General features: G+C 44.3%; 2 protein-coding genes across 6 annotated transcripts; both read left to right on the top strand.

The window, feature by feature from the left end:
• Positions 1-11,774: 11,774 nt before the first annotated feature.
• Positions 11,775-299,133, top strand: st6galnac3 (ST6 (alpha-N-acetyl-neuraminyl-2,3-beta-galactosyl-1,3)-N-acetylgalactosaminide alpha-2,6-sialyltransferase 3). Of its 2 annotated transcripts, XM_072574750.1 has the most exons (5): positions 11,776-11,995; positions 56,867-57,076; positions 175,366-175,775; positions 284,849-284,956; positions 288,902-299,133. In XM_072574750.1, exons 1-5 carry the CDS (start codon positions 11,978-11,980, stop codon positions 289,101-289,103), a joined length of 948 nt encoding a protein of 315 aa, XP_072430851.1. In that variant the 5' UTR covers positions 11,776-11,977; the 3' UTR covers positions 289,104-299,133. The 2 variants fall into 2 exon arrangements, with proteins under 2 accessions (XP_072430852.1, XP_072430851.1); XM_072574751.1 differs by lacking the exon at positions 56,867-57,076 and having other exon boundaries at positions 11,775-11,995.
• A 159,895-nt stretch (positions 299,134-459,028) lies between these two features.
• Positions 459,029-533,654, top strand: st6galnac5a (ST6 (alpha-N-acetyl-neuraminyl-2,3-beta-galactosyl-1,3)-N-acetylgalactosaminide alpha-2,6-sialyltransferase 5a). 4 transcript variants are annotated; one of them, XM_072574759.1, is made up of 5 exons: positions 459,029-459,252; positions 459,550-459,747; positions 503,966-504,375; positions 517,319-517,426; positions 532,797-533,654. In XM_072574759.1, the coding sequence occupies exons 1-5, from the start codon at positions 459,238-459,240 to the stop codon at positions 533,029-533,031; spliced, it is 966 nt and encodes a 321-aa protein (XP_072430860.1). In that variant the 5' UTR covers positions 459,029-459,237; the 3' UTR covers positions 533,032-533,654. The 4 variants fall into 4 exon arrangements, with proteins under 4 accessions (XP_072430860.1, XP_072430861.1, XP_072430859.1 ...); XM_072574760.1 differs by lacking the exon at positions 459,029-459,252 and adding an exon at positions 524,395-524,466 and having other exon boundaries at positions 459,273-459,747; positions 532,797-532,932; XM_072574758.1 differs by lacking the exon at positions 459,029-459,252 and having other exon boundaries at positions 459,273-459,747.
• Positions 533,655-560,813: the final 27,159 nt, after the last annotated feature.

The following is a 560,813-nucleotide window of genomic DNA, read 5'->3' on the forward strand; positions in this document are numbered from 1 at the left end:
CAGTTTCCTCATCTTGGATAAAGATGGTCCATCCTTCACTTTACTCAATAGAACATAGGTACAGGAGTAGGCCATTCAGTCCCTCGAGCCTGTTCCGACATTCAATGCGATCATGGCTGATCAGTGGCCTAACTCATCTACTTCCCTTTGGCCCATATTCCTTAAGATCTTTGCTGAACAAAAATTTATCTATCTCAAATTGAAAACTAGCAACAGATCCTGCATCAATTGCCATGTGAGGAAGAACATTCCGAACAGCTACCACCCTTTGTGTGTATTAAATTGGAGAGGGTTCAGAAAAGATTTACCAGGATGTTTCCAGGACTGGAGGGTTTGAGTTATAAGGAGAGACTGGATAGGCTGGGACCTTTTTCCATTGTAGGAGTTTGAGGGGTGACCTGATAGAGTTTTAGGGTGGCACAGTGGTTAGCACTGATGCCTCACAGCACCAGAGACCTGGGTTCAGTTCCCACCTTAGGCAACTGTCTGTGTGGAGTTTGCACGTTCTCCCCGGGTCTGTGTGGATTTCCTCCGGGTGCTCCGGTTTCCTCCCACAGTCCAAAAATGTGCAGGTTAGGTGAACTGGCCATGCTAAATTGCCTGTAGCATTGGGTGTAGGGGAATGGGTTTGGGTGGGTTGCGCTTCGGCGGGTCAGTGTGGACTTGTTGGGCCGAAGGGCCTGTTTCCACACTGTAAGTAATCTAATCTAAAATCATGAGGGGCATATATAACAGGAATAGCAATGGTTTTTTTTTCCGAGTGTAGGGGAGTTCAAAACTAGGGGAACATAATTTTAAGGTGAGAGGAGAAAGATTTGAAGGGAACATGAGGGGCAACTATTTTACACAGAGGGTGGTTTGTGTGTAGAATGAACTGCAAGAGGAAGTGCTGGATGCAAGTACAGTTACAACGTTTAAAAGACAATTGGATAAGTTCATGAACACGAACAGTTTGGAGAGATATGGGCCAAGTTCAGGCAGGTAAGACTAGTTTAGTTTGGGATTGTGGTCGGCATGGACTAGTTAGACCAAAGGGTCTGTTTCCATGCTGTTTGACACTATGACTCTAAGTGCTTCCTAATATCTCTTCTGAACAGTCTGGCCCTGGTTTTTAGATGATGCCAGCACCTTGCTTCAAGATATGGATGTTTCCCTGTCATAAAATGTCCTCAGTCTTAGCTCATTTCTTCCAGTTACTTGAAATGCACAACTTGCTCAGCAGAGTTTAGCCTGAGCTTGCAATCCACTGGAAAATGAAATTGCAAATTGAAGTGACTTCACCCGATGTTTAAAGAGGCTCTGGAATCCAGATGAACAAGGAAAAAATGCTGTACACCCTCCCCCACATGAAAATACATATGCAAGGTGGGGGAGAATTACATTGCTAGGACATGTTCTTAACTATATTGCCTCACTCTTAAAACTTGACAGCAGATAGTTTGTCAGGGACAATGTCCAAACTGGATGTAGGTTTGCTTGCTGAGCTGGAAGGTTCATTTTCAGATGTTTCATCACCATTCAAACATCTAAAAATGAACCTTCCAACTGAGTGAGCAAAACTATATCCAGCACCTCAACCTGAGCGACAAATCTTCTCAAACCTCGCTAATGTCCAAACTGCACGAGTTCATGATGTTACGGATATAATTGATAAATCTATGATGATATATAAGCTTTGAGGAGATCATTTTGAGGAAATGGTTTTAGGCACCATTAATTCCAAAATCTACTGAGAGAGCTGTGTTACGTTGAACCATCCTCTTGGATCCAACCTTCAAGAATTCACAAGATTCAAGTTCCAGGGACTACAGTAGTGCTTTGAGATACAGTTACCTTTGAATCCAAGTGCTCAGGTCTCTAGAAATTGGGAAAATGAACAAGTTATACCTTTCTAGAAGTTTAAAATATGGAGTTCTGTCAGGCATTTTCAGAGGTGCTGCATAACTTGAACTATTCAGCATAATTTTCGTGAAATTAGGCTTTTTACAAACTGAAGCATAAAGCTCCTGCTATGACTGTTTCCAACAACTGATCTACACAGAATTGCAACACAATTTCTGAAAATTCTCTTCATACCACAGGACATGGTTGTTTTATTGTATTCTTTGTTGGTCTCCTTATTTCCCCTGTATGTAATTCTAAATTATCAGAAGCTCCAGCTTTTGTAATTGCCCTTATTATCTCTGCACTCACTCACCTCAAATATGTTGAACATGGAGTAGGCCATTCAACCCCTTGAGCCTGTTCCATCATTCAATGAGATCTTTGGCCTAACTCCATATACCTGCCTTTGACCTATCTCTCTTAATACTTTTGCTTAATGAAAAATATATCTATATCAGCTTAAAGTTAGCAACCGATCCTGCACCAACTGCCATTTGTGGGAGAGAGCGCCAAATATCTATCACCCTTTGTGTATTGAAGTGCTTCCTAACATCTCTCCTGAATGGCCCTAATTCTCAGACTATACCCTAGTTCTAGAATTGCCAACCAGCGGAATTGGTTAATCAACCTATCCTGTCTTTTCCTGTTAATATTTTGAATTCTTTGATTGGATCAACTCTTAACTTTCTAAATTCTAGAGAAACAGATCTAATTTGTATAATCTCTCCTCATAACATTACCCCTGGCATCCACGTACCATTCCTATAAACCTGCATTGTACCCCCTCCCAGGTCAATACATCCTTCCTGGGGTGTGGTGTCCAAATCTGGTCTCAGTACTCCCAGTGGGGTCTATCCATCTGTTGCTCCCTAATATTCCACAATCTGCCAATGCATCAGCCTCAAGCTGCAAATTCCAACACTTTTCCTAATGGAACCCTCTCCTTTTGCATTCGTGGTAGACCCTTCATTGGTATTGAATTTCTGGAATGATACAGCAGAAAAGACAGGCATTTAATGATCCAATTAGTTCCGCCCTGTAGCACCGTTACTTTGTATCTTTAAGATATGTTATTCAGTTCTTCCTTGCCTTATTGAGACACTACATTCCAGTTTACAACAAGTTCTGCTGTGAAGGAGCTCCCCAGATTATGAAGCAGTCCAGATCTGCATTCAATGAGACCCAGAGACCATTCAAGCTTTGAATAATAACTAGCAAGTAATGTTTTTCCCAAGGACAATCCAACAATGGACTAAACTACCAAAGGAAAAAGTCACCTCTCCATCATTGGCAATCTTCAACAATCCCCTTTACATTGTTTCTATTTTAAGGTAGTCCTGATAATGAAAATGTTAGCAGCACGTTTACCACTGCCTATATAAATGATGGTAGAATGCACATACTAGTCTGTCACATTGACTAAAGCAGAAATAATGATATTTTCAACAAGGAAGAATTGTAACATTTCCCCTTAATACTCAATGGCATTTCCATCCTTGAATTCCCCTGTGTCTTGTGGGTTTCCATTGAACAGAAACAGATCTGAACTGGTCATGCAAACACTGGAGCTATAAGAGTGAGTCAGAAACTGGGAATCCTGCAGCAAATAACTCACCACCTGATTCCCCAAAACCTGTTCTCCATCAACAAAATAGAGATTACATGTGTGATGGAATATTCCCCCATTGCCCAGATGTGTACTGCTCCAACACCAGTCAAATAGAAAACTATTTGCTTGATTGGCTCCCCATCCACTGTATTGGTCATTCACTCCCTTCATCAGTAATGAATGATCTTAGTGGCACCAGCCAGATGATGCACTGTAGGACGTTGCCATGATTCCTTGAACAACATCCTCCTAACCAGTGACCTACACTACCTAGAAAAATGTTGGGAGCAAACACATGGAAACAGCATTCCCTGCAAGTTACCTGCTATGTTATCCTGACTTGGCATCATATCACTATTCCTTCAGTGCCAATGCAACAAAACCCTGGACCATTCTTCCTAATATCATTTTAATAGTGCCCACACTAGCTAGATTTCTTTATTCATTCACAGGATGAGGGTGTCACTGGCTAGGCAGCATTTATTGCCCATCCCTAATTGCCCAGAGGGCAGTTGAAAGTCAACCACATTGCTGTGGGTCTGGAGTCACATGTGGGCCAGACCAGGCAAAAAAGGCCAGTATTCCTGATGAAGGGCTTTTGCCCGAAACGTCGATTTTACTGCTCCTCAGATGCTGCCTGAACTGCTGTGCTTTTTCAGCACCACTAATCCAGAACAAAAGATGGCAGTTTCCTTCCCTAAAGGACATTAGTGAACCAGATGGGTTTTTCTGACAATTGCCAATGGGTTTATAGTAGTCATTAGATTCTTAATTCCAGACTTTTGTTGAATTCAAATTCCACCTCCCCAGAACATTTCCTGGATCTCTGGATTAACAGTCCATCGACAACACCACTGGGCCATCAACTCCCCTTATGCAGTGGTTAGATTAGATTAAATTACTTACAGTTTGGAAATAGGCCCTTCGGCCCAACGAGTCCACACCGCCCCGCCGAAGCGCAACCCACCCATACCCCTATGTTTACCCCTTACCTAACACTATGGGCAATTTAGCATGGCCAATTCACCTGACCTGCACTTCTTTGGACTGTGGGAGGAAATCGGAGCACCCGGAGGAAACCCACGCAGACACGGGGAGAACGTGGTTGAAGAAGATGTCTCACCACCAGCTTTCAAGGACAGTTAGGGATGGACAATAACTGGTGGTCCCACTTGAATGGTTCACATTCTATGAATTTATAAAAAGAGCGTACTCATGTTGGACGTGATTTTCTCTTACCAAGATCACTTCGTTTTCAATTCTTACCTGATCATTCGGCTTCTCGCTATTTGATTCTTCAGTGTGTAGCTAGTAACCTCTGCTTTGGCTTTTAGCAAATTAACTGAAATACATAAGTAATTAAAGTAAAATAAAGTTTTGCAAATGCTGGAGATTGGAAACAAAAACAGAAATTGCTGGTGAAATTCAGCAGGTCCGGCAGCACCTGTGGATGGAGGAACCGAGTTAATAATTCAAGTCCTTTCACTCTTCTTCAGACCTGGAAGAGAAAATATTTCCTGTTAAAAAGTCAAATGAGGTGAAGAGTGAAGTGGAACTGCAGCCTGGGATAGCTTGGAGATAGCATGAGATGGTATTGTTGGAGAGTGATGTCAATAGTGTCCATGGAGTGACTCCTGGCACTGAGTATGGATCACAGCATGAGGTGTCATCAGCTGTCTAAGGAGCGTGTTCATCACAGAGCTACCTGCAATCCTAAAGATGAAGGATGGAATTGCAGTTGGAATTTACAGGGAATGGATGGGATGGAGCTTAAATATTCATACAGCACAGAAACAGACTCTTTGGTCCAACCTATCCATGCCGACCATAATCTCAAACTAATCTTGTGCTTGTCAAATATCCTTCCAACTATTTTCATGTTTATGTAAGTCACTGAGGAAGGAGATATGGCTGAGAAAGTGAGTTTTGGCAAACACTCTATCGAAAGGGGGAGATCAAAAGCAGCGAAGGTGCATGAACTGTAAGGTTAAAACAGAAATCCTTGAAGATAGGCATGCTTGGAAGAGACATGACAGTGAATCAAAAATTTGAATAAATGTTGCAGAAGCTGTGGATCTGAAATAAGAACAGAAGGTACAGTAGATCTAGCAGTATTTGAAGAGAGAAAGAGAGTTAATGTCTCAAGTCCTTTAACTCTTCTTCAGAACACTGTTATTAAACACTGTGGTTATATGAAAGCTTCAAAACTGAATAGTTTGATCAAAGTATGAGGTATTATTAAAACAAGTAAATGATATTAACAAATACCGATCAATTGTGATGTAATTGAATGATGGAATGGAATTGAAGGGCTGAATGGCTTCCTCCTGTTCCTGCATTCAGGGCAGGCAATGATGTAATGGTAATGTCACTGGACACCAAGCTGGGGCCTGGGTTTGAATGTCATTGTGGCAGATAGTGAAATTTAAATTCAATAATATCTGGAATTAAATCTAGTCTAATCTGACCATTATCACGATTATTGTAAAAGCCACATGATTCTCTAATTTCTTTCAAGGAAGGAAATCTGTTGTGTTTATCTGGTCTGGCCTACATGGGACTCAAGGCACACAGCAAAATAGTTGATACTTAACTACCCCCTGGGGTGGGAAATAAATGCTGGCTTAGCCAGCGATGCCCTCATCCTGTGAATGAATAAAAAAAAAGCTAGCCGTTACCCTTACATAAATTGTGGCATTTTTAGCTATTTTAATAGCTAAATATACATGTGATGAGCATGAAGTTATTGTTCATTCCTGTTAAGTATGTCTTCATGCTGTGCATAAATAATCTCTAGTTCACTTGTGAAATTTATTTCCATACCTACAAAGTGAAATACTTATTAGCTGGCACACAACAAATTCCTACAAGCTGAATTGACATATACTTGGTTGAGTTGGTAGTTGTGTTGGAAATATATTTTTTCTGTATTGTCCAAAATGTTCTTCCAGACCTTTTAGACATCAGCTGCCAAAGAGAGTGGGTTGCTTGAGATCTATGGTTTTTCAGTGGGGTGTGCAACTTACTTTGCAAATGAATTGATTTAGATGCATTTGGTTTTCTGCAGGTTAAAGTGAGTTAAAGTAACTGGATGAAAACATCTAGAAAAAGAGCAGTTCTTTTGTTCTCAGGGTACATGAGTGATTTGAACTTGGCTTCAGGGAGCTGAATCCTAAAATTTACCAGTGGTGCTAAAATAGCATATGAACAGATAAATGCATAAATTAGGAGAGGAAATTGGCTATTCTATCCCCCTAGTCTGCTCGGCCGTTCATGGCTGATCTAACTGGCCTCAATTCCTCATTCCTGCTCATTCACCACGATAACCTTTGTCTTCGTTGTTAACTGATAATCTATCTACCTCTCCTCAAAAAATTTCAATGACATTGTTATCGAGGGAAGAGAATTCCAAAGATCTACAGCCTTCTGGGAGAACTAAATTCCTCCTCATCTCCATTTGAAATGCAGGATTCTTTATTTTTAAACTATGGTGTTTAGTTTTAGTAGTCTGGATTCAAAAGAAAGGAGTGGTATCTTACTTTCAACACTCCTCCACAAACTTTCCCCACACTGGCTCCTTCCCACCACTTCCCAACTCCGTGCTGATTATGTCCAGGGCAGGAACATCCATGGACACCATTCCCATTCCGATGCCTTCTTGGTGGGCAATTAATGGAAACAAGCACATTGCCTGAATGAAGGAGCTGGTGTTGGGGAAATGTGTGGAGGAGTGTTGAAAGTAAGACTGACTCCCACAGCTACCTAGACTACACCTCCTCCCACCCTGCCCCCTGTAAAAACGCCGTCCCATATTCCCAATTCCTTTGTCTCCACCGCATCTGCTCCCAGGAGGACCAGTTCCAATACCAAACAACCCAGATGGCCTCCTTCTTCAAGGACCGCAATTTCCCCCCAGATGTGGTCAACTATGCACTCCACCACATCTCTTCCACTTCCCACTCCTCCGCCCTTGAGCCCTGTCCCTCCAACCGCCACCAGGACAGAACCCCACTGGTCCTCACCTACCACCCCACCAACCTCCATGTACAGCGTATCATCCGCCGTCATTTCCGCCACCTCCAAACGGACCCCACCACCAGGGATATATTTCCCTTCCCTCTCCTATCAGTGTTCCAAAAAGAACACTCCCTCCGTGACTCCCTCGTCAGGTCCACACCCCCCACCAACCCAACCTCCACTCCCGGCACCTTCCCCTGCAACCGCAAGAAATGCAAAACTTGCGCCCACACCTCCCCCCGTAACTTCCCTCCAAGGCCCCAAGGGATCCTTCCATATCCGCCACAAATTCATCTGCACCTCCACACACATCATTTACTGCATCCGCTGCACCCGATGTGGTCTCCTCTATATTGGGGAGACAGGCCGCCTACTTGTGGAACGTTTCAGAGAACACCTTTGGGACACCCGGACCAACCAACCCAACCACCCCATAGCTCAACACTTCAACTCCCCCTCCCACTCCGCCAAGGACATGCAGGTCCTTGGACTCCTCCATCACCAGACCATAGCAACACAACGGTTGGAGGAAGAGCGCCTCATCTTCCGCCTAGGAACCCTCCAACCACAAGGGATGAACTCAGATTTCTCCAGTTTCCTCATTTCCCCACCTTGTCTCAGTCAAATCCCTCGAACTCAGCACCGCCTTCCTAACCTGCAAACTTCTTCCTGACCTCTCCGCCTCCACCCCACTCCAGCCTATCACCCTCACCTTGACCTCCTTCCACCTATCGCATTCCCAATGCCCCTCCCCCAAGTCCCTCCTCCCTACCTTTTATCTTAGCCTGCTGGACACACTTTCCTCATTCCTGAAGAAGGGCTTATGCCCGAAACATCGATTCTCCTGTTCCTTGGATGCTGCCTGACCTGCTGCGCTTTTCCAGCAACACATTTTCAGCTGGGTTTTATCTCCAAGGCTGGGACAACTGAGATCAGTGTTGTTTCCTGGGTATGTGTAGGTTGGAGATAGGTTGAAGCATTTGGATTTTCACATGGGCATGGCAACAGGTTGGCCTTAAGGAAGATGACAGACTAGCTATCAAAGTTGGAGAGCTAATTCTTTGCCCTTCCACAAACCGGTGAGGAAGAAATGCAAATGATGTCGATTGTCTAATAATGTTGAGTGATGGCAACTAGCAGCAAAACAACCAAATTATTAAACAAGTGTAACAGAGAATAATGAACAACAAGATCAGAATGAGGTTGTTGAACTTTCCAACAACACATTGTGATGTAAAATGTTCATATTATAAACTCTGTTTTACGCGCTTATTTAATTGTTGAATTGATGACAAGTGCCTATATAAAACCATATATATCTGTTTGGGGTAAGTTTTTATCTTTGGAAAAAGGGAGATGTGTTGTGTCACATGGTCACTGTATCATAGCATGTGATCTGAAGGTATCAAATTCTTATTCTCCACCTTAATTGAGAGGATTAGTTGAAACATTATTTGTTGTCCCATTCGATTTTATATCCTCACTGCTGCTATTTCCTTTAACCCAGTGGATGTCACCAACTTTTGATGAAAGTATTTTGAGTAAGTTGGGTCTGTAGTCTTGGGTAAAACGGGAGGTGATCAGGGGACTTCACGGGGACAGACTGTTTCCCCCTTGTGAGAGAGTCTAGGATCAGAGGGCATAATCTCAAAATGAAGAGTGACAAATTTAAGACAAAGATGAGGAGGAATTTCTTCTGTCTGATGGTAGGGAACACTTAACCACAGAGGGCTATCTAGACAGGATAATTAAAGGTATTTAAGGCTGAGAGAGACAGATTCTTAATCAAAGGAATCAAGGGTTATAGGGAAAAAGCCGAAAAGTGGAATTGAGGATTATCAGATCAGCTATCACCTCATAGAATGGCCTGGTTCTGCTCCATGTTTTATGGCCTTACGGCTAAAAAGGATCAATGTAACTGGCTCTGCAGGGCTGGAAGTGATGCTCACTCAACTCCATCAAATACTCCTGGAGAAATTGCCTGGGGTCTGCATTCAAGAAGGAATGCAATCCTCAAAACACGGGAAATCGCAAAGGCTTGGAATGCTCAGAAGTGAGCTGTGGATGATGGTAGATTCCTCCTACATTTAGTAGAGGCACAAGCAAGGAGTAAATGTGAACAGTTAAAAATGACTGATTTCTTCTACACATGTTATTGGCTGTTTTTGAATTAAATAGTCCAACCATATGCATACACACACACAACTCGTTTCCCATCTGTAATGTTTGATCCTGTTGTAGAAATTCCTGCCGAATAAGCTGAAAGATAACGTACATAGGAGAGGATGGTTTCAGGTTAGCAAAATGTTAACTCTGTTTTTCTCTCAGCAGCTGCTGTCAGACCTGCTGTGTTTCCCCAGAACTCTGTTTTTGTTTCAGTTTGCCAGCATCCACCAGTTCATTGTGTGTATTTTAGTAAGTTTAAATTCCCTCCTTTATTTATGTTCCTCTGTTGCTACCTACTGTGATGTGGAGGTGCCGGTGTTGGACTGGGGTGGACAAAGTTAATAATCACACAACACCAGGTTGTAGCCCACCAGGTTTATTTGGAGGCTAGCTACTTGACGAAGGAGCAGCGCTCCAAAAGCTTGAACTTCCAAATAAACCTGTTATACTATAACGTGGTGTTGTGTGATTTTTAACGCTATCTATCTGTACTGCGTCCGTGTTTATCTACTGCCCTCTTCTGGTGTCTCTCTGTCACCGAATACGCCTTCACCTTTATCTCCCTCTGATTTGAAGAGAGGACAAGCACCTGAGGAAGAGAGGTTGGCAACGTCAGGAAGAGAGGTTCGTAACATCAGGAAATGAGGTTGGTAACTTCAGGAAGAGAAGTTAGTTGAGCAGCTATTAGGTGGAAGCAGTGTCGAGACAGAAGGGGCAGGAGATATGTGTTCACGTAACATGGAGTGAAACTAACAAAAACCGTGAGCTCAGGACTAGAGCAAAGGGCAGTCATCAAACCATAAGATGTGGGGTCAGAAATAGACCGTTCAGCCCATCTAGTCCATCCCACTATTCAATGAGATTATGGCTGATCTGATAAACCTCAACTCCACTTTCCAGCCTTTCCTCATAACCTTTGATTCCCTTACTGATTAGAAGTCAGTCTATCTCAGCCTTGAATATACTGAATAACCCGCGTTGATAGTGCTCTGCAGTCAAGAATCCCACAGATTCACTACCCTTTTAAGAAAAAAACATTCCTCCTCACCCCTGTCTTCAATAGATGATCCCTTACTTTCAGGGGAGTTTCACACTCACAACCCCACAATCTAGACAGACAGACAGATACACACACACACAGACACAAAGACCCACATGCACACATATACGTATATTTTGTGCAGTGAATTTGTACTTGCAGAGTTACATTGTACTTTGCTCAAAAATGGCATAAATTCATGTAATCCTCTGTTATCTCACTTTTTAGATGGGAATCAATCTAAACATCATGTCATAGACAGAGAACACAGGGGGCTAACACCTTCAACATATTATCTAGCTAACACCCATTGTTACAGTTAACCTGAGAATGCAAGTTTTAAAAAAAGGTTTTGTGATTTACACATGAAAGAAGTGAAACTATCATGGTATTCGAACAGATGAAAGACTCAACAGACTATCAAGGTTTTTTTAACTGTATAATTTCAGTTACACCACACTGTAAGGTGCTACACATGGGCACAGAGGGATTCAAACTCAAGCAAGCTAAAACCTAAAATGCCAGGCTGGACCAGAGAAGGGGTGAAGTTCAGATTGGCACAATTAACAGGTGATGGGGAGGGCAGTGTTGGCATGGTCAGATTTGGAGAAATTTGCTACATAGAAGCATGGAAAATAGGAGTGGGAGTAGGCCATTCAGCCCTTCCAGCCTGCTCCAACATTCAATATAATCACAGCTGGTGATTCAACGAAAACTGAAAATGCTGCAAAAGCTCAGCATCTGTGGAGAGAAATCAGAGTTAACGTTTCGGGTCCAGTGACCCTTCCTCAGAATCCAACTCAGTCCCCATGTTCCTTCATATCCCTAAAACTTCCTTCTTGAAAACATTCAAAATTTCGGCCTCGAACACTTTCTGTTCCTGGCTGGACCCGGGGTTTGTGCTGAGACTCCCAGGTTTGGAAAAGACTGACATCAGAGTGAAGAGAATTCCTTATTTAAAACAGAGACGGATAACGGGCAGGAATCAGGGGCGGGTTAGGGGGTCGGTACCCCAGGGTCCTGGAGCGACATGTGGATCATGTGATCCGAGACAGTATTTAACCTGACTTCAAGCCAGCAGGAGGAGGGGAGGGAAGTGACAGCGCTTTTGAGTAAGGAGGGAACAAAATGCTAACAGATTTCAGCTCGATCATCTCGCCAGTTGTTCAAGCAGCAGCAGTAAACTCAATTCACAGCTTTAGGATCTCTGGGTTGGAATTGTGGCTGGAGGGGAGAGATATCCTTCTCTCCGATGTTGTGCAATGTCGCGTTTCGACAAGGTAAAATCATTGTGGTCCGTGAGTCGTGTCCGCTTGAGCAGCCAGGGAGACTGGAGCCTCTTCGCTCAACTCTCGCCGTAACTTGGCGACTGGTTGCTCATCGATTCTGCGCGGCTCCTTCCCTCCCATCCGAGCCGGCTTCTCCCTCCGCCTGTCAGATACAGCAGCTGTGAGAGAGCACTAAGGGCCATTGCCTTGCAATGCAGGGAGGCCCCAGTTGTTGGGCTGTTTTTTTTTTGCTGGGGCTGAATCCTTTCAAAGAAACTGTTTTGTGTCTGTCTCACAAGGGGAAGGGTTAGGCAGGAATCCAGCATTGTGCTTTCACCTCCAGACTGTCTGCATCTGGCTGCAGTTAACTTTAGTGCAGACTTTAAAAACCGGGAAAACTTAATTGACACAGACCTGCCTGGTTTTGAACACTTCATGTCCCAGTGTGATCATTATCAAGTAGGAACTGTTTTTCTGCTGGTGCTACGGGTTCTTATTTTGTTTCAGGCTTCCCTCGAGCTAATCTGAAAGTTTTGTGCTATTTCAATCGCTACATTAATTTGTTTCCCTTTATCGTAGACCACAAGAGAAAGGAACAGAAATAGGCTATTCAGCCTGTTGAGTCTGCCCCATCATTCAATCATGGCTGATATATTTCTCCTCCCCATTCCCCTGCTTTCTCCCTGTAATCCTTGATCCCTTTAATGACCAAGAGCCAACTTTTCTCTCTTTTTAAATACACTCAAATGATTTGACCTCCACATCCCTCTGTGGCAAAGTCCAACAGAATTTGCCACCCTCTGGCTGAAGAAATTCATCCTCATCTCAGTTCTGAGGGGTTGTCCCTTCCCTCTGAAGCTGTCCCCTCTTGGTCCTAGTCTCTCCTACTAGTGAAAACATCTTCCCCATGCCCAATTTGGGTCTCTCAGTACTCATAAGTTTCAATCATCTGTCCAAATTCCAATGAGTCCAGACTCAGAGTCCTTAACCACTCCGCCATTGTCGCCATGTTAATGCTTCCAGTCAAGCATTTGGTTTGGGCCCGTTGTATCAATGTAGGTGGTCTAGAACAGATTGTTGGTCATCACCACTCTTTGGAACTTGATGCTCTCAACCCTCTCCACCTTTGACCTCCACCCTCCATCTTGCTTCATAGAGCATTAGAACATAGAACAGTACAGCAAAGTACCAAGCATTTATCTTGACCAAGATCAACCTAACTTGCGCACCCTTCAACTTACTGCTGCCCATGTGCTTGTCCATGTTGCTTAACTGTCCTTAATGTCTCTGACTCTACTACCACTGCTGGCAGTGCATTCCACACACCCACCATTCTGTGTAGAGAACCTACTTCTGACATCTCCACTCTATCTTTTTCCAATCACCTTAAAATTATGACCCCTTGTGACAGCCATTTCTGCCCTGGGGAAAGTTCCAGGATGAGTGTGGGGTCAGGGAGATGGTATCTGCTGTGGACCTGTTGTGCTGGTAGGCGATTTGCAAGGGATCAAGGTATTCCTGGAGGCTGGAGTTGATATGAGCCTTGACTAACCTCTCAAAGCACTTCATAATGACAAAGATCAGAGCCAATGGGTGGCAATCATTGAGGCACGCTGCATGAGTTTCCTTTGGTATCGGGATAATGATGATAGACTTCAGATCGGAGTAAGGAGAGATTAAAGATGTCAGTGAATACTCCCACCAACCGTTCTGCACAGAATCTGCGTGCATGGCAAAGGACTCCATCTGGGCCCATCACTTCCCTTGCTGTTGCTGAGTTTCATGATGACACTCTGATAGTTCACACTAACATGGCTTTTCTTTGCACTTGTCAAATTGCTGGAGGCTTTTGATGAGGGAAGGATGATTTTGAATGAGTTTGTGGGGGAATGTGGAATATGGGGAAGAGTATTGTCTGCCTCCCTCATCATACATTTTGAAAGGAGAGACATTTCCAGGATTGGTCCCCAGGGGAACATTGGTTTTATCTGGGAAAGTGGTGGTGAGATCAAATATTAGTCCTGAGTTTATTTGCTGGTGGGGCCATATGGAGGAGGTGTTGGTCTAGTGGTGTTATCGTGGGTCTATTAATCCAGAGATCTAGGTAATGTTCCAGGGATCTAGGTTCAAATCCCCCCAAGGCCAATGGTGAAGTTTGCATATAATAATAATTTTTTTTAAAATCTGGAATTAAAGAGTCTAATGATGGCCATGAATCCCTAGTTAATTGTCAAGAAAAACCTAAGTGGGTCACTAGGGAAGGAAGCTGCCATTCTTACCTGATCTGACCGGCATATGATTCCAGACCCACAGTATAAGTGCTGACTCTTAACTGCCGTCTAGGTAATTAGGGAAGGACAATAAAATATCACTATCCAGTGACTTCCTCATCCCATGAATGGATAACAAAAAAATAGCTGTAAGGAGCTGAATTCCTTGTATCCTTGTCGGACTGACTGAGCTGGTGTATCACACAGGTCTCGATTCTGTTTGGGATACGATCAGTTTTTGATTTCGAGAGGAGGTATCTCTGACCTGAGGATACAGAAAAGCGATTAGAAACCGTTAAAATAGGCCATTCAAGCCCTTCCAGCCTGCTTCAGCATTCAATATGACCAGGGTTAATCATCCCTATTTCCCCCTTTCTCTCCATACTCTTTGATCCCTTTAATCCTAAGAACTATATCTAACTCCTTCTTTAATGTTTTGGCCTCACCTCCTTTCTGTGCCAGAGAATTCCACAGGCTCCCCACTTTCTAGATGAAGAAATTTCTCTTCTCTTTATCTCAGTCCTAAATCACTACCCACCTCTCCCCACCCACCTCTCCAACCTGGTGTGACCTAAATCTGTCACTTTTTTTTTGCTTCAAGTTCCCCATCATAATGATGACCTTTTCGTCAGAACTGATCACTAGGTCTCTCTCTCTCTCTCTCTCTCTCTATATAGAGAGAGAACTGGAGATGGTTTAATCTGGGGGGGTGCACCATACCTTGGAGGAGAGGTTGAAAAGGAATAACTTTATGGTAACCTCAGCCAATGCAGTAAGTAAGCAAAGACAGATGAAAGGGAGTGGGGGAATAGCAGTAGGGAAAAAAGAAGTGTGTTGATTGGAGTGATTCAGTACCAAAAGGGATTCAGCTACAGCGGAAATTAGGGAGTGGTAAAGCTGCAAAAAAACAAAGCGTTCCAGAAAAGAAGTGAATCCAGAATACCCAGGAGGAAAGCCAAAAACAAGAGATAAGGTGGAAACAAAAACAGAAGTTGCTGGAAAAGCACAACAAGTCTGGTAGCATCTGTGAAAAAAGGTTATGAAGTCCTGAAGAAGGCTTATGCCCGAAACGTTGACTCTCTTGCCCCTCAGATGCTGCCTGACCTGCTGTGCCTTTTCCAGCACCACGCTTGACCAACTCTGTGAAGAGAAATCAGAGTTAATGTTTCGGAACTGTTTCTGAGGAAGGGTCAGCAGGACCTGAAACGTTAACTCTGATAGCTCTTCACAGAGGCTGCCAGACCATCTGGGCCTTTCCAGCAACTTCTGTTTTTTGTTTCTGATTTACAGCATCCGCAGTTCTTTCGGTTTTTGGATAATCTGGAAAGTTATTGAACCTGTGGAGAGACTGTTTGTTTTTGCCTGAATTCTTTGCTGACCAGAGCTGAAACTGAAAACAGTAAATCCATGTGTGCAGCATCTGTGCCAGTGCTGAGCCTGAAATATTTCAGCTCCCCTGTACAACAGGGCCGTTTGTCTGTCCTGGGAGGAGATTGCAATCTATGGCCACGTTCTGGCCATCTTGTATTTAACTGCAGTATTAACTGATAATCTGATGACATGGAGATGCCGGTATTGGACTGGGGTGGACAAAGTTAAAAATCACACAACACCAGGTTGTAGTCCAGCTGGTTTATTTGGAAGCACTAGCTTTTGGAGCGCTGCTGAGTCATCAGGTGGTTGTGGAGGTTTCAGAGCGGCGCCAAAAGCTGTTGCTTCCAAATCTGTTGGACTATAACCTGATATTGTGATTTTTTTTGTTTAACCTGATGGTCTGAGAACAGGATTGCATATCTACTGTCAAGTAGTGAACTGGCAATTTTCTGTAAAGTGGGTTGTGTGATTGGGATTGCTGCCAATGGTGTTTATAAAGTCCTTAAGCTAATGGAAATGACGTAACTTATTGTGAGTGCAATCTGACAAGCTTCACTTTCCTAACAGACGGCAGGCCAGGCCTCAGCTTAACATTTCATTCCAATGGTAACACCACTCAACGGTGCAACTCTCCCTCGGTATTGCACTGAAAGCGTCCGGCTAGAATTTACACTCCAGTCTGAGCAGCAGGACTTAAACCACAAAACTCCTGGTTCAGAGGAAACTGCGCTCCCCACTGAGCCACATTTGGCAAACATATGCTTCCTGATTGTAAAAACTGATTCAGAATTTCCAAACCTGTGTCTTACATTCTTGAGCTCATGATACCAGGATACAATACATGTGGGTATGGGTCAGGCGCTCAGATGGTAAAAGTAAAACCAAAGGGATGAACTATGAATATGCATTAGCACATAATTAAAATGAATTAGTTTAAGAGTGATTTTTCATTTCCAATACCGAAAGGAAAATATTTAGTGCTATTGAGAATGAACAGATTAGTGAGATTAAGAACAAAGAAAATTACAGCACAGGAACAGACCCTTCAGCCCTCCAAGCCTGTGTTCTACCACCTGATGAAGGACCGTCGCTCCGAAAGCTAGTGTGCTTCCAATTAAACCTGTTGGACTATAACCTGGTGTTGTGATTTTTAACTTTGTACACCCCAGTCCAACACCTGCATCTCCAAATCCTGACGCAGATCCTCTCTCTAACCCTGTTGCCTATTTTCTAAGTATCCCTCTGCTCCTGCCCATTCATTCATTACATGTAACATAGAACATTACAGCGCAGTACGGGCCCTTCGACCCTCCATGTTGCGCTGCCCTGTCATACTAATCTGAAGTCTATTCCACCTACACCATGTACATCCATATTTCTGTCCAATGTCGACTTAAATGCACTTAAACTTGGCGAATCTACTACAGTTGCAGGCAAAGCATCCCATACCCTTACTACTCTGAGTAAAGAAACTACCTCTGACATCTGTCTTATACCTATCTCCCCTCACTTTAAAGTTGTGTCTGCTCGTGTTTGCCGTCCCCATACTTGGAAAAAGGCTCTCCCTGTCCAACCTATCTAACCCTCCGATTATTTTGTATGTCTCTATTAAGTCATCTCTCAATGACTCTTTCAAAGAGCTGCTTCAGGCTTGATAGGCTGAATGGCCACCTTGTATGGTCTATTGTTTTTTGATTCTATGACCTTTCATTCACTTGTTTGATGCACAGATGGGCTCGCTTTCGACAATTAGAACCGTATAGAGGTAATGGTTCAAAACTCTGGGGAAGCTGTTTAGAACTGGTATCACGGAGGTCCCTTGGGCTCACTGTCTGTCTTTTTACATGTATCAGGATCAGGAAGGCATTATTTATTTATTTGCCTCCAAACTGGAAAATTATATGTTTGAGTCCAACTCCAGGACTTGATGGTTAAATTTAATGTGATTTAAAATGCTTGAAAGGTGTTTAATGTCATCTCAATTCATTGTAATAACTTAGAAGGGCCAGGAAAGGAAAATGGGATGAATTTCAATCTTAGGAGTTTGTAAAACTTCAGAAGAACCGAAGAGAAAATCTCAGCAGATCAGGCAGCATCTGTTAGGAGAAAAAAGAGCTGATGTTTCGAGTCTAACTCACCTTTTGTCAAAGCTAAAAAAGGGGGAGAAATAGGAAGGTATTTATACTAGGCTGAGAGAAGGTGTGTCATCCAAGGCCCCAAACACTCATTTCAGATTAAGCAGCGTTTCACTTGTACCTCTTTCAATTTAGTCTATTGCATTTGTTGCTCCCAGTGTGGTCTCCTCTATAATCGGAGAGACAAAACACCGACTGGGTGATCGCTTTGCTGAACACCTTCAGTCTGTACGCAATCAGGTCCCGGACCTTCCCGTGGCTTGCCACTTCAACACACAATCCTGCTCCTATACCCACATGTCTGTCCTTGGCCTGCTGCACTGTTCCAGTGAAGCTCAACACAAACTGGAGGAACAGCATCTCATCTTCCAACTAGGCACGTTACAGCCTGCCGGTCTCAACATTGAATTCAACAACTTCAGATGATTATCCCATCTCGACCCCTCTGTTTTCATTCTGCTCTGTAATTTACTTGTATTTCATTTATTTTTATTGTTTCACTTTTCTGTACCTCTTATTTCTTGATTGTCTCTCTTTCTCTCTCTCCCCACCACCTTTTTTCCTCTCCTCTTTCCTTCTTTGCTACCCATCTCCCCTGTTTTCCACTTTGCCTCTGCTTCACCCATCTTTCCCCCCCCCCCGCCCCCCCAATCCCCCACATATTTTGTCACATAGCACTGACTTCAGCCTTGGTCATTCACAGCTCCTAATCTCCCTATAAGTCATGATTTGGAGATGCTGGTGTTGGACTGGGGTGTCCAAAGTTAAAAATCACACAACACCAGGTTATAGTCCAATAGGTTTAATTGGAAGCACACTAGCTTTCGGAGCGACGTTCCTTCATCAGATGAAGGAGCGTCGCTCCGAAAGCTGGTGTTCTTCCAATTAAACCTATTGGACTATAACCTGGTGTTGTGATTTTTAACTTTAATCTCCCTATAATCTCTCTGTGCACTGTCATTATCGCCTCTTTATTGCTACCTTTGCTTCTGGAGCCATGACTCCCCTTCTCTCAGCCTAGTATAAATACCTCCCTATTTCTCCCCCTTTTTTTAGCTTTGACAAAGGGTCAGTTAGACTCGAAATGTCAGCTCTTTTCTCTCCTTACAGATGCTGCCAGACCTGCTGAGATTTTCCAGCATTTTCTCTTTTGGTTTCAGATTCCAGCATCCGCAGTAATTTGCTTTTATTCAGAAGAACATACCTTTTCAAATAACTTACAGTAGATCTTTTTTAACTGACCATCCAGAGTCAAAATCAAGGACCAAGCAATGGTTAATCGGTGTTAATACCGAGCTCTGCTGGGCCATTTATTAATATTTCATAATTGGCCTGGTTAGCACTGTGCACACCTTGACTTTAAGCTTGATTAGAGTCAGAAGATTGATTACCACCTCCATCATTTGCTCTTTGAATCTTGGCCTGCAGATAGGCAAGCTTTCTGTCTGCTGTTGAATGATAAGACCAAATGTTGCTAACTCCCTGAGATACAGCTGTCTTGGTTAAAACTACATACAAAACATAAGCACACAAAACCTTACTTGGTTTTTTTTTTAGCAAGCAGTTCCCTGAAGCAGAGATTAAGAGGGCTGAGATGTTAATGGATGTGCTTAGAAACACATACAGTTGGTGTCCACTGTAAATAAAAATGCTGGGATTAATTACGCACAGGATCCGAATTCATTTCCCTTCAGCTTGAGTTTGAATCAGAGTGTTGGCTCCATATTTTCAGAACCTAATTTTGGGAGAGGACAGGTGCAGTTGAAGGGAAAGAGTATCGTGTAGAAGCCTATGGGGACATTTTGTTTAAAATGTGGAAATGTTTTGACAAAAGAGGTGGAGGGAAAATCTACTTTGTGGAGCTGATGTTTCAGCTAAGAGCAAAGAAACAGATTAAGAGGAGATTCACTTGCAGTGTTTAAAGTCGTGATATTTAGATGAAATAAATAGAGGAACTATCCCACATAGTGAAAACCTTGATAGCAAGTACAAGTTAAGTTCGAGAGAGATTGGAAGATTTCTAGTTACTAATATCAAGAGATTCAGGATAATGCGGGAATAGGGTGTTGAGATAGATCTTCAGCTATGATCGAGAATGGCTGAGTAGACATGAGGGGCATAATGGCCTATTCCTGCTCCCATGTTCTTATGGATTTGCAATAGCACCAAGATGACATGATGAGAAAGTTATTTGACACAGAGGGTTTGGAATGCGCTGCCTGATTTGGTAGTGGAAGCAAATTCAGCCAAAGCTCCAGAGGTAACCGGATTAAAAAGCTGAGGAAAATTGTGGGGATATGGGGTGAGAGCAGGGAAGTGGTGCTATCCCGATGGCAAAGTTGATGGGCCAAGTGACCACCACCTGAGCTCTACTGCCTAGTATTCCCCTACATTCCTGATCAGGTGTTACATGCTGGAGAGATGGGTGAAGTAGCCAGCTGAATAAATGGCAACTTGTGAACATAACTGGCAATGACACCAGAGTCTGAGAAGGAGTGAATGAGAGAGGCAGGGGAGAAATAATGTACCAACATCTGAAGGTTGACACAAAGTACCTGAGGCTGTAGAGACTTTATACACTCAGGAAGCAAGAACTACGCAATTATCATTAAAATGGTTGTATTGCCAACAGCCTTAACACAAGCTCGGTAAAGCACAGCGATTAAGTCTTCTGGAATGTATTCTCTTCAGTAATTGACAGTTAGCCACACTCTTAAAACATGAATTATAAATCATTTTAAATCTGCTTGGGTAAAATACAAATGCTTCAAATTTCAAAGAGCGAATAGGAAGTATTTTGTGCATTTGCCTGGAAATTTAATACAAAGGAGTTGACCAGTGAATGTGAAGTCAAGCATTTTCCCTGTTCTATATGTTAGCCATGAATACAAGAGAAGTGTTTAAAAGGCATTTTCACCAGATGAGAACGACCTTGTAAAGGGATGGCTACTTCAGCCTTAGTTGCAGGCAATGGCCTTTGCCTCTCTCTTAAAAATGATTCATCTGATCAAAGACTCTACCCTTCCCAGTCAGTTACTTCCCTTGTGATGGATTGAAATATTTCTGGTCATTTGTAGAACAGTTTAAATTAAGTTGGATTAGGTTGCCATAGAAATTGTGGATACGTTGGTTTCTTTCAAAACACTGTACGTTCTGGAACATTCTGAGCTAATTAAAGTCATAGTCATACAGTATGGAAACAGACCCTTCAGTCCACCTTATCCATGTCAACCAGATATTCTAAGCTAATCTAGCCCCATTTGCCAGCACTTGGCCCATATTCCTCTTAAACCCTTACTATTTGTATACCCATCCAAATCCCTCTTAAATGTTGTAATTGTACCAGCCTCCATCACTTCCTCTGGCAGCTCATTCCATGCACACACAACCCTCTGCATGAAAAGTTGCCCTTTAGGTCTCTTTTAAATCTTTCCCATCTCACCTTAAACCTATACCCTCTAGTTGTGGACTCCCCTACCCTGGGAAAGAGACCTTGGCTATTTATCCTATCCATGCCCCTCATGATTTTATAAACTTCTATAGATTTGTCCCTCAACCTACATTGCTTCAGGGAAAGCAGCCCAGTATATTCAGCCTCTCCCTGGAACTCAAATCCTCCAACCCTGGCAACACCCTTGTAAATCTTTTCTGAATCCTTTCAAGTTACACAACATCTTTCTTATAGCAGGGGGACCAGAATTGAACGCAGTACAGTTAGACAATCCTTTATCTAAAATTCCGAAATCCGAAAAGCTCCAAAGTCCAAAGGTTTTTTTGTGAAGTGTTTTTCTCATTAACAAGGTTGTTCAGGGTGTAAACAGTTCACCTAAGTCGGCACCACTCAATGCGTGTCACTCAGATATGACGTGGTGGAGTTGGGGGGTGGGGGGGGCACTGTGGCCCAGCACTGGCAGGCCTCCATTCTCTGTCAAGGCCTATTTTACTGAGTGAGCCTGCTCCTCCGGTAAGATTTTTTAAAAATCACCATCAAGCTGTCACTTATTCTGAAATTCGAAAAATTCCGAATTCTGAAAAACCAACTGGTCCTGAGCATTTCAGATAAAGGATTATGCACCTGTATTCCAAAAGGGGCCGAGTAAATGTCCTGTCCAGCTGCAGCATGACCTCCCAACTCCTATGCTCAGTGTTTTGACCAATAATAGCAAGTGTACCAAATGCCTTATTCACTATCCTGTCTACCTGCGATTCTAGTTTCAAGGAACTATGAACATAAGGGGGCACAAATGTAACCCCAGGGAATTACAGACTGGCTTGACTAACATCAGTGATGATCTATGATGATCAATAACTCACTCTCTTCCACGATTGGTCAATTAACACACCTATAAACGACTTTGTGCCCAACATGCAAACAATTGTTTATGGTATGTTAAAGCGCTGAGTTGGCAGACCGATTCGCCCAGAAGTAGGACAACTTCTTGGCAATCAAAAGAATCCAACAACCTTAGAGTTTGCATAAGGTTTGCATACATTAATCATCATCAGACATGGAGCATGATCGCATAGTTAGGACCAATCAATAATTATAATTACTTCATGGGTAGTAATTTGAACCAATGATATTGATTGCATTGTAATGGCTTATGTCACCTTTTCAGTTTGCAAAATGTGGTTTCGTATTTCCTCGACATAGACTCGCAGTTTGCAGGTGTGGTTAGTATCTCCTTATCTCACAGCTTGCAAATGTGGTTAGTTATTTATATAGCTTTTAAGGACTAACTGTAGGATTCACATACAGGGAACCATTTTGTCCTATCTCTCAACCGTTATTTCTGTGTTTTTTTTTTATTGGAATCACATCAGTCTGCAGTTTCTTGTTTCTGACTGGTTCAGAGCAATTTAATTTAGTCGTGCAGAAGCTCTTTTGTACATTTTTGCAGAAGCCATTTTGTGCAGCTCCTTTATCCATTTTGTCCTACCTCCCAGAGGCCCATTTCCTCATCAGTAATTGGAGGATTTTGGAGTCTGTTGCAAAGGATGTGATAACTGGGCGCTTTAAAAATATAAACAGGATTACATGAAGGCAACATGGGTTTATGAAAGGGGAAAGCCACTGAAATTTCTTTTGAGGTCCTAAATGTTCGAAGTGGTGAGGGAGAACTAGTGAATGTGGTGTTTTTCATTTTCAGGAAGCTTTAGAAGAAGTTCCACATAAAAGGTTGATGTGCAAAGCCAAAGCACAGGTAATTGCTGGTAATATACTGACAAGGACTGGGAATTGTTTAGCAGACAGGAAAAAGATAGAAAAAAAGAAATTTGGTAATTTTCAGAGTGCTGACAAGGGGAACACCGGCTATCAATGATTTCAATCAAGGGATCAAATGCAACATTCCCAAGTCTTGGCAAAGCCATTAGGAATGCCAAGAAGCAATAACAGACTAAACTAGACTCCAAGACTAACTACACAAACACACACCGTACAGTGCTTACACCATATAATGGCCTACAAAGTGAAGCTGAGTAGAATCACTGACAATGATGTCCCCCACCCCACCCGACCCCAATGAGCTCAATGCATTCTCTGCTCATTTTGATCAGAAGGTCAGTGAAATGGTGTACAGGGCCCAACAGCCTCAGATGTACCTGTACCCGTAGTCACCACTGCAGACGTTAGATCGGCCCTCTTGAGAGTGAACCCACAGTAAAATTTGGTTGTGAGCATAAGCGGTGTAGTTAGTAAGTTTGCAGATGACACCAAAATTGGAGGTGTAGTGGGCGGTGGTGAAGGTTACCTCAGATTACAATGGGATCTTGATCAGATGGGCCAATGGGCTGAGAAGTGACAGATGGAATTTAATTTAGATAAATGCGAGGTGCTGCATTTTGGGAAAGCAAATCTTAGCAGGACTTATAGACTTGATGGTAAGGTCCTAGGGAGTGTTGCTGAACAAAGGCACCTTTGAGTGCAGGTTCATATCTCCTTGAAAGTGGAGTTACAGGTAGGTAGGATAATGAAGACGTTTGGTATGCTTTCCTTCCTTGGTCAGAGTGTTAAGTACAGGAGTTGGGAGGTCATGTTGCGGCTGTACAGGACATTGGTTAGGCTACTGTTGGAATATTGTGTGCAATTCTGGTCTTCCTATCGGAAAAATGTCATGAAACTTGAAAGGGTTCAGCAAAGATTTACAAGGATGTTGTCAGGGTTGGAGGATTTGAGCTATAGAGAAAACACCAGTGCTGTTTTCCATGGAGCGTTGGAGGCTGAGGGGTGACCCCGTAGAGGTTTATAAAATCATGAGGGGCATAGGTAGGATAAATTGGCAAAGTCTTTTCCCTGGGATGGTAGAGTCCAGAACTAGAGGGCATAGGTTTAGGGTGAGAGGGGAAAGATACAAAAGGGACCGAAGGGGCAACGTTTTCACGCAGAGGGTGGTACATGTATGGAATGAGCTGCCCGAGGAAGTGGTGGAGGCTGGTACAATTGCAACATTTAAAAGGCATCTGGATGGGTATATGAATAGGAAGGGTTTGGAGGGATATGGGCCGGGTGCTGACAGGTGGGACTAGATTGGGTTGGGATATCTGGAGGGCATGGCAAGTTGGATCAAAGGGTCTGTTTCCGTGCTGTACATCTGTGACTCTAATTGATTAGGTTCCAGGGATTTATCCACCTTTGTGTTTTAAGACCTCTAGTATCTGCTCTTCCATAGTATGGACACTTTCAGCAATCACTATTTATTTCCTTCGCCACAGTAAATACTGACACAAAATTCTTGTTCTGTAACTCACCTGTCTCCTGTCATTCCATATGTAGTTGGCTTTGTTGATCTGTAAGGGGCCAAATTCCTTCCCTAGTTACTCTTTTTTTTTTCCCCCTTAATGTATTTGTAGAATCTCTTTGGATTCTCCTTAACCCTATTTGCCAATGGTCTCTGTTTTCCCCCCTTTGCCGTCTGGATTTCCCTCTTAAGTATTGACCATACAGGTAGATGAGTAAACCGGTTGATGTGGCGAATATAGATTTCAGCAAGGCATTCAATAAGTTTCCCCACAGTAGGCTACTGTACAAAATGCAGGGGAATGAGATTGTGGGAGCAGTTTGGATCAGTAATTTTCTTGCTGTAAGAAGACAGAGGGTGGTGGTTGATGGAACATGTTCATCCTGGAGTCCAGTTAACAGTGGTGTACTGCAAGGGTTGGTGTTGGGTCCACTGCTGTTTGTCATTTTTATAAACGACCTGGATGAGGGCGTAGAAGGGTGGGTTAGTAAATTTGCAGACGACACTAAGGTCAGTGGAGTTGTGGATAGTGATTAAGGATTTTGTAGGTTATAGAGAGATATAGATAAGCTGCATAACTGGGCTGAGAGGTGGCAAGGGGAGTTTAATGCAGACAAGTGTGAGGTGATTCACTTTGGTCGGAATAACCGGAATGCAAAGTACTGGGCTAATGGTAAGATTCTTGGTAGTGTAGATGAGCAGAGAGATCTCGGTGTCCAGGTACACAGATCCTTGAAAGTTGCCATCCAGGTTGACAGGGTCGTTAAGAAGGCATACAGTGTTTTAGCTTTTATTAATAGAGGGATCGAGTTCCTGAACCATGAGGTTATGCTACAACTGTACAAAACTCTGGTGCGGCCGCACTTGGAGTATTGTGTACAATTCTAGTCACCACATTATAAGGAGGATGTGGAAGCTTTAGAAAGGGTGCAGAGGAGATTTGCCAGGATGTTTCCTGGTATGGAGGGAAGGTCTTATGAGGAAAGGGACTTGAGGCTGTTTTTGTTGGAGAGAAGAAGGTTGTGAGGTTCCTTAATAGAGACATATAAGATAATCAGAAGGTTAGATAGGGTGGACAGGGAGAGCCTTTTTCTAAGTATGGTGACTGTGAGCATGAGGGGGCATAGCTTTAAATTGAGGGGTGATAGATATCGGACAGATGTCAGAGGTAGTTTCTTTACTCAGAGTAGTAAGGGTATGGAATGTTTGCCTGCAACGGTAGTAGATTTGCCAACTTTAAGTACATTTAAGTCGTCATTGGACAAGGAATAGTGTAGGTTAGATGGGCTTCAGATTGGTATGACAGGTTGGCGCAGGACTGAAGGGCCTGTACTGCACTGTAATGTTCTATGTATACACTTACTGCTCCTGTACTCTTTTTGGGATTCACTTGACCTCAGCTGTCTCTACGTATGATATATGCCATCTTAATCTTGACCAGACCCTCAATTTCTCTAGTCGTCCAACATTCCCTACACCTACCAGCTTTGCCCTTCACCCTAACCTGAACACCCTGCCTCTGAGCTCTCCTTATCTCCTTTTTGAAGGCCTCCCACTTTCCAGCCATCCCTTTACCTGTGAATAGCCTCTCAGGAATCAGCTTTTGAAAGTTCTTGCCTAATACCGTCAAAATTGTTGCTGAAAATAAATGTTCTCCTGTTTCTTGTGATGGATGAGGCCAGCTAGCTCAGTGATTAGAAAACTCAGAAAATAAGGCTGATGAAAAGAAAGAAATGACCATTGCTGTTCTGAAAATAACTCAATGTCAAAGTGGAACATCAACAAATTTGCACCGGGTCACTAGACTGTCAAAGGGAACAATGGCGGATTGAATCATCGTCCTCTAGACTTCATTGTACCGACAAGAAAGAAATCCTGCTTGGCCACAATTCCTCCACTATGAAAAAAGGCAGAAGCTTCCAACAAAGTGACATTCACAGAGTGGTTTAAACATGTTCACTCTCTGTCAGAAAGTCATAGAAAAGTCTTTAAGTCCTTCAATCCTGTTCCACCAATGAAGTTACAATAAATGGTGACCTCATTCCTTTGTTGTCCCAAATGCAATGCTTCCCAAAATATAGGCCACACCTGAAGTCATGAGCTGAACCTTTGAGGTCACAAGGTCTGGGACAATAATGGCTGCCATGGTCCTCTCACTGAGTACTAACAGCTGCAAAGCTCCTTTAGATCCTCACCTTTATTGAAATATTGAATGTGGCTGAACTGGTCAAGCCTATTCCCAACCAACACCTGGAGTTAAAAGCCTTACAATCAAAACTCTTCAACCCATTCCATCCCATTCTCGTTGGTCTCCTCTGACACTGCTCTCCAGGACTTCGGGTCAGTCATGACCCAAAATGGGGCTAAAGTTCGGGAAACACTGTCTTTTACCTCATAAAAAAACTATCAATCTCAGATTTAAAATTAACAATTTATCTGGCATCAATTGCCATATTTTGGAAGACAGCTTCAAACTTCTGTTAATCATTTATGGGAGAGTCTCCCCTCTTTAAAGAACTGGCTGGACATTTTTAGACAATTGTTTCTCGTCCTAAATCCCCTGACCTGTGAAAATCATTTCCCTGAATCCATTCCCCAGAATATCTTGAAAACTTTGATCAAATCACCTCAGGGTTATCTAAATTCAGGAAACAGAATCCTATTTCCCTGAGATTTAATGCTTGGAGTCCTGGTATCATACTGGTTTGCTTACTTTCAAAGACTATGTATCCTTCCCAAGGTATGGTCTCAGTGAGCTGCTCCCAGTGCTTCAGAAGTGCTCTAACCAGGGCTTTGTATAATTGAAGTATGACATCTACACCCTTGTATTCTAGTCCTCTTGATACATAGGCCTGTGTTCTGTTTGCATTTTTGATTATTGTCAGCACTTATTTGTGACATTTTAAGGATTTGTGTACCTGAAAGTCCAAGTCCCTTTTGAACTTTATTTTTCCAAGAATTTCAATATTTAGAAAGCAGTGTTTTGTGTTTTTACACCGAATGTGGCTCAATTAATATTTTCCAACACGGAAATGCACGTGCCACAGTTTTATCTCTTCACATAATTTCTTTGGAAACTTTCTGAAAAGTTACAATATTGTCTGTCCTGTGTTGTCAGAATGCTTTTGATTAGGTGGCCTTCTGTGCTGTTGTCTAAGTCTTTAGACTCCTAGAGATGTACAGCATGGCAACAGACCCTTTGGTCCAACTCATCCATGCCAACCAGATATCCCAACCCAATCTAGTTCCACCACCAGTCCAAATCCTTCCTATTCATATACCCATCTAAATGCCTCTTAAAAGTTTCAATTGTACCAGCCTCCACCACTTCCTCTAGCAGCTCATTCTATTCATACCACCCTCTGTGTGAAAATATTGCCCCTTAGGTCTCTTTTATATCTTTCCCCTCTCACCCCAAACCTATGGCCTCTAGTTCTGTACTCCCACACCCCAGGGAAAAGACTTTGTCTATTTATCCTATCTATGCCCCTCAATTTTGTAAACCTCTATAAGGTCACCCCTCAGCCTCCGGTGCTCCAGGGAAGACTACCCCAGCCTTTTCAACCTCTCCCTATAGCTCAAATCCTCCAACCCTGGCAACATCCTTGTAAATCTTTTCTGAACCCTTTCAAGTTTCACAACATTTTTCCGATAGGAAGGAGACCAGAGTTGCACACAATATTCCAACAGTGGCCTAACCAATGTCCTGTACAGCCGCAACATCCTGTACTCCTGTACTCAATACTCTGACCAATAAAGGAAAGCATACCAAACACCTTCTTCATTATCCTATCTACCTGCAACTCCACTTTCAAGGAGCTATGAACCTGCACTCCAAGGTCTCTTTGTTCAGCAACACTCCCTAGGACCTTACCATTAAGTGTATAAGTCCTGCTAAGATTTGCTTTCCCAAAATGCAACATCTCGCATTTATCTGAATTATACTCCATCTGTCACTTCTCAGCCCACTGGCCCATCTGATCAAGATCCTGTTGTAATCTGAGGTAACCCTCTTCACTGTCCACTGCACCTCCAATTTTGGTGTCATCTGCAAACTTACTAACTGAACCTCTTATGCTTGCATCCAAATCATTTATATAAATGACAAAAAGTAGAGGGCCCAGCACCAATCCTTGTGGCACTCCACTGGTCACAGGCCTCCAGTCTGAAAAGCAACCCTCCACCTCCACCCTCTGTCTTCTACCTTTGAGCCAGTTCTGTATCCAAATGGCTAGTTCTCCCTGTATTCAGTGAGATCTAACCTTGCTAATCATTCTCCCATGTGGGAACCTTATTGAACGCCTTACTGAAGTCCATATAGATCTTATCTACTGCTCTGCCCTCATCAATCTTCTTTGTTACTTCAAAAAACTCTATCAATTTTGTGAGACATGATTTCCCACTCACAAAGCCATGTTGACTACCCCTAATCAGTCCTTGCCTTTCTAAATACACATGCATTCTGTCCCTCAGGATTCCCTCCAACAACTTGCCCACCACCAAAGTCAGGCTCACTGGTCTATAGTTCCCTGACTTGTCCTTACCACCCTTCATAAACAATGGCACCACATTTGCCAACTTCCAGTCTTCCGCCACCTCACCTGTGACTATTGATGATACAGATATCTCAGCAGAAGGACCAGCAATCACTTCTCTAGATTCCAACAGAGTTCTAGGGTACACCTGCTCAGGTCGTGGGGATTTATCCACCTTTACCTGTTTCAAGACATCCTGTACTTCCTCCTCTGTAATCTGGACATTTTTCAAGATGTCACCATCTATTTCCCTACAGCCTATATCCTCCATATCTTTTTCCACAGTAAATACTGACGCAAAATACTCACTTGTATCTTCCCCACTTTCAGCGACTCCACACAAAGGCCTCCTTGCTGATCTTTGAGGGACCCTATTCTCTCCCTAGTTATCCTTTTGTACTTAATGTATTTGTAAAAAACTCTTTGGATTCTCCTTTAATTCTATTTGCCAACTGATTGGTTGTCAAGTAGATTTCAATTGATAGAATGGAGAATGTACCAATTAATAATGATTGAGAATCAGCTGTCAGTCTTTGTTTAAACTTTAATTATCCCTTACTAATTAATGTTCAATCTCTCTGATCAGCAGAAAATTTCAAGATGTTCAGTCACTTTATCTTTCTTTGTTTGACCCATCAATTCTCCAATAGCAGATGTTAAGCTAATGGATCCATCACTGACAGTCGTGCAATAAATGTAGAGAACCTGAATATTAGTGAAAAATGACATATTTTCTCAAATTTATATCTTTCATTTGTTTACATTTTAAACCAAGCAGGTTAAAGCTGACTGGTCAAGGCATTTTCATGAGAATGGCTGTTAGTTATTTTGTTGAGTTGAAACACACAAAGTGTGTACAAGTTCTTTCCCCTGTTTAATGATTAAAGTAGCTTCCTGTATACGGCAATCAACCTGCTTGGTTTATCTGCTTTCTGATCAGAGATGTTCCTACACATTCACGAGCGAGTGGAACTTAAATCCAGGCCTCCTGCTTTAGAGGTAGGGACACTAGCACTGCATAAGAACCCTCTTAACCTGCTTATTTTTAAAAATATAATTGTCGAATTCTTTAATTATTTTAGACTTCAGTTATTGCTTCACCTATGTCATGAATTATGATTGCTTGTATTGTCATCACCATTTGACAATAGTCACCATGATAACTGTTTAATCAACAATTACAGATATAGGATGACATTGTGGCTCAATGGATAATACTGCTGCCCTACAGCGCCATCGACCTGAGTTCAATTCCAGCCTCGAGCGACTGTCTGTGTGGAGTTTGCGCATTCTCCCTGTGTCTGTGTGGGTTTCCACCAGGTGCTCTAGTTTCCTCCCACAGTCCAAAGATGTGCAAGTTAAGTGGATTGGCCATGCTAAATTGCCCTGCCGTGTCCAGTGATGTGCAGGCTGGGTGGGTTAGCGAAATGCAGGGTTATAGGGATAGGGTAGGGAGGTAGGTATGGGTGGGATGCCCTTTGGAGGGTCAGTGTGGATTCTTGGGCTGAATGGCCTGCTTTCACACTTGTGATTCTACTCAATGTTAGGACATACCTCGGAAGCAGGTGGGATTTGAACCAGGGTCCCCTAGCTCAGAGATAAGAGCATCACGACTAGACCATGACAGTCCAACCTCCACTTGTCTTAATTTACCTAAATCTTAATGGTGCTTGGTTTATCAAGCACAATGGAGCAATTTTCCTACTAGCAAAATAACCATGACTCTTTCTTTGTTTCCACTAACTACCACCAGTAATCACCTGTGCAGCCAAGTAAATATTTACAAGCAAAGCCCATTATGGGCAATTATGGGTTTGAGGTATAAAAATAGCCAGGAAGGACTGGGACTTTCTCACTGGAATGTTGGAGGTTGAGGGGTCTCCTCATTTGAGATTTGTGAAATCATGACGGTTACAGATAAGGTGAATGACAAGGATCTTTTCTCTAGGATGGGGGAGTTCAAAACTAGGATGGGGGCATATTTTTAAGGTGAGAGGAGAAAGATTTAAAAAGGACATGAGGGGCAATGTTTTTACACCGGGAGTGATTTGTGTGTGGAATGAGCTGCCAGAGGAAGTGGTGGACGCAGGTACAGTAACAACGTTTAAAAGACATTTAGATAAGCTCATGAAAAAGAAAAGTTTGGAGGGATATGGGCCAGAGGAGGCAAGTGGGACTAGTTTAGTTTGGGATTATGGCCAGCATGGACTGGTTGGACCGAAGGGTCTGTTTCCATGCTGTATGAATCCACGACTCTATAAACCACCAAAGGCAAGGCAGGGAGGTTGGGGAGGGGGGATGCTGGTAGAAAAGGGAAGGGGCTAAATGAAAATGGAGTTGGAGTAGGGAGTAAAGCACTATATCCCCTGCGGGGCCCATCTCGCTCCTCTGTTCTCTCCTCTCCTCTGTTCTCTCCTCTCCTCTGTTCTCTCCTCTCCTCTGTTCTCTCCTCTCCTCTGTTCTCTCTTCTCCTCTGTTCTCTCTTCTCCTCTGTTCTCTCAAGGCACCGAGCGTACTGATGGACACAGCGTGCTCCCCCTCCACTGACATCTGGACATGAACATGACCACGGAAGAGGGGTGGAGTGCTTGTTTAAAATTTTATTTAAAATTAATGTCTGCTTGCCTTTTTCACAATTGAAACAGAGATTGGCAGCTAATGATCAGCCATCACCTCATTGATGCATTCTCCCATAGCAACACCTCTACCAACCAGGATCTACTTGCCAACCATTCAGCACTCTTCCCTCATACAGCAGAAATATTGTTCTCCCTTTATATTGGTGTTTCTTGCTAATTGTCCTCTGAGTGCAAGATAAAAATCTTTGACATGCATCTTTTTGTTCAGCAATACTCACAATCTTTAGTTCCCCCTTTGCTACCTTTCTTGAATAGCAAAGTGACATACGTGTTTCTCCACTTTAAAAGAATGCTGTTGTATAGAGGCAATTAATACGCTATTCCTACCTAACTCCTTGAAACATTGAGAGAGAGATCACTCCGGTCACCTTAATAGTACTACCTCTCTCCTCATTACTTTGATTTTATTTGCTTTTGGTGAGGACGTTCCCTCATTCAATATTTCTCTCCTTCGAATATCAAGCATGCTGACCCTCTCAATAATGATTAACGAAACAATCATTCATTTTATTCTTTTATGGCCAATGACCCTCACTAGAAAGGCCAGCATTTATTTCCAATGCTATTTGCCCTTGAGAAGGTTAATGTTTCAATGTTTAAAATGTGCCAGTGTTCTGTGGATATGGGTTCAAATCTCATCATGGCAGTTGGCAAAATATGAATCCTATATTTTTCAAAAATAGTGAAATTAAAAGCTAGTTTAGTGAGAACCAGATAACTATTGTACATTATCTTTAAAAATGCATCAAGTTCACTTATCAGTTAGGGAAGGAAATCTGCCATCCTTACCCAGGCTGGCCTATTTGGCCAAATCCTAGCCACCTGATGACTGGAGGAAGAATGCCTCATCTTCTGCCTTGGGACCCTCCAACCACATAGCATCAACGTTGATTTCACCAGTTTCCTCAACTCCCCTCCCCCACTTCATCCCTGATCCAAACTTCCAACTCAGCACCATCCTCTTGAAAGGTCCTACCTGTCCATCTTGCTTCCCGCTCCTATCTGCTCTGACCTATCACCATCATTCCGCCACCTGCATCTACCTGTTGCCTTCCCAGCCAACTTCCCTACAATCCTCCAGTTTATCTGTCAGCTCTCTTCCCCCACTCCCCCCATCCACTCCCCTTCCCCCAACATTCCTGATGAAGGAATTATCTGAAACATCAACTCTCCTGCACCTCGGATGCTGCCTGGCCGGCTATGCTTTTCCAGCACCACACGTTTTGACTCTGATTTCCAGCATCTGCAGCCCTCACTTTTGCCTGCATGTGACTCCAGACAGGTACAAGAAAGGGTAGAGTTGAACTGCCTTCTTAAAGCACTACAGCTGATTTAGAGTAAATATTGTTGTTCGGGGATAGCCCTGTTTTAAAAAAAAAAATAGGCCACTCAGCCCCTAGCACTTGCTCCATCATTCAATAGGAGCATGGCTGATCCAACACTGCTCTCACCCACTTCCCTACCTTTCCCCCTTGATGAGAAGCCTTGAGCCCTTAATAAGCCTGGAACAGTACTGGAGGTGCAATGATCTAATTCGAAGTCTGGATGCAAAGTCATTATTCAGCATCAAAAACTGAAATTACTAGAACCGTTCAGCAAGTCTAGCAGCACCAATGGAGAGAAGTCACCACACCTGAAACATTAGCTCTGTTGCTGTTAGACCTGCTGAGCTTTTCCAGCAGTTTTAGTTTTTGTTTCTGATTTACGGTATCTGCAATTCTTTCAGTTTTTATTCATTGTTCAGCATACCTGTGGGTTCTTTATTTTCAATGACAATATCAACATTACAATTTTCAAGAGCTCCACATTGATTCTGACCACTCTTTTAGAGTGATATAATTGTAAGTTTTTAAAAAATTTTAATATCCCTTGCAAGTTTTTCTCAGCTTTTTTTTTAAATAGCTCTTTACTCTTTGCTTTGTTATTCTTTGCATCTGTCCTCATTGCCAAAATGTTTTTTTTTCTGTGTGCGTTTTTGTATACATTTTGTTTCAGTTTTTAAGTTGTCAATTACATTTTCAGTCAGCCATGGCTGTAATTTTTGGCAAATACTGTTGCTCCCATTAAGGATATGGACTGGCTTTGTAGTCATTGTTGCTTTTTTTGTTGATCGCCTCTCCCTGACCTTCTCTTATTTTTCCCATTAACTGATTTGTTTAGTTTATTGTGGTTGGTATTGCATTCCAGCGAAGTCAGCCTTTCTTAAATCAATAACCTTAGTGGTGCATTCACGTTTTTCCCTTTCAAGCGTTACATTGAATTTGATGGTGATATTAATACTATTGGGAAACTGTTCATGTACCATTAGGCTGTTCACTAAATCTGGCTCATTATTAAATCTAATGTGCCATGACCTTAGTTGGTTCTGGGACAAATCACTGAAGAAAATTCTCCCAGACACGCTCAAGCATTTTGCTTCATTTCTAACATCTGCTAATCAATTCAACACTATCTTTATGAAAATTTGAAAACTCCCATTAAAAACACTTTAACTCATCTGTGCATTTATACAATCTGCCACTTGACAGCGGCTACTGATAAGGGTGTCCATATTCTCCAGCCGTAAAATCTTTTACAAAAACAGGCGTTGCCGGAAAGGCTCAGCAATTTGTGGAGAGAAACCAGAGTTAACGTTTTGGGTTCACTGACCCTTCCTCAGAACTGATGGTAGCTGGGAAAAAGTTATTTTTTTATTATTATGCAGAAGAGGAAGGGATAAGGACTAAGTGATAGGTGAGGATAGAGCCCAAAGAGAGAAGAGCAGTTGGACAAACAAAGGGGTAGATATTGTTCAGACTGGGGAATGAATAGCTATGAATGGACAATTAGTGGCTAATGATGGGTGGTGTGTAATAACTGACCATGTGATAACAAGGCCCAGTATGTGAGGATTGGGATAAGGACCTGGGTGAAGATGCCTCAAGCCCTAACATTGTTGAACTCGATAATGAGTGCAAGCAGAAAGTGAAGTGTTGTTCTTTCAGCTTGCACTGAATTTAACGACAACACTGCAGGAAGCCTGAGATGTTGGGTGATGTGTTGAAGTGAACTAAAATGTTTGTTATTTTAATCAGCTTGTTCAGACACGTTACAACACAACTGGAGCAACTGGGACTTGAACCTGGGTCTCCTTTTAATAACACCTTTTATAGTTTGTACTTAATTCTAACCAGAATTATCAGTTTGCCTCTTATTAAATCCTCTCTTACCATTGCTGTTCAACAGTTTCATCCTGAATCACTGCTCCCTTTCTACCGTTTCCCCTGGCTTTCCTTTAGAACTTAGAAACCTGACCCATTTGGTTTCCAGCCCCCACCACATCATAGCCATTTTTCATTAACCTTGTCATACCTTCCAGGCTGAGTTTGTACCTGGAACTGATTAAAGTTGTTCCTTATGCTCTGTCAAGAGTGAGTTGCTGGAAAAGCACAACAGGTCAGGCAGCATTTGAGGAGCAGGAGAATTGACGTTACGGGCATAAGCCGTTGATTCTCCTGCTCCTCGGATGCTGCCGGACCTGCAGTGCTTTTCCAGCAACTCACTCTTGACTCTGATCTCCAACATCTGCAGTCCTCATTTTTCTCCTTATGCTCTGTGTTTATATATAAAGAATGCTTACTTGGGCCACAGACCCAAAACTAGCCTTCTGCTCTTGTAGCTTAGATTATTCTCTTGGTTTAATTACATCTCTTTGTTTCCCTGTGGGGACAAAAGCACAACTTCTATCTGTCACTCTCCTCCTTTTTGTTTGTTTGAAGTTATTATCCATATGGTCTTTTCCACCTGAGCCCCTCCTGACTCGGCTTATTTATTTAAAGTCTTTGTGACACTATACTTATTCATGCCACTTGAGCCCTACTCCCAGGCTGGTTTTGTAGAGCCTTTCCCAACATTACAGTTCCCCTTCCTCTGCCGGTATCTGAGAAACCAAGACAAAGGTGTCAACATCCCTGTATGTGTATTCACTCACTTCGGGGCAGTCTCACTATCCACATTCTCACACTTACACTAATATCGACAAGATTGTCTTGTGAATGTTACTTCAGTTACTATAAACTTTGCTTTGTTGTAAGCTTTTTATTTGGTTCCTGTACCCACTTGCAGTAAGCACTTGACACTGGAAAATGTTTTGTTTTCTTGTTCTTTCATGAGATGTGGGTATCAATGTCTGGGCCAGAATTTGTTACCCCCTTTCCAAATTGAGTGGTTTGAGGGGCCATTACAGTTAAGATTAATCATATTGCTGTGGCTCTGAAGTCCTGTGTAGGTAAGGATGGCAGATTTCCTTCTGTAAAGGACACTGGTGAATCAAATGGGTTTTTACAACCAGTTTCACAGAGGTGGGATCAGGGAGAAGGTGCAAAAATGGTGACAGAGACTCAATTCTGGGATTGCTAATCGCATTCTGATTTTCAGGAATAGCATTTTAAGGGCTCTGATTGGTTTGGGGTGCCAGTGCGCACCTTATACACCCGCCATGGCGACTCCATTGTGCTCCATTCCACTGCGATTTTCACTCCGTCGTGCCTGTCTTTTTAATAGGTTGTTTGGTCACAGCCCCTCAGAGGTGTCATGAGCTGCAGAATCTATCAAAACCTCCAATCACAATCTCTTACCCATGTGTTCCCACCCCCCAATCCAAACTTCCCTACTCATCTGCCTTGACCCCCTTATACCCTCCATGCCAAGCTCTGGCACTTCATGCCCATTCTGTATTGAGCCCATCATAGAATTTTACAGAATGGAAGCTGTTCAGCCTGTCATGTCTGAGCAAGCTGCCCAGCTCGTAGCACTCTCCTGCCCTATCTCCATCGCCCTCTAACTTCTTCACCTTCAAATATCTATCCAGCTCTCTTTTGAAACCTCCTGAGGATTCTGTCTCCACCCCTCTCCCAGGCAGTGAATTCCAAATGGTAACCACTTTCTGAGTAAAGAGGTTTCTCTGCACCTCACTCCTAACTCTTCTGCTGACAATCATCTTGAAATTGTGACCCTGAGTTACTGACATACAAACTCATGGAAACAGAGTATCCTTCTTTACCCTGTCAAAATTGTTCATAATTTTGAACACCTCAATGTCACTTCTTAATCTTCCCTGCTCCAAGGAGAGTAAGTCAATCTCTCTCATCTTTCCCCTGTATCTAAAATCCCTCACTCTTGGTTTCATTCTAGTAAATCTCCTTTCATACTCTCTTCAGGCCTTTAAACACCTTTCCCTAAGTAAGGTGCCCAGAACTGAACACACTACTCCAAGTATGGTCTGATTCTAAATCTGATTTCAAATGTGGTCTGATTAATGATTTATAGATGTGTAGCATAATCTATGCCTCTATTTATAAACCCAAGGATCCTATTAGCCATCTTAACAACTGTTTCAATGTGCCTGGCCACCTTCCGAGAATGCTGTTTGTGAATCCCGAGGTCCCTTTGCTCCTGTACTCCCCTCAGGGTTGTATTATATCTCCATGTTCCTTTTACCAAACTGTATGGCCTCACATTCCACTTTATTGAAGTTCATCTGCCAGGTGTCTGTCCATTTAACCAACACGTCAATGTCCCTCTGAAGTTGCTCAATGTTATCCTCACAATTCGTTATTCTCCCAAGCTTAGTATCATCTGTAAATTTAGACGTTTTGTCCTCAACACCCATTTCTAAATCATTTATATAAATCAGTAAAAGCAAGGGTCCCATCACCAACCCCTGGGGAATGCCCCTTTCCACTCGTCTCCAGTCTGAGAAATGCCTATCCATAAAATAGCCTCTGTTTCCTATATTTTAGCTAGTTTCTAATCCCTGCTGTCAAGGACCATTGATCCCAAACTTATCTAATTTGCTAACCAACCTGTCAAATGTCCAACACTCTCTGATAGTCAAAATATATGCATCTGGATTAGTGGTGCTGGAAGAGCACAGCAGTTCAGGCAGCATCCACGGAGCTTCGAAATCAACGCTTCGGGCAAAAGCAATATACGCATCAACTACCCTGATTGACTGCCTGCATCACCTCATCGAAGAATTCAATTGGCCAAAAAACAAAACCCTATAGTAACAACAGGATGTGTTCAAAAGGGTTTAACAATGATTTAATTTATTTAGAACTTTTGACTCGCTTTAAGAAGAGCTACAGGCCAATCAAATTCTCAGTCATCCAGATATTTAACGTATCACCAGCACAAAACCACAAGCACTTGACTATTCTTGTGTAAATAACCATTGTGCAATTGACAAAATTGTTCAGAGAGCAAGCATTGTTAATCAAGCAATGATTTCCCTGAGGATCAGCTGTTTTAACCCTCTGTTCTACATCTGGGCTATCATTCAGGAATGCTTTCAGTGAGTGGAGGGGACATGAGTGGATGAAATATGGGGAGTGGATGAAATATGGGGAGTGCAAGAGCCTTACTACTTTCATCATAACTGGGTCAAAGTCTCGTATCGCTGAGGCAAATCTTCTAAACCGCTTGCCTTGGTACACACTGCCCCTGAGGCTGCCTCTAGCCTCTCTACGGGTACAGCTGGCCTGATCACTGTCCGCCTCTCCCCCCCTCCCCCCCACCCCTTTGAAAATCCCATCTTCTCAAGCACCTTCTCTCCAGGCAGGTACGCCAAACCAGGCAATCTCCCAATCCTCACCATCCAACTCAATTGTGAAAATCCAGTCCAGAGTTTCTATTCCTGAGACGAGCTTTGAATTCCATCATTCTAAATGCATTAGTTTTAGAACATGGAACAATACAGCGCAGAACAGGCCCTTAGGCCCTCAATGTTGCACCGACCTGTGAACTATTCTCAGCTCATCCACTTGGGTTGTTTAAATCTCCCTAATGTGGCTGAGTTGACTACATTGGCAGGTAAGGCATTCCACGCCTTTTATATAGATATTTTTATTAGAAATTTAACATTTTTACAAGTTTACAAAAATAAACAAAACTCTCAAGTACAAACATTGATGTACAATTAAATCTTAAATATATAATAACCAAAATTTAACAAAAGAAAAATACCGAGAAAAATAAACAAAACTCAACTAACTAATCTAACCTACAACTAACCAGAGTGTATATTTAAGTCTCTTACATTATTCAAATAAGAGAAAGAGAACAAAAAAACAACAGCGGATAACACAGAAATTGGGTAGTGAGATATATGCTCGGAATGTGTTAACGTCAAATGTAACAAAACCCGTATTCGTGCGGGATTCCTCTCCCAAGGGGTCCCGGACCAGCCAGGTTCGTAATCTCAATTAAATAAAAGCCCTTGTTAGGATAGCCGAAATATCTGTATTCATATAATTCAAGAAGGGCTGCCATATTTTATAAAATAATTTGGTCTTTTGGTGTACCATATTTGTAAGGAAGTCAAGGGGAATACATTCCATAATTAATCCGTGCCAATTTGAAAGTCCAGGGGGGCCCTCAGCCATCCAGTTTACCAAAATGTTTTTCCTTGCACAGAAAGAGAGAATAAAAAATAGTCTCTTCCCGTACATGTCCAGGGAGGATAAGTTCGAAAAGCCCAAAAGGAGAGATACGGGGTCCACTTTAATTTCTGTTCCTAAAATTTCTGTCAGGGCATTTGCTACTTTAGTCCAGTATCTACAGATCTTATGACAGGTCCATAGGCAATGTACAAGAGTGCCCACCTCTATTTTACATTTGGGACACATTGGAGATGCTCCTGCCTTAAATTTTGCCAATGGATCCGGTGCTATATGGGCCCTATGAAGTATCTTCAGCTGGATAGCCTGAGTTCTGTGACATATGATGATTCTTCCGGCATTTTCCCAAATGTCATTCCATGTTTCTATAGAGATTTCTAGTCCCAATTCCTGATCCCATGTTTTAAGCAGATTGTCCATATCTCCCGATACTTCATGTAGTAAATGATAAATAGTACTGATGGAGGATACCCCCATTGGTCGTAGTACTCTACATTCTCTATCTGATTTATAAAGACTATCTAATAACGTAGTCTTCTTCTGTATATAGTCTCAAATTTGGAAGTATCGATAGAGGTCTCCATTAGGTAATCCGAATTTCTGACGCAGCTGTTCAAAAGACATCAAGACCCCATCTTTAATAGGTCCCCTAGACATGAGATACCCCTGGATCTCCAGAGTTTAAAAGTGGCGTCTGTAAACCCCGGTTGGAATCCCCATGCTCCCACTATCTGTGCATAGGGAGATGTTTTATGTGAGTTGCCCTCATTTTGCCACATTATATTCCAAGCTTTAATTGTATTTAGTATTATAGGGTTTTTACAGTAATCCGTAATAATTTTCCTCTTGTCTGAACATAAAAGGTCAATAAGTGGGCATTTTACTTGAAGCCTCAATGTCCAGCCAGATTGGGTCTTGTTTGATCCACAATCAATCAGCTATGTAACTTAGTAAGGAACTTAACTGATATTTCCTAAAATCTGGGAAGTCAAATCCTCCCCTTGCCTGTGGAAGCTGTAGCTTCTTCAGCTTAATGAAGGGCCGTCTACGATTCCAGATAAAGGAACCCAACCAGCCATATAATTTACGTAGTGCCAGCCTCGGCAGCATCACCGGAAGCATTCTCATAGGGTATAGGAGACTGGGCAGGACATTCATTTTAATTAGTGCTATTCTACCCAACCAGGAAATTGGAAGTTCTCCCCATCACTGGAGGTCCTGCCTTATCCTTTCCAGTAGATGCACAAAGTTAGTCTTGTATAACTGACCAAATACTGGGGTAATAAAAATGTCTAAATATAAGAAACTCTCCAGGGACCAACGAAAGGGAAAATGGGATCCATCCACTAAGTGGGGTATCATAGGAAAGCCACCCATTGGCATAGCCTCCGATTTTGAGAAATTAATTTTATAGCCTGAGAATGCGCTAAATGTATTAATAACTTGGATTAAGTGAGGTACGGATATCAGAGGATTACTGAGGAATAGAAGAACATCATCTGCATAAAGGGTTTACCTGTACCAATCCTCGGGGCCGTTATATTAGGATCAGCCCGTATAGCTTCTGCTAGTGGTTCAATTATTAGCGTAAATAACAATGGCGAGAGAGGACATCCCTGACAGCTCCCCCTACCCACACTGAAGCTATCTGAACCTAATCCATTGGTAACCACAACTGCTTTGGGATCACTATACAATGTTGAGACCCATTTGGTAAACACCTTTCCGATGCCAAACCTTTCCAATGTGTAAAACAAATATGACCATTCAACCCTATCGAATGCCTTTTCCGCATCTAATGAAACTACTACTCCTGGTATCTTTCCCTGATGGCAGGCTTGAATCATATTAGAAGGGTTTTGAATATTATTGGATGATCTACGGCCCTTAATAAACCACATCTGATCCTCCTTTATGATATACGGCAGTACCCTTTCTAGTCTCAATGCTAACATTTTAGAAAGGATTTTAAAATCTACATTTAGCAAGGATATTGGTCTGTATGATGTACAATCTTCTGGATCCTTTCTTTTTTTTAAGGATAAAAGAGATATTTGCCTCTTTCAGCCAAGGCGGGAGACAGCCCTGACTATATGCATAGTTACTGGATTAGTGGTGCTGGAAGAGCACAGCAGTTCAGGCAGCATCCAAAGCAGCTCCTGCCCACCTTCCGAGGACCCCTTCGCCCACCTCCAACACACTGCATCCACCTGGACACCCCGCGCTGGCCTATTACCTGCCCTCAACCTCTTCATTTCCAACTGCCGCCGGGACATTAACCGCCTCAACCTGTCGTCCCCCCTCCCCCACTCCAACCTCTCACCCTCAACGCGCAGCCCTCCAATCCCTCTGCTCCAATCCCAACCTCACCATCAAGCCAGCAGATAAAGGGGGCACAGTGGTAGTCTGGCGCACTGACCTCTACACCGCTGAAGCCAAATGCCAACTCGAGGACACCTCTTCCTACTGCTCCCTCGACCATGACCCTACCCCATCACCAAACCATCATCTCCCAGACCATACAGAACCTCATCACCTCAGGAGATTTCCCACCCACAGCTTCCAACCTCATAGTCCGGGAACACCGCACTGCCCGGTTCTACCTCCTTCCCAAGATCCACAAGCCTGACCACCCTGGCCGACCCATTGTCTCAGCATGCTCCTGCCCCACTGAAATCATCTCTACCTATCTTGACACTGTCCTATCCCGCCTAGTCCAGGAACTCCCCACATACATTCGAGACACCACCCACTCCCTCCACCTCCTCCAAGAGTTCCGTTTCCCCGGCCCCCAACGCCTTATATTCACCATGGATATCCAATCCCTCTACACCTCCATTCGCCATGACCAGGGCCTCCAAGCCCTCCGTTTTTTTCCTCTCCAGACATCCCCAAAAGTACCCTTCCACTGACACTCTCATTCGTTTGGCCGAACTGGTCCTCACCCTTAACAATTTCTCCTTTGAATCCTCCCACTTCCTCCAGACCAAAGGCGTAGCCATGGGCACACGTATGGGCCCCAGCTATGCCTGTCTCTTTGTTGGCTATGTAGAACAGTTGATCTTCCGTAATTACACCGGCACCACTCCCCACCTCTTCCTCCGCTACATTGATGACTGCATTGGCGCCACCTTGTGCTCCCGCGAGGAGGTTGAGCAATTCATCAACTTCACCAACACATTCCACCCTGACCTTAAATTTACCTGGACTATCTCTGACACCTTGCTCCCCTTCCTGGACCTCTCCATCTCCATTAGTGACGACCGACTCGACACTGACATTTTTTACAAACCCACCGACTCCCATAGCTACCTGGATTACACCTCTTCCCACCCTATCTCTTGCAAAAATGCCATCCCGTATTCCCAGTTTCTCTGCCTCCGCCGTATCTGCTCCCAGGAGGACCAGTTCCACCATAGGACACACCAGATGGCCTCCTTCTTTAGAGACCGCAATTTCCCTTCCCACCCCTTTCTGCCTTCCGCAAAGACCGTTCCCTCCGTGATTACCTGGTCAGGTCCACACCCCCCTACGACCCACCCTCCCATTCTGGCACTTTCCCCTGCCACCGCAGGAACTGTAAAACCTGTGCTCACACCTCCTCCCTCACCTCTATCCAAGGCCCTAAAGGAGCCTTCCACATCCATCAAAGTTTCACCTGCACATCCACCAATATCATTTATTGTATCCGTTTCTTCCGATGTGGTCTCTACATTGGGGAGACTGGGCGCCTCCTAGCAGAGCGCTTTAGGGAACATCTCCGAGACACCCGCACCAATCAACCAAACCGCCCCATGGCCCAACATTTCAACTCCCCCTCCCACTCTGCCGAGGACATGGAGGTCCTGGGCCTCCTTCACCGCTGCTCCTTCACCACCAGACGCCTGGAGGAAGAACACCTCATCTTCCGCCTCGGAACACTTCAACCCCAGGGCATCAATGTGGACTTCAACAGCTTCCTTATTTCCCCTTCCCCCCACCTCATCTTAGTTTCAAACTTCCAGCTCAGTTACTGTCTCCTTGACTTGTCCGACCTGCCTATCTCCTTTTGCACCTATCCACTCCACCCTCTCCTCCTTGACCTATCACCTTCATCTCCTCCCCCACTCACCGATTGTACTGTATGCTACTCTCTCCCCACCCCCACCCTCCTCTAGCTTATCTCTCCATGCTTCAGGCTCACTGCCTTTATTCCTGATGAAGGGCTTTTGCCCGAAACGTCGATTTCGCTGCTCGTTGGATGCTGCCTGAACTGCTGTGCTCTTCCAGCACCACTAATCCAGTATTTGGTTTTCAGCATCTGCAGTCATTGTTTTTACCTTATATGCATAGTTATATATGTCCATAAGTGGACCAGCCAATATTTCTGTAAATTCTTTATAGAATTCAGCTTGAAAACCATCTGGGCCAGGTGCCTTACCGCTCTGAAGTTGCCTGATTGCGTCAAGTATTTCTTGGACTGTTAGGGGAGGATTTAAGACTGATACCTGTTCCGGAGTTAGGCCCGGAAAGATCAAATTTTTAATAAGTGATTGCATCCTCCTAGTCCTGTCTTCACAATCCTGCGATTTATATAAATCAGAATAAAATTTTCTAAAGATTGCATTAACCTTTTTTTGATCATGAGTCAAAATACCCGTACTTTCCTTGATAGACGTGATAGTTTGAGGGGCCTTTTTTGTTTCTTTGCAAGAAATGCTAAGTATGTACCCAGTTTGTCGCCAAATTCATATTACCTTTGTTTTGCAAATATTTCCCGCTTAGCCATTTGGGTAAGCGTAGTGTTTAGAGCTGTCCTAAGGGCCGTAATCCTTTGCAATTTAATAATAGAAGGTCTATCAGCATATGCTGTTTCAGCCGCTTTGAAGCGAGCTTCGAGCAGACGCTGTTGTTCTCCCTTTAATTTTTTCTGGATCGCTGAGTAGGAGATGATCAAACCTTGCGCGTAAGCTTTGATGGTCTCCCATGTCATTGATGGGTTGCTAGCCGTACCTAAATTAATTTCTAAAAAACTTTTAAATTCTTGAGAAAAGTACTTTACAAATTTACTGTCCTTCATTAGGAAGGGGTCCATGCGCCAATGCCGAGGGGATGTCCCATTGTTCCTCGCCTTAATTTCCATATATTCAGCAGTGTGGTCGGAAATTACTATACTACCTGTTTTACAGGATGCTATAGAATTTTAAAAAATAGAGGGGGCAAAAACATATCAATTCTGGTATGACATTTATGTGGATTGGAGTAAAAAGATGAAGACATCTCCATACGTCGACTAATCCTAATTCTTTGTTCAGATCCACCAATTGTCTAGATCTGGGAGATACTCCTGCAGTACTCTTGGGAATCCTATCTATTTCCGGATCCATAATACAATTACAGGGGGAGACTTTAATTGTATGATGAGCACCTAGAGCCATCAATTTTGAGAAGGCTTCCTTTATAAATTTAAAGGGGTGTGCCGGGGGGCAGTACAAATTTAAACTCCCATATTCTTCTCCATTTATAAGGGCTTTAATCAGAATATATCATCCAGATTCATCTTTTATCTGATTTAGGATTTTGAAAGGGAAATTCTTCCGAATAAGAATAACAACTCCCCTACTTTTTGAGCTAAAAGAAGAAAAAAGGCCTGATCAAATCCACCCTGTCATAATTTCAAGTGTTCTTTATCCAACAGATGTGTCTCCTGTAGGAGAACTATATCAACTCTTTCTTTCTTGAGATTTGATAATATTTTCTTCCTTTTGACTGGTGAATTATTCCCCTTGACATTCCAGGTGCACCCCTTAACCGACTGATCAACCATAATCGTCCGGGCAAATCCGAGACCCCTCGGGAAGGGAAACCCTATCTAGAACATCCCGAACATAGAGCATATAAAATTCACAAAAATAAAGGCTCTCTAATACACTCACAACAGTATAATAAAAAACTATTTCTAAATAATAAAGAAAATGTAAAACGCATTTAAATTGAGATTTTCCCCCTTGTTCCCAGGGGGTGTCACTTCCTTTCCAAATGTCCATCGTATCCTCTCCCAACCAATGCCCCACCCTTGACCCAGACGCTCCTCAATAGGATGAGGAGAATTCAGATATAATACAAAGCTAGAGTTAACAGTGAGCACCCTACCCCCCCCCACCCCCCCACCCACACCAACACCTGGATATACTTGGTAATGTTAATACCATGTATAAACATATATAACTATAAAATTACAACCTCAGCAAATAATAATTAAATATAATAATACAAAATAGCAAGGGAAAAACAACCCCAATCCTAGAGACAGAGGTAAAATAGAATAAGGTAACGACCTTCCTCCCACACCCCCCCACCAACATTAACTAAAGCCCCCAGCATATATATATAATATATACATACACATATATAATATACATACATACATACATAGTTAAATAGAGAACAAATAAATAAATCCCTCTCCCCACCCCCCCCAAGATAATATTAAACAGTAAGGTAAGAAAAAAGAAAAAGAGAGGGGGGGGATATAAAACGGAGTGGGGGGAAGGCAAACCAACATCCATTCTCTCTTACAATTTATCTAAGAGAGTCCAAGAATTCCTTAGCCTTTTCTGGCGATCCGAAGTTATACACGGATCCTTCATGGTTAAAGCGTAGCGTCGCTGGGTAGCGTAAGGAGTACTGAATATTTAAGTCCCTTAAACACTTCTTCGCCTCATCAAATGCCTTCCTCTTTCAGACCAGAGCTGGGGAAAAGTCCTGGAATAACATGATCTTGGATCCTTTATAGATCATGGCTTAGGAATCTTTTCCAAGATTTCTAGAGGCTTCTAGGAATATCTGCCTCTCCTTATAGCTCTGCAGCCGGAACAGGACCGGGCGGGGACTCTGGTTCAAGCCGGGCCCGCGTATTGTGACCCGGTAGGCCCATTCCACCCTTACCTGGCCTGATCCAGCCTCCAGATTTAAAAGCTGTGGCAGCCACTGCTTGATAAATGCTGTAAGCTGGCCTTCCTCTTCGAGGTCGTCAATATGATTCTCTACGGTCCGGACTCGCTGTTCGAGAGTCCGGACCCGATCCACGGCCGATTGTGCTGTAGTTTCGGAGGTCGCGGCCTTTAGTTCCGCCCCTCCGACTCGGCGCTCGATTTCTTTAATGTCTCAGTCGTGCTTTTGCAGCGCGGCCGAGAGTGAGTCCCATCGACTTCGGGATTCTTCAATAAAGCGTCAATCTTCGCATCAAATTTAGAGATCATTTCCACGAGGCTTGCTACTGTATATCAGTCCCCCAGGGCTGCAGCTGGAGAGGGTGGGGGAGGGGTTCCTGCTTGCTGAGAGCTGCAGGCTCCCTTCCCTTTATTCATTTTTGCTGAAGATCAAATTGTTTAAATTCAACACTGAGCAACTAATTAAATTAAACAGTTATTTTAAATGATTTGGTGAGTGTGGTGGGGGTGGGTGGCCCACTTTGCCCAAGTCTTGGGAGGAGCACTGTAGACTCCGACTTGCTGGGTCGCCACCATCTTGGATCTCCCCGCCCTTACCACTCTTAAACAATTTTCTTAAAGAATTGTGTTTAAAGTTCACCAGATGCCACAGTGGGATTTGAACCCACATTGCCAGAGCCTAGCCTGGTCTTCTGGATTATTAGTCTTGTGATATTACTGAGACACCACCACATCCCCTTCAAACACCTGTATTCCAGGAATTGCTGGAAAAGCTCAACAGGTCTGCCAGCATCTGTGTTCTGAGGAAGGGTCACTGGATCTGAAATGTTAACTCTGCTTTCTCTCCTCAGATGCTGCCAGACCTGCTGTGCTTTTCCAGAAATTTCTGTTTGTGTTTCTGACTTCCAGCATTCACAGTTCTTTCAGTATTTACCTCTATTTTTTAGACTGCTATGAAATTTAATATAAATAAGTGTAAAACTTGTCCACGATTAGCCATGAAAAATAAAATGTCCACCAACTACTCAACAATCCCATTTCTTCTCCTGCGCTGACTTCAAGCTTAGTGCTTTAATTTCTGCTCTCCCATGGTGCTCACATTCCATTAGTTCCAGTCTCCACCCTCTGAGACTTGGTGTTTATAATTTTCCCAACCCCTTTGTCACTCCACTGCTGAGATCTCTTGGACCTGGATCCCCTGAATTCTGGGCTGCGCCATTCTTTCTTAGAAACAAGAGATTGATGGTGCTCTTGTTAACTCTCTGCGGCCAGTTCTAGCTCTCAGTTTCTCACACTGTTTGCGTCAGGGTTATTCTCAACCCATCGTCCATGCAAATCCATACCTTATGTTAGAAAAGGAATTTTGTGAATAGGAGAACGTGTTTTAGGAACACATGGGTGAGCCTCTGACATTTGCTGTGTGACATAACTTTGTCATTGTGTGTTAGAGAACATGCGGGTTGGAACATGTGAGCAGGGGGCTTTACTAACATATCGCTATGTGCGCACAATTAATAAACAGTGTTTAAAGATACTCTGGCCTGATCTTCTATGAATGACAGATGGTCTAATGCAAAAACATAATGCTGAGTGCTGCATTTTTCCAGAGTAAAGGACTTGGACAAAGAGTTACTTTAAATGTGTGGTGTAATGGGAGAGGGAGTGGGGGAAAGTTAGGGTGGAACTTAGCAGGTGAGGGGGAATTGTCAACCCCTTTTGGTCCATCGAGCATAAGAAAATGGTAGAGAAATTGAGGGTTTGGTTAAGAAAAAGAGGGAAGCATATGTCAGATATAGACTGGATAGGTTGAGTGAATCCTTAGAATCTAAAGGCAGTAGGAGGATACTTAAGAGGGAAGTCAGGAGGGCAAAAAGGGGACATGAACAGGGAGCTTTGGCAAATAGGGTTAAGGAGAATCCAAAGGGCTTTTATAAATTAAGGACAAAAGGGTAAGTGTGGAGACATTAGGGCAGCTCAAAGATCTGCAAGATGGCCTTTGTGTGGATGGGGCGATGCTAAAGGAGTATTTTGCATCAGTATTTACTGAGGAAAAGGACATGGAAGATATGGAATATAGGGAAATAGATGGTGACATCTTGAAAAATGTCCACATTACAGAGGAGGAAGTGCTGGATGTCTTGAAACATATCAAAGTGGATAAATGCCCAGGTGCTGATCAGATGTACCCTAGAATTCTGTGGGAAGCTAGGGAAGTGATTGCTGGGCCTCTTGCTGAGATATTTGCATCATCAATAGTCAGATGAGATGCAGGAAGACTGGAGGTTGGCTAACGTGGTGCCACTATTTTAGAATGGTGTTAAGGACAAGCCATGGAACTACAGACCTGTGAGCATTACGTCAATGTTGGAGGGCAAGTTGTTGGAGGGACTCCTGAGGAACAGGATGTACATGTATTTAGAAAGGCGAGGACTGATTTGGGATGGCTTTGTGCATAGGAAATCATGTCTCTCAAACTTGATTGAGTTTTTTTGAAGAAGTAACAAAGACGATTGATGAGGGCAAAGCGGTAGATGTGATCTATATGGACTTCAGTAAGGTGTTCAACAAGATTCCCCATGGGAGACTAGTTAGCAAGGTTAGATCTCATGGAATACAGGGAGAACTAGCCATTTGGATACAGAACTGGCTCAAAGGAAGAAGAAAGAATGGTGGTGGAAGGTTGTTTTTCAGGCTGGAGGCCTGTGACCAGTGGAGTGCCACAAGGATCGGTGCTGGATCCACTACTTGTCTTCATTTATATTTATGATTTGGATGTGAGCAGAAAAGATATAGTTTGCAGATGACACCAAAATTGGAGGTGTAGTGGACAGTGAAGAAGGTTACGTCAGATTACAATGGGATCTTAACCATATGGGCCAATGGGTTGAGGAGTGACAGATGGAGTTTAATTTAGATAAATGCGAGGTGCTGCATTTTGGGAAAGCAAATCTTAGCAGGAGTTACACACTCCTAGGGAGTGTTGCTGAACAAAGAAACCTTGGAGTGCAGGTTCACAGCTCCTTGAAAGTGGAGTCGCAGGAGGACAGGATAGTGAAGAAGGTTTTTGGTATGCTTTCCTTTATTGGTCAGAGTATTGAGTACAGGAATTAGGAGGTCATGTTGCGGATGTACAGGATATTGGTTAGGCCACTGTTGGAATATTGTATGCAATTCTGGTCTCCTTCCCATCAGAAAGACCTTGTGAAACTTGAAAGGGTTCAGAAAAGATTTACAAGGATGTTGCCAGGGTTGGAGGATTTGAGTTATAGGGAAAGATTGAATAAGCTAGAGCTGTTTTTCTTGGAGTGTCAGAGACTGAAGAGTGACCTTAGAGGTTTATAAAATAAAGAGGGGCATGGAGAAGATAAATAGACAAGGTCTTTCCCCTGGGGTGGGGGAGCCCAGATCTAGTGGGCATAAGTTTAGGGTGAGCGGGGAAAGGTGAAAAAAGAAACCTAAGGGGCAACTTTTTCATGCAGAGGGTGGTGTGTGTTTGGAATGAGCTGCCAGAGGAAGTGGTGGAGGCTGGTACAATTGCAACATTTAAAAGGCATCTGGATGGGTATATGAATAGGAAGGGTTTGGAGGGATATGGGCCAGGTGCTGGCAGGTAGGACTAGATTGGATTGGGATATATGGTCAGCATGGATGAGTTGGGATGAAGGGTCTGTATCCATGTTGCATGTTTCTAAGACACTAAATGTCTCCCCTTTCTTGTCCCCAACCTGAAACGTATCTCAACCCCCACCACCACTGCTTGTCCCGTTCCTAAAGTGGCATGGTGACTCAGTGGTTAGCACTGCTGCCTCACAGCGCCAGGGATCCGGGTTCGATTCCAGCCTCGGGCAACTGTATGTGTGGAGTTTTGCACATTCTCCCCTTGTCTGTGTGGGTTTCCTCTGGGTGCTCCAGTTTCCTCCCACAGCCTAAATATGTACAGGTTAGGTGAATTGGCCATGTTATATTGCTCTTTGTGTTTGGGGATGTGTAGGTTAAGTGCATTAGTCAGGGGTATATATAGGGCAAGGGGAATGGGTCTGGGTGGGTTACTCTTCGGAGGGTCGGTGTAGACTTGTTGGGCTGAAGGGCCTGTTTCCACACAGGAGGGATTCTATGACTTCTTCAGCACTATATCGATCCAACTTCGATCCCTTTTCAATAGCCTGCCTCACCTGCACTCCCCATCCCAGTCCAATGCCACTTCATTCCGTGGTCTGTCTCACAATCCTTTCCCACCTCTTGTCTTTTACCTCCTCTGTGTTTGACACCAGGTCCTTTGTCACTTTGAATGGCTGTCTCACCCATCTGACAGTGTTCATTTTCCCTTTCACTTTTCTTCCGCTGTAGTGTTGCAGTGGGAAATATTGTTATTGATGGCAGTGTCCAGGGTGGGTTGAAGGAACGAATAAGGGAACAGGATGATGCATCTCTCAGGATTTGTGCAATACACTCTTCTGATTTTTACAAATTTCTACTCAGCTTGCACTAGTCCTAATCATGAGAGATGGATTGTAGCTAAACAACATATCCCATGATTAATGAAACAGAATATAGAACAATAAGTAAAGTGAAAGATTCCTCTTATGTTGTTCCACTTTCATTACTGCATTCATTTGTAGAACCTTAAACCACAGAGGGACTGTGATTGAATGTGCCTACGCTCGCTCTTTGAAAAGATATCCCTTTCTTTATTCAATCATAGGATGTGTGCATCACTAGCTCAGCCAGTAATTGATGTCCTTGAACTGAGGGTCTTGCTCAATTATTGCAGAAGGCAGTTAAGAGTCATCCACATTGCTGTGGGCCTGGAGTCACATGTAGGCCAGGCTAGGTAACTACAGCATATTTCCTTCCTTAAAAAGGCAGGAACTAGATAGGTTTTTCCAACAATCACAGCCACCATCACTGAGACCAGTTTTCAGAATCCAGATTGAGTTTAAATTCCACTTACACTGTAGGTGGGTTTTGATCCAATCATCCATCAGAGTACTTGCCTGGGACACTGGTTACTCATTGAGTGAAATTACCAATGCTCCAAAAGCCTGGAATACCTGGGGTGATGATGCAAAAGTATTATTGCCAGACTGTTGACCCTGACATCCATGACTGATGGTGGAATGTGTATTCAGTAAAATTCAACTAATTAAGAAATGTAATGGTGACTATGAAACCATTGTTGGGGTAAATCGCCTCTGATTCACAATGTCCTTTCAGAAAGGAAGCTGCTGTCCTTATGTGATCTGGGCTGCATGTGACTCCAGAGCCAATGCAATGTGGTTGACTCTGAACTGCCCTCCAGGCAATTAGAGATGGGCATTAAATGCTGGCCTAGCCAGTGATTCCTGAAGAAGGGCTCATGCCCGAAACATCGATTCTCCTGCTCCTTGGATGCTGCCTGACCTGCTGCGCTTTTCCAGCAACACATTTTCAGCTCTGATCTCCAGCATCTGCAGTCCTCACTTTCTCCTAGCCAGTGATACACACACACTCTGTGACTGAATTTTTAAAAATCCCTCCCTAAGTGCATTCTGAGCCTCTTATGGCATGTGGACTGCAGTAGTTCAAGAACAGAGCACTGGATGAAGAGGCTGTGCTTCATTGAAAGTGAAATAATTGATTTGTGTCCTCTCTGTAAGATACCCTGCAGACATCTTCTAAGGCTGGTACAGTACTGCCTCTCTTAATAAAGCTCACGGCGTCACTGATCTCACTTTTGCCCTTGGCTGTCACATGGAACATCAGAAACATCAGTCAATCTTTTCAGAGCTTTAGACTCCGTATGAGCAATGATTGGGGCAAAAGAACAAGAGCACAAAAGTGCTGTCATCTCGAGTGACAGCAGCTTCATTCTGGCCCGACCTTGCTTGTTGAGAATGTGCTTTTGTAATTTAGTCAAGGGCTGCAGTCCTGTCTGTTGCACAGAATTTAGGCACAGGAACAGAATATTCAGTCCAACTGTGTTTACAGAAATATAGTCAAAAATGTGCAGGCGAGCTGGATTGGCCCTGGTAAATTGCCCCATAGGTGGATTAGCCATAGTAAATGTGGGGTTACTAGGATAGAGTGGCGAGAGGTCGGGTTGGGAAGCTCTTTGGAGGGTCATGCGGACTCAATGGGCTGAATGGTCTCTTGACACTGCAGGGATACTATAAGTAGGCCATTCATTCCTTTCAATCCTGCTCCTCGGATGCTGCCTGACCTGCTGTGCTTTTGCAGCACCACTCTGATCTAAACTAAAATCATTCAATATGACAATCGCTGTTCATCCAACTGTGTCCTACACCCATTTTCCAACCCTCAGGTCCCTTTAACCCCAAGAAATATATCTATCACTCTCTTGTAAATGTTCAATGTTATGTTGCATAGAAGCTACCACCTCCCACAGTACTTGCTTCCTGTCACCCGACTAATATATTCTTCTGTTTCTCCTGACCTCAGGCTGTATCATTTCACATTATAGCTGCAGGCATCAGCTTAGGCTAGAGGTGGCTTTCTTACACTGTGTTTGAAAATTGTTGGTTTAAGAGTCCAGAAAGATGAAGACATAACCCAGGCGTACAGCTGAGCACTCCCTTAACTACTGCATAGCTGGAACCATTCCCTTTCCTACATTACAGCACTGACTTTAAAGAACTTTGGCACAGCTCTTGAACTATACATAACTGCAATTCTTTTTTTCAGATGGGCAATGCACTGGGAAATATCAGAGCACTGTAACTCTATCACTTCATTTTTAAAAATCGCCTTACAATTGGCATGAAACATTGTGTACTACTGAGCAGGTTCCATGTGTGTGGGGAATGAGCAAAATGTCCAAGAGTTTCCATTTTCCTTTGCTGCTGCTCTGTGGAAGTCACTGAACTTTAACATTAAAGTGCATTGTGATATGCGGCAGTGGTGAAACGTACACCGGTTGGTGTGGTTCCTGTTTCCCAGAGTTTGTAGGTGTAGACTTGTTGGGCTGAAGGGCCTGTTTCCACACTGTAGGGAATCTAAGAAACTAAGAATATGGAGGCTTAGAATGAGAAGGTTTCAGTTTGGAGTTGGGATATTCAGGGGAATGTGAAGTAACACTACTTCATGGATAGTTGAGACCTGAATCTCTCCCTCCCAGTGATGCTGCTAGGTCTGGGAACTGATTGGGAACAGACCTGAGTTTGCTTGTCTCCTGAACTAGCTTCCAGAGGGACATTATCACTTGGCCGGGATATTCTCTCCACCCTTCAGGCACTTTGCCTGTATTCCTGATGAAGGGCTTTTGCCCCAACCGTCGATTTTACTGCTCCTCGGATGCTGCCTGAAATGCTGTGCTTTTCCAGCACCACTAATCCATATTCTCAGGACCCCTTTTTATTGGCCTGGCCCCAACTTGGCCAACAATTCCTGGTGGGGGCTTACCTCTTGAAACTGGAAGGCCCATTGGAGGCCTTTTCTGTTTGAAAGGAGTAGCAGGCTGTATTAGTCAAAAGGAAGCAGCGACGGCACAAAGTCAGAGAGGAGACACCCACTCTCCAACACTAAAGAGATCCATGTGGCTGGAGCACCTCTGTGGAGGGAAGCTCTTTTCATGTTAACCAGTGACTGCTCTCAACCCCAGGGTAAACAAGGGATGGTCTTCAAGTCAGTCAGGAACATAGGACAACACCACCCCTCTGCCCCCACCCCCCCCCCCCCCCCCCCACCTCGCCCCCACCCCTGACTGCTGATAGGCACCCACCCCTAAAATGACCATGTTGCTGGGGGAAACCAGAGGCTAACTGGAAAATTACTTCTTTTATTTAGGAATAAAAGAATGACTAGGGAAGGAATAGGTCCAATCAAGGATAGCAATGGGAAGTTGCGTGTGGAGGCTGAAGAGATTGGGGAGGCGCTGAATGAATACTTTTCGTCAGTATTCACTCAGGAACAGGACATTGTTGTCGATATGAATACTGAGGCACGAATAAGTAGAATGGATGGCTTTGAGATATGTAGAGAAGAGGTGTTGGAAATTCTGGCAAGGGTGAAAATAGATAAGTCCCCTGGGCCTGATGGCATTTATCCTAGGATTCTCTGGGAAGCAAGGGAGGAGATTGCAGAGCCATTGGCCTTGATTTTTGTGTCCTCTTTGTCGACAGGAGTAGTGCCAGAGGACTGGAGGCTAGCAAACGTGGTTCCCTTGTTCAAGAAGGGGAGTAGGGATAATCCTAGTAACTATAGGCCAGTGAGTCTCACTTCTGTTGTGGGCAAAGTCTTAGAGAGAATTGTAAGGGATAGGATTTATGAACATTTGGATAGGAATAATGTGATCAAGGATAGTCAGCATGGTTTTGTGAAGGGCAGGTCGTGCCTCACAAACCTTATTGAATTCTTTGAGAAGGTGACTAAGGAGGTAGATGAGGGGAAAGCGGTAGATGTGGTATATATGGATTTTAGTAAGGTGTTTGATAAGGTCCCCCATGGTAGGCTACTGCAGAAAATACAGAGATATGGCATTGAGGGTGAGTTGGAGGTTTGGATTAGGAATTGGCTCTCTGGAAGAAGACAGAGGGTAGTAGTTGATGGCAAAGGTTCATCTTGGAGTGCCGTCACTAGCGGTGTTCCGCAAGGATCTGTTTTGGGACCATTGCTGTTTGTCATTTTTATAAATGACCTGGAGGAAGGGTTAGAAGGTTGGGTGAGCAAGTTTGCGGATGATACGAAAGTCGGAGGAGTTGTAGACAGTGAGGAAGGATATGGCAGGTTACAGCGGGATATAGAGAAGCTGCAGAGCTGGGCAGAAAGGTGGCAAATGGAGTTCAATGTAGCTAAGTTTGAAGTGATTCACTTTGGTAAGAGTAATAAAAAGATGGATTACTGGGCTAATGGTAGACTACTTGGTAGTGTGGAAGAGCAGAGGGATCTTGGTGTCCATGTACACAGATCTCTGAAAGTTGCCACCCAGGTAAATAGTGCAGTGAAGAAGGCATATGGCGTACTGGCTTTTATTGGTAGAGGAATTGAGTTCCGGAGTCCTGAGGTCATGCTGCAGTTGTATAAGACTCTGGTGCGGCCGCATCTGGAATATTGTGTGCAGTTTTGGTCGCCATACTATAGGAAGGATGTGGAGGCACTGGAACGGGTGCAGAGGAAGTTTACCAGGATGTTGCCTGGTATGGTAGGAAGATCCTATGAGGAAAGGCTGAGGCACTTGGGGTTGTTTTCATTGGAGAAAAGAAGGTTTAGGGGTGATTTGATAGAGGTGTACAAGATGATTAGGGGGTTAGATAGGGTTGACAGTGAGAACCTTTTTCCACGTATGGAGTCAGCTATTACAAGGGGGCATAGCTTTAAATTAAGGGGGCGTAGATATAGGACGGATGTTAGGGGTAGGTTCTTCACTCAGCGAGTCGTAAGTTCATGGAATGCCCTGCCAGTAGCAGTAGTGGACGCTCCCTCTTTATGGGTATTTAAGCGGGCATTGGATAGGTATATGGAGGATAGTGGGTTAGTGTAGGTTAGGTGGGCTTTGATCGGCGCAACATCGAGGGCCGAAGGGCCTGTACTGCGCTGTATTCTTCTATGTTCTATGTTCTATGTTCTATGTTCTCTAGTCCAATTTAATGAGGCTCTCAACAAGTCTAATCAGCTACCTGTCACATGTCCAGCAGTGGGACAAATCTTTGGCCTTAAGTACGTCCAGGGCCCAGCAGGGGTCAAAATCCCTGCCTCAGGTAGATCTTTGTTCAGTGACACTTACAGAACCAGGAGTTGTACAGACACCCCTATGAAGAAGGACTGAGAATAGGCCATTCAGCCCTTTGAGCTTGCTCTGCCATTCAATAAGATCACAGCTGATCTGATTTTAATCTCAGTTCTATGTTCCTGCATACCCCCTAATAACCTTTTCAGCCTCTTGGTCATCAAGGATTACTGCCTTCAAAATATTTCAAGATTCTGCTTCCACTGCCTTTCGAGGAAGGGAATTCCAAAGACCCACAACCCACTGAAAGAAGACAAATGTTTCCTCATCGCTCTGATGACCCCTTATTTTAAATCTATGACCCCTAGTTCTGGATTCTCCCGCAAGAGGGCAAAGTTAAAAATCACACACCAGGTTATAGTTCAACAGGTTTATTTGGAAGCACTAGCTTTTGGAGTGCTGCTCCTTCTTCCACAACGTACTCCACAACCGTCTGATGAACCTGGTGGGGGGGGTGTGATTTTTAACTTTGTCCACCCCAGTCCAACACCATCTCCTCCACATCATAGCCCACAAGAGGAAACAGCCTTTTAACATTCACCCAGTCAAATCCCCTCAGGACCTTCTATATTTCAATTAAGTCACCTCTGCCTCTGCCTCTTCTAAACCCCAAAGGATACAGGCCTAGCCTGTCTAGCCTTTCCTTAGAACACAAACCACTCATTCAAGTATTAGTCTAGTGAGCCTTCTCTGAACTGCAGCCAATGCATCAGAGTCATTTTATAGTCTGAGATCTGTGACACAGAAAAAAGCCCTTCAATTCATCATGTGCATGCTGGCCCAACATAACCACCTAAATATTCTAAGACCCACTTTTCAGCACTTGGTCCTTACCCTTCGATGCCTTGGTAAGTATGATGACCAGAACTGTGCTCAATACTCCAAATCATGCCCTGTATAACGGAAGAGTAGGGTGAATGTAGTTAAAATAGCAACCAGCCAGGAGCTAAATGAATAGCCGAATAGGCCCAAGTGACTGAATGACTTCCTCCAGCAACTTATAGCCTCAGTTTCTCTTAAGATATTTCATCTTTTTCCAGCAGTGTGTCCAGACTAACCAGTATTTTCCTGTTTCTCTCTCCCACCCACCCCTGACAGTGGAAGTTGATTTTTTTTGTGGTGGGTTTGATTCTCGTGGTCCCGCTGTTTGTGATGGTTGTCCAGTACATACACAGCAACCCTTCACTTCTCCTCCCACCGTACCTAGGCCAAGGTGGAATTTTCAACAGAACAAGAGTTTTCAGTCATCCGAGAGAGAGTCCACAGCTCCATGATCTGTCTGGATACATCAGTATAACAACATTACAGGTAAACATTTGACATACTGTATCAGTATCAGGACGAGGAAATGAAAACTGACCCTTCACTCTCTTTTACAAAACTCAAAACAAATTCTTGCATATACTGAAATAACGATTATACATTATATGCTATACCATATAAAAATATAATTATTAAGCTATTTAACCCACCTTAGGCAAGGAATGGCACTGTACTCTCAATGCACTTCTCAAGTGTTCTATGCAATTGAAGCAGGATCTATGTTTCTTTACTCCAATCCACTTCCGATAATGGCTAACAAACCACTTGTATCTTGGATTGCTTGATGCACTCACACACTATGTTGCAGTGACTTATGAACAAGTGCACAATGGCCCGCTTTGGACAAAAACTGCTCTTCCCCTTCATTCCTCCTCTCACGTTGGATAATCGCGCCCTTACCTACATTACGTTCCATCTGCCAGGCACTTACCCACTCTCGCGGCCAGACTAAATCCCCTTGAAGCCTATCTTCACAACTCACAATTCCAACTTCCCAAGGGTAACTCCAGGAGGCAGTGCTGCATTGTAGGTGGTGTGCTTTTTTGGGTGAACTCCAAAGCTAGAGGTCCCACCTGCCCTTTCAGCTGGGCACAATAGGTTATGTGATGTTGCTTCAAAGAATAGCAGGAGGCTACTTGCGAATTTGTGGGCACTGTGACGTGGTGACTTTGAATACTTTCCACAGTGTTGTTTACGTAAAAGTACACATGACAAATAAATTTCTATTCTGTTCTATTCTAATTCTATTCCAATGGTCTGACCAACATCAAAGGCACAAATGGGTACTTAGTTTTACTTCTCATTCCTTTTCTTTCATTCATTTATTTCTTCATTCATTGTTTATTCAGTTCAGTACCCCATTCATTCTTTAGTGGTTCCAGTGCCCCCACAGATCAAGCTGTAGGTAAATTCCAAAGGTGGATTTAATTGGTTGCTCTTGTCACCGCCCACCACCCTCCTTTCTCCCTCCTCAAAAGTCAGCAGAGAACCTACCCATGCTTCCCAAGGCTGCCTTGCGGCAGTTTAACACTGGTAAGAGTGCTCATCGCTTTGTGCTGAGGCTTCTGCCCCTGTTTCGGGAGAGATCCCACCTGACAGAGCCGGTCGTTGACATCACTGTGGTCCCAGCCGCACCAAGTGTGCGGCAGTCTGTGCAGTCCCTCCACCAGGAGGAGCTCAAGTCAATCCAGGGTCTGTGGCTGAGGTGAGAGACCTGAAGAGGGGGCATGGAGCTGGGTTCAAGTGATCGGGGGTGGGGAGGGTACATTGGTAGGGCTGACACTGTTTGGGAGGTGGGGGGGTGGGCAGGACAAGCCTTTCTTGGCCCCAGCAGGCATGAAAAGAATGTTCTCACCAATCCTCCCTCAACTTTGCCCTGAGTAGCCCTAGCTGTTGGTCCTCCTCCATGTTGAGGGCTGTTTCCTGTCCCATGTAATACACACAGGGTATCCTTTGTTGCTTGTACCAGTTCAGGGATGTCAGTGATGGGAGGACACGTATTAGATTTTTCATACACCTCCACCTTCAAACGTCCCAGGAAGAGAAGCAGGAGTGTAGCCCCAAGTATTGGTCTCACTGAAGGAATAACTTCCTGATATCAATCATATAAGTTTCTCATCAATCTGTTCAGAGGTATTATGGAACACCTCTGGAACTGCTGGGACTTGAACGCAGGTGTCTCAGGGACACAACCACTGGACCAGAAAAATCCTCTTTATAGCAATTTTATTTTTTGTTCTTCTCTGTGTAATAATGTGCAACGGACTGACCAACAGACAGAATCACTCTGCACTAAGGGTTTGACATCAGCATGAAGTGTACCTCTTTCATATTTGGAACCTGTGTCCATCTTGCACCCACGCAATTTAATTTGAAGTGATTTCCTTGGTTTATCTTGCTAACCGTTTGACCATCTTCAGGCCACTGTAAGATCGCACTTTAGATGTCCCCATCCATGAAAATAAAGATCTGCATTGCTATAGCACCTTTAACAACCTCTGGATGTATCAAAGCTCATTAAAATGAAGCATTTTTTCATCCTTTCATCACTTGTAAGCTAGGAGATACTGCAGCCAAGTTGTGCACAGTAAGCTCCCACAAATAACAATAACATAAAAGCCGGATTATATGCATTCAGGTATTGATTAGGGGACAAAGATTGACCAGAACACCAGGAGGACTGTCTTGACTTGTGTTGAAATAATGTGAAGGAATGTTTTTCTTTTCTTGAGAGAGCAGACGGCGCCTGTGTTTACTATTCCAGTAAAAACTTGGCATCTCCAACAGTGTCGCTTCCGCTTGGAGTATCATCTGAGATTATTATACCCAGGTTACCGGAGTAGGACTCGTAGAATCCCTACGGCGTGAAAGCAGGCTATTCAGCCCATCGAGGCCACAATGACCCTCTGAGGACCATCCAACACAAACCCATTCAGCTACCCTACCCCTGTAACCCTGCATTTCCCATAGCCATCCACCTAGCCTGCACATCACTATGTGCAATTTCCCATGGCTAATCTACCTAACCATTGCATCATAGGAGGAATCCCAGAGGAAATCCATGCAGACACTGGGGAATGCGCAAACTCCACAAAGACTGTCATCCAAGTATGGAATCGAACCTGGGTCGTTGGTGCTGTGAGGCAGCAGTGCTAGCCTCTGAGCCACCATCCTGCCTGTGGGTATGTGCTCACAACAATTTGGCTCCTGGCTGAAAGCTGAGAATTGGCTGAGAAATGAAGCAATATCTTATTTATTTGTTGAAAGGTGAATGTTCCCAAGCCACTGCAGCAGCCAACTTTTTCCCAACACAACCCTGGTCATTATTGAATGGACAGGTTTATAATGAACAGCATATTCTGGAACAGCAGAACTTCTCATCCCATTCTTTGAGCTCCTTACTCTAATTTTTCTTCTGTTGACTTTGTATAAATCCTGCAGAGCTCTTCTGTGCAAATGAATTACAAAAGGCCTCTCAATAGTTCTCCATTCAGATTGACTATGTTATTTTAAAGCAACTGATGAGATCAATTCCACTTGCTGAACATCTCGTGTGGGATCAAACATTTTGATAATGCAGTAATGCAGCCATTATCAGGTTACTCTTAGCTGGCCCAGTCCAATAATTAGACAGTGTTTCCAAATTATAGCCTTTCCAAGCATATGTCCTTTCTGAAAGTGCTCACTGCACTGATGAAACAATGAGGCTTTCAGTCAAAGTGAATCATAAATAACAGGAGCTGGCATAGTCAATCAAACTAATTGGACTTTGTGCGTTAGGATTTGAAACTAATCAATAACGCAAGACGCTAAATCTGATCTAATCAATGTTAGAGCTACAGAGAAAGAAACAAAGAAAAGACTTGCATTTCTGTGGCACCCTTCCCACCCTCAGGATACCCCGTTGCAGCCAATGAAATATTGGCCAAATGTAATCATGGTCGAGATGTAGGAAATGTGGCAGCCAATTTGCACGCAGTAAGACCTCTCAAAATGGCAACGGTTAGATAATCTTTAGTGCTGTTGGGGCAGGTCAGCAGTTTAATGGAATGCAGTTTTGCTCTGTCTTAGAGTGCATACAGGATTACCACCTTATCTGAAAAATAACATCTCCAAATTCCTGCAGTACTGCATTCTCATTTCAAGCTTGGAGAACCAGTTACGAAAGATGTTTGCATGGGTGAACCTCACTTGCCAGCAGTTGTGGTTCTATGCCCAGTTATGTGAACTTGGCTGTATTACAAGTCAATGCCAACAGGTATATATTTAGTAGCAGGCCATAGCTTGAACAGATCCACTACAAGGCTGGTTCCTTGAGGATCCTGGGTTGTATTGGCTATGGCTAGGGACTGCTAAGATACTTTCTAACCCAACGATTCAGAGATGTTATCACACAACTCTGGTAGAACTTGAACCCAGGCCCTCTGTATCAGATGAACAGACACAACTACTGCACCACAAGAGCTGTTTGGGGATTGCTTGATATTTTCCAATCAAACCAAGCACAGATGTTACTTAAACACCTTGACAACAGGTGGGACTCGAACCCTGGTCTCCTGCATCAGAAGCAGGGACATCACCACTGCATCACAAGAGTTGTTTGTGGATTGCTATTAAGTGATCCTGAATTTGATTCCCACTGCAGCACGTTCTGGGATAATTGAATTAACTAATTTAATTAAATAGTGGTCTTACACCAAGGGAGTTTTTTTATATTTATATTCGTGGGTCGGGAGCATTGTCGGCTGTGCATCTGAAGTCGCATGTAGGCCAGACCAGGTAAGGATGGCAATTTCCTTCTCTGAAGGACTTTAGTGAACTAGATGGGCTTATCCAACAATCTACAATTGATTTATGATCATCATTAGCCTCTTAATCCTAGATTTTTCAATTTGCTTATTGGATTCAAATTCCACCATCCACCATGGCTGTATTCAAACTGTGGTTTCCAGAATTAACAATTCAGTGATAATACCACTAGTCCATTACCAACAACTGGTTCACTCATGGCCTACAGGAAAGGAAACCTGCTATCACTGGCAAACACATGTCCCTGCTACTTTTACCTACTTGAAATGTAGTCAGTTCTACAGAATGCAAATCATTCTCAAAAACATCTGAACTAATGTAACAAATCTTTCCATTGTAAGAATTGCTCAGGATAACATGTCCACAGACTGAGTTCTAATGCATAAGATGTTCTCCAATATGTTGAAAATATTTCATAGCTATTGGCTCCTTTCTATATTTATATTGGCTATGATTAGGACTGCTAAGATACTTTCTCACCCAACTATTCAGAGATGTTATTACACATCTCTGGTAGCATTTGAATCTAGGCCCTGTGTATCAGATGTACAGACACTACCACCGCACCACAAGAGCTGTTTGGAAAATTTCAAGCAGTCTCCAATCAAACTGTGCTGAGATGTTACGACACACTTTGACAACTGGTGGGACCTGAACCCTGGTCTCCTATATCAACAGTGAATAAACCAAAATTGTTCATCATTTTGATGAAACTCTCTGTTGCTTAGAGGATTATATCTTGTTATGATCCCAGATGATGGTAATATTTGATAACTCAGGTTTCAGAATGAAACCTGGCCTTATAGATCGTAAGTTTATTTTTCAAAACTTAGTACAGTGTGGAGGTCACTAACTGAATATATTTACAATTGTGTCTTAATATACTTTTAAGAAAAGAACATCGCTTTTTGTTGTAATAAAGTTATGTAACAAAATATTACATGAACATCAAGAGTGAAACTTCAATTTTATTTTCCCCAGCAATATCCCTTACAGGTACTCAACCCCAACTTCATTATTTAGTTACATATTCAATTGATGAGGTTGCAAGCATTTCCCTTTGGCGACTTCCTATACATTCACTAGATGGATTCTTCCTGTCGCTGTCAGGGACACACACATTTCTAATGAATTGGAGATGCCAGTGTTGCACTGGAGTGTACAAAGTTAAAAATCACACAACACCAGGTTATAGTCCAACAGGTTCAATTGGAAGCACACTAGCTTTCGGAGCGACGCTCCTTCATCAGGTGATAGTGGAGGGCTCGATCGAAACACAGAATTTATAGCAAAAGTTTGCAGTGTGATGCAACTGAAATTATACATTGAAAGATTGATTGTCTGTTAAGCCTTTCATCTGTTAGAATACAGTGATAGTTTCACTTCTTTCATGTGTAAATCACAAAACCTTTTTTTTTAAAGTTGCATTCTCGGGTTAGCTGTTAACAATGCACCCGAGAATGCACCTTTTTAAAAAAAAAGGTTTTGTGATTTACACATGAAAGAAGTGAAACTATCACTGTATTCTAACAGATGAAAGGCTTAACAGACAATCAATTTTTCAATGTATAATTTCAGTTGCATCACACTGCAAACTTTTGCTATAAATTCTGTGTTTCGATCGAGCCCTCCACTATCACCTTATGAAGGAGCGTCGCTCCGAAAGCTAGTGTGCTTCCAATTGAACCTGTTGGACTATAACCTGGTGTTGTGTGATTTTTAAATTCCTAATGAAGGGCTTTTGCCCGAAAGGCCGATTTATTTTTGTTTTCCTGCACCTCGGATGCTACCTGACCTGCTGTGCTTTTCCAGCACCACTCCAATCTTGATTCTGATCTCCAGCATCTGCAGTCCTCACTTTTGCCCACACACACACCATCTAACTCATTGTGACTTTTCTCACGGAACTTGAAGAAAGGCTTGGGGCTTCTTTCAGTCCTGCCTCCTTGGACTGCTAGAACTGTTGAAGACATCTTTTCAGCACTGATGGGCTGAAGACCGCTTCCTTCTGCTGGCCTGGGTCTTCTAAATAGACCATGTTTCTAGCCTCTGGCCCACCTTTCTGTAAGTCACAAGGAAACTCCGATTTTAGAAAACACTTCAGCAATTATTTTGCCAGATAGTGTATGTGGTCATTTAGCTTAATTCACATGTTTCTTTTTGATGAGCAAAACCAAAACTCCATTCACTTTTGCTTTAGAATGCAAGCTCCTAAATAAAAACAATTGATTATAAACTTTCATTGCAATATCATTATAAGAATGGAACTTAGAGTCATAGAGATGTTCAGCATGGAAACAGAACCTTTAGTCCAACTCGTCCATGCCGACCAGATATCCTAAATTTAATCTAATCCCATTTGCCAGCATATCCTTCTAAACCCCTTCTATTCATATATCCATCCAGATGCCTTTTAAATGTTGTAATTGTACCAACCTCCTCCACTTCCTCTGGCAGCTCATTTCATACACGTACCACCCTCTGAGAAATATTTGCACCTTAGCTCTCTTTTATATCTTTCCCCTCTCACCCTAAACCTATGCCCTTTAGTTCTAGACTCCCCTGCCCTGGGGAAAAGGCCTTGGCTATTCACCCTATCCATACCCCTCATGATTTTATAAACCTCTATAAGGTTCAAAGTTTTGGAGAGGATTTGTAGCTCGGGTGCTCGTTGTTGTGGTTCTGTTCGCCGAGCTGGGAATTTGTGTTGCAGACGTTTCGTCCCCTGTCCAGGTGACATCCTCAGTGCTTGGGACCCTCCTGTAAAGCACTTCTGTATATTGGGTCGGTATATTGGGTCCAAGTCGATGTGCTTATTGATTGAATCTGTGGATGAGTGCCATGCCTCTAGGAATTCCCTGGCTGTTCTCTGTTTGGCTTGTCCTTTAATAGTAGTGTTGTCCCAGTTGAACTCATGTTGCTTGTCATCTGAGTGTGTGGCTATTAAGGATAGCTGGTCATGTCGTTTCGTGGCTAGTTGGTGTTCATGGATGCGGATCGTTAGCTGTCTTCCTGTTTGTCCTATGTAGTATTTTGTGCAGTCCTTGCATGGGAATTTGTACACTACATTGGTTTTGCTCATGCTGGGTATCGGGTCCTTTGTTCTGGTGAGTTGTTGTCTGAGAGTGGCTGTTGGTTTGTGTGCTGTCATGAGTCCTAGTGGTCGCAGTAGTTTGGCTGTCAGTTCAGAAATGTTTTTGATGTATGGTAGTGTGGCTAGTCCTTTGGGTTGTGGCATGTCCTCGTTCCGTTGTCTTTCCCTTAGGCATCTGTTGATGAAATTGCGGGGGTATCCGTTTTTGGCGAATACATTGTATAGGTGTTCTTCTTCCTCTTTTTGCAGTTCTGGTGTACTGCAGTGTGTTGTGGCCCTTTTGAACAGTGTCTTGATGCAACTTCTTTTGTGTGTGTTGGGGTGGTTGCTTTCGTAGTTCAGGACTTGGTCTGTGTGTGTGGCTTTCCTGTAAACCTTTGTGGTGAATTCTCCGTTCGGTGTTCTCTGTACCATCACGTCTAGGAATGGGAGTTGGTTGTCCTTTTCTTCCTCTCTAGTGAATCGGATTCCTGTGAGTGTGGCGTTGATGATCCGGTGTGTGTTCTCTATTTCTGTGTTTTTAATGATTACCAAAGGTTTCATCTACATATCTGACCCAGAGTTTGGGTTGAATTTGCAGTAAGACTGTTTGTTCTAATCTTTGCATTACAGCTTCTGCTATGAGTCCAGAGATGGGTGAGCCCATGGGTGTGCCGTTGATTTGTTCATATATTTGGTTGTTGAATGTGAAGTGTGTTGTGAGGCACAGGTCCAGTAGTTTGAGTATGCCGTCTTTGTTGATAGGTTCCCCGTCTTGTTGTCGGTTCTGTATGTCCAGCAGGTTGGCTATTGTTTCTCTGGCTAGGGTTTTGTCGATTTAGAGGTGAACAGTGCCGTTACATCGAATGAGACCATAGTTTCTTCCTTGTCTATGTGTATATTTCTGATGATGTCCAAGAATTCCTGTGTTGACTGTATAGAGTGTCTGGATCCGCTGATCAGGTGTTTCAGCTTTTGCTGTAGTTCTTTAGCCAGTTTATGTGATGGTGTCCCTGTAGTGATACTATGGATCTGAGTGGGATGTTTGGTTTGTGCACTTTAGGTAGTCCATAGAATCTGGGGGTGTTGTTGCTTTCAGGTTTCATTCTTTGTAGGTCGAACCTGGTTATCTGTCTGTTTTTTTTATATAGGTTCCTCAGTGTGTTGTTTATCCTATTGGTGAGCTGTGGGGTGGGGTCAAACTCCCTCTCTTGGTAGGTGTTGGTATCTGCAAGTAGTTGTTGCGCTTTTTGGATGTATCTGCTTTGTCCAGGATGACCGTCATTCTGCCTTTGTCTTCTGATAGTATGATTATGTCCTTATCGTTTCTTAGTGCTTTTAGTGCTTTCGTCTCCTTGGTGTTGAGGTTATATGTTTGTCTTTTCCTTGTTATCAGGGGTATGATACTTTGTCTCACTGTTTGTTGTGTCTCTTCTGTCAGTCCATTGTTTCTGAGTGTGCATTCTAGTGCTGCTAGGAAGTCTGCTGTCTTGGCGTCCCTGTGTTGTAGTTGAGTCCCTTGGCCAGTATTATTCTTTCCGTGTCTGTGGGAGAGGTTTCTAACCCAGGAGTGTGTTGTGGTGTCCTCTCTGTTGTGTGTTAGTTTGGCCATTTTTTCTCACAGACACGCAAAGATATGCCAGAGAATTCCTAGAGGCTTGGCACTAGAACGACAATGCCATAAACAAACACATAGATCTAGATACCATCTATCAACCCCTCAGAAAACGAACAGGAAATGACATCACAAACCCCAGGAACTTCATCCAGGACAAATCTATAAATAGAAAGCGGGAGATAACAGCTTCATTTCACTTGGAGGTCGCCACTGATGATGTTACCTAGCCAGGTAATGAAACGTCTGGATATCAAATCTACAGCTCAGCGAGTAACCCTACACCCTAAACCTCAACCTGAGCTACAAACCTTGCAAAAACAAATAATTTAAATAAAAATATCTGCTTCCTTCATATCCTTTCTGGAAAGGAAATCAGCCTTCCTGACCTGGTCTGGTCTACGTATGGCTCCAGACTGACAGCAATGTGGTTGACTCTTAATTGCACTCTGAAATGGTCTTGCAAACCAATCAGTTCAGTGGGCATTTGGGGATTGCCGATTGCCAAGACACCCACATCCCATGTAATAATTTATAAAGTAATTTGTGGGGCAGGTTCCAAAATGGACAGGAAGCAGGTGCTCTGGCTAAGAAGGCTCCTGAGGCCTAATGAAGCTAAGAGCAGTCAAGAGCAGATCATTTAACGTATTTATAAAAGTGAGACTGTGTTTCAGTTGCCATTCAGGTAAATGAAAACAAATAGGTGAAGGCTCCTTTATCTGAACCTGAACCCTGTGATTTAGGAGTTATATCTGTCGTCTTGTGTCTCTATCATAACAATTTAAAGATAACATGTTCAGTTAATGATTTTGGATTGATATACAGCTGAGGCCTGATTCTGTAAAATAAACTGACTCAGGTCTGACTGAGACAATTATCAAATATATTGGCAGGTATTAAGCAAGAAAGATGTGTCTCCAGAAGCTGAGTTATAAAGTCTCTGAGAGGGTCATTATACCCTTTGTACTGGCTCCTGTGCGATAGTAAATACTGGCTTGTTTCTCCCAAGAAAAGGCTCAGCACAAATTGATTATCTGACATGTTTAATATAATGGATGTAAGCCAGTCTCTGCTGATGGGACCTGAACTTAAATGATACATTCTTGGCCTGTGTACAGATGGATGTGTCTGTCTATTAATGTTCATTGATTGAGCCGAAAATGATGAGCTTCTATTCTCCCCTCAACCCAATAGAGCTAGTGAAATATTAATTGCCGCCTGTGCATATTAATATTTATAGTCACAGGCAACATTCTCTGAGTCGTAACTGAGGAGAAATGGTCTATCCTTTTGCATAACCTTGTTGCAGAAAACCGTGATTTTATTTCTAAATAAAGTATCCCCTGACTGCCAGAAGAAGCAAATTATTTCAACAAAAATCTGAGGTGGTGTTGAACCTGTACAAGAAAGAAAAGCTCGTATTTATGTAACATCCAGTTCAACCTCAGGATATTCCAAAGCACTGAATAGCCAATGAAGTGCTACTGATGTGTGGACACCATTGTAATTTGGAAATAAAGGAACCATTTATGCATAACAAGCTCAAGATGTGATAAATTATCATTGTCAGTAAAACAACACAAGGTCTCAAGTAAATGTTATTCTCTCTTGGAACAGAAGTATGCATTCCGCCCAGCTCCTTTCTCCCAAACCCATTACAATGATCATCATCACTATTGTTAAGTTCCCATTAATTCTAAGCATTATAAATGAACTGCTGAGCAAGCTTGGTTGTTCTGGAAGAATGTATGAGAGAAGTGGGCCTAAACTTTTGGTAGGTCCAGGTCTCAAGGAAATAAATGGAGCCGATGACATGCTGATCCGACATAATCTGTCGGTGGAATGGACGTGAGGGGGTGAATGGCGTGCCTCTAGGCGGCACGGTGGCTCAGTGGTTAGCACTGCTGCCTCACAGCAACAGGGACCTGGGTTCGATTCCAGCCTCAGATGACTGTCTGTGTGGAGTTTTCATGTTCTCCCCGTGTTTGCGTGGGTTTCCTCTGGGTGCTCCGATTTCCTCCCACAATCCAAAAATGTGTAGGTTAGGTGCATTGGCCATGCTAAATTACCCATTGTGTCCAGGGATGTTTAGGTTGGTGCATTAGTCAGGGGTAAATGTACAGTAGTAGCAGAATGGGTTTGGGTGGGATACTCTTCAGAGGGTTGGTGTGGACTTGCTGGGCTGAAGGGCCTGTTTCCACACCGTAGGGATTCTATGATTCTTTCCTATGTTCCATGCAGTTGTGACCAGATTGTTTCAGCCTTGGAATACATATAGGATTTATGTTGGACAGAGGGTCAGTGTTGGTTGTGTGAGTGTGACACAGCAAACTGAGCTATCCCAGTTTGAAGCCAAGTCATCAAAGACAGACCAGCAGCTGGGGCAGCTCAACTCGAACCAGTTAGGATACAGCTGATCTGGCCTCTATAACACTTAACCTGTCATTGCACTGAGACTTGTACCAATTCAACATACATCTGCTCCAGCATCTTAGCATCTATAAGCTTTAGAGGGAGAGAATTCAGATTTCAATTTCTGGACTCTTGTGTTATCATTTTTTAGCAATTGACTCATTCAAAGGCTTAACAATATTGTATCTGACAATGCCATGAAGTGTAGTGAGGTGAAACAATTTTAACCTTCAGTCAGGCATGCAAAGATGACTGCATTGGTTTAATGTGAAGATGTGAGATTACAACTTGCTTGGAACTGCCCAAGTGCAACCGTCTGCATCCGCCCCCAAGCATTGGCCAGTTGCCACTGGCAGTGAAATCAGCATCAGTCCTGGAGGAGGGCATCTTGTAGCTTATGTCATGTATTGAAATTTTTCTCATTCCGAAATGATTTCCCCAGCTTGAGGGAAACCTGTTCCCGTCAGCTGATGATGCAAGGGCGAGGAGACGTAGATTAAAATTTGTAGATGAGAAATATGGGAGCGAATAATGTGTTATAAACTGTGTGAATTATATATTTATTAAAATCATATATTGTGAGTTTAAATGTTGTTTTTGAAATGGTAACAAAGGAGTCACAGGTAGATAGGATAGTGAAGAAGGCTTTTGGTATGCTTTCCTTTATTGGTCAGAGTAGTGAGTACAGGAGTTGGGAGGTCACGTTGCAGCTTTACAGGACATTGGTTAGGCCGCTGTTGGAATATTTTGTGCAATTCTGGTCTCCTCCTTATTGGAACGATGTTGTGAAATTTGAAAGGGTTCAGAAAAGATTTAAAGAATGTTGCCAGGGTTGGAGGATTTGAACTATAGGGAGAGGTTGAATAGGCTCGGGCTGTTTTCCATGGAGTGTCGGAGGCTGAGGGGTAACCTTAGAGGTTTATAAAATCATGAGTGTCTTTCCCCTGGGGTGGGGGAAGTCCAGAAGTAGAGGGCATAGGTTTCAGGTGAGAGGGGCAAGATACTAAGGAGATCTAAGGGGCAACTTTTTCTCGCAGAGGGTGGTACATGTATGGAATGAACTGCCAGAGGAAGTGGTGCAGGCTAGTGCAGTTGCAACTTTTAAAAGGCACCTGGATGGGTATATGAATAGGAAGGGTTTGGAGCAATATGGGCCGGGTGCTGGTAGGTGGGACTAGATTGGGTTGGGATGTCTGGTTGGCATGGACAAGTTGGACCAAGGGGTCTGTTTCTATGCTGTACATCTCTATGACTCTCTGAAGTGGGTTTTCTGTGTTTCTGAAGTTGATAAGAACTTGTAGTTATTACTGTAGCCATGGTGATTCATTTTAAAACAGTCTTTGAGGCCTGGCTTTAGCGTGATTGAGGTTCTGTGCACCACTGAGGGATTTCTGTTTATGATAGATTGTGAGGTGCATCGTCAGTGTGAACCTGAGTAAGACAAAGGCTGAGCGAGTGAACTGGAGATTTCATTCAACTGGTATATCTTTTCGAAGTTCAGTTGTAGAGTTAAAGTCACATTCGGACAGTAGCCTTTAAGTAAGACTATATAGCCCAATTAAAAGGGCCAGCTGCCTGATAGGGGCAGTTAGCATTCAAGCATTTTTGTCAAAATGAAGTACTGATTACTGTAGCTAAGAAGTTACACTGAGCAAATTCAGATAAGAAAAGGATTACTTTTTGGCACCCCGCGGTCAGTATAATAGTGATTTTTCTTTTACAACACCTACAATTGCAGTAAAGTATAAAGAGCAAGGAATCTAGAGTAATTAATTTATAAGTATATAAGTCAGTTTGCTGAGCTTGAAGATTTGTTTTCAGATGTTTCATCACCATACAAGTTAATATCATCAGTGAGAGTCTCTGGTGAAGTGCTGGTCGTACATTCCGCCTCTCCATTTATAGGTCTTGGTTTCTTAAGGTGGGTGATGTCACTTCCGGTTCTTTTTCTCAAGGGAAGGTAGATAGGATCTAAATTGATGTGTTTATTGTCGGAATTCTGTTTAGAATGCCAAGCCTCTAAGAATTCTCGTGTGTGTCTGTAGAGGTGAGGTCATTGACTATATTTTAGACTGAGATAGATAGGCTCTTGGTTATCAAGGGTTACAGGGAGAAAGCGGGAGAACGGGCTGAGAAACTTATCAACCATGATTGAATGGTGGAGCAGACTTGATGGGCTGAATGGCCTCATTTCTGTTTCAATGTCTTATGGTCTTCTGGAGCTATGAGCAGAAGTCCTGAGGGCTGTGCAGCCTGCCAGGTGCCAGGGTTAAATACATCTCCTCAGAGCTGAAGAACAACTTGGAGAGAGAGGAGGGACCTTTTTGTCATCTGCCATGTTCACAACAATAACCTGGATACGACTCAAAAGGAGATCCTGTTGAAAGACATTGAACAGTTAAGAGCTAAATTGAAAAGTAGAACCTCCAAGGTAATAATTTCTGGGTTCTTACATGAGCTGCAGACAACCTGGCATTGAGTAAATAAAGTCGAATTAAAGGCATGGTTCAAAGATTAGTTTCAGTTCATGGGTCACTCGTACCAGTATAGAGGCTTGGAGGAAGCTATTTTAGTGGGATGGGCTTCACTTGAACTATCCTGGGACCAATGTCCTGGAAAGTTGACTAACTTGGGCTGTAGATAGGGCTTTGAACGAATGAGAGGGGGTGACAGGGTTCAGTAAGGGGTACATTCAGATATACGGAGCAAAAGGACACACAGCTTTTTGGGTAATAATCTCCAGAGTGGGACAGAATATATAGAAAAACAGCAATAAATAGGGTCAAACAGTGGAAAAATATGTAAAAGGGCAAAATTAATAGCTGTTTCCTGTTAGTATAGCATTTGAAACAAAATAAGTTAATTAGTGTCACATAAAGGGGTTAATGTGCATGATCTTCTAGCCCATTATGGAGCAATGGTTAAAACACGGAGATCTAAATATTCAGGGGTATGTGAATTTACAAAAGGACAGGCAAGAAGGTTCGGGTGGTGGGGTTGCTTTCAAGAATGTAGTGCTGGAAAAGCACAGCAGGTCAGGCAGCATCCAAGGAGCAGGAGAGTTGACATTTCGGGCAAAAGCCCTTCATCGTTTTTGCCCGAATCACAACTCTCCTGCTCCTCGAATGCTGTCTGACCTGCTGTGCTTTTGCAGCACCATACTCTCGACGCTAATCTCCAGCATCTGCAGTCCTCACTTTCACCAAGTGGGGTAGCTTTGTTAGTATGGGATGGAGTAAGTGTGATAGAATGATCAGAAGATGCAGAATCCTTTAGGGTGGAGATTTTTAAAAAAAAAACAATCGGATACTCTGTAGAATTCCTAATAATGGCTACATGGATGGACAAATGATAATTCAGGAGACAGTGAAGGCATGTAAAAAAATCGCAGTGCATTAATTATGGGTGGATCTAACTTTCATGCCAATTGGGAAATTTGGCAGAAGTAACCATAAGGAGGAATTAATAGTGTTACTCAGGGCAGTCTCCTAGAATAATGTGCTGCAGAACTCAGCAAGGGTCAGGACACTTTCGGTTGGTAATGTGTAATGAGGCAGCCTTAATAAACGATCTGGTAAACAGTGACCAAAGTTGCTAGAGTGAGAAGCTTAGGTCAGAAATAAAAGCAAATGTGGGTAATTAGAAAGGAAAGACAGTGCCACCTGGAGTGTAATGGAAACACCATACCCTGCAAGTTCCCCTCCAAGCCACTCATCATCCTGACGTAGAAATGTGTTACCTTCACTGTCACTGGGTCAAAATCCTAGAACTCCCTCCCTAATGACATTGTGGGTCTATCTACAGTACATGGATGGCAATGGTTCAAGAAGGCAGCTGGCCACCACTTACTCAAGTACTGGATTAGTGGTGCTGGAAGAGCACAGCAGTTCAGGCAGCATCCAACGAGCAGCGAAAACCACTTACTCAAGGTCAACTACAGATGGGCAAAAAACACTGGCTCATCAAGTAATGCCCTCATCCCTCAACTCTATCAGAGTAACTAGTCAGAAGTCACACAACATCAGGTTATAGTCCAACAAGTTTATTTAAAATCACAAGCTTTTGGAGTGAAGTCTTCAGCTTCACCTGATGGAGGAGCAGCACTCCAAAAGCATGTAATTTTAAATAAAGCTGTTGGCATATAACCTGGTGTCATGTGACTTCTGACTTTGTTCTCCCCAGTCCATCACATCATGACTAGTAACCAGTGGCAGAGATATTGTAAAGAATCCTTAAATTCTGCAAAAGTGCCAGAGGACTGGAAAACTGCCAATATCACCTTTAATCAAAAGAGAAGGAGACAAAACATAATTCTAGGCCATTATCTTAGCATCTGTTATTGGGAAAATGTTCAAGTCTATTTTAAAATATGTAATAGCAGAGCATTTAGAAATGCATATAATATAACCAAGCAGGATCAACATGGCTTCATGAAATGGAAATCATGCTTGATGACTTTATTGGAATTCTTTGAGGATGTAGCAAGGAGTGAAAATAAAGGGGAACCAGTGAAATTTAAATTCGCAAAAGGTGCCATATACAAGGCTACTTAATAAGATAAGATGGTGTTGGGGATAGTACATTAACATGGATAGAAGATTGAGTACCAGGATACAGAAGGTTGGGGCATTTTCTAGATGGCAATCTATAATAAGTTGAGTACCACAGGGATCAGTGCTGCTCCCCAGTTGTTTACAATATATATTAATGACTTGGACACTGAATGTACAAGAGCCAAAGTTGCTGATGTCAGAAGAAATTGGTGGGAAGATAAGTGGTAAGAACAAGTTTACAGAGTGACACAGGCAGGTTAAGTGAGTAGGCAAAATCTTGGCAGATAGAACAAATCATAGCAAAATGTGAGGTTATGCACTTTGGCAAGAAGAATAGAGGAACTGGATGTCATTTAGATTAAAAAATACTTCAGAACGTTCAGGGATTTGGGAGTCCATCTGCAGAAATCACAAAAAGATAGCATGCAAATTCGGCACATACTAGACAAACAGAATGATGGCCTTTACTTCAAAGGGAGTGGAGTGTAAAAGGAGAGAAGTCTTGCTAAAACTCTCCAAGGCACTAGTCAGACCAAAGCTGGAAGACTATGAACAGTTTTGGGCCCTTAATTTAAGGAAAGACATATTGGCATTGAAGGCAGTCCAGAGAAGGTTCATGAAGCTGATTTTGTGCATGGATAGACTGCAAAATGAGGAAAGGTTGAATAGGTTTATCCTGTACTTATTGGAATCACAAAAAATGAGGGGGCAACCTTACTGAAACATACAAGATTCTTAGATGACTTAACAGGGTAGGTGCAGAAAGGTTGTTTCCCTTTGTGACTGAGCCTAGTCATTCTAGACCATCATCCCAAGTAGAAGGGGTTGTTCATTCATGGTAGAAATGAGGAGGAATTTCTTCTCTCAGAGGATTGTGAATCTGTGGAATTCTTTACCACAAAGGCATACAAGCAACATGGGTAGCTCAGTGGTAAGCACTGCTGCCTGCCTCACAATGCCAGTGGCCCAGGTTCAATTCCAGCATTGGGCAACTGTCTGTGTGGAGTTTACACACTCTCCTTGTGTGTGCGTGCGTTTCCTCCGAGTGCTCCGGTTTCCTCCCACAGTCCAAAGATGTGCAGGTTAGATTAATTGGCCATGCTAAGATTGTCTATAGTGCTCAGGGATGTGTCGGTTAGTTGCATTAGTCAGGGGTACATGTAGAGTAATAAGCAAGGGAAATGCATCTGGGTAGGCTACTCTTCAGAGGGTTGGTGTGGACTTGTTGGGCCGAATGGCCTGTTTCTGTACTGTAGGGGTTGTATGATTCCCGTAGAGGCTGGATCATTAAGTATATTCAAGGCTGCGATAGTCAGATTTTCAGTCAGTAAAGGAATAAAGAGTTTCAGGGAAGGCATGAAAGTAGGCTTGAGTATTATCAGATCAGCAATGACCTCATTGAATGGCAGTGTAGACTCAATGGGTTGACTGGTCTATTTCTGTTTCTACATCTTATGATCTCACAGTTTTGCCATCCAGCAAAGGGAAATAATGAGGTGGCAAGGCCTGTTTGTGAGCTCAGGGACTTGTGCTTTTTCAGTCTTGAAAGAAACACTCATATCTTAGAGAGAAAGAGAGAGACTTTTGGTTTGACTTTTACTTTGAGTGGGGCAGTCTTGTAAAGTCCTTGGATGGGGATGGCTGTGTAGATTGTGCTCCTAAGAATGGAAGCATATAATGAACTGTGTTACTTTAAAGTGAAGAGTTAGTATTAGTCCCAGACCAGAAGTGTTTGGTTAAAACCTTGCAAAGGTTACTTAAAGCTGAGCACACTTAAGCTCAAGTGTATAATTGTACCAGAAAGAAGCTATTTGCAATTCAAGTCTATAAATTCAAGTCACAAGTGATTTAATCCTACTGAGATGTTCAATGCAGCAACTCTGGTGGGGTACTGTATAAGTGGTATTTTGAGTACTATCCAAAAGCTGTTGTTTTTCATTTAATTTATAAAGCATTTTGCCATTAAGTTGTTTATACTTTTACTGTGAGTTTAACAATCTTAGAACACAATTTCAAAGTAGATGATTTGGTTTATTTTCTTTATCTGCTAGTAAACGTAATGTTTGAAGACTTTGGTTCAATGGTAAACCTGTGTGCTTATGTTTCATCAAGAGACCATTTAGAAAAACTGAAACAAATCAAAATATGATCTATCACACCACATTATAATCTTGGATCTGACTTGTCAAGTGGGATTATTACAATATGGAAAATAACTTCATTACACAGAAAGCGGTAAAGAGATAAACATGCTGCCTATGAGAGTCGTGGAAGCCAAAATGATCACTGATTAGAAAAGGAGATTTGATAAGGAGTTTGAGAACTCCCTGAGCTGTGATGATCAAGCAGGCAAATGAGACTAATTAGTTTGCTCTGCAGAGAGCTAGCATAGACTCAATGGGGTGAGTGGACTCCTTTTGCATCGCTATAACGCTGACTAGGAAGAAACCAAAAGAACTATGGAAGCTGGAAATCAGAAACAAACCAGAGATTGCTGGAAAAGCTCAGCAGGTCTGGCAGCATCTGTGCAGAGAAATTGGACTTAACATTTGGGGTCCAATGAACTGGAGGTGGGATGGGCATTTTGGACCTTGGTGGGAAACCTACAGCATATTTCTCCCTAATTACTCAGATGTAAGGATTGACAAACACACAGAGCAATAACTGAGAACAATAATTAATTGTGAACAGAAAGAGAATTGAAGGGGGTAAAAAAGTTTGGACTATGAGAGACAGAATATAAAGTTAGGAAGGTAAAGCCAGCAGGGTTTCCAATTTAAGGTAAGTATTTTTACTTTCCTTCGGTTGACCCGAATTTATCAGGCCACTTGTTTGGATTATCCAGTTATAAAGGGTTAAGATTTACAACTGCAATCTATTCCAGCCAATACAATGGGGGAGGGTGTGTGTAACTCTGTTAAGCTGCACTAAAAGAGCTATTCATTCTGTACTGGACTGAAGCCAACAATTCCTTCTAGTTTCAGCTTTCTATGAAACAATTATCTTTTTTTTGTGATAGCCATGTCTACTACAGCTTAAGGACCCAGTTCGCTGAATGCAATTTCTGTAATACAAGCTGTATTGACTATTCATTTAGGACCAAACTTGGGCTTCAGCAAGCAGGTGAACTATTTTTCAAGTATTACACTTCTTCTCTTTGTTTTTGTTTCCTTCATATTAAACCATTAATTCTTTGTATCTGCAAAAATTAGCCCAAAAGACTTTGTATTTAAATATCATCTGTTGGCCAGCTGGATCTAATTGAGTATGAGTTCCCCAATTGGGGTTGTTAACCTGGGCCAATCAGGGATTCCTGGCTGACAGACATAAACAAGAATTGGGGACCCTGTTATGGTGCAGTGGTAATGTCCCTACCTCTGGACCAAGAGACCTGGGTTCAAGTCCCACCTATTCCAGAGGTGTGTAACGATATCTCTGAACAAGTCAGTTTAATTTTAAAAAAAGAGAAAATTCTTAAAAAGAAAAGAAAAATTAGATAAAATGGAGTCTCGGGGATTCTTCTAACTCTGGGACTGGCTCTGAACTGACTGGTCAGTGTCCATGTACTGTGCACATTTAAATAAAGGGTGATTTGGTAATGGGTTACTGGCCTCTGTAGAATTATTTCATCAACATGCCACCTGCAGTCTCTTACAATAGAAGGATTCACATTGGACTCTAAGATAAGAGGCACAGACTCTCGGCCAACTGTCCAGTACCATAGCAAGACAATTCTATATTTTCGTAGGAGTATGTTCCAATTTTACAGACCTTACAGCACTGTTGTAAGTTCTGGGAGTTTAACTTCGTTCTGGCTTTCTCCCTCAAGCAGAACAACTACCAATTGGCTTTGTGTAGGATTGTTTAACCCCACAATTATCAGTGCACACATTGCAAAGGATTTCACCATATGTGAACCACTTTGAACCATTCCATTTGAATTTTTGCTTTCTTTTGACTTAGAATGTGGGATTTTTCTTTTCTCACTGCATTGTAGGTTAAGCAGAGATTTACTAGAAGTGCTCAAAGTTTCCACAGAGCTTGATTTGATAGTCGGGGATAAATGTTTTGCACTGGCAATAAGATTGGCAAGTAGAATAAACATACCAAAGGTGTTGCAATGTAAGCCAAATTATCCAATTTTTTCACCCCAGAAGCCACAGGTTTTCACATGCTTAATGTATAATTTGACTTATTATTAAGCTGGAGCGGGCTCAGAAGGGATTTACCAAGATGTTGGCAGGAATGGAAGGTTTGAGTTATAGGGAGAGGCTGGATAGCCTGGGAGTTTTTTTCATTTGGAGACTAGGAGGTTGTGAGGTAACCTTGTAGAGGTTTATAAATTTGTGAGGGATGTAGACAAGGTGAATGGCAGGTGTCTTTTCCCTAGGGTGGGGGATGTCAAGACTAAGGGGCATATTTTTAAGGTGAGAGGAGAAAGATTTTAAAAACATATGCGGGGCAACTTATTGTAGACAGAGAGTGACTCATGTGCGGAATGAACTTGTCGCACAGTTACAATATTTAAAAGACCTTTAGATGAGTACATGAATAAGGAATGTTTGGAGGGATATGGGCCAACCTCAGGCAGGTGGGGCTGCTTTAGTTTGAGATTATAGTCAGCATGGACTGGTTGGACCAAAGGACCTGTTTCTGTGCTGTATGACTCTCCTTTACAGCCAGGAAATTCCATATACACATTGGTGTTCAGTCTCAATTTTTTACCCTGCAAATAGATGTTTCACTTGTCAATGCTTTATAACTGGGTTATGACAGAACACATAGTTAATACTGTGGAAGTTTAAGACATGTCCACTCCTTGCATTGGATGTCAATGACATTTGAAATGGTAACCACCTATATCCAAGCGTCATACAAGTCACCCATTGTTTTTCATAGAATCCACAGAATCTCTACAGTGTGGAAACAGGCTCTTCGGCCCAACAAGTCCACACCGGCCCTCCGAAGAGCAACCCACCCAATCCCATTCCCTTACCATATTATCCTATATTTACCCCTGACTGATGCACCTAACCTACATATCCCTGAAGACTATGGGCAATTTTGCATGGCCAATTTACCTAACCTGCACATCTTTGGAATGTGGGATGTAACTGGAGCAGCCGGAGGAAACCCACGCAGACACGGGGAGAATGTGCAAACTCCACAAAGACATTCGCCCGAGGCTGGAGTCAAACCTGGGTCCCTGGCACTGAGAAGCAGCAGTACTAACCACTGAGCTACTGTGCCACCCCTATGCCATCTTTTTTGGAAGGATGCTTCAAGGATAGTTGCTGAACGGACCAGAGGAAGATGAGAACAATTTTTTTTTTAAATGCACCAAGTGTTGATCTGAATGGCATTGCTTGAAAGGACGATGAAAGCAAATTCCGTAGTAACTTACAAAAGGAAGTTGAATAAAGTTTTGTAAAGGAAAATTTCCTGAGGCTCCGGGGAAAGGATAATGGAGGAGTCAGACTAATTCCAAAGAGTTGGCACAGTCATGTTGTGACAAATGGCCTCCGTTTTGTGCTGATGTGATTTGATAACAATTGTTGATGGGGGAATTGGAGATAAGGAACACTAATACAAGGCTTACACTTTGCTCATTTTCATTGCTGGCGAAAGAAGAGAGATTGGATCAGTTCGAACTATATTCACTGGAGTTTAAAAGAATGATAGATCTCACATAGACACGTGTAAAAGTCTAACAGGGCTGTACAGGGTAAATGTAGGAAGGATGTTGTCATTGACCATAGAGTCCAGAGCTAGGGGTAACAGTGTAAGGATACGGGGTAGGCTATTTATAACTGAAGTGTGGAGAAATTTCTTCACTCGGAGTGCGGTGAGCCTGAGGATCTCTCTGCCACAGAAAGTAGTTGAGTCCAAAATATTGAAAGTTTTGAAGAAGTTAGATATTGTTCTTAGGGCTGAAGGGATGAAAGGGTATGGGGAGAAAGCAGGAAGAGGGTCCTGTGTTGGCCGGCCAGCCATGATCATGTTGAATGACAGAGCAGGCTCCATAAGACATGGAGTGGAAGTAAGGCTATTTAGCCCATCGAGTCCACTCCACCATTCAATCATGGCTGATCAGCATTTCAACGTCATTTACCTGCACTCTCCCCGTAGCCCTTAATTCCTTGCAAGATTAAGAATTTATCAATCTCTGCCTTGAAGATCCTGGCCTCCACTGCACTCCGTGGCAATAAATTCCACAGGCCCACCACTCTCTGGCTGAAGAAATGTTTCCTCATTTCCATTTTAAATTGACCACCTCTAATTCTAAAGTTATGGCCATGGGTCCTCGGCTCCATGTCTGATGGAAACAAATTCCCAGCGTCCACCCTTTCTAAACCATGCATTATCTTGTAAGCTTCTCTTAGATCTCCCCTCAAACTTCTAAATACAATCCCAGGATTCTCAGCAGCTCCTATTTTCACCATTAGCATCAAGTTAGATGGTTCATGCAGCAAATGCAGGAGAAGTCTCTCTGTACTGTCGAAAGATGCACTAACCTCAGCAGAGCAGCAACTGTGTTGATCTGACTCCCGACTCCTCCCTTGACCTGATGAGCTCGCTCTGGGAAATTGACCAATTAGTTTTAATTGATGCTGGATTGTCAGAGCCTTCCTTGGGCAGCCTGACATCCGTTAAGATCTGTCTGAACTCATTCCACCTGGGACACCCACTGGCTGTCAGGAAAATGACAGAACTGGCCCATTAGCCAAGCAAGTTACAGGCAACACACTGACTTACCTCTTGTTCTGTCCCCCTGTCCAAAACGTTGGGAAATCAGCTGCCAAATAACATAGGAGGGGGGTGATGGTGGTGCAATTGAAAATGAGTTTGAAATCAATGAAATTCAAATCTCAAGAGCAAGGGAAGCATTTTTCCAGAAAAGATGATCCTGTGAACTGAGTATTATTGGGAAGAATGACAAGCAATTTACTTTTTGTGCAGTGCGGTCATCGTGCTGAACAGGAAATGGTTTAACAGATCTAACAACTCAAAAGCAGGCATTTGTTTAATACTGTGGGCTATCGGCACCAGCAGAATTGTATTTAATCACAATCTATAAGCTCATGCCCCAGTACATTCCCCCCCCCCACCCCTCCCTGACCACCATTTTTCCTTTGCCATCAAGCAGAGGAATCAACCCTGATTTGAATAAGGGTGCAGGAGAGCAAGCCAGGAGCAACGACTGACATCCTTAAAAATCAAACATCAACCAGGATACTACAATGGCGCCTGACAATATTCCAGCAATAGTATTGAAGGCTTGTGCTCCAGAACTTGCCCACACAGCTACAATATCAGCACAAAAACAAGACAAATCCAACCTCGCCAATTACAGCCCTCACAGTCTATTCTTCGTCATGGGCAAACTGATGAAAAAGAGTCATTGACAATATTGCCAAGCAGCACTTGCAAAGGAATAACTTGCTCACTAGTTCTCAGTTTGCCTTCCTCTCATAATAAAGAACAGTATTGCATTAACCTTCTTAATTATTTGCTGTACCTACATGCTAACTTTTTTGTGACAAATGCCCTCGAGCACCTCGATTGCCCTGCTCCTTGGGATTCTGCAGTTCTTATTCATTTAGGTAGTACTTCTTACAAAATTTCTTCCTGCCAAAGCAAACCATGTTATATTTTTCCCATATTATACTTCATCTGCCATGTTATTTTACCCACTCACTTATCTTCTCTATGTCAATCTGCAACTTGTTCACCACGTACTCTCCTACTTAGCTTTATGTAATCATAAATCTAATTACCATACCTTCACTCCCCTCATCTAAGTTACTAATATAAATTGTAAGATTCTGGTGCCCAAGAACAGACCAGTATAGGACTCCGCGCATCCCATCCTGCTAAACAGAAAAAGACTTATTTATGTATGCTCTCTGTTCTCTAGCAGCCAGCCAGTCTTCATCCAGTATATCTTATGTTACGCCCTACACCATTTGCACAATACCTTAGGAAGGGTACCTTAGGAAATACCAAATCAAAGTACAGATAGGCTATGGATAAAGGGATTTCATTGACAATGTTACTCCTTCAAAGAACTGATTTGATTTGATTCGATATTGTCACATGTTCCTTGGTAAAGTGAAAAGTGTTGTGTGCAGTACAGGCAGATCATAACATACAAACATCACAGGGTGATTGAACAGAATGAACAAAACAAGTTCTGGCTGCAAAGAAGGTGCACAAAAAGAAAGAAAAACATTAGATTTTAAATTTGAGAGGTCCATTCAGCCTGAAGAAAGGCTTATGCCCGAAACGTTGATTCTCCTGCTCCTCGGATGCTGCCTGGCCTGCTGTGTTTTTCCAGCACCACAATTTTTAACACTGGTACTCCAGCATCTGCAGTCCTCACTTTCTCTCAGGTCGATTCAGCAGTCTAATAACAGCCCGGAAGAAGCTGTTCTTGAACCTGTTGCTACATGTGTTTAAGCTTTTATATCTTCTGCCTGGCAGAAGGGATTATAACTGGGGTGGAAGGCATCTGTGATGATTACTTCCTTTCTGAGGCAGCATGAAGTGTAGATGGAGTCAGTGGTTGGGAGGTTGGCTTGCGTGATGGACTGGGCTGTGTCCATAACTCTGTTGTTTCTTATGGTCCTGGGCAGAGTAGTTGCCATACCATGCCCTAATGCACACAGATAGAATGCTTTCTATGATGTATTTATAAACGTTGGGGAGGGTCCTTATGGACATACTGAATTTTTTTATATATAGAATCCTTACAGTGTGGAAACAGGCACTTCGGCCCAACAAGTCCACTCAGACCCTCTCAAAAGCAACCCAACCAGACCCATTCCCCTATACAGGGGAACCTCGATTATCCAAACGAGATGGGCGGGCACTATTTTGTTCGGATAATCGATTATTTGGTGAATCGATTAAATGCTTTTTCCTCTGAGGCTCTGAGTTTTTTAAGTCTTCTCCCCGTGCAGGAGATCGTGGCAGAGGCCCCGTGTTCCCCCCGCTGTCTAACATCCCCCCGCCCCCAATCCCTGCAATACTTGCCCCCCCCGCCCCAACACCTCCCTACGCTCCCAACACCATCACTCCCGCTCCCAACCCCATACAACACAGTGCCCCCACCCCCAACATCGTCTGACACCTCCCCCGCACCCCAATACCACTTCCCCCGCCCCCATACATCGCCCTCCCTGCTCCCAACCACTGCCTCCCCCAACCCTGTGCAGCACATGCCCCCAAGTACACACCCGCCCCCTCTCCAGTGAAGCTGGACTGGACACCCAACAATAAGACTGCTGCTCCAGTTGCCTTTGTGGGGAAACTCTCCAAATAGCGCACACACATGACCACAGCTGCAGCCACCGACACACACACAACGTTTTACTGCAACGTTTTGACAAGTTCCTTCTTTGTCCTGTACAGGACAATGTTGGAGCGATTATGTGGGGAAGGGGAGTTTAGGATACACCACTGTGTAGAACTCCAGGGAAAGTGTGGGGACAGAGAGAGGACAGGCAGTCAGTCATTTGGAAACTGTGTCTGTTTAATCACTGTACACAAAAGACGTGATCACTGTCAGAAACATGTCTTTGATGTAATGTTTCCATCGGGACGTTGAGATCTCCTTCGGATAACCCAATAATTGGTATTCGGATAATCGAGGTTCCTCTGTATTTACCCCTGACTAAATCACCTAACCTAGGCATCCCCAAACACAATGGGCAATTTTGCATGGCCAATTCACCTAATCTGCACATCTATTGGATTGTGGGAGGAAACCCATTAAGACACAGGGAGAATGTGCAAACTCCGCACAGACAGGTGCCCGAGGTGGGAATCAAACTGGGGTCCCTGGCTCTGTGAGGCAGCAGTGCTAACCACTGAGCCACCATGTCGCCATTGCCTTAGCCTCCTGAGGAAGAAGAATAGTTGTTGTGCCTTCTTGACCATCACATCAATGTGGGTGGTCCAGTATGGGTTGTTGATGATCATCACTCCTAGGAACTTGATGCTTTGACCCTCTCCATCTCAGCTGCATTGATGTAGATACAATAAATTGGTGAAACATTGTTCTGCTTCACAGAACCATGTTCACTGTTCTTGATGACCTTGAATCTTTCTATAGCACAGCTATGCCCTCCTTAATATTCGATCTTAACACTTTCTCCATGAAAGAGGTCAAGCTAATCAGACGTGTTTTTTTGAATCCTGTCTCCCTGCCCTCTTGAGGTCAATTGATTACGTTTGCTCCTCGCCAGTCCAATGGAACTTTCCATAATCGAGCAAATTTGGGAAAACAAAATCCCCACAAAATCACAGGTTGTCCCGACTGAGAAATAAATCACCATTCATTCGCTGTTGCCAGATTGAAATCCTGGAACTCCCTCACTAACAGCACTGTGAGTGTGCTTACACCTCACAGACTGCAGAGCAGATCAAGAAAGGCAGCCCATCCCCAACTTCTCCAGAGCAGCTGGGGATGGGCAATCAATACTGGCCTAGCCGGCAACAACCACAAACTATGAACAAAATTTTAAACATAAAATATGACCAGTCTTTTTTCTGACTTATTCAGCAATAAATCAAAGATCCTGCAAATTTCATTAAAGTTACACATCAGTGCAATTATCATTCTATTTAAACTTCAGTCGTCCAGCAATTGCTGTGTTCAGATTTCACTTCTACTTGTAGTTTAATATAATGCAGCACGTTTAATTCATCATCTCAGTTGGCTTCATTGTCAGTTATCCATTAATTTTTATTCAGTCCAGGGGATGTGGGCCAACATTTATTGCCTGTCCCTAGTTGCTTTTGAGAAGCTGGTGGTGAGCTGCCTTCTCGAACCCCTACAGTCCACGTGCTGTGGGTTGGCCCACATTGCTCTTAAGGAGGGAATTCCGGGATTTTGACCCAGCAACCCTGAAGGAACAGTGATATATATCCATGTCAGGATGGTGAAAAGCTTGGAGGGGAGCTTGCATGTATCTGCTGCCCTTGTTCTTCCAGATAGAAGTGGTTGTGGGTTTGGAAGGTGCTGTCTAAAAAGCCTTGGTAAATTTCTATGACACATCTCATGGATGGTGCATGGGGTGAGGTACTCACTACAGGATTCCTAGCCTCTGACTTGCTCTTGTAGCCATAGGATTCAGATGGCTAGTCCAGGTCAGTTTCTGGTCTGGTTTAATACCTTTTGTATCCTAACTAGTGATAAACATATTACCCCTTCAGTACTCAATAGCAAACAGACCTGTAAACAGCTCAGCAGAACTATAATTATCTATTTTTCACACAACAATAGGCCTGCAATCAACCTCTCTCATATTTTTGACACATACTGTGAAACTGAAGCTTATACAAAAGCAAATCAGCTCAGTGTTTTATAGAAAAACAGAGTTGTTCACTTGTATCAGAGTTGTACTATTTGAGATGTTGTATTTCAAATTAAACATTAAAGTCAGAGTGTCAGCCTGCTGTAATGGGCATGAAAGATCCTGTGGTATTGTTTGATAAAGTGCCCCATCTCCTAGCTGATATCACTTACGTAAAATAATTCAATTCGTCATGAATCACATTGATAATCATGGGACCTTATAGCACACAAATGGGATGCCATGTTTCCTATATTACAACAATGACTGCATTTCAGCCGCATTTTGCATTTAGATTGCATTATAAGGCCATAAAATATCGCATGATTCTTCATAGGAGCTTAATCAGGCAAATTTAAATTGTAGTGAGTCAAAGGATGAGACATCAGTACATGTGACCAAAGAGGTAGATTTACAGGAGTATGTTAAGGGAGGGGAGAGATTGATAAAACGATGACTCAGAAGGTTAGGAATTGGATAGCAAAAGAGAGGGTCACCAATGTTTTGGATAAGGGAAGTGACGGATGTGCAAAAGGTAGATCGGAGGAAAAGCCAGTTCCAAGGTGGTTGTTGTGCTCATTTCACTGACTGTGAAGCCCTACTGAGGAAGTGGCTATACAAATATACAATCTTTCATAACTGCACCACAACCAAATGAGACTGGTGTGTACAGCTATGGCAGTATAAGTGTGTGGAAAGTCCGAGCTCGGATCTCAATGTCAGCGCTGTCCCACTGTGTGACAAAGGCACAAGTCAGAAAGCATCACTGCATCAGGCAGCAAATGAAATTCTGCTGTCAACCAATGGCAGAAGCCACTATTTATGCCACTACAATCAGCAACACAGCAGAGAAGTATTCTCTCCCTGGATTGATATGAACAGCAGTCGCCAGGGTCAGCCTAATACACTGAGGCCAATTTTATCACCATATTGAGCACAATTGAAATGGTCAGGCAAAAACATGACCTTGACTCATCCTGGAGAGGTGCATTTTCTATGCTCAGTGCAGTGGGCATTTTATTCCAGGTATTTACTTAAGAATGCTTTGATTTTGAGAATTTAAAATGAAAGATGAGATAACACTAGACAAGGACACTCTTTCCTTTTTAATTCAAATCTGGTTTCCCAAGGCATTCTGATTGGTCCGTGTTGGTTAAGTTTAAAAATATACTATTAATTGCTTTCGAAGGTTTAATGCTCCCAGCCTGTGAAATTCAGTTGCTTTAAATATAAAATCTGCATTAAATGCTTTTTTAATTCCTTCAGATTGTAGTGTTCTAGTGGCATTGTGAAGTAGCTTCTGTCTTTTGAGATGAGTCTCCTATTGCCTGATAGCAAACAACCAATTTCAATTATGAGAAAAGGGAGAAATTATATTGTTTCAATTTTTATCAGTCTTTGTCTGATTGTGTGTGTTCCCTGTCAACAGCACTGCAAATCACTACTCTGCAAAGACAAAAAAAAAATGCTTTTAGGTTGAGAGCTGATCTAATCTCCATGAAATAATGGAAAACAAGAGAAAGCGAGAGACTCAGGCAATATTCTAGCTCAAGGACTATAGCACTTCCAAACAAATAAACATGAATCAGTTAAGAATGCTAAATGAGCATCAGCTTAGCACTGTTTGAGTGAATGCCGTGTCGTGCAGTCAGTGTAAGCAGTTTGTTGTAATAATTGAAAGTGCTGGAGAAACTCAGCAGGTCTGGCGGTATCTGTGGAGAGAAAAATGGGGTTAATGTTTCAAATGTGATATAGTGTTTCTTTGAATTCTTTCAGTTCTGAAAAAGAGTTATTTCAGACTTGAAGCGTTAATTCTGCTTCTGGGATTGGTGTAGATAGGTTGGTGTAGATGGGCCGAAGTACATGTTCTGTGCTGTTTGACTCTGAGTTTTTGAGTTTCTCCAGCACTATCTGCTTTTTGCTTTTTGAGATCCCCAGCATCAGCAATGTTTTGCTTTTATTTGAACAGTGTGTTGAATGTGCACTGTTTTACGCACAAACCAGTTTGGCCCTGCCCAACATATTTACATTGTCACTACACATTGTGAGTGATGGGGCCTTGCATTTGCAATACATTGGATAGAATGTTAAAAATCACACAACACCAGGTTATAGTCCAACAGGTTTAATTGGAAGCACACTAGCTTTCGGAGCGCTGCTCCTTTATCAGGTGGTTGTCCACAACACAGCACTACTGTAGTTGTCAAAGACTTAAGGTTGATAAGGCCCTTGATCAATCCCGCATCCAATATGGAGGTCGGGAGAGTCAGGCAGTGGCAGAGAGACTCATGAGGAGAGTGGTGTGGAGTACAGAATAGAATCGAACAGCCTGTTTCTGTACTGAAAATACAAAGACTAAGGGGTTCAAAACCTACTCCAGTGCTTTAAGTAGCATTCTAGACAGACCCCTGTTCAAGGGAGCACAGAAGTGTGCGGTGTTGTCTTTCCAAGGAAACACTGAGCCAAAGTCTGTCTTCCCTCTCAGTTTGACACAACTGATTACATGGCATTAGTTGAGCAACACAAAGGGAGTTGAAGGCAGTACAGAAAAAAAAGCAAAGTATTGCAGGTGCTGGAGATATAAAATAAAAACAGAAAGTGCTGGAGAAGCGCAGCAGCATCTGTGGAAGAAGAAACACAGTAAAAGTTTCACATTAAATACCCCAAAATCACAGAATGGGCAGCACAGTGGCACAATGGTTAGCACTGCTGCCTCACAACACCAGGGACTCAGGTTCAATTCCTGCCTCGGGTGACTGTCTGTGTGGAGTTTACACGTTCTCCCCGTGTCTGCGTGGGTTTCCTCCCACAGTCCAAAGCTGTGCAGGTCAGGTGAATTGGCCAAGTTAAATTGCCTGTACTATTAGGTGAAGGGGAAAATGTAGGGGAATGGATCTGGGTGATTGCTCTTCGGAGGGTTGGTGTGGACTTGTTGGGCCGAAGGGCCTGTTTCCACACTGTAAGTAACCTAATCCAATTGTTATGATGTAGAAGGAGGCCATTCATTAAATGAGCATCATGACCTCATGCCAACCTCCTGCTTTTTATTTTTTATCCAACATCCTCTTGGAAACTTCCATTGAACCTGCCTCCTCCACCTCATTTCCAGGCAATGCATTCCGTGCCATAACTATTCGCCGAGTGCAAAACACTCTCCTCACTACATCCTTTCACTCAAGATCAAATGGCTCCTCTTTAGAACCTGATTTGAGTTACCTGCTTCCCTGGTCAATATTCTGACTTCTACTAGTATCACTAAAAAGCAATGGTATGGTCATTATCTCATCAATATTTGTGAAACATTCCTATGTGTAAATTGGTTGCTACATTTCCTACAATACAGCAATGGCTGCAGATTAGAGGTAAGTCACTGGCTGTAATGTCATGGGGTGACCTGAGATTTTTGATGGAAATCCAAGTCTTTCATCCTTTCAGTGCTACATTTCTGAATTCTGAGAGAAACTTTAGAGCAGGTGTTAATATATTGTACAGGAGCTAGGGAAGTTTAAAGCAGTCTACAAGAGTGGGAAACATGGCAAATGGTTGAGATCCACAGTGTCACTTTTGTTTTTTTTTGAATTCATTCACAGGAGGTGGGCATCACTGGCCAGGCCAGGATTTAGTGTCCATCTCTAATTGCTCAGAGGGAAGTTAAGCATGAACCACATTGTTGTGGGCCTGGAGTCACATGTAGGCCAGACCAGGTAAGCATTTCAGTTTCATTCCCAGAAGGTTTTCTCCTGACAAGTGGCAATGGTTTCATGGTCATCATTGGACTTTTAATTCTAGATTTTTGTTGAATTCACGCTCCACCATCTGCCCTGGTGGGATTTGAATCCAGGTCCCCAGAACATTACCTGGGTCTCTGGATTAATGGTCCAGTGATCAAACCCCCAGACCATTGCCTCCCCACTTTCTGATGGTGGGTTCAAATCTAGAGATTGACCTAAGGTATGTTTTTGGTCAAATGGGCTGCCCAACATCCCATGGTGGGTGCCCTCTTGTGGTGCATTATAATCCATGCGTACTCATTAAATTAAAACATTTTGTAATTGCGTCCTGACTTCAAGCTTTATTCAGTGGTGCATGAGAGTCTCATCATACTTACATCCCGATAGAATCATTGGAGTTTGGCTGGATTCAGCCGAAGTACGCTTACCTGTGTCAAAGAAAGTAAGGTTTAGAAGACCCTTGATCAATCCCTCATCCAATATGGCGGTGGGCAGTAACTGGCGGTGGAAGGGAGACTCGTGAGGAGAATTGTGCAGGGTATGAAATCCAAAATAGATCAGCTAGGCCAAATGGTCTGTTTCTGAGCTGAAAATACTGATCATTCTATTGGAACGCATTGTAAATCAAGGCCCCACTTTTCAGTGTGTATAGTGACAATGTAAGCATGCTGGAAAAGGGCAAATTTAATGCAATGTGAGACAGTGAGCATTGTATGTCTGTGTCTTTCTTTGTTGAACTCTGCTTGACTCCATGACTCTATGACACTGAGGAAGGGAGCAGGAAAGTGGCAGCTTCAGAAGAGTTCCCGCCCATTTTGTGGTGGGGTGGGATGAGGTGACGGGGTTGGACTAGAAACATGGGGTAGATGGGGAAGAGGAATCCACAGGCTGACAAACAGGAGCATCAAAGGCATAGGGGAGTGAAACAAAAAAAAGAAATTGTTGGAGAAACTCAACAGCTCTGGCAGCGTCTGTGGGGAGAAGGCAGAGTTAACGTCTCTAGTCCAGAGACTCTTCATCAGAGCTGTTAGTATCTAGGAACAAATGGTATTTCTGCTGAAGTTGAAGTGGGTGAGAGGGATGAGCAAGTAAGTGGAGACAGAGCCCAGAGAGAAAGAGAAATGAAAGGAGTAGATAAACAAGGAGATGAGATAAGGAAATCAAGGGTTACAGGGAGAAGGCAGGAGAATGGAGTTGAGAAACATATCAGCCATGATGGAATGATAGAGTAGACTCAATGGGCCAAATGGCCTAATTCTGCTCTTAAGTCTTATGGTCTTATAGTGGATAGTAGGCTTGGACGGAAGAAAAGTTGAATAAGAGATAATAAGTGCTAATAGGAGGAGAAAATGGGTTAGCTGTGCTGAATATAACCCATATCAGATGATAATGGCCCTGAGGGTGGTGGAAATGGATGACTGTGCTAAAACCAATTCCTGTCATAACAGGAAACCGTGTAGGGTCGGTAAAGAGCATGGCAGGATGGAATCGGGCTTCACAGTTATAGAACTCAATGTTGAGTCCTAGAAGCTGCAAGATCCCCCAGCTGAATATATGATGTTGTTCTTTCAGCTCACGCTGAGGCTTGCTGGAGCACTGCAACGGGCCTGAACTAGAAATGTTGGCATGGGAACACTGTCAAAGCGGCAGGAAACAGATATTCTGCAGAGCAGTCACCCAGTCTGCATTCCATCTCCCCCATATAGAGAAGACCACACTGTGAGCAGCGAATACAGTCAGCTAGATTGAGTGAAGTGCAAGTAAATCGCTGCTTCACCAGGATGGTATGTCTGGGGCCATGGGTACTGAGGACGGAGGAGGTAAATAGGCATATGTTACACTTTCTGTGATTGCATGGAAATGTGAGGGGATATTGGGTATGGAGGAGGAGTGGATCAGAGTATCCTGGAGGGAGTGGCCCGTGTGGAATGCTGATGAGGGAGAGGAGGCCAACATGTGTCTGATTGTGGCATCCTGCTAGAGGTGATGGAAATGGGGATATGGAAGCTGGTGAGATGGTAAGTTAAGACCAGAGGGACCTGTCACCATGGTGGGAGGAAAGGAAAGGGGTGAGGGCACGGTGCAGGAGATGGGTCAGATGTGACGAAGGGGCCTGGCAACCATGAGGGTGGGAAATCCAGGGAAGGGGCTGGCACACTGGCTGTGGTGAGGCTGGTGTAGGTGGTAAGTAGAAAATAACAATATTACGCATCTAATGGGGGGTGTCATGCTGTCTATTTAGGATGAGTGGATCAGTCTTAAGGTGTTCACTGACAGAGTCATGGAATCATAGAATCCCTCCAGTGCAGAAACAGGCCAATTGGCTCAACCTTTCCTGATTCCTGATGAAGAGCTTATGCTCGAAACATTGACTCTCCTGCCCCTCGGATGCTGCCTGATCAGCTGTGCTTTTCTAGCACCACACTCTCGACTCTGATCTCCAGCATCTGCAGTCCTCACTTTCTCCCATTTGGCCCAACAAGTCCACACCGACCGTCCGAAGAGCTATCCGCCCAGACCCATTCCCCTACCCTATTACTTTTACACTTCCCCTGACTCATACACCTAACCTACATATCCCTGAACACTCTGGGCAATTTAGCATGGTCAGTTTATTCAACCTGCACATCTTTGGACTATGGGTGGAAAGCAGAGCACCTGGAGGAAACCCACACAAATCCATACAAGACTTTTAGTCCACCTCCTATAGTTCAGTTATCTCCACTGGAAGTGACCTTGGACACTGTCATTTTTAATGCACTGAAGGGAGCAGAATGTGCAAGTTTGACCTTGTCTCACAAAGTTGTGTATAACACAATTGAGTCAGAAACTCTTGTAACATTTAGGCTGTAGTTAGATATTCACTAGATAATGAATTAAAAGTTGCTGCACTGCATTAAACTCCAGGGCTATGGGTCAAGAGCTAGAAAATGGGGTTAGTGTACGAGCAACGTGAAACGTACATTCCTTGACAGAATGGGCTGAAAGGCCTTCCTCTGTGCATGTTAGGGTTATGCTGTCAGTGTTCATGAGCCTTTGGCTATTCAATAAAGAGTGAACAAAAAACACAACACTGTTTCTTCCACAATAGGGGAAGGCTGTCTAACTCGTCTGTGACTATCAAATACCATGAGCTGTGTGGATATTTAACTCTCTAAATAAACTCATCTCAATGAATAACAGTGACGCACAGATGAATAATGTGAAAATGGTACATTATGAAATACTTAAAGTGAAAATTAAATTATTTAAAAAACACTGTGCTACCATTGTGCTGTCAATGTGTCTTATGTTAAAGATGTGGCGATGCTGATGTTGGACTGGGGTGGACAAAGTCAGAAGTCACATGACACCAGGTTATAGTCCAACAGGTTTATTCAAAATCACAAGCTTTCGGAGCGCTGCCTCTTCAAGTGACTTTGCCTGACTTCTGTGTAACGTCTGTGTGATGTTAATGGCAGTGGAGTTGACAGGGAAGTTGTGTCTGTGATGTGGAGCCTCCCTATTTGAACAGGAAGTTCTTCCAAAGGCTGCAGCATTGTCAACTGAAGGTGGGTATTGCCAAAGAGACGTTGCCTCTGCCACGTGTTTCCCATACATGTTTCTAGCACAGTTTTGAGTCGCACAGGAACTGGCAAAAGATAGGCGTGACTCTCACTTGTAGTTCTACCATCTGATATGCCGTTGTTAAAGACCCCTCCCCCCCCCCCAACCAGCCCACCCCGAAGCAAAGTACTCTGACTATCAGGAGGAGCACAACCCGTGTTGGTGCTTTACACACAGGCTGCATTGGGCTCGATACTGTAGGCCTCACCATCTGGATTGGGTTTAGTCCAAAACAATTTAGCAATTTGCTTAATTAGAAACAAAGCCTTCAGCTAAATGATGTTATCACTTCTTCACAAACAGAGGAAACCTGGGAGGAGAACAAGGATCTTAAGCTGATGGTTTTGAAAGTGGCTTGAAGTTGCATTTATACAGTTAGCAAGTGGCTCAAGACTTCTCTTTCCTTTTGTCTGCCTGTATTCCTCTATCAGCCCTGATCTTCCGGCTAATCCTGAGACCACTGGAACCATGACAGGGAAGTGACTGAATGGTGGTTAAATCAGTCTCAGTCCCAACAGAAAGCAGAAGCTCCATTCATGGTTAATCTCATTTTGATTGTATTCTGTTCCCATTGTTACTGGTTAAAATGAGTAACAATGAAGTCTGGAGTGTGATACCTGCTATTGTTCCATCAGCAAGAACTGCAAGACTTCACAAACACCAGGAGAGTCAGAGGCCAGACCAGAACTACTCAGCTTCCGAAAGGGTCATGGGATCCTTCTGATCCTGGGATGGCAGGATAGGTGTGTGAAGAGAGGTTGTGTTGGTCAGCACTATATTCACTGGAGCTGAAAAGATTGAGGAGGAGAAGGGGGTTGGATTTCATAGAAGCCCATTAAATTCTAACAGGATGAGAGATGGTAGACACGGTTCCAATGAGCAGGGTCTCCAGAACAAGTGGTCACAGTCGAAGGACATTGGGGAGGCCATCTTGGATTGAGAGGAGGAGAAATGTCTTCCCCCAGAAAGTGGTGAGCCTGTGGAATTCTCGACCACAGAAAGTGGTTGAGGCCAAACCATTGAATGATTTCAAGTCAGAATTTGATATAGTTCTTAGGGCTAATGGGATTCACAAGGTATGAGGAGAAAGTGAGAACTGGGGACTGAGTTGGATGATCAGCCATGATTGTATTGAATAGCAGAACAGGCTCAAAAGGCTGAATGGCCTATACCTGCTCCTACTTTCAATATTTCTTGCCAACTCATTCCAACAGGATCCACTCTAACATGTGTCTTATCCAAACCAAATGTAGTCCAGTGCTCCGTCTGCACGGCACTGTCCCATCGTGGCCCAGAGTACTCACTCCAATCCTGCAGTGTCCCTTGAACCCTCAAACACCTGATCTACAGGAAGCTAACCTCATTGGAGAATAAAAATGTTGCACTTTCAAACGAAACTCTGTAACTATTTGACGGTATTAAATGCATGACAGGGTCAGCCATGGCTCAGCAGCTGCATTTCAGCTCAACATGAGCAGCTCAACATAAGGGGAACTGTCTGAGCCTTTCTCATCTCTCGACATAACTGAGTTAGTGATGTCCTTCAGATGCTTCGACTGTCCTTCATGTTAAGTTTAAATAGGCCTTGCAACCTGCTCAGCTGTCTCCATTTCTCACCATTCTAATAGACGCTCCACAGCGCAGCTTATTGTCAATAATAGACTGAGTTACTCTTTTGTATTTACATGGTGAAAGCAAAGTTTAGAAAGAGACCTATATTCAATAGGTGAAGCGCTTTCAGGTGTTTCGACATGATAAGGCTCCATATAACATCTGCGAGGGACTTTTTCTGAAATTAAATTATTATCAGATAATCCTCTTGGCTGACATTCACTGCTTTCAAGTTGCAGGAATGCTCAGTGAATTGGCAAAATCTTGAAGACAGACATTCAGAGTCAGGTCAGGGCAGGCAGTTGGATAGTTTTAATGTCACTAGCCTAATAACCCACAGCCCCAGGCTGATGACCTGGGGACATGGGTTTGAACCTCACTATTGGAATTTCATTAAGTATCTGGAATTAGCCTAATGGTGACCCTGCAGCCATTGACGACCAATGCTAAAACTTTTCTGTCTCACCAATGCCGTTTAGGGAAGGAAATCGGACCTCCTTGTAACCTGGACCCACGGTGATATGATCGACCCATTACTGCCTTTTGAAATGGCCTAAAGAGTCATTGTGTTCAATGACAGCAGGTGTTGACCTTGTCAGATATGCCCACTTCCCATGCAATACTCAGGTGGCTCAGTGGTTAGCACTGCTGGCTCACAGCGCTAGGGACCCCAGTTCAATTCCACCCTCGGGTGACTGTATGTGTGGAGTTTATACAGTCTGCCTGTGTCTGTTCCCTCCCATAGTTAAAAGGTGGGGGTACAATTACCCCAATGATTAAAAGACATTTGGATAGATACATTAATAGGAAAGGTTTGAAGGGATTTGGAGTAGGCAGGTGGGACTCGTTCAGTTTGGGATTATGTTCAGCATGAACTGGTTGGACCGAAGGGTCTGTTCCATGCTGTATGACTCTGTGTGCAGGTTAGGTAGATTGGCCATGCTAAATTGCCCATGAGAAATGCAGGGTTATAGGATAAGATAGAGGGGTGGGTCAGGATGGATGATCTCAGGAGGATCAGTATGGACTCAAGTTGAATGGCCTGCTGCCCTATTGTAGGGATTCTATGAATTTTAAAAAGTTGTGTTTCAGATGGTCTGATTAACTACACTTTAATCAGGAACACTGCTGGGTTGTTAGAATTTGCTTTGGATGTTTTATTGTCTGGTTTTGGATTGTGGTAGAACTCAAGAACAAGAAAGGTGCAATCACTATGATGGGTTTGGACAATAGGCCTCCCAATAGCCAGCAGGGGACAGAGACATGTCGGCAGATCATGAAAAGGGTTGTTGTAGTGAGTGATTTTAACTTCTGCAACATTGACTGAGAGTCTCTTAGTGCCAGGGGCTTAACTGGGGCAGGATTTGTTCAGTGCATCCAGGAGGGTTTCTTGAAACAATGTGTCGAAAGTCCAATTAGGGAAGGGGCCATACTAGATCTTGTGTTTGAGAATGAGCCTTTTCAGTAGGGGAGCATTTTGGGAAGAGTGATCATAATTCCATACGTTTTAAGATAGTTATGGATAAGGATAAAATTGGTCCTCATGTGAAAGTGCTTAATCAGGGGAAGATTAATAACAACACTATTAGACGGGAATTAGAGACATTAGGTTGAGGTGGCTGTTTTAGGGTAACTCTACATCTGGCACGTGGGAGTGTTTTAAACACCAGTCAGTCAGAATTTCAGACCAGCATGTTCCTGTGAGAAAGATACAGATGGTAATATTTGGGGAACCGAGACGGCAAGCGATATTGAAGATTTACTCAAAAAGTAAAAGGAAACATATATAAGGTTAATGAGACTGAAATCAGACAAGGTCCATGAGGAATACAAAGAAAGGGAAGAACTTAAACTAGGAAGTTGGAGGGCTGAAATGAAGAGGCCACGAAATGTCATTGGTAAATAGATTGAGGAGAATCCCAGAGAAAGAGGGTAGCTAGGAAAAGGGTAGGTCCACTCAAGGACAAAGGAAAGGGAATTTATGCATGGTGCCAAAGGAAGTGGGTAAGGTTCTTAATGAGTATTTCACATTGGTATTCACTAAGGAGAAGGGCATGGATGACGATAAGGTTAGGGAAGAGTATGTTGATGTTTGATTGATGAATTGATTTATTGTCATGTGTACTGAAGTACAGTGAAAAGCTTTTGTTTACGAGCAGTACAGGCAGATCAAAGTAAGCAAGGGCATACAGATTAAAAAGACTTAGACAGAGGCATATAGGTTACATTGCACAGGGCATGTGCCGGATGAGATTAACGTGAGTAAGATCAGCATTATTTGAAGTTAAGAGAGTCCATTCGTCAGCCTAATAACGGGCAGGAAGAAGCTGTTCTTGAGCCTACTGGTGTATGTGTTCAGGCTCCTGTATATTCTGCCTTACAGAAAAGGTTGTCGGAGAGCATTACCGGTTGGGCGGGGTCTTTGATGATGTTGGCAGCCTTTCCGCGACAGCGAGCAGTATAAATGGAGTCCATGGATGGAAGGTTGGCTTCCATGATGGTCTTGGCTGTGCACACCACCATCTGTAGTTTCATATCGTCCTGAGCAGAGCAGTTGCTATACCAGGCCAATAGGCACCCAGAGAGTATGCTTCCAATGGTGCATCTGTAGAAGTTGGTGAGGGTCCTGAGCTGCCTGAGGAAGAAGAGGCGTTGATGTGCCTTCTTGACCATTGCATCCATTTGGGAAGCTCAGGACAGGTTGTTGCTTATCATCACTCTCGGGCATATTGATGTTAAGAAAGAGGAGGTGTTGGGTGTATTGTAACACATTAAGGTAGAAACAGAAAGATGAGAGGTGACTCCAGAGAGGTGTACAAGATGATGAGAGGCACAGATAGAGTGAATAGGCAGAGACATTTTCTTAGGGCAGAAAAGTCTATCACAAGGGGGCATAATTTTAAGATGATTGCAGGAAGGTTTAGGGGAGATGTCAGAGGTAGGTTCTTTACACAGAGGGTGGTGGGTGCGTGGAATGCACTGTCAGCAGTGGTAGTAGAGTCAGATACATTATGGACATTTAAGCAACTCTTGGATAGGCACATGGATGATAGTAAATTGTAGGATATGTAGGTTAGTTTGTTCTTAGAGCAGGATGAAAGATCGGCACAACATTGAGGGCCGTAAGGTCTGTACTGTACTGTTCAATGTTCTATACATCCCTGGGGCTTGGTTGGATCTATCCCAGGATGATGAGAGAGAGAAGAGATGAGATTGCTGGGGCCTTGACAAAAATATCTGTGTTTTCTTTTGCCACAGATGAGGACCCAGGAACTGGAGAAAAGCTAATGTTCCTTTGTTAAAAAAGGACAGCAGGGATAATTAAGGAAATTGTAGGCCAGTGAGCCTCACCTCAGTAATATGGAAATTCTTGGAAAGGATGGTTAAGCACAGGATTTACTCGCATTTGGAAAATACTGGTCATATTAGGGATAATCAGCATGGCTTTGTGCAGGGGAGGTCTTGTCTCAAATTTGGTTGAGGTTTTTTGAGGAAGTGATGAAGGTGATTGATGAGGGTACAGCTGTGTATGTTATCTATGTACACTTTACTAAAGCATTTGACAGGTTCCGTCATGGTAGGCTGGTCCAATAGATTAAGTCAAATGGAATCTGATGTGAGTAGATGCAGAGCTGGTAAAGCACAGAAGGTCAGACAGCAGGAAAGTCAAAGATCTGGGCCAAAAGTCTTCCCCAGCATCTGCACTCCTTACTGTCTCCCTGTATTCAACATGCCATATCACTTGCCCTTCACTCCTCCCTCGAACATCTTGCACCAAGAACAGCTACGTAAGAATCCTTCTCATTGACTACAGATCAGCCTTTAACACGATTATCACCTTGAAATTGATTATTAAACTTACTGATCTGGGACTAAGCCTTACTCTCTGCAACTAGATCCTCAGTTTCCTGACCCACAGCCCGCAATCAGTGAAGATTGAGGACAATATTTCATTGTCACTAACACTCAACACTGGAGCCCCCAGGGATGTGTACTCAGCCCTCTACTGTCCTCACTGTATACCCATGACTGCATCGCCAAATACCAGACTAATGCCATTTACAATTTCGCTGATGACACCACCATAGTCAGTCGAATCACAGATAGCGACGAAACAGACTGAAGACAGGAGGTGGAAGACCTGGAAAAATGGTGCACTGAGAACAACCTAGCTCTCAACGCCAGCAAAACCTAGGAACTCATTATTGACATTCGGTGGGATGTTACTCATGCCCCCCTGCACATTAACACCACAGAGGTGGAACAAGTGGAGAGTGTCCAGCTCCTGGGAGTGGTCTTTCACAACAAGCTTTCTTGGATTCTTCATTTGGACGCACTGGTTACAAAGGCTCAACAATGTCTCTTCTTCCTCAGGCAGCTGAGGAAATTTGGCGTGACGGTGAATACCCTTGCCAACATTTATAGGTGTGCCCTCGAGAGCATTCTGCATGGATGAATCACTATCTGGTATGACAACTGTACCATTCAAGATCAGAGACAGATACAGAGAGTGGTGAACTCGGACCAGACAGTCACACAGGCCAACCTCCAATCTATAGAATCCATCTACCAGGCCCGCTGTCAAGGAAAGGCTGCCAGCATTCTCAAAGATCCATCCCACCCTGGCAATGTTTTTCTACAACTTTTACCATCAGGGAGAAGGTACAGAAGCCTGAACACACGCACCAGCAGGTTTTCAAACAGTTTCTACTTTACTGTTGTTAGAATACTGAATGGACTCACAAACTCTTAACATTTGCCTGTACCTGTGTTTTTGTTTTTGCCTCTATTTGCCTATTCTTTACTATCTATGCTACTTAACTCTGTCTGTATTGCTCGCAAGACAAAGCTTTTCACTGTGCCTCGGTACACGTGACAATACATTCAATTCGATTCAATGAGTTGGTAAATTGGATTCCAGACTAGCTTGGTCATAGAAGACCAAAGGCTGTTCTTCTGACTGGGAGTCCGTGACCAGTGGTGTTCTGCAAGGATCAGTGCTGGAACATCTGTTGTTAGTTATGTATATAAATGAGTTGGGTGAAAGTGATCTGATTAGTAAGTTTGCAGATGACACGAACATGAGTGGAGTTGTGAATAATGAGGAAATTTATCAAAGGATACAGAAGGATATAGATCAGCTGGAAAGTTGAACAGAGAAATGGAAGATGGAGTTCAATCCGGACAAGAGCGAGGTGAAGCATTTTGGGAGATCAAATGCAAGAGGCAAGTATACAGTAAATGGTAGGACCCTTATGAGCATTGATATACAGAGGGATGTTGGGTGCAAGTCCATAGCTCCCTGAAAGTGGCAACACAAGTGGATAAAGTGATAAAGAATGCATGTGGCACGCTTGCCTTTATCGGTTGGGGCATGGAGTACAAAGGTACAAAGGTTGGCTAGTTATGTTGCAGCTGGTTGAAACTTTAGTTAGGCCCGATTTTGAATATTGTGTGCAGTTCTGGTTGCAACCATATGGTAAGGATGTGGTGGTTTTAGAGAGGGCACAAAAGAGATTTACCAGGATGTTGCCTGGATTGGAGTGTGTTAGCTTTACAGAGAGGTTGGACAAACTTTGGTATTTTTTCCTAGACCATTGGCTGTTTATAAAATTATGAGAGGTGTGGATAAGATGGATTAGAACATAGAACATAGAACAATACAGCACAGAACAGGTCCTTCGGCCCACGATGTTGTGCCGAACATTTGTCCTAGCTTAAGCACCCATCCATGTACCTATCCAATTGCCGCTTAAAAATCGCCATTGATTCTGACTCTGCCACTCCCACAGGCAGCGCATTCCATGCCCCCACCACTCTCTGGGTAAAGAATTACCCCTGACATCCCCTCTATACTTTCCACCCTTCACCTTAAATTTATGTCCCCTTGTAACACTCTGTTGTACCCGGGGAAAAAGTTTCTGACTGTCTACTCTATCTATTCCCCTGATCATCTTATAAACCTCTATCAAGTCACCCCTCATCCTTCGCCGTTCCAATGAGAAAAGGCCTAGCACTCTCAACCTATCCTCGTATGACCTATTCTCCATTCCAGGCAACATCCTGGTAAATCTTCTCTGCACCCTCTCCAAAGCTTCCACACCTTTCCTAAAGTGTGGCGATCAGAACTGCACACAGTACTCTAAATGTGGCCTTACCAAGGTCCTGTACAGCTGCAACATCACCTCACGATTCTTGAATTCAATCCCTCTGCTAATGAACGCTAATACACCACAGGCCTTCTTACAAGCTCTATCCACCTGAGTGGCAACTTTCAAAGATCTATGAACATAGACCCTAAGATCGTCTGCTCCTCCACCTTACTAAGAACCCTACGGTTAACCCTGTATTCCGAATTCTTATTTGTCTTTCCAAAATGGACAACCTCACACTTGACAGGGTTGAACTCCATCTGCCACTCCTCAGCCCAGCTCTGCATCATATCTAAGTCCCTCTGCAGCCGACAACAGCCCTCCTCGCTGTCCACAACTCCACCAATCTTTGTATCATCTGCAAATTTACTGACCCACCCTTCGACTCCCTCTTCCAAGTCATTAATAAAAATTACAAACAGCAGAGGACCCAGAACTGATCCCTGCGGAACTGCACTTGTAACTGGGCTCCAGGCTGAATATTTACCATCTACCACCACTCTCTGACTTTGACCGGTTAGCCAGTTTTCTATCCAACTGGCCACATTTCCCTCTATCCCATGCCTCCTGACTTTCCGCATAAGCCTACCATGGGGAACCTTATCAAATGCCTTACTAAAATCCACGTACACCACATCCACTGCTCTACCCTCATCCACATGCTTGGTCACTCCTCAAAGAATTCAATAAGACTTATAAGGCAAGACCTATCCCTCACAAATCCGTGCTGGCTGTCCCTAATCAAGCAGTGTCTTTCCAGATACTCGTAAATCCTATCCCTCAGTACCCTTTCCATTACTTTTCCCACTACTGAAGTAAGACTAACTGGCCTGTAATTCCTGGGGTTATCCCTATTCCCTTTTTTGAACAGGGGCACAACATTCGCCACTCTCCAGTCCCCTGGTACCACCCCCATTGATAGTGAAGATGAAAAGATCATTGCCAATGGTTCTGCAATTTCCTCTCTTGCTTCCCACATAATCCTAGGGTATATCCCGTCAGGCCCGGGGGACTTGTCTATCCTCAAGTTGTTCAAAATGCCCAACACATCTTCCTTCCTAACAAGTATCTCTTCTAGCTTACCAGTCCATTTCACACTCTCCTCTTCAACAATATGGTCCCTCTCATTTGTAAATACTGAAGAAAAGTACTCATTCAAGACCTCTCCTATCTCTTGAGACTCAATACACAGTCTCCCACTACTGTCCTTGATCGGACCTACCCTCGTTTTCGTCATTCTCATGTTTCTCACATACGCATAAAATGCCTTGAGGTTATCCTTGATCCTATCCGCCAAAGATTTTTCATGCCTTCTCTTAGCTCTCCTAATCCCTTTCTTCAGCTCCCTCCTAGCTATCCTGTATCCCTCCAACGCTCTGTCTGAACCTTGTTTCCTCAACCTTATGTAAGCCTCCTTCTTCCTCTTTACAAGACATTCAACCTCCCTCGTCAACCAAGGTTCCCTCACACAACCATCTCTTTCCTGCCTGACAGGTACATACATATCAAGGACGCGTCATATCTGTTCCTTGAAAAAGTTCCACATTTCCACGACATCCTTCCCTGACAGCCTACGCTCCCAACTTATGCTCCTCAGATCCTGTCTTACAGCATCGTATTTACCCTTCCCCCAACTGTAAAACCTACCCTGTTACACGCACCTATCTCTCTCCATAACCAAGGTGAAAGTCACAGAATTGTGGTCACCATCACCAAAATGTTCACCCACTAACAAGCCTATCACTTGTCCCGGTTCGTTACCAAGTACCAAATCCAATATGGCCTCCCCTCTGGTCAGACAATCTACATACTGAGTTAGAAAAGCTTCCTGGACACACTGCACAAACACCGCCCCGTCCAATCTACTTGATCTAAAGAGCTTCCAATCAATATTTGGGAAGTTGAAATCGCCCATGACTACTACCCTGTGGCTTCTGCACCTTTCCAAAATCTGTTTCTCCACATCTCTGCTGCTATTGGGGGCCTATAGTAAACACCCAACAAGGTGACTGCTCCTTTCCTATTTCTGACTTCAGCCCATGCTACCTCCAAAAGCAGATCCCCCTCGAACTGCCTTTCTGCAGCCGTTATACCATTTCTAATTTGCAACGCCACCCCTCCTCCTTTTTTACCATCCCCCCCTAATCTTACTGAAACATCTGAAACCAGGAACCTCCAACAACCATTCCTGTCCCTCTTCTATCCATGTTTCCGTGATGGCCACAACATCGTAGTCCCCAGGTACCGATCCACGCCTTAAGTTCACCCACCTTATTTCTGATATTCCTTGCGTTGAAGTATACACACTTGAGCCCATCTCTGTATCTGCAAGTATTCCCTGTCAGTGATACCTTCTCCACAGCCTCCCTACAGTCTTGGACATCCTGACAAACAGCTAACCTACTTGCTGGACTACAAGTCCGGATCCCATTCCCCTGCCAAATTAGTTTAAACCCCCCCGAAGAGTGCTAGCAAACCTACCTCCCAGGATATTGGTGCCCTTCTGGTTCAGATGCAACCCGTCCTGCTTGTCCAGGTCCCACCTTCCCCAGAATGCAATCCAATTGTCCAAATACCTGAAGCCCTCCCTCCTACACCATCCTTGCAGCCACGTGTTCAACTGCACTCTCTCCCTATTCCTTGCCTCACTGTCACGTGGCACTGGCAACAACCCAGATTGTGGGAGTCTTTTTCCAAGGGTGGAAATGTTACAGAGTCACAGAGATGTGTAGCATGGAAACAGATCCTTCGGTCCAACTTGTCCATGCTGACCAGATATCCCCACCTAATTTAGTCCCATTTACCAGCACCTGGCCCATATCACTCCTCACCCTTCCTATTCATATACCCATCCAGATGCCTTTTAAATGTTGCAATTGTACCAGCCTCCACCACTTGCTCTGGGGAGCTCATTCCATACACGTACCACCCTCTGTGTGGAAAAGTTGCCCCTTAGGTCTCTTTTATATCTTTCCCCTCTTACCCTACACCTACGCCATCTAGTTCTGGACTCTCCCAGCCCAGGGAAAAGACTTTGTCTATTTATCCCATCCATTCCCCTCATGATTTTATAAACCTCAATAAGGTCACCCCTTAGCCTGTGATGCTCCAGGGAAAACAGTCCCAGTCTATTCAGCCTTTCCCTACATTTCAAATTCCCCAACCCTGGCAACATCCTTGTAAATTTTTTCTGAACCCTTTCAAGTTTCACAACATCCTTCTGACAGGAGGGAGACCAGAATTGCATGCAATATCCCAAAAGTGGCCTAACCAGTGTCCTGTACCACTGCAACATGACCTCTCAACTCCTGTACTCAATGTTCTGACCAATAAAGGAAAGCATACCAAATGCCTTCTTCACTATCCTGTCTACTTGGAATTCTATTTTCAAGGAGCTATGACCCTACACTCCAAGGTCTCTTTGTTCAGCAACACCCCCGAAGGACCTTACCATTAAGTGTATAAGTCCTGCTAAGATTTGCTTTCTCAAAATGCAGCACCTCGCATTTATCTAAATTAAACTCCATCTGCCACTTCTCAGTCCATTGGCCCATCTGGTCAAGATCCCGTTGTAATCTGAGGTAACCCTCTTCGCTGTCCATTACACCTCCAATTTTGGTGTCATCTGCAAACTTACTAACTGTGCCTCCTATGTTCCCATCCAAATCATTTGTATAAATGACAAAAAGTAGTGGACCCAGCACCGATCCTTGTGGCAGCCCACTGGTCACAGGCCCCCAGTTTGAAAAACAACCCTCCACCACCACCCTCTGTCTTCTACCTTCGAGCTAGTTCTGTATCCAAATGGCTAGTTCTCCCTGTATTCCATGAGATCTAACCTTGCTCACTAGTCTCCCATGGCGAACCTTGTCAAACACTTTACTGAAGTCCATATAGATCACGTCTACCGCTCTGCCCTCATCAATCCACTTTGTTTCTTTTTCAATAAACTCAATCAAGTTTGTGAGACATGATTTCCCATGCACAAAGCCAGGTTGACAATCGCTAATCAGTCTTTGCATTTCCAAATATATGTAAATCCTGTCCCTCAGGATTCTAGGTGACGTAGACTTAAGAAGGGAGGGGGTAAGTTTAAAGGAGATGTGTGAGGAAGATTGTTTTGCACAGAGGGTGGGGGTGCCTCGTATGTGCTGCCAGAGATGGTCGAATGAGATACAATAGCAATGTTTAAGGGGCATTTATATAGACACATGAATAGGCAGGGAGCAGAGGGCAGAAAGCCAGAATGCAGGTAATAAGGAGAGCAATAGCATTTTGTCATTTATTGCTACATGAATGGAATATAAAGGGGGGAGTGTTGTTGCATCTGTACAAGGCACTGATGAGACTACATCTGGAGAAATGGGTACAGTTATGGTTCCTTTACTTGAAGAAGGATGTTATGCTATTGGAGGCAGTTCAGAGAAGGTTCACTAGATTAATTCCAGAGATGAATGGCTTGTCTCATGAAGAGAGAGGACTGCAGATGTTGGAAACCAGAGTTTAGATCAGAGTGGTGCTGGAAAAGCACAGAAGGTCAGGCAGCATCCGAGGAGCAGGAAAATCGATGTTTCGGGCAAATGCCCTTCAGGAATAGGGGCCTCTATTCCTGATGAAGAGCTTTTGCCCAAAACGCCAATTTTCCTGCTCCTCAGATGCTGCCTGACCTGCTGTGCTTTTCCAGCATCACTCTGATCTAAACTCTGGTTTCCAACATCTGCAGTCCTCACCTTTGCCTTGAGGGGCTGAATGGCCTCCTCTAGCTCCTTATGTTCAGTTCCGCTTCAACTCAATGGATCTTGATATTGAGTGTACCCAATGAATACCCGTTGGAATTGGGGATAGTGTAGAAAAATAGGGAAATCGCTGCATAGGGCATTAGTGAAACTGCCCCTGTAGTTTAGAACAGTTTAAGAATAAGGACTGTTCCACTTAAGATGCGGATGAGGAAGAATTTGTCAGAGTCGTTAGTGTTTGGAATTCTTTTCCCCAGTGTACAGTGGAAGTTGGGTCATTAAATATGTTCAATGTTGACTTTGGCAGACTTTTGATCGAGACAGGAGTGCTGAAGGGGCCAGACAGGAAAGTGGAGTTAAGGCCACACTAAGATCACCAGCGGTGTTTTTGAATGGCAGAGCAGACGTGATCAAATAGTCTCGGGCTGCTCCTGTTTCTCATGACCTTACGCTGTTTCTTAGCTGTTTTTCATTAATAATAATATGAAGACCTCAGCTATTCTCATCTGAATAGCTTTCTTGCCAATATTCAAGCAGTTTATTTTTGTCTTAAGATTCGTTGGATATATATTTGAATCTTTCTGGGCCATTTGTTTTACTTTTTAATTGGGAATAAAAAAAATTGTTAGCACAATTATACCACCAACTATTTTTACAGTCATAGACGTGATAATTTCAAGACATGGGAGAAGGCCAACGCAGCTAATGAGGAACAATTGAATTATAGTCACAGCTGCAAATTAGAAGTAGTAAGGGCTGATCTTTGTAAAACGGAACCTATAGGAAGGATATTGAGGTTTTGGAAAGGATGCAGAGAAGTTTACCAAGACATTACCTGGATTGGAGTGTATTAGCCAAAAGGAGAATTTGGACAAACTTAGACTGTTTTTGCGAGAGCGTTGGAGACTGAGGAGTGACCTGACAGAAGGATACAAAATGATGAGAGGCATGGGTAGTGTCAATAGTTAGAGTCGCTTTCCCAGGGTCAAAATGTCAAATACTAGGGAGTATAGATCTAAGGTGAGAGGGGGAAGTTTAGAGGAGATGTGCAAGGCACGCTTTTTACACAGAGGGTGGTTGGTGCCTGGAATGCACTGGCAGGGGAGCTGGCAAAGCAGAAACAATAACAACACTTAAGAGGCATTTAGACAGACAGATGAATAGGTGGGGAATAGATGTTAATGTACCATGTGCAGCAGATGGGGTTAGTTTAGAGTAGCATCAGGGTTAGCACTGACATGGTGGGCCGAAGGGCCTGTTCCTGTGCAGTACTTTTCTATGTTCCAGATGTTTTTAAAGTTAGATCCATAATTAAAGTCTTTTCTCTGGGGTCGGGAAGTCCAGAACTAGAGGGCATAGGTTTAGAGAGGGGAAAGATATTGTTTATTTATTGTTGTCACATGTACTGTGACACAGTGAAAAGTGTTGTTTTGTGTGCTGTACAGGCAGATCATACCATGCAAAGTGCATCAGCATTGCCGAACAGAGTGCAGAAAACAGTGTTACAGCCACAAAGAAGGTGCAGAGAGAAAGACATCAACATTAATGTTTGAGAGATCCGTTCATAAGTCTGATAACAGCGGGGAAGAAGCTGTTCTTGAATCTGTTTGTACAGATGATCCTCGATTATCCGAAGGACAGTATTTCATTTGGTTAATTGAATGCCGTATAATTGAATGCCGGATAATTGAATGCCGGATAACATAGTTAGCCAAGCGTCGGGACCTTGCGATCTTGTTTGGATGATCTGAAATTCGGTTAATCGAATTTTGGATAATTGAGGTTCCTCTGTACATGTATTTAAACTTTTGTATCTTCTGCCCAATGGAAGAGTGTAGAAAAGAGTATAACAGGGTGAGCGGGGTCTTTGATTATGTTGATTGCTTTCCCGAGGCAGCGGGAAGAATAGATGCAGTCAATGGATGGAAGGCTGATTTACGTGATAGCCTGGGCTGTGTTCATCACTCTCTGCAGTCCCTTATAATCTTAAGAAGAGTAGTTGTCATATCACACTGTGAGGCATCCAAACAGGATGCTTTCTATGGTGCATCTCTAACAATCGGTAAGAATCTTTGTGGGCATGCTGAATTTCCTTAGTATCCTGAGGAATTAGGGACACTGTTGCACTTTCTTGACCATCGCGTGGTTGGACCAGGACAGATTGTTGGTGATCATCACTCCCAGGAACTTGATGCCTTCGACCATCTCCACTGCAGCACCTTTAATGCAGAAGGGGGCATGCCCTCCAGTCCATTTCCTGAAGTCAATGACCAGCTCCTTCATTTTGCTGATGTTGGTGGAGAAATTGTTGTCTTTACACAATGCACTCAATCTCTTTCTTGTATTGTTTCTCATCTCTGTTTGAGATCTGACCTACAATGGTGGTGTCATCAAGAAACTTGGAAATGGAGTTGAGGCAGAATTTGGCCACACAGTTGTGAGTGTATAAGGAGTGGAGTAGGGGGCTGAATACACAGTCTTGTGGGGCCCTGCGGTGGATTACAATAGTAGAAGGTTTGACACCTAGTCTTACTGAGATAAAGTTTGAGGGAGCTTGCTGGCTACCATACCATTACCACAGTGAAAGCACTTCACATAGTACTCCATTGGCTGTAAAGTGCTTTGGGGCAACCTGAGATGATGAATGTTGGGGAACAAATTTAATTTGACCATAAGAAATAGGAACAGGATTGGGCCATTTGGCTCCATCTTTCAATTGGATCATGCTGAGCACTCCCCGCATCCACTTTCCTACCCTTTCCCTAATAAGCTCTTTCTTGTACAATCTCTCCATAGCTACATCACTGCCTCACCAAATTTAAATCATGATTACATGATCCCGACCCCTTCTCCCCACGTGCAGAAGCATCTCACTTGCAGTCGGCCACCAGCATTGATGGGAATGTGAAAGGCCCATTGTTCACTTGGATTGCGTCACGAGCATCCTCCATCTCTCAATGACATCGGCAGTTGAGCCTATAGGGAACCTTAATCACTGGTATCGAGAGCGAAGTATCATTAATTACAGTGATGGATGCTATCATTTAAATTTTATGGTCGGTATGAGTTCAATGCTAAAAGAAATCAGTAATATGGTTTAGAGCGCTAATGATTCATTTGGAACAATTCCAGTCATTTGCGGCAGAATTCAGAGTTACAAAATCAAAATGTAAATTTTTGAAATGTCACTGCCTGATGCATGCAAGTAATTAATGATAGTCTCTTTCACTCTTGCAATGACTGTGACTGGCAGGTTGATGTAAGTGTTCACACAGGCACTAAGTACTTGCAAATTACCCCGAGTACTGTTCCCAGCCAATGAGATCCAGAGGAAGGATATCCGACACACATTGTTAGTGATGAAGGACAGTTCGTGACAACTTAATTACAGGCATATGACAATTCGAAGCATTAGATGGTTTATGGATATCATCATACGCGGACACATATATCAGAGAAGCTGGATGCAGTTAAAATGGCTCATTACTGTAAAACAGAGCGAGACAGCCCATTATATTAATTGAGTTGAGTTTACCAATTTAACCTTCAGGGCCACAAGAGACAGCTCGTGCTTTGGGTAAAAGATGAAACTTGAATTTATGTAGCACCCTTTCATCCCCTCAGGTTTTCCCAAAGTCCTTTGAAGCCTCTTGTTGAAGAGTTGTCTCTGTTGCAATGTTAGAAACAAAGCCAGCTTCTAGGCACACTGCAAACTCCCACAAGAACCAATGTGATAATAACCAGAGAATCTATTTTATTAATGTTGGTGGAGGAGTAACAATTGCCTGGGGCTCCAAGGATAACTGCCTTGTTCCTCTTTGGAATTGTGCAATAGAATTTTTGGGCTTCACTATTTTAATTTTCAGGCTTGGATTCTGTTTCTCCCTCAACAGACCAAAGTTTTAATTTCTACACCATCTGAAATTTCACTAAATATCTCAATCTATCACTTTGCGTATAATCAAATGAAAGAATCTGACACAACACAGATGTTCAGTAGAGGACATCAGGACAGATGACTTAAGGAGGAGGGAGAGTTGGGGAATTTTAAGGGAAAATTCCTGGAGATTTTGATCACGATACCAGAGTCACAACCACCAAATACAAGTAGGAGATGGGCAATGAACTACAACTGGAAGAATACAAAGTTCCTGGAGGGCTATCAGTGTGAAGATTACCAAGACAGAGAAGGGAAGAGACCATGGAAGGAATTTACTTTTGAGGTATTGGAAGCTCCAGTTTCAGTCAATGAGCATAGCGATGAGAAGTGAACTGAACTTGATGTGAATTAGGGTTTGAACAGCAGAGTTTTGAATGATCTGGAATTCAACAGAAACAGAAATTCCTAGCCTCAAACTAAAGAGGCATCAATTCAAGACTGAGAGTAAGGATTGCTTCTCTCAGAGAGTTACGAACCTTTGAAACTCCTTGCCACAGGGAGCTGTGGGGCAGAGTCCTTGTGTATATTTAAGGGTGAGACAGATTCTTGGTCAGTCGGGGAATCAAAGAGTTGCAGAGAAAGGGCAGGAAAGTGCCCCTGAAGAATGTTGGATCAGAATGTTGCTATTAAAGGGTGAAGCAGGCCTGAGAGACCAAATTGTCTACTCCTGTTACTATTTTTATAGTATTATGGTAATTTTTCTAGTCACCAAACCAACAGTGTAGTTTATTAATGTGGTTCCAAAAAGCAAACTGAACAGTACCATTCATATGTGCAATGATTTAACACATCTCACGAAGGGTAGTGGTAAGGGAGGTTTCTCCTCTCTCCTCAGTAAATGAAAATACGGCAAAGTCATCCAATAGCGAAATATTCATTAAACATAGAATGGTTTTAGGTAAATTCCATTTGATGAAAACTGAAGGCTCCCAGCAGCTTTCATGACTCCATTGGGAAGATTTTGCATCAATCACTAGCAATTCATTCAGAATCAGCATCAAAGATTTTCCAAAGAAAACTATGAATAGACTTCAAGAGCCTTGAAGGGTCACCTGATACAGGGAGAGCATTTTAATCCAAGAGGAGTCACAGAAGAGTATGATCTGATTGTTCAGAGACATCTAACTGTTTTGAATCATTTACAGGGAAAAGTCGTGATAGTTCTTGAGAAGTGTGAATTTTGCAAGGCGTGGATTTGTTGTCTCCAAAGTCATCATATTTGATTATTACCGACTACTTTCAGGATGGAATCACGTAAAAAATGTTGTATTATCATTAACGGGAAAAGCTGTCACTCAATTTTGTAACTCATTCCAGATAAAGTTGTTTCTGACAATGGCTCACACTTTGCAAATGAGCACTTCAAGTACTTTGTAGAAAGGTCGTAGGTTCGGACATGTTAAGGTTCACCAAGATATCCCCAGTCAAATGGTGGGGCTCACTGAGGAATTAGAGCCACCATTTCATTTTTGCAAAAGAGCCAAGATTTTCAAACAGCTCCATGAGCGACAGATCTACCTCATTACTATGCAGAATAGCACCTTCCAATTTACAGATGGGAAGGTTCAAAACTCAACTTTCTACTCTGCCTGTGGAATTACTTCCAAGGTTGCAACTCAAAGATTATCGAAGAGTTCATGATAAAGAAAGGTCTTATAGAAAGAAAGCAGCAAATAATTATAGGAAAATGCATCATATAAGAATTTACGAAAGTTTTGGGAAAGCCACCAGTTATGGCTTTGGGATCAAAAACTAGAAAGGGGAGAGCAATCTGAGCAACAAACCCGACATCTTATATAACATGTACAGCCCAAAGGCACCATAAGATGATATAGAAGGAATCGTATTCTGATCAGAGACGTCTAACTGTTATATATTGGGAAGATCCAGCTGTTGAACCTCAAATCTGCAAGAAACAGGAAACCTTGGCCTTTCAGAAAGGCCATCCAAGTCAAAGGGTAGCATACAGTAAGACGAGTGTATATGAGAATAGTATAATAATAATTTGGATAAAGACTTGGGGGGAGATATTATATATGGGTCTGAAAGGGTTAATATTGGAAGTATGTGATTAACATGACCCACTGTGATGGTGTTACACAGAGTCAGTCTAATTTTAGGATGTTATTAGTGTCTTCTACTGTGAAAATTGTTGCTAAGGATTACTTCAGCTCCTCTACCACTTCCTGGTTACCCATTATTACCCTCCCATTTATCTCTCCACCCCAAAGGCTCCCTGCCTCATTCCTGATGAAGAGCTTTGTCCGACATGTTGATTTTCCTGTTCCTCGGATGCTGCCTGACCTGCTGTGCTTTTCCAGCACCACTGTAATCACTACCCATTATCACCTCCTAAGCTACATTCCCTAAAGGCCTATGTTCACTTTGGCTTCTCTCTTTTTTATATATTTCAAGAAGCTCCCACTATCCACCTTGATATTGCTTACAAGTTTACCCTCAAAGTTTATTTTCTCCCTCTTTTTTTTTTGGGTTGAAACCAACAAAAGACAATGTGTGATATTATTGGCATCATTATTAGAACAGTCCAACGAAAGTTCTCACAATCAACAGATCATTTCAAACTGCACTTCCCCTTCAGATGTTGGAGCCGATTGAATACTGGCCATACTTTTGGAGTATTGCATGTAATTCCAGTCTCCCTCCTATAAGAGCGATGTTGTGAAACTTGAAAGGATTGCAAAAAGATTTATGAGGATGTTGGCAGGATTGGAGGGCTTGACACATAGGGAGAGGTTGAATAGGCTGAGGCTATTTCCCTGAAGTGTTGGAGGCTGAGGGATGATCTTATAGAGGATTATAAAATCATGAGGGGCATGGATAGGATAAATAAGCAAGAGCTTTTCCCTGGGGTGGGGGAGTCCAAAACTAGAGGGCACAGGTTTAAAGGTGAGAGGGGAAGGATTGAAAAGGGACCTGAGGGTAACCTTTCACACAGAAGGTGGCATGTGTATGGAGTGAGCTGCCAGAGGAAATGGTGGAGGTTGGTACAAGTACAACATTTAAAAGGCATCTGGATGGATATATACATAGGAAGGATTTAGAAGGGTATGAGCCAAATGCTGGCAGATGGAGTTAGATTAATTTAGGGTGTCTGGTTGGCATGAACAACTTGGACTAAAGAGTCTGTTTCCGTGCTGTAAATCTCTACAACTGTATTTATGCAAACCCAGAGTGTAATAGTAAATGTTGCATGTGAATCAGCAATTGGAATTCACCCATTGAACAATCCCAAGTTTGATAAGAATTACCCTAACAGCCAATTCAGTCTCACAACCTGGTTCACTTTTCCTTCTGGAGGTTGCATACATTTGTAAGCAGTGTCCTGTCCTCTGGAGAAAAGAGGAACATGCCCAGCATTGCACCTAGCTCTGCCCAAGACCACAAGAAATTACAGAAAGTTGTGAACGCAGCCTAGTCCATCACGAAAACCAGCCTTCCATCCATTGGCTCCATCTATACTGCCTCAGGAAAGCAGCCAACATAATCAAAGAGCCCTCCCACCCCATTTACACTTTTTTGCACCCTGTTCTATCAGGCAGAAGATACAAAAATTTGAAAACATATACCAACAGATTCAAAAACAGCTATATCCTCACTGTTATGAGACTTATGAATGGACCCCTCATATATTAAAGTTAATTTTCTCGGCACTTTCTCTGACCCTGTAACACTATATTCTGCATTCTGTTCTATTACCCTGATGTACTTAAGTAAGATAGGATTTCTCTGGTTAGAAGACAAAACAATACTTTTCACTGTATCTCAGTTCAATGATAAATCAAATCAAATCAAAAATGGACAACAACAGTTTCCTGTTGCTTTCTCATGGCAATGCCTCAACCAATCTGAATTGCTTTGCCATCGCATCCACCCCCTTTTCTCATGCAGCATAAATTATAACTCACATTGAAATTTGGCTTTCTTGCTTCTGTGCTGATGCGTGTCGAACGAAAAACTTTAAAAGATTATGTCTCTTTATTTTCTGCATAACTCAAATCAAAATGCAGTCAGATTAGTAGGCTTCTTGTAACATTGCTAAGGTAGGGCCCAGAAATGGACTGGTTTATCCCATTTGGATTATAACATTTGAGGCATTGGAATCAATATGGAATGAATATGGCACTGGGAATCAAGGTTTAAAGAATGCACGGTTTTCCATTCTGGAGACTGGGAGTGTGTCATAGTCTGGTACTAAGATGGTTATGAGTGTTCTCAGGACTGAGATGATAGAAAAAAAAACAGTCTTGTGTTTTATAGAGCACATTTTAATGATTCATGGGACACCACAGAACACTGAAGGTTATGGGTGTCTTGGAGGTGTAGACACTGTGTAGCAAGTTGGCAGGCAATTTGCAAACAGCAATGATATAATCGTGGAATCCAGCTAGTTCGGAAGTAGGCTATTCAGCCCATCAAGTCCACACCAACCCTCTGAAGAGCATCCCGCCCTATCCCTGTATTTCCCCATGACCAATCCACCTAACCTGCAAATCTTTGGACTGTGGGAGGAAACCCATACAGACAATGAGAAAACTCTACACACACAGTCATCCAAGGTTCAAATTGAATGCAGGTCTGTAGCACTGTGAGGCAACAGTGCTAACCACTGAACCACCATGCTGTCCTGTGACTAGGCAGTTTATTTTGAGGGATGTTAACTGAGGGATAAGTATTGACTGAGGCTCTGGGAAGAACTTTTCTCCTTGAATTTGTGTCGAAGGTCAGATTTCTCCATTATGATGCAAACAATTTCACAGATTTTCGAATATCTTTTTAAAAATCTGTTTCTGATATTTCCATGTTATACCTTACTCCCCTTGTATCTCTGACAATCTTTGTTTTACTCTCAGTTAAATGATTTAAAGTACAAATTAATCAGTGATTTTTTTTAACTTCCTGGTTTTGCTTTCTGTGCAAAACCTTCAATCTGATGAAGGCATCAGAGATCCGCTAAAGTGGAAGTAATGTCAAAGTAGGAGAAAATCCATTTGCTGGATCTTAACAGGAAATGTTCTTCAAATTCTTCTAGGTAATGTTTCGAGTCTGATGACTCATCGTCAGTTCTGTTTTCTTCCTGCAGATGCTGTCAGACTTGCTGAGTTTCTCCAGAAAGTTCTGTTTATGTTCCTGGTGCACAAGGCTCTGGGTTGGAGATTCAACCGACCGCCTTCTGCATCACTCCACTATCGACTGCAAAGTTTGGTCCAAAACTTTCTATTGTCAATTGCTTATCATATAAGGATGACACAGGAATTCCAGAAATAAAAAGGTTACCTTTACATGATCTTTTATGATTCATTGTTACATACAACGAATTACTGTTGAAGGTCAACTTATTTGTTATTCAAGGAAACACAACAGGACACCATTAATGACAAAGAGATGAATAACCAGTTCATCAATACCATGGTTGAACAAACAGTGTTGACCTAACTGTGATGAACATAATGGGATCTTTAACACAAGGCCTGAACACTGAGGCTATGAGTGATGTTAACAACTCATCTGAGGAACACTTTATCTAACACTGCAGTAAATTATGATGAGATTATGAATTCCAGTCCTGTGCAGTGCCTCAGAGACAACACTGTTACTGGTTCAGCCACACAGACAGGGGAATAGGCTTGTGCCCATTGAGCTCCTCAATGCTATATATAAGAGGTTCTTTTTCATTCATGGAATAAGGACGTCACTGGCTAGGCCAGAATTCATTGCCATTCGGAAAAACCCATCTAGTTCACAAATGCTCTTAAGGGAAGGAAACTGCCATCTTTACCTTGTCTGGCTTATATGTGACTCCAATGTGGTTGACTGTTAACTGCCCCTAGACCATTAGGGATGGGCAGTAAATGCTGGCCTGGCCAGCGATGCCCCCATCCTGTGAATGAATTTTTTAAAAAGACCCATGGCAACATAATTGATTCCCAGCTAACCCCTGGGGCAATTAATGCTGGGCCAGATGGTGATGCCTCATGATGTGAACAAATAATACAAAACATGGATGTTACTGGCTAGGCCTGTACTTGTCCCCAGTTGCTAATTGCTCATGAGCAGGGGCTCATCTGCTGACTACTGCAGCAATGGGATGCGCAATCACCCACTGGGTCATCGTCTTTTCTACTTTACAAAATGTCTTTTTGCATCTCCTGAGATGATGAAAGATGCTGCATAAATGCAAGCTCTTTGTTTCTTTCTTTGTGATGCCCGGAAGTAAGTATTAATTTTACCCCTTTTCTTAAGAAGTACTTTTATTGTTCTGTATATTGAAAGCTGAGCAGACATGTTTTTGATCAGTATGGGAATCAAGGTGTTGTGGAAAAGACAGGAAAGTGGAGTTGTGGATTATCAGACTGGTCATTGAGTGGAGGAGCAGAGTCGATGGGCTGAATGGCCTACTTCTGCTCCTACATCTTACAGTCATCAGCTGATGGGGTCTCGACTTGACATTTCCCTCAGTACAGCAGTGGCCTGTCAGTCAAGTTCAGGCGCACAAGAATAAAGCAAAGGAGTGTGAACCCTGGAGATTGGAAACAAAAACAGAAATTGTTGGAGAAACTCAGAAGGTGTGACAGCAACAGTGGGAAGAAAGCAGAGGTAATGTTTTGAGTCTGATGACTCATCGTCAGTTCTGTTTTCTTCCTGCAGATGCTGTCAGACTTGCTGAGTTTCTCCAGAAAGTTCTGTTTATGTTCCTGGTGCACAAGGCTCTGGGTTGGAGATTCAACCGACCGCCTTCTGCATCAGTGACCAACACAGCCTCAGGCTGACAAGGAGAGGAAGGGAAAGGAAAAGGCACACTACTCCATCGAGCTTCTCCTATATAACTCATCTGCCTTGCCTACTCCAATCTACTCACTTTCTGACCACACAGAATCCACACAATCTCCTGGGAGAGGTGAGAAATCTGGTTGAATGTAGCTCAGTGGTCATGAGTGCTGCACACTCTGATTCCGAGAGGTTATTTCATCAGAGATTTGATTCTATCCTATGTTATCTCAAACCTTGAGAGGTGACCTTATCGAGGTTTACAAAAATATGAGGGGCATAGATAAGGTGAATACCAAAGGTCTTTTCCTTTATGTGGGGGAGTCCAAACTTAGGGGGTATAATTTTAAGATGAGAGGAGAAAGATTTAAAAAGGACCTCAGAGGCAATTTTTTCACACAAAGGATGATTCCTGTGTGGAATAAACTGTCAGAGGAAGTATTAGCTGCAGGTACAGTTATGTTTAAAAAATGTTTAGACAGGAACATGAAGAGGAAATGGGGCAAACACAGGCAAGTGGGACTAGTTTAATTTAGAAAACTTGGTCAGCATGGATGATTTGGGCCGAAGGGTCTGTTTCCATGCTGTATGACTCTGTTGGAGAATCAGACTTCAAGATTAATTATCCTTGTAGTAGTTTATTATCCCTTCACCTTCCTGAGCCACCCATTATAAACAAATAAATGCTTTTACCAGAAACAAAAGCAGAAGTTGCTGGAAAAGCTCAGCAGGTCAGGCAGCATCTGTGAACACTGTCTGTGGATGCTGCCAGACCAGCTGAGCTTTTTCAGCAAGCTCTCTTTTTGTTTCCGATTTACTGCATCCACAGTTCTTATTAACTAGTTTAATCAATCTGTTCGGACACATTACAACAGATCTCTGGGGAAAGTGGGACTTGGGCCTAGACATCCCAGACTTTAGGGAGGGAAACTAACACTGTGCCCCAAACTCTTATTGCTCGCTAGAGTTTTTAAAAAGGCTACTTGAACATGGTGTGACATATCTCTGTGGCAGGTGGAACTTGAAACTACAGGTACACAGCCAGTGACACTACCACTAAGCCACAAGAGCCTAGTAACACATTCTGACGTAACACACCTCTGGGCTTTTGGCCCAGATTTACAGATACCCACCACCACTGTGCCACTAGCTCCAATTGTCACCTGTTTACATTTGAACAATGTTGTTTAATTAATCAAATAACTCCAGGGGGGCAACCTCAGCACTGAAACCTTACTCCACCAAACGAGGCAGCGCCTCTGGAGAGAAATGTCAGACGGCTGTGTGCAAGATGCTCATGCCAGAAGCACTTCCTGCCCTAGAAACCCTGCAGTCAGGCAGGATTACCCACCCATCCATCATCAGCTCCGGTTCTGTGAGCAGAAGCATTGGGTTACACAGAAGGGCAAATATGAGAGCATACTTGTTAAATGCAACCTCCTTCTTCAGCCCATTACTTGGCAAACTGTGGCTCTGCTTTGAAGACTGAAGTAACAAAATCACTGTAAACATGGTTAAAAATCAGACAACACCAGGTTATAGTCCAACAGGTTTAATTGGAAGCACACTAGCTGATTGTCACCTGATGAAGGAGCATCGCTCCGAAAGCTAGTGTGCTTCCAATTAAACCTGTTGGACTATAAACTGGCGTTGTGTGATTTTTAACTTTGTACACCCCAGTCCAACACCGGCACTTCCGAATCATGACTGTAAACATGAGTCTCCTCCTTGCAGTTGATTCCCACAAACATATTGCCTGGATATGCTACAAAATCTTATCAGAGGGGAGTACCCAATCTGGGAACTTTATCGTTTCAGTGTATTGACTGGTAGCTGTGGACTATAATTTAGCTGCAGTACTTTAGGTTTGGAGGTGGGTTATTAAACTGTCTGCTTTTGATGCGTCACCAGAGCCTAGATTGAAACAACCACAGTCATTAAACTAAATAAAAAGATGATGTTGGTTTCTCTGCTGCTTATGCAGCTGTTTGAAGAACTGAGCATGAATCGGCCCAAGTAACCTGTCGTGGAGCGCAATGCCACACATTTTTAAAAAGAAGCAACTGTTGATATTTCTTCAGTCAACGACACCAGTTGTCCATATTGGCGATTATTTCATTCCCATGTTTTATGTAATACAGTTGGAATGCTGGCCATCAGTTTGAGAAGAATTAAAAATCAGGGTCTTCCTCCAATCACTGAGTCTACTTACTGACTGTACAGTTGGGTCACTTTGGTCATGCCATGAGCTGTTGTCATTTTTGTGTTATCTTTTCTATCCAGTTTATAAGCTAGGACTCTCTCAGCACTTTTGCCATGGTTTTAGAGACAGGATCACCTGAGAAACTGTTCTGCCATTCAACAGCTGACTTGTGACCTAACTCCATACACCTGCCTTTGGTGCGTGTTCCTTAATACCTTTGTTTAATTAAAATGTGTGTATCTCAGAATTATAATTAGCAACGGATCTAACATTAACTGCTAGGAATCTTACCAATGTTTATAGATACACCATAGAAAGCATTCTATCTGGATGTGTCACAGCTTGGATGGCAACTGCTCTGCCCAGGACCACAAGCAATTACAGAGGGTTGTGACTGCAACCCGGTCTAGCCTTCCTTCCGTCTACACTTCTCGCTGCCTCAGGAAAGCAGCCAACATCATCAAAGATCACTCCCATCCTGGTTAAACACCTATACTCAATGCACTGACCAGTATGGGCAAGCATACCAAATGCCTTCTTCACTGCCCTGTCTACCTGAGACTCCACTTTCAAGGAACTATGAAACTGCACGCCAAGGTCTCTTTGTTGGGAACAGACGTTGGCTGTGGTCAATGCATTGCTCACTCAGTTTCAACTCTGTCCAATTATTGCCTAATCAAAAACAAAAGCGTTGGAAAAACTCAGCAGGTCTGGCAGCCTGTGTGGATAGAGAAGCAGCTAATATTCGGTTGAAGAGTCACATTTGAGTTGCAAGGTAGATGTTGTTTCTGTCTGTACACTTGCTGCCAGCCATGCTGAGTATTTCCAACACTCTCTGTTTTTCATTTTTCATATTTCCAGCAGATGTTTCATTTGATGTTTCTGATTAATTGCTCTTTTAAGTTTCTTAGTTGGCTAAAACTTTTCTATAATGTAGTTGTTGCTGCTGGCATTCTGTAAAGTACATGAAGGTGGACAAGGTGTTACATACAATGAGTAGTAGAGGTTTGGAATTCTCTTGATTTGATTTAATTTATTATTGTTACATGCACTGAGATACAGTGAAATGTACAGTTTTGCCTGCTACCCAGACAATCATAGCTTACATAAGTACATCAGGGTAATAGAACAGAATGCAGAATATAGTATTACAATAACAGAGACAGTGCTGAAAGATCAACTTTAATAAATGAGAGGTTCATTCATAAGTCTGATAACTGCAGGGATGAAGCTGTTGTTGAATCTGTTAGTACGCGTTTTCAAACTTTTGTATCTTCTGCCTGATGGACGAGGGTGGAAGAGAATATATCGGGGGCAGGAGGGATATTTGATTATCGTGGCTGCTTTCCCAAGCCCTCTTCACCCAAGCTTGGTTTGTCCATTTGTCAGTCACGGCTCATATGCACAGAATGAGCACTGGGATTGCAAGGTGTCCGCCTCAGGAAGAGGAGGGTAGGTGAGGTGGAGTGCTAAGAAAGAGAAAGGAATGTTTATCAGATGATGCGCAGTATATCATTTCCAAACTGTCCAGGGAAGAAAAGAAAACAAAGACTTGCATTTGTCAGCTTTTGAAGGGACTACAGGATGTTACAAAGCATTTTACAGCTCATGTTGTAGTTCTGAAGTGTAATCATTGTTGCTATGTAGGAACATGACAGTCAATTTGCATACAACAAGCACTCTCAAAGAGCAACGTGAAATGACGAGATAATCTATGATATTGATAGAGAGATAAGTATTGGCCAAGACGCCAGGGATAATGTCCCTGCTCCTCCTCAAAATAGTGCCGTTAGATCTTGTATACCCATGGAGCAGACAGAGGATACTCAATTTCGAATCTCAGTCAAAAGAAGGCTGTGAGCCATGTGCTGGAAAATGAAATTTGAATAGTTAGGTGATTGTTTTTGACCTCCACAGACACAATGGGCCAAAGGGCCTTTTTCTGTGCTTGAGATTTTGATGTCTCTCAGATAGCATCTCTCTTCAATACTTCATTAGAGCCTAAGCTTTGATTTCATTTTTCTCTGAAGCCCCAGAAAAGGTCATGAAATGAGCATCTTGCAACATAAAAAGCAAGATTTGTTTTGTTCATTCACAGGATGTAGGTGTTGCTGGCTAGACCAGTATTTGTTGGCCAGAGGTCAGTTAAGAGTCAATCATATTGCTGTGGGTGTGGAGTCACATGTAATAGAGACCATATAAGACCAGCAGTATCCTTCCTTCAAGGATATTGAACCAACAATAGCTTCATGGTTGTTGTCAAAAATCACATGACACCAGGTTATAGTCCAACATGTTTATTTTAAAACACTATTTTTCAGAGCACTGCTCCTTCATTGCATATAATGAGAGGCGGTGTCAGAAACCTCCTGGTGTAAGTAAAAGATCAAAGGGTCACACAACTGATTCGAATGCATTGAACAAACCTAAAATGGCTGACTCCCTCCCGTTATTCAGTTAGAAAGGAGATGCAGGTTTCAATCGATTAAAATGCAAATCCCAGATTTTTTTCAGGTCACTTCCCTGAGAAAACTAAAAAGTTTTATCAGTCTAAAAGAGGTGACATCTCAGGTCAGACAATGCATTTTAGGTGTGAGGTGTTATTTAGAAACTGTCTGTGTGCTAACCTGGAGGCAGACTGGTTTTATTTCCAAAGCAGGAATTTATAAAATGCCACATTGACTGACTGTGACTGCAAATCGTGGGTTTTTTGAACAAAATAGAATGCATCTGCAAATGCACCCCATAGATTTATATGTATGTGTGCATGATCGTCATGAGACTCTCAACATTTTCATTGAATTCATGTTCCACCATGGCAGGAATTGAACACAGGTCCCCCGAACATTACATGAGTCTCTTGATGAACAGTTCATAAATAACACCACTAGGCATTGCCTTCATGCATTTACTACTAGCTGAGGCATGACTGACACATGAGCAACGTGCAACAATTAAATGCAACAACAAAGTAATTTATAGCAAGCATTTATGTAGCATTGTTCACATATGAAAATGTACCAAGGTGAGGTTGGCATTGGAAGAGTGTTGATGCTGAGCCACATTCGGAAACGTGGGGACAGTAGATGTGGTAAAAAAAGGAGCATCTTGAGCAAGGAAACAAGGCTGAGAGCTTGAAGAGAGAAATTCCAGAGCTTCGGATTTCAGTGGTTGAGGGAAGAGCCAGGAAACGGGATGTGCAGGTGAGTGGAATCCGAGGAACATAAAATTCTCAGAGGATTGTGGGGATAAATGAAGTTAGAGAGGTAGAAAAAAGACGAGTTCCTTGGAAGGTTTTAAATCCGAAGATTAAATGAACACAGTAGTTTTCACATTTTGACACACGTTAGCTAGCTTCCTGTTTCCTTTGCAGTGTACTTCACCTTCAAGTTGCCAATTCCGAGATGAGGTAGGCCACATTTCATGAAACGAAAGAGCTCCCTGGAGTGTGCTTTGTGCTATCGGGTTTGTGTATGAGCAAGCGCTGCAGCGGAAATTCAGCAGAGCTGGATTTCAGTCTTGCAACAGACTCAGTTCAATCCTACAGTCCTTTGTTACAGAGAGTGTGCACGGCACACAGAGATCAGAGAAGGAAAGTAAGATTTTTTTTTGTGTGAGGAGTTGGATATTGTCAGTATGCCGCAGTTTGGAGCTTCCTTTCCCCTGAATGACAGGGTCGTAGATTCAAGTTTCATGCTAGGGTATTAAGAACAAAGGCAAGACTGGGGTGACACTCTAATGCAGTAACTGAGGAAGATGCTACAGAGCAGTCCTTAAAACTAGAAAGAGGAATAATCGAGACTTTTGTTACAACACAGGGTAAACCCTCCTGCTTGATTTAAACCAGCAACATAGAAAAGATTTATCCCGTGCAGTAATCTGTGAAATTCGAGAGGCCAAGAACTCGTTATAGTAAAAATTAACAACCTTATTTCTTAAAGTATAACAGAGAATAATTAGCTAACAATTATTTACAACTCCTTTCTCTAATCTATCTTTTACTTTCCCCTTCAAAATACTAATCCGATAAAACCTCTGGTTAAGATTTACCAAAAAATGCAAATTTCAAAAGCAGCTAGCAGTCAAATCTTCCCTTTGTATCTTCCTCTGTAGATGTGCTCCCCAGGTTAGTGTCGATGTTTTTCTCTGTGCAAACCCCTTCTCTAGACAGGTACCTCTCAGAGACATCTGACTGGCAGCCTACATTTGTTGGTCTTTGGTAGTTCTCCTCCAACTGTTCAATTTTTCCCAGTCTTATGTCCCAAAGCATGGGATTGTTTCATCGGTTTAAGATTGTCAATATACTCAATTCAAACTTGATTGGAGGTTGGTATTTTGGGGTATAATTTAAACTAATTGGGCAAATTCAAATTTGTTTTGTCATCTCCAGGCAACCTAACTAATCTAGCTGTTTGACCAAATGTTACATTGTTACCTTATTCAGAGCACTTGGTGCTCCATCAGGTAGTTCTGCTAGTTTTTAATTTTCTTTAAAGTGCAGTACCCCTTACACCTTCATAACACTTTAAAAATGGAAACTTCAAGTGTTTGCACCATCTGTGGAGTTATGAAGAGGTGTGCTAAACAAATCTCTGGCAGAATTACTACTTGAAGCAAAAGCGATGTGCATCAATGAGAAAATGTATTGATTTAAGGTGTCTCAGAATCTGATATGTCTAACATTTCCAAAGAGAGAAGAACTTGCAGTCTTTTATCAGTTTAGGTCCCTGGCCAAGCCAGTAAGACCAACCAATGATCTACTGAGGGATTACATCACCACCCTCCCCCTCCCCTCTCCCCCCCCCCCCCCCCCCACCACCACCACCCCAAGCAGTTTTTGAACATGAACAAATTTCAATGGTTCAAGGATCTGGGATTTTGAGGTACCAGAAGGATTTACCAAGACTCAACTGAGGGAATGAATACACAAGATGAAAACAAAAACTTGTAATTTGTCCAACCTGGTGCACATTTGCAATTCCAGTCATGAACTGGTGTAGCTGATGCTGATGTTGCATGTTGCGGAGGAGGGAGGAAACATTTCTGAGGTGCTTTGAAGGCACATTAGAGGAGTGCAGTCCCCAACTATAAACCTTCCCAGTTTATACCAGATACTTGCTTAGATTGATCAAACACACCCTCAGATGTGGGCAAACACTTGACGTTTCTAAACAGAAAGAAAATGCTGAAAATTCTTAACGGATTTCTTAGAGTCATAGAGTTGTACTGCATGGAAACAGACCCTTCAGTCCAACTGGTCCATACTGCCCAGATAGCCTAACTTAATCCCATTTGGCAGCATTTGGCCCATATCCCTCCAAACCCTTCCTATTCATATACCCATCCAGATGCCTTTTGCATGTTGTAATTGTACCAGCCTCCACCACTTCCTCTGGCAGCTCATTCCATACACACACCACCCTCTGCGTGAAAAAGTCACCCTTAGGTCCCTTTTAACTGTTGCCCTTTCACTTTAAACCTATGCTCTCTAATTTTGGACTCTCATAACCCGGGGAGAAGCCCTAGGAAATTTGCCCTATCCATGCCCCTTACGATTGTATAAACCTTTATAACGTCACACCTCAGCCTCCAATGCTCCAGAGAAAACAGCCCCAGCCTATTCAACCTCTTCCTCTAGCTCAAACCCTCCAACCCTGGAAACATCTTTGTAAATCTTTCCTGCGCCCTTTCAAGTATCACAATATCGTTCCTGTTGGAGGGAGGTCTAGAACTGAATGCAGTATTCCAAATATGGTAGCATCTGTGGAGAGAGAAACAGAGCGAACATTTCAAGTCAATGACATTCTTGAAATTTCAATGGTCTGTCATCCACAAATTCATTCATGAGTGCTCTGAGCAAAGGAACACAGGAACAGCAGTAGGCCATTCAGCCTAGCAATTCTGCCCCACAATTCACTTAGATCATCAACCTCAATGCCATCTGCCACATCATCATAGAATCCCTGCAGTGTAGAAACAGGCCATTTAGCCCAACAAATCCACGCCGACCCTCTGAAGACTAACCCACCCAGATCCATTCCCCTATCCTATTACTCTACATTTACCCCTGAATCACCTACCCTGCATATCCCTGAACACTATGGTCAATTTAGCATGGCTAATTCACCTGACCTGCACGTTTTTGGACTGTGGGAGGAAACTGGAGCACCTGGAGAAAATCCACGCAGACACTGGGAGCATGTGCAAACTCCACACAGACTGTTGCCCAAGGCTGGAATCGAATCCAGGTCCTGGTGCTGTGAGGCAGCAGCGCTAACCACTGAGCCATCGTGCTGCCATTATCTTGATATCCCTTGATGTCATTAGTTTCCAGAAATCTGTTGGTTTCTGTTATGTACATACTCGATGATTGAGCCTCCAAAGCCCTATAGGCTAGAGAATCCCAAAGATGCACCACCTACTAAGTCAAGAAATATCCCCTCATTTCTTTCTTAAGTAGCATACATTTATCGTGTGATGATGAACCCTACTTGTGAAGTCACCAGTCAGGGGAAACATCTTGCTTATATCCACCCTGTCCCACACTGGAAGAACTTTATAAGTTTCAGTGAGAACTCCTCTCACTCTTCAAAGCTCCTGAGTATATGGACACAGTCCCTCCTCATCAAACAAACCTGTCCTTCCCAGGGATTCATCTGGTGAATTGCAGTTGTATTCTCTCGATGGCGATAACTTGTTTGTAGGAGAATAAAACTGAACACAGCACTCCCAGTGAGATCTCACCAAGGCTGCAGTGAGGTATCTTTAATGCTGTACTCAAATCCCCTCATGATGAAGGCTAACATACCACATTACCTTCCTAATTGCTTGCTGCTAGCTTTTGGTGACTTCCCAAACTTTCACTATTTAGGAAATATCCTGCCTTTGTGTCTTCATTCGACCAAAGTGAACAACTTCACAATATTCATGTTAATTTCCAACTGCCCTGCTCTCGCCCAATTCAGATGAGCAATGATATGAGCAAGAGTTTGGGAGTGTTTCTACATCTCAGGATGTTGCTGGGTATGAAATGTATGAGATGTAAAGAAAGGCTGGATAGGCTGGAACTGGGACATAGGAGGTTGAGAGTTGACCTCACTGAAGTTTATGAGAGATATAAATAAGGTGAATGGAAGTTATTGGGTTTCAAGACCATTTTTAAGGTGAGAGGAGAGAAATTTTGAAAAGACCTAAGGGGCAAAGTTTTTACGCAGAGGGTGGCTCGTGTGTGGAATGAACTTCCTGAGGAAGGGGTGGATGTGGGTCAATTACAACATTTAAAAGACATTTGGATAAGTCCATCAATAGGAAAGATTCAGAGAGATATGGGCCTGGAGCAGGCTTAGTTTAGATTCTGATTATGTTCAGCATGGATTGGTTCAACTGATGCATCCGTTTCTGTGCTGTACAGCTCTATTTGTGTTTTAAATGTGTGACGCCTAACTTTTACACTGTCACCTGCTAACCCTCAGCTTTTTGGCTGCAGATGCTTCATTCTGAGCTGTTTCCATCAGTGTTTCCGTCAGATTCACCTCATGCCTCCACACTCAGGTCCAGAGCAAAGGGGTAGATCACACATGTACCTCAGCTGGAGTAGGAATCAAACTCATGCTGCTGCCATTAATCGCTGGCCACATAAGCTACTTATGTCCCAGTGCTTGTGTAAACTTCTGCAATGTCACGCCTCTGGAATTATACGCCTTATCACAGTTGTCAGTTAAGTGGCACTTAAATGATACTAACTGCACCGACTAATTTGAGCTGTTTCAAGCAGTAGTTCATGCAATCTCTTTCTTTTTTTATCACACTCACAAACTTCAGGCTTGATTTTACAATTGTGTTTGAGCCTGAGATCAGTTTCTGATCTCATATTCGTATCATGACTAAGACCATCGACCTTTAGTTCCATAACATCGTCCATATTCACCCCACCTCAGCTCACATGCTATTCAAATGTCCTCCGTGTCTTCAAAGCCTCTGGTCTTGACAATTCCAATGGACTGCTGACTGGTCTCTCAAATTCTACCGTCAGTAAACTGGAAGTCATCCACAACACTGCTGCCTATTTCTTAACTCGCAACCCAGTCCTGATTCCCTATCAGCCTGCAAAAGGTTGCGGAAAGCTGCAGCACAGATGGACTGAGAGTATTTTGTGCATAAATCACAAGGTCAGCCAGTAATAGGGAAGGCAGAGAGACTAGGAGCCTTTATTTCAATGCAAATGGAATAGAAACGTAGGGAAGCCTTACTAAAATTATACAAGATGCTAGTCCAACAACAGCTGGAATCCTCTGAACGGTTTTGGACCCCTTATTGAAGGAAAGAAATACTAGCATTGGAGGGTGTTCAAAGAAGGTTCACTAGATGGATCTGAGGTAAGGAGAGACTGCCTTCTGAGGAAAGTTGGAGTACGTTGGGCCTAAGCTGCTTGGAGTTAAGAAGAAGAGCAGCATTTACACACTTCATGGTAAGGTCCTGGGGAGTGTTGCTAAACAAAGAGACCTTGGAGTGCAGGTTTATAGCTTCTTGAAAGCGGAGTCCTAGGATGACAGGAAAATGAAGAAGGAGTTTGGCAGACTTGCCTTTATTGGTCGGAGCATTGAGTATAGGAGATGGGAGGTCATGTTGCAGCTGTACAGGGCATTGTTTAGGCCATTTTTGCAATGCTGATTGCAATTCTGGTCTCCTTCCTGTAGGAAGGATGTTGTGAAACTTGAAAGGTTTCAGCAAAGATTTACAAGGATGTTGCCAGGGTTGGAGGTGTTGAGCTATAAGGAGAGGTTAAACAGGCTGGGGCTGTTTTCCCTGGGGCATCAGAGACTGAGGGGTGATCTTATAGAGGTTTATAAAATCATGAGGGGCATGGATAGAATAAATAGATAAGTCTTTTCCCCAGGATAAGGGAGTCCAAAGCTAGAGGACATAGGTTTCAGGTGAGAGGGGAAAGATTTAAAAGAGACCTAAGGGGCAACATTTTCAAGCAGAGGAGTTGTACGTGTATGGAATGAGCTGTCAAAGGAAGTGGGGGAGGCTGGTCCATTTACAACATTTAAAAATGGTTTTAGAGGGATATGGGCCAAGTGCTAGGAAATGGAACTGGATTTGTCCAGGATATCTGATCAGCATGGACGAGTTAGACCGAAGGATCTGTTTTCATGCCGTATGACTCTATGACGCTAGGAATGAGACGCGACTTCATTGAAATATTTTATATTCTTAGAGGATTTGACAGCATGGATGCAGACTGGCTGTTTCCCATTGTGAGACCAGAGGAGATAATCTCAGAGTGAAGAGTGTGGTGCAGGAAAAGCATAGCAGGTCAGGCAGCATCCGAGGAGCAGGAGAATTGAAGCTGCGGGCATAAGTCCTTCATTAGGAATGAGGCATGTGGGCCAGGGGGTGCTGAGAAATAAATAGGAGGGGTGTACGGGGCTAGAGGGAAGATCTCTGGGACACACGCACCAAGCAACCCCATTACCCCATGGCTGAACACTTCACCAAGGACATGCAGGTCCTGGGCCTCCTCCAATGCTAAACCCTAACCACCCAACAACTGGAGGAGCAACACCTCATTTTCCTTGGGATCCTGCAATCACAAGGGATTAATGTGGATTTCACCAGTTTTCTCATTTCCCCTTCCCCCACCTTATCCCAGTCCCAAGCCTCCAACTTGGCACTGCCCTCTTGACCTGTCCATCGTCTTTTTCATCAATAAGCTCCACCCTCCACTCAGACCCATCACCTTCCCACCCAATTTCATCCACATATCACTTTCTCAGCTACCCTCCCCGCTAACCCCAATCCTCATTCCCGACGAAGGGTTTATGCCCGAAGCATCAATTCTCCTGCTCCTCGGATGCTGCCTGACCTGCTGTGCTTTTCCAGCACCACACTCTCGACTCTGATCTCCCATCTGCAGTCCTCACTTGCTCTAAGATAACCTCTGAGTAAGGGATCGTCTCTTTGAACTAGAGAGGGGGAGGAATTTCTTCTGTCAGAGGGTAGTGAATCTGTGGTCACTTCAAAAAGGAAATTAATCCATACTTCAAAAGGAAAGCTTTGCAAAGTTGTGAGGAAAATGTAGTGACACTGGGCTGATTGGATTATTTTTATTTTAAAGGAATTGGCATTTTCCCTTGGGCTGAATGGCCTCTTGCTATGCTGAAGGATTCTGAGAATCTCACATGGCAGTCTGTTTCAATTGATTTTCAATCTCTGAATCCATTTGATATTTTTAGGTTATTCTCGAGATTTCAGTTAACATCAATCAGCAAGATTCCAAATTTCAGTTCTGAGATGTGATAGTTTCTTTAAAAAATACATATTGTTTGTTTAGAAAATTCTAACTGAAACCCCATGGAAATTGAAATATCTTCAGATTGAAACAAGGAAGAGCTCAGGTTAAACTGAAGCATTTGAAGAATTGTCCAAGGATTACTGCGCACATGTTATTGATAATATTTGCAGTAAGCACTAAATTTGTAAGATGACAAAACTTACAGCGGCAACTTAGAGGAAACTTAGAGAAAGATCCTTAAAGTCTCTATGTACATAATGGAAGCTTGTTGATTAGGAAAAGTAACAAATTGAATGAGGTTTGAACCACTCACACTATATCTCCAAGCACTTCGAAAATTTGTCAATGAGGTGCAAGAATATCGAGATTTCAAAAAACAGTCATTTGATTGTGTTGAACTTGTGTATTACTAAAAGGTAGATGTGCTCTCAGAACATTCTATTGTGTACTCCTCAGGACAGAATGCAAGAATACCAAATCTGACAGGGAACAACAATTTTCACTGTATGAGAAGGCAATGCTGATTGGTTGATGAGTGAACTTTTAACACGGGAAGATTTATCAAGCATCCATAAATTGTTGTTCCCTTTGAAATTTGGCATTCTTGCAATTCTGTCCTGATCAGTACCATTTCAAAAGTTTCAATAATGACGAAACAGGATAATTAACTTTAAATTGGTATTTTTTTAATCAGCATAGAATCACTAACCAGAAACTGATAGCCAAGTTCTGTACCCATGAACAAGACCTCAGCTGTGATCTTGGGTTCATGTCATACCACATGTGACCCCACCACACTGTTCTGTAAAATCTTCCTTACTGTCCATTTTGTCATCATCACCTCGATAAATTGTTATGATCTCTCTACCTTAATTAATTTGTACAGCTTTGGATTACTTATTAATTTGGTTAGACCCTTGGCATACTATTCTTATACCTATCATATTATTCCAGTTATTTGATTTGTCTCCAGCACCACTTTATTTTTAACTTTTTGTAACCTCACTGAATCGGGTTATAGGTCAACCCTTCACTTGTTGTTCAACTGTTGACACTTTACTCACACTGTATGACGTTCTTGATCACCCGCAGGGACCTATTATTCAGCCTGTCGACACTCCGCACATGCCACTTGTATGATCTTTTAATCTCTCTGCCTATAAACTCTGTGCTTGTGTGCTTCTCTCACACTTCACCTGATGTAGGGGCAGTGCTTAAAAAGCTTATGATTTCAAATAAACCTGTTGGACTATAACCTGGTGCCTCTGACTTTGTCTACCCCAGTCCCCAACATCGGCACCTCCACATCATGGCTATCTTAGACCTTGTGGTAATCATCCATTCGCTCCCTGCCCAAACGTTGCTATCCAATGATGTGACCAGCTCCTTCTACATTCTCCACATAGGCCTCTGCCTCACAGATGTACAACAGTCGCTGCACAATTTTCAAAACTGGGAGCTCAACCTTGTGCATTACTCTTGGTATTACTCTTGCAGATGGGTACCCATTGTGAAAATAGCAATTACCCTGGGTGACAATCTCATAGAATCATAGAACCCTGAGAGTGTGGAAACAGGCCCTTCAGCCCAACAAGTCCACAATGACCTTCTGAAGAATAACCCATGCAGACCTATTCCCCTACTCTCTTATTCTACATTTACCCTGACTAATGCACCTAACCCACACTTTGGACAATTTAACATGGTCAATTCACCTGACCCGCACACCTTTGGACTGTGGGAGGAAACTGAAGCACCTGGAGGAAACCCACACAGACACAGGGAGAACGTGCAAGCTCCACACAGTCACCTGAGGCTGGAATCAAACCCATGTACATGGCGCTGTGAGGCAGCAGTGCTAACCACTGAACCACCGTGCTGCCTTGCTTCCCAAGCCTGGCAGCATGGTATCCTGTTTCGGACCTGAGGGAAGAGCACCATCCTGCCACTAGGACCTCCAGGTTCCAGTCGGGAGAGCAGGCTGCCAGTGTACCCCTGTCCGTCATCTGCAGCACAGTTCTCGAGACAGAGGAATTGTGTCGGGCAGATCCAGACCGACAGGGTCTGACCTGGTGTACAACTGCATTTTAAAGGTGGGGCCAATGCCAGAAATCCTACAGATCCTGGAAATAAAAAATGTGTTGCTGGAAAAGCGCAGCAGGTCAGAGACAGCATCAAAGGAGCAGGAGAATCGACGTTTCGGGCATAAGCCCTTTTTCAGGGCTTATGCCCGAAACGTCGATTCTCCTGCTCCTTGGATGCTGCCTGACCTGCTGCGCTTTTCCAGCAACACATTTTTCAGCTCTGATCTCCAGCATCTGCAGCCCTCACTTTCTCCTAGATCCTGGAAATGGCAATTACATCCACCTGTGGCGAAAGGGAAGGTTCTAAAGGCATGCACCATCGAGGTGTGGCGCATAGGTGATGAAGTGTGTTTCAGAGACAGAACCAGAAAGGGCAAGAGAAACTCAGCAGTTCTGGCAGCATCTGTGGAGAGAAAGCAGAATTAATGTTTCAGGTCCAGTTCAGAAATTGGAGGGCTTCAGCTCTGAAAAAGGGTCACTGGACTTGCATCTGTTTCTCTCTCTCTGCAGACGTTCCCAGATCTGCTGAGTTTCTCCAGCACTTTTGGTTTTGTTTCAGCTCTCTAGCATCCTCAGTGTTTTGTTTTATTTTTGAGGTCCGGAGACAGTGTAAGAAATCTCACGGGGGTTCACAGAGAGAAACGTGGCATAAAACCTACCAAAAGTGACACGTGGTTGATTTCCACTGAATTTCAGCCATTTGTTTATAAGGTTCTTCACTAGTGAGAGTATTCAAATTTATCAGTCAGATTGAAAGCTATGGATAGAATTTGCTTTCAAAATGGATTTAGCATCCATAAAATATCAATCAGTTTGATCAAATCTTGATTCGGTAACACTTAATATCGTTAGCTCATAAAAATCAATCAATCTCCATTTAGAAACATTCAATTGAGGCCCAACCATCAGCAGCTTTTTTGAGGAGAGTTGCATTACCCTTGGGATGAAGATGTGGTTCATGGTACCATCCCCGAATAGTCGAGGTCTAACTTTGACAAAATGCCCCATTATTCTGGGCACTGGCACTTGAGTTACTAAAGTCAAGAAAGAAAGTATCAAATTCTTTAAACATCTTAAACAACACAAATCATTCACTCACAGGATGTGGGAATCACTATCAGGCTTCCATTTATTGCCCAGAGGGCATTTGAGAGTCATTCATATTGCTGTCTGGAGCCACATGTTGGCAAGACCAGGTAAGGATGGCAGTTTTCTCCCAAGGGGCCATTAATGAACCCAATGGGTTTTTCCCAGATTTTTATTGAATCCCAATTCCACTATCTGCCATGACAGGATTTGAACCTGGGTCCCCAGAACATTATCTGGGCCAACAGTCCAGCAATAATAGCACCAGGTCATCACCTGCCCATGATCAGCCTCAATATTCTAATCCAGAAAGAATACAAACCATTTAAATGGATGGCTAGTGGAACAGATCCAAGGCAGGAATTCTGCAAGTAACTCATTTACAGTGTCCCTAAAGTGCTTTCACCATCTGTAAGAAACTAGCCAGGAGTCCAGTGAAATACCCACCATTTGTCTGAATGGGTGCAGCTTCAACGATACTCAATAAACTTGACATCATCCGTGAAAAAGTAGTCCACTTGGTTGGGATTCCACCTTCAACAGTTTCATCTCCCCCACCTACTGGCATTAAGTTCTAGCAGCGTGCACCATCTACTGCAACAAGTTATCAAGATTCATTTCAAAAGCAACTACTTAACCCTGGAAGGACAGCTACCATCTAGAAGGACAAGGGCAGCAGTTCCATGTAAACACCATCAAATTTACACACTATCCTGACTGTATCCCTGTTACCTCACTGTCACTGGATCAAAATCCTGGAATTCCTTCCCTCACTTCATTATGGGTCTACCTCCAGCATGTGGACTGCAGTGGTTCAAGAAGGCAGCTCACCACCTTGTGACCTTCTCAAGGGCAACTAGGAATGGACAATAAATGACGGCCCAGCCCAGCCTCCATTTATGTATAAACAAAAGTCTTTTCAGACTGTTGCATAATTTACTTCTTACGTTATTCTGATTAATGGACTCCAGGGTCCATTTATCCATCTTTTTTTGAGATTAGATTAGATTACTTACAGTGTGGAAACAGGCCCTTCGGCCCAACAAGTCCACACCGCACCCGCCGAAGCGCAACCCACCCATACCCCTACATCTACCCCTTACCTAACACTATGGGCAATTTAGCATGGCCAATTCACCTGACCTGCACATCTTTGGAGTGTGGGAGGAAACCGGAGCACCCGGAGGAAACCCACGCAGACACGGGGAGAACGTGCAAACTCCACACAGAGAGTCGCCTGAGGCGGGAATTGAACCCGGATCTCTGGCGCTGTGAGGCGGCAGTGCCCATCTTGAGGTGCAGTATCTAGCACTGACCACAGTGCTTCAGACATGGCCTAGTTTGCTGAGGCAGATGTTTGGTTAATTGTCTCCTGACTACTTGGACTGAGGAAACAATAAACTGCAACCAAAGAATAATCCAAAACAGGATGTTCTTCAGAGTCAAGATTAGAGTTGTGCTGGAAAAGCACAGCAGGTCAGGCAGCATCCGAGGAGCAGGAAAATCAACGTTTCAGGCAAATGGTCTTCATCAGGCTTTTGCCCGAAACGTCGATTTTCCTGCTCCTTGGATGCTGCCTGACCTGCTGTGCGTTTCCAGCAACACTCTAATCTTGACTCTGATCTCCAGCATCTGCAGTCCTCACTTTTGTCAGGATGTTCTTCAGCCCTGTGTTAAGATTTTCTCAAAAATCTGTTTAAAAAATGTTTAAAGCAGCAAGCAAATTAATCCTGTATTTTGGTCAGTGCTACAGAGGGCAATTTGATTTGTGACCTACAAAGCTGCTTCAAGTTCAATTGAGCTTTGTCTACAAGGCAATTATCTTGTATCTTTTTTTTGATTCCACGTCTAGATTTCATGTCCAATTAGCCAAATTGTAGGGAGTCGCAATTACACATCATTAGTAGTGGTTTCTTGTTGCTCAGGGTGGTTACTTCATTTCTGTTGTCACATTTAGCCGAGAGTAGTTAAGCTGAATACTCTTAAAGTCCTTTATATCACCAGTAACATTGGAAGATGCTGTGACTCTTCTTGTGTGGCAAACCTGGCAGTAGTTTTTCATGAGAAATGTTTCAGGAACAGCAGAAATAAAAAAGGCTTAGATTTATAGGTAGGGAGATAAGTAGTAAAGAGGAGAGAAGGAGGTCCAAAGAGATATTGAGGGCAAGTTTCCAGCTGTTGTAAGGGACAGTGTGATTCTCTGATGTAACATAGAAGGTCCAGCTGGCTACATAATCAATGCAGACCATGAATAATATCCTAGCTTCTCTGCACTTTGGGATTGTTGCTACAGCCAAACAAAAATGCATGGCGCCAAATAAACTCAGCAGGAGGCAATAGAATAGATGCAAATTCCCTTAAAACTAGGACTTTTCCCATGTCCGGACCCCTCAACATGACCCAATGCCCCCATCTACCACCATAGCCAAAGTAACTGGGACAAAAACTCCTCATAACTGGGGATGATCCTTCATTCTCAACTTTCTCCTGTCCCCACCAGCCCCAGAATGTTCTGGGTGACTATCTCCGCTCCCTCAGAGGGAAGGCCGTTGACCTTTGGTCAGATCTAGTCAGTTTGTGGGTGGATGCTCTGGGGTTCAGGTGTTCGGGTCAGCTGCATTCTTCGTATCTCTTGTACTGTGCTAGCATTGCTCTGCCAGGGCTGGAGGGCAATCATCTACTGAAAATCTAATCTTGGGCGACACTTTGACCCTGACAATCTCTATTTAAGAAGCCGCTTGATTGAAAATGGTCCCTGTCCGGAACACCATTGAGTGGAATGCCTTTCTCATCAATCAGTATCTTTCTTACAGCACACCAAATCCCCTGTCAGTAATTACATCCTCATGGCTTGAGATCATTGCTGTTTAACTATGCAAGCTCGCTGAAGGGTTTAATCCAGTCAGTTGCACTTAGGGCAGTGTATAAACTATCAGCATTATCTCAGCTGACAACTTCTAATTTAACAGGATGTGGGGTGTCACCTCACACTGGTATAAAACCCATGCTGAGCTGCCAGTGCAATACTGAGGGAGTGCTGCACCAGCAGATGTGCTGTCTTTCAAATTATTCTTTTTTATTCACTCATGAGATGTGGGTGTCACTAGCTGGTCAGCATTTTTGCCATCCCTAATTGCCCCTTGAGAAGATGGGAGTGAGCTGCCTTCTTGAACCACTGCAGCCCACATACTGTAGGTTGACCTGCAAAGCCATTAGGGAGGGAATTTCAGGATTTTGATCCAGGGACAATAAAGGAACGCAGGTATATTCACAAGTCAGGATGGTGAGCGGCTTGGAAGTGATGGTGTTCGCATGTTTCTGCTGCTCTTGTCCTTCTAGATGGAAGTGGTTGTGCATTTGGAAGGTGTTCTCTAAGGAGTCTTGATTAATTTCTGCAGTGCATCTTGTAGGTAGTACACACTGCTGCGACTGAGTGTCAGTAATGGAGTTGATGCTTGTTAATGTGGTGCCAATCAAGCTTTGACCTGGATGGTGCCAAGCTTCTTGAGTGTCGTGGGAGCTACACCTGTTGGGGCAAGTGAGGACTATTCCATCACACTTCTGACTTAGGCCTTGTAGATGGTGCACAGGTTTTGGGGAGTCAGGAGGTGAGTTTCTTGCCACAGTATTCTTAGCCTCCGACCTGCTCTTGCAGCCACTGTGTTTATATGGTGAGCCTACTTGAGTTTCTAATCAATGGTAACCCCCAGGATGTTGCTATTGGGAGAATTCAGTGATGGCATCACTATTGAATGTCAACGGATGGTGCTTAGATTGTCTCCTATTGACGATGGTCATTGCCTGATATTTGTGTGGTGCAAATGTTACTTGCCACTTATTGGGGGAAAATGAGGACTGCAGATGCTAGAGATCAGAGTCAAGAATGGGTTGCTGGAAAAGCACAGCAGGTCAGGTAACACCTGAGGTGCAGGAGAATCGACATTTTGGGCATAAGCCCTTCATCAGGAATGAGGCTTGTGGGCTGGGGGGGGGGGGCCTGGGAGGGGGTAGGGCTGGGGGGAAGTTAGCTGAGAATGCAATAGATTGATGAAGGTGGGGGAGAAGGTGATAGGTCGTAGATAAGGATGGACAGGATAGGTGGGAAAGGCTATGGACAGGTCAAGAGGGCAGTGCCAAGTTTGAGGCTTGGGACTGAGATAATGTGAAGGGAGGGGAAATGAGTAAACTGGTGAAATCCACATTGATCCCGTGTGGTTGCAGGGTCCCAAGGTAGAAAATGAGGCATTGGGTGGTTAGGGTTTGACGATGGAGGAGGCCCAGGACTTGCATGTCCTTGTTGGAGTGGGGGGGGGTGGAGTTGAAGTGTTCAGCCACAGGGCGGCAGGGTTGGTTGGTGTGAGTGCCACTTGTCAGCCCAGGCCCAGATATTGTCTGGATTTTGTTGCATATCTTTTTTATAACTTTGGGCTGAAATTGTAAAAGGCAGAAAGAAAATTCCTATTTCTCAACGTTGCTGTTTATATCCTCTGGAAATCTGAATTAAATGATATTTTCCTAAAGCAGGTTAGTACTGACAGTACTACAACTATTCGTTACTTTGTCTCACATTTACTTACATCATTAAACATCACAAGTATATACAAACTAAATAAAGCCCATCACTTTCAGCTCTGTAAATGCTGCAATTAAACACCAATTAATGCCCACTGCCTGCATGCAATTAAACACAATTAAGAAAGCATTAATCTGAGATGTTAAACCAATATCTATGTTTTCAGGTGGAGTAAACTTTTCATTGACGAAGATATTTCTCACCGATACAAAAAACAAAGAACAAAGAAAATTTACAGCCCAGGAACTGGCCCTTTGTCCCTCCAAGCCTGAACTGATCCAAATGTACTGTCTAAACCTGTCGGTCAATTCCTAAGCATCTGTATCCCTTTGCTCCCCACCTACTCATGCATTTATCCAGACACATCTTAAATGAATCTACCGTGCCTGCCTCTTCCACCTCTGCTGGCAACGTGTTCCAAACGCCTACCACCCTCTGTGTGAAGTACTTGCCGCGTGTATCCCCCTTAAACTTTCCACCTCTCACCTTGAAAGCATGACCTCTGGTTATTGAATCCTTCACCCTGGGAAAAAGCTTGTCTCCATCCACCCTGTTTATACCCTTCATGATTTTGTAAACCTCAGTCAGGTCCCCTCTCAATCTCCTTTTTTCTAATGAAAATAAACCTAACCTACTCAATCTCTTTTCATAGCTAGCACCTTCCATACCAGGCAACATCCTCGTAAACCTTCTCTGCACCCTCTCCAAAGCGTCCACATCCTTTTGGTAATGTGGCGCCCAGAACTGTACACAATATTCTAAATTCGATCGAACCAATGTCTTGTACAATGTTAACATGACTTGCCAGCTCTTATACTCAATATCCCGTCTAATGAAGGCAAGCGCACTATATGCCTTCTTGACCACTCTATCCACCTGTGCAGCAACCTTCAGGGTACAATGGACCTGCACTCCCAGATCTCTCTGCCCATCAACTTTTCCCAAAGCTCTTCCATTCATTGTATAATTCACTCTAGAATTAGTCTTGCTTAAATGCATCACCTCACATTTGTCTGGATTGAAAACCATCTGCCACTTTTCCGCCCAACTCTCCAGTCTATCTATATTCTCCTGTACTCTCTGACAGTCCCTTATGCTTTCTGCTACTCCACCAATCTTCGTGTCATCTGCAAACTTGCTGATCATACCAACAGTGCCCTCTTCCAGATCATTTAGGTATATCACAAACAACAGTGACCCCAGCACTGATCCCTGTGGAACACCACTGGTCACCTTTCTCCATTTCGAGAAACTCCCTTCAACTACTACTCTCTGTCTCCTGTTGCTCAACCAGTTCTTTATCCACCTTGCTAGGACACCCTGCACACCGTATGACTTCACTTTCTCCATTAGTCTACCATGGGGAACCTTATCAAACGCCTTACTAAAGTCCATGTATATGACATCAACAGCCCTTCCTTCATCTATCAACTTGGTCACTTCCTCAAAGAACTCTATTAAGTTGGTAAGGCACGATCTCCCCTGCACAAAACCATGTTGCCTATCACTGATAAGCCCATTCTTTTCTAAATATAAATAGATCCTATCCCTCAGTACCTTCTCCAGCAACTTTTCCACCACCGATGTCAGGGTCACTGGCCTGTAGTTACCTGGAATATCCCTACTATTCTTCTTGTACAGGGGGACAACATGAGCAACCCTCCAGTCCTCCGGCACTTCACCTGTATTTAAGGATGACACAAAGATATCTGTCAGGACCCCAGCTATTTCCTCTCGCACCTCCCTCAGCAACCTGGGATCGATCTTATCCTGTCCTGGGGATTTGTCCACCTTAATAACCTCTAGCCTACGCAACACATCTTCCCTTCTTATGTCAACGTGATCCAGACTAATCAAACATCTATCTCTAATTTCAACATTCGTCATGTCCCTCTCCTCAGTGAACACTGATGCAAAGTAATCATTCAGAATCTCACCCATTCTCTCAGGTTCAACACACAGCTTTTCTTCGTTAGCCTTTAGTGGACAATCCTTTCTCTAGTTACCCACTTGCTTCTTATATAAGAATAAAAGGCTTTTGGATTCTCCTTAATTCTGCTCGCTAAAGCTATTTCATGACCCCTTTTAGCCTGCTTGATTCCTCGTTTAAGACTTGTCCTACTCTTCTGATATTCTTCTAGGGCCCATTCTGTTCTTAGCTGTTTGGACCTTATGTATGCTTCCCTTTTCCTCTTGGCTAGTTGTACAATTTCTCCTGTCATCCACGGTTCACGAATCTTGCCCTTCCTATCCTTTGCCTTCAACGGGACATGCCTATCCTGCACAATCTTTAACCTATCTTTGAAAGCCTCCCATATTTCAAATGTGGACTTCCTTTCAAATAGCTGTGTCCAATCCACATTTCCCAGCTCCTGCCTAATTTTGATATAATTGGCCTTGGCCCAGTTTTGTACTCTTCCCTTACTGTCTCCTTCAGCAACTCTAACCTACGGTGTGACCAGTTCACTGAATATGCTATCCACAACTTTCTCAGCATCGCGGATGCTCCACAGATACATTGATTAATATTTAGGTGACATTGGGTACATAAGCTGTGTGACCTAATGATTGTCAGATTGAATCAATCAGCAACTGTTTGCAAAGCTCAAAACATCAAGGTTAGTTGTGATTCCACAATTGGGCTTCACTTGTTGAACAATTCTGAGCGTGCTAAGAATTACAACTATCAACCAACTCAAGAATATCAGTCAGAATTGCAAGGGAGCTCAATTATGCTAGCTAGAAGCTACACATCTAGAAATGTGACTTAGATAAAGATGATGATAAACGTATTCATGTATTTCTTACAGGCAAAAAGGAACATGTCCAAGCATTGTGCCTTTTGTTTAGTATAGCAAAAACATGAGGAGTATTAGCTCCCTGTTGCATTCTCCATGACTGCACCCAAACCAGTCAAAGTGCATCTATGAAGCAATCAGCACATTTTACTGATACAGTGCAAGTTGCTGTTCCCTTTGAATTTTGGCTTTCTTGCGACTGTCGTGATGAGTGCAAGATGGAAAGTTGCCCGACTCTTTCTCAGCAATACACAAGTTCTATATAAACATGCAACTGTTAATATTTATTTCTAAACCAACATCACTAAAATGAATCATCAAGTCAGATTCTCATTAATGTCTGTGGGGGTTTGCTGTCTGATAATTGACTGCTGCCTATTGAACATTGCAACAGAGAGTACACATCAAAAAATTTCATTGGCATTGAAGCGTTTTGAGATGTCTTAAGAATTATTAATGGCACTGTATAAAGAAATGTATTCTTTCTTCCTAGTTGTTAACAGAATGCAACAACCTTACTATGAACTTTCTCCAGACTGCTTCAAGACCATGTTAATGTTTACATGACCCTGGTTAATGTACTTCCCAATCTCTCCTCTTTAATACTGCTCTATAGTGAAGGTCATTACCTTTTACAAGGACCTTTCCTCAAGCAGAATTAGGAGCTGACAGAATGAGCAACTACAACATCTGAACTAGTCTGAAACTGTGTCCTATTAATGACAACTGTCAACTTGGCTCAGTTACCAGGAAGATTGCCTCTAGGTTACTAATATCAACCATTCTCTGAGAAAGTGCCGCAATTTCAAGAGATTCTGTTGTTTCTGTAGGTCAGGAATTCATCTAATATCTGGTTACTCTTGCATCAAAACCAAAATAGTTTTGGAACAAGGTCAGTCCATGTCTGGGAAGTGAGAGAGTTCATGGCAAGTGCTGGGATGAGTGACAATGGAAAGGAAACAGTAATAGGCAGTAGGAATGTTTCTCCTAGAAGATTTTAACCTACTGCGTTTCTCCTAGTAGGAATGTATCAAAGAGTAATGGCTCGTGAGAAGTTATGTGGGTTAATAGGGAGTGGAGTGTAATGTGGGGTAAGAGGCAGTGGGGTAAGGGGTAGTGGGGTTTAATGTGGGGTTAGGAGCAGTGGGGTATAATGTGGGGTAAGAGGCAGTGGGGTGTAATGAGGGGTAAGGGGCAGTGGGGTAAGGGGTAGTGGGGTTTAATGTGGGGTTAGGAGCAGTGGGGTATAATGTGGGGTAAGAGGCAGTGGGGTGTAATGTGGGGTAAGGGGCCGTGGGGTGTAATGTGGGGTAAGAGGCCGTGAGGTGTAATTTTGGGTAAGGAGCAGTGGGGTGTAATGTGGGGTCAGGGGCAGTGGAGTGTAATGTGGGGTAAGGGGCCGTGGGGTGTAATGTTGGGTAAGGAGCAGTGGGGTGTAATGTGGGGTCAGGGGCAGTGGAGTGTAATGTGGGGGTAGGGGTCAGTGGGATGTAATGTGGGGTAAGGAGCAGTGGGGTGTAATGTGGGGTAAGAGGCAGTGGGGTGTAATGTGGGGTAAGGGGCCGTGGGGTGTAATGTTGGGAAAGGAGCAGTGGGGTGTAATGTGGGGTAAGCAGCAGTGGGGTGTAATGTGGGGGTAAGGGGCATTGGGGTGTAATGTGGGGTAAGGGGCAGTGGGGTGTAATGTTGGGTAAGGGGCATTGGGGTGTAATGTGGGGTAAGGGGCATTGGGGTGTAATGCAGGGTAAGGGGCAGTGGGGTGTAATGTGGGGGTAAGGGACAGTGGGGTGTAATGTGGGGTAAGGAGCAGTGGGGTGTAATGTGGGGTAAGGGGCCATGGGGTGTAATGTGGGGTAAGGAGCAGTGGGGTGTAATGTGGAGTAAGGAGCAGTGGGATGTAATGTGGGGTAAGGGGCAGTGGGGTGTAATGTGGGGTAAGGGGCCATGGGGTGTAATGTGGGGTAAGGAGCAGTGGGGTGTAATGTGGAGTAAGGAGCAGTGGGATGTAATGTGGGGTAAGGGACAGTGGGGTGTAATGTGGGGTAAGGAGCAGTGGGGTGTAATGTGGAGTAAGGAGCAGTGGGATGTAATGTGGGGTAAGGGGCAGTGGGATGTAATGTGGGGTAAGGGGCAGTGGGGTGTAATTGGGGTAAGGGGCAGTGGGGTGTAATGTGGGGTAAGGGGCAGTGGGGTGTAATTGGGGTAAGGGGCAGTGGGGTGTAATGTGGGGTAAGGGGCAGTGGGGTGTAATTGGAGTAAGGGGCAGTGTGGTGTAATTGGGGTAAGGGGCAGTGGGGTGTAATTGGGGTAAGGGGCAGTGGGGTGTAATTGGGGTAAGGGGCAGTGGGGTGTAATTGGGGTAAGGGGCAGTGGGGTGTAATTGGGGTAAGGGGCAGTGGGGTGTAATTGGGGTAAGGGGCAGTGGGGTGTAATTGGGGTAAGGGGCAGTGGGGTGTAATTGGGGTAAGGGGCCATGGGGTGTAATGTGGGGTAAGGGGCCATGGGGTGTAATTGGAGTAAGGGGCAGTGTGGTGTAATTGGGGTAAGGGGCAGTGGGGTGTAATTGGAGTAAGGGGCAGTGGGGTGTAATTGGGGTAAGGGGCAGTGGGGTGTAATTGGGGTAAGGGGCAGTGGGGTGTAATTGGGGTAAGGGGCAGTGGGGTGTAATTGGGGTAAGGGGCAGTGGGGTGTAATTGGGGTAAGGGGCAGTGGGGTGTAATTGGGGTAAGGGGCAGTGGGGTGTAATTGGGGTAAGGGGCAGTGGGGTGTAATTGGGGTAAGGGGCAGTGGGGTGTAATTGGGGTAAGGGGCAGTGGGGTGTAATTGGGGTAAGGGGCAGTGGGGTGTAATTGGGGTAAGGGGCAGTGTGGTGTAATTGGGGTAAGGGGCAGTGGGGTGTAATTGGGGTAAGGGGCAGTGGGGTGTAATTGGGGTAAGGGGCAGTGATGTGAACTAATGTGGAGTCTGGCAGGACAATCCTTCTCCACTTGTTTCTAACCTCAGCAGTTGAATATACAGTCTGCAGAAAACAGTACCTCAGGATTCACATTGTTTCCCCCTCCATTTACTTACACAAATGTGTCATTGTCAGTTGTAGACATGTGCAAAGAAACAAAACTGAAGTTTTTGGAAAAGCTCAGTAGGTCTGGCAGCATCTTTGGATAGATGTCAGATTTAATGTTTCGGAACAAGTGACTCTTCCTCAGAACTGATGGTAGTTAGGAAAATGTTGGTTTATATGGAGAAGATAGGGTGGTGATAGGGGGTTAGGAATAAACAGTAGATGGGGAAAGAGCCCAAAGAGAGGGAAGAGCAGTTGGGCAGACAAAGGAGTGGATAACAATCTGGCTGGGAGGGTGAATAGCTGTGAAGGGAGTCTGTTAATGGCTGTCAACAGGTAGTGTGCGATGGCAGACAATGTGATAGTAAGGCCCTGTTTGTGTGGCAGGGGTCTGGCAAATTGGGCAATTCAAGCCTGAAATTTATTGAACTCGACATTGAGTCTGGAGATTGCAGGGTCGCCAAGCGGAAAATGAGGTGTTGTTGTTCTAGCTTACGCTGAGCTTGTTTCAGTCCTAACTCATTGTGGGGGCTGGTACGGTTCCTGAAAGGAGTGAAAGATTCTGTCTCACCCTCTTGGAATCTTTGTAGTCTGAATGGTGGCTGCAAATGGACCAATTCACTGGCCTTGAGCTATATACAATGAGTCCAGTGCTCACTATTCGGCCACTACAACCATTTGGGCAACAAAAATTGTTAGATTGAGGCTACACTCAGTTCAGCCATGATCTAGTTGTGTGGCAAAGTGGGCTTAAAGGGCCAAATGGCTTACTGCTGGCTCCTATTTTCTTTATTTCTATGTTTAGGGACCTCCATCCCACCCACATCACTGACTCCTGATGATTGTCTAGCAGCTTAGTGCATCCCAGTAGTTGAGACAAGCGATTGGTTACCAGGTGAGGAAGACATTGAGTTTCTCAGCCAAACTGTTTTTACTGATACATCCCTTAGCTGATTGATCCTCATCTGTTGGACGGCTACCAGGAATGACACTCGTGGTTTTATCCTGCACTGGTCCCTTAGGGCTGTACCATCTTCACCATTTGAGTACTGCCTCTCAGTCTCTGCCATACCTAGAAGTGAATGTTGACTGACTCTTGGGAATTCTGTTATTTACACATTATTAGATACAACATATCGAACTCAGTAAGACAGCTCTTTTGTAAAGGCTACTCCATGCTTTCTTCTCAGAGTCTCAGTAACATGTGACTGCCAATTTATTCACTATCACGTCATTAACCTCCGTGTTCTCATCTTCCCACATCTTCAGACAATCAGTCAATAAGGTTGGCACACAACTCCGAAGAGAGGCTGGGAAGAGAAACCAAAAACTAGGGCCCGAATGATGCACAGATCAAGGGTGAAACTACACCTATAAAGTTCTACCAGCACAGAGAAAATCAAAAGAATTATTGGGACTGGTACCAAGCTTCCAGTGGTTTGAATTTTGCATTCACAACCACAGCTAACTTTACCCAGCCAAACTGTGTAATAATTGTGAAGGATTAGGGAAGGAGATAGTTTGTCTCTCTCGGGTCCTATCTGAAGGCAATGCCCTTTACAAACTGGATGTGTTTGTACGTGTGTCAGACTCCGGATCTATCATCAGCACTGATTGACAGTGAAAAGCAGCCTCATTCCCCCATCCTCACTCAGTGAATTGCTGATGGCTCCATGCCTGAGCACTGTCTGCTCATCTGTGAAGGCACAGGAGGATTTCTTCCTGCTCACACTTCAAGCTGTGCGCAGATTACTGATGTGGACACGTAGAAACCACTGAAGCCCGCAACGCAAGACCAATGAGATTTCTCACTGGGGCCACTGGAGGTCAGAAAGGAATCAGATTAATCAGCACCAGAATTGTCACATTAGGTTTTCCCAGTGTAACGGCAAGTGTTAGAAAATTGAGAAGCCATTGGTTAAGGTGTAGAAAAGGAAAAGGCTGTCATTTACATAGCACCATCCTCAACTTCAGTGCAACATAAAGTTCTTTACAGCCAATGCAGCCCTCTCTGATGCGTACTGCCTGTTATGGTATAGGAAGCATGATAGACAGTGTTGCACACAGCAAGCAGCACTAAGATGATGACCAGCCAACCCTGATGAAGACACCAGATTGGCTTGGACACTAGAGAAAATCATGCTGTTCTTTCAAAAACAAACAGTGCTGAAGGAACTTTCATACTTGGAGTTTGCACGTTCTCCACATGTGGGTTTTCTATGGGTGCTCTGGTTTCCTCCCATAGTCCAAAGATGTGCAGATTAGGCCATGCTAAATTGTCCTGTAGTGTCCAGGGATGTATAGGCTAGGTGGGTTAGCCATGGGAAATGCAGGGTTACAGGGTCAGAGCGAAGGGATGACCCTGGGTGGAATGCACTTCAGAGGATCGGTGTGGATTCGATGGGCTGAAAGGTCTCTATGTGCACTGTGGAGAATCTATGGTTCTGTGATAGCCAAATAAAAGTGCAGTTGTGTCCATAGTTTACTGTCTCATCCGATTGATTCAAATTGTTGGTAGGTGACAGAAGAATGTTGGCTACTTTTGCATTGTGTTCGTCCAGTAATATTATTGTTAGGGATGGCATTTGATGTCCACTTGTGTGTGAGAGCATTGAAATTCTTGTGGCACTGCTTCCAAGGCTCTAGAGATTTGACTCCTAGCGTTGATCACCATTTCTAATTGCTTCACTATTGTTTATGTCAGAAAGGCATCCCCCCGTTTTCTCTTTTTTTGGAGGTGGCCATTAACTGATAGCTGTGGGGCATGATTGTGCTTACCATGTATCAATCCATTGTGAGTGTTGACCAGCTCTTGTTGCATACAGCCATGCACTGACTCGCAATCTGAGCAGCTTTGGATAAACATTTTACAAGCAACAACAAACATCCTCACTTCTGACATCAAGTTGGAGGGATTTATTGAATCAGCTGAAGGTGGTTTGGCCTAAGGGACTACCCTGAGGAAATCCTACAAGGATGTCCTAGGGCTGAGATGATTGTCCTCCAAGACCACAGCCTTTCTTTGTGTGAGGTTATGATTCCAGCTAGCGGAGATTTTACCCCCCTCAATTGTGGGGGTCATTTCTGTCACACTCAGCCAAATGCTGCCTTGATATTCAGGGCAGAGACCAAAAACATGCAGATGCTGGAATCCAAAGTAGACAGGTAGGAGGCTGGACCAACTCAGCAAGCCAGGCAGCATCAGAAGGTGGAGACGTCAGCGTTTCAGGTGTTTACCCAAAACTTCCACTTCTCCACCTCCTGGTGCTGCCTGGCTTGCTGTGTCCTTCCAGCCTCCTGCCTGTCTATTTTGATTCTATTTCCTTCTTGAATTAAACTATTTGCATTTGTTTTGGCCAAGGTTGTCAGGAGGTTTGAATCAAATCAAGTCCAAACTGTGCATTAGTGAACAGGTTGTTACTGAGTACTATGCTGTTTGCCACTTGAAAGTACTGTTGACAATACTTTCCATCACATTGCTGATGGCTGAGACTCTATTAGGAGATAATTGGCTCGAGTGGATTTGTCATACTTTATGATATTTAAATTCATTCACATTATGGGAGCATCGCTGGCTAGACCAGCATTTATTGACCAGGTAAGGATGACAGTTTCCTTCCCTAAAGGGCATTAATGAATCAGATGGGCTTTCCCAACAATCATGGAATTCCTACAGAGTGGGAAGAGGCCATTCGGCTCAATGAGGTGTAGCACGTTGGCTCCGTGGTTTGCACTGCTGCCTCACAATGCCAGGGGCCCAGATTTGATTCCAGCCTCAGACGACTGTCTACGTGAAGTTTGCACATTCTCCCCGTGTCTGCGTGGGTTTCCTCCCATTCTGAGATGTGCAGGTGAGGTGAATTGGCCATGCTAAATTGCCCATTGCCCATTGTGTTCAGGGAAGTGTAGGTTAGGTGCATTAGTCAGGGGTAAATCTAGAGTAAGAGGGGAATGGGTCTGGGTGGAATACCCTTTAGAGGGTTGGTCTGGACTTGCTGGGCCTGTTTCCACACTATAGGCATTTTATTATTGAGTTTTTACCAACCCTCCAAAAAGCATCCCACACCATCCCTGTAGACTGCACAACCCAGGACACTGTTTACATGGCTGCTCCACCATCTTTGGATCATCAGCTTTCCATCAGCACATCTTTGGACTGAGGGAGGAAACCAGAGCACCCAGAGGAAACCCACATGGCCACGGGGAGAAAGTAAGAAGTCCACACAGACAGTCGCCCAGGCTGGAACTGAACTCAGTCCCCTGGGTCTGTGAGGCAGCAGTGGCTCAGCACTGTCAGAGATACATTCATTGTAATCATTAGACTCTTAATTCCAGATTTGTATCAAATTCAAATGCCACGATCTGCTGTGGGAAGATTTAACCCAGGTGCACAGACCATTACCTGAGAGTCTGGGTTAACAATCCAGTGACAATACCACTAAGTCATCACATCCTTTGGTGGGCAGGACGTACCTGGACAAGTGCCTGTCAGTATTGTAGCTGTATTGGGATAGCTCAATGGCTAGTTCTGGGCCACTAGTCTTCAGGCCTGCAGCTGGGATGTTAGTTGGCCTGAGTAAGTACTGCAGATGCTGGAGATTAGTCAGGATTAGAGTAGTGCTAGAAAAACACAGCAGGTCAGGCAGCATCCGAGGAGCAGGAAAATCAATGTTTCAGGCAAAAGCCCTTCATCAGGAATGAGGCTGGGAGCCTTGGGGATGGAGAGATAAATTGGGGCGGCTGGGGCTGGGGTGAAGGTAACTGAGAGTGCAATAGATGGATGGAAGTTGGGGATAAGGTGATTGGTCAGAGGGAAGGGTGCAGCGGATTGGTGGGATGGAAGATGGACAGATGGGACAGGTCATGAGGATGGTGCTGAGCTGGAAGGTTGAAGCTGGGGTAAGGTGGGGCGGAGGGGAAATGAGGAAACTGGTGAATGATTGATGCCATGGGTTGAAGGATTCCAAGGCGGAAGTTGAGGCGTTCCTCCTCCAGGCGTCGGGTGGTGAGGGAGTGGAGATGGAGGAGGCCCAGGACCTGCATGTCCTGGCAGAGTGGAAGGGGGAGTTGGTTGGTGTGGGTGTCCTCTGAAACACTCTGTGAGTAGGCGGCCAGTCTGCCCAATGTAGAGGAGACCACATCAGGAGCAATGGATATGGTAAATGACATGTGTGGATATGCAGGTGAAACTTTGATGGATGTGGAAGGCTCCTTTGGGGCCTTGGACAGAGGTGAGGGGGGGAGGTGTGGGCGCAGGTTTTGCAATTCCTGCGGTGGCAGGGGACGGTGCCGGGAGGGAAGGGTGGGCTGTTAGGGGGCGTGGACCTGACCAGGTAGTCGCAGAGGGAGTAGTCTTTAGGGAAAGCAGAAAGGGGTGAGAAGGAATTTGGCCTTTACAGTAACAGTGACTTTAGCTGTTTCTTAATATCACATGAAATGCATTGACTCATTGAATACTGACATCTGTAAAGCAGGGGACATCTGAAAAAGCCTGGGATGGATTATCCTTTGGTTACTTCTGGCTGAAGATATTTGCGATCACCCTCCCCTACTTACACCTTAACAAAAGGAACCAAATCATAATAGCTTCTAAAAGGGCAAAACTTTTTAGAGAAACATTTAAAAGACAATGTGGCAAAGGAAGAGGAATGGGTTTCAGTGGATAAGTCTTTCGGAAAGCCAGGATATAACAGACGCAGTCAAGCAATTGTGGGAAGAGGCAGTTGTTTAGGAACTGAACATGCAGCTCTTTTAGGGAATTGGGATGAAAGGTCACATTCTACACAGTGAAAGTCTACAATTTGTACTTTCAAAGTAGAGGTGACTTTTTATATTTGTGTGATTTAATGTATTCCTCAGATACAGATAACGGTGCCAGTGGCACACTTGAATCTGCAGAGAGCAGCTGTGATCTATCCACACTTTATTTCGAGGTGACTTTCCGAGCTCGCTTTCCACTTTTTATTTTGCTGATTTACTGAGAGAGCGTTGGTGTGTTTGAAAGCAATCAGATGGCTCAGAGAATGCAGTACTCCCACAGTACCACATTAGAGTGTCAGTTTAGTGTATGGAGAGGAGAATGTAATGGACCATTTCTGGATTATTACCCATTAACTTACAACCAATCTATAACTCTCCATTTTCAATTCCCCTGGCTTTTCTCAGCAGAAATATAAGTGTCCCAGTGAAACAATCACTGACGTTATTGGAAAAGCAGGCAAACAAACTTGCCATGATGGAATGGTTTATAAAGCTATCATTACAAGCGAGATATGATATCCTTATTAAATTTCAATCTGCTCCAGACTGTCACCTGAATTTTCCCAATTTATCTGATTGAGGCTTAGACAATGGTGAAAGGATTGTTAAAATAGAGTCGATACTGAGGAATTATTTACTCTGGTCAGAGAATCAAGAACGAGCAGGAATAATCACCATTTAGAAGGGAAATTAAGAATGCAATTTTTCACAGCTCACTAGCTCACAGCTCAGATCCCGGTTGAACAACGCCTCACTTGTAAAATAATCATTTTTGCATCCCTCCAGTGCCTCACTCATTCCTATCTCTGTCTTAAACTCTACAATCCTCTTGCGATCAATGCACATCCTCATTTCCTTCATCTTAAGACCATAAGACCATAAGACATAGGAGTGGAAGTAAGGCCATTCGGCCCATCGAGTCCACTCCGCCATTCAATCGTGGCTGATGGGCATTTCAACTCCACTTACCCGCATTCTCCCCATAGCCCTTAATTCCTTGTGACATCAAGAATTTATCAATCTCGGCCTTGAAGACATTTAGCGACCCGGCCTCCACTGCACTCTGCGGCAATGAATTCCACAGGCCCACCACTCTCTGGCTGAAGAAATGTCTCCGCATTTCTGTTCTGAATTTACCCCCTCTAATTCTAAGGCTGTGACCACGGGTCCTAGTCTCCTCGCCTAACGGAAACAATTTCCTAGCTTCCACCCTTTCCAAGCCTTGTATTATCTTGTAAGTTTCTATTAGATCTCCCCTTAATCTTCTAAACTCCAATGAATACAATCCCAGGATCCTCAGCCGTTCCTCATATGTTAGACCTACCATTTCAGGGATCATCTGTGTTGTCTCCGCTGGACACGCTCCAGTGCCAGTATGTCCCTCCTGAGGTGTGGGGACCAAAACTGGACACAGTATTCCAAATGGGGCCTAACCAGAGCTTTATAAAGTCTCAAGAGTTTATAGAGTCATAAAACACAGAAACAGCTCCTTCGGTCCAACAATTCCACGCCGACCAAACTAAACCAGTCCCACCTGCCTGCACTTGGTCCATATATCTCCAAACGTCTCCTATTCATGAACTTATGCAAACACCTTATAAAAGTTGTAACTGTATCCAGATCTACCAGTTCCACTGGCAGCTCATTCCTCAAACTACCCACTCCTGGTATAAAAATCTTACCTCTCATGACCTTTTTAAATCTTTCTCCGCTCACCTTAGAAATATGTCCCTCACCTTGAACTCCCCCACCCTAGAGAAAAGACACTCACTATTCACCTACTGGTTTTATAAACCTCAATAAGGTCAGCCCTTAAACTCCTAAACCCCAATGAAAGAAATCCCAGCCAAGTTTTAAATCTCAATCCCTCCATTCTTGTTCTATGCCCTGTACTTTCTTCAGTTCATTATCGGTAGCCATGCCGAATACACCCTAGAACTCTTTGCCCCTCTATCCCTGTCACTTCTCCTTTTAAGATGCTCCTTAAAAACAACCAATTTGACAAAGTTTTTACCTTCAGTGTCCTAGCATCTCCTAGTGTAGCTCAGGGGCAAGTAACAGTCCTGAAAACGTTGAACTCTTTATTGTGTGAAAAGTGTTACTTCAGAGTAAATGGTTGTTTCCTCTGGGCTGTTCTAACAATCTCATGGGCACAGGTCCAAGAGGTGTAAGGCATTCTCTCAGGGTTTTGGCCAGTAACCCTTCAAGCAACTCCATCATGAAACAGCAAACTTTACTTGCTTCAGATAGTTGTAGAAGTCTACTTTTCATTTTTCTAACATGCTGAAGGAATTTGAGCTGATAGACAGGGACAAACTGAGGGTGAGATTGTAACTCACTCAAATTCCACCCGCTTACATAGTGTTGAAGATTTTTATATAATAATTAGAGAATTATTTAATAATTAGGGGAATGGGTCTGAGTGGGTTGCGCTTCGGTGGGTCGGTGTGGACTTGTTGGGCCGAAGGGCCTGTTTCCACACTGTGAGGAATCTAATCTAGTAATCTAGTAATTAGATAACTTCAAATTCAGTCGCAATGGTTTTTGTATTTTCTTTTAAATATTCAGTAAAGGACTAATAACACTGACATTGGTCAAAATACCTGTGAAGTATTTAGATTATGTTATGAAACTTTCAATGCCCTTACCCAGCCTGACCTGAACAGATCTCCAATCGCAATGAACTCAGAAGCAAGAGTAGGCCATTTGGCCCTTCATGCCTGCTCTGTCATTCAGTACAAACATGGCTGACCATCCATCCCCACCCCCATTCACCTATTGTATTCTTTGCCACCTTTTCCGCAGACCCCCACCCCATTTATCTCTCCACCCTGGAGGCTTCCTGCCTGTATTCCTGATGAAGGGCTTTTGCCCGAAACATCAATTTTCCTGCTTCTCGGATGCTGCCTGACCTGCTGTGCTTTTCCAGCACCACTCTCATCCAACTCAGTATCCTGTTCCAGCCTTTTCCCCATTAGAATTGGAACTTCCTGAAAGGATAGTGGAAGTGACAATAAACATAGCATTCAAAGGAGAAGGGGATACTTTGGGAAAATTTTGCAGGGCTACAGTAAAAGACCAGGAGTGTGTGCCTCATTGGATAGCTTTTCCAAAGGGTTAGCACAGGGACAAAGGGTCAGTCTCAGAGCTGTAAACATTTTGTGACTCCACGAATCTATTACGCTCCAAGTACATTTATTCTTTTTGCTTTAACTTCTGAATGACTGAGTTCTATCTTTTCAATTCAGCCATCTTGTTCGTAAATCCCCCATGGGAGAAAAGTAGTCCCTCACCCTTTGATACTGTGTGAGGGAATGGATTTGGAATGGGTTAAAAACCCACACTTTGATCCCTGTTGCCCTAAAAATTATATCTGACTCCCTGAAAACAGTTTGGCCTTGGACGATGTCGAGTATAATTGGACAAAAATTAAAACAAAATCAAGGGAAAGGAGGCATCGCTAATGTACAAACCTCCAAACAGTGGGAAAGTCAACAATAAGTGTGAGCATGTAAAAAAAAAGCAATAATTATACGCAACTTTAATCTTTGTGTTGTTTGGGTTAATCAACTTGAAAAGAGTAGCTGTGACAAGACATTCATAGTGGTGCTTTAAAGCACAGTTTCCTAGAGCAATATATCATGGACTGAACCAGAGACCAGACTATCGTTGTTCAGGTAATGGATAATGAGGCAGGTTCTGTAGCTCCCTGAGCAAGCCATTCAATTACTCTGGGAGGTATGGTTAGTAAATTTGTGGGTGACCCCAGGATTGGTGGTGTAGTGACAGTGAAGAAGGTTATCTGGGAATACAGCGAGGTCTAGATCAACTGGGCCAGTGGACTGAGGAATGGCGGATGGAGTTTAATTTTGATAAATGAATGGGAGGGGTATCTAAAACTAGAGGGCATAGGTTTAAGGTGAGGGGGCGGGGGGGAGATACAAAAAGGGTCCAGAGAGGTAGTTTGTTCATTTAGAGGGTGGGCACTGTCTGGAACAGGCTGCCACAGATTGTGCTGGAGGTGGGAACAATTTAGTCGTTTAAGGAACAATTGGACAGGCAGGTGGCTGGGATAGGTATGGAAGGATATTGACCAAACACAGGCAAATGGCTCTAATTTGTGAAAATTGGGCGGTATGGGTATGTTCGGCTGAAGGGCCTGTTTCCATGCCGTAGACCTCGATGACTCTATTGGGGCATTAGCGTCCGTTGCCTGTTTTGTGAGAGAACATGTTCAAAATGGCTGCAACCTTTGCCAATTTCTCATAAACGCACAGAAATTAATGATATCTGAAGCACTGTGAGGGTTTTTTTAACCATTCTTCCACCAGACTCAGGCATCGCTGGCTGAGTCAGCACTTATTGTCCATCCCTAATTGCCCTTGAGAAGGTGGTAGTGAGCTGCCTTCTTAAAATACTGCAATCCACAGGATGCTTATTAGGAAGGGAGAATAAGATATGGTGTGCATTTTTCATTGCATTTATTTACATGATGGGAATGTTCAAAATCGAGCCAGATTATTAATGAGATAACATGCCTCCCCCTCTCTCCCCTTGAAGAAAATTGTCCGGGTTTGGATAAAATTGGTTTCTAAATTTGGCCTGTCATCTATCACCGGCACCAACAGGAATTAAACTTTCCTGCAGCCACTAAAAGATGCATTGCTCACAGCATTTACTTCCATCAGGATTCCCATTTAACATCAAGATATTGGAGCTCACACAAGAGGGATTGTGGAAGAGCTGAGGGTAAAAGAAATGATATATGACATGTCAGACTGTGCCTGGGTCTGGTTTCCCAAGTAGTCAAGGGAAAATAATTTCATACGTTTGCTCAGCCTACGGTTGATAAAAAAAACCGCCATAAAATACAATTTCAAGATATAATTTACAAGGAGTTAGAGTACACCCCAGGAAGTTTGCTATTTCTTGCTGTCAGATTTCTGGCCAACCAGAGGTAGACGGGCTGAAATCCAAATTCTGGCTAAGGGCCTGACGTTATGCATCACCCATACCCTACTCATGTGTCATCCAGCAATTCTTGTGGGTGCATATTTGGTCATTGTCTTCCATCTTTCTAAAACGATGAAGGAATTTGATAAGACAGACAGGATGGGCTTTTAACCCATTTAAAAATCCATCCACTTACACAGTATTCAAGGGTGAGGGTTGAAGTGCTGGAAAACGGGATCAATGTCGATTTCACCAGTTTCCTCATTTCCCCTCTGCCCACCTTATCCTAAATCCAATCTTCCAACCGCCCACTTGACCTGTCCTACCTGTCCATCTTCCTTCCCACCTATCCACTCCAGCCTTCTCTCTGACCTATCACCTTCACCCCCCCCCCCCCCACCTTCACCTACCTATCATATTCTCAGCTACCTGCCCCCACCCAGCCCCACCCTCCTCCCATTTATCTCTCAGCTCCCTTGGGCCGCTCCCTCATTCCTGATAACGAGCTTATGCACGAAACGTCGATTCTCCTGCTCCTCGGACGCTGCCTGACCGACTGTGTTTTTCCAGCACCACACTCTTCCACTCTGATGTCCAGCATCTGCAGTGCTCACTTCCTCCCAGTTGAAGGGTGAGGGGCTAATTTTCTCCTACGGGGGATTTTAGAACAAATGAGCTGAAATGTAAAGGTAGAACTAGTCCAGTCAGAAGTGAAATCGAAAAGAATGCCTGTACGTGAAGGGTAATGGATTTACAGAGTCACAAAATGTTTACAGCACTGAAAGTGACCCTTCGTCTTTGTGCTAGCCCTTTGGAAAAGCTACCCAATAGACAATAGACAATAGACAATAGACAATAGATGCAGGAGTAGGCCATTCTGCCCTTCGAGCCTGCACCGCCATTCAATATGATCATGGCTGATCATTCCTAATTAGTATCCTGTTCCAGCCTTATCTCCATACCCCTTGACTCCACTATCTTTAAGAGCTCTATCCAATTCTTTCTTAAAAGAATCCAGAGACTGGGCCTCCACTGCCCTCTGGGGCAGAGCATTCCACACAGCCACCACTCTCTGTGTGAAGTAGTTTCTCCTCATCTCTGTCCTAAATGGTCTACCCCGTATTTTTAAGTTGTGTCCTCTGGTTCGGCACTCCCCCATCAACGGAAATATGTTCCCTCCTGCCAGAGTGTCCAATCCTTTCATAAGCCTATACGTTTCAATCAGATCCCCTCTCAGTCTTCTAAACTCAAGGGTATACAAGCCCAGTCGCTTCAGTCTTTCCGTGTAAGGCAATCCTGCCATTCCAGGAATTGACCTCGTGAACCTACGCTGCACTCCCTCAATAGCCAGAATGTCTTTCCTCAAATTTGGAGACCAGAACTGTACACAGTACTCCAGGTGTGGTCTCACCAGGGCCCTGTACAGCTGCAGAAGCACCTCTTTGCTTCTATACTCAATCCCTCTTGTTACGAAGGCCAGCATGCTATTAGCCTTCTTCACGACCTGCTGTACCTGCATGCTTGCCTTCATTGACTGGTGTACAAGAACACCCAGATCTCTCTGAACAGCCCCTTTACCTAATTTGATACCATTGAGGTAGTAATCTGCCTTCCTGTTCTTGCCACCAAAGTGGATAACCAGACATTTATCCACATTAAACTGCATCTGCCATGCATCTGCCCACTCACCTAACTTGTCCAGGTCACCCTGTAATCCCCTAACATCCTCATCACATTTCACCCTACCACCTAGCTTTGTGTCATCAGCAAATTTGCTAATGTTATTGCTGATACCATCTTCTATATCATTTACATATATTGTAAAAAGCTGCGGTCCCAGCACGGATCCCTGCGGTACCCCACTGGTCACTGCCTGCCATTTCGAAATGGAGCCGTTAATCACTACCCTTTGTTTCCTATTAGCCAACCAATTCTCTATCCAATCTAGTACTTTGCCCCCAATCCCGTGCGCCCTAATTTTACTCACTAACCTCTTGTGTGGGACTTTATCAAAAGCTTTCTGAAAGTCCAGGTACACTACATCCACTGGATCTCCCTCGTCCATCTTCCGAGTTACATCCTCAAAAAATTCAAGAAGATTAGTCAAGCATGATTTCCCCTTCATAAATCCATGCTGACTCTGTCCTATCCTGTTACTATTATCCAGATGTGCCGTAATTTCATCCTTTATAATAGACTCCAGCATCTTTCCCACCACTGAGGTCAGACTAACTGGTCTATAATTTCCTGCTTTCTCCCGCCCACCCTTCTTAAAAAGTGGCACAACATTAGCCGCCCTCCAATCCTCAGGAACCAACCCCGATTCTATTGAACTCTGGAAAATAATCACCAGCGCATCCACGATTTCCCGAGCCACCTCCTTCAGTACCCTGGGATGCAGGCCATCAGGTCCCGGAGACTTATCAACCTTCAGACCTAACAGTCTCTCCAACACCAAATCCTGGCAAATAGAAATTCCCTTAAGTTCAGGTCCTTCAGCCACTGTTACCTCAGGGAGATTGCTTGTGTCTTCCCCAGTGAACACAGATCTGAAGTACCCATTTAATTCCTCTGCCATTTCTTCGTTCCCAGTAATATATTCCCCTGCTTCTGTCTTCAAGGGCCCAATTTTTGTCCTAACCATTTTTTTGCCTTGGACATACCTAAAAAAGCTTTTACTATCCTCCTTTATATTCTTGGCCAGTTTACCTTCGTACCTCATTTTTTCTCTGCGTATTTCCTTCTTACTAATCCTCTGTTGTTCTTTAAAAGCTTCCCAGTCCTCCGTTTTCCCGCTTATCTTCGCTAAGTTATACTTTTTCTCTTTTAACCTTATATGTTTCTTTACTTCCCTTGTCAGCCACGGCCGCCCATGTCTCCTCCTGGGATCTTTCTTCCTTTTAGGAATGAACTGATCCTGCATCTTCTGCATTATACACAGAAATATCTGCCATTGTTCCTCCACGGTCTTCCCTGTTAAGGTATTAAACCATTGAACTTTGGCCAGTTGCTCCCTCATAGCTCCATATTTCCCTTTATTCAACTGAAATATTGTCACTTCAGATTGTACCCACTCCCTCTCAAATTGCAGATTGAAGCTTATTGTATTATGGTCACTACTTCCCAATGGCTCCTTCACTTCGAGGTCACTGACCAATTCTGGTTCGTTACACAATACCAGATCCAGAATCGCCTTATCCCTGGTCGGCTCCAGCACCAGCTGCACTAAAAATCCATCTCTGAGGCACTCCACAAAGTCTCTTTCTTGAGGCCCGATACCATCCTGATTCTCCCAGTCTACCTGCATGTTAAAATCCCCCATAACAACTGTAGTAACATCTTTGCGACAAGCCAATTTCAGCTCCTGATTCAACTTACCTCCAACATCCAGACTACTGTTTGGGGGCCTGTAGATGACTCCCATGAGGGTCTTTTTACCCTTAGTGTTTCGAAGCTCTATCCACACTGACTCTACATCCCCTGACTCTAGGTCCGCCCGCGCAAGGGACTGAATATCCTCCCTTACCAACAAGGCCACCCCACCCCCTCTGCCCGTCAGTCTATCCTTACGATAACACATGTAGCCTTGAATATTCATTTCCCAGGCCCTGTCCCCATGAAGCCACGTCTCAGTTATCCCCACAATATCGTATCTGCCAATTTCCAAAAGAGCCTCAAGCTCATCCACCTTGTGTCAATGAGACACACACTCCTGCCCTTTCCACGTGGCTCTGCAAAAATGTTCCCAAAATATCCCCATCTCTTTTGAATGTTATGTTTGTTCTCACTAGCACTATCCTTTCAGGCAGTTCCAATTCCAAAGGGTAGCAATTTTCTGAATGGAAACCCTTTAACCTCATGTCACCTTTGCTAGTGATTGTAAATCTGGGAGCTTTGAATTGCTGACACTTTGGTCTGTATTTACTCTACCAACGTTCATAATGATTTTGAACACCTCTACTAAATTCCCCCTTAACCTTCTCTGCTCCTTGAGAAAGGTCTTCTGTTTCTGCACCGTGACTAAATTTCCTTCTCCTTCATAAATGTCATCTGCGCTCTCTCTCCAAAGCCTCAACATCCTCCTCAACATCCAGCTACTGAGGCCCAGGTAGTGTTTTGTTAACCATAGAATCCATAGACTATGGAAGCAGGCCATTCTGCCCATAAAGTCCACACTGACCCCCTGAAGAGCATCTCACCCAGACCCAACCCTGCTATCCTCTCCCAGTCACCCCGCATTCCCCATGGCTAACTCATTTAGCCATCCCAGGACACTACAGGCAATTGAGCATGGCCAATCCACCTGACCTGCACATCTTTGGACTGTGGGATGAGACCAGAGCACCCGGAGGAAACCCACGCAGACACGGGGAGAATGTGCAAACTCCACACAGTCACCTGAGGGTGGAATTGGACCCGGATCTCTGACACTGTGAGGCAGCACTGCTAACCACTGAGCCACCATACCATCCCAAGCATTCAGTCAAACCTGGTATCCTTCTCAACTTTTCCTCCCACTACCAATGATTTGTGTAAATGCAGCCTCAGGTTTCTCTCAACCTACTCCTGCTCTATACTGGGATCATTAAGCTGATGCTTGTCTCCTGTCTCTTTGCACTAACATTAATTGCTTCATTCTGCAATGCAATAAATTGCATCTGTTATGTGCATCTGTAATGTGGCTGTCCCTTTTAACATTCTGAAAATGCCCTCCTGAAGTATCTCACCACCTTCCTTACTGTTTACCCATTTTCTGAGTTCGGTTTCATTTCCAAACTATGAAATGTTGCCCTGTAGACTCAAGGTCAGGTCATTAATAAGTATCAACAAGAGTAGTGGTCCTTATACCCAACACCTGGGGAGCACCACGGCATATTTTCCTGCAGTCTGATAAATAACCTTTCACTACTATCCACTACCATCTGCTTTTCATTCGTTTCCTGTGCACTAATGTCATCAAATGCCATTATACTCGCTATTATTTTGAGAAAGAAAATGACTGTGCCATTTAATAGTTTCAATTCAGCAAACATTTGTTCAACAGAGAGTGAGATTTGCAACTGCAGATTACCATTTTGAGATTGAAACTGAAGTGAATCAGTTTCACTCCAAATGAGTGAATGTTGACAAGACTGGTTTAAATTAGTGACTGTATTCAGTTGAAGGCGAAAAAGAAATCCAAGAATTGAAATCAAAGGGTGGAGAACAACACGTTTCTGCTCAGAAACTGTAGCTGAACTATAATGAGCAGAGACCGCGGGAACAGATTTGCTGTCTAACACTGTCCCACTCAGGCCAAATCCAACTGCACCATGACAACGTTTAGCCGACAGAGGATGGCTCCCTGTTGATCAGAAAAAAAAATAGGTCACTGTAGTCCTGGGGCTTCCTGCTGATCAGAGAGAGACAACTGATGGGGGTTTAACTTGAGGTTCACCATGCCTCAGGTGAGGGGAGAGACTCAGAAGGAGAGTCCTTCATGGGAGCGTCAGCTGATGTGGGAACTGAAGCCACTCAACTGGCATTAATCTGCAGCCAACTGAGCTGACCTACGCCCTGCTGGCAATCAGTGGTAGTCATCACTCCCTTCTGATTCCAGCCTGAGGTGTTTTCACTTCTATATGTTTTTGAATCATGGGCATCGCCCCCAAGGTCAGTATTTCGTACCCATTCCCAATTGCCCTTGAGAAGGTGGAGCCAAGGGACGTCATGTTGCAGCTGTACAGGACATTGGTTTGGCCACTTTTGGAATACTATGTGCATATCTGGTCTCCTTCCTGTCAGGAGGATATTGTGAAACTTGAAAGGGTTCAGAAAAGATTTACAAGGATGTTGCCAGGGTTGGAGGATTTGAGTTGTAGGGAGAGGTTGAGTAGGCTGAGGGGTGACCTTATACAGGTTTATTAAATCATGCGGGGCATGGATAGGATAAATAAACAAGGTCTTTTCCCTGGGGTGGGTGAGTCCAGAACTAGGGGTATAGGCTTAGGGTGAGAGGGGAAAGATATAAAAGGGACCTAAGGGGAAACTTTTTCACACAGAGGGTGGTATGTGTATGGAATGAGCTGCCAGAGGAAGTGGTGGAGGCTAGTACAATTACAACATTTAAAAGACATCTGGATGGGTATATGAATAGGAAGAGGGATATGGGCCAAGTGCTGGCAGGTGGGACTAGGTTGGGTTGGAATATCCAGTCAGCGTGGACGAGTTGGACCGAAGAGTGTGTTTCAGTGCTGTACATCTCTATGACTCTTTGCCTCAGGTGGTGGTGAGCTGCATTCTTGAACCTCTGCTGTCCATCTGATGTGGGTACCCCTCACAGCACTCTTGGTGGGAGGAGTTTGATAATTGTAACTGAGAGACTCTGAAGGAATGGTGATTTCATTCCAAGTCAGGGTGATGTGCAGCTTGAAAGGAACTTGCAAGTATTGGACCTCCCATGTGTCTGCCATTCTTTCTCTGAGATCCTGATCTTTGATGGTACTGCCGGAGGAGCCTTGGTAAATTACTGCATCTTGTAGGTGCAACCTGCACACTGTTGCCACCAAGCAGTGGTGGTGAAGGGATTGAGTGTTGATGATGGTGGATGTAGTGCCCATCAAGCAGGCTGCTTTGTCCTGGATGGTGTTGAGTTTCTTGTGTATTGTTGTAGCTGCACCAATCCAGGGGAAAGTAGGGAATACACATCACACTCTTGACTTGTGCCTTGTAGATGGTAGATAGGCTTTGGAGATTTGGAAAAAGATCTCAAGACCATAAGAAAAAGGAAGAGGAGGCAGCTGTTCAGCCCCTTGAGCCTGTTGCACATTCAATATGATCATGGCTGCTCTGTCACTCCTCACATCCATGAACCTACCCTTTCCCCATAATTCTTGATTCCCTGACTGATCGAGGATCTATCTCAGCCTTACATACACACAAGGACTCGACTCCCAGAGCTCTCCGTGGCAAGGAGTTCCAAAAGCTCACAACCTTCTGAGAGAAGAAAGTCCTCCTCGTCTCAGTCTTTCAATTGGCGCCCGTTTATTCAGAGACCATGCTCTCCGGCCTTAAATTCTCACATGAGTGAAAACATCCTCTCAGCATTTACCCTGTCAAGCTCCTTAACAGCCCTGAAACAAAAACTGAAAGTGCTGGAGAAACTCAACAGGTCTGGCAGCACCTGTGGAGAGAAAGCAAAGTTAATATTTCGAGTCCAGTGACTCTTCAGGTCCGGTGAAGACTCACCAGACACGGAATGTTAACTCTGCTTTTCACTTTTCCAATGGCTGTTAGGCTGTTTGACCCATAGTTACCCATTTTTTAGTTCCCTCCGTTTTGAATAGGTGTGTCACATGAGCAGTTTTCTAACCCTCTATGCTGTTAGCTACTCACAGCTAAATTCCAGTCTTTGATCTGTCTCTGTAGCTACTGTATTTACATGGTTGGTCTATTTTGTTCTGATCATTGACAATCCCCCCCCCCCTCCCCCCCTCCCCCAGGACATTCAATGATGGCAACACCTTTCAAGGTGAAAAGGTAATGATTAGATTCATTCTGCTTTGAGATGATCAATGCCTGGCATTTGTAAGGAATGAATGTTACCAAATGGGTTTTTGCAGCAATCGACAGTGGTCACATGGTCGACATCAGCCTGGACATGAATTGCAGTTATGTTTGGTCCAAATTTAGAATTCAGTGTGTAAACAGGCCGTTCGGCCCACCAGTCCACACCAACCTTCCGAAGAGTAACCCACCCAGACCCGTTTCCCTCTGGCTAATGCACCTAGCACTATGGGCAATTTAACATGGCTAATTTACCTGACCTGCACATCTTTGGATTGTGGGAGGAAACCAGAGAATGTGCAAACTCCACACAGACAGTTGCCCGAGGCTGGAATTGAACCTGAGACCCTGGTGCTGTGAGGCAGCAGTGCTAACCACTGAGCCACCGTGCTGCCCTTTTGCTTTTCCAAAATGCAGCACCTGGCATTTATCTATATTAAACTCTATCTGCCACTCCTCAGCCCATTGGTGAAGAACCATGAAGTGAATAGTGGTGTCCTGAGATTGTGAAAGGTGCTACAGAAATGTTACACTTTTTAAAAAAAACTGAGGAGATCATTCAGCCCATCATACCTGCAATAGCTCCTTGACAGGACTGCCCAACCCTTTTCCACTCCCAGTACATCCTTTGCTTTCTGTTATTACTCATAGATCCATTGAGCTATGCAGTCCATTCAACAAGTTATCAAATCACAGCTCTTGTAATGTTGACGAGATACAATTTATTTGATGTCATGCTTGAAGCGTTACTTTACAGCTTTCCTCAAAATGTTACAAAACGGTGTGTTATTAATAAAAGCCACGTACCATCTGCTGTTCTGTTAAGGGAGCTTGTGTGATGGAGCTTGCATTATTTCAGGCGGGGCTGGTATCTCATGTAGATGGATATTAGTCTTGACTGGCAGGAACTGCTCTCACTAGTTTTGTCTGTGTCTCCAGACATTGCCTCTGTTCTTTTGAGATTTCAGAGTTAGAAGGAGAGACAAGAAAAAAAGGCTGTGGCTGTTTTTACTGGAATTGAAGCTTCAGGTGGTGGGCAGGCCCGGAGAATTCTACAGACTAGGAGGAGAGATTCTGCCCATTCTCCCTGTGCTAGCTCTCTGGAATCTCATCTCATCCCATTCCCGAAACTCATTCCTCCTTTTACTTCCACCCATTTCATTCCTGACTGGGCTTTCGGAAATAAATTTGAAAAAAGAGTAAATATTACTGTACTAGACTATTTCCTAATTGTTCTGTGAATTGTCAAGGGAGGAGGCACAGACTGAGAATTACTGTCAGAAGAGTAAAGAGTGAGTTCACTACAGTCACCTATTCACGTCACAGCTGTAATGTTATTGCCAAGGATAATGGATTTCTGAAGAATTTTAATGTTTGTGGGATAGTGTGGTGGTGGTGAATGGTTGGTGTACGGGGCGTACTGACACAGATGCAATGAATTAATGTCTCCTTTCTGCGGACTTCTCAGTCTCAGAGAGCTGTGGTCACTCAGTGATTAAGACTGGGACTGATAAATATTGACACGTGGAATTTGGGTGATGGGCCTGCTGCAGGTCTTATTGAATGGAGGAGTGAGCTTGAATGATAGAGCAACCTATACCTTTTTCTAATCACCTGTACTGCAATTAAGTACCTCCAAAGTGGAGGTCATTTTGGCTCAGTTGGCTGGAGAGGTGGTTTGTGATGTGGTGTGACGTCAACAGCATGGGTTCAATTCTCCAGCACCAGCTGAGGTTACCATGGAGGACTCTCCTTCTCAACATTTCCCTTCGCCTGAGGCATGGTGGCCCTCAGGTTAAACTACCACCAGTTGTTCCTCTTTCCCGAATGAGAGCGCTCCCCAGGGTCTGGTAAGATTACAGCGACTCACACTCCACGGGTCTTTGTGATGATAGTCATAATTCATGAGGTATTCGTTATATCTGATTTGGAGGAGCCAGTGTTGGACTGGGGTGGACAAAGTTAAAAATCACATAACAGGCTTATTTGGAAGCACTAGCTTTTGAAGCACCACTCCTTTATCAGATGGATCACAACTTTTAACTTTGTTACATCTACAATACTTTTTTCGGAGATAGCGCTACGTAAATCTAAGCCCTTCTTTTAATCTTGTACTCACACAGTGCAGAGTGGGGTGGGGAAGGAGGGTCAGTTAGCTCAGTTGGTTGGATAGTCGATTTGCAATACAGAGTAATATGACTGTCGCTTCTTTCCAATGTGAGAGAATCCGCATGGCTCAAGATTGTGGCAACTTTACATTTACAGGGAGCCTAGGATTAGGGTTCCTGTGGTGTGATGGTAATATCCCTGCCTCTGAGCCAGGAATCCCAGGTTCAAGTCCTGTCTGCTCCAGAACTGTTTAATAACATCTCTGAACAGGTTGATGAGGAAACTATCTCGGATCAGAAGCTGAGTACATTGCACCTGTACCCTCTGGAGTTTAGAAGAATGAGAGGCAATCTCATTGAAACACACAGGAGCACAGTCTCAGAAGGAAAGGTTGAACATTAGAATAGAGATCAGGTAAAATTTCTTCACTCCAATGTATGCCAGAGGGTTACAGTTTCTCCAATAGCCCATGACCGAGTTAAAAAACAATCAATATATTTAAGGTAGGGATAGACAGGTCTTTGATCTCTCAGAGAATTGAGAGGTAAAGTGAGCATAACAAATAATAGAGCACAGTTAATGGGATCTGTGGTGTACCTCCATTCATATTTCTTATGGACTGTCTGTATGATTCCAGATAAGACCACTGGATTTACATTACCATATGGCTGAGGAATAGTAATGCTTTGAAAAGTTGACCAAGTGTGAGATACCAGGTACTTACTCAGAGACTAAGAGCTGCAAGTGTCCTATATATACATGTATATATTAAAGCTTATAATCAAACAGCAGAAAGTGATGACTGCAGATGCTGGAGTATAGAGTCGAAGAGTGTGGCGCTGGAAAAGCACAGCCAGTCAGGCAGCATCCAAGGAGCAGGTATAAGCCCTTCATCAGGAATCCAAGGAGCAGGAAAATTGATGTTTCAGGCATCAGCCCTTCATCAGGAGGAACAGGAGAATCGACGATTCAGGCATAAGCCCTTCATCAAGAGGGCCAGGAGAATCAATGTTTCGGGCACAAGCCTTTCATCAAAGAGCTTCCTGATGGAGGGCTTATGCTTGAAACATCAACTCTCCTGCTCCTCGGATGCTGCCTGAATGGCTGTATTTTTCCAGTGCCACACTCTCTGACTATATTCAAACATCCAATTAGAACTAACAAGAGATAAATACCAATAACAGAAAACTGCGGTTAAACACCCCACATCATACATCAAATTGCAAATGTAGTCTAAACACCTCCCACAGAATTCTCAACAATCCCCACTGATGTTGGTGAGGTTCTTTCATGTCTGTCAGAAGCTATCAACACTTGAGTCCAGTTTACTGTCAGTCAAGGCAGGGATATGTGTCTTGGCCCTCTGCACTGGCCACGCTGGTGTTGGACTATCAGGTCATCTGGAGGTCATTGCTTAATCAGGCAAAGCAGCATTGCATGTAAAGGCCTGCAGTTCAGTGTGTTCAGCCCAGTCCCTTACTAATTATCCCCAGAGCTGACTAACTGCCTTTCATCCTATTCTGTGCAGCTTTTGGCTTTGAATCATGAGCTCTGATGCTTTCGTTGCAGGGGTTTGACTGTTGTGAAGATAGATGAACACAGAGTTGAAAGAACAGAAATACTGCATCAATCTAGGTTAATGAGATTAATTCAGCTCCCTCCCACGTACTCTGTTCTGTGGTCAAACGATTTCTTTGTTACATCCAAAATAATGAAAAATGGTAGAAGCAAGAATACCCCATCCAGCCCTGGGGCCCAGTCAGTTCGATTGTGGCTGATCTGTAGCTGAATTCAAATTTGCTCACTTTGGTTCTGTAACCTACGATACCGTCCCCCAACAAAAAGCCATGTATCTTGTTACAACTGAGTTTGAAGAAATGCATTTTCATTCTCAAAACCCAATATTCCAGTCGTCAGAATATATAATATTTCATATTCCACTCATCACAACGTAAGTTTCAACATTTTACTCAGTTACTAATATGGCCAATTATGTATTTTGATCTATATTAGATTTAAATTCATCATCCAATCTTCTTCAATAAACAATATCAGGAAAAGAGGACTTAATTTGCAAAGATGCAAAGTATTTGGAAATATTAAAATATCAACATTGACCTTCCAAAACAACACCCAGACAAGATCATTCCATTTAATCTACCATCTGGCTCAGGAACATTAATGTTTTGAAAAGTTGACCAAGTGTGAGATACCAGGTACTTACTGAAAGACCAAGGGCCACAAGTGTCCTATACACAGGTCGTACAGCTATAACGCAGGTTTTGTTAATGCAAATTTTCTATAACGCAATTGAGGAATTGGAGACACAGTTTCTAAAGTGCGAACTTTTAAAACATATGTTGGTTGTCACACGATTATATCACCAACACTTTAAGCACTGTTTGTAAAGCGCGATTTTTCTATTATACGGATTGCACAAGAACACAACCATCACATTATACCCGTATATAAAATCTAAATTCCAGCATCCAATTCAAACTAAAAAAAAGATAAATAACAGAAAACCATGGTGAGACACTCCACAGAGCACATCAAATTGCAAATGTAGTCAAAACAGATCCCATAGATTTCTTAACAATCCCCACAGATGTTGACTTGGTTTGATTTTATTTATTATTGTCACATGTACCAAGGTACAGTGAAAAGTTTTGTTTTGCATCCAGTACAGGCAGTGTATTAGGGTAATAGAACAGAACGAGGAATACAATGTTACAGCTGCAAAGAAGATGCACAGAGAGCAAGACCAACATTAAATTTAAAATTTGAGAGCTCCATTCAGAAATCTAATAACAGAGGGGAATAAAGTTGCTCTCGATTCTGTCTGTACACATATACAAACCTTTATACCTTCTGCCCAACTGAAGAGGGTGGGAAAGAATGTGACCAAGGTGGGAGGGGTCTTTGATTTGTTGGTTGCTTTCCCGAGACAGTGGGAAGTATTGATGGAGTCAATAGATGGAAAGCTGGTTTGCGTGATGGACTCGGTTGTGTTCATAACTCTCTGTAGTTTCTTGCAGTCTTGAGCAGAGCAGTTGTCATATGTGATGCATCCAGATAGGATGCTTTCTATGATGCATCTGTAAAGATTGATAAGAGTCCTTGTGGATATACTGAATTTCCTTAGCCTCCTGAGGAAGTAGAGACAAAAACAGAAATTGCTGGAAAAGCGCTGTGGGTCTGGCCGTGATTGTGAAGAGTGTTAATATTTTGGGTCTGGTGACCCTTCCTCAGAACTAAACAGAGACATTGTTGGGGCTTTCCTGATTGTCATGTTGACATGGGTGGACCAGGATAGGCTGTAGTGACCATCACTCCCTGGAACTTGACACTCTCAACCATCTCCACTGCATCACCATTGATGCAGACAGGGGTGTGCCCTCCACTTCACTTCCTGAAGCCAATGATCAGCTCCTTCATTGTGCTGACGTTGATGGAGAGATTGTTGTCTGCTCAGCACTCAATCTCTGTCCTGTATTCTGTCTCATCGTTGTTTGAGATCTGCCCTATAATGGTTGTGTCATCAGCAAACTTGTAAATGAAGCTGGGATGGAATTGAGCCACACAGTCTTGAGTACAGGGAGTATAGTGGGGGTGGAGTAGGCAGCCTTGCGAGGTACTGGTGTTGAGGGTTATGGTGGAGAAGGTGTTGTTGAGGTTCTTTCATGTTTGTCAGAAGCTATCAACACTCGCTTACCACACAGAATCCAGGTTCCTGTAACTCATACAGGGATGTGATCCCTACATCCCTGCCCCCACATGCGCACAAGCATTCACAAACATGCCAGTAATGAAGTAAAAAGTAAAGGTTTAGTGTGTGGAGACAATTACCTCTTTATGCACTGTAGGGAGTCTATGAATCTAAGAAGCCATTAACTGAACTGGTTACTTTTAAATACTCACTTAGTACAGGACCTGAATACACTGAGGGGAGAGACATTTGGCAAAACCTTTTGCCTTACATTTATCAGGATGAAGTCAAGAATGCCAATTTCAAAGAGTCACAACCATTTATCCCACTGAAAGAAAGAGTACTTCTTGGTTACTAAGCTGACTCCAACTAGCCAAGCTATTGCTATAGAGAAAGTGGTGGCTTCCTCACATCTGTGTAATCGATAAATGTCCCAAGATTTGAATTTTTTTTTCATAGTTAACAGACAAACTTGACTAAGTGCATTAGCAACCAATTTAACAAAAAATGAGCTCATATTATGGTCATTCGTCATGTTCTTCAGCTTGGACCTAGATGTTTCTCATGTCTAATGATGCATGAGGTCAGGGTGGGAATGGGTGTGATTACAAGGTGTTGTGGGCTAGATGACTCAGTGACTGGATGGCTGTGTTGATCAGACTGGCTGCAATAATGTAGGGTTCAATTTCCCCCATGAGACCATAAGATACAGGAGCAGAATTAGTACATGCAGCCCATTGAGTTTGCTTCAACATTCTATCATGGCTGATTTACTTCTCAGCCCCATCTCTACTGTCTTCTTGTGTAACCCTTGATTCCTTTACTAATCAAGAATCTGTCTTTTTCTTTCTTAAATACGCTCAATGACCTGGCTCTCATGGCTTTCTGTGGCAGCGAGTCCCACTCTCTGGCTGAAGAAACTCTTCCTCATCTCAGTTCTAAAGGGTCATCCCTTCACTCTGAGACTGTGCCCTCGGGTTCTAGTATCTCTTACTAATGGAAACATCTTTTCCATGTCCACTCAATCCAGGCTACTCAGTTCTCTGATGCTTTTGGGGTAGAATTGGGAAATAACTCCTTGCCCTACACAAGGTGAAGGACACTATGCACCAGGTCCGAAAACTCAAGAAGAATATAGCAAGAGAGGAGAATGCTAGGCCATTAAACCCCTCAAGCCTGCACAGTCACTCTAGGTCATGGCTAATCATCTGCCTCAACACCAAATTCCTGACGCTATCTCCACATCTCAAGAGACCATAACCATGACACTGCCGTACCTTAATTTAAATACATGGCCGCCACACCTCCCCTTTTACTTCCCTCCAGGACCCCAAAGAATCATTCCATGTCTAGCAGAGATTCACCTGCATTTCCTCTAACTTGATTTACTTCATCCGTTGCTCCCGATGTGATCTCCTCTACATCTGAGAGACCGAGCGCAAACTTGAGGAACGGCCTAGGGAACATCTATGGTCCGTTCACTCCAAACAATCCCACCTTCTGGTTGCCAGTCATTTTAACTATCCCTCCCAGTCCCCAACGACATACCCATCCTGGGCCTCCTCCACTGTCAAAATAATGCCACATGCAAACTGGATGAAGAACACCTCATCTTCCACCTCGGTAACTTACATCCAAATGGCCTTAGCATAGAATTCACCAGTTTCCAAATCTCCAGCTCCTCCTTCTCCAACAGGTTCAGCCTTTGCTCTCTGTCCTGCCCCTTGACCTGACCTAACCTGTCCATCTTCCTTCTCATCTAATCGCTCCATCCTTCTGACTGACCAATCACAATCACCACGTCCCTGCATTCCACCTATCACCATTCCACTGACCTATCCCCCAAGCCCCACTTCCCACCCTCTATTTATTGCTCAGCCCCCTTCCCCCTCCCCAGTCCCGATGAAGGGTTCTACTTGAAATGTTTATTCCCCTGGTCCTCTGATGGTGCTTGACCTGCTGTGCTTTCTCCACCTCCACATATTACCGACTCTGACTCTACATATTACTGACTTTGCAGTCCTCACTATTTCCAATGCTAATTTATTTATCTGTCACAAGGCCAGTGCTTATTTCATTTGTGCTTACATAGTAATTGTTATAGTTTAACAACAGGCATTTAAAGTTGACACACCATCGCTTCCTAACAACAGTAATGTTTAAATCCCATAATCAGAAGAAGTAAATTGAAATGGAAAATGTATGTTGTAATTTGCAGCAAGAACTTTTCAGTATTAATCAATGGATAATATTCACAAAGGAAAAATCTAATACATTATCCCAAAGAAAATTCCTTACTTCCATTGAAATTCATCAGGAAATTCTGGGGAGACCAGCATTATTCTTCATAGAACAGAAAAGGCTAAGGGCAGATTTAATGAGGTGTTCAAAATTATGGGAATTTTTGATAAATAGGAAGGAACTGTTTCCACTGGTAGGGGGGGGGTCAGTTACCAGAGGACACAGGTAAGATAATTGGCAAAAATAAAAAGCAAAAGACAAAATGTGGTGATAATCTGTCTGAATCAGAGGTAGAGGAGGACTCAATGATAAATTTGAGAAGGGATTTGGATATGTGTGTGATGGGATATATATATATCTATATTTATATTTGAAAAAAGAAAAATTGCAGGCGTCGGAGGAAACACAGTGAAGTGAAACTCATTGAAATGCCTCTTCAAAAAGGAGAGCCAACATAAAGACTCAATTATGAATCTCCCCTTTAAGGCCCCTGCATTAAAGAGGAGAAACCTAACTGCACAATATAAGAATATAAAGAACTAGGAGCAGGCGGAGGCCATGTGGTCCCTCGAGCCTGCTCCGCCATTCGATAAGATCATGGTTGATCTTTTTGTGGACTCAGCTCCACTTACCTGCCCACTCGCCATAACCTTTAATTATTTTACTGTCCAAAAATTTGTCAATCTTTGCCTTAACAACATTCAATGAGGAAATCTCAACTGCTTCCCTGGGCTGGGAATTCCACAGATTCATAACTCTTCGGGTGAAGAGGTTCCTCCTCAACTCAGTGCTACATCTGCTCTGCCTTATTTTGAGGTTATACCCCTTAGTTCTACTTTCATGGCCCAGTGGAAGCAACCTCCCTGCTTCTATCTTATCCATTCCCTTCATAGTTTATATGTTTCTATAAGATCCCCCCTCTTTTTCTAAATTCCAGTGGGTATAGTCCCACTCTAGTCAACTCTCTCAACTCTGCAATCAACCTAGTGAAACCCCTCTGCACCCCCTCTAGTGCCAGTACATCCTTTCTCAAGTAAGGAGACCAAAACTGCACACACTACTCCAGGTGTGGCCTCACCAGGAGCCTATACAGCTGCAACGTAACTTCCCTGTTTTTAAATTCAATCCCTTTAGCAATGAAGGACAAAATTCCATTTGCCTTCTTAATTACCTGTTGCACCTGCAAACCAACTTTCCGTGATTCATGCATAAGAACACTCAGGTCCCTCTGCATAGCAGTATGCTGCAATTTTCACCATTTAAATAACAGTCCATTTTGCTGCTATTCCAACTAAGATGCATGACCTCGCATTTACCTCACAAATATCTTCCTGAAACTAACCTTCCTGTGCTGACTGATTCTCTCACTTTGGGTTATAGGGTCCCCAATGGGGTCATTGACTGATTTATTGTCACGTGTACTGAAGTACAGTGAAAAGCTTTGTTTACAAGCAGTACAGGCTCGTAAGTAAGCAAGGATGTACAGAACAAAAGATTTATACTGAGGCATACAGGTTAAATTGCACAGTGTGAATAAGAGAGAACAACATTAGCAAGATCACCATTATTTGAGGCTAGAAAGTCCATTCAATATTCTAACAACAACTGAGAAGAAACTGTTCTTGAACCTGCTAGTGCCTGATGGAACAGGTTGTAGGAGATCATTACCGGGGTGCAAAGGGTCTTTGATTATGTTGGCAGCCTTTCCGTGGCAGCGAGTTGCATAAATGGAGTCCATGGAAGGTTGGCTCCTGTGATGACTTGGGCTGTGTACTCCACTCTCTGTAGTTTCCTACAACCCTGGCAGAGAGAGGGAGGTGGAATGGAAGTGAGTGATCATCTGGCATTCCCACACCCTCCCCAAGATGGCAAATCAAATGTCAGATGACCAATCAGCAGCCGCCTGTTGGGAGAGGTGGCTAGTTATCATTTGTCTTGGCAGAGAGGACTCAGCACCCAATCCAAATGGGGGGAGGCATCATAGTAATTCCAGAAGACTATTACTCCATAAGCACAGGCCATCGTTCTGGGCAGATAGGTTTGAATCTCATCATGACACACGGTGAAATTTGAATTCAAGAGAGAAAAAAGTCTGGAGTGTAAAGAAACTAGTTTATTGGCAATTGTGACACCATTGGAACTTGTTTTGGAAATCTGATACACTAATGTCCTTTAAGAAAGGTCATCTGTTGTCCTTATCGAGACTGGCCTACACGTGATTCCAGACCCACAGCAGTGTAGCTGACAGTAAACTGCACTCTGGGCAATTAGGAATGTGGAATCAATAGCCAAAGATGATTACATCCCATGAACAAATGAAGAGAAAGTCATGTGTCAAGGACAGAATGAGGGATCAGGCTACTAACCTGGGTTCTGTTTAACACAAGACATAGAAGTTAGAAAGGTATAGCACAGACCAGGCCCTTTGGCCCACAACGTTGTACCAAGGATTAATCCTAATGTAAAATAAAATAACTTAACCTACACACCCCTCAACTCACTGCTATCCATGTGCGTGTCCAGCAGTCACTTAAATGTCCCCAATGACTCTGCTTCCACCACCTCAACTGGCAATGCATTCCATGCGTTCACCACTTTCTGTATAAAGAACCTACCTCTGACGTTTCCTCTATACCTTTCTCCTAATATCTTAAAACTATGACCCCTCGTGCCAGTCAGTCCTGCCCTGGGGAAACACCTCAGCTTCCTCAATCCATCTATACCTGTTCTCCCATCCTGTAAAATACTGTAAGAAATCTACAACTAACAAGGGCTATCACTTTTAGCGGCAGCCTCCACAGTACCACACACAGTCATGGTCTTATTAACAATCCTTTCAAACTGCCCTTGTGGTGAATTCACTTAGCTGGCAGGAATCACTTCAAATTATTTTCCCGAGTGACTGAAGGGTCGCCCATTTACAACCAAGGTGGAGAGGAATTTATTCTCCCAGAGGGTAGCGAATCTGTGAAATTCGTTACTGCAGAGTTTGGGTCATTCAGTATCTTCAAAGCTGAGTTAGGTTTTTAATAAGCCAGGGAATCGAGGATTTTGGGGAAAAGGCAGGAAAGTCAAGATGAGGATGATCAGATCAGCCATGATCTCATTGAATAGCACAGCAGACCCAGTGGCTGATTGGCTTCTACTCCTATATCTTATGGACAACAGATGAATCAATTAGGACAAAGAAGAAGAACGAAGAACAACAAAGCGCAGGAACAGGCCCCTATTCCCTCCAAGCCTGACATATTGTGCCATGGAACTTTGAAGACAATTGTGCTTATGACAAGATCAAGAGTTACTTCATCGCTCTTTTCCTAAATGGGGTTCTGATTTTAGATCCCCCTTGTCTTTCACATTATCAAAGACAGTCACAATGACTTAGGATTGCTGGTCCAACATCATCACGCCCATAATTCACATTTAGGAACAGAAGTGGGGAGCAGGTATCATCACACCTTAGGTGTTCAGCTGCAAGATCCAGTCCATTGTGTTTTAGACCAGACTAAATGCTCTCAAATATATTAGAAAGCTAGTCTGGATCCTCATTCTTTCTTATTTTAAAGGCAAGTGCAAGGCATTGCATTCCAGAAGCAATTCGATTTGTTAGACTACCAATCATGAAGGAAGTTACACTTTATTCACACTCTATAGTTAAAATACAGCAAAAGAAAAAAATAGAGTAACTTAAGTATATTGGAAAACTTAACAGAATAATAGATTATTTAACGATTAAACAGTGACTGTGCCAATACAGTAACATCCTATAAGTACAACCTTGGTGAAGGCAAATTCAGTAAAACAGATTGTCTCACAGGCAATTCTTTAGTTCAGGAGGAAAAAGCATTAAGAGAAAACTCAGAGACAGAGTAGCAGAGATAGATGTTCTGCAGCTTCCAAGCCAAGCTTTAAGATCCCAGCAATGTCTGCTCCTGGAAAACTAAAACTAAAAATCCTGATTCTGTGGGAGCTTGTCCCCACCCATTCAGGCTGCTTCTACAGTTCTGAAATTTTTAAAATACCCCAAGGCCTCATAAGCTGTTTATTTTATTGGATTCAAATAAACAGCTCTGTACCTCTCTCTTAAAATCTCTCTTAAGAAAATCCAGATCAAAAATGCACTCTTCAAGCCATAGTAGTCATACAGAGTGCTCTGTGTATCGGTGTTGAATGGATCAGTGTGGAGCTTCCAACAGTTGGAGGTTAATGTCCAGGACCTGGCTCCAAATGACCTGGGGAGAGAGGAAAAGGATGTGTGATGAATCAGCAAAGCTTTCAATAATCAGTTTTATTGGAGATGAAGAAACCTCAGGCTGTCTGACCGATGATCAGGTGCCAGCCTCTTGAGCAACAGAGAGCTAGCTTACCTTTCTGTGCAAAGGCAGTACATTGTAAAGATGGATGGTGGGAGTGTGAGAAACATAGAAACCAGAACATAGAACATAGAGAATTACAATGCAGTACAGGCTCTTCGGCCCTCGATGTTGCGCCGACCTGTAGAACCAATCTGAAGCCTATCCTACACTATTCCCTTTTCATCCATATGTTTATCCAATGACCATTTAAATGCCCTTAAAGTTGGTAAGACTACAACTGTTTCAGGCAGGGCATTTCATGTCCCTAATACTCTCTGAGTAAAGAAACTACCTCTGACATCTGTCCTATATCTATCACCCCTCAATTTAAAGCTATGTCCCCTCATGCTAGCCATCACCATCTGAGGGAAACGGCTCTCACTGTCCACCTTATCTAACCCTCTGATTAGCTTATATGTCTCAATTAAATCTTCTCTCTAATGAAAACAGCCTCAAGTCCCTCAGCCTTTCCTCATAAGACCTTCGTTCCATATCAGGCAACATCCTAGTAAGTCACCTCTGAACACTTTCCAAAGTTTGCACATCCTTCCTATAATGTAGTGACCAGAATTGCACGCAATACTCCCAAGCGTGGCTGCACCAGAGTTTTGTACAGCTGCAACATGATCTCATGGCTCCAAAACTCAATCCCTCTACCAATAAGAGCAAACACACCATATGCCTTCTTAACAACCCTATCAACATGGGTGGCAACTTTCAGGGATCTATGTACCTGGACACCGAGATCTCTGTGCTCATCTATACTACCAAGAATCTTACCTTTAGCCAGTACTCTTTATTCCTGTTGCTCCTTCCAAAGTGAATCACCTCCCATTTTTCCACATTAAACTCCATTTGCCACCTCTCAGCCCAGCTCTGCAGCTTAACCATCTCCCTCTGTAACCTGCAACATCCTTCAACACTATCCAGAACTCCACCGACCTTAGTGTCATCTGCAAATTAACTAACCCATCCCTCTACACCCTCATCCAGATCATTTATAAAAATGACAAACAGCTGTGGACCGAAAACAGATCGTTGCGGTACACCACTAGTAACTGATCTCCAGAATGAACATTTCCCATCAACCACCACCCTCTGCCTTCTTTTAGCTAGCCAATTTCTGATCAAAACCGCTAAATCACTCTCAATCCCATGCCTCAGTATTTTGGGCAATAGCCTACCATGGGGAACCTTATCAAAAGCCTTACTGAAATCCAACCTTCACATAAACCGAATCATCCGCCGACATTTCCGCCACCTCCAAAAAGACCGCACATATTTCCCTCTGCACCCCTTTCTGCCTCCTGTAAAGACCGTTCCCTCCGTGACTACCTGGTCAGGTTTACGTCCCCCTACGACCCACCCTCCCATCCTGGCACCTTCCCCTGCCACCGCAGGAACTGCAAAACCTGTGCCCACACCTCCTCCCTCCCCTCCATCCAAGGCCCTAAAGGAGCCTTCCACATCCATCAGAGTTTTACCTGCACACCCACTAATATCATTATTGTATCCGTTGCTCCCGATGCAGTCTCCTCTACATTGACCCGCACCAGTCAACCACACCGCCCTGTGGTCCAACATTTCAACTCCCCCTCCCACTCTGTCGAGGACATGGAGGTCCTGGGCCTCCTTCACCGCCGCTCCCTCACCACCAGATGCCTGGAGGAAGAACGCCTCATCTTCCGCCTCGGAACACTTCAACCCCAGGGCATCAATATGGACTTCAACAGTTTCATTTCCCCTTCCCCCACCTCACCCCAGTCCCAAACCTCCAGCTCAGCACTGTCCCCATGACTTGTCCTAACTTCCCATCTTCTTTTCCACCTATCCACTCCACCCTCCCCCCGCCCCCAACCTATCACCTTCATCCCCTCCCCCACTCACCTATTGTACTCTATGCTACTTTCTCCCCACCCCCACCCTCCTCTAGCTTATCTTTCCACGCTTCAGGCTCTCTGCCTTTATTCCTGATGAAGGGCTTTTGCCCGAAACATCGATTTTACTGCTCCTTGGATGCTGCCTGAACTGCTGTGCTCTTCCAGCACCACTAATCCAGAACCTGAAATCCATATACACCATATCAACAACTTTACCCTCATCCACCTGTTTGGTCACCATCTCAAAGAACTCAACAAGGTTTGTGAGGAACAACCTACCCTCACAAAATTGCATTGACTATTCCTAATCAACTTATTCCTCTCTAGATGATGATAAATCCTATCTCTTATAACCTTTTCCAACACTTCACCCACAACCGAAGTAAGGCTCACTGGTCAATAATTACCAGGGTTGTTGCTCCTCCCCTTCTTGAGCAAGGGAACAACATTTGCTATCCTCCAGTCTTCTGGCACTATTCCTGTCGACAGTGACGACATAAAGATCAAAGCCAAAAGCTCAGCAGTCCCCTCCCTGGCTTCTCAGAGAATCCTCGGATAAATCCCATCCAGCCCAGGGGACTTATCTATTTTCACACTTGCCAGAATTGCTAACAGCTCCTCTTTGTGAACCTCTATCCTGTCTTGTCTAGTAGCCTGTATCTCAGTATTCTCCTTGACAGCACTGTTTTTTTTCAGTGTGGATACCAACAAAAAATATTTATTTAGCACTTCTCCTATCTCCTCGGACTCCAACCAGGAGCAGGACCAGGCCATGTGGTCCTTCAAGCCTGTTCCACCATTAGTATGATCATGACTGATCATCAAACTCAGGGCCCTGTTGCCAATTGCTCCCATTGCCTTCGATCTCTTTTGCCCAAAGTACCAAATCTAACTCCTTCTTGAATCCTTCAATGTTGGGGTTTCAAACATGTTGTGCGCCAGAGAATTCCACATGTTCGCTACTCTCTGGGTAAAGAAATCTCTCCTCAGGTTTGGAAGCAAGAGGCTACGTTATTTTATTATTTATTTACAGCATAGTCAGCATCCCTGGTTAGGCCAGCAGTTATTACTCATCTTTAACCTTGAATCAATCGTATTGCTGTGGATCTGGAGTAACATGTAGGCCAGATCAGGTAAAGACAGCAGATTTCCTTCCCTGAAGTTCATGAAGAACGAGGTGGGTTTTCTGACAATAGTTTCATGGTTATCATCATTTAATTGCTGAGTTCACATCTGCCATTGTGAAATTTGAATAAGGTCCTCAGGACATGACCTGAGCTTTATGATATAATAATCTGGCAATAACACCATTCTCCCTGTGTTAACTTTGTTTAAGTTCATTCACAGGATATAGGTGTGGGTGGCTAGACCAGCATTTATTGCCCATCCCTAATGGCCCAGAGGAAAGTTACGAGTCAACCACATTCATGATTCCAGTTTTGCTTTTGATTCTGCAATTTAAGTTACAGTGATGGGTTTCGAACCTGGGTCCCTAGATTAGCAGGTGAGTGGTTATATCACTAGGCCATTGCCTCCAACTGGTTTGTTTGTGCCCTACAGGAAAGGGGACATACTTTCCCTGGCCACCATGTGATAATACCATTATGCTATCACCTTTCCTTAAGGGATATGTCCCACTTGGAGTCAGGCAACACGTGTGGTTTGTTTTTTTAGGGTTTTTATTTGCGAGCGATGAATGGAAATCTCTGACCTGTTGGCAATCTCCATGTCCCGCAGCCTCTCCGCCTGCACTGCGACCTGTGCAGCATCGTATCAAGCTCCGGCCAGATGCTGGGCCAGCGAGCAGGGTCGCTGATCGACCGGTCGGCCTGCGTGTGGCGCATGAACAACGCACCCACGGCCGGGTTCGAGACGGATGTAGGCACCCGGACCACCATCAGGGTGGTGTCTCACACCAGCGTGCCCCTCCTCACCCAGAGGCAGCAGCATTACTTCGAAGAGGCCAACGGGACCATCTACGTGATCTGGGGGCCCTATCGGAACATGCGACAGGACGGGAAGGGGGGCACCTACAACGCGCTGCGGCAGATAGCAAGGAGCTACCCCCATGCCAAGATCTACCTGACCACCGAGGAGCGGATGAACTACTGTGACAAGGTCTTCCAGCAGGAAACAGGAAAGGACAGGTTGGTTTCTCTTCTTCTGCTTTTCTCTGTGTGCCAGGTAGCTAGGGCGCTGCAGAGCTCTCCCATAAAACACTCAGCGCAGTTGATACATTCCCAGCAGAGAAACAGACTCAGCAGCTTCAGCCCAACATGAGCAATGGGAAGGAAGATCTCCATTCTCAACATGAGCATCCAGGGATGTTGAAAGGCTGCTTTCCCCACTGTTGGTGTTTAAAGGGAATTTGAAGTCTTAGAGAGGGATATTTACAGGGATCATGTCCTTCAGTTTTTGTGAAGGAGCAGGGTTTATCCTCCTTACAGACACCTGGAGGATGCATGTGCCTCATAATGAAAGCAGGGTTTGCTTAATCCCAGAATTCCCTGCCAAGTTCCAGCAGTGAGAGATTCATCTCCAAGGTATAGTTGTGAGATGGTCAGAGGGGGATTACAAACTGACTTTCTTCTATTCCTTTGAACACTTCTTTAAAAAAAAACAGAATTAGGAAATCTTGTAGCCAGTGGTCAAGGGTGTTCTCATTAGGTCACGAAGACACTGTTTACCCTGCAATAGGGGCAAATTGCCAAGTTGCATGTGTCAGGTGACCAATCACAGACATGTGTAGGTGGGCAGTCAGGGGTGGTCACATGACCAGAAAGATATCCAACCAGTGTTGGCAAATAACAACATATCGGTAACATCAATGGGCTAGGATTCACAAACCCCATGTTAATGCTGCGGGACAAAAACAGATGTTTCTGGAAAAGCTCAGCAGGTCTGGCAGCATCTGTGGAGACAATCAGAGTTAATGTTTTGGGTCGAGTGACCTTTCCTCAGAATTGATGCTGTGAGGGTTTGGGGTCAAGTACGTCCCCTACAGCTGACAACCTGAAATTAAATTCAGTTAAAGGCTAGTCAAATGGTGACCATTGTTTGAAAACCCATTTGATTTACTAAATCCCTTCAGGAAGGAAATCTGCCATCCTCACTTGGTCTGGCCTACATATCGCTCCAGACACACAACGATGTGGTTGACTCTTAACTGTGCTCTGAAATGGCAAACCACTGTAATCAGGGGGCAGTTGGAGATGGAAAATAAATGCTGGCCCCATCCATGAGTAAATAAAAAGCTAAATTCACACCATCAGAGACTTATGGTGTTGGGGCCACTTTGACTTCCATTTATTCTTATTCACTCGAGGAGTTTCTATATTCCTTCATGTCATACAGATACCACCGGCAAGGCCATCTCAGACTGCCATTGAACAGAGTGGCTTCTCTATCATAGAGTCATAGAGATGTACAGCATGGACACAGACCCTTTGGTCCAACTCGTCCATGCCAACAAGGTATCCCAATCTAGTCCCACCTGCCAGCACCCGGCCGATATCCCTCCAAACACTTCCTATTCATATACCCAACCAGATGCCTTTTAAATGTTGTAATTGTACTAGCCTCAACCACTTCCCCTGGCAGCCCATTCCACACATGTACCACCCTCTGCGTAAAAAGGTTATCCCTGATGTCCCTTTTATATCTTTCCCCTCTCACTCTAAACCTATGCCCTCCAGTTCTGGACTCTCCCACCCCAGGGAAAAGACCTTGTCCATTTGCCCTACCCATGGCCCTCATGACTTTATAAACCTCGATAAGCTCACCCCTCAGCCTCTGACACTTCAGCCCCAACCTATTCAATCTCTCCCTACAGCTCAAATCCTCCAACACTGAAACCACTTTGCTGTAGACCTGAAGTCACATGTAAGCCGGAACAGGCGAGGGAAGCAGATATCTTCCCCTAAAAGGCATTCATAAACCAGAGAGCTTTCCACAGCAGTGTTTGATAATTTCATGGAAGCCAATAACAAGATTAACTTTTAATTCTAGACTCTATTAATTGAATTTTTAAATTCCACCAAGTGGGATTCGAATTGGTGTTTGTAGATAAGGGAACTGAGCTTTCTAAACAACAACCTGCTGGCAGTGACATAATGGTATTGTGACTGGACTGGTCATAGAGTCATATAGAGATGTACAGCATCTTCGGTCCAACCTGTCCATGCCGACCAGATACCCCAACCCAATCTAATCCCACCTACCAGCACCTGGCCCATATCACTCTAAACCCTTCTTATTCATATACCCATCCAAATGACTCTTAAATGTTGCAATTGTACTAGCCTCCACCACTTCCTCTGGCAGCTCATTCCATACATGTACCATCCTCTGCGTGAAAAAGTTGCCCCTTAGGTCTCTTTTATATCTTTCCCCTCGCACCCTAAACCTATGCCCTCTAGTTCTGGACTCCCTAAGCCATGGGAAAAGACTTTGTCTATTTATCCTATCTATGCCCCTCATGATTTTGTAAACCTCTATAAGGTCACCCCTCAGCCTCCGACGCTCCAGGGAATACAGCCCCAGCCTGTTCAGCCTCTCCCTGTAGCTCAAATCCTCCAACCCTGGCAACATCCTTGTAAGTCTTTTCTGAACCTTTTCAAGCTTCACAACATCTTTCCAATAGGAAGGAGACCAGAATTGCACGCAATATTCCAACAGTGGCCTAACCAATGTCCTTACAGCCGCAACATGACCTCCCAACTCCTGTACTCAATTCTCTGACCAAGAAAGGAAAGCATACCAAACGCCTTCTTCACTATCCTATCTACCTGCGACTCCACTTTCAAGGAGCTATGAACCTGCACTCCAAGGTCTCTTTGTTCAGCAACACTCCCTAGAACCTTATAAGTGTATAAGTCCTGCTAAGATTTGCTTTCCCAAAATGCAGCACCTCGCATTTATCTGAATTAAATTCCATCTGCCACTTCTCAGCCCATTGGCCTATCTGGTCCAGATCCTGTTGTAATCTGAGGTAACCCTCTTCGCTGTCCACTACACCTCCAATTTTGGTGTCATTTGCAAACTTACTAACTCTACCTCTTATGCTCACATCCAAATCATTTATATAAATGACAAAAAGTAGAGGACCCAGCACCGATCCTTGTGGCACTCCACTGGTCACAGGCCTCCAGTCTGAAAAACAACCCTCCACAACTACCCTCTGTCTTCTACCTTTGAGCCAGTTCTATATCCAAATGGCTAGTTCTCCCTGTATTCCGTGAGATCTAACCTTGCTCATCAGTCTCCCATGGGGAACCTTGTCGAACGCCTTACGAAAGTCCATATAGATCACATCTACCGCTCTGCCCTCATCAATCCTCTTTGTTACTTCTTCAAAAAACTCAATCAAGTTTGTGAGACATGATTTCCCACGCACAAAGCCATGTTGACTATCCCTAATCAGTCCTTGCCTTTCCAAATACATGTACATCCTGTCCCTCAGGATTCTCTCCAACAACTTTCCCACCACTGAGGTCAGGTTCACCGGTCTATAGTTCCCTGGCTTGTCTTTACTGCCCTTCTTAAACAGTGGCACCATGTTTGCCAACCTCCAGTCATCCGGCACCTCACCTGTGACTATAAATGATACAAATATCTCAGTAAGAGGCCCAGCAATCACTTCTCTAGCTTCCCACAGAGTTCTCTGGTACACCTGATCAGGTCCTGGGGATTTATCCACCGTTAACCGTTTCAAGACATCCAGCACTTCCTCCTCTGTAAAATGGACATTTTGCAAGATGTCACCATCTAGTTCCCTACAGTCTATATCTTCCATATCCTTTTCCACAGTAAATACTGATGCAAAATATTCATTTAGTATCTCCCCCATTTTCTGCGATACCACACAAAGGCTGCCTTGCTGATCTTTGAGGGGCCCTATTCTCTCCCTAGTTACCCTTTTGTCCTTAATATATTTGTAAAAATCCTTTGGATTCTCCTTAATTCTATTTGCCAAAGCTACCTCATGTCCCTTTTTTGCCCTCCTGATTTCCCTCTTAAGTATATTCCTACTTCCTTTATACTCTTCTCAGGATTCACTTGATCTATCCTGTCTATACCTGACATATGCTTCCTTCTTTTTCTTAACCAAGCCCTCAATTTCTTTAGTCATCCTGCATTCCCTATACCTACCAGCTTTCCCTTTCACCCTGACAGGAATATACTTTCTCTGGAATCTTGTTATCTAATTTCTGAAGGCTTCCCATTTTCCAGCCGTCCCTTTACCTGCAAACATCTGCCTCCAATCAGCTTTCGAAAGTTTTTGCCTAATATCATCAAAATTGGCCTTTCTCCAATTTAGAACTTCAACTTTTAGATCTAGTCTATCCATTTCCATCACTATTTTAAAACGAATAGAATTATAGTCGCTGGCCCCAAAGTGCTCCCCACTGACACCTCAGTCACCTGCCCTGCCTAATTTCCCAAGAGTAGGTCAAGTTTTGCACCTTCTCTCGTCGGTACATCCACATACTGAATCAGAAAATTGTCTTGTACACACTTAAGAAATTCCTCTCCATCTAAATCTTTTAACACTATGGCAGTCCCAGCCGATGTTTGGAAATTTAAAACCCCCTATTATTCTTACAGATAGCTGAGATCTCCTTACAAGTTTGTTTCTCAATTTCCCTCTTACTATTAGGAGGTCTATAATACTATCCCAATAAGGTGATCATCCCTTTCTTATTTCGCAGTTCCACCCAAATAACTTCCCTGAATGTATTTCCGGGAATATCCTCCCTCAGCACAGCTGTTATGCTATCCCTTATCAAAAACATCACTCCCCCTCCTCTCTTACCCCCCTTTCTATCCTTCTTGTAGCATTTGTATCCTGGAACATTAAGCTGCCAGTCCTGTCCATCCCTGAGCCATGTCTCCGTAATTGTTATGATATTCCAGTCCCATGTTCCTAACCATGCCCTGAGTTCATCTGCCTTCCCTGTTAGGCCCCTTGCATTGAAATAAATGCAGTTTAATTCATTAATCCTACCCTGTCCCTGCCTGCCCAACTTCTGTTCTCAGCTGTATCCATCTCAGATCGATCTCTTTCCTCACTATCTCCCTGGGTCCCACCCCCCCACCTTACTAGTTTAAATCCTCCCAAGCAGTTCTAGCAAATTTCCCTGCCAGTATATTAGTCTCCTTCCAATTTAGGTGCAATCCATCCTTCTTGTACAGGTCACTTCTACCCCAAAAGAGATTCCAATGATCCAAAAATGTGAATCCTTCTCCCATACACCAGCTCCTCAGCCATGCATTCATCTGCTCTATCCTCCTATTCCTGCCCTCACTAGCTCATAGCACTGGGAGCAATAGCCAGATATTACTACCCTTGAGGACCTCCTTTTTTAAATTTCTGCCTAACTTTCTGTAATCTCCCTTCAGAATCTCAACCTTGTAAAGTGGGAAATGCTGGGGGTACCTGGGCTTGAATCCCTCTGAGGCAGATGGCAAACTCAATAAGTATCAAATTATGGCCATAGAATAATTGTGTTAAAAACCCAACTGGTTTTTAAATGTCTTTTTAGGAAGATCCTTATCAAGTCTGGCCTATCTGTGAATAGAGACCCATAGCTTTCTGAAATGGTCTAGCAGGTTATTCAGTTGTATCAACTGCTACAAAGTCTCAAATGGAATGAAACCTGACAGACATTGAAGTGGACAATTAAACAACTTACCAGAAGAGGAGGCTCCATAAATATCCCCATCCTCAATAAAGGCTGAAACTTTGCCGCCATCTTCAGCCAGAAATGGTGGACGATCCACTACGGCCCCCAACAGCACTCAAGAAGCTCATATCCTTCTCAAAGGCAATTTTTAAAAATCCATTCATGGATGAGGGTGTTGTTGACTCAGCCAGCATGTATTATCCATCACAGAAGGCAGTTTAGAGTTAGCAATTAGAGATAGTTAATTGCCATTGATACCCACATCCCAGGAATGAACAAAAGAAAATAATTATCACTCTGTCACTGACTCACCGTTGCATCAACTTCCGACTCTCCCTTTCCGTTCTTGATAACTTTCTTTCACCCATGTCTCTGCTGTCACTCCATCTTCCATGAGACAACTTTTCATCTCTAATTGGTCCCATACTGTCCTCATCTTTATGTTTTGTTGCAAGGGGAGTTGAATGCAAGTGTTACACGGGGCATTGGTGAGACTGTATCTGGAATACTATGTGCATTTGTTAGGCTCATTTCCTGAGGTTTCACACACGGGATGCAATTCACACACACCAACTTCTGCAAACAGAAGAGAGACCCTGAACAAAGAAAACCCATCCCCTTTATACAGGTCAATTGGCAATGCTTACAGATATTCTGACCACTACCATCCCCCCAAGACCATATGTTACCCCAGGTACAATGGTAGGATGAGATCATCCTTGGAGATAATGCAAATGCTAATGCCCTAATCTTGGGGAATCGTTATGCAGATGATTTCCTGAATCTATGATTCCTCAAGACAATGTAGGTAAGACATGGCCTAACTTTGGGGTGGCCCTGCAAATGGGTTCTGGCACCGCTTCTTCCTCAGACAATGTAGGTATGATAGACCTCAGCATCAGGGATGATCACCCAAGTGAACCTGATTGGCTGGGGATGGCTATGACAGTGTGGAAGATATTGAATGAAAGCTTAATTTGGTAATAGTGGGGGGAATGATAGCAAATTACAGTCTAAATGGAGTGGGAGTCTTCCAAGTTCCTGCCTGACTGTCAGCCCCACCCAGTTCCAGAATATTCCGTCAGTGCAGTTCAACCCTTTAAAATTACATTAATGTCCAGATTGATATTCTCATGTAGTCAAAGTTTGTGAGAAGATTTGTAGCTCGGGTGCTCGCCAAGCTGGGAATTTGTATTGCAGACGTTTCGTCCCCTGTCTAGGTGACATCCTCAGTGCTTGGGAGCCTCCTGTGAAGCACTTCTGTGATGTTTCCTCCAGCATTTATAGTGGTTTGTCTCTGCTGCTTCCGGTTGTCAGTTCCAGCTGTCCGCTGCAGTGGCCAGTATATTGGGTCCAGGTCAATGTGCTTATTGATAGAATCTGTGGATGAGTGCTTTGCCTCTAGGGATTCCCTGGCTGTTCTCTGTTTGGCTTGACCTATAGTAGTAGTGTCGTCCCAGTCGAACTCATGTTGCTTGTCATCTGCGTGTGTGGCTACTAAGGATAGCTGGTCGTGTCGTTTCATGGCTAGTTGGTGTTCATGGATACGGATCGTTAGCTGTCTTCCTGTTTGTCCTATGTAGTCCTAAGTGCAGTCCTTGCATGGGATTACACATTACTGGTCAACGTACCTAGGGAATGATGTTAACACATTGAAAGCAGTTCAAAGAAGGTTTGCCAGACTAATACCTGGAATGAGCAAATTACCTTATGAGGAAATTCTGGGCTTCTATCCTCTGGAGGTTAGAAGAATCAGGTGCAATATAATTGAAACATATCAGATCCTGAGGGAAAATGATTGAGTGAATGTGGAAAGGATGTTTCCTGTTGTGGAAGAATCTAGTACCATGGGTCTTAGTTTAAAAATAAGGCAGCATCCATTTAAGACAGAGACAAAGGCTCATATTTTCTCTGGGGGTTGTGAGTCTTTGGAATTCTATTCATGAAAAGGCAGGGGATGTAAAACCTTTAAATATTTCTAAGGCAGAGGTAGATAGATTCTTGATGACCAAGGGGATGAAAGGTTATTGGGGATATGCAGGAATGTAGAGTTGAGGTTAAATCAGATCAACCACAATCTTATTAAGTTGGGGAACAAACAGGAAGGGCAGAGTGGCCTCCTCCTGTTCCTTGTTCATATGACCTTATAAAGTCAGTGAACATTAAGGCCCATCTGAAGGAATGCTGGGTAAGGTCATGGAGAAGTAACAGAGGTGGTTTGCCTCCATAGTATCAGGATCAAGGACTTCAGCTGTGTCAGCAATCTGAAAAAGTTGGGATAAGTTCTCCTTACAGCAGAGAATGTGAAGGGTGAAATGTGACATTTATGAAGGGAGTTACTTGAGTAAATCAATAGAAACTCTTTCAACTGTGCATGAGCCAGAGGACACAATTTTAAGTGAATTGTCCAAAGAATTGGAAAGGAGATTGAGTTACTTTCACATAGATAGTTGTTATGATCTTAAATGCATGACCCAAAAGGGCTGTTGAAGCAGACTCAGTGATAATTTTCTAAAGACAATTGGGTGCACACTTTCAAAGAAGAAATCTGCTGAAAGAGTGGAAGTATTTGGATTGCTCTTTCAAAGAGCCAGCACAGGTTCAGTGGGTCAAGTGGCCTCCTTCTGTGTTGTATAATTCCACATTAGATGAATTAACCATGCTAAATTGCCCGTAGTGTTAGGTGTAGGGGAATGGGTCTGGGTGGGTTGCACTTCGGCGGGCCAGCGTGGACTTGTTGGGCCGAAGGGCCTGTTTCCACACTGTAAGTAATCTAATCATCTAATCTAATCATCAGTTCCTTCCTAACTCTTATTATGCTTGGGAGCACAATCTCATTATGGGGTTTAGTGTCACTCTAATAGATTTTTCCTTCAACATTCTATATTGAAATGTCCCTTTAAGAAAACATGACTGCAGAGTGAAACATCACTCAGTTTACGTTTTTGGGCTAAGTCACCTTCATGCAATCCTTTCTACGACTTTCAATCGTTTTTAGTCCAATTACTGGGAGTCATCCTATTCAATTATGGAATAAAAATAACCCCAACATAGGAAGGGACATGTTATAAATGTAGCTGGGTGGTTTTGTAATTGCAGTCAAAATTAATATCAGTATCAAAACTATTAATATTCATGAAAAGATTTTCATTTGTAGAGTGACTCATTATGTCCTGACACATTTTGTAGCTAATTATTTTGACTGTATTGGCTGATGATATTGTGCAGAAAAACAAGGCAGCCATTTTGCAACTGGTTTGTTCCTGCAGTGAATGGTGGAATCCATTTTGGATGATGCAGTGAGGAAATGGCCTTTCTTGAACAGAAAAGAAAATTGCAGGTGCTCTTGTTAAAATATAGCTTTTTTACAGGTGACTAGTAAAAGGCTTGGGCTTTTCCAATCCTATAAAGTTATTTTTTTAAGCAGTGAATATCCATATATCCAAAAATAAGAAAAGCAATAAAAACTGTCTGCAATGCGATAACGATTTCTGTTGGTAGTCTGCTATCCTATTTCAGGAATTATTGTTGATGACTCTTATCCTGCATCAATGTCAATTACTGCCATTATGTCGCATGAGCTCATTCATTGTGTAATGACACATATAGTGGTCTAACAATCAATTGCTCATCACAGATCGTTTAGCTCTGTGGGTTAGCTTCTTTAAAATAATGAAACGCATAATGAGTTTTGAAGCAAACATCACAATAACCCATTCGAACAAAGGCAAAATACTGTGGATGCTGAATATCTGACACAAATGCAGAGGATGCTGGAGAAACTCAGCAGGTCTCATTGTATCTGTTAAGAAAGGAACAGAGTTAATGTTTCAACTCTTGTATGATGCCTGTTCAGAGTCGGCTTCACAATGGTTTCCATTGATTCCATTTATCCTATCCGGCAGGCAGAGTCACAGCATTGTCTGCACACAGCACCCGGAATCCTTAATCTCTGGATTCGTTTAAGAAAGAGTTGGATAGAGCTCTTAAGGATAGTGGAATCAAGGGTTATGGAGATAAGGCAGGAGCAGGATACTGATTGAGGATGATCAGCCATGATCATAATGAATGGTGGTGCAGGCTCGAAGGGCAGAATGGCCTATTCCTGCACCTGTTGTCTATTGTCATAAACTATCTTAAAGGCAAGGTACACATCTGTTAAGACATTTGGGACAGGCAAAAATTGCTAGCCTTTCCAGGAAAGAGATATTAAGGGCAGTGACGAAAAACTTGGGAAAAATTTCAAGAGTTGTTCATAGAAAAAAAGGAGCTGGGCAGAGGTGGAGAGGTTTACCAGACCAGGTAAAGGCCTTGGACATTCCTGATGGAGTGATTACATGACACCCAGATGGGAGTGTGAATGAGACAGTGGACCCTACTCTAGCCAAACAGTTACCCTGGCTTCAATGGTCAGAGTGGGGTGCAAATGAATCTCTTTCTCTAATATTATTTCTCCTCATTACATAAGGGCAAACTCTACCCTGAAAGCTGACAAACTCGATCAGTCTAGCTGTTAACACAAGCCTTCTGTTCACGAGTCAGGAGGGACTTTCATGATTAATTGATTCACTGTTCTAATCAACGAAAGTTGAATAATCTATTAATTGTGATGGCACTGCGCCAAATTGAGTTGGACAGGTTCCAACCATGCGCACGCATTCGGATTGATGAACAGTTGTGGCATTTCTAATGATGACCAGGCTTTTCGCACTGAAATGTAAACCTTAAATTTTAAACTTTCCCACAAGGGGAGGTTGAATCAGAGCGGGATAATTTAGTTGCGACAATGGGATGGGATTTTCTATTTTGGATGGGGGCCCCTGTGTCAGGAGCAACAACACAGCATTGACTTTAGATTGGCCAATCAATAACCAGTTAAGGACAATGAATTGGCTCCCCTGCTCTGTTCTGCCCATACAAGCAGCCACAGATGTAATAATAATCTTTTAACTTCCAAGTGAATACTCATACATGGCAGGAGTTTGGTTAACTCAGTTGATTGGATGGCTGACTTCTGATATGGATTAACACTAACAGCGTGGGTTCAATTCCTGACACCAGAAACGGTTCCCATGAAGGACTCTTTGTCTCAACCTCTCCCCTCACCTGAGGTATGGTGGCCCTCAGGCTAAATCACCACCAGTCGTCTCTCTCCAGTGAGAGAGCTGAAGGGCTAAGGCAACTTTACCTTGTACCTGTCGAAGCAATAATTATGATATCTTCCACAAGAACTAGACATAGGAACAGGAGCAGACCATTCAGCCCTTTGAGTCTGCTCTGCCATTCAGTAAGATCTGGCTGATCTGTGGCCTAACTCCAAATGCCTGCCTTGGGCCCATACTTTTGCTTAATAAAAGCTTGTCTTTCTCAGATGTAAATTTCACAATTGAATTAGCAACCTCAACCATTTGAGGAAGAGAGCTTCAAACATCCACTACTCTTTGTGTGTAGAAGTGCTTTCTAACATCTCTCTTGAATAATCTGGCCCTAATTCTTAGATTATGCCCCTGGTTCTAGAATCTCCACCCAGAGGAAATAGTTTATTGTTATCTACCCTCTCTTTCCTTGTTACTATCCTGAAAACCTCAATTAGATCACCCTTAACCTTTCTAACTTCTAGAGAATAAAGGCCTAATTTGTCTAATCTCTCCTCACAATTGAGGTCTACGGGCCACCTGTGTATACAGATATCGAACTCCCTCAAGGGCCAAAACAGCCTTCCTTAGGAGTGGTGCCCTCATCTACCCACAGTTCCAAGTGGGATCTGATGAGGGTTTTGTATAACAGCAGCATAATGTCTGCATCCCCATACTCCAGCCCTTTAGATATGAAGACCAGCATTAAAGTGATAGTGCAAGGTTCCATAGACATTTCTTACAGCTCCAGGAATCTATAAATATTACAGTCAGAAATGCTGCCATACCTGAGCTAGCTCTGAAAAATTCAGTTATAAACTGGCCTAATCCTCCTACTGTGTATCATGCTGCAAGTGACCCCAGTAAGACACAGACCAAAATCTTTATACCATTGGGTCACGTACAGTGATGATATTATCAGTGTGTCTCTGAAAAATATACTTCATACCAACTGTAAGACATATCATGACATTCCTCTTGTTCCAAAGCAAGAAAGAAATCCCAAACAGATATACATGGCTGTGCCCAGGTACGTGCCATTGATTTAATAATTATACAAACAGGTACAAACAGAGTTATCAATTTTAGCCATTCAAAGCTTAATATATATTTTGGACATTTGAGAACTTGTCCTGCTCTGGTGATCATTTCTCCATCTAGATAGATGTGTGTTATTCTTGGTGGCTCTTGTCTGATAACCTGGTTGCCTTGCTGTTGGATGTTATCTCTCACACATTCATCATTGTCAGAGGTTCCTTCCTCTCTGCCTGTGTGATTGGCGTCTTGTACATCCACCTGAGCTGGTTTCTGTTCCCTCCAAATGTTTGATAATGTCCTCCCCTGAACTGATTGCCTCTTTTAGAGCCCTTTGCTGGTGACTGGAATTCTGACTCACGCTCTCTGCCCAGTGCACAGTTGTAATTCTGTACCTGCTCATTGATCATGTATCTCTTTCATTCTCTCTTTCATTGGAGAAGGAAGCCCATGTTTTGGAATGATTAGACAATTGGTTGCCAGGCAATGTCATCTCCATGCCTTACTCTCCCTGGTCTTCTCCTGAATGTATGCTCTTGACGTCCTTGGATCAATGAATAGCGTTGCATTATCCTTGCGGCAATAAGGTGATGTTGAATCCATCTAGGTACAACCATTTAAAATCACCGATTGATTTAATTGCATTTCGCATGGTCCAATCTATCAGGATGGATGTGGCTTTAATTTAATAAATGGTGATTCCAGCAAGATCATTGCATACAGACAATCCTGCCTTTGCTGGATGATTGGGATCTACCAGGCAAAGGGAAATCAGGATTAAACTGTGTATTGGTATTGCATTGTGACTGCACCTATGCATAGATTTGGTGATCTGTTGTATACTGGGAAAGAGTCTCCTGTAGACTGCCACATAAAGTACCACTTGTTGAGACACGTACCTTTTAGAAAACATAGTGCTAAAATGTTGGCATCAGTTCATGTGTTGATTTCAGTTTTCGGGGTGAGGCGACCTGCCTTTTAGGTGTTAACGGTGATAAAAGCAGCTGATTGCCTCATACTGTTGAGATGGTGCATGAGATTGATGGCAGGAAACCTTTGCTTATCTTCCAAGATTGGGAAAGATTGAAAGGTGAAAGTGAAGATTGCTGTAGTCATGCTATCGATTAGAATCCCTACAGTATAGAAGCAAGCTATTCGTCCCATTGAGCCCATGCGCTGTGAGGCAGCAGTGCTAACCTCTGAGCCACTGTGCTACCCCAGATGGTCAATTATGTCTAGTTCTGGAAATGGCTTGGCTTTTGAAACCAGGTTTCATGCAGAGACAAGCTGAATGTCCTTTGATATCACATCCTTAGTCAATGGGAAGAAACACCAGACAATTATGTAAGCTCTTGCTGTTTTGGTGGACTTGCTGAATGTAGCAATGGTGTTGTCCTCACCTAAAGCATAAATAAGGAAGGCTATCAAATTGAAAAAGAAGGCATACAAAGTGGCCAGGATTAGCAGGAAACTAGAAGATTGGGAAAGATTGAAAGGTGAAAGTGAAGACTGCAGATGCTGGAGATCAGAGCTGAAAATGTGTTGCTGAAAAAGAAGTGGCAGTAGTAAACATTAGTCCCTCAGAGGCTGAGATGGGGGATTTAATAGTGGAATATGGTGAAATGGCCGAAGTACTGAACAGGTATTTTCTGTCGGTCTTCTACTTTAGTGATAGAAAGAGATAGGTGTATACCACTGGGCAAGAGTTACAGCTGGGGGAAAGGCAACTACAATGCGATTAGGTAAGATTTAGGAAGCATAGGATGGGGAAGGAAACTGCAGTGGATGGGCACATTAGAAATGTGGAGCTTATTCAAAGAAAAGCTATTGTGCGCCCTAGATAAGTGTGTACTTGTCAGGCAGGGAGGAAGCTGTAGAGCGCGGGAGCTATGGTTTATGAAGGAAGTGGAATCTCTGGTCAAGAGGAAGAAGAAGGCTTATGTTAGGATGAGATGTGAAGGCTCAGTTAGGGCGCTTGAGGCTTAGAAAAGCCAGGAGGAGACATGAGAAGTTGTCGGTGGATAGGATCAGGGTAAACCCTAAGGCATTCTATAGGTATTTAAGGAATAAAAGAATGACAAGAGTAAGATTAGGGCCAATCAAGGATAGTAGTGGGAGGTTGTGTGTGGAGTCAGAGGAGATAGGGGAAGCACTAAATGAATAGTTTTTGACAGTATTCATTCTAGAAAACGACAATGTTGTCGAGGAGAATACTGAGACACAGGCTACTAGATTCGGTGGGATTGAGGTTCACAAGGAAGATGTATTAGAAATCCTGCAGATTGTGAAAATAGATAGGTCCCCTGGGCCAGATGGGATTTATCCTAGGATCCTCTGGGAAGCCAGGGAGGAGATTGCCGAGCCTTTGGCATTGATCTTTAAATCGTCATTGTCTACAGGAATAGTGCCAGAAGACTGGAGGACAGCAAATGTAGTTCCCCTGTACAAGAAGGGGAGTAGAGACAACCCTGGTAATTATAGACCAGTGAGCCTTACTTCAGTTGTTGGTAAAGTGATGGAAAAGGTTATAAGAGACAGGATTTATAATCATCTAGAAAAGAATAATTTGATTAGGGATAGTCAGCATGGTTTTGTGAAGAGTAGCTCGTGCCTCACAAACCTTATTGAGTTCTTTGAGAAGGTGACCAAACAGGTAGATGAGAGTAAACCGGTTGATGTGGTGTATATGGATTTCAGCAAGGCGTTCGATAAGGTTCCCCACAGTAGGCTTTTGTACAAAATGCAGAGGAATGGGATTGTGGGAGATATAGCAGTTTGGATCAGTAATTGGCTTGCTGAAAGAAGACAGAGGGTGATGGTTATTGGGAAATGTTCATCCTGGAGTCCAGTTACGAGTGGTGTACCGCAAGGGTCGGTGTTGGGTCCACTGCTGTTCATCATTTTTATAAACGACCTGGATGAGGGCGTAGAAGGGTGGGTTAGTAAATTTGCAGACGACACTAATGTTGGTGGAGTTGTGGATAGTGACAAAGGATGTTGTAGGTTACAGAGAGACATAGATAAGCTGCAGAGCTGGGTTGAGAGGTGGCAAATGGAGTTTAATGCGGACAAGTGTGAGGTGATTCACTTTGGTCCGAGTAACCGGAATGCAAAGTACTGGGCTAATGGTAAGATTCTTGATAGTGTAGATGAGCAGAGAGATCTCGGTGTCCAAGTACACAGATCCTTGAAAGTTGCCACCCAGGTTGACAGGGTCGTTAAGAAGGCGTACAGTGTTTTAGCTTTTATTAATAGAGTGATCGAGTTCCGGAACCATGAGGTTATGCTGCAGCTGTACAAAACTCTGGTGCGGCCGCACTTGGAGTATTGTGTACAGTTCTGGTCACCGCATTATAAGAAGGATATGGAAGCTTTGGAAAGGGTGCAGAGGAGATTGACTAGGATGTTGACTGGTATGGAGGGAAGGTCTTACGAGGAAAGGCTGAGGGACTTGAGGCTGTTCTCATTAGAGAGAAGAAGTTGAGAGGTGACTTAATAGAGACATATAAGATAATAAGAGGGTTAGATAGGGTGGACAGGGAGAGCCTTTTTCCAAGTATGGTGACGGTGAGAACTAGAGGTCATAGCTTTAAATTGAGGGGTGATAGGTATAGGACAGATATATCTGTCAGAGGTAGTTTCTTTACTCAGAGAGGAGTAAGGGTATGGAATGCTTTGCCTGCAACGGTAGTAGATTCGCCAACTTTAAGTACATTTAAGTCGTCATTGGACAAGCATATGGACATACATGGAATAGTGTACGTTAGATGGGCTTCAGATTGGTATGACAGGTCGGCGCAGCATCGAGGGCCAAAGGGCCTGTACTGCGCTGTAATGCTCTATGTTCTTCACAGTGGAGGACATGAATAACATGCCAGTAATTGATAAGGAGACGAAGGCAGATGAGGACCAAGAAACAAACATTACCACGAAAGAGGTAGTGTTGAGTAAACTAATGGAGCTTAGGATAGACAAGTCTCCTGGCCCTGATGGAATGCATCCCAGGGTTCTGAAAGAGATGCAGGAGGAAAGCAAATGCACTTGTGATCATTTTCCAAAATTCTCTGGATTCTGGGGCAGTCCCAGCAAATTGGAAAATAGCAAATGTGACACCACTGTTTAAAAAGGAGATGGTCAAAAGATGGGAAATTATAGACCAGTTAGCTTAACTTCTGTCATGGGGAAAGTGCTTGAGTCTATTATCAAGGAAGAAATAGCAAGGCATCTACTTGGAAACTGTTCCATTGGACAGACACAGCATGAGTTCATGACGGGCAGGTCATGTTTAACTAATCCACTGGAATTCTATGAAGACATTATGAACACGGTGGACAATGGGGACCCAGTAGTTGTGGTGTATCTAGATTTCCAGAAGGCATTCAACAAGATTCCGCACAAAAGGCTGCTGCATAAGATAAAGATGCAAGGCGTTATGTGTAATGTACTAGCATGGATGGAAGATTGGTTAACTAACAGGAAGCAAAGCGTGGGGATAAATGAGTGTTTACCTGGTTGGCAATCAGTGACTAGTGGTGTACCTAAGGGATCAATGTTGGGACCACAATTATTCAGTTTACATAGACGATTTGGAGTTGGGGACCACGTGTAGTGTGTCAAAGTTTGTGGATGACACTAAGATGAGTGATAAAGCAAAATGTGCAGAGGACCGTGAAACTTTGCAAAGGGACACAGATAGTTTAAATGAGTGTACAAAGGTCTGGCAGATGGAGTACAATGTTAACAAATGTGAAGTCATCCATTTTGGTTGGAATAACAGTAAAAAGGACTATTACTTAAATGGTAAAAAATGCAGCATGTTCCAGTGAAAGAGACCTGGGTGTCCTTGTGCATGAATCACAGAAGGTTGGTCTACAGGTACAACAGGTAATTAAGAAGGGAAATGGAATTTTGACCTTGCTAAAGGGATTGAGTTTATAAGCAGGGGTTATGTTGCAGCTTTACAGAGTGCTGGTGAGGTCACACCTGGAGTACTGTGTGCAGTTTTGGTCCCCTTACTTGAGAAAGGATGTACTGGCACTGGAGGTGGTGCAGAGGAGGTTCACTCAGTTGATTCCAGAGTTGAGGGGGTTGGCTACTGAGGAGAGACTGAATAGGCTGGGATTATATTCATTGTAATTTATAAGAATTGGGGGGGGGGGGCAGCTTATAGAAACATATAAATTTAAGAAGGGAATAGATAAGATAGAAGTAGAGAGGATGTTTCCACTGGCATGTTAAACTAGGACAAGAGGGCATAGCCTCAAAATTAGGGGGAGCAGATTTAGGACTGAATTGAGAAGGAGCTGCTTCACCCAGAGGGTTGTGAATCTGTGGAATTCCCTGCCCAATGAAGTAGTTGAGGCTTCCTCAGTAAATGCTTTTAAAGCTAAGATAGATAATATTTTGAATTAAGGGTGAGAGGGCAGGTAACTGGAGCTGAGGCCACAAAAATATTAGCTATCGAAGCAGCGGGTTTGAAGGGCCAGATGGGCTCCTCCTGGTTCTAGCATTCTTATGTACTCAATGTTGGCCTGTCACTATGGCACCATGCCAGTGCCCATCTATTAGCAAGGCATCAATGGTATGGCCCTTTTCCTTGCCCAAAACGTCTTTCTGCACCTTCTCTGTGGCTGTAATACTGTATTCTACACTCTGTTCTGCTATCCTGATACACTTCGTATGGTACAACATCCCTGTATAGCACACAAAACAACACTTTTCATTGTATCTCGGAACATGTGACAACAGTAAATCATACTCAAACTTTCCTGAAGACTTTGACTAATATCAAGGCAATTGCCATCTCAGTAACCCCCTCTAGGAGTTCTTCTTCAGGTAACTCTCTCTTGTACCATCTTGTCAAAAAAATCATCATTTGGCTGTTGCGATTTTAATTTGTATGGCATGACTTGGTGTTTGTTAATCATGAGGTGGATTCATACCTTTGTCTGGTCCTCAAGTATTCCTCAGACTTTTTTTCATCATCCTCAGAAAGACTGACTGTATTTATTGTGAAAAGCCCCAACTTGCAAGTAATATTTTCAGAGACCGCCTCTCAGGATAATATATTGCTTGCTGTGAGAAGTTAAGCTGCTTATGTTACCTTATAGTGTAATTTATTGAGGATGTCACTCAGTGATCAATCAATAATTAAACGTTTTCTTTCCATGCCATTATGAATGTCTTTTGCTTTATTTTTAATGGAATAAGGTGAAGGTTTTGTTTGTTGCTTTTTTCCACTGTTGTTTTTCTGTTCTGTCCTTTTAGTTTTCCTTTGTTTAATGTTTTTGCAGCCCTTTTAACACATTTTGACTGGGCGTATTGGGTTGAATTTTACAATATTTTGGCTAACTGTCATTTTCAATAAGTCGGATAGACTTCTCTCTTGAGGACCAACAAGAATTCTCATGCTATCAGCCCAAAACCTGCCTCATTAAGTGCCTAACCCTCCCCTATGGCAATGTTAACTCAATTCTACTGGGCCATAACCATTTGTGAGAAAGCAAAATAAAGAATTACATTTCTTTCATGAGGAAACCTCCCACTTCCATTTTATAACCAATGAAGTACTTTCAAAGTAGAGCCACGTTTTTTTGTAATTTGGACACATGGCAGCCATTTTATGCACAGCAAGGCCCCACAAACAGAAATATGTTACTGAACCGATCATCTATTTAAGAGATATCAATTGAGGGATAAATATCAAACTAGACAACAACAAGAACCTCCTATGTCTTATTTCTCTTGGTGAGGCCACACCTGGAGGATTGTGTTCAGTTTTAGTCTCCTAGCCTGAGGAAGGACATTCTTGTGATTAAGGAGTCCAGCAAAGTTTCACCAGACTGATTCCCGGGATGGCAGGACTGAGCTATGAGGAAAGCTTGGATTGACTGGGCTTGCATTCGCTGGAATTTAGAAGAATAAGGGAGACCTCATAGAAACATATAAAATCCTGATGGGACTGGACAGGCCAGACATGGGAAAAATGTTCCCGATGTTGGGGAAGTCCAGAAATAAAGATCACAGTCTAAGAAGAAGGGGGGATGCCATTCAGGACTGAGATGAGGAAGAATTTCTTCATTCAGAGAGTTGTAAGCTTGTGGAATTCTCTCCCACGAAAGCTGTTGGGGTCCATTCATTAGACATACTCACCTGGGACTCTTGCTGCTAACGAGATCAAGGCACGTGGGGAGAGGACGGGAATGGGATACTGAGATTGCATGATTAACCATGATCATATTGAATGGTGGTGTAGGCTGGAAGGGCTGAATGGCCTACTTTCTATTTTCTATGTTTCTTTTTTTTAAAATACTGGGCTAGATAATCTTTTCCATCCATTTGAAAGGGTAAATCAGCCCTCAATGTATTGTTTCATCTGAAAATACGCATCTCTGACAGTGCAGGATTTTGTCTGAATAATGCTGGTATCTTAGGCCTAGATGTAATGCCAAAATCTCTGGAAGAGACTTGAACTTTTAACCTTCTGGGCTTAGAAGAGAGAGTCACAGCTGTGACCCCATGAGAGGTCCACTTTGACAAGTCATAGCTGCACTGAATTCAGGCCAAATCTCTCTCAGGATGAAAGTGGGTGTGGTCCAACCAGGTTAGGTCAATTTTCTTGCTTTGGTGAACTTTCAGAGTGTGACTGCACTCTTTGTTGCTGAGTAGACAAGTTTTCTCACTCTTCTGGTCAACATTCCTTTTGCAAAAATTGAGCCAAATAAAAGCACAGACCATTTATCCTGAGGCAGTTTGTAAGATGTGGTAACACAGAATACTTGTCACACATAACTACAAAGCAAAATATAACTCCTTGGATGTGAAGTGTATTGAGACAGTTTGATGGTCTGATTAAGCACACATATCTCTTATTCCTTCTTTTATTACTCCAGGATCAGCTCAATGTGTTGTCATCAACATTTCATGCAGAATGATGGCTGTTCAGCCAAAGCAGAAAGTCTCTTTGTCACGATGTGCAAATTTAACATGACCATATATCCAGTGAATCATTTAAGTAACTGATAAAATCTACATTTTCTTGGCATCCTTATGCAAGATGCTATCAAGTTTATCTATTCTTGTTTCCACATATAATATTCAACTCTCTGTAATGTGATGCTCAGATTTCATTGTATTGTGTAGACCTGCTGCTTAAGTAAATGAGACCCTGAATCAATTGAGTAATACATTCTCATTTGTTTATTACCTTGGAATATCTCAGCCATTGTGGATTTTATTTCAATATCCTCCATTATAGAAGTAAGCCAATTTCCTTTCAGCCACTTTCAATGGCTCTGCCTGTCTGCGAGGTATCATTGTATGATTCAAAGTAGAAAGAAGAATTCTTCCCAGTGACCTGGTCTTCATTTATCCCTCAACCAACATCAGAACTAAACAGATTTACCTGTTAATTCATCTAATTTTCTCTTTGTTGGGTCTCACATAAATTGGTCACTGCATTTACGAACATAGCAACTGGAGCTGGCAATTTCTTGAGCATGTCCTGCCTGTTAATGAAACCATGACCGATCTGTAACCTAATTCGATGTTGTACAAGGTGGCTGGAAAATGCATTAACGTCCCTCAATCTGGTGAGTTTTTGATGTCCTAAGGACTTGGTGTCAGGTGGGGTGGGATCATCTTAGGATCTTGTAAAGTGAATATTTAAATCCACTCATATCCCAACAGTTTCAGTAATGATGCATAATTTTTTAATGTAACTTAGTCATAGTATCATAGACATGTGCAGCACGGAAACAGACCCTTCGGTCAACCAGTCCATGCCGACCAGATATCCCAATCCAATCTCGTCCCACCTGCCAGTACCCGGCCCATATCCCTTCAAACCCTCCCTGTTTATATACCCATCCAAATGCCTTTTAAATGTTGCAATTGTACCAGCCTCCACCACTTCCTCTGGCAGCTCATTCCATACACGTACTACCCTCTGTGTGACAAAGTTGCCCCTTAGGTCTCTTTTATATCTTTCCCCTCTCACCCTAAACCTGTGCTTTCTAGTTCTGGACTTCCCCACCCCAGGGAAAAGACATTGTCTATCTACCCTATCCATGACCCTCATAATTTTGTAAACCTCTATAACGTCACCCTTCAGCCTCCGAAGCTCCAAGCAAAACAGCCCCAGCCTGTTCAGCCTCTCCCTGTAGCTCAAATCCTCCAACCCTGGCAACATCCTTGTAACTCCTCTCTGAACCCTTTCAAGTTTTACAACACCTTTCCGATAGGAAGGAGACCAGAATTGCATGCAATATTCAAACAGTGGCCTAACCAATGTCCTGTACAGCCGCAACATGACCTCCCAACTCCTGTACTCAATACTCTGACCAATAAAGGAAAGCATACCAAACGCCTAACTTGTCCCTGATTGCAGTCATGCTTCTCTTGCTTAAGACAGGAGCCCTTTCTTCTTAAGACTGACTCATGGCTTTTCCATACATATTTAAACCAAGTCAGCCCTCAGTCCCAGTCAAGGAAAGAGGAAGGTGGGAGCAATCCATCCCTCTGGCAGCTCATTCCATACACGTACCACCCTCTGGGTGAAAAAGTGGCCCCGAAGGTCTCTTTTATATCTTTCCCCTCTCACCCTAAACCTATACCCTCTAGTTCTGGACTCCCCGACCCCAGGGAAACGACTTTGCCTATTTACCCTATCCATGCCCCTCATAATTTTGTAAACCTCTATAAGGTCACCCCTCAGCCTCCGATGCTCCAGGAAAAACAGCACCAGCCTGTTCAGCCTCTTAGTCCTCAAGCCAAGAACTAACCAAACTTCTAAGCCTGAAGAGAACTTCTGGAAGAATTGTGAAACCCCCAGATCATCTGTGAAGTTAGAGATTTTGGGGCCAGAGGAGGACCTTTTGGTGAAGAAGGTGGTGGTACATGAAGGTAAAGCTATTAACTGTGGGAAGAAAGCTTGGTGGGTTTTGTAGTGCTTGCAATATAGTTTTATGGGTTGCAAATAATTAGAAGCAAAAACCTGGTGAGTGAATGCAGAGCAAGAGGACACAGTCTAAAAGCAAGAGCCAGGCCATTTAGAACAGAGCTTAGAAAATGTCTCGATACACAAAGGGTGATAAAAGTGTGAATGTCGTCCCATAGAAATCAATACAAGCTGGAGTGGTCATTTTAATTTGTCTCGCTACGTTACTGAGGTGATTAGTTATTTGCTGTTATTGCATTTTCTCGTAAATACATTTCAGAGACAATTTTTTACTTTGGTGTTGCTTTATGATGTCTTCAGGAAATGCAATGTACTTTATAAAATTCAAATTCCTTCCTCTGAAATAAATACATCCTCAATTTAATGAACTGGCGATAACACTGCCTGATGGATGGATTATTCTGTGGAGAGATATCATGGAGGAGAAAATGATGTGGACTTTTAGGGCACCATTGTTGATTATCCATGACAGTTCACAGCCAGTAAAGTATTTTGGAAGGTAGCTCTTCTCCAACACCCACATAGAGGCAGACAGCACAGAAACAGACTGTTCAAATTATTTCATCAGTGCCAATCAGCCATCCTAATCTGATCTACTCCCATTTGCCAGCACTTGGCCCATATCTCTCGAAACCGATCCTATCTTTAAACCCATGCAGGTAACTTCTTACATGTTGCAATTCTACCAGTCTCCCCATCTGACAGCTCATTCCATACACACACCATCCCCTACATGAAAAACTCCTTTTAAATCTTTCTGCTGTCATCCTAAACCTATTCCCTTTAGTATTGGACCCTCACACCCTCGGAAAAAGAGCTTGGCTATTCACCATGTCCATGCCCCTTATGATTTCATAAACTTCAGTCTTTGATACTTGAGGGAATAAGGCCTCGGCCTATTCAGCTTCACTCTAAAGCATAAACATTCCAGATCCAGCAACATGCTTATAAATTTTTTCTGCACCCTCTCTAATTTAACAACATCCTTCCTATAGCAGGGAGACCAGAGTTGTACACACTATTCCAAAAATGGTCTCATCAATGTTCTGTTGAGCCTCAACATGATATCCCAACTCCAATATTCAAGGTTCTGACTAATGCCAAATGGCTTCTTCACCACCCTGTCTACCAGCAGCTGCACTTTCAAGGAACTGTGCACTTGCACTCCTAAGGTGTCTATGTTCATCAGTACTTCCCAGGCCTCTACTATTAACTGTGTAAGTCCAGCCCTGGTTTGCCTGACCAAATGCAACACCTCACATTTGTCTAAATTAAACTTCATCTGTCACTCTCAGCTCATTGGCCCATCAGATCAAGGTCCCATCGTAATCCTCTTCACTGTCGAATGCACCACCTGTTTTGGTGTCATCTGCAAACTTACTAACCACACCCCCTGTATTCACATCCAAATAACTTATATAACTGACGAAAAGCAGTAGATCCATCACCAATCCTTGCGGCACATCACTGGTCACAGAACTGCTGTCTGAAAAGCAACCCTATAGCACCACCTTCTGTCTCCTACCTTCAAGCCAATTTTGTCTCCAATTGGCTAGCTGCCCCAGATCCTATGTGATCTAACCTTACTAACCAGTCTACCATACAGAACCTTGTTGAACGCCTTGCTAAGTCCATATAAACAACGTCTACCACGCAACCTCCATCAATTTTATTTGTCACCTGCTCAAAAAATTCAATCAAGTTAGTGAGACACTATTTTCCACACACAAAGCCAAATTGACTGTCCTTAATCAGTCCTTGTCTTTCCAAATACATGTAAATCCTGTCCACCAGGATCCCCTCCATTCACTTACCCTCCACTGATGTCAGGCTCACTGGTCTGCAGTTCTCTTGCTCTTCCTTAAAGCCTTTCTGGAGTAATGGCACCACATTAGCCAAGTTTTCTGGCATGTCACCTGTGACTATTATTGATACAAATATCTCAGCAAGTGGCCCAGCAATCACTTCCTTAGCTTCCCACAATATTCTGGGAAGCAACTGTTCAGGTCTCGTGGATTTATCTACCTGTATGCATTTTAAGACCTCCAACACCTCCTCTTCTGTAATATAAACTCTTTTCAAGACATCACTACTTATTTCCCTGGTTTCCATGTCCTCCTTCATAATAAATACTGACACAAAATATTTGTTTAGGATCTCAGCAATCTCCTGCAGATGCAAAAATAAATGACCACGTTGATCTTTCAGGGACCCTGTTCTCTCCTGAGTTACTCTTTTTCCCTTTGTGTATTTCACCTGACGAAGGAGCAGCACTCTGATTTCTTGTGATTTTAAATAAACCTGTTGGACTGTAACCTGGTGTCGTGTGATTTCGGACTTTGTCCACCCCCGTCCAACATCGGCACCTCCACATCATATTGTTAATGTACTGATAAAATCTCTTTGGATTCTCCTTCGTTCTATTTGCCAGAGCTATCTCATGTCCCTTTTTGGCTCTCCTGATTTCCCTCTTGAGTTTTCTGCTACTGCCTTTATACTCTTCTCAGGATTCACTCGATCCCAGTTGTCTATGCCTGACATATGTCTCTGTCCTTTTCTTGACCAGAGCCTCAATTTTTCCAGTCATCCAGCACGTCCTACACCTACCAACCTTGCCCTTCACACTAACAGGAACATACTGTCTCTGAGCTCTTCTTATCTCTGTCTTAAAGGCTTCCCACTTCCTAACCGTCCCTTTATCTGTAGACAACCTTCCCCCAATCAACTTTAGAAAATTCCTGTCTAATACCATCAAAGTTGACCTTACTCCAATTTGGAACTTTAACTTTTTGATCAGTTATATCCTTTTCCTTCAGTATTTTAAAACTAGAATCATAGAGTCATAGAGATGTACAGCATGGAAACAGACCCTTCAGTCCAACCAGTCCATGCCGACCAGGTATCCCAACCCAATCTAGTCCCACCTGCCAGCACCCGGCCCATATCCCTCCAAACCCTTCCCATTCATATACCCATCCAAATGCCTCTTAAACGTTGCAATTGTACCAGCCTCCACCACTTCCTCTGGCAGTTCATTCCATACCCGTACCACCCTCTGTGTGAAAAAGTGGCCCCGAAGGTCTCTTTTATATCTTTCCCCTCTTACCCTAAACCTATACCCTCTACTTCTGGACGCCCTGACTCCAGGGAAATGACTTTGCCTATTTACCCTATCCGTGCCCCTCTTAATTTTGTAAACCTCTATAAGGTCACCCCTCAGCCTCCGACACTCCAGGGAAAACAGCCCCAGCCTGTTCAGCCTCTCCCTGCAGCTCAAATCCTCCAACCCTGGCAACATCCTTGTAAATCTTTTCTGAACCCTTTCAAGTTTCACAACATCTTTTCGATAGGAAGGAGACCAGATTTGCACGCATTATTCCAACAGTGGCCTAACCAATGTCCTGTACAGCCACAATATGACCTCCCAACTCTTGTACTCAATACTCTGACCAATAAAGGAAAGCATACCAAACACCTTCTTCACTATCTTTTCTACCTGTGACTCCACTTTCAAGGAACAATGAACCTGCACTCCAAGGTCTCTTTGTTCAGCAACACACCCAAGGACCTTATCATTAAATGTATAAGTCCTGCTAAGATTTGCTTTCCTTAAAATGCAGCACCTTGCATTTATCTGAATTAAACTCTATCTGCTACTTCTCGGTCCATCTGGATCCAGATCCTGTTAAAATCTGAGGTAACCCTCTTCGCTGTCCACTACACCTCCAATTTTGGTGTCATCTGCAAACTTACTAACTGTACCTCTTATGCTCGCATCCAAAATATTTATATAAATGACAAAAAGTAGAGGACCCAGCACCCATCCTTGTGGCACTCCACTGGTCACAGGCCTCCAGTCTGAAAAACAAGCCTCCACCACTACCCTCTGTCTTCTACCTTTGAGCCAGTTCTGTATCCAAATGGCTAGTTCTCCCTGTATTCCATGAGATCTAACCTTGTTAATCAATCTCCCATGGGGAACCCTCTAGTCGAACGCCTGACTGAAGTCCATATAGATCACATCTACTGTGCTGCCCTCATCAATCGTCTTTGTTACTTCTTCAAAAAACTCAATCAAGTTTGTGAGACATGATTTCCCACACAAAAAGCCATGTTGACTATCCTGAATCAGTCCTTGCCTTTCCAAATACAAGTACATCATGTCCCTCAGGATTCGCTTAAATAACTTGCCCACCACCGAGGTCAGGCTCACCGGTCTATAGTTCCCTGGCTTGTCTTTACCGCCCTTCTTAAACAGTGGCACCACGTTTGCCAACCTCCAGTCTTCCGGCACCTCACCTGTGACTATCGATGATACAAATATCTCAGCAAGTGGCCCAGCAATCACTTCTCTAGCGTCCCACAGAGTTCTCGGGTACACCTGATCAGGTCCTGGGGATTTATCCACCGTTAACCGTTTCAAGACATCCAGCACTTCCTCCTCTGTAATCTGGACATTTTGCACAATGTCACCATCTATTTCCCTACAGTCTATATCTTCCATATCCTTTTCCACAGTAAATACTGATGCAAAATATTCATTTAGTATCTCTCCCATTTTCTGCGGTTCCACACAAATGCCGCCTTGCTGATTTTTGAGGGGCCCTATTCTCTTCCTAGTTACCCTTTTGTCCTTAATATATTTGTAAAAACCCTTTGGATTCTCCTTAATTCTATTTGCCAAAGCTATCTCATGTCCCCGTTTTGCCCTCCTGATTTCCCTCTTAAGTGTACTCCTACTTCCTTTAAAATTTCCTAAGGATTCACTCGATCTATCCTGTCTATACCTGACATATGCTTCCTTCTTTTTCTTAACCAAGCCCTCAATTTCTTTAGTCATCCTGCATTCCCTATACCTACCAGCTTTCCCTTTCACTCTGACAGGAATATACTTTCTCTGGATTCTTGTTATCTCATTTCTGAAGGCTTCCCATTTTCCAGCCGTCCCTTTACCTGCAAACAGCTGCCTCCAATCAGCTTTTGAAAGTTCTTGCCTAATACCGTCAAAATTGACCTTTCTCCAATTTAGAACTTCAACTTTTAGATCTGGTCTATCCTTTTCCATCACTATTTTAAAACGAATAGAATTATAGTCGCTGGCCCCAAAGTGCTCCCTCGCTGACACCTCAGTCACCTGCCCTGCCTAATTTCCCAAGAGTAGGTCAAGTTTTGCACCTTCTCTAGTAGGTACATCCACATACTGAATCAGAAAATTGTCTTGTACACTTAAGAAATTCCTCTCCATCTAAACCTTTACACTATGGCAGTCCCAGTCGATGTTTGGAAAGTTAAAATCCCCGACCATAACTACCCTATTATTCTTACAGATAGCTGAGATCTCCTTACAAGTTTGTTTCTCAATTTCCCTCTAATTGGGGGGTCTATGATGAAATCCCAATAAGGTGATCATCCCTTTCTTATTCCCCAGTTCCACCCAAATAACTTCCCTGGATGTATTTCTGGGAATATCCTCCCTCAGCACAGCTGCACTGCTATCCCTTATCAAAAATGCCACTCCCCCTCCTCTCTTGCCTCCCTTTCTATCCTTTCTGTTGCATTTAGATTTAGATTACTTACAGTGTGGAAACAGGCCCTTCGGCCCAACAAGTCCACACTGACCCGCCGTAGCGCACCCACCCAGACCCATTCCCTTACATTTACCCCTGCACCTAACACTATGGGCAATTTAGCATGGCCAATTCACCTAACCTGCACATCTTTGGACTGTGGGAGGTAACCGGAGCACTCGGAGGAAACCCACGCAGACACGGGGAGAATGTGCAAACTCCACACAGGCAGTCACCTGAGGCAGGAATTGAACCTGGGTCTCTGGCGCTGTGAGTTGTATCCTGGAACATTAAGCTGCCAGTCCTGCCTATCCCTGAGCCATGTTTCTGTAATTGCTATGATATCCCAGTCCCATGTTCCTAACCATGCCCTGAGTTCATCTGCCTTCCCTGTTAGGCCCCTTGCATTGAAGTAAATGCAGTTTAATTTATTAGTCCTACCTTGTCCCTGCCTGCCCTGACTGTTTGACTCACTTCTGTTCTCAGCTGTACCAGTCTCAGATCGATCTCTTTCCTCACTATCTCCCTGGGTCCCACCCCCCCACCTTACTAGTTTAAATCCTCCCAAGCAGTTCTAGCAAATTTCCCTGCCAGTATCTTAGTCTCCTTCCAATTTAGGTGCAATCCATCCTTCTTGTACAGGTCACTTCTACCCCAAAAGAGCTTCCAATGATCCAAAAATGTGAATCCTTCTCCCATACACAAGCTCCTCAGCCATGCATTCATCTGGTCTCTCCTCCTATTCCTGCCCTCACTAGCTCGTAGCACTGGGAGTAATCCACATATTACTACCCTTGAGGACCTCCTTTTTAAATTTCTGCCTAACTCTCTGTAATCTCAACCTTTTCCCTTCCTATGTCGTTGGTTCCAATGTGGACAATGACCTCCTACTGGCCCCTCTCCCCTGTGAGAACATTCCGCACCCTCTCTGAGACATCCTTGATTCTGGCACCAGGGAAACAACACACCATTCTGCTTTTTCTCTGCTGGCCACAGAAACGTCTGTCTGTACCTCTGACTACAGAATACCCTAACACAATTGATCTCTTGGAAGCTGATGTACCCCTTGTTGCATTAGAGCCAGTTTCAATACCAGAAACGTGGCTGTTCATGCTACGTTCCCCTGAGAATCCATCACCCCCTACATTTTCCAAAACAGCATACCTGTTTGAAATGGATATATCCACAAAAGACTCCTGCCCTATGTGCCGACCTCTCTCACCCTTCCTGGAGTTAAACCATCTATGCAACTGTATCTGAGACTTTCCCCCCTTCCTATAACTGCCATTCATCACATACTGTTGCTGTTGCAAATTCCTCATCGCTTCTATCTGTCTCTCCAACCGATCCATTCGATCTGATAAGATTCACATCCAACAGCATTTATGGCAGATATAATCCGCAGTAACCCTTAAACTCTCTCTAAACTCCCACATCTGACAAGAAGTACATATCACTGCAAAGGCCATTTTTGTTCCTTCACAATCTACAGACCCAGAAAATAACACTGTCTTATTCCTCTACAAACACTGCCCCAGGTTAAATTCGTAGCTATGGCTTATATTTTAAGTTTAATCAAGAGACTTATCTCCAAAAACATATAATCAAGAAAGAACCCACTGTATTCACTAGTACAGCCTTTCTCTTGGACAGACTTAAAACAACAATTAACTTATCTGGTTCTATGCTGTGAACTTCACCCAACAGCTCCTCCAAGATTAGTTGTGAATTTCACTGTTTGTTAATTTTCCCAGATGCACTCCGATGTCCAGCGATACACGAATTCAAACAGCAAAGGCAGTAACTGTGCAGGTTCTCTCTCTCTCCTGCACTGACCTCACCATGTGCTTCCTTTGTCTGCCCTTCTCCCTTTTAAAGTGCTGTTGTTTTGACTTTCTTTTTCCAAAGTTCCAAAACAATGCAACAGCATATAAAACAATAATTGCTGCTCCTGGAATTTGAAGAAATCACCTCTGACAAACTAATAGACTTATGATCATTTGTCCCAAAGTGTTCCCCCACTGACACCTCAGTCACTTGCCCTGCCTTATTTCCCAACACAAGGTTAAGTATTGCTTTCTCTAGTAGGTACTGAATGAGAAAGTTTTCTTAGAACATAGAACAGTACAGAACAGAACAGGCCCTTCAGCCTGTTGTGCCGACCACTGATCCTCATGTATGCACCCTCAAATTTCTGTGACCATATGTATGTCGAGGAGTCTCTTAAATGTCCCCAATGACCCTGCCTCCACAACTGCTGCTGGCAACGCATTCCATGCTCTCACAACTCTCTGTGTAAAGAACCCACCTCTGACATCCCCTCTATACTTTCCTCCAACCAGCTTAAAACTATGACCCCTCGTGTTAGTCATTTCTGCCCTGGGAAATAGTCTCTGGCTATCGACTCTATCTATGCCTCTCATTACCTTGTATACCTCAATTAGGTCCCCTCTTCTCCTCCTTTTCTCCAATGAGAAAAGTCCGAGCTCAGTCAACCTCTCCTTATAAGATAAGCCCTCCAGTCCAGGCAGCATCCTGGTAAACCTCCTCTGAACCCGCTCCAAAGCATCCACATCTTTCTTATAATAGGGCAACCAGAACTGGACGCAGTATTCCAAGTGCGGTCTAACCAACGTTTTATAGAACTGCAACAAGATCTCATGACTCTTAAACTCAATACCCCTGTTAATGAAAGCCAAAACACCATATGCTTTCTTAACAACCCTGTCCACTTGGGTGGCCATTTTAAGGGATCTATGTGTCTGCGCACCAAGATCCCTCTGTTCCTCCACACTGCCAAGAATCCTATCCTTAATCCTGTACTCAGCTTTCAAATTCGACCTTCCAAAATGCATCACCTCACATTTATCCAGGTTGATCTCCCATCTCTGCATCCTGTCAATGTCCCGCTGCAGCCTACAACAGCCCTCTATACTGTCAACGACACCTCCAACCTTTGTATCATCTGCAAACTTACTGACCCATCCTTCAATCCCCTCATCCAAGTCATTAATAAAAATTACAAACAATAGAGGCTCAAGGACAGAGCCCTGTGAAACACCACTCACACAGACTTCCAGGCAGAATATTTTCCTTCTACTACCACTCGCTGTCTTCTGATGGCCAGCCAATTCAGTATCCAGACAGCTATGTTCCCCTGAATCCCATTCCTCCTGACCTTCTGAATGAGCCTACCATGGGGAACCTTATCAAATGCCTTGCTAAAGTCCATATACACCACATCCACAGCTCGACCCTCATCAACTTTTCTAGTCACATCCTCAAAGAACTCAATAAGGTTTGTGAGGCATGACCTGCCCCTCACAAAGCCATGTTGACTGCATTTCATCAAGCCATGCTCTTCCAGATGGTCATAAATCCTATCCCTCAGAATCCTTTCTAATACCTTGCAGACGACCTTGTATTGCCAACACCTTGTATAGGCTTATCAAATTCCTCCCCATCACACTATGCCTTAACACTATGGCAGTCCCAGTCTATGTTTGAAAAGTTAAAATCTCACGCCATTATAACCATCTTATTCTTACATCTGAGATTTCCTTACATATCCAATTCTCAATTTCCTGCTGACTATTGGGGACCTATAATACAAACCCAACAAGGTGATCATCCCTTTCTTATTTCTCAGTTCCACACATATAAAACTTGACTGGATGATCTCCCAGGAATATCCTCCTAAAGTACAGCCATAAGTTTATCCCTAACCAAAAACACCATTCCCCCACCTTTCTTACCTCCCTTTCTACCCTTCATATAGTATCTATACTCTGGAACATTAAGCTGCCAGTCCTGTCCATCCACAAACCACGTTTCTGTATTGGCTATGATTCCCCAGTCCCATGTTCCAAACCATGCCCTATGTTCACCTGCTTTACCTGTCAGGCCATGGTCCTGCTTTGGAAATATATTGCAGTTCTTTCAATGCTGTTGAGTCAAAAATATATCACTGTCACATGGAACTGCATCAACCCCACCTTCTCAAGGGTAATTAGAGATAGGCAAACCAGTGATGCCCAGATCCTGTGAAGGTACAATTCTTCATTTTACAAAAATGCCATGATAAGATGATCCTTTTTCGATGATAGTTGAGGAATAAATATTAACCAGGATACTGGAAACAGCCTCAGAACAGTATGTAGAATGGATTGGAAGAGTTTGGAGGGATATGGGCTGGTTGCTGGCAGGTGGGACTAGATTGGGTTGGGATATCTGGTCGGCATGGATGGGTTGGACCGAAGGGTCTGTTTCCGTGCTGTACATCTCTATGACTCTGTGACCTAAGAGGGCAAAGGGAGCTATGGTTTAGCCTTTCAGCTAAAAATAGCAGCGACCATTTCTCAGTATTGAGCAGGTTGTAGTGTAGATGATGTACACAGGTCTAGAGTGGGAATTAGTTATACCAAAGGGGGTAGTTCTGACCCAGAGGGACAGAGTCATCCCCAACCCAATGCACCAGACTTAATTTTTCCATTGTTTTGGATGCTATTCTTGAAGGAACTATTAAGACAAACTACATTGTCGGGTGGGTGATGTTAAGTGGAACATAAATGACCCTCAGAGGAAGACAAGGTTTTCAAGGTGCCTATCAAGTTTTTGTGGCATTTTCAAAACTGTTTCTTTTCCAGAAATCTTCCTTTATGTTGGCTTTCCCCTCTATGGCTGTGGTGACTGACAGCTATTGAGATACCATTTCCCAGGAGGCTGGCCTTCTCTTTCTCCCTTGTTGAAGTAACAAGAACAGTTACTCAAGCTTTGACAAAGGGTCAGTTAGACTCGAAACGTCCGCTCTTTTCTCTCCTTACAGATGCTGCCAGACCTGCTGAGACTTACCAGCATTTTCTCTTTTGGTTTCAGACTCCAGCATCCGCGGTAATTTGCTTTTATTTGAAACAACCACAGTGTTGGGAATTAGGGAGTTCCGGGATTTGACCCAGCAATGATAATGGAATGACCAATATTTGTTCCTGATGAAGGGCTTTTGCCCAAAATGTCGATTTTACAGCTCCTCGGATGCTGCCTGAACTGCTGTGCTCTTCCAGCACCACTAATCCAGAATATTTGTCCAAGTCTGGAAATCTTACTTATCTCCACTTCTTCATCTTAATTTGCTCCTTTACAACATTTCTTAAAAACCTCCCACTTTGACTAAGCTCTGGGTCATCCACCCCTAATGTGGGTTGCCATCATACTTCATTTTGTAATCCTCCCGTGTAGTACTTCTTTTCATATTTCATTCTGTAAAAGGTACTATACAAATAGATGTCGTTGTGGTCAGGATGACATGTGACTTGGAAGGGGATTTGAAAGTAATGGACTTCCCACAAGCCATTGCTCTTGTCCTTCCAGGTGGGAGGGTGGGCAATTTCTGGGGCTGCTGTTGAGTCACAGCCTGTGGGTATCTGATCTGCGACTGCTGCCAGGGCTGTTCAACTGCAACAGCCATCACAAACAAGCCTCAGCTTGCAAGAGCAGGTGTAGCAGCAGCAGCCCATACAGATGCTGAGATTGTGGGCTGTTACAGCTCCAGAGCAGATTGGCACATTGATAGCAGCAACCGTAGCGCTGCACATTGTGTGTGCAGGTGTGAAACACAGTGAGAGACACAAAGTGCACGAATCTTTATTCAATTTCCACCACCAGGAAGATAGGAAAACACCCGGGTGGCCAGTAACAAGCAGTGCCCTTCACATCAAAGGGCAATGCTGTGTGAAGCAACAAGCTTTTTTTTATTCAGTCATGAGATGTGGTGTTACTGGCTAACCCAACATTTATCAACCCTACCAAATTGTCAAAAGGGTAGTTAAGAGTCAATCACAATGCTGGTGGTCTGGACGCACATGAGACAGCTCTCCCAATATTGACACTAACCCCCAGATGTTAGTGAGGAGGACGTTGCAGGGCCAACAGGGCTATTTTTGCCGTTGTCTTTTCTGGTTTCATTCCTTTGAGACTTTGAGGCAATTGGTACAACTGAATAGTCTGCTAGGCCATTTTGGATGGCAGTTGCTGGAGTCATATGTAGGCCAGGCCAGGCATGCATGGCAGTTTCCTTCCCTGAAGGACATTAGTGGATCAGATGTGCTTTTCCAAACAATTCATGCATGGTCATCATTACAGCCTTAATTCCAGATACTTACTGAATTGAAATTCCACCATCTGCCATGGTGGGATTTGAACTCAGAATCCAGAGCAATAGTTGAGTTTCTGTATTAATAGTCTCGTGATAATACCTTCGAGGAGAAAGTGAGGACTGCAGATGCTGGAGATCAGAGCTGAAAATGTGTTGCTGGAAAAGCGCAGCAGGTCAGGCAGCATCCAAGGAACAGGAGAATCGACCTGAAACGTTGATTCTCCTGCTCTTGGATGCTGCCTGACCTGCTGCGCTTTTCCAGCAACACATTTTCAGCTTGTGATAATACCACCAAGCCTTGCCTCCTAACAGTTGTTGGTGCTGTAAAAGCTGGGTTAGACTTGCAGTAACACAGCTTGGTACTGCCTGATGAAGGAGCAGTGCTCCAAAAGCTAGTGCTTCCAAAAAAACCTTTTGGTCTATAACCTGGTGTTGTGTGTTTTTTAACTTGGTCTCATCAAGGCCTCATTCCTAATGAAGGGCTTTTGCCTGAAACGTCGATTTTCCTGTTCCTCGGATGCTGCCTCACCTGTTGTGCTTTTCCAGCACTACTCTAATCTTGACTCTAATCTCCAGCATCGGAATTACCCACTTCTTTCTAGTAACTCAGTTCGGCCCGGCCATTGGCACAGATGAGAAAGCCTATGGCTGCCTCATCTCTTTCCGATCAGACCCAGACCCTGTGGTACATGACAGGGCAGCTAGCTAAAAGTGGCATTTCCATGGGACAACATGTGAGATATTGTATCATGTTGGCCATCTATAGCTTATTCTCTCCTGCATGTAGAAAATATCATCGAAGAACACATTTAAAATTCAATTTAATCTTGTCTGCTCAATGTGTACAAAAGATGGCTATGGAGAGTGGAAAACAATGAATAACAAGAAGACACCAATAAATAATAGATGCCATCTATTAGTCAATGAAGTGACACACACATAAATATATATATAAACATTAAGTAAAAGAATGTGCATTGTCTCTCATTACACACGTATATGTGTGTGTGTATAAATTGGGGTAGAATTCTGATTCATTAACAGTTTAAAGCAAAGGAAATCCAAGAGCAGAATTTTTTGAGTACAAATATTTGAGGGTGGCAGGGAGGGTTAACTAAGCTTTTAATAAAACATGTTGGACCCTGATGTTTATAAGTGGAGGCATAGAGTACGAAATGCATAAGTTATGTGAAAACCGACCTACAGCACTCAGTCAGGTCCCATTGGAATATTGAGCAGGATTTCAGCCAGGGGACAGGGTTTGGACAACTCCTTCTCTAGAGAAGGTCTATCTGTGTTGACCACGAGAATAATTTTTTTCAATATGGTCTAGAAAACCCTTTAATCACCAGACCACCCTGAATAGGGGTGTCCTTACCTTCATGGACATTCTGTGGTCCTCTGCTGTTGTGGCTGTCAAGGTTTTGGACCTCCTATTTGCCTTACAACATCGAGTTAGCCTTCCCTCCTTAATTGAACAGCGAGCCCATACTCTGGCTGATAATTGGTTATCCCAGGGAAGGTCACAATGAAGAACTTTTTCCCTGGCAGTATAGGCCTCAGAAGGTCAGAGGCTAGTGGAGTTTGCATGTTCTCCTCGTGTCTGTGTGGGTTTCCTCCAGGTGCTCTGGTTTCATCACACAGTCCAAAGATGTGCAGGTTAGGTGCATTGGCCATGCTAAATTGATCATAGTATCCAAGGATGTGCAGGTTAGATGCATTGGCCATGGGAAACATAGAGTGGGAGGCTGGCTCTGGGTGGGATGCTCTTCAGAAGGTCAGTGGAGACTCAATGGGCTGAACAGCCTTTTTCTGGATTGTAGGGATTCTAAGCACTTGCTTACTGAATAGATGAGGAACCATGAATCAGTAAGGAGGGATGTGCGAGATGGGTAAGGGGGCAATCGAAGTGAGGGCTGGAGAGACTAACCACTCCTGAAACAATCGGGACAGAATTCCTGAGCTGGGCCTTCTAAGTAGCATGACTCAGCACATGTCGACCAGTGTCTGCAAGCACAACTCTGTCCTATATACACTCCCCTCAAGTGAAAATCACACAATTTGAAGCATGTTTTATCAGAGCTGAGAGTAAGAAAATTCCCCACTTGAACTAGTGAGATTAGTAGCTAAAATCCAGCCCATGCATATTTCGTCTAACGCTGCCAACACTAAAGAGCCAGTCCTTCATCTTCAGTGCTCAAGGTAGTACAAAGCTTGCCAGCTACACTTGGAATCAAGTCTTTCTTACCTCAATATCACTCCAATTCATTTTCAAGCGCAAATCTGTGGGAAAGCCAGGGGGAGTGGGAGGGTTACATGAATGGGCAAGGGGTAAAGGGGTGTTCGGGATGACGACATGGGCAATATATGTTGGCCTTGCGAACTATGGCACATCCCAAGAAAGAGTAAACAAAGAAACCAAGTATAACATTCACAGTGAACTATCCTAATTTTAAAACATATGCAGAAACGTGATGTTCCCACCCCATAAATAAATAAAAATGAATTTACTTATAAAGGGTTAACATTGTAGATGTATATCCTTCAAGGGCATAAAGAATAAATTCAGCAAATAGGTTTGTCTGCATGAACTTCTGTCAGAGTTTGACTGACAGCTCACTGCATCACAATTGGGCCCATGGGTATCGCAGTTGTCAAGTTGTTGTCTTAACATCATGTGTGATGCATCCTTCAACAGAATGGTAACATACTTTCCAGACACAAGTCATCTAGGACAATGTATCTTGTATGAGTTTGCTTTCTGGTTGTCTGTGGCTTGAGTAAATAATGGCAAGGAATCCCTGAGGGAGGGAGAAGGCAGAGTGTGGTAAAGAGCTATGTTGTTCTGGTGGCTTAATTTTATTCATTTGCGCAATGTGGGCTTCTTTGGCTGACCCAGAATATTTTGCCCATCCCAAGTGCCCTTGAGAAAGTGATGGCGAGTTGCCTTCTTGACCCACAATGCCATTAGGGAGGGTATGCCAGGATTTTGACCAAACGACAGTGAAGGAATGCTGACATATTTCCACATCAGGATGGTGAGTGGCTTGGAGGGGAACCTGAAGGCAGTGATGTTCCCATGTATCTGCTGCCCTTATCCTTCTGGATGGAAATGGTCGTGGGTTCAGAAGTTGCTGTCTGAGGATCCTTGGTGAATTTATGCAGTACATCTTGTAGATAGTGCACAATGCTGCTACTGAGCGTCAGTGATGGATCGAGTGGATGTTTGCGGATGTGGTGCCAATCAGGCGGGTTGCTTTGTCCTGGATGGTGTCAAGCTTCTTGAGTGTTGTTGGAGCTGCACCCATCGAGGCAAGTGAGGAGTATTCCATCACACTCCTGATTTGTGCCTTGCAGGTGGTGGACAGGCTTTGAGGAATAGAGGAGTGTTACTCGCGTCTGTATTCTTAAGCTTGTGACATGCAATTGTAGCCACTGTGTTTATGTGACGAATCCAGTTGAATTTCTGGTCAATGGTAATCCGCAGGATATTGATAGTGGGAGATTCCATCATGATAATATCATTAAATGTCAAGGGGAGGTGGTTAGATCGTCTCTTATTGGTGATGGTCATTCCCTGCTGTTTGTAAATGTTACTTGCCACTTGTCAGTCCAAGCCTGGATATTTTCCAGATCCATTTGCATTTGAACATGGACTGCTTCAGTATCTGAGGAGTCATGAATGGTGATTAACTTTGTGCAATCATCAGTGAACATCTCCATTTCTGACTTTATGATGGAGGGAAAGTTATTGATGAAGCAGCTGAAGATCGATGGGCTGAGGACACTACTCCCAGGAACTCCTGTAGACATGTCCTGGAGCTGAACTGACTGACCTCCAGTAACCAAGACCATCTTCCTACATGCCAGGTATGACTCCAACTAGCAGAGAGTTTGTCATTGATTCACACTGATTCCAGTTTAACAAAGACTCCTTGATGCTACACTTAGTCGAATGCAGCCATAATGTCGAGGGCTGTCGCTGTCACCTCACCTCTGGCCTTCAACTATTTTGTCCATGCTTGACCCAACGCTGTAATGAGGTCAGGAGTTGAGTGGGCCTGGTGGAACCCAAACTGGGCATCACTGAGCAGCTGCGGCTTGATGGCATTGCTGATGACACCTTCCATCACTTTACTGATGCTCAAGAGTAGAACAGTGGGGCGGTAACTGACCAGGCTGCATTTGTTCTGCTTTTTATGTACATATCTGGGCAATTTTCCACATTGTTGGTTAAATGCCTGTATTGTCACTGATTTGGAAGAGTTTGGCGAGGGGAATAACATATTCTGGAGCACAAGTCTTCAGTGCTATTGCCGGAATGTTGTCAGGGCCCATAGCCTTTTCAGTATTCCAGTTTCTCCACCCATTTGTTGATATTACACAGAATGAATTGAATTGGCTGAAGACTGGTATCTGTAATACTGGGGACCAATGACGGGGGCTAAGATGGATCATGCACTTCGCACTTCTGGCTGAAGATTGCTGCTAATGCTTCAGCCTTACGTTTTGCGCTGATGTGCTGGGCTCTTCTGTCATTGAGGATGGGGATATTTGTGGAGCCTCCTCCTCCAGTGAGTTGTTTAGTTACCCTCCACCGTTCATGACCGGACGTGGCAGGACTCCAGAGCTTAGATCTGATCCGTTCATTCTGGGATCTCTATGCTCTCTCTATCACTCGCTATGATGTGGAGGAGTCGGTGTTGGACTGAGGCGGACAAAAGTTAAGCATCACACAACACCAGGCTATAGTCCAACAGGTTTATTTGGAAGTACTAGCTTTCAACGCGCTGGTCTTTCATCAGGTAACTAGTGGAGCAGGATCATAAGACACAGAATTTATAGTTAAACATCACAGTGTCATGCAATTAAACCAATATATTGAATAAACCTAGATTGCGGTTAAGTCTTTCCTCTTTTAGGATGAGTCGCAGGTTTTGGTTCCTTAATATGTCAATCCCAGAATTTCTTTTAAGTCACATTCCTGAGATAACATAAGGTTTTATAAAAAGCAGTGGCATCTCTGCTCCAACAATGTGACTTCTTTCATAAAACCTTAAGTTATCTCGAGAATGTGACTTAAAGGAAGTTCTGGAATGGACAGCTTTCCTTCCCTAAATGGCATTAATGAGCCAGATGATTTTTTTTCCCCAATCAACAACGTTCACCATTAGATACTAAATTCCAGATTCTTTATAGAATTCCAATCCCACCACTTGCTATGACTGGATTTGAACCAGGGCCCCCAACACATTATCTGAGTTTCTAGATGAAGAGCAGAGCGATAATATCACTAGGCCATTGCTTCCCTGAATCCACTTTATGGAGTAGGCGATTGTCAGAGTGGCTCCTGCGACGTCAACTGAGACATTGATGGCTAAATTAGTTCCAAAGTGGTTGCATAATTAATGTGCCTCATGGTCAACTCATTTCTGTTCGACTCTGCCTTGGTTGGAGGATGCCAAACACTTTGGGTTGGCTTTTACCATCTGCAAGCTTTGGTGCAAAAGTGAAATAGAGTGTGGCATCATGCGCGTGGTGGTGGGCGTGGGGGTAGGAAGGAATGTGACACCATCTCCCCATCTCCAGGATTACAGGCGGTGCGAGTGCGGGCGCACCCACCATTAATCAGTAACAAACTATTTAGCCTACTCTCCTCTCCCAGTCCTCTGCAAATTTCCATTGCCTGCTAAACTCTTCAAGCAGGAGCTGGATGTAAAAGTAAATAAATATAAATAGTTCAAAAATCCTTTTCACCCAGTGAGTAATTAGAATATAGAGTGCACAGTCTGGAAATGTATAGGAGGCCGGTTGAATTGAGGCATTCAAGAGGGACATGGGATGGTTATTTGGATAGAAATACCATGCAGGGGTTTTGGGGGAAAAGAAAGCAAGAGATGTTGATGACACTCCTTTGAAGAGCCAGTGCAGCCACAATGGGCTGAATGGCCTCCTCCTGCACTGTAACGATTCTGTGATAGGTTTTGGCATTGTTTATTGGCAACTGTGACCACAAGGAAAATCCTGCGGATGTTGGAAATCTGAAGTGAAGACAGAGGTTGCTGGAGAAACTCTGGCAGCGTCTGTGGAGAGAGAAAAACAATTAAAGTTTTGAGTCCAGCCTGCCTCTTCTTCAGGACTGTGACCTTAGGGAAGCACAAAGCTCATTGAAAAGGTGCTGCTATCGTGCCCACAGACATGTAGCACCAGGTTCTGCTGGAAGGGTGGCACGGTGGCTCAGTGGTTAGCACTGCTGCCTCACAGCACCAGGGACCCGGGTTCAATTCCTGCCTTGGCCAACTGTTTGTGTGGAGTTTGCATGTTCTCCCCATGTCTGTGCAAGTTTCCTCCGGCCGTCCAAAGATGTGCAGGTTAGGTAAATTGACCGTAGTGTCAGGGGTAAATATAGGGGGGGTGGGCTTCTCTTCGGAGGGTCGTTGTGGACATGCTGGGCCAAAGGGCCTGTTTCGGTAATGTTGGCAGCATCTACACTGTCAGGGTGGTGTTTTTCTTGAGATGTTAAGCCAAGGCCCTTTCTGACCTCTTAATTGGACACAAAAGTTCCTATTCAAAGAAGAAAGCAGAGTTCATCCTAATGTCCTAGTCCCTATTACCTCTCGAACACGGAAGTCTGATCATATAGTTCATTGCTGTTTGTGATTCGATTTGATCTGATTTATTGTTGTCACGTGCAATGGGGTGGGAGGGGTCTTTGATGATGTTGGCTGCCTTTCCACAAGAGGTGTAGGTGGAGTCAGTGGATGGAAGGTTGGCTCATGTGATGGTTTGGGCTACGTTCACAGCTCTCTGTCGTCTCTCACAGTCCTGGGCAGAGCGGTTGTCATACCAAGCCATGATGTACCAAAATAGAATGTTTTCTGTGGTGCATCTGTAAAAGTTGGTGAAGGTCTTTCTTGACATGCCAAATTTCCTTTGCCTCCTGAGGAAGCAGAGGTTTTTGTTGTGCCTTCTTGATCGTTGCATCAATGTGGGTGGTCCAGGACCGATTGTTGGGTGGTCGTCACTCCCAGGAACTTGATGCTGTCATCCCTCTCCACGTCATCTCCATTGACGTTGATAGTGGGCATGTAGACAGGGGAGATTGCTGTGGGCATTTGGGCTGCCTTGCTTCCTATTTAAAGGTGCTATCGTAATACAAGTTGTTGCTGTCCCAAAAAAACAGAGCGCTCTGTAGCTTTAGGTGGTAATAGGTTCCTCTTCAACCCTGGGGCTGATCCGTTGTACAAACTGTCGCTGATTGATGTGGGTCATATCGATTTAATGACTGATTATATTTTAAATGTGACCTGCAGAAAATCTGATGCATTGGCCATAAATCATCAGAATCGGATTAAACATTTATCAGAGTAACAGTTTATGCCTTAATTGTAACGGTGGGCTGAGAGCACATTGCACATATAAGCTCTTTCCATCCAGATTGGACCATGGAATTAATATATGCAACTAGGCCAGGATTGCAGTTAGTTCCATAAGCTATTTTTAATGCCTCACATACATTTCAATTAGGAAGATTTATGATGGGGGGGGGGTCACAATGGCAATCATTACTGTACAAAAGCCTATTTAAAATATAATTCTACAATACAGCCTTTCATATTAAAATGATTAATTTCAAGTCAGTTGACTGCTTTACAATAAAAGTGGTTTAACCCCCTGTCTCCACATGGCACAGCATTGTTGGGGTTACATCACTCTTTCTTTCATATTCCCATCATGGGCGTTCCCAAATTCAGAAATCCTAGTTGGCATGATCTCCGTGAGACCCCCATTAAAATGAAAGCCTGCCGTGCATATTACATAAAGAGGAGAAAGTGAGGACTGCAGATGCTGGAGATCAGAGCTGAAAAATGTGTTGCTGGAAGAGCGCAGCAGGTCAGGCAGCAGGGCTTATGCCCGAAACGTCGATTCTCCTGCTCCTTGGATGCTGCCTGACCTGCTGCGCTTTTTCAGCAACACATTTTTCAGCGTATTACATAAAGAGCAGACTCTTTCTATCGCACCATGTCTTTAGGGGCACTCGACACATCATAGTACCTTGTGATATGGAAGAAGGCCATCAGCCCCATTGGTGAAGCTAAGGCAGAGCCATTTCATTAGTTCCGTGTCCCTGAAAAAGTCATAAAATCCTTACAGTGCAGAAAGTGGCCATTCAGCCCATCAAGTCTCCACCAACCTTCCACCAACATCCCAATCACAGACCCCTTCCCTATCCCTGCCACATGAGATGGCTAATCCACCTAGCCTACATATCCCTGCTACAATTTAGCATGGCCTAACCTGCACATCTTTGGACTGCGGGAAGAAACCAGAGCACCCAAAGAAAATTCATACAGGCTTAGGGAGAATGTGCAAACTCCACTCAGGCAGTTGCCCAAGGCTGGAATCAAATTTGGGCCCCTGGTGCTGTGAGGCAGCAGTGCTAACCACTGAGCCACAGTGCCACCCAAAATGCTTTCCTTTTCCAAGTATGTATCCATTTGCTTTTTGGGAGTTTATGGGTATAATTCAGGTAATTGCAATGTCGATGACTGATGATGCCATCAACCTGTGACACTACCTACCTGACCTCCACCTGACCTTTGCCATGACCGCACATTGATTCCCTGATCTGAGGTATAAACAGTTGGAAAGGCAGCCCTTCAGAACCAGGAAGCAGAATATTTTTTTCAATTTCAAATGCATTTTCCCACGGGAAGGAGGTAGTGGTTAAAACTGGTGCCAACCTTTCAGGAAGGTGGAGAGGTAATCTTGGAGGGTTTTTTTTAAATCAATCCTCTTTCGGTGACTCGCATTAGTATGAATGCCAGTCTCTGATGCTCCCTGAGGACTGGCTAGACCTTCCACTGAATACGAGCATTTATTGTAGACCTCACGTCTGCAATGGGTTCAGAGAGACAGCAGCCATTTACGGGAAAAGAAAACACAGAGGTCAGGAACCCAATTAAAATGCCATTATAAAGGATTAGTCATAGTTTTTTGGCTTTCCCCCAGGAGTTTGTTATCCTGTGTCTGATTGATGGCTCACAGTTGCTTCTCATTTGCCCACAAGGGGCCTTCATCTCTGAAAAGTTCTTTCCGTTAAATAAAACTTACTGTGCATTCTAAATTGAACACTAGAAATCGCCTGGTACCATTATGTTCCAGAGCTCCACAATCTAAATCCTTCTTGATCTCCGCTTGCTGATCAATTTCAGTTTTCCAGGCAGTTTTCAGTTCATGACTCACATAATTCTCAAAAAGGGTCATTAGAGTTGAAACAGGGCGGCACGGTGGCACAGTGGTTAGCACTGCTGCCTCACAGCACCGGAGACCCGGGTTCAATTCCCGCCTCAGGCGACTGGCTGTGCGGAGTTTGCACGTTCTCCCCGTGTCTGTGTGGGTTTCCTCTGGTTTCCTCCCACAGTCAAAAGATGTGCAGGTCAGGTGAATTGGCCGTGCTAAATTGCCCGTAGTGTTAGGTTAGGGGTATGGGTGGGTGGCGGGTCGGTGTGGACTTGTTGGGCCGAAGGGCCTGTTTCCACACTGTAATGTAATGTAATCTAATCTAGAACCATACTACAGTTTCCACACTGTAATGTAATGTAATCTAATCTAGAACCATACAGTGAATTGATGAACAACAGTTTGTACTGCTCCTCGGATGCTGCCTGAACTGCTGTGCTCTTCCAGCACCACTAATCCAGAATCTGGTTTCCAGCATCTGCAGTCATTGTTTTTACGTAACAGTTTGTACTTATCTAGTCGCCTTAATGAGATACAATGTCAAGCAAGAACTGACAGTGAGCCAAGTTATCAGCACAGGTGACCAAAGGCTGGGTCCAGAAGTTAGATTTTCAGGAGCATCTTAAAGGACGGGAATGCAGGGAGGTTTTAGGAGACTATTCCAGAGTTAGGGGCTTCAAGGACGGGAAAATTGGTCAGAATTGGAGACCGTACAGAGCTTTCATCGGGCTGATGGAAGTTCCAAAGATAAGGAGGGGTAAGGATAATGGAGGGATTTGAAAACTGAAAATTTTCACCTTTGAGATGTTGACAAATTGAGAATCAACATATCGCAGTGAACAGAGGGAGGCCGGTTGTGGTAGGCAAAAAGGATCTGAAAATGCACCATAAGCCCCCACCTTACTGAACAAGACACCACAGCCTCTGAACCAGCCCTGTTCCCCTGCCAGAGACCCCCAAACCCTGCCATTACATCCCCCACTCTCCTTCACCCACTTGACTGAACCCCTAAATGACATCCCCCACTCACCCACCCCCAACGCAAATCAGCACTCTACCCATTCCTACGAATGTTACCAGAGCCGATACCCCCTACCTTACTCCCAATCTATTCAAAGCATTCAGTCACTTACTTGGCAGCTTGATATCCTACACACCGGCTCTCTATCTACCTGGACACCTACCTATCTGGCAGCCTAAACTCCCTCACCGACCTGGCTCACCCAAAACCACATGCTACCTTTCACATGAGCCAGGAGAAAGTGAGCACTGCAGATGCTGTAGAGTCAGAGTCAAACATTGTGGCGCTGGGAAAACACAGCAGGTCAGGCAACATCAGAGAAGCAGGAGAATTAATATTTCGGGCATAAGCTCTTCATCAGGAATGTGGAGGGTGAATGAGCCGTCAAAGTGTCTGGCTGTACTGAATGGCAAAACAGGTCACCAAGGTGACATTGTTAGCATGAAGACCTTCTGTGCTGCCAGATTCATGATTTCCTGGACAGGTTTGTAAGAGGAGGCCCCTGTCCAGCAATCTCCAGTGTTAAAGACACTTAGAGATAATTGAGAATGCACACCTGACTGGTTTATATGGGGCCATGGTTATGGAGACCATGAGGATACCTCAATGTTAGCTTTTGTGCTTAGTGATTCAAAACTGTTCTCCCATCCAGGTCCATATAACATCATCATATAGAGCAATGCCTCCTCAGCATTGACCCTTTCAAACCCTTACACCCTCCCCACAATGGGTGCCATTCTCCATGGGAAAACCTGGACAGGGATCCTTTTCCTCAACTCAAACGTGCGTCAGAAGAATGCCCCCAGGAATGTGGCTGAAATAAGCTTTAAAATCCATATCTCCACACATCAGTACACATTCTGCGATGGCAATGTCATGTCAGGCCAATAGCAGTTGCTGCATTATTATTTCTTAAACCATCCATGAAAAGGGATAAAGACATAGTTGGTGTGTAATAATTCAGGCAAGTGACTGCAGAGAGATAATCTGATATGGATAAGGTTGGGCTATGAATGTACAGAGAAAAAAAATATGAAGTCCATCGTGTCTGATTAGTGAGTAAACAGTTCCTGTTTGATAGCTAAACATGGGTAGAATGCATTGGCATAAAGCCATTACATTTGGAGGAGATAATGAAATATATAAAAGTACAGACACTCGATAACTATCTGCACAATGTAGCCTCATGGCCTAACATGTCCCTCACTTTACTAGTGCTGTCAAATCAGATCATAAAATCCCTACAGCTTGGAAATAGGCCAATCGGCCCAACAAATCCACACCAACCCTCTGAAGAATATCCCACCAAACCCATTCCCCTATCCTATTATTCTACATTTACCCCTAACGAACACATCCCTGAATGTTATGGGCAATTTCGCATGGCCAATTCACCTAACCTGCACATCTTTGGATTGTGGAAGGAAACCAGAATACCAGAGGAAACCCACGCAATGTGCACACTCCACACAGACAGTCACCAAGACTGGGAATTAATTGGGTCCCTGGCGCTGTGAGGCAGCAGTGCTAGCCACTGAGCCACCATGCCACTCTGACTGGTGACTGACCCTGGTTCAATGTGGACTGTAGGAGGGAACATTAGGAGCTCCAGTCAGCGAATCTAAAAATTCACCATCTGATTAGTGAATGAAGGTGCACGATTAAATGATTAATGAGAACGGGACGAGTTTCAATGCACTGTTTAGGTTCCACCAATTTCAAACTTCATTCTGCCATCACTTAGAGACGAAAGAGCTGAATTCCAGAGGTGAAGTGACATTTGATTTGCATCTAGTATCCAGGAATCCAGGTAAAGTTGGGAATCGGAGAGAATGTTCTCCAAGGGATGAAGACACAGTTAGCACAGTGAAATATGGCTGTGGTCCTTGAAAGGCCAACCACTTCAGCCTGAGATATTGGAGGAGGAGTTCTCAGGGTAGTGTCAAAGGCCCAACTTTCTTCAGCTGTTTCATCAATGTCTTTACCTCCACCATATGACTAGAGTAGGAATAATTCACTGGTGATTGTATGATGTGAAAAGTTACATTGATGTCTTCTGATGACAAAAAGAAGCACCATTTGCACCTCCTCGGATAGTGAGGTATTTCATGTCTATGTGCAGGAAGACCTGGAAACATTCGCCCTCGTCCTAGTAAATGTTAAGTAACATTTGTGCTCGGGCAGTTCTAGACAATGACCAACAATATGGAATCAAATCACCTTCCCTTAACATAGGTAGCAGTATGTTCACTAAATCCTGCACTATCAACATCCTGGGCATCATCATTGATTAGAACTTGAACTGAACCAGACATAAATACAAGAGCAGATCAGTGACTCGGACTTTCATAAAATCGTAGAATCCCCACAGTGTGAAAGCAGGCCATTCAGCCTGTCAGGTCCACACCAATCCTCCAACCAGCATCCCTCCCAGATCCACCCACCTACTCTTTCCCTGTAACCCTGCATTTCTCATGGCAAATCCACCTGACCTGCACACCTTTGGACTGTGGGTGGAAACCAGAGCACCCAGAGGAAATACACACAGACACAGGGAGAATGTGCATACTCCACACAGATAAATCCATACACAGTTTAGACTCCCTCACTCCCCAAAGCCTTGTCCCCATTTACAAAGGAATACTGATACTTGCTGGTTAAGTGAAACTCCAATAGCACTTTCAGAAATTGACACAATCCACAATAAATGATTGGCACTCAGTCCACCAGCTTAAACATTCACTCCATCCACCATCAGCACATTGGATCAGCATTGTGTACCGTCCTTTAAGATGACACTTTATCAACCTATACCTAGGACTTCACAACAGCACTTTCCAAAACCATCACCTCTACCACCTAGAAGAACAAGGATAGCAGAGACATGGGCAAAGCAGCAGCTCTGAGCTCCCTTGAAAGCTACATACCACCCTGACTTGGAACTATATTCCTTCATATCACCATTCCTTCACTGCCACTGGGTCATAAATCCCGGAACTCCCTTTTGTTATGACACATGGTAAACCCCTCTGCTAATTTAAACCAGCCACACAGAAAACGTTCACCTCACACCATAATCTGTTAAAATTCAAGAGGCAAAGAACTATCCCAGAGATCACTATTTAAAGTATAAATTAACAATTTTATTCTTTAAGTCCAACAGAGAATATTAAAACCAACAACTATTTACAACTTCTTTCTCTTAAATTTATCTTTTATCTCCCACTCTACAATTCTAGTCTGATAAAAAAAATCCTGATTAAGATTTTTTAAAAATATCACGTTTCAAAAACCAGCTAGCTTTATCAATTTTCCTTTGTAGATTTTCATCTGTAGATTTTTCTCTAGATCGGCTTCGATGTTCTGCTGCACAAACATCTTATAGGCAGGTACCTTTCAGAGAGCTCTTCAACTAGCAGTCTATATTTGTGGATGTCCTTGGCTGTTCTTCTTCTAACTATTCAAAATGTCTGGTTTCATACCCCAAAACATTGGATCGTTTCATTGGTTTTAATACTATCAAAATACTCAGTTCAAATTTGATTGGAGTTTGGTATCTTGGGGCATAATTTAAACTAATTGGCCAAATTTTAATTTGTTTTTGTTTTATGGCAACTCATCTGCAGCTATTTGTTTCCCAAGTGTCGCATTCTTACTTTGTTCAGGACTCTCTGTGCTTTGTCAGTCCGTGCTAGTTTTTTTAACTCTCTTAAAGGTACTGTACACCTCTACACCTTCATAACACTTTTCTAACAACACTATAGATAGACCTTCAGTAAATGGATTACAGCAGTTCAAGAAGACAGCTCATTACCACATTCTCAAGGGCAGTTAGTGATAGGTCAGGGCTAATATTGCCCACATTCCGTGAATGAATAAATTAAAAATATCAAAGCAATGTCAACAGTCTCCAATCTGTAAAAGGGCATTGATGGCAAAGTGCCCTTAAAATGAATAATTTGCTGGGGCAATTTGAGAGGCCAGTGAAGAGCCAATCACATTGCTGCAAATCAGTAGTCAAATATAGGCCAGGCAGTGACAGCAGATTTCATTCCCTTACAGGTTATTAGTGAACCAGAGTAGATTTTACAACATTTAAAGGTTAGGGGTTTCAAGATCGCCATTACTGAGACTGGGTTTCAATTCCAGGGTATTTTGTGTTGAAATTGAATTCCACTGGCTGCTCTGGTAGACCCTGCCCCAAAGCATGAGCCCAGGCCTCTGCATTACTAGACATTTAGTTCTCCATGACATCAGCAACTCCTGTCAGCTTAACGCACAAGTTCAGTCTTCAGTGACTGTTCCGCTGTTGGACATGATGTCTTTCAGAGGAGAAATTAAATTGTTGCCTTCTCTGCCCTCTCAGGTAGATGTACAAAAGCCCATAGGAGCGTTTCAGAGAAGAACAGGGAAAATTTCCCAATGTGTTATCCATTATGTCTCCCTCAGCAATAGCACATTATCTGATGACATACTACATTCCTGTCTTTGTGACCAGGCTGTGCGTAAATTGGCAACTACTATTACTACAAGACTACAGTTAATCCATATAAAGCACTCTTGGCTGTGAATCATTCTGGGATGGTGCATCATCATGGAAAGTGCTATATAAATACACATTCATTCTTTGAAAAAAAACCCACTAATTCATAAACATCTTAAAAATCAATGTAAAAAGAAAGTTATTGAACCATGTTCAATTGGTTTTGTGAAGCTTGGAGTACATTAAAATGATGGACAGAAATATACTCCAGCCCGCGTGGGTCTCTGTTTTTGCTTAGATCTTCATTGCAACTGACAATTGATAATTTCATTTTGAGAGAACCCTGTCCATTGCCTGTCCTATTACACCACCAGTCAATAAAGCAAAGCATTTTAATCATGACTTGACACATAGAATATGTTGTGTCCTTTTCTGTCCCTGTCCCTGAAAAGTAAAATGGAAGCTCTCAGCATGATGAATGAGGAAGTGACAATATTGCAGACGATGTGGGACTCGAGAGTGAACACTCCATGCTCTTTGAGCCCCAACTCCCTCTGCTTCTGCCATGGTATATATCGGCGCACTCATCAATTACGCTTGACAGGCAAACTCATGAAAAAAAAAGCAGCACAAGTCCCTGAAAAGGCGTTAAATAATTATGGCAGTTTATAAATCAAATGAAGGTCCAAAGGCGCTGAAATATGCTCTAGATTTCCAATGAACAGGTCACATTAATGAGACGTTAATTAGATATAAGATCATCACATTGTAAAATAAATGACAAAAGAACACAGGCAGCGAATGAGCTTGGAATGATCCCAACTAGTTGGTCTCAAGCCAGTCCTCTGTATTTGGCAACACAATTCCATGGGAATTATATAGATCCACAGCACAGGAACAGGCCTCTCAGTCTAACTGTACATTGCTGGTGTTGATGTACCTCTTCCATTTTAATTTATCTTTAAATAAAGTAACAGATTGTGCAATTGATACATTTTGAGGACTGTATCTGTAATTTAGGGGAAAATATTATCAAGCTGGGAAAGAAAAAAATATCGAGGTAAAGCCTCAAACCAGGAATCAACTTAGACCTAAACAAGTAAGGGTCTACTTAGAGGGCAGTGTGTGAGAGGGAGAATATGTGATCGTGGGTTTTCCTGTTCTGTTAACACTAAAAAGGAAAATTACGGTTTTGTCACTTAAAGACTAAGTTGTCAACAAAACTCGTGTTGAGTTGGTAGTTTTGTCTTTTGTCCCAGTCAAAGTTTTAAATTATACAATTTGTGCTCTCCATCAAATTATTAACTAGACGTTTGAATGTCTTTTAAGAAGTTACCAGTCTCTCTGGAGATCATAATGATATTAAAATAAAGAAGACAAACCAAAGAGACTTTGGATATCCTTAGTTACAAAATGTACTTTAAGGGCGCCTTGAGCTACTGAATCCTCAGGATTCATACCTGAATACTTTCTCATTGAGTCCCGCAGCCTCTGCCAGCATCTTTCTCCTGTCAGACCTCAAACGCCTTTGTTAAATTCTGGGATTTAGGGACTGCCTCTCTGATTCCTTTTATTATTAAGTCCTTGAGGTCCTTCATCTGGGTTTGGTGATCTGCCTCGTTGTTCCCCCAGCCTGGGTCTGTTTTGGGAAACTTCTGTTCAGCCGACATAACTCCCTCCCCAGGGGGGTGTTCTCGTTCCCACAACCTCATAGCTGCTCTTCTGATCATCCTTCTTTCTTCCTCAGTGAAGAGAATATTTAAAATGGACATCAACTCCGTCCACGTTTATAGGTTGGGACCTAGGAATTGATCTGCTTGCTCAGATAGACCCACAGGATCTTCAATAAGAAGTTTCATTTCCTTCTTAAAGGTCCTGACTTCACCATTTGCTAAAGGGGCATTTATGAAGCCAATTATTCCCTGCCCTATGGGAACTTCCGGGAGGGTATACATTTGTCTCTGGATATCGTTCCTTGAATTTCAGGAATGGATATTCCTCAATATCCTTTTCTAATTGCTTTACTTCCTTCATCAGTCCTCCTTTCAGGACTTTTGACCTCACAACCTTTATCCGTTCCTCACCTTCCCCCCCCACCCCCCTGCCTTGTTCGCCACCAGCCACCAGCCCTAACCCAGCGCCATCGGCTTGTAGATCGTGAGGTTCATTTGGGGGGGTGGGGGGGGGGGGAGAGGTCATATGGCTGGGGCAAATGGTCAAGAACGTTCCAAGGGGGATGGGGTGCCAAGGACGACTTTTCCTCCTTTCCTGTCATAGTTTTAATACTTTATAAACGCACGTCTTGACTGCCCTGCCAGCAGGAGGCAGAGTCAGACTCCTCTTTATAGAAAGATTGTTTTTCATTAACATATGACTTCAACAATTAACAGACCCAATCCTCATCCAACCCATATTTCGGCTAAAAGACTGATAGTGGACGACTACTCTCTTTGGTCCAAACAAAACAACAATATTTTATCATAGTTTTCTTATCCTTCTCCCTTGTACAAGAATTATTTTACCAATTTTTCAACATCCGTCCCAAGGGACTTTCTGGAGAGATGTATTCTGGGAGTTCTTTACCCTTTATCCCAGGCGCCTCATTTTTGCTTCCTTTACCTCCCATAGTGGTCAACCCACCAGTCCCTTAATTTGACAGGTATCACATGCCCAGTCACCACGGCAATTCTAACTCAAACCCCAATCAAACCTAGGGGACTCAAACTCCAATCAAACCTGGGGGAACATCTCTCCCAAAGGATTTTCCAGAGGGATGTTTTTCCGGGACTTCTCTATCTTTTTCCCAGGCGTCTTATTTTACTTCCCCTGAGGTTCACTGCCTCCCATGGTGTTCAACCCATCAATCCCTCAGTTCGACAGGTATCACACCCTCCAGTCACCAAGGTAATACTTAAAAGTCTCTTTTCTTACCTTGGTCCGTGCACGGAGTTGCCTGACTGCTGCTGTGCCTGCTATCCCGTGCCTGCCTTATTTTCCTGCCCTGGTTCAGAATGACTCCCCTAGGAGCCTTGTCAGTCGATCAGATGGGGCACTCACCGACGAAAGACACAGGACAGTTCTAAAAGGAATGGGACGCGTCTTCCCAGTCGTTGACGGTGACCACTCCGCCAGTGATGATAGTATCCCGGACGACAAGCCCCCAGTTGTGAGAAACGAAGCTCACTGCCAAATAATTTTAGTCCGAGTCAAATTCCAATGCAGTCTTTATTCATACATTCTTGCAAGCCTGGGTGACCACAAAGTAGGCACACTTCTGAATAATGTTATTTCATATTTATATAGTTTTCTATGAGCCTCCCTGTACCCCCCCTTTTACCGCAGATGTGATAGTTGTATTGTTCTTTGCAGCTGTCAACCTAATCGGCTTACCACATCTGTCTGTGGCCTGTTGTTAGCGTGCAACCCTGCTTGATAGCTGAGTCTTATCACTTCTGCACACATGAGTCTTTATGACTTCTGAGTACCTGACTTCTGCAGAAACAACACTTAGACACATTTTCCACACATTCATCCTGATGAATGAGATGAAACATTTCTGGAACATGTCTTTCTTTGCAACAATGTTTACCCTTCCTCAAGTACCATGGCCAGCACATTCATAATGCAGAGACCCAGGGTGGCACAGTGGTACAGTGGCTCAGTGGTTAGCAATACTGCCCCACAGCACCAGGGGCCTAGGTTTGATTCCAGTCTCGGGTAATTGTCCGTGTGGAGTTTGCACGTTCTCCCTGTGTCTGCGTGGGTTTCCTCTGGGTGCTCTGGTTTCCTCCCACAATACAAAGATGTGCAGGTCGGGTGGATTGGCCAAGCTAGATTGCCCGTAGTGTTCAGGTTACATGCATTAATCAGGGTAAATGCCGAGTAGTGGGTAGGGGAATGGGTCTGGGTGAGTTACTCTTTGTTGGGCCAAATGGCCTGTTTCCACACTGTAGGGATATGATGATTCTACCAATGATCAATTGATGCGATGTGTTTGATGTGACTCAGCTAGGACCTCGAGGGATTTCCCAACAGCTTTTTAACTTGTTCGATCCCTTATGAAGGGCAACACTGTGGAATATTTGTTTGGAGAAGGTCTTCAATGTCCCTACGTTCTGGGGATACCCTGCAGTATACACTGTTGACCACATTTGGGAGTTGACGGCCTCATCGTACTATCACTAGACTATTAATCCAGAGATCCAGGTAATGTTCTGAGGAGCTGGGTTCGAATCCCACCATAGCAGATTTGAATTCAATAAAATAATCTGGAATTAAAAATCAAATGATGACCATGAATCCATTGCCAATTGATGACCATGAATCCATTGCCAATTGTCAGGAAAAACCCATCTGCTTCACTAATGACTGCCATTCTTATCTGGTCTAGCCTGCATGTGACTCTCGACCAGCATGGTGGCTCAATGGGTTGGCACTGCTGTCTCACAGCGCCAGGGACCCAGGTTCAAATCCAGTCTCGGGCAACTGTCTGTGTGGAGTTTGCACATTCTCCCTGTGTGTGCGTGGGTGTGCTCCAGGTTCTTCCCACAGTTCAAAGATGTGCACGTTAGGTGAATTGACCATGCTAAATTGCCCATAGTGTTCAGGGATGTGTAGGTTAGGTGTATTAGTCAGGAATAAACATAAGGTGAGGGAATGGGTTTGGCTGGGTTACTCTTCGGAGGGTGAAAGGTCTGTTTACACACTTTAGAGATTCCATGAGACCAACAGCAGTATGTTTGATTCCTAAATGCCCTCTCGGCAATTGGGGATGCGTAATAAGTATTGACCAGTGACATCCACATCCTGTGAATGACTAAAACTAAGGCCCTTATGTCAGGGTAGTTCTTAAAACCTGAGTTTGTCAGGAGCAGGATGATTGTAAATTCCTAACAGATATAAAGCGAGATAACTGAATATAGAATCTCAGCTGCACAAACTTGGAGTATTGTGTACAGTCTGCTCTTAAAAATGATTCTAAAGCATTGGAGTCAGTGCTGAAAAATATTGGAAGAACTCAGTCAACAATCAGGAAAGTATTAAGAGTCTGGATCAGTTGTGGCTAGAATGAAGAAGACAAAGCGTCAACCTAACAGAGTTTTGTTCCAAGTTTGATGAAGTAAACATAGAAATATTTCCAGTTGTGGACCAGGCCTGAGCTGGGGACTATAATGTAATGTAATCAATATTAAAATCAATATTGAATCTTTGAAAAAAAGTGTATTTACTTAGAGCCTGCTTAGAATGTAGAACTTGCTTACCACACATGAAGTAGTTGATGCAAATTGTACAACTGCATTTCAGGGGAACCCAGCTACGTATATCTCTGAAATGGAAAGGTGCAGTGGCAGTCCAATATAACACAGATCAATATTCCAGAATAAAAACACAAAGTATTGGACCGTCATATTGGACATTCACTCTGTTTCTCTCTTCAGAGATGCTGCTGTGTTTCTCCAGCACTTTCTGTTTTTATTTCAGATTTATAGCATCTGTTGTATTTTGCTTTTGTTTCAATCGATCACAAATTCACCTATAGCGGGATCTCATGACTCCTCAGTGACGTCAATTGGACTGGCCCCAATCCCCCACACAGCTCAGACTACCCCCAACACCATCCCCCTACATGTCTCACTTCATTTGCATTTTTTTTATTCTCGCATGGAATCATCTGTCAATTGTAACAGCGTCGCAGTTTCCAGAACTTGACAATCGTGTTACAATTATTTTGTGTCAGTAGGGTAAGATAAAGTTATGACTATGGGAGTAAATTTGCATGAAGCATAAACACCAGCACCTTGTAGATTCTATGTGAGTCTGTGGCCTTATAACTCTGGGCTTTCATAGACTTTGTGTGAAGACTCTAGTTGCATTTCCCGGTCTGCGGAACGATTCTTACCCTGATTTGGGGGCAAGTCAGGAACTTCAGGAAGTTGCTAATTCCAGGGAGCCCAGATTCCATGAAGTGATCTTTGTCTGCCTCACTATCCACACTCCTGTTACTGATGGTTAGATATTTCTAGCCTTTGTGACTTATAAAGAAAAAGAAGGAAGCATACATTGGGTACAGAGAAGTAATAAGCAGGGACACCCTTCAAAAGTATAGAGAGTGTAGGAGGTTGCTTAAAAGGACATTTAGGAGGGCACAGAGGGGCCACAAAATGTCTCTGGCCAATGGAACTAAGGAAAATCCCAAGGATCTATTTGAGACTAAAGGGGTAACTTGTGCCTGGAACCAATGGACATTGGTGAGGTGTGAAATGAATATTTCCCATCTGTATTTGCAAAGGAGAAAGATGTTGTAGCCAAGGATTTCAATTGAGATGGTGACATTTTAGTACATGTTACCACCTCAACCATAAGACACTGGAACACAGATAGGTCATATGGGCCACTAAACCTGCACTGCCATTCAAAGAGATTACGGCTGATCTAATAATCCTCCACTCCACTTTCCTGCTTTTTCTCAAACTCTTGGTTTCATTACTGATTGAAAATCTGTCTCTCTCAACCTCAAATATACTTAGTGACCCCGCCTCTTTGACCCTCTGTGATAAAGAAATTCCACAGGGTTCACTCCCCTGTGAGAGAAGAAATCCTTCTTTATCACTGTCTTTAGATCAACATTCGTGATACAGTGGACAGTGAAGATGTTTATGTAAGATTACAAATAAATCTTGATCAATTGGGTCAATGGGCTGAGGAGAGGCAGATGGAGTTTAATTTGGATAAATGTGAGGTATTGCATTTTGGTAAAACAAACAAGGACAGAGCTTATTCAATTAACGGTAGGGCCTTGGGTACTGTTTAAGAACAGAGACCTAGGGGTTCAGGTACATAATTCTTTGAAATTTGTATCACAGGTAGACATGGTAATTAAGTAGACATTCAGCATGCTTGCCTTCATTGCTCAGACCTTTGAGTAGAGGAGATGCGACATCAGGATAAAGTCGTATAAGATGTTAGTGAGGCCTCTTTTGGAGAACTGTGTGCAGTTCTGGTTGCTATAGGAAGGATATTATTAAATTGGAAGGGGGTTCAGAAAAGATTTACCAGGATCTTGTCAGGAATACGGATTGAGTTATAAATATAGGCTGGATAGCTCTGGAGCTTGAGGAGTGATGTTATAGCGGTTTATAAAACCATGAGAAGTGGAGATAAGATGAATAGAAAGGGTCTTTTCATATGGTGGGGGGAGTTCAAAACTAAGGGGCATTTTTTTAAGGTGAGAGGAGAAAAGTTTTAAAAAGACATGAGGGGCAATTTGCTTACACAGAGGGTGGTTTGTGTGTGGAATGAACTTCCAGAGGAAGTGGTGCATGTGGATAGATTAGATTCCCTACAGTGTGGACACAGGCCCTTCGGCCCAACAAGTCCACACTGACCCTGCGAAGAGTAACCCCACCCAGACCCATTTCCCTCTGACTAATGCACCTAATTCTATGGGCAATTTAGCATGGCCAATTCACCTGATCTACACGTCTTTGGACTGTGGGAGGAAACCGGAGCACCCAGAGGAAACCCACGCAGACACAGGGAGAATGTGCAAGCTCCACACAGACAATTGCCTGAGGCTGGAATCAAACCAGGGACTCTGGTGCTGTGAGGCAGCAGTGCTAACCACTGAGCCACCATGCCACCCACAGTTACAACATTTAAAAAGATAGTTGGATAAATACATGAATGAGAAAGGTTTGAAGGGATAAGAGCCAAGCGCAGACAAGTGGGAACTATGGTGAGTTGGATTGAAGGGTCTGTTTCCGTGCTATATTGCTGTTTGACTCGAGGATTAATAACATGGCACACAGGTGTATAAATCCCCAGGGCCTGATGCAATATAACTAGGCTGCTATGGAAGGCAAGGGAGATACAGGGGCTCTGGCAGTGATATTTAATACAGGTGAAGTGCCAGATGACTGGAGATAGCTAATGGGGTTCCTTTGTTCAAGAAGGGCAGCAGGACTAGGTCAGGTATCTACAGATTAGTCAGTCTGACGTCAGTGGTAGGGAAATTATTGGAAATAATTCTGAAGGACAGAATTAATGAACACTTGGAAAGAAAGGGATTGATTCGTGATAGTCAGTAGGGATTCCTGAGAAGGAAATACTGTCTGACTAATTTAATTGAGCTTTTGAAAAGGTGACTCAATATATTGATGAGGGTAGAGTAGTTGATATAGGTTACATGGGCTTTAACAAGGCCTTTGACTAGATCCCGCATGGAAGGCTGGTCGAAGCAATCAGGCCGTAAGGAAGTGAAGGCAAGTTGGCAAACTGGATCCAAAATTGGCTGACAAACAGGAGGCAAAGGGTGGGGGTGGGGGAGGGTTGTTTTTGTGATTGGAAGCCTGTGACTAATGGTGTATCACAGGGATCGGTGCTGAGAACCTTTCTGTTTGGTGTGTACATTATTGATCTGGACGTGAGTGTAGACAGTATAATTAGTAAGTTTGCAGGTGACATGAAAATTGGCAGTTTTGTTGATGGTGAGGAGGATGGTGATGCATTGTGGGAGGTCTAATAAGTGAAAAATATACACAATGAATGGTAATCCCTGAGGGATTTTCCAACTTTGAATAATATTTTGTTTTTCTATTCTTCATCCTGTGGTGAAAATCAGATATTTCCTGAAATCTACTCTGTCTAGGAAATAACTGCACAGAGCCTGCTCTCCCATCACCAAGTCACCCTCTATTTACATAGGCACTGCACACGGGCTGTGACCAGCTAGCTCAGAGCCAGTCCCTAGACTGAGAAGACCTTCTCAATCTCCTGTTTATCTTTTTTTTTAATTACCCCCACACTACTGCCTAACTGTGGTAGTGCTTATTTATTCCCCCGCACCCATGTGTGTGTGCAGGCGTGAGACACAGTGAAAGACACAAGGTAATTTCCTGTTTATATCTGTCAGCCAGGGCTCCCTGATTGAACTGGGTTAACAACCCAATCAAGGATTTCATAGTCAATGAGATCTACCTGGCCCTGGTTCCAGTCACTACAGTCTACCTCCATATGATCTATTTACTTCATTCGGTCTCTCTGCATCCTCCTTACAGCTTATGCCAAACTAGCTTTGTTTCAATTGCAAGCCCAGATGCATTACTCTTTGTCACTTGGTGTAAATCATTAATATAGATTGTAGCTCGATCAAAACCCAGTTCTGATCTTTGCAGCACTCTCAGCCTGCTAACACAACAATGTGCCATTTATCCCTACTCTCTCCTTCTTGTGCGTTAACCAATGCTCTATTCAGGTTAACGCATCACCTTTACCTTCTCACCATTATCTTGTGTATTTAATCTTTTGTGAGGGATCTTATCGAATGGCTTTTGGAAATTGAAGTCTGCGACATCTTCTAGTTTCCCTTTTATCCATTCTCTTGTGACAACCTCAAAATCCTTGAATGAATAGGTGAAATGGAGAGCAAAGTGACCTAGGGGTTCAGGTACCTAATCCTTTGAAATTTGCATCACAGGGACACAGGCAGTTAAGAAGGCATTTAGCACGCTTGCCTTCATTGCTCAGACTTTTGAGTATGAGAGTTGGGACATCATGGTGACATTATACAAGATATTGGTGAGGCCCCTTTTTGAAGAACTGTGTGCAGTTCTGGTCGCCCTGTTATAGGAAGAATATTATTAAATTGGAGAGGGTTCAGAAAGGATTCACCAAGGTGATGCCAGGAATGGACAGTGTGAGTTATAAAAATAGGCTGGGATTTTTTTTCACTAGCGATTGAGGGAGGGTCATAGAGATTTATAGAAGGTTTATAAAATCATATAAAAGCTGAGAGAGGTTTATAAAGTCATGAGGTGAATAGCAAGGGTGGGAAGAGTTCAAAACTAAGGGGCATATTTTAAGGTGAGAGGAGAAAGATTTAAAAAGAACTTGAGGAGCAACCTTTTTACAATGTATGGGATGAACTACCAGAGGAAGTGATGGATGCAGGTACAGTCACAACATTTAAAAGACATTTGGATAAGTAATGAAAGATTTGAAGGGATATGGGCCACATTCAGGCAGGTGGGGCTGGTTTAGTTTGGGAACATGGTCAGCATGGATTAGGTACTCACAGGGTCTGTTTCCATGCTATATGGATCTATGACGCTCTGTGTGCTGAGGAACAAAGGGACGTTGGAGTACAAGTCCATAGATCCCTGAAGGTATTAGCAGAGGTAGATAGGATGGTGATGAAGGCATACAGGATGCTTGCCTTCATTAACCAGGGCACAGAATATAGGAGCAAGGAAGTCTTGTTACAACTTCATAAAATGTTGGTTAGATCACAGATGCAATGCTATGTGTAGTTCTGGTCACCTCACATCAGGAGGACATGATTTCCCTGGAGTGGGTGCAGAAGAGATTCACCAGGGCATTGCCTGGGATGGGAAGTCTCATTTAGGAGGAGAGACTGAATAGGTTGGATTCGTTTTCCCCGGAGCTGAAGGGACTGAGGGGACAATCTGATTGAGGTACACAAAATTATGAAAGGCATAGACAGAGTGTATCGTGAGGATCTCTTCCCTTTGGCAGACATGCCTAAGACCAGAGGGCATAAATTCAAGGTGAGGAGTGAGTGGTTTAGAGGAGATCGGAGGAAATATTTTTTCACCTCGAGGGAGGTAGAAATATGGAACATGCTGCTTGACAAGGTGGTGGAGGCAGGTACTCTTGTGGTATTTAAGAAACATCTAAGTGAGCACTTAAAATGCCAGGCTCGTAGACCATTGACCAAGTTCAGGTAACTGGGATTAGTGTAGTTTGGTATTTATTGGTCAGCATAGACATGGTGGGCGAAGGGCCTGTTTCTATGCTGTCTGACTCTACAAGGATAACTAGCCAAAAATGTGGTTGAAGAGTACGTTTTTCAAAGACGCGCATTTGAACAGAGCTGGGACAAGTTGCCATTGCTGGGGGAAGAGTCTGGCAGTGGGACCACAGGCCAATGCTATGGGCAAAATGTCGAAAAGGGACCACAGTGCACAGAGGATGAGGGGTCGCAGGTCGCTGTGAGGAAACAGTCTCCAAGAGCAGATTCCAAGATGGCGTCAGCGGGGCATGATGGAGGAAGTTGATTTCGGCAGTGCTGGTGATAGGGGTCCACTCTTGGCAGCAGAGAGTCGCTGGACAACAGGAACGGTGTTGGTGGACTCAGTGCAGGATGCATGGCAGTGGCAGCAGCGAGGCAGCAGTTAGCCTCACGCCCATGGCAAGTTGAAGGAGCCCATAGTGGGCCAGAGGAGATAGTGGAGGCATGTACTGTAATGAGCCATAACAAGAAGGAAATATGAAGGTGAACTCTTTTGCTTTTGCTTAGGGGGAGGTGTTGGCCGAGTGGTATTATTGCTGGACCATCAATCCAGAGACCCAGGTAAAGTTCTGGGGATCAGAGTTTGAATGGGCAGCACAGTGGCACAGTGGTCAGCACTGCTGCCTCACAGCGCCAGAGACCCGGGTTCAAATCCCACCTCAGGCGACTCTCTGTGTGGAGTTTGCACATTGTCTGCGTGGGTTTCCTCCGGTTTCCTCCCACCATCCAAAGATGTGCAGGTTAGGTGAATTGACCATGCTAAATTGCCCGTAGTTAAGGTGCAGGGGAATGGGTCTGGGTGGATTGCGTGTCGGTGTGGACTTGTTGGGCCGAAGGGCCTGTTTCCACACTGTAAGTAGTCTAATCTAAATTGAATCCCGTCACAGCAGATGGTGGAATTAAAATTTGATGATTTCCTTGAATGATGTATCCATTGTCAGGAAAAACCCATCTGGTTCACTAATGTCTTTTAGGGAAGGAAGCTGCCATCCTTACCCAGTCCGGCCTACGTGGGACTCCTGACCCACAGCAGTGTGGTTGACGCTTAACTGCCCTGGTCAGCAACGCCCTCATCCTGTGAATGAATCTTATTAAAATCTTTTTGGCTTTATATCCTATGTCTTGTTTTATATTCTGTGTTTCAAGATGGCGTGGTCAGGATTTTCGCTGTATTTGTAATACACGTGCCAATGAATAAACCTAATCCAAAGGAGGAAGGAGACAGTCAGAAAGTCAGAAACAAAGAAGAATGAATAGTTCAGTGCTAGGACAGCTGAAAGGAAACACAAGTTGCTTGGCCTGTGTGAGTGGCACTCAAGAGTGGCCCTTGATAAAATTCTTATCGATTGCCCCGAGGCAGTACGTGCAAGCTGTCACAAACACACTCGGTAATTGTTTGACGGCAGATGGCAGGGAGATCTCGTCAAGCATGGCAAGCCAGACAGAGTTCATATTTCTCTGTTCTCCCCAGCGCTACCCCTGGTTCTACATTGTTCCTCACACCAGCTGCTGTACCAGTCTGAGCCCGGGCTAGTTCCGGAGACTTGTGGCCTCTCGAGTTTCAAAATCCACAACATCCTGACGTGGGGATCAACTCAACTGCCTAGCTTGAGTCTTTCTGCGAGCAATTTGTTTAACTTGGATAGAACTTTAGTTAGGATGCACTCTTTGCACATTTATGGTGTTCACATTATTGAGAAGCATATTGTGATAAAATAGAAAGTGTAGCGTGGGACCAGAAATATAAGAAAAATTGAACACACACTGGGATTCGTCTTAACTAGTAAAGGGAAAGGCTTAGGGGGTGACAGAAGGAAGTTACAATAATATTCGACAGGTTATGAATACAAAACAGGATTCCACTTGTGGGAAAACCAAATCCAGTGACCATAAATATGGGATAGTCACTAATAAATTCAATCAAGAGGTCAAGAGAGAATTCTGTGCGCAGAGAGTGATTAGAATTTGGAACTTGCTACTGTAAGGCGTAGCTGGAGCAAATGGCACTTAAGGAGAAACTACTAAGTACTCGAGGGAGTTAAGAATAGACAGATATGCTGATAGGTTGCAATGAAACACACTGAGAGGAGGATCACGTGGAGTTTAATGGACTTTTATACCATAAATTCTGTGTAACCAGATTTCCAGACAATCGAACACAACTCCTCTTTCAATTGGTGAGAGTTATTTTAAACCGTTAGTGAGCTCAGAGAAGCTTTTCTGACATTCCATTTACAAATGTTATGATTCCCTGTGTGTTTCGCTTGAATGGGCTCATGCGCAATTGGCTGAAATTACTAGAAAAATGTAATTACACAATTCATAGTAGAAAATTCCAAAAATACATAACATGCTCTGTCACAGAAGAACAAAGAACATTTTTATTGGTATAGTTCCAGACCATGTCTCTGTCACATCCCAAAAGAGCTTCACAGTCAGTGAAATATTGCTAATATCAACACAAACAATCACCTACAAATGTATGGCTTCTCTTCCCTGACTCTACATCACGACTGTAATATAATGGTTATGCTTATGTTTCCTCTTCTTACTGGTCAAATTTTGAGTCCTGCCTATAATTTAAAAGTCTCAACCTTCTTTTCAAATCCCTCCATAGCTTCACCCTGCCCTATCTCCATAATCTCCTCCAGCCTCACAATCCTCCCGGTTATCTGCACTCCTTCGATTCTGGCATCTTGCACAGCCACGATTTCACTCCAGCAACCGAGCAGTCGCCTGTCAAGGGCCTCATCTGAAATACTCTTCATAAATCTCTCCATTTCCCTGTCCCCTTTGCCGTGCATCATTAAGACCTAGGATGCAGAGTCTGTAGGGATGTTGGAGGCAGATTGTGTCATAACTTTCAAAAGGCAATACTTATGTAAGAGGTATCGTGATATGGGCTTGTGACTGTCTGGAAGCTCTGGGTGCACACAGTGTAGATACTCCAACTAGTGCCTTCAAACCTAGAGAGTACTGTTTAGGAACAGCACAAGTCAGTGAGCATCTGGACAGACATGATCTTCAGTCCCTGATTAATAATCATGTAGCAAATTAGTAAATTGATTGTGGATTGATTCTGAAGCCAGCACAATTGACTGCTGAGCTTCAGTACTTTTGTTTGTTTTTGGAATGGTTTTAAATCGAGACAATTATATTCATGTCGCGCAGTTGAGGAGTACAGATACCTCTCAGGCACCATCCTCAAAGGGCACGCATTCAGACATTCACTCCCTGCTATCCAGGAGCATTACACTGGCAACCAAATCTCCTGGTACACCACTTCCACCCCCCCAGCCCCCAAATCTACCGCACCCGCAACCCCTCCCACCCCACAGTCATCTCTCCCTCTCCCACCCTCCTTCCCCATTCCCGACAAATCTGATATTCAGGACGTATCGGAGAAAACAAATGGCCCCATGATTCATCAAAACCTTTGACTAGCAAAGGGGGTCACTTGGCTGCCCCACAGAAGGGGTGGAGACTGCCTCAGAGATTCAGGTCCAGTAGCTCTGACAACCAGCAATTCCATCCTAGCTCAGAGACCACACCACCACAGGGTCAGAATGAGACCCTGCTCATGTTTGGCATCTTCTTTGTCACTTGGATCATCAAATGGACAGAGTAAAGCCTAGACAGCTTCCTGTCCAGGAACAGATTAATATCCTTCACCTGCAGGTAGGATGGTCCAAGACTGGTTCAATGCATTCCCAAAGAGCTGAGAGGGCCCAGTTACAATAGGGCCCATGGCTTTCAATGATTTGAGTCTAAATTGGTTGTGGAACCTCGACCAAGCCCAGTGGGATTAACTGAATGCTGTCAAGTTGATTATTTCTTTGATTTGCTGTATGTCTTACTTTGTGGTGCAAGGGAATACTCCCACCTTTACTGATAAATCAACCAGGAATACACTTCAAAATAATCCATAGGCAGTGCAACTCTTCAGAATGTCAATAAGCCAAAAGGTCATGATGTAAAACACAAGGCTACTTTAGGTGGAGGTAACGCTGAATAACATGATGCAATATGACAGGCTGAGACACTCTCTGATCTGCCCTGGATGTCCAAGAGTTCTACAACTCAGCTGTCTTTATTATGTATCTTGCACTCAAACTGACAGTTTGAGTTAAGCTAAAAGTTCTCTCATCTGAGAAAGGAAGGAATAATCTGCATTTCCACAGCTTCCTTACAACAGAATTAAACAGGCATCAAATTGTTTTGTTTCTCAAGCACATTGATAATTAGGATGCAAGGAAGGGGTGTGTACACCATGATCTCACCCCCTTTGTCAGATGCAGGCCAGACAGTAACTCGTTTCTTTCTGATAGGGGTCAGGGCAAGGCATAGACGTAACAGGCCCCAAAACTTCTCCTGGTCTGGGCTTCACCACCACCATAACCATTACCAAGCCTGGGCAGGACTGCAGAGCCTATATCCAACCTGTTGGCTGTGGAATCACTTCACCCAGTCTATAACTTGCTGAGTACTTTCTTTGGCTTACAAGTAGTCCTGTTTAGTAACCTCTCCAGTTGATATCCCTTTCTCAGGTACGCCTTCTGCAGTGCCCTCCTGCACTCTCTATCAAACCAGGGTCAATGCTCTGGCTTGATGGCAATGGTTGAGTGGGCGATATACAGTGTCGGGCTATGAGGTTGTGGAGTACAATTGTGCTGAAGTACATTTCTACAGCTGTTTATGGCCCACAGCACCTCAGTCTTGAGTTGCGAGGCCTGTTTGACATCTGTCCAATTGGCACCGTGATAGTGGAGGTTATTCTCAATGTGAAGCCAGGACTTTGTCTCCAAAAGGATTGTACGGTGGAAATTCTTACTGATACTGTCCTGGACAGATGCATCTGCAGCTGGCATATTAAGTCATTATGTTTTCCCCTCTTGTTGGTTCCCTCACCTCCTGCTGCAGATCCTTCTAAAAGCTATGTGCTTTAGGATCCAGCCAGCTTGATCTGTAGTACTGCTAGCGAGCCACTCTTGGTGTTGGACATTGAAATCCCCCATCCAGAGTATACCTTGTGTCCTTGCCACCCTCAGTTGTTCAACATGGAGGAATACCGATTCATCAGCTGAGCGACGACAGTACATGGTAATCAGCAGGATGTTTCCATGCCCATGTTTATCCTGAAACCACGAGACTTCATGGGGTCTAGAGTCAATGTTGAGGACACCCAAGGCAACTCATTCCTGACTGTATATCACAGTGCCACAACAGGGGCAGGACATATCCGGGGATGGTGATGGTGGTATCTGGATCACTGTCTGTAGGTATAATTCCTTGACTGTGCCTATGACAGGCTGTTCCTTGACTAGTCTGTGAGACTGCTCTCCCAAGTTTGGCACTAGCCCCAGATGTTTGTGAGGAGGACTTTGCAGGGTTGACAGGGCTGCTTCTGCCATTGTCTTTTCTGGTGCTGAGGTCGATGCTAGGTGGTCAGTCCAATTTCATTTCTTTGTTCCGTTCAACAGTTGGTACAACAGAGTGACTTGCCCAGCTGTTTCAGGGACAGTTGCGAGGCAACCACATGGCTTGTGGGTCTGGAGTCACATGTAGAGCAGATCAATTATGAGCAACAGTTAACTTCCTTCATAAGCCAGATGGGTTTTTACACCAACTGGGTAAAAGCCAAAGCCAAATGGGCAATGGTTTATAATCAACATTAGACTTTTAATTTCAAACCTTTTTTTATTCAATTCAGATCCCACCATCTGTCATAGAACATGAGACATACCTAGGTCTCTGGATTACTAATCCACCAACAGTACCCCTATTGTCTCCTCTCATACATTAATTATATTATCAATGTAATATTACACTAGCTTCTTGGTGGTGTTTTCATTCCTGCAGCCAAATGTTTTGAATACAAATTGTTGAGCACATAATCTCGGCTGACAATTCCGTGCAGTACAAAGGGAGTGTTGCACTGTCGGAAGTGGCCTCTCTCAGATAAGCCATGAAACCAATTTAAATGGATGTGAGGAATGTCAGATCACCATGATCCTGTGGAATGGTGGAGCAGGCTTATGGGCTGAATGGTCTACTTCTGCTCCTATTTTGTACAGTCTTAAAGCCTGAAAGTCTAGTCTGTTCTTATTTGATATTGCTCTTCTGGGAGCCAGTACAGACATGATGGGTCAAATGGCCTATTTCTGTACTGTAAAGTTTAGGCTTTAAACAGTCCCATGGCATTACTTGAAGAGCTAATGAAAAATCTTGCACTTTCCTCACCAATATATATCCCTTAACCGATGCCTCAAAACACGTGATCTGTTTTGTGGTGTTGGCAGAGCATTGTGTGAGTATTGGAGCTGTTACATTTTATGTTACAACAGTGATAACAGCTCAAAATGTACCTCATTCAGTGTGAATGCTATGGGACACCCTAAGGTATGAAAGGCATTACATAAGCGCAAGTCTTTCCCTCTCTTTTTTGGAGAATGAGCTAATGAGGTCAAGTAAACCTTGAAGCCACAGCCTTCTGACTGAGGTGGGACAGGGCTACCAACTCAGTGAAGGTAATACATGTAGATTAGATTACTTACAGTGTGGAAACAGGCCCTTCGGCCCAACAAGTCCACACCGACCCGCCGAAGCGCAACCCACCCATACCCCTACATTTACCCCTTTACCTAACACTACGGGCAATTTAGCATGGCCAATTCACCTGACCTGCACGTCTTTGGACTGTGGGAGGAAACCGGAGCACCCGGAGGAAACCCACGCAGACACGGGGAGAACGTGCAAACTTCACACAGTCAGTCGCCTGAGTCAGGAATTGAACCCGGGTCCCTGGCGCTGTGAGGCAGCAGTGCTAACCACTGTGCCACCGTGCCGCCCACCATCCTCCAAGTTTCAAGAAATGGGTGTGAGCAGAGTTATACTGTTGACCCATATGCAGTGCACACCCCTTACCCTGTGGAAATCAATCCAGGTTAACCTGGAATATGGAGGTTAACAGAAATGATAAAGCAGTAAGGACCCGTAAGGCCATTAGACTAATCCTGATGCTTGACCAGCCCAAAGTTTGCACTCTTCCCAACACAGAACACTGGTAAATCGGCCAACCTCTCCGCTCACCCTGGTCAGAATGGGGCTGAACCCCTTGCAGCCCTACCATTCGGTCAAACTAGCTGGTCAACCCAGGGCTCTACTGACCAGCCTGGTAGCCATACGGTAACAGTAGACCTTCACACCGAATCTCTACACTGTGGAAGCAGGCCATTTGGCCCATCGATTCCACACCAACTCTCCCGCCCAGATCCACCCCATTCCCTGTAACCCTGCATTTCCCAAGGCCAATCCACCTAACCTGCATATCTTTGGATTGTGGGAGGAAACCAGAGCACCCAGAGGAAACCCGCGCAGACACGGAGAGAATGTGAAAACTCCACATATTCCCGTAGCTGGAATCGAACCCAGGTTCCCAACGGTGTGAGGCACCAGTGAGCACAGAACAAAGAACAGTGCTGGCTACTGAGCCACCATGTTACCATGAGAATGGGTTAACAATTTGAAGGAGTTGAACTCAACATTAATTCCAGAAGCTTGTAAAGTTCGTGTGAAGATGAGGTGTTGTTCCTTCAGTTTGTGCTGTGATTCACTGGAGCATTGCAGCATACTGAGGACAGACAAGTGGGCATGCGAGCAGGATGCTGTGTTAAAATGAGAAGGGTCACTCCAGAATTAACTTAATCCAACAAAATCCCGTTTCCATCTGCTCGTTTCTGAATTCCAACATTACGTCAATCTAAGAAGTTTCTGCCAATCTTCACCCCTATCTTCCAGCCGGCTAGAGTAAACTGTTTGAAATGATTCCATTCTGCATTCCTAGATCATCAATATGCCTGATAAAGTACAGAGAAGCTGTTTTCTCTGGCAGGCTTGAAACCAAAGGGCACAGATAAAAGATTATGAACAAAGGAGGACTAGGAAAGATGAGAAGCTTTTTCTTAACCCAATGAGTGATGAAGATATGGAATACCCTGTCGGGAAAAGCAGCGGTAGAAGATCCAATAGTAACATTTGGAGGGGCATTGGATAAAAACTTACAAAAAGCATTTTTCAATCCTGAGGGAATAAACAGAATTGTGGGACAAATCAGTTGAAGGCTTTCAAAAGGGCTAGGAGTGGCAAGGTGAGCCAAAGGGCCTCTCTTAGTGCTGTAACATCGTACATTTCATAGTGACTGGGGAATCCTGATGATTTTGAATGCGATAACAAAGGCACGACCAACAGGAAATTATTTCCCAAGCAATTAATCTAATAGCCACGCATTGGTTCTGACTAACAAGTTAAAAATGTTAATAATCACAGAGTCATTGTCTATGATTGGAAACTCATCAAAGTTAAAGTGTAGCACAGTAATAATTAATTGGAGGAATGTAAGAACATTTATTACATAGGTTTCAATGGCGAAACAGTCTTGGAACACAGTGACTTGCCGTTAATGAGGGGCTCAATCTGATTTCTTTTTAAAATGTCATGCTTTAATAGGTCAATGATTTTCACAAAGTAAACCTTAAGGCAGACATGATATGCATGCAACGAGAAGCTCAACCTGCAGTGTATCATTGGATTGATACCCGAATGAATCTCCCACTTACAACTGTTCCTCTGCTTGCTGTCCTGCCTGTAATCTTTGTGTTGCTTAAAGCTAACGTGAGGCCTAACATCCGCTCGTGACACTTGGGAGTGCCACATAGCCCCAGTGGGAATACTGCAAAGTGACCTTTCTGGAAATGTGAGAAATAACAACGCTGCATTTACGTAGCTGCTTTTACGATCCCAGGACGTCACAGATCTTGTGGATATAAGAGCATAAAAAATTGGGAGACGAGTAGATTGCTCGACTATTGAAGCCTGCTCTGTCATTCAATAGGATTGGGATAACACCACAGAGGCTGGTATCCCATTACCAAGTCACCTTTTATTTACACAGGGAGACTCCTTGACACTGATCCTTATTCTATGAGGTCCACTTGGCGGACTCCATTAAAATCACTACAAGGATGTTCCAACATTCATCATGTCCATTTTCCTGCACTTTCCCTGTAATCCTTGTTTCCCAGACTGATCAAGAATTTATCTCTCTCAGTGTTAAATATACACAAGGACTTTGTCCCCACAGCTGTCTGCAGCAAGGAGTTCCAAAAACCCACAACCCACTGAGAGAAGAAATTCTTCCTTATCACAGCCTTCAATTGAAGCCCGTTCGTCCTGAGACTATACCTTATGACGTCTCGTCCAAAACAAAGTGAGCAATGACCGGCCCTAACTCCAGTTGTAGCCTAGCTGATCATTACCTCTTTGCTGTTTGTGGGTGCTTGCAGTACATGAATGGGCTGCTGTATTTTCCTACATTTCAACCTCAACTACCTTTGGCAAAGCAATCAGTGTTGTGGTGGCACAGTGGCTCAGTGATGAGCACCGCTGCCTCACAACGCCAGGGACCCAGGTTCGATTCTAGCCTCGGGCTACCGTGTGGAGTTTGCACATTGTCCCTGTGTCTGCATGGATTTGCTCTGGTTTCCTTCCAGAGTCCAAAGATATGTTAAATTGCTCATAGTGTTCAGGAATGTGTAAGTTAGGCACATTAGTTAGGGGTAAATATAAGATGGGGGAATGGGTCTGGGTGGGTTACTCTTTGGAGGGTCGGTGTGGACTTGTTGGGCCGAAGGGCCTGTTTCCACACTGTTGAGGTTCTATGAAAATACTGAGGACATGCTGAGAATACAAACACCTCTGTATAAAAGAAAGCCAATTGTGTTCTCCATCTTCGATGTTTTTGGCAATAACCTTTACTAACAAGAATTCCTCAGCCTGTCTTGATGTTTTGCTTTCGAGGAGGCCTGAAAAACGCCTCCAAGTGTCAACATTCACAGCAGAGCTCAATAAGGAATTCAAGTTGGCAGAACGTTTTAAACCAGACGCGCCCTCAGTGTAATGCACTACCTGGAAGGTGGAGGAAGACAAAATCAATGATAAGTTTAGGAAGAAAACTTGATATACACTTGAAATGTTTGAGGGTTTAAAGGAATGAAACAAATTGGTAGCTCTTTAAAAATGTGTGCAGAAACAATATAGTAGTCTTCTTCGATGTTAGAAGTCATTAATAAAACCTTCAACTAAGGTCAGTCAGCAACTGTAGCATGGTTAAGGGTGTTAATGGCATTTATGACATATTGTTAAGACACATGAAAAGGTAATTATTTAATTAAAAACCGAGAGTATGTATAAAGATAGCCTGCTGGAACACCGGGTTGGTCGGTAGGTAATCATATTGCCGTGTCTAGGAATAAACCAACTATCAAAAAAAAATTTGTGTCTAATTTCACACTGACTTGGAGTCAAAATGAGAAGAGGGAGGAGCTGGGTCTACGTTCAATTACAGTGATCCTTGTGACAATGCTGCCACTTTTAAAAGGTTTTGTCCTTGGTTTTTTTGAAGAGAGGTCATAAAGGCAGAGGTGCCGCAGAGTCTAAATAATGCCAGGGGAGTGGCCAGTTCTCCCAGTTCAGGCTTTTACTAGTTTTGTTTTAGCTGTAGCAGTCACAGGATGTGTGAGTCCAGAAGAGTTGCAAGCTTCAGTAAAGGATTCTCTGAAATTTATCTCTGGATGTTGTGCCCTCCTGCCTGTAACAATCTATGTTTGAATTTACTTTTTCACCAAGGGGTGTGTTTTGGGATTTTACTGTATTGGAACAGTTAATTAGTTCAGTAGTTGTATTGTGTTTGTTAAGATTTCCAAATAGTTAAATTATTCTAAATTCCACTTTCTTTTGTTCGTGTTTCAATGGTAGTGTTTAAATAAATTCTGTTTTTCCGAGTGATCTGACCAGCTGCATCACACCTGGAACATCCACCTCACACCTGCCTTTAAACTAGGGTCTAGGTTTCCTTTTTAAAATATTTTGAGGGGGTTTGGCTTGGTCCATAACATCCTGGATGTTGTCAAGAGCAAGGTGTTATATGAATAAAGGTTCTCTCTTCTCACTCTTTTGCTTCATGCAAGACCCAGAATTTACTGATACCAAGTAACTGCACAGTTGTGACCCATATTTCCAACTCATTATTGAGATGAATAAAGAACAAACACACAAAACAGCGGAACTAACCAATGCACAACCGTCAGGCAGTCTCAGATCTAATTTCAGACATTCAGGAAGCAAAATAATTTAGTCAGCCATAAATTAAAGGGATCTGAAGACAGCAAATGCTGGAGATCACAGTAAGGAGACAAGCAGGAGGCAGGAAGAACAAAGTGAGCCAGGCAGCATCAGAGGATGGAGAAGTCAACGTTTTGGGTTGTAACCCTTTTTCAGGACTGGGAGTGGGTGTACAGGGAGCTGCAGATAAAGCTGGGGTGGGGTGGGGGGGGGTGCACAGGGGGGGGTTTTGTGGTTGGGAGAAGAGCTGAGTGATGAGGTAGTGATAGGTGAACACAGGTAGAGGGTAGGACCCGGTTGATCGATGGGAGGAATAAATCAAGTTGATAGCTGGAAGGAAAGGTCAGTCAGAGGAATGGAAAGGAGGGGGAATGGCTGGAAAGGGAATCGGGGGATGGGAAAGAAGGTTATTTGAAATGGATGAATTCAATGTTGAGTCCTCCAGGCTGTCGGCTGCCCAGGCAGCAGATGGAGTGTTGTTCACCCCATCTTTTCCAGCACCATTCTAATCTTGACTCTGATCTCCAGCATCTGCAGCCCTCACTTTTGCCTGTTATTCACAGCAGGTTAGACAGCTTCAATGGACAGGAAACAGCCTAACATTTCGAGTCTAGATGACTCTTCATCAGAGCTCAAGTGAAGTATGGAGGGGGCAGCATTTATGCAATAGCGGAGGGGGAGGTTGGAGTGGTGGGATGTTGATAGTTCAGATCAAGTGATCGGAATGTGAGAATGGCGGAGCAATTGTGCGTCTACCTCCCAGACTGGGAAGAACATTCAGTGCCACTGGGTTGGGGGAAGAAGAAAGAGGACATGGTGAAAGAGAATGCAACAAGTAAAGCTAAAATAAAGGGAAGGAATGGGTTCACAATTTGAAGGTGTTGAACTCAATATTAAATCCAGAAGATTGTAAAGTTAGTGTGAAGATGAAATGTTGCTCCTCCATTTTGCGCTGTGATTCATCGGAGCATTGCAAAGTGGTCACCCAGTCTGTGTTTAGTTTCTCCAATGTCAAAAAGTGTGAAGCTGAGAAAGCACAGTAGATCAGGCAGCATCCAAGGAGCAGGATAGTCGACGTTTTGGGCATAAGCGCTTCATCAGGAATGGGTCTTTCTGGACCCTTCTTTCAAGTCAGTGCGAGAGAGAGAGAGAGAGAGAGTGTGGGATGCTAATGGGAATTTGCGCAGTTTCCATTTGTTTCCTAACTTTTCGGAACTAACTCCTTTTTCGAGAAGCAAACTATTTCTTACATTTAACTTCGACGGGGGTTTCTGCACACTGCAACCAAACTGAGTTTTTTTTCTCCTGAAGCAGAAAATAATCCCTCATTCTTAGAAAGCAAAAGCAAGTTAATGCTTTTCAACATTTACTCTGTTCAGTCATAAAACTAACTGCGCAAACAAATTCCCATTAGCATCGCAATTTCTCTCTCTCTCTCTCTCATACTGACTTAAAAGAAGACTCCAGAAATGCCCATTCCTGATGAAGGGCTTATGCCTAAAACCTCAATTCTCCTGTTCCTCGGATGCTACCTGACCTGCTGTACTTTTCCAGCACCACACGTTTTGACTCTGACTCTCCAGCATCTGCAGTCCTTGCTTTCTCCTTTTCGCTTCTGCGATGTAGAGTAGGCCATATTGGGCGCATTGTTTCAAATCCAGGTTACGCCTTATTTCAAAGTTGGAAGGCCATCCGAGGTCTGGAGATATGATGTAAGCTGACATTCCAGTGAAGTACTACGGGGAGAATGCAACAGTGCCACAGGTGTCGTCATTTAGAAGAGACATTAATCAACAGGCCTGTCAGCTCTTTCATGTGAATTTAACAGATGTCATCACACTGTTTTGAAGAAGAAATGGAGAGGTTACTCTAGTGTTCTGGCCTGCAGTCATCCCGAACCTAACATTACAGAAACGCATGATCAGGTCTTTATTATTCACCAAATAGTCCGCATCAAAGAAGAAACATGCTGAGACATCTTGAAAGACCCGATAAGGTATAAGCAAAATGAAAGCTCTTTATTTACTTTCCTCTTGGGAATATGTGTTGTGTTCAGGCTTTCTAATGAAATTATAAATGCCAGTTCTGATTTTTTTTTTTGTTGGCTGGATATCCTGAAGGCAGAATCCACTTAAGATGCTTCGAGTCAGCTTTTAAAGAAATGCCCAGTCAGAAAAGAAACATTTGTAGTCACTTTGCTCAAGTTTGGCTGAAAAAGAAAATAAAAATGTGTTTGAGATGTTGGGTTTTTGTGGGGGGTTTTTTGTTGTTTGTTTGACATTACCTGGCGGGATGAGCCTGGTCTTACTTCAGACAATAAGGGTCGGGTTTTTGGTTTTGGGAGGAGCGAGTGTCATTCCTCTGACTGAGATTAAACATTAATCTGAAGGACATCTGGCGAGTGAAAAGGTGATAGGAGCAGCAATAATGAAAATCTGGCATAGAATTGTTAGCAAATCAAGTGGAAAATTGCTCTTCAGGGAAACCAAAGGAGTTAACAGACCATTAAAGCTTTTAATAATGTTCGTATTTCAGCTTTATTTTAATTCATTCCAGTAGATGTTGGTGTCACTGGCAAGGCCAGTATTTATTGCCCATTCCTAGCTGCCCTGAGAAATTAGTGTTGAACCTTCTTTCATAAACGAGATGCTGCAAGTAGTTCTCATATTTTTACTTTGGAAGGTCTGCCCACCATCTACAAGCCACAAGTCAGGAGTGTGATTGAATACTCCCCATTTGCCTGGATGAGTACAGCTCCAACAACAAAGAAACCTGCTTGATTAATCCCTCATTCACCAGCTTGCACATGTATTCCCTCTGCCATTGATGCACAGCAGTATGTACCATCTATAACATCCATCACCAGAACTTTCCAAGTCCACAACATGGTGGCTCAGTGGTTAGCACTGCTGCCTCACAGCCTAAGGGTCTCAGGTTCAATTCCAGTCTCAGGCGACGATCAGTGTGGAGTTTGCACATTCTCCCTGTGTTTGTGTGGGGTGCTCCAGTTTCTGCCCACAGTCCAAAGATTTTGCAGGTTAGGTGAATTGGTTGTGCTAAATTCCCCATAGTGCTAGGTGCATCATTCAGAGGGAAACGGGTCTGGGTGGGTTACTCTTCGGAGGATTGGTTGGGCCGAAGGGCCTGTTTCCACAGTGTAGGGAATCTAATCTCTCTACTACCAGGGACAAGAGAAACCTGAACACCACAATCCAAAGGGATGTAAATCTGCGGAATTTCCTGCCCAGCACAGCAGCTGAGTTTACCTCTTGGAATGTTTTTAAGGCAAAGATGGATAGATTTTTGAAAATTAAAGGAATTAAGGGTTATAGTGAGCAGGCGGGTAAGTCCCTGAAAAGATCATGATCTTATGATGCCATAATCTTACTGAGTGGTAGCGTCGGCTCGATCTGCCAGATGGCCTATTCTTGCACCTATTTCTTATGTTTTTATGGACGTTCCCCTCCAAGCTGTTCACCGTCTGATCTTGGGGCCATATCTCCATTCCTTCACTGTCACTGGGTCAAAATCCTGGAACTCCTTCTACTACAGCATTAGGGGATACACCTACAACAGCAGCGGTTCAACCAGACAGTTCATCACCTTCTCCTCCAGGGACAATGCTGGACCTACCACATTAGAAGGATTCTTTGTGTTTGAAAACACTACAATCCATGTGGTACTCCTACTTAGTTTTATTCCTGACAATAGAGGGGTTTACTTATCAATAAAAACCATACAGCACCAAGTTATACATAGTCCAACAGGGTTTATTTGGAAGTTTATTTGCTTCCACATAAATCTATTGGGCTATAATCTGGTGTTGTATGATTTTTAACTTTGCCCACTCCAATCCAACACCAGCTCTTCCACATCATGGCTACACTTATCAAATTTTTAAATTTATTCGCAGGATGTGGGACTTGGCCAATATTTATTCTCCATCACTCATTACCCAGAGGGAGTTGAAAGTCAGCCCAATCACTGTGGGTCTGGAGTCACATGTAGGCCAGCCCAGGTGAAGATAGCAGATTTCCTTCCCTGAAGGACAAAAGTGAACCAGTTGGGTTTATTTTTTTTAAACAACAATTGACATTGGTTATTGAGCTGAGGAAAAATGTTTTCATCCAGAGAGTGGTGAGCCTGTGGAAGCATCTGCTGGAGAAAGTGATTGAGACCAAAATATTGAATTATTTCACGTAGGAGTTAGAAATAGTTCGAAAGGAAGTCAAATGATATGGAGAGAAAATGGGAGCAGGATACTCAGTTGGATGAACAGCTGTGATCAAATTGAATGGCCTACCCCTGTTCCTATGTTACATGGTCACATAAAACAACTGGAATAATATTTTGCTATATGCCCTGGTGAGTTTCGAGCCCATGTCCCCAGAACATGAGTCAGGGACACTGAATTTGTAATATTACCAGGACATCACTGCTTCCCCTTAATGATCAGTGAATAGTTTGCAACTTTGAAATAATTGCACAGCTTTTTGTTTCAAGTGATGTGAAACTGAATTCCAATTCTCAAACCTCCCTGATAGGAATGGAATTGCTGGATCCTGATGATGGGGAGGAAGCCAGGATGGGTGGGCGGTAGCAGGACAAACCCAGAAGCAGTGGGGAATGTAACAGCAGCTTCTCAATTTAAGGGCAGGAACTCTTCAGCAATTCCTTTTCTTTATTTCCCAGGTGGTCAACTTGAAGAGATTGTGCGTCAATGGTTGTGGGAGAAAGGAGAGAATGCAGGGAGAAAGGAGACATGTTATCACTGGATTATTAACCCAGAGCCAAGGGGTCGACTCTCCTGCTCCTCGTATGCTGCCCCTGACTTGCTGTGTCTTTTCCAGCACCACACTTTATGAAATATTAACCCAGAGGCTCTGGTAATGTTCCCAGGGACCTTGGGTTCAAACCCTGCCATGGAAGCTGGTGGAATTTGTATTCAATTGAAGTCTAATGATGACCATGAATCCATTGCCATTGAAATTTTTAAAAATCATCAGATTCACTAATGCTCTTTAGGAAAGGAAACTGCCATCCTTACCTGGTCTGGCGTACAAGTGACTCCAGGACCACAGCAATGTGATTGACTCTTAACTGGGGATGGGCAATAGATGTGGGCCTAGCCAGTGCAGAGGCTGATCATAGGCCCTAGGATGAATTGTAGGTGTGTGTGTTAAGGCATCATGGATGGTGGGGAGATTGTGCAAATGGGGAGGTTTAAGAGATTGTAGCCCTTGAGGGAATTTGTCAGTGGAGGGAGGAGAGATTGTAGGCCTGAGGGATGACACAGCATTATGAAGAGATGGTGAATCCAGTGGAGAGGTCTCTAATACAAATATTGTGAATCAGGGAGATTGTAAGTGGAGAGTTTGAAGATGCAGGGGGCTTGGGGAAAATAGTTGATGCAGGTTAATGGAGGGAAGGCTACCATTGGGAAATCATGGGCCAGGAAACGATGGTTGGAGAGATGGTGGGGAAAGAAACTGCAGCCCTCAAGCAGTGCTGGGTCTGTGCTTCTCTCTGCCTATGTCTCTGTTTATAGCCATTCTTACCTCCCTCCCTTTGCTGCATTTATCCAAGTTCATGCAAAGGGGAACCAAGTTAAGCTTCATTCAGGTATCCAGGTCAGTGACTCACTGACAGAAAGTAGGCTGGTGACACGTTCATAGAGGTAAAAACAATAACTGCAGATGCTGGAAACCAAATACTGGATTAGTGGTGCTGGAAGAGCACAGCAGTTCAGGCAGCATCCAATCAGCAGCGAAATCGACGTTTTGGGCAAAAGCCCTCTGACACGTTCATCCCCTCCACAATCTACCAACACCCATCATGATGGGTTTCACTATCACCCACCACTTCCCATGATGTGTGTACCAACGATCCAAGTATTGAGCCATGAGTGCTCAGTGATTAGAGTCATAGAGTCATAGAGATGTACAGCATGGAAACAGACCCTTCAGTCCAACCCATCCATGCTGACCAGATATCCCAACCCAATCTAGTCCCACCTGTCAGCACCCGGCCCATATCCCTCCAAAGCCTTCCGATTCATATACCCATCCAAATACCTCTTAAATGTTGCAAATGTACCAGCCTCCACCACTTCCTCTGGCAGCTCATTCCATACACGTACCACCCTCTGCTTGAAAAAGTTGCCCCGTAGGTCTCTTTTATATCTTTCCCCTCTCACCCTAAACCTATGCCCTCTAGTTCTGGACTCCCCAACCCCAGGGTTTGCCTATTTACCCTATCCATGCCCCTCATAATTTTGTAAACCTCTATAAGGTCACCCCTCAGCCTCCAATGCTCCAGGGAAAACAGCCCCAGCCTGTTCAGCCTCTCCCTATAGCTCAAATCCTCCAACCCTGGCAACATCCTTGTAAATCTTTTCTGAACCCTTTCCAGTTTCACATCTTTCCGATAGGAAGGACACATAAATTGCACGCAATATTCCAACAGTGGCCTAACCAATGTCCTGTCCAGCTGCAACATGACTTCCCAACTCCTGTACTCAATACTCTGACCAATAAAGGAAATCATACCAAACGCCTTCTTCACTATCTTATCTACCTGTGACTCCACTTTCAAGGAGCTATGAACCTGCACTGCAAGGTCTCTTTGTTCAGCAACACTCCCTAGGACCTTACCATTCAATGTATAAGTCCTGCTAAGATTTGCTTTCCCAAAAAATGCAGCACCTCACATTTATCTGAATTAAACTCCATCTGCCACTTCTCAGCTTATTGACCCATCTGATCCAGATCCTGTTGTAATTAGCATTCACACTCGAGCCTAAATGATAAAACAAGCTATTCATCCACAGACAGCATTAGAATTCAGAATGAAAGAGCTTTTACTCATATGTGATTATTAGATTTCATTCCCTACAGTATGGAAACAGGCCCTTCGGCCCAACAAGTCCACACCAACCCTCTAAAGAGCAACCCACCCAGACATTCACCCCTAACTAATGCATCTAACACTAGAGGCAATTAAGCATGGCCAATTCACCTAACCTGCAGATCTTCGGACTGTGGGAAGAAACTGGAGCACCTAGATGAAATCCACACAGACACGGGGAGAATGTGCAAACTCCACACAGACAGTTGCCTGAGACGGGAATTGAACCCGGGTCCCTGGCACTGTGAGGCAGCAGTGCTAGCCACTGAACCACCCTTATGCATGGGCTGAATTTGTTATATGGCACCCTCTGTGCCATTGTGACTCTGTAATACTACAAGTCACTCTGTTATAATGCATGTTTCGTTAATGCAAATTCGCTGTAACACAATTGACGAATTGGGGACACTGTTTTAAAGCATGTATCGGTTATCATGCTATTCTGGTCCCATTAGTTTAAATGGTGCTGCTAGTACACAAATTTCTTATAACACGAGTTGCACAAGAATGGAACTAACACATTACAACAGAACTGACTGCACATGTTTGTGTGTGCATGTTATCCACAACAAGATGTCCTCACTTAAAGCCAGAGTTGCATTCCTATAAGTCAGGGCTTTAAGATGACTCTAAGTTATAGATGTTTATAAAATCATGAGGGGCATAGAACATAGAACATAGAAAAGTACAGCACAGGACAGGCCCATAGGCCCACGATGTTGTGCCGAGGTTTAATCCTAATGTAAAATATAGTAACTTAACCTACGCACCCCTCAACTTACTGCTCTCCATGTGCATGTCCAGCAGTCGCTTAAATGTCCCCAATGACTCTGCTTCCACCACCACAGCTGGCAACACATTCCATGCATTCACAGCTCTCTGTGTAAAGAACCTACCTCTGACGTCTCCTTTATACCTTTCTCCTAATATCTTAAAACTATGACTTCTCGTACCAGTCAATCCTGCCCTGGGGAAAAGTCTCTGGTTATTGACTCTATCTATTCCTCTCCTTATTTTGTACACCTCGATCAGGTCTCCTCTCTTCCTCCTTCTCTCCAGAGAGAAAAGTCCGAGCTTATTCAACCTTTCTTCATAAGGCAAGCCCTCCAGTCCAGGCAGCATCCAGGTAAAACTTCTTTGCACCCTCTCCAAAGCCTCTGTATCTTTCCTATAGTAGGGCATCCAGAACTGGACACAATATTCCAAGTGTGGTCTCACCAGGGACTTGTAGAGCTGCAGCAAAACCTCACAGCTCTTAAACTCAATCCTCCTGTTAATGAGAGCCAAATCACCATATGCTTTCTTAACAACCCTCTCCACTTGGGTGGCAACTTTGAGGGATCTATGCACTTGCACACCCAGATCCCTCTGTTCCTCCACACTGCCAAGAATCCTGTCTTCAATCCTCTATTCAGCTTTCGAGTTCGACCTTCCAAAATGCATCACTTCGCATTTATCCAGGTTGGACTCCATCTGCCATTTCTCAGCCCAGCTCTGCATCCTGTCTATGTCACGCTGCAGCCTGCAGTAGCCCTCTATACTGTCGATGACACCTCCAACCTTTGTATCATCTACAAATTTACAAACCCACCCCTCAACCTCCTCACCCAAATCATTTATAAAAACTACAAAGAGCAGAGGCCCAAGTACAGAGCCCTGCAGGACCCCACTCAACACTGTCTTCCAGACAGAATACTTCCCATCTACAACCACTCTCTGCCTTCTGTCAGCCAGCCAGTTCTGAATCCAGATAGCCAAATCTCCCTGTATCCCATACTTCCTGACTTTATGAATGAGTCTACCATGGGGAATCCGAACAAATGCCTTGCTGAAGTCCATATACACCACATCCACTGCTCGACTGTCATCGACCTGTCTTGATGCCTCCTCAAAGAACTCAATAAGATTTGTGAGGCATGACCTGCCCCTCACAAAGCCATGCTGACTGCCTTTAATCACACTATGCTTTGCCAAATAGTCATAAATCCTACCCCTAGAATTCTTTCCAAAACTTTGCTGACCACAGACGTAAGACTGTGGACAGGGTGATTAGCCAAAGTCTTTTTCCAAGGGTAGGGGAGTTCAGAGCAAAAGGACATAGGTTTAAGGTGAGAGGGGAAAGAGTTAAAAGAGCCCTAAAGGGTAACGCTTTCATGCAGGGAGTGGTGTGTGAGCTGCCAGAGGAAGTGGCGGAGGTTGATACATTTACAACACTTTGAAAGGCATCTGAATAGATATATGAATAGGAAGGGTTAAGAGGGATATGGACCAAATGCTGGCAAATGGGACTAGATTAGGTTAGAATATCTAGTCGGCGTGGACAAGTTGGACCGAACGGTTTGTTTTTGTGCTGTATATCTTGATGACTCTCTGCGAAATATGGTTTCCCCCAGGAATCCATGTCAATGCCTGAATTAGGTTCCTGTGGACCTTTTTTTTTTAACCAGGAGAAGCAAATGTAAAAATTGAAATATCATGTCATACGCATGCTTTCCTAAGTGAAATAGCTTGCAAAATATGACAAAAACAACTTCAAAGCAGAAAGCAAGTCTCTTGCTTGCAGATAATTCAACAATTGTACCCCATCAAATGCAGCACAGCAGAGAACTATTTCAATAAAACTAAGTCCTTAGCAGTTTCTCTACTTGATCACGCACAAATAGCAGAAAATTTGAAACAAGCAAAGATTAAAACCAAAGTTTACTTCAGTACTCGAGCGGAGGACTGCTAAAAAAAAGATGACCTATGACCTCAGAGTGCAAATGCAATTCAACTTGTTCTTGAAAAATCTCAGAATCCCCAATTGATGGAAGCAGGCCATTCAGCCCAACCTGCTGAAGCGCATCCACCCCCCTACTCTCATCGCCCATAGCCAGTCCTAACCTGGAGAAAGTGAGAACTGCAGATGCTGAAGATCAAAGTAAAAAAGTATGGCACTGGGAAAGCACAGCCGGTGAGGCAGCGTCTGAGGAGCAGGAGAATCAATATTTCAGGCATAAGCCCTTCATCAGGAATGTGTGTGGGGGTGGGTGGGGCCTGAGAGATAAATAGGAGGGGGGTGGGGCTGGGGGTAAGGTAGCTTGGAAGGCGATAGGTAGATGATGGTGATAGGTCAGAACAGATAGGTGTGAAGGAAGATGGACAATTAGCTGAATTGAATCTGGGATAAGGGGAGGTGTGGAAAACTGGTGAAATCAGCAATCCTTTTGGAGGGAGGAGAATTTCTTCAAGGTGGGCATCTTTGGACTGTGGGAGGAAAGCAGAGCACATGGACGAAACCCTCACAGGCACAGACCCCACACAGATAGTCACCTTAGACTGGAATTGAACCAGGATCCTTGTTACTATGAGGCAGCAGTGCTAGCCAATGTGCTACCCAACAACAATGCATTTAGCAACCTCACAGATGAAGCCACGTTGCAACTCCTGCGATGGCGTGACAGGCACAACAGTGCAAGGCACGGCCAGGAAGTAAGGGATCGAAAAATGGGAAAGGCACTCGACGTGAGGACACCTTTTTTTTAAAAGAAAGACGGAACTTTAAAGTGAGAATTTTTTTAAAAGGAAAGACTTAAAATGAGGAATCCTTGCAAAAGCATAGATAGTGCTTTTCATATTTTCAGGATGTCCTGAGAGCTTTATTATCAATCTTTTTGAAGTCTCATCACTGCTATAAATACAGAAAAGGCAACAGTTATATTCTGCACAGCAAGCTCCCATGAAAGTCAACATTACTATCCAATACTAACAGATGTTGACAAATAAGAGGCTGCAATATGTACTAATCTTCTGTATTTTAAGTGGACCTTTCAGGAGAAATAATGTATATTGCAAAATCAATATGACTTGCCACTGTTGAAAGCTCCTCTCTCCATTCTGCTCACCATCCCCCCTACCGGTGCTCAAACACTGAAAAAGAAGATTGACTCATTCATCTTCGTTAAGTGAATAAATCACGCATTATCCTGCCCAAAGTCATTTCAGTCCAAAGAACAGGGTCTATTGACTTTCTGGGACAATCCAATTTGTTTAAATACTGCCTGCTTTGCGTTGCAGATGCTAATGTGGCTTGGAAATCATTGGTGCCAATTTTAAATACTGATCGTTCCATTCAATTGATTATTTCTTAGTTAAACCTGTCAGAGGCTGGTCTCGAAGTCTTTGTTGCACAACCTGTCAACAAAAAAGCGAATGTTGTGAACGTGGGTTGGATTGTAATTAATGGATGCATTAGTGGAGTTTACATTTCCTTAATAAGTAGGGTTTGTATTATTAATTGTAACTGTTTAATGCTCCTGATGATTAGGGCAGAGTTTACAGAAACCCAGATTTGAGTCTCTGACAATCTCAGAGCAGCAACAGGAACAACACCACAACAGCAGATTCAAAGGGCCGAATGGCCTAATCCTACTACGACTTTCACTGTTAATTATGGGCTTGGCACTGAACTAGGGATCCAGACCCCTGAGCAATAATCCAACTGGGGCATGCAAGAATCCCTGACAGCAATTTGAGAATTTCAGGTCAGTTTTAGTATAATCCTTGAAGAGAAGTAGTGACCCTACCTCCGCACCAGGAGGCCCAGGCTTAACTTCCATCTGCTTCAGAGATACGACGTAATATCTCAGAACAGGTCGATTAAAGCTTTCTAAATACAATCATAGAGATGTACAGCATGGAAACAGACCCTTCGGTCCAACTTGTCCATGCCAACCAGATATCCCAACCCAATCTAGTCCCACCTGCCAACACACAACCATATCTCTCCAAACCCTTCCTATTCGTATGCCTATCCAAATGCCTTTTAAATGTTGCAATTGTACCAGCCTCCACCACTTCCTCTGGCAGCTCATTCCACACACCCACCTCTGTGTGAAAACGTTGCCCCTTAAGTCTGTTTTATATTTTTCTCCTCTCACCATAAACTGATGCCCTCTAGTTCTGGACTCCCTGACACCAGGAAAAAGACCTTGTCTATTTATCCTATCGATGCCCCTCATGATTTTATAAAACTCCATAAAGTCACCCCTCAGCCTCTGCTGCTCCAGGGAAAACAGCCCAGCCTGTTCAGCCTCTCCCTATAGCTCAAATCCTCCAACCCTGGCAACATTCTTGTAAATCTTTTCTGACCCCTTTCTAGTTCCACAACATCTTTCCAATAGGAAAGAGACCAGAATTGCACACAATATTCCAAAAGTGGCCTAACCAATGTCCTGTATAGCTGCAACACGTCCTCCCAACTCCTGTACTCAATACTCTGACCAATAAAGGAAAGCATACCAAACGCTTTCTTCACTATCCTATCTACCTGCGACTCCACTTTCAAGGAGCTATGAACCTGCACTCCAAGGTCTCTTTGTTCAGCAACACTCCCTAGGACCTTACCATTAAGTGTACAAGTCCTGCTAAGATTTGCTTTCCCAAAATGTGACACCTCATGTTTATCTGAATTAAACTCCCCATTGGACCATCTGATCAAGATCCCGTGGTAATCTGAGCTAAGTTTCTTTGCTGTTCACTACACTTGCAATTTTGGTGTCATAGAGTCATAGAGATGTACAGCATGGAAACATACTTTTCAGTCCAACCTGTCCATCCCAACCCAATCGAGTACCATCTGCCAGCACCCGGCCCATACCTTTCCAAACCTTTCCTATTCATATACCCATCCAAATACCTTTTAAATGTTGCAATTGTACCAGCCTCCACCACTTCCTCTGGTAGCTCATTCCATACACGTACCAGCCTCTGTGTGAAAAAGTTGCCCCTTAGGTCTCTTTTATAACTTTCCCCTCTCACCATAAACTGTTGCCCTCTAATTCTAGACTCCCCGACCCCAGGGAAAAGACCTTGTCTATTTATCCTATCCATGCCATCATAATTTTGTAAACCTCTATAAGGTCACCCCTGAGCCTCTGACGCTCCAGGGAAAACAGCCCCAGCCTGTTCAGCCTCTCCCTATAGCTCAAATCCTCCAATCCTGGCAACATCCTTGTAAATCTTTTCTGAATACTTTTCAGTTTCACAACATCTTCCCAATAGGAAGGAGACCAGATTTGCATGCAATATTCCAATAGTGGCCTAACCAATGACCTGTACAGCCGTAACATGACCTCCCAACTCCTGTATTCAGTACTCTGACCGAGAAAGGAAAGCATACCAAACGCTTTCTTCACTAGCCTATCTACGTGCGACTCCACTTTCAAGGAGCTATGAACCTGCATTCCAAGGTCTCTTTGTTCAGCTACACCCCCTAGGACCTTACCATTAAGTGTATAAGTCCTGCTGTGATTTGCTTTCCCAAAATACAGCACCTCACATTTATCTACATTAAACTCCACCTGCCACTTCTCAGCTCATTGGCCCATCTGATCAAGTTCCTGTTGTGATCTAAGGTAACCTTCTTCGCTGTCCACTACACCTCCAATTTTGGTGTCATCTGCAAACGTACTAACCCTACCTCTCATGCTCACATCCAAATCATTTATATAAATGACAAAATTTAGAGGACCCAACACCGATCCTTGTGGCACCCCACTGGTGACAGGCCTCCAGTCTGAAAAACAACCTTCCACCACCACCCTCTGTCTTCAAACTTTGATATAATCTATCACCTTGAAATGCTTTGGATTACCCCAAAAACTGGCAAAGTGGGCTAATGCACCTTTTGAAAAGGAGTCCACTGCTATTCTTTACATGACTCCAGTCTCACACTCGATATAATTGACCTGTAACTGCTGTCTGAACTGAGCTAGCTGGGTGGTGCAGCACTGGTCACTCAGTAACGTCACTGAAACTAGCAATGGGCAAAAAATGTGTAGTTTCTCTGCTTCAAAGTTTTAAGACAATTAAGTACTCATCCAATCATAGAGTTTTACACAATAAAAAAAAGGCCATTTGACCCATCGTGACTGTACTAGCTCCTGAAACAGCCACCCAACTATTCTCTAGCCCTGTCTTCATATCTCTCTAAATTCTGCATATTTTTAAATATATATGCAGCTCTCTTTTGAAACCTCCGAGAGAATTTACCCTCCACCACTCTCCCAGCCAGTGCATTCCAGATCCTAACAAACTTTCTGAGTAAGGAAGTTTCTCCTCATCTCACTCCTAGCTCTCTTGCTGGCACTCTTGAAATTCTGACTCCTGGTTACTGACATACCAACTCGTGGAAACCCTTCTTTACCCTGGCAAAATTGTTCATAATTTTGAACACCTCAGTAAGGTCACCTCAGAATCTTCTTTGCTCCAGGGACAGTAAGCGCAATCTCTCTAATCTTTCCTCGTATTTAAAATCCCCAATTCCTGGCATCATTCTGGTAAACCTCCTTTGAGCTTTTTCCAGGGTTTTAACATCCTTCCTTAAATAAGATGCTTAGAACTGAACACAATACTCCAAACGTGGCCTGACCAACAATTTGTCTATGTGTAGCATCACTTTTAGACCCTGTGTCTCTACTTATAAACCCAAGGATCAAATAAGTCTTCCTAAAAATTGTTTCAACTTGCCTGGCCACCTTCAGAGAATCATGTACGTGAACCCTAAGCTCCCTGTACTCCCCTCAAAGTTGTACCATTGAACCTGTATCGTCTCCCCATGTTTCTTCTGCCCAAAGCTCTTGCCCTCAATGTTGTAACACAAGCAGCATATTAACCAGTCTGCAAACATCAAAGGTCAAACCATGCCATTTGACTGGTATCTCATGCTCCATCTTCAACATTCATTCCCTCTGCCACCAAAACATCTAAAAGGTGTACTTCAGCAACTCACCAAGGCTCCTTCAATATCACCTTCAAAATCTTCAAAGGATGTAGGCAGCAGATATGTGGGGACACTACCAGATGTGAGTTCCCCTCCAAGCCACTCGCCATCCTGACTTAGAATGATATCAGCGTTCCTTCGCTGTCGCTGGGAGAAGATCCAGGAACTCCCTTCCTAAAAACACTGTGGGTGTGTCTTCCACTTATGGACTACTGCAGCTTAAGTAGACAGCTCACCAAACACTTTTGCAAGACACTTAGTGATCGGGAATAAAGGTCGGCCTGGCCAGCAACACCTAGATCCCCACATCTTTCAATAGTCTCACAAGCAGCAATGGACAAACAGCCAGATCATTTGTTGCCGTGATACTGAATGAGGATCGCTGTTCGCCAGGATACTGAGAATGACTTCTCCACTCTTCTTCAAAGTAGCAGAGGTGGGATCTCCACCATTTTGTCTCCAGCTGGAAGAAGAATTGAGACGTTTGGTTTAACAGCTCTAGATTAGATTACCTTCAGTGTGGAAACAGGCCCTTCGGCCCAACGAGTCCACACCAACCCATCGAAGTGCAACCCACCCATACCTCTACACCTAACACTATGGGCAATTTAGCATAGCCAATTCACCTGGCCTGCAGGAGGAAACCCACGCAGACACAGGAAGAATGTACAAACTCCACCCAGACAGTTGCCTGAGGCAGGAATTGAACCCAGGCCCCTGGCACTGTGAGGCAGCAGTGCTGACCACTGTGCCACCGTGCCGCTCATTTGAAAAGGGTTGAGATGCAATTTTGAGGAAGTGCCGCCCATTTTCCTGACTGCAGGCCATGGGCCTCACTCGGTTCTGGAGCCAGGAGCACATCAGGACATGGCTGGGATTCCTGGACCCGGTCCAAAGCAGCCAAATCTGGGCCTGTTCCTGCAGGCCTCTGAAGCAAGACATCAGAGGCCATTGGTTTCTGACTCAGGCGCAAGAGTGCTACCAACTGAGACACAGGAGTTGGTGCTATTTATGAGTTTTATTTATTGAATAACAGTAGATGGGTTTGAGGGCGAATTGGTCACGGTGGCCCCTCACCCTACCTCTGTAAAGCCATCTGGTTGTGAAGTGTGGATACCAAACAACAAGTGGAATTGTGTTGTCCCCTTGCCAGTGAAATAATGTGCAGACATCCTTCAGGGGAGAGAGAGGCCTCTGTATCCCCAACAACAACAATGACAATGAGCAAGAGCATAAAGTAACAGCCTACTAGCACTAAGACCTTTCACACCCCAACTTCCATTTATGTCGTGCCTTGAATTGGTATTTTGCAAGAACACAAAGCCGACAAAACGAAATCAGACAGGGAAAATTCGTCAAAGGGTAGTGTTTAAGACCCTTACAGCGAAGGACAGAGAGGTTTGGCAATGGAATTTCAGATATTAGCATCTGGGCAGCTCCAGACATGGGCATCAAAGCTAGGACCACCACAAAGAATTACAAGTGGCCAGAACTGGAAAGGCACAGAACCTTTTAAGGGGTCTGAGGATCTACAGAGGTCGGGAAAGGTGAGGACTTGGATGGAGATGAAACAGATGAGAATTTTAAAACCAACATGTTTCTGAATTGGAACTGATAGATCCCAGTTACCTATCACCTCTGGACTCCAAGTGTGAGCTAGGAGTTAGAACATGGGTAGCCAGGTTTTGGATATTCTTCGGCTTACATCAAATGCATAGTGCCTGGGTAATGTTGGTATAGTTCAGTTTGGACATAACAAAGAATCAAATGGAGTAGAGTGGTTTCAGCAGGAGATAAAGCTGAGGAAGGTGGAGATGGAAGTAAACAGACTCCGTGATGAAGGATGAGGGATGATCTCATCAGAAATCTATAAAATTCTGACATCACTAGACAGGGTAAACACAGAAAGGATGTTTTCAATGACCAGGGAGTCCAGAGCTAGCAGGTCACAGAAAAGGCCATTTAAGATCAGATTAGATTCTCTACAGTATGGAAACAGGCCCTTCGGCCCAACAAGTCCACACCAACCCTCCAAAGCATAACCCACCCAGACCCATTCCCCTACCCTATATTTACCCTTGACTAACACACCTAATACGGTGGACAATTTAGCACAGCCAATTCACCTGACCAGCACATCTTTAGATTATGAGAGGAAACCAGAGCACCCAGAGGAAACCCACAAGACACAGGGAGAATGTGCAAACTCCACACAGACAATTTCCCAATTTGAGAATTGAACCCGGGTCCCTGGTGCTGTGAGGCAGCAGTACTAGCCACTGTGCCACCCCCACAGGACTGACTTGAAGTAAAATGTCTTTATCCAGAGAGTGAGGAGCACATGGAATTCTCTGCCACTGAAAATAGTTGAGTCCAAAGCATTGAACGTTTTCAAGGAGGAATTCGATAAAGCTCTTAGGACTAAGGAATATCGGGAGTGAGTGTGAAAGGGGCACAGAGCTGGATGATGAGGCAATGTTCTTTTGAATGATGGAGCAGGCTGAAAGGGCTGAATAGCCTAATCATACTTTCTATGAAGAGTGCAGAGTCAGAAGCTCAATAGTGGGAGGCAGACCAGTCCTCCTGTGGAGGTTGCTGCTGATAGAATGGTGGAATCCCCACCATTTGGGAGCAGACCATTTGGCCCATCAAATCCACACCAATCCTCTGAAGAGCATCCCACTCAGACCCACCCCATTCCTGTAACCTTCCATTTCCCATGGCTCACCCCACCTAACCTGCACATCTTTGGACTGTGCGAGCACCCACAGGAAGCCAACGCAGACTCAGGAAAATGTGCAAGCTCCACACAGACTGTCGCTGAGTGTGGAATTGAACCTGGGTCCTGAGTACTGTGAGGCAGCAGTGCCACCCCGTCCCCTCATAGGCTTACACTTTCCCTCACCTCGACACAAAGCTGTGGCAATGAAAACCCAACTCCTCCCGTTTATTTATAAAACCTGGTCCTTTTTGATTCCACTCAGTCACTTGACGATCGACAAAAGCCAGGCACATCTTACAGATCAATGATATCCTTTTTGTTAGATGGGCCAGTTAAAGAGTCTATAAAGGCAAACAGAGTCAGAAAACCAATCCAGCCAGTGATAAATCGCCGTGTCGTGAAATGAGTATGAAATGTATTTAGTAGGACTCAGGTAGACGGTTACAACTGGCTGAGTCTGCATTCAACCTTCAGATTCTGTGAAAACACCATTTCATATTATTAATAAAGCTTTGGGTTTCCTGTCAGTAACTGTGTCTTTGCGAAGGGTGGAGGACGAGCTTTATGAGTTTTAAATTATCCTTTAAGTCATAAATCTTGCTTCTGATGGTTGTCTGGGGCTTTATCGGCTCTGTTCTGTTGCACTACAGATCACTGATCTGTTCAGCTTGGCTGTGTGTATTGCTCAGAGATAGATACCAGTGTACCCAGCCACCTCACTACACCTTCTCGATCCTGGCAGGTTTTTTTTTGCAGCCAGTCTGGGGGATAGATTCCTTTCCCCACCACCTTGCCCATTCAACACTTTTTTTTTAGAAACAAATTCCTGCATTAGCTGGAATCTATAATGAAAACGACAAAAGCTGGAGATCACAGTGGGCCAGACAGCATCCACGGAGAGAGAGCAAGCTAGCATTTCGAGTCAAGTTGACTCCTCTTCAGAACTCTGATGGAGAGTCATCTTGATTCGAAACGTTAGCTTGAGCTCTCTTCATGGATGCTGCCTGACCCACTGTGATCTCCGGCATTTTTTTTCATCACTTTATTTTGCTGCACAATTCATTTGCAATGCTTGACACGAGGCGAAAGTGAGGATTGCAGATGCTGGAGATTAGAGTCGAGAGTGTGGTGTTGGAAAAGCACAGCAGGTCAGGCAGCTTCCAAGGAGCAGGAGAGTCGACATTTCAGGCAAAAGCCCTTCATCAGGAATGACCATACTCGACCCTAGCCCCATCCCTCCCCTTCTCTCTCAGGGACTGGGACAGACTGTTGTCAAATCTGGATCCTACCGTCCCCTGAGTTGAGCTTCCAATCTCTTTATCTCTCCAACACTGACTTCTACCTCCACGACATGACCCCCTTTGTCCTGCTGAAATTCTCAGTCTGTCACCTCTGGACCTGACTACTCAAATGCACTGCTGACTCTTTAGGCTCCCACCTCCCACCATCCCAAACTCCCCCAGACCTATCTTGTCCATCACAACAATCCTCTGCTGGCTGTAGCGTAAAGGGTTAATCATACCTTTGCTTTAGGAAAGGCTTCTGCGCAGAAAGGAAACTATGTCATGGAGATATCCGAACACATGGAACTGGAGCTGGGGTCTGTAAGGTTCTATGGAAGATTTCCTCTCTTACCATCCTCTGTGCATAGTTATTTCCAATAAAGGCTGCTGTTGTTTTCTGATAACAGAATGTAAACCTCACGTTACAGCACTACCCAGTATTCATAGACTCCCAATCCAGCAATGTGTCAATTTTAAACTTTTCATCTGTGCTCACAGATCAACTCATGGTCTCACCTCTCTCTATCAGCGTAACCATTCTTCAGCCCTACAATGTTTTGAGATCACTGCATTCTTTAACACTGGCCTTTTGTGTGTCCCTGATTTCTATCTCATAAGATCATCAGAAATAAAAGCAGGAATGGACTTTCCAGCCACGTGAATCTGCTTCACCATCCAATACAATCATGGCTGATTTTCCACTTCAACTCCATCTATCTGCCCACTCCGCGGATCCAAGAACAAAACATCTACCTCTGCCTTAAATGCATGCAATGCCAATACCTCCACAGCCCTTTGAGATCAAGAATTCCAAATGTTCACGATCCTTTGAGTGATGAAACTTCTCCTCATCTTGGTCCTGAATGAGTTATCCTGAAATCATGTTGTTGCTCATATTGACTGAGGGTAAGTAATGGAGTACACAGGATATTGGTGAGGAGAAAGTGAGGGATTGCAGATGCTCAAAAGTGTAGTGCTGGAAAAGGACAGCAGGTCAGGCAGCATCTGAGGAGTGAGACTGTGCATAGAGGACTGTGTACAGGTTTGACCTCCTTATTTAAGAAATGATGTTAATTGATTAGATTAGATTAGATTAGATTAGATTAGATTAGATTACTTGAAAGGAATTGCTTGAAAGGAATTCAGAGAATGTTCATTTGTTTCATTCCTGGGATAAAAGGCTTATCCTTTGGGCAGGGGGAGAATAAGTTGGACCTTTATGCATTGGAGTTTAAAACAACAAAAGAGCTATAAAATTTTGAGGGGACTAGATAAGGTTTTCTCGTGAGGAGGAGACAAAAACCAGCGGATAGATTTTAAGAATAAGAAGTCTGAATTTTAAGACAGAGGTGAAGATTATTTAATTTTCTCAGAGAATGTCAGTAGAGTATGGCACCTTCCTTCCAAGGATAAAGTTAAAATCACTCAACACTCGGTTATGGTCCAACAGGCTTTTTTTGGAAGCACTAGCTTTTGGAGCGTTGCTCCTTCATCAGGTGGTCTACCTGATGACGCAGCAGTGCTCCGAAAGCAAGTGCTTCCAAATAACATCGGTTGGACTATAACCTGGTGTTGTGTGACTTTTAACTTTGTCCACCCCAGTCCAACATCGACACCTCCACATCAGTCCTCCCAAGGAGGCATTGAAGGCTGGATCTTTGAATTTATTCAAGGCTGAATTGAAGAGATTTTTGGGAGTCAAGACTTACAGGAAAATAGAGCTGTGACCACAACCGGAATCAGCCATGGGCTTATTGGATGGTGGAACAGTCTCATGGAGCTGCATAGCTACTCCTGCCCCTTAGCTCAGTTGGAGGTCTCCTCAGTCTCCTGGCCATTATTTATCCCTCAACCAATCCTTACTAACACTAATTATCTGCTTAAAATCACATTGGGAGCTTGCTGTGCATTGTTGCCACATTACAACAGTGACCAGGACCTTAGAATACTTTATTGTCCTAACGTTCAAGAGGATGTTGAGAAGATGGAGACAGTGAAATTCTTTCTCTTTATTATTTATTCAGCCCTGTGAACATTGCTGAATGTTATGATTCCTAACAAGATAGCCACATTTGTAATGCAGACCAGCTTTTTGTTCAAAGTGGACACGGACTGGGGTCCAAGATGATCACTAAGAGAATAAAGCAACAAAGTCCACAGCTTTCAATAAATAAATTAATATTTATTATACAAAGTTAGAACAGTAGAACAATTTACTATATATGTACAAATTATACTCTGACATCCAGAATTAACATGAAGTAAATACAAGTAGTAAACAAACTTCAGACATTATTGAAATTGTGGGTCATCAAATCTCATTAAACTTTTACAAACCATTCCATTTCTTCACTTTCTCAGTCCTACTTTCAGGATTTTCTCTGAAGCCACTTAGTTATAGATTGCTTCACTGACTGCTCAGATGTGCTTATGCATTCTACTGGACTCCTGAGACTACATGCCAACATCTATTTACCAACACAATTTAAGGTCTTTTGCTGACAGCTATCTTTACAAAGCTGGCACTGTCCCTGGATTTCTCAGTGTTTTGGTATTTCTCAGCCGCACCAAGTATGTCCTACTTGCGGATTTCTGTCACCTCCACCCTTAGATGCACTAAATGTTTAATGCATCTCAGGATTGATCCCTAGCTCCCTCTATTCCAGAAAGCTCCCTGGGCTTTTCCTGAGTCCTAACCTTAATTCTTCAATGTGACTACTGGCACCCAGGACTTTTTTGAGCCTTAATTGCTCCGAGCCACCTCCATGGCAGCACCATTTTCAGGATGGAGTCTCTTGTCCAGGATGCCATCACCTGACTCCTGAACCTATCACATGGTTAATGGTTCGAAGCATCCCAAGTCCTTTTTATTGGCCAGTGGTCTCCTTTCACGGAGTCCTCAATTCCACTTCTCCTAACCCAAATCGCTAGGCCTGTGAACAATCAAAGAGAAAGTACAGAGTGCATACAGTCTCTCACTCTATCGCTTACAATGTGGTGGAATTGGTGGCTTACTGGGAAATGGAGTCCTTGCCAGAGCTTCAAAGAAGGTTATAGAGTCATAAAGTCATTGAGATGTACAGCACGGAAACAGCCCCATTGGTCCAACTCATCCATGCCGACCAGATATCCTAAACAAATCTAGCCCCATTGGCCAGCACTTGGCCCACATCCCTCTAAACCCTTCCTATTCATATACCCATCCGGATGTCTTTTAAATGCTGTAATTGTACCAGCCTCCACCACATCCTCTGGTGTTTCATTCCATGCATGTTCCATCCTCTGTGTGAAAATATTTGCCTTAGGTCATTTTTAAATCTTTCTCCTCTCATCTTAAATCTATGCCCTCTAGTTTTGGATTTGCCTACCTTGGGAAAAAGATTTTGGCTATTCATCTTATCCTCATGAATTTATAAACCTCTATAAGGTCACCCTTCAGCCTCTGACTCTCCAAGGAAAACAGCCCTAGGTTATTCAGCCTCTCCCTGGAGCTCAAAGCCTCCAACCCCAGCAATATTCTTTTAAATCTTTTCTATGCCCTTTCAATTTCAACAACATTTTTCCTATATCAGGGAGCCAGCACTGAACGCAGAATTCCAAAAGTGGCCTAACCAATGTCTGTACAGCTGCAACATGACCTCCCAATTCCTATACTCAATTCAATGACCAATAAAGGCAAGGGCACCAAATGCTGCCTTTTTTCTTGTCTACCTGTAACTCCACTATCGTGGAGCTATGAACCTGCACTCCGAGGTCTCTCTGTTTGTCAACACTCCCCAGGAGCCTACCATGAAGTGAATAAGTCAGGTTTCATATCATAAAACTAAAAACAATTCCACTCGTTCATTGACTGTGAGCTGTATGTGATTAAGTATCTATGAAAGAGAGAATACACTCAAGACATTCTAGAGTGCCATCAATCTTAGTCCATAGGGAATCTCAGCAGCCAATCCATGCACAACAAGTAACCACAAGCAGCAGCGGTGAGAAGATTTGCCTTAGCAATGAATATTGGTCACTTCCTCTCTGTGTAAGATTTTTCCTATTTACCTGAATGGGCAGATGGGACCTTCTCCCTGGAAATGATCCTGTTCACCTGTCATCCTGTCCTCACTGACCTGCACTGGATTACCCTCTGGCAAAAACTCAACCTCAGGATTCTCCTTCTCAAATCCTGAGGATGAGTGGATCCCCTCCTCCCAATCAGATCCCCCGACTCTGCAACTTCCAACCCTCCAGGAACTCTGCATTCTTCAAACTCCGGACTCTTCCACAATCCCCGCCTTCCCACAACATTGTGCCTTCAAGGTATCACCACCCAAAGCTCTCGGCTTTGTTCTGCCCACCTCTCTGCCTTTCTTTAAGATGCGCATTAAGACCTGGCTGCTGAAATGGTGAATTGAAAAGCAGACTTGGGAAGATGGTGGCCTCACGGTAATGGATTAGTGATCACAGCTCAGGTTAAGACCCTCAGGGCAGCAGTTCAAATTCCACCATGGCAGCTGACGGGATTTAAATTCGATCAATTGAAGCAAAGGTCAGTCACCATGACAACACTATCATCAATTGTTGTTAAAAGCCCATTGTTTCCCAATGTCCTTTAAGGAAGGAAATCTCCCATCCTTAGTTGACCTGGCTGACATGTGACTCCAGATTCATAGCAATGCGGTTGACCCTTAACAGCCCTCTGAAATGGCCTTTCCTGAGTTCATGGGCAATTAGGGATGGGCAACAAATGCTGGCCTTGCCAGTGACGCCAGTATCCCATGAGAGGACAAAGATTGGACTAATGTGGCCAACCCTGCATTTAGAAACAGTCACCCAATTCATCCCTTTCCCTGAAGGCCTGGTATTTTTTCACCTCACATATTTATCCAATTCACATTTGGATGTTAGCAATGCTGACCAATGCTTTTACCATCCTGACAGGCCACGCACCCAGATTGTACTCACTTTAGATTTATTTAGTCATTTAATTGAAATTTTGTTACTGATCATTCTGTGACTGAAAACAATTTCTCTATTTATTTAATCAATCTAAAGCAGGCACCATTTTGACCAACTTTTGTGAAATCTCCCAATGACTTTTTCAGCTTGAAGGGCAATGTCCTAGTTTCCCCTGAACCACAATGTTCCCTGAAATCCCTTACCCGATACCATTCTAGTGAAGCCCTCTGCATTCTCGCTGAGGATTTGGCAAGCCTTCCTAAAGACTAGGACCCAGAGTAGGCCACAGGCCTCGAGCTGGAGCCTAATCAAAAGTATAATCTAATAAAACAGACAAATGACGCATACTGATCTGACACACCTTGTAAACCTCAAAATGATGGACCAGTACATTCATAGAAACATAGAAGCTAGGAGGAGGCCATTCAGCCCTTTGAGCCTGCTCCACCATTCATTATGATCATAGCTGATTGTCCAACTCAGTAGCCTAAATTTGCTTTCTCCCTATAACCTTTGATCCCATTTGCCCCAAGTGCTGTATCTAGCTGCCTTTTGAACACAGTCAATGTTTTGGCATCAACTCCTTCCTGTGATAATGAATTCCACAGGCTCACCACTCTTTGGCTGAAGGAATGTCTCCCCATCTCCGTCCTAAATGATCAACCCGAATCCTCAGATTGTGACCCCTGGTTCTGGATGCACCCACCATCTGGAATATCCTGCCAGGTCCTGTTCGAATTTTACAAGTCTCTAAAATTTTATTCATTTGCAAATCTCACTGGGTTTTTTTTTCCACAGGGCCAGTATCCCATCACCACGCCATGCTTTATTTACGCATGTTGAGTCCTTGACACTAATCCAGCTCCCTCAGAGCCAACTCTCAGAGTGCAGGAAAGCCCAGTAAGGGCAATGCATATGGACTCCTGACTGGGTTTTTTATTTTCTTATTTTTTTAAATCTTTTTCTTTTTTTAATTATCTTTTGACACAGGGAAAAGAGCAGAGTCCTTCACTTCCACACTGATCCAGCTCTCTCACAGCCAGCTCTCAGAATGAAAAGGACATCTGACACTCCTGTTTATTTTTTTTCTTTTACCCCCACACTACCGCCTAACTGCGGTAGTGCTTATTTTTTCCCCAGCACCCATGTTGTGTGAGTGCAGGTGTGAGACACAGTGAAAGACACAAGGTGCACATTCGAGCCCGCGTGTCTCTGGAGAAGGGGCACGCAGTGTCCACCAACACCCTTGAGCTGTTCAGGGCGAGGTGGGCACCACAGGGAGTGGAGTGTATTATTTCACCCTCCAACTCTATTTTGATTTAATCCCTGCCCTCCCCTTCACTGTCTGATCATGCAGCATTGCCCTTTGATGTGAAGGGCATTGATTGTCACTGGCCACTTGGGTGTTTCCTTTCTTCCTGGTGGTGGAAATTGAATAAAGATTTGTACACCTTCTGTCTCTCACTAAAAACAAAAGAAAAAGAAGAAGAAAAATAAAGGAAAAATCTGAGCAGGGGAACCATCTCCTCTGATTCTGGTTGCGCTTCAGCCCCCACGCTCCTGATCTTTGGGCATACTGGTGCGGAGGGGAGCGAGCGGGTCGGAGGATCTCCTCATCGGTCTGCTCCAGACAGCAGGCCATGGAAGGAGTCATTATGGCTTAATGCCTGTCAATCTTCCATAGTTCAGGCCTGGGTGTCCTTGGGGAAGGAGCACACAATGTCCACCAATACTCTCTCTACCTATAGGAAGAGGTCGGCATCGCAGAGAGTGGAGTGCTTAATTTCCCCCTCCAATTCTATTTTGATTTAGTCCCTATCCTCCCCTTCACTTTTTCCACATAAGCGTTGCTCGCTCTGGGCTTTGCTTGTTTATTCGCCACACGTGTGTCTTTCCTGGTGGTGGAATGTTAATAAAGTTATTTTCACTTGGTGTTTTCACTGTGTTTTGAAACGACATGCACAGACAACACGGATGCTGGAGAATACTAGCACAAGTGAAGTAACGTAGGGGAGGGGTAAAAGATAATTAACAGAGGATTCAGAATCTCCTCAGTTCAGGGGATTGACTCTGAGTTGGCTGGCCACAGTTAGTATATTGTGCACAAGTAAAGGGTGACTGAGACTCACAGTGTCACAGAGATGTACAGCATGGAAACAGACTCTTTGGTCCAACTTGTCCATGCTGACCAGATATCCCAACCCAATCTAGTCTCACCTGCCAGCACCCGGCTCATATCCCTCCAAACCCTTCCTATTCATATACCCATCCAAATGCCACTTAAATGTTGCAATTGTACCAGCCTCCACCACATCCTCTGGCAGCTCATTCCATACACGTACCACTCTCTGTGTGAAAAAGTTGCCCCATAGGTCTCTTCTATAACTTTTCCCTCTCACCCTAAACCTATGCCCTATAGTTCTGGACTCCCCCACCCCAGGGAAAAGACTTTGTCTGTTTATCTCATCCATGTCCCTCATGATTTTATAAACCTTTTTAAAGGTCACCCCTCAGCCTCCGATGCTCCAGGGAAAACCGTCCTAGCCTATTCAACCCCGCTCTATAGCTCAAATCCTCCAACCCTGGCAACATCCTTGTAAATCTTCTCTGCACCCTTTCAAGTTTCACAACATCTTTCCAATACGAAGGAGACCAGAATTGCACACAATATTCCAACAGTGGCCTAACCAATGTCCTGTACAGATGCAACATGACCTCCCTACTCCTGTACTCAATACTCTGACCGACAAAGGAAAGCATACCAAACACCTTCTTCACTATCCTTTCTACCTGCGACTCCACTTTCAACGAGCTATGAACCTGCACTCCAAGGTCTCTTTGTTCAGCAGCACTCCATAGGACCTTACCATAAAGTGTATAAATCCTGCTAAGATTTGCTTTCCCAAAATGCAGCACCTCACATTTATCTAAACTTAAACTCCATCTGTCATCTCTCAGCCCAATGGCCCATCTGATCAACATCCTGTTGTAATCTGAGGAAACCTTCTTCACTGTCCACTACACCTCCAATTTTGATGTCATCTGCAAACTTTCTAACTCTACCTTTTATGCTCACATCCAAATAATTTATATAAATGATGAAAAGTAGAGGACCCAGCACCGATCCTTGTGGCACTCCAAGCAACTACCCACCACCACTCTCTGTCTCCTACCTTTGAGCCAGTTCTGTATCCAATTGGCTAGGTCTCCCTGTATTCCATGAGATCTAAACTTGTTAACCAGTCTCCCATGGGGAACCTTGTCCAACGCCTTACTGAAGTCCATATCGATCACATCTACTACTCTGCCCTCATCAATCGTCTTTGTTACTTCTTCAAAAAAACTGAATCAAGTATGTGAGACATGATTTCCCACGCACGAATCAGTCCTTGTCTTTCCAAATACATGTACATCCTGACCCTCAGGATTCCCTCTAATAACTTGTGCACCACTGACGTCAGGCTCACTGGTCTATAGTTCCCTGGCTTGTCCTTACCATCTTTCTTAGACAATGGCACCACAAACTCCAGTCTTCCAGCACCTCACTTGTGACTATCAATGATACAAATATCTCAGCAAGAGGCCCAGTAATCACTTCCCTAGCCTCCCACAGAGTTCTCGGGTACACCTGATCAGGTCCTGAGGAATTATCCACTTTTATGCATTTCAAGACATCCAGCACTTCCTCCTCTATAATGTGGACATTTCTCAAGATGTCACCATCTATGTCCCTACATTCTATATCTTCCCTGTCCTTTACAACAGTAAGTACTGATGCAAAATACTTGTTTAGTATCTCCGGCAACTCCGCATAAAGGCCACCTTGCTGATTTTTGAGGGGCCCTATTCTCTCCCTAGTTACCCTTTTGTCCTTAATCTATTTGTAAAAACCCTTTGGATTCTCCTTAACTCTATTTACCAACGCTATCTCATGTCCCCTTTTTTCCCTCCTGATTTCCCTCTTCAGTATACTCCTACTGCCTTTATACTCTTCTAAAGGATTCACTCGATCTATCCTGTCTATACCTGACATATGCTTCCTTCTTTTTGACATAGTGATGAGATACTGGCCTCTATGCAGTTATTTCAGGGTAACAAGAGTTTTAGTAAGTGTTCCACCTAAATGTCTTTGGTCTTAGGAACATAAGCAGATAAAGTGCAGGTACAATAGGTTGAAAATGGTTTCCTTTTGTGCCAAAACAATTCTGTGATCAGACTGAACAGCAGGATTTGGCCATCGAGCTTGTACGACAGTCAAGAGGATTACAGTTTCAATCTTTTATCTTTCAATCCCACTTTTCAGCCTGTCCCACCTTCCCCAAAATAGCCTTTGACTTCTTTCGGTATTTTCAAAGTGATGTTCTTGCCCAGCAAAGCCCAGGTAATCTTTTAAATGCAGAAGCCAGCTCCTCAGGTAAAACACTTTTAATTCTTTCTTGTTGCTATTTGTGTTTTCCCAATAAAAAAAAACTACCAGTCAGCAAAACCCCTTGATGGATCCCATGAGAAAGTGCTTCCAGTCAAATACATTATTTCAAGCTTCAACATATTCGATGCCTTTCAACAACAGTTATCTGTATTTATATAGTGTCTTTAATGTAATAAAACATCACAGGTTGCTGCACAGGAACATTATAACAGAAAATATGACACTAAACTAGCACTCAATGTGCTCCATAAAGATAAGGATCCTATATGTTGTGCTTAACAGCTATCTAAACCTGTCAGACCCACGTTCAAGGCTTTGTACACAAACATCACAGATTTTCTGTTCCTGTAGCCACTTTAGATGTAAAATGGTGAGGTGAGAGTGCCTATCCTTGAAAGCAAGGCAACAACGAGGAACCCAAGCAAAAACTTGCTGCATTTTGGGAAAGCAAATCTTAGCAGGACTTATACACTTAATGGTAAGGTCCTCAGGAGTGTTGTTGAACAAAGAGACCTTGGAGTGCAGGTTCATAGCTTGTTGAAAACGGAGTCGCAGGTCGATAGGATAGTGAAGAAAGCGTTTGGTATGCTTTCCTTTATTGGTCAGAGTATTGAGTACAGGAGTTGGGAGGTCATATTGTGGCTGTACAGGACATTGGCTAAGACCACTGTTGGAATATTGTGTACAATTCTGGTCTCTTTCCTATCGGAAAGATGTTGTGGAACTTGAAAGGGTTCACAAAATATTTACAAGGATGTTGCCAGGGTTGGAGGATTTGAGCTACAGGGAGAGGCTAAACAGGCTGGGGCTGTTTTCCCTGGAGCGTTGGAGGCTGAGAGATGACCTTATAGAGATTTACAAAATCATGAGGGGCATAGATAGGATAAATAGACAAAGTCTTTTCCCTGGAGTGGGGAGTCCAGAACTGGAGGGCATAGGTTTAGGGTGAGAGGGGAAATATATAAAAGAGACCTAAGAGGCAACATTTTCACGCAGAGAGTGGTATGTGTATGGAATAAGCTGCCAGAGGAAGTGGTGGATGCTGGTACAATTGCAACATTTAAGAGGCATTTGGATGGGTATATGAATAGGAAGGGTTTGGAGAGATATGGTTGGGTGTTGGCAAGTGGGACTAGATTGGGTTGGGATATGTGGTTGGCATGGACAGGTTGGACTGAAGGGTCTGTTTCCGTGCTGCACATCTCTGTGATTCTATGGAGTCAGTGGGAATTGAGGGAAAACTCTCAGCTGGTTGGAGTCAGGCCAGACACAAAGCAAAAGGGTTGTGCTCATTGGAGTCATTTATCTCAGCTCTTGTACAACTCTGCAGGAGCTCCTCAGGGTAGGGTCCTTGGCCCCTTCGTCTTCAACTGACTGCTGACTGACCTTCCCTCTTTCACAATGTCATGAGTTCCCTGATGATTGCTCAAAGTTCGGCACTGTTTGCGACTCATCAGACACTGAAGCAGCCAATGCCCAAATGCAATAAGACCCGGACAGTATCCAGACCGGGGTGACAAGTGGCAAGTAACTTACATGCCACACCGATGTTAAGCAATGACTGTCTTGCCTGCACACACAGCCTTCTGTAGTTTCTTATTCTCTGCCCCGAAGTGTAAGAAACAACAGAAGGTGGTGTGCACAGTCTAGACCATCACGGAAGCCAACCTCCCATTCATGGACTCCATTTACACACCTCACTGCTGTTGAAAGGCTGCCAATGTCATCAAAGACCCCTCCCACCCCAGTAATAATCTCCTCCAACCTCTTCCATCAGGCAGTAGATATGAAAGCTCGAAAACACACACACACACACACACACACTAACAAGTTCAGGAACAGCTTCTTCCCTGCCATTATTAGACTGATGAATGGACTCCCTAACTTAAAATAATGCTGAACTTGCTATTGTTGATCTTGTCTCGTGAATGTCCTGTGCAGGGTAACCTGTATGCCTTACTCTGTCCAAGGTATTTTTTTCACCCTATGATCTGTACGTCCTTGCTTACTATGATCTGCCTGTACTGCTCGCAAACAAAGCTTTTCACTGTACTTAGGTACACATGACAATAAATCAAGTCAAATCAATCTTCAAAAAGACAGATTCTAATTCTTACCATTCAGCATTCTCTGGTGTTGCCATCATGGATTTGCCCACTATCAACATCCTGATGATGACCATTGTTCAGAAACTGAACTGGACCAGCCTTTGACCTGCTGTTGTATCCGCAGTATTTATATGGCAAGTCTAGTTCTGTTTCTCATTAATGTTAACCTGCAGAATGTTGATAGTGGGGATTCAATGCTGGTAATTCCATTGAAATTCGAGAATGGTGGATAGATTGTCTCTTACTGAGACAGCCATTGTCTCATATTTGTGTGGTGGAAATGTTACTTGCCACTTGTGATGAGGTCAGGAGCTGAGTGGCCCTGGCAGAAATCAAATTGGGTAGGTTGTTGTGAAGCAATGATAGCACTATTGATGACAACTTCCATCACTTTACTGGTGGTCAAGAGTAGACTGATGGGGCAGTGATTGGCTGAGTTGGATTTGTCCTGTGTTTTTGTATGCAGGGCATATCTGGGCAGTTTTCCACATTGTCGGGTAGGTGCCAGTGTTGGCTAGGTGCATGGCAAGTTCTGGAGCACAAGTCTTCAGTATTATTGCCAGAATGTTGTCAGGGCCATTAACCTGTTAGAATACTCCCTACTTGCCTGGATAGGTCCAGCTCCAACAGCATTCGAGAAGCTTGATACCAATCAGGACAAAGCAACCTGCTTGAGAAAGTAGCCCAGAAATACCCACTCCCTCCATCACAGATGCTCAGTAGCAGCAGTGTGTAGAATCTACAAGATGCACTGCAGAAATTTACCAAAGATGCTCAGACAGTACCTTCCAAACCCATGACCACATCCATCTTTAGACAAGGACAGCAGATACATAGGAATCCCACCAACAACAAGTTCCCTTCCAAACCACTCACCATCCTGACTTGAAAAGCTATCGCCATTCCTTCACTGTTACTGGATGAAAATCTTCAAAGTCTCTTCTCACCAACACTGGGGCTCCTTTTGCAAACCAAGACCATACGGGTTCAAGAAGCCAATTCAGCAGCACCTTCTACAAGGCATTTAGAAATAGGCAATATCCATAACCCATGATTGAATTGGAAAAAACATTTAGTTATACTGTCTCCATTCTTCCTACCAGTAAGATATCACTCCCTCGTCTGTGTAATATTTCATTCTGTCCACGTCCTCCTGAGTCTATTAATGTACTTCACCAGGTTTACTGCGTCTCTGAGTTTCATGCAAACTTTGAAATTATGCTCATTATTTTATACGTGAAAGAGCAGTGGCTCAAATATGACCCTGGGCAATACTTCTGTAGACTTCTTCAAATCTGATAAAGTTCTGTTCCCCATTCCTCTCTCCTCTCTGTCCCTTGACCAATTCCATATTCATGCTATAGCTGCCATTATAATGCTAAGGGCTTTAATGTTGCCTAATGGAATTAATTTCAATACTTTCACTAAGGCCTCTTGAAAGGCCGTACGCACAACATTGATTGCCTCATTAACTCCTTCCATAACATCACAAAACAACTCAACTAATTTAATTGTACACGATTTGCTTTTAACGAATCCATGATTTCGGTCACTTGGCTGAATGTTTTTTTTGTTGATTGTGAGTCAACTTCCTCGATTCTGAATGAGTCCCTGTGAAACACTCTGGGATATTTAAAAGCAGTTTAACTCTGGAAGCTGTTGCTGTTGTAATCTAGAACAGCACTGCAGGAAGGAAGGGATTCTGCAGTTGTGGACTCATCAGAAACACTGTGTTAGATTTTCACCTCTTCACACCGATGGGCTGTCCATGAAAGCCCTTCATGAGAATGTGGGCATCTCACTGCAACTCCCAGGAAGGTAGAAGGTCATTTTCGATCTCCCAGATTGCGATATGCCAGAACACTCATGAGAAATCAAAAACTGACTAAACACATGCAGCAAACATTTGTTTCAATATCAGAACCCTCCTTGATGTTACAGTAATTGTTGACAAAGCCAATCAACGTTAAACAAACCAGAAGTGGGACATCAAAATACGATCAGAAATCGAGTCGGTTCAGTTTGATCCTGGTTGATCTTCAGTCTCAACATAATTTTTCCAACCATTTTCCATATCCCTTGATACCTGAAGAGATCAGTAATGAACTGGTGCTCCTGAATATATTGAATGAAGTGAGATTGGTTTGGCCACTTTTGGAATACTGTGTTCAATTCTGGTCCTCTTGCTCCAGGAAAAATGTTGAGAAACTTGAAAGGTTTCAGAAAAGATTTACAAGAATATTGCCAGGGTTTGAGGGTTTAAGCTATGGGGAGAGGCTGAATCGGCTGGGGCTGTTTTCCCTGGAACATCGGAGGCTGAGGGGTGAATCATGAGGGGCATGGATAGGGTAAATAGTCAAGGTCTTTTTCCCTGTGGTAGGAAAGTCCAAAGCTGAAGGGCAGAGGTTTAAGGTTAGAGGGGAAAGATTTAAAAGGACCTAAGGACTAACATTTCCATACAGAGGGTAGCGCGTTAATGGAATAAGCTGCCAGAGGAAGTGGTGGAGGCTGGTACAATTACAGCATTTAAAAGGCATCTAAGTGGGTATATGAATAGGAAAAGTTTAGAGGCATATGGGCCAAGTGCTGGCAGAAGGGACTAGATTAATTAAGGATATCTAGTTGGCATGGACAATTTGAACCAAAGGGTTTGTTTCCGTGCTGTACATCTCTATGATTCTATGTCTCTAAGTAAGACTCACAGCACTCTGGAGTAGGGAATTTAAAGATTCACAACCCTTTGAGTGAAGACATTACACCTCATTTCAGTCCTAAATAATTAGCCACAAATCTTAACAGTGTGCCCTATGTTGTAGGTTCACCAGCCAGGTGAAAATAACCAAACATGTCAAACCTCTTTAGGATCTTCCTTGTTTCAGTGAAGCCACCTCTCCAGCCTCTGAACACCAAACAATATTAGCCCAATTTTCACAGTGCCTTATCATGAGACAGGTCTCTCACCCGAGGACACAATGTCACGAATCTGTACTATACCAATTCACATATTTCCTTCCTTTGGAGATGAAAAACTACAGTCCTCCAGTGTAGCCTCACCAAAATCCTATTCAATGTCAAAGTCAAACACCATTTAACATGAGTCAGTTTGCTTACTTATTTTCTACTTATGTCTGGTGCGGTGCAATTCAGCATTTTGTATCTTTTTTAAAAAAAAATTCAAATAAACTTGAACTCATGCATTGATTTTCCAGCCTGAAGGCTTTTTAGGTCATGGTGAAAATGAGATATTGGACAGGACTTGTCAGCATCTCTGAAACATTTATGGAAATGATTTGAAGTGTGCTCCCCAGGTATAAAATAGGATTTCTTGCTGAAGCAAGCTTTGAGGGCGATAATGGTAACTCGATAAACAAAGCTGGCGGCTTACTCTGATGCTTAAACAGGATGCTGGCTGTTCTCATCAATAGTTACAACATGCTGCTAAACCCCAAGAGTTTCACTCAGCACAGATTCCTCTGCTGGAAAGAATTGACCCCTTTCCCAAGCATTGGCCGTCCCACAGTCCTTTGCAGGTCTGTTTTGCATTTTTGGTCACTCTTCTAATATAGTAAAGGCAAGATCACATAAATAGCAAAATGATAATAATCAGGTTATAGACATAGAAAACATAGAAAAATATAGCGCAGTACAGGCCCTTTGGCCCTCAATGTTGCGCCGATCCAAGCCCACCTAACCTACACTAGCCCACTATCCTCCATATGCTTGTCCAATGCCTGTTTAAATGCCCATAAAGAGGGAGAGTCCACCATTGCTACTGGCAGGGCATTCCATGAACTCACGACTCAAGAATCTGCCTTTGTTCGTGACTTTTTTTGGTTAAATAATAAAATATTGGATAGAAAATGGGGAGCGTTTCTTATTTTTTCTTTGGAATAGTGTCATAGGATGTGTATGTCCATCTGAAAAAGAAGATAGGTACAAGGCTTAACATTGCAATTAGGAGCAACAAGCACTGGGAATCGGATTAAACAATGGAGTGAGACTTGAGCTGGAAGCTACAGTGGCAGAGGTGACAGCTCTGCCCTCTGGACAACAACTTTAAGAACCAGCATTGTTCATCTTTCCCCACAAATCAATGACAAAGGAAGCTATCAACTCCATCATGCTAACACTTTCTTTATCCATTCATTATCGTGGGCATTTCTGAGCAAGAGTTATTGTTCATCCAATTGTTGCTCTTGAGAAGGTCCATTTTTGAGCCGTTGCAGTCCGTGTGCTACAGGTAGACCTACAATACCGTTAGGGTGGGAGTTCAAGGAGTTTGACCCAGCAACATTGAAGGAACAGCAATATGCTCCCGTGTCAGGATGGTGAGTGACTTCAGGGAAGTTTAATGGGTGGTGGGGTTCCCATGTATCGGCTGCTCTGATCCTCCTAGACAAAAGTAGTTGTGGATTTGGATGGTGCCATCTAAGGAGCCCTGATGAATTCCTGCAGGGCATCTTGATTTTCTTCAAGGATAAAATAGGTTTTGATGGCAGAGAACAGAGAGACCGCTTCTATGCCGATGGAGATCAAATCATTTTTATGTCTGTATTTTCCTCCCACCCCTAAGCTGTTCAGTTACCAATCACGCAGTTAGCAGGAAAAACATTTTGTCATGGATAACTCGTCATTATTCCGTAGACCAATTGTTGCCAATTTGGCTGTACGTGCATACAGCACCTTTTGGATCATACTCATCTGCAGCCACTTCCGTTTCTGCTAGCTCCTACAGCTATTTACACAACGCTTTGCCACAAGTGTGAGGTTACTTGGTTTTCAAAACATACAGCAATCCTTTCGTAGAGTCAGAAAGTCATGAAGCATGGAAGCAGACTCTTTGTTCCAACTCATCCATGCTGAGCAGATTTCCCAAACTAAACTGGCACCATTTCCCTGCATTTGGCCCAAACCTTTCCTGTCTATGTTTCTTGTATGTTGTAACTGCACCCGCATCTATCACTTCCTCCAGCAGTTTATTCCACACACAAACCACCCCCTGCGTGAAAGAGTTGCCCCTCATGTCCCTTTTAAATCCTTCTCCTTTCAATTTAAAATTATGCCCACAGATTTTGAATTCCCCTACCCTAAGGAAAAGGCATTTGCTATTCAACTTATCTATACTCCTCATGATTTTATAAACCTCGATAAGGTCACCCCTTAATCTCCAACACTCCAGGGGAAACAGTCCCAGCCTATCCAGCCTCTCCTTACAAATCAAACATTCTACGTCCAGTAACATCCTTAGATTAGATTAGATTAGACTAGATTGGATTCCCTACAGGATGGAAATAGACTCTTCAGCCCAACATGTCCACACAGACCCTCCAAAGAGTAACCCACCCAGACCCTTTCCCCTACCGATTTTTAGCCCTAACTAATGCAACTAACACTATGGGCAATTTAGCGTGGCCAATTCACCCGACCTGCACACCTCCGGACTGTGGGAGAAAACCGGAGCACCCAGAGGAAACCCACGCAGATACAGGGAGAATGTGCAAACTCCACACAGACAGCCGCCCAAGGCTGGAATCGAACTCGGGCCCCCAGTGCCGCAAGGCAGCAGCGCCAACCACTGAGCCACCTTTTTTGCTATCAGTTCCTTATTGGCCTCACTCCTTTCAGTTCCCTTTTGTTTATATCCTAATCAATGACTTTTCAATTCTTTTTATTAGCTACCAGTCTCTTCACTTATTCTCTCCTTGCTTCTGTAATATCTTTTAGCTGAACTTGTTAAAAATACATTTCCAAACAAGTGCAAATAGAGATGAACAAGTGTTCTGTAAATTTCAATCACTTATAACAAAATTAGAGAAATAACAAGATTTAATAATCCAATATGGATGGGAAAAATTGTGGGTGAGATGGTCATAGAGTCATAGAATCCTACAGCACAGATACAGGCCCTTTGGCTCAAGCACACTGACTAAAATATGCTTGTAAGTCTTTTCTGCACCCTTTCCAATTTAATAATATCCTCCCTACATCGGAACAACCAGAATTGGACACAGTATTTCAAAAGTGGTCTTACTAATGTTCTGTACAGCTGCAACATGATGTTCCAACTCCCATACTCAATGCTCTGATCAATGAAGGCAAGCATGCCAAACTCCTTCTTCATCATCCTGTCAATCTGTGACACCACTTTCACAGAACTAGGTCCCTTCATCCCTAGGTCTCTCTAGTTCCTTCTCATTTCAGGGCACAATTTTGAAAAACACACAAATGAAAAGACGCTGTCTTTACACCAGGGACATCCAGTGTCTCTGGTGTAAATTGAAATGAAGAAGATAAATAAACAAAATTAACAAAGCAAAATTAACAAGTGACAGTCCTTAAAGGGACACAACCAAAAATCAAATCTTTGAAGGTAACTTGCAGAATCTAAATTAAAATTTGGTTGTGGGAGCTGACCTCATTCCTGATGAAGGGCTCTTGTCCGAAACGTCGATCCTCCTGCTCCTTGGATGCTGCCTGACCTGCTGTGCTTTTCCAGCACCCCACTGTCGACTCTAATCTCCAGCATCTGCAGTCCTCACTTTCACAGAGCTGATGATGTAGTCCAGTCCTTGTAATATTCAGTTTTGTATGACAATCAAGTGTGTAACTGGTACTGTGCTTTCCTTCCCAAGCGCACATGGGAATGGACATAAGCATGGGACACGGGGTGGACAATCAAACCTAACAATTCTCCTTTCCAAATGTATAAACCTTTTCAAAACAATCGAACTAAGTTCACAACTTTTTAAAAATTAAAATTAAAATGAGATAGTCATTCATAAGGGAACACTGTAACAAAAGACAAACATTCAAATAAAACATGAAATTTGGTTGTGGGAGAGATTGTATCTTGCAAGGAAAGCCTCAAATATATAAGTGGACACTGAATGCTTCCATCCAGGGACAGCCAGATATGAACAGAACCATGGAAGGGAGGCAGACAGATCGAATGACCCACTTTATCAAATCAATGTTTGTTCAAAATATTTCAGAGAATCACAGAGTTATAATGGGGCAGCCTATAATGCCTGCACCAACTGAATAATCGCATGCTAATCTCTTGCCTTCTCCCCCACCTGTGTATCTTTTAACCATAACAATACAATGAGCATAACATTAGCTTTATGCCCTTTGTTCTAGAATTGAGGGGCACAGCCTCAAAATAAGGGGGAGCACATTTAGGATTGTGTTGAGAAGGAACTTCTTCACCCAAAGGGTTGTGAATTGGTGCAATTCCCTGCCCAATGAAACAGTTGAAGCTACCTCATTGAATGTTTTTGAGACGACAATAGATTTTTGAACGGAAAGGGAATTATCCCTGAAAGTTGCCACCCAGATTGACAGGGTTGTTAAGAAGGCATACAGTGTTTTGGCCTTTATTAATAGAGGGATTGATTTCCGGAACCAGGAGGTTATGCTGCAGCTGTACAAAGCTCTGGTACGGCCACACTGGGAGTATTGTGTACAGTTCTGGTCACTGCATTATAAGAAGGATGTGGAAGCTATAGAAAGGGTGCAGAGGAGATTTACTAGGATGTTGCCTGGTATGGAAGGAATGTCTTACGAGGAAAGGCTGAGGGCCTTGAGGCTGTTCTTGTTAGAGAGAAGAAGGTTGAGAGGTGACTTAATAGAGACATACAAGATAATCAGAGGGTTAGATAGGGTGGACAGGGAGAGCCTTTTTCCAAGTATGGGAACAGCAAACACAAGGGGACACAACTTTAAAGTGAGGTATAAGACAGATGTCAGACGTAGTTTCTTTACTCAGAGAGTAGTAAGGGTATGGAATGCTTTGCCTGCAACGGTAGTAGATTCGCCAAGTGTAGGTGCATTTAAGTCGTCATTGGACAGGTAAATGGACGTACATTGAATAGTATAGGTGGGCTTCAGATTAGTATGACAGGGCGGCGCAACATCGAGGGCAGAAGGGCATGTACTGTGCTGTAATGTTCTATGTTCTATGTTCTAAGAGTTATGGTGAGAGGGTGGGTAAGTGGAACCGAGTATACAAAAAGGTCAGCCATGATCTTATTACATGGCGCAGCTGGCTTGATGGGCCAGATAGCCGACTCCTGCTCCTGTTTCTCATGTTCTGGGTGCAGTGATAGTGTCTGTATCTCTGGGCCAGGATGCCTGGATGCCACGTCTCAGAGCAAGCTCAAAGGGCTGCATGGCCTATTTATGCTCCTATGTTCGAAGTGCCATTTGCTCCAGAGTATTGTCATAATGTATTTGAACGGCTTGATTAAAGATATCTACCACTTGCTGGGTACTTTCAACAGAGGTAACAATACGGCCCCATTTGGAGGTACTACTTTGGCTCTATCTTGCTTGTTGGCACCTCAGTTAGATCAACCCTTAAGTTTAAGTCAAGGGATTATAAACCTGTTCACTGCAGCCTGTGTTCAGAAAGATTAGTGTATCCTTACTGAACTGCAATGCCCAGAACTGTGTGCAGCACAGTGAATGGGTCCGAATCAGATCTCTGCACAGCTAGAATGCAACGTCCACAGCTCTGAGCCAGAATGCTCACTTGATTTTTTTCTCTGAGAGTGTATATGTTTGATTATAGTCTTGCACGGTGCTTTCTTTTTTCCTTGTTTCTAAAATGTTATTCCAAAGACACTGCATGCTGCAAACTGACAGACATTGAGAGCTGAAGATAAATAATTCAAACAGCCTGTCAAAAGTTGTGACATTTTCCAACGCCTGCCTGAGAGTACTTTATGAGGTGGGTTTGAAGATATGCTAACAGGCAATTGTTTTAAAGTGTTCTCTCCTGTTCTTGCTCTGACAGGATGCAGTCAGGTACTTACCTGAGCACTGGTTGGTTCACACTCCTGCTGGCCATGGATGTCTGCCAGAAAATCCATATCTTTGGAATGATTAATGATACCTACTGCAGGTAAGATGGGCCAAAATAGATCTTTTTTTTTCCCTGTTATAGGGGAGGAACAGGGGGCTTTCAAAAGTAGGGCCCATCATTGAAGGTTCAGCACTATAGAGTCATAGAACCATATAGCAAAGTCCAACTCGCCCATGCCGACCACATTTCCCAAACTAAACTCGTCCCACTTGCCAGTGTTTGGCTCATAGCTTTCCAAATCTTTCCTATTCATGTCGCTGTCCAAATGTCTTAGTAGCTCCATTCAGTCCCACACTCGGGCCTGAGCTGAACAGCCAAAGCAGAAATTGCTGGAGAAGCTCAGCAGATCTGGCAGCATCTCTGGAGAGAAATTAGAATTAACATTTCAGGTCGAGCAACACTTCCCCATACCTCTCCTGAATTCAACAATCTAGCTGACGCTCCACTGCAGCGTCAAGGGAGTGCTGCACTGTCAGAGGTACCATCTTTCCAATCTGATAGTAAGTCCATGTGCCATGTCCACCTCGGGAAGACTCAAAGATCTCTTGGCTCAGCTGTGAAATAGAACAACATTTGTCCCTCAATTCATATCATAAAAAGGATTAAAATGAAAATACAGAACTGCAGGTGGTGGAAATCTGAAACAAAAACAGCGTGCAATTCTGGTCTCTTGTATCGGAAAGATGTTGTGAAACTTGAAAGGGTTCACAAAAGATTTACAAGGATGTTGCCAGGGTTGGAGGATTTGAGCTACAGGAAGAGGCTGAACAGGCTGGGGCTGTTTTCCCTGGAGCGTCAAAGGCTGAAGGGTGACCTTATAGAGGTTTAAAAAATTATGAGGGGCATGGATAGGATAAATAGACAAAGTCTTTTCCCTGGGGTTGGGGAGTCCAGAACTAGAGGGCAGAGGTTTAGGGTGAGAGGGGAAAGATATAAAAGAGAACTACGGGAAAACTTTTTCACACACAGGGTGGTACGTGTGTGGAATGAGCTGCCAGCAGAAGTGGTGGAAGCTGGTACAATTGCAACATTTAAGAGGCATTTGTATTGGTATATGAATAGGAAGGGTTTGGAGGGATATGGGCCGGGTGCTGGCAGGTGGGACTAGTTGGGGTATCTGGTCGGCATGGACGGGTTGGACCAAAGGGTCTGTTTCCATGTTGTACATCTCTATGACTCTAATATCTGGCAGGATTTGTGTGGAGTGACCCCCAGGATATTCCAGACCATGGAGGTTCATGTGGAGTAGAAATACCCACATTGTTCAGTTGGGCTGAATTGAACCTGTTTCTGTGCTTTGAAGGTTATTTAATTGACTGAAGGCCATCTATGAAGGGAAGGATGGGATCAGAGCGGGAGACACCCACAGCAGTTATACTGACTTTGCAACAATCTAGATCTGGATGTTCTGATGGTAAAATGATAGAAGCTATTTGTATGTCACCCTTTCTGAGCCAAGAATGTTCCAGCCTGCTCACTATCAGTATAGTGAAGCTACTCTGACAGGAAGTGCAGAAGTCAAGTGACAGTTTAACAAAATTGTCAAAATTCTAACTGGAGGAGACCAACACCAGATATCATGGTTTAAGGATACGATAAGGATTTGGAAGAGGAGAAGGACAGAACCCCCCTAGTCCTCGCCTTCCACCCCACAATCTTCGGATACATCACATCATCCTCTGCCATTTCTGCCACCTACAAATGGACCCCACCTTTTTTAAGTATGTAAACAATGACAATGAATTTTCTAACAATCAGCAATGGTTTGTTGGTATCGCTATATCCTTACATCAGGATTCTTTAACTGAATTCACATTCTACCATCTGGGACATGAACCGGGTACCCATGAACATTAGCTGAGTTTCTGATTTCTGAGTGATCACAACACTAGACCATCCCCTCCCCAAAGTACAGCGCCCAACTCTTGATCCACTGTCCCAAATCATTAGCTGACAAGAGATGTCCTAACACTGATAATGAAGGGAGACTGAGGAACCCACCACAATGCTTTGCATGGGAAATGGTTCCAAAATACACAAACCATTGCTGAATGTTTGACTAACAGTACATTGCGATAGTATCGACTGTCCTAACTCACAGCCACATTCACTTGGGGCCAATGGAAATGTTTTCAGGAGCAGAAATACCCCTTACCCTGGGATCACAAGCCAATACTACCAACTTGGCTGAGACCACGGAAGCCTCCTGGTCTGTAAGCTACTGGGTTGACCTACTGCTGCATTAAGAGAAACCTTAAGAACAGCAAGCAAAGGGTAGCCAGTGGCTTAGTGGTATTATAGCTGCATAGTTAATCAAGAGACCCAGGTAATGTTCTGGTAGACCTGGGTTTGAATCCTGTCATTGTAGATGGTGGAACTTGAGTTTAATTAAAGAATACGGACTTCAGGAGTCTAATGATGACCATGAATCCATTGGGGAAGAACCCATCTGGTTCACAAATGCCCTTTAGGGAAGGATATTTCCATTCTTACCTGGTCTAGGATATAGGCCCATGGCAATGTGGTTGACTCTGAACTACCTTCTAGGCAAATGGGGATGGGCAATAAATGCTGGCTTAGCCAGAGACACCCACATCATATAAATGAGTGAAAGAAAAGAATGGGTAGTGAAGATTGTCACTGGAATGAGTTAGGGAACTTATTATTGTTGGGTTTCTGCACCTTTACAAAAACTTACACTCAAATATCATACCATCACGCTCAGAGTTAAAATGAATCAGTCAGCCTTTATCCCTTTTGTTAAAGCTTCACGTTTGGCTGATGGCTGTTGCATAGGAGTTTGTTTCAGGTGCCTTCAAGGCAGGACATTGAGCTCAACACTGCCCCACGCCATGGTATATAACTCTCACACACTACTGTGGGAGCGGCCCATTGAACAAGGTACTATCCTTTAGCTGGAGTATTAAATTGAGGCTGAGAAAAGAATGTTGTTCCTTGCTGTTTGTGGACAGTGCATTGTCTGTGAAAATGGTTCCTCTGGTTTGCCATTCCATGAAGCTATTTAAGGTGGTTCCCATCCAGTTTGTTACTGTAATTCTCCTTCTGAAAGGTCTGATAATGCACATATATTGGGGATAGTCTTGCTTATGAGTCAAAACTTTGTGAAACTCAACTCCCGGTCTAGAAGCCTGAGCACATAATCCAGGTTCCCATTCCAATTCAGTATTGAGGGGGCCTCACACTGTTGCACATTCTATTTTTCACAACATGCATTACAATAAGAGACATTAAAACAGGGTGAAAGGGAGGACTACAAATGCTAGAGATCAGAGTCTAGATCAGAGTGGTGCTGGAAAAGCACAGCAGGTCAGGCAGCATCCGAGGAGCAGGAAAATCGATGTTTCGGGCAAAAGCCCTTCATCAGGAATGGCTAAGAGAAAGTCCTCACTTTCTCTTAGAAACATTTATGGGCAACACCGAGGTTTTGAATATTGCTGAAAAACTTTTGTTGAATCCTTTCACTTTGCACTCATCAGGACACTTTGCAAGAACTGCTAATGTACAAGGAAAGCAAAATTTCTGCATCACAATTTCTGCACCTTAAGAATATCCAAGACTGTTTTATCGCCAGCGAAGTATTTCTGAAGAGTAGACATGGCTGAAATGTTGGAAACACTGCATCTAATAGGAGGATTGTCAGTCATAGTCTAATGATCTCTATGGCAACACTGCCACCAATCAGAGTCCACTTACCACCATTCAGCACTCTCCTCTTATACTGCTAAAATGTTGCTTTCCTTTTGCAAATTGTCTTGATGAGTACACAATGAATCTACAAAATGAATCTTTTTCTCTGTGATACTCAAATTCTACATGAGCTAACAGTTAGTTGCATATCTTGCTGTCCCCTTAAAGACCAACTTTGTTTTCTGACTTTAAAGCTGCTGAGATTGTGATAAAGCAAGGCTGGAAGCAATGCAATCAAAAAAATGTCATTGACGACTTGTTTTTCTGATTTCACAGAGCTGAAGGGCGTAAAAAAGTTCCTTATCATTACTATGAAGCTGGGAGTCAAGATGAGTGTGAGAAGTATGCCATTCACGAAAATGCCCTCCGTGGAGGTCACCGATTTATTACTGAGAAGGCTGTCTTTGCAAAGTGGGCCAAGACTCACAACATAACCTTCTCACACCCAGCCAGCATCTATCCTGAATCAGGCTCTTAGATGGCTGGACCACACCAACAGCACAGAGAGAACAAGGTCATTGTCGCTCCATTATATTCACTGTGGAATAATTTCTCCTTCTATTGTCTGTCTGAGAACCGCATAAGGTTTCACACACACCTGAACAAACCCTTTACAACTGTCATGAAAGGAAGAGGAAAGAAAGCCAGCAACCATTATAAGTATTCATTTTTCACTGCTATGGTGCTGTACATTAAAGAGAAGCACTTTAAGTATTGACATCACTGCATCCAACAAAGTTTAAATTACACTCTGTGTTTTAAATGTGATGTAGATGATCAATATGCTGGAGGACTCAGATAGACATGAGCCTTTTAAGCTTGACACCTCAACTCTGAGCCAGCTCAGGAAGTTGGAGGTTTCCTCATGGTAATGTTGCTTCGTGAATTAAATTACAATGTACTGGAATCGAGTTCTACTGAGCAGCACATTGATAAAGGGGGCAGTCTCTAATTGATCATCATATCAGTGTGACAGGCTACGAGCTGGATATTCTGTGATGCACCTCTCTAATTCTCCAAACGTCTGTCCAGCATTAACAAGGCGCAAGTCAGGAGTTTGATGGAATATTCCCAACTTCTTGGATAAGTGCAACTCCAACAACACTCAAGCTTGACAAAATATAGGACAAAGCAACCTGTTTGATTGGACTACTGTCCAGGAACTTAAACATTCACTCTCTTTACCACCGATGCTCAGGATCTCCATCTGCAAGATGCAACAACTTGTCAGGGCATTTATTTTGACAAACTCACGTGCTCTAATACCTTGAAGGATGAGGACAGTGGTTACATTAGCTATCACTTGCACGCTCCCTTCCAACTCACACACCATCCTGATTTGGAAATCTATTGATATTCCTTAACCATCAATGTGTCAAAGTTCTGCAACTCCCTTCCCAACAGCACTGTGGGTCTACCACATGAGCTGCAGTGGTTCAAGAAGGAACCTTATTAGTTTTGGAAAGTTGAGGGCAGACCGAGGCTTTGAATAGATGTAGACGGGGAAGTATAAAATATGTTGGCCAAGAAAGATATCTTACATTCTTATCTTGTTGCATTGTATACAATTACTGATGTAATCGAGCACAGGAAAAAGGCCTACAGCCCATCGAGTTTGGACCAGCCAACAGCAACCACCTAACTATTCAAATCCCATTTTCCAGCACTTTGGCCTGTAGTCTTGTATGCCTTAGCATTACAGTGTTATCAAAAGTTGAATTAAGTTTCTGTGAAGGACTATTAATATGAATCATTCTGTTAGAAATAAATGGGTATTCTTAATAACAAGTGAGGTCCCCAGATAATCATAAAATTCAGCCTTTGACTTAGAATTTCTCTTGAGTTTACATGAGCACTTGTCATCCAATACGTGGTCTGTACATCGTATGTTGGGAATGTGCCCATTTTCTATGCAAAGGACATAGGGGACATGGGGAGGGGGGCAGGTTCCCAGTTTGATCTAAAATAGAGGTTCATGATGGTTGCACATGCTCCAATATACACCTCTGCACACCAATACAGCACTCAATATGTGGGAAGGCAATGGCCTGGTGGTATTGTCATGAGACTGATACTCTGGCAATCTATGTAATGTCCTGGGGATCTGGGTTCACATCCTACCGTGGTAGAGAGTGGACTTTTAATTAGGCTAAAAATCTGGAATTATGAGTCTAATAAAGGCTATGAAATCGTTGTCAGTTTTTTTGGAGGGGGGGGGCTGCAAAAATGCCCATTTGATTCACAGATGCACCTTTAGTTTAGGGAAAACTGCCATCTTTACCTGGTCTGGCTTACATATGACTTCAGATCCAAAGCAATGTTGTTGACTCCTTACTGCTTCTGGGTAGGTCAAGGATGGGCAATAAATACTGCCCTGGATTAGAGTGGTGCTGGAAAAGCACAGCAGATCAGGCAGCATCCGAGGAGCAGCAAGGTTGACGTTTCAGGCAAAAGCCCTCTATTCCTGATGCAGGGCTTTTGCCCGAAACATCAATTTTGCTGCTCCTCGGATGCTGCCTGACCTGCTGTGCTTTTCGGAGGAGAAAGTGAGAACGGCAGATGCTGGAGATCAGAGCTGAAAATGTGTCGCTGAAAAAGCGCAGCAGGTCAGGCAGCATCCAAGGAGCAGGAGAATTGATGTTTCGGGCTTGAGCCCTTCTTCAGGAATGAGGAAAGTGTGCTGGGGAAAGTGTGCTTTTCCAGCACCACTCTAATCTAGACTCTGGTTTCCAGCATCTGCAGTCATTGCTTTTACCTAATAAATACTGGCCTGGCCTAGCCAGCTGCACTCACATCCTGGGAATGAATATTTAAAAAGCTCGTTATGATTTATGCTGTTTTCATGCACAACAAATGAAAATCTTGTGAAGAGCAGAGATGGTGGAATATGTTTAATCCAACTGTACGTGACTTAGTAGCATAGAAATATGAGTAGACTATTCAGCCTGTCAGTAAATACTCAATGCTCTGTCATGGCACATGATCATGGCTGATCAAGTGCTTCAATGCCTTTTAACTATACTATCTCCATAATCCTTTACATCTTGATAGTCAAAAAATTACCAACATCTACTTTCAAGGCTTAGCTTCTGTAGCCATCTGGGGTAGACATTCCAAACATCCATCACCCTTTGAGCAACAGAAATTCTTCTTATCTTGGTCATAATGGAATCTCCATATTTTATAATCTCCTGGTTCTAGACATCCCAACCGGGGAAAACCTCAGACCCATTTCTGCCCTATCTACCCTTTTAAGTATTTTGTAAATTTCAGTGAGAGTACATCTCATTATTGGAAACTCTCGAGAATACAGACCCAGTTTGCCCAATCTCTCCTCATAAGACAGCCCTGCCATCCCAGAAACATCTGGTGACCCTTTGGGGCAGCACTGAGGCTCAGTGGTTAGCACTGATGCCTCACAGCACCAGGGATCCTGGTTTGATTCCATCCTCAGGTGACAGGAGTTTTCATGTTCGCCCTGTGTCTGCATGGGTTCCCTCTGGTGCTCCAGTTTCCTCCCACTGTCCAAAGATGTGTGGATTAGCGATAGGAAATGCAGGGTTAAGGGGATAGGGTTAGGCCTGGGTGTGATTGGTCTTTGGAGGGTTGGTCTAGGCTGAATACTCTGCTTCCACATTGTATGGATTCTATGATTTATTGGCAACAATCTCTTTCTTGAGATGTACAGCATGGAAACAGACCCTTCAGTCCAACCCGTCCATGCCAACCAGATATCCCAACCCAATCTAGTCCCACCTGCCAGCACCCAGCCTATATCCCTCCAAACCCTTCCTATTCATATACCCATCCAAATGCCTTTTAAATGTTGCAATTGTACCAGCCTGCACCACTTCCTTTGGCAGCTCATTCCATACACGTACCAGCCTCTGAATGAAAAAGTTGCCTCTTAGATCTCTTTTATATCTTTCCCCTCTCACCCTAAATCTATGCCCTCTAGCTCTGGGCTCCCTGACCCCAGGGAAAAGACTTTGTCTATTTATCCTATCCACGACCCTCATAATTTTATAAACATCCATAAGGTCACCCCTCAGCCTCCAACGCTCCAGGGAAAACAGTCCCAGCCTATTCATCTCTCCCTGTAGTTCAATCGTCCAACCTTGGCAACATCCTTGTAAATCGTTTCTGAACCCTTTCAGGTTTCACATCTTTTCAATAGGAAGGAGACCAGAATTGTACACGATATTCCAACAGAGGTCTAACCAAAGTCCTGTACAGCTGCAACATGACCTCCCAACTCCTGTACTCAATACTCTGACCAATAAAGGAAAGCATACCAAACACTTTCTTCACTATCTATCTACCTGCGACTCCACTTTCAAGGAGCTTTGAATCTGCGCTCCAAGGTCTCTTTGTTCAGCAACACTTCCGAGGACCTCACTATTAAGTGTATAAGTCCTGCTAAGGTTTACTTTCCCAAAGTGCAGCACCTCACATTTATCTAAATCAAACTCTATCTGCCACTTCTCAGCCCATTGACCCATATGATCAAGATCCTGTTGTAATCTGAGGTAACCCTCTTCGCTGTCCACTACACCTCCAATTTTGGTGTCATTAACAAACTTACTAACTCTACCTCTTATGTTCACATCCAAATCATTTATATAAACGATGAAAAGTAGTGGACCCAGCACCGATCCTTGTGGCACTCCACTGGTCACAGGCCTCCAGTCTGAAAATCAACCCTCAACCACACCCTTTGTCTTCTACCCTTAAGCCAGTTCTGTATCCAAATGATGAGTTCTCCCTGTGTTCCATGAGATCTAACCTTGCTAACCAGTCTCCCATGGGGAACCTTATCGAACGCCTTACTGAAGTCCCTATAGATCACATCTACCACTCTGCCCTCATCAATCCTCTTTGTTATTTCTTCAAAAAGTTCAATCAACTTTGTGAGACATGATTTCCCACGCATAAAGCCATATTGACTATCCCGAGTCAGTCCTTGCCTTTCCAAATACATGTACATCCTGTCCCTCAGGATTTCCTCCAACAACTTGCCCACCACCGACAACACGGTCTCCGGTCTACAGTTCCATGGCTTGTCCTTACCACTCTTCTTAAACAGTGGCACCACATTAGCCAACCTCCAGTTTTCCAGCACCTCACCTGTGACTATCGATGACACAATATCTCAGTCAGAGGCCCAGCAATAACTTCTCTAGCTTCCCACAGAGTTCTAGGGTACACCTGATCAGGTCCTGGAGATTTATCCACTTTTATGCGTTTCAAGACATGCAGCACTTCCTCCTCTATAATATGGAAATTTTTCAAGATGTCTCCATCTATGTCCCTACATTCTATATCTTCCCTGTCCTTTTCCACAGTAAATACTGATGCAAAATACTTGTTTAGTATCTGCTCCGTCTCCTGCAGCTCCACACAAAGGCCACCTTGCTGATCTTTGAGGGGGCCTGTTCTCTCTTTAGTTCCCCTTTTGTTCTTAATGTATTTGTAAAAACCCTTTGGATTCTCCTTAATTCTATTTGCCAAAGCTATCTCATGTCCCCTTTTTGCCCTCCTGATTTCTCTCTTAAGTATACTCCCACTGCCTTTATAGTCTTCTTACCTGACTTTAACAAAGTAATTTTTAACACTTCTCCTCCAGTATTCAATATCCCTGAAACTACTCTCCCAGTCCTTCAGGGAGCTAGAGGCCGTGGGTGTAGAAGGTGCTATAAAAGAGGCCATGGCAAGTTGCGACAGTGTCACTGTATGCTGGTGACTGTGGGAGTAAATCTTTAATATAGTGGATAGTGCATAATCAAGTGGACTACTTTGTCCTGGATTGCACTGACCTTCTTATGTGGCTGAAACCACACAAAACCAACTCAGTGGAGAATATTTCATCACACTCCTGACTTATGTCTTCCGCATGGCACAGGATTTGCACCCTTTGACCTGCTCTTGTCGCCACAGATTTATGTGACTTGTCCAGTTGCGTTTCTGATCAATAACCCCAGAGTGTTAGTGGTGGGGATTCAGTGATGATAATAGTGAATGTCAAGAACAGATGGTTAGATTTGTCTTTTGTTCGAGATGGTCATGTGTGGTGTAAAGGTAACTTACCATTTATCAGCCAAAACCTGGAATACTGTCTGGATCTTGTTGCATACGGGCACAGATTGCTTCTGTCACTGAGGAGTTACAAAGGGTGTTGAACATTGTGCAATTATCAGCAAACTTCCTGACCATGATGAGAGGAAAGGTCAAGGTCATTGTTGAAGCAATAAGGATGGTTGGGCCATATCGTTAACCTCAGGAACTGCTGCAGAGTTTTGACTTTGCATACGCTCTGATGTGCTGAACAGTTGTCCTCATAGTACATCTGGTGTGTCTGTGGCACTTTTCAAATGTTCCATTCAATGTGGGATTCTGAAGAGAATTCAGTTAAAACTAAAAGGTTGATGATGTATTTCTTTAGGAAAACGGGATAGAAAATTTAGATGAGAATGCTTGTAGTATTCAATCTTTTACATTTTTTAAAATTCCGCTTATGGGACATAGTAAATGGATGCCACTGGCTGTGTCGGCATTTGTTGCCCATCCCTAGTTGCCCTTGAGAAGGTGTGGGTGAGCTGTCTTCTTGAATCATTGCAGTCCATGTTCTGTAGGTTGATCCACAATGCCCTTAGGGAGAGAATTTCAGGAGTTTGACCAAGTGACAGTGAAAGAACAGCAATATATTTCCAAGTCAGGATGGTGAGTGGCTTGGACAGGAACTTAAAGTTCGTGGTTTTCCCATATACCTACTGCCCTTGTCCTTCTAGATGGAAGGGTTCATGGTTCTGGAAAATGCTGTCTAAGGATCGTTGGTGAATTGCTGCAGTGCACCTTGTAGATGGTACACTCTGAGCACCTGTGGTGGAGGGAGTGGATGTTCGTGGATCTTGTTCTGAAGATGTGGGTGTACACATAACAATGTGGTCCCAATAAAGCAGGCTGCCTTGTCCTGGATGGTGTCAATCATCTTCAGTGTTGTTGACACTGCACCCATTCTGGCAGGTAGTATTCCATCACAATCCTGACCTTTAGAGAGGATTTGGCAAGCCAGAAGGTCAGTTACTCGCCACAGTATCCCCAGCCTCTGACCTGCTCTTATAGCCACTGTATTTATATGGTGTGTCCAGTTGAGTTTCTGGTGAATGGTAATCCCTCCATTTAGATCCCCAGGTGATTGAGGGCCCTTCAGATTAGTTTGTTAGATTAAAGTATCTATTCATTAACCAACTCCTATACATAACTGGGGTTCTTCATCCGACCCACTTGCAACCTTTAATTAACTTGTCATTGAGTCAAAATCCTGGAACTCCATTCCCAACTCCCTCTAAAGATACAAGGAATGTCATTTAGGACTGAGCTGAGGAGAAATTTCTTCACCTCGAGAATGGTGAGCCACAGAGAACAGGTGAGGCCAAACGATTGAATATTTTCAAGGAGTTAGGTGCAGTTCTGAGGGCTAAAGGGATCAAAGGCAATGAGGAGACAGCAGCAACAGGGTACTGATTTGGCTAATGATCATATTGAATGGTGAAGCAGGTTTGAAGGACCGAATGGCATCCATCTGCTCCTATTTTCTGTGTTTTGTATGCTTCATCCCCTACACCCCACCACACCCAAGCCAGGTGGATCACTGGGCTGCGTGAAGCTGGATCAGCACCATCTTCTCTAGTGTGACTGGAGATACACAATAAATGCTGGTCTTGGCAGTGACACCCACTGTCTGGAAATGAATTTCCAAGCTCTGTGCCACATTGGCCACATGTGACCCTCTCGTCAACCATGTTCTTCAAAATCCCTCAATAGGCAACAACTTCTATTCGTGGAAAATCCTTGCTGTTTGAACAAGTTTGAGCAGGTGTGGAGTGAACACCCAAGAAATGTTTGAAAATGGGTAAAATCAAGCCCCTTAGTAAAAATAGGAAGCTGTTTAATTGCTTCTGTCTGTTACTATGATGTGTAAAGAAATACTACTTGATGTGAATTATGATTTCCAGTTACTGACTTAAAATACAGTATGTTCTTCATTTTTCTGGGTGACCTTTGAGACAGGATGTCTTTTTTCCCTGGAAGCAACTTTTTTTTCGAATTGACATTTTGCGAAAAGCTGCTAAACAGCCTGGAACATAAAAAATGTCAGCAATACATGAAATTTGCCTTATGTTATTGTGAGAAGGAATGAAAATCGCATAATCTGTTACGTCAAAGAACCCCCCCACACAAAAACAATCTCTCTTCTGAGGTCGCAGGTTCCCTATCCTCAGCGTAGAAATTTGAGTGAGGTTTATACAGCCAGTGCAGCACTGAAGGATTGTGCCCTGTCACAGGCACTGTGTTTGAGATGGGAGGTTAAACAAAAGCCCTGTCAAAGATTCTGTAACTCTATTCAAAGAAAGTGAAGGAATTTTTAATCGATGATTTGTCCTCAGTGAACACCACCAGAACAAATGATCTGATAATGTTGCCAGTCTTATCAAACAGAGACAAAAAAAAACTGCAGTTGGTGGAATCCAAGGTAGACAAGCAGGAGACTGGAAGAACACACCAAGCATCAGGAGGTGGAGAAGTTAACATTTTGGGGATGACCCTTCTTAAGGAATCTTATCTGATCTCTCATAAGAGAGAGAGATTGCTGGTGGTGGTTTAACCTGAGGATCTCCACACTTCAGGCCAGGGGAGATGGTAACCTCAGCCAGAGTGGGAATTGAACCCCTGTTGTTGGTATCACTTAGCATCACAAGATAGCCAGCGGAGCTAACCAACCTCCTTCATGGTAAAGTCACCTTAGTGCCAGAGGACCATAGGGCTGCTCCCTCATTGGAGAAAGCGATGACTTCATTGGCTGTTGCAGGAGTCTGCTGCGTGCGGATTGACTGTCACGCTTCCTACACGTGCACATCGTGTGAAAGAGAAGAATGCTGACTCCGCAATTTGTTTTTTTTGTCTGGACTTGAAACATTAACTCTCCACCAAACCTGCTGAGCTTCCCTGCACTTCCCAATTTTATTACTCTCTTGTTTCTTATCTGATTAATAAGCACACTGTTGTTCTCCAGAGTGGGTGAGATTAGAGTGGGATGTTTAAAATAACATGAGGACTTTTTGGTGGCAATTCCTATGACCCCACAGGGACAGGAATCCAGGACAAGGGAGAATTAAACGTTAAAAGTCTGAGCTAAAGCTCGAATGTAAGGAATGCAAACATTTGGGAGAATTTGGAAGGAAATGCCTAGGTACAATATCAACCAAATCTGTCCTTCTCCTTAAATTTACTCAATGTCCCAGCATCCCTTGCACTCTGGGATAGTGAATTCCACAGATTCACCCCACTTTGAGAGAAATAATTCTTTTTCATCTCTGTTTTAAATCTGCCTCTTCTTACCTTAAAACTATGGCCTCTCGTTCTAATTAACCCCACAAGGGAGATACCTCTTGACGTCAACTTTGTAAATCTCATTGAGCATCTTATGCGCCTCAACTAGATCTGCTCTTGTTTTTTTAAACTGCAGAAAGAGTACGCCTAAACTGCTCAATCTCTCCTCACGACCAAACCCCTCATCTCTGGAGTCAGACAAGTGAAGGAGGGGGCAGAGCAGATTAAAAAGTTTGAGGGTTGCCATAGCGCACAAAGTGCTGGAATATCCAAGATGGGCTGAAGGGCCTGCTGCTGTAAAGACTGTCTGTGGGTTTTGCCAGTTAGGCATTCTTCTTGAACCTCTGAGCAGTGACCCCTGCAGTTACTTCCTGGATAACATCCCTTCTCTGCCCTGATAAATCAAGGAACACCTTATCAGATGTGGCAGCATCTGTGGTGAGAAATCAGAATTAATGTTTCAGGTCAAGTGACCCTTCCTCAGAACTCAACCCCAGAACATTCTCAGGAAGGGTCACTCGATTCACAGCGTTAACTCTGGTTTCTCTTCACAGATGCTGCCAGACCTGCTGAGCTTTTCCAGCAATTTCTGTTTTCGTTTTGGATTTCCAGCCCTCGCAGTTCTTTTGGTTTTTCTTAAGGGCCACCTTAGGTTTATTTGTGGGATCTTGCCTTACACAAGCCAATTGCCACGTTTGACTATTTTGCAGCAGCGACAATGCCTCGAGTAATTGTTTCCAGAATGCACTGCAAAATACAAAGCTTGCAAGTGCTTCCCCAATCCTAGCATATCGTTAATATAAATTTTAATCATTTGTAACTTCTTGATAAATTATCCAGATTACTCCACCTGGCAATTCTCTGCAGCCTTAAATTGTTACAGCATTTCTTTTTCAGATTTGCCAGGTGATAAGTGTTTGATATTAAATTTAATACAGCAGCCTTCAAGATGATACATTGTTAATTGTTTTTAATTTTGTGCTGTACATCATCTGATTTTTCTGTCATGTTTTACTAACCCTGTGTCACCTTCCCAGTCCACTGGTGTTTTTTTTTCCCTCTTTCTGTGTTATGCCTGCCAATTTTTATCGAAGTAATTAAAAAAAGGTGAAAAGGAATATTGTTTTAGAATGTGGTTTTGTGCATAGAGCTTTTACACCCTGAATGTTAAGTGTCTAGTTTTGCAGGATACACCAGCAACATTTCAGTGTGTCAACACTCCCATTTGGTGAGAAAGCTAACATCGTTTTTAATGCAACTGACCCCCACTGCACGTGAAAGGAACAAGGAAGGACTGTTTAGCTAATGCAAAGAAACTCAGAAAACTAAATCTCAGCTAAAGAACATGAGCCTTGTTGAGAAGAAGATGCATTTCATCATAACTTTGTGTCTTGCACCCAACAGGATAGTTCGCAAGAGTACCAATGTTAAGGGGATACAATATTTTATGCTGATTGGTCAGCAAGTGAATTCTGCTTGCTAGACACTTTGTCAAGGACAATGCACCAGCTACATGATGATTGACAGCTCACTACCAAGCATCATTTAAGTTTAACCCAGACATGTTGGCTCTGGCCCCAAGGAATGACCATGATCCATTTTGTTAAATTGAAACAGACAACAACCATTCTGGGTGGAATGGTGGCTCAGTGGTCAACACTGCTGCCTCACAGCACCAGGGACCCGGGATCGATTCCATCCTCGGGTGACTGTATGTGCGGAGTTTGCATGTTCTCCCCATGTCTGTTTGGGATTCCTCCGGGTGCTCCAGTTTCCTCCCATAGTCCAAAGATGTGCAGGTTAGGTGGATTGGTCATGATAAATTGCCCGTAGTGTCCAGGGAAGTGCAGGGTTGGTGGGTTAGCCACAGGAAATGCAGGGATAAGGTAGGAGTTGGGTCTGAGTTAGACACTCTTCAGTATGGACCTGATGGGCTGAATGGCCTACTTGCACACAGTAGGAATTATATGATTCTCCCATTCATTCTTCAAAGCAATGCTTCAAGCAATCAGAATCCACTTGCCAACAAATCAGCAGTCTCCTCCCGTACTATATAAAATATTATTTCTCATTGACACAGGTAATCTTGCAAATACCATGATGAAAGCAAGATGAAAATATTTGGAAAACTTGTGTTAGTGAGTTATGAGAAGATTTGTAGCTCAGGTTGAGGTTCTGGATATAGATTTGCTCGTTGAGCTGGAAGGTTAATTTTCAGATGCTTCGTCACCATACTAGGTAACATCATCAGTGAGCCTCCGGATGAAGCACTGGTGACATGGCCCGCGTTTTATTTATGTGTTTGGGTGTCCTTGGGTTGGTGACACAATTTTCTGTGGTGACGTCATTTCCTGTGACGATGTCATTTCCTGTCATGACATCATTTCCTGTTATTTTTCTCAGGGGGTGGTAAATGGGATCCAAGTCAATGTATTTGTTGATAGAGTTCCAGTAATAATGCCATGCTTCCAGGAATTCTTGTGCATGCTTCTGTTTGGCTTATCCTAGAATGGATGTGTTGTTCCAGTCAAACTGGTGTCCATCCTCATCCATTTGTAAGGATACAGGTGAGAGTGGGTCATGTCTTTTTGTGGGTAGTTAATGTTAATGTGTCCTGATGGCTAGTTTTCTGCCTGTTTGTCCATTGTAGTATTTGTGTCTTTTCATAATAATACTCTGATTCCTTACCAAAGCACTACAAAGGAGCACAATGACTTTGGGCTTATGTGAGCTGGCTTGTGCTTCCTAAATTCACCCCTGAACAGACTGCCTCTAACTTTTAAACAACTCCCCCTAGGCCTAAAATCCTTCACCTTCAGAAATGGTCTGTCAACAACTACATTACCAATTCCCTTTAATATTTAAAAAATTTCACAGCTTATTAATCTTCCAAATGCAGCTAATTTGTGTAATCTCTCTGTACAATTGAATCCTATGAAACATAGGAACATAGAAGATCAGAGCAGGAGGAGGCCATTCGGCCCTTTGAGCCAGCTCCTCCATTCATCACAATCAACTCAATAAGGTAAAAACAATGACTGCAGATAATCCAGAGTCCAACTCAATAGCCTAATTCTGATTTCTCCCCATATTGACTCCATTCACCCCAACTGCTATATCTAGCCGCCTCTTGCATACATTCAACATTTTGGCATCAACTGCTTCTTGAGGTAAGGAATTCTACAGGCTCACCACTCTCTGGATGAAGATATTTCTCCTCATCTCAGCCCTAAATATCCTCCATATCCTCTCTGTAGCATAGTGCCCAGAGCTATTTACAGCATTTCACATGATCGAGCCAGAGTTTCATACAGCTGAAGGCTGACTTCTACCCTGTTACAGTGCACTCCTCTTGATACTTGGTTTTCACACTTTTCTAGTTGAAATACTGCATTTCAAATGGATTAGTAATCACTGACTCCCATCCTTATCATCAGATTGCTTGCTCCTAGCAGTGCTAGGAGAGCATTTTAACAACGCTTTTAAGAAAGCAGCTATTTCACCCAAATATCCATTAAATGTGAAATTAGCCAGATGTATAATGTAGAAGCGGGTGACCACTTTGAAGATGGTGACCGTAATAATAGTCAGATTTTGCATCATTATGGAAAGGATAGCATTAGAACAGGAGTTTGAAATTGGGATAAGACTAATTATATGGAGCTGGGAAGTGATCTAGTCAATTGGATACAGCTACTTGAAGGAAAATCAATACAAGGTATTTGTAAAGTTACAGAGATGTATGGCACGGAAACAGACCCTCTGGTCCAACTCATCCATGCTGACCAGATATCCTAAATAAATCTAGTCCCATTTCCCAGCACATGGCCCATATCACTCTAAACCCTTCCTATTCATATACCATTCCAGATGCCTTTTAAATGTTGTAATTGTACCAGCCTCTACCACTTCCTCTGGAAGCTTATTCCATACACGCACCACCCTCTGCATGAAAAAATTGCCCCTTAGGTCCCTTTTAAATCTTTCCCCTCTCACTTTAAACTTATGGCCTCCAATTTTGGACTCTCCCCGATCCCAGGGAAAAGGCCTTGTCTATTTATCTTAACCATTCCCCTCATGATTTTATAAACTTCTATAAGGTCACCCCTCAGCCTCCAACACTCCAGGGAAAACAGCCCCAGCCTGTTCAGCCTCTCCCTATAGCTCAAATCCTCCAATCCTGGCAAGACCCTTGTAAATATTTTCTAAACCCTTTCAGGTTTACAACAGGGTTGGAGGGTTTCAGCACGCATTGGTCAGAGGCCTCCAATCCAAAAAACAAAGTCCTGCCACTACCTTCTGTCTCCTATCTTTAAGCCAACTTTTTATCCAGTTAGCTAGCTCCCCCAGATCCCATGTGACCAAACCTTGCTAACCAGTCTACCATGCGGAACCTTGTCAAAGGCCTTGCTGAAGTCCATACAGACAACATGTACCACTCTGCCTTCATCAATCCTCTTTGTCACCTCTTCAAAAAACTGAATCAAGTTTGTGAGACATGATTTTACACGCATAAAGCCATGTTGATTATCCCATGTTTAGATTAGATTAGATTAGATTAGATTACTTACAGTGTGGAAACAGGCCCTTCGGCCCAACAAGTCCACACCGCCCCACGAAGCGTACCCACCCATACCCCTACATCTACATCGACCCCTTACCTAACACTAGGGGCAATTTAGCATGGCCAATTCACCTGACCTGCACATCTTTGGACATGTTGATTAGCCCTTACCTTTCCAAATGCATTAAATCCCTCTGTCAGAATCCTCTGCACTTACTCACCACTGGCGTCAGGCTCACCGGTCTGTAGTTCCCTGGCTTTTCCTTATCACCTTTTAAAAATAATGGCACCACATTAGCCAGTCTTCAGTCTTCTGGCATTTCAACCATGGCTGCCATTGATACAAACATCTCAGCAAGGGACCCAGCAATATCTTCCCTATCTTCCCACAACGTTCTGGGATACACTTAGTCAGTTCCTGGGGATCTATCTATCTATTCATTTTCTGAGCTCCATTTCTGGAATATGGACACTTTTCACGACCTCACCATTTATTTCCCCAAGTTCTCCAGCTTCCATATCTTTCTGTACATATAGATGTGTTCACACGAAGAGAAGGAGTGACCTGCCAAATTGAGACACGCCTGTTTTTGCAGAAGTATACAGGGTAAGACAGAGCAGAAAACGGAAGAAACCTTTGGATAGACACAAAACTTACTTAATACAATGGACAGCCTAGAGATTTATAGAAAGTGCAGAGGTGGAAATAAAGGATATCAGGAAAGCACAGGAAGAGGGTATGAGGAAATGTTGGCAGCAAAATCATGGAAAACCCAAAATATTCTATCAGTAGGTTCAGAGCAAGAGGATAACTAAGGAAAGAGTCATGATTTGGAGATACCAGTGTTGGACTGGGGTGTACAAAGTTGTGTACACCTGATGAGGGAGCAGCACTCCAAAAGCTAGTACTTCAAAACAAACGTGTTGGACTGTAACCTGGTGTTGTGTGATTTTTAACTAAGGAAAGGGTAGCACCTTACCAGAGTTACACAAAGGAAGTTGTGCATTGATGCAGAAGGTGTGGGCAGTGTTCTTAATGAGTGCCTTGTCACTGAATTTACAAAAGGGGAGGAATGGTAGAGACAATCAAGTTAAAGGAGGTGTGTGAAATGTTAGATACAATGAGCATAATGTGTGAGGAAGTACATGAGGGATTGACACACCCGGAGGTGGATAATTAACCAGGGCCAGACAGATTGTATCCCAGGCTGTTCAAATTAAGAACGTAAGAACTAGCTGCAGGAGTAAACAATTCAGTCCCTAGAGCCTGCTTCTCTGTTGGAAATGGCCAGGCTGATCTCATCTTAGCCTCAACTCCACTTTGCTGCCTCTCTCCTTACAAGAGAACTAAAGTTCAACAAATCATTGAATCCCTACAGTGCACATAGAGGCACTTTGGCCCATCAAGAATGCACCTAACCCTCTGAAGAGCACCCCACCCCCAAATTTCCTGTGACTAGCCTGCACATCCCTGGACACTATGGACAATTTAGCCTGCCCAATCCACCTAACCTGCACATCTTTGACTGTGGGAGGAACCCAGAGGAAACCAGGGAGATTGTGCAAACTCCACACAGTCGCCTGTGGGTGGAATCAAACCTGGATCCCTGGTGTTCTGAGGCAGCAGTGCTAACAAGAAGGATTGATGAGGGTGGTGCAGTGGATGTTGTCTGATAGATTTTAGGAAAGTATTTGACGAAGTCTCACACAGCAGATTGGTAAGAAAAATAAAAACTCATAGGATACTAGGGAATGTGGCAGGTAAGATCCAAAATTGACTCAATGGCAGGAAACAAATAAACACATCTTTTGGCAGTGTTTTACAACATGAAATCTATCTTTCCCACATTACTCCTTAACATCCATAATCTGTTTATTCCATTTGTAATTGTGCCCATCTCAGGGAATAATCCAGAGATCATAACCATATGTGACCTATTCTTTTATTTAACACATAGCTCCTGATACCCTTGTAGAAACGTATAAAATCCTGATGGGACTGGTCGGGTTAGATGTGGGAAGAATGCTCCAGCTGTTGGAGAAGACCAGAACTCGGGGTCACAGTCAAAGAATAAGGGGTAGGCCATTCAGGACTGAGATAAGGAAGAATTTCTTCACTCAAAGAGTTGTGAACCTGTGGAATTCTCTCCCATAGGAAGCTGTTGGGGCTAATTTATTAGATTTGTTCAAGAAGGAGCTGGGTGTGGAGCTTGCTGCTAGAGGGACCAAGGGGTATAGAAAGAGGGCAGAAGTGGGATAATGAGATTGCATGATCAGCCATGATTGTATTGAATGGTGGTGTAGGCCGGAAGGGCCGAATGGCCTACTCTTGTACCTATTTTCTATATTGCTGCATATGCTCCAAATCAGGATCTCTTACGTTCTGTCTCCAGTGTGGTTGGTCCCAGCATAGATATTCACCACTATCTTTTCCAGCCTGGTTAAGACAGGTCTCACCCTAACAGTAAATAAGTAACTTACAACACGGTGCTGGAAAAGCACAGCAGGTCAGGGAGCATCCGCGGAGCAGGAGAATTGATGTTTCAAGCTTAAGCCCTTCAGCAGGAATCAGAAGCCCTTATACCCAAAACATCAATTCTCCTGCTCCTCGGATGCTGCCTGACCTGCTGTGCTTTTCCAGCACCACACTCTCGATTCTGATCGCCAATATCAGCAGTCCTCACTCTCTCCTACAACACAAATCCGTCAATCCTCTGCTTTCAGAGCTGCCTCTTGGTTCCCTTCATTATTGAGACAGGTTCACAGCCCATTTAGGGTCAAGATGGCACCTCAATGTCTGCCTTGCACACAATCAGAGAACCAGCGACATAGTTTTGCCTCAACGTGCTCTGAAGGTGATGCTGGTCCTTGCTAAGCTGCTCTTCAAAGTGGCAGGGGCTTGAAATGAGACCTTTTCGCTAATTTCTCACAAGTCACGCTGATTTCTTTTGCAGCAAACATGAACTGGCACAGAGTTTGTTCGAGCGATTGCAAAAGTACAAATTAACAATCACCTTAGCCTGAAATCAACAAAGAATTTATCAGTAGTCAGTCACATCAATCCCATACGTCAATTCGATGTAACCAATTCAGCCGGAAATTTGGGAAGTTTCTGTCAATCTCTACTGCAAAAAGAAGAGTTTTCATTAACTGTCCCAGCTGATACACCAAAACCAGTGAATATGTAAAAATCAGAGAGAATCCTCCACAGAACTCGCCCCTCACTGTTATTGTTGTGAGACTGATTAATCTTAAATCATGACTAGAAAGTTCCTGCAGTGATAGCAATGTTCAAAAATCTCAATCGTCCCATCTAACAGGGTATTTAAATTGTGCTACATTTACAATCCAACAGACAGGTGCCCTCGGTATAATATTCTTGATCTTGTTGTGTTGCTAAAATATATCTGTTGAGTTAAGGTAAACATTAAGTTTATTTAAGGAAGTGTGGTGGAGGCAGGTTCAACTGAAGCTTTCAAAAGGGCATTGGTTGCTCATTTGGATAGAAATGGTGTGCAGGGAGATAGGGAAAGGGTCAGGGATTGGCACCAGATAATAGAACCAGAGCGTGCCCAATGCACTGAATGACCTGTACTGTAATAAATCAATGATTCTGTTCAGGAACATCTTACTGTGTGTTTTATCATGTTGTACGCTGCAACATGAATCACTGGGATGGAGTGCTGTCCCAAGTCCTCCTTTCTCTAGGGCCGTATCTAATGAGCAATAGTAGAGGACAAGCCACCGTTGAGTCTTAACAAGAAGATTCACTTGTCCTCTTGTCCTAGTTTATTGCCTAATAGCCATAGGTACAAGTTACATTGACTGGTTTGGCATAATGACAAAGACAATCGAAGCCAGAGGTACCAGGTCTGACCCCATCAGGACCTCGTGCTACTTCTCCACTTTGTGAATCATCAGATTGGGTGGAGCCTTAATGCAACATTAACTGTTTGAGAATCAGTATCTTGTACAACACCTCTCACCACCCAGCTGCTTTTAGGGAGAGTAGGAGCATGCGACAACGGTTGTTTATTGTGGACTCAACAAAGGACACTGAAACAGAAATGAGAAGCAATTCTATATTTCCATTGGCTTCTTTCGCCACAATACTGAGATGAGCTTGCTTTTCACACATCTTCACTCATGTCAATTCTAAGGGGGAGTCCAAAGTTATTTGCATGAATTATGAAGACTAAAGCTACAGTAGGGAAATACAGTTAAGCTTACCATAGTTTTACCAGCCCATAGAGCTGCTCTGTCATTAAGGAGAGAGTGAGACAGTTGGTGGTGGTTTAACTTGTGGGTCAACATGCCTCTGGTGACAGGAAGAGACTAAGGAGTTGAGAAGGAACTGAACCCATGATTCTAATGGCAGAATCATGGTATCATTCTGCATTCAAGCAAGCCATTCAGCTAACTGAACTAACTGACCCCCATGCAAAGCATTGATGGTCAGCACATTGGCCACACCTATGTAGACAGCAGATAAAATTGGAATCGCTTTGTAAGAACGGTGAGTTCTGAAGTATGCCAGAGTGTTTAAACCTCAAAGGTTTAGCATTCAAGTGTTCAGGAATCAGAACTAATTTGGGAATGGTGTTCCTCCAAAGGCAGGAGAGTTAGCTTTTCTGAAAATGTTATATGTTTTCAGTCAGAAAAAGGGGATAATTGCTGTTGCACTGGTGATGTAACTGTTCTATAGATGCTCTATTCAACAAATAACAACAAAGGACACAAAGACTGATGTATAATGGATGAAGAGACTACATTATTTATGTCACCACAAATGGCCATTTGATTCACTTTTATTTCAGAACAAGACGTCCAATTTGGACAAAGGATGTCTCAGGAAAATTGCAAATTGGAGGATTATAAATTTAGTACTTGTTTTCTGAACGCACTATGGAGTAGTAAGGATTATAGATTCCAGTCTTTGCACAACATTTCTCTTTATGTTTGAAGAGTGCAACTGGATGTTTGCGGGGGAGGACAAAGTTTTATCTAAACCTTTCTGGATAAGTTCAAGCCATGAGAGATCAAGAGAGAGGGTGAGCGTGATGGAAATGCTGTTTGCTTTTTTCAATGAGAGTTTTAAGTATCGCAAGTTCTAAGATCCACTAATGGATTGGCAGCTCCTACCTAATGCAAATCAGTTCAACTAAGGTGCTTTTTGAGTGCAGCCTCTGGGTGACCAGTTTATTAAAGGTTAAATAAAACAAAGAACAGTAAAGCACAGAACAGGCCCTTCAGCCTACCAAGACCATACTGACACACCGTGCCTTTCTAACTGAAAACCATTTGCCTGTACATGATCTGTATCCCTCTATTCTCTAGGTAAAAACAATGACTGCAGGTTCTGGATTAGTGGTGCTGGAAGAGCACAGCAGTTCAGGCAGCATCCAAGGAGCTTCGAAATCGACGTTTCGGGCAAAAGCCTTTCAGGAATAAAGGCAGAGAGCCTGAAGCGTAGAGAGAAAAGCTAGAGGAGGGTGGGGGTGGAGAGAAAGTAGCATAGAGTACAATAGGTGAGTGGGGGAGGAAATGAAGGTGATAGGTCAGGGAGGAGAGGGTGGAGTGGATAGGTGGAAAAGGAGATAGGCAGGTAGGACAAGTCCGGACAAGTCATGGGGACAGTGCTGAGCTGGAAGTTTAGAACTAGGGTGAGGTGGGGGAAGGGGAAATGAAGAAACTGTTGAAGTCTACATTGATGCCCTAGGGTTGAAGTGTTCCAAGGCGGAAGATGAGGCGTTCTTCCTCCAGGCGTCTGGTGGTGAGGGAGCGGTGGTGAAGGAGGCCCAGGACCTCCATGTCCTCAGCAGAGTGGGAGGGGGAGTTGAAATGTTGGGCCACGGGGCGGTGTGGTTGATTGGTGCGGGTGTCTCGGAGATGTTCCCTAAAACGCTCTGCGAGGGGGCGCCCAGTCTCCCCAATGTAGAGGAGACCACATCGGGAGCAACGGATACAATAAATGATATTAGTAGATGTGCAAGTAAAACTTTGATGGATGTGGAAGGCTCCTTTAGGGCCTTGGATAGAGGTGAGGGAGGAGGTGTGGGCACAGGTTTTACAGTTGCCCTCCAACGCACCTTGTCCACATCCCGCACCTCCGCCCTCAGACCCCACCCCTCCAACCGTAACAAGGACAGAACGCCCCTGGTGCACACCTTTCACCCTACCAACCTTTTCAGAAACCAAATCATCTGCCGACATTTCCGCCACCTCCAAACAGACCCCACCACCAGGAATATATTTCCCTCCCCCTTCCGTGACTACCTGGTCAGGTCCATGCCCCCCTACAATCCACCCTCCCATCCTGGCACTTTCCCCTGCCACCGCAGGAACTGTAAAACCTGCGCCCATACCTCCTCCTTCACCTCTATCCAAGGCCCTAAAGGAGCCTTCCACATCCATCAAAGTTTTACTTGCACATCCACCAATATCATTTATTGTATCCATTGCTCCCGATGCGGTCTCCTCTACATTGGGGAGACTGGGCGCTTCCTAGCAGAGCGCTTTAGGGAACATCTCCGGGACACCCGCACCAATCAACCACACCGCCCCGTGGCCCAACATTTCAACTCCCCCTCCCACTCTGCTGAGGACATGGAGGTCCTGGGCCTCCTTCACCGCCGCTCCCTCACCACCAGACGCTGGAGGAAGAACGAGTCATCTTCCGCCTCAGAACACTTCAACCTCAGGGCATCAATGTGGACTTCAACAGTTTCCTCATTTCCCCTTCCCCCACCTCACCCTAATTCTAAACTTCCAGCTCAGTAACTGTCCCCATGACTTGTCCGGACTTGTCCTACCTGCCTATTTCCTTTTCCACCTATCCACTCCACCCTCTCCTCCCTGACCTATCACCTTCATCCCCTCCCCCACTCACCCATTGTATTCTATGCTACTTTCTCCCCACCCCCACCCTCCTCTAGCTTATCTCTCCACGCTTCAGGCTCACTGCCTTTATTCCTGATGAAGGGCTTTTGCCCAAAACGTCGATTTTGAAGCTCCTTGGATGCTGCCTGAACTGCTGTGCTCTTCCAGCACCACTAATCCAGAATCTCTCTATTCTCTGCCTATTCATGTTTCTGTCAGGATACTTCTTAAATGTTGCTATTATATCTGCTTCCACCATCTCCTCTGGGAACACATTCCAGGCACTTACCACCCTCTGTGTAAAAAACCTGCCTCTCACATCTCCTTTAAATTACCCACTTTTAACCTTAAAAGTGTTTGGGAGTGTTCAACAGTAATTGAAAGCATAGTAAAATGCTCACATGTCTGTAAAATGAAAATTGACCTCAAGGAGTATGACTGTATCATTAAAACGATGTTTCTTTCCTTGCACGATCACTGAAAATCCTGGAGAAACTCAGCAGATCTGGCAGAATTTGAGGAGAGAGAAAAAAAACAGGTGTTATTGGGTTTGATATCCCTCAATGCTGCACACAGTGTCATAGAATGCCTAAAGTGCGGGAACAGGCCATTCAGCCTATCAAGAACACACCAACCCTCTGAAGAGCATCCAACTTAGACTCACCCCAACCCTGTAACCCTGCACTTTCCATGGGTAATCCACATAACCTACACATCCCTGAACAATGTTAGCATGGGCAATCCACCTGACCTGCACATCTTTGGACCATGGGAGGAAACCCATGCAGACACAGGGAGAATATGTAAACTCCTCATTGACAGTCAACTGAGGCTAGAATCAAACCCAGGTCCTTAACACTGTGAGGCAGCAGTGCTAACCACTGAGCCACTGTGTTCTGTCAGACTTGGTTTTCTTTTGAGGTGATATCTCTGAATAGAGGCAGAACCCATATTAGATTAGATTACTTACAGTGTGGAAACAGGCCCTTCGGCCCAGCAAGTCCACACCGACCCAACGAAGCACAACCCACCCAGACCCATTCCCCTACATTTACCCCTTCACCTGACACTACGTGCAATTTAGCGTGGCCACTTCACCTAACCTGCACATTTTTGGATTGTGGGAGGAAACCGGAGCACCCAGAGGAAACCCGCGCAGACACGGGGAGAATGTGCAAACTCCACACAGAGAGTCGCCTGAGGCGGGAAATGAACCCGGGTCTCTGGCGCTGTGAGGCAGCAGTGCTAACCACTGTGCCACCGTGCCGCCCACTAAATTGAGGCGACAATATTTCCACTTGAGCCACAATGTATATTTGGAAAGGTTGCTTCCCTTAGTGAGAGAGTCTGGGACCAGCGATTATCATCTCAGGAAAAGGGGTCATTTAAGTCAGAATGGAAGAGGAATTTCCTCTCTGAGGGTAGTGAATTATTTACCACAGAGAGTTGTTGAGGCTGAACGTTCCCCCTCTCACCGTAACATCCTGTCGAGATCGTTAAGTATTTTCAAGGCTGAGATAGACAGATTACAGGAAGAAAAGTTGGAAAGTGAAGTTGAGGATTATCAGACCAGCCACAATCTCACTGAATGACGGAGCAGACGTGATTGGCTAGATGGTCTACTACTGCTCCAATGTCATACGTCTTACAGTAGTAGACCACGGTCCATATCCTTCCATTCCTTGCTAATTCCTGTGCTTATCTAAAAGTCCCTTTAACCCCCTCTATCGTATCTGTTTCCACCACCACCCCTGACTCCTACCACTCTCTGGATAAAAACCTTACCCCTCCCATCTTCTTTGAACTTTTTCCCTTTCACCTTAAATATATGCCCCCTAGTATTAGACACTTGAACTCTGGGAAAGATATTCTGACTGTCAACCCTATCAATGCATCTCATAATTTTATAGACCTCTATCAAGTCTCCCATCAGCGTCCACCACTCCAGAGAAATCAACCCAAGTCTTTCTAGCCTCTCCTTTTAGTTCATACTCTGGTAAACCTCCTCTGCACCCCCTCCAGAGCCTCCACATTCATCCTGTAATGTGGTGAGCAGATTGAACACAGTAGTCCAAGTGTGGCCTCATCAAAGTCTTATAAAGCTGCTATATTAGGGTAGATGATGGAAGAAGAGGTTTATGGGATGTGAGGAGGTGAAGAGACAGATGGACAATTGCTTGAAAGTGAAAGGTCAGCCTCTGATGGTGAGGTGAAGGAAATCGGGAATGGATAGGAGGTCCGAATTCCAGAAGTGTGGAGTTCTGAGAGGGTTGCAGACCTGACCAGGGCATACAGTGACAGAGAGGGCTGAAACTATTATAGGGTCGGGTCATACAGCACGGAAACAGGCCCTTCGGCCCAACTCATCCATCCCAACCTGGTTTCCTAAACTGAACTAGTCCCATTCACCTGCGTTTGGCCCATATCCCGCTAAACCTTTCCTATCCATTTGCCTGCCCAAATGTTTTTTAAATGCTGTAGTTGTACCCACCTCCACCACTTCCTCTGGCAGCTCATTCCATACATGTGCCACCCCTACTTGAAAATGTTGACCCTTGGGTCCCTTTAAAATCTTTCCCCTTCCATCATAAACCTATGTCCTCTAGTTTTGAACTTTGCAACTCATGGGAAAAGACCTTGATGATTAACCTAATTTAGGCCCCTCATGATTGGATAAACCTCTATAAGGTCACCCCTCAGCCTCTGATGCCTATTTAGCCTCTCCCTATAGCTCAAACCCTCCAACCCAGAGCATCGTTGTAAATCTTTTCTGAACCCTTTCCAGTTTAAAACACATTAGTGCAATGAATTAATTCATGAATTGAAGTCCAAATTGAAGGCCCATTGCTTTCTTGGGCCGACAGCTTTAGTCACATCCAAAATATTTTCTGCAATAATTCAGTGCCAACATTAAATCAGAATTAGAATTAAGTTTGATTTTGTTGTTGTGAAGTGTGGGGGATTTGTTTTCCAATGTTAAAAAGGCAGGTTATTGGAATTATAAATCAGGGGATAGATTAGATTTCATATTGTCTGTGATCTCCTTGGTTTCGCAAACATGGGTGACAGGTCACACAGGGACAAATAAATAAAATCAGCTCCTGGCCTCTCGCTTGGGTGGGTTCTGAATGATTCCATTTATCTATGATGATAAAGCATTTCAAATGAAATGGTGATAGGATCGAGCCAATTTTGTTTCCAGTTGCAATCAAACTTAAACCAACCTATTACCAGGCGGAGTGTGTTAAATTATGGTCTTTTCATTTGTGGAGCATCGATCAACTCTTAAAGCATACATTCCCATTATAGAGCGACTATTGTACAGCTCTCCCTGCTTTACAGAACATAGCCAAACATTGCTGCTATCACTGGTTTCAATTTCTCAAGACATCTTGAGTCAAGGATGTAGCAATCTTTAACTTGGCAACTATCCAGGAATGTCCAGGATCTTTGCAGGAATTATGGATTAGAGTTGGAATTAGAATTAGAATAGCCTTCATTGTCACATGGACTGAAGTGCAGACGTTCAGGCGTATAGTGAAAAGTTTATAAGTCACCCCATATGGCACCATCTGAGGTACAAAGTACCGAGGCATAATTCTTCGGCACAAAACACAGAACTAAAGGGAAAAAGAAAGGAAGGAAAGTTACATTACTGATAGTTGTTCATGGTATAAATTAGAAAAATGAGCATAAACTTAAAAAGATCAGCGCAGAGGGCTTCCACATGTAGACTGCCCAGATTCGTAACCTGCTGACTGTCCGCACTGGTCCTTAATCTAACAATCCTCCCCACTCCACTCCGTCCTCCAGCCCACTGACCGTCCCCACTCCACTCCGTCCTCCAGCCCACTGACCGTCCCCACTCCACTCCATCCTCCAGCCCACTGACCGTCCCCACTCCACTCCATCCTCCAGCCCACTGACCATCCCCACTCCCCTCCATCCTCCAGCCCACTGACCGTCCCCACTCCACTCCATCCTCCAGCCCACTGACCATCCCCACTCCCCTCCATCCTCCAGCCCACTGACCATCCCCACTCCACTCCATCCTCCAGCCCACTGACCGTCCCCACTCCACTCCATCCTCCAGCCCACTGACTGTCCCCACTCCACACCATCCTCCAGCCCACTGACCATCCCCACTCCACTCCATCCTCCAGCCCACTGACCGTCCCCACTCCACTCCATCCTCCAGCCCACTGACCATCCCCACTCCCCTCCATCCTCCAGCCCACTGACCATCCCCATGCCACTCCATCCTCCAGCCCACTGACCATCCCCACTCTGCTCCATCATTCATCCCACTGACCATCCCCACTCCACTCCATCCTCCAGCCCACTGACCGTCCCCACTCCCCTTCATCCTCCAGCTCACTGACCAGCCCCACTCTGCTCCATCCTTCATCCCACTGACCATCCCCACTCCCCTCCATCCACCAGCCCACTGACCGTCCCCACTCCCCTCCATCCTCCAGCCCACTGACCATCCCCACTCCCCTCCATCCTCCAGCCCACTGACCGTCCCCACTCCCCTCCATCCTCCAGCCCACTGACTGTCCTCACTCCACTCCATCCTTCATCCCACTGACCATCCCCACTCCCCTCCATCCTCCAGCCCACTGACTGTCCTCACTCCACTCCATCCACCAGCCCACTGACCATCCCCACTCCCCTCCGTCCTCCAGCCCACTGACCATCCTCACTCCACTCCATCCACCAGCCCACTGACCGTCACCACTCCCCTCGGTCCTCCAGCCCACTGACCGTCCCCACTCCACTCCATCCACCAGCCCACTGACCATCCCCACTCCCCTCCGTCCTCCAGCCCACTGACCATCCTCACTCCACTCCATCCACCAGCCCACTGACCGTCCCCACTCCCCTCCGTCCTCCAGCCCACTGACCATCCCCACTCCACTCCATCCACCAGCCCACTGACTGTCCCCACTCCACTCCATCCTCCAGCCCACTGACTGTCCCCACTCCCCTCCATCCACCAGCCCACTGACCATCCCCACTCCCCTCCGTCCTCCAGCCCACTGACTGTCCCCACTCCACTCCATCCTTCATCCCACTGACCGTCCCCACTCCCCTCCATCCTCCAGCCCACTGACCATCCCCACTCCCCTCCATCCTCCAGCCCACTGACCATCCTCACTCCACTCCATCCTCCAGCCCACTGACCGTCCCCACTCCCCTCCGTCCTCCAGCCCACTGACCATCCCCACTCCACTCCATCCACCAGCCCACTGACCATCTCCACTCCACTCCATCCTCCAGCCCACTGACCGTCCCCACTCCCCTCCGTCCTCCAGCCCACTGACTGTCCCCACTCCACTCCATCCACCAGCCCACTGACTGTCCCCACTCCACTCCATCCACCAGCCCACTGACCGTCCCCACTCCCCTCCATCCACCAGCCCACTGACCGTCCCCACTCCCCTCCATCCACCAGCCCACTGACCGTCCCCACTCCCCTCCATCCACCAGCCCACTGACCGTCCCCACTCCCCTCCATCCTCCAGCCCACTGACTGTCCTCACTCCACTCCATCCACCAGCCCACTGACCGTCCCCACTCCCCTCCATCCTCCAGCCCACTGACCATCCCCACTCCCCTCCATCCTCCAGCCCACTGACCATCCCCACTCCACTCCATCCTCCAGCCCACTGACCATCCCCACTCCCCTCCGTCCTCCAGCCCACTGACCATCCCCACTCCCCTCCATCCTCCAGCCCACTGACCATCCCCACTCCCCTCCGTCCTCCAGCCCACTGACTGTCCCCACTCCACTCCATCCACCAGCCCACTGACCGTCCCCACTCCCCTCCATCCTCCAGCCCACTGACCATCCCCACTCCACTCCATCCTCCAGCCCACTGACCATCCCCACTCCACTCCATCCTCCAGCCCACTAACCATCCCCACTCCCCTCCATCCTCCAGCCCACTGACCATCCCCATGCCACTCCATCCTCCAGCCACTGACTGTCCCCACTCCACTCCATCCTCCAGCCCACTGACTGTCCCCACTCCACTCCATCCTCCAGCCCACTGACCATCCCCACTCCACTCCATCCTCCAGCCCACTAACCATCCCCACTCCCCTCCATCCTCCAGCCCACTGACCATCCCCATGCCACTCCATCCTCCAGCCACTGACCGTCCCCACTCCCCTCCATCCTCCAGCCCACTGACTGTCCTCACTCCACTCCATCCACCAGCCCACTGACTGTCCCCACTCCACTCCATCCTCCAGCCCACTGACTGTCCCCACTCCACTCCATCCACCAGCCCACTGACCATCCCCACTCCCCTCCATCCTCCAGCCACTGACCATCCCCACTCCCCTCCATCCTCCAGCCCACTGACCATTCCCACTCCAGTCCACTGACCATCCCCACTCCACTCCATCCTCCAGCCCACTGACCAGCCCCACCCCACTCCATCCACCAGCCCACTGACTGTCCCCACTTCGCTCCATCCTCTAGCCCACTGACCATCCCCACTCCACTCCATCCTCCAGCCCACTGACCATCCCCACTCCCCTCCATCTGCCAGCCACTGACCATCCCCACTCCCCTCCATCCTCCAGCCCACTGACCATCCCCACTCCACTCCATCCTCCAGCCCACTGACTGTCCCCACTCCACTCAATCTGCCAGCCACTGACCATCCCCACTCCCCTCCATTCTCCAGCCACTGACCATCCCCACTCCCCTCCATCCTCCAGCTCACTGACCATCCCCACTCCCCTCCATCCTCCAGCCACTGACCATCCCCAGTCCCCTCCATCCTCAAGCCCACTGACCATCCCCACTCCCCTCCATCCTCCAGCCACTGACTGTCCCCACTCCACTCCATCCTCCTGCCCACTGACCATCCCCACTCCACTCCATTCTCCCACCACTGACCGTCCCCACCCCCCTCCATCCTCCAGCCACTGACCATCCCCACTCCCCTCCATCCTCTGGTCACTGACCATCCCCACTCCCCTCCATCCTCCAGCCACTGACCATCCCCACTCCCCTCCATCCTCCTGCCCACTGACCATCCCCACTCCCCTCCATCCTCCAGCCACTGACCATCCCCACTCCCCTCCATCCTCCTGCCCACTGACCATCCCCACTCCCCTCCATCCTTCAGCCACTGACCATCCCCACTCCACTCCATTCTCCTACCCACTGACCATCCCCACTCCCCTCCATCCTTCAGCCACTGACCATCCCCACTCCCCTCCATCCTCCTACCCACTGACTATCCCCACTCACCTTCATCCTCCAGCCACTGAGCATCCCCACTCCCCTCCATCCTCCAGCCACTGACCATCCCCACTCCGCCCCATTCTCCAACCACTGACCGTCCCCACTCTGCTCCGTCCTCTAGCCTACTGCTAAAATTCGGCCCAAACTTTCGGTAAAATCCACTCAATCCCAGGAACAATAGTGCTGCTTTTTTCATCAACGGTGTGGGACATTCTCCAATTTCTACTTTGTATTCCTTGGGGCAAATTGTCCGTGTTCAGTAATATGGCCCAGGAAGGTGACTTCGGCTTTGACAAATTCACTTTTAGTGAGGTTTACCAGCAAGCCTGCCTTCCGAAATCGATCGAACAAGAGCGATAAATGCTGTAAATGTTCCTTCCATGAGTGACTAAAAATCACCAGGTCATCAATGTATACCACACAGTTGGGTAATCCAGCAATGACCTTATTAGTCAGTCTCTGAAATGTGGCTGCACTTTTTTTCATACCAAATGGCATGACTTTGAACTGATATATGAGAAAGTGAGGACTGCAGATGCTGGAGATCAGAGCTGAAAATGTGTTGCTGGAAAAGCGCAGCAGGTCAGGCAGCATCCAAGCATCCAAGGACCTATCGCATTTCCAACACCCCTCCCCCATGTCACTCCTCCCTACCTTTTATCTTAGCCTGCTTGGCACACTCTCCTCATACCTGAAGAAGGGCTCATGCCCGAAACGTCGATTCTCCTGCTCCTTGAATGCTGTCTGACCTGCTGCGCTTTTCCAGCAGCACATTTTCAGCTTCGAACTGATATAGTCCATTTGGTGTTATGAAAGCCAAAATCATCTTTGCTCTCTCTGACTGAGCAACTCCAACTTAGAAATGTAAGTTGCTTGTCCCAGTTTTTCAACACAGTCCTCCAACCAGGGAATTCGATATGCATCAGTCTTTGTAATGGCGTTGACTTTGCAATAGTCCACACATAACCATTGGGCACCACCTGTCTTTGGCACCATGACAACGGGTGAGCTCCAGTCACTGTAACTCACTTCAATTATGCCATCTTGGAGCATGCGTTCTATCTCCTTCTGAACCAGTGCCAACTTTAGAGGGTTATGTCTATGAGGATGTTTCTTAATCGGAACAGCATCTCCTATCTCTACTTCATGCACAATTAGGTTCGTACTTCCCGGTTTATTTTGCATATCTCTCCATGTGATTGTAATAACTTTTTCAGGTCATTTCGATTTTCTTGTGTATCGTAACTCAATAATTTATCCCAATTTTTGATATCGTCCCCATTGTCCAATTTGATTTGAGGAATGTCCAATTCAGAATCCTCTGAACTTTATTCTTCCTTCTGGATTATAGTCATTAACACCTCCTCCTCTTGCTTTCCTTCCCTATCAAAATACCTGCTGAGCATATTCACATGACACACTCTGTGAGATTTATTTCTGTCTAGAGTCCTTATGAAGTAGTGCACCTCCCTCAACTTCTTCTCAGTTTGACACGGTCCACTAAAGGCTTTTAAAGGCTCACCTGTTACTGGAAGGAACACCAATACCTTATCTCCATCGTGATTTCTTATCCACTTCCTGTTTCATTGTATGCTGTGATACTTTTAAATGCTGTCTAACCAACTCTCCAGTTGTATTCAATCATCTTTAATATTTGACACATCGTCCAAATGGATGGTCTCTGAATTCTGACTTAATAGTGTCTCCTTAATCAATTTTTTATGTAATATATTTTTATTAAGAAAAAAATAGATTTTTAAATATTACGACAAATACAAAACAATGCAATACAAAACAGTACAAAACTAAACCCAAACAATAAAAAAAATCCCCATCCGCCCTCCTGTACGAATGTATAAACATATATAGAGAAATATAAAATTTTAAAAACCCTAAACTAGCTATTTAACTAAATAAATAAATACCTAACAACAAACAAATAAATAGTAATAACTCAGCCCAGCCAAACAAAACACTCGTACATTCACAGTTCCTCCTCCCTGGATATTGGACTCATGAAACACAATCGTTACGGCTATATAAAAGCCCTTGTTAGTATGGCAGATAAATCTGTGTCCAGGTATTTCGAAAAGGGTTGCCATGTCTTGTAAAAATTCTCAGTTTTGTGGTGTACCATACTTGTGAGAAAATCCAGGGGAATATGCTCCATAACAATCTTCCGCCAACCCGGCAAGCCTGGGGGGTTTTCGGATATCCAACCTAGCAAGATATTCTTTCTTGCACAGAACGTAAGAATATTGAAAGGTTTTCTCTTATGCACGTCTGCAGGAAATACAATGGATAGGCCCAAAAGGAGAGAAATAGGGTCCTTCTCCACCCCTACACCTAAAATCCTCTCCATTGCACCCACCACAGCGCTCCAATATGTTTGAAGCCTGTCACAAGACCAAAGACAATGGGTAAGAGTGCCCATACAGACCTTGCACTTGAGACATGCTGAAGATACTCCTGGCTTAAATTTTGACAAACGGTCTGGGGCCAAGTGGACCCTCTGGAGAATCTTCAACTGTAAAGCATGGGGCCTATTGCAAATTGATATCTTCCTTGCATTCTCCCAAATATCCTCCCACGCCTCTGAAGAAACTTCAACACCCAGCTCTCTTTCCCACATCTTGCAGAGTCGATTAGACTCACCTGAGGTGGCACCCCCCCAATTGGTGATATAAAGTACTGACAGAGAGTGTACTCTTAGCCCTTAGTACCCCTCTTTCTATGTCAGATTTGTAGGGATCAGTCAAAAGTGTGGTCTTATTTTGAATAAAATCCCGAACTTGAAAAAAACGAAAGAGGTCTCTATTAGATAACTCGTACTGCCGTACTAACTGATCATTACATCTCCCTCAAATAAACCACCCCTGCAAGATATACCCCTAGCTGCCCAATGTTTAAATTCTGAATCTATCATACCCAGTTGAAAACATGGCATACCCACTAAAGGTGTAAACAAAGATGTTTTGTCAATATTACCTTCCCTCTGCCGAATTGCCCTCCATGCTTTAACAGTATTGATCACTATTGGGTTATAAGGTAAAAACAATGACTGCAGATGCTAGAAACTGGATTCTGGATTAGTGGTGCTGGAAAAGCACAGCAGTTCAGGCAGCAACCAAGGAGCAGAAAAATCGACTTTTCGGGCAAAAGCCCTTCATCAGGAATACAGCCAGAGTGCCTGAAGGGTAGAGAGATAAATGAGAGGAGGGTGGGGGTGGGGAGAAAGTATCATATAGTACAATAGGTGAGTGGGGGAGGGGATGAAGGTGATAGGTCAGGGAGGAGGGTGGAGTCAATAGGTGGAAAAGGAGATAGGCAGGTAGGACAAGACACGGACAGTGCTGAGCTGGAAGTTTGGAACTGGAGTGAGGTGGGGAAGGGGAAATAAGGAAACTGTTGAAGTCCACATTGATGCCCTGGGGTTGAAGTGTTCTGAGGCGGAAGATGAGGCGTTCTTCCCCCAGGCGTTGGGTGGTGAGGGAGCGGCAGTGAAGGAGGCCCAGGAACTCCATGTCCTCGGCAGAGTGGGAGGGGGAGTTGAAATGTTGGGCCACAGGGTGGTGTAGTTGATTGGTGCGGGTGTCCCAGAGATGTTCCCTAAAGTGCTCTTGAGGAGACCGCATCGGGAGCAATGGATACAATAAATGATATTGGTGGATGTGCAGGTAAAACTTTGATGGATGTGGAAGGCTCCTTTAGGGCCTTGGATGGAGGTGAGGGAGGAGGTGTGGGCACAGGTTTTACAGTTCCTGCGGTAGCAGGGGAAGGTGCCAGGACAGGAGGGTGTGTTGTAGTGGGGCGTGGACCTGATCAGGTATTCATGAAGGAAACGGTCTTTGCGGAAGGTGGAAAGGGGTGGGGAGGGAAATATATCCCTGGTAGTGGGGTCCGTTTGGAGGTGGTGGAAATGTCGGCGGATGATTTGGTTTATGCGAAGGTTGGTAGGGTGGAAGGTGAACACCAGGGGCGTTCTGTCCTTGTTACGGTTGGAGGGGTGGAGTCTGAGGGCAGAGGTGCGGGATGTGGGTGAGATGCGTTGGAGGGTTCACTCTCCACATTCGTTTGAGACACCACCCATGCCCTCCATCTCCTCCAAGCCTTCTGTTTTCCCGGCCCCCAACGCCTCATCTTCACCATGGATATCCAGTCCCTCTACACCTCCATCCGCCATGACCCGGACCTCCATGCTCTCCGTTTCTTCCTCTCCTGATGTCCCCAACAGTACCCTTCCACCAACACTCTCATTCGTTTGGCCGAACTGGTCCTCACCCTTAACAACTTCTCCTTCAAATCCTCCGACTTTCTCCAGACCAAAGGGGTAGCCATGGGCACCCGTATGGACCCCAGCTATGCCTGTCTCTTTGTTGGCTACTTAGAACAGTCCATCTTCTGTGATCACACCGATACTACTCCCCACCTCTTCCTCCGCCACATTGATGACTGCATTGGCGCCACCTTGTGCTCCCGCAAGGAAGTTGAGCAATTCATCAACTTCACCAACACATTCCACCCTGACCTTAAATTTACCTGGACCATCTCTGTCACTTCCCTCCCCTTCCATCTCCATTAATGATGACCAACTTGACACCAACAATTTTTACAAACCCACCAACTCCCGCAGCTACCTGGATTACACCTCTTCCCACCCTACCTCCTGCAAAAATGCCATCCCGTATTCCCAATTCCTCCACCTCCGCCGTATCTGCTCCCAGGAGGACCAGTTCCACCATAGAACACACCAGATGGCCTCCTTCTTTAGAGACCGCAATTTCCCTTCCCACGTGGTTAAAGATGCCCTCCAACACATCTTGTCCACATCCCGCACCTCTGCCCTCAGACCCCACCCTTCCAACCGTAACAAGGACAGAACGCCCCTGGTGCTCACCTTCCACCCTACCAACCTTCGCATAAGCCAAATCATCCGCCAACATTTCCGCCACCTCCATACGGACCCCACCGCCAGGGATATATTTCTCTCCTCACCCCTTTCCGCCTTCCACAAAGACCGTTCCCTCCATGACTACCTGGTCAGGTCCACGCCCCCCTACAACCCACCCTCCCATCCTGGCGCCTTCCCCTGCCACCACAGGAATTGCAAAACCTGCGCCCACACCTCCTCCCTCACCTCTATCCAAGGCCCTAAAGGAGCCTTCCACATCCATCAAAGTTTTACCTGCACATCCACTAATATCATTTATTGTATCCGTTGCTCCCGATGCGGTCTCCTCTACATTGGGGAGACTGGATGCCTCCTAGCAGAGCGCTTTAGGGGCATCTCTGGGACACCCGCACCAATCAACCACACCGCCCCGTGGCCCAACATTTCAACTCCCCCTCCCACTCTGCCGAGGACATGGAGGTCCTGGGCCTCCTTCACTGCCCCTCCCTGACCACCTGACACCTGGAGGAAGAACGCCTCATCTTCCGCCTCGGAACACTTCAATCCCAGGGTATCAATGTGGACTTCAACAGTTTCCTCATTTCCCCTTCCCCACCTCACTCCAGTTCCAAACTTCCAGCTCAGCACTGTCCCCGTGACTTGTCCTACCTGCCAATCTTCTTTTCCACCTATCCACTCCACCCTCCTTCCTGACCTATCACCTTCATCCCCTCCCCCACTCACCTATTGTACTCTATGCTACTTTCTCCCCACCCCCACCCTCCTCTCATTTCTCTCTCCACCCTTCAGGCACACTGGCTGTATTCCTGATGAAGGGCTTTTGCCCGAAACGTCGATTTTACTGCTCCTCGGATGCTGCCTGAACTGCTGTGCTTTTCCTGCACCACTAACCCAGACTATTGGGTTATGGCAATATTCCCTAACTTTCCACACCTTGTCCAAAAACAGCAAACTGGTAAGGGGGCTTTGATATCTAGCCGTATTGAAAGACGGGCCCCACAAACCCAATCACTCACATAGGTCAAAAGTGAGCTTAATTGGTAATTTTTAATGTCCAGAAGGTCTACTCCCCCCAATCTGAGAGGCAACTGCAGTTTGGCTAATTTAATGAGGGGTCATTTACGGTGCCAGATAAAGGAGCTGAACCAACTGTTCAGTCTCCCGAGTGTTTGTTTATTGAAAATCAGGGGGAGCATCTGTATAGGGTATAGCAAACGAGGGAGAATATTCATCTTAATAAGCGCTATCCAACCCAACCATGAGACTGGAAGTGCCACCCATCTTTGAAGATCTTGTTTAATTTTTTCAAATAATTGAGTAAAATTGGCTTTGAACAGCCAATCCAGAACTGGAGAAATGAAAATGCCCAAATACACAAAACCCACCTATGACCACCTAAATGGGAATCTATAGTCACTCTCAAGAGCCAACTCTTTCGTAAGACCACCCATAGGCATAGCCTCTGATTTAGCAAAATTAATCTTATACCCAGAAAAAGCACCAAACGCGTGAATGCATTGTATCAGGCAAGGCACTGAAACTGCTGGATTTGTCAAGAAAATTAGAACATCATCTGCATACAGTGAGATCTTATGTAATTTTGACCTCACTTCTGGAACTGATATGTTGAGATTTCCACAAATTGTCTCTGTAAATGGTTCAATCACCAACGTAAAAAGTAATGGTGAAAGGGGATAGCCCTGCTGGCTGCCCCAAGAAGTATTAAAATTACTTGATCGTACCCCATTGGTCATGACCGCCGCAAGAGGTACACTGTAGAGAACCTTTACCCATCTTATGAAAACTTCGCCCAGACCAAACCACTCCAGAGCATAGAAAAGGTATGGACACTCAACTCGGTCAATTGCCTGTTCTGCACCTAAAGAAATCACCAATCCCTGTATTGACTGCTGTTGGCATGCTTGAATTACGTTAAGCAGCCTCCTAACATTATTGGAGGATCTGGGACCCTTTATGAAGCCCGTCTGATCCTCTTTAATAATAGAGGGTAACACAGTCTCCAGCCTTAACATGAGAGCCTTAGAGAGGATCTTAAAGTCCACATTTAAGAGCGAGATGGGCTTGTATGAAGGACAGTCTTCCGGATCCTTCCCTTTTTTAAGGATAAGTGAAATATTGGCCTCTCTCAGAGATGGTGGGAGACAATCATGACTGTATGAATCATTAAACATATTCAGCATCGGGCCTGACAGTATACTTATAAATTCCTTATAGAATTCACTGGGAAGTCCATCAAGACCAGGCGCCTTTCCACTCTGAAGCTGCCTCACAGCTTCCTGCACTTCTTGCTCTGATAATGGGACATTGAGAAAGGACTGTTGTTCGGGAGTCACACCCGGGAGCTTCAGATCTCTAAAAAAGGATTCCATTTTGGTTTGCCCCTCCTCACAATTCTCAGACTGATATAACTTACAGTAGAATCTCTGGAACGCCACATTAATCGTTTCAGAATCACATGTTAGGTTCCCAGATACTTCCCTAATCGCTGTAATGGTTTGTGGGGCACTTCTCTTTCTGGCAAGGTATGCTAAGTATTTCCTGAAGAAGGGCTGATGCCCGAAACATCGATTCTCCTGCTCCTTTGATGCTGCCTGACCTGCTGCGCTTTTCCAGCAACGCATTTTCAGCTCTGATCTCCAGCATCTGCAGTCCTCACTTTTTCCTATGCTAATTATTTGCCTGGCTTGTCACCATGCTCGTATAACCTTTGCTTTGCAAAAGCCAGCTCCTTCTTTGATGACGGCGTGAGCACGGAATTTAGTGCAGACCGCAGTGCCGTAATCCTCTGTAGTTTGATCAATGAGGGTCTGTCAAAATAGGCCTTCTCGGCTGCCTTCAACCATGCTTCAAGGAGACGTTGCTGCTCACCCTTCTGCAGCTTCCTACTGGCGGAATATGAAATAACTAACTCCCTGGCTTAAGCTTTGGCAGTTTCCCAGAGAACAGATGAGCTATCAACCGAGCTTATGTTGATGTCTAGGAATGCCCGAAATTCCCTAGAGAAATATCCACAAACTTACTGTCCATGAGAATAAAGGGGTCCATTCGCCAGTACCTTGAATCCACTGTAACATCCTTAATCTTAACCATGACGTACACGAGAGCATGATCAGAGATGGCAATATCACCAATCCTACAAGATGCCACCAGATCCAGGGTTACTGCAGGGATCAGAAAAAAATCAATCTTCGTGTGACATCTGTGCGGATTGGAGAAAAACGTGAAATCCCTACCTGCAGGGTGGAGATGCCTCCAGACGTCCACCAATCCTAATTCCCCACACAAATCCAATAACTGTTTAGTTTGTGCAGAGGGTATCGAGGGACCTTTAGGCAACCTGTCTACTGTGGGGTCCATGAGGCAGTTGAAATCTCCCCCTATAATGATGTGCCTAGACTTGAGACTTATCAGTTTAGAAAAAGCATCTACCAAGAATTTAAGAGGATGAGCTGGGGGACAATAAACATTTAAAACATCATATTCTTCCCCATTTATCAAGGCTTTAAGAATTACAAACCTTCCGTATGTGTCTTTAACACATTCCAACAATTTAAATGAGAGATTTTTCCTAACCAGTATAGCCACTCCCCTACTTCTGGTATTAAATGATGAAAAATAAACTCGGTCAAAGCCATTCTGCTGTAATTTCTGATGCTCCTTGTCATCCAAATGTGTGTCCAGTAACAAAGCAATATCCACCTTCTCCTTTCTAAAGTTCAAGAGTACCTTCTTCCTCTTAATTGGTGAGTGACTTCCCTTGATATTCCATGTACACCATTTAATCAAATCATTAGCCATAATCTTCTGCAATTACATTTAAATTCCAGAGAGGAGGAACCCGAACCACAAGTTGCTGAGCCCTAGTGGGGCATGGTCCACCAAATATAAAAACTACATAAACTAAAGTCACTACATTTAACAAACATACAAAGTTATTAAAAATAAAAAACAACAAAAATCAGAAAACAAACCAACATATAAAGCGCCAACAGTGCTGAGTAGGGGAACTCACCCCCTGCCCAGAGGGGGCAACTACCCGTCCCGAACTGCCCATAAATAGGCATCTAACCATCTCAGCCATCTTCACTTCTCCCAGCTACAGCCGCATGCAAGCACAAGCTAAAAAGAATAAACACCCCATAGAATATCAATATGAATAAAAAACATTCTTTTATGAAAAAAAGGGAATAAATAACCCACCCATCCTTTGGTATGTCCTAACTTAGAAATTTAAAACGTACATCTTAACCACCGCCAGACATGGTTTGAACCAAATTATTATCAATAGACGAAAAAAAAGGGGAAAAACAAAGCTCCAACCGGATTTCCTCCATTTCTTTTACAGAATGATAAACACATACCCAAGCAACAATATTTGTACATACTACAATTGTTTAAATTAGGTTAGTTTGTCCACAAAGTCTCTTGCCTTCTCCGATGTGTCAAAGAGATGCATGGATCCATCGAAGGTGATTCGAAGCACTGCCGGATATCTCAGGGAGTACTGGATCCCAAGCTCCTTCAGTCTTCTCTTGACACCATCATACGATTTTTGTTTCTGGATCACCGCCGCTGAAAAGTCCTGAAAAAACATGATCTTAGACCCATCATAAATTCGGGCCTTTGGATCCTTCCCCTGGAGTCTGGAAGCCTCCATGACTCTCTCCTTATCCCGGTAATGATGGAACCGCACCAGGAAAGGATGAGGGCATTGACCTAGACCCGACCTCTGCGCTGCGACCTGGTGAGCCCTCTCTATTTTCAATCCTCTCATACCAGTCTCCAAGTCAAGGAATTTCGGAAGCCAATCTTCAACAAATTCCGCAGACCGCTCACCTTCCTTACCCTCAGGCAGACCAATGATCCAAATGATTTTTCTACTGCCCTGTTTTCAAGAACATCCACTTGGTCACGCAAATTATGAACCTGCGTTTTCAGGGCTTGGATCTCATCCTCGAATGAACTGGCATCAGCTTCCACCATTGTGACCCTGTACTCCACCTCATCCGTCCTCTTACTGGAGCCAACTTCTCTTCAATCTGTTTCCCCAGCATCTCGCGAGATTTCGAGAGCTGGTTCACCAAGTCCTGGAGAGTAATCTGCTCTGAGGCTGCTGCAGGCTGAGCTGCAGACCCGGCCTCAGATGCTCCTCCTCCCTTTTTAGGCATTTCTGGACAGCTGAAAATACAGGTAAGTAAATTTTCAAATGTTTCTTGGGGCTCCACAATCTTTCCAAGCACCAAGAAATCCTGATGACCTGGGTTGGGTGGGTTAAAGGACCGCCCTACTCCTGCTGCGATGCGAAGCTCTGCAGTGTGATCTTCTCAGATCGTCACCATCTTAGATCCTCCTCCTTGATCAATTTTAACTGTCCTCTTACTTCATGCCCAAAAATTAATTCAAATGGACTGAATTTGCTCAAGTACATCTCTGATCACAAAAAGTACAAACAGAATTCTCTTATCCCAATCATCTGGATAATCCTGACCATAAGCCGGCAATATGATCTTTAGTAGTTGATGCCATCTCTCTAGCGCTCCCTGTGATTCTGGATAGTACACAGTACATTTGAATTGCTTAATTCCCAAAGTTATTCATAACCTCCTTGACTTGTTTGGATGTGAAGTTTGATCCCTGATCTGACTGGGTCTCTATTGACAGTCTGTATCTAGTAAAAAAATTAAGTAATTCTTCTACAACCCTTTTAGCTGTGATGCTATGTAATGGGATTGCCTCTGGAAATCTAGTCGACACATCCATTATTGTTAATAAATACTTGTTTTCACTTTTTGTTTGAGGTAGGGGACCTATGCAATCAATCAAGACTCTTGTTAATGGTTCCTCAAATGCTGGAATAGGTATCAAAGGTACAGGTTTTATTACTGCCTGTGGTTTTCTGATTAACTGACATGGATGACATGTCTGGCAAAATTCAACTACATCTTTATCCATGCCAGTAAAAATGTCTTTATATTTTAGCCTGTGTTTTCCTCACCCATAAATGACCTCCAAGCGGTAGCTCATGTGCTACTTGCAGCACCTCCTTTCTATACCCTACTGGCAAAACAATTTGATGAATTTCTGCCCATTTCTCATCTGCTTGAATGTGTGATGGTCTCCATTTCCTCATTAAGACATCATTTGTAAAGTAATAACACACAGGGATGCATTCACTTTCCTTCTCTGCAAATGCCCTTTGATATAACTGTTTTAATTCCTCATCTTTCTGCGGTAATTCAATCAGCTTAGCAGAGCTAAATATATTTGCATGTTTACCTATTTGCTCCTTCTCTGTTCCACCTACCTGATTGAAAAAGATCTCGGATAACTCTACATCAGCTTCCTTATTTGTGCCTTTTGATCTCTCTTGCTTCAGCTTGTGCCTCTGTGATCTTGTGATCACACAATCAGGGAAAATTCCTGGATAAACATTCTCCATTTCTTCAGCTGCCTTCGTCTCCAATGGCTTTTCAACTAGAGTAGGCAGCACACCTACTGGTGAATCAGCTATATCATTTGCAAGGACAAGTTGAATTCCTGGAGATGAGAGTTTGTCAAGTACTCCTACGAAAAATTCTCCACTCTTCTCTGGACTCTCTAGCTTCGCTTTACATAATTTAAAACTTTTTGTCTCATCATGAATTCCTGTTACCAGTACCTTCTCTGGCAATAGTTCCTCAGGAGTGCATATCTCTTCAACCTTTAGCGTGACAGACTGAGAGGATCCTGTGTCCCTTAATATTGTAACCCCCTGCTACTCCTGGCCTATGTGACTAAACTTTATCCTTGCATGTATATTTTTGAAACAGATCTGGCACTTCCTCCTTAACCAACCTCTGATCATCTTGTACACTCTGAGGCAGTTATCTAACTTCCCTTGTGCTTTTTGTTACGAATCCAACAAAACTTCCAGGCTTGTCTGGTTTTCCTACTTCTGGCTTTCTCCTAGCCCACTAACACTGGTTTTGTGTAGCCCACTGCATTACAATGAAAACACCAGAGCTTTTTAACTTCTTTGTTCCTCCCTCAAGAGTTTCTTTTCCATCCTGTGGTATGTTATCCGTATGATCTTCACTGAGATCTACCTTTCCCTTTCGACATGAGGATTTCTCTTTGCCCCAGTTGCTATCCCTTATGGCCTGAAATTGAATCTGGAAGTCGAACCGTGTTTTATGGACCAGCTCATAATCATCAGCCACTTCAGCTGCTAACCTTTGTGTTTTAACTCTCTGGTCTTCACATAAGTTCACCATATTTCAGACAGTGAATTTTCGAATTCCTGCAAAATAATAACCTCTCTAAGGGCATCATCGGTTTGCTTGATTTTTAAAGCTCTTATCCATCTATTAAAGTTACTCTGTTTGATCCTTTCCAAATCAATAAAGGTTTGACCACAATCTATAGGCTTCTGGGACAACTCACATGCACTTCTTTGAAAGATACCTTTTAAATGCTGTAATTGCACCAGCCTCCACCGCTTCCTCCAGCAGCTCATTCCATATACACACTACCCTCTGTGTGAAAAAGTTGCCCCTCAGGTCCCTTTTATATTTTACCCCTCTCCCCCTAAACCTATGCCCCTCTAGTTCTGGACTCCCCCAGGCCAGGGAAAAGACCTTGTCTACTTATCTTATCCATGCCCCTCATGATTTTATAAACCTCTATAAGGTCACCCCCTCAGCCTCTGACACTCCATGGAAAACAGCCCCATCCTATTCATCCTCTCCCCATAGCTCAAACCTTCCAACTCTGGCAACATTCTTGTAAATCCTTTCTGAACCCTTTCAAGTTTCACAACATGCTATGTTGTATATATTTACATCTATCGACATTTTCACCACAACTTCTGGAGCAGAAGTGTTTGGTTGATAAGGTGCATCTTCCTGAAAGACTGAGTCAGTCTAAGATCTCCATTGTGTGAGTGATTAAGGTAAAAGGCATTGACACTGACAGGGTCAGGAGTCAGAAAAGGCTGTTAACATTCTAGACTTGACTGGAAAAAAACATTTCTCAAAATTTTGATTAAACATAAAGCAATAACATTGGGGAGCAGATGAGATTCTATTTAGTTGAAAGTTTGAAATTCTTTTAACTCTGATTTATTTAGCTGACTTGTTTTTTTTCTTATTTCTCCTGTGTATTAATCTTCTGTTTCCTCGTTAAAAACAAACTTGTTATATGTATGTTTATATTCCAGTGAAAAACAACAAAATGAAAGTAAAAGAACAACAAAAGATGTTCGAGCCAGACAGATTCCAGCCTCGAATCTAACTTGTTTAGTGGTAACATCAGCTGGGATCATAAGATCAGTGAGATGAAAATATCTGTAGTAAGCAGCCAGAAATTTATTTCCATGAATTAACATCACATTATGAGCTAATCCAACATCAACCCTTTGCAATTCATAATTCTGCCAGGAACTGGTGAGGAACTAGATGGAGACAGTTCCCATATTAAAATAATGTGGACACGTGGTCAATGGAACTCACTGGTCACAACTCCAGGTATCCATGTTCTAATCCATTCATCACCATCTCAGGGCACATCGCAAGGCCATGATTATCTCTACAATTTTTTCACAGAACAAAGGTGTCTTGCTGCCATTAAATAGGGCATTGGTGAGGGCACACCTGGAATATTGTGGGTAGTTTTGGTCTCCTTATCTGGGGAAGGATGATCTGGCTATGGAGGGAGACCAGCAAAGGCGTAAGCAATTGATTCCTGAGATGGCAGGACCGATGGGGGGGGGGGGGGAGGCGTGGGGGGGGGGATTTAAGTCAGTTAGGATTTTTTTCATTGAAGTTTAGAAGAATGTGGAGGTTCTCATAGAAACCTGTAAAATTTGAGCAAGGCTAGGCAGACTAAATGCTGGAAGGATGTTCCCATTGAACATAGAACATAGAACATTACAGCGCAGTACAGGCCATTCAGCCCTCGATGTTGCGCCAACCTGCCATACCAATCTGAAGCCCATCTAACCTACACTATCCATGTATGTCCATATGCTTGTCCAATGACAACTTAAATGTACTTAAAGTCGGCGAATCTACTACCGCTGCAGGCAAAGCATTCCATACCCTTACTACTCTCTGAGTAAAGAATCTATTTCTGACATCTGTCCTATATCTATCACCCCTCAATTTAAAGCTATGCCCCCTCGTGCTCGCTGTCACCATACTTGGAAAAAGGCTCTCCCTGTCCACCCTATCTAACCCTCTGATTATCTTATATGTCTCTATTAAGTCACCTCTCAACCTTCTTCTCTCCAACAAAAACAGCCTCAGGTCCCTCAGCCTTTCCTCGTAAGACCTTCCCTCCATACCAGTCAACATCCTAGTAAATCTCCTCTGCACCCTTTCCAAAGCTTCCACATCCTCCTTATAATGCGGTGACCAGAACTGCACACAATACTCCAAGTGCAGCCGCACCAGTTTTGTGCAGCTGTAGCATAACCTCATGGTTTCAGAACTCGATCGCTCTATTAATAAAAGCTAAAACACTGTATGCCTTCTTAACAACCCTGTCAACCTGGATGGCAACTTTCAAGGATCTGTGTACGTGGACACTGAGATCTCTGCTCATCCACACTATCAAGAATCTTACCATTAACCCAGTACTTTGCATTCCGGTTACTCCGGCCAAAGTGAATCACCTCACACTTGTCCACATTAAACTCAATTTGCCACCATTCAGCCCAGCTCTACAGCTTATCTATGTCTCTCTGTAACCTACAACATCCTTTGTCACTATCCACAACTCCACCAACCTTAGTGTCGTCTGCAAATTTATTAACTCACCCTTCTACGCCCTCATCCAGATGGTTTATAAAATTGATGAACAGCAGTGGACCCAACACTGACCCTTGCGGTACATCACTCGTAACTGGACTCCAGGATGAACATTTCCCAATAACCATCACCCTCTGTCTTCTTTCAGCAAGCCAATTACTGATCCAAACTGCTATATCTCCCACAGTCCCATTCTTCCGCATTTTGTACAATAGCCTACTGTGGGGAACCTTATCGAACGCCTTGCTGAAATCCATATACACCACATCAACCGGTTTACTCTCATCTACCTGTTTGGTCACCTTCTCAAAGAGCTCAATAAGGTTTCTGAGGCATGACCTACCCTTCACAAAACCGTGCTGACTATCCCTAATCAAATTATACTTTTCTAGATGATTATAAATCCTATCTCTTATAATCTTTTCCATCTCTTTACCAACAACTGAAGTAAGGCTCACTGATCTATAATTACCTGGGTTGTCTCTACTCCCCTTCTTGAACAGGGGAACCACATTCACTATCCTTCAGTCTTCTGGCACTATTCCTATGGACAATGATGATTTAAAGGTCAATGTCAAAGACTTGGCAATCTCCTCCCTGGCTTCCCAGAGGATCCTAGGATAAATCCCATCTGGCCCAGGGGACTTATCTATTTTCACAATCTGTAGGTTTCTAATACCTCTTCCTTGTGAACCCCAATCCCACCTAGTCTAGTAGCCTGTATCTCAGTATTCTCCTCGACAACATTGTCATTTTCTAGAGTGAATACTGTCGAAAAATATTCATTTAGTGCTTCCCATGTCCTCTGACTCCACACACAACTTCCCACTACTATCCTTGATTGGCCCTAATCTCACTCTCGTCATTCTTTTATTCCTTAAATACCTATAGAAAGCCTTAGGGTTTACCCTGATCCTATCCGCCAACAACCTCTCATGTCTCTTCCTGGCTCTTCTGAGCTCTCTCTTTAGGTCTTTCCTGGCTACCTTGTAACCCTCAAGCGCCCTAACTGAGCCTTCACATCTCATCCTAACATAAGCCTTCTTCTTCCTCTTGACCAGAGATTCCACTTCCTTCATAAACCATAGCTCCCGCGCTCTACAGCTTCCTCCCTGCCTAACAGCTACATATTTATCTAGGACACACAGGAGCTTTTCCTTAAATAAGCTCCACATTTCTAATGTGCCCAACCCCTGCAGTTTCCTTCCCCATCCTATGCTTCCTAAATCTTGCCTAATCGCATCATAATTGCCTTTCTTGCCCAATGGTATACACCTATCCCTTTCTATCACTAAAGTAAACATAACAGAATTGTGATCACTATCACCAAAGTTATCACCTACTTCCAAGTCTAACACCTGGCCTGGCTCATTACCCAGTACCAAATCTAATGTGACTTCGCCCCTAGTTGACCTGTCTACATACTGTGTCAGGAATCCCTCCTGCACATACTGGACAAAAACTGACCCATCTATAGTACTCATACTATAGTGTTCCCGGTCAATATTTGGAAAGTTGAAGTCCCCAATGACAACTACCCTGTCTCTCTCACTCCTATCGAGAATCATTTTTGCTATCCTTTCCTCTACATCTCTGGAACTATTCGGAGGCCTATAGAAAACTCCCAACAGGGTGACCTCTCCTTTCCTGTTTCTAACGTCAGCCCATACTACCTCGGTTGACGAGTCCCCAAACATTCTTCCTACAACTGCAATACTATCCTTGACCAACAATACCATACCTCCCCTTCTTTTACCATCTTCCCTGTTCTTACTGAAACATCTAAATCCTGGAACCTGCAACAACCATTCCTGTCCCTGCTCCATCCATGTCTCTGAAATGGCCACAACAACGAAGTCCCACTACCAACCCATGTTGCAAGTTCACCCACCTTATTCCGGATGCTCCTGGCGTTGAAGTAGACACACTTCAAACCAACTTCTTGCTTGCCGGTGCCATCTTGCATCCCTGAAACTTGATTTCAGACCTCCCTACTCTCAACTTTTTCTATACTCATACTACAATTTTGGTTCCTATCCCCCTGCTGGATTAGTTTAAACCCACCCCAATAGCCTTAGCGAATCTACCCCCCAGGATATTAGTACTCCTCTGGTTCAGATGAAGACCATCCTGTTTGTAGAGGTCCCACCTACCCCAGAAAGAGCCCCAATTATCCAAGAATCCAAAACCCTCCCTACTGCACCATCCCTGTAGCCACGTGTTCAATTCCTCTCTCTCCCTATTCCTCGCCTCACTAGCCCGTGGCACAGGCAACAAACCAGAGACAACAACTCTGTTCGTCCCAGCTCTAAGCTTCCATCCTCGCTCCCTGAATTTCTGCCTTAAATCCCCATCTCTCTTCCTACCTATGTCGTTGGTGCTTAAGTGGACCACGACTTGGGGCTGTCCCCCTCCCCCTTAAGGATCCCAAAACCACAATCAGAGGCATCATGAACCCTGGAGCCTGGGAGGCAACACACCAACCGTGAGTCTCTCTTGTCCCCAGAGAACCTCCTATCTGTCCTTCTAACTAAGGAGTCCCCAATGACTACTGCTCTGCTCTTCTTCCCCCTTCTCTTCTGAGCAGCAGGGACAGACTCTGTGCCAGAGTCCTGTGCCCCACTGCTTTCCTCTGGTAAGTCGTCCCCCCCAACAGTATCCAAAACGGTATACTTATTGTTGAGGGGAATGGCCACAGGGGATCCCTGCACTGCCTGCCGGTTCCCTTTCCAACCCCTCACTGTAACCCATCTGTGTTTTTCTTGTACCTGAGGAGTGACTACCTCCCTGTAACTCCTCTCAATAACCCCCTCTGCCTCCCGAATGATCCGAAGTTCATCCAGCTCCAGGTCCAGTTCCCTAACCCGGTTTTCGAGGAGCTGGAGTTGGGTGCACTTCCCGCAGATGTAGTCAGCAGGGACACTAGTGATGACCCTTACCTCCCACATTCTGCAGGAGGAACAGTCAACTGCCCTCACCTCCATTCCCACTATTCTAAATTCCCAAAGAGAATGTTGAAAAATAAGGAATAAAAAATAAACTCGTTACCTTACTAATCTGGTGCACAGAACCTTTATTTTTGGTTAGAGGAGGAGGATGGGTGGGAGACGCTACCCAAGTCGTGTTTCAGGTAACACAACCACACAAACATATGACGTCCCAGAAGTCCTTCAATCCTCCCTCGCACCTCTCGGCAAATGGAGGCCCGACTCCCGAGGTAAGTCCCTTTTAATGTGGGAAAACTCACCCTTCCCAGCAGCCTTCGCTTCACCACTCCTTCTCTCCTCGCCCCTCTGGCCAGTATTGGGGAAGTTCTACCTGAATCATGCTCTGACCAGAGTCCTTGTAAAAGGGTGTGGATAGGGTTTTAAACTAAACAGTGGTTGAGATAAATTCAGTTGCATGGAAAATTATGGAAAAAGTTAAACGGGGGAGACCCAGCAAAGGTTATTAAAGTTTCCAGAACAAACAATAGGCCAGAGAATATGGAAAGCATCAGGAGTCCAACTTCAGGCACAGCAGTTAAGGGGACAACTGAGAAGAGAGAGGTCAGTCAATGCAGGACTGATGTTTAAGGGCTGAGTCAGTACTGCTTTGTCAAGGGGAAGCCACGCCTGACAAATCTATTAGAATTCCTTGAGGAGATAATGATCAAGTTAGACAAGGAGAGCCAGTGGATGGGAACTATTTGGGATTTCTGACGGCCTTTGACAAGATGTCACTCAGAAAGCTGCCAAGTAAGATGAGAACCCATGGTGTTAGGGGCAACGTACTGGCATGAATGGAGGAATGCCTGACTGGCAGAATTGCTTCACAAACCAACTGAGCTAAACTAACCCTTATGTAATGCTAAGGTTGCATAAGACTCTGGTCAGACCACATTTGTAATATTGTGAGCAGTTTTGGGCCCCATATCTAAAGGCCTGACCTCTACTCAGTTTTCTCCACAGATGCTGCCAGACCTGCTGAGCTTTTCCAGCAATTTCTGTTTTTGTGTCTCTTCCTATCTGAATACTCCTGAAAGTTGCTAATGAATCTGTATTTCCCATCCTGACAGGTAATGTGTCAGACTGTGAAACTTGCTGCATAAACAAAGCTCTCTTCACTTCTCTCCTGACTCGTCTGACCAATTATCTTAAAGCTGTGCATTCTGTTTATCAACTCCCTTGCCCGCGGAGACAGATTCTCTCTAGATGTTATGCAAAGGCAGCTCATGAGTGCCAACGTTGTTCTCACGGACTTGCCCTGCACTGAGAAGAACAATCCCAGCTTCTAATGCCTGTCTGTTTAACAAAACCCTTCACCTTTGTTACATTCCTAGAAGCTTCCTCCACTCCGGATATCCTTCAGGAACGTCAACCCTGGAATGCTGCTAGTTCTTCCTCAGTCAGCGATATATAGCTTCAACATCCACACAAACAAAAGCAATCGAGAAAAGAAGACATGATCGAAAGCTACCCGTTAGCTACGTGAACAAAGGAGCCAAGAGGAGACTTTTTCATACCGTGTACTACCAGAATAAGAAAGGCACTGATGCCTGCTATTCACTTAAAGATAATAAAAGGACGTGGGGTACACTAACAACTCATTCATAAAGTCAGGAGGTCTGGGATACAGGGAGATTTGGCTATCTGGGTTCAGAATTGGCTGGCTGACAGAAGTGGTTGTAGATGGAAAGTATTCTGCCTGGAAGACAGTATTGAGTGGGGTCCCCCAGGTCTCTGTCCTTGGGCGTCTGCTCTTTGTAGTTTTTATAAATGACTTGGATGAGGAGGTTGAGAGGTGGGTTAGTAAATTTGCAGGTGACACTAAGTTTGGAGGTGTCATCGATAGTATCGAGGGCTACTGCAGGCTGCAGCGTGACATAGACAGGATGCAGAGCTGGGCTGAGATAAGGCAGATGGAGTTCAACCTGGATAAATGTGAAGTGATGCATTTTGGAAGGCCGAACTCGAGTGCTGAATAGCGGATTAAAAACAGGATTCTTGGCAGTGTGGAGGAACAGAGGGATCTGGGTGTGCAAGTACATAGATCCCTCAAAATTGCCACCCAAGTGGATAGGGTTGTTAAGAAAGCATATGGTGTTTTGGCTTTCATTAACAGGGGGATCAAGCTTAAGAGCCGCAAGGTTTTGCTGCAGCTCTACAAGTTCCTGGTGAGACCACACTTGGAATATTGTGTCCAGTTCTGGTCACCCTACTATAGGAAAGATATGGAAGCTTTGGAGAGGGTGCAAAGAAGGTTTACCAGGATGCTGCCTGGACTGAAGGGCTTGCCTTCTGAAGAAAGGTTGAATAAGCTCGGACTTTTCTCTCTGGAGAGAAGGAGGAAGAGAAGTGACCTGATCGAGGTACACAGGCTAATGAGAGGCATGGATAGAGTCAATAGCCAGAGACATTTCCCCAGGCAGGATTGACTGGCGTGAGGGGTCATAGTTTGAAGATATTAGGAGGAAGGTATAAAGGAGTCGTCAGAGGTAGGTTCTTTATGCAGAGAGTTGTGAATGCATGGAATGCGTTGCCAGCTGTGGTGGTGGAAGCAGAGTCATTGGGGACATTAAAGCGACTGCTGGACATGCACATGGAGAGCAGTGAGTTGAGGGGTGCGTAGGTTAAGTTACTATATTTTACCTTAGAATTAAGTCTCAGCACAACATCCTGGGCCAAAGGGCCTGTTCTGTGCTGTACTTTTCTATGTTCTATGTTCTAACAACATTTGGAAAGGTTTGACAGGAATGTCATCATATAAAATCAATCCCACAAAAGGAGCCAAATTTCAAAATGAGTGCCCAAGCATGTAGATAAATACCAGGATCCTGGCCATGTTTGGGGATTCTCTCTTTATTGATAAGTTAACTCCTGAATTAGTCATAATGAAACACGTGTGCCATTATTCCCTTCCAACAGCTAACACCAGGAAACTCCATGCTATTCAATCCCAAACATCCAGAATTTAGGGCAGTACAGTGGCTCGGTGGTTAGTGCTGCTGCCTCACAGCACCAGGGACTTGAGTTTGACTCCACCCTCAGGTGATTGTCTGTGTGGACTTTGCACATTCTCCCCATGTCTACATAGGTTTCCTCCCACAATCTAAAAACATGAGGGGCACATTTTTTCCCACAGAGGGCAGTTCACGTGTGGAATGAACTTCCTGAGGCCATAGAGGATGTGGGTACAATTACAACATTCAAAAGACATTTGGATAAATACATGAATAGGAAAGGTTTGGAGCGATATAGGCCAGGGGCAAATAGGTGGGATTAGTTTAGTTTGGAACTATGTTCGGCATGGACTGGCTTGACTGAAGTGTCTGTTTCCATTCTGTATGACGCGATGTGTGGATTAGGTGCGTTGGCCATGCTAAATTGTCCGTACTGTCCAGGGATGAGCATGATAGGTGGGTTAGCCTTGAGAAATGCAGGGTTCCAGGGATGGGGAGCGGTGGGTTTGGATGGGATGCTCTTCAGAGGGTCGGCATAGACACGGTAGACAAACAGCCTGTTTCCTCACTGTCAGGATTCTATGCTCCCCCTTGGAAGCTCGGATGCCAGTTGCATGAGAATTCCAGATAGCAAGGAGTGTACTGTATGCTTTAATGAATGTGCTACCAGCAAGTTTTCAGGTAATTCATGTCAGATCATGAAACTTGCTGCAAGCAGGTACCCTCCTCGGTTTCTAAACTTTCTGTTTACGCGTTAAGCCTCCATGTAATTTGTATTCCATTTGAAAGAGCGCAAATAACCTTTATATCACTTTACATTTTACACTAAGAGAATAGGGCATTCATAAGGCATTGCCTCTGGGCTGTAGCACTCAATTATCAAACAATATTTGCACAAAAAGCATTAAATATTAAAATATATATATATAGAATGTGATGGATCGTTTAATATTTGTTCTGAGTAGCAATCATGTGTGCTGAATCTACTTTATAATGAATTCATTTATCGTTTTCAGTGTTTAACATATTTGTTACCTCTGAAGGCATTGTTCAAATTGTTGATTACAGGAAGTTAATTATAAAGTACTTAGGGATAGGATTTTAAATGATTTGACAAAATATAGAGAGAGAATAGAGATGATAGGACTGAAGACACACCAAGGTTAATGGTGTAAAGACCATATATTTCTATTTTCCTGTATTTTTGATTATGATTTGAAATAGGAAAAAGAGTGATTAAAAAATGAAGATTAGTGAAAACAATTGCTCCTCTTTTTAAAAGCAAGTTGCCTGACACTCCTGTTTATTCACACAATGGGGGAAGTTAAATTACTGATGAGCGAGAGCCAGGGAAAGTGTACAAAGGGAGGTTCAGCTAGCAACAAGTAGCTGATTGGTCTGTGGGATGATTACCAATGTCAATGACAAAGCCCTTCTGCCTGCCAACAATGATGTGATTGGTTCTCGGGCAGCTGAATAGCTAATGGCATGTATGTTTGAGGGAGAGGTTACTGGACCATTGAAAGGGAAGGAGTTTTGCCCTTTCTCTGATGTTAAAACCACTTCAAGGCCAAATGAAAGCAAGTTTACTTATTCCCTCGTCAGTTGCTGTAAGGTGTGAGTCAGAGATTTTCCAAGTTGTTTACCAGTTGCCCTGTGCCTCCTGTCAACAAGTGAAAGGATGCAGAGAAGTAAGATCAAGGAGTAGCATCCTGACATTCCAGAGAATCTTAACAGTGAACACTGGGGACAAGATGATTGAACATCTTTCACCGTCTTTATCTCCATCCAAAGCACCAATGTTTTGTTTCCCTCTCCATGCCTGTCTGTATGTCTGTGTATGGGAACTTTTATAGGCGATTACAGTCTTAACTAGTAGCGTTAATTATTCTCAATTCATAATTGTTTATCTGTAATCAGAGTCACTTTTTTTGTCATAAGCAGTAATTCTTGATAAGTATGAAAACCTGGCCCATGCCTTCTGTCAATCTAAAAGCCAGGAAAATTGAGGGATTTTGCCTACTTTGATAATATCTGAAACCTTTGCCACCCTTTTGACATTTCCGTTCTGGGGAAAAAGACACTGAGTATCCAGCCTATCCATGCCTTTCAGGATTATAAGACCATGAAACCATAAGACATAGGTGGCGAACTAAAGCTATTTAGCCCATCAAGTCCACTCCATCATTTAATGATGGCTGATGGACATTCCAACTCCACTTACCCGCACTCTCCCTGGAGCCCTTAATTCCTTGTGAGATCAAGAATTTATCAATCTCTGCCTTGAAGACATTTAACGTCCTAACCTCCACTGCACTCCGTGGCAATGAATTCCACAGGCCCACCACTCTCTAGCGAAAGAAATGTCTCCTCGTTTCCATTCTAAATTGACCCCTCTAATTCTCAGGCTATGTCCAAGGGTCCTAGTCTCCCTGCCTAATGGAAACAACTTCCCAGTGTCCAACCTTTCTAAGCCATGCATTATCTTGTAAGTTTCTTTTAGATCTCCACTCAACCTTCTAAACTCTAATGAATACAATCCCAGGATCCTCAGCCATTCATTGTATGTTAGGCCTACCTACCATTCCAGGGATCATCCGTGTGAATCTCCGCTGGACACGCTCCAGTGCCAGTATGTCCTTCCTGAGGCATGGGACCCAAAACTAGACACAGCATTCTAAATGGGGCCTAACTAGAGGTTTATATAGTCTCAGAAGCACTTTACTGCTTTTATATTCCAACCCTCTTGAGATAAAGGACAACATTACATTCGCTTTCTTAATCACAGTCTCAACCTGCAAGTTAACCTTTAGAGAATCCTGGACTAGCACTCCCAGATCCCTTTGTACTTTGGCTTTATGAATTTTCTCACTGTTTAGAAAATAGTCCATGCCTGTGTTCTTTTTTCCAAAGTACAAGAGCTTTCATTTGCTCATGCTGAATTTCATCAACCATTTCCTCGACCACTCTCCTAAACTGTCTAAACCTTTCTGCAGCCTCGCCACCTCCTCAGTACTACCTGCCTGTCCACCTAATTTCATATCATCGGCGAACTTCGCCAGAATGTCCCCAGTCCCTTCATCCAGATCATTATTAATGAACAGTTACGGCCCGAACACTGAACCTGTGGGACACCACTTGTCACCGGCTGTCATTCCAAAATAGAACTTTTTATCCCAACTCTTTGCCTTCTATCAGGCAGCCAATCCTCAATCCATTTCAGTAGCTCACCTTGAACACCATGGGCCCTCACTTTGCTCAATAACCTTCCATGAGGCACCTTATCAAAGGCCTGTTGTAAGTCTAGATAGATAACATCCACCAGGTTTCCCTAGTCTAGCCTACTTGTTACCTCTTCAAAGAATTTGAATAGGTTTGTCAGACATGACCTCCCCTTACTAAATCCATGCTGACTTGTTCTAATCTGACCCTGTGCTTCCAAGAATTTAGAAATCTCATCCTTAATGATGGATTCTAGAATTTTACCTACAACCGAGGTTAGGCTAATCGGCCTTTAACTTTCCATCTTTGGGTTTGATCCTTTCTTGAACAAGGAGGTTACAACAGTGATTTTCCCAATCATCTGGACTTTCCCTGACTCCAGTGACCTTTGAAATTTCAGAGTAGCGGGATATGGATGTTAGGGCAGTTGCATGTTCCTCCTGCAGAATGTGGCAGATGAGAGACACAACACATGTCTCTGCCGACCACATCTATGGGAAGTGCCCTCAATTCCAGCTCCTCGAAAATTGAGTTATGGAACTGGAGCTGGAGCTGGATGAACTACACATCATCCAGGAGGCTGAGGGAGAAATTGAGAGGATGTACAGGGAGGTGGTCACTCCTCAGACACAGGATAAGGACAGCTGGGTAACAGTCAGGTGGAGGAAAGGGAACCAACAGATAGAGCAGGGATCCCCTGTGGTCGTTCCCTCAGCAACAAGTATACCGTTTTGGATACTGCTGGTGGGGATAGCCTACCAAGGGAAAGCTTTACTTGTTAGGTCACTGGCACTGAGCCTGGCACTGTGGCTCAGAAGGGAAGGGTGGAGAATAGAAAAGCGCTAGTGGTAGGGGATTCAATCGTTAGGCAGATTGACAGGAGAGTTTGTGGTCAGGAACAGAGCTCCCGGAAGGTATGTTGCCTCCCCAGTGCCGGGGTCTGGGATATCACTGATTGGGTTTACAGAATTCTGAAGGGTGAGGGTGAGCAATAATATAGCCAGGAAAGGGATTGGGGATCTGAAAGGTGACTACAGAGAGCTAGGTTGGAAGCTGAATAGCAAGACGAGTACAGTAGTGATCTCAGGTTTGCTACTTGTGCCACACGATAGTGACGTGAGGAACAGTCAGTGAGTGCAGCTTAACATGTGGCTCCAAGGCTGGTGCAGGAGGGAGGGCTTCAGATACCTAGACCATTGGGATACCATCTGGGGAAGGTGTGACCTGTACATGAAGGACGGGTTGCACCTGAAATGGAGGGACATGAATGTCCTGCATGGGAAATTTGTTCATGTGGTTCGGGAGGGTTTAAACTAGTCTGGCAGGGGGGTGGGAACCCGACCTACATACAATAAAGGGGGTAGTTGTAGATGAAGTAGTGACAGGATGTAATGAATCTACCGGGAAGGTTTTTCATGTGGTGAAACAAAGGAATTGGTTAAAGTGTGTCTGCTTTAACGCAAGGAGTGTCAGAAATAAGAGTGATGAACTTAGAGCATGGATCGGTACTTGGGGCTACGATGTTGTGGCCATAACGGAGACGTGGGTTTCACTGGGGCAGGAATATTTGCTTGATGTTCCAGGGTTTAGAACATTTAAAAAGAGCAGGGAGGGTGGAAAAAGTGGAGGGGGTGTAGCATTACTAATCAGTGAGTGCATCACAGCTACAGAAACGAAGGCTGTTGAGGAAGGTTTGTCTACTGAGTCAGTATGGGTGGAAGTTAGGAACAACAAGGGAGCAGCCACCCCTTTGGGGGTTTTCTACAGACCCCCTAATAGCAGTAGAGAGATTGAAGATCTCATAGGCTGGCAGACTTTCAGAAATGAAGATGTAGCAGGGTTGTTGTCATGGGTAACTTCAACCTTCCCAATATTGACTGGAACCTCCTTAGTGCAGATGGTTCAGATGGAACTGTTTTTGTCAGGTGTGTTCAGGAGGGTTTTTTTACTCAATATGGGGACAGGCCGACGAGGGGAGAGACCATTTTTGATTGGTGCTCAGCAGTGAGCCAGGACACATGTCAGATCTCGCAGTGGGACAGTGGTGACAGTGACCACAACTGCCTCACATTTAGCATAGCCTTGGAGAGTGAAAGGAGCAGTTACCGAAGGAAGGTATTTAATTGGGGAAAAGGAAATTATGATGCTATCAGACAGGTGTTGGGAAGTACAGATTGGGAGCAATTGTTCCACAGAAAGGGCACAGCAGACATGTGGAGACTGTTTGAGGAGCAGTTGTTGTGAGTGATGCACGAATTTGTTCCTCTGAGGCAGGTAAGAGGGGTAAGATTAAGGAGCCTTGGATGACAAGAACAAAGGACCTTCTCGTCAAAAGGAAGAAGGCAGCTCACGTAAGGTGGAGGAAGCAAGGATCTAGCACAGCTTTAGAGGATTACAGGCTTGCTAGAAAGGAGCTCAGAAATGGACTGAGGAGAGCCAAGAGAAAGGTTTGGCATGAAGGATTAGGGAGAACTCAAAGGCGTTTTACTCATATGTGAGGAATAAGAGCATGATCAGGGAGAAGGTAGGGCCGGTCAGGGATAGTGTAGGGAACGTGTGTGTGGAGTCTGGGCAGATAGGGGAAGCCCTAAATGAGATTTTTGCTTATGCTTTCACTAAGGAAAGGGACCTGGTTGTGAATGAGAACTTCAAGGAGCTGGGAAACAGGCTTGACCAGATCAAGGTTGATGAAGTTGATGTGCTGGAAATTTTGGCAAATATTAAGATTGATGAGTCCCCAGGGCCAGACCAGATTTATCCTAGGCTGCTCCGGGAAGTGAGAAAGGAGGATGCTAAAGCCCTGGCAAAGGTCTTTGCCTCCTCACTTGCACGGGAGTCATACCAGAGGATTGGAAGGAGGCAAATGTTATTCCTCTTTTCAAGAAGGATAATAGGGAAATCCCTGGCAATTACAGAGCAGTCAGTCTTACGTCTGTGGTCAGCAAGGTTTTGGAAAGAATTCTGAGGGATAGGGTTTATGACTATTTGGAAAAGCATGGAGTGATTAAAGGCAATCAGCATGGCTTTGTGAGGGGCAGGTCATGCCTCACAAATCTTATTGAGTTCTTTGAGGAGGTGACAAGACAGGTCAACAATGGTCGAGCAGTGGATGTGGTGTATATGGACTTCAGCAAGGCATTTGATAAGGTTCCCCGTGGTTGGCTCATTCATAAAGTCAGGAAGTATGGGATACAGGGAGATGTGGCTATCTGGATTCAGAATTGGCTGGCTGACAGATGGCAGAGAGTGGTTGTAGATGGAGAGTATTCTGCCTGGAGGTCAGTGGTGACTGGTGTCCCACAGGGCTCTGTTCTTGGGCCTCTGCTCTTTGTGGTTTTTATAAATGACTTGGATGAGGAGATTGAGGGGTAGGTTAGTAAATTTGCTGATGACACAAAGGTTGATAGTATAGAGGGCTATTGCAGTCTGCAGCGCAACATAGACAGGATGCAGAGCTGGGCTGAGAAATGGCAGACAGAGTTCAACCTGGATAAATGCGAAGTATTGCATTTTGGAAGGTTGAACCCGAATGCTGAATATAGGATTAAAGACAGGATTCTTGGCAGCGTGGAGGAACAGAGGGATCTGGGTGTGCAAGTGCATTGATCCCTCAAAGTTGCCACCCAACTGGATAGAGTTGTTAAGAACGCATATGGTGTTTTGACTTTCATTAACAGGGGGATCAAGTTTAAGAGCTGCGAGGTTTTGCTGCAGCTCTACAAGTCCCGAGTGAGACCACATTTGGAATATTGTGTCCAGTTCTGGTTGCCCTATTATAGGAGGCTTTGGAGAGGATGCAAAGAAGGTTTACCAGGATGCTGCCTGGACTGAAGGGCTTGCCTTACGAAGAGAGGTTGACTAAGCTCAGACTTTTCTCTTTGGAGAGAAGGAGGAAGAGAGGTGTCCTGATTGAGATGTACAGGGTAATGAGAGGCATGGATAGAGTCAATAGCCAGAGACTTTTTCCCCAGGGCAGGATTGACTGGCATGAGGGGTCATAGTTTTAAGATATTAGGAGGAAGGTATAAAGGAGAAGTTAGAGGTAGGTTCTTTACGCAGAGAGTTGTGAATGCATGGAATGCGTTGCCAGCTGTGGTGGTGGAAGCAAAGTCATTGGGGACATTTAAGTAACTGCTGGACATGCACATGGATAGCAGTGAGTTGAGGAATGTGTAGGTTAGGCTATTTTATTTTAGATTAGGAATAATCCCCGGCACAACATCGTGGGCCTTAGAGCCTGTTCTGTGCTGTACGTTTCAATGTTCTATGTTCTACAACCAAAGCCTCTGCTAGTTCCTCAGCCACCTCCCTCAGAATTCTAGGCTGCAGCCCATCAGGGCCAGGAGATGTATCAGCTTTTAGACCTTTTAGCTTATCTAGCACTTTCTCTTTTGTAATGGCTACCATACTTAACTCTTAGAAATGTCTTCCACTGTGTAGACTGATGCAAAGTCAGTTCTTCAGCAATTTCCTTATCTCCCAGCACTGTATCAATTTGGAGCAGCCCAATGTCTACATTTAGCTCTTGTTTGTTTCTTATGTATTAAAAGAAACTTTTACTATCATTTCTAATGTTACTGGCTAGCCTACCTTCACATTTGATCCTCTCCTTCTTTACTTCTCTCTTTGTTATCCTCTGTTTGTTTTTGCAGCCTTCCCAAATCTTCTGATTTCCCAATGCTGTAGGCCACTTAATAGGCTCTCTCTTTTTCTTTGACACATTTCCTGACTTCCTTTGTCAGCTATGGCTGTCTAATCCACCCCCACCCCACTCTGGATAATCGTTCTTTTCTTTGGGATGAACCTCTGTATTGTGTCCTCGATTACACCCAGAAACTCCTGCCATTGTTGCTCTACGGTCTTCCCCGCTAGGCTCTGCTTCCAGTCAATTTTTGTCACTTCCTCTCTCATACCCCTGTAATTACCTTTATTTAACTAGAACACCATCATCATTATAATTATTTCTATCAGGCAAATCCTCAGTCACTGATGGTCGAGCAAAAACAATCCTGGTTTGTCTAATCTCCTCATAGCTAATATACTCCAATCCAGGCAACACCCTGAAAAACCTCTTTTGCACCCTCTCCAAAGCTTCTACATCCTTCCCACAGTGTGGCAAACAGAACTGCGCACAGTAATCCAAATGAGGCCTAACCAAAGTTCTATACAACTGGAACATGATTTGTCAACATTTATACTCAATACCCTGACTGATGGCAAGCATGCTGTATGCCCTCTTTACCATCTTACCCACTTGTGTGGCCACTTGCAGGGAGCTATGGACTTGCACCCAAAATCCCTCTGTATATCAATGCTCCAAAGGGTCCTGCCATTTACTGTATACTTGTATTTGACCTCCCATTACACTTAAGTCCATTTAAAGTTTAGTTGCTGTTGTAAAGTTGCATAGAGAGCCAATTTCTGCACACCAAGATCCCACAAAGAGCTATGTGACAATGAGGTTTTTTTGTGTTATTGAGTTAGAGTGTAACTGAGATACAAATACATGGAAATGAACTTGTTGTGACTCGACTATGAGATCCTGAATGCATCATCTAAGTCCTGAGGCCTACAAGCAAGTGGGATTTCCCTCAGTATTGCGGGATTTGATTTTCTCACTGGCCATTATTCTCAATGCAACAAGAGGACAGTTACACCTGAGTGTCCACACACACACACACACATACAAGGCAGAATGGCAACTCTCCATTGAGACTACGCTGAACTATCAGCTGGGATTCTACAGTCTGGACTTAATATAAACCTATAAGTTTCTGAGTTAGGCCTGATAGTTTCCAATGACATTGAATGAGCTATCACTGCACTTGGCAATTCAACTGAGGGATCTTCTCATGATAGTACCCATGAAAGTGCCCTTTAATCCATTTCCATTCCATTCCACTCCATTCCTAAGAAGAGCCATACTGGACTCAAAACATTAACTCTGTTTCTCTCTCCATAATGCTGCCAGATCTGCTGGGTTTTTCCAATGTTATGTTTTCATTTCCTTCAATCTATTTATTTTATGCCTCAAATTTGCTCTTTATTTTATGTATGAACATGTTTTCCACTTTCTGGAAAGGACTATGACAATAGAATGTCTTTAAGAGTTGTATTTTTTCCTGGTTTGTTTTTGAAGAGTGGTTTTAAGGCAGCGGTAATGAGCTGTCTATTTGATTCCAATAAAATAAACAACTTGTGAGACCTTGTGGTTTTTTTTAAAGCAGGAACAATAGAAGCAGCCTGAATGGGTGGTGGCAAGCTCCCACAGAACCAGAATTTTATTTTTAGCTTCTCAGCTACTGCTGGGGTCTTGAAGCTGGATGTGAAAGCTATTTTTCCTCACTCAGTTACAACTAAAAGCTGGGGGCTTCTCCTCCTGCTGCTGGAGTTGCAGTTGAGAAAAGCTATTTTACTGAATTTGCCTTTGCCAAGGGTGTGTTTATAGGATGTTACTATATTGGAACAGATACTGTTTAGTAGTAAAATAATCTGTTACTCTGTTAAGTTGTTCAATTGAGTTAGTTATTCCAATTTATTCTTTCTTTTCTTGTATTTAACTGTAGTGTATGAATAAATTGAGTTTTGCTTCAAATATGGTCGTTTGTCCAATGGAATTGCATCCAGAACATAATGTCGGGCACTTATTGTTAAAATAAGAAAACATTATGGTCTAGACTATTTCCTGAATATATTGAAGGGGTTTGGTCTGGTCCATTACTGGAATAATGAAACTTATTTTGGACTTCGGCAGCTCTGGTTCCCTTCTGTGTGACTCAGACATGAGGAGGGACTTGCCACTTGTGGCCCAGTCCCATTGTCTCTGACCTATCATTGTAGGAAGAGCTTTCAGCCAAGTCCACGGTCTCTCTTTTATCTTGCTCCATCTTTAAGAATCTCTTTAAGAGCACCAACATTCATTATGCTTCTTGAAGTTCCTTTAATGTTCTTAGCTTGGCATCCATTCCCTTGATATTTCCTTGTGTTGTTCATTTCAAGGTGTCACACAAAAGCAAGTTAGTATTCATCAAGCAGATGGGCTCAAAGACTTGTTTGCTCATACAATGTATCACTGGCTAGACCAACATTCATTGTGTCATGTCACCATAGTCTTACCAGACCATAGGGGCTACTCTCCCATTAGAGAGAAGTGACTGATGGATTTCACCTGATGGTCACCAGACCTCAGGCAAGGGAAGACATTGAGAAGGACAGTCATTGAACCCACACTGTTAGTATCACACTGCTCTGGAAGACAAACGATTCAGCCAACTAAGCTAAACCTATTCCCATTTATTGCTTATCTCTTGGAGAAAATGGTGATGAGTCAATGTCTTGAACTGCTGCAGTTCCTCTGGCGTAGGTTACACACTTTGTGCTGTGAGGGAGAGTGCCAGGATGTTTGACCAAGAGACAGTGAGGAACAGCAATATAACTTCAAGTCAGAATTGAGTGCAGCTTGAGATGGAGCTTGATGTGGTGGTTCTCCAATGCACCAACTACCCTTCTTCTAAGCAATAGAGGTCATGCACTGGGAGATACTTTTGAAGAAGACTTGATGAGATGTTGCAGGGCATTTTTTAAGTAGTACACACACCGCTGGCACTATGCGTCGGTGATAATGGGAGTGTATGTGGTGGATTGGATGCCAATCACATGAGTGACTTGTTCATGATCTTGCATTCTTTGAACCTTGGTGGAGCTACTATTTTCCAGTAAAGTGGAGAATCTTCCATTGCACTCTTGACTTGTGCCTTTAGATGATGGGCAGGCTTTCGAGAGTAAGGAGGTAAGATACCAGCACAGAATTCCCAGAGCTGTTCCTATCGCTCCAGTACTTATATAGCTGTCCCAATTAACTATCTGCTCAGTGATAGTCTCCAGGTTGGTAATGGTGGGGGATTCAGTGCTAGGAATGCTGTTAAACATCAATGAGAGCTCATTCGATTCTTCCTAATTGAAGATGGTCACTGCTTGGCAACAGGCTGCTGTGAATATTATTTGCCATTTCTCTGTCCAAATCTGAGTGTTGCCCAGATCTTGATGAATTGATTATCTGAGGAGTTATGATTGGAACTGAACATTGTGAACTGACCTGCAAGCATCACCATTCCTGGCCTTGAGTTTAAGGGAAGGTCATTGATGGAGCAAGTGAAGACAGTTGGGCCGAGAGCACGACTCTGACGAACTACTACAGCAATTTCCATGAATTATTTCCAACATTTGTCTTCGAACAAATGATTCACACGTTGACTTCAGAAATGATTGACGTTCTTGTGATTCATTTTACTCCTCGAGTAAATTAAAAAAAACAACATTAATCTAACAATGACGTGCTCGCTGGTTCCGAAATTAAGTTACTGCAGTTTTATATTGGCAGTGCAGGCTCAAAGTTAATAACACATTGCAACGGAAACATTACTCTTTTTCAAATGTAACTAAAGTAATAAGATTTGGCCATAGAGTTCTTGTCAAGAACCATCTACCAGAGACGTGCATTTGATAACAAATAGAACTGAGCTGATAGGATGGGCTTGCATGTCCTTTGCATTATGTTAATTTCTTTGAGAGTCAGCTTTTCTTTTCTTCTCTTAGGGAAGGTAGACATTATTGGCAAATCCACTATTTATTGGTCGTTCCCCAGGGAGGGAGTTACGGATTTTTGAAGCAGCAACACCGAAGGAACTCTGATACGGTTTCAAATCAGTCGGGGTTGTGATTTGGAGGGAAATTTGTATTTGGTGGCATCCACATGTCTGCTGCACTTGTTCTTTGAAGCAGTGATGGTCATGGGCTTGGGATGGCTGCCAAAGGAAGCTTGGCAGGTTGTTACTTGTAGACGATACATTGTAGCTTCAGTGTGTGTTGGTGGCAGAAGTAGTTAACGTTTAAGGTGGTGGATGTGTTGCTACTCAACTGGTTAGTTTTTTCCTTATGAGTTCATAAGATATAGGAGCAGAATTAGGCCACTTGGCCCATCAAGTCTGCTCCACCATTCCATCATTTCGGATATGCTCCTCACGAGTGTGTGTTGCTGGAAAAGCACAGCAGGTCAGGCAGCATCCGAGGAGTGAAAGAATCGAAAGATTCCTGATGAAGGGCTTATGCCCGAAACTTCGATCTTCCTACTCCTCGGATGCTGCCTCACCTTCTGTGTTTTTCCAGCATCACACTCTCGACTCTAATCTCCAGCACCTGCACTCCTTATTTCTCCTGATATGCTCCTCACCCCCATTTTCCTGCCTTCTCCCCAAAACCCTTCAACCTATTACCAATTAAAAATCTGTCTAACCCCTCCTTAAGTTTACCCACTGTCCCAGCATCCTCTGCACTTTGGGGTAGCAGATTCCACAGATTCACAACCCTTTGGGAAAAGTAGTTTCTCCTCAACTTTATTTTAAATTTGCTATCCCTTATCCTAAAGCTATGACCCTCATCCTAGAATGCCCCGCAAGAAGAAGCATCCCACTCCACGTCTATTTTATCCATACCTTTAATCATCTCAAATGCCTCGATTTGATCTCCCCTCATTCTTCTTTGGCTCAGAACTTCTTAAGTGCTGTTGGAGCTGCACTCATCCAAGCGAGAGGAGAAAATTCCTTCATACTCTTAAGTCGGGCCTTCGAGATGGTGGGCAGGCTTTGGGAATTACGAAAGTGTTGTCACTCTCACAGAACATGGAGGTAACATTCACCTGACAAAGGGGCAGCGCTCCAAAAGCTTGTGGTTTCAAATAAACCTGTTGGACTGTAACCTGGTGTCACGTGACTTCTTCTGACTCTCACAGAAAGCGAGTCTGTGAGCTGCCGATATAGGCACACTATATGACTGGTCCAGTTCGGTTTCTAGTCAATGGTAACCTCCAGAATGTTGATGGTGGGAGATTCAGCACTGGCTGGTAAAAGGGGAGCATTGATGATTAGATTGGCTTTTGTTGGAGATGGTTATTGCCTGCCACTTGTGTGGTCTGAATCCTTGAATATTGTCCAGGTCATGCAGTGTGCTTGCTTCATGATCTACATAGCTGTAAATAGATGTGAACACTATTCAGAAATCAGGAAATATCATCTCTTCTGACCTTGCAAGAAACAACTGAAGATGGTTGGCCTTGGGACACTGCCCTCAGGTAGCCTGGCTGTATCATCCTGAGTTCTGATTGTTGGCTTCCAATAACCACAGCCATTGTCCAGTTGGGGAGGCATGATGCCAACCATTGCAAAGGTTTTGCATTGTTTCTCACTGTCTTCCCATTGATCCCACATTGGCTTAAATGCTATCATCATGTCAAGGGCAGTCGCTGTCATCTTGTTTCTTTTTTAACTCATGTTTTGATCAAAGCTGTTCTGCAGTCAAATACTGAGCCACTCTGGCAGAACCCAAACTGAGTGTTGGAGATGGTGGCTGAGTAAATGCTACTTCAAAGCTTCCCAACACTTTGTTGATGATTAGGAGTAGCCTGAAGGAGCAGTAACTGGTTATACTGGAAGAACATTACTTCGGTAATTCTGTATTTTGCTGCAACGCAGATTTCCTTCTCTGATATCTCCTGGGTCAGGGTGATGCACCTTCAAATCCCATTCCAGGGAATTAGGCACAAATTCCTGGTAGTCAGTTCACTACAGCAACTGCAAGCTTGCTGCTTTGACAGTATCTCAAGGCCCAGTTTTCCCCTGCAAATCCATGTGACAGCAGGATTTGACCAACAGCCGGGGAGTTCTGTCCCGTGTCCTGAACTAATGCGATTCCTCGAACAAAAACTGCAAATCACAGCAAACTTTCCAAAAACAGGGATTGTTTTAAACGTTAAGTATAAAATGAGCACTGCCAGTGCGGGTGTGGGTGTGGGTGGTCACTACTTTGAAAAGCACTGGTTATTTATATCAAATTAATGCAGCACAGCTTGTTGGCTGAGTAAATTGTAACTTTAACCACAATCAAGCATTTCATAACCTTCAAATATAATAGAAACATAGAAAATAGGGGGAGGGATAGCAGAAAAAATATCTCAGAAGCATTCCATTATCTGTGCACTAGCACTCGTATTTAGATAACATATTTAACTCAGTGACACTTCTCATGGGTGGTGGGGGGGGGGGGGGGGGGGAGGGGACATGAAAATAGAGGTTGGAATTAAAGACAGAAATATCAATAAATAGGAGAAGGAATAGGCCATTCAAAATGATCATGGCTGATCATCAAACCCCATCTCCTGTTCCTGCTTTCTCCCCATACCCTTTGATCCCTTTAGCCCTAAAAATTAATGTTTTGGCCTCAACTGCTTTCTGTGGCAGAGAATTCCACAGGCTCCCCACTGTCAGGGTGAAGATCTTTCTCCTCTTCCCAGTCCGAAATAGCCGACCCTGTATTCTTGGATAATGACACTTTTGTCTTTCTCTCCTGTTTTTGTCACTCAAGACAGAGTTCAGCGAGCTCAGCAAGTAGGGTGGCACGGTGGCTCAGTGGTTAGCACTGCTACCTCACAACATCAGGGAACCCAGGTTCAATCCCAGCCTCAGGCAACTGTCTGTGTGGAGTTTGCACATAGTGTCTTCCCTGTCTGTGTGGGTTTCCTCTGGATGTTCTGGTTTCCTCCTACAATCTAAATATGTGCTGGTTAGGCGAATTGGTCATCTAAATTGCCCATAGTGTTCAGGGATATGTACGCTAGGGCATTAGTCAGGGATAAATGTAGGGGAATAGGTTTGGGTGGCTTACTCTTTGGAGGGTTGGTGTGGACTTGTTGGGTTGAAGGGTCTGTTTCCATGCTGTAGGGATTCTACTCTCTGATTCTCTGAAGTTCATTTTGACAAGGCCATTGTCATAAGGATCCCACTATGGAGCAGCTGCACCATTTGGTCTGTCAGAACCATGCTTCCCCATTGATTTAATTACTTTGGTGGACCTGCATTATCCCATGATTTGATGGCAAAAAACACAAAGTGGGATAACATAAATATTTCCACTGCTTGTGAATTTTTTTTCTTCATTAACCATCCTTTTGATACAAACATAATCCTTGAATCACTTGTTGAGGCATGCATTCAAAATGTTAAATATGGACATTTTCAGAGGCATGTATTAATCTCAGATGAACAAGTGCCACTCTAAAAGGTTTCATTCTTTATGCAGAGATAAAAAGAACTACAGATACTGGAACCCAAACTACATAGGCAGGGGGTTGGAAGAACAAAGCAAGATGCTGGATTCCAAACTACACAGGCAGGAGGCTGGAAGGACACAGCAAGCCAGGCAGCACCAGGAGGTGCAGAGTACACCCAAAACATTGACTTCTCTACTTCCTGGTGCTGCCTGGCTTGCTGTGTGTTTCCAGCCTCCTGCCTGTATACTTTGGAATCCAGCATCTTGCTGTGTTCTTCCAGACACATTCTTCCTGTAGGCCACCAAGTCAGCTATTCCACACATAAACAATCTATAACCTCACTCCATCTTCATCCATCCAGCTGTCGTCATGATTAGGTGCAAAACCCTTTCAGAAAACTTGATGTTCAGCATGTTTCTATGCTTGAAACTTCTGTAACCATGCAGTTTCATATGACTGTGAATCTTGTCTTTTGAGTTCTGTTGGTTTTTACTAGAATCTTGTTCACTCATTCCCAACACTACCCAAGGCCCTGCCCCTGTTGGTGTACCAAAATGCAGTACCTCACAATTATCCAGATTGAACTCCATCTGCCATTTTTCAGCCCATTGACCCATTTGAACAAGATCTCTTTGCAATCTTAGAAAACCTCCTTCACTGTCTTTTGCCACCATCTCTCTCAACCTTTCTTCATAACAAAAATCAGGACAAAATGCACCTTTAAAACCAGAGCATCATTAAAACACTCTCATACCCAGCTTGGAAATAACAGGTACAAGCTTTTGTGATGGCCGTATTGATATTAGCATCAAGTAATAGATAGCTGGTGATTGTGGAATCCAGCCATGTAAAGCTGTCTGCAATCTCCAGGGTCACATTTTCAACACTGATATATGGTAATATTCTGGCCAATGGTATTTGTCTTCCCATTGCTGCTGATCTCTCCCACTCTATAGGCATAAGAGAGTGTTTTTTTAATCAGTTTTTTCACAAATAATGAATTCCCTTGCAGCACAGTTATTTGCCAAGTTAGCAAATGCTACAGAACTTAGCTTGAATGTAGTCGATTTACATTCATTTTGCTTGAGCTCTCATTTGCTTTAATCACTCAGCAGGCAGTGAGTGGTCTGATCCATGCCTTAAACTCCCATGTATTGTCTTTACAACATGATGAGCAAGGAATATACTTGCAGAGGTGTTTGGCTTGTGATTAGAATTGACTTGCTTGTAACAAACACTAGTTCTTGTAAGTACAGAAACCTGGTCAGTGTTAAATGTGAACTTGGTTCCATCAGACAAGTAAATTGGACACTTTCTGAGCTCTCATTACATATTTGGTCATATTATTATCCTGGGGAAAGCGGGGGGCTGAGAATCAGTGCACTGTCCAACATGGATCATTACAAAAGAGAAATTTGAATTTCCAGTTATTAGCTGAAAGGATATGTCGTGATTTCATATTTTAAAAGAATTTTAACTATAACAATGTTTAAAGTTAGAAGCCATTATATTTGCAACAAACTGCATATCAGGAATGAGAAGGAATTTCTTCTCTCAGAGAGTTGTCAGTCTTTGGAGTTCTTTGGAGAGCTGTGGCGGCAGAGTCCTTGTGTATGTTTAAGGCTGAGATAGATAGAATCATAGAAGAATCATCATAGAATCCCTATCGTGTGGAAGCAGGTCATTCAGCCCATCGAGTCCACACTGATCTTCCAAAGAGCATCCCCTCAGTCCAAATATGAATTTATAAAGCTACACTCTACCCTCCAGTGCAATGTATCTGCCAAATAAAAGATAACGCACTGAACGTCAGGTTAGGTCTGGCTAGGATTTTGTGCAGCTGAAGCATCAAATCTAGGAACAAGGTTAGGCCATTCAGCCCATTAAGCTAGTCATATGATCATGGCTGTTCCTCCATCTCAATACCATATTCCTGCTTTCTCCCAATACCTCATGCATTTAGAATCTAAAATTTATGTCTTGCTTTATTCAGAGCATCTTCCAAAGAAGAGTTATTTTGGGTTTGATATTGATCGCTCTTTTTTCCTTCCACAGATGCTGCCAAAAGTTCTCCAGCACTTTTGGTTTTATTTCATACCTGCAGAATCCACAGTGTACTACTTTTAATAATCTAAATGCCTGGGCCTCTAAATCTCTCTGGACTCAATTTATTTGTTGATAGCGCACAGAATCTCTTCTTTACACTCTCTCAATGTCTTTTAGGACCCCCCCCACCAAAGCAACTTTATGACAGACAAAATGCATTCAATTCATTCCTGATGAAAGGCTTTTGCCCGAAAGGTCGATTTTCCTGCTCTTAGGATGCTGCCTGGCCTGCTGTGCTTCTCCAGCACCACTCTGATCTAAAATGCACTCAATAACCAGTGTTGTATATTGGCGAGGTGATGGCCTAATGGCATCATCGCTAGACTCTTAACTCAGAAACTCAAATAGTGTTCTGGGATCCTGGTTCAAATTTAAATTCAACTGGAGTTAAGAATCTGCTGATGACCATGAAACCATTGCCGATTGTAGGATAAACCCATCTGGTTAACTAATGCCCTTGATGGAAGGAAATCTGCCTGGTCTGGCCCTCATGTGACTCCACACCCCTCAGCAAAGTGGTTGACTCTCAAATGTCCTCTGAATGGCAAAGCATTCAGTTCAAGGTTAGCTAGGGACGGGCAATAAATGCTGGGCCAGCCAGTGATGCTCATGACCCAACAGTGAATATTTAAAAAATGTCAGGAAATGCAGCAGGTTAAATCTCTCAAACATCAGTAATAACCAATGGTGTATAAGATAATCTGTATTTTTTTGTTCATGTTTCTGCAAATGTTCAGCATATAAATCAACTCTCCTTCCACCTACAAAATGCTGTCCTCACATTAGTAATCAGCCTCAATTTTTCATATATGTATAACTTGCCTTGTAAATGTAAACTGGCATATGGGATCAAACAAGGATCACAGTGTGTTACAAAAAAATAAATTCTCATCACAGCTATGAACTGTCAAAATATGGCTCTACTCATTAAAACTCTACCATCTTTTTGAAAGCCCCAAACATACACGCTTACAAACACAGGCAAGCAACAAAAAAATAGGTTTTATAAGTGTGGGGAGAAAGAAACTGTTCAATAGCATCAGTCCACCAGAATTCACTGAAATGATCCTTCCAGTTTCCTGGACTTTCTGTTCTTTAGTCTCTTGTATTGGGTTCCTTCGCTCCTTTATAGGAGGCAGAGGGTGATGAGCACACTAACTGCAATGTCTCTTGGTTAAGATTAAAGTTCATGGGATTGGGCGAGGTGTATTGAGATAGATAGAAAGCTGTTTGGTAGAGAGGAAACAATGAGTAGGTCCTTTTCAAATTGGCAGGCAGTGGGGTGCCACAAGGATTACTGCTGGGACCCCAGCTGTTCTCAAGATATATTAATGATTTGGATGAGGGAACACAATGTAACATCTCAAAGTTTGCAGATGAAATCAAGTTGGGTGGGAGGGTGAACTGTGACAGGGATGCAGAGACTGCACGGTGGCTCAGTGGTTAGCACTGCTGCCTCGTGGCACCAGGGACCCAGGTTCGATTCTAGCCTCGGGTGACTATCTGTGTGGAATTTGCATGTTCTCCCCGTGTCTGTGTGGGTTTAGACCAGGTGCTCCAGTTTCCTCTCACAGTCCAAGGATGTGCAGGTTATGTGCATTGGCCATGCTAAATTGCCCAAAATGTTCTGGGATGTGTAGGTTAGGTGCATTAGTCAGGAGTAAATGTAGGGTAATAGGGAAATGGGTCTGGGAGGGTTACTCTTCAGAGGGGTGCTGTGTACTTATTGGGCTGAAGGGCCGTTTCCACACTGTAGGGATTCTATGGTCCTTTAGCATGATCTGGACAGTTTGGGTAAGTGGGTAAGTCAATGGCAGATGCAGTATAATTGGGTAAATGTGAGGCTATTAATTTTGGAAGCAAAAACAAGAAGGCAGCTTTCTATCTGAATGGCTATAGATTGGGAGAGGGGAGTGTTGTAGTGGGACCTGGGTGTCCTTGCGCACCAGTAGCTGAAGGTAAGCATTCAGGTGCAGCAGGTGGTAAAGAAGGCAAATGGGATGTTGGTCTTCACTATGAGAGGTTTCGAGTACAGGGGTAGGGATGTGTTGTTGCAGTTATACAGGGTCTTGGTGAGGCCACATGTAGATTACTGTGTGCAGTTTTGGTCTCCTTTTCTGAGGAAGGATGCTCTTGCTCTTGAGGGAGTACAGTGAGAGTTTCCCAGGCTGATTCCAGGGATGGTGGGACTGATGACTAGGAGAGATTGACTAGGTTAGGATTGTTTTCACTGGAGTTCAGAAGAATGAGGAGGGAGTGGGGGGGGGGGAGGCGGGGTAGGGGGGGCGGAGTCTCAGAGAGACTTATAAAATTCTAACAGGACTAGACAGGTTAGCTGCAGGGAGGATATTCCCAATGGTGGGTGTGTCCAGAATGAGAATTTGGGGTGGACCATTTAGGACGGAGATGAGGAGACATTTCTTCACCCAAAGAGCGGTGAGCCTGTGGAATTCATTATCACAGGAAGTAATTGACGCCAAAAGATTGACTGTGTTCAAGGTGCAGCAAAATATTGCACTTGGGGCGAATGGGACCAAAGGTTATTGGGAAAAAGCACGATCAGGCTATTGAGCTGGGCAATCAGCCATGATGGTGATGGATGGAGGAGCAGGCTCGAAGGGCTGAATGGCCTCCTCCTGCGCCTAGTTTCTATGTTTCTATGTTTTTTTCTATGTTTTCTATGTTAAGGGCAGCAGCTTACACCAACTGATGGGAGAAAACAACAGGCTTTCTTTCAGCTTCAGAGGGAGACACCCCACTGCCCTTTCATGCACCCTGAATGCTTTTCTCCCTGTACCATTCACACCCACAAGATGATCAGCAAGAATGAATCAGAGCGTTGTGTTCAGGTTGCTGATTGTCATTATCCACAACAGGTCACAATTGCACAAACCAATCAGCTTCCTGTTGCTGGCCAAATAACACCCTGCATACACACCCCCTGATGCCAGCCAACCAATAATCGACTTCCCCATCATTTGAACAAAGCAGCAGTGTAAATACCAAACACATTGAACATTTTCAATGTACAACAAATCCTTCCTCCATCCTTCACTTTTGAAATAGCCCTTTTCAGTCCACAATCAAAAATACAGAAAATAAAATGATATGGGGATTTTTACTCTTTAAAACTGTCTTCGTGGGGACCCAAATGCTATTGCCCTGTAGAGCAGTCGGAGCAGTTTTTGTCAAAAGGCAAAGCTTTGAGAAGTTACTTCTAAAAAAAAATGACAGGCAAGTTAAAGAAATGGACAGGGAAATTGGACCTGACGTTTTGAGGTAGGATTGCTACTGCAACAGCACACTGTGAGCAGAGTAAAACAAACCTATCTCATAATGGTATAATCTGATTCCTAATGTGAAGAAGCTGAAAGAGTTTAAAAGCATTGCAGATGTAATGTTGAAATGGCTCAGTTTCCCATGTTTCAAAGAGCTTCCATAATGAGGTCCTTTGGGAGATGCGTCATATTAGCTGACATCTAAGGTCAGTGATAATGCAAACATGAATATTGTAGGTTGTTGGAGACCATCTTTACTGTCTTGGTTTTTTTTTGTTTTAAAGTGTTTCCTTTCCAGGAACAGATGGTTAAGTCCAAGTCGACTTGGACCAAATAAACTCATTGTTCTCAAAAATGTTGTTGTCATGAGCTCTCAAAACAAAGTGGCCATGATGAGTCAGATAAATAAAGTGTACTTTCAACAAGTCCTTTTGGGTTAATACTCAAGTGGCTAAATTTGAATTTCCAATTTGATTCCAAATGTAGGAACATTTCAGTTGGATTAGCAATACATTTGTTGACATAAAAGCAAGATCACTCTAACTTAGGTAAGATTTGAATGAAGCAAAATAACCATCTAAAGATCAGGAAGTACAGAGTTCAGTTGGACTTTGTTAGAATTTCCATTGAACCTTACCAAATAATCACACTAGATGAACTGCATGACAAGATTTTACTTTTACAGACTTTTACTGTAAGAAGCAAGCCAAAAGCAACATTAACTAAACATTACAGCAGTGGACAACAAACGCTCTAAACCACAAAAACATTGTGTGAACAAACTTTCAGATACAGAGAATTTGTACAAACAACATTATATCCTCTTACCAATACTGCCAGCAATCATTAAACCATTCGCCTAACATTCCCAGGAACAGTAACCAATTGAGAACGAATGTGTCAGGCAGACTATCAGGATGACCTTTTGAAAATATAAATGTTCAGAGCATGTGTTGCCAATGCTGAGGTGGCTTCTGCCTGCACATGAACAGGTGGGTTTCATTCTATTGTCTTGTGTCCCTGGCTGGGCCAGCATTTATTGCCCATCCCTAGTTGCCGTTGAAAAGGTGGTGATGCGCTGCCTTCTTGGACAGTTGCAGTCGAAGTGCTATAGGTTGACTCAGAATGCACTTAATGAAGAAACTCCAGGAATTTGACCCAGTGGCAGTGAAGGAACAGTGATATATTTCCAAGTCCGGATGGTAAGTGTCTTGGAGGGGAACTTGAAGGCAGTGGTGTTCCCATGTGTCTGCTGCCCTTGTCCTTCTGGATGGAAATGGCTGTAGGTTTGGAAGGTGCTGATTCAGGAGCTTTGGTGAATTTCTGCAGTGTAACTTGTAGTTAGTCCATACTGCTGCTACTGAGCATCAGTGGTGGAGGGAGTAGATGTTTTTGGATGTGGTGCCAATCAAGTGGACTGCTTTATCCTGGGTGGTGCCAATCTTCTTGAGTGTTGTTGGAGCTACAGTCATCCAGTCAGGTGGGAATATTCCATCAAACTCCTGACTTGTGCCTTGTAGATGGTGAACATGCTTTTGAGAATCAGGAGGTGTGTTACACACTGTGGTATTCCCAGCCTCTGGCCTGTCTTTGTAGTCGCCATGTTGATGTGTTGAGTCCAGTTGAGTTTCTAGTCAAACCCAGGATGTTAATAGTGTTGGGGGTTCAGCACTAAGAGGTGTTCAATGGGGGAACATCATTGAATGTCATGGGGCAATAGTTAGACTCTCTCTTGTTGGAAATGGTCATTGCTTGGCGTTTGTGTAGTGTGAATGTCCTTACCACTTGCCAGCCCAAACCAGGATATTGTGCAGGTCTTACTGCACTTGGACACATATTGCTTCAATGCCTGACCAGTCAGAAATGGTGCTAAATATTGTGTCAACATCAGCGAGCATCCCTTCCGTCTGTATCACCAAGAGAACGCAGGAGGGAATGGTGCTGATATCATAGCTATGACACAGCCTTCTTCACAGAATGTGTTTGAGCATGTGCAAGTGAGGACAATGAAGACTTGTAAGCTCCCCATAAGCCTGAGTAATTTAGGGAAATGCAAGGCTTCAATATTATCCTCTTGTTTGCAGAAGCTGGGTCTCTACACAAATATATGGACCCTCCAGAAAGTGAAAAGCATCATGTTCTGAACATGATTGATCATTTTAAAGTATATTTAAAGTTATTGTAGCTATTAGAGCTGTTTGTTGGTAGTTTTCCTTGGTTTACCTTCACAAAGCTTACAGCTTGTCAGATCTCTGAGTCCTCTTTGTTTGAAGGGAAACTGTTCCAGTTTCTCCTGTCTAACTAATGCCCCTGAGTTGTGGCCTGGATCTTTGTGAGTTTGTATTTTCCATCGCCCTGTTAAACTAAAGTGAATGTTATGGCTTACAACTGAATCCCTCTCATAGCATCTAAACCAAAATGGAGCTGGGATGTGCTAAAAGGTCTAGGCCACCTTGTCTTTTCATGTGTAATTCAGCCGGAACTCATCTGATTTCAGAGTTTTGTTAGACAGGCAGGAGGTTGAAAGAACACAGCAGGCCAGGCAGCATCAGGAGGTGGAGAAGTCAATGTTTGAAGTTACACCCGAAATGTCGACTTCTCCACCTCCTGATGCTGCCTGGCCTGCTGTGTTCTTCCAGCCTCCTGCCTGTCTATTTTGGATTCCAGCATCTGCAGGTTTTTTTGTGTCTAGCCTTCAGAGTTTAGATGGCACTTTTGCACTGGTGTGCTCTCCAAGCTTCCAAATGGAGATTGGCCCGTGGTTTCCTCCATCTTGAAATTCCTATAACAGTTGAGTACTTTAGAAGATTGTGGCAGTGAGAAATCTGACTGACGCCATAACACACTAAGGTCATAAGCTCTTGAAAAATAGGAGCACAAATTAGACCATTCAGCCCTGGAGGAGTCGACCTTCACTCCTGGAGGAACGCTGTCTCATTTTACTATATCAGTTGTATATGGGAGAAATGACAAACAAAAGCTACTTTACATTACCCTACTCTACTCTACTTGAGCTTGGTCCGCCATTCAGCGAGATCCTTGGTCTTCTATTCAGAGTTTTAATTCCATTTACCTGTCTGATCCCTCCCATGATCCTTCACTCCCCAACAAGAGAGAAACATCCTCTCAGCCTAACCAGCCCCCTCAGGATCTTCAATGTTTCAATTAGATCAATCTTCATCCAATGTCCCCTTTCTTTCCAGCTGGTGGATGGACTTCCAACGTTGCGATAGGGTCAACGCTACGCTAGGCATTTGGGCACCAATTGGCATGTGGGGGACCTTGGAGTGTGCCCACGCATGCAGCAAAGAGGGAACTTCACTCTTATGTTTCTAAAGGCCAACGAGTATCACCCAAACCAGGTCAAGACGTTCAAGGCTGTCTCCAGTTAGTGGTCGAACTCTGTTCAGTTTGTCTCCAGTGCAGCCTAAAGCTAAGTTTTAAAACCTGTTTCTCCATTCTCCTCAGCAATTTAATAATTTATTTGTTAGGCAAAGGATGCAACCAAACCTTCCCAAGACTAATTCAATTTGTAAAGTTGGCAATTTGAGATCTCTGGGCCACATTTCAAATGGTTTGTGGAATTTTTCAAAAGGTGACCACGTGGAATTGGATCTCACTTCACTGAGTTAGTGACTATTTCCTGCTGTCATCGCTGGTGAGGAGGTCATCGCTGGTGAACAGTTCCCACTAGTCCACAGTATAACGTGGGTCCAGAGGATAAAGGTACAAACCGTCAGGCTGAGGTACGACTCTCCAATAGCCTGGTTCAGTCTGACTGAATCACATTCATCGATTAACTGGAAGAGGCTGGAGGACAGCAGAAAGTAGTCACTAATACAGTAAAGTGAGTTTCAATTCCATGTGGCCACGTTTTGACAAATTCCATAAGCCTGGAGGGAAATATGGCCCAACAATCTCAAATTGCCAACTTTACAAGTTGCATTGTTTACAAATTGGACTGAACTGCCACATTTTGAAAAAAAAATGCGCTTTCACATTCTGGGTTATTCATTAACATTTTTTGAAGGTGTGACCACACTGACTAGACCAGTATTTATTGCCCATTCCAAATAACTCAGATGCCAGTTAAGAATGAAGCACATTGCTGTGGGTCTGGAGTCGTGTGTAAGCCAGACAAGGTAATAGAAACAGATACAGCAGATTGCCTTCCCAACTGGACCTTAGTGAAGCAGATGGGTTCACTTACTATAATTGACAGTGGGTTATATGGTCTCCATTAGGATCCAAATTTTATTGAATTCAGCAACTTTATTAAATACTAAATTGCACTGTCTGGTAAGGTGGGACTTGAACCAAATTCCCAAAACAGTCACCTGGGGCTTTGGACCCCTGTCGCCTGAGTACGGTCTTAAAATGTTTTTGTTATCATTCGGAGGGCCAATTGATATTGTGAATTTGCTTCAGAAATTGTAGGCTGGGGAGGAACAGGAACACAATCCCACTTTTACTGCCCATCAGGGTTACTGCAAGGTCAACATTGTTAGCTCAACCTGCCATCAAGAAACACCTAGTTTAGCCTGCACCAAACTATATTAAGCAACCACCATGGATCCAGACCATATTTACAAACTGTAAGTAGAAGTTAAAAATGAACAAATCCAAGCACACATTAAAAATGCAAAGTTAAAAATCACACAACACCATGTTATAGTCCAACAGTTTTATTTGGAAGCACTAGCTTTCGGAGCACTGTTCCTTCATCAGGTGCCACAACTGTCTGATGAAGGAGCAGCACTCCAAAAGCTAATGCTTCCAAACAAACCTGTTGGACTATAATGTGGTGTTGTGTGATTTTTAACTTTGTACACCCTAGTCCAACACCGGCACCTCCAAATCTTAGAACTACAAGATAAAGAAAGGCTACAGTTCTACCAGCCAGTGCAAGGGATATTGGATGAGAAATTGATCCAGTGAAGTCCCACTGCTCCTCAATGTGTGGATTGGCCAATGGGTTGAAGAGTGGCACATGAACTTGTGTCCTTCTGACTTAGAGGCGACGTGTTGCCAATGAAGCCAAGGCTGGCACACTTACAGCATACTCAACACTGTGTGTCACATCCTAATAGTAATGCTACAACAATTGTAGAATGTTGACAGCATTTGAAGCAATTCCAAACAAAGACAACAGGGATAAGACATGGATATTTAATTAGACTGTGAGGGAGCCGATTAGCTCAGTCAGCTGGACAGGTGATGTGAGGCAGAGTGATGCCAACAGCATGGAGTTGGTTCCTGTGTTGGCTGAGGTTACCATGGAGATTTTCTGAACCTTGCTCCTTGCCTGTGGCATGGTAACTCTCAGGTAAACTCACCACCAATGGTCACTCTTCAATGGGAGACAAGGACTACAGTGACTCTCCTTTCTTCTTAATTTGAGTGGAGCATCAGAAAGATTATAAACTGGCAAGAAATAGGAGCAGGCATTAGAATAGAGTACAATAGAATAGAATAGCAATTTTTTATCATATATTATTTACAAAAAAGCTACAATGAAAAATGTCATAAGCTGCCATACCACGGCACCTAAATTAATGGTAGAAGTCATAAATAAGAAGAAAAAAATGTAAAAGTTCATCACATTTGGTCTCCCTTGCTAAAATTCTGCCTAATGTAAAGCCCCTTCCATCTGGAGTTTTATCTGATCAATAATCTGGTTCAGCCTAGTTGTTCAAAATAATCTTTACCTATTAACAGAATAACCTTTACCAATTAACAGAATAACCTTTACCTATTAACGGAATAACCGTTACCAATTAATGGAATTACCGTTACCGATTAACGGGATGGAGCTGGCACAGAAGATAAAGCAGTCAAAAAGAAAAAGGAAGCTTACGTAAGGTCTAGGAAGGTGGGAGCTGACAAAGGCCTGCAAGTAAATAAGGAAATTTATAAAGAACTTGAACAAGGAATTAAAAGGGCTAAACGGGGTCATGAAAAACCGTTAGCAAATAGGATTAAGGAGAATCCTGAGGCTTTCCATACAAATGTAAAACATAAGAGGGTCACCAAGGTAAGGGTTGGCCCACTCGAAGACAAAGGAGGGAAATGATGTGTGGAGCCAGAAGACGGAGTTGAGGTCCTAGTCCAATACTTTATGTCGGTATTTACCAAAGATGTGGAAATGGTGGAGGATGATCTCAGGGAAGGGAATTTTGATTTCTAAGCCAAGTTGCTATTAAAAAGGAAGAGCTGTTGTGCATCTTAAAAGTATTAAAAGGTAGATAAGTCCCAGGGTCCTGATAGGATCTATCCCAGAATATTGAGAGAGGCACAAGAACAAATTGCTGGAGCATTGACAGACACCTTTGGCCACAGGTGAGGTCCCAAAGGACTGGAGAATAGCCAATGTTGTCCCGTTGTTTAAGAAGAGTAGCAGGGATAATCCTAGAAATTATAGGCCTTTGAGTCTGACGTTGGTGGTAGGGAAATTATTGGAAAAGATTCTCAGGGACAAGATCTATATGCATTTAGAAGCAAATGGACCTATTGACGATAGACAGCATGGATTTATGCAGAGGAGGACATGCCTCACTAACCTAATTGAGATTTTTGAAGACGTGACAAAGATGATTGATGAGGGAAATGTGGTTGGCGCTGTCTACATGAACTTCTGGAAAGCCTTTGACAAGGTCCTTCATGGCAGACTGGTACAAAAGATGAAATCATGTGGTATCAGGGTGAGCTGGCAAGATGGATACAGAACTGGCTTAGTCACAGTAGACAGAGGGAGGTGGTGGAAGGATGCTTTTCGGAATAGAGAGTTGTGACGACTGATGTTCCACAGAGATCAGTGCTGGGACCTCTGCTGTTCATGATCCACATAAATGATTTGGAGGAAAACATAGCTGGTCTAATTAGTACGTTTGCAGACGTTACAAAGTTTGGTGGAGTTGAGGATAATGAGGAGGATTGACAGAGGATGCTGCAGGATATAGAGGAGTTGGAGGCATGGGTAGAAAAATGGCAGGTGGAGTTTTATCTGAACAACTGTGAGGCGATGCATTTTGTAAGGTAACGTGCAGGTGGAAAATATACAGTGAATGGCAGAATCTTTAGGAGTGTCGATATGCAGAGGGATCTGGGTATGTAGGTCCACAGATCATTGAAGGTGGCAGCGCAGGTAAATAAGGGAGGTAAAAGATTATGGCATGCTTGCCTTCATTGGAAGGATATTGAGTATAATGATAGACAAGTTATGCTGCAGCTTTATAGAACTTTATTTAAGCCACACTGGGAATATTCCATACTGTTCTAGTCACCACACTACCAGAAGGTTTTGAATGCTTTGGAGAGTATGCAGAAAAGGTTTACCAGGATGTTGCCTGGTATGGGGGAATTTAGCTATGAAGAAAGCTGGAACAGACTGGGTCTGTTTTCACTGAAATGCAGGAGGTTGAGGGGGCGACCTGATAGAAGTTTATAAGATTGTGAATGGCATGGATAAAGTGGAAAGTATGAGGCTTTTTCCCAGGGAAGAAGGGTCAGTTATTAGGGACACAGGTTCAAGGTGTGGGGGTGAGATGTTTAAAAGAGATGTGTGAGGAAAGTTTTTCACACAAAGGGTGGTGAGTGCCAGGAACAGAATACCAGGGGAGGTGGAGGAAGCAGACACAGGAGCAGCATTTAAGAAGCACCTGGACAAATACATAAATAGGAAGGGAATAGAGGAATATGGATCCTGTAAGTGATGGCAGTTTTAGTACGGAAGCTGAAGATGTGTCAGCCCAGGCTTGGAAGGCCTAAGGGCCTGTTCTTATGTTGTATGTTTTTTGCTTATTCAGCCACTAATTCTAAACAGTGATAGCAGTGTGAAATAATTTGCAGGAAAATTCTACACCAATACATCTCAGGAAACTTCTCACTCTTTCCCTTCCCTCCTCACCTCCTGCTTTCTCCTGTCTCAGGAACATGAGACCAGAGGTAGGCCATTCAGCAGTTTCAGCTTGTCCCACTATTCAATCTGACCATGGCGGATTGGACACATCCTCTCCAAACGATATTGTACACCACCGATACTCAGAAAAGTCTTTCAATTTCTACCTTAAATACACTCCATGAATGAGCCTCCATAGCCTTTTCTCACTTCTCATAGAGCTGGTACAGGACAGGCATGATGGGCTGAACAGTCTCCTTTGGTGCAATATGTTTTGACAAACTCTCATTTCTTTCCTCTGTCTCCGAAACAAAAATTCAGCAATCCACTGATTAACTCTGTTACGGACTTAATATTGAGTTCAGCACCTTCAGATTGTGAACTCACTCCCATTGCTTGTCTTTCTGTTAGCTTTGCTTGTTGTATTCTCTGTCACCGTGTCCTGTCTCCCCTCCCCCCAACTTCAGTGGGACTATCTGTTCTTTCTAGTTTGGAAGTTAGACACATTCTGCCATTCTCATATTCTGTTACTTAATCTGCATTATTGACACCCTGTCTCCCACAGCACTCCACCCCTCCACTATTGCATAAATGCTGCCCCTCCACACTTCATGTCAGCTCTGGTGAAGAGCCATCCAGACTCAAAAAGTTAACTTCCTCTCTCTCTCTCTCTCCGTGGATGCTGCCTGACCCACTACATTTTTTTTTTGTCTTCAGTACAGATTCCACCACCTGCAGTAATTTGTGCTACCTCTGTTACGGAAGTGTGTCTTGAATGTTGAAGGTTGGCAGAGGGAGGTAGAGATCAAAGCTGATCTGCAGCCCACTGTCAAGCAGAGAGGGAAACATTTCCAAAGGGTCTCACTGAGTTCTCCAGGCTGCAGTCGATATGGATAGCTCGCCTCATAGTGACAAAGGCCTGAAAGCACAGCCAGAGATTTGCGTAAAACGCAATTGAATAAAGAGATAAATTACCATTCGACAGCTTGCAGAGAACTAAAATGTTATATTTCTATTAAACTTTATAACATTTCTCTGACATCTCAAAGTACTTCACCTCTAATGAATTATCAGACAGTGCAATGATTTTGGAGACAAAGATGTTGAGCAGTTTGTGCACAGCAAGAATATAAAATTGAGATTAATAATCACAATCTGATTTTATAAGGTATTGGTTCCGTTCCAATTTTTCTATGATCGGGAATACACTGCCTGGAAGGGTATGGAAATAAATAATAGGAAATTCAGTGTGCACTTGAAAATGAAATATTCCCAGGTATGCAACATCTAAAGCTGCCTTACAGGAATATTATCAAATAGAGATTTGACACCAAGCCTCATAAAGAGGGTATTAGGAACATGGACAAAGAGTTAAGATTTAAGAAGTGACTCAAAAGCTGACAGAGATAGGGAGGCAGAGAGGGTGAGGAAGGGAATGCAAGAGTTCAGGAAGAGAGAATCAACACATGACTCTGACATGCCCATTCAACAGGAGTAAAAGCATTGGAACAACGTCCCTGTTGGTCTAAAATGAAAACCATTGGGAATCACTGCCTTCTTTGTAATAGCAACTTGGGAACTGATCTTGTGTCAGAGAATCACAGAGGTCAACAGCACAGAAAATGGCCCTTCAGCCCATCGTGTTAGCATTGGTTGAAAACAATCACCTAACTGTTCTAATCCCTGTTTTCCCTGGAGTGTCAGAAGCTGAGGGGTGACCTGACTTACAGAGGTTTATGAAATCATGAGGGGCATGGATAGGGTAAATAGACAAGGTCTTTTCGCTTGGGTGGGAGAGTGCAAAACTAGGGGGCATGGTTTAAGGTGAGAGGGGAAAGATATAAAAGGGACCTAAGGGACATTGCTTTCACGCAGAGGGTGATACGTGTATGGAATGAGCTGCCAGAGGAAGTGGTAGAGGCTGGTACACTTACAATGTTTAAAAGGCATCTGGATGGGTATGTGAGTAGGAAGGGTTTAGAGGAATATGGGTCAAATGGGCTTTGATTAATTTTAGATATCAGGTTGGCATGGACGGGTTGGACCAAAGGGTCTGTTTCCCTGCTGTACATCTCTATGACTCTATGTCCCCTCTCAATCTCGTAAGGAAATCTCTCTTCATAACTAGACACTCTAGCCCAGGCAACATCCTGGTGAATCTAAACAAAAACCAAAAAAAAACAAAAATAACTGCAGAACCAAAACAGAAATTGCTGGAAACACTCAGCAGGTCTGGCGGTATCTGTGAAGAGAAATCAGAGTTGATGTTTTGGTTTGAGTGACCCTTCCCCAGAACTTGGTAAATCTCCTCTGCACTCTCTCCAGTGCTACCACATCCCTCCTATAGTGTGGATTCCAGGACTGCACACAGTATTGTAGCTGTGGCCAAACCAATATTTTATACAGTTCCAGCATAACCTCCCTGCTCTTAAACTCCATGCCCCAACTAATAGAAGCAAGTATCCCATATTCTTTCCTATATCCACCTGTCTTAATACCTTAAAAGGCAGGTGTACCTTCAAACCAGGGTCTCTAATTCTCAATGCTTCCCAGGTCCATCATGTATTCCTTTGTCTCGTTTCTCCTGTCCAAGTACATCATCTCACACTTACCTGGACTGAATTGTACTTCAATTTCCCATCTGATCCAAAAGATGTCCCCTTCAACTGTACAGCTTTCCCTAATGCTGCACTAGTCTGTCTACTTGTGTTGTATGATCATGTCTCTGGAGTTGTATATGAACTGCAACTATACAAAACTATACAAAACGCTGGTGCGGCCACACTTGGAATATTGTGTATAGTTCTGGTCCCCATATTTTGGGAAGGATGTGGAAGCATTGGAAAAGGTGCAAAGGAGATTTACCAGGAGGTTGCCTGGTCTGAAGGGAAGGTCTTATGAGGAAAGGCTGAGAGACTTGAACCTGCTCTCATTGGCGAGAAGAAGGCTAAGAGGGGATTCGATAGAGACATACAAGATGATCAGATGATTAGATAGGGTAGACAGTGAAAGTTTTTTTCCTCGGATGATGACGTCAGCTTGTACGAGGGAGCATAACTACAAATTGAGGAGTGATAGATTTAAGACAGATGTCAGAGGCAGGTTCTTTACGTAGAGAGTGGTAAGGGGGTGCAATGCCCTACCTGCTAATGTCACCGAGGTAAAAACAATGACTGCTAATGTCGTCAACTCAGCCACATTAGAGAGATTTAAACAATCCTTAGAAAAGCACATGGATGATTTTGGGATAGTATAGGGGGACAAGCTGAGAATTGTTCACAGGTCAGCACGATATCTAGGGCTGAAGGGCCTGTTCTGCATTGTATTGTTCTATGTTCTATGTTCTAACTCTCTGTGATGAGATTTATGTAAATTATGATGGTATAACTAATGATACAACAATGACATCAGTAAAAAAAAAGACCATGCTAGAATGAGCATGTGAAGAGAGAGGTCTTGGACACTGCACTAGGGCCCCAGAACCTACATGCATAAATGCAAATAAAAGAGTAAAAACAGAAATTGCTGGAAAAACTCAGCAGAAAAAAACTTTACTGAAGACATCAAAATTGGTAGAGTGAACACTGAAGAAGGTTACCTAAGACTAAGATTTTGATTAATTGGGTCAATGAACTGAGTGGTAGATGGAGTTTAATTTGGATAAATGCGAGGTGTTGCATTTTGATACAACAAACAAGAACAGAGCTTATACATTTAATGGTAGGGCCTTGGATGGTGTTAAGTGTTGTAAAACAGCGAACTAGGAGTTTAGATACTGAATTCTTTGATGTTTGTGTCACAGTAGACAGGATGGTCTTTGTGTCAGGTTTCTTCCAGGGAACAAAGTTTAGAATCTGGTTTGGAAAATGGGGAACCCATTTTCTATCTGGATGCTGTCCTGGTGCATGTTAAAACAAAGAAAGAACACAGCCAGATTGTCAGGGATGTGTTAAAGGAATGACTATACTCAGGCTTCACACTAAATGAGAAATTCCTGTTCTCCAAATAGTTCTCCAAATAGCCACAGTGAATCAACCAAGTGAGTCACCAGTGTAACTGGTCTCACTCCACCCGTAAGAGGGCTTTTGAAAAGAGGCCAGCAATGTTCTTAGACTCAGAAACATATTGCTGTGTGCTGTAAGGGGCTGAAGGACAAGAAGTTAAAGCAAAGCAGATATACTGTGTGTTTCCGAGCAGGCACAACGTGACACAGGACAAAAAGAGTAAGTGAGAAGCAGTGACACAGGCTAGGTGCCTATCCCTGCTCAAAGGATGAGGCAGGGCAGTAGATGTTGTCTATATGGACTTTAACAAGGCCTTTGACAAGGTCCCTTATGGCAGGCTGACACAAAAGGTGAACTCGCATGGAATCCGTGGTGAGCCGGTGAGAATGACTTAGTCTCAGAAGACAGAGAATAGCGGTGGAAGAATGAAATCTGTGACGATTGGTTTTCCACAGGGATCAGTGCCGGGACCACTGTTGTTTGTAAAATATACAAATGATTTGGAAGAGAAAGTAGGCACCTGTTTAGAAAGTTTGTGGACAACACAAAGATTGGGGGAGCTGTAGATAGTGAGAAGGATTGCCAGAAGATACAGCAGGGTATAGATAGGCTGGAGACTTAAGAATGTAGAACATAGAACATTACAGCACAGTACAGGCCCTTTGGCCCTCGAAGTTGTGCTGACCTGTGGAACCAATCTCAAGCCCAACTAACCTACACTATTCCATTCTCGTCCATATTGGTAAAAACAATGACTGCCGATGCTGGAAACCAGATTCTGGATTAGTAGTGCTGGAAAAGCACAGCAGTTCAGGCAGCATCCGAGGAGCAGGAAAATCGATGTTTCGGGCAAAAGCCCTTCATCAGGAATACAGGCCACCCTGTCCATCAACCCACAGAGAAACAAAGAAACTGCCTCTGACATTTGTCCTAAATCTATCATCCCTCAATGTAAAGCTATGTCCCCATGTGTTAGCCATCGCCATCCGAGGAAAAAGGCTCTCACTGTCCACCCTATCTAACCCTCTGATTATCTTATACGTCTCAATTAAGTCACCTCTCAACCTTGTTCTCTCTAATGAAAACAGCCTCAAGTCCCTCAGCCTTTTCTCATAAGACCTTCCCTCCAGACCAGGCAACATCCTAGTAAATCTCCTCTGAATCCTTTCCAAAGCTTCCACATCATTCCTGTAATATGGTGACCAGAACTGTATGCCATACTCCAAGTGCGGCTGCACCAGAGTTTTGTACAGCTGCAGCATGATCTCATGGTTCCAAAACTCAATTCCTCTACCAATAAAAGTGAAACACAGCATATACCTTCTTAATAACTTATCAATTTGGGTGGCAACATTCAAGGTTCTATGTACCTGAACACCGAGATCTCTCTGCTCATCTGCTCATCTGCACTACCAAGAATCTTACCATTAGCCCAGTACTCTGCATTCCTGTTACTCCTTCCAAAGTGTAACACCTCACACTTTTCCACTTTAAGCTCCATTTGCCACCTCTCAGCCCAGCTCTGCAGTTTATCTCTGTCTCTCTGTAACCTACAACATCCTTCGTCATGGTCAACAACTCTAACGACCTTAGTGTCATCTGCAAATTTACTAACCCATTCTTCTATGCCCTCATCTAGGTCATTTACATAAATGACAAACAACAGAGGACCCAAAACAGATCATTGCAGTACCCCAATAGTAACTCAACTCCAGGATGAGTATTTTCAGCTAGCCAATTTCTGATCCAAGCCATTAAATCACCCTCAATTCCATGCCTCCGTTTTTGTGCAATAGCCTCCTGTGAGGAACCTTATCAAACGCCTTACTGAAATCCATATACACCACATCAACCACTTTACCCTCATCCACCTGTTTGATCACCTTCAAAGAACTCAATAAGTTTTGTGAGGCACAATCAATCCTTCACAAAACAGTGTTGACTATCCATAATCAAATTATTCCTCTCTAGATATTTATAAATCCTAATTCTTATAACCTTTCCAACACTTTACCCACAACTAAAGTAAAGCTCACTGGCCTATAATTTCCAGGGTTGTCTCTACTCCCTTTCTTGAACAAGGGAACAACATTTGCTCTCCTCCAGTCTTCTGACATTATTCCTGTAGACAATGATGACATAATGATCAAAGCCAAAGGCTCACCAACCACCTCCCTGGCTTCGCAGAGAATCCTCAGATAAATCCCATCCAGCCCAGGGGACCTACCTATTTTTACACTTTTCAGAATTGCTAACAACTCCTCCTTCTACACCTCAATCCCATCTAGTCTAGTAGCCTGTACGTCAGTATTCTCCTCGACCACATTGTCTTTTTCCAGTGTGAATACTGACAAAACGTATTCATTTAGGCTCCTCCTATCTCCTTGGACTCCACACACAACTTCCCACTACTGTCCTTGATTGGCTCTAATCTACTCAAGTCATTCTTTAATTCCTGATATAGCCATAGAAAGCCTTAGGGTTTTTCTTGATCCTAAGGACTTCTCATTTCCCCTCCTGCTCTTCTTAGCTCTCTCTTTTGGTTTTTCCTGCCTAACCTGTAACTCTCAAGCACCCTAACTGAGCCTCACATCGCATCCTAACATAAGCCTTCTTCCTCCTCTTGACAAGAGATTCAACTTCTTTAGTAACCATGGTTCCCTCATTTGACCACTTCCTCCATGCCTGACAGGCACATACTTATCAAGGACACGCAGTAGCTGGTCCCTGAATAAGCTCCACATTTCAATTGTGCCCATCCCCTGCAGTTTCCTTCCCCATCTTATACATCTTAAATCTTGCCTAATCTGCCTTTCCCCCCAGCTATAATTCTTGCCCTGCGGTATATACCCATCCCTTTCCATCACTAAAGTAAACATAACCGAATTGTGGTCACCTATCTCCAAATCTAACACCTGGCCATGTTCATTACCCAGTACCAAATCTAATCTTGTTGGCCTGTAGACATGCTGAGTCAGGAAACCCTCCTGCACACATTGGACAAAAACCAACCATCTGAAGTACTTGAACTGTCATATTCCCAGTCAATATTTGGAAAGTTGAAGTCCCCCATAACAGCTACCCTGTTACTCTCACTCCTATAGAGGATCATCTTTGCTATCCATTCCTTGACATCTCTGGAACTTTTCAGAGGCCTAGAGAAAACACCCAACAGGGTGACCTCTCTGTTTCTAACCTCAGCTCACATCTACTTCAGTAGATGAGCCCTCATCAAACATCCTTTCTGCCACCGTAATACTGTCCTTGAATAACAATGCCACACCTCCCCCTCTTTTACAGTTATCTCTGTTCATACTGAAACATCTCAATCCTGGAACCTGCAACAACCATTCCTGTCCCTGCTCTACTCATGTCTCTGGAATGGCCACAACATCGAAGTTCCAGATACCAACCTATGCTGCAAGTTCACCCACCTTATTCCAGATGTTTCTGGCATCGAAGTAGATACACTTCAAACCAACTTCTTGCCTGCCGGTGCCTTCTTGCGATCTTGAAATCTTACCTAACTTCACGACTCTCATTCTCCCATACACTTGAACTAAAATTTCGGTTCCCATCCCCTTGCTGAATTAGTTTAAATCCACCTGAAGAGCATTAGCAAATATACCCCCAGGATATTGGTAACCCTGTGGCTCAAGGGAAGACTACTTGGGCAGAGAAATGGCAAATGTAATTTAATCCCAGAAAATGCAAGATGACACATTTTGGGAGATCTAATACAGGAGGGAAGTGCAAAGTAAATGGAAGGACCCTGAGTAGAATCAACATGCAGAGGGAACTTGATATATAGGCCCACAGTTCCCTGAAACACAAGTGGATAAGGTGGGTAAGAAGGTAAATGGCCTTCATCAGTTGGGGCATACAGTATAAAAATTAGCAAATCATTTTGTATTTGTATAGAAATTTAGTTAGGCCACATTTGGAACAAAGTTCCAGTCACCACACTATCAGAAGAATGTGGAGGCTTTGGAGACAGTATAGGGGAGTTGATGTCCCAGTGGCATTATTCATTGATTGTTAATCCACAGACCCAGATAATGTTCTGGGGGCGCAGGTTCAAACACTGCCACAGGAGATGGTGGAATTTGGATTCAATAAAAGTCTGGAATTAAGAAACTAATGGTGACCATGTATCCATTGTCTTGTCATTTAAAACCCATCTGGTTCACTCATGTCCTTGAGGGAAGGAAACTGCCATCCTTACCTGGTCTCAGCTACATGTGCCTCCAGACCCACAGCAATTCAGGATGGGCAATAAATCCTGGCCTAGCCAGTGACACCCAGAAAGTTACCTGGTTTTCAGGGTTTTAGCTACGAGGAGTATTTGGACTAACTTGGGTTGTTTTCACTTGAACGTCAGAGGCTGAGGGGCAACCTGATAGATGTTTATAAAATTACAAGAGGAGTGGAGAGTCAGAGTCTTGTTCTCAGGGTAGAAATGTCGATTACTAGGGGACATAGGTTTAAGGCAAAAGTGGGAAAGTTGAAAGGAGATGTGAGAGGCACGTTTTGTTTTACACAGAGGGTGGCAAAAAGCTTGGAAAGCTCTGGCATATAAGGTGGTGGAGGAGGATACAATAGCAATATTTAAGAGGCATCTTGACAGAGACATGAATATGCAGGGAATAGGGGGATATGGACTGTGCAGAGGCAAAAAGGCTTTTGGTTTAGAAAGATGTCATGCGCAGTCTTGATGGGCTAAAGGGCCTGTTCCTGTGCTGTACTGTTCTTTGTTAGCTTTCTGTTTCACATGTTTAGGAAACTCCACCGAATGTAAGGATGCCCAGATTGAATGAGAAATCATTGAAGGCTAATGTTGAATGCAACATTATCCCCATTGGAAAACTCTGCATTTCATGAGGGATAGAGGCCCAGGAAAAGGTCATTCAGCTCTTTAAACATGTTCCAGTATTTAATTAATTGTGACTGTTTCATGCATCAGTTTCACTTACATTATATTCCTAAACACTCATATGGAACAAAAAATCAACATTGTAACAACCATGGATGGGAGTGCACTGTCTCTCTTTAGTCCTGCCATTTCACTGGTCACAAGATAAATTTCAATGCTTTACTCATTCCCCAGGACCAATTATGTACGGTTCAGAACAGAAAGATCAATCAACCAGGATTCTTTAATGAACAGCAAATTTAATGATTCAGTGGGAAACAGGATTACAAAGATGTAAAGCTGGCTAACACCGAGATGTAAACATGAAGGTACGAGTATTCACTGTTCAAAAGAATCCACACACACACATATGCGCACGCGTACAGGCACATAGACACATACACACACACACACACACACACACACACACAGAATACATGTGCACACAGACACACACACAAACACATAGACACACCCGTGCACACAAACACTCAGAATACATGTGCACACAGACACACACACATACACACAGACATACATGCACGCATGCGCACAGACACACACATGGATACATATGCGCACACAGACACACACGCGCATGCACATACACACATACACACACACATAGGCACACACGTGCACACACACTTGCACACTAATTAGAAATAAAAATGTTCTCTGTAGAGATTAAGTTTGAGAAAAAAAACTTTGGCTGACAATGAGGCAAAAAGGACAGGGACTGAAATGGTCTACTTGGCTTTCAGTTAATGTCCTGGCCAATATAGATTGTGTCACTCAACACAGGCAACTATCACTAGGATCTTCAAAGATACAATTCATTCAGGAATCATCAAGAAAAGCTCTTTCAGAAGCTTTTCAGGAAAATGACTGGATCAGCCTTTCAGTTCCCACACTTGGACGTTCAAAAGAGATTTCCCAGAAAGGTAAAGAATGAGTTGGGCATTCCCACTCTTTTAGCAGACTGCATCCCAACTGAATTCCCAACACTATCAAAGTAGCCACAGCCTTTGAACAACATACCCATTATGCTTTGCGTTTGCTCAGACAAGTAGTTGCTCCAAGTTTCTTGTGCACAGCGGTCAGTGACCAGCATAGTGATTGCAGGTATTGTCTTCCAGTCACTGCCACCCTGCACATTGAAGACCAATGCAACCATAAAGAAGGAGCACTGATCATCTTAGCCACAAACATAGACATGTGACTTCCAGTAAATCCAGCAGCTGTCAACTTTGGCTGCTTAGTTAGATTAAACCACATAGAGTCATAGAGATGCACAGCATGGAAACAGAGCTTTTAGTCTAACTCGTCCATGCTGACAAGATATCCTAAATTAATCTAGTCCCATTTGCCAGCACTTGGCCCATATCCCTCTGAACCCTTCCTATTCATGTACCCATCCAGATATCTCTTAAATGCTGTAATTGTACCAGCCTCCACCACTTCCTCTGGCAGCTCATTCCATATGTGCACCAATCTCTGTGTGAAAAGTTACCCCATAGTTCTCCTTCAAAGTCTTTCCCTCTCACCTTAAACCTATGCCCTTCAGTTTTGGACCTCCCCACCCCAAGACCTTGAGTATGCACCCTGTCCATGGTCTTCATGATTTTATAAACCTCTATAAGGGCACCCATCAGCCCCTGAAACTCCAGGGAAAACAACCCCAAGCTATTCAGCTGCTCCTGATAGCTCAAGCCCTCCAACCCTGGCAACATCCTCGTAGATCTTTTCTGAACTCTTTCAGGTTTCACAACATCCTTCCTATAGCAGGGAGACCAGAATTGCATGCAATATTCCAAAAGTGGCCTAAACAATGCTCTGTATAGCCACAACATAACGTCCCAACTCCTATACTCAATGCGCTGACCAATAAAGGAAAGCATACCAAACACCTTCTTCACTATCCTATCTATCTGCGACTCCACTTTTAAGGAGCTATGAACTTACACTCCAAGGTCTCTTTGGTTAACAACACCCCCCTGGATCTTATCACTAAGTGTATAAGTCCTGTTCTAATTTGCCTTTCCAAAATGCAACATCTCACATTTATCTAAATTAAACTCTTGTCTGCCACTCCTCAGCCCATCGGCCCATCTAATCAAGATTCCACTGTACTCTGAGACAATCTTCTTCACTGTCCAATACAACACCAATTTTTATGTCATTTGCCATCTTAGTAATTATACCTCCCTAAATGCACATTAAAATCATTTATATCAATGGTAAAAAACCAGTGGACCCGGCACTGATCTTTGTGGCATGCCACTGGTCACAAGCCTCCAGTCTGAAAAACAACCTTCCACCCCTCCACCCTGCATCCAAATGGCTAGTTCTCCCTGTATTCCATGAGATCAAACCTTCCTAACCAGTCTACCATGCAGAACCTTATGGAACACCTTACTGAAGTCCATATCAATCATGTCCACTGCTCATAAAACTCTTATCGAGTTAGTGAGACATGATTTCCCATACTCAAAGCCATGTTGACTATCCCTAATCCATCCTTGCCTTTACAAAGCATGTAAATCCTGTCCCTCAGGATTCCCTCCAACAACCTACCTGTCACTGACATAGGGCTCACCGATCTATAGTTTCGTGTCTTTTCCTTACCACCTTTCTAAAATAATGACACCATGTTAGCCAACCTCCAGTATTTCAGCACCTCACCTGCGGCTATTATTGATACAAATATCTCAGCAAGGGGCCCAGCAATCACTTCCCAATTTCCCACAGAGTTCAAGAGTACACCTGGTCTGGGCCTGGGAATTTATCCACCTTTGCGCATTTTAAGACATTCAGCACCTCCTCCTCTATTGTATGGGTACGTTTCAGGATATCACTATTTCTCTAAGTTCTCCAGCTTCCAAAATCTTCTCCAGATTAAATACTGACGTGAAATACTCATTTGGTATCTCACCCTTCTCCTGTAGTTCCGCACGTAGATGCCCATGTTCATCTTTCAGGGACCCTATTCTCTCTTCACATGATTTCCAATAAGTGATTTTAGAGAAAAAGTATGGTTTTTCAATGTTGAGAAAAACAGGTATCAAGTCAGCACTCCAAATGCGTCACTAACTGCCCTGCATTAAACTCAAATTTTCAAGAACTAACATAATGAGGTGTTCTCAAATCACTCCTTTGGGGTAGACTTTCAGATTTCCATCACTTTCTATATAAGGGCTCAACTGGCTGAACTCTAATCCTCACATTAATCCAAGCTGCTCTGAGGTGCCCCAGCAGGAAATGGCTATTATATTAAATCCGCAAATTATCCTAAACATGAAAATTATATCATCTCATTATCATTGACTCATGTAAACACAAGTCCAGACCAATTAAGCTCAGCCAGGGGCTGAAATAAAACCTGAGGGACAACAGAAGGAATGGAGGTGGACTGCAGAGGTTGTATGCAAACTATGTAGAGCAAGGAGCACACTCACCTCACGGTCATGGGCTTATTTTAACAACCTGTTCAGGCAGAGTGACATATCCTCAGGGCGGGTAGAATTTGGACCTTGGCCTTGAGAAGTTCTATAAGGCCTTAGGCCATAACAGCAGCGGTCAGCCATTTGGTCTGCTCCGCCATTCTTTCTTCCACGTCCATTCAAGGCATGAGGGCATCATTGGCTGAGTCAGCATTTATTACCCTTCCCTCATTGCCCAGAGGGCAGGGAAGAGTCAACTACACTACCGTGGGTATGGAGTCACATGTCGGCCAGACCAGGCAAGGGTGACAGTTTCCAACACGGTCATCATTAGACTATTAATTCCAGAATTTTATTGAATTCAAATTTGACCATCTGCCATGGTTCTTCTCCAGAGCATTACCTGGGTCTCTGGATTAATAATCCAGCAATAATATCACAGGGTCACTGCCTCTCTCATTCACTGTAGTGATGAATGATCTGATAAATTTCTGGTTCAGAAGTACAACATTAACTTTGGGCTTGGGATTATCAGTCTAGTGACCTTACTATTATATCACCATCTCCCCTTCTAATGGTAATGTAGGTGAGATACAAACATACAGAGAAAGGCCAGCTAACCCATCAAGAAGAACTCTAACCATGATGTCCTAAGCTTCATAACTCTACACTTCCTAACCACATCTCACCAGCCCAGCCTACCTACAGCTGTCAGGGGATGCACTACCCTCACTCCATTTCTTTCCCAGAGGTCAGGACCCTTTACAGCTCACAAACAGTGATGAGCTTCCCAGTTGCTCTTCACCAGGGTCAACCACTTCAGAACCACTTTTGGGTTTTCTCACATTTTCTCTACGATTTCCCTCACACTGTCTCTGAATCCATCTAATCCATGAGACCTCACCCTTCTGTTGGAGTCACAGAATCCCTGTATTGGAAGCAGGTCATTCAGCTCATTGGATTCACACCAACCCTCACCCAGACCCATCCCTACCCTATCCCTATAGCACTGTGTTTCCTAAGTGAGGGAAATTCAGCCCTGGACAGCTGTAGGTAGATTGGTTTAGGGGGATGTGGTTAGGAAGTGTAGAGTTATGATGCTTCAGGTATCAGTATTGGAGTTCACCTTGACGGGGCAGCTAGCCTTTCTCCGTATGTTTGTATCTCACCCAAATTACCATTCAAAGGGGAGATGGTGATATAATGGTAGGGTCACTGGACATGTGTCTTTTAAAAAGCAATCCCAAAGAAGCTCTTCCACTTCCTTCCACTTCCACTCTATTTTCTGTGATTGATCCTCCCATTTCAGCTTCTGCTTGTAAGCTGGGAGGGAGGAACACAACACTGAGATCTGATTCTTCAGAGAGCAGTCAGGATATGGAGCAATAGGCATCTTTGATGGTTGTGTGACAGTAATCCAAGATATTCGGTGCTCTGGTGGAGCAGGAGGCATGTTGGTGATATTTTGGTAGCACCCTCTTGAGGTTGGCCTGGTTGAAGCCACTGGTCATGTTAGTAAAGCCTCTGGGAATTTTGTCTCTCAGAATTTATAGCAGTGATCTCAATGTTCTCAGTCCCCTACTGTACTCCCTGTACACCTACGGCTGCGCCACCAAATTCCATATAAATGCCAGCTACCAGTTCACTGTCATCATCACCATGGTAGGACGGACATCAAACAATGGTGAATCAGAATTCAGGAAGGAAATAGAGTGGTTGGTGTTGTGATGAGAACAATCTCTCTCTCAGTGTCAACTAATTAGATTAGATTCCCTACAGTATGGAAACAGGCCCTTCGGCCCAACAAGTCCACACCGACCTTCCAAAGAGCAACACACCTGACCTTATATTTACCCCTGCCTAATGCACCTAACACTACAGACAATTTAGCATGGCCAATTCACCTGACGTGCACATCTTTGGATTGTGGGAGGAAGCTGGAGCACCCAGAGGAAACCCACACAGATACGAGGAGAATGTGCAAACTCCACACAGTCGCCCGAGGCTGGAATCGAACCCAGTCCCTGGTGCTGTGAGGCAGCAGTGCTAACCACTGAGTCACTGTGCCGCCCATTCTACAGATGCACCATCGAAAGCATTCTATCCAGGTGCATAACGGCTTGATACAGCTACTGGCAGGAGTATCCCTATATTGTGGAAGTAGGCCATTCAACCCCTTGGGTTCACACAGACACTGCAGGACCATAAGATATTAGAGAGTTGTGTGCACAGGCCAGGCCATCACAGAAGCCAACCTCCCATCCATGGACTCCATTTACACTTTTTGTTGCCATGGAAAGGCTGCCGACATCATCAAAGACCCCTCCCACCCCGGTAATGCACTCCTACAACCTCTTCCATCAGGCAGAAGATACAGAAGCTTGAACACACGCACCAACAGGTTCAAGAACAGCGTTTTCCCTGCTGTTATTAGACTGTTGAATGGACCTCTCTAACTTCCAGTAAAGCTAATTTGCACCATTGTGCACCTCCTGTGCAGTCGTAAACTTGTATACCTTGCTCTGTGTAAGCACCCTATGATCTGTATGTCCTTGTTTGCTATGATATGGAGGTAACGGTGTTGGACTGGGGTGGGCCAAGTTAAAATCACACAACATCATGTTACAGTCCAACAGGTTTATTCGGAAGCAAAAGCTTTTGGAGTGCTGTATCTTTACCAGGTAGCCGTGTGAAGGAGCAGCACTCCAAAAGCTACTGCTTCTGAATAAACCTGTAGGACTATAACCTGGTGTTGTGTGATTTTTAACTTGTTTGTTATAATCTGCCTGTACTGCTCGCAAAACAAAACTTTTCACTGTACTTAGGTACATGTGATTACAATAAATCAAATCAAAGCAAACTGCCATTACTAACCCCTCCTTAACAAAAAACCCTTGATGCCTCAGTCTTTGCAAGCTGTCTTCCCATCTTCAACCTCTCCTTCCTCTCCAAGGTCCATAAGCAAGCTGTTACTTCTCAAATCTAACCTCCGTGCAACTCTGCACTTAATTTCCTCTAGTCAGGTTTCTGGAAATTTTGCAACACTGATAACGCTCTGATCAAAGCCACACATTGTCTGTGACTGTGACAAAAGTAAAGTTTCTCTCCTCCTCATTCTCCTTCTCTCTGCAAAGTTGGCAACCCATCACCCTCCCCCAATACTCCCCTCCACACTCATCCAGCCATGTGGCGTCACCTCCCCAGTTCCATTTTAATCCAGTCAAAGTAGCACTTATAATCACTTCTCTTCCAGATCATATACTGTCTTCACTGTCACTAGACTATGTTAGAAACCCAGGGAATGTCTTGGGGTAACCTGTTTAAATCTCACCATGGCAAGTAGTAGAATTTGAATTCAATAAGCAAAATTCATCTGGCATTAAGAATCTAATGATGACCATTGTCAAGTATTGTGAATACCAGTCTGGTTCATTAATGTCCCTTAGAGAAGGAAATCTGCTGCTTTTACCTGATCTGGCCTACATGTGACTCTAGGCCCACGGCAATGTGATTAACTCTTAACTGCCCTCAGAGCAATTCAGGCAATAAATGCTGACCCAACCAGTGATCTCATTTATGAAGTTTTTAAAAATCTGCCCTAAAATCATCTTAAGTGGCTCTGGGGCATGCATTGTTTTGTGATGTACCTTAGAACATTATAGGTGCCATATAAATACAGGTTGTTGTTCAATCCACAACCTTCTGAGGTGACAGTGCTGGAACATGGAACTCAGCAACAAAATTCAGAGTCCAGGGTGGGATTCAGATATGCAATCTCCTGTGAAAAAGTGAGGATCGCAGATGCTGGAGATCAGAGTCAAAACGTGTGATGCTGGAAAAGCACAGCCGGTCAGGCAGCATCCGAGGAGCAGGAGAATCGACGTTTTGAGCAGAAGCTCCTCACCAGGAATGTTCATCATGTCCGAAACATTGACTCTCCTGCTCCTCGGATGCTGCCTAACCAGCTGTGCTTTTCCAGCGATCTCCTGTGAAAGGTGAGAGAGAGACCATTGCAAGTTGGGTGGAGCTGCTTGAGAGGTGAGGTCCTGCAGGGATATCTCACAGCTCGGCTTAGAGAAACCAGACCACGTGGTCTGCTGAGCAGAATCTAATGTCTGACAGCTTGGAGCACCATCAGCCTTTATGTATTCATCTCTCATTCTCCTTTACATGACATTACAAGCTTCACTGCTGATGGCATTTGTGACTAACATACAAAATACTTTAATTCAACGTATTGTGTTAAATAGGACAGTGAAATCAATTAGTAATGTTAAGATAAATACAGTCTCTAAGTTCTACAAGGCATTTTAATATTTTTCTAGAAGCTGCTTCCTGTGATCTGTAAGAGAAGTTCCTGAATTTAACACAATGGTGATTAGACATCATACATTTTTATATGGTTTGAGACTAACCTTGGGCAATGTTGCTGCCTCAGCCACGGTTTAGTCTTGATGTCAAATCGTTCTGCATTTACCAGGATTTGAACAGCACTGAGACAGTCATGGCGTCCTGTCTGCTCTCTCAGACAGCAGTAAATGATCTCTTGACTTGAGCTTGAAACATTGCTTTATCCCTGCCACATCCTGGCCAATGTTTATCTCCCCATCGACTTCACCAAATCAATAACCTGATCATTACCACATTGCTGGACATGGGAGCTGTTGAGAGGAGTGTGCGCATGAACTGTTGAAATGCAACCTCACTAGCCCATCAAGCAGTGGGAATATCGTGAGATGGACTTGTAGACCCCACACAGTTCTGAAAGAAGCCATTCAGTCTGCACCATCCCCCCAAAAAGCATCCCACTCAGAGCCCCTGTTTACCATGGCTAACTCACCTCGCCTGCACACTGCAGGGCAATTTGCCATGGCCAATCCACCTAATCTGCACACATTTGGGACTATGGGAGAAAACTAGAGCACCCAGAGGAAACCCAAACAGACACGGGGAGAATGTGTAAACTCCACACAGACAGTCACCCAAGGCTGGAACCAAACCTGTGGTTCCTGAGACTGTGAGGTAGTAGTGCTAACCACTGAGCTACTGCACCACCTATGCTGGGCATGAAGGCTTTTAGGAAACCTTTTTCCTTCCTTTTCAGCAGATTGTAGATTCATGCCCCACACCAAAGGCTTGAACTCAAAAATCTAGGCTTATCCCCAGTGCAGTACTGAGTGGGTACTGCATTGCTGTGAATGCTGTCATTCAAATGAATCGCGCATCCAAGACTCCATCTGCTCTCTCAGTCTCATGTAGACAATCAATCGTCACTATTTCAAAGAAAGGCAAGAGAATCGTCCTCAATGCCATGGTCTATGACATAACCCTCAAGCAGAGCCTCAAATATAGGTTATTAATGCACTTCCAGCTTAGGGAACTTGCTGTATACAAATTGACAGCTGTGCTTCCTACCTGACAGGAATCAAAAACTAGAGGGCATCAGTTTAAGGTTGGAGGGGAAAGAATAAATGGGAACCTGAGGGGCAACATTTTTATACAAAGAGTGGTATGCATGTGGAATGAGCTGCCAGCAGAAGGGGTTGAGGTGGGTACATTAACAACATTTAAAAGACATTTGGACAAATGCATGGATAGGAAAGGTTCAGGAGGATATGCACCAAGTGCAGGGAAATAGAGTTAGCGTGGATGGATATTTTGGTTGGCACGGACCAGTTTGAGCCAAAGGGCCTGTCTCCAGGCTGTTGGACTCTATGACTCTGTGACTCTAACAACAACTTTCAAAGATTTGGATTGGCTTTAAGGAACTTTGGGGTACCCTGAGTGCTATTATATTTAATTTTCAATGATAGGAGGTTAGTGTCACATGTTAGGCCTGCATTTATTACCCATCCTATTTGCTCTAATGAAGGTGATGGTCAGCTGACTTCTTGAACCACTGCAGCGCATGGGGTGTGGGTATACCACCATGCTGCTAAGGAAAGAGTTACAGGATTTTAACCAGTGACATGGAAGGAATAACAATGTATTTCTAGGTCAGGATAGTGAATGGCTTGGAGGGAAGCCCACAGGTAGGTGGTATTCCCATGTATCTGCTGCCCTTGTCCAACTAGATGGTAGTGATTGGATGATGTGGACTAAGGAGCCTTGATGAATTACTGCAGTGCATCTTTTAGATGGTACACACTGCTGTCACTGTGTCCCTCCCTCCCTAACATATTCCTGGCAAACATCTAAGCCATTGAAAACAAGATGAGTGACCTTAAAGCTGGACTCATCTTCCAGAGGGACCTGAGAGTGCTGTGTGCTCTGTCTCACAGTGACACGGCTCACTCCTGCTACACCAGACTGTGCCCGACAGCCTTAGGCTTTCTCAGTTCAGCAAATGGTCTGCACTGTATCCATGGGCAAGGGGAGGGCGGTGGGGTCTGTCTCAAAACCAACACCTCCTGGTGTCAGACATGGAAACCCTGGTGCGTTACTGCTCCCCGGACCTAGAGTATCTAACAGTGAAGTGCCATCCCATCTACCTGCTGCATCGTTCACCTCCACTATCCTGACAGTGTCTACATCCCACCCCACGTGGAAATGAAGAGTGCACTTGACAAAGTATACAACACTACAAACAGTCTTAAAACAAAATGCCCCGAGCCCTCGTTCGTCATGGCCAGTGACTTCAACCAGGCCAACCTCAAGGGGTTGTTATACACCTACATGTCTCCTGTCCCACCAAAGGTCCAAACATCCTTGACCATTGCTATACAACCAAAGATGCCGACTGCTCCATATTTTGGAAAATCAGATTACAAAGTTGTGCTCCTCATCCCAGCTTAAAAAGCAGAAACTGAATCACGAGGATCCAGTGCAGAAACTAATGCAGTGTTAGTCTGAGGCAATGGGAGGACCCAGTATAGAAAGTAGTGCAGTGTTAGTCTGAGACAATGGGAGGACCCAGTATAGAAAGTAGTGCAGTGTTAGTCTGAGGCAATGGGAGGACCCAGTACAGAAAGTAGTGCAGTGCTAGTCTGAGGCAATGGGAGGACCCAGTACAGAAAGTAGTGCAGTGCTAGTCTGAGGCAATGGGAGGACCCAGTACAGAAAGTAGCGCAGTGTTAGTCTGAGGCAATGGGAGGACCCAGTATAGAAAGTAGTGCAGTGTTAGTCTGAGGCAATGGGAGGACTCAGTGCAGAAAGTAGCGCAGTGTTAGTCTGAGGCAATGGGAGGACCCAGTACAGAAAGTAGTGCAGTGTTAGTCTGAGGCAATGGGAGGACTCAGTACAGAACATAGCACATGTTATTCTGAGGCAATGGGAGGACTCAGTGCAGAAAGTAGCGCAGTGTTAGTCTGAGGCAATGGGAGGACTCAGTACAGAACATAGCACATGTTATTCTGAGGCAATGGGAGGACTCAGTGCAGAAAGTAGCGCAGTGTTAGTCTGAGGCAATGGGAGGACCCAGTACAGAAAGTAGTGCAGTGTTAGTCTGAGGCAATGGGAGGACTCATTGCAGAAAGTAGTGCAGTGTTAGTCTGAGGCAATGGGAGGACCCAGTACAGAAAGTAGTGCAGTGTTAGTCTGAGGCAATGGGAGGACTCATTGCAGAAAGTAGTGCAGTGTTAGTCTGAGGCAATGGGAGGATCCAGCACAGAAACTAATGCACTGTTAGTCTGAGGCAATGGGAGGACCCAGTGCAGAAAGTAGCACAGTGTTAGTCTGAGGCAATGGGAGGACCCAGTGCAGAAAGTAGTGCAGTGTTAGTCTGAGGCAATGGAAGGGCTTGTATGGGACTGCTTAGAGTCGGTGGATTGGTCCATGTTCAACAACTCAGTGGCCACCCTAAACAGGTATGCAACTACCATTACAGACTTCATCAGTAAGTGTAAAGAAGACTGTGTGCAGAAGAAGTTAATCTGAACGTTCCCCAACCAGAAACCAGGGATGAACCAGGAGATCCACTCGAAGAGTGTGGTACTGGAATAGCACAGCTAGTCAGGCAGCATCAGGAATGAGGCTTGTGGCCCAAGGGGGCTGAGAGATAAATGGTAGGGGGTGGGGCTGAGGGGAAGTTAGCTGGGAATGCAATAGGCAGATGAAGGTGGGGCTGAAGGTCATAAGTTGGAGAAGAGGGTGGAGCGAATGGGTGGGAAGGAAGATGGATAGGTAGGACAGGTCATGAGGGCAGAGTCGAGTTTGAAGGTTGGATCTGGGATAAGGTGGGGAGGGGAAATGAGGAAATTGGTGAAATCAACATTGATCCAATGTAGCTGGAGGGTCGCAAGGCAGAAGATAAGACATTCATTCTCCAGCCATTAGACCAACTCGGCTCCACCCTCATGACTTGTCCATCTTTCTTCCCACCTATCCACTCCACACACTTTTCTGACCTATCACCTTCACCCCCATCTTCATCTACCTAATGCATTCCCAGCTACCTTCCCCCCAGCCCCACTCCCCTCCCATTTATCTCTCAACCCCTTTGGCCATCCCCTCACTCCTGATGAAGGGTTTATACCCGAAGCATTGACTCTCCTGCTCCTCAGGTGCTGCCTGACCTGCTGTGCTTTTCCAGCACCACCATTCGACTCTGATTTCCAGCATCTGCAGTCCTCACTTTCTCCTGGGAGATCCACCCCTGACTGAAGTCCAGGTCTGAGGCATTCAAGTTGGGCAGCCCTGACCTATACAGGAAATCCAGGTACGACCTTCATAAGGCCACCAGAGACGCAAGGAGGCAATACCAAAGCAAGCTTGAAACCCAGACTAACCACACGGACACCCGTTGGTTGTGGCAAGTCTTACACGATATAATGGGCTATAAAGCGAAGTCAAACAGAATCATGGGTAACAATACATCCCAACCCAATGCATCCATTGCATATTGCTTTGAACAGAAGGTCAATGAAATGTGATCACCCATCCTGAGAGCCTCAGGTATACCTGTACACACGGTCACCATCACAGACATTAGATTGGTCTTTTTGACAGTGAACTTACGGAATGTGACAGGCCCTGATGGAATCCCTGACCATACACTCAGATCCTGTGTGGACCAGCTGGTGGGAGTATTTGCTAGCATCTTTAATCTCTCCTTACTATGATCCAAAGAGCCTACCTGCTTCAAAAAGGCCATCATCATCGTGGTGCTGAAGAAAAATCTCACAGTGTGCCTCAATGGCTACCACCAGGTGACTCTGACCTCCATCATTATGAGCTGCTTCAAGAGGTTAGTCATGGCTCACATCAACTCCAGCCTCACAGATTGCCTCAATCCTTTGCAATTTGTCTAACGTCACAATAGGTCCACAGCCCTAGCCCTACATTCATCCCCAGAACATCTGGAAAATAAGGATACCTACTTCAGGCTCCTGTTTATTGACTACAGGTCCACCCTCAACACCATAAATTCAAACAAAATGACCTCTAAACTCTGAGAGCTAGGTCTCAGCTCCTCCCTCTGTAACTGGATTCTCACCTTTCTGACACATGGACCATGTTGAGTAAGAACAGGCAATAACACCTCCTCCATCACAATCCTCAACACCAGGGTGCCTCAAGGCTGTGTACTCAGCCCCTTACTACACTCCTTAATCACTCACAGGTCCATGTGGCCAAATCCGGCTCAACTCCATTTACAAGTTTGCCGACAACACCACCATTGTAGGTCAAATTCGGCATGTCAACAAAGACTTTTACCAAATTTTATAGATGCGCTATAAAAAGCATCCTACTGAAGACATCACAGTTTGACATGGCAACAGCTCTCCTCAAGACCACAAGCAACTACAGTGATAAATCAAATCATATCAACTCATTTGTGAATTGAGTGAATGTTGAAGGTGGATGTGGTACCAATAAAGCAGCCGTTTTGTCTTGGTTGTGTTTTGCTGGAGCTGCACCCATCCAGACAAGTAGGAGTACATTCATCTCTCCATCCCGGAGGCTCTCTGCCTTCATTCCTGATGAAAGGCTTTTGCCCAAACGGCGATTTTCCTGCTCCTCGGATGCTGCCTGACCTGCTGTGCTTTTCCAGCACCACTCTAATCTGATACTCCATCATACTCCTGACTTGGTGCCTTGTAGGTGATGGACAGACTTTGGGGAGTAAGGAAGTGTTTACCTCACTAAAGAACTCCTAGTCTCTGGCCTGCTCTTGTTTCCAGGCCAGTTTCTGGTAACCTTGCAGGATGTTGACATTGGCAATAGTAATGCGATAGAATATCATCGAATCCCTGCAGTGTGGAAAGAGGCCAATCGGTCTATCAAATCTGCACTAATCCTCCAAAAAGCAGCCCACCCAGATCCTGATCCGACCCTATCCCGATAACTTGCATTTACAATGGCTAGTTCACCCAGCCTGCACATCCCTCGACACTATGGACAATTAATCCACGTGACCTGTGCATCTTTCCTCCTGATGGGAGGAAACTGGAGCACGCAGACACGGGATGAACATGTAAAGTCCACACAGACAGTCACCTGTTAGTGGAATCAAACTCAGGTCCCTGGTGCTGTGAGGCCAGCATTGCTAACCACTGAGCCCCTGTGCAGCCCTGGTGCATATCGAGGGGCATTAGTTAGATTCTCTCTTATGGAAAATGGTCATTGCCTGTCATTTATGTGGTGTGAATGTTACTTGTTTCCTTGGATAATGTCCAGATCTTGTTGAATTTAAACATGGACTGCTTCAGTATCTGAGGAGTCATGAATGGTGCTAAATATTGTCCAGTTATTGGTGAATATTCCAACTCTGAGGTATGATGGAGGGTAAGTCACTGGTAAGCAGGTCAAAATGACTGGACCTCAAATACTCCTTAGGGTCTTGTAGTAAGTGGTATTGTCCCTACCTCTGAGCTAGGACACCCGGCTTCGAGTCTCAACTGCTTCAGAGGTATGTAATACAATCGCTGAACATATTGATGAGAAAATATCTCGATGATATTTTTGTGGCACAGTGGTAATGTCCATATCTCTTAGCTCGGAGACCTGGATTCAAGTCCCAACTGCTCCAGGAGTATATAATAACATCTCTGAACAGATTGTTTAAAATTATTGACCCTGAGGAACTGCTGCAGAGGTGTCCTGGAGCTGAGATGACTGATTTGATCATTATATTTAATTACATGCCAGTGTTGGGTACTCTGTGGGATTGAGGTGTTGATAATCATAGGAACATATTGAAACTGTGGAAGTTTAAATGAGAGGGGAGCTGTTTGTAATGTGTAACCTCTGTAAATAAAAGTGTGGAAAGATTGGCTTCCGTCCTATCTTTCACCTAGCCTCCTGAAATAAAAATGTGAGTCGATAAAGGTGTTGCACAAAAGCAATCTTCTCTTCCTTCCAATACAACTAATATCATGCAGTAAGGCATTGCAGCAGCCCCTATAACAGGAACCAAAGTTGTTGTGCTGTCCAGTGGAGACTCTGTCAAATGGTTAGTGTTTCAGTCAGATCGGCAGCAAATTCGATGGAGAACAATTGGCCCAAAGTCAAAACCTTAAACTATCACCTGGAAAGTCTTTGCCTTAGAGCTCAATGGAAATTTGTAGAAAATCTTTTCCAACTGAACTATATAAACCACAGTAATGCGATACCTCTTTGATTTCCTCCTGAGTCAGATTTTAGTGGATGGTATAGTTTGCAGATGAACGTTGAAACAATCAGAGAATACCACCCGTGTCCTCACCAATTTATTACCAGATTTTTTTTTCATAGATTAATATAGGGTATACAGCAGAATGCCACCCTGCCCACCTACCACCCTACACACCTGCCACCCTGCCCAACTGCCACCCTGTCCACTGACACCATACACACACCTGCCACCCTGCCCATCTATCACCCTAGACACCTGCCATTCTACCCATCTATCACCCTACACACTTGCCACTTAACACCAAATGTGAAATATCAAATATGCACCAAACCTATACAAATTCAAGGAAAGAATAAGACATTGTAAACAACAGGCCACTGATCACACTCAGATAAATTCATAACAGAGGAACATGACGGCATTAGAACTAGGAGCAGGAAGAGGCCATTCAGCCTTTCCAGCCCACTCCACCATTTTATACAGTCCTGGCTGGTCTCATCTCAGCTGCTGACCAGCCTGGTAGCCATACGGTAACAGTAGACCTCCAGACCGAATCTCTACGCTGTGGAAGCAGGCCATTTGGCCCATCTATTACCTCCTATTCACCATTACCCTTTATGCTGTTACAAAATAAAAATATGTCTCCCTTGTTCTTCAATTTACTCAATGCCCAAGAAACCACCCCACTGTGAGATAGTAAATCCTACAGATTCTTTGTGAGAAGTAACTGTTCCTCATCTCTGTTTTAAGTCTGTTCCTTCTTAACCTAAAACTATGACCTCTCATTCTCGATCTTATATATCTCAATTAGATCACCTCTCATTATTCTAAACTGCAGGGAGAATTCAGACAAATTAATTGAAGTACAATGTGATGTTAAGGGAAAGATCACTGTCAGAAAACTTGAAGCATTTCAAAAGCACATGTTTTCTCTTTTTGAACACAAAGCTGGGAGGAAAATAACAGCAACAAATTTGCATCTCTCTGTCCCCAGAATGCCTCACTCCAGCAGCCAGGTCAGGAGAAATTTCGACATTGAACCGCGTAAGTTGAGACAAGAGGATCAAAAACTCAGTCAAAAGGGTAGATTTGAAGGAGACAAGTCACGGGACTCAAAACGGTAACTCTCTTCCCACAGAAGCTGCCAAATCTGCTGAGTTTCTCCAGCAATTTCTGTTTTTGCTTGCTTTAGATATCCAACACCTACAGCTAGAGTCTTAGAGTCATAGGGATGTACAGCATGGAAACAGACCCTTCGGTACAGCCTCTACCACTTCCTCTGGCAGCCCATTCCACACAAGCATCACCCTCTGCATGAAAAAGTTGCCCCTTAGGTCCCTTTTATATCTTTCCCCTCTCACCCTAAACCTATGCCCTCTAGTTCTGGCCTCTACCATCCCAGGGAAATGACTTTGTCTATTTACTCTATCCATGCCCCTCATGATTTTATAAACCTCTATAATGTCACCCCTCAGCCTCTGACGCTCCAGGGAAAACAGCCCCAGCCTGTTCAACCTCCCCCTACAGCTCAAACTCTCCAACCCTGGCAAATCCTTGTACATCTTTTCTGAACCCTTTCAAGTTTCACAACATCCTTCTGATGGTAAGGAGACCAGAATTACATGCAATATTCCAACAGTGGCCGAACCAATGTCCTGTACAGCCGTAACATGACCTCCCGACTCCTGTACTCAATACTCTGACCAATAAAGGAAAGCATACCAAACGCTGCCTTCACTATCCTATCTACCTGCAACTCCACTTTCAAGGAGCCATGAACCTACACTCCAAGGTCTCTTTGTTCAACAACACTCCTTAGGACCTTACCATTCAGTGTATAAGTCCTTCTCAGATTTGTTTCCCAAAATGCATTTATCTAAATTAAAGTCCATCTGCCAGTTTTCAGCCCATTGGCCCATCTGATCAAGATCCTGTTGTAATCTGAAGTAACTTTCTTCGCTCTCCACTCCACCTCCAATTTTGGTGTCATCAGCAAACTTACTAACTATCCCTCTTATGTTCACATCCAAACCATTTGTATAAATGACAACACGTAGTGGATCCAGCACCAATGTTCTTGCAGATTTTAAAGTGTTTACTCTTTGCAGAGACAGAGAGGAGGGGCTTGGAGGGGATAGGAGAGGGAATTCCAGAGGTTTGGGAAGCTGACAGTAGATGGAACAACCCCAAGTGATGCGTGAAATAGTGGGGAAGAGTTGTAGCCCAACGTGGAAGACAGCAGAGCTTCTGAAAGATGGGTTTGCACTTGAGAGAGCACAAAGGAGATTGGGAAGGATGGTGCTGGGACTGAACAATTTTATTTCTGAAGAAAGTTTGGATAGATTAGAGTAGTTTTCTTTGGACCAAAGAAGGCTGAGAGGAGACCTGATGAAAATTTATAAAATTATGAAGAGTCTAGATAGAGCAGATAGGAGGGCCCTACTCCTGTGGGTTGAGAGTTTCATCAATGGGAGCCAAGGACATAGAGTAAGTGGCAGGAGGTTGAGAGGGAGTTCAAGAGTTTTTTTCTTTCAACCAGAGGGGTGTGTGGATTTGGAATACATTGGTAGGGGCAGAAACCCTCAATCATAAGGCACCTGGATATGTCTACAAAACCTACCGACACAACCTACAAGGCTACAAACCAAGAACTGGAAGATGGGATTAGGCTGAATAGAATTACAGCATCCCTACGGGGTGGAAAGAAGCCATTTGGCCAATTGAGTCTGTACCGGCCCTCCAAAGGGCATACCACCCAGCCCCAGCCACCATTCCTATAACCCTGCATTTCCCACAGCTAATCCACCTAACCTGCGCATCCCTGGACACTATGAGGTAATTTAGCATGGTCAATCCACCTAACCTGCACATCTTTGGACTGCGGGAGAAAACGGCAGCAGCCGGAGGAAACCCGCACAAACACAGGAAGAATGCGCAAACTCCACATAGACAGTCACCCGAGGCTGGAATCGAACCCAGGTCCCTGATAATTCGAACCACGAAAACCCTTTGCTGCCCCACAGTGGAGTAGTGCACTGTAAATCAATTCTCACTATTCCAGACGTCATCACAAAAGTTAAAGATTTTTTTTAATATACAAAATCTTCACATTACTAGATTTTCAGATCCAGTTTGATAGAAAGTATGAATCAGGTTTCTGTACTTCACAAGAAATCAGTGTTTACTCCAAGTCATTAGATTTTAGCTTCAAGTAAATCATTAAACTAAATTAGTTAACTCGACAAACTCTACAAACTTTATACCTCCACAGCATATACACACACACATTCTTGTGCACAAATATATATGTGCACACATACGCACCTACATGTATATGCAGAGACAAACACAAACAGCTAAAATAAACAGATACAGAGAAAAATCTATTTCATGGTTTTTGTTCCCAAGATCTGTTGGGTTGGTTCTTACTAATCCAGAGGCTTCTCCTCATCCTAGCATTCCCTGAATGTTTCCACTGGTTTGCAAGAGGCACAGGGTGGCTGGTTCACTTACTCTATGACTTATCCAATTCAAATTGACAACTTGCAGCATCCCCAGAAGGAAATATAAGGTGATTTTCCTTCCAGTTTATGGTGACTTTCTGCACAGAACTGAGAGTGAGGTTGTCGACAGTTAGTACCTCCCCTCGTCTCATTATGATGCAGAGGTCGAAGACCTCAGTTAATTAAAACCAAACACCCAGAAAAGCTCGCCTCGTCTTGTAATCTGTTACTATGTGAGTGAGTGACAGAGAACTCATAACTTCCACTACTTAAAGAAAAACAACAATTTATTTTTCTAACTCTAAGAGTGGACACTACATAAAAACTATTCACAAATCAAAGCCCCCTTTTTCTTAACTATTTATTATATGACCATCAACTCTGTAAAGACCCTGCTCCAGAAACACAATTATTAAATGCTACATTAACTTAACCTCAAGTCCATACAGTCTCTGTCTTCTCCGCTTTCTTCAATCTTCCATCTGCTGATCTCCCTGAATGTTTTTTTTTCTATTTACTGTGAGTACTTTTACAGGAAAAGGTACCTTTTATGGAGAGGGTCTTCTAATTTCTTTGAGAGTAAGTTGTTAGACAGGCAATTAGCTCCACAGCTCTATGGCAGTTGCTTGGCTGATCGGTGGCAGTTGCTCTCAAAATGTCAGGACAGTTTTCAAAATGTCCTGGTTTTTCACCCCCAACATTGTTGGTAACAAACACCTGTCATTGGTCCGAAGTTGTCAAAACAATACTTTCAGATTCAGTTGGGTTTTAGTATCCTAGACATAACTGAAGTCAATTGGTTAAATTTGAATTGGTGTCAAAACAGCAATCAAAACTCAGGTATCCACTTAACGGCCAATTGTTACATGTATCAATTTTGAAACAGCCCATCTCCCAGCCTTTTCATTCAGGCAGCTGAGCCTACTTTTTAAGTTTCCTTCAATATTCAGAAAACACTTTCTATTTTAAAGTGAACATAAATGATTTTACTTCATAACAGTCTTTCCCTGCTTCTCTCTGTATTGTTCACAGCCCAAGCTGTCCAGCTACCTACCAGCCAATCAGCTGCTGTTGGTGGGCAGTGAAACTTTGTCATTGAGTCATAGAGATGTACGGCATGGAAACAAACCCTTCAATCCAACTCGTTCATTCCGACCAGATATCGTAAATATAGTCACATTTGCCAGCTCTTGGCCCATACCCCTCCAAACCCTCCCTATTCATCGACCCATCCAGATGCCTTTTAAATGCTATAATTGCACCAGCCTCCACCACTTCCTCTGGCAACTCATTCCATACACGCACCACCCTCTGCATGAAAAAGTTGCCCCTTAGGTCCCTTTTATATTTTTCTCTCTCACCTTAAACCTATGTCCTCTAGTTTTGGACTCCCCGACCTCAGGGAAAAGACCTCGTCTCTTTACCCTATCCATGCCCCTCATGATTTTATAATCCTCCATAAGTTGCATTGATAATTAATCCCTTGACCATCAAACACTCAGCTTCACTTGTCAACAACCTTAGCTCCTGATCATCTACACATTGCTGCAACCTATAACAACACAAACAGGGTTCACAGAAGGTGTCAAATTCCTTTCTTCCAAAACATGCAGCTGTCTTTGTAAATCCATGGATTTCAAAGTATTTTTCATTTCAGCCCACAATGTTAAAAAGCCCAAGGGTAAAAGGGCATATGTCTAAAATAGCAACCTGCTAGCCCATTGGATATGATGGGCTACATGGCCTCCTTCTCTGCTGTAAAATTCTATGACTCAATGGAGCAACGTGGAACTGGTGGAAGTTACAGAGATTCTCGGTTGTAGTGGAGGGGGGCTGGGAACATATCAGATAGAAAATTTGGTGGAAAGGTTAGAATGTGGGCAGCATGCCAAGGTGTTGGTAAAAAGTCAGACAGATCGCCTGCTCTGAATCATCTTCCATGTTCCTTCTTGTCAGGGTGGATTGATTTGGTGACGACTCTGGGAATAGCAAAAGGACCAATTCTGAAAGATAATTTCCCACACTTTTAAAATCTGAGGGTAGGCAGGTAACTCACCTGGGGCTACTGTGACCCCAGTGGGCTTCTAGTCCAGTCTCTGAACCTGACGGCTGTGGGTTCAGACCCCACTCTTAAGACATGAACACAAAATCCAGCACAGTGCTCCAGCATCATACTGCTCGCTGAGGTGGGGGAGTGCTGCACTGTCAGCTGAGGAATTAGTCAGAAGTCACATGACACCAGGTAATAGTCCAACAGGTTTATTTGAAATCACACAAGCCTTCGGAGAATAGCCTCTTCAGCAGATGTGCTTTCAAATAAACCTGTTGGACTGTAACCTTGTGTTATGTGACTCTTGACCTAGTCCACCCCAGCCCAACTGAGGAATTTTCACAGCTGAGGAATTAAACTGAGGATTAATCTAACCTCTTGGGCGGTTAGAGAGAGAGAGAGAAAGGGAGGATCTCCCCCAGGACCTGACAAATATTTCTCTCTGATCGACACTTAAACAAGATCAAAACTTAACTGTTTGTTGGATACTACTGAACACGAATTGACTTTCATGCTACATTGTAACAAGGTTGGCACAGTCACTCAGTGGTTAGCACTGCTGCCTCACAGCGCCAGGGACCCAGGTTCAATTCCAGTCTGTGTGGAGTGTGCACATTTTCCCTGTGTCTGTGTGGGTTTCCTCCCACAGCCCAAAGATGTTCAGGTTAGGTGAATTAGCCAAGCTAAATTGCCCATAGTGTTCAGAGATGTGTAGGTTAGGTGCATCAGTCAGGGGGATATGTAGACTAGTAAGAGAACGGACCTGGGTGGGATACTCTTCGGAGGGTCAGTGTGGACTTGCTGGGCCGAAGGGCCTGTTTCCACACAGTACGGATTCTGATTCTAATTCAATCCTGAATGACCACCTACAAGAAAGAATGCGCTTTATCAGTTATAAAGTGTTTTGTGAGATTGTGACAGGAGCTAATAAACATGGATTCACCTTCCCCATTTAAGCCAGAAAAGCTTTACCATCGTGTGAGAACTGCTTTTCGTTTCGTAGACACTACGGGAAAGCAGCAGGCAGTCGGTCAGCACAGCCGGGAAGTAAACTGTGTCAAAATGAAAACATTTTTCTTCCTTGTGCTAAACTAGAACTGGGTTAATCCTTTCCCATTGGAACTACTTCCCACTGTGAGAAGGTTTGTCCCCATCCACAGCGGGGTGTAAAGGTTGAACTTGTGCCTGAGCCGAAGAGAGGATTCAGCTTGACTTCAACTGTAAAACAAAACACCGACAGAACACGCTGCACATGTGCAATGGAACAGGGGGCAGCTTTAGAAACTCTCATAGATGAGAGTTCAGCTCATGCAAGACTTCAGACTAAAGGATGGGCATGTCTTAGTTCTTCAGAATTTGGAAATAATACAGATGCAATAGACTTTTGAGAGAAGAGAAAGGATTGAACAAAAGGTTCAGCCTACACTAGGGTGTGAGGTAATTTGTGTACCATCAAATCAAATCTGCACCTCATTATGAGCTAAGTTTACTGTACCATCCTCTTTAAGACAGGGTCTGCTTGGTCTAGTATGGTTCAGGAAAAGCCCTTACAACCTGCAATAACTGTCACCAAGTCTCCCTTTATTTACACATGCAGAGTACGTGGACTCTAACCAGCCAGCTAAGAGCCAGTCCCTAGAGTCAGGAGGCTCTCTGTTTATATCTGTCAGCCACAATCAAGTATCTCATGGTCAATGAGATCTAACTGGCCCTGGTCCCAAGCACTACACAAACTTCACAACAAGGATCTGTTCATTACATATTTGCAACTAGCTTGGTTCCAAAACCTGGAACTCACCCCCAAACCATGTTGTGGGTCTACCCACAGAGCATGGACTACAGTGGTTCAAAAAGGCATTTCACCCCCACCTTCTGAAGGGCAAATATGGACGGACAATAAATACTGAATAAAAAAGAACAAAAAAACAAAATTAAAAACTCTAATGATGACCACAAAACCATATTAATTGCTATAAACACTATCTAATTCATTAATATCCTTTAGAGAAGAAAATCTGCTAGCTTTACCTAATTTGGCCTCTACAGAATCATAGAATCATACAACATGGAAACAGGCCCTTCGGCACAACTCGTCCATACCAACCAGGGTTCATAAACTGAACTCATCCAATTTGCCTGCGTTTAGCCCATATCCTTCTAAAGCTTTCCTATCCATGTAGCTCTCCAAATGTCTTTTCAATGTTGGAACTGAATCTGCTCCAACCACTTCTTCTGGTAGCTAGTTTCATATATGCACCAACCTCGGGTCCCTTTTCAATCTTTCCCCTCTTACCTTAAACCTGTGCCCTCTAGTTTTGGACTCACCTACCCTGGGCAAAAGACCTTGGCTATTCACCTTATCATAGCCCCTCACAATTTTACAAACCTCAATAAGGTTACCCCTCAGCCTCCTGTGCTACAGAGAAATAAATCCCAGCCTATCTAGGCTCTCCTTACCATAACAATAACATCCTTACAAATCTTTTTTTGCACCTTTTCCAGTTTAATAGCATCCTTCCTATAACAGGGTGACCAGAATTGTTCGCAGCACTCCAAATTTGGCCTTACCAATGCCTTGTGCAGCTGTATTGTACATGTGACTCCAGGCCCACAGCAATGTGGTTGATTCTTAACTGCCCTCTGAAAACGCCCAACAAGCCACTCGATTGTATCTACCTGTTACAAAGTCTGAACAAAGGAATGAAACTGGATGGACCACCTGGCATCAACCAAGGCACCAGAAATAACAAAAATCAGCCCTGCTCATACTATAAGGTTTTCATCCTCATTAACATGGGTTTCCTCTGGGAGCTCCAGTTTCCTCCCACAATCTAAAGATGAGTAGGCTGGGTGAATTGGCCATGCTAAATTGCCCATAGTGTTCAGGGATGTGTGGGTTAGATGCATTAGTCAGGGGTAAATGTAGAGTAATTGGGTAGGGGAATGGGTCTGGGTGGGTTACTCTTCGGAGGGTCAGTGTGGACTTGTTGGGCCAAATGGCCTGTTTCCACACTGTAGGGATTCTGTTCTATGATTCTATGAACATCTGAGGCAAAACTGGGAGAGCTGTCTGACAAACTAGTCTGTCTCTAAGCTCCTCACAGATTTGTACTTTAAAGACCATCAGCATCCCTGGGTATCTCCTGTCCCAGGGGCAGAGATGTGTTGGCACTGTGTTGTATAGTCAGTGGTGAGAGGGCCAGGGCATCCTCAGAATTGATTTTGAACTCATGAAGTCTCATGGCATTAGGTAAAACATGGACAAGGAAACCTCCAGCTAATTACCACATACCACGATGACCAGTTCCCCAGTGGAGCACCCCACCCTGATGGCTGATGGATCAGTGTTCCTCCACGTTCAACACATGGAGGGAGCACTGAGGTTGGCAAGGAAGGGCAATATACTCTAGTTAGGTTACTGCAATATCCAACATCGAGACTGACTTGGGGGCTCTTTACTGAGAAGATTGATTCTCAATGAGATGGGTGGGTGAGATGGGAACCCTGTGACAGGCAGTCAGTGTCACTGAGAGGAGCATGTGAGGTCAGGTCTTTCACAAAGAAACACAAAGGCTGGGGACAGATCTGAGTAGAACTTGGGACGTAAATAAGGATCAGATATTTTTATAAAAACAGAAATTGCTGAAAAGCTCAGCACATCTGGCAGCATCCGTGGAGAGAAATCAGAGTTAATGTTTCAGGTTTAGTGAACTTTCCTCAGATCTGTACCTGAAGTGTTAATTCTGATATCTCTCCACACATGCTGCGAGACCTGCCGACTTTCCCAGCAGACACTGGGTCTTTTTTCTGATTTACACCATCTGCAATTCTTATGGTTCTAACATATCCATCTTAGGACAAGCCAAACAGAGACACGCACGAGAATTCCTAGAAGTATGGTATTCCAACCAGAACTCTATCAACAAACACAATGAGTCAGACCCCATCTACCACCACCTGAGAAAAAAAAGGAAATGACATCATCACAGGAAATGACATCACCACAGTAAATAACATCACCAACTCAAAGAAACCCAAAGATATAAATAGACAGCAGGAATCATGTACAGTGCTTCGCCTGAGGCCCACTGAAGATGTTACCTAGTAGGGTGACAGAACGTCTAGAAACTAACCTTCCAGCTCAGCGAGCAAACCTACATCCAGAACCTCAACGTGAGCTACAAATCTTCTCAAATCTCGTGAAAAGCCTCCATCTTGGATGGCCCCTTATTGAGAAGGAATCTCTGGACAGCTGGCGAGCTACCAACATGGCAGAGGGGTGGGACAGCAGAAAGATCCCGTCTCCCATTGGAAAATGGCCCCTTTTGGCTTCTCAACTCATTGGTGCAGGCTGCCAATGACCTTCTCCAAGCAGATTCAGGGAGGCTCCCTGGGACCAGGAATACATCAATGAGCCATTCTAATGGGGGAATCTTCCCCACTTCGCCTTGCCCCTCCTCCCCAATCTTCAAAGATATCCTCAATTCCAACCCCCATTTCCACAGAGCCAGGAAAGTCCAACTCATTAAAATCTCTCTCTCTCTTTGTAAATGATGTCTGAGCTTGGCCTCATTTCCCATTTTGTGTCCCATACATATCCACAGTAATTTGCCCTGTGCTTACAGCAGCTACTGTGACTCTCTTAAAGTACAATGTGTAATTGTTTCTCAGAGCAGGGGAAGCAAGAACTGGGTGAGTCATTTAATTGATATCGTAGAAGACACCTGCTTTCACAATGAGTTTAACAACTTCAAATCACAACTTTGATTCCGAAATTAACTGGAACAGTCAGTACCAGTGTCCACCTCCTCCAGACACCTCCATTGTTCCTGTGCTTATTCCCACTCTTCATAAACTTGAGCTATCAACTGTTCAGTCATTTTAACACTACACTCTTTCTCCTCTTCAGCTCACCCCTCCCCCTACTCTTTATTTGTTCTCAATCTCTCTGTCACTAACATTTCCTGTTGTGAAAGAAGGTCAGTGCCCTAAACCATTCATGTCATTGTGCTCTCCACGCTCGCTGACTGGCCCGCTGGGAATTTCCAATGTTTTATGACTTGATTGCAGGTTTCCAGCCTCCGTAGTAATTTGTTTTTGTTTCATTATAGAAATTGGGTTGCCTGTTATTAACAACACAAGGTAGGCCTCATGAGGAAACCCAGAGGTGATGAGCCAAGGTAAGCATAGACACAAAACACTAAGATCACTAAAATATTCCCATCATTTGCCATCCCCCAAAAGGTCCTAATACAACATGAGACCGATTTTATCCCAACAATTTAAAGCATACACATTTATGAATTGTTGCAAATAAAGTCAATGTTGTGTTACTGAAATAACTGCATAGAGGCTAACATTCTGTCACCCAGCCACTATTAATTTATATATGCACAGCCAACTCATAGTCAGTCCCTGAAGTCAGGAAACTCTGAATGTCCTGCTTACTTTTTTTTTTATTTTACCCCCCACACTACCGTCTAACTGCGGTAGTGCTTATTTTTCCCCAGCACCCATGGTGTGTGCGTGTGTAGGTGCGAGACACAGTGAAAGACACAAAGTGCACAAATCTTTATTCAATTTCCACCACCAGGAAGATAAGAAAACACCCGAGTGGCCAGTGACAAGCACTGCCCTTCAAACCACAGGGCAATGCTGTGTGAACAAAAACAGTGAAGGGAAGGGTAGGGACTAAATCAAAATAGAGTTGGAGGGGGAAATAATACACTCCACTCCCTGAATGTCCTGCTTATTTTTTTTTTCTTTTTATGAAAAACACCCGAGTGGCCAGTGACAAGCACTGCCCTTCAAACCACAGGGCAATGCTGTGTGAACAAAAACAGTGAAGGGAAGGGTAGGGACTAAATCAAAATAGAGTTGGAGGGGGAAATAATACACTCCACTCCCTGAATGTCCTGCTTATTTTTTTCTTTTCTTTTTTTTTCTTTTTTTAACCCCCACACTACCGCCTAAGTGCGGTAGTGCTTATTTTTATTCCCCAGCACCCATGGTGTGTGTGTGCAGGTGTAAAACACAGTGAGAGACACAAAGTGCGCGAATCTTTATTCAATTTCCACCACCAGGAAGATATGAATAACACCCGAGTGGCCAGTGACAAGCACTGCCCTTCAAACCACAGGGCAATGCTGTGTGAGCAGTATCTGTTTTTATTTATTTATTTTTTCTTCTTTTTTTTTGAAGGGGAGGGACTCCCCTGTTTATTTTTTTTTTTTTTTTTTTTTTTTCTCTTTTTTTTTCCACCACCAGGAAGATATGAAAAACACCTGAGTGGCCAGTGACAAGCACTGCCCTTCACATCAAAGGGCAATGCTGTGTGAACAAAAACAGTGAAGGGAAGGGTAGGGACTAAATCAAAATAGAGTTGGAGGGGGAAATAATACACTCCACTCCCTGAATGTCCTGCTTATATCCAACAGTCAGGGCTCTCTGATTGACCCAGGTTAACAACTTCAATCAAGGATCTCACAGTCAATAAAATCCACCTGGTTCCAATTGCTGGAGTTACACAGAAAACCGAACAGTTCCCCAGTGGAGGGCTCTCTACGCGGGAGTCCTCCCCCTTTCTCTTGGGGATCTGGGGTGGAGGGTGCTGCACGCGGCAGTCCCCTGCAACCGCAGATTGCGGTGGTTCACGGACTCCCAGCCCAACTGCTTGTTCTGTGGCGCTGTGGAGTCCGTGGACCATGTATATATTGGGTGGGGGCGTTTGCACTCCCTTTTTGATTTTCCTCAAAAACCTTCTCCTCTGTTTCTGGCTGCACTTCAGTCCCACGCTCCTGATCTTCGGGCACCCGGTACGGAGGAGGGAGGGCAGGTCCGAGGACCTCCTCGTGGGTCTGCTCCTGGGCCTGGCCAAACTGGCCATCAACAGGTCCAGGCAGCGGGCCGTGGAGGGGGTCGTTAGGGCCGACTGCCTACCCCTCTTCCGGGGTTACGTTAGAGCCCGGGTGTCCTTGGAGAAGGAGCACGCGGTGTCCACCGACACCCTGGAGTCGTTCAGGGAGAGGTGGGCACCGCAGGGAGTGGAGTGCATCATTTCTCCCTCCAACTCTATTTTGATTTGATCCCTACCCTCCCCTTCACTGTTTTGCTCACACAGCATTGCCCTGTGGTTTGAAGGGCAGTGCTTGTCACTGGCCACTCGGGTGTTTTTCATATCTTCCTGGTGGTGGAAACTGAATAAAGATTCGTGCACTTTGTGTCTTTTCACTGTGTCTCACACCTGCACACACACACCATGGGTGCTGGGGAAAAAAATAAGCACTACCGCAGTTAGGCGGTAGTGTGGGGGTAAAAATAAAAAAAATAAATAAAATAAAACAGGAGTGTCAAATTGAATAAAGGTTCGTACACCTTGTGTATCTCACTTTGTCTCACACCTGCACACACACACGCTGGGTGCTGGGGGAGAAAAAAAGCACTACCCCAGTTAGGCGGTAGTGTGGGGGTTAATAAAAAAAGAAAAAAAAAGAAAAAAATATATAACCAGGAGATCAGGTCCAAAAGAAAAAAAAACCGAACAGTCCTGGTTAAAAAAATCAGGAGTGTCAGAGACTCTGTTCACTCAGAGCTGTCTCTGAGGGAGCAGGGTCAGTGGTGAAGGACTCTCCATTTGTGTCAGGGAGGGCACTGACTCTGTGCTGGCCGGTGCTACAGTCAGTGTATTCCTGCTGGTTCGGAGGAGGAGGAGGAGGAGGCGGAGGAGGAGGAGGACGACAACTCTATTTTGAGCCTTGCCCAACCACATAGGCAGCATATTCCCACCATGGCAGTCTGAGCCCTGCCCACACCTCTGCTGCTGCTGCCTGGACCTGTATTACACCTGGGGCCTGCATAAAAAGGAAACCGAACTGTACAGCTCAGGAACAGGCCCTTCAGCCCACCATGTCTGTGCCAATCATGATGCCATTCTAAACTAATCCCATCTGCAGTCCACCTGGCTGACCTCGTTACAATCGCTATATTTTCCTTTAAACCTTCTCCCTCTCACCTTAAATCTTAGCATCCTGGGAAAGTGACTCTGAATACCCATGCTATCTATGCCCCTCATTGTCCCTCAGCCTCTGATGCTCTAACAAAAACAATCCTAGCTTGTCCCATTCGCATCACCACGCCTTTAGTCCCGCAGTCTTCCATTAAGTTAAAACACAGAATAACTTGTGAGCTGAAGGATTTGGAGAAAGGCATAAAACCAGCAGCATACACCATGACAGAACACAATCCAATATGATCCAGCCCATTAACAGGAAGAGATGCAAGTAAGCAATACATAAGTGACTAATTAAAGAAGGCAGCTTCACACATAACAAACCTACCCATCTTTTCCAGTTTTTCAGTGGGCAGGAGTGTGGATTTGATGTACAAGATGAACCATGGTCTTATTGAATTGACATGCATCCCAATCTTTACCCCATTTCTTTATTATATTCTTTTGTTGTAATTATTATCCTTCTACAGAACACAGGATGACCAGGTATGCAGGTTAACTTTGTAAATAAAATGATTTTATGAAAACTCGAAACATTAACTCCACTTTCATCCCCACCCCTGTGTTTCACCAGGTTTTTCTTTCAGGTTAACTTTGTGTTGATTCAAACCAGCTCAGTGTTAGACTGGCTAAGCAGAAGTCTCTCTGACATGTTGCCCTGGTCATGTCCCACATCCGTCTGATCTCAGTTCCTCATCTGTCCAATCTCAATCCAATTTCTGTCCTATGCCTCTCCAGTGCATACAGAAAATCATCACAGTTTCTACACATACATTGTGTACATTTCATTCTTACAATAAACAGAAATATTCCATTGTGGATCTTTCTCCTAACCTGGGAGGAAATGAGGACTGCAGATGCTGGAGTCAAGAGTGTGGTGCTGGAAAAGCACAGCAGGCCAGGCAGCATCCGAGGAGCAGGAGAATCGACATTTCGGGCAAGAGCTTTAATCCTGATGAAGGGCTGTTGCCTGAAAAGTCGACTCTTCTGATCCTCAGATGCTGCCTGACCTGCTGTGCTTTTCCAGCACCACACCCTCAATACTTTCTCCTATCCTGCCTACGGGAATCTGTTGATACTCTCTAGGCTGCCCTCAAGGCTAAAACAGAACTTAAGGTGTAGAAGGTTCCTCTCCAGTCATTTCTGCTGATGTAGACCCTTGAGAGTGCACGCCTGGTAAAATGTGCATAACAGTGCTAGCTTGTAAAGTGATGTCTTATTCCTGTTGTAACCCCATTTACAAACTCTCCCTTAATTCCCAATATACCATATTTAACTAGAGTTACAATTCCTGATATGACCATAGAAAGTTCAATGATTTTTGAATAACACATGCAACTGAGCGTCTGCGAGGGCAGCTTAGTTGGCTGCTGGTGCGGTCAACTCTGAACCTGTTGACAACCAATGTTCCCTCTGAGCTGTGCGGCCTGCTCCAAGGCTCCTCCGATCACCATGGTGACACCTTGGCTGTGCACAGACCTGAGAGCCCAGCAGCAAAAAGAACACTGGAGGGGGCATTGCCACCAGCCGCCTTGTCAGTGTCACACTGGGCTTTTCAGCAGCTCCAGAAAAATGGACTCCCTGGCTGCAGGCATCACTGGCAAGGCTGGCAGTAATTGTTCACCCACCTTCCCACACCACCCCCCCACCTCCCCTCCACCCCATCTTCGATACAACTGAATGACTCCAGCAGAAGGTTAACGTTGACCAGATGATAAATCTTGCAGTCTCACAATTATAAGCAATCATTCTCCCAAGGAACATAATGTATGTCAAAAGCTATAAATCCAAGGTTTTACACTTTCATTCCCTGATCTGCACATGCTCGTCTCAAGTCAAGTACTTAATGTTGAGTGGGTGGAGAACAGTCTGGTGGGATTAAATGGTAGAGTGGGAGTGATCTAATGATAAGTCCTTATCCTGAAAAGTTAACTCTCTCTCTCTCTATCTCTTTCTCTCATCTCCTCCCTCTCCCCCTCTCCATCTCCCTCTCTCCCTCCACAGTTGCCATATGAGATACTGAGTTTCTCCAGCAGTTTGCTCTTAGCATGTTATGTCACTACGCTAATAATCCCCAGGCCCTGCACAAATAATCCACTGAATGGGAGTTCAAATCACTCTGGCACGTTGACAATTTTAATTCACTTCAAACAGCACAAGACATAATAAAAAGAGCTGGTATCAGTGCAAGTGCTATGAACCTGTCAGATTGTCATAAAACCCCAACTGTTCACTTAATGTCTTCAACGAATGACATCTGCTGTCAACTTGGCTTTTGTTTGTCATAAAAACCTGGTTGAGTTTTAACTACTGATCAGAGTCACTGTGCTGTTTCAGTGACTGGGGGCAGTGGGCAGTAAAGTGATGTCAGTTATGCCCTTATCCTGAGAAATCATGTGTTTTATGTCTTAGACGCACGGCCAATGACTGGCAGAGACTATACCAATGCTCAGGTAAACCTGCACTTGTGGGTTCTCAGTTGGAACCTTTGCTTTCACAGAGTCATATACTACGGAAAGAGACATTTTGGTCCAACCAGTCCATGCCAACCATAATCCCAAGCTAAGCTAGCCTCACCTGCCTGTGCTTGGCTCATACCCCTCCAAACCGTTTTTATTCTTGTATTTATATAAATGCTATTTAAACAATGTAACTGCACCACTTCGTCTGGAAGTTCATTCCACACGTGGACCACACATTGTCTAAAAATACTGCCCCCATGACATTTTTAAGTCTTTCTCCTCACGGTGGCCCAGTGGTTAGCACTGTTGCCTCACAGCACCAGGGTCCTAGGTTCGATTCCAGCCTTGGGCAACCGTCTGTGTGGAGTTTGCACATTTTCCCTGTGTCTGTGTGGGTTTCCTCTGGGTGCTTCGGTTTCTTCCCACAGTCCAAAGATGTGCAGGTCAGGTGAATTGCCCATGCTAAATTGTCCATAGTGTTGGATGCGTTAGTCGGAGGGGTTGGGTTACTCTTTGGAGGGTCAGTGTGGACATGTTGGGCCAAAGGGCCTGTTTCCAGACTGTAGGGAATCTAATGTAAAAATCCTCTCACCTTAAATACATGCCGCCTGGTTTTGAAATCTCCCACCCTAGGGAAAAGACACCTGTCATTCACCTTATCTATACCACCTCCCCACCCCTCCCACCCCCCAATGATTTGATAAGTCTCTATAAGGACACCCCTCGACCTCCTACGCTCCAGGGTAAAAAGTCTCAGCCCAACCAACCTCTCCTTATAATGCAAAACCTTCCATTTCTGGCAACATCCTATCTCTTCACCATCTTGTCCAGCTTACTAATATCGTTTATTTAATAATATCCTTTACTTAATAATATCCTTCATTTAATAATACCCTTTACTTTTTCATACGATGTGAGCATTGCTGGTGAGTTGTTGCCTATCCCTAATTGCCCTGGGTCTGAGTGGCTTGCTCTGCTATTTCAGACGGCAATTAAGTGCCAACCATATTGTCGAGGGTCTGGAGTCCCATGTAGGTTGGGCTGGGTGAGGACAGCAGATTTCCTCCCCTAAACCTTTAGAGCTTTCGCTTTTACTAAAGTCGATGATAGTTTTGTGGTCATTCTTCCTAAGGCCAGCTTTACATTCCAGATTAATGAATTGACTTTAAAATCGGTCAGCTGCCACGTTGGGAAATGAAGTTCATTAACTGAACCTGAATCGAAAGTTATTCAGATTTTTCACAACCATATTGCTCTCCAGAATCAAAACTCGAAGTAAATATGGAAACCAACGTAAGAAACAGAAGTGGACAAGCTGGTGGCTGGAAGATCACAGCAAGCCAGGCAGCTCAGGGAGGTGGAGAACCCAGCATGACAAGGAGGGATACTGTTAGTAAAATCGGCAGCTCGTTGTAAGACTAGAGCTGACTTTTTATGACACGGCCATACAATATAGGAACAGAATCGGGCTATTCAGCCCATCGAGTCTGCTCTGCCATTTGACCATGGCTGATATTCTCTTGCCTTCTCCCCGTAACCCTTACCAATCAAGAACCAATCTACCTCTGTCTTAAATACGCTCAATGACTTGGCTTCAACAGGCCCCTGTGCCAATGAGTTTCACAGATTCCCCATCCTCTGGCTAAAGAAATTCAAACAACGTCCTCTCCAGGATCTGGGCTCAATGCAGCCCAGACTGAGGAGATGGTCACCTTGTTGACAGATAGCTGTCAGTGGTCTGTGTTAGCCCAGATACCTTCTGTCTTTAATGAACACAGGTCCACAGCTCAAAATTGTACCGAGTCACTTCATGCAGGTGGTGAAACAAGAAAAGCTGGGATTATTCCCCTTAGAGCAGAAATGTCCAAATTGACTGAGTGTTTTGATACAGTTAATAAGAAGTAAGTGTTTCCATTTGTAGGAGTGTTAGCAGCCAGATGACATAGATTTGGAGTAATTAGTAGTAAAGCTGGAGGGGAGTTACTTTTTAGGCTGTGTTTGCTGACACTCAGGAACATGGACAGGAGCAGTGAAATCACCGTGATAAATTGAAGTAAAGAATTATAAAATAAAAACGAATTTTTTAAAAAACATGGTGGAGAAAAGAACTTCTAATTAAAGTAGATTTTAAGTTTTTTTTTAAATAGACTCTATATTAGGCATGTGTGCGTTTAAAAGAAATCAGAGGTGGACATGCAGTTAGAATTTATGAGGTAAAAACAATAACTGCTGTTGCTGAAAACCAAATACTGGATTAGTGGTGCTGGAAGAGCACAGCAGTTCAGGCAGCATCCAAGGAGCAGCGAAATCGACGTTTCGCCCGAAACGTCGATTTCGCTGCTTCCTGGATGCTGCCTGAACTGCTGTGCTCTTCCAGCACCACTAATCCAGTAGTTAGAATTTATGGTCAGGTGCTTGGTGTCAGCAGACACTTTCAACTTTTGACATATTACTCCCCCACCCCAGGGAAAAGACCTTGGCTTTCACCCTATCCATGCCTCTCATGATTTTATAAACCTCTATAAGGTCACCCCTCAGCCTCCGACGCTCCAAGGAAAATAGCTCCACGATATTCAGCCTCTCCCTGCATGCAATTATTTTACTTTCATTTCAGATTTTCAGCATCCACAGCGTTTTCCCTTGGTATTAAATTTTCGTCAGGATTGAAAGGCAGCGAGGAGAGGCAGGATAATGGTGTTGGGGGATGGATCAGTTGTGACCTAATTGAATGACAGGAGTGACCGGAGGAGTTGAATGACTTCCTTTTGTATGTAACTTACAGAGCGAGGTTATCTCTGTCAACACACTCTTAAGGTTCCTGCTAAAGCAAACAGAGGCATTTGTCAAAGAGGAGGTTTGAAGGAATTACTACACAGTGCGGAGTACAGAGGGTGGTAAGACTCAATGGGTTGACTCATGCCTGACTCCTCGAGCATTGTTGAAGCTTAATAGTGGAGCCAGCCAGCACAGAGCTCTGCATGGGTAGTTCAAACTGACATTAGTGCCCAGCAGAAGGGATATTTTATAAACTACATTTGGTCTTTTATTTCTGCAAGACATTGTTATCCTGCTACCAGCTTTAATTGTTTGCTCTGATTTCATTATGTACAATGAAAAGGCAATTTGCCTTTTCCCCTCCCCCCACCCCCACCCCCACCAACATTGTGGAAATGTATCAAGCTGCATTCTAAGAATGGTGTGGAGACAGTGAAGAAATTGTAGGCAGACAATGCATGTGGTATTATTCTACACTAACATCACTGTCATTTACAGACCTGACTATGTTTTTGGGTTAATTAATTTATACCAGTCACCACACTCTGAAGGTAATTCATTGTAAGAAGTGTCATAAGATGTAATGGAATGAGTACGGGGAGGTGAATGGGGAAAGCTCTTGGTGTGATTTAATTTATGTCAAAATGTAAAGGCTGCACCGCACACTGTGCAACTATCAATGAGCACTTTTAAATGTTAGGTGTATTTGTTGAATTTTACAAGTAGATAATGGGTGCCTCTCACACACCGTGCTGTGGCCATTGGCAAGTTCATCTGTTTTGCCGGTAGTGCCAAGTCTCATCGAGCTTGTGTTTGCCAACTTTACATTGGCTTCCAGTCCAGCAACATATCAAATTTATAAATCTTCTGTTTCTAAGTCTCTCATTGTCTCAATTCCCCCGATTTCTGTTTCCTCCTTCAGCTCTGCAAGCCTCCAAGATTCCTGGGCTTTTCCAATCCTGGCCTCAGATATATCCCTAATTTTATTGCTCTGACAATGGTGTCAATGCCATCAGTTTAATAGGTTCTAAATTCGGAATTTCCTCCTTAAACACATCTGCTTCTATTCTCCATCCTCCTTAAAGTCACTGCTTTAAACCTGAATCTTTGATCAAATCTTTGGTCACCTGTCCTAATGCACAGCTCCTGTGGAGTGCCACTAGACTTTTACCATCTACATCAATGGAGCGGAGGTTGAGAGGATTGAGAGCATTAAGTTCTGAGGAATGACAATAGCCAACAATCTGTCCTAGGCTTCCCATGTAGAGGTGACAGTCAAGAAGGCACAACAATACCTCTTCTTCCTCAGGCAGCTCAAGAAATTTGGACCCTCGCCAACTTTTACAGATGCACCACTGAAAGCACACTGTCTGGGTACATAATGGCCTGGGACAGCAACTACTCTGCCCAGGAATGTAAGAAACTACAGAAGCACAGCCCAGACCATCATGGAAGCCAACCTCCCATCCATGGACTCCATTTACACAGCTCGCTGCCATGGAAAAGCTCCCAACATTATCAAGGACCCCTCCCACCCCAGTAATGCACTCCACGACCTCTTCCATCAGGCAGAGGATACAGAAGCTTGAACATACAGACCAACAGGTTCAAGAACAGCTTCTTCCCTTCCTTTATTAGACTGATAAATGGACTCTCTAAATTCAAATAGTGTTGATCTTGTTAATGTTGATCTTCCTTTGTGCCCCTCCTGTGCATCTGTAAACCTGTGTGCCTCACTCTGTCTAAGCAACCTACAATCTGTATGTCCTTGTTTGTTATGATCCACCCGTACTGACTGCAAAACAAAAGCTTTTCACTGTACACATGACCACAACAAATCAAAGTAAAATCAAATTCATGTTAAAGGTGTTATGGTGTGAATTTGCAGGGAGGTGATGGATCAAAGGTATTATTGCTTGACTATTAACCCTGGGGACCTGGTTTCGAATTCCGCCTGGGGCAACGGTAGAATCTGAATTCAGTTTAAAGCTGTTACTGATTATCAGAAAAACCCATCTGGTCCACTATTATCCTTTAGGGAAGAAACTGCCATCCTGACCTAGTCTGGCCCACATATGACTCCAGACGCATAGCAATATGGTTGATAATTATAGAAGGGTAATAAATGCTGGCCAATCACAGCCATATACCATGAATGACTTTTTAAAAAATTAATGGCAGGATAACATCACAGACAAATAGCTCCCCCATTGTGCTGGGCTTGACATTGTGGGGACACCCTCCACAAAATACCTCTTAGATGGCCAGAGTAGGTCTCCCAAATGCATGCCTGCAGAATTCTTAAGTGTATCCTTTCAGTGCAAGTGTTACAGGGCCAACAACATGAAGGTGTTCAGTGCACAAAACACCAGGAATCCCTGAAGAAAACAGCCTTATGAAAACAAACTGCATTTGAGTCTCTTGGGGAGACTGTTGCAGCCAGCTGGCCATGTGGAGAGACCCACTAAGGGTGGCTGGGGTCGGGGGTGTTTCAGAGGGGAGTTATCTCATTTCCTACAACATGACAGTGGATTGCAGTGGTTCAAGAAGGCAGCTCAGCACCGCCTTGTACAGGGTGAAAGTGAGGACTACAGATGCTGGAGATTGGAGTTGAGAGTGTGGGGCTGGAAAAGCACAGCAGGTCAGGCAGCATCCGAGGAGCAGGAGAATCGACGAATTGGATGCTGCCTGACCTGCTGTGCTTTTCCAGCACCAAACTCTTGACTCACCACCTTGTACAGGGCAACTAGGAACGAGCAATAACGGCTGAGTAATGCCAATGTCCAATGAGTGAATTAAAAAAGCACTTCAAAAAAAAGGCATCTTATTGGAGATAATGCACTCTGAAGCACCTACTGGTCATGAAAGGTGCTATATAAATGCAAGCAGTAGCGATTGACCCCCACCTTCTTGAGAGCATTGGGGAGAGGGAACAAACGTTGGCCATTCCAGCTATGCCCACACCTCATGAAAGATACTTTTTCTTCGAAAAATTGTCTTCCTTTCTTTCTATTAGTTGAAGTGATGCATGTCTAACTGTGCAGGACTGGCACTGAAGTATCAATTGAGATGATTCATCCAAGACCTGAACTGAGGTTTGAATGCGAAACACTCTTGACTCAGAGTCAAGCTGATTCATATAGGAAATGAGAACGACAAATTGCTTCATCTCAGGAGAAGAAAGCTGTGAGAGATTTTGTAAAGCAGCAAATGAAGTAGGAAGGTAGGAAGGAGTAGATGTCTTCCAATGCCGTGTGTGAAGTGGTAACGTTGGGTTATTTTCATCTCTGATTTGCCACAACATCAAGCCCAGTCCCTCCTTAATAATATCTCATGTGAAGTACTGATGCTTGTTACTCTGCCCATTTGTTCTCGATCTGCTCATTCAGTATGAAATAACTGGTCCACATTCATACAATGTTACACCATAGTATAATGGGGAAATTGAAGCTACATAGAGTCATAGAGATGTACAGCATGGAAACAGACCCTTCGGTCCAACCCGTCCATGCCGACCAGATATCCCCACCCAATCTAGTCCCACCTGCCAGCACCTGGCCCATATCCCTCCAAACCCTTCCTATTCATATACCCATCCAAATGCCTCTTAAATGTTGCAATTGTACCAGCCTCCACCACTTCCTCTGGCAGCTCATTCCATACACGTACCACCCTCTGTGTGAAAATGTTGCCCCTTAGATCTCTTTTATATCTTTCCCCTCTCATCCTAAACCTATGCCCTCTAGTTCTGGACTCCCCGACCCCAGGGAAAAGACTTTGCCTATTTACCCTATCCATGCCCCTCATAATTTTGTAAACCTCTATAAGGTCACCCCTCAGCCTCCGACACTCCAGGGAAAACAGCCCCAGCCTGTTCAGCCTCTCCCTGTAGCTCAAATCCTCCAACCCTGGCAACATCCTTGTAAATCTCTTCTGAACCCTTTCAAGTTTCACAATATCTTTCCGATAGGAAGGAGACCAGAATTGCACATAATATTCCAAAAGTGGCCTAACCAATGTCCTGTACAGCCGCAACATGACCTCCCAACTCCTGTACTCAATACTCTGACCAATAAAGGAAAGCATACCAAACGCCTTCTTCATTATCCTATCTACCTGCGACTCCACTTTCAAGGAGCTACCACCATCCCCACCATCAGTCAATGTTGGAGCTTTTTGCCTCATGTTGGAAATAACATATTGGAGGCAATGACAGATTACAGAATTCATGAGACTCTCTGGATAGCACATTGACCTCTCTCTCTCTCTCAGACAGACATCTCCATGTCTTGCTTTAGCACTCTGAGCTCCCAATGCAGTCTGACACCCCACTGCAGTCATCATTATCGGTGGTCTCTCGTAGGCAAGGATTACTCTCCTCCACTCTCAGGGTGAGTCTATGGGTGGCTATACAGACCGATGGCACTACCACGGGCTCTGTTACACTTGGGACTGGTGGTTCTCGGTGGAAAGGGTGGGTGGGACGTTCACTGTTTTCCCTGGATTCCACTTTTTCCCAATGCCAAGTCTCGCGTTCTCAGCTCCTTCCCGGATGCTCCTCCTCCACTTTGAACGATCTTGGGCCTGTGATTCCCAGGTTTCCGTGTGAATGCTGCACTTTCCCAGTGAGGCCTTAAGGGTATCCCTGAAACGCTTCCTCCATCCCACCTGGGGCTCACCTGCCATTTCGAAGCTGCGAGGAGAGCACCTGATTGGGGAACCACGTGTCGGTCATGTGGACCACGTGCCCAGGCCATCGCAGCCAATCACGGGGGTGCTCAGTGCCTTGATGCTGGGGATGTTGGCCTGGCCGGGGATGCTGGTGTTGGTGCATCTGTCTTCCCAGTGGGATTGGCAGGATTTTGAGCAAGCTGCGTTGGTGGGGCTGCTCCAGGGCCCTTACCATCCTTCAGGTAAAATGTGCAGCTGCCATATTGTCTGCCAGTGGTTGGATAAGATCCCATGAAGCATTTTGCTGCATTTTGAAAAAGCAAATGAGGGCAGTTCTTAAACATTTAATAGTAAGTTCCTAGGGAGTGATATTGAACCTTGGCGTGCAGATTCATCGTGCCTTGAAAATGGAATCCCAGGATGATAGGATAGTGAAGAAGGTGTTTGGTATGCTTTCCTTTACTGGTCAATGTATTGAGGATAGGAGTTGGGAGGTCAAGCTGCAGATCTTCAGGACCTTGGTTAGGCGCCTTTTGGAATGCTCCATGCAATTCTGGTCTCCCTCCTATCGGAAGGATGCTGTGATACTTGAAAGAGTTCAGGAAATATTGATAAAGATGTTGGAGGGTTTGAGCTACAGGGAGAGGCTGAATAGGCTGGGGCTATTTTCCTGGAGTATCGGAGGCTGAGGGGTGATGGAGATTTATAAAATTATGAGAGGCATGGATAAGGTAATAGTCAAGGTATTTTCCCGGGGTGAGGGGGTTCAGAACTAGAGGACAGAGGTTAAAGGTGAGGGGGGAAAGGTTTAAGAGGGACCTAAAGGGTAGCTTTTTCATGCAGAGCATGGTGCCAGAATGAATTGCCAGAGGAAGTAGTGAAGGCTGGTGCAATTACAACATTTAAAGGCATCTGGATGGGTACATGAATAGGGAGAGGGATGTGGGCCAAGTGCTGGCAAATGGGACAAAATTAATTTAGGATATCTGGTCGGCATGGACAAGTTGGACCGAAGGGTCTGTTTCCATCTCTATGATTCCATGACTCTCAGAAGAGCTGGAGAGTTCTCCTTGTTGCCCAGCAAATATTTATCCAACAATCAACAATGCCATAGCAGATGAACTTACAATGCCACCCTTTTCACCTCTGACTCTCCAGCATCTCAGTCCTATTTTCTCCACATCCCTCCAAGCATTCCTTATCCATGTACTTATCCAAATGTCTTTTAAAGGTTGTAACTGTACTCATATCCATCACTTCCTCTGAGTGTTCATTCCACACACAAACCACTCGCTGTATAAAAATATTGTCTATCATTTCCTTTTCAAATCTTTCTCCACTCATCTTAAAAGATAGATTAGATTCCCTACAGTGCGGAATCAGGCCCTTCGGCCCAACCAGTCCACACTGACCCTCCGAAGAGTAACCCACCCAGACCCATTTCCCTCTGACTAATGCACCTAACGCATGGCCAATTCACCTGACCTGCACATCTTTGGACTGTGGGAGGAGACCGGAGCACCCAAAGAAACCCACACAGGTACAGGGAGAATGTGTAAACTCCACACAGACAGTCGCCTGAGGCTGGAATCAAATCTGGGACCCTGGTGCTGTAAGGCAGCAGTGCTAACCACTGAGCCACCGTGCCACACCTTTTTTTAAAATTGCCCCTATCTTGAAACCCCCAGCCACCATTTATTCTGTAGCAAGATGAGGGTGTCACTGGCTAGGCAGCATTTATTGTCCATCCTTAATTGCCCCAGAGGGCCATTGAGAGTCAACCACATTGACTGTGGGTCTGGAGTCACACTAAGGCCAGACCAGGTAAGGATGGACTTTTCTGACAATAGATTCATACTTATCATTAGATTTTTAATCCCTGATATTTTTTGAAATCAGATTCCACCATGGTGGGATTTGAACCCAGGTCCCCAGAATATTACCTGGATCTCTGGATTAACAGGCCAGTGATAATACCATTAGGTCATCCCTTCTCCGATCTATGCCCTTCATGCTTTCATAAACCTCTATAAAGTCACCAGGCTAGCTAGCCTCGTCCTTCTAACTCAAGCTTTCCATTTCCAGGAACATCCTGGTAAATCTTTCTGAACCCTCTCCAGCTTGATAATATCCTTCCTGTAACAGGGAGACCAGAACTGAAGACAATACTCCAGAAGAGGCCTCACCAATGTCCTGTTTGAACAAGTTGTTGGACGCATATTTGAACTTATATACATGTGCATTTCAATATTCCTGTCACGTTTTCCTGCAACAGTTTAACAGATACAATAGACAGATGCCAATCCCCTTGTACACTCTAACATAATGATAAACTCCATCAGATATGATGCATCCTATTCTTACACCATCACAGGTGGTCTTGCATTTCTCCATAAGTAGATGCCGATAAATTGAACATGTCATAGCAGTATATGGTATAATAATGAATCTCCACTTTTGAACCTCGAGACGATTGTGTTATCTGCACTATCTAGCAAAATGCCTCATGGTTTTGGGGAGAAATTTCGTTCAGGTGACATGATGTTGTGAGACAATCAAATTGGTAGTAAAACCAAAGTGGTTTTCAAAGTATTCTTAGCTAAAAACTTACACCACATGTTGTTAGCAGATAAAGGAAGTGAGTGACGTGATTGCTGAGCCCCTTGCTGAGATACTTGCATCATCGATAGTCACAGACAAGGTGCCAGAAGACTGGAGATTGGCTAATGTGGTTTCACTATTTAAGAAAGATGGTGAGGAAATGCTAGGGAACTATAGACTGATGAGCCTGACATCGGTGGTAGGCAAGTTGTTGGAGGGAATCCTGTGGGACAGGATTTACATGTACTTGGAAAGGCAAGGACTGATTAGGGATAGTTGTCCGTGGGAAATCATGTCTCACAAACTTGATTGAGTTTTTTGAGGAAGTAGCAAAGAGGATTGATGAGGGCAGAGAGGCATTCGACATGGTTCCTTATGGAATACTGGTTAGCAAGGTTACATCTCATGGAATACAGGGAAAACTAGTAATTTGGACACAGAACTGGCTCGGAGGTAGAAGACAGGTGGTGGTGGAGGGTTGCTTTTCAGACTGGAGGTGACAAGGATGGGCACAAGGATGGGCACTACTTTTCATCATTTACATAAATGATTTGGATGTGAACATAAGAAGTATGGTTAGTAAATTTGCAGAGGACACCAAAATCGGAGGTGTAGTGGACAACAAAGAAGGTCATCTCAGATTACAATGGGATCTTGACCAGATGAGCCAATGGGCCGAAGAGTGGCAGATGGAGTTTAATTTAGAAAAATGAGAGGTGCTGCATTCAGGAAAGGCAAATCAGAACAGGACGTATACACTTAAAGGTAAGGTCCTAGGGAGTGTTGCTGAACAAGAGACCTTGGGGTGCAGGTTCATAGCTCCTTGAAAGTGGAATTACAGGTAAATAGGATAGTGAAGAAGGCATTTAGTATGCTTGCCTTTATTGGTCAAAGTTTTGAGTACAGAAGTTGGGAGGTCATGGTGCGGTTGTACAGGACATTGGTTAAGCCACTTTTGGAATGCTACATGCTATTCTGGTCTCCTTCCTATTGGAAGGATGTTGTAAACTTGAAAGGGTTCAGAAAAGATTTACAAGGATGTTGCCAGGGTTGGAGGATTTGATCTACAGGGAGAAGCTGAACAGGCTGGGGCTGATTTCCCTGGAGCGTCGGAGGCTGAGGGGTGACCTTACAGAGGTTTACAAAACCATGACGGGCATGGATAGGATAAATAGACAAGGTCTTTTCCCTAGGATGAGCAAGTCCAAAACTAGAAGGCATAGGTTTAAGGTGAGAGGGGAAAGATGTAAAAGGGACCTAATGGGGAACGTTTTCACACAGAGGGTGGTACGTGTATGGAATGAGCTGCCAGAGGATGTGGTGGAGGCTAGTACAATTGTAACATTTCAAAGCTGTCTGGATGGGTATATGAATAGGAAGGGTTTAGAGGGAAATGGGCCAAGTGCTGGCAAATGGAACTAGATTTAATTCACAGTGGTTAAAATGTGGAGCTGGAAAAAGCACAGCACGTGAAACAGCATCTGAGGAGCAGGAATGTCGACATTTCAGCCAGGACCCTTCATCAGGACTGGAGAGGGGGAAGGAGGCTGAGAAATAAATGAGGGTGGGTGGAGCTGGGAGAAAGATTTATTTAGGATATCTGGTCAGCATAGACGAGTTGGACCACAGGGTCTGTTTTCGTGCTGTGTATCTCCATCACTCGGACTCTAAAAGCATAACTTAAATATCATATTTAACAAAAAACATTGCAATATTAAAAATTAAATTTAAAAGCTTTATAAACAATAGAATTCAAAACAAATTAAATATAAAATTTAAAGTACAATATATAATGAACTTCATGCCTTTGAGACATCCAAAAGCATCCTGCAATCGCTTAAGAACTTTTTAGAGTGTCGTTATTATTTTAATGCAGTTCTGTAGCTGCCAATTTGCAGTCAGGAAGTTCCAGTAATTTGATAAGGAATCATACCATCAATTTTCAGTGATGTTACTATGGAAATTAATATTGCCAAGGGTACCAAGGAGGACTACCCCAATCTTTTATGAGTTGTTACACAGGTTCTCTTGCATTGAGAGACAGTGTCATGGTGGTAATATTGCTGGACTCGCAATCCAGAGGCTTGGGTTAATGCTTTAGGGATGCCGTGCAAGTTAAATTCAATTCATAAAAACAAAATAGGAATCAAAATTACTTTCAGTAATGCTGTGAGGAGGCTATCATTAATTATCATAAAATCCCATCTGGTTCACTAATCCCTTTGCCTGGTCTGGCCTATATGTGACTCCAGACCCACTGCAATGTAGTTGACTCTTAACTGCCCTCTGAGGCATTTATATCAAGTCTTTCGAATCAAAGGGTACATAACAAATGCTAAGCTTGCTGGATACGCCCAGAACCTAGGAAACGATTTTTAAAAATCTACCTGAAAAGGCATATCATTGAAAGGGCAGCACCTTTGACAGCATAGTATTCCCTCATTACAGCACTGGAGCGAAAACACGTTTTGAGGCATGAACAGAGCATCATCTGGTTCAGAGGCAAGAGAGCAACCCACTGAGCAGAGTGACTTCTAACAATCTATTTGAAGCGAGGCTCAGAAATGCAGAACCGCAGTGAAACCCATGCACTAAATTGAAGGCAATTTGAAAAAAAAACTGATCGAAGTCTCGCTGATGAGAATCTCCCTTCAGACCCTTGTGCTTCACCGGGCACTACACTGGCTTCCCGGAGGAAAAATAATGGCTTGCTTTCTCTGAATTGATCCTGACAAAGCAGTCATGGAAGGAATGAGTGAAACACAAGCCAAATTGCTTCTGTCGTAGGCATGTTACTGCATCTGAACAAAATAAGATACAATACTGAAAGGAAAGATGAAAAAGCTTTAAACATTGAATTTAAACATATTAGACACTTTACAACCTGCTAGCTTTAACAATGAGTTCAACTGCTTCAGAACTTAACTACCACTTCTATTTTCTCTTGGACATTCTGTAGCCATCTATACCCACTCTTTTGTTCTTTCCCTCGCTCCCTTAGCTATATCTCCATGTTTTCTTCAAAGCTGTCCATCCCTTCATATCTTGCAGTTCAGATGAAAGGAAACATTTCTCCTGTTCTCTCCACGGACCTGCTGAGTGTTCCCAGCTTTTGTGCTTTTATTCAAGAATTACAGTCGTGTTTTGCTTTTCTTTTTGTTGCTTTGAGAAAAGGTGGATTCGCCTTCTTAAGCAAACAGAATGCAGTTTCAGGAGGTGAGCAGATCAACTTTTCATCTGTCGGCGGGTAGCTAAGTAGCTACCATATAAGTAGCTGTCTGTTCTGTGGGAAAAGATGGTGGAAGTTGTTACGTTAATGAATATTTGTTCTTGAAAACAGGTTTATTCACAAAATGCAGCAATGTCTGCTTCCCAACAGTGTCTCTTTAATTGAAAGTAACTCAAACCAAATTAAAATATGAGGAGCAGGAAAATCGGTGTTTCGGGCTAAAGCTCCGACTCTTTCCAGTGAGAGGGCTTTTGCCCAAAACATCGATTTTCCTGCTCCTCGGATGCTGCCCGACCTGCTGTGCTTTTCCAGCACCACTCTAATCTTGACTCTAATCTCCAGCATCTGCAGTGCCATCTCCACCAATATGACAGTCCCTTAAAAGGGTATTATAGCAAAAATCAAATCACAAACTACACTTACAAGCGTTAAAGCAAATTTTGTCCTGGATGATTGTTTACGGAATCCAGCTCCCGTGGTACCCACCAGTCAGAGCAGGTCAGTGTCCCAAAATTGTGTTCCTTGTCCAAGAACTCACACACAGGGAGATAACCAGACAAGAGGGGCAGGCAGTCAGGTACAAGTCTCCTTAGATAGCCTGGATGTGTAGAATCCCTACAGTGTGGTAGCAGGCCATTCAGCCCATCATGTCCATACGATGCGATTAGGCAAGATTTAGGAAGTATAGGATGGGGAAGGAAACTGCAGGGGATGGGCACATTAGAAATGTGGAGCTTATTCAAGGAAAAGCTCCTGTGTGTCCTAGATAAGTATGTACCTGTTAGGCAGGGAGGAAGCTGTAGAACGCAGGAGTCGTGGCTTACGAAGGAAGTGGAATCTCTGGTCAAGAGGAAGAAGAAGGCTTATGTTAGGATGAGATGTGAAGGCTCAGTTAGGGTGCTTGAGGGTTACAAGGTAGCCAGGAAAGACCTAAAGAGAGAACTCAGAACAGCAGGAGGAGACATGAGAAGTTGTTGGCGGATAGGATCAGGGTAAACCCTAAGGCTTTCTATAGGTATTGAAGGAATAAAAGAATGAAGAGAGTAAGATTAGGGCCAATCAAGGATAGTAGTGGGAAGTTGTGTGTGGAGTCAGAGGAGATGGGGAAGCACTTAATGAATATTTTTTGACAGTATTCACTCTAGAAAACGACAATGTTGTCGAGGAGAATACTGAGATACAGGCTACTAGACTAGGTGGGATTGGGGTTCACAAGGAAGATGTATTAGAAATCCTGCAGATTGTGAAAATAGATAAGTCCCCTGGGCCGGACGGGATTTATCCTAGGATCCTCTGGGAAGCCAGGGAGGAGATTGCCGAGCCTTTGGCATTGATCTTTAAATCGTCATTGTTAACAGGAATAGTGCCAGAAGACTAGAGGATAGCAAATGTGGTTCCCCTGTTCAAGAAGGGGAGTAGAGATAACCCTGGTAATTATAGACCAGTGAGCCTTACTTCAGTTGTTGGTAAAGTATTGGAAAAGGTTATAAGAGATAGGATTTATAATCATCTAGAAAAGAATAATTTGATTAGGGATAGTCAGCACGGTTTTGTGAAGGGTAGGTCGTGCCTCACAAACCTTATTGAGTTCTTTGAGAAGGTGACCAAACAGGTAGATGAGAGTAAACCGGTTGATGTGATGTATATGGATTTCAGCAAGGCGTTCGATAAGGTTCCCCACAGTAGGCTATTGTACTAAATGCGGAAGAATGGGATTGTGGAAAATATAGCAGTTTGGATCAGTAATTGGCTTGCTGAAAGAAGACAGAGGGTGGTGGTTGATGGGAAATGTTCATTCTGGAGTCCAGTTAACAGTGGTGTACCACAAGGGTCGGTGTTGGGTCCACTGCTGTTCGTCAATTTTATAAATGACCTGGATGAGGGTGTAGAATTTTGGTTTAGTAAATTTGCAGACGACACTAAGATCATTGGGTTATGGATAGTGACGAAGGATGTTGTAGGTTACAGAGAATCATCGATAAGCTGCAGAGTTGGGCTGAGAGATGGCAAATGGAGTTTAATGTGGACAAGTGTGAGGTGATTCACTTTGGTCGGAGTAACTGGAATGCAAAGTACTGGGCTAGTGGTAAGATTCTTGGTAGTGTAGATGAGCAGAGACATATGACTTAATAGAGACATATAAGATAATCAGAGGGTTAGATAGGGTAGACAGGTAGAGCCTTTTTCCAAGTATGGTGACGGTGAGCACAAGGGGCATAGCTTTAAATTGAGAGATGATAGATATAGGACAGATGTCAGAGGTAGTTTCTTTACTGAGAAAGTATTAAGGGTATGGAATGCTTTGCCTGCAACGGTAGCAGATTCGTCAACTTTAAGTACATTTAATCGTCATTGGACAAGCATATGGACGTACATGGAATAGTGTAGGTTAGATGGGCTTCAGCTTGGTATGACATGTCAGTGCAACATCGAGGGCCGAAGGGCCTGTACTGCACTGTAATGTTCCATGTTCTATGTTCTAAAACCCCACAGTCTCCACAATGGAATCCATATTGCCCATACACTGTGGCTAAATGTATCTGCTATCATTGTTTAAGTGGACTGTGATTAATAGGCACTCTGCAGTGGTTTTGAAGAGAATAACAAACTCCCACGACGACGAGTCGAACTTTGCTTTGTTTTCCAAACTCTGTACTTTCACACCTGTAAAATTAAACTGTCACAGATAACAAATGAACCACTGGTTTACAAAAGGTATCGAACAGCCAGACAATTCTTATGAAAGGTCAGAGATAACAGTTTAATCTGGATAAATACTGAATCCTTATCACCACAGAATAATCAGTTGACATAATAATTTATGGGTCAACTCATTCCCTGAATGAAATTACCCCTTTTCAATTGGTAATGAAACCAGCCCTGATCGGTGGAGGAACACTTCATCGCTGGATCACGTCTGTGGGATTCTGATGGCATCGATCCACTGATTAAAATGAAGGTTACAACATCATTTTTGCATCGCACATGGACATCTCAGTATTTAGGCAGAATTTCACCGCACATGAGGAGAGATTGATGGTGGCAGAGTGACGTCACCGGGTTAGTAACACCCCCACACCCTCCAGTTCCCACACTGGCTGAGGTCACCATGAAGGTCCCTTCTCCCCTTGCCTGAGTTATGATCCTGTGGTTAAACCACCACCAATTGTCTTCTAATGAGTACAATGGTAACTAGTAATCAAGAGACAAAATCAAAAATCTCAGCAGGTCTGGCAGCATCTGTGGAGGGAAATCATAGTCAGAATCCATAAAATCTCTGCAGAAAAGGCAGGTAGGGGGAACCAGAGTTCAGGAGTGGAGGAGCCTCAGCCCTTGACCTTGTCCAACAGGTACGAGATTCTTGCTCCCTGTTCGGATGAGGAAAAGGGCTCTGGACAGGATGAGCCAACTGACCAAGGCACCATGGTGCAGAAGGCCATTCAAGAGGGGGGAGCTAATAGACAAGTAGTGGTTATAGGGGATTCTATAATTAGGGGGACAGATAGTATCCTTTGCAAGCCGGATCGGGAGTCTCGCATGGTGTGTTGCCTGCCCGGTGCCAGGGTGCGAGACATCTCTGACCGGCTTGAAAGGATATTGGAGCGGGAGGGGGAGGATCCAGTTGTTGTGGTCCACGTTGGTACCAACAACATAGGCAAGACTAGGGTGGAGGACCTGTTTGGGCATTACGAAGCACTAGGCAGGAAATTGAAGCACAGGTCCTCAAGGGTCATAATCTCCGGATTACTGCCCGAGCCACGTGCCAATTGGCATAGGGACAAGAAAATTAGGCAAGTAAACACGTGGCTAAGGGATTGGTGTAGGAAAGAGGGATTCCACTTCATGGGGCATTGGCATCAGTTTTGGAACAGGGGGGATCTGTACCGTTGGGACGGTCTCCACCTGAACCGATCAGGTACCAATGTTCTAGCGAAGAGGATAAATAGGGTGGTCAGTAGGACTTTAAACTTCTGAGTTGGGGGGAAGGGAAAGTGAAAGTGACAGGGAGTATGGAGGTAAATGGAAAGATAAGCAGCAGGATAGCATGTTTCCAGGCGGATTTAAAATTGAGGCAGACTGTGAATGCAGAAAAAAGCAAGGATAACTTAGGACATATGACTTCCAACATCTCTAATGATAAGGAAGTTAGCATTAAGGCACTTTACCTGAATGTTCGTAGCATTCATAACAAAGCCGATGAACTAATGGCACAGATAATAGTGAATGATTATGATGTAGTAGGCATCACAGAGACTTGGTTACAGGGGGGTCAGGACTGGCAGTTAAACCTCCATGGTTTTTCAACTTATCGAAAAGACAGAGAGGTGGGCAGAGGGGGTGGGGTTACCTTGTTAGTTAAGAACAAAATTAAATCTATGGTATTGAATGACATAGCGTCGGATGATGTGGAGTCTGTGTGGGTGGAATTGAGGAACCACAAAGGCAAAAAAACCATAATTGGAGTTGTGTACAGACCTCCTAACAGTGGTCAGGACCAGGGACGCAACATGTACCGGGAAATAGAGAAGGCATGTCAGAAAGGCAAGGTTACATTGATCATGGGAGACTTCAATATGCAGGTGGACTGGGTAAATAATGTTGCTAGTGGATCTAAAGAAAGGGAATTCATGGAATGCTTACAGGATGGCTTTTTGGAACAGCTTGTCATGGAGCCCACAAGAGAGCAGGCTATTCTGGACCTAGTGCTTTGCAATGAACCAGACTCTATCAAAGATCTTAAAGTAAGGGAACCCTTAGGAAGTAGCGATCATAATATGGTAGAGTTCAGTCTGGAGTTTGAAAGGGAGAAGGCAAAATCTGATGTAATAGTGTTACAGTTGAATAAAGGTAATTATGAAGGCATGAGAGAGGAACTGACTAAAATAGACTGGAAGCAGAGGCTAACCGGGAAGACAGTAGAGCAAAAATGGCAGGAGTTTGTAGGTATAATTGAGGACACTGTACAGAGGTTCATTCCCAAGAAAAGAAAGATTAACCGGGGAGGGATTAGACAACCTTGGCTGACAAAGGAAGTCAGGAAATGTATTAAAGAAAAAGAGAGGTCCTATAAAGTGGCTAAGAACAGTGGGAAATCAGAAGATTGGGAAGGATACAAAAGCAAACAGAGGATAACAAAGAGTGTAATAAGAAATGAGAGGATCAAATATGAAGGTAGGCTAGCCAGTAATATTAGAAATAATAGTAAAAGTTTCTTTCAGTACATAAGAAACAAACGACAGGCAAAAGTAGACATTGGGCCACTTCAAACTGATGCAGGGAGCCTAGTGATGGGAGATAAGGAAATAGCAGGAGAACTTAACAAGTACTTTGCATCAGTTTTCACAGTGGAAGACATGAGTAATATCCCAAAAATTAAAGGGTGTCACGGGGCTGAGTTGAGTATGGTTGCCATTACGAAAGAGATAGTGCTAGAAAAGTTAAAAAGTCTTAAAATTGATAAATCTCCTGGCCCCGATGGGATACACCCTAGAGTTCTGAGAGAGGTTGCTGAGGAAATAGCAGAGGCATTGGTTGAGATCTTTCAAGAGTCACTGGAGTCAGGAAAGGTCCCAGATGATTGGAAGATGGCTGTTGTAACCCCCTTGTTCAAGAAAGGATCAAGGCAAAAGATGGAAAATTATAGGCCAATCAGCTTAACCTCGGTTGTTGGTAAAATTCTAGAATCCATCATTAAGGATGAGGTTTCTAAATTCTTGGAAGAGCAGAGTCTGATTAGAACAAGTCAACATGGATTTAGTAAAGGGAGGTCATGCCTGACAAACCTGTTGGAATTTTTTGAAGAGGTAACAAGTAGGTTAGACCAGGGAAACCCAGTGGATGTAGTGGATCTAGACTTTCAAAAGGCCTTTGATAAGGTGCCACACGGCAGGCTGCTGAGCAAGGTGAGGGCCCATGGTGTTCGCGGTGAGCTGCTGGGATGGATTGAGGATTGGCTATCTAACAGAAGGCAGAGAGTTAGGATAAAAGGTTCTTTTTCAGAATGGCAGCCGGTGACGAGCGGTGTCCCGCAGGGTTCGGTGCTGGGGCCACAGCTGTTCGCATTATATATTAATGATTTGGATGAGGGAACCGGGGGCATTCTAGCGAAGTTTGCCGATGATACGAAGTTAGGTGGACAGGCAGGTAGTACTGAGGAAGTGGGGAGGCTACAGAAGGATCTAGACAGGTTGGGAGAGTGGTCCAGGAAATGGCTGATGGAATTTAAGTGCGAGGTCTTGCACTTTGGCAAAAAGAATAAAAGCATGGACTACTTTCTAAATGGTGAGAAAATTAATAAAGCCAAAGCACAAAGGGATCTGGGAGTGCTAGTCGAGGATTCTCTCAAGGTAAACATGCAGGTTGAGTCTGTGATTAAGAAAGCGAATGCAATGTTGTCTCTTATCTCAAGAGGGTTGGAATATAAAAGCAGAGATGTACTACTAAAACTTTATAAAGCTCTGGTTAGGCCCCATTTGGAGTACTGTGTCCAGTTTTGGTCCCCACACCTCAGGAAGGACATACTGGCACTGGAACGTGTCCAGCGGAGATTCACACGGATGATCCCTGGAATGACAGGTCTAGCATATGAGGAACGGCTGAGGATACTGGGATTGTATTCGTTGGAGTTTAGAAGATTAAGGGGAGATCTAATAGAGACGTACAAAATAATACATGGCTTGGAAAGGGTGGACGCTAGGAAATTGTTTCCGTTAGGCGAGGAGACTAGGACCCGTGGACACAGCCTTAGAATTAGAGGGGGTAAATTCAGAACGGAAATGCGGAGACATTTCTTCAGCCAGAGAGTGGTGGGCCTGTGGAATTCATTGCCACGGAGTGCAGTGGAAGCCGGGACGCTAAATGTCTTCAAGGCCGAGATTGATAGGTTCTTGTTGTCTAAAGGAATTAAGGGCTACGGGGAGAACGCTGGTAAGTGGAGCTGAAATGCGCATCAGCCATGATTGAATGGCGGAGTGGACTCGATGGGCCGAATGGCCTTACTTCCACTCCTATGTCTTATGGTCTTATGGTCTTATAGTGTGGAAACAGGCCCTTTGGCCCAACAAGTCCCCACCGACCATCCAAAGAGTAACTCTCCATTCCTCCTACCCTATATTCACCCCTGACTAACCCACCTAACCCACACACCCCTGAACACTATGGGTAATTCAGCTTGGCCAATTCACCTCACCTGCATATCTTTGGACTGTGGGAGGAAACCAGAGCACACGGATGACAAGGGTCACTGACCCTGAAACGTTAACTCTGACTTTTCTCCGCAGATGTGGCCAAACCTGCTGAGCTTTTCCAGCAATTTCTCTTTTTTGTTTCTGATTTCCAGCAACCTCAGTTCTTTTGGTGTTTTTATGTCATAATCCAGAGACGCAGTTCAAAGCTCTGGGTGCATGAGAGCGAATCTCACCAGGGTGAACTTTGGAATTCAGTTACTAAATTTGGAATTAAAAACCAGTCTTGCGGATGATGACCATGAATTGTTGTAGATATAAAAGCCCCACATGGTTCACTAATGGCCATGTCTTCCTCACATAACATGAGGGAATAAGTCAACACATCAATTATTAAGTCAACTGATTATTCTGGGGTGATCAGGATTCAGTAATCATCCTTATATCTGATCTTTGCTGACAATTTTTCACTCTGGTCTATCTCCAGACTTACAGCAATGAGTTTGTCCATTAATTGGCGCCAAATGGTCTAGTGAGTCAGTGCATGGCAGTAAGTACCAGTCTTGCCAGTGAAACCTACATCTCATGAGAGAATAAGGAGGGAGAACAAAAAATAACAACAATGAGAAAATTGTTTCCCATACAGAAGATGGAAGTGTTGGTACAATTAAGGGGTGGCTTGGTGTCAACCTTGGTGTCTTAGAGTTATAATGCACAGAAACAGGCTCTTCGGTCCCACTTGTCCATGCTGATCAGATATCTCAAATTAAACAAGTTCCATTCACCAGCATTTGGCCCATATCCCTCTAAACCCTTCCAGATGCCTGTTAGATGTGATAATCATACCAGCCTCCAACAGTCCGTCTGGCAGCTCATTCCATACACGCACCAGCCCCTGAGTGAAAAGATTGTGTAAGTGAGAGAAGGGAATGTCTTCCCCTTCTTCATAGGCAGTCTTCAGCATCCAGAATGACCTTCTTCCACTCTGGAGATGCAAAGGCAAAGTCATACAGGACCATAGGGCTGCCCTCTCGTTATAGAGAGACAACTGGTGGTGGTTTAACCTGAGGGTCACCATGCCTCAGGTGAAGGCAAAGGTTGAGAAGTAAGGGTAACCTCAGCCATTGCAGGACCTGAACCCATACATCACTGAGCATCACAAACCAGCCAACTGAGCTAGCCAACAGCCACCGGAGCTGAGGTGACTAAACCCTCCAATGCCAGATTCAGGCGCCTTACCACAGGAGGGGGCAAAAATGGGAGACGGAGCTGCTCGGGTTTTTACCCACTCCTTCCCCTCTTTGCCTCCATTAGGGCCTTTCCAACATAGTGGAAATGGTTAGCAGCTTGGTTTATGCTTCCTCATCAGAGCAGGTGGTCCTGGGCTAGAGATTCTCATGAGAGGGTAGGGAGATTGCATTTTTTTCAGGAAGGTTTGAGGATTTCTTTAGACCATAAGACATAGGAGCAGAATTAGGCCATTTGGCCCATCCAGTCTGCTTCCCCATTCAATCATGGCCGATATGCTTCTCAACCCAGTTCTCGTGCTTGTTCCCCAAAGCCCTTCATCTCCTTCCTAATTAAGAATCTACCTATCTCCGTCTTAAATACACTTAATGACTTCACCCCCACAGCCTTCCACAGATTCACCACTCTCTGGCTGAAAAAATTCCTCCTCATCTCAATTCTAAAGGTCATCCCTTCACTCTGAGGCTGTGCCTTCGGATCCTAGTCTCTCCTACTCGTAGAAACATCTTCTCCACATCCACTCTATCCAGACCTTTCAGTATTCTCTAAATTTCAATCATATTCCCCCCCGAGTAAATTCCGTCGAGTACAGACCCAGAGTCTTCACCCATTCCTCATATAAAAAGCCCTTCCTCCCCAGGGTCATTCTTGTAAACCCCTTCTGGGCCCCCTCCAAGGCCAGCACATCCTTCCTTAGATATAGGGCCCAGAACAGCTCACAATATTCCAAATGTAGTCTGACCAGAGCCTTATATGCCTTCATTGATGAGATTTTTCTGTCCTCCTGGTAACCGTTTACCTGATGAAGCTTATTCTGGAATTGTTCCATCAGGTTAGGGTGGCATGGTGGGTCAGTGGTTCGCACTGCTACCTCACAAGGCCAGAGACGCATGTTCGATCCCTGCTTTGTGTGGAGTTTGCACATTCTCCCCGTGTCTGTGTGGGTTTCCTCCGGTGCTCCAGTTTCCCACCACAATCCAAAGAATGTGCGGGTTAGGTGAATTGGCCATGCTAAATTGCCTATAGTGTTCATGGATGTGTAAATTAGGTGCATTAGTCAGAGCTAAATGTAGGGGAATGGGTCTGAGAAGCTGACTCTTCAGAGGGCCAGTGTGGACTTGTTGGGCCAAATGGCCTGCTTGCATTTTGGCTGAAGGAGTTCAGGGCCGGGGAAGCCTCATCTGCATTAGAAACAACAGGAAATTCAGGAGTCGGGAACTCAGCTAAGATGGACTTTATCCTAATTTTTTTCTTATCTGTGCCTTCTATTATTTATATAGGTGCGGTGGTATGGTGACACAAAAACTTTTCTTTGTACAAAATAAAAGTGACAATAAATTACTATTTTGTTCTACTATACATCGGGTGGGGGGGCAGGGGAAACAGGTACTGTGGGCAAGGCTGGCATTTCCTAATTCATTGAATCTCTACACTGTGGAAGCAGACAATTTGCCCAACAAGTCCATATTGACCCCCAGAAGAGCATCACACACAGACCCCACACCCCTACCCTCTTCCTGTATCTCTCATGGCTAACCAACCTACCCTACACACTACAGGGTAATTTAACATGGCCAATCGGTCTCATCTTTAGACTGTGGAAGGAAACCAGAGCAGACACTGGGAAGCACGTTCAAACTCCACTCGGACAGTCACCGGAGGCTGGAATTGAACCTGAGTCCTTGGCGCTTTGAGGCAGCATTGCTAACCACTGAGCCACCCCTTAGCTATGCGAAAGAAGGGGATATTTATTTGAGGTGAATGTCACAGGCAAAGCCAACACTTGTTATTGTACTATAGAAGTTCATGTGGTGTAGGAACACACACTGTGTAGTTAAGGAGGGAGGGTTAGGATTTTGACCAAGCAATAGGACCAGATGATCCCTAGTCAGGACGGCAATGGGGTGAAGGTGGTAGCATTCCCATGTCTCAGCTGCCCATTTTGGAGCAAGGTATGATCGATGTGCATACGGTAGACTGCTCCACACCTCATGATGAAGTAATTCATGGTGACACCATATACAGTAAAGAGATGGGCACCCACGCTGTAACCTCTGGAAGCTAAGATGACATCACAGTGATGGCAAGAGAAAGCATTGAAGTCTGTGGGCAACTGTGGAGGTGTTAAGAGTCTATTACTGGAGAATGGGATGGCCAACTGCGTGGAACCCTGCGATGAGATTAAGGCTGAGCAGGAGAGGTGACAGATCTGAGTCACAATCACAGAGGATGTTGGTCACTAAATAAAAGGCAGACACATTTATCCAGAATCCCTCATTATCTCAGGGCTCCCAAAGCACTTTCCAGTCAATGAAGACGCTTTGAAGTATTTTGTCGCTGCTGCAGTGTTGGAACTGTAGCAACCAATTTGCACACAAGCAGCAATATGATAATGATAATGTAAACTGTTTTATTGATGTTGGTTGAGAGATAAATATTGGACTCTCTCCTTTGAAGCAGTGCCATAAGACTTTTTTTATTACTGAGCTGAAAGAGCAGAGAATCTTGAAAAGCCACCCAGTCCAGCACTCCCTCAGTTTCACTGTCTGTACAGCATTCCCTCACTCCCAATGACTGTACAGCACTCCCTCAGCCCCACTGTCTGTACAGCATTCCCTCACTCCCACCATCTGTAAAGCACTCCCTCAACCCCACTGTCTGTACAGCACTCCCTCAGCCCACTGCGTGTACAGCACTCCCTCAGTCCTACTGCGTGTACAGCACTCCCTCAGTCCCACTGCCTGTACAGCACTCGCTCAGCCCCACTGTCTGTACAGCACTCCCTCAGTCCCACTGCCTGTACAGCTCTCCCTCAGTCCCACTGTCTGTTCAGCACTCCCTCAGTCCCACTGTCTGTACAACTCTCCCTCAGCCTCACCATCTGTACAACACTCCCTCAGCCCAACTGTCTGTACAGCACTCCCACAGCCCCACCATCTGTACAACACTCCCTCAGCCCAACTGTCTGTACAGCACTCCCTTTGCCCACTGCCTGGACAACACTCCTTCAGTCCCACTGCCTGTACAGCACTCCCTCAGTCCCACTGTCTGTACAGCACTCCCTCAGTCCCACTGTCTGTACAGCACTCAGTCCCACTGCCTGTACAGCTCTCCGTCAGTTCCACTACCTGTACAGCTGTCCCTTAGTCCCACTGTCTGTACAGCACTCCCTCAATCCCACTGTCTGTACAGCACTCAGTCTCACTGTCTGTACAGCACACCCTCAGCCACAATGTCTGCACAGCAGTCCCACAGTCCTACTGCCTATACAGCAGTCCCTCAGTCCCACTGTCTGTACAGCACTTCCTCAGTCCCACTGTCTGTTCAGCACTCAGTCCCACTGCCTGCACAGCACTCCCTCAGTCCCACTGCCTGCACAGCAGTCCGTCAGTCCCACTGTCTGTTCAGCACTCCCTTAGTTCCACAGCCTGTACAGCACTCCCTCAGTCCCACTGCCTGTACAGCTCTCTCTCAGTCCCACTGTCTGTACAGCAGTCCGTCAGTCCCACTGTCTGTACAGCTCTCCCTCAGTTCCACAGCCCGTACAACACTCCCTCAATCCCACTGTCTGTATAGCACTCACTCAGCCCACTGTCTGTACAGCGCTCACTCAATCCCCACTGTCTGTACAACACTCCCTCAGCCCCACTGTCTGTACAGTGCACCCTCAGCCCACTGTCTGTACAGCACTCCCTCAGTCCCACTGTCTGTACAGCACTCCCTCAGTCCTACTGCGTGTACAGCACTCCCTCAGTCCCACTGCCTGTACAGCACTCGCTCAGCCCCACTGTCTGTATAGCACTCACTCAGCCCACTGTCTGTACAGCGCTCACTCAATCCCCACTGTCTGTACAACACTCCCTCAGCCCCACTGTCTGTTCAGCACTCCCTCAGCCCCACTGCCTGTACAGCTCTCTCTCAGTCCCACTGTCTGTACAGCAGTCCGTCAGTCCCACTGTCTGTACAGTTCTCCCTCAGTTCCACAGCCCGTACAACACTCCCTCAATCCCACTGTCTGTATAGCACTCACTCAGCCCACTGTCTGTACAGCGCTCACTCAATCCCCACTGTCTGTACAACACTCCCTCAGCCCCACTGTCTGTACAGTGCACCCTCAGCCCACTGTCTGTTCAGCACTCCCTCAGCCCAACTGTCTGTACAGCACTCTGTCAGCCCACTGTCTGGAAAACACTCCCTCAGCCCAACTGTCTGTACAGCACACCCTCAATCCCACTGTCTGGAAAACACTCCCTCAGCCCACTGTCTGTACAACACTCCTTCATTCCCACTGTCGGTACAGCATTCCCTCAGCCCCACTGTCTGTACAACACTCCCTCAACCCCATTATCTGTACAACACTCCCTCAGTCCCACTGTCTGTACAGCACCCCTCAGCCCCACTATCTGTACAGCACTCCCTCAACCCCCCCTGTCTGTACAGTACTCACTCAGCCCCACTGTCTGTACAGCACTCCCTCAGCCCCACCAACTGTTCAACATTCCCTCACTCCCACTGTCTGTTCAGCAGTCTCTCAGTCCCACTGTCTGTACAGCACGCCCTCAGCCCCACTGCCTGTACAGCACTCCCTCACTCTCACTATCCGTACACCACTCCCTCAGTCCCACTGTCGGTACTGCACTCCCTCAGTTCCACAGCCCGTACAACACTCCCTCAATCCCACTGTCTGTATAGCACTCACTCAGCCCACTGTCTGTACAGCGCTCACTCAATCCCCACTGTCTGTACAGCACTCCCTCAGCCCCACTGTCTGTACAGCAGTGCCTTAGTTCCACTGTCTGTACAACACTCCCTCAGCCCCACTGTCTGTACAGCCATCCCTCAGCCCACTGTCTGTACAGTGCACCCTCAGCCCACTGTCTGTACAGCACTCCCTCAGTCCCACTGTCTGGACAACACTGCCTCAACCCACTGTCTGTACAGCACACCTTGAATCCCACTGTCTGGAAAACACTCCCTCAGCCCACTGTCTGTACAGCACACCCTCAATCCCACTGTCTGTATAGCACTACCTCAGCCCCACTGTCTGTACAGCACTCCCTCACTCTCACTATCCGTACACCACTCCCTCAGTCCCACTGTCGGTACTGCACTCCCTCAGTCCCACTGTCTGTAAAAGCTCCCTCAGTCCCACTGTCTGTAAAAACTCCCTTAGTCCCACTGTCTGTAAAACACTCCCTCAGTCCCATTGCCTGTACAACACTGCCTCCGCCCCACTGTCTGTACAGCGCTCCCTCACTCCCACTGTCTGTACAGCACTGCCTCTGTCCCACTGTCTGTACAGCTCTCCGTCAGTCCCACTGCCTGTACAGCACTCCCTCAGTCCCACTGCCTGTACAGCTGTGCCTCAGTCCCATTGCCTGTACAGCACTCCCTCTGTCCCACTGTCTGTACAACACTCCCTCAGCCCCAACATCTGTACAACATTCCCTCGGTCCCACTGTCAGTACAATACCCCCTCAGTCCCACTGTCTCTAAACCACTCCCTCAATCCCACTGCCTGTACAGCTCTCCCTCAGCCCATTGTCTGTACAGCACTCCCTCAGTCCCACTGTCTGTACAGAGACTCCCTCAATCCCACTGTGTGTCGAGCACTCCCTCAGACTCACTGTCTGTACAGCACTCCCTCAGTCCCACTGTCTGTATAGCACTGCCTGTACAGCTCTCACTCAGGCCCACTGCCTGCACAGCGTTCCCTTAGTCCCACTGCCTGTACAACACTCCCTCACTCCCACTGTCTGTACAACACTTTCGCAGTCTCACTGTCTGTATAGCACTCCCTCAGTCCCACTGCCTGTACTGCACTCCCTCAACCCCAACATCTGTACAACACTCCCTCAACCCCAACATCTGTACAACACACCCTCGGTCCCACTGTCTGTACAGCACTCCCACAATCCCACTATGTGTAGAGCATTCCCTCAGACTCACTGTCTGTACAGCATTCCCTCAGTCTTACTGCCTGTACAACACTCCCTCATTCCTACTGTCTGTACAACATTTCCGCAGTCCCACTGTCTGTACAGCACTCCCTCAGCCCCACTGTCTGTACAGCACTCCCTCGGTCCCGCTGTCTGTACAATACCCCCCTCAGTCCCACTGCCTGTACAGCTCTCCCTCAGTCCCACTGCCTGTACAGCTCTCCCTCAGTTCCAAAGACTGTACAGCACTCCCTCAATCCCACTGTCTGTACAGCACTCACTTAGCCCACTGTCTGTACACCACTCCCTCAGTCCCACTGTCTCTACAACACTCTCTCAGTCCCACTGTCTGTGCAGCACTCCCTCAGTCCCACTGTCTGTACAGAGACTCCCTCAATCCCACTGTGTGTCGAGCACTCCCTCAGACTCACTGTCTGTACAGCACTCCCTCAGTCCCACTGTCTGTATAGCACTGCCTGTACAGCTCTCACTCAGGCCCACTGCCTGCACAGCGTTCCCTTAGTCCCACTGCCTGTACAACACTCCCTCACTCCCACTGTCTGTACAACACTTTCGCAGTCTCACTGTCTGTATAGCACTCCCTCAGTCCCACTGCCTGTACAGCACTCCCTCAACCCCAACATCTGTACAACACTCCCTCAACCCCAACATCTGTACAACACACCCTCGGTCCCACTGTCTGTACAGCACTCCCACAATCCCACTATGTGTAGAGCATTCCCTCAGACTCACTGTCTGTACAGCATTCCCTCAGTCTTACTGCCTGTACAACACTCCCTCATTCCTACTGTCTGTACAACATTTCCGCAGTCCCACTGTCTGTACAGCACTCCCTCAGCCCCACTGTCTGTACAGCACTCCCTCGGTCCCGCTGTCTGTACAATACCCCCCTCAGTCCCACTGCCTGTACAGCTCTCCCTCAGTCCCACTGCCTGTACAGCTCTCCCTCAGTTCCAAAGACTGTACAGCACTCCCTCAATCCCACTGTCTGTACAGCACTCACTTAGCCCACTGTCTGTACACCACTCCCTCAGTCCCACTGTCTCTACAACACTCTCTCAGTCCCACTGTCTGTGCAGCACTCCCTCAGTCCCACTGTCTGTACAGCTCTCCCTCAGCCTCACCATCTGTACAACACTCCCTCGGTCCCACTGTCTGTACAGCACTCCCTCAGCCCACTGCCTGTACAGCACTCCCTCAGCCCACTGCCTGTACAGCACTCCCTCAGCCCCACTGTCTGTACAGCACTCCCTCAGTCACACTGTCTGTAAAGCAGTCCCTCAGTTCCACTACCTGTACAGCTCTCCGTCAGTCCCACTGTCTGCACAGCACTCCCTCAGCCCACTCTCTGTACAGCGCTCCCTCAGCCCACTGTCTGTACAGCACGCCCTCAATCCCACTGTCTGGACAACACTCCCTCAGCCCACGGTCTGTACAGCAGTCCCTCAGCTCACTGCCTGTACAGCACTCCCTCAGTCCCACTGCCTACACAGCACTCCCTCAGTCCCACTGTCTGTACAGCACTCCCTCAGTCCCACTGTCTGTACAGCACTCAGTCCCACTGCCTGTACAGCCCTTCCTCAGTCCCACTGCCTGTACAGCAGTCCCTCAGTCCCACGGTCAGTACAGCACTCCCTCAGTCCCACTGCCTATACAGCACTCCCTCAGTCCCACTGTCTGTACAACACTCCCTCAACCTCAACATTTGTACTACACTCCCTCGGTCCCGCTGTCTGTACAATACCCCCCTCAGTCCCACTGTCTGCACAGCACTCCCTCAGCCCCACTGTCTGTACAACATTCCCTCAGTCCCATTTTCTGCATTGCACTCCCTCAGTCCTGCTGCCTGTCCAGTCACCCAAGTAAGTGGGTTAGCTGTGGGATCTACAGGATAAGGGTTGGTCTGGGTGGGATGCTCTTCGGAGGGCCGTTGTGGATTTGATGTGCCAAATGGCCTGCATCTGCACTGTAGGGATTCTATGATTAGACATTAACAGTAATATTTACCATTATTTTAGCTTTTCATCGGTTTCAAATGCCACCATCTATCCTGATGTATCTCCATAAGCCCTGGAACTTTCACCTGGGATTCTTGATTACTAGCCCATTAATATTACCACTATCCTGACCCTAAATTATTAAAATTAGATTAGATTACTTACAGTGTGGAAACAGGCCCTTCGGCCCAACAGGTCCACACCGCCCCGCCGAAGCGCAACCCACCCATATCCCTACAGTTACCCCTTACCTAACATTACGGGCAATTTAGCATGGCCAATTCACCTAACGTGCACATCTTTGGACTGTGGGAGGAAACCGGAGCACCCGGAGGAAACCCACACCGACATGGGGAGAACGTGCAAACTCCACACAGTTAGTCGCCTGAGGTGGGAATTGAACCTGGGTCTCTGGCGCTGTGAGGCAGCAGTGCTAACCACTGTGACACCGTGCCGCCCAAAAATCTGAAAGTATGTTTGGAAACATTGTTGCTTAAAACAGAAAGCTAGAACCTAATTCATTATTTTCTGCATTAGTGTCAGCTAAATATAGATTTTTAGTGGATTATATTTGTCTATTTTCTAAACCCCATTCCCTTCTGTTTTAGCAATAAGCTGACTCACTAACCTAATTATTTATGTCAGAGAGGGAAGTGGGTGGTGGTATTTTACAGTTCACTCAGGGATTCTGAGTAGCTGTGGCAAGATGCACTTCTCTGTAGACACATTTTGTAATCCTCAGTCATGATAGCGATTGGAGAGTCTCCAACTCTTCCTTTCGATGGCTTCAAGTGTTCGGTCACATTCAGAATGGACCTCCCCTTTGGTCACCCAGTCCTGGAGCAGGATCCGAACCCAGAGCTCCTGGCTCAGAGACAGGGAACACCACTCACTGCACCACAGGACATCTGTGCACCTCTCGTAACAATCAGGCCAGGCTTTTACTTTACCACAGTTGGAGGCTCTCTGTCGTCCACCTGCTCAGCAGATGCTGCCTGAACTGCAGTGCTTTTCCAGCACCACTCTAGTCCAGTTCTCTGTCATCATGGTTAGTTCCGTAAGTAAGGAAGATGCTTGATGGCAGTACAATAACAATTCACTGAATTGGCTTCTGGGATGTCTCAAAGAGCAAGCAAGGGTCTACTTCTTGCCCGTCTACTCTGAATCCATGGGTACAGATTTTCCCACCTTATTTTTAACCTTGATCAGACAATAAAACACACGTTTACCTTTTGAGATGTTCTCCATTCAAACCTCTGGGCCAGGCGCCTTGGCAGGTGAAGTGATCTAGAACAGGCCACCAGCAGCAGTAGGGCAGATTGGCAGTGACAACGTGCACCTGTAACCGGGTATTAGAATCTCCTCTGGCTAACCAATCAGCTGAGTACATAGAACACAGAACATAGAACATTACAGCACAGCACAGGCCCTTCGGCCCTCGATGTTGCGCCGACCTTTCATACCAATCTGAAGTATGTCAGAACCCTCTGAAGACTAGAACTCTGAGGGGAGGAGGGGAGGGGCTGATAGGCTGGATGTTACATGGACTGACCTGGGTATGTTTTTGGTGGAGGGGGGTAGGGGTTCATGGGTTCATGTAGAGTAGACCTGGTGGCTACCATGCTCCCACTTCCCCATGAGCTGCTCCAAATCTGTCCCCCGGCCGAACCCTGAATCCAGGATCTATACTGCCTCCTTTTCAGCTAAGAGACAAAAAAGACTGCAGGTGCTGGGATCCAAAGTAGGCAGACAGGAGGCTGGAAGACAGGCCAGACAGTGTCGGAAGGTGCAGAAGTCGACATTTCGAGTATCCTTTGACGTTTCACGTTTCCAGCCCTTCTTCAGGACCGGAAGACCTTTTTGGGTCAACCTGCCATTTCCCAGCACAGAGCTCTGACATGTGCTGGAATACATGGATCTTCTCCTGGTTGCCAAGATGGACCTCATGAAGCACCATGAGGTTCAGGCATCGGGCCACAACAAACTCGAACCTATATCGATGACTTGGATGCAGAGAAAGGAAATGCCATAGTCAGACTTTCAGATGACCCTGAAGTAGTAGGTCACAGTGAAGAAATAAGAAAATTACAAATGGACATAGAAATCTTAGCTTAGGACAAAATTCAGCAGATCGAGTTTAACATGAATAAATATGAGGTTGTGGGATATAGGTAAATTAATGTTACTTCTGCAATTCTGCAATTCCATCTTACAAAGTAAAATGAACTCACACCAGTGTGTAATTGTTTTAGCCACGAGCTGAGTCAACAAGAATGGAAACGATGTGGAGGAAATATATAATTGTTTTTGTATTAGCTAAAACTGTATGTCAGAAGGTAGACATTATGGGCAAGTAGATAAGATGTTGTGAGGGGATGAAGTTAAGCTAGATACGCCTGTACAAACAGTAGGTATAAACATGTGCTTCCCACTTTTACGAAAACACAGGAACAAACCCCAATTAAAAGGGTCATAGGGATCAGAACGGCCTCGGGAAAGGCACAGATGAAGGGGGTAGATAATGATGAAGAAGGGATATGCCTAACAATGACCTATAGCAGGGTAAGGTCAAACAGCCTTGTGAGGCCAGAAATAAGCATTTTATCACAGACAAGGCCGGATAAGGCAAGAGGCAAACAGGGGTAATGGGGGCCGGTCTTAGGGAAGTGGATGATGTAAGCAGGGGAGGGAGCAGTGTAAAACAATGGACATTAAATCATATAAATATTATGTATGAATTGAACCTGGGGTGTGTATGTCCTCTGCCTTTTAGACACGGGACATCACACCCACTTGCAAGCGTAAAATAAGTGACACAATTGATTCAGATCTTGTCTCGGACTGAAATTATTGAAGTGAGTGGGCTTTGTTTCTCACAATTGGGGGCTCGTCCGGGATTTTCTTCCATCACCGGGGGGAGTGGCTGGCCTTGGACACTGGGAAGACGCGTCCCGTTCCCCATTGAGGAGCGGTCTCGTGTCCTGGTTTGGTCTGCTCCCTTGGGCGACTGGTACGAATCCCACAAGAGAGACATCTGAATCAGACAGTGATAGGAGCTCGATAGACAATACGGCACAAAGGGGCCAGGCAACTCTGTGCACAGACCAAGGTAAGAAACCTGACTTTTAAGTATTGCCTTGGTGGCCGGGATTGAGTTTTAGTAGTTAATAAGGGACTAACGAAGGAACTCAATATGGGTTGTGCCGTGGGTAAGGAAAAAGCCTCCGGGAAAACTAAAGAAGGAAAAAGCAATGGAATTGGAGGCGGGGTCCCTTACAACATACCTCCAGAAAGTCCTTTGGGGAGGATGTTGTGGAATTGGCAAAATAATACTTGTACAGGGGAAAAAGATGATTAAATATTGTTGCTTCATATGGACTAAGGAATCCATTCTTCGTCCCGCCTCTTTTGGCCAAAATTCAGGTCGGACAAAGACTGGGTTTGTAAATATCTGAATTTATTTGTCAATGAGTGAGAGAGAGAGAGAAAGAGAGAGAGAATGAAGAGAGCTGTACAGCTGGTAGAAAGTTTAACCCTTTGTGATTTGGTTTGAATGCACATTTGTTTGTTGGTGATTGAATGTTTGCGTTTTATTCCCTGGAGCTTGAGTTCCGGGACTGTTTTGAATCTGATTCTTATTATGGAAACTTAACATGATTTCTTTAAAGGTTAAAGATTCTATAGAGATTATGAAAAAAAAAAGAATGATAACTCCTGTTCTTCTTACAGGTCATGACTGTCTCACTATCAGTTTCTAACTAATCTCTTTTATCTTTACATAAAAGCGATTTATGGAGGACAGTTGAAGTTTCAGTTCAACATTAGATTGTAGTAAAAACAAGATCCTATGGTTAATATCTGTGACCTTGGATTCGGCCATAGTTCATGCATTAGAAGTTTTTTTTTAAAACTTGAATAGACAAATAATTTTAAGGCAGCTCTGATTATTTCACGACCTATAGTATTGTAATTGAGCAATGATTGGTCAGGACTACTTAAGAAAACTAATTTTGGATTTAAATTAAGGGACTAAAACTGGGTGATTACAGTGGATTTCAAAATTGAGAACTGTATGCATTTTACATTTTGAATATTAAATACTGAATAAATGAATGTAAATATATAAATATATTTACAAGTTTGGAACAGGCTTTAAAGTTAGTCAAGCATGAATTGATGAATTGGTGTTTGAAGTTATGGGGAGCTAGAAATATTGCAATACTTCTTTAAAAAAAAAAGAAAAAGGGGAAGAACGTAATGACTTATCCCCTTCGGGAGGTACCAATAGGGGATAAAGAGATTGGGTTTGTAAGTGCCCCCCTCAGCAGTGGGGAGGTCAGAATATTTAAAAAAGAAATGAAGGTCCTGGTTGAGGATCCGGTAGGGTTGTCTGAACAAACTGATCAATTTTTGGGGCGCAGTCTGTATACCTGGGCTGAGTTAATGTCTATTTTGAATATACTATTTACTGGGGAAGAAAGGGGACTTATATGGGGAGCAGCCATTAAAATATGGGACAGGGAACATCCCATTGGAGATGGGGATGCTGGACAGGGAGAGGTGAAGTTTCCCCTCAGAGACCCCCAGTGGGAAAACCAAAATCCGGAGCATAGAGAAGAAATGAAGGAATTGAAAGACCTGATTCTAAAAGGTATAAGAGAGGCAGTTCCGAAGTCACAGAATTTGACTAAAGTCTTTGAAGTTAGACAGGAGAAAGATGAGACTCCTTCAGCTTTTATTTTGCAGAGATTAAGAGACTCAATGTGGAAATATTCTGGAATGAACCCTGAGAACCCAGTGGCACAGGGTCTTTTGAAAGTACATTTTTGTGACAAAGGAATGGCCAGACATACAGAGAAAGATACCGCAAATAGAAGGGTGGAGTGAAAAGCCATTAGATGAATTGTTAAGAGAGGCACAGAAAGTGTTTGCAAAGAGAGAGGATGAGAGACAGAAACAGAAGGTGAAAATGATGGTAGCTGCGGTTGATGAGGTAGTTAAAGAAAAGAGTAGAACCAATAGTGACCAACCGGAGGGGCGGGTGGCAGCATGTAGGACAGAGAGGGAGAGGGAGAGGACAAGGGGGAGCGTTTGATGGAGGGTTCGAGCGACAGGGGCAGAGCTGGAGGTCTCCACAGGCAGGATGCTATTATTGCGGAAAGATAGGGCACTTTAAGCGGGAGTGTCCTGCTCTGAAAAGGGAAGAGAGGGCAATTCCGCTTATGAATTTTGATGAAGTATAGGGGTGTCAGGGGTTCCTGCCCCCGGGAACCCACCAGGAACCCTTGATAAACCTGAAGGTGGGACCCTATAGGGAAGAGGTAGTCTTCCTAGTAGATACGGGGGCAGCACGGTCATCGCTGAATTTTAAACCAAAGAAAGTAGGAATGTCAACACGGTCAATTACTGTTTCGGGGTTAAAAAGGGGAAGGATTTACTGTTCCAGTATTTGAACCTATGATGATAGAAGGTCCTAAGGATAGGGTCACAGGGGAACTGTTGTATATCCCTGATATAGGAAGTAACTTATTAGGGAGAGATTTAATTATCCTCTTAGGACTGGGGATTGGAATTCAGGAAAAAGAATTAGTTGTACAAAAGGCAATGTTGACAGAGGATGTGGAGAGAGAGATAGACCCTATTGTATGGGCTAGGGAAGGGAATTGTGGAAAACTATAGATCCCTCCCCTTGAAGTAAATTTTTTAAAAAAAAGGAAAGGGGACGTTGTCTGTGAGTGACAATATCCCATTTCCATAGAAGGTAAACGAGGACTGCAGCCAGTAATTGAAGGATTGATTAGAGATGGACTGTTGGAGCCATGTATGTCTCCTTATAATACCCCAATACTACCAGTGCGGAAATCCGATGGAACTTATCGATTGGTGCAGGATTTGAGAACATTAAATCGAATAGTACAGATCAGGCACCCAGGGTGCCAAACCCCTCTATGTTATTAAGTAAGATCCCTCATGACCACAAATGGTTTAGTGTGATAGATTTAAAGGATGCCTTTTGGGCTTGTCCCTTGGCAGAGGACGGTAGGAATTTGTTTGCCTTTGAGTGGGAAGACCCTAAGACAGGACAGAAACAGCAATACCGGTGGGCTGTGCTTCCCCAGGGGTTTATGGAATCCCCGGATTTATTTGGACAGATGTTAGAACAAATATTGGAGAAATTTAGCAGCCCCAAGGGGACTACCCTGTTGCAGGATGTAGACGACCTCTTAGTAACAGGAAAAAGAAGAGAAAGAGTAGTAGAAGCCACTAACAAATTATTGAATTTCCTGGGAGAGCAGGGACTGTGGGTATCTAAAAACAAACCACAATATGTGGAGCAAGAAGTGAAATACTTGGGACATTTAGTTAGTGAGGGAAAGCGAAAGATAAGCCGGGAACGGATAGAGGGAATAGTGGGGATGCCACTGCCCAGCACTAAACGGGAGTTACGCAAATTTTTAGGTCTAACGGGTTATTGCAGATTGTGGATTGATTCCTATGCACTGAAGACTAAGAAATTATATCTCAAACTATTAGAGGGGGAACCAAAATGTCTAAGTTGGGATGATGAGGAAAAAGAACTAGTTGAGAAACTCAAAAGAGATCTGATCCATGCCCCCGTGTTAGCCTTACCTTCTCTAGATAAACCTTTCCACCTTTTTGTTACCGTGGATAAGGGAGCGGCTTTGGGAGTATTGACCCAGAGGTGGGGAGGAATGAGACAACCAGTAGCATATCTTTCGAAGCTACTGGATCCAGTATCCCGGGGGTGGCCTGAGTGTGTGCAGGCTGTGGCTGCCACTGCACTGTTGGTGGAGGAAAGCAGAAAGCTTACATTTGGGGGAGCCCTAATAGTAAGCACTCCACACCAAGTGAGAACAATCCTAAACCAAAAAGCTGGGCGATGGTTGACAGACTCGCGGATTCTGAAATATGAGGCAATATTAATAGAAAAGGATGATCTAGTGTTGGTCACTGACAATTGTTTAAATCCAGCTGCCTTTCTTTGGAAAGGGGAAGGAGACTCTCCTCAGAATCCAGGGCACGATTGCCTTGACATTATAGAATACCAAACTAAGGTCCGCATGGACCTCAGAGATGTTCCATTTCATGCAGGGGTTAGACTTTTTATAGACGGATCATCCCGGGTGATTGAAGGGAAAAGACATAATGGGTATGCAGTCGTAGAGACGGGACAAACAGTAGTGTGGTGGAGGCAGGACGGTTGCCAAATGGGTGGTCAGCTCAGACTTGTGAACTCTATGCATTGGAAAGAGCCCTTAGAGCATTAGAGAATAAAGAGGGAACAGTATACACTGACTCTAAATATGCATTTGGTGTTGTGCACACTTTTGGCAAGATATGGCAGGAACGAGGGCTGATCAACAGCCGAGGGAAAGAATTAGTACATGAAGAATTGATTAAACGGGTCTTGGAGTCCCTATTACTTCCCCGAGAAATAGCAGTAGTGCATGTAAATGGTCATCAGAAAGGAAATGAACCAGAGGTTAGGGGAAATAGATTAGCTGCTGAAGTGGCTAAGGAAGCAGCCCTGAACCCACAAGAAGTGGTGATTCATTCCCTAACACCTACTGTCCCAGGTCCTCGGGAAGCTCCAATATTTACTGAAAGCGGAGAAAAAGAATTGAGAGATTTAGGGACTGTAAAAACAGCAGACGGGCATTGGAGGTTACCTGATGGAAGGAGAATGTTGAACAAAATGATGATGCGAGACATTATGGCTGTCCTACACCAAGGCAGCCATTGGGGAGTACAAGCAATGTGTGATTTGGTTCTTAGGGAATATGGATGTAAAGGAATATATACAATTGCTAAACAAATATGTGAGGGATGTATCATATGCAGAAAGGTAAATAAGAAAGTCTTGAGAAAACAGACCCCGGGAGGAAGAGACCCAGGATTGAGACCTTTCCAGAGTATACAAGTAGATTATACTGAACTCCCCAGGGTAGGCAGACTAAAATATATGTTGGTCATAGTAGATCATTTATCTGGTTGGGTTGAGGCATACCCCCTAGCTACCGCCACTGCGAGTGGAGTGTCTAAAACAATATTGGAGCACATAATTCCCCTATATGGACTCGTGAACCATATTGATTCTGACCAAGGAACTGACTTTACCTCTAAAGTGTTACGGGGGGTAATGAAAGGGTTGGGAATTTCCTGGGAGTTCCATACTCCGTGGCACCCGCCATCATCAGGAAAGGTTGAGAGAATGAACCAAACACTCAAACGATAGCTCTCTAAATTGATAATAGAAACTAGACTCCCTTGGATCAAATGTTTACCTATAGCTCTCTTGCGAGTACGAACAGCCCCAAGGAAAGATTTGGGACTATCCCTCTATGAAATCTTATTTGGATTACCTTACTTGGGAACGAATGGAGAATTGCCAAGTCCCGAAACTAAAGATTTGTTTTTAAAGAAGTAGAAACTGGGTTTGTCCTCCTCTTTGTTTTTCCTCAGGAAACAGGGTTTATTGGCACAGACTCCACCCCTTGAATGCACCATTCATCCCATCCGGCCGGGAGATTGAATCTTAGTAAAATCATGGACAGAGACTAAATTGCAGCCGGACTGGGAAGGGCCGTACCAGGCTCTTTTGACCCCTGAAACAGCGATAAGGACAGCAGAGAAAGGCTGGACTCACTACACTCGGATCAAAGGGCGAGTGGACCCTCCAGTTGAGGAAGAAGTCTGGACAGCCGAATCAACGCAAGATTCGCTGAAACTCAGGCTAAGGAGACTTTGAGTAACTGATTATACAGTGGCGACGTGAGCGCGGGATTATTTCTGTAAGATTGTATATTCAGCATGATGTTTAGAATACTGGGAATGCTGCTAGAGATATGATGCTAGCCCTTTTAGTATTGGGATTTTGTCAAATATCATTTTCATATGTATTATTAACGGTCCCCAAGTCTGATAATCCACAAGTAATAGACGCTGATGTATGCAGCTTAGTAAATTGTGGGGATGTAGATAATCAGAGACAGTACCGCAGCTCTGAGATACATCTTAAGTCCTATGGGGATGGCCTTGGGGATGGTATTTAGTATAATGGTCTCATCACAGTACACCAGGCCCCCTTCCGACCAGCTCGTGATTGTCCTGATAAAAAGTGTAACCCAATATACCTAATGATAAGGAAAATCACATGGCACGAAACAATCCAGGTGGGGGGGGGGGGGGGGGGGGGGGGGGGGGGGGGACCTATGAGATACAATGAAATGAAATGTTTGGGATAGAAATGAAAGCAAATGGGAAGGATTTCTTGGGCTATTGTTTCCGAATTAGTGTAGGACGGGGAAAACGGGTAGAACTACTGGGTAATAAGATACAATCTTTCACCCCTCCCGATGATCCTAAAGTAGTAAAATTTATAGAAGTAAAGGACTTGAAACAGACCATTGAAATAGAAACTGGGTACGGGGATGCAAATGCCTGGGTTGAATGGGTAAAGTATACTGTGAAAAGTCTGAACAAGAGCAATTGCTCTGCATGTGCCTCTGGTAGGCTAGTGGCCCAGGTGGTTTCCTTTCCGCTCGGGTGGAAGCGAGACAGGAAGGGCATGAAATGTATGATAGCCCTGTATCAGGATGAGACTGCGTGGAATGATAGGAATTGTACCTCCCTATCACTGATGTTCCCTCCCTTGGAGAAGAAAGATGTAAAAGTTCCCCCCCGTTTTCTGCCGCAGTTGGAAATCACACGTCGTGTGTGCATAGACGAGGTACAAGTCAGTCGAAAGATTTGGGGGAGCTGAAATTATGTACAGAGATTAAGAATGTAACCGAAATGGAGAAGGGAGGGAACTACTCAGCACTAAAGGTTCCCCGAGCGGATCTGTGGTGGTACTGTGGAGGCAAAATATTGAGACCCACGCTACCTCCAGATTGGAGAGGGATATGTGCAATTGTACAATTGGCAATTCCATTTACCCTGGCATTGAGAAGGAAAAGATAGGAGGGAAAAAGGGAAGGGGTAAGAGATTACTGTTAGACACTTCTTTCGATGACAGGATTTATCTCGATTCGGTAGGAGTCCCTGGGGGGTACCTGATGAATTCAAGGCTTGTAACCAGATTGCAGCAGGCTTTGTGTCAGCTCTCTTTTGGTGGGTAACAATTAATAAAAATGATCATACCCTGTATACGAGGGCTCACCCAAAGACTGATTGAAACAGCCTTGATGAAACAGGTGCCCCTAAAAGAAAAATGCAGAAGATAACAAATGGTAATTAAAGAAAAGGGGGAAATTGTGGGATATAGGTAAATTAATGTTACTTCTGCAATTCTGCAATTCCATCTTACAAAGTAAAATGAACTCACACCAGTGTGTAATTGTTTTAGCCACGAGCTGAGTCAACAAGAATGGAAACGATGTGGAGGAAATATATAATTGTTTTTGTATTAGCTAAAACTGTATGTCAGAAGGTAGACATTATGGGCAAGTAGATAAGATGTTGTGAGGGGATGAAGTTAAGCTAGATACGCCTGTACAAACAGTAGGTATAAACATGTGCTTCCCACTTTTACGAAAACACAGGAACAAACCCCAATTAAAAGGGTCATAGGGATCAGAACGGCCTCGGGAAAGGCACAGATGAAGGGGGTAGATAATGATGAAGAAGGGATATGCCTAACAATGACCTATAGCAGGGTAAGGTCAAACAGCCTTGTGAGGCCAGAAATAAGCATTTTATCACAGACAAGGCCGGATAAGGCAAGAGGCAAACAGGGGTAATGGGGGCCGGTCTTAGGGAAGTGGATGATGTAAGCAGGGGAGGGAGCAGTGTAAAACAATGGACATTAAATCATATAAATATTATGTATGAATTGAACCTGGGGTGTGTATGTCCTCTGCCTTTTAGACACGGGACATCACACCCACTTGCAAGCGTAAAATAAGTGACACAATTGATTCAGATCTTGTCTCGGACTGAAATTATTGAAGTGAGTGGGCTTTGTTTCTCACAAGGTCATCTGTTTTGCTCGTGGGAATAGAAAAGCAACTTATTATCTCAATGGACAGAAAGTACAAAGTGCAGAGGGATCTGGGTGAATTGCAGAAACCTAGTATGCAGGTATAGCAGGCAATAAGGAATTGTAGCAGTTATTGCTGCACGGATAAAGTGGACAAATAGAGAATTGTTGTTGTACCTGAAGTCTTGATTATACCATCTCCTTCCAGGGAATAACTGGGTAACCAGACCGGCACAGAGACAGCACATCCGGAAGTGAGTTCAAGCCAAGCTGGAGAATCCTGGAGCTGGGTCACAGGCCAGACTGGCACAAGGGTAGTGATTCCTGGAGTGAGGCGGGGGTGGGAGAGTACTGAGTCCTGGAGTGAGGCGGGGGTGGGAGAGTACTGAATCCTGGAGTGAGGCGGGGGTGGGAGAGTACTGAGTCCTGGAATGAGGCAGGGGGAGAGTAGTGAGTCCTGGAGCAGAGGCCAGGGTAGGTGGAGTGAGTGCCAAGCAGAGATGGAGTGGGCGGTAGTGAGTCCCGGAGTGGAGGCCGGGGCAGGGGTGTAGTGAGTCCCGGAGTGGAGGCCAGGGCAGGGTGAAATGAGTCCCAGAGTGGAGTCCAGGGCAGGGGGAAGTGAGTCCCAGAGTGGAGGCAGGGGTGGGGGGCTAGTGTGTCCCGGAGTGGAGGCTGGGGTGGGGGATAGTGAGTCTCAGAGTGGAGGCCAGGGTGGGGGGGTAGTGTGTCCCGGAGTGGAGGCCGGGGTGGGGGATAGTTAGTGTCAGATTGGAGGCCAGGGTGGGGGGGTAGTGTGTCCTGGAGTGGAGGCCGGGGCAGGGGTACTGAGTCCCGGAGTGGAGGCCGGGGCGGTGGAGGGGGGTAATGAGTCCCGGAGTGGAGGCCAGGGTGGAGGGGGTGGGTAGTGAGTCCCAGAGTGGAGACCAGGGTCGGGGGGGGCTAGTGTGCCTCGGTGTGGAGGCCAGGGCAGGGGGAAGTGAGTCCCGGAGTGGAGGCCGGTGTGGGGGGGTAGTGTGTCCCGGAGTGGAGGCCGGGGTGGGGGGGTAGTAAGTCCAGGAGTGGAGGCGGGGGTGGGGGGTGTAGTGAGTCCCAGTGTGGAGGCCAGGGTGGGGGGTTAGTGTGTCCCGGAGTGGAGGCTGGGGCATGGGGTACAGAGTCCCGGGTGGGGGGTGGGTGGGTAGTGAGTCCCAGAGCAGAAGTAAGGCGTTTGGGGCCTGGAAGTGAGACCTCAAGGTTTAAAGCCTAGTGTGGTCTCGAGACTCAGCCCTGACAGTCTGAAGTCTCTGTGCTGGCATGGACTTGGTGAAAAGATTAAAATATGAGTACATTTTAAAAAGAAAGATTCTTTATTCTTACGCTGAACTTTTATTTATAATTCCTTCAGTCTGGAATACATACTTAAGTCTATGTACCTGGGTACCCTGTACCTAAGATGGCGCCAAAGCAGTATCATTACCTTCTGCGTTCATCTGAGTGCACTTAACAATAAAGCTAATTTATGGGGATTTCTGCATTATTTCCATGGGCAGTTTCCAGGGTAGGCCTGCAAATCTGGGCTGTGCTGAATGGGGAGAAGAGGGAGGAAGGCAAGGAGCACGTTCTTTTTATGCAGTGAGTGGCTCTGACCTGAATGTGCTGCCTGGAAGGTGGGGTGGAGTGGGCGTTGACGTAAAGCCATTGATCAGCAGCTCTCCAAATGGATTTGGATGAATGCCAGGTCATGAAAAGGATTTGCAGGGCGATGGAACAATGGACAGAGGCAATACAATGAATGAGAGCACTTGTGCAGTAAGCTGGCACAGGTTTGAGAGCTGAATGGGCTCCTCCTGTGCAGAATCTTTGCAGTGCAGTTGCTTTCAGGTCAACTAGGGAAGGATCAATCAGGTTCTTGCTGTTAGTGATTATCCAGTCACTCTTACTTGTAGTTGTTTGCTTAGAGTTCAGCTTCCCCCATGTTATATCAGGAAGTTAAATGCACTCCAGTATGTTTGCAGCTGATGACCGCCCACATACAACCAGTGTTTCTGGAGCAACCAACTCCTCCCCAGGAAACAAGACTTTCAGGAGACAATGAAAAATGATTTATTTACAAACGATAAGAAATTTAACTTTCCCATTGCTGCCATTGCAGTAGCCCACATGCCAGTAAGAGAGCTCCCGCCGCCATTTGAGGGAATTAGCTATCGCATGAAATAAATTAGTTTTCGGCAACCGTTATTGGTAAATTCACAGCTTCAGAAAGTGATAATTAACTTAATCAAAGTGTCAGTCCTGGATCAGCGCGTAACACTCCAGAGGTTTGAACGCTGTTATCCACAGAGCAACATGGAGTGGGAAGTGCATTATCAGAGATGCCAACCTTTGGAGAAGTTGTTCGGCCCAGGCTCTATCAGGTGGGTGGACAAAACCCCGGAGCATTGTTTTCATACAAGTGAAGGGAACTCTGTCAGGTGCTGAGGCCAATATTTATCCTACAAATCACACCACTAAAGCAGATGGCCAAACCTTTAGCTCATCACAATTTGTTGGGCTTCAGAACGAACAAATCGGCTGACTACAATGTGACAGTACCCACGCTTCAAAACCATGTTTTCTTGCCCGTGAAATCATTTGGGTCACACTGAGGTCAGGAAATGTGTTAAAGAAATGCAAGACTGTCTCGTCTTCCGAGTTTTCTTAAAGCCGGACTTGCTTCCTAATTTCAATTGGCGAACTCCAGGCGACAATGCCAGTGTCGATCAGTCTAATAATACACGATTATAACCTGCATCGAGCTGAGCTTATCCAAGGCTTTGCTGCATCCATCGTAAACGTGTATTAAGTCCCAATCAGCCTACACCCTGGCTCTCAATGATGCCTTGTCTGATGACGTTGGAAATTCACATTCCTTGTTTTTGGAATTGTTATGGCCTTGTTCCCCTCAGCTCTGTAATCTCTCCCAGTTCGATAACCCTGAGAGGCCTGCACTCCTCCAACGGCCTTTTTCCTAACTTCAACATTTCACCACCACATCCTGGGAGGGTTGCCAGGGATTGCAGTTCTATTCTGGAATTCCTTCCTTGAACCTCTCCACCTTGTCCCTTAATCCATTAAAAGCTCTTGCACCCCTGCCATAATGTACTTATCTAGAGAAAGGATGTTCTGGTTATGGACAGAGTGCAATTAGGGTTTATCAGACTGATTCCTGGGGTGGTAGGACTGATATGTGAAGAGTAAATGGATTGGTTAGGGCTATATTCACTGGGGTTTAGAAGAATGAGGGGGAAATCTCCTATAAACCTACAAAATGCTCACAGGACTAAATACTTTCCACACGTGAATGATGTTACCAATGACCAGAGAATCCAGACCCACAATAAATCACAGTCTAAGGATACAGGATAGGCCATTTCGGACTGAGCTGAGGAGAAATTTCTGCAACTAGAGGATGATGAGCCTTTGGAATTCTCTGCCTCAGAGCGCGAGTGAGGCTAGAACATTGAACTTTTTTTTAAGTTGGGGTTAGAATTAGATCTTAGGGCTGAAGGGATCAAAGCAGGAATAGGGGACTGTGTTGGATGATCAGCCATGATCAATTTAAATGGCGGAACAGGCTCAAAGGGCTGAATGGCCTGTTCTGGTTTTCTACGTTTGTATGCTTGCTAAGCATTTAGTGTCAAATTCTGTTGATAATGGGAAGCCACTTGAGTCATTCTGCTATATCAAAAGTGTGCAGATTGATGCTCCAGTGCAAGACTGCACTAGGGTGCACACCAGTTCTGGCCTTGTCCACCTTGGTCCATTCAGGATGTCACACACTCTTCCATTGTATAAAAAGAAGTGGTAGACCATTCAGCCCCTCAAATCTGCTCTGCCATTCACAATAAGATAATTGCTGATCTATTTGCGTTTAAAATTCTACATTCCTATCTACCCCAATAATCTTTGATTCCCCTGCCTAACAAGAATCTATCAACCTCTGCCTTTAAAATATTTAATAGCCCCCTTGACATCTCCTTCTGAGTTCCACAGTTCTATAAGAAAAAAAATTCTCCTTGTCTTTGTCCTTAAAGGGTGCCCCCTAGTCCATTCAGGTTGTCACATACACTTCCATCAATTCCCCCTTCATCCTCTACGCTCGAGTGAAAGCAAACCAGCCTACCCAAGGTCTATCCTCACAAGACGACCTGCTCATTCTAGGTATCATTCTGGTAAACCTTTTCTGAACTGTCTCCAACACATGTACATCCTGCCTTAAACAAGGAAAGCAAAACTCTTCGTGACACAATCTTACAGACGCTCTAGTCACATTTCACAAGAACATATAAATTTAGGAACACATTTGGACATTTAACCAAGCAGATATGTCTCTATCACTTCAGGATGACGATGGAACCCCATCTGTTGTTGCTTGGTCATCTATCACTTGGAACATCTTTCACATTAATCACCAATGTGCCAAGTCTAAGTTCTTGGCTTTTCTAGTGTTTGATGTGTCTGCCACGGCTCAGTTGGTATTTCTCTCACCACTGAGTCAGGCAGTGACATGTTCAAGTTCCATTGCAAACACTTAAACACGTAAAGTTAGATCACAGGAGCAGCTGGAGACCATTCAGCCCATTGGCTCTCCCCTGTCATTCAGTTAGATCATGGCTAGCGTGCACCTCAATTATATTCATCTCCCTTAGCCCCCATAACCTTTTTCACACTGAGTCAACAAAAGCGAATTGCTGTCAGCAATGGAAGTATGGGAGATGGTAGCCCTCTGAGCTGGTCCTCTTGGTTCATGGTCTGGAGGTTGTTGGTTCAAATTCCACCATGACAGATTTAGGAATTTAAATTCATTTGATTCACCTGGAATTGAAATCAGTACAGGGGGAGACCATGGCGAAGTCACACAACACCAGGTTATAGTCCAACAGGTTGATTTGAAATCACAAGCTTTCGGAGCATAGCCCCTCTTCACCTGATGAAAGAGCAGTGCTCTGAAAGCTTGTGATTTCAAATAAACCTGTTGGGCTATAATTTGGTGTCATTTGACTTCTGACTTCATCCACCCCAGTCCAACACCAACACCTCTACATCATGGTGACCATGACAACTACTATTAATTGTTGTCTAAACCCCTTTGGTTCTCTAATGCCCTTTGAGAAATCGGCCATCTTTACCTGGTCTCTGCCTATGTGTGACTCCAGACCCACAACAATGTGGTTGACTCTTAACACTCATGGAGTCAGAGAGGCCGCCTTTCTTATCTTGACTCTTATGGGTGGCACAGTGGCTCAGTGGTTAGCACTGCTGCCTCACAGCACCAGGGTCCCAGGTTTGATTTCCGCCTTGGTCAACTGTGTGGAGTTTGCACATTCTCCCTGTGTCTGTGTGGGTTTACTCCAGGTGCTCTAGTTTCCTCCCACAGTCCAAAGATGTGCAGGCCAGGTGAATTGGCCATACTAAATTGCCCGTAGGTGCATTAATCAGGGGAATGGGTCTGGGTGGGTTGCTCTTCTTCAGAAGGTCAGTGTGGACTTGTTGGGCCGAAGGGCCTGTTTCCACACTGTAAGTAATCTAATCTAATCTGAAACAAAAAGGTGTACAACATGGAAACAAACCCTTCAGTCCAACTTGTCCATGCCAACAAGATATCCTGAATTAATCTTGTCCCATTTGCCAGCACCCGGTCTAAATCCTCCCAGTTCATATACCCATCCAGATGTCTTTTACATGTTGTAATTGTAGCAGCCTCCACTGCTTTCTCTGACAGCTCATTCCATACATGTACCACCCTCTGCATGAAAATATTACCCCTCAGATTATTTTTAAATCTTTCCCCTCTCACCGTAAACATATGTCCTCTGGTGTTGGACTCCTCTCCCCCTCCCTTCTCCAATGGCCCTGACCAGCTGCTCAGTTCAAGGACAATTTACAGATGGACAAAGATTGCTGGCCTTGCCCTTGACACCCGCACTCCATCAAAGAAAGAAAATCTCTGACCCTTCATGTATGAAGCTGTACTTTCTAGCCTAATTGGCCCAGTTATCAGATAGCGTCCCTCACGTTTCATTTTTCAGTCAGAGGAAGGAAATAGCTTCTCTTTTCAATCCTGTCAACAACTGATTCACTCTGTTCACATCGCCTCTCAATTTTCTATATCCAGGGGGATTTGGGAGGAGATGGAATATAACCCACGTTTTTGCAAACCTATCCTCCCAACATAAGCTTTTAGGTCACAGGATCATCCAGGTGAGGGTACGCCGCATTCCTGATGTCCAAAGCCAATACATCACCCCTGCGTTAAATGCCCACTTCATGCCCTTGGATGGAGCTTATCCAGAGAGAAGCATGTTCCTCCTCCTTATAGTTCCACCCCACAAAGAAAGTGAGAGTTTAATGAGGAAAGAAAGGTAAGGAACATATAAACTCAAACGATGAAAAGGATCTATGGACAGGGAGTCATAGAGTCATACAGATGTACAGCACAGAAACAGACCCTGCGGTCCAACCCATCCATGCCAACCAGATATCCCAACCCAATCTAGTCCCACCTGCCAGCACCCGGCCCATATCCCTCCAAACCCGTCCTATTCATATACCCATCCAGATGCCTTTTAAATGTTGCAATTGTACCAGCCTCCACCACTTCCTCTGGCAGCTCATTCCATACACATACCACCCTCTGCGTGAAAAAGTTGCCCCTTAGGTCTCTTTTATATCTTTCCCCTCTCACCTGAAATCTATGCCCTCTAGTTCTGGACATCCCGACCCACGCCCCCCCCCCCCAATCTCCCAGGGAAAAGACCTTGTCTATTTGCCCTATCCATGCCCCTCATGATTTTATAAATCTCTATAAGGTCACCCCTCAGCCTCTGACGCTCCAGGGAAAACAGCCCCAGCCTGTTCAGCCTCTCCCTATAGATCAAATCCTCCAACCTTGGCAACACCATGGTGCAGCATGGTGGCACAGTGGTTGGCACTGCTGCCTCCCACCGCCAGAGACCTGGGTTCAATTCCCACCTCAGGCAACTGTCTGTGTGTAGTCTGCACATTCTAATCCAAAAAACAATCCTTGTAAATCTTTTCTGAACCATTTAAAGTTTCACAACATCTTTCCGATAGGAAGGAGGCCAAAATTGTACGCAGTATTCCAACAGTGGCCTTACCAATGTCCTGTACAGCCGCAACATGACCTTCCAACTCCTGTAATCAATACTTTGACCAATAAAGGAAAGCATACCAAACACCTTCTTCACTATTCTATCTACCTACGACTCCACTTTCAAGAAGTTATGAACCTGCACTCCAAGGTCCCTTTGGTCAGCAACACTCCCTCGGACCTGACCATTAAGTTTATAAGTCCTGCTAAGATTTGCTTTCCCAAAATTCAGCACCTCACATTTACCTGAATTAAACTCCATCTGCCACTTCTCAGCCCATTGGCCCATCTGATCAAGATCCCATTGTAATCTGAGTAACCTTCTTAGCTGTCCATTACACCTCCAATTTTGGTGTCATCTGCAAACTTACTAACTATACCCTTTATGCTCACATCCAAATTATTTATATAAATGATGAAAAGTAGAGGACCCAGCACCAATCCTTGTGGCACTCCACTGGTCACAGGCCTCGAGTCTGAAAAACAACCCTCCACCATCACCCTCTGACTTCTACCTTTAAGCCAGTTCTGTATCCAAATGGCTAGTTCTCCCTGTATTCCATGCAATCTAACCTTGCTAATCAGTCTCCTGTGGAGAACCTTGTTAAACACCGTATAGTGCATTTAGATCACATCTACTGCTCTGCCCTCATCAATCCTCCTTGTTACATCTTCAAAAATCTCAATTAAGTTCGTGATACATGATTTCCCACGCACAAAGCCATGTTGACTATCCCGAATCAGTCCTTGCCTTTCCAAATACATGTACATCCTGTCCCTCAGGATTCCCTCCAACAACTTGCCCACCACCGACGTCAGGCTTAGAATGGAGGAATATCAGTAAATGTAGGAGGACCAATAAATGAAGCTGGAGCGTACAATTGCAGTTTGTGTGAATCCAGGTGTAGAGTTCAAACACAAAAGAGGTCACACTACTTTCAACCAACTTCAAACTGTGAAGGAGGCCACAGTTGGAAGCTGCGGGAAAGACTTGCATTTAGATAGTGCCTTTCACAACCACAGGGTTTCCTAATACAATTGACAGCCAAGATCTCATGCAGTTCTGTGGGAAGGATTTCAAAGCCAAAATCACAAAAAACAATTCCCGAGATGGAAGCTGATAATTCTCCAACATCGCTAGTCTGAAGAATTGCCAGAGCCCTGTGATCATAAATAAATGTGCGTCTCATAACCTTGTACAGTTTGTGTAGCCTAATAAATTCTTGCAATGTTGTCATAAAAGTGGAAAATCACCGAGAGGTTCTGCTATCTCTGGCCAAGATACCATTGTGCAATTGTGCATTTTTCCCTTGAGTGATAATATTACTACAAATCTTGTACAAGTAAAACACTTATAGTGGTAGAGTCATAGAGTCATAAAGATGTACAGGACGGAAACAGCCCCAACTCATCCAGATACCCTAAATTAGTCTAACCCCATTCACCCTCACTTGGCCCTATCTCTCTAAACCCTTCCTATTCATATGCCCATCCAGATGCCTTTTATATATTGTGATTGGACCAGTCTCCACCACTTATGGTTACACGAAGGTTGAGTGGGATATGGGCCAAGCGCTGGTACATGGGACTAGATTAATTTAGGATATTTGGTTGGCATAGAAGAGTTGGACTGAAAGGTCTGTTTATGTGCTGTAGATCTCTATGACTTCCTCTGACAGCTCATTCCATACATGCACCACCCTCTGCGTGAAAAAGTTTTCCCTTAGGTCCCTTTTAAATCTTACCCCCTCACCCTAAACCTATGCCCTCTAATTCTGAACCCCGCCCCACCCCAAAGAAAAGAACTTGTCTATTCACCCTATCCATGCCCCCCCCATGATTTTATAAACCTCTATAAAATCACCCCTCAGCCTCCAATGATCCAGGGAAAACAGCCCCAGCCTGTTCAACCTCTCCCTATAGCTCAAATCCTCCAACCCTGGCAACAGCCTTGTAAATTTTATTTGAACCCTTTCAAGTTTCACAACATCTTTCCGATAGCTCAGAATTGCATGCAATATTCCAAAACTGGCCTAACTAATGTCCTGTACAGCCGCAACATGACCTCAATGCTCTGAGCAATAAAGGAAAGCTTTGTTAAACCTGCAATGTTTGTGCATGCTTGTATGTGTCTGTTTTCAGTCCTGGACTGAGGGGACTATCAACTCTCTCATCAGTAAACTAACTTTAATGGTCTTCCTTTGGATAACACAGGAAACTGAACTGCAGAACTGTTTTGGTCCCAGTCCTCCGGGTGCTCCAGTTTCCTCCCACAGTCAAAAGATGTGCAGGTCAGATTATTTGGCCATTCTAAACTGCCTGTAGTGTTAGGTGCATTAGTCAGAGGAAAATGGGTCTGGGTGGGTTTCTCTTCAGCGGGTCGGTGTGGACTTGTTGGGCCAAAGGGCCTGCTTCCGCACTGTAGGGGATCTAATCTAATCTATTTGGCTCCGTTTTCTTGATACATGGATTACTGTCTCCGCTGTTACCTGCTCTCTCCATGAGTCAGAAAACTTCATCAACCTGCTTCCCAGTTCCATCCTTCCATCACTTTTACACAGTCCATCACTGATTCTTCCCTCCCCATCCCTTTCTAGTCTCTCTCCATTTCCCTAAGTTTTGGCTGACCATAACCATTCATTGTACACTCCCTGACCCCCATAGCTAACGTCACCACACTGTCTCTCACCTTGCGTCATACCAGAAGGATTTTATTCTATTTTCCCAGTTTCGGCATCTGCATTGCATCCAGGAGGTTCCCAGTGACCTGGAACAAAACTGGACAAGCCATTCAAAAACAGTGGCTATGAGAGCAGGTCAGAGGCTAGGAATCACGCAGCAAGTAAGTCACCTCCAAACGCCCCAAAGCCTGTCTATCATCTATTCGGCACAAGTCAGGAGTGTGATGAAATACTCCCCACTTGCCTGGGTGGGTACAGTTTCAGCAACATTCAAGAAAATTGACACCATTCAGGTCAAAGCACCCTGCTTGGTTGGTACCACTTCAATAAATACCCACTCCATTCTCTACCAATACACAGTGGTGCAGAATGTACCAGCAACAGGATGCACTGTTGAAATTCACTGTGGCTCCTTAGACAGCACCTTCCAATCCACAAACATGACCATCTAGAAGGACAAAGGCAGCAGATACATGGGAACCTGCAAGCTCCCCTCTATAATGTATCACAGCTTTCAGAAAAGAAGTGATATTGAGCACCAAAGAATTTGAAAGGATATAAGGGAAAGATAGGGAAATAGGATGAAGTGGATATCTCTTTATAAAAGTTTAAGTGCAATGGTCACATGACCTCCTCTTCTGTTGTTAAACATTATGATTCTAAGAATATTTTCTGTCCTTGATCAATGACCATCTCACAAGTCCGATACTGTTTTCAATTACCATATCAATTTTGTAAGAAAACCCATGCTATCTGATTAAATAAAGAAAGTTCATTTACATAGGGTAGCTAGGTGGCTCAGTCATTAGCCAGGGACCTGGGTTCGATTCCAGCCTTGGGCCAACTGTTGGTGTGGAGCTTGCACATTCTCCCCGTGTCCACATGGATTTCCTCCGGGTGCTCTGGTTTTCTCCCACAATCCAAAGATGTGCAGGTTAGGTGAATTGGCCGTGCTAAATTGCCCTTGGCGTTCAGGGATGTGCAGGTTAAGTCAGGAGTAAATGTAGAGTAGTAGGGTGGGGTAATGAGTCTGGGAGGGTTACTCTTTGGAGGGTCGGGGTGGACTTGTTGGGTTGAAGGGCCTGTTTCTACACTGAAGGATTCTTTGAAGGGCTCTTAACAACTTCAAAACATCCCGAAAGCCAGTGATGTAATGGATAAAAGATATAAAGTTAGGTAACATTGCAGCCCATTGTGCACAATAAGCTCTGACACACAGAAATGTGATCATCACAGAATAATCTGATTAAGTGATCAAAACAGAGAACACAGGAGAAAATCTGGCAGAACAAGAGAGCAACAAACTCTTTTCAGAAGTGGTCTTAGTGTTTGAGGGATATTGAATTAAATTCCTACAGCCCCTTCAGCCCACACCAATCCTCTGAAGACCATCTCATTCAGACCCCTGCTGAAAAACCCTGCATTTCCCCATGGCTAAACCACCCAGCTTGCACATCCCTGCACACTATGGGCAATTTCCCATGGCCAATCCACCTAACCTTCCCATCTTTGGACTGTGGCAGAACCCTACACAGACGCAGGGAGAATTTGCAGACTCTACATAGGCAGTCACCTGAGGCTAGAATTGAACATGGGTCCCTAGCACTGTAAGGCAGCAGTGCTAACCACTGAGCCAGCATACCAACCAGTACTGTCCTAGCAGATCTCCAAGGCCATGAAATATTTCCCATCCACGTGACAGGGTGGCAGTCCTTCTGTTTACTGCCTCATCCAAAGGGATACATTTTATTTGTAAAGCACATGGTCAACTCCTAACATTTACACTGGGGGGGAGAGGGTGAGCCTTGTCAGCAATGAAGCCAGAGATATAATTCCCCACACTGGGCCTTTTTATTAAAGACAGTTTGGAAATATGGAGAGGGAAAGGAATGGTTGGAGATATAAAGAGCATTGACCTGCCTTTGCTTTTGACAATGAACTGATTTGCATTTGCACATGAGAAAAATACTGGCCATGTTGGAAATCTGGACATAAAACCCAGGAAATATTAGAATCCCTCAGCAGATCTTGCAGCACTCAGGAGGAAAGGTGCAGAATTAACGCTCCCGGACAATGACTCTTCATCATGCATTTCCAACATTTTCTCTTTTAATTACATTCAGACAGCTCCTTATCACCTCTCTCAGCAGCGTCTCCAATCATTTCAGGTATAATGAGATATTTTGCAATGCAGAGGGCGGATAGTTCTGGTACTGGTCTTTTAAAGGGACCCGCTTTGGATGTCTTTGGAACTCAAATCAAGTGTTCCACCTTTGCAAAGGTCAAACGATTGTGTTGGTTTATCTTAGACAGAGAGATGTCTCCCCCGCTTTTGTAATTGCAGCAAGGGAAGCAGTTTTGAAACAGGGTGGGGGAATAGATCTGATAGAAAATACTCAACAGGTCTGACTGCCAGCTGTCTGAGACTTCTGCTGCAAAACCACCTCCAATTTAATTAGCACCCTGACCTTTGTAGGTCTGACAAAGGGAGGAGACAGATGCCACAAATAATTTCTGTGGAAGTATGGGAGAGGGGAGGAAGATGATGTGCGGCGGAATAGGCACTGGGACCCTGCGGATTCCTGTGGACACGATCAGTGCTGAAGGTGGAGTCTGCTGCATGAAGCGTGGAGATGATGCTGGAGAGAGACTGAGGGGAAATAGAGACAGACAGAGCAGTGCGAGATTTTCAGTGAGCACACCAGCAGTATGTTCTCTGAATGCAACCTTTGCAGAATCCCTTGTCTGAGGAGGAGAGAAGCTAATGCAATAGTCTAAGTAGAGAAAGAGAGAGAGAGAGAGATGAGATTGCAACCCAAGAGCAGAGCAGCAGAATGAAGAAGCTGGTGGTAATGTTTAATTTGCATATGGTGATTTTACAAATGTATATCTCGCTGTTACTTGCAGTTTGAAGGCTAGTTTAACTGTAGACATTGCAGCATGCAGATGGGTGTTGTATTGAGACCAGCAAATTAAACTTTTCGATAACCGTTATAATGTTGTGCAACGCTAGAGAAGGACCTCGATCTTGAAACTCACTTTGCATGTCTCTTTCTCTGTGCTGTTCCCGCACGTGTGGCGCACTGTTCAATCTCTCTCTTTTATCTCCTTGCAACGATCGTTCCTCGCGTGCCCGTTTTGTGCAGAGGCACCTGCTCGGAGTGTTTGTGGGCATTTCCACTTGTGGCACCCTGCTGGTACTGTACGCTTCCTCCAGCGACCTCCGAGCTGGTCCCTGGGTGTCGTTCGGTGCAGAGACCAGGAGGAGGAGAGATACAGACAGGAGCCCGGAGCCTTCCTCACTGCCCCTGCTGAAGGGATACATCAATTTCAGGGACCACAAGGTAAGAGGAGGCAGGATTTCAGCAGCTGGGCACTGGCCTCCCCTCTCGCTCTTTCTCATATCCAGCTCGATGATATTTAGTTCATAATTGGACAGGTCCCATTTGCGGTTCCTGTGCATTAGTGAAGTTGGAGCCGGGAAGACTGACGGAGAGATTTCAGGAGGTATCTGCCGCTTTAATTGAGAGGAGTGGATGCAGAGTGGAGAGATGGTTCCAAGTGGCAGCAGGGTACAGCGTAAAAGGGGACACCTGAGAACCCTAAGAGAGATTAGGGCTTTCTTTTAAACAGATTGTAGCCATTGGCTGTAGTTTGAACATACTGCCTGAAAGAGCATTGGAGGGAGATTCAGGGGAACTTGTAAAGTTGAAAAGGGAACACCACAGGGCAATTAGGACAGGCAGTGGGGGTAAGAGCAGGGCACAGGGAACTCCTTGTATGTGGGCTGGATTCTGTTGTAAGATCTCAGCGTGATCAGGCCCCCAGGGACAGTTTAGGGGTTTACAGAGAGACCCCTTGTCACCGTCAGAGATGAGTCATTCAGATACAATGTCTGGAAGCATGGCTTCCCAATGAAGGCGCTGGAGAATTGGAACTTACTCACTGCAAACTCAGAGGCTGCGAGGAAGGGGGAGTGGGATGTATTAATTAATGATTAAATCAGAGTGGCATGGTGGGTCAGTGGTTAGCAAAGCTGCCTGACAGTACCAGGGATCCAGGATCGATTCCAGCCTCAGGTGACTCTCCCTGTGACTGTGTGGGTTTCCTCCCACAGTCCAAAGATGTGCAAGTTAGCTGGATTGGCTGTGCTAAATTGCCCATAGTGTCCAGGGAGCTAGATTAGCCATGGGAAATGCAGGGTTACAGAGATGGAAGGGGTCTGTGTGGAATGCTCTTCAGTGGGTGGGTGTGGACTCACTGGGCCAACTAGCCTGCTTCCACACTACAGGGATTCTAAGATAGCAGTTAAACCCGTCCTTCTTCATTCTCTGCTGTTTACAGCAAGTGATTTTTATTAATGACATTGTTGAGAGGGACCACTTCTCTGCGGTGGTGGTTTCTTGGTCCATTTCTCAATGGGTTGGTGATGCCTTTCCCAGTTGTCACTCTCTGCCTTGACTTCCCTTCTCACACCCTGTTTCTACTCTGACCCTGTGCTACCACCGTCCTGGCAATTCCATGATCCATCACCTCTCACCTCTAGGACTGATGCTTCCCAGCACCAAATCTCAGCTCCTTCCCCAGTAAGGAGATGCCAATGAGGAGGCAGGCTAGCCTGCTTTTGGTGATATTTGTCAAGGAATGAATATTGACCAAAGCACTGGGAAGAAATCTTTGATAGCATCTAAGAGGGCAGTCAGGGCGTCTGTTTAACATCTCCTGTGAAAGGTGGCATCTCCAACAGTGTAAAACAGGATATTGTCAGAGTCGGAAGATTTGGATTGGAGGGTTTGAGCTATAGGAAGAGGCTGAATAGGCTGCGGCTGTTTTCCCTGGAGTGTCAGAGACTGAGGTGGGAGGATGACCTTATAGAGGTTTATAAAATCATGGGGGGCATTGATAAGGTGAATAGCTGAGATCTTTTCCCCAGTTCAGGGGAGTCCAAAACTAGAGGGCATAGGTTTAAGGTGAGAAGGGAAAGATTTAAAATGGACCTAAAGGGTAACATTTTCACGCAGAGGATGGTGCATGTATGGAATGAGCTGCCAGAGGAAGTGGTGGAGGCTGGTACAATTACAACATTGCTAAGGCATCTGGATGGAGGTATGAATAGGAAGGGTTTAGAGGGATATGGGCCAAATGCTGGCAGATGGGACCAGATTACTTTAGGATATCTGGTCAGCACGGATAAGTTGGACCAAAGAGTCTGTTTCCGTACTGTACATCTCTATGACTCTATATCGGCAGTAGGGTGACATTTAGATGATGCCAAAACATGAAGGGGTGAATTAAGGACAAATTGTATTATCTCTTTATTCATTTACATTTAAAATATGATTTAACTGGTTAAAATGATAAAGGTACAAACAACAGAGTAATTATTTCGTCCATAGCAAGGCAATAAAGTGCTAAACTTGGAACTTGGCCATTTCAGAGACAATTGTAAAGTGCCTTTAACACCTCAATATGAGAAATACAGAACTCACTCCACAAATGATTGCGGATAATGGAGGCTTTGAAATCTGAGTGTGATAGATTGTTGTTCAGTAAGGGAATAAGGATTTATGAATCTAAGACAGGTAAACTGAGTTGAGGCAGAGATTAATCTTAATCTAACAGAATGCTGGAGATCACAGTGGGTCAGGCAGCTTCCATGGAGAGAGAGCATGCAAATGCTTCAAGTCTAGATGACTTTTCTTTGTTTGCAGTTCAGATTTCAACATCTGCAGTAATCTGTTCCTAACGGAATGTCAGAATGGGGCCGAGGGACTCAGTGACTGCTTCCTTTTCCATAAACTGAAGGGAATCTGAGGCCCTTTATGGACATTGTGTTGAGCCATGCATTTATTGCCCATCCCTAGTTGCCCTTGAGAAAGTGTGGAGGTGTCGGTGTCGGACTGGGGTTGGGCCAAGTCAAAAATCTATAATGTGACCGTCGATTTGGTGTCTCTTCTTATTTTTGAAGATGGAGTAACCTTTGTCACTTCCTCATTCCACGTCAGTGGGTCGAAACCTTGAATTCCCTCCCATACAGCATTGTGGGTCTACCTCCAGCATAGCTGGAGGTAGTTAGTTAGCCTCAGTGAGTTAGTTAGGCATAACTCAGTTAGTTAGGCATAACTCAGTTAGTTAGGCATAACTCAGTTAGTTAGGCAGCTTCCTGAGAAAGGAGCAGGGGCTTCGAAAGCTTGCTGTCTCAGATAGGCCGGCTGGACTATAATCTGGTGTCGTGTAATTTTTGACCTTGGAAAGGTGATGGTGATGTGCTGCCCACTTGAATCACTACAATTCATACGCTGTAGGTAGACCCACAATGCCGTAAGGGAGGGAGTCCCAGGATTTTGAACCATTGATGCAGAAGGAGGACGTGGCAAAGGCTAATCCACCTTCAAAAATATTAAGTGATAACAGATCGACTGTCACATTATAGTTCTTTAAGCTCCCCTTCCACCATGTTTGATAGCCAAGGCAGTCAAGGGCTTTTCCAGCAACATATTTTTCAGCTCTGATCTCCAGCATCTGCAGTCCTCACTTTCTCCTAGTCAAGGGCTATTGGACAGGGGTGGGCAGGCCCAGACAGGAAAGTGGATTGGATCACGCAACCAGGTTAGTCATGGTCTTACTAAATGATGGAGCAGGTTCGAGGGGCCAAATGGCCTGCTCCTGCTTCTACACCCTGCATTGTTCTTACATAATGAGAGAAAGTGATTGAAAGAATCATGAGGAAAGTAGATGGCACATGTTGAAGGGCATGAGGTAACTGAAGGTAGTGAGTACCGTTCCGTTTTGGTACAGGGAGACCTCCTCCAGTCTTCAACCAGTTAAATTCACGCCACATGATATCAAGAAACAATTAGAGACACAGGATCATGGAAAGGCTTTGGGACATGAAAACGTCCGGCAACAGAACTTAAGGCTTGTGCTCCAGAACCTGCCGCTCCCCTAGCCAAGCTGTTCCAGTACTGATCCAACACTGGGCGCCGACCTGACAATGGGGAAAAATGAGCAGGTATGTCCTGTATATAAAAAGCAAGACAAATCTAACCCAGCCAATTACCACCCTATTTGTCTACTCTTGATCATCAGTAAAGTGATGGAAGGTGTCACAGGCAGTACTATCAAGCAGTACCTGCTCAGCAGTAACCTGCACAGCGATGTCCAGCTTGGAGTCTGCCAGGGCCACTCAGCTCCTGACCTCATTACAGCCTTGGTCCAAACGTGGACAAAAGAGCTGATTTCCAGAGGTGAGGTGAGAGTGACAGCCCTTGACATCAAGGCTGGTATCATTGTTGGACTGCTAATCCAGAGACTCAGCTGATGTACTGGGGATCTGAATTCACAGTCCCACCATAGCAGCTAGTGGAGTTTTAATTTATTATAAGTTGAATTTTTGGAGAAAAGCTCATCTGGGTCACTAATGCCCTTTAGGGAAGGAATCTGCCATCCTTACCTGGTCTGGCCTACATATGACTCCAGGCCCACAGCAATGTGGTAGACCTTTAACTGCCATCTGGGCTATTAGGGATGCGCAGTAACTGCTGACTCAGCCAGCGACACCTTCATCCCATGAATTAATTAAAAAGAATTAATCTACGACTGATAGACAACAGTGTGTAGTGATAAAAACCAAAATGCTGAACAGCTCAGGCGAGAGAAGTGGTCTAAAGATTATCTCAGACTAATTAATTATTAATATCATTTCATTATTATTATTCATTTAACATTTATGTAAGTGATAAAGAGATCTTATCACAGAGATCTTGGTCAGTTAGGTCAATGGGCTGAAGAGTGGTGGATGGAGATTAATTTGGATAACTGCGAGGTATTGCATTTTGATAAAGCAAACAAAGGCAAGACTTATACAATTAAAAGTAGGGGCTTGGGTAGTGTTGTAGAACAGAGAGACTAAGGGCTCAGGTATATAATTCTTTGAAGTTTGAGTCAAATGTAGAAGGGGTGGTTGACAAGGTGTGTAGCATGCTTGCCTTCATTGCTCAGACCTTTGAATGTAGGAGTTGGGATGTTGTGCTGGAGTTTGTGCAGGATATTGGTGACACCTCTCCTGGAATAAGTACTGTGCGCAGTTCTGGTCATCCTGTTATAGGAACAATATTATTAAGCTGGAGAAGGTTCAGAAGAGATTCACCAGGATGTTGCTGGGAATGGAGGATTTGAAAATAAGGAGAACTTTTTTTTCACCAGAGGGTAGGAAGTTGAAAATAGTGAAGGGTACAGATGAGCTTTTCCCTGCAGGTGTCTTTTCCCTGCAGTGGGGGATTTCAAGACTAGGGGGCGATCTTTTAAGGTGAGAGGAGAAAGATTTTAAAAAGACATGAGAGTGGTTTGTATGTGGAATGAACTTTCAGAGGACTTGGGAGATGCAGGTTCAGTTATGACATTTAAAAAACATTTAGATAAGTACATGAATAAGAAATGTTTGGAGGGATATGGGCCAAGGGCAGGCAGGTGCGATTAGTTTAGTTTGGGATTATGGTCGGCATGGACTGGCTGGACTAAAGGTTCTGTTTCCACACTGTCTGACTATAAATATTTTGTGTCACTTGTGGGATTGCTGCAATTTCTATATGATTTTGAGGATGGACCTCTGCCAACAGTATCAAATTAGGAGAAGTGTTAAATGATGGATATTTATTACTCCTGCACTCAAAAGCCTCTTGACAAGTGTGGACAAATCACTAAAAGATTCAACATGTTTTTCCAGGTGTCAGGAATGCAATGCACAAAAGGAGTGTTTGTGGAAGACTGTCTCAAACTATATGTAGTAAGACCACAACTAGAGTATTGCACTTTTGTCTTCATGTTTTCAGACAGGCTATTGGTCAGGTTACAGAGAAAGACTGCAGGATTGATAGAGAATGATTTACAAGGAAACATTGGTGATACTGAGCCTTTTCAAGGCAATAGCCGAAGAGGCATCATGATGAAAAGCATTTTAAATTTAAAAAGTTTAGTCAATTTGTGATGTTGTATTGATGTCCCAGATCTTGGTGCACAGACCACAATGGCACAATTTGCAGATGATATGAAATTTGGAAGCATTGGAAACTGTGAGGAGTATAATGTAGGACTATGGACGGATTAGTGGAGCCAGTGGATGGGTGACACATTGAGCTCAATAGAGGAGTGGTTGGAAAAAGCTGAAGAGAAGATATAAAATAATGAGTTTAACTCTAAAGGGGAGGCAATGGCCTAATGGTATTATCACTGGACTGTTAGTCCAGATATCCTGGTAATGCCACAGGGACCTGGGTTCATAATCCCAGCATAGAAGATGGTGGAACTTGAATTTGATTTAAAACAAAAATCCAGAAGTCTGTTCATGAATCAATTGTTAGAGAAATCGATCTGGTTCACTAATGCCCATTAGAAAGGTGAATTGCTATCCTTGGTAAAATCGACGTTTTGGGCAAAAACCCTTCATCAGGAATAAAGGCAGAGAGCCTGAAGGGTGGAGAGATAATCTAGAGGAGGGTGAGGGTGGGGAGAAAGTAGCATAGAGTGCAATAGGTGAGTGGGGGAGGGGATGAAGGTGATAGGTCGGGGACAGGGGGAGGGTGGAGTGGATAGGTGGAAAAGAAGATAGGCAGGTGGGACAAGTCATGGGGACAGTGCTCCCGATGTGGTCTCCTCTACATTGGGGAGACGGGACGCCTCCTTGCAGAGCGCTTTAGGGAACATCTCCGGGACACCCGCACCAATCAACCACCGCCCTGTGGCCCAATATTTCAACTCCCCCTCCCACTCTGCCGAGGACATGGAGGTCCTGGGCCTCCTTCACCGCCGCTCCCTCACCACCAGACGCCTGGAGGAAGAACGCCTCATCTTCCGCCTCGGAATACTGCAACCCCAGGGCATCAATGTGGACTTCAACAGTTTCCTCATTTCCCCTTCCCCCACCTCACCCTAGTTCCAAACTTCCAGCTCAGCACTGTCCCCATGACTTGTCCTACCTGCCTATCTTCTTTTCCACCTATCCACTCCACCCTCCCCCGCCCCTGACCTATCACCTTCATCCCCTCCCCCACTCACCTATTGTACTCTATGCTACTTTCTCCCCACCCCCACCCTCCTCTAGCTTATCTCTCCACGCTTCAGGCTCTCTGCCTTTATTCCTGATGAAGGGCTTTTGCCCGAAACGTCAATTTTACTACTCCTCGGATGCTGCTTGAACTGCTGTGCTCTTCCAGCACCACTAATCCAGAATTGCTATCCTTACCTGGTCTGGCCTACATGTGACTCTAGACCCACAGCAATTTGGTCCACTCTTCACTGCCCTCTGGGCAATAAATGCTGGACTACCCAGTGATACCCACATCCTGTAAATGAATTTTGAAAATAGGGGATGTAAGATCAGAGTGAGTGGCTGTAAATGCACGAGTCATTAAAGATAGCTGGACAGTTAATAAAAATTCCAGCATCCTTAGCTTTATTAATTATGGAATAGAGCACAAAAGCAGCAAGATGATGTTTAAACTTGCAAAAGATACTAGTTGCAATAGGAGACACAGCCTCAGCTGGAGTATTGTGTCTAATTCTGGGCACCACACTTTGGGTAAGATGTGAAGGAATTGGAGAGAGATCAGAAGAAGCTGACAAGAATAATTCCAGGGATGAGACACTACAGTTATGAAGAGAGGCTGAGGAAGAGGGAACCGTCCTCCTTGGAAAGGACAACGCTAAGGGAGATCATTTGAAATTTTCAAAATTGCAAGAGGTTCTGGACAGAGTGACTTGGGTAAAGTGCTCCCATTTGTGAAAGGATTGAGAATGATGGACATAGATTTAAAGTACTGGATACAAGAAGCAAAAGAGATAAAGGGAAAGATTTTTGCATTCAGCGAGTGCTTATGGTTTGGAATGTGCTGTCTGAGAGTATGGCGGAGGCAGGTTAAATTATTTGAAAAGGAAAAATAAATATCTAGGGTTATAAGGAGAAAGTTGGAAAATTATTCTAGGTGGGATGTTCATTTTAAGAGCTGGAATGGACATGATAGGCTAAATGGCATTGCACATTGTAGCAACTGTGATTCTGTGACAGAAACAGAAAATGCTGAAGAAACTCAGCTGGTCTGGCCACATCTGTGAAGGGACAAACAGAGTTAGCTTTTCGAGTCTGGTGTGACTTTTGTTCAGATCTAGACCCGAAACATTAACTCTTTTTCTCTGTCTTCATAGATTCTGCCAGACCTGCTGAATGTCTCCAGCATCCTCTGTGTTTATTTCAGACTTCCAGCATCTGCAGGATTTTATCTTCATTCCTTTGTTTCTGACAGTAAGGCAGCCAAAGGATTCTTGGAAAACAATGACTCCTGTCCACCTAAGAGGGAAGAGACAGGGCCTCAGTTTAACATCTTATCAAAGAGGCAGTTCCTTGGACCGTACAGCACTGCCCATGTCAACCTGGAGTAGCGACAGTCTCCTAACTCAGAATGTTGACAGTGCTCCCCACTGGACCGACAGAACTTGACCCTGCCCCTAGCAGCATGCGTTTAATGCAGTCTGTAATGAACACCACCCTCTCAGTCACTGCAGCAGCTTCACGAATTGGAGCTTTGTACCCAATAGACGCTGAACGGAGAGCATTCACCTTTCTCCTGCAGAAAACAGACCACACAAGCTTTAACCCTGTGGATTCACCCTCAGGCCAGTGTTTAAGCCCCTCCAGACCACATAGAAATATACCCCTTGGGAGCTGCAGTTCCCCCCTCGTCTATTCCACCATTTAATAAGGTCATGGCTGTTCTGACTGAGTCCATCCCCAGTAGCCATGGACTCCCTCATTAGTGAAGATCCCTATCTACCTCTGCCATAAAAATATCCCACGAACCTGTGCCACCGTGCCATGGGCGGCACGGTGGCACAGTGGTTAGCACTGCTGCCTCACAGCGCCAGAGATCCGGGTTCAATTCCCGCCTCAGGCGACTAACTGTGTGGAGTTTGCACGTTCTCCCCGTGTCTGCGTGGGTTTCCTCCGGGTGCTCCGGTTTCCTCCCACAGTCCAAAGATGTGCAGGTCAGGTGAATTGGCCATGCTAAATTGCCCGTAGTGTTAGGTCAGGGGTAAAGGTAGGGGTATGGGTGGGTTGCGCTTCGGCGGGGAGGTGTGGACTTGTTGGGCCGAAGGGCCTGTTTCCACACTGTAAGTAATCTAATCTAATCTAAAAAAAATCCATTCTTGGACTGAGAGTCTGGCGAACCCTGCCTCCATGGGTAAAGTACTCCAAGCACTCGTGTTGAAAATTCCTCCTCATCTCCATTTAAATGGGAGACCCCTGCTTTTTTTAAACCCTGCCCTCTAGTTCTAGTGAACAGCTGACCTTGCAGTGACACCACAGCTTAATATCAAAGCTTCTGGCAATGAAATGATTCATTTTGTTTTGCCATCATATTCTACCCACTTTGTCGGGATTGTTCTGATGGATTATAGAATTGTACAGTACAGCAGAGGCCCTTCGGAGCTTTGAGTCTGTCCCACCAAAAATATGTTCCTGCCCCCACTCCTTTCCCACATTAGGCCCATAGCCTTGAATGTTATGACACTTCAAGTGCTCATCCAAGTACTTTTTTAAAGATTCTGCAATTACTTGTTTCAACTACTCTCTCCGAGACAGTGCATCTCAGCCCCTCATTACCCTCTGAGTAAAAAACGATTTTCCTCAAATCCCCTCTAAACCTCCTGCCTTTCACTTAAAATTAAGCTCCCTGTTATTGATGCTTTAACTAAGGTGAACAACTGTTTTCTATTTACCCTCATGACCTTATACACCACTGTCAGGTCTTCCCTCAACCTTCTATGCTGTGAACTTATCCAGCCTCACTTCATAGCTGATGTACAGTGCTACATTATAATCAGGACATAAGGATTGGGGTGGGGTGGGGTGGGGCATCTCACCCACCGTGGATCAGGGAACACTGAAATTGCTGGACACCATACAGTTCACCTTTTACCAGCCTGCTGGAAATGATAATAGACCTGCTGATTAACCACAGTGACTGAATTCATATCACTGAGTCTACATCTAACACAGTGAACAAAGCCCCCAGTGGTAAGAGCTCTGAGAAATCACAGATCCAGATCACCAGTCCCTCCCAGACATATGCTAACACTGACAATGTATCATATCTCAAATCACTCACTTATTGCATCCCAGATTGTTGCTTTCTGAAAGAAATCTAATCTACTTCTCATTTTAATCAATGGATACAAACTACCCCCATCTCCCTGAGGAATCTGTCCCGTAAATTGACCACTTGCTCATTCTGGAAATCCGGGTAGTTTTGTCCTCTGGTTGCATTGTTCTGGACAAGGTGAAACAGCTTGTCATAAATATGTTATTTCCTCCCTTTTGCAGCCACATCACCAGCAAGCAAATTTCTGTTTTGTATCACTGTCACTTGTAACCTGTCTCCACGTCTGGGACCAATGCATCAAAGGTACACAGTATACGTGTGAGAGAAAGAAGTATGTACCCAGCAATTTGCAGTACCAGGGTCAAAACTGGATTCTGTGTTCCCGATGGAGTCTGATGCTAATTGGTACGAGAGAACCTTGTTAGAGGAATTATCATTAACATATTCATCAAGGTCTGTTTAAGGATCTGTTTAGTTCCAGGCAATTCAATTGATATCAATGTATTTTAATACAGCGCTAACTTAACAGAATATTTTCAACTAAGACTATTTAGCCAGGTGTGAAATAATAATTATTGCTAGATTTTGCAAATTAAAAGAATTTTTGTTTAAAGTATAATACTGTACTGAACAACTGCTTCACATTGTCTCTCTATATCAAGAGGTGGTTTTGTGTCCTCCTTTATTGTAAGTGATTATCAGATTACAAGGAGTGAGTCCACAATTAGGCAGATTATTTAAGGAACTCAGTTCATCCAAGTATTAACAAGGGTGAAAGCCAGCATGGGTTCTTGCCACTGGGTCTTACCTAACTAACTGGTTTGAATTTCTCTTACGGAAGTATCTAGTTTGGTTGGTATGTGGATATCTATGGATCTTCCTTGAACTTCCAAAAGTCATTCTGTTAGGATAAACCAAGCAATTGCTAATAAAACATTAGAACATAAGAAGTAGGAGCAGGACTAGGGCATTAGTCACTTGGGTTTGTTTTGCCATTCAGTGATTCTTGTTGTGAATCAGATTATGTCTTTAACTCCACTTTCTTTCCTGCCTCCAATGAACCTTGACTTCCTTAGAATAGAATTAGAGAATCCCTACAGTGTAGAAGTAGGCCATTTGACCCATCGAGTCCACACCAACCCTCTGAAGAGCATCCCACCCATCCCTGTAACCCTGCACTTCCCATGGTTAATCCATCTAACCTACACATCCACGAACACTATGGGCAATTTAAGCATGGCCAATCCATCTAACCTGCACCTCATTTGGATTGTGGGAGCAAACCCATACAGACATTGAGATAATGTGCAAACTCCACAGAGGCAGTCACCTGAGGCTGGAATGGAACCTGGGTCCCTGGCCACTGTGCCAATTTATAAATTGACAGCCAGCCTAACTTAGGGGAGGTGAGAGTGTGTTGCTGGGTAAGCACAGCAGGTCAAGCAGTATCCGAGGAGCAGGAGAATTGACGTCTCAGCATAAGCCGTTCATCAGGAATGCTTTGCTTTCCCAGCAATACCCTCTCAACTCTGACCTCCTCACTTTCTCCCAGCCTATCTAACTTGGCCATGATATATTCAATGAGTTGGTCTACATTGCTCTCGAAGAAAGAGAATTCCAAAGACTAACGATCCTCTGAGAAAGGAAATTGCTTCCTTAACTGGAAGACTCCTGATTTTAAAACAAGGCATCTGTGTTCCCTGTGGGAAAACATCCTCGCAGCAATTAACAATAAGTGAAAGTGATTGGAATTGGAGGAAACCTGTTAACATTGGTAGGTAATTGCTTGGCAATGTCAAAGTGTGGCGCTGGAAAAGCTCACCATCCGAGGAGCAGGAGAGTTGACGTTTCAGGCATAAGCTCCACATCAGGAATGATGAAGGGCTTATGCCCAAAACCTCAATTCTCCTGTTCCTCAGATGCTGCCTGACCTGCTGTGCTTTTCCAGCACCACACCTGTCGACTCTGATCTCCAGCATCTGCAGTCCTCACTTTCTCCTAATTGCTTGGCGATGGGAGAGGAGAGTAGGAATAAACGATACAAGCACCAGCTAACGGGATGCGACTAGACGTGATGTCCTGATATTCATATTGAGGCCTCAACCTCTCACTATGTCTACAGGTAACTTGGATGAAACAGTAGGAAACTGTGTATCCAAATTTGTTGATGCATAGAGCTTTAGAGATGTGCAGCACAGAAATAGATCCTTTGGTTCAAACCATCCATGCCATCCAGATATCCTAAATTAATCTAGTCCCATTTGGCAGCATTTGATCCATATCCCTCTAAATCCTTCCTAGTCATAAACCTTTCCAGTTGTAATTGTACCAACCACCACCAATTCCTCTGGCAGCACATTCTGTACACACACCACCCTCTGCATAAAAATGTTGCCCCTCAGGGTCCCTTTTAAATTTTTCCCCTCTCACCTTAAACCTATGACCTCTAATTTTAAACTCCATCACCCTGGGGGAAAGTCCTTGTCTATTTACCCTATCCATGCCCCTCATGAATTAATAAACCTCTATAAGGTCACCCCTCAGCTTCCAACACTTCAGGGAAAACAGCCCCAGCCTATTCAGCCTCTCCCTATAGCTCAAACCCTCCAAACCTGGCAACATCCTTATAAATTGATTCAAGTTTAACAATATTTCTCTTGTAACAGGGTGACCAGAATTGAACACAGTATTCCAAAAGGGACCTAACCAATGTCCTGTACAGCCGCATCATGACCTGTTAACACCTGTACTCAATGCTCTGACCAGTAAAGGAAAGCATACCAAACACCTTCTTCACTACTCTGTCTACCTGCAACTCCACTTTCAAGGGAATATGAACGTGCACCCTAAAGTCTCTTTGTTCACCAACATTCCCCAGTACAGGATGGCCCCAGTATCCGCGGCTCCTGATACCGCGGTTTGAGTTATCTGCAGTTCACCGCAGCCTGAACACATTACAGGGAACATTCCAGAACCAGGGTGCTGCCGGGAAGGTAAATTTCCCATTTAACTGAATGGGATCGCTCCTATCTGCGGTTTCGAGCTACCGTGGTAGGTCTTGGAGCGTATCCCCCGTGGATACGGGGGGACTACTGTACCCTACCATTAAGTATATATCCTGCCCTGATTTAATTTACCAAAATGCAACACCCTTGCATTTCAATAAATTAAACTTCATTTACCACTCCTTGGCCAATCGGCCCATTTAATCAAGGTCCCATTGTAGTCTGAGATAACCTTCACTGTCCACTACACCAACCTATTTTGGTGTCATCTGCAAACTTACAAACTATATTCACATCCAAATCATTTATATAACTGACAAAGAAGTTAGCCAATGCAGTAAATAGTGTAAATGAGAACAGAAAATTGCAGAAGGAACTTTAATAGATCAACAGAATGGGTCAGACTTTTGCAGATCCATGTGAATCATCCACATTGAACCAAAATAAATGCACTGGAGCATTTTCTAAATGCTAAGAAACAAGAAGCTGTGGAGGGCAGAGAGATTTATGTGGCTGTGTAGAGAAATCACTAAAAACACAAAGACAGGTTCAAAAAAAGTAATTAAAAAGCTAATGAAACATTAGTCTTTATCTCAGGGAAACTGAAGTAGAAAGCGTTGGGAGTTATGCAGGTGATGTATAACGCTGTGGTTAGACTGCAGCTAACGAACAGCACTCATCTGTGGGCACTGCACCCCAGGACAGACAGGGAGAGAGTGAGGACTGCAGATACTGGAGATCAGAGTCGTGGGCGTGGTGCTGGAAAAGGACAGCAGGTCAGGCAGCATCCGAGGGGCAGGAGAATCGACATTTCGAGCAAAGGCCCTTCATCAGGAATGAAGCTTTGGGCCAAGGGGTTGGAGAGATAAATGGGAGGGCTGTGGGGCTGGGGGAGAAGGTGATAGGGCAGAGAGGAGGATGGAGTGGAAAGATGGGAAGGAAGATGGACAGGTAGGACAGGGTGGAAGATTGGATCTGGGATAAGGTGGGGGGAGGGGAAATGTGGAAACTATTATGTTGGACTTTGAAGGGGCTGGAGAAGGGCTTCCTGAAGAAGGCCTTATGCCTGAAACATCAATTTTCCTGTTCCTTGGATGCTGCCTGACCTGCTGCGCTTTTCCAGCAACACATTTTCAGCTTTGAAGGGGCTGCTATGTTGATTCACCAGCAGGGTTAGTAGTGTTAATTTGTGAGCCTGTAGCAATGTAGCCTAGCTTGTTTTTCCTTCAGTGTGGAAGATTAAGGAGTGATCGGATTGAGATGTTTCAGATTAAAAACTTCTATGGGGTGGGTGTATGGTGAAAAAATATCTTGAGGGCCGGGAGAAGGGGCAGGTGTTGGGGTGTGGTGGGACCAGACTGTGGGGGCAATTTTGTACTCAGTAATTTGACTTATTGTACTCACATATACCTAAGTACAGTGAAAAGTTTTGTTTTGCGAGCAGTACAGGCAGATCATAGCAAGCAAGGACATTCAGACCATAGGGTGCTGAGACAGAGCGAGGCCTACAAGGTTATGGCTGCATAGGAGGGGCACAAAAGCAAGATCAAGATTATTTGAAGATAGAGAGCTTCATTCATCAGTCTAATAACAGCGGGGAAGAAGCTGTTCTTGAACCTGGTGGTGCACGTGTTCCAAGCTTCTGTATCTTCTGCCTGATGAAAGAGGTTGGAAGAGAGCAGTTCCGGGGTAGGAGGGGTCTTTGGTGATGTCGGCAGCCTTTCCACAGCAACAAGTAGTGTAAATCGAGTCCATGGATGGGAGGTTGGTTTCCGTAACGGTCTGGACGATGCACACAACCTTCTGTAGTTTCGTACGGTACTGGGAAGAACAGCTGCCATACCAGGCCATTATGCACTCGGACAGAATGCTTTCTATGGTCCATGTCTAAGGGTCCTTTCAGACATGCTGAATTACCCAAGCTGCCTGAGGAAGAAGAGGCATGGTTGAGCCTTCTCAACAGTCACATCTACGTGTGAAGTCCAAGACAGGTTGTCGGTTATTGTCAGTCCGAGGAAATTGACAATCTTGATCCTCTCCACCTCAGCTCCACTGATGTAGATAGGGGTGGGTCCCCCTCATTTCGTCCTGAAAGGAATGATCAGTCCTTTCATTTTGCTGACTTTGAGAAAGAGAGCTTGTTATCATTGCACCACAGCACAAAGCCCTCTATCTCCTGCCTGTATTCTGATTCATCATTGTTTGATATCTGTTCTACCACAGTTGTGTTCGTTCAGAATTTGGCTACACAGTTGTGGGTGGACAGACGGTACAGTAGGGGGCTGAGAACATACCCTTGAGGGGGTTTCCAGTGTTGAGGGTTATCACAGAGGAGATGCTGTTGTCTGTCTTCATGGATTGCGGCCTGTGGGTCAGGAAGCTGATGTTCAAGTTGCAGAGGGAGGAGCCGAGACCTAGATCTGAGAGTTTTGAGATTAGTCTGGAGGAGATTATGGTGCTGAAGGAGGCTGCTGTAGTCGATGAGTAGGAGCCTGACGTAGGTGCCCGTGTTAGCAGACGTTCCAGGGATGAGTGTAGGGTTAGGGAAATGGTGAAAGTGAGGACTGCAGATGCTGGAGATTGGAGTCAAGATTAGAGTGGTGCTGGAAAAGCACAGCAGGTCAGGCAGCATCCGAGGAGCAAGAAAATCGACATTTCGGGCAAAAACCTTTCATCAGGAATGAGGCTGGGAGCCTCCGAAATGGCATCTGCTGTGGACCTGTTTCACAGTAGGCAAATTGCAGGGGATTAAGGCAGGCCAAGAGACTGGAGTTGATGTGGGCCATGAGCAGCCTCTCAAAGTTTGGGGAAATGGCTTGTTTGAGGGGGGACATACATTTAAAATGAGAGCTCAGCTGTTCTGGGGTGAAGTCAGGAAACCGTTCCTCACACACAAGATTAGATTACATTACAGTGTGGAAACAGGCCCTTCGGCCCAACAAGTCCACACCGACCCGCTGAAGCGCAACCCACCCAGACCCCTACATTTACCCCTTACCTAACACTACGGGCAATTTAGCATGGGCAATTCACCTGACCTGCACATCTATGTGACTGTGGGAGGAAACCGGAGCACCCGGAGGAAACCCACGCAGACACAGGGAGAACGTGCAAACTCCACACAGTCAGTCACCTGAGGCGGGAATTGAACCCGGGTCTCCGGCGCTGTGAGGCAGCAGTGCTAACCACTGTGCCACCGTGCCGCCCACAAGGTAACAGAAATCTGGAAATTGTCCTCCAGAAAAACGGCAGAGGCTAGGACCATGACAACTTCAAAACTGAGGTAGACCTGGAAAGACTGAACTGGCTGGGACTCTTTCCTGTAACAAAGAGTGAGTCTATTGAAGTCTTTGATAGGCTAGCCTCATGAGAACCTGAGTGCCCTTGAGAAGGTGATGGTGACACACATTTTTGATTTAATACAGTCTTTGGAGTGTAGGAGTATTCCGTGTTGGTAGGAAGAGAGTTCCAGGATTCTGAGCCAGTGAGACTGAAGGAACAGTGAAATATTTCCAAGTCAGGATGGTGAGGGGCTCAGACAGAACTTTCAGAGGGTGCTGCCCCCATGTATCTGCTGCCCTTATCCTTCTAGAAGGGCACAGGTTTGGAAGGTGCCATCAACGAAGCCTTGATGAGTTGCTACATTGTATTTTGTTAATGGTATACACTCTGCTGCCACTGTGCACAGTGGTGAAGGGAGTGAATGTTTAAGCTGATGCATGGGGCATTGATCAAACAGGCTGCTTTGGCCTGGATGGTTTTGAGTGTCTTGTTGTGGTTGGAGCTGCACTCCTGCAGGGAAGTGAAGTGTATTCCATTGCAGTCAGGATTAGAGCAGTGCTGGAAAAGCACAGCAGGTCAGGCAGCATCCGAGGAGCAGGAAAATTGACGTTTCGGACAAAAGCCCTTCATCAGGAATCCATTGCACTCCTGACTTGTGCCCCTGTAGATGATATTGATTGCAATCATGGACGTTTTGCAGCAATTGTATAGAGGTATTGGTGAGGTAACATGAAGAGTGCTGTGTACTGTTTTGCTCTCCTGATTTGAGGAGAAAGTGAGGACTGCAGATGCTGGAGATCAGAGCTGAAAAATGTGTTGCTGGGAAAGCGCAGCAGGTCAGGCAGCATCCAAGGAGCAGGAGAATCGACGTTTCGGGCATAAGCCCTTATTTGAGCAAGGATTTAATTGCAATAGAAGCTGTTCAGAGCAAGTTCATTGGACTCATTCCTGAGCTGATGGGCGATATCTTATCAAAGAAAGGTGAGTAGATTCAAAAAGTGTGGTGCTGGAAAAGCACAGCCAGTCAAGCAGCTTCCAAGGAGCAGGAGAGTCGACGTTTCGAGCATAAAGCCCTTCATCAGGAATCAAGAGCTAATGCTTGAAACGTCGACTCTCCTGCTCCTCGGATGCTGCCTGACCGGCTGTGCTTTTCCAGCACCACACCCTTTGATTCTGATCCCCAGTATCTGCAATCCCTACTTTCTCCCAAACGTGAGTAGATATTTTTAAGCCTGCTGTTTGGAGTTACTTCAATTCACGCCTGGTGAGAGCTGAATCCAGGCGTAATGGCCTAGCCGTATGGACACAACCACTGCCCGTCTAGGAAGGATGAGTCGGATTGGTCTGTACTCTTTGGAGTTTAGTACAGCGAGCGGTGATCTTATTGAAACATATGGGATGCTGACCAATTCAATTGGCTGGATACTCGGAAGGAGTGCATGATTTGGAGATGCCGGTGTTGGACTGGGGTATACAAAGTTAAAAATCACACAACACCAGGCTATAGTCCATCAGATTTATTTGGAAACACTAGCTTTCGGAGTGCTGCTCCTTCATCAGGTGGTTGTGGAGTACATAATTGTACCACGCAGAATTTATAGCAAAACTTTACAGTGTGATGTAACTGAAACTATACATTGAAAAATACCTTGATTGTTTGTTAAGTCGCTATTAGAGTGACCATGTTAGTTTCACTTCTTTCACATGTAAATTACAAAACTTTTCTTAAAAGTTACATTCTCAGGTTAACCTTAACAACTGGTGTCAGCCCAGATAATGTGTTGAAGGTGTTAAGCTCCCTGTGTGCTGCTGTCTGTGCCATAATGTTTAGACTGATTCTAATCTAAAGAATGAGTTAACAGAGTCTTACGTGGACTCTTGTGCAAGAAGCTAGAACTTGGGACAGAGTTTCAAAAGCAGAGGGCCCCATTTTAAAATGGAGATGCAGAGAAATGTTTCCTCTCAGAGTCGTAATTGTCTTCGGTTGCTCAGAAAGCACCGAAAGGCTGGGTTACCGAATTTATTCAAAGCTGAGTTACATATATTTTTTGATAGAGGGTATTGGGGAGCAGACATGAAAGTGATGTTCATCACCTTATTGAGGCTCAAGGGCCGAATGGCCTACCCATCTCCCAACTTCCTAGGCCTGTGTCCTGTGAGCCGGGAGGTGAGTTAGTCAACATACAATTCACAGCCTGTGGCCTGCATCTGTTTATGTGGTTGTCCAAGTTAAGTTAATGGTCAATGGTATCTCCAGAGTGTTGATTGCAGGGAATCCTATAACACCGTTGAACATCAAGGAGAGATGTCTGGATTGTCATGTGTTACTGGCTGTTATTGCTTGTGTAGCAAGAATGATACGTGACACATAACAGCTCAAAGTGTGGTGTTGGAAAAGCACAGCAGGTCAGGCAGCATCCTAGGCTCTGACTCTCAACTCTGATCTCCAGCATCTGCAGTCCTCACTTTCTCCTACATAACAGCCCAAGCCTAGACGTTGTCAGCTTTTGCTGCATTTGACTGTGGACTGCTTCAGTAGCTGAGGAGCTGTGAATTGTGCTGAACGTCAGTGAACATCACAACTGATGGGGAAAGGACATTGAGGAAGCAACTGAAATTGTTGGTTCTAGGACCCCAATGAACCCTGATTTATAAAAGAAAAACATGACTCAAATATAAAAGCACAAAGCATTGGTTAGGCCACTCAAGAAGAGGACTGTGTGGAATGCTGGGCATCCTTATGTACTCTAGCAATTGGAAATGCAGACAATCTACAGTAAAGATTTCACGAGTATGGAAAGTCTTGAGAGACGGGGTAAATAATGTTTCAAAAAATCAGTAACACAGAACACTGGCTCAAGATAATCACCGAAATAATGAAAGGACAATTTCACACTTTTCTTTCATGCTTTTGTAATGCTTCACCATTAGGGGTTATTGAAACAGGGAAGAGTACATTTTCAAAGAAACTGGTTACAGATTTGAAAAGGAAGAAAATGAAAAGGTATTGGGAGAGAGAGAGAGAGAAAGAGCAGGGAAATAGGATTACATTAGCCAGCTCCAGTGAAAGAACTGACAGAAGTGATCAGCTAATTGGCCTCGTTCTGTGCCGTATATTCCAAGGTCCTTGATGAAGCAAGCATCATTGTGTGGATCCTCGTCTATCTTTGCAAAATCTCAGGAACAAATCTTAGTGGTGGGTTCATTTAAATCGCAAACTCTGACAGCGCAGAAAGTGGCTATTTGGCCCATTGTATCCGTAATAGCTCAACGCTGTCCTGTCATCCCATTCCCCTGCTCTATTCTCCTTTAGCCCTGCAATTTGCTTCCCCTCAGGGATTTGTCAGTTGTCCTTTTCAGGCAGCAGATTCCAGATAACAACAAGCTGAATGAGAACACTCTCCTCCCCTCACTTCTCCATCTTTATTCAGTTCCCCTACCTCTTCTCCCAGTGACCTTGGCTTCCCTGCTAGCAGCACTTTGGGGACTGAAGCTTTGCCCCGATGTGGAGCTGGGTTCCAATGCAGGAACCACCACACTATCCATTCTTCTTTGCAGGAAGACAGATTTTCTTCAGCATTCCTGATCTGATGTGATTTTCCTCCATCGACTTTGCAGCTTGAGGAATGCCTACTGTGTGAACCATGCAGGCAGCTCCCACTCGAGGCAAGTTCCTCATTTTAGGCAGCACGGTGGCTCAGTGGTCAGCACTGCAACCTCACAGCACTTGGGACCCCAGGTTCGATTCCAGCCTCGGGCGACTGTCTGTCCGGAGTTTACACACTCTCCCCGTGTCTGCGTGGGTTTCCTCCGAGTGCTCCAGTTTCCTCCCACAGTCCAAAGGTGTGCAGGTTAGGTGGATAGGCCATGTTAAAATGCCCATAGTGTCCAGGGATGTGCAGGTTAGGTGCATTAATCAGGATAATAAGGTAGGGGAATGGGACTGGGTGGGTTAATCTTTCGAGGGTCGGTGTGGACTTATTGGGCCAAATGTTTACACACCGTAGGGATTCTGTGAAAAGGGGAGTGAAAATTGAATGTCCCCACCCACCTACACAGCCTGGTAGTGTCGGATTTGGAAACCCATTACAAGGCTTGAGAGTTTGTGAAGAAATTGGGAAATCTGCTGAGCAGATAGATCAATAGGTTCAGGTACATAGTTCTTTAAAAGCTGTGTCACAGATTTAAGTTTTTAGATTTTAGATTTAGATTTTATTGTCATGTGTACTGAAGTACAGGAGTACCGTGAAAAGTGTACAATGTTGCCACACATGGCACCATCTCAGGTACCGAGTAATCAGGTACAAGAAAAGCTTTGAGGCACAAAATATTAAGAGAAACAAGAGTTAAAAAGTTAAGCATTACTTCATAAAATAGTAGAAAAATGAAGAAATAGGAAATAATTTACATTAAAGTCTTTCATAGTTTAAACGAGGAAATTAAAGGAATAAATTAAAAGTTCAGCAAAGTAGTTAAGAAGGCATTTAGCACTTTTGCTTTCATTGCTCAGACCATTGAGTATAGGATTTTAGTTTAGATTAGATTCCCTACAGTATGGGTACAGGCCCTTCGGCCCAACAAGTCCACACTGACCCTCCGAAGAGTAACCCACCCAAAGCCATACCCCTGCCCTATATTTTATTCCTGACTAATGCACCTAACACTATGGGCGATTTAGCATGGGCAATTCACCTGATCTGCACATATTTGGATTGTGAGGGGAAAGTGGAGCACCCGGAGGAAACCCATGCAGACACGGGGAGAATGTGCAAACTCCACACAGACAGTCACCCAAGGCAGGAATCGAACCCGGGTCACTGGTGCTGTGAGGCAGCAGTAAACCGAGCCACCGTGCCGCCCATTGGGATGTCATGTTGAGGTTGTACAGAATGTCAGGGAGGCCACTTTTAGAATATTGTGCGCAGTTCTGGTCGCCCTGTAAGAGGAAAGATATTATTAAATTGGAGAGGGTTCAGAAAAGATTGACCAGGGTGTTGCCAGGACTGAAAGGTTTAGAGTTATAAGGAGAGGCTGGGACCTTTTTCACTGGAGTGGAGACAGTTGAGGGGTGATCTTATAGTGGTTCATAAAATCCTGAGGGCAGCAAATAAAGTGAATAGCAAAGGTAATTTCCCTAGGGTGGGGGGAGTTCAACAGTAGTGGGCATATTTTTAAGGTCAGAGGAGAAATATTTAAAAAGAACCTGAGGGGCAACTTTTTCTGACTGAGGGTGGTGCATGTGTGGAATGAACTATAAGACAAAATGGTATATAGAGGTACAGGTAGAACTTGTAAATGACATTTGGACAAGTACATGAATTGTAAGGACTTAGACGGATATGGGTCAAGTACAGACAAGTGGACTGGTTTAGTTTGGGAAACTTGGTCGTCATAGATGAGTTGAACCAAAGTGTCCATTTCCATGCTGTACGTCTTTGTGAATCAAGAACAGTCAGAAGGTAGATGTAAAATGTCACCAAACTGTCACACATCACCATTACGTGCTGCATTATAACATAGGGAAAAAGGGAGGACTGCAGATGCTGGAGATCAGAGCAAATGTGTTGCTGGAAAAGCGCAGCAGGTCAGGCAGCATCCAAGGAGCAGGAGAATCGACGTTTCGGGCATGAGCCCTTCTTCAGGAATGAGCAGGCTAAGATAAAAGGTAGGGAGGAGGGACTTGGGGGAGGGGCATTGGAAATGTGATATGCCCGAAATGTCAATTCTCCTGTTCCTTGGATGCTGCCTGACCTGCTGCGCTTTTCCAGCAGCACATTTTCAGCCCCACATTCAACATAGGGACCCAACCTGAAAATATAAGTTAATCCTGACATTGATTCCTATATTCATGGTGCCTTTCCAACAAAGGAAGTGCCATACTGCTCTGAATATTTTCCATCCGTTTGTGCTTTCATCTTTTAGACCGTGATTTAAATAGTGTGTTAGCTCTTCGCCATCTCTAATTGTCCTTGAGAAGGTGGTGATAAGCAGCCTTCTTGAACCACTGCTGTACATGCACACAATAAGCCATTAGGGAGGGAATTCCAGGACTTTGACCTAGCGACAGTGAAGGAACGATCATATATTTCCAAGTCAGGATGGTGAGTGGCTTGGAGGGAACCTCCATGTGGTAGTGATCCCATTGTACCTGCTGCCCTTGTCCTTCTAGATGGAAGTGGGTTTGGAAGGTGCTGTCTAAGGATTTTTGGTGAATTTAGGGTGCGTCTGGACAGATGCACGAGTAGGTGGGGAGCAGAGGGATACAGATGCTTAGGAATTGGGTGATAGATTTAGACAGTGGATTTGGATTGGCTCAGGTTTGAAGGGTCGAAGGGCCTGTTCCTGGGCTGTAAATTTTCTTTGTTAGAAAATAGAACATAGAACATAGAACAATACAGCACAGAACAGGCCCTTCGGCCCACGATGTTGTGCCGAACATTTGTCCTAGCTTAAGCACCTATCCATGTACCTATCCAATTGCCGCTTTAAGGTCACCAATGATTCTGACTCTGCCACTCCCACAGGCACGCCCCCACTACTCTCTGGGTAAAGAACCTACCCCTGACATCCCCTATACCTTCCACCCTTCACCTTAAATTTATGTCCCCTTGTAACACTCTGTTGTACCCGGGGAAAAAGTCTCTGACTGTCCACTCTATCTATTCCTCTGATCATCTTATAAACCTCTATCAAGTCACCCCTCATCCTTCTCCGTTTTAATGAGAAAAGGCCTAGCACTCTCAACCTATCCTCATACAACCTAGTCTCCATTCCAAGCAACATCCTGGTAAATCTCCTCTGCACCCTCTCCAAAGCTTCCACATCTTTCCTAAAATGAGGCGACCAGAACTTCACACAGTACTTCAAATGTGGCCTTACCAAGGTCCTGTACAGCTGCAACATCATTTTACAACTCTTGAATGCAATCCCTCTGCTAATGAACGCTAATACACCATAGACCTTCTTACAAGTTCTATCCACCTGAGTGGCAACTTTCAAAGATCTTTGAACATAGACCCTAAGATCGTCTGCTCCTCCACCTTACTAAGAACACTACCGTTAACCCTGTATTCCGCATTCTTATTTGTCCTTCCAAAATGGACAACCTCACACTTGGCAGGGTTGAACTCCATCTGCCACTCCTCAGCCCAGCTCTGCATCATATCTAAGTCCCTTTGTAGCTGACAACAGCCCTCTACACTATCTACAACTCCACCAATCTTCGTATCGTCTGCAAATTTACTGACCCACCCTTCAACTCCCTCTTTCAAGTCATTAATATAAATTACAAACAGCAGTGGACCCAGAACTGATCCCTGCGGAACTCCACTTGTAACTGGGCTCCAGGCTGAATATTTACCATCTACCACCACTCTCTGACTTCGACCGGTTAGCCAGTTTTCTATCCAACTGGCCAAACTTCCCACTATCCCATGCCTCCTGACTTTCCGCATAAGCCTACCATGGGGAACCTTATCAAATGCCTCACTAAAATCCAAGTACACTACATCCACTGCTCTACCCTCATCCACATGCTTGGTCACCTCCTCAAAGAATTCAATAAGACTTGTAAGGCAAGACCTACCCCTCACAAATCCGTGCTGGCTGTCCCGAATCAAGCAGTGTCTTTCCAGATACTCATAAATCCTATCCCTCAGTACCCTTTCCATTACTTTGCCTACCACCGAAGTAAGACTAACTGGCCTGTAATTCCAGGGGTTATCCCTGTTCCCTTTTTTGAACAGGGGCACAACATTCGCCACTCTCCAGTCCCCTGGCACCACCCCCATTGACAGTGAAGACGAAAAGATCATTGCCAACGGCTCTGCAATTTCCTCTCTTGCTTCTCACATAATCCTAGGGTATATCCCGTCAGGCCCGGGGGACTTGTCTATCCTCAAGTTTTTCAAAATGCCCAACACATCTTCCTTCCGAACAAGTATCTCCTCTAGCTTACCAGTCCGTTTCACACTCTCCTCTTCAACAATACGGTCCGTCTCATTTGTAAATACTGAAGAAAAGTACTCATTCAAGACCTCTCCTATCTCTTGAGACTCAATACACAGTCTCCCACTACTGTCCTTGATCGGACCCACCCTTGTTCTCATCATTCTCATGTTTCTCACATACGCATAAAATGCCTTGGGGTTATCCTTGATCCTACCCGCCAAAGATTTTTCATGCCCTCTCTTAGCTCTCCTAATCCCTTTCTTCAGCTCCCTCCTGGCTATCCTGTATCCCTCCAACGCTCTGTCTGAACCTTGTTTCCTCAACCTTATGTAAGCCTCCTTCTTCCTCTTTACAAGACATTCAACCTCCCTCGTCAACCAAAGTTCCCTCACACAACCATCTCTTTCCTGCCTGACAGGTACATACATATCAAGGACATGTCGTATCTGTTCCTTGAAAAAGTTCCACATTTCCACGACATCCTTCCCTGACAGCCTTTGCTCCCAACTTATGCTCCTCAGATCCTGTCTTACAGCATCGTATTTACCCTTCCCCCAATTGTAAAACCTACCCTGTTGCACGCACCTATCTCTCTCCATAACCAAGGTGAAAGTCCAAGAATTGTGGTCACCATCACCAAAATGCTCACCCACTAACAAGCCCATCACTTGTCCCGGTTCGTTACCAAGTACCAAATCCAATATGGCCTCCCCTCTGGTCAGACAATCTACATACTGAGTTAGAAAAGCTTCCTGGACACACTGCACAAACACCGCCCCGTCCAATCTACTTGATCTAAAGAGCTTCCAATCAATATTTGGGAAGTTGAAATCGCCCATGACTACTACCCTGTGGCTTCTGCACCTTTCCAAAATCTGTTTCCCAATCTGTTTCTCCACATCTCTGCTGCTATTGGGGGGCCTATAGTAAACACCCAACAAGATGACTGCTCCTTTCCTATTTCTGACTTCAGCCCATACTACCTCCAAAGGCAGATCCCCCTCGAACTGCCTTTCTGCAGCCGTTGTACCATTTCTAATTAGCAACGCCACCCCCCCTCCTTTTTTACCACCCTCCCTAATCTTACTGAAAGATCTGCAACCAGGAACCTCTAACAACCATTCCTGTCCCTCTTCTATCCACGTTTCCGTGATGGCCACAACATCGTAATCCCAAGTACCGATCCACGCCTTAAGTTCACCCACCTTACTTCTGATACTCCTTGCGTTGAAGTACACAAACTTGAGCCCATCTCTGTGTCCGCAAGTATTCCCTGTCAGTGCTACCTTCTCCACAGCCTCCCTAAATTCTTGGACATCCTGAAAAGCAGCTAACCTACTTGCTGGACTACAAGTCCGGATCCCATCCCCCTGCCAAATTAGTTTAAACCCCCCCAAAGAGTGCTAGCAACTTCTTTGAATTTCTGCAGTGCATCTTTTAGATGGCCCACTGTCGTCACTCTCACCTCACCTCTGGAATTCAGCTCTTTGAACCAAGGCTGTAATGAGATCAGGAATTGAATGGACCTGGTGGAACCCAAGCTGGGCATCACTGTGCATGTTATTGACGGGCAGGTACTGCTTGGGAGCATTGTTGATGACACCTTCCATTCTTTTACTGATGATTGAGAGTAGACTGATGGGCCAGGTTTGTCCATATTGTTGGATAGATGCCCGTACTGTACAGGAACAGCTTGGCTCAAGGAGCGGCAAGTTCTGGAGCACAAGTCTTAAGTGCTGTTGTTGGAATCTTGTCAGGGTCCATCGCCTTTGAAGATTAGTTGACTGTTGAAGGATTTTAATGGTTGATATGTTGAAAATGTCAAACACAGACCTTCCCAACAGGAGTTTAAACACTGACATAACGGGAAAGCGAATGGTTTCACACCGGTGCTAGCTCATCTGATTACTTGTCTGTCCTGCTACCACTGTCTACACCTCCAGGGAATGGAAACTTACAATGTCCTTCCAGAATGGCCATTAGCGAAAGATCATTTGCTGAACTTAAAACTGAGATTGTTTAATAAATACCTGTCAAACTCTTTCAGGGATACGAGACTATGAAAGGCAGTAGAACAGGTTTGAAAGGCTGAACGGACTCCTTGTTTTCCTTTGTAACTTTCAGCAGGAAGGTTAATTTATTTCATTATAGTTCTAGGCAAACAATTGGCAGATTTAAAATCGAAATGAGGGGGAATTGCTTCTCTCAAACGATCACCAATCTGTGGAATTCACTACCTCAGCACGGACAGCCGGTTCTGACTCTTATGAATGTATGGCTGAGTTTCGGGCATGAGAACAGAGAATCCTTTTGAGAACAAGCCACGGTTTTAAAAGGTTGGTATGACAGATCGTGCCTTTGGTGTACATTCCAGTGAATCCATTTAAGGAAGAGAACAACAGGTTTTTAATTAGCAATTGCTAATAAAAGGGCCATGGGGAGCAGGCAGAAAAATAGAATTGAGATCAAGGTGAGATCCTGCACGGTCATATTAAATGGCAGAGAAAGGCAGAATTGCCGACTCCAGCTCTGACATTTCTTTAACAGGGCGAATACAGCAATTTCTCGAAACATAAAGTGACTATTTCTGTCAGGCTGATGAAAGAATCATTCAGTCAATCTGAACTGGCAGGGGCTACACCTTATTCCCGTCCACCTCCCTCTAACCCTTCTCCAATTGTTGGGCCTGTCATCCTGCAGTGATTTCCCGTCGGACTGTCGCACAATATTGAAGCTTCAACTTGACTTTGAAAGAGACTTGAGGAGAGGCAGTGGGCATTCTGACAAAAAAAAATGAGGGACTTTAAAAAAGGCAGCTCCACGTGTGGTGAAATTTGTTTTCCAACCTGGAATGTGTTCGCTGTTCGGTGATTGAACTGGGGGAGGGGGGGTCATTCAATCAGATCGGGCTCCTGTTGAGAGGAAAGGAGAGACAGCAAGGCTTTGGCGAATGTGATTCTGTAAACTTTGTTTCTTAAGGTTGTATTCAATTTCTCCTGAATGCTACAAATAAAAGAAAACAGATGTACTGAGGTCTGGAGACAGTAGTGAAGCTTTTAAAATGATCTGGGAGACTATGCCAACTTTGATTCTGTTGCAGGGTCATTAAACAGCCAATCTCCCACTACAGTTGTAGTTTGGTCATTGGACTGTATTCTGTACCTTAATATGACTTTTTGACAAGCATCCCAGCAGCTGTACACCGCAATGACATGTTCGTTTTTCCTCATTCCATTGTTTTTACCATGTGGCTGATTGTTACTTTGCAATCATCGCTCCCACTGATTGATTTGAGTTTTGTTTTTTAGCCTTTGCCTTGGAATTGAATAAACTTGCCCCGCTTCTATTTTGCAAGGTTTACACAAAGGATTAATATTTAATCACATGAGCCTTAGCTCCCTGGTTCCACTCATGGTTCAGTCAGAAGACAGGAGGTTCCAGTGTAGCTTCAAAGAGATTAGCACAAAACCCCATCCGAAGCTTCATTGTGATGCTGACAGAGGTGCCAACTTTCTGATGAAACATTAAATTGACGCACACTCCCTCGTTTGGGATGACGTTCCATACCCTGTGCTACTATTTTGAGAAGAACAAAAGGAGTAGAATGACTAACATTTATATTTTTAAAAATCACACAACACCAGGTTATAGTCCAACAGGTTTACAGAGGAACCTCGATTATCCAGCATTCAATTAACCGGGTTTCGGATTATCTGAACAAGATCACAAGGTCCTGCCACTTGGCCAGCTATGTTATCCAGCATCGATTATCCGGAATTCAATTAACCAAACGAAATACTCCCCACCTGTGTCCTTCGGATGATCGAGGTTCCTCTGTATTTGAGAGAACTAGCGTTTGAAGTGCTGCTTCTTCATCAGGTGCTTCCAAATAAACCTGTCGGACTATAACCTGGTGTTGTATGATTTTTAACTTTGTCCACCCCAGTCCAACACCAGCTCCTCCACATCATGGCATTTAATGTTTTGAGTCAAGTATTCCTTCCTCCAAACTGATAATAGCGAGGAAGCAGTGGTATTTATGCTGAAGGCGCGGTGGGGAGTTGAGGTGAGCATGTAGATGGAGACAGAGCTCAGAAAGAGAACGAGGTATGAAAGAGATAGGCAGGTAAGGGGGATAATTGACAGTAGGATGGAGCAGAAGAGGTGTAGAATCAGTGATAATCGGAGGTAGAGAGAATGGGTAGGTTGGCTAAAAATAATCCATGTCAACCCATGTTATGGGGAGGCGATGGCCAAGTGGTATTATCGCTGGACTGTTAATCAGAAACCCAGATAATATTCTGGGGACCTGTGTTCAAACCCTGTCACGGCAGATGGTGGAATTTGATTTGAATTCAATAAAAGCCAGGAATTAAGAGTCTATTGATGATCACGCTTCAATTGTTGGAAGAGCCCATTTGATTCACTAATGCACTATTGGGAAGGAAAGTGCCGTCCTGATCTGACCTACATATAACTCCAGACCCACAGCAATGTGGTTGACTCTTAACTGGCCTCTAGGCAATTAGGGATGGGTAATAAATGCTGGCCTCGCCAGTGATGCTCACACCCTGTGAATGAACAAACAAAAAAGCCCAGGATATGGGGGTAGTAAAAAAACATGGAAGGATGGAATCAAGCTTGAAAGTTATAGAACGCAATGTTGAGTCCTAGAGGCTGCAAGGTTACCAAGTGAAAAATGTGATGTTGTTCTTTGAGCTCACTCTGAGACTTGCTGGGGCACTGCAACAGGCCTGAAGTAGAGATGTTGGCATGGGAACACTGTCAAAGTGGCAGGAAAACAGAAGCTCGGGGTGATGTTTGGGGACAGAACGCAGGTGTTCCAAAAAGCAGCCACCCAGTCTACACATCACCTCCCCAGTGTAGAGAAGACCACATTGTGAGCAGCGAATGCAGTAGACTGGATTGGGTGAAGTGCAGGTAAATCGCTGCTTCACTGGGAAGGTGCGTTTGGGACCTTGGATAGTGAGGAGAGAGGAAGTAAAGTGTTGCACCTTCTGCGTTTGCAGCAGAAGGAGCCATGGGGTGGTGGGGTGAGGGTGGTGGAGGATGAGTGGACTGGAGTATCCTGGAAGGAACAGTCCCTACAGAAGGCTGACAGGGAGGGGGGGGGGGGGGGGAGGGGAATACATGTCTAGTCATGCCATCCTGCTGGAGGTGGCAGAAATGGTGGCTTATGATCTTTTGGATGAGGAGGCTGGTGGGATGATAAGTGAGGACTAGGGGACCTTGTTGTCATGGTAGGGAAGGGAGGGATTGAGCACCAGAGTGCAGGAGACGAGTTGGACACAGCTAAGGGCCCTGTCAACCATAACGGTGGGGAATCCTCAGCTGAGGAAAAAAGTGAAAATTTGTAAGGCCCACCCGCAGAAGGTGGTATCATCAGAAAACATGCAACGGAGGTGGAGAAACTGAGAGAATGGTGTGGAATCTTTACAGGAAACAGGGTGTGAGGATGTACAGGGGGCTAACTGTGGGAGTCAGTGAGTTTGTACTAGATATCAGTGGACAGACTATCCCCAGAAACAGATGTCGAGGAAGTGAAGATAGGAGTCAGACATGGAGCAGGTGAAGGTGAAAGCAGGGTGGAAATTGGAAGCAAAATCGATAAACCTTTCCAATTCCAGATGAGAGAGGGAAGGTGCACTCGTGATGCCATTGATATACTGGAGGTGGAGTTGTAGGTGGAGACCGGAATAGGACCATCCCACAAAGAGACAAGACATAACTGAGGCCCATGTGGGTTTCCATGGCCACCCCTTTGACCTGGAGAAAATGAGAGGAGTTAAAAGAGAAGTCATTCAGAGTGAGGATGAGCTCGACCAGGAGGGCGGTGGAGGATGGGGACAATTCAGGCCTTTTATCCAGGAAGCAGGGGAGATGGACTTGTGAAGAAGCGATTGCAAGTCCTTGGTGAAGAGGAGGTGGCTAGAGCCCGCAAACTGAAATTTTGGAACTTATGTAAAGAGTCAGAGGAATCGTGAATGTAAGTGGGGAAGGTCTGGGCAAGAAGAGAGTAATCAAAGTCAAGGTAGGAAGAAATAAGTTCCTTGGCGCAGGAGCATACAGAAATAATGGGTCTGTCCGGAAAGTCCTGTTTGTGGATTTTGGGGAGAAGCTACAAGTGAGCTGTGTGGGGCTGGGGGGGCTATGAGCTGGGAAGCTGTGAGGGGATGAGATGAAGTTAGTACAATAGCCTGATGTTCGATGGTGGGTCATGATCCAAGAGCTATCGCTGAGCCTCTGCAATGTACACCAGACAGGAACAACACTGTCGCGAGTGTGGTGCTGGAAAAACACAGCAGGCAGCATCTGAGAAGCAGGAGATCAACATTTCGCGCAAAAGCCCTTCATCAGGAACAGCACTGTCTTTGTTGGCAGGCTTGGTGACATTGGATATGAGAGCACAGAATACAGTTAATTCAGAGGGATATGGGTTTGAGTGGGTGAACGGAGCAGAGAAACTACAGCGACTGACGTTACATTGACTATTCTTGATGAAAAACGTACAGGTAAAAGGCAGAGAGAGGGCTCCATGTGGAGGGAGAGTGTTGGAGGCAGTGAAGGAGTGCATGGAATGGGGAGAGGATTCCTGTCCAAAGAAATGGGCATGGAGGTGGAAACAATTTTTTTAAAAAGTTCAATATCATGTCGTGCCCAAAATTCATTAAGGTGGGAGCTCAGAGAGATAAAATTTAAGATCTTTGCTGAGTACAGAATGTTCAGCATCAGACAGCAGGAGGTCAGGAGGGATAGTAAATACACAATGGTAGGTGGGGATGGATATGACAACAGATGGCACCGAGTGTGAATCTCAGGAAAACAGCTGTCTGAGGAACATTGTACATCATGCAACTACCTGTGATCAAGGGTGCATCTATGCCTTCCGAAAGTCATAGAGTCATACAGCACAGAACAGACCCTTCGGTCCAACTCATCCATGTCAACCAAGTTTCCCAAACTAAGCTAGTCCCACTTCCCTGCATTTGGCCCCATATACCTCTAAATCTTTCCTGTCCATGTACCTGGCCAAATGTCTTTTAAATATTGTAACTGTACCTGCATCTAACACTTCCTGTGGCAGTTCATTGCATATACAAACTACCCTCTGAGTGAAAAAGTTGCCCCTCATGTCCCTTCTAAATCTTCCTCCTCTCACCTTAAAAATATACCCCCAGCCTAAGGAAAAGATCTTCACTATTAACCTTATCTACACCCCTTATGATTTTATAAACTGCTATAAGGTCACCCCTCAACATCCTACACTCCAGTGAAAAAAGGCCCAGCCTTCCTTATAACTCACACCCTCCAGTCCTGGCAACATTCTGGTCAATCTTTTCTGAACCCTGTCCAATTGAATAATATCCTTCCTATCACAGGATGACCAGAACTGTACATAGTTCTTCATTTTGCCTTTCATGCCCATTGGATATCCCAATGCACTTTACAGCCAATTCAGGTTTTTTTTAGTCATTTCTTACATTAGATGTTCCCTTCCTCCATCCAGCAACATGGGAATCACAACAACCAATTTGCACACAGCAAGCTCCTGTACAAACAGCAGCACAAATTGATATCAAGGAATCTTGTGCATCCATCTGAGAGAGCAGACAGGGTTTTCCAGCATAACACTGTTCTCGTAACATTTAAGAGCAGGGAAGGCCATTCAGCCCATCCAATCTGCTCCACCATCCGTTAGGACCATGGCTGATCTCATCTCAGCCTCAACTCCACTTTCCTATAAACCTCGATTCCTTCAATGATGAAAAATCTGTCTTTCAGCCAAGAATATATTTGACACTCATATACTGATGTTCACTCACCTGACAGTGCAACATTGCCTCAGTTCTGCACTGCATAATCAGCCATGCTTTTAATGCTCCTGGACTGGAAATCTGTTAACACCTGAATTAGAGGGAACAGTGCTACTGACTGAGCCACAGCTGACCCACTACCTAACTGTGCTTGGTACCTGCACTGATATGTATTCCATAACTGAAACCAGCTGAAAGGAAAGCTTGTGATTTAACTCAAAATACTGTGGCTCCCTGTTCTGCACAAGTGAACTTTTCATCTCCCTACATTACAGCAATGACCAAATTATCATCGTCATACAATACAGAAGAAACCCTTTAGCCCATCAAGTCTGCACTGACAAAAAAACTACATTAAAATCTGCATTAGTCTCACTTCCCAGCACTTGCCCATAGCCTTGAAAGTTATTGTACTACAAATTATACCAATTAATATTTGGGAAGTTGACATCCTCCAATATAATTACTGAATTGTCTACATGTATGTTTCTCTATTGCCTGTTGACTGCATGGGAATCTTTAATATACTCCCAGCATGTGTCTGACCCCTCTTTTCTTCCTATGTTTTATCCCCAAAGCCTCATTTAAAGACCGATCCATGATACTGTCCCTCCTCTCCGCAGTTACTGGTGTCTGAATGTAACAGTATCTTGCTGTGTTCTGCCTGAAGATCCTTTAGCCTGGCATGTTGAGTTACCTCTCCTTTGACCTCTCTGTGATGGCAACATCGCAACTCTACATGTCAATCCACGCCCTGAACTCACTGTTTCACTTACAGTACTCCTAGCATTGAAGTAGAGGCCATCCAGCTTCACCTTATGTCCTTGAGACTCAACATAACTAAACTCCCTTTGCCTTGGTTCCTGTACTGTAGTATACTGTGTCCCTATTGTGGTAACACTGTGTGTCCCCTCTCCTGCTGAACTGGTTTAAACTCCTTCCAGCAGCAGTGGGAGACCTACCCGGGGAGTGCCGTTGACCATGAGACGTTTCAGGATAATGTGACGTTTTTTTTAGATTAGATTACTTACAGTGTGGAAACAGGCCCTTCGGCCCAACAAGTCCACACCGCCCCGCCGAAGCACAACCCACCCATACCCCTACATTTACCCCTTACCTAACACTGCGGACAATTTAGGATGGCCAATTCACCTGACCTGCACCTGACCTGTGGGAGGAAACCGGAGCACCCGGAGTAAACCCAAGCAGACACGGGGAGAATGTGCAAACTCCACACAGTTAGTCACCTGAGGCGGGAATTGAACCCGGATCTCTGGCGCTGTGAGGCAGCAGTGCTAACCACTGTGCCACCGTGCCGCCCGACGTGTGGAAAAGCACAATATCAATCCTCTTTTGGTCTTGTTAAGTGTTTTGATGTCACAAACATTGAATAATGGAGCTGATTTGAGGTGTGAAATGGCCTCACTCCTGCATTTAATTGATGTGTTTGTATCTTCTTGTGTAGACAAGGTGTGTTAATAACAGTGGGTGTTGTATTATCTTGTGTGGATTATAAGATTATCATGGATTCATTAACTAATATTTGTTTTATTGATCAGTTCATTGATGTGCTAGGAATAGGATTTAGTCTTTGGCGGTGCAGCAGTTTGAGCAATTCTGAATTGTAAACTGCATGTTCGACAAACCTCTATCCAAACAGGTTGGTAGCATTTGGAAAGTGTGTAACATTAATGAATAAGTGAAACTTGTGAATCACATCAGCAATCACTGTTGTTAGTGTAAATGATACACCCAATGAATGAGCAAAGAAATTGTGAGTGTAACAATGATCCACATTAAAGAGGATCCACCCATCAGTCACGGGAAGGAAGCAGGAAATGGCTATGTGCAACTATTTCAGAATCAGGGTATGCAGAGTTTAAGCTGTTGTAGACATAAACAGTTGGATTTATTGAGTCAGATGATCAGCATTTTGGGTCACACTGGGTAAAGGTTTTCAACATGCAAGTCCAGACATGGAAGTCACAGAGAAGACATCAAACTGTGTGGGTGGTTGTAATGCTGACAGGAACCTAACACTTGACTAGTTAAAGACCAAGATGGTGTGTACTATTCTGTCCAGCATCTGACTGATGATATATGATCAGTTTGGAGCTGTGAATTACACTGCAATATGTTAATCTCTTCATGACAATAAAAGAGATTTATCGTAACTAGACAGTGTCAGATCTGAATGCTTTACAAGTCTGACGGTTGTATGTGAGTTAATAGTGGGAGGATGTATAGAATAGCTGAGTTAATAGTGGGAGGGATTGTAAAGTATAAGTGAATTAGTAGTGGGAGAGATTATAAAAACTGGGTAAGTTAATAGTTGGGATTCTGTCGAGTGGGTGAGTTAACAGCGGGGCCTGTAAGCAGTAGGTGAGTTAGGAGAGTATAGAGTAGGAGAGTTAATAGTGGGGGAGTTGTATAGAGTAGAGGGATTAATGACAGGGGGAGTTGTATAGAGTAGAAGAATTAATGGCGGGGGCTGGATAGAGTTGGGGAGTTAATGGGGGAGGTCAAAGAGAAGGGGAGTTAATGGCGGGGGATGTATATAGTAGAGGAGTTAATGGTGGAGGTTTATGTAGAGTTAGGGAGTTAATAGTGAAGGTGTGATGTATAAAAACATTATCAATTCAACTAAACACATTCCACTGTTTGTAAGTTGGTATCTGTCGAATTCAGGGCAGTTGAAGTCTCTGAAAAGGTTTCACGTCGGCTGAATAAATTTTAAACAATGCTATCAACAGCTGTTTTTCTGGTAACTGAACTAACTAGCACCAGTTAATTTTAACAAGATGTGTGAAATACTGTTCAGACATCTGTTAACCACCCTCAAACCTGTGCAGTGCAACTCATTCACCAAACTACTTTGTCACCCTTTGCTGTGTGTGAAATGTCACAGGAAGAATTATCACTGCTGAGCAATTTCTCCCTGACAGGTGCAGTGCATCAAATTTATCTGTAATTGTTAAGAGGGAAGTGGATGTAAATATTGAAATAATGAGTAGCTTTTCTCTTTATCTCCAATAATAAATAGCAAGCCTAGGCCAGGGGTTCCTTGCAATAAGAGGTGAAGTGGAAACACCGGGACACATAATGGTTTCTGCAGTAGATGAGCTGAATGTAGGTTTGCTCGCTGAGATGGAAGGTTCATTTTCAGATGTTCAGATGATACTAGGTAACATCTTCAGTGAGCCTCCAGGTGAAGATGAGCTGAGCCATGAACAGAGTGAGCTGGTGTTATGGAGATCTTCTGAGTGATGGTACCGTTATGTGGAGGGCAACTTATCAACAAGTCAAATACGATAAGTGTTGAAATGGTCTGTTGCAACTCGATACCTTAGTGGATCCCTTCATAAATATCTTTTTGAAAATCCAAACATATTACATTTGATGATATCCTCTTGCAGAGTCAGCTGTGGCTCTGCTGGTAATGCTCTGTCCCTGGGCCATAAGGTTCTGCATCCAAGTCCCACTCCAGTGCTTAAGCACAAAATTCAAGGTTAACGCACCATTGTGAGAATGCTGCACTGTTGGAGATGTCAGTTGAAGAGCCACATCTCGATGGATGCAAAAGATTCCATGGAATTGTTTTGAAGATCCGGAGGATTCCTTCTCATGTCTTGGCTATTCATTTCTCAATCAGCATCACAATAGCATTAATTATCAGGTCATTATTGGATGGTGCTTGTGACGGATTGCTCTGCACAGATTCATAGAATCCTGACAGTGTGGAGGCAGGCCATTTGGCCCATATCGATCCTCTAAAGGATATTTCACCTAGACCCACCCTGTCCCTATAATCCAGCATTTCCCATGGCTAATTCACTTTACCTGCACATCTTTGGACTGTGGGAGGAAACCAGAGCACCTAGGGGAAACCCACGCAAACAATGTGCAAACACCACACAGACAGTCACTCAAGGCTGGAATTGAAACCCAGTCCCTGGTGTTATGAGGCAGCAATGCTAACCACTGAGCCACCCAGATTAGCAGACATGTTTCCTTTAATATACTAGTGACCACACTTTGAGAATAATCCATTGGTTGTAACATGGCTTTTGACACATATAGTGATCATGGAAAGCACAATGCAAATATATGTCTCTCTGTTTAAATTGACCCTATTTGTTCCATTCTCAAACGCCTTTGTCAAACATGATTTTCTGTTCATAAAGATGTCATCGCTGGCTAGTCACAGTGCAATTTTCTAAGTGCCCTGCTCCCATTGCCTAATGATGGATTCCTACATGTTCCTGATGACTGGCAGGTTAATCGTCCTTTAGTTCTGGGAGAGTATTCCATGACACCACTGACTTGTCTTTTGTAGAAACTGGAAAGGCTTTGGAGAGTCAGGAGGTGAGTTACTCGCCTTATTATTCCCAGCTTCTGACCCTCTCTTGTAGCCACTGTGCTTATATGGCTAGTCCAGTTCAGTTTCTGGTCAGTGGTAACCCTCAAGGTGTTGATGCTGGGGGAGATTCAGCTATGGTAATGCCATTGAATGCCACAGAGGGTGGTGAATGTTTAGAACTCTCTTCCTCTAAAGGCAGCGAAAGCAGAGTCTTTACATTTTTTTTCAGATGTGGAGGTGCTGGTGTTGGACAGGGGTAGATGAGGTCAGAAGTCACATGACACGGGTAGAGCCCATCGGATGAAGGAGCAGCGCTCCAACAGCTTGCGATTTCAAATAATTCCTGTTGTCATAACCTGGTGTCATGTGCCTTCAGATATTTGTAAGGTAGCGGTAAATAGATTCTTGATAAACGAAGGGGTGAAAGGTTATTATGGGCACATGGGAATGTGGAGTGATTGGATTTTATTGAATTGAGGTGCAAAGAGGCCTACTCTTCCCAGTTAGTTTCTATGATTAAATGTCAAGGGGAAATGGTTACATTCTCTGTTGGAGGGGATGGTATTCCTGTCATTGATTTTGCTGTCTCCTGGTCTTCCGAGTCAAGATCCATCCTCACCATCACCCTTATGCCATTCTTTCGTGGCAATATATCATCCTTTCTCTGCTTTTTTAAACTGTTGGACTGTCTGAAATACTGAGTTCCCAACTCTAGTCACCATGCAACCAGTGCCCTATCTCTGTAATATCAATTTGATCAAACCCATTTATCTGTATTTGCACCATTAACTTTTCTGCCTTGTTGCAAATGCTTTATGCATTCAGATGAAGTGGCTTTAATTTTATCTTTTTATAAATCATTTCCCCTGAATTGATCGTATTCTCTGACGCACAATACCATTAAACTTCTTTTTACGCAGAATCCCTACAGTGCAGAAACAGACCATTCAGCCCAAGTCCACACTGACTCTCTGAACTGCATCCCACCCAGACTCACCCCCCCTACACTATCTCCCTGCATATCCTATGGCTAATCCACCTAACCTACACATCCTTGGACACTACCGACAATTTAACATGGCCAATCCACCTACCTTGCTCCGTCACTCTGCTCATCTTGAGCCGAATTGCTGCACTGTTTCCTGGCCTTGAATTTTCTTTTCAGAATTAATGTTTTTTTCATAAAGCTAGAAGTGCTCTTACACAAAACTGCTTTTTCCCCATCACCAAATCACCTGTGGTATTTTTTCATCTGTTAATCACCAGCAGTGTCTCTTCAGAGTTATACACTTCTCCTCAGTTTGAACCTACAAGCTTCTAATTTGAAGTTCAATCTTGACATCTTGCACAATCCCAATTTCCTTCACTTCTTCATTGGATCTCATCGTGGTTTGGCCCCACAATCTGAATGTTGCCGTGCAAATCTCTGCACCTCTTCTCTTTTAAGATGCATATTTAAATCTCTGTCCTGCCGTACGCAATGTCCTGTGACTGCAATAGTCTGTCATTTTAATTCTCCACTTTTCTCTCACTCTGACCCCTCTGCCCCTGGCCTGTTGCACCAGTGAGGCTGTATTAGGCCAGAAGGAAAGCAAGTAGGCCATTCAGCCTTCCGGGTCTGCTCCGCCATTCAATGAAGTTGTGGCTCATCTAATAACCCTCAACTCCATTGCTGCCATTTCCCCATAATCCTTGAGTCCCTGACTGATTAAAAATCTGTCTATCTCAGCCTTGGATAGATGTAGTGATCAATATAAGCTTCAAAAATACAACACCTTTCAATTGGCTGCTCCTAGCCCAGGCCCCCTGCCCCAACTTGTGTATAGTGACAAAGCCCCTAGCCTGAGCACAATGGTCCCTGAAACCCCAGATCTCAGTTAGTCAGCCCTGATGCCTCACCCTAACTACCACCATCCCAGACTCTTGTGCTCTACACTCTGTCCACTCATCTCTATTTTCAACAACTCCATACCACAGTCATGACCAGATCTCTTTCCCGTTCATTTCATGTTTTAGCTTCTTTTGCCATCAGCACACCTACCCCAGGCCCAATTTTTGCCTCCATGCTTCCTTTTCCTCACCCCATCACCATTCCCTTTACCCCTGGAAGACAAGAGCTTTCTGTCATTCCAAATCTCTGACGAGCAGACACATCCATGAAGTTGCAGCCGCGCTTGGACTTCGGAAATTCAGGAATAATCAGATGGCGTGTTGATCACAGACCTTCCTTGTGTCCTGGACTCTCTCACAGCCCTTGCTAAAACTGAGTGCATCCCTTAACAATTCCCAGATCGAATGCAAGTTGGCAAACAAACTATGTCTTGGAACCTGCTGAGTATTTCCAGCAGTTTCTGATCTTATTAGAGATTTCCAGCATCTACAGCATTGCTTATCCCTCAAAACCTTGCCCTACAAGCGAAAAATTTCTCCCCCAGTATCTCATCATTGTGGCTCAGTGTCTGTTTGCATTTGCTAACGTTTCCATCAACCAAATAAGCATATCTTACCCAGGTAAAGTCACAATATCACTGGCTGGTTGTTGTTTATTATTGCAGTTTAGATTCAGTTGTAAGTCTCGAACTGTCATCACAGTCAGACTACATCACTGAGAGGCTATATCTCAATGAAGAGTCAGGTTGAGTTTGAACAGAAAATTAATAGGTCCGGAGGAGACCGTGGTTAGGGGTAACAGCAACAGTATGGTTTCGATTCCTCTTTTTGGCTGCGGTAGATTTGTGATTAGATCAGATTCCCTACAGTGTGAAGACAGGTCCTTCGGCCCAACCAGTCCTCACCTCTGGAGAGTAACCCACCCAGACCCATTTCCCCCTAACTAATGCACCTAGCACTGTGGGCAATTTCCCATGGCCAATTCATCCGACTTGCACACCTTTGGACTGTGGGAGGAAACCCACGCAGACACAGGGAGAATGTGTAAACTCCACACACAGACAGTTGCCCGAGGCTGGAATTGAACCTGGGCCACTGGTGCTGTGAGGCAGCAGTGCTAACCACTGAGCCACTGTGCCACCCCAGCCACTTTGCTGCCCTGTACTCTCTCACAGTCCTTGCTAAAACTGAATGTGACGTATTTAATGTTCCCTTGCACAAATGTTGCAAAATGGGATTGGAAAAGGGACTAGGTGTTTGTGTTTGATTGTTACAGACTCAATGAGCTGAAGGGCCTCTTGCTGCCTTTTGACTTTATGACTGTTGACTTAGTATTTACTCCTTGCCTTAGCCTGAAGAGTGAAGACCCTCAAGCTACATAGTCACCTGTTGGAGAGATGATCCCTTGTAGATAGTGGTTAACTGCCCAAAGTATGGGTTGACAAGAAAGAGGAGGTCCAATAGCATGTGGAGAAATGGAGCCAAGGTGCAGCTATATTTGGAACTCAACAAATGCATTGTGCTCAAATGGCTGGACAGGAAATTGGTGTGCATTGTAGAGTATTTATATAATATTCCCATGTCTTGAGTCAGGTGCTGGCAAGTTCAAAAGGCATTCCAGTATTCGATGACAGGATCTATGGTGTTATAAGATAACGACAGTGTTCAGGGAGTGCTGCATTGTCATAAGTGCTGTCCTTCAAATTCAGAATTAGACCAAGGCTTAGCTGGCCTGTTCTGGTGATTCTCAGAAATGTCCATGCTCAGAAGAAGGTCACTTTGTCCATCGTGTTAAGGGTAGCTCTCCAGCTATCCTTATGGGTGGCATGGTGGTTCAGTGGTTAGCACTGCTGCCTCACAGTGCTAGGGACCCAGGTTTGATTCCTGCCTTGGGTGATTATCTGTGTGGAGTTTGCACATTATCCCCGTGTTTACGTGGGTTTCCTCCCAACAATCTAAAGATGTGCAGGCCAAGTGAATTGGCAATGCTTTTCCCCAGGGCAGGATTGACTGGTACGAGAAGTCATAGTTTGAAGATATTAGGAGGAAGGTATAAAGGAGACGTCAGAGGTAGGTTTTTTACACAGAGAGTTGTGAATGCATGGAATGCGTTGCCAGCTGTGGTGGTGGAAACAGAGTCATTGGGGACATTTAAGCGACTACTGGACATGCACATGGAGAGCAGTGAGTTAAGGGGTGCGTAGGTTGTTACTATATTTTACATTAGGATTAAATCTCAGCACAACATCGTGGGCCAAAAGGCCTGTTCTGTGCTGTACTTTTCTATGTTCTATATGCCCATCGTGTTAGGTGCATTAGTCAGGGGTAAATGGAGGGGAGGTGAATTGGTCTGGACGGGAGGGCTGGTGTGGACTTTTTGGGCTGAAGGGTCTGTTTCTATATTGTAGGGAATCTAATCTAATAAATCTCGTCCCATTTGCCAGCACTTGGCCCATATCTATCTAAACTCTTCCTATTCATCTACCCATCCACCCATTGTCCTCTTCAATGACAACACTCCCAGCTTCTCCAAACCATTTTCAACCCAAAAAAACTGCAGATGCTGCAAGTCAAAAGCAAAAACAGAAATCGCTGGGAAAACGCAGCAGGTTTGGCAGCGTCTGTGAAGCAAGAAACAGAGTTAACATTAACTTGGAAGGACGAGAAAGTGAGGACTGCAGATGCTGGAGATCAGAGTCGAGGGTGTGGTGCTGGAAAAGCACAGCATCCAAGGAGCAGGAGAATCGATGTTTCAGGCATAAGCCCTTCATCAGGATTAACTCTGCTTTCTCTCCATAGATACTGCCAGACCTGCTGTATTCCCCCAGTGATTTCTGTTGTTGTATCTTCAAACTGAAATTCCTTGTGCCATTTTTGTAAAGACTTTCTTTGCTCTCTCCATTGCTTTCACATCTTTCCGATTGTGTGGCATCCAAACCTGGATGTCATGTTTGCCTTAACATCAGTCGAAGAAGAGTAGGTTTATCCTGGTTTATTGTCCATCATTCCTCCGTAAAACACCAACAGAAACAGACATAACTAGTTGTTTGTCACAATGTTGTCTGTGCGATTGTGTCTATCGTGGCTTCTAAAGTTGCCTGTGTATCAACAGTCAACATAAATCACCATGTAAAACAGGGCATTCCAAAAGTGGGGCAATTCGGGAACCCCAGAGGAATTGTGAGCTCAACTTTTGGGGCCACTAGTCCTGAGGCAGCAGTGGTCCAACATACCCCCCAACCTCACTACCATCACACTTTCATAGATCGACTTCTCTTCCCTATATCTCTCTCACCAGTCACCAAGGGGAATCTGACCATCTTGAAGCCTTGGCTTGGGGTCACAGTGGGAGGAGCTTTGGGAGACACTGATATACAGAAAGGTAAAGTCAGTGTGGGACAAAACTCCACTTGCTATTTCAGATTGTCCCAGAGAGCTTCATGGTCAACAACCTAACATGTCACTGTCCCAGAGGAGGAATCCCATTGGCCAATTTGTGAACAGTAATTGTTTATAATTTAACAATGCCATCTGAAAAATAAACATGGGACTCACTTCCCAACTCTTCTTCAAAACTTTGCTGTAGGACTCTCTCTACCCAACTAAAGGCAAAAAAGACCCTTTGGGTCCAAGATTTTATCTGAAGAAAGACATTTCTGTCACATCTCAGAAGAAAAAAACTAGGAAAATTTGGGAATGAATGTGATCCGACTCATCAGGAATACTTCAAAAATAGAGCTGCAGTACAACCACGACCCAATATCTTGTTTCTTAATTGATTCACGGGATGTGGGCATCATTGGCTGGGCCAGCATTCACTGCCCATCCCTCATTGCCCAGAGGGCAGTTAATAGTCAACCACATTGCTGTGGGTCTGGAGTCACATGTAGGCCAGACCAGGAAAAGATGGCAGCTTCCTTCCCTAAAGGACATGAGTGAACCAGATGGGTTTTTCTGACAATCGACAGCGGATTCATGGGCGACATTAGATTCTTACTTCCAGAGTTTTATTGAATTCAAAGTCCACCATCTGCCATAGCAGGATTTGAATGCAGGTCTCCAGAACCTTATAGGGGTTTCTGGATTAACGGCCCAGTGATAATACCACTAGACCATCACCTCCCCAAGGTGGGAATTGAACCAAGGCCTTCTGGTTCCAAGGTAAGGACGTTACCTTGTAGATATTTTCTAATCAACCTGTTTAAAGATGGCTAAAACCATAAGACATAGGAGAAGGAGTAGGCCATTCAGCCCGTCGTGTCTGCTGCACCATTCAATGAGAGCATGGCCGATCAGATCATCCTCAACAACACTTTTCTGCCTTTTCCCTATAACCCTTAATTCCCTTACTGCTGAAAAACCTGTCAATCTTAGCCTTGAATTTACTTACTGCCCCTGCTTGTTTAGCCCTCTGTCATCATGAATTCCACTGATTTACTAAGTGCTGAGAGAAGGAATTCCTCCTCACCTCCATCTTAAACATATGACCCCCTTCTTCTGAGACTGTGCTCTCTGGTCCTGGACTTTTCCACGAGGGGAAGCAATCTCTAAACATCTACCCTGTCAACTCCCTTAAGAATCTTACATATTTCAGTCAGGTACTCTGGAGTAAGTGGGATTTGAACCCAGGCTTCCAGGAACAAAGACAGGCCCACTACCACTCCACCACAAGAGTCAATGACGTTGGTGTGGGTCTGCAGTCACATGTAGGCCGCACTGAGTAAGGACTCTGAGGATACAGGGTAGGCCTTTTGGACTGAGGTAAGGAAAAATGTCTCCAGCCAGAGAGTGGTCGGCCTGTGGAATTCTCTGCCACAGAATTACCGTTGAGGCCAAAACATTGAATGAATTCAAGAAGGAGACAGATGCAGTTCTTAGGGCTGAAGGAGTGAAAGGGCATGGAGAGAAAGCTGGAATGGGGGACCGAGTTGGATGGTCAGCCATGCTCACATTGAATGACTGAGCAGGTTTGAAGAACAGAATGGTCTACTGCTGCTCTCTGTGTTTCTATGGGACGGCAGATTTCAATCCCTAAAGGATACAAGTGAATCATTAATCTCCATGACCAGGATTGACTTTCAATTCCAGATTTTCCTAACTGAATTCACCTTTTATCAGCTGCTGTGGTAGGGTTTGATCTGACATCACTGGAGTATTAGCCTGGGTCTCTACATTACTAAATGGGGGGTGGGGGTGGGGCTGGGGAGAAGGTAGCTGAGAGTGCAATGGTTGGATGTCATTTACAGAATCCGTTGCTCTTGATGTGGTCTCCTCTACGATGGGAAGACCGGACACCCTCTCGCAGAGCGCTTTACGGAACATCTCCAGGACCCCCGCACCAACCAACCCCATCGCCCCATGGCCGAACATTTCAACTCCCCCTCCGCCAAGGACATGCAGGTCCTGGGCCTCCTCCATTGCTGCTCTCTCACCACTCAACATCTGGAGGAAGTATGCCTCATCTTCTGCCTCAGGACCCTTCAACCTCAGGGCATTAATGTGGACTTCACCAGTTTCCTCATTTCCCCTCCCCCCACCTTACCCCCAGTTCCAACCTTCCAGCTCAGCATCATCCTCATGACCTGTCCCACCTGTCAATCTTCCTTCCCACCTGTCTGCACCACCGTCCCCCCTGACCTATCACCTTCATCCCCACTTCCATCCACCTATTGCACTCTAAGCTACCTTCTCCCTAGCCCCGCCCCACTCCCATTTATCTGTCCATCCCCGGGGCTCCCAGCCTCATTCCTGATGAAGGGCTTTAGCCCGAAATATCAATTTTCCTGCTCCTCGGATACTGCCTGACCTGTTGTGCTTTTCCATCACCATTCTAATCTTGACTCTGATCTCCAGTATCTGCAGTACCCACCTCTGCCTCTCTACATTACTAGCCCAGTGATGTTACCATGAAACTACCCCTTGTGTACTCTGGCCTGTCCAATGTTGTGAGGCTAACTGTCCACATCTCCTTCCCAGATGACCCCTGAGTAGGGAGTGTCATGTGGAGTATTTTGGGTGCTCTCCTGCCTTCAATGTTTCAGCAAAGGATTGACTAAGGCCTGGTTTTGTTGCTGTTGTTGTTTCAGGCTCTGCAGGTCCACTGTAAGGACTGCGCTCTGGTCACCAGCTCTGGGCAACTTATCGGGAGCGGGCGGGGAGCAGAGATCGACCGCGCCGAGTGCGTCATCAGGATGAACGACGCCCCGACACGGGGTTACCAGGAGGATGTGGGCCACAGGACCAGCCTGCGGGTGGTCGCGCACTCCAGCATCCAGCGGCTGCTGCAGAAAGGGGGCGAGCTCCTCAACGCCAGCCGCGACCCGATCTTCATCTTCTGGGGCCCCAGCAGCTGCATGAGGAGAGACGGCAAGGGTCAGCTCTATAACCACCTGCAGCTCCTGCACCGTCTTCGCCCCCGCCTCAAACTGCACACCATCACACGGCAGAAGATGGTGCACTTCGACGAACTCTTCAAGAGGGAGACCGGGAAAGACAGGTACAAGGATTGTCCTATGCAGTATCCCTGCAGGGCATAGAGGCCATTTGGCCCATTGAGTCTGCACTGACCCTTCGAAGAGCATCCCACCTTATGCCCATATTCCCACATTCACTATGGTTTAACGGGCGGCACAGTGGCTCAGTGGTTAGCGCTGCTGCCTCACTGCACCAGGGACCTGGGTTCGATTCCAGCCTTGGGTGACTGCCTGTGTAGAGTTTGCACATTATCCCTGTGTTTGCGTGGGTTTCCTCCTACAGTCCAAGGATGTGCAGCTTAGGTGGATTGGCCACGCTAAATTTCCCATAGTGTTCAGGAATGTGCAGGTTAGGTGTGTTCGTTAGGGATAAATGGAGAATAATAGGGGAATGGGTCTGGATAGATTACTCTTCAGAGGGTTGATATGGATTTGTAGGGCCGAATGGCCTGTTTCCACACTGTAGAGATTCTATCATTCTATAACCCACCTCTAACCTGCGCATCCCTGAATAGTATGGGGCAGTTTAACATGGCCAAACCAACTAACCTGCCCATCTTGGGAGCAAACTGGAGCACCAGGAGGAAACCCATGCAAACACGGGGAGGGTGTGCAAACTTCATACTGTCACCTGAGGCTGGAATCAATCCTGGGTCCCTAGCACTGTGAGATAGCACTGCTAACCATTGAGCCCCTGTGCTGCCCATAAATGAGCAGAATTAGGCCTTTCGGCCCGTCAAGTCTGCTCAGGCCTGATTTGAAGGCCGTGCCCCAGTTCCTTACTGAAATAAATTGTCCTGCACTCACATTACCAGCTGTGCTCACTGAAACTATGATGGCTCCCAGTCTAGTGAGGTCCAAGATTTTAAAAAAACTTCACACCCTGGTCATCAGCTCTCTCCATGGTGTTGTCTCTCCTGGCACGGTGACTTCCTTTCGCATCTCAAAACTCCAAGGTCTCTGCACTCCTCTGAAACTGACTTCTCTCATGTCCCCCATTCTCATCTCTGCAACGTTGGCACTTGTACCTTTATCTGTTGATCCCCTCCCAACAAGAAGACCCACCCTACACTTATCCAACATTCTGGTGTCTATTGCAAAGAACTCTGATTAAATTAGATTCCCTACAGCGTGGAAACAAGCCTTTCGGCCCAACCAGTCCACACCGACCCTCTGAAAAGTAACCCACCCAGACCCATTTCCCTCTGACTCATACACCTAACACTATGGCCAATTTAGCATGGCCAATCCACCTGACCCGCACAACTTTGGACTGTGGGAGGAGACCAGAGCACCCGGAGGAAACCCACACAGACACGGGGAGAATGTGCAAACTCCACACAGAGAGTCACCAGAGGCTGGAATCAAACCTGGGACCTTGGCGCTGTGAGGCAGCAGTGCTAACCACTGAGCCACCGTGCCGCCCTTATGTGATGTTGTTCTGTGTCAAATATTTGCCGAATAGTTGTCATGTGAACCACATTGGGATGTTTCATTATGTTGAAGACACTGTACAACTCTTTTTCAATTATGTAGTATTGAGGGGGATGGTTGAATAATTACCTTCAACTTAATGGAATAGGGATGTTGGGCTGAATGGCCTCCCACTGTGCTGACAATGGTCGTATTTCCAACTCTGTTGTCAGGCACTTAGCCCCAGCCAAACAACATGTAATTGCAGATCCAAAACACTTATGTCTGCACCTTAGCTATGCCATCCAGACATTGGAGGGATATATTGACTTTGGAGGTAATGCAGTATAGATTCACCATCACAATACCTGGGCTTATCACAATGGAAGACACCAGTAATATACCAGAACTTGAAGAGAGTCAGGGTGGCTGTAGTGGCTACCTCTCAGGAGAAGGTGCTGGGGAAGCTGAAAGGTCTGAAGTGGATGAATCACCCAGACCAGAATGATGACACTGTTCTAAAAGAGTTGTTTGAAGAGATTGTGGAGGAATTAGTGGTGATCTTTCAGGAATCACTGGAATCAGCAAGGGTCGCAGAGGACTGAAAAATGACTAATGTAACATCCTGTTTAAGATGAGAGGGAGGCCGAAGAGAGGAAATTATAGGCCAGTTAGCCTGACCTCGGTCATTGGTAAGATCTCCATTATGAAGGATGAGTTTGCAAAGTACTTGGAAGTGCATTGTAAAATAGTGCTGAGTTAGCACACCTTTGTCAAGGGGAGATCATGCCTGACAGATTTGTTACAATTCTAGGAGGAGGTGATGATCAGGTTTGACAATAGAGAGCCAGTGGATGTGATCGACTTGGATTTCCAGAAGGCCTTTGATAAAGCGCTGCCCAGGAGGCTGCTAAATAAGATCAGAGCCCATGGTAGCAGGGGCAATGTACTCTTCAATTTTTTTTGAAGAGGTAACAAGTAGGTTAGACCAGGGGAACCCAGTGGATGTGGTCTATCTGGACTTTCAAAAGGCCTTTGATAAGGTGCCACACGGGAGACTGCTGAGCAAGGTGAGGGCCCATGGTGTTCGAGGTGAGCTGCTGGGATGGATTGAGGATTGGCTATCTAACAGAAGGCAGAGAGTTGGGATAAAAGGTTCTTTTTCAGAATGGCAGCCGGTGACGAGCGGTGTCCCGCAGGGTTCGGTGCTGGGGCCACAGCTGTTCGCATTATATATTAATGATTTGGATGAGGGAACCGGGGGCATTCTAGCGAAGTTTGCCGATGATACAAAGTTAGGTAGACAGGCAGGTAGTACTGAGGAAGTGGGGAGGCTACAGAAGGATCTAGACAGGTTGGGAGAGTGGTCCAGGAAATGGCTGATGGAATTTAACGTGAGCAAGTGCGAGGTCTTGCACTTTGGCAAAAAGAATATAGGAATGGACTACTTTCTAAATGGTGAGAAACTTAATAAAGCCAAAGCACAAAGGGATCTGGGAGTGCTAGTCGAGGATTCTCTAAAGGTAAACATGCAGGTTGAGTCTGTGATTAAGAAAGCGAATGCAATGTTGTCTCTTATCTCAAGAGGGTTGGAATATAAAAGCAGAGATGTACTACTAAGACTTTATAAAGCTCTGGTTAGGCCCCATTTGGAGTACTGTGTCCAGTTTTGGTCCCCACACCTCAGGAAGGACATACTGGCACTGGAACGTGTCCAGCGGAGATTCACACGGATGATCCCTGGAATGACAGGTCTAGCATATGAGGAACGGCTGAGGATACTGGGATTGTATTCGTTGGAGTTTAGAAGATTAAGGGGAGATCTAATAGAGACGTACAAAATAATACATGGCTTTGAAAAGGTGGATGCTAGAAAATTGTTTCTGTTAGGCGAGGAGACTAGGACCCGTGGACACAGCCTTAGAATTAGAGGGGGTCATTTCAGAACGGAAATGCGGAGACATTTCTTCAGCCAGAGAGTGGTGGGCCTATGGAATTCATTGCCACGGAGTGCAGTGGAAGCCGGGACGCTAAATGTCTTCAAGGCCGAGATTGATAGGTTCTTGTTGTCTAGAGGAATTAAGGGCTACGGGGAGAACGCTGGCAAGTGGAGCTGAAATGCGCATCAGCCATGATTGAATGGCGGAGTGGACTCGATGGGCCGAATGGCCTTACTTCCACTCCTATGTCTTATGGTCTTATGGTCTTATGGCATGGACAGAGGATTGGCTGACTGGTACAAAGCAGAGTGGGGATAAAGGGATCTTTTTCAGGACAGCAGCAATGACTGGTAGAGTTCCGTTGGGGTCAGTGTTGGGACCACGTTATATCTGGATGAAGGGACTGAGGGCATTGTTGCCAAGTTTGCAGATGACACAAAGCTAGATGGAGGGACAGGGTAGTGTTAAGGAAACAGGGAGGCTGCAGGAGGACTTGGACAGGGTAGGAGAGTGGGCAAATAAGGGGCAGATGAAATATAATGTGGGAAAGTGTGAGGTTATGCATATTGACAGGAAGAATAGAGATGTAGACTATTTTCTAAACAGGAAAAGGCTTCAGAAATTTGAAGCACAAGGGGACTTAGGAATTTTAGTTCAGGATTCACTGAAAGTTAACATGTAGGTTCAGATGGCAGTTAAGAAGGCATATGCATCATTCATATTCATATCAAGAGGAAATCTTAGCAGGACTTATACACTTAATGGTGAGGTCCTAGGGATTGTTGCTGAACAAAGAGACCTTGGAGTGCAGGTTCATAGCTCCTTGAAAGTGGAGTCACAGGTAGATAGGATAGTGAAGAAGGCGTTTGGTATGCTTTCCTTTATTGGTCAGAGCATTGAGTACAGGAGTTGGGAGGTCATGTTGCAGCTGTACAGGACATTGGTTAGGCCGCTGTTGGAATATTGCGTGCAATTCTGGTCTCCTTCCTATCAGAAAGATGTTGTGAAACTTGAAAGGGTTCAGAAAAGATTTACAAGGATGTTGCCAGGGTTGTAGGATTTGAGCTACAGGGAGAGGCTGAACAGGCTGGGGCTGTTTTCCCTGGAACGTCGGAGGTTGAGGGGTGACCTTATAGAGGTTTACAAAATTATGAGGGGCATGGATAGGATAAATAGGTAAAGTCTTTTCCTTGGGGTGGGGGAGTCCAGAACTAGAGGGCATAGGTTTAGGGTGAGAGGGAAAGATATAAAAGAGACCTAAGGGGCAACCTTTTCACACAGAGGGTGGTACGTATATGGAATGAGCTGCCAGAGGATGTGGTGAAGGCTGGTACAATTGCAACATTCAAGAGGCATTTGGTTGGGTATATGAATAGGAAGGGTTTGGAGAGATAAGGGTTTGCAGGTGGGACTAGATTGGGTTGGGGTATCTGGTCGGCATGGACGGGTTGGACTGAGGGGTCTGATTCATTGCTGTACATCTCTATGACTAGAATACAAGAGCAGAGATGTATTGCTCAGGCTGTATAAGGCTCTAGTCAGATCGCAGTTGGAATATTGTAAGCAGTTTTGGGCCGCATTTCGAAGGGAGGGTGTACTGTTCTTGGAGAGGATCGAGAGGAGGTTTACAAGAATGATTCCAGGGATGAGAGCTTATCACTTGAGGAGCGGTTGAGGACCCTGGGTCTGTAATCGATGGAGTTTAGAAAGTTGAGGAGGTGGATCTGATTGAAACTCACAGAACACTGAGAGGCCTGGATAGAGTGGATGTGGGGAAGATGTTTCCACTAGTAGGAGAGACTAGGACCCAAGGGCACAGCCTTAGAGTGTAGGGGGAGCCCTTTCGAGCTGAGATGAGGAGAAATGTCTTCAGCAAGAGGCTGGTGAATCTGTGGAATAAATTGCTGGAGAAGGCTGTCATTGAGTGTATTTAATACAGACGTTCTCAATTGGTGTGGGGATAAAGGGATACCAGGAGAAGGGAGGAGAATGGGATTAAGAAACATATCAATCCTCATCAAATGGCAGAGCAGACTCGATGGACTAAATACCTAATTCTGCTTCTATATCTAACAGTCTCTCAGACTCCAAGGGTTAACTTACAGGGAGAAATTAAACAAATCCAGTTTTATATTCACTGAATTGAGAGGAGTACTTTGAGCAATGTTACAAGATGAGAAGGAAGATACATAGGGCAAACTGGGAGTAATTATTTCTGCTGGATGGGTAGTCTTGGGCCCGGGGGTACAATGTAATTTTTAGTGGCAGATGTTTCGAAAGTGAAATTAGGAAACTTTTTTTACACAGCGCGGTAGACATTTGAGACTGTCTTCAGCAAATGGTAATTAATGCTGAATCGATTGCTAATTATAAATTTTACACTGACAGGGGATGGCCTTGCAAAGATATTAAAAAATCTGGGGCAAAGGAATTAGGTTGTAGTTCAACCAAGATCTCAGTGTTAGGTAAAACAGACTTACAGAGCTGTCTCCTCCTGTTCCTGGGTTTTCCTGTATCATACACACACAACAACGGCAGAGGACAAACTGAATGGACGTTTACTCTTTTTTGCATGTTGATTGAATCATCTTTTTCCAAGGAATTGATTGGTGAGACAATTAAACAGGAAATAAAACTCCCTGCGGCCATTACAGACACTGGGTTAATTCGATATTTGGTGTTTGACTGGCTGCACCAAGGGGAACACACACCTGCTATTGACCATCTTTCCTTGAAACAAGGACACCAACGATCTGCATTTGTATGGTGCCTTTAAATCTTAAAATGCTGCTCATGAGGCTGGGGCGAATTAGACACATTTTGTCACTGACCCAAATAAGAAGATTTCGGGCATAATTGACCAAAGGTCTGACCAAAGAAATGAGTTTGAGGGAGTGCCTTAAAGGGAGGGTGAGAGAACAGCACTGTGTATTATCTACAAGATGCACTGCAGAAATTTCATCTTTGGGCAGCAGCTACCAAAACCCATGACTACTTCCATCAAGAAAGGCAAGGGGAGCAGATACAGGGGAATACCAGTCTCTCCAAGCCACTCACTGTTCTGACTTGGAAATATATTGCCATTCCTATACTATGGATGGGTCAAAATCCTGGAATTCACTCCCTCACGACATTGTGGGTCATCCAACATCATGTGGACTGCAACGGTACAAGAAGGCAGCTCACCCCCACCTTCTCAAGGGCAATTAGGGATGGGTGATAAATGCCAGTGACACCCACATCCCAGGAGTGAATAAATAAAAGTAACCCAGCTGCCTCCATATTCAACAGATCATTCTCAGCCATTTGATGAAAGGAAATTGACCTGAAATGTTAACTTTGTTTCTTTCTCCTGCTGCTAGACCTGCTGAGTTTCTCCAGAATTCTCTGTTTCAGTTTCAGATTTTATGCATCTGCAGTATTTTGCTTTGGTGGCAATGCGGTGATAGTGGGGTAATCTGTTACGAGATCATCTCTCTACTCTTCTTCAAAATACTGCCATGGGATCTTTCTTTCCAACTACTTGGGCCTCACTTTAGAATCTTATCCAAAACATGTTACTTCCAACAGTGCAAAACTGGGCAGCACAGTGGCTCAGTGGTTAGCACTGCTGTCTCTCAGCGTCAGGGTCCCAGGTTCAATTCCAGCCTCGGGTGACTGTCTGTGTGGAGTTTGCACATTCTCCCCGTGTCTCCCTGTGGGTTTCCTCCCACAATTCAAAAGTATACAGGTTAGGTGGATTGGCCATGCTAAAATTACCCATAGTGTCCAGGGGATGTGTAGGCTAGGTGCATTAGTCAGGGGGAAATGTAGGGGAATGGGTCTGGGACAGTTACTTCTGAGGGTCAGTGTGGACTTGTTGGGCCGAAGGGCCTGTTTCCACACTGTAGGAATTCTATAATATGAAAATTCCACTGGAACCTCAACATGAATCTTGTTCTCAAGCCTTGGAGTGAGAGGTCAACACTTAACCTTGAGACAGAAGTGTTACTAACTGAGCCACAACTGGCTCACAAACCTCATCTCGGGGACAAAATGGTGATAAGAATAATAAACAGGGCATGGAAATAACCAGGGAACAAGTTATGAGTCAGAGGTCAGTTTCCAAGGGCAAACAGGTCATGAAAAAATCGTGGAAGCAACATTGCCCTCATTCCTTGTTTTGTTGCAGCATATTGGCCCAGTTGCCAAGTTCCCATGACAACCGAGAAATCTTTACTTCAACAAGATTGTCTTATGTTGGAAGTGATGATGCGTGCCAACGTTTACATCAAGGAATGTTCTGAAATGCAGGAATAATGCCAACCAGTCAATCTTATTAGTTCAGAAATTCACACAGCATGTTGGAATGATGATTTGGCTTCCTTGTCAGGCACCTGTTTTTAAAGAAATGTAAGGATTGGTTTCAGGAAAGGAGAGAATGTTCCAAGCATTCCTGAATGTTGAGTGTGTGTGGAGACTGGACAAGGAGATGATTGGTCTCAGCCAAGATGTCCTCTTCATCCTCCCCATAAATTGACTCTTGTTATCAAGGTCTTTGTCTGACTATAGAGGCCACTTCAATAAGGATCCCTCTACAATGGGAAGTCAAGGTGAAATTACATCCCTGGCAGGAATCAGAAGTCTTTGTGCTAATATCTGGAATGGGTGGGTTGTCTTGTGAGGTGAGTGTGGACAGATTAGGCCTTTATGCAAAGGCATTTGGGAGATTAAAAGCAAATTGAAACATGCAAGTCTGAGAGGTTCTTGGCTGGAGAAATGCGGAGAGAGCGTTTCCTCTTAAGGAAGAATCTAGAACTAGGGAACAATGTTTAAAAAGCAGGGATTTCCCATTTAAGACAGAGATAAGGTGATTTTTTTTTCTTCACTGTTCAATGACCATAAGTCTTTGGAACTGCTTTCTGTAAAAGTGGAAACAGAGTCATAGAGTCATACAGCACGGAAATAGACCCTTCAGTCCAACTAATCCATGCCAACCAGATATCCTAAATTAATCTAGTCTTATTTGCCAGCACCTGGCCCATATCCCTCCAAACCCTTCCTATTCATATAACCATCCAGATGCCTTTTAAATGTTGTAATTGAACAAGCCTCCACCACTTTCTTTGGCATACACATACCACCCTCACTGTGAAAAAGTTGCCCCGTAGGTCTCTTTTTTATATCTTTTCCCTCTCACCCTAAAACTATACCTTCTTGTTCTGGACTCCCCCACCCCAGGGAAAAGACCTTGTCTATTTAACCTATCCATGCCCCTCAGGATTTTATAAACCTCTATAAGGTCACCCCTCAGCCTCCAACGCTCCAGGGAAAACAGCCCCAGCCTGTTCAGCCTCTCCCTATAGCTCAAATCCTCCAACCCTGGCAACATCCTTGTAAATCTTTGCTGAGCGCTTTCAAGTTTCACAACATCCTTCCTATAGCAGGGAGACCAGAATTGCACACGGTGTTCCTTGAATATTTGGGAGCCAGAGGTGGATAGATTTCTGTTAAGCAAAAGGGTGAAAGATTATCAGGGGCAGGTGGGATATGGAGTTGACATTACAGTTATTGAATGGTGAATGATCTTCTCTTGCTCATGATTTGTAAGCTCATGTGCTTGTACATAGGCAAGTAAACGAGGGGGGTTTTAGCAATAGAACGAGTCTCATCTAATCAACCCCCTTGAGCTTAATCTCAACATCAGTTAGTTCCTGACTGATCTGTACTGCAGCTCCGTCCAACCTGAGTTTTACCAAGATGTTGCTTGGTATAGAGAGAAGGTCCTATGAGGAAAGGCTGAAGGACTTGAGGCTGTTTTCATTAGAGAGGAAAAGGTTAAGAGGTGACTCAATGGAGACATACAAGACGAATAGAGAGTTAGATTGGGTGGATGGTGAGAGCCTTTTTCCTCGGATGGTGATGGCTAACACAAGGGGACATAACTTTAAATTGAGGGTTGATAGTTATAGGACAGATGACAGAGGTAGGTTCTTTACTCAAAGTAATAAGGGTGTGCAACAGCCTGTCTGCAACAGTAGTAGACTTGTCAACTTTAAGGGCATTGGATAAACAAATGGATGATAATGGAACAGTCAGCACAACATCAAGGGCTGAAGGGCCTGTTCTGCGCTGTAATGTTCTATGTTATGTTCCTCATTGCTCCTACTAACAAAAATGTACTCACCTCGGCTGGGAGATTTGAATTTACCCGCAACCTCAGCAGTGTTTTGGGGAGAATATTTGAAACTTACAGCACACTCTGTGTGAAGAAATGCCTCCTCATATCATCCCTGAGTGGTCAAAGTTTAAGGCTACGCTTCTTCTGGACTCCCCCTTCATCCTAAGCCACATCAGAGAAAATACTGTCTCTCTACTGGCCATTTAAAATCTTGTACTCACCTTCAAGACCAGAAAATCTACCCAAAGTGTACTGACCTGCCCGATGTGCAAAGACTAAAAGTAATCTGTATGCTAGTGGCTGGCAGCATGAAGGAATTCAATTCAGGAATATAAAACAAAGAAAGGAAAATCCCTAATACGTAAAAAGCAAAGCTTCCAAATCAGCTTTTATCCTTTTATCCACCCAGGATCGTGGGTATCGCGGTGACATTCAATGTTCCTCAGAGAGCTCTGCTTGCTTCATGTTGAGATCCACACTGAATGACACGCTTCGTCATACGCACACTTTCAATCTCGCCTCCAACAGCAGCGCCTCACGCTGGCTCAGAGCTGTCCTAAAGTGAAAGGAGAAAGATTTAAAAGGGACCTGAGAGGCAACCTTTTCACACAGAGGGTGGCTCTTGTGTTGAATGAACTGCCAAAGGAAGTGGTAGATACAGGTAAAGTTGCAACATGTGAAAGACATTTGGACAGCTACGTGAAGAGGAAAGGTTTAGAGGGATATGGGTCAAACACAGGCAAGTGGGATTAGTTTAGTTTGGGACAATTGGTTGGCATGGTCAAGTTGGACCGAAGGGTCTATTTCTGTGCTGAAAGGCCCTTATGACTACCTCCTGCAAGTTCCCCTCCAAGCCGCACACAATCCTGACTTGGAACTGAAATAAAATAAAGAAATGCGGATGCTGGAGATGTGAAACAAAAGCAGAAGTTGCTGGAGAATCTCAGCAGGTCTGGCAGCATCTGTGAGAAGAGAAACAACGTTAATGTTTCGAGTCCGGTGACTCTTCATAGAGTACTTGATGAAGAGTCATACAGGACTCGAAACATTAACTCTGTTTCTCTCTGTATAGCTGCTGCTCAGATTCTCCAGCAATTTCTGTTTTTGTGACTTGGAATTGTATTGGTATTCCTTCACTGTCGCTGGATCAACTTCTAGTGGAATTGTTCCCCTAACAGCACTGTGGGTGATCCTGCACTCAAAGGAGTTCAGGAGGTCGCTCTCCACCACCTTCCAAAGGGACAATTATGGGTGGACAATAAATATTGACCTAGCCAGTAACACTCACATCCCGTGGACATTTTTTTCACTGGCTGAGGCATCGGGAGAATGTTGTTGCCTCATTTTATGGGATTGCCTTTGACCTGAGAGGGGCAGTCAGAGCCAGGTTTTGCCCTGAATGACTGCACCTCAGGCAGTGTAGCACTCCATCAGCACTGCACCAGAGTGGCTTCTGAGGTGATGTCCTTAGAGAGAGGCTTGAACCTTTGGTGTGATTCAGAGGTTGCGTTCTGAGAGTCTGAGGAATGAATGCTGTTTTACTTGAAATTTCTTTCTCTTACTTTTAGCAGACTAATTGAAAAGCTGTAGACAGATTTTAGATGATAACATTAAGTAGCAGCAGCTGATCACACTGACATTGAGAAAGAAATATCTAGTGTTTATGTCATGTCTATCACATCCTCAGGATGTTCCAGTGTGCTTCATGAGCCAAGGGTTTTCAAACTGCGTTCACAGTTATTGTGGAGGTATTTAAACAAAGATGGATAAGATTTTCATTTATTTAAGTGTTAAGAACCTCAAGACATTCCAATGCACTTTAACATGATGAAGTGCACCAGGAATGTACACAGAACATAAAACGGTTACAGTGCAGTACAGGCCCTTCGGCCCTCGATGTTGCACCCAATCTACCCTACACTATTCCTTTTACATCCATATGTTTATCCATTGACCATTTAAATGCCCTTAAAGTTGGCAAGTCTACTACTGTTGCAGGCAGGGCATTCCACGTCCCTACTACTCTCTGAGTAAAGAAACTACCTCTGACATCTGTCCTATGTCAATTCAAAGTTATGTCCCCTATGTAGTTACTGTTACAATTTAGACAGTGGATTCAAGATCGCATCAACACAGGGTGATTCATTTTGCGAGCTCTCTACAGCAGATCTTATTCTCATATTTCTTACAATCGTTCTGTCTCTGTCTGCTCAATCACCCTGTGATCTATATGTCCTTGTATGCTATGATCTGCCTGTACTGCTCGCAAAACTTTTCACTGCACTTCGATCCATGTGACAACGATAAATCAACAACAATAAATGTGGCAGTCAGTTTGCACACCGCAAGGTCCCACAAGCAGCAGCGTATTGGATAGTGAATTGAATTAACTTTATTGTCACATGAGTACAGTAAAAACTTTACAAGTCCCACATACAATGCCTTCTGAGGTACAAACATACCTGGGTATAGAATCAGAAAAGTAAAGAATACAAAGCTAAAAAGTTGAACATTACAGTGCTTCTTACAAAAAAAGTAGAAAACCGAAGAAACACAGTTAACAGTTCAACGTCACATTCCATAATCGCCTGGCCACGCTGGACTCATATTCCTCACAAGAGCTCAACGGCCCCCACTTCAGGCTCCACCTTGCCCCTGCCACCACCCCGTGCTGCTTGCTCTCACCACCTTGCAGCCTGTTCCTGCTGCCACTGCCATTGCCATGTCGCACTGCCTGCTCCAGCTCTCACTCCCGGCCACCCTAGGCTTCCTGTTCCCACTCTCATGGCCACTTGGGATGACTGCCAAGTTGATGTCAGGGACCCCTTTCTTCCCCGACTGCCTCGATCTCCTCCGTGCTGCCACAAACCCGTGCCTCACATAAACTAAATAGATTAAACTAAGGAAAAAAACAAGCGGCGAAAGAAGAGAAAAGCAAAAGTTAAAGATGAAAGGTAAGAGTAGACGAGCCCCGAGCAGGAGCCTGCATGCCACACTACAACTCCGCCATCTTGGAGACACGGTGCCCCTAGTCTATCTGTTTAAATATAGCACATGCAGCAGGCAGGACTCCCCCTGCTCCTGTCTAAATAACATCATCACATTTTTGTGTCAAACTACTAGGACAGATGGAGCCATGGGTTTAATGTCTCACCTGAAAGGGAGTATTTGTGACACAGCTGTAATCCCTCAGTATTGTACAGGAGAGTCAGGAGAAACTAGTGTTCCAGTCTTTGAAATGGGATTTAATCCCAAAGCCTTGTGAATGGGAGGGTACAGGGGAGCAGTGCTATTCCCTAAACCATATTTAACACTGTTTGATTTCCAAGACCCAAACCTGAGTCTGGCAGATTCCCCAACTCTGTACAGTGGCTCCTTTGGTTTCTGTCATAGCTTTTTCCGGTCTGTTGTCTGCTTTGGAACGCGTGGTCATCCAAGATGTTTCTTTTCTAGGAAAGCCTCCAATTCCTGGCTGAGTACTGGCTGGTTCACCATGATCATCGCCCTGGAACTTTGCGATAGAATTGAGGTGTATGGTATGGTCCCACCGAACCACTGCAGGTAGGTGCTGACTGTCACTGGCTTCATAGCATGAGGCCTTTTTGTTGACTTCCTGCTTCCTGGTAGCCTGTAGTCTTCATTGATTTAATTATCCTATATTCAATAAGGTGAGTGTGGTACCTGAGCTATGCTTGATTGGTGAAGACTGGGCATTGACTCAGAGCAAAATAAATGGACACCCCAGAAGCTGAAAGCAAGAGTGCAGGTAGTCAGTGATGGCAGGGATATTACAAAACTGTAGAAAAAAAAGGTGCTCCTTTATAAAATGTACAACAATCTGATGAATACACAACATAGCCTGATCCTGAGCACAGATAGGGTAGACAGGAAGGGAACATTCTCCCTAATGGAGGGTTTAGTGACCACAGGAATAGGTTTAAGGATAGGGCATAAGGTTTAGAGGAAATGTGAGGAAACATTTTTTTCATCTAGAGGGTGGTGAGAATCGGGAATTCCCTGCCTTCGAAGACAGTAGAGACAGAAACCCTTGGTACATTTAAGAAATATTTAGATGTGCACTTATGCTGCCAAAACGTTTGGCCAAGTGCTGGAAAATAGGATTGGAATCATTAGGTGGTTATTTTTGACTGCTACGGACATGATGGGCCAAAGGTTCTTTTTCTGTGCTGTGGATGTTTATGACTCTCTCCTTAACCATAATCTTTTAGTTCCTCAATCTGTGCATGGTCCTTTCAACAAATGTCAATCAATATTGTACCGAAGTGACTCCATCATTCAAGATGGAGACTGAGACAATTATGGATATCAGGGCCTCAGCTACTCTAGAATAGACTATAAATCAATACAACAGCCTTCTGGTCTGCTATTTTTTCTTAAATCCAAAGAATTTGAGAGTTTTTGGCAAAGCCAGCTTTATTACCAATTCCTAATTGCGCTTGAGAAGGCAATGGTGAACCACAAGGAGTTGGTACGCCCTCTGGGACATTAAGGAGTGGATCCTGCGGGTTTTGGAAATAATGCATAAAAATCGAAAATCATCCACTTTAGTAGTAAGAACCGATTTGCAGAGTATGCCTTATGTGCGTGAGGTTGGAGGTGTTGATCTACAAAGGTGTCCTTGTCAATGGATCACTGAAGGTGAACATGCAGGGGTAGCAAGCTATTAGAAATCTGAACAGAATGTTAGCTTGGGTGGCACAGTAGCTCAGTGGGTAGCACTTTTGCCTCACAGTGCCAGGGACCCAGGTTTGATTCCATCCTCAGGCAACTCTTTAAGTGGAGCTTGCGTGTTCTCCCCGTGTCTGTGTGGGTTTCCTCTGGGTGCTCTGGTTCCCTCCCACAGTCCAAAGATGTGCAGGTTAGGTGGATTAACCATGGGAAATGCAGGATTATAGGATGGGGTGGGTCTGGATGAGAAGCTGTTTGATGGGTCAATGCAGACTCGATGGGCTGAATGGCCTGCTTCCACACTGCAGTGATTCTATGTTAGCCTTTATCGTAAAAGAATGTTGGTATAGGAGCAGTGAACCCTTGCTCCAATTACACAGGAGTTTGGTTAGAACACACCTGGAGGGCTTACTGCAGTTTTGGTCTCCGTATCACAGGAAAGGTATTATTGTCAGAGAGGAAATGCAACAGACACTCACTAGTTTTGTTCCCAGGATGTCAGGACTGACCAATGAAAAGGAATTGGGCAAAGCTTCTCTGAAGTTTTGGATAATGAGAGCTGATCTCATTGAAATGTACAAGGTACTTGATAGGCAGCGAGTTGAGGAGAAATTGTTTTACTCAGAATCTTTGGAATTCTGTTCCCCAGAGAGCGGGAGAAGCCAAACACATTTGAGGCAGAGGTTAATGGATTTCTGATGATCAAGGGCATAAAATGTTGTGGGGGTGGTGGTGGTGGGCGGGGGTGCAGTGGAGTGGAGTTTAGGTAAAACACATTGGAGTGTTCAATCGGCTGAATGGTCTCCTCCTATTCCTAATATTGCAGTATTTTCACCCAGTGTTAAACCGGGAATGTTGATATGATTTGGAGGGGGGCTTCAAATTGATGGAGACCTCAAACCCTTGCTGCCCTTGCTCTTCTATATAGTGGATGTTGAAGTAGTCTTGGGGAGTTGTTCTAATCTGGGTACAATACACACCATGACTCATCTAAGCTACTAAACTGTTGGGAAATCATTTGAGCTTGCATTCACCCGTGATTGCATCCAACAGAATACGAGCATAAATTGCATTGTTGCGACTAATTGAGAAACTTCTAAAAAGCTGCGACTGTCAGATTTTAAGAAACACAACAGTCAATTTGCACACAGCAAGGTCACACAAATAAAAATGTGATCCAGAGAGTCAGAGTCATACAGCACAGAAACAGAGCCTTCGGTCCAACCAGCCCATACCGAACATTATCCCAGACTAAACTACTCCCACCTGCCTGCGCTTCACCCTTATCCCTCCAAATATTTCTTATTCATGTACTTATCTAAATATCTTTTAAACATTGTAACTTCCTCAGGAAGTTTATTCCACTCACAAACTACCGTCTGTGTAAAAATTTGCCCCTCGTGTCTTTTAAAGTCTCTTTCCTCCCATCTTAAAAATATGCCCTCCACTCTTGAAATCCCCTATCCTAAGGAAAAGACACCTCTCATTAATCCTATCTATGCCCCTCACAATTGTATAAACCTGCATAAGGTCACCTCTTAACCTCCTGTACTCCAGTGAAAAAGGTCCCAGCCTCCATTTTACAGCAGGAGAGAGGAACCAGAGGGCTGCTGTTTTCTCTCTAATAGTCTCTTTAGCAAGTTTTGAGAAGATTTGTAGCTCAGGTTGATGTTTTGGATGTAGGTTTTGTTGATAAACAAACACATCGAGTTAGACCCCATTTACCACCCCCTGAGAAAAGGAGCAGGAAATGACTTCACCACAGGAAATGACATCACCAACCCAAAGGAACCCAAACATATAAATAGAAAGCAAGAATTTTCACCATTGCCCACTGAGATGTTAAGAGAAAGTGAGGTCTGCAGATGCTGGAGATCAGAGCTTAAAAATGTGTTGCTGGGAAAGCGCAGCAGGTCAGGCAGCATCCAAGGAGCAGGAGAATCGACGTTTCGGGCATAAGCCCTTCTTCAGGAATGTTACCTCGTATGGGGTAATGAAATGTTTGGAAATGAACCTCCAAGCTCAGTGACCAAACCTACATTCAAAGTCTCCTTAGCAATTTAGAACAGTGGGAATGTGGTTAGGGCAGTTGAATGTTCCTCCTGCAGAACGTGGGAGGTGAAGGTCACCACTAGTATTCCTGCTGACTTCCTCTGCGGGAAGTGCACCCAACTCCAGCTCCTCAAAAACCATGTTAGGGAACTGGAGCTGGAGCTGGGTGAACTTTGGATCATTTGGGAGGTGGAGGGGGTTATTGAGAGGAGTTACAGGGAGGTAGTCACACCTCAGGTGCAAGAAAAAGGCAGATGGGTTACAGTCTGCGGCACGGTGGGCAGCACGGTGGCACAGTGGGCGGCACGGTGGCACAGTGGTTAGCACTGCTGCCTCACAGCGCCTGAGACCCGGGTTCAATTCCCGCCTCAGGCGAGTGACTGTGTGGAGTTTGCACGTTCTCCCCGTGTCTGCGTGGGTTTCCTCCGGGTGCTCCGGTTTCCTCCCACAGTCCAAAGATGTGCAGGCCAGGTTAATTGGCCATGCTAAATTGCCCATAGTGTTAGGTAAGGGGTAAATGTAGATGTAGGGGTATGGGTGGGTTACGCTTCGGCGGGGCGGTGTGGACTTGTTGGGCCGAAGGGCCTGTTTCCACACTGTAAGTAATCTAATCTAATCTAATCTAGTCAGGGGGTGGAAAGGGAACCAGTAGGGAGTACAGGATCCCCTGTGGCTGTTCCCCTCAATAACAAGTATACCGTTTTGGATACTGTTGGAGGGGATGACTTACCAACGATTAGCCATGGAGTACAGGTCTCTGGCACAGAGTCTTCCTTGTTGCTCAGAAGGGAAGGGGGTAGAAGAGCAGAGCATTAGTCACTGGAGACTCAATAATTAGGGGGACAGATAGAAGGTGGCAGAAGTTCAGGGAGCTAGGGTGGAGGTTTAGAGCTAGAACAAACAGAGTTGTTATCTCTGGGTTTGTTGCCCGTGCCACGTGCTAGCAAGGTGAGGAATAGGGAGAGAAAGCAGCCGAATACGTTGTTGCAGGGGTGGTGCAGGAGGGAGGGTTTTGGATTTCTGGATAATTGGGGCTCATTCTGGGGTAGATGGGACCTCTAGAAATGGGATAGTCCACACCTGAACCAGAGGGGTACCAATATCCTGGGGGGGAAAGTTGCTAATGCTCTTCAAAAGGATATAAACTAATTCAACAGGGGGATGGGAACCTGAATTGTAGCTGCAGTGTAGTGAAGTCAGAAATGAGGTTTCAAGGTAACAAGAGTGTACCAGCAGGCAGGAAAGTAGTATGAAGTGTGTCTACTTCAACGCCAGGAACATCCGGAATAAGGTGGGTGAACTTGCAGCATGGGTTGGTACCTGGGACTTTGATGTTGTGGCTATTCAGAGACAGGGACAGAGCAGGGACAGGAATGGTTGTTACAGACTCTGGGGTTTAGATGTTTCAGTAAGAATAGGGAAGATGATAAGAGGGGGAGGTGTGGCATTGTTAGTCAAGGACAGTATTACGGTGGCAGAAAGGACATTTGATGAGGACTCATCTACTGAAGTAATGTGAGCTGAGGTTAGAAACAGGAAAAGAGAGGTCACCCTGTTGGGTATTTTCTATGGGCCTCTGAAAAGTTCCAGAGATACAGAGGAAAGGATAGCAAAGATGATTCTGGATAGGAGCCAAAGTAACAGGGTTGTTGTTATGGGGGGACTTTAACTTTCTAAATATTGATTGGAAACGGGTCAGTTTTTGTCCAATGTGTGCAGGAGGTTTTCCTGACATAGTATGTAGACAGGCCAACAAGAGCTGGGGCCACATTGGAATTGGTACTGGGTAATGAACCAGGCCAGGTGTTAGATTTGGAGATAGGTGAGCACTTTGATGATAGTGACCACAATTCGGTTACATTTACTTCAGCAATGGAAAGGGATAGGCACCCAGAGAGTGGTGGGTATGTGGAATGCTCTGCCCCAGAAGGCAGTGGAGGCCCAGTCTCTGGATTTGTTTAAGAAAGAGTTGGATAGAGCTCTCAAGGATAGTGAAATCAAGGGTTATGGAGATAAGGCAGGAACAGGATACTGATTACGGATGATCAGCCATGATTATAATGAATGGTGGTGCAGGCTCGAAGGGTAGAGTGGCCTACTCCTGCACCTATTGTCTATTGTCTTTTGTATCGCAGGGCAGGAGTTATAGCTGGGGGATAAGCAACTATGATGCGGTTAGGCAAGATTTAGGATGCATAGGATGGGCAAGGAAACTGCAGGGGATGGCCACAATTTGAAATGTGGAGCTTGTTCAAGGAACAGTTACTGTGGTTCTTGATAAGTATGTACCGGTCAGGCAGGGAGGAAGTGGTTGAATGAGGGAACCATGGTTTACTAAAGAAGTTGAATTTCTTGTCAAGAGAAAGAAGGAGGCTCATGATACGAAAGTCGGAGGAGTTGTAGACAGTGAGGAAGGATATGGCAGGTTACAGCGAGATATAGAGAAGCTGCAGAGCTGGGCAGAAAGGTGGCAAATGGAGTTCAATGTAGCTAAGTGTGAAGTGATTCACTTTGGTAAGAGTAATAAAAAGATGGATTACTGGGCTAATGGTAGACTACTTGGTAGTGTGGAAGAGCAGAGGGATCTTGGTGTCCATGTACACAGATCTCTGAAAGTTGCCACCCAGGTAAATAGTGCAGTGAAGAAGGCATATGGCGTACTGGCTTTTATTGGTAGAGGAATTGAGTTCCGGAGTCCTGAGGTCATGCTGCAGTTGTATAAGACTCTGGTGCGGCCGCTTCTGGAATATTGTGTGCAGTTTTGGTCGCCATACTATAGGAAGGATGTGGAGGCACTGGAACGGGTGCAGAGGAAGTTTACCAGGATGTTGCCTGGCATGGTAGGAAGATCCTATGAGGAAAGGCTGAGGCACTTGGGGTTGTTTTCTTTGGAGAAAAGAAGGTTTAGGGGTGATTTGATAGAGGTGTACAAGATGATTAGGGGGTTAGATAGGGTTGACAGTGAGAACCTTTTTCCGCGTATGGAGTCAGCTATTACAAGGGGGCATAGCTTTAAATTAAGGGGGGGTAGATATAGGACTGATGTTAGGGGTAGGTTCTTCACTCAGCGAGTCGTAAGATCATGGAATGCCCTGCCAGTAGCAGTAGTGGACTCTCCCTCTTTATGGGTATTTAAGCGGGCATTGGATAGGTATATGGAGGATAGTGGGTTAGTGTAGGTTAGGTGGGCTTTGATCGGCGCAACATCGAGGGCCGAAGGGCCTGTACTGCGCTGTATTGTTCTATGTTCTATGTTCTATGTTCTATGTGAGGATGAGACGTGAAGGCTTAGTTAGGGGGCTTGAGTGTTACAAGTTAGCCAGGAAGGACCTAAAGAGACAGCTAAGAACAGCCAGGAGCGGACATGAGAAGCCTTTGGCAGACAGGATCATGGAAAACCCTAAAGCTTTCTCTCGGTATGTCAGGAATGACTAGAGTAAGATTAGGGTCAGTCAAGTAAGTAATCTGTAAGTAATCTAATCTAATCTAAAGAACAGTAGTGGGAAGTGGGTGTGTGGAGTCCAAGGAGGTATAAGAGGTGTTAAATGAATATTTTTCATTTGTATTCACACTGGAAAAAGGCAGTGTTGTCGAGGACAATACTGTGATACAGGCTATTAGACTAGACAGGATTGAGGTGCATAAGGAGGAGGTGTTAGTAATTCTGGAAAGTGTAAAAATAGATAAGTCCCCTGGGCCGGATGGGATTAATCCTTGGGTTCTCTGGGAAACCAGGGAGGTGATTGCAGACCCTTTGACTTTGATCTTTATGTCGTCATTGTCTACAGGAATAGAGCCAGAAGACTGGAGGAGACCAAATGTTGTGCCCCTGTTCAAGAAGGGGAGTAGAGACAACCCTGGTAATTATAGACTAGTAGCCTTACTTCAATTGTGGTTAAAGTGTTGGAAAGGATTATAAGAGATAGGATTTATAATAATCTAGAAAGGAATAATTTAATTAGGGATAGTCGGCATGGTTTTGTGAAGGGTAGGTCATCCCTCAGAAACCTTATTGAGTTCTTTGAGAAGGTGACCAAACAGGTAGATGAGAGTAAACCAGTTGATGTGGTGCACACAGATTTCAGTAAGGCGTTTGATAAGGTTCCTCACAGTAGGCTATTGCACAAAATACGGAGGCATGGGATTGAGAGTGATTTAGTGGTTTGGATCAGAAATTGGCTAGCTGAAAGAAGACAGAGGGTGGTGGTTGATGGGAAATCTTCATCCTGGACTTGTTACTAGTACTACCTATTTTAGGGCCATGCCATTTGCCATTTTTATAAAAGACCTGGATGAGGGTATAGAAGGACAGGTCAGTAAATTTGCAGATGACACTAAGGTCGGTGGAGCGTGGACAGTGCCGAAGGATGTTGCAGGTTACAGAGGGGCATGCATAAGCTTCAGTGCTGGGCTGAGAGTTGGCAAATGGAGTTTAATGTGGAAAAGTGTGAGGTGATTCACTTTGGAAAGAGTAACAGAAATACAGAGTGCTGGGTTCATGCTAAGATTCTTGGCAATGTGGATGAACAGAGAGATGTCTGTGTCCAGGTACATAGTTCTCTGAAAGTTGCCACCCGGGTTGATAGGGTTGTTAAGAAGGCATACAGAGTGTTAGCTTTTATTGGTACAGGGATTGAGTTTCGAAGCAATGAGGTCATGTTGCAGCTGTATAAAATTCTGGTGCAGCCGCACTTGGAGTATCGCGTACAGTTCTGGTCACTGCATTATAGGAAGTATGTGAAAGCATTGTAAAGGGTGCAGAGGAGATTTAGCAGGATAGTGCCTGGTATGGAGGGAAGGTCTTATGAGGAAAGGCTGAGGGCCTTGAGGCTGTTTTTGTCAGAGAAAAGTAAGTTGAGAGGTGACTTAATAGAGACATATAAGATAATCAGAGGGTTAGATAGGGTGGAGAGGGAGAACATTTTTCCTTGGATGGTGATGGCTAACATAACAGGACATAGCTTTAAGTTGAAGAGTGATAAATATAGGACAGATGTCAGAGGTAGGTTCTTTACTCAGAGAGTAGTGAGGACATGGAATGCACTGCCTGCAACAATAATAGACTCAGCAACTTTAAGGGTATTTAAATGGTTATTAGATAAACATATGGATGATAATGGAATAGTCTAGGTTAGATGGATTTCAGATTGGTTTCACAGGTTGGTGTAACATCAAGGGTCGAAGGGCCTGTACTGTGCTGTAATGTTCTATGTTCTATCCAGCCTTTCTTTATAACTCAACTTCCATACCCGGCAACATCCTGGTAAATCTCTTCTGAACCCTCTCCAGCTTAATAATATCTTTCTGTGATCAGACGGCATTAAGTTCTGCTGAAGAGGTCTCACCAATGTCCTGTACAATCTCACCGTCATGTTCTAACTGCTATACTCAAAGTTTTGAGCAATGAACGCAAGCCTCCTAAACACCTTCTCGACCACCTTGTCTATACGTGCCCTAAATTTCAAAGAGTTATGTACCTGAGCCCCTAGGTCTCCCTGTTCTTCAACACTGCCCAAGGCCCTACTGTTGATTGTATAAGTCTTGCCCCTGTTGGTTGTACCAAAACACAATACCTCACATTTGTCCAAACTAAATTCCATTTGCCATGTTTTAGTAATGAGGAATATACCGGGACAGGAATACCGGAGGGACTTGCTCCACTGCCTTTATTATTGTCATGAGATCTCTTTGTATTCACTTAAGGTAAGGAGACCAAAACTGCACAAAGCACTCCAGGTGTGCTTTAACCAAACTGCTGTATAATTGGAGGAAGAGTTCACTGCACTTGTGCTCACATCCTTCTGCGATAAAGAGTTGGCACTTGGGCAATGCCAACCTTGTTTGACACTGCACTGAACTAGCAATTTGGACTATGTGCTCGCATCTCAGAACCCACAATCCTCAATGCCCACTGAGCCAGGTCTGCTAAAGATATGTACAGTACTGAGATTAGAAGGTATAATCAGACACTTTACACTGAAATAAAGCCTGACTTCACAAAATAATATCTTCCTGAATGTCCGTCATTAACCACAGATAAACTACAGAAACATCAGCAGCACAATCCAAAATGAAATCCGTCTCCAGTACAATTCTCAACACTTACCATATTTTATTAATGCTTTCCACAGCTCGATTGACAAGCAGGAAGGTTTTACACAGGGGTTCCGGTGTATGTGGGCTCTAATTGGCAGGTTTCGTCCTTAATTGTCAAAAGAAATGAGGACAAGTCATAATGCCTTCCTGTTGTGACAGCTTCCACATTAATCCTCTGCTTCAGGTTTTACCCTGTCATTAGGAACCTTGCAGGATTTTTCTTTGTAAATCGTGGATAAGCTCTTTATCAGAACAAAGCAGGGAAAAATTTGTCATCGTTTCTACCAAGGGCATAACTGTTTCATTGAATAATGGTCATGTTTCTCCTCTGAGCAGGAATTTACAGAAATGCACTTATTCATGACAAGACTGTTTAGAGATATTTTTCAGGGATGTTCTTACACAGCTCTGGAGCAAGCAGGACATGAACCCAGGCCTCCTGTCTCAGAGGTACAGGGAGACTAATGTTGTACTGCAACAGCCCCCAACAATTGATGTTGAAGGTAGAGATTTTTTCCCCTAAACAACCTGTTCAGAGATGTTATTACACAACTCTGGAACAGGCAGGACTTGAACTCAGGCCTCCTGGCTCAGGGAGACTGACACTACTACTGCAGCACAAGAGCCCCCATGCTGCACAGTTTATATTTATGCAGAAGTTAATCTGGGACTTAATCAGAAGTATAGCTTTAACCCACTTATGAACGATTCATTTCTTTTTCATTTGTTCATGCAATGAGGGCATCACAGGCCAGGCCAGCATTTATTGCCCAGAGGGCAGTTAAGAGTCAACCACATTGCTGTGGGTCTGGAGTCACTTGTAGGCCAAACTGGTTAAGGGTGGCAGTCTCCTTCACTAAAAGGCATTAGTGAACCAGGTGGGTTTTTCCTAACAAATGACAATGGGTTCATGCTCATCAGTAGACTCTTAATTCCAGACTTTTTTTTTGATCAGATTCAATTTCTACCATATGCCGTAGTAGGGTCTGAACATACATCCCTAGAACATTATCTGGGCCTCTGGATTAATAACCCAGTGATAATACCTCTAGGCCATCACCTCCTCTGATTTCATAAGGCTATCTGTCACTGGTGTTGGTCCCTCAGAATTAAGGATGATGGCTGACAGGATGCATAACTGACAAGCCAGTTTCAGGTCCATATATTTTCTGACAGTGGGGGCATACTGTGGGGAAACAGAATTAGAATTGATGGCAAACAGAAGTCTCTGGTTCTGGGTTCAGCAGTACAAACCACCTTTATTCAGAGCTCTTTGACCATGTGTGTGGGAGAGAACAGAGACTGCTCCAGATCTGGCTTTCTCATGAAGCCTCGCTGTCCTCTGAATTACAGCTCAGATTGGAGGAGAGGTCAGTGATACTCTGGCTTCCCCATCTGAATCCAGTATTTTTATACATTTCACATAACAATAATTACATGCAATATTGATGTTATTGTTCCACTCCCTGAATCTATACATCCAATCTTGCGAAATAGCTAAACAATGATGGACATCACTATGGACAGCCCTCGGTTCCCCATGATCTCATGATGTTTATCAGACATTGTTGTCATCAGGCCTTGGGATCTTACAATGTACCCCATTAACTTACGGTTATAGTCTTCCTCAGACATTTGCCATTCTTGCTTATCTCTAAGGACAGTTCAAATTCTGTTATTCATTTTATTCCTTGCTATCCTTATCAATTTCTGTTATTCACCTTATATTTCCTGCTATCCTAATTATAGGTTAAAAAATATGCTAACTCCTACTAATTTCTATAAAATTCATAGTATCAGTTGTAATATGAGATTAGTTATATATAAAGTTATATGGTTACACCTAATGTTAGACTTGTTTAGCCACCAAATTGTGAGCAGTTTCTGTCCCCACCTGATCAGGTAAACATTGTCCCTCTATCTTGCAGCTGCTCCTTCTATCCACATGCTTAATGTAAGTGCATTTTAAACAGAAGGTTGCTTCAAAGATGAAACTTACTGACCCTACCGTAAATATTTCTACACTAACTCTTTTACTTAATCAGATAATATCAGTTCAAATTCCATTAATAAGACTGAAGCTCAATCACTTTCACTGCTCAGCAAGCTTGTCTGAACACCTAAGGTTTTACAAAATGTAACCTTGTTCTCCATTTATCTTATTTGTCTCTGTTACTGTGGGATTCCTTTAGTTCATGCTAAACTACAAACTTCAGGCCCAGACATCTCTTTTCGGACTGCCTCTTACAGATTTTTGTACAGAGCTCGCTGTGTCTTCATTCGTAAGATTCTTTGTTCTGCCTGGACCCTGTTATCTTGGGTCTATCGTATTCTCAGAGCTATTGTCCTAACTTACAACCTCACTTGAATTCTGAATTCAGCAAAGCTAATTCTGGTACTGCAGCTAAAAACCTCCTCCGCCATTCTTATGCCAACTGAAAAGCTGCAGGCAGCCATTTTGTGCCACTTCTAGCCAATGGGCTTCCCCAACAGAATCCCCGTGTTGCCTTCCTTCTCCTTCCTTCTGACTCTTCCATTGGACCTTGAGGTTAAATTACTCAAAATGGCCATGATGGATCAGAAATTGACTGAGAGGCAGCACCGCACAGATGATGCTTTTCTCTGAATCTTCTATCCATAAATGGGATTGTATTATCTCAGGAATTGGTTTATCGGGTGATCCCTATGTCCAAGGATCTGTTCTGTGGGGTGGTCCCTACATTCAGGAATCTGTTCAATGGGATGAATCCTAAATCTAGGAATCTCTTCTGTGGGGTGGCTCACTCAACCCAATCTGACAAACCTGACATCCCAAGAATCAATCTGTTGAACGTTCCCTGCCCGCCATCTATGATGATTATATCTGTCTTTAAGTAAGGAGACCAAAACTACACAGGTACTTCCTGAGATTTTCCAACAGTTTTTATTTCTTGCTTCCATTCCTGCCCTGCAGTGTTTCATCTTTGATTTATTGCAAGAGGATTAGTGTATAAGAACAAGGAAGAGTTATCACTTTTGCATTCATTGCTCAGATCTTTGAGTATAGGAGTTGGGACATCATGTTGAGGTTGTACAGGATTTTAGTGAGGCTTCTTCTGGAGTACTGTATCCAGTTCTGGTTGTCCTGTTATAGGAAGGATATAATTAAACAGGAGAGGATTCAGAAAAAAAATGACCAGGATGTTACCAACAATGGAGGGTTTGAGTTATAAAAATAGACTGGAAAGATTGGGATGTTTTTCACTGGAGGTTAAGGGGTGACCTTATTGAGGTTTATAAAATCATGAGAGATCTAGATAAGGTGAATGGCAAGGGTCTTTTCCCTAGGGTGAGGGGGTTAGGAGGCATATCTTTAAGGTGAGAGGAGAAAGATTTAAAAAGGACATAAGCAGCAAGTTTTTATACACAGAGCGTGGAATGAACTGCCAGAGAAAGTGGTGGATACAGGTAAAAGACATTTGGATAAGTTCATTAATAAGAAAGTTTTGAAGAGATGTGGGCCAAGCACAGGCAGGTGGGACTAGTTTGGTTTAGCAACAATGTCAACGTGGACGAGTTGGACTGAAGGGTCTGTTTCCGTGTCTCTGTGACTTGATGACTTGCTTATACAGAGCTTTGGTCAGACCGCAGCAGAAGTACTGTACTGTACTGTACACCCTTGTTTGGGAAAAAGAGAACTCTGGAGCTGTGCTGCACTTGAATTTCTGCAAGATTAGCACACAAAATCTGAGAGGATTAATCATGCGGTTCACGCTCCTGGATTAGCTTAACATTCCAATTTTGGCATCATACTTCTGAAAAAAATGAAGGCTTTAGAAAGGGTAGCAAAAAGATTAGCGAGAATGGTTCTAGGGATTTCAAGTTTGTGAATAAATTGGAGAAGTTGGAGACTGCTCTCCTAAGAAATATGGTGGCAATTTGATGGAGGTATTCAAAATTGTGAGAGTTAGACTGACCCTATTGGCAAAAGAACTTACAGATTTACAGTGATTGATATGATTTGATTTATTGTCATGTGTACCTAAGTACAGTGAAAAGCTTTGTTTATGAGCAATACAGGTAGATCATAGCAAACAAGGACATACAGATCATAGGGTGCTTAGACAGAGTGAGGCACACAGGTTACACTGCACAGAAGGTGCGTGAAGCAAGGTCAACATTGGAAGTTAGAGAGTCCATTCATCAGTCTAATAACAGCAGGGAAGAAGCTGTTCTTGAACCTGTTGGTGTGTTCAAGCTTCTGTTTCTTCTGCCTGACAGAAGAGAGTATCGTTGGGTTGGGAGGGGTCTTTCATGTTGGCAGCCTTTCCATGGCAAAGGGAAGTGTAAATGATGTCCATGGATGGAAGGTTGGCTTTCACAATTGTATTGGCTGTGCACACCACCTTCTGTAGTTTCTTATGGTCCTGGGCAGAGCAGTTGCTGTACCAGGCTGTACCAGGCACCCGGACAGTATGCTTGGCAAAAGAAGCAACAGTAGATGAGGAAAAGCGGTTTAATCCAGTGAGTGATTAGGTCTGTGATGCCGGGGAATCTGATGGAGATAGTTTCAATCGTGGCTTTCAATTGGATAAACACATGGAGGAAAATAAATTGCAGGATTACAGGGAGAACTGGGGAGCGGGGCTGGTTGTGTTGCTACAGAGAGCCAGCACAGACAATGCTGGACCGAACATCACCTCCTTCTGTACTCTAGCCCTTCTGTGAATTGTGACACAGAACAGGAGACATTCGAGATTCACTGCGCAGGGTGGAGAAACCATATTCAAGAATCTACAGAATCTGAAGGGGTCCTTCATTTGTTTGCAGGATACATACATTGGCAGCAGTATTGCCCTTGTGTATAACTGAGAGGTGCTGTGGTGGATACACTCAGTAAGGGATAACAATTTGGGTAAGGTCCTGGAGAAGGGATGTCATGGCAGTGGAGAGAGTGCAAGAGATTTACCAGGATGTCGCCTGGACTAGAGAGTTTTACTTATGAAGCGAGATTAGACAGATTGGGGCTCTTTTCCCTGGAGCAGAGGTGGCTGAGGGGGACATGATTGAGATGTATACCATTATGAGAGGTATTGATGGGGTGGGCAGGAAAGAACTATTCCCTTCGTTGGAGGGATCAATGACCGGGGGTATCGATTTAAGGGGAGCAGAGAAAAAGGAAAACCCTTTTTCACCCAAAAGAAAAGGTCTTTTCCCTGGGGTGGGGGAGTTCAGAACTAGGGGGCATAGGTTTAAGATGAGAAGAGAAAGATTTAAAAGGAACCTGAGGGGCAACTTTTTCACACAGAGGGTGGTTTGTATGTGGAATGTACTACCTGAGGAAGTGGTAGTTGTAGATAGTTACAACATTTAAAAGACATTTGGACAGGTACATGGATAGGAAAGGTTTAGGGGGAAATAGACCAAACACAGTCAAGTGATACTAGTTCAGTTTGGGAAACTTGGTCAGCATGGACAAGTTGGACGGAAGGGTCTTTTTCTGTGCTGTGTTGACTCTGTGACTCACTACCTGTAAGGATGATGGAGGCAGAAACCCTCATAACATTGACAAAGTATATAGATGTTCACTTGCAATGCCAAGGCATACGGGGTTGTGGTGAAAGTGAGAACTGCAGTTGCTGGAGATCAGAGTCAAGATTAGAGTGGTGCTGGAAAAGCACAGCAGGTCAGGCAGCAACCGAGAAACAGGAAAATTGATATTTCGGGCAAAAGCCCTTCATCACGTACAGGGTTGTGGGTCAAGTGCTGGGAAAATAGGATTAGAATAGTTAGGTGTTTGTTGTTGACTGACACAGGTTTGATGGGCTGAAGGGCCATTATTCTGTCTTGTAGGTCTCTATGGTTGCAGGACAACCAAAGGATGGTAGCCTTTGGAGGACAGGCTCACTGGATTCACCAGCTGTGAAATGGATTGACAACATACAACAAAGACAGTTTGCAAGGAGATATTTTTCTGGTGTCTTTCACAGGCTCAGGATCTTTCTAACCATTAGATCATAGAGATAACCATTGAAATATTTCTGAAGGCTAATCACTGTCACTCTGTGGGGGGATGGTGTGAACCTGGGCAGTAACATGACGTTCTCTTTCTCAGGGACCCCGCTCACCGCACGGTGCCGTACCATTACTATGAGCCGTCAGGAATCGATGAGTGCACGATGTACATCTCGCACGAGATGGGCCGCAAGGGGAGCCATCACCGGTTCATCACGGAAAAGCACGCATTCGCCAGGTGGGCAAGGCAGTATGACGTCCACTTCCACCAGCCGGAATGGGAGCTCGAATCCCTGGCTTCCAATCAGACGGAGCGCAAGGCAAGGCGGCGGTGAGGTGTAGGCGAGGACGGGGTGAGGTGACCCAAGCACGGGGCACACGTGACCAATCAGCAGGAGCTGCCAAACCCAAGGGACAGTTTCCTCTTGTTGTTTCCAATCAGCATCCCACCAAAGGAACATACCACATTTATGTAGCACCGCCTGCGACTGGTGTAAGACTTTGGAAGGGCAGCCGCTATTGCAATATCAAGGGATGACAAGATGGCCGCCCCTGCAGATCTCTCAATTCAGAAAGCTCATGAGGCACAGCGATTGGAGCAAAACAATCCTTTCAAAACTGGGTGAACTTTTTTATTTAAGGAGCCCGGAGAGAACTTCATTTGATTTATTGACTCTGGTTTATTTAATGCTTCAGCCTCTGCGACCATCCCAGTGTTTTGTCTTCATATACTTGTGATGGTTTCTTTCTAATCACTGACCTGTAATGTTATTTGTATCAGTTGGAATTTATTACCTCATTGGGCTCCAACGTATCACTTTTGAACTTTTGCTGACATTTTAACCAAATACCACAGGCAGCTCAGAACTGTAGCCTCTAATTAATCTTCCTGTGTGCCAAGGACTCCTTGTGTTGTGAGAAATTACTGGTTGAAGAATAAAAGTGTGTGGGGAACGACTCAGTTCCGTCTTCAACTGTTTTGAGGTTCCATGCATCAGGGACATCAATCAGCCCTTCAAAGCTCAATGTTAACTGATCTTTATGTAACTGTGTCTGTTCAACCTGGCTCTGTAATTCTTTATAGTGGTAACTAACAAACATTCATCTGTGTTGAAATTTTGCATCTCTTCTATCACCTTCAATGTCTCTTTGAGAGAACAAAGTCTAGATTTTGTAGTGTCCATCATGGTGTGGCAAGGTGGCTCAGTGGTTAGCACTGCTGCCTCACAGCACCAGGGACCCGGGTTTGATTCCAGCCTTGGGCGACTGTCTGTGTGGAGTTTGCATATTCTCCCTGTGTCTGTGCACGTTTGCTCCAGTTTCATCCACAGTCCCAAAATGCACAGATTAGGTGGATTAGCCATGCTAAATAGTGTCCAGAGATAGGCATACTTGGTGGGTTAGCCATGGGAAATGGTGGTCTGGGTAAGATGCTCCTTAGAGGGGTAGTGTGGATTTGTTGGGACAGATGGCCTACTTGCACACTGTAGGGATGTTATATAGAACTTTGACAACATTCTCAATACAGCCAGCTCTAATTTTACGCTCCCCTGTGTAGAGCAGAGGAAATCATTTGTCTCTATGTACGCTATCCAAATCCTTTAATTATCTTAAAATCCTCAAATAGATTGCACCTTAAGCTGCTACACTCACGCAAATAGAAGCACAGCATATACAAACACTCTCATAATTTAACATGAAACCATGATATTATTCTGGCAAATCTGCACTATTTCAACGCCAAGGCCAGTGTCTCTTTGGCAAAAATGAATATGTATTTCAGATGGATCTAACCAGAGCCTTAAACACTGCAGCAACTTCCTACCTCAGAGCTTTTCAGATAAAGGCTAATGTACCATTAAACAGTAAATGCTATTTTCTTGTAAATTTCTCTCCCGCATAGTACAGGTCTTCAAATAATGCAGTGCTCGAACCAATGAGAATTAAGTCACAATAGCAGCAACAGAAGTTGGTAGTGGCTCGCATTCCAGGGAGTCTTGGAAGGGAAAGCAAAGTTAAGAGAACATCTACAAAGGGAGACCATGGAATATGTGGACCCTGGGGGATGATGTGCAAAAGAAACAAGGATGAGATGAGGAGAAATGACTACTCTCAAAGACCGGTGAATGTGTGGAATTCACTCTCCCAGTGTGCAACAGAAGCTGGGACATTTGAGTAAACTTAAGGAGGAGATGATGTTTTTTAATGAATAGGGGATTGAAGTGTTATGGAGAGCGGTCAGGAAGGTGGTGGGTCTGGATGGGTTACTCTTCGGAGGGTCAGTGTGGACTTGTTGGGCCAAATGGCCTGTTTCTACACTGTAGGGATTCTATGTTTCTATGTGGTGTTGAGGCCGCGATGTATCCAATGGTAGAGCCAGTTCGAGAGGCTCCCAGTTCTTCTGTCTTGAAAGCATTGCCTGGAAATATGGTGGAGGCAGGTGCAATTGAGGCAGTCAAGAGGCGTTGGATAGAAATGGAGTGCTGAGATATGGAGAAAACGCAGGAGATTGGCTCTAGGAAGTGGAGCCAGTGCAGGGACGATGAGCTGACTGGACTCCTGCACCATAACAATCTCGTGACAGCTGGGGATATGATGCGGTGTGAAAGGGAAAAGGTCTGGAGAGAGCCCCAAAAGTGGAGATGGGATGGAAGAACTTCTGAAAGATAGTGAGCTAGAGAGAAGGACTGTAAGCTGTCCTGAACTTGGGAAAGAAGAGCTGTTAAAATGGAATCCAACCAATTGCTCCCCACTTTCCCACATCCCGGGAGGTACTGGGGTGCAGTGTAAGCTACAAGAGCACAGAGAGTGATTGTAGACTCTACATCACAGAAAGGAATGGTCACTTCACCCAGAGCAGATTTTTATAAAATGTAAACCCACAGATAAGCCATGTTTCATTCTGTCTTCTGATATGAAAATTGTAACAAACAACAAATGGTCCTCCTGATCTGGCAGATCACAACGACTTGCTGCCATTTATATTCAGCAATTAATGGACTTCTGCAGCAGAAAATCGCAGATCCACCCATGTGAAAAACATAGATCATCATAAGGCACTAATTGTTGCAATAATGCAGCTAATGTCATCTCATTGACTTTCAGGGCCCTACTTTAGCTCACAGTGTGCCAGTTCTCCTGAACGCCAGCATAGCTTCATCAATAAAATATCCTCTGTATCAGCTGGTGAAACACATGGCGATAAATCAGCAGCACCTTCCACTGTCGATGGATGTGCATTGGTAATGTGTAGCCAAGTAATGAACCATGAATGTGTAAGCTCTCACTTGTACAGAGAGTTGAAAACAAGGATCCATCAAGATAAGATAGCCACCAATGTGTTCACTCAGGCATTCAGGAGGACTAGCTTTTAGTGACGAGAGAAGAAAATAGTATTGGTGGTATCAAGCACACAGGAAAGAAATGTGATGAATTGCTTCCTTCATCATAGATGCCCCTTAGGGGTCTTCTAAATCTTTCCCCTCTCACCTTAAACCTGTGCCTTCTTGTTTTGGATTCCCTTACCTTGGGGTAAAGACCATGGCTATTTACCCTATCCATGCCCCTCATGGTTTTATAAACCTCTATAAGGTCACTCCTCAGCCTCCGATGCTCCAGGGAAAATAAGTCCATTCTACTTAGCCTTTCCCTATAGCTCAAACCCTCCAACCCTGGCAACATGCTTGTAAATCTTTCTGAACCCTTTCAAGTTTCACAACCTATTTCCTGTAGCAGGGAGACCAGAATTGCACACAGTATTCCAAAAGTGGCCTAACCAATGTCCTGCACAGCTGCAAAATGACCTTTCAACTCCTGTACTCAATGCATTGTTTTCAGACACTCAATGACTTGGCCTCTGCAGCAATGTGTTCCACCTCTACCATCTAGAAGGACAAGGGCAGCAAATGTATGGGGAAATGATGATCTGTATGTTCCCCTCCAACTCCCACACACCATCCTGACTGGGAAGTCCTCCCGTAGATAGAGGACCAATTTGTGGGATTGAAAACCACACAGGAGGTCAGTCTGCACAGGGAACAGCTCGCTGTGGTTGGCTTATCAGCACAGGTGAAGAAGCGGGATTGGTGCGTACTGGTAAGTTTTTCTACAATTGTAAGAAATCATTTTTAAAGTTAGGGGATGGCAAGTCAGCTCAACTAAGTAGAGTGCAGATTGGAACATGTGACATTATGGACGCAGTGTGTCCCAGATGAACGTGTCTGCAGGATGTGTCACCAACTGTTCAAGCTTCATCTCCATGTACTGGAACGTGAATCACTGTTGTCCATCTGCAAAGCAGGGGGACTATGTGCACAGCATGTTTAGGGAGGTGGTCACACAGAAGGTGAGCAACATACACACAGTGAGGGAATGAGTGAGTATAGGGCAGTGTAAGAAAACCAAGCTGGCAGCACTGGAGACCTCCAAGTGTATCTTGCTTGCTAACATATTGTGGACACAGTTAAAAATCACACACCAGGTTATGGTCCAACAGGTTTATTTGAAAGTACAAGCTTTTGGAGTCCTGCCCCTTCATCAGATAGCTACCTGAAGAAAGAGCAGCGCTCCGACAACTTGTACTTTCAAACAAACCTGTTGGACTATAACCTGGTGTTGTGCGATTTTTAACTTTGTCCACCCCAGTCCCAACACTGGCTCCTCCACATCATTGTAGATAACAGCCAGGCGATGGTTCCTCAGGAGAGGGAGAAGTCAGCACCATGGACAGCTCAGTTGCACAGTGGACGGGGGTGAGGAAGCAGAGAAAAACGATGGTGTTCGGGAATTTCTTAACTGGGAGACCCGGCTGGCGGAATGTTGCAGAGCAGCTGCAGAACATTCTTCAGGGGGAGCAGAGTCAGCCAGAGGTCATGCTCCATATTGGTCGAAATAACTTAGATAGGACCTGAGACAAGTTTCAGGAAACAGATTTTAAGGAGACTGAAAGGCGGGCACTCTAATTTCAAGGTGACCCCTTGAGCTGTTGAACATGTATTGGAAAGTAGTGTCTGAGGGAGGACATCAGATTTCTGAGGCATTGGGACCCATTCTGGGGAAGGTGGGGGTCTGTACAAGAAACAAACTCAGAGCAGGGAACAGGAAGCTGAAACTTATTAAGTGACTGAGAGACATAGAAAGCAGGGGTTAACAACGTACAGCACAGGAGGTTGGCGGCATTAAAATGTAAACAGAAGGAACATTGTGAATAAAACTGATGAGCTAAGGGCTCAGGCAGATACATGGCAGCATGATATAAATGCTACCAAGGAAACTTGGCTTAAACAGAAGCCAGGATGGCAGTTTCTGTATTTAGCGTTTTCAGACTGAATAGAGAAGGAAATAATTAAGGTAAGTGTGTTAGATGTTAAAGAATCCAATGATTGCTGTGAGGAGAGATGATACGCTGCAGGACCATATGATCTAGGAACAGGAGTAGGTTATTCAGGCCCTTGAGCCAACTCTGCCATTCAATAGAATCATAGCTGATCCAAGACTCCTCACATCCACTTTCCTGCCCTTTCCCTAAAACCTCTGATTCTTGAAATGAAGCACTTGAATGAGGCCATATCATTAAGCTTAGACACCAAAAAAAGGAGTGGTTAGTGCTGCTCCCTCACAGCACCAGGGGCCCAGATTCGATTTCACCATCAGGCGGCTGTCTGTGTGGAATTTGCACATTCTCCCCGTGTCTGCGTGAGTTTCCTCCAGGTATTCCGGTTTCCTCCCACAATCCAAAGATGTGCCGGTTACATGGATTGGCCAGGCTAAATTGCCCCCGTATTGTCCAGGGATGTGCAGGTCAGGTGGATCAGCCACGGGAAATGTGGGATTACAGGGATAGAGTTGGGGTTGGGTCTGGATGGGATGCTCTTTGGAGGGTCAGTGTAGACCTGATGGTCTAAATGGCATCTTTCCACAGTGTAGGGATTCTATAATTCACGATACTAGGTCTGTACAAGTGGCGGGGTGGGGTGGGGGGGGGAACCAAATATGTAGGTATATTTCTGTGTGAAATAACAATAGGATAATAATAGCTGAACACTCAATTAGCAACCTGGATACAAGCAATGTAAAAGGTACAGAGCCCCCACCAAATGACTGAACTTCAAGCAGAAAGCCTATCAGAGCTGTACATGGTAAGTTGTCTGTGAATACAGAAAATGTGGGAAGGGTTCAAAATGGGTATTTTTGCCCCTGTCTTCACAAAGGAGGGAAAGAATGCAGACATTCTAGTTAAAGAGGATGAATGTGAAATGCTAGATAAAATAATCAGAGTGAGAAGAAGGTCCTTAATGGAATTACCCTACTTGAAAGTGGATAAATCACTGCAGCTGATTGAATTATACTCTTAAGTGTTAAAGGAAGCCAGGGAGAAAATATTTTCTAATCCTCGATAGATGCAGGCAAGGTACAAGCTGATTGGAGGTCGATGAATATTGTAGCATTATTCAGAAAGGGAATGAGGGATAGATCAAATAATTATAGACTGGTCAGTTTGATCTCATTGGTGGGCAAATTGCCAGAACCAATACCTGGGCCTGTTACTTGGGAGAAGTATAGGTTAATCAGGGATAGCATGGTTTTGATCAAAGATTACTAATGTAATTGCATATTTTGAGGAAGTAGTGAATTGAAGGAGTGGAGGTTGATGAGGGCAGTGCTGTAGTTGCTGTCTACATGGGTTTTAAAAAGGCATTTAACAAGGTCCCACATGGTCAGAAAGAAATTAATGCCTGTGGTGTGCTGCAGAATGTGGTGAGGTAGATCTAAAACTGACTCAGTGACAAGAAATAAAGGGTAATGGTCAGTGGATTTTTTTTGTAAATGGAAAGCAGTTTCCAATGATGTTCCACAGGGTTCAGTGTTGGGTCCCTCGCTGTACATGATATAAATGAATGATTCAGATTTGAATTGGGAGATATAAATGGGACATTGGGAGACAGTACAATTAGCCTGGTCATTGTTACTGAAGATAGCTGTCATTTGCAGTCAGGTATCAGTGACTGAGTGGGAAAAATAGTGGCAAATAGATTTCAATCCAGAGAACTGTGACATGATGCATTTGAGGAGATCAAACAAAATAAGGAATACCCAATAAACAGGAGATGTTGAGCAAGCAAGAGACTTTGAGTGCATGTCCACACATCACTATAGGTGGCAGGACAGGTAGCTAAGATGCTAAAGCAAGCAAATTGAATGCTTTATTGAACAAGGTATTGAATACAAGAGTAGGAGTCTAATACTTGAACTGTTTCAGATACAGATTAGAGCACAGTTGGAGTTTTGAGTGCTTCTGGTCACATCATATTTACTGAAGAGAAGGTTTACAAAACATGCCAGGCCTTTGAATTTGCAGAAATAATGAAAAATTAGATATCCTTGGAACAGTGGAAGACTAAAAAATAATGAGGGTCTTGGATAGGAAAACCTGTTTCCCTGATCGGACATGTCAATTTCTAGTGGGCACAGATATCAGGAGCATGGCGGAAGGATGATAGGGTTCATGAAGAAAGACTTCTCTCACCCCGGGGGGTGGTAAGCGTCTGGAATTTGCTGCCCAGTTTGGAGGCTGAGGTGAAAAACCTCAACTCATTAAAAGTGAACTTGGAAGCTGCCCAGTGCTACCAGGGGAGTTAGAATACGTGTCTCAGGACAAGTGGTGGCAGAGTGGCTTTGTCACTCATCCTGGTAATCCCGAACCCCACGCTAATATTTTGGGCATGTGAATTCAAATCTCACCATAGCAGATAGTAATGTTTGAAGTGAATAACAATCTGGGATTGAACAACTTGCCTAATGATGACATCATTTGGTTCACGAACATCCTGAGGGAAGGAAATCTCACATTCCTACCTGGTCTGGCCTGCGTGTCACTCCACACTCACAGTAATATGATTCTTAACTGTCCCTTGGAAGATTAGGGTGGGTAATAAATGTTGGCCTAACCAGTGATACTTATTCATGCATGAATTTGTTAGAGGTTCTATCAGTGACACAGAACTAATGACCAAATGGCTTCTTTCTGTTATTGTCATTTTCCCACGGGATTATATTGTCGTTGCTTCACTGTTGCAGGGTAAAAATCCTGGAATTCCTTTCTTAACAACATCACTTTCTCAAGGCCAATTAGGGATGGGCAATGAATGCTGGTCTTGCTAGTTGCTCCTACATTCTTATAAGAGTAAGATGTAGGTCTGACAGCTATTGAACCTAGTCCACTGTTCAATCAAAGCATGGTCAAACAGTTCTCTTAATTCAATTTACCACACCTGCCCTTATTTCCCTTGAGTTTTTTCTGCTGCCCCAAAATGTATTGATTGCAGAACTGCCCTGCAGGGGGAGAGAATTCCATAGGTTCACAAGTCACTGAGTGAAGGGATTTCACCTCATTTCAGTTCTAAATGGCCAAAGCACCATTGTGAGATGAGAACGCCCTACCCTAGACAATGTGATGAAGGGAAACTGTCTCTCAACACCTTCCTTATCAACATCGAGTCACAGTCATAGAGTCATACAGCATGGAAACAGACTCTTCGGTCCAACCTGTCCATGCTGACCATAACTCCAAACTAAATTAGTCCGAACTGCCTGTACTTGGCCCATATCCCTCCAAACATTTTTTATACATGTACTTATCTAAATGTCTTTTAAACATTGTAACTGTCCTGTTTGAGAATGTTATACATTTCAATGAGATCACCACTTAGCGCTTGCAAATGCCACAGAATATAGGCCCATTTTCTCTTTGGTCTCATCATTGAACATCAGGATCAATCTGAGTGAACTATCATTGCTCCCCTCCAATGAATGTCCTCCCTTATGTAAGGAGGCCGAAACTATGTAGTGTTATAAGTATGGTCTCACCAAAGTCCTGTATAACTGAAGGGCCAGAGATGGAAATTATGGAGGCTTGTACTTCTCGAACCCTCCCTTTTAACCCTTAACAGGTGTGTCTGGCACCTTCAAGATACCCTTTGGCTCCCACGGGGATGATGCAACACAGAAGGAGACGATTCAGCCAATCGAGTGTGTACCAGTTCTTTCCAACACAAATCCAGTCAGCCATTTTTTAAAATGAATTCACGGGATGAGGGTGTTGCTGGTTTGGTCAGCATTTTATTGCCCATCCCTAATTGCCCCTGAGGGCAGTTAAGAGTCAATCTCATTGTTGTGGGTCTGGAGTCACATGTCGTCCAGACCAGGTAAGGATGTCAGTTTCCTTCCCTGAAGGATATCAGTGAACCAGATGGGTTTTTCCAACAGTCAACAATGGATTCATGGTCATCATTAAACTCTTAATTCCAGATGTTTTAAAATTTAATTCAAATGTATAGGGTAAATAGGCGTGGTCTTTTTCCTGGGTAGAGGGCATATGTTTAGAGTGAGATGGGAAGATCTAAAAGGGACCTAAGAGGCAACTTTTTCACACAGAGGGTGGTCTGTCTGTGGAATGAGCTGCCAGAGGAAAGGGGACCTTGGATTCATGTCACACGACAGGTCACCCCAATATACTATACACACTTTTGCTCTCTCTCTCTCTCTCTCACACACACACATCTCTCATACTCAAAGCTCACTCTCATATGCTCACATGCATTCCCCCCAGTCACACCCATTCACGCACCCTCTCACAGTCGTATACCCAATTACACTCACAGACACACACTCTCTCACAATCACAATCCCACACACACACACCCACGTGCACACACTCATTTGGTCTCCCCTGCGCACACACATAGATGTTTACAGGGTGAATTTGTACTTGCAGAAATACATGTTATTTTGCTCAAAAACTGCATCAATCCATGCAAAACTCTGTAACTCCCACTTTAGAAATAGAATCAGTCTGACCTAACATTATGACACAGACAGACTTTAACTTCGCACCTTCAATGCATTATCTGAACTATAATGGCACCTTTTGTTAAAATTGATTTGGAGCCAATTATTAAAGTTCAATTGAGAATGTAACTTCAAAACAGTAGTGAAATTTAAATTTGAAAGCATTGAAACCAACATGTTCATTCTAAAAGATAAGTGACTTAACAAACAATCTTTTTCACTATATAATTTCAGTTACATCACACTGTAAACTTTTGCTATAAGTTCTGTGTCTTATGACCTTATACTCCACAACCACCTGATGAAGGAGCAGCGCTCCGAAAGCTACTGCTTCCAAATAAACCTGTCGGGCTATAACCTGGTGTTGTGTGATTGTTAACCTTTTGTTAAAAGCTATCCGGTGAAAGTAACTTTAAAAAAGTTCTGGGATTTACATATGAAGGAGCCAAAACTAACATGGTCATTCTAAAAGACGAAAGACTTAAGCTAAATTAGTTTAATATGACATTCTATGACACTGCAATCCTGTTGCTATAAAGTCTGTGTCTTATTATTCTGCTTAATCAACCAACTGATGAAGAAGCAGTGCTTTGAAAGCTAATGCTTCCAAATACTGTATAGTCCTGTTGGACTATAACCGGGTGTGATTTTTAACTTTAAAAAACTGTGTAAGAAGAAAATATAAATAATTTGTTGAGAAAAAATCAATATGAAACCAATAAATTAATAAGCTGAGAATGAATAATTAATTAAAATATATCAAGCAGCTGAGCTAACTAGTAAAAGTTTTTTTTGTGTTTTTTTAAAAATTCATTTTTGGGATGTGGGTGTCCCTGACTGGGTCCAGCATTTATTGCACATCCCTAGTTGCCCCTTGAGAAGGTGGGGGTGAGCTGCCTTCTTGAACTGCTGAAGTCCACCTGCTGTGGGTTGACCCACAATGCCATTAGGGAGAGAATTCCAGGATTTTGACCCAGTGACACTGAAGGAACAGTGATATACTTCCAAGTCAGGATGGTGAGTGGCTTGCAGGTGGTAGTGCTCCCACGTATTTGCTGCTCTTGTCCTTCTAGATGGAAGTGGTCGTGGGTTTGGAAGATGCTGCCTGAGGATCTTTGGTGAATTTTTTTGCATGAGAAGCATTGTTAGAGGGAGACAACATCTCAAATTAATAAAGAATTGAGGATGCTGGAGATCTGAAACTAAACAAAAACAGAAATAACTAGAGAAACTCAACAGGTTTGGCAGCATCTGTGAAGAGGAATCAGCATTAACAGTTTGAGTCCAGTGACCCTTCCTCAAAATTAAGCCCCAAGCCATGGTCCCTACAGAGGTGGATGGAGTCAAGGGCTGAGCTAAGGAGCTATAGCTTAAACCTAATTGAACTAAAATTCTGAAGAAGGGCCACTGAACCTGAAACATTAACTCTGTCTCTCTCTCTCCACAAATGCTGCCAAACCTGCTGAGTTTCTCCAGCAATTTCTGTTTTTAGTTAAGGTTTAATTAACACTGATTTTGTGTAATCTTTGGTGGCATTCACTCAAACCGGACACAGCAGAATTCCTACAGAAGTGGGTATTAGTAGTTTTCAGGTTGCCTTTCAGCTTGCGTTCTGTCTGCATGCCGGGTTTATAAACTAATTATGAGCCGTGACTATTTCCAGCAACTCCCCTCTCGTGACATTACCATGAAGGACTCTCTTTCTCAACCTCTCCCCTCACCTGAGGCATGATGACCTTCAGCGTAAACCACTACTAGTCATCTCTGTCGAATGGGAAAGCAACCCGATGGTTCAGCTGGACTACCCTGACCTTTGCTGTTAGGAGTTGCAAAGTACCTGAACTGCAACATGAAACGACAAGCTTTGACAGGAACATGAGTTTTTCTCTCCTGAGCTTTCTGCAGGAACCTGCTTAAAGGTTGATTTTGTTTCTCAGTCTCGAGACATTGTTCCTGCCCTTCATTACATGATTATTTGTTTCTTAAACAAAAGACTCCACTATTTATTGGCCACACAATAACTTGAACAGAGAGAAACAAAATTAAACAAAGCTGATTAATGCCTGTGCTTTGTATAATTTACACATGTCAACTGTCGGCATTGTATAATCTTGTAAATATTATCGCAACGCAATTAAAAATCTTCCAGCTTAAACACTAAACCAGAGCTTTGTAAATAACTTTTGAATAATGAAGCAATTCTTTCCTTACAACTGCTTCCTATTTTTGGCGCCTCATTAAGCTAGACTATTTTGGGAAGTTCAGGATGAGTTTTCGGCAGTTTCAAACTGATCAATTGTTTCCAATTTTGGTTCTTGCAGCAAGTTGGGGTAAAGATGGGTTTTGGTGGTCTCGTGTTGTTGTGAGTAAGGGTCATTAATTTTGAACCCTGCCCCCACCAGCACCCATTGAGGTGTAAAAGGCTGTCTAATTTTGATCATTGTAACATGACACTGAGGCAATCCCACCTCTGCATCTTTGTCCTAGGAGTTGCATGTAGGCTCTGGGCAGAGCAAGAGGCTGATCAAGGCACTGAGAGGTGTGAGTGTGAGGGAGTGGGAGAAACACTGCTGTGGTAGGTCTCCTGGGCAACTGATAATTCAGATGCAGTGTTCAGTGGCTTTGTTGAATCAGGGACAACCGCCTAGTTTCAAAGACAGGACGGTCACCTTGCCTGTGGACCTGACAGTCTGCCCCTTGCACGATGTTCTACATACAAATGTAAGAAACAGGGGCAGGAGTAGCTGATCTGGCCTGTCAAGCCAGCTCCACCATTCAATAAGATCATGGCTGATCTGTTCCTGGACTCAGTTCCACTTACCCGCCCGCTCACCATAATATTTAATTCCTTTATTGTTCAAACATCTATCAATATTTGTCTTAAGTACATTCAAGCAGTGCCACTATTTAAGAAATGTGGTAAGGAAAAGACAGGAAAATGTAGACCGGTAACTCTGACATCGGTGGTGGGCAAGTTATTAGAGGGAATCCTAAGGAGTAGGATTTACATATATTTGGAAAGACAAGGACTGATTAGGGATAATCAAAATGGCTTTGTGCGTGGGAAATCATGTCTCACTAACTTTGTTGAGTTTTTTGAAGAAGTAACGAAGAGAATTGATGAGGGCAGAACTGATCTATATGGACTTCAATAAGGCGTTCGACAAGGTTCCTCGTGGTATACTGGTTAGTAAGGTTACATCTCACGGAATACAGGGAGAACTAGCCATTTAGATACAGAACTGGCTCAAAGGTAGAAGACAGAGGGTGGTGATGGAGGGTTGTTTTTCAGACTGGAGGCCTGTGACCAGTGGAGTGCCACAAGGATTGGTGCTGGGTCCAATGCTTTTTGCCATTTACATAAATGATTTGGATGTGAACATAAGAAGTATAATTAGGAAGTTTGCAGATGTCACCAAAGTGGGTGGTGCAGTGGACAGCGAAGAAGGTTATCTCAAAGTACAATGGGCCAAGGAGTGGCAGATGGAGTTTAATTGAGATAAATGTGAAGTGTTGCATTTTGGAAAGGCAACGCAGGACTTATACACTTAATAGTAAGGTCCAAGGGAGTGTTGCTGAACAAAGAGACCTTGAAGTGCAGGTTCATAGCTCCTTGAAAGTAAAGTTGCAGGTAGATAGGATAATGAAGAAGGCGTTTGGTATGCTTTCCTTTATTGGTCAGAGTATTGAGTACAGGAGTTGGTAGGTCATGTTGTGGCTGTACAGGACATTGTTAGGTCACTATTGGAATATTGTGTGCAATTCTGGTCTCTTTCCTATCGGATGGATGTTGGGAAATTTGAAAGGGTTCAGAAAAGATTTACAAGGATGTTGCCAGGGTTGTAGGATTTGAGCTATAGGGAGAGGCTGAACAGGCTGGGGCTGTTTTCCCTGGAGTGTCAGAGGCTGAGGGGGTGACCTTATAGAGGCTTATAAAATCATAAGGGATATGAATAGGGTAAATGGACAAGGTCCTTTTTTCCCCAAAGTGGGGGAGTCCAGAACTTGAGGGCACATGTTTAAGGTGAGAGAGGAATTATTTAAAAGAGGCAACCTTTTCAGGGTGGTGCATGTATGGAATGAGCTGCCAGAGGAAGTGGTGGAGACTGGTACAATTACAGCATGGAAAAGGCATCTGGATGGATATGTGAGGTAGGAAGGGTCTCGAGGGATATGGGCCAAATGTTGGCACGTGTGACGCAATTTATTTAGGATATCTGGTTGGCATGGTCAAGTTGGACTGGAGGGTCCGTGCTGTACATCTCTATGACTCTATGGTTCTATGAGGTAGCCTCAGCTGTCTCACTGGGCAGGGAATTCCACAGTTTCACAACCCATTGGGTGAAGAAGTTCAAAATGCAATGACTACAATTTGGTCATGGGGCACTGGGCATCCTGAGATTTTGCAGCACTCAACTGTTACCACCAAGGTATGGAGTGGTCGCTTGAGAGGGGGGCAGTGCTGCCCAAAGGGACCAGTAATTAGCTCCATCTGCAACCCAGTTTACTTGGCCAGGATAACTTCAGCAAGGCTTCCTTGCTTGTACACTGTAACTGTTTGCAGTAAGGATTAACATCCCTCTTGCCTTTCAAACTGCTTGCTGTGGCCATTAGTCAGCATTGTTGGAACCTTCATGGATTTTTTTTTTCTTTAATAAATTTTGAATCATGAGCAGGAAATGACGTGTGGACTTTGAGACAGCTTTAAAAGGAAAAGAACAGACTAAACAAACTTTGTTTGGGAGGCAAGGCCTGGAGGCTAAATGCAGGTTTAGCTGTAATTAAAAGGGTTCTAATGAACATAGCAACCACCACCCTCCAACACCCCCCCCCCTAGCACCAGCTCCTCCAGGAGAGTTCTGTCTAAACAGATAGCAGAAGTTGGTTATTAATGAGGTCAGTAGATAGGAATTGGTCCTGGCAAGTCTGGAAGAGACCTCATGTTCCAGCAGATGGCAGTGTGGAGTTGTAACTGAGATCCCAGAAAGAACAGATCACAATCTATCAGGGAGGAACCAGAATTGAAGCTTTGCTTTCTGAGATGGTTCAGGGCTGCTGCTGCTGAGATAGCATGAAGATTTGGAAGCTTCCTGCCTGATACACGTTCTGTAGGAGCCCCAAAGAGTAAAGAGCTGAGGTAGAAGTATTGTTGCCTGTGCCTGGGTGAACTGAGAAGGTGACCCAAATCAGAGTTGCAGAGAAAACCAGCCAAGGAGTTCACATTTATCCCTGTGAATAACACATTGAGAAGGACATTTAAGTAAGCTGGCCAGCTTTGTTATCTTCCTTTACTTCTCCCTGAACAGTGTTTGTTTTTCTCTTATGTGAATGAGACTGAAAACAAATACTTTAGGTTTAAAACACAACAGATATTAATTAACTTACTGTGTTGTCCAATTTTCTCACTGCTAAAGTTATTGTGTTTCTCATAAATCTTTAAGTTTTTTTGTTTAAGATAGAGAACCAGTGTCTGGAAATTAATTATTCACAAAGTCTGGGATTGCTTATTCAATCTGGTTAGACTTGGGAGTCTTCAACAGTTTAATTTTAATAAGTTGCAAATACAGAGATGGAAAGGCTGATTTGATCCGGTTGTCTGTCTCTGTGCACAACAGACCTCAAGTCTCTCTAACACCAACATCTACACAGTTACACCTTTCAAAAACTATTCTGCTTTTCTATTCTTCCTAGCAAAGTAGATATTTAACACAACCCACACGGACAGCATAGTGGTTCGCACTGCTGCCTCACAGCGCCAGGGACCCAGGCCTAATTCCAGCCTCGGGCGACTGTCTGTGGAGTTTGCACATTCTCCCTGCGTTTGCATGGGTTTCCTCTGAGTGCTCTGGTTTCCTTTCCACAGTCCAAAGACGGATTGGCTGTGCTAAATTGCCCATGGGTCCAGGGAAGTGTAGGCGAGGTGGGCTAGCCATGGGAAAATGCAGGGTTACAGGTGTGGGTCTGGGTGGGATACTCTTCAGAGGGATTCAATAATTCTTCATGACACTCCATCCATCACCTAACTGCTCCATTTCCCTGGGCAGCTTCTTTACCCTCCCTCATTGCTTATTTTCTCACCTCACTCTGTACCTTCAGCAAACCTGGAAACTTCACACCTAAGTCATTGACACAATATTTTATTTTCACATCCATGGGATGTGGTCATCGATGGTTAGGCCAGCATTTGTTGCTCATCCACAAATTCTCCTGAAAATGTGGTGGTCTTCATGACATGGCAACATGAGAAAATAGGAGGAGCTATAGGCCATTCAGCCCATTTCAATACAATCGTGATTGTTGATTTAACTCAGTACCCTCGTTCAACTTTCATTCCATGCCTTTTGCACTTGTTTAATCCTAAAAACTATATTCATAGAAATTCATAGAATCCCTGCAGTGTGGAAACAGGCCATTTGGCCCAACAAGTCCCCACCTACCCTGCAGTTTTGATCCTATCTGGGGAAGGAGGTTCTGGCCAATGGACAGAGTTCAACAAAGGTTTCCCAGCCTGATTTCTGGGATGGCACTATGAAGAAATATTCCATGTTTTGGCCTAAACCACTTTTGGTGGCAATGAATTCCATCCACCACTCTCTGAGTGAATACATTTCTCCTGTTCTCAGTCCTAAAATGTGTACCCCTTATGCTTAGATTGTGACTCCTGGTTCGAGACTTCTCAGCCATCAGAACATCTTTCCTGCATTTACCCTGTTTCGTCCTGTGAGCATTTTATAGGTTTCCATGAGACTTCCCCCTCATTCTCCTAAACTCCAGTCAATATGGTCCTGACAAATGCATACTGCCATCCCAGGAAGCAGGCTGGTAAACCTTTGTTGAACTCCCTCCACAGACAGAACCTTCTTCCCCACATAAGATCAAAACTGCACACAACACTCCAGAGTGGTCTCTCCAAAGCCCCTGTCAGTTACAACAAGACATTCCTGCTCCTCTTGTTATGAAGGCCAATGTACCATTTGCCTTGTTCACTCCCTGCTGCATCTACATGCTTACTTTCAGCGACAGGTGTGCAAGGACACCCAGGCCTCATTGTACCTTCCCTCTTATGTTCTATCGCCATTTAGATTACAACTGGCCTTCCTGATTTTGCTACCAATGCAGGACACCTTACATTTATCCACATTATACCTCATGCAATTGCCCACTCACTCAATGTGCGCAAATCAGACTGAGGCATCTCTGCATCCTCATCACAGCTCACCCCCTACCACCCAGCTTTGTGCTGGCTGCGAACAACTTCAAGGGGAGAGTGCAGACTGTGCCTGTTGCCCTTACCCTTCCAGGCAATAAGAGGTCAGAAGTTCAGAAGGAGCCTTACTTTGCACTTTTCACCAGACGTTGAGGGACTGGGTATAAGGTGGTAGATGGCCTGCCAATGAAGGGATTTCCTTTAATCAGAATGGGATCGAGCTTCTTGAAGGTTAATTGGTTGAGCTGGTATTACATGCAGATCAGTGGACAGGGAATAGAGTAGGGTAATGAGATAAAGAGAAGACGGGTGGGGGAGAGAAGAGGGGAGGAGACCGGGAGCGAAGGACATAGAGAATGAGGACGGGGGTTGCGTGTCTTAGACAAAAGTAAAATACTGCAAATTTATTTTTGTTTTATTTATTCACTCAGGGGATGGGGTTGTTGCTGGCAAGGCCAGTATATATTGTCCATCCCTAATTGCCCAGAAGGTAGTTAAGAGTCAACCACATTGCTGTGGGTCGGGTCACATATAGGCCAGACCAGGCAATGATGGCAGCTTCTATCCCTAAAGGGTATTAGTGAACCAGATGGGTCTTTCCCGACAATCGACAATGGATTCATGGTCATCATTAAACTCTTCATTCCAGATTTTTTTCCTTTTTTATTAAACTCAAATTTCACCATCTGCTGTGGTAGGATTCAGACCCAAGTTCCCAAAACATTATCTGGGTCTCTCTGGATTAACAAACCAGCAATAATATCACTAGGCCATCACCTCCACTAATACTGGAACCCTGAAATGAAAACAACAAAGGGCTGGAGAAGCTCAGCAGTTCCTCAGCTGCCGTCTTCACAACCATCTCACCTCTCGAGGCCTACAGGTCCATCTTCGGCGACAGATCCCTACTCTCTGCCACCAATCGGATTCACTCCTCCCATTGCCCAACAAGGTTGTATCCTCTATCTGTCTTCAGCTAGCCTCACTACACCACTCTGTCCCCACCTCCTCCCTTATCTACAGCTCCCCCCATACCCACCCCCAGCTCTGAAGAAGGGTTTCACACGAATCATCGACTTCTGCATTTCCTGATGCTGCCTGCTTGCTGTATTCTTCCAGCCTCCTGCCTGTCTATGGAGAGAAATGCAGAGTTAATATGTTGAATCTCTGCTATGACTCCTCTTCCAAACTGCAAGAGACTGGAAAATGTTTGTTTTCGTGCTGTTGACAGAGCAGGGAGGAGAAGCGAATGGAGCTATGGAATTGAACAAGCCGAGAGATTAAAACAGAAATCCTGTTGGAGAGAAGAGCAAAGTTTCTTCAAGGTGGACAATAGGTGGGAGGGAAGTGGCAGCAAATTAAACATTCAAGCGAAGGCAATCTGCTGTGGAGGCTGGGAATCTGAAACAAGAACAGAAAATGAGAGATTTCACTTTGAGCATTTCGAGGCCTTGCTGAACAAACATTACACCCGATCTGTTGAGGCCTTGCTTTTAAAATTCTCACCCTTTGGTTCGAATCTCTTCCATGGCTACGATCCCCAATAACTCTGTAGCCAGCTCCTTCCCTCCTTAAATTTCAGTTATTGTCGTAGATGAGAGGCAGGGAAAGGCCCTGGGGTGAATGCAGTGCACAAATACTATGCGAAAAGTGGACTGGGTGGGTGCTGGTTTCGGGAGCCTGGCTGGCTCTGTGCTGACAGTGATCTGTTCTCATCTTCCATCCCTCAAGCGAATCTGCACATCTCGAAAGAAGACAGTTCTCCCACTGTGAGCAGGACACCTCCTCTTGTTGGCTCACTGCAAAATCCCAAATTAAATGTTCAGCAGGTGCTTATCCTCACACCATCTGTGACAATCTAAACAAGGCTCCTCTCGCACTAATTCAAAAAAAACACCTCACACCTTTAAACACTGCAAGGTACTGATTGGGAAGGTGCAAAGCAAATGCATAGAATTGAGAAACTGCAATTGTGCTGAAAGAACCAACAAGCTGAGGCCCTTCAGCAGAGAACTGAGCAAGTATGAGAGTGGGGAAGTCTTACTGTGACTGTACATGGGGCTGGTGAGACCACATCTGGAGTACTGTAAGCAGTTTTGGCTCCCTTATTTAAGGAAAGATATTGTGTCATTGGAGGTAGTTCAGAGAATGTTCACAAGGATGATCTCTAGGATGGAGGGATTATTTTATGAGCAAAGGCTAAACAGGTTGGGACTCTACTCCCTGAAGTTTAGAAGAATGAGAGGCGATCTCATTGAAACATACAGAATTCTTAAGGGAGAAAGTGAGGACTGCAGATGCTGGAGATCAGAGCTGAAAATGTGTTGCTAGAAAAGCGCAGCAGGTCAGGCAGCATCCAAGGAGCGGGAGAATCGACGTTTCGGGCATGAGCCTGAAGAAGGGCTCATGCCCGAAACATTGATTCTCCTGCTCCTTGGATGCTGCCTGACCTGCTGCACTTTTCCAGCAACACATTTTCAGCTCAGAATTCTTGAGGGGCTTGGCAGGATAAATGCTGAGAGGATGTTTCCCCTCCTGGGAGAGTCTAGGACCAGAGGGAACTGTCCCAAAATTTAGGAATGTCAATTTAAGACTGAGATGAGGAGGAATTTCTCCTGTCAGAGGGTTGTGAGTCTTTGGATCCCCTTGTCACAGAGAGCTGTGGGGGCAGAGTCCTTGTGTATATTTAAGAACATACATAAGAATATAAGAACTAGGGGCAGGAGGAGGCCACCTGGCCCTTCCAGCCTGCTCTACCAATTAATAAGATCATGGCTGATCCTTTCACGGCCTCAGCTCCATAACCCTTAATTCTTTTACTACTCAAAAACTTATCTTAGTTTTAAAGGCATTCAATGAGGAATCCTCAACTATTTCATTGGGCAGGGAATTCCATGGATTGACAACCCTCTGGATGAAGAAGCTTCTTCTCAATTCAGTACTAAATCTGCTCCCCCTAATTTTGAGGCTCTGTCCTCTTGCCCTAGTTTCACCTGCCAATGGAAACATCCTCTCTACTTCTACCTTATCTATTCCCTTCATAATTGCATGTGTTTCTATTAGATTCCCCCTCATTCTTCGAAATTCCAATAAACATGATCCCAATTTACTCAGTCTCTCCTCATAAGCCAATCCCCTCAACTCCGGAATCAACCTCCGTGCCAGTCCATCCTTTCTCAAGTAAGGAGACCAAAACTGCAAACAGTACTCCAGCTGTGGCCTCACCAGCACCTGATACAGCTGCAACATAACCCCCTGCTTATAAACTCAATCCTTTTAGCAATGAAGGACAAAATTCCATTTGCCTTCTTAATTACCTGTTATTCTGCAGACCAACCTCCTGTGATTCATGCACAAAATCACCCAGGCCCCTCTAAAAGCTTGCTGCAACTTTTTACCATTCAAATAATAGTCCTTTTTACTGTTATGCCTACCGGAAATGGATAACTTCACATTTATTATCATTGTACTCCATCTGCCAGACCTTTGCCCACCCACTTAAACTACCTATGTCCCTCTGCATACTTTGTTCTACCAACCATCTTAGTGTCATCTGCAAACTTTGATACACTACACATCGTCCCCAACTCCAAATCATCTAAGTAAACTGTGAATAATTGCAGTCCCAACACTGATCCCTGAGGTACACCACCAGTCACTGATTGCCAACCAGAAAAGCACTCATTTCTCCCCACTCTTTGCTTCCTGTTGGTTAACCAATCATCTACCCATAAAGCTTTGCATCGTTATCTTATACAGCAGCCTTTTGTGTGGCACCTTGTCGAATGCCTTTTGTAAATCTAGATACACCACATCTACCGGGTCGCCATTGTCCGTGTTCATAATGTCTTCATAGAATTCCAGTAGTTAGGTATGACCTGCCTTTCATGAACCCATGCTGCATCTGCCCAATGGGACAATTTCTACCTAGATGTCTTGCTATTTCTTCCTTGATTAACAAATTCAAGCCTTTTCCCCAGTACAGAAGTTAACCGGCCGAGAATTCCCCATCTTTTGCCTACCTCCTGTTTTTAAACAGTGGCGTCACTTTTACTGTCTGCTGGAACTGCCCCAGAGTCCAACAAATAAGGCTGAGATGGATGGATGCTTATCAGTTGGGGAACCACGGGTCTTGGGGAAAGGGCAGGAAGGTGGACGTGAAGCGTGCCGGATGAACCATGATCCTATTGAACAGCAGAGCAGACTCGAGGGGCTGAATGGCCTACTCCCATTCCTATTTCTTATGATCTTACAGTCAGTGGGGATGGGCAGTTGACCAGAATCCAAAGTTTCTAGGACTTCGATACAAAAGAGTCCTGACTAGATTAGATTAGATTACTTACAGTGTGGAAACAGGCCCTTCGGCCCAACAAGTCCACACCGCCCCGCCGAAGCGTAACCCACCCATACCCCTACATCTACATCTACCCCTTACCTAACACTAGGGGCAATTTAGCATGGCCAATTCACCTGACCTGCACATCTTTGGACTGTGGGAGGAAACCGGAGCACCCGGAGGAAACCATAAGACCATAAGACCATAAGACATAGGAGTGGAAGTAAGGCCATTCGGCCCATCGAATCCACTCCGCCATTCAATCATGGCTGATGCGCATTTCAGCTCCACTTGCCAGCGTTCTCCCCGTAGCCCTTAATTCCTCTAGACAACAAGAACCTATCAATCTCGGCCTTGAAGACATTTAGCGTCCCGGCTTCCACTGCACTCCGTGGCAATGAATTCCACAGGCCCACCACTCTCTGGCTGAAGAAATGTCTCCGCATTTCCGTTCTGAAATGACCCCCTCTAATTCTAAGGCTGTGTCCACGGGTCCTAGTCTCCTCGCCTAACAGAAACAATTTTCTAGCATCCACCTTTTCAAAGCCATGTATTATTTTGTACGTTTCTATTAGATCTCCCCTTAATCTTCTAAACTCCAACGAATACAATCCCAGTATCCTCAGCCGTTCCTCATATGCTAGACCTGTCATTCCAGGGATCATCCGTGTGAATCTCCGCTGGACACGTTCCAGTGCCAGTATGTCCTTCCTGAGGTGTGGGGACCAAAACTGGACACAGTACTCCAAATGGGGCCTAACCAGAGCTTTATAAAGTCTTAGTAGTACATCTCTGCTTTTATATTCCAACCCTCTTGAGATAAGAGACAACATTGCATTCGCTTTCTTAATCACAGACTCAACCTGCATGTTTACCTTTAGAGAATCCTCGACTAGCACTCCCAGATCCCTTTGTGCTTTGGCTTTATTAAGTTTCTCACCATTTAGAAAGTAGTCCATTCCTATATTCTTTTTGCCAAAGTGCAAGACCTCGCACTTGCTCACGTTAAATTCCATCAGCCATTTCCTGGACCACTCTCCCAACCTGTCTAGATCCTTCTGTAGCCTCCCCACTTCCTCAGTACTACCTGCCTGTCTACCTAACTTTGTATCATCGGCAAACTTCGCTAGAATGCCCCCGGTTCCCTCATCCAAATCATTAATATATAATGCGAACAGCTGTGGCCCCAGCACCGAACCCTGCGGGACACCGCTCGTCACCGGCTGCCATTCTGAAAAAGAACCTTTTATCCCAACTCTCTGCCTTCTGTTAGATAGCCAATCCTCAATCCATCCCAGCAGCTCACCTCGAACACCATGGGCCCTCACCTTGCTCAGCAGTCTCCCGTGTGGCACGCAGACACGGGGAGAACGTGCAAACTCCACACACAGTCAGTCGCCTGAGGCGGGAATTGAACCCGGGTCTCTGGCGCTGTGAGGCAGCAGTGCTAACCACTGTGCCACCGTGCCGCCCAGTCAGAAATCCAGGAGATGTGCCATCACTCATAGTATGGCAGGAATGTGGAATCTGTGATACAATGGTTGATGTGAACAGCAGAGCCACATTCTAAGGGAAGCTAGATAAGTACAGGAGAGAGGTAGGAAGTGTAGGAAATACTGATGAGTTGTTGTAGGTTAGAGGAGCCCCATGTAGGGCATAAACCCCCAAGATGGGGGTAGAGGCCTGTTTCTTTGTGCTGAGGGCTCCATACAATTCCAGTTTGAGTCAAAAGTGAAATCCTACCTTTTGATTGAAACTGGAGGAGGCTAATGAAATCCAGTTAATGAAGACATTAGTTCATTGAGGGGTAGTAAACATCACCACTCTATTTGATCAATACTTATCCTGTAACAGCAGCTCAAGAATCTCAGCAAACACTGGAACAGCTGACAAAAGCCAATAAATCGAGACGTCGAACTATATTAATCTCTTATTTGATTGCAGTTTTGACAGTGGTTCGTATGGCATTGCTTTACTTAAGCCACTCCCTGTTAATCTGCTCAGCAAACATAGTACCGTCGTAAGAGATTAGAAAGAAATCGCACAGGGAAAACACAATTTATCAAAATACATAAATTAGGATCTTATAATACAGAGGATTTAATAATGACTAAAGCATGACTCCCACAACTGAATTTTAAGACTCCAATGTCACAAAGCTTTAGCTGGGTGTCTGATATTAGCCAAAGTTCAGTTTATAACACTCTTAGCGCAGAGTCAGAGACTTGTGAGTTTAATCGCCCTCCCTAGAGATTTGTGAGCAAATTCCAGGCATCATTTCAAAGCAGCACTCAGAGAAGTGCTGTCTTTTGGAGGTTAAACCAACACCACTCCCCTCACCCCCTGCCCCCTCGGATAGATGTAAATGATCACATGCCCTGTGTAAAGTACTCCACAATCCAACAGCTGAAGGTTGCTCTTAGCAACTGCAGAATGCACTAGCCCAGGCACTCAACCAACACTGAAGTGATACCTGAAAGCTCTGTCCTCAATTATAGATTTACATATGACCTGTAATTGACTTCCATTTAAAGCATGCAAAATAATCATGGCTTTTACTGATCCATGTACTCAGTGCTACAGAAAAATTAGAATGGGGACAGATTAAGAAAATGTACTGGACCAGAACTCGGTCTCTGAGACTTTTTTTTAGATTAGATTACATTACAGTGTGGAAACAAGCCCTTCGGCCCAACAAGTCCACACCGACCCGCCGAAGCGCAACCCACCCAGACCCCTACATTTACCCCTTACCTAACACTACGGGCAATTTAGCATGACCAATTCACCTGACCTGCACATCTTTGGACTGTGGGAGGAAACCGGAGCACCCGGAGGAAACCCACGCAGACACGGGGAGAACGTGCAAACTCCACACAGTCAGTCGCCTGAGGCGGGAATTGAACCCAGGTCTCAGGCGCTGTGAGGCAGCAGTGCGAACCACTGTGCCACCGTGCCGCCCACAACTTACACAGCAGAAAAGGCTCAGGGGCTACTAAGTAATGTAGGGATGGCTGTGTGGCTGCAGAGCCACCCATAGAATCCCTACAGTGCAGAATTTGGCCCATCAAATCTGCACTGACCCTCTGAAGAGCCCATTGTGGACAATGCAAGCCATCTAAAGTGAGGTAGAGGTATGATGTGGAGGTGCTGATGTTGGACTGGGGTGAACAAATTTAAAAGTCACACAACACCAGGTTAGAGTCCAACAAGTTTATTGAAATCACAAGCTTTCAGAGCACTGCACCTTCATCAAGTGAAGTGGAGGGAAGCGCACAGGTACAGAGTTTATAGGCGGAGACATTATTGCAAAATAATTCTAGGTGACTAAGAGTATCAAAAAGATAGTACAAATGGCGTGAGTGGAGTGTCCCCAGGCTGAATAACAAGTCTTTGGCTGGTGACCAACACTGTCAGACTATATGAGTAAAGTGCCAACAGCTGAGTAGCAAGTGAAAGGGATGGCCTATGAACCGATCAATTAAGGCAGAAAGATAATTACAAAAAACTCAAAAGTAAGATGGTGCTAGAGACAAACCAAATGACTGGAATAACATGGTAGGTATAAGGTAGAGGTAGGGAGAGCAGATCAGGGCCAAACCAAAATGGAGTTGGATGGAGAGATAAAGCATTCTACCCCTACCATGGTGCCCATTTCTCTTCTGGAGCACTTTACGCAGTTCTGCTCGCCCTGCTCTTGGAAAGATGTTATTAATTGCAAAGGTTTCAGAAAAGATTTACCAGGGTGTTGCCAGGAATAGAGGGTCTGAGTTATACAGAGAGGCTAGATAGGTTGGGGTATTTTTCACTGAAGCGTAGGAGGTTGAGGGGGTGACCTTAAAGACATTTATAAAATCATGAGGGGTATACATAGGGTGAATGGCAAAGGTCTTTTCCCTAGGGTGGGGGAATTCAAAAGTAGAGGGCATATTTTTAAGGTGAGAGCTGCAAATTTTAAAAAGGACATGAGGGTAACGTTTTTACACAGAGAGTGGTTCTTGTGTGTGTAAGAAAGTGATGGATGCAGGTACAATTACAACATTTAAAAGGCATTTGGATAAGTCCATAAATAGGAAAGGTTTGGAGGGATATGAGCCAAACACAGGCAAGTGGGATTAGTGTAGCCTGGAACTTGCTTGGCATGGACTGGTTAGAGCGAAGAGTCTGTTTCCATGCTGTATGACTCTATGACTCTCGCTAAAGTGGGTCTGGCTTATCGATATTTTTCAAACAACTTGCTCAGAGATGTTTCCACAAACTTCTGGAGCAGGTTGTGCTTTAACCCAGGTCTCCTGACCCAGAGGTAAGGACACTACCACTGTGCCACAACAGTTCCTTGAGTTATTTTAATATATTCAGAAGTGCTCTTACACGCAACAGAACACATTTATTCCCATCCCCAAATCACTGTTTAGATTTTTGTTTTTGCTTTTAACTGTTAACTGCTACCAGTAAATCACCCATGTAGCTGATTGGATACTTACACGCAAAGCCTGTACAGGGAAATGTAACCCATTAAAAGAGAGGTAGAGGTCGGGAGAGAGGAAAGGGACTAAATCAAACTGGAGTTTGATGGGGAACTAAAACACTGTATCCCCCGCAGTGCCCACCTCTCTAAAGGCATTGAGAAAATTGATAGGCCCGTGTACTCCCTGTCTAATAACACCTGGGCTCAAACATAACCACAGAAGAGGATCTGACCTGATCTGCTTTATATACTTTCGAGTCAACCTGTTCAGAGATGTTAGTACACAAACCTCAAGATTAGGTGGGACATGTGCATAGGCCTCTCGGTCCAGGGATAGGGACACTACCACTGTATCACAAGAGCCCTTGGGGTCTGCTATATTTATTTTGTTTTCTCAAACTGCTCAGCGATGTTATTATACACTTCTGAGACCTGAACCTCAGCCTCCTGGCTCAGAGGTTGGGACACCACCACTGCACCACAGCAGCCCTCAGCAATTGATATCAAAGGTAGAAGGTTTTTTTCCCTAATCAACTTGCTCGGAGATGTTATTACACACCTCTGGGAAGGGTTGGAGTTGAATCCAGCCTCTTGGCTCAAAGGGAGTGACATTACCACTGCGACAAAAATACGCTCTCAGAATCTGCTGCTTATTTTATTTGGAGACAAAAAAAACTGGAGATGCTGGAATTCAAGGTAGACAAGCAGGAGGCTGGCAGCCAGGCAGCATCAGGAAAGGGAGATATCTTTCTGACCAACCTGTTCAGAATTGTTTCTACACACTTCTAGAACAGCAGGGACCTGAACCATGCCTCCTGGTTCAGAGGTTGGGACACTACCATTACACCGCAACAGCCCTCTGGATTTGCTGTATACAGGGCTCAGGTGATGTGTTCCAGCTAACCAGGCCATTGCCTGTTACCAAGGGAACCCCAACTCAACAAGCTCCATGAGGAAATTAAATAGCAAGTCCCTGAGAGCTTTTTATGCCCACTTGTATTGGTCCTGATGAGTCCGAGATATAAAATTTCAGTAACTGGTCTCTCTTTTCAGTCACGTTCAAGTTGTATATTGCCAAGAAACTGCTTAGATTAGCAACATCCATTTTTATACTGAGCCTCACTGGATAGCCTATTTCCCTTCCCACCAACAGTTCGCTGATTCCCTGACACCCTCTCTCTCTTCACCTTCCTCCTGCCACCTACACCCCACAACCTTGCATGTAAATCTCTCCTGAAAATGCCCTCCACTGATCTGATCTGTTGCTTCCCTGTCCTGCTCTCCCCACATTTGCCTCCAAGTCCATTTTTGTTTTTATGTGTGCTGGATTTCTCTCTGTGGGGCACTTGAAGGTACAACTCTACTCAGGTTGGTGCATAAATTTTATATAAAGCAAGCACTGCCAAATTTGAAACCATAATGGGATTTTCAGACACCGCTTTAGGTACATTATAATGCATCTTAAGGTACGCTGAGTCCTCAATGTTTGAATTTATGTTCGATAATATATTGCCAACATTCAGATCAATGAAACAAGTTTGACGTTTAGCTAGACAATGGATAGCAACTTGCATTTCTATAGCACCTTAAATATAGGCACAGCACTGCACAAGAGTGTATGAAAGAAATATTTTGACTCCAAGCTCCACCAGGAAATATTAGGACAGCTGCCTAAAAGCCTGGTCAAAGTAGTTGATCTAAAGAAGCTTCTTACAGAAGAATAGACAGTAACCAGTATCACTGCAGTGTCACTAACCTGAGAATCAACACGGTCACCACTCTAATTGGGATGAGCAAGGCGACAATTTGATTCAGTCGGGTGCAGCACCAAGGGAGTGTTGCACTGTAAACGTTCATCCATAATCACCGGTTCCATTCGTTGTTCAGAATTCAGGAGTGGCTTTGCCAGTGGCCACTGTGAACAGGAGACACATTAACCAGTCGTTATAGTGTTGGCTCGGAATGTTGCCAGGTTCAAAAAAGCTCAGTGGCAGCTCGCCTCGTCAAAGGTTTAATTTGCAGCAAATAAAAAGATTTGACAGCATCATCATCTTTCAGCGTTGAACAAATAAATCATTTGTACATAAGTGATGGGTCAATTAAAGTGTCGCTTGTTAAGTAAATTAATCTAGTAACAATTTGCATAGAAGCAATTGCTTTTATTATTGACAAGATATGGTACAACAGTTTTATTTCCAAGTAAACGTAGTTCAGATCTGAAGGGGATAAATAGTTGCACATCAGTGAACACTGCAACTGA

The sequence above is a fragment of the Chiloscyllium punctatum genome, chromosome 7 (assembly GCF_047496795.1).
Source record: "Chiloscyllium punctatum isolate Juve2018m chromosome 7, sChiPun1.3, whole genome shotgun sequence".
Classification (NCBI taxonomy): domain Eukaryota; kingdom Metazoa; phylum Chordata; class Chondrichthyes; order Orectolobiformes; family Hemiscylliidae; genus Chiloscyllium; species Chiloscyllium punctatum.

What these genes read in the sequence shown, in the direction of transcription:
- st6galnac3 (XM_072574750.1), top strand. An exon ending in TCAGTATAACAACATTACAG is followed by an intron (nt 57,077 to 175,365) that starts GTAAACATTTGA and finishes CATGTCCCGCAG; the next exon opens with CCTCTCCGCCTGCACTGCGA. An exon ending in ATTAATGATACCTACTGCAG is followed by an intron (nt 284,957 to 288,901) that starts GTAAGATGGGCC and finishes CTGATTTCACAG; the next exon opens with AGCTGAAGGGCGTAAAAAAG.
- st6galnac5a (XM_072574758.1), top strand. Translation starts at nt 459,448, where the DNA reads ATGTCTCTTTCTCTGTGCTGTTCCCGCACGTGTGGCGCACTGTTCAAT. An exon ending in TCAATTTCAGGGACCACAAG is followed by an intron (nt 459,748 to 503,965) that starts GTAAGAGGAGGC and finishes TTGTTGTTTCAG; the next exon opens with GCTCTGCAGGTCCACTGTAA. An exon ending in AGGGAGACCGGGAAAGACAG is followed by an intron (nt 504,376 to 517,318) that starts GTACAAGGATTG and finishes TTTCTTTTCTAG; the next exon opens with GAAAGCCTCCAATTCCTGGC.